The sequence below is a fragment of the Perissodus microlepis genome, chromosome 20 (genome assembly GCF_051167445.1).
Source record: "Perissodus microlepis isolate ML-2025 ecotype Zambia chromosome 20, ASM5116744v1, whole genome shotgun sequence".
Classification (NCBI taxonomy): Eukaryota; Metazoa; Chordata; class Actinopteri; order Cichliformes; family Cichlidae; genus Perissodus; species Perissodus microlepis.
Window position 1 is genome coordinate 13,357,007 of NC_140480.1, and position 576,716 is coordinate 13,933,722.

Here is a 576,716-nt window from a genome sequence, read left to right on the forward strand (position 1 = left end):
TACTGCTACTGGTCTATCAAAATTTTAAACGAATATCCTCATATGTGGCTCTTATTTTTCTTAAAACCAAAAATAAGGTAAAAAAAATCTGGTAATTCTTTGTTGTTACATTCATCGGGCCCCAATCAGCCCAAATATCAAAGAGAAATTAAAAATGCCGTCGAAGATTTCAGGTCTTAGGAGGTTAATGGTTCTGGACTCTGGATTTTGAATCTTAAAGTTTTGACTGCTGTTTTCACCATATTTGGACAAGAGGGTTAGAACAAAAAAACACCAGGCGCTTCTACTTTCAGCTCATCTTTCATAATTTGCCAGTTGCTTATCTTTTTGTTGTTCAGGTCGAGCATAGAAACAAAAACAATGAGCTAACAGACACCAAACTGCCTTTGACTGTGTTATCATCACTAAAAATATACTCCTTATCATGCACAGTCATTTAATCTGTTGATGGGGTGATGAATATTGATTATGACAGCTTTAAATTTATAATACTGACTGCTGGCTGTAAGCTGGGAAGAAAAGAAGGATCTCTTCCATTCTACTGTCTCCGGGCTGTTGCAGCCCTATAACGACACCACTTTGCTTGTCAGAGTCAGCAGTAATTATTCATATCATCAAAAGAGGTCCTTGTAAGGTAGATGCAAATTGTTTTTGGCATTTGAACAAGCAGTGGGTTTTTTGGTTTTGTTTTCTGCTGAGTAGAATCACTTTATTTTCTTCAGCAGCATCATTTTTCCTCATCTCCTTCCTCTTTGCACTTCATCCCTCTTTCCTATCTGTTTTCCATCATTTCCCCATCTCTTCTGTGTTCTCACACGTCTTTTCCCTCTTTTTACAAGCCTCCTCTTTGCCCCTCCCCCCACCCCCATTCATATTTTATTTTCATTCTCTTTGCTAGTTTTCCTCTCTTACTTGATTTCCTCTGTCTCTCTGAGAATCTGCTTTTCACACGACATCGGCATCTTCCTCTTTCTCGTGCTGATACCCCGTCTTTGCGCCCTCCCTTCCCTCCATCTCCGGGTCTCGCTAGTCGTTTATGCCTCCTCGGTGAGTGCTATTACAGCATCGCTTTGCATTTAGATAACCATCGCCTTGCCACCCCAAATTGGTCAGAATGGGGAAGGAAGAAGGAGGGGGCAGCAGAGGAACGTTAGGACAGGGGGGGCGGAGGAGGTGATATTGAAGTTCAAGCCGAACCGTTCCAGTAGAAATAATTGCACATGTTGGAGCCCCTGCGGACCGCGGCACATGGGGAAATTTAAGGGGGAAATACAGACCAGCAATTTCACCACCAGCAATTATGATCAACAGCGTCCCCCCCTTCACACTTTCATTGTGCCGCTTCCCTGCTGCGTCTTTTACACACATTTATTTTGTTCCAGAATCCTTCCTATCCTTATCAGCACAGTTCTATTATAATATTTGCATCATGGCAACTGTTCCACTTTTAAAAGCCACAGAGCTGTAAAAAAAAAGAAGCTCCCCAACATTCAAAGGTGTCTTTTTTTTAACTAATGCACAGAAGAAAAACACAGCTCTATCTGTGTTTACTTACAAGACAACCCACATCTATCAGCACATGCAGCTACAGTTACTTTACTGAATCATTTTTCCAGTTGAACTTCCCAAATGAGCTGTTTATCCAAACACTAAATCAATCCATCTGATGAAGTTTGTGTTTACATGCACCACTGCATGCAATTATAAAAATTAGACAAAGGGGGGGAAAAGTCATAGATTATCTTGGATATTTTCTGGTGTTATTTGCCTCCAGTGAAGCAAAAAATAATAATATTTGTAATTTGAAAGCAATAAGTCAGCACTGAATTTTTTCCCCCTCTCTTATTGAAAGCAAGAAAAAACAACAACCTGCCACATGTATTAGCGTGTTATAGCTTTAATGGATTTTTTCAGGTATGTGATGGACAGTATAAAAAATCCCAACAACTAGAATTCTCATCAATGTAAAATATATACCGCCCAGAGGAACAAGGGAGCTTAAGCAGAATGAACACATTAGCGAGACAGTATGATTAGGCTGATAACACACGCTAAAGCCTGCTTTGAAATGTGTCTAAAGGCAGCGATGACATAGTCACAAAGCGTCTGATAACTCAGCTCCGCATACAGTGGAACACAAGTTTTCTGTATGTGTGAGAGCGTGTGCGAGCTAGCTGTAAGCACCAGTGGCTGTGCGATGGTCCGTATCTGCTTCTGTTGTTGAATCCCAAATGAGGGACTGGAGTACAAACGCATACCATTTGCTTTAGCTGCAAGAATCAAGCCTGGCTAAGAAATGAAACCGTCGCGTGCAGCAGCTGAAGGGCTCCACGTCGTCTCATCATGCGTGCACATTTCTCTGCGTGTAGATGTTACTATTAAGCCAACATATATGCTGCAAAGAAAAAGAACAACTTTCAAAAGCCAAAAATATCATATTCTGATAGCATAAGGTTAAGAGTACTGACAGCTCAAAAGGTTTAATGTTGGATGCAGCCATAGACTTTATATAAAAGATGGTCTTAGCTTCCAGGTGTGAAAAGTAAAGCCAGTGCAGAAATGTCTTTAACCTGTATTTTTCTTAGTGACTAGCAGGAGGCGACTCCTGTGGCTTCAAAAGCACACAAAGTTGTGTAGACATCTATGGGAAAATTGCTCTCAGCCTCCTTATTCTGACCTCAGTGACCACTGTCTTCATGAGTTTATGGAGTTTATGGTAGTTTCAAGTCTGAGTACAGCATGAAGTTAATTTTGCATGGTTTCAGCATTAGAGTCAGAAAGGAGGTTGTGTTCAATGGCTCATAACATATGCGACTGACAGAGTGTACGATATCCCTTGGTTTCAGTCAGATCTGCTCACACTCATGATGTCTGGTTACAAAATGCTAAAATGGTCAAAATGACAGCAACAGCAAACGAAACACCTAGCTTGAAGTTTCACAGTGGGACTTTGGAAACCAATGGAGGACATCACAGTGACAATGCCCATATAGCTTGGGCTGGATCAGGTGACCCAGAATCCTCCCTTAACTATGCTGCAATAGGTCTAGGCTTCTGGGGTCTTTCCATGATGCACTGAATGTTTCTTGTTCACTCACCTTTTGTGCTTACACACCACTCTGAATTTAATCAATTCTTATTATTAATCTCTGGCTCTCTTCCTCAGTGTTTTGTTTTTTCGCCTTGTTTTCCTTTTCATCACAGCAGAATACCGCCCTTCCAAGAGCCTGTTTCTTCCAGAGGTTTCTTCCTGTTAAAACTGAGTTTTTCCTTTCCACTGTTGCCAAGTGCTTGCTCATAGCAGGTTGTTTGATTGCTAGGGTTTTCTCTGTATTACTGTAGTGTCTTTACCTTAGAATAAAATGCACCTTGAGGAGACTATCTTTGTGATTTAGTGCTATATAAATAAAAATGAACTGAATCTTTTATATACACTTGATCCAATTCAGTCATGACAGTAGCTTTTCAAGTAATGTTGAGAAAAATTCAGAGCTGACCTCCATGTTTAAAACAGCTTACAATAGATGAGTGTTTGGAAAATGCCCGGGTTTTATACAGAGGGCTAAAATGTATTTATTTTTTTTAAGAAGGGCTAAAAAATCTGGGTTGTGCATTACCAGCAAAGTGTGGACAAGTTTGTGAACCTAAAGCAGATGATAATGCTACACGACACATCACAACTGCCAAAAAAGGCTACACAATCTGACAAGCCATATCCCAGTCTCTCCTTCACCACGGGGAGCAATTAAGAGACGGCACACAGTGTTGTGGGTTTCAAAATATTAGCTTCCAGAACAAGTTAGCATGACACTTGGAGACTTCACAAGAGCTTATGATGTTACTTACTTGGAAAAATACTGAGAGTATGTTCTTCTGGTGTCCCTGAGAAAGTGTTTCGAGCCAACTGCAACAGCAGAGCCCGTATATAAACATCTATCTTTATTCAAAGTTATGGTCTGAGGCAAATATCCCCTTTGGGGTTACATCAGGAAGGGCATCCGGTGTAAAACTCCAACTGCCAAATCAAACATGCGGAGCTACCCTCTGTGGTAAGGACAAGAGAGCAAATCTATTTCCAGTATTTTTACAGTATGTCGCTCATACTGAAAACTTTTTTGAATTAAGCTTGTGCTAATTATTGTGATTTTATGTATCTGAACAAGCAAAAACGTGACCCTAGGTGAAAGTGGCTCTTAGTAAAGATAATGACACGTCATCTTCATTGTCATAATTTAAACAAAAACCAAAGTCACATTGAAAAAGGAAGTATTGCTCTACATTTATCACACCATCATACCCGTAAAATTATAATTGAAGTGCGACAGTTGAAGGCTCATTCATAAATAATGACCAATTTCTTCAACAGAAAAGCTTGCATGGGACTGGAAGTGGACCTTTTTAATAGGATAATGGTCCTAAGCACAGCAAATCCACCGAGGAATGGCTCAAAAAGAAATGGTTATGAAAGGGTCTAGTCAAAGCCCAGATTTGAATCCCATTTAGAGTCTCTGTTATACTGGATTTTACAGGGATTTGCAATATCCTGCTCATAAGTTACCACAGCATTATACACATTAGTACACACATGTGTCTGCAGTGAAGGTGCTGAGTCGCTCAGACTCAGGATAGCCTGGACAAGATTAGAAAGAAAAAATGACAGTGGCGGCATCAATCCAGCATTATGAAGACGTTAAAAAAGAAATCCACACATGATAATCAGGAACAGAGAAACAGGAGCAATTCTGATTCTAGGATCAAACTTTTACCAGCCCCTTTTCACCATTGTAAACCTCAATTCAACTGCATACACGTCACAATGATGCTTTCAAGAACAACCATTGTAGGATAATTCAGAAGAATAACACAGATTTCAAAATAATACTGCAGTTTTACGGTGGATGCTTTCGGTATGAAACCTGAGGCAAAGGATCAATCGTGATGGTTGTTCAGAAGTAAGCTGAAGAACTATCTGTGCTGTTGCAGATAAGAGGAGAAATATGCACAGGATTGTTTTGGTCTCCTAACCTCATCCACCGAATCATCAACCAGTTAGAGTAACATTATTCAGTACAGACATAACAATCACACTGCCACCTCATACACCTGGACTAGAAGAAACTGGTAAGAGAGCTGCTTTTACAAGGCTTTCAAATTCATGTATTATATCCATTACAGTGCAGACTCAACACACGTCATCGTGCACTCCAGTCCGTGTAGTGCCAGCCATCATGTTCAAGCCATGTTCAATGAGTCCTGTTGAATGCTAAAATTCTCACTAATGAGTGTCCACTGACATTTTTAAACGTGCTACATAAAACATGTAAGAAATGCATGTTAAAATTCTGTGTTCTGACATTCACACACAGACACATTGTATTCAAATAGCACAACAGTAATTTCAGTTATTATTACAATAGTAGGCTGTGGCCACACGTTTGATAACAGTATAACACACTGCCCAGTCATGTGAAATCATTATCGGTGAATGTGGTCAAACAGAAGCTACCTTGGCTTTACACGGTGGTGCTAACATTGACCACATGTCCATCGCTGCCTGCTTCTTTTTGCTGTCCGTCCTCCTCTCCGAGTCTTTATACTGTCAAATGTAAAAGTAACAGTGGGACAGACTTTACAACCCAATAAAGTTTCTAACAATATTGTAAATGAAGATATACTACAGGCTGTAGTTTACAGGTAAAGTCGATTTAGCTCACTCTTACCTGGATTGGGAGCTGTAAACGACCACTGAAGGACAATTAGACCAGAACAGGAAAACTTTAACTAAGACAGAGTACATCAGTCCTTGGCTATCAACTAGTTATACATCAGCAGCGTAGAGGCTCAGAAGGTTAAAATTTGCTAAAAAATCTTAAGTTATCTCGCTCAGAGGTGTTCACAGAAGTACACAGAAGCTGTGTCCCAAAACCTAGGCCGCATCCTTTGGAGGACCTGCCCTTCGTGGTCTACGTGGGCCGGGTCCTTCGAAGACCGAGAAGGCCGGAAGTGCGAGGCTGTGAAATGGGACGGTCTAGCCTTCAGATTTGCGTCACCGCTGTCTCGGTTAATAAACTCAGCTGTCTGCTCCTTGCTATCTAAAATATAATAGGACAGTGGCGTAAATTGTCGATCATCTCACACTTCTGTTTAATCAGTTTTCTGTTTGACGTTTATTCAGCTGTGTGAAAATCCCGGGAAAACCTACCCGGTGGATTAATAAAGTTTTATTTAATCTAATAACTTTGATCTCAGCCAAACCAATTTACTCTGGAACAAATAAAACACCAAAAAAAGCCAAACAATTACATTTTTAAGTTATCCAAGTGACTTATATATCATGTATAACCTGAGTAGCGAAGACAGCGGGGATCTGAAAACGATGGAGCCGGGATTCTGCTGCTCTCGCCGGCTCGAGTGACCATTGAACCCCCCGGCTAGCTATCGAGCGGGTGGGTAACAGGCGTCTCCGAAAACGTCGGCGCACTTTTGCAAATATGCGATGTCTTGATAAACCAAGCAGATATTTGAAGTTTGGACAGCTACTTTCTCACCTGAAAATATGTTAAAAGTTTATTTTGTGACCCAGAAAGATTAATAAGAGTAATATTAAAACTTAGTAGCGGCCGCCATTGTTGGAAACTGGAATTGGCTGGGCTGCGCTATGAATTCTGGGATATGGTGGGCCACGGAGGACACACCTGACCCATCCTTCAAATTCGGGGAAATGAAGGACGCATTTGAAGGAGTCGACAAATTGGGACAGCCTTCATCGCCTGGCTGTGACTGCGGAGGATGCAGCCTACGTTTTGGGACACAGCTAGAGAGATAATAAGGGGATGGAGAACAGGTGGGAACACAGCTGGGACAAATAAGACCTAATGAGACAAGGGGAAGCAAAACTAGATACACTGCACATAGGACAGGGACTTTCACAATAAAACAGAAAACAGCATGGAACGCAGACATGACAACACGAACTTGACAACGTGAACAAGAAGACAAAAAACATGAGAGACTAACACAGAAGACCTAAGTAAAACACAACTAGACTAAACTTAAGGCAACCAAATGATAATCCTTTTACTCAACATATTTAAAGGGATAACTTAAGAACTCAAAATGTAAACTGAAAATGCTGGGTCACAGATCGTGACACGCACTGCCATTCATGCTACACCAAAGTAGTCAAGTAATCAATAAACAATAACAGGTACTATTTATTACTATCAAGTTACAGTATTACAGTACTATCTATTTATTTATAATGGACAGATTTCTTTAATTTACTATAGCAGCATTTCTCTCATGTAAAAAAAACAGAGACAATACTGTTGAAACTGCACTTAATTTCATATTAAATGGGATTAAATGTGTAGCTAAACATTTTTATGCTAACAGAAAGGGGTGTGTCATTTGTTATGTGGCCCATGATGTAAACGAGCTGGACATCGCTGATCTAACTGATGTAGCTAACGTCTTTGACACGATTCAGAGAGCAAATATATTCCAGTACATAAACAAACACTTTTTACGTTCTGTAAATCTGTACTGAAATGACCTCTTCATCCTTTATGCAATGCAAGTTTTATTCATCGCTGCGGAAGCACACAATGCCTCTGTGTGAGTGCACTGCAACATCATGACATCAAGACATTAAAACCTGTTCTGTCTTCAGTGGAAAGGTTGGCAAAAAATAGAATATTAGAAGACGATGTCAGAAAATAATATTAAAATGCATTACTCCTGCGACTGTTACGGTCATTTTTAGGGGTGCTATGTTGAAATTTATGGGAGCTTGAGCACCTCAAAAACGGGTCTAAACTTGGCAATGAGCGGAAATATTTAGAGAACGTCACGTTAAGTGAGACGGTTTGCAGAAGCAGACTGTAAAATTCATCAATGCTTTACAGAAAATCAGTTCCACATTGTGTAGCCTTTATCGAGCAATGTAGTCTGAATAATTTAATCCTGTGTTATTCAGAAAATGTGACTTTGGCCTCTAATTCCTCTGCAATGAGTGATTATATTCCACCTAGGTGAATTCAACAAAACATCAGCAAATGAATGAATGTGAGGTAAAAGAGCCATAGAGGGGGTTGGGGTGGGGGGTTGTGTGGAGAATAACCAATGATGGGATGAAAGAGAAGCTGAAACGCTGCAGATGAACAGGAGCAACAGTCCCATCTCTGTTTCTCTGCAATTATTTGAAACAACGAGAAGAAAAGACTTTCACCTTGCTTGTTCTCTGGCTTCCATTTACTGGCTTGTGCACACACACACACACACACACACACACACACACACACACACACATGCTGAAACTTTCAAAGGTCTAAAGTTCCTAGTTAGCCGTAGCATTAGCTGGCTCCCCTGGCTGTAATTACAGACGCTTCCAGAAACAGACAAAAAAAGGAGGAAGCTCGAAAGAAGCGCGGCCTTTTAGCCCAGTGTGCTGTTACACCTGTGTTGTGAGCGTGGGTGCGCGTGGCGTGTGAGTGATATAGATCAAGCGAGGATTAAACGGAGAGCAAAGAAGCCCGGTCATCCTTTGAGCGGCTGCTGCGTTTAAAAGTCACCCGCCACCCACTCTCTCTCTCTCATTTTCTCTTTTCCTCTCTCTCTCTCTGATTGCCATCATCCTTTTTTTTCCTTACTTACTCCCCATCTCTCTCCCTTCATCCCCGCCCCCCCGTCCTCGTCTCTTTTTTCCGCTCCTCTTTCTCTGCGTAATTGCTGCTGCATTTTGCTTCGCAGTCGTGTCTAACATCGCAGGAATCTGATTTTGTCACAGATCAAAAGCAAAAAAAAGAAAGGAAAAAAAAACATAGGAAGAACTTGGTAAGTGAAACAAAACAAACTGACAAAAAAATGAAAGGAGAAAAAAAAGGATAATTTGCCTCATTTAAAATGCGCAGCGACCTTGACTTAAGCACAAAAGTTAAGATAGCTGATTTGATTTGTGTCTGAAAGCAAGAAAAAAATAATAAATGGAGAAAAGTTTTTATTTTAACACCTAATTAGCTTCTTCTTCTCTTTTTTTCCCAGGCAGTTCTCAGAGGAGATTTTAATTATGATTTGGCATCAGTCTGCGTTTATGGGATAAAATAGACGTTGTTGATCAAGGCTCTGTTGGAAGGAGGTAGAGATGGAGGGAGATTCGAGCAAACGAGGGAAGGAGAGAGATTCCGGAGCTGGTCAAAAACGCGCCATCCTCATCCTTTATATACGGCCTCAAAAAAATAAAAAATGTAAAAACCAAAACATCTTTACAGAAATGTCAGTTTTGCTTATTTTTCTATTGTCAGTTGATGCAATGATTCAACTGCTGGCAGCAGATGAAAGGCCTTTCATTTGCTGTGTGAAGCACTGCACGTCTGATCTCTGGGCTTTCTGTTTCTAGTCTGTTGGAAATAAATTAGAGATAAACAAATAGTGAGCTACTATGTAGTCAGCAGCATTAAGCTGGAATCAAAGTTATGCTGAAATATGTGGCAAAATCCCCACATCTTAACCAGAGGAAGGAATTTATGGTAGGAAACAAATGATAAGGACGTCTGCAAAATGTGAGGAATAAATAAATCCCCCAAAAACAACAACAACAACAACAACAACTATATTTTAGTCAACATTTTAACTTGAGCAGTGGGACACTAAAGGTGGCTTCCTGGCAGGGCTCATTCATTTTATATAATTGTATATTAACAGTAAAAGTGTGGGTCTGTGTGAAATAAGTGCCTCCTAATTTCTTGATATGAAACAGAAGAGTCGACTCATAGAGATGCCTTTGATGTTGGTGTTTTTCCTTTGGGGATTGGTTATGTCATGTACTGAACGTGTGGCAGGCAGCATGTGAACCCAAATGCCGAATTAGGAAGACAGAAGGAATTAGGAAGCAGTACCTGGGCCAGGAGACCAGGAATCCACAGAATCTTCCAAACGGCCCAAAAATCTTCAGGGAAACTCAAAACAAGGTGTCACACAATTGCAAGGGCCAACGTGACAAAAGACAAGGGGAGACTTGGATCAAGATAACAATGGGAGAAGTAATAAGTACAATACTAAAGACACGCAAGGGAGGCAGGGATAGACAGGAAGTCAAGGAGTTGAATATAAACCAAACTGTGACCGTGAACAGAACTAGATGTAAATATAAGACCAGAGAGTATCTATATAAAGAAACCCACCAGGAAATGTCATTATTGGAAAAGTACCAAGAACCAAAACCCTAAATAAATCTAAAGTACACTAATGCTCAGCCATACCAACAGGGTTTGTTTTTGTATAGTGGAGCGGAACAAAGTAGAAATAAAGTACAACATTGGTTGGTAATGAGAATACTTGCTGGTAGAGTCCACATTGTTATTGTTCCTTCTCAGGTTTGCTGCCCAGCGTGACATCTGTGTTAGTCCCACCCGTGGCAGTTATTGGCCAATTAACAGTCTGGCACTCATTGGACAGTTTTTCAACCGAGAAACTGCTGTTTCGCCCAACACTGCCAGGAAAATCAAGCATCGCGATGACATGGCAAAACCCAGGCATTTGTCAAAATTTGGGGTAAAATGCCCAAGATGAAAGAAAAAAAGCTCAAACAAACAAAACCAGCAGGTATAAGAACAGATTGATCTGTACACCAAACAGCTCCCATTAGGAATCCATTAGCTGGGTAGGTTCTTCTTTCTGACAGACAGAGAGCTGCATTTAAATACCTACAATCCATATAAACAAAAACACACTGTGAATTGCCATCAGTCATATTTAAAATACATATTCAGTGAATGCGTCCCAGTCACATAACAGGGAACTGTTTTTAAAAGATATTTATATATGTACACTTTTCAAAGATGTAGTGTTACTTGTGTCACTCTCTAAAGCAACAGAGAAATAAACATTTCTAGTATGTAGTATATGCATCCCAGCCAACCCAGCATGAGCCCTACTGGAGTGCAAAATATTGGAGTTGCATGATTTTCATAAAATGTATTAAAAAGACGGCACAGCGTTCTTTTTGCATAGGTTGTATATGACGTATTACTAGGAAACATTCAATTACATGCTTATTGTGCATGTTTTGAGTGATGGCACGTGTTTTTGTTGTGGGTGTTTAAGATTGTCATTCTATATTTGTCTGAGGAAGAGCTTTGTGTGCTGAGTGTTACACAGCAGATAAAATCCTTGAATTGGAGCTGTTCAGTGTTGTAATGGACCCAAGGAGAATTATTCTCCAACTGTGCAGTTCCCCGAAAAAGTTCAGCTTTTTTTTAACTCATTGTTTTAATGTTTACAGTAGTGTGTAAATGTCATGAAACACCCATCATTTCTTTATATTTTTGCTAGGAAAATATAACACATAGATCCAGGATTATTGAACGTTGTACAAGCCCACATGAAAATACAGTATCTGGGGCAAAAACTGAGTTTGTACAATTTTAATGAGCTTTAAAATCAATTTTTGGCATGAACGTCTTTATTCTTCAACACAGCCTGAACTCTCTTCTACAGCATTCTTGTGATATCTTTAGGTAGTCTTCAGGAATGGATCTCTGGGCTTCTTAAAGGACATTCAAAGTTCTTCTTTGGATGGTGGCTAGCTTGACATTAATAATGTTGAGGTTTGGGCTTTGGGGAGGCCAATGCATGACTGACAGGGTTCCAATCTGTGTCTTTCTATCCAAGTATGTTTTCACTGCACCGACAGTGTGTTTAGGATGATTGAAATGATGAAAAATGAAGCTGTTTTCAGTCAGACTCTTTCCAGATGGTTTTGAATGGTGGAACAAACTTTGCATTCATATTTTCATTCATTTTGACAAAATCCCCAACATTTACTTTTGTACGGCTCTCCTGACCTCTTCAATACATACTCATGACAATTTTGGGGGAAAAAAATAACATAAAATAGAAAGTTCAAATTTTCATTCATCACTCTAGAGACCTCTTACCACTGATTTCTTACTTTCACTGATTTCGTAATTTAAGATTTTCTTCATTTTTCTCAACCTTGAGAATGGTTTTCTATCAGCCAACCTTCCACTAAGACCGTTTCTCATGAGGCTTTGTCAAACAGTAGATGGATCAATTAAAGAACCAGATGCATATTTCAGGTCCTGTGTCAGGTCTTTGATGGATTTTTTTCCCTATTCCTTAACAACATGAGTTTCAGATACTTTGTCCTCCACTTGCCCAGTTTCCTCAGTGATCTTTGCTAAGCTTTTTGTTGTATGTTGACACAAGACTGGTTCATCCTTTGAGCTGAGTGCAGTTTTTATGCTTGAATGGTTCATATGTCAGTGGCTTAACAAAAAAAAAAAACATTCCTGTGAAAATGGTCATGTATGTCAAAAAAAAAAAGAAACATTCTGAGTGACCTTCAGAAAGCCTTGAGAACTAATGATCAAGACCTCTTAAAAATAAAGAAAATGCAAAAGACCTTTGCACTGCACTATCTGTACAACTACATCTTTCCTGCTTGGGTTTCATCTCAGCACTCTTGTTAATGCAGGCTATAACGCTGTTAAAGTTGTATTTGTCATTGGATTACATAATTCTTTGAAAGGTAAATGCATATTTATATGAAAGATGCAGTGGTAACTCACTGTACTCCTAAGGCTATAATTTGTTTACCAGCATCTTTACCTGCTGTGAATCTACCTTTTTCATATTCATAAGAAGGTTGGAGGTGACGCATGAAATCATTTTGAATGTTAATGACCTGTCACTCTTATTCAGTAGTATAAAGCATATAAATACAAAAAAAAAAAAACCCACAGTGTGCCCTCTGGTTCGTGCTGTTGATTGTGTTGTTTTTGTCACACAGTGAGGTAGTAAACTATGACAAATAAATTTTAAAAATGTAACCTTCACCTCAAGGCTTTAAAACTGATTTTACATTTAGAAACAGTCGATCAATATGAGCAGGAAAAAATGATGTGGCTAACAGCTTGACAAGATGTGAATGACTCAGGTATTCTTAGGATGAGCCATGAACTCTGTATCACACTAGTATCACATCAAGCTGCGTAAGACCGTAAGAGTTAGCAGAAAGGATGTACGCACATAGGCATGGACATATGCGGTAACTGGAGCAGAAGAGTATCATCTGTGTAACCACATCCTTGTCCTCGGAGTGGAGAGAGGGAACCCGATATCCATCGTCCTGTAAAACTCCCCAGTCATCACTAATATGGGCAGGAATATCCCATTTAATATGCACAAGGGGACCGCAAAGGTCAGAGCAGGGGGGCCCGGGGTGAAGAAATGCTGCAAAAAATTCTTGCAGATAAAACAAAAATGATGTTTGGAGCACAGAGCGGCTATGCTTTCTCCTTTATGGTGCAAATTAACTTCCTGACTCCAAATCTCTCAGGGCTGCAGCGCAAGTCATGAGAAGACAACCCAAAGACTTTGATTTGTGACTGTCAGTTAGAAAAGAAATACATGTCTTTCCATGCAAATGGTCACCTGGCAACAACTGTCATCATTTGAGAGAGCTTAATCGGTGGTGGTGGAGGGGTGGGGATAATGATGGTGTCCCATATGTATCATTTGCGAAAGCCTGATGATCATCATCTGAGATATTACAAACAACGACTCGCATAATTAAAGCTGTGTCTGTGGAGACTCACCTTCAGGTAGCCAATTAGTTTTATATTGTTTGTTTTGTATTACTATTTAATTTGAGTATTAACGTATTCAGGCAATTTGTGATTTGAAAAGGAGAAAAAATATTATTATATTATTATATTATATTTATATTGCTGTGTGAAGATCTGCTTTAAATCAGCCACAGCAGCCAGGGGTCTTTGAAGTAACATACAAGGCCGACACTGCCGATAGAGATGATTTGTCAAGTTTCAGGGGAGCTGACCTTCAGCATTGAACGGCATCGATTAGACAGAAGCAAGTGTGCACGCGCGCACACGCACGAGCGCCCAGCACGCCGAGCTTCCGATATGCATTCATGAGCGCTCGTCTACAGCGCATGCACTCATGAATACATACCAAATCTCCCACACAAGGGTGCACACGCATGTATACATCACATGGGGCAGTGAGACATGAAAACAGAGCAGTGCTCCTCTGCATGAGGCCAAGATGAGCAGAGCAATCAATCAAAGTGTGCGTGAGGGTCCCTCGAAAAAAAAAAATATATTTTTTAAAAAAGTACATCCTTTGATTACTGCTGTTCAGCCAGCGCAAAATGAGATTAAGAACACAAGGGTCCAATGCTGCCACCTACACACACCATGGAGTAGTGCGCCTGGACACCCGCTGTAACCCATTTGCGCCGCAAGGTGGCGCACTCCTGTCACTGACTCTCTCCCTCCCTCTCTCTCGGTCTCTCTCTCCTCTTTGAGATGCCGGAGTCTGACTGCAGCTCTCCTCTCATTCATGTTGAGCGCTGCTCTCGTGTGCGCACGGAACTGCAGAGCTGAGCTTTTGGAACCGTTGCTGCAGCTGCTGCTGCTGTTGCTGTGTGACCAGTCCCGGCGGGAATGGAAACATCTTCTGCTGCAACATCCTAAATCTATATTTACATTTTTTTTAAAAAAGAAAGAAAAAGAAATGCCATGCAGCACGAATGCAGAGGACGGTTTGATCAGTAAGTACAGCCAAACTTTTCGTGGTTGATAGTCACCTCGCAACTCGTCTCGGAACCCTTTCTCCCTCTCTCTCTCTTTTTGTCTTCTCCTACATCCGAAATGTTGGTGACATTCCTTCTCCCTCTCCGACCCTTCCTCTCCTTGTCGCCCTTCGTACCCCTCTTGCCGATGCCTCTCTCCCGACTTCCACTCTAAACAGAGCACACATGGACCACTCAGTGCTGCGGGGGGATCGGGGTTTGTGTTTCTCTCATTTTTGCGCTTTGGAGGGGAAGCAGCCAAACGCATGCTGAGGTTGCACATGGACTATCTGAAGGTCTTTTCTTTCTCTGGCTTTTGGTGGAATTGCTCAAGTTGTTGAAGGTGAAGGATTGCATTACTTCACTGGCGAGGAGCTGCTGCGGATTTTTTTTTTCTTTCTTGGATGCAAAGTGGCAGCATGAATGAGGCAGTTATAGTGCAAAGATGCGCGGCGGTGTTTTATGTCCAGCATGTCACAGCTTTTAATGTTGCTGTGGTGCGTAGTGAGGACGGCAGGAGTCTGATAGGAACGCTGTCGCAATGTAATAGTGGTGCCGTTTAGAAGAGCGATCAGTCACCGAAACCTCTGCTGAGCACAGCCGGCTCACCAGAAAATTGTACCGGACTTTTTAAATATATATATTTTTTTATTTTGTGGCCTGTTGTGATTTATCATGACGATTGTTTGCTGAAAACTTGTGATGTCGCTCAAGACACGAAATCAACTTGGAAACACGCGGAGAGTGCGCGTGCACGCTTGCATGCATGCAAGGTCTCATATGTTTGGTTGTTGTGTATGCGCCTAGACGCAAAATGTAAATGTTTGACCTATGAATCCGAGAGCTCGTGGGTGTTGTTTGCTTCCACGGCTGTGTGTGTGTTTGTGAGATATGAGTGGATTTGCAGATTTTGTGTTCCTGTGTGTTTGTCCCATACCCTCCCACATATAAAAATATATATCCAGGCGGGCACACACGCACGCCCATAGCGTCATCATTTTTGGAGGCACGTCAAACGTGCTCTGACAGTTTTGTGTCACCTTATGAATTTTTGACTTGAAATGCGTAGGTGAGGCAGACAGGCTGATTTTGAGAGACTTACGGGCATCAAGCCACCAGTTTGCCTGCCAAGCACACAGAAAAAGGAGGGGGGGGGGATATATCTCTTTAGGTTGTGTGTGTGTGTGTGTGTGTGTGTGTGTGTGTGAGAGAGAGACAGAGATGTGAGCCGTCTCTGCATATTCCATCCTCATCTCCCTCCCTCTCTCTCTACTTATCTCTCTCAAGGGTAAACTTGTGAGCATGAGTGTGTGTGTGTGTGTGTGAGATGATGTGTGCTATGTGGAGAGATGGAAAGAGATGAAGGGAAATAGAAAGAGAGAGAGACCCCCTTTCTTAAGTGTGTGTCTGTGTGTCATGTTGCGCCTGTGCTGGGACCCGTCGATAAAGCAGGAAACCCTGAGCATCACTTCCACTCCGGGGCCGAGGCGTGACATCCAATGTGACTAAGTGACTGGGGAAAATATTAGTTCCTGGTTGCACCCGGAGAAACGCAGTGGGGTTTTTGTTGTTCTTGTGCTTTTTTTTCCAAAGGTTTTTAGGCCAAAATGAGTCACAATCAGACTCCGGCGACAGCGGTGCTGGATGTGCTTTGAGGTGCTTGCAACCTAATTACCTAGTTTATTCTTGGAGTCTTTTATTATTAAATTGTTCATAGAGGGTATGATATTCTCTCCCCCTGCTCATTATGCATCCTGTTTCTACCTACAATAGACGTTCTGTGGGTAAGCAGTGTTATAGTCGCATCGAAGTGGACTTCTGGGATTTCTCATGTGGCTTTTTAAAAACAACTCCATACTCTGTTGGATTAAAAAAAAATTGTCAAAAGTTAGGGCGACATTTAATTAACACTTTCTTTGTGGGTGATGTGTCACACGTGCCTGTAAGCAGGTACTTTTCTGGCATTTTAACCTCTTTTATTTAACCCTAAAACTGTAATATACTAAAGCTTTGGACTCATTTTTGAAATTGCAGTATCCCTTTGAGGTTAATTAACTGAAATTAATCAAAGTAATTAAGTAATTACCGCATAGTACTTTTTAATAAGGGGTATTTCGATGAGCAGCCTCATTTTGGGTTCGTGGATGCGACTTAATTATGTATGCCTCTGCTTTTTTTGGCGCTTCCTTGACATTGAATCACTATAACCATCTTAGACGCCTGCCTGTAGTTCGGAGATGGTTTTGTTTGGGTGAAAGCAGCAGCCACCGCAGGGAATCTGTGTGTGTAGGAGGGTCAGGTAGTGGTGGTGTGGCGGAAGGGCTGCTGGAGCCCTGTCTTTACTCTCAACCCTCAGATCCCGGCTGAGATGAGAGCCGCAGACAATCGACAGTGCACCCTGCGGTCCGTACCTCGAGTGCTTTTAACAAATAAGGCCAGGAGGAGAGGGGGGCGAGCAGAACTGCAATAAAGCAGACTGATAAAGCAGTCTGAACTCAGTCGGTGTGAGAAACACTCACAGGAAGGTTGGCTATGGTAACGTGTCTGTATGATGCAATGAAAATGACATTTAGCCGACGGTTTGTTTTTTATTTTATTCCTGTCGCCTTTAGAGATCTCCATTTAAATACTGTATGTGCAGCTCCGGTGGGAGCCGAATTGCCGACCCAGCGGTGTTAGAGCTGCGCGCTCTCTCCTGTTGAGCTGCTGATGACTAGACTGCCAAGAAAAGTGATATTGTGTGTCAGAATACCAGTCTGAATGCAACAAACAACACATTTTTTTCCTTCCACTACTTGAAAGGCAGTTTGTCTCCCTAGTTTAGCTTATGCACGTGGCTCGGATAACTCAGTGACAGACTAGAGCGCCAAATACGGTTTATCAGAGCAACATTCCCACCAGGTCACATACTTGATTACAACCAAAAGCAGTCAGCCGACGATGGGATTTTCCCTCCGCTTGCTGCCTATACATAGCTGTCAGTCGTTCCAATAAGGAGATCTGTTTTTAAAATAATAACTTTACTGTTTTGTTATGTGTGAGCCCAGATAACCAAGTGCAGGACACCTTCAGAGTGGTGGAGTTCAGTGGTTCCACTGAAAACCTCTCGATCAGATCAGAGCAGCGTGGCTGTGCGAAGGACGGGTCGTGGTTGCCCATCTGTCAGTCACTGTTTCAAAGAAAGAGGATTGAATGATCTAAGAATGAGAGGAACATTAGAAAAAGGAGCTTTCATCGTTTATGTTTAGCCAAAGCTTTATGATTAGTGCTCATTAATATGAAGCATTTAGTAAGAATTTAAGAATGTATTTTTCCTTTTTTAACGATCAGCCACTGACAAAGTGTTTACAGCACCCAATTTTAGGCTGAACAACAACAACAAAAAATCAGACCTGGGAAGGATGCAAGAAGAAACGATTGGAGCAAAAGAGAGAGAGATGGAGAGAAGCGATGGGGCTTTTAAGTTCCCCGCATCTTTTTGATGCAGCCTCTGCGCTGAAAGGCCATGGCAGATCAAACGGGGCAGGCAGATTGAAGTAGTTCCTCTTGTAAGGGGGAAGAGACGCTCCGACGCCGTGCAGATTCGACAGGTAACCGCGAGGAGTTGGGAGCCACTTTCGCACGCTGCGTAATTGGAAGCGCTCGCTTCCCCCGTTGAAAATAAGACTTGCAAAGGAGCTTTTTGATTGTCGTTAGCATCGGCGTTTGGAATTTGCAAGCGAGACGAGCGGCAAGTGGGTGGGCGGGTGGACGGGGGGAGTTATTTCCTATCCGGGTGAGCGCGAGGATAATTCTGCCGCTGTTTTGTCAGCAATTAAAAGAATTTCAGCATCCCAATTTCTTGTGCTGCTGCTGCTCCAGACCACGCAGCTTGTATTTGTTGTCCCAAATGGCCAATTTCTGCCTTATGTTCCGTGCTGTCTGAACAGTTGAGGCAGCAAAATAATCTGTGTGTGCGTGTGTGTGTGTGTCTTTGTGAGCGTGTGCACGACCCCTATCTCCATGTGCAGCCAAACAAAATCCCTGAACTTCCTGTTCTTATGCAGCATCAATCCAATCAACATATCCCCATATTTCCCATACTCAGATAAGTGTGTCTGGGAAATACACACACGCGCGCGCGCGCGCACGCACACTTGAATATCCTCCCTTAACTCTCCTTTCTCTCCTTGTATATATTTAGTGCTGGGCCAAGGTCAAAGTTGGAGTGCTTCATTCTTGTTTTTTCCGTACATGGCTTACAGATGCAGATCTGTCTTCTGTTATCTGTAATCCTGGTTAGACTTTCCCTGGGCTATGGGGACGTGTGGGAGGAAGGTACAGCAGGGAAATGATAAAAAGGAGCAGAGGGAAAAAAGGATGACAGAAGGAAGGATAAGGCGGCTACAAATCTGTGACTTTTTGGGCATTGCACCTTGAATATTTAACTTTAACAGACATCAGTATGAGGACTTGACGCGCTATAAAAGGTTCCACTGTGATTAAAAAAACAAGAGAGAGACTAGATGGAAGGGGTTTCCGAGTGATAGGTTTGTCTTGTTTATCTGAAATCAACCCCCCGTCCCTCCCCCCCACCAGAAATAGGCGAGCTTTAGTGATAAAGTACTCCTTTTCTTTGCCAGAGTGGGAGGAAACTGTACTATATGAAAGTCGAAACTCACAATCCACACAGCGTGACATAAAATAAATATCCAAAAAACAGATACAACACCTTTCTCTACATGGAGCTCTTTCTCGGTGTTTATGAAGCAGTTTAAATTTTGCTCTTGAGCTTTATCGCTTCCTTTGGAGAGAGAAGAGAACGTAGGTGACATCAGAGAGAATCAGTAACAGCGGGCAGGGACCGATTTCGTTTTTTAAGTTGCTATAGTGGCACCATGAAAGTGTTTGTTGAAAAAGGAGAGAGAAAAAAAGCTCACAAGGATGGGCTTTAGGAGGGCTCGCTGAGGTGTGCAGAGGTGAGCGGACAGGTGAAAACGGTAATGTACAGTGTGCTCGGCTAGGGCTCGGTGAAGGGGGGTGGGGAGGGGGGAGTAAGCGGGTATAAGAGGCCGGAGAAATTAGAATGTTGTTGAGGTGAAGAGGTCGGATGCAAAGGTAACGGCGGGTGTTACACTTCTCTCGGTCTTGCTTTCAGACAATTTTCAGGTAAAGCACTTCACAGTTGCAGAGAGGAAATTGAAAACAATAAAGTGGGTTTCAAGCAGAGCACCGGGAAATGAGGAAGTAGCCACAAGGCCCCGAAGAAACTTTCAAATTAGGCAAGTTGTTTTTGTTCCTTCAAATATCATGCTGTCTGAAGATGAACAAGTATGTCTGGCAGCTTTTCAACTCGGTATGTAATCTAATGGAGCAAACTCTCAAAACACACTGAATCATAGCTGGTGGCACACTCTGTTCTGCCCCCCTTAAAAAAAAAACACACACACACACACACACACACACACACACACACACACACACACACACACACACACATATATCTATATATATCAGGGAAAGAAGAAGAGTAATTGCAGAGGGGGGAACAACAGAGCATCAGCAGAGCAGAGTCTTGGAGAAAAAAAAACGCAGATGAGTTTTAAAGAAAGTGAGAAAAAAATTGAATAAGGAACCGGAGGGCAGTGAGGCAAAGACAGAGTGACTGCATTCCTGACAATGTGTCTCAAATTCTGAGACTCTAAGAAGAAGGAGGAGGAGGGGATGGATAGAAAGTCACTGAGGTTGAAATCATGCAGCCCTAATTCAGGTTTTCCTTGAAGTGATTAGGAATTCAAAGGCATCAGGAGAGAAGGGAAACGTCACAAAGAAAGAGCTGAGAGAAGACACAGCAACGAGGGGCCAATTCCAGTGTGGCCCCTTTACACTTTAACTGTGAAGGGTCTGCCACATTTAAGTGCTGTTCCAAGCTAAACAGCCTCGAGTGGCAGTGGGTTAGAAGGCCTTCAGGCTTATGGACCGCAATCTATCAAGTGCAACACCTTATTTTGTGTCTGATATCAAATTCCATTTGATTTCAAGCTTCAAGATTTAATCAATTTTTGTTCATGATCAGGAATTTTATTGCCCAAGTAAAACTGAATGGTACAGTCCGTCATTTTTTGAGTTTATATATTAGAAGAAAGTTGTTGAGGGTTTCTCTGTAATATTGTAGGGTCTTCAAATATCATATATGTTGTCAGTTGGCGTTATATAACGTGAACTAAATTGAATTGAAGTAAAAAAGTATATTGAACTCATAAATATACGCAGGCTAGTGTGTAATTTCACCTCCATAACAAATGAATACATCCACTCAGGGCTTTAACATACAAACATTTCCCCAAGCATGTTATTTATTATCCATATTGTTGCAATTACTTAATGTCAGCAGATTAGACGTGAATCCCTCTAAGCAACAAAGCTGGTTAGAAGCTAACATTATGCTAGCTAATGTTAGCTTTGAGTTAAAAAGTAATACTTTCCCTGTGACGAACAGTTTGATAAAATTCTCACATTTTGTGAGAGTTTATTCGCTAAGTGTCTGAGTTCAACGACGTTAGAGCCACTCCACATTTCAAAGAAAGTTTCATTAACGCTAGCTAACAGAGGCTAACAGCAGCGCTTACCAACAGAACAGTTCAAGATACAATAACTCACTCAAGTATCACTGTTATTGGACAGAAGTGAGTTTCACTGACTGATCAACTCATATTGGACTCCTTTCACAAAGTTTTACGGCTTCTTCCAGAGTAAATAAACATGTACATGGAAATGATATTAGGCTTCCATCTGTATCTAAGCTTTTAAGATTCAAGTGTGACACCATACGGAGTTACACTCTTCCAGGATTGGGAGCATGCAACCCAAAGGTTGGAACAGGCCCAGAGTGACATGGGTGACTCATTTGATAAATCACGTTTTTCCGTCTCTGGCGATTTGGATCACAAGACTTATTGTCGTAAGTCAGTATCCGTCTGCTGATCACTTTCTTGTGATGGCCTCATGCTTCTTTACTCGAGTGCAGCTTCAGAAGATTTTAAGTTAAAACACAACATTTAGAAATTTCTCTACTTAACCAACAAACAGACTATAATGGGTGCGGAATATGTTCAGCAACAACACTCGAAAGCCTCGTTTGGATAAGATCGCTTCCTACAAGAATGCGAGCTAATCAGGGAGTGATGGTACGTTTGTCCGAGCCTACAGCTGGATGTAGTGCTACATGGGATTTGATGAGGAGGTGAAGCTGTGATTGTACAGAGGTGCTTAGAAGTCAGTAATATTTCATCTGAGTTGGTCTTTTTGTGGCATTTGATTTGGACGAGCCTCAAACAACCTGTCAAGCATGAAGAAATAATGACGTTCACATAAAAAAGTGGGGTAGTGGCATGAGTCTTAATTAGTTTTTCCCACACAACTACACTGTATGAAGATGGAAGAGCAAACAAAAATAATTCCATATATAGACCTAATTTGTGACTAAATCTGATGGAGGGATAATCGTCCAGCCTCTCCAGTAACTTCCTCATTCCATGAGCAGACTTCAACTCCACCATGTTGGAGTTGGATTTGGTTTAGGTTGCATCAGTTGTCCCTTTTCTGCTCTGTAGCCTGTTTTTGTGAGCTCACTCTAGTGGCAGCAAGCACTCTACCTGCTGCAGGTTGTAGCTGGAGTGCCTTTACAGCTCTCAGTGAATAACCAAGCAGAACAGGGACAAACATCGCCAGCTGCTGTTTAAGATGGAGGGATTGGGGTCTGTCAGATTGTAGATCGAGGAACTCCTATAGGGAAACACTTGACGGTAAGGACTGGATGTAGCTGAGCTTTCAAAATAAGAGTGAGGATATTGCCCAGCGGTAGCTCATTTGTGTTGCTGTGTCAGACAGTTGAAAAAATACAACAAAATACGCTTGGAAGACTGTCAACATACCTGGGCAGCCTGTCCAAGTAGTCTATGTGTGAAAAACACGGTTATTGTGACTACTCGCTGATGCAGCTACAGTTTGAGGAATATTTTCAGACAGCCACTTTTTCCTGGCAATTTATGGCATTGATTTTGCCAGATGATTTGAAGTGTTAAGTTGTATTTGTATCCTAAACGGTTCCAAAAACAATGTACGGTAACATCATTTTTATCACAAGTCACGAAGAAAGAAAAGAATAAATAAAGACTGAAAAAGAGTGTTTGAGTGTTTATCACGCAGCCAACAAAACCAATTTAGCAGCTGGAGGAGAACATAAGGTAAACAGACATAGTCATCGAGAGGGATCCTGGCAGGTCCCCCTTGGCTTTGCTGTGAGGAAATGACAGGAATGACAGCAGAAATGCTGAGTCAGCGAGTGCAATGACACTCCCCCAATCATCACACACATGGCTGTTTGTGCACGCTCAGACACACACATCTCATTTTGTTGAGTGCTCGGTCAAACACAAACCTGAATGCGTGAGGGAGGGGTGGCTGTAATGTCGTGTGAGTGTGTGTGTGTGTGTGTGTGATGAGAAACAGGATCAGAGAACCATTTGCAATGCGCGCCGTCATCTGTCTCTCATCTTGAGAAAAGTGTAACTTCCAGGTTCAGCATTTTTCCTCAAGGCCATCCCAGCAAACGTCCTTGTTTCTTTTATGTATCATCTATAGGCTCATATATATCTTGTTGTTTGACTGCTTTTGAATTTGACATGTTTAATTGACTCTGAGCGCAAGTGGTGCAATGAAATTCAATTGATCTCAAGTTTACTACTGGGCCCGTCATCTCGAGTGGGCATTTATCTGGGCTGAACTCAGAGAGGAAGGAGAAGTACATTAAACACGCCAAAATGTAACCACCTTGGCTTTTGTTGTGATAGATTAACTTCTTCCTTGGTTTGAGAAGTGAACTTTCCCCTCTCGGTTTAAGCCTCTTTGGGTTCTGCCAATCCAGCTCAGCTTTCTTTCTTCCATTTGCCTTAAAAGCAATCCTGGCAGCTAGAAATCACCCGGAATTCTGTCGCAAAGACGGATATGGTTTATAAGACACAGAAACAGTGCAGTATTGATAGTAAATGCCTCCTCTCAACCACAAACAAAAAAATAGGAGGTGACACTGCGTGGGTCAAAAAACATCTTGAAATCCATTTAAGGCACCTTGAATTTTCCTGTTTGAAACTGGCGTCTCTGCGGCCATTGAGTATGCTGCTTTTATAGGGTGGTGATGCATGGGAAAGCATTTTAAGGTGGTGTAGACGGGCAATTTAGCTTTTAACAGATGCAGGGGGTTGCAAATGGACGGAAATTGGAGAGAAAGTGTTGAGTTCGGTGGAAGCAGCAGTGACACAACCACAGGAGAAGCTTTTGTCTAGCGAGATGAATTTACTCAATAACCTCCGCCTAATGGGGTTGTCTGTTATTTTCTGTTTTTGTGCCTATCTCTATTCCTCTCTCCTTTCTCCACAGCTGAAGTATTGTGCGCTCTTATTTCGTGTGTTATTCTCACCCCCTCTGTCTCTTTATCCTCTGTCTGCGTGGCGCTGTCTTTCTTTTCATTCAGGAGGCTCACATTGCCTTCTAAAAGCCCAGAGAATTCTTAAGTATTAGCTATTATTTCAAGCCTTTTCATGTTTCTCATCACACAGTGCTTTTGTCCACTTTTTCGTTTATGCAGATCAGAGTTGCTCTTACCGCCAGCTACAATCTAATTTTACTGTGTGGAGGTATATTGGTATCAAAAAGCCCAAACTCATTGTTCATCACATCAGAGAGCCAAGTGTTTTGAAATCAAGGCGCTATATTGTGTTATAGGCTCATTTTGGGGTTGCTGGTAGATAGAAATCTAAAGTCACATCAGACTCGTACACGTCTTGTTTGGATTTCACTTTTAAAACTTTTTTTTTTTTTTGCAAATCCTACAGCCTTGTCTCAACATGCTTGTCAAACTTTATGAGACTTGCTTTCATGTAGTCTTGGCCTTTGGTCTTGTGTGAGTACCCTTGACTTTTGTAGCCACACCAGCATCACAGCTCTGGAGATGGTTAAGTCAGCCTGCCTGTCTATTACTTCTATCCACATTGGGCAAAAAAACAGAAATGAATGGACCAAATGGCATTCATTCTTGCTGCATTCTTGCTGCATAAATTTTCATTCATCACACACACTGTGAGGTTGTCACTTGCGGTTTTTCTATAAAATTTAGAGCAGACATTCAGATTCCCCTTAAAGATGACCAGTTGCTCCAAAACTGATTACATACAAGCGTCTGACACTCCAAAGCAGTTGACATTGATTTTGTGCCTTCTAAACATTAACATGTATGCAGTCTCGCTATTCTTTAAGTTCTCGAGTAACATCTGCACTGTTCTGCAGTGTTATTTGCAGAACAGTGCAGATGTTCTGCAATTAAGCCATACTAACAAATCACAACAATAGTTGCCTTGAGGCGCTTTATATTGTAAGGTAAAGACTCTACAATAATACTGAGACGACACTCTATGGGCAAGCAATTGGCAACAGTGGGGAGGAAAAACTCCCTTTTAATAGGAAGAAACCTCCAACAGAGCCAGGCTCAGGGAAGGACGGCCATCGGCTGCGAATGGTTGGTTAATGATTAAATGCCGAGTGGTGTTAAACACACAGAGAGTGAAAAGACTTCTGCAGTGTTATGTACAAGTGCAGGTAATGTCTCATTTTTTCATTGTACTTTTTTATTGTTTCACAAGAAAGCGTCCTCATTTTAGGCAGTTGGATTCATGTGCAAACACATGGCAAGATTTCATACCTCTGGTTATTTATGCAATGTTGAGTGAGTTCTGACTCATGGCTTCGTGACTTGGTGTATCGCCCATTTGGACTTTGGACACCCAGTCTATTTTCTGACAAAATCTCTTGATGATCTTTGTGCCTAATCCTATAGGATGTGTAGCATAAAACATGGATCTCAAAAATCCTAAATCTTAACAAATAAACAGTTTTAATAGACCTCTAAATGTCTTTTCCACTTCCATATAACTAAAAGCAGTGGACAGTGATATGTTGTTATCAGCTGTTCCACCAAATTGAATGGTTGGATTGCTTAAAAGGTAAAACAAAAGGCACAGAAATTGGCAAATAAACCCATCCTGATCTTGGTTGCTGTTGCTCAAAAATCATAAAAGACATCATGTAGCTAACTTTAATGCAGCATTGTTCACTTAAATATATCACACATCCTACTGGCAAATCTGGGATGTGCTGTTCAGCCTGTTTTGTTCTGGGATTCTTGGGGTCTCACTGCTCTTCTTTCTGCCTCAAACTTTCCATTTATGCACATAATACTGCAAGAAGGTGTCCTCATCCTCCTGACTTATGCTTCCCACATATGCATACGGAGAGGCAGGTAGGTCCCCGAAGAGAGCCATTCTGCCAAATATATATTACTGCTAATGGAAATAGCAGTCTTTTTTTAATATAGTGGTCTTGAATTAAATACTGCCAGCATAAGTCATCTCAGGGCACTTCATATGGTACGGCTGAGACCACAGAGTGTTATAGAGAGAGAAACCCACCAGTTTCCTTTGAGCAAGCACTTGGGGTGGGGTTTAGTGATTTGTAATCTTAACCTCCTTTTTTGTTCTTTGCTTTGGCCGCCCATTACATTCCAGATGAACTGTCACACTTTTTAAATTGAATTCGTTAAATTTGAGATACCCCGAAGACACTGCTCAAAGCGTGTTTGCGCCACCCTTCTTATGACGGCAGTTCTTCTTCCCTTCAGCCTCCTCATCTGTTTTTTTAATATAGATGCCGTGTAAGATGTTTTATTCCTCCCTCCTCTCTCTGACTAGTATTGTTGGTTTTAGAGATCTCAGCAGACTGAATAGAGGAGGCTTTGCTGCAGGCGGCTCCTTCTCCCTAATGAGAGAAATGGAGCCGTTCGCTGCAAACGTGCACATCTGTGTTCGGCGCGCACGTGTGTGTTCGTACCAGCGCCTGCCTGTGTGTAAGCAGTCGGAGCAGCTGAGTGTTTATGTATGTGGTTTTGTGAAATTGCTCGTGTGAAATATTATGTGTGTGTTTGAGTCAGCGTGTTTCTGTGTGTAGCTGTGGGGTTTATTTTTGAGTGTTTTGTGTGCACGTGTGCGTGTGTGTTTCATGCCTCACGTCTCCACACACTGTTTCAAATTCTTTCCTCTTGTGGAACTGAGGAAACTGAACAGTTTATGTGGCTGTTGAACACAACATTTCATTTTCCCACTGTGTGCTGATGTAGTTGACTGGCTTCCCTGTGTGCTCCTGGAGGAATTCAGCTCCATTTTTCTTCCTCTCACTTTGTGTATAACGGCAACTGTGTGTGCCTTGTGTGTACAGTTTATGATTAGCAGAGTTCTTGGATTTCTGTCTTTTTTCTTTTAAACCAATCATAAATATTTAGGTAATGAGCCTCAAAATGTCATTCAGTGATTGTTGTAATTAACTCAAGAATCATTTATACTAATTGTTAAAAACTATGAAAAATGCCCTTTACTGCCTTAGGTGAGTCTTTGCTTTCTGATTCACTGATGCCAAGTATAGCTCAAGTCTGTTTTTATCTGATGCATTCCCATAAAAGAAAATCCTTAAAATTTACTTTCACATTATGTTATTGGAGATAGCTACCAAGCTAACAATGAGAAGGCAAATCAAGGAAAAAGCTGAATCCTCAACTGCTACAATGAGACTCCCAAAAGGTTGATTCTGTTCATCTGGACGTAGCGTTTTGTGGGAGAAACGTTTCGTCACTCATCCAAGTGACTTCTTCAGTCTCAGCTGACTGCAGGTTTCCCCAACCTTATAAACAGTACATTTGCACAGTGACTGAAACCAGCCCACTGAATGAACAATCGGCTGTGAGGTCAGTTCCTTGATCATTAATATGCAAATCGATTGAGCATGCATCAGGACTGCTATAATGAGACGATCCGGTCATTGTCCTCTAGAGAGGAATTCTGCTGGAGTGGTCCACTTGTATTGGTATTTACCAAGTTGATTTCTGTGATGACCTTTATCCTATGATAAAATATTTCTGTCAAGATGGGAGCGGTGCCTTGGGTTTGAGGAATGGTGTTCCGTTAATCCAGTAGAGCTCCAGCGTCTTGGAAAATCAATTCCACTGAACACTGGAGCTGTTCTGGTGGGACATCATACTGACTCCTCACCTTATTAAGACACTTAAGGGCTCGTTACATCTGCATTTGTTGCCTTTGAGAACAGTAGCACACTCCAAAATTGACGTTGTGGCCGGGCTGAAGATACAACTGTTTTTTTCTACCATTCGATCCTTTCGTCTTCAACCCCCCGAATCCCAACTGGTCGCGACAAATGGCTGCCCCTCCCTGAGCCTGTTTCTGCCAGAGGTTTCTTTGTCCTGTTTAAAGGGTTTTTCCTTCCTACAGTCGCCAATTGCTTGCTGCTGAGAAAATCTTTGTTTTTGACTGAAATTCCAGACTTTTACTCCTGCAACAGTGCAAACACTTAGCTGCCCCTGACTAGAAGAACCCCCTCTTGTTGCCGGTCTGCTCCTGGATGTTAAAGTGAAACCAGCATATTTGCAGCTTGTCTGAAGACTTTCAAAACGTGTTTCTGAAAACATTTGAAGTGAGAAATAAGTCAAGAAGCTTTAAATTGGTTTTTATTTTGGATCAGTTTCCAGTTGCCTCATGTCAAGGCTGATGCCCCTGATTCACATAAGGAAAGCCTAGACTTAAACTGTATGCAAATAAGAAGGAGGCAACACGATGCCTGGGCGCTTGAAACCCAACACACCGAAGAGAAAACAAAGGTGAACTGCAATTTGAGGCTTAAAAAACATTATTGCAGACATTTTAGTGAAGTAAATGTGATGGAAATACTAATTACAATAAAACAGAAGCACATAAGAACTAATCTGGTTAAAAAATAATTTTAAGTCACTGCAGTTTTCTGTTGAACAGCTTTAAACGTAGAACCACAAGTATCTGGAAAACCTAAAAAGAAAAGAAGCTTTTATGTGAGGTATAGCTGAAATCAATCACACCTGTTCACGTCACTGCACGTCAGCACCCGGTGCTGTATGACTGCAGTATATCACCATGCTCTTCATGTCACTGTCACCGTGTGTGATGAGTGTGTTTCACACGTGCCTCATGTTTTGCCACAGCAGTTGAGAGGATTACTCTTGAGGCTACACAAAGAGAAAATACAACACAAAAAAAAGCATGAAAGAGTGTGAATTGACCATAAAGCGCTGCCGCTCTGAAGGGATTAGAAGGGGTTAAACTCCAGGGTGTGATAAAGACTAGCAGACAAACTGCTGCTGTACACGTGTGTGTGTGTTTGTGAGAGAGATGTACAAATACCATGACCTACTGGAACCACATTGTCATTCTTGAAGAAGTGGATGTTTGTGCGTTTATGCTACTGGATATGTGTGTGTTTTTCAAGGAGTGTGTGTATGTAAGCGTGACACCCCAGAGACACCCCAATTACCACACCGAAAAAATATATAGAGAAGAAGCAAGATGTGTTTGTGTGCATGAGGGCGCGCTCGCGAGACAGGGAGAGTGAGGAATTGTTGCAAGTGTGCCGTTTAAGAGTGACTTAGTGGCTGTTAGGAGTGTAGCATGCAGCAGGAAGACTGTGCAAAGCCTCAGTTCATCATGACAAATGCAAACACTAGCACCGTGGCAGTCAAGTTTTGTTTGTTACCTTGGAAAGCTGAAAAAATAAAACACCCTCTTATCGTAAATTACAGGCTTGGATTCATACATGTCCTATTGATGGATTTTTTTTATCAGCTTAAAATAGGTTGCCTTTTTAAACATCATTATACCACTGGCAAATTAGCTGTGGTGGCTTATTACGTTGTTCCTAAAAACAACAGAAACAGATGGTTTCCTCAGTCTCATGCTGTTGACGCGTTCCTTAATTAAAACCACGTTCCCCACACATCTTGTTGTTTTGTTGTATGGAAAAGGGTATATTTTTCCTTTGAGGGCATTACTCAGTGCTCATTAACAACCACCAAAGCGCTCTGAATAATGCTTTCTTTATATTACAGGTTCACGCTAAGGCCAACAAATTTGATTATTTTAACTCTGACAAGTAATGCCCCCTGACCTCTCTCGCTCTTGCTATGTTGGCACAGATGCTACTAAATACTACAATACCCATGAGCCTCACTGTTTATCACTTTTAAGAAGTCAGTCGAAAAGGATTTGGGGTGATCATTATGAACAAAGCGCTGCAGCATGGCTTCAGAATTCATCTAAAATTATTGATGACTTTAGTACGGTGGCCCTGAGAGGTCAAACGCACTGCAATACTGCAATCTGCAGGTGGGCCACCGTACTTTAGGCTAATATTAGCCTTCACGCATGAGTCGACTTACCTCCTTGCTATGGCGTTAGCTTGGGCCATTCTCTCTGATTGACCCCAGTGTGTGACTCAGGTTGTCTTGTGTTGGAGTGTCTGTTTCCTTGTGCGTTTTCGGGTTTCCCTTGAAGTGTTTCATGTCAGTTGATTTCCTGTTGTAGAGTTTTGTGTCTTGGATTTCTGCATCAGCCTGATTAAAGGTTTGTTTTCTGTTAGCTCAGTCTGCCTTTGGAGTTTGGGTCATCTGAAATTCATGATGCTGCTTGTGTTTCAAACTGTGCATGCCCCTGGAATGAGCAAAGTCTTTCACTCGAATTAACTTTGGACACAAGCAACAGACCTAAATATACAATTATAAGCTACCGTGTAAGTTGTTTAAATACAGAAAAATCCTTCAAATCCTCCAAACGCTAAATTGCACTGCTTATGTGCAACTTTCTTCTGTTTGTGTATTGGACTCCACATTATGTAGCAAATAAAACCCTGCTCGATTTGCACTTAAAATGCTCAACCTTTGTAACAAAGATCCCAATGCAGTGGTCTTGGGAATAAAAGGAGTACACAATATAGAGTATTACATGGTCCCCCTCCACCCCCCCTCCCCCCATATTGCCGACACGCTCCTGCAGACATGACATATTCGAGCTGGCTTAAGATCAGACGAGCTCCGCAGTTATTACAAATTCCTAACAGTCCCCAGGCAATACTAGTCCTGTGTGGATACAGGGTTCTGGGAGGTCTCCGACCATTTGCACCACTAAATACAATTTGTGTAATTTTGCACCTCTACACAAACTTTCAGCTTTAATTAAGTTGGTTTACAAAAACTGTTTACATTAACATCATTAGTGATTACTATTCCATTAAGCGCGTAGGAATTGAAGTCTTTTTTTCTCTCCTTTTTTTATACACTTCCTTTATTTTCACAGGCTCAAAATTAATTGGAAAGTTGACCATTTTGGAGTTGTATGGGTTGTTCTGTCACTATTGCAAGACATTGAGCATCATTCTCTGTATATTGTTCACATATTTTTGGGGCTTGATTCGAGGGGGATTTCACCACTAACAGCTTGCACAACTGTGTGGCAATCATACTTTCAAACATCTCATTCTTGCTTTCTTTTTGCTCTGCTTTCCCATCTTCCCCATGTTTGGCGGCCCCTGTTTGGCTTCTGGAAATGATTACGTGCCAGACAGACCAATCAGATAAGGCCCCTACAGTGACTGCATAAGGTCATGGTTTAGGGTGAGATGTCACATTCCTCCCCTCTCTGATTAGATCCACTCTTCACACTGTTACACTGTAAACTGTCACAGCTGCGGGACTGCATTTGCACCGAAATCAAGCCCTTGCCTTACTACATCGTAATTGTTTCAAGAGGATACTTGGGTGATGTCATACTTGCAGACAACTCACTTCACAGACAACGTTTGCGTGATGTGCATTGTCACTGTTACACACAGGGAGACATTAATACACAGAACAACGAGAGACTGTGAATTGGAATTTGTTTTATGTGCAGCTGTTGTACTGAAATCCATTTTCCATTGCCAAAGTCAACCAAACCAAGTTGTGCCAGGCTAAGCTTGAACATGGCTAATGGAGCCATGGATTTTTATGTGTTTGTCCTGGTTCAGTGTTTCTGGCACTACATGCTTGGAGTCTCTGCACATTTTTTCCACATTTTGCAGGCTGGAAAAAGAGGCTACAGGGCCAGAGCAAGGGCTTTATACTACTGCACACACACATTTCTGTTCAAGCCCTGTGACCTGGGTTGACCTCTTCTCGTTGACACTTGCCCATCTGCACATGTGCCAGCTTCAGTCAGTTTTCAATACACAGTTTCAGTTACATCTCATTCAAAAATCAACACAAAATCATTGGAGGAGCCTGATTGTTGACATTTGTGTGTTGATTAGGGCTTTACATTTATTGTTGCTGATGTTTTGTTTGTGCAAAATGTGTGCCTGCTGGCGAAAGACGATGTCAGCTACAATGATACGGTGAAGGGGGATTACTACTCAAATGCAGCGAGTATATCAACTCAAACATCTGGTTCCCTCTGAGTGTGAGTGAGCTGTAGACCTGAGTGTTACCCCACTCCAGAGGTCCTTCAGGGAAATGAATGGGGCTAATGCACAGAGAAGGGCTTACACAGCCAGATTAACAGATTTTTATCACCGCAAATGGAACTTGTTTCGCAATCTGTAGAGCCTTCCTTTTTCACATAGTCACACAGCATAATTAGTATGCTTCACATGAACGGCCCTTGTTTTTCTCCCTCTTTTCACAGTCTCTTGCTGTATAAGGAGAGAGCTTTTTGGGCAGATGCTTCTGGTTTTAGTGTAGTGCATCTTTTTCAGCAAAACAAAAGTCACGGATACCTGGCTAAATTAACCAATGAAACACAACCAAGAGACTCATTATGTACAAAACGTTTGTTAACTTTTCTGAAAATGTTTTAGTCATTCTTTAAAATGAGATTCCTATCCAAACATTTCATAATACTGATTATTCCAGAAATCTCTGTATGTCCATCCATCTGTTCTTTGCCTATCTTGAGAACTGTTCAAACTTGGTGGGCTTATTTTGGGGGACATGAGTAAGTGGATGCAATGCCCAGTTTGATGCAGTTTGGAAAAGCAGCTCACATATTATTCAATTACATTTTATTTATGTAGCCCCAAATTGCTTTAAATTATAAGGTAAAGACCCTGATAAAGGGGTGTCCAACTCCAGGCCTCAAGGGCCGGTGTCCTGCAGGTTTTAGATGTGTCCTTGATCCAGCACAGCTGATTTAAATGGCCGAATGACCTCCTCAACATGACTTGAAGTTCTCCAGAGGCCTGGTAATGAACTAATCATTTGATTCAGGTGTGTTGACCCAGAGCGATATCTAAAACCTACAGGACACCGGCCCTTGAGGCCTGGAGTTGGACACCCCTGCCCTAATATAATGGAGAGAAAACCCCAATAATCACATGACATGAGCAAGCATTTGGCGGCAGTGGGAAGGAAAAACTCCCCTTTAACAGGAAGAAACCTCCAGCAGAACCAAGCTCAGGGAGGGGCGGCAATCTGCTGTGACCAGTTGGAGGTGAGATGAGGGAGACAGGACAAAACACACTGAGAGCCAGAGATCAATAGTAACTATGACTAAATGCAGAGTGGTGTATAAGCACACAGTGAGTGAAAAGAGGTGAGTTTACTTTACTAAGGGAGGGTTCAGGGTCACCTGATCCAGTCCTAATTATATACTTTATTGAAAAGGAAAGGTTTAAGCCTGATTGTAAAAGTAGAGAGAGTGTCTGTCTCTGGGAGCTGGTTCTGCAGTAGCGGTGCCTGAAAGCCGAACACCGCAAGTAATCCAGCAGTCTGAGAGCAAAGTGCTCTGTTGGGATGATATGGCATTATGAGGTCTTTAGGATAAGATGGGTGCTAATTATTCAAGACCTTTTATCTGAAAAGAAGGATTTCAAATTTCAATTTTTTTGTCCATTACTGATGTGTTTCCCTGTAGATTGACTGCTGCCTGCTCCACTCTGTGTGTAGTGCAGGGGCATGCATATACACACAAAGGTATGCTTGTTTGGCTGTCTCTGGAACCACATTGATTGACATCAGTGTGTCTCTTAAACCCTCAGTGCAACGTGCACATTTGCTCTAAAATGCTTGCAAAGATTGTCAGATAAGTGTACAGAATCGTTTTTATGATTTTATCTCATTTAATTTACCTTTTTGTCTTCGCTTTCCCATTACAAATGTTTGCATGAGCAGTTCTTCAGAAAGCAGTAAGCCACAATCTGGCCCCTCAGCATGCCATGTTTTGGACTGTCTATACAAACTAATAGTAATTTTAATAATAATCAGGATTGCATTTTTTAATGAATGAGTTCTGAACTAATGCTGCACAATGTTTTACTTATTTATGTGCTCACATTTTGCATAGGCATATTTCTGCTTCCTGTTACATCTACATTTCCTTCTCTTCTTTCTTTTATTTTCATGCATTTTTATGACAGGACTGTTTTTGGGTTGAAGCTGAGCCATTCATCTAGCATTAAAAAAAATGTGCAAGTGAATGTGTTAAAAATGTCTTACTGCTTTGTGATGGAAATGTTCAAAAAAGCGTATGGGGCCAGGCAAAAACAAATAAACAAATTGAGCCTGTGAGACGATAGCTGGTCATTGCCAAGTTACAGCAACTGAAAAAAAAATGTTTCATGAATTGACTGAAAATGTTCCAAAGCCCTTGAAATTTGGGATGTGAGGCTTTTTGACGGAAGTTATCACTTCTCTAACACTGGCACCGGTAACGGATATATGTTCTGAAAACTGGAATATGGCCTCTCACTCTGTGCCAAGAAATCCTGGCAAATAAAACCAATGCTTGTTTCCAGATTGGTGGTTTCAATAGCACAAACATATGGCAAAGGCAAAGTTGTCCTAAAGAAGAAACGGTCCAACTGAATCATTCAGCTGACTGTAAGTTATACCTAATTTGGAAGCTAAAGTGTTACAGGCAGACATCTAGTTTAAAAATGTTATTATAGTCAAAGTATCTTTGGCCAAAATGTGGAACCCTGAGTTGCACCTGATGTGAGCAACACTGTGGAGTTATGGCTGTAATTTGAACTTGGAAGGTCTACAGTAACTGCTCCTTGTACTTTTTAAAGTTGGCCTACCTCAGTTTTAGCTCGTCTTTAGTGTGAATGGCTGTATGTGCTAAAATAAGCTTGACCCTGAGTGGTGGAAGACTCAGGTCGGGATGTTGTCTGTGTTGTCCTTTTTCAACACATGCGAGACTCATCAGAAGATACCAAACGTACCAAATGACCAAATATCACCAAATGCTATCCCCGCTTTTTCACCACATGAGCTGGTGACATGCAGACAACATTGGTTGATAAACCAAGAAAACTTCAGGTAGCGCAGATCCCAAAAACGTCCCTTAACTGCAGGTTTTGCATATTCATAAGAAGATATCTAATTATAGAGAATTAGGTATCTCTTTAAGATTTCCAAGAACAACTTGTTCGAGTGGACTCTAACCTCATGAACTCCTCTGTTAAAACCGTCTCTCAGTGCCTCAGGGAGTCGTCCTTTCCAGGTTAAGAGTAGGTGGCATGTTTACAGTATTGGATTGCTCCCTTGGAGGAGGTCCACCGAGACACAATCCCTTCAGTCTCTGTCCCCCACCCTCCTCCTTCTTCCCTGTCTCTCTCCCATCAAGGCCTTTTTCATGATCTCACGCCCTCTTTGACCCTAAGGCCCAGGGGAGTCCTCTCCGCATGCCTGAAGGAAAAACAGTTTAACAGCAGTATTGCGAGGACGCTAGCTGTAACATAGCCTGACTGAATATTTATACAGCAGCAGCAGGTCGCTTTCTGTGGATGGATGATAAGAGCAACCCTGTCATTTTGCTGCTGAACACTATTTTCATTTTCCCAATGTGCTCCTGGCAGGAGCCGTACCAACTGGTCAACATTAACAGTGCCTAGGGTGTGTGTGTTTTTTCCACACTGACCCTCTTTATCGGTACTTTCAAAAAGCTAGAATTACTTTGGAAAAAGCCTTTTAGAAAGTTTGCCTTGACTCTCCTTTCTGCTTTCTGTCTTTATTATGTTGTCTCATGTGTACTTATCACTGTGTTAACTGCTTAAAGAAGAAAGCTTGTTATTATTATAATTGCTTAAAGAAGGGCAAGCAACAGTAACAACAGTCTGTACCTTATAATTTGACTGAAAGTGTTTTTCTGGGGGGGTTTGCGCGTGCTAGAATTATGTTTTCCGCACTTAAAGAAAAAGCAAATCGAAGGTGAGTTCCAGTACATCGCTGCTTTCAACGAGGACAGCTAACATATGTGGTTGATTATTTATGAACCCCTATGGGCTTGTGTCTGCCAGAATCTACGCCGCACTGCTGCACCAATCTAAAATATGGCTTAAAGGTTAACAGGAGCAAGTCATGAATATCTATTGCTGTGTTACAGAAGTGCAACAAGCTGCTGGACGGCCTTCAGGTCCTCTAGATAAACATACAGTCAGAGCATGGCGCGGAGGCTTTGGGTTAAGACAACAACAACTTCAGACTGTGGTGAGAAATCTAATTTGTGGCAGGGGAGCTTGAACTACATTTGTGAGACTGTGTAAAGTCCATGTGCTGCTACGATTAGGATGAGGATTTCTTTATAGTCATAGTGTTATCTGCAGTCTGGACTGCTTGAAATTCTAATCTACGTTCTAAATTCAGTGATTCGCACAGATTTAGATTCTATTCGTGGTGGGCGAGAGGCACGTGCTCACTTGCAGTTGTGTCCATTTGCATATGTATTTCCCTTTAGATGGTGTACGGAAAGAGGGTTTCAACCACTGCAAACATGCTTCCTTGCAGTACTCTAAAATCCTGTGTAGATGATGCTGTGCATCAGTTGAATATTGATTGGTCGACAAGTGGGCCAGAACAGGAAAGCGAGGGGTAGCGGTGTTCACCAGGAATGGAAGAAGCAAGAAAAAAAGTATGCTATGACTGCCGTTCTTGGCAGCGGGCAAAAGCAGTAAAAGTATCCCACACACCGGTTGTACCACGTACTTTGTCCACTGCCTCCTTCAACAACAGATTCTCTCTGCAGGTAGATGGGCTGTCCACACAGTCACAGCAGACTGCCAGCATGCTGCCACTGCGGAACCATAATTGTTGAATAATATGGAAAAAAAATTACACATGCTTTGTAACAAATGAATAGCTGGAAAAAATCATCTACTTCTCTGTGTCTAATGCTGCCAAGAAACATGCAACAGTTGTACTTATTCTGCTTTGCAACTTTTGGAGGCTTGGACTAGCAGCAGGTAAACCAGTTCCTCACATGCCTGCAGGTTTATGTTACAGTAGAGTGGATCTCCTGAGCAGTAGGACAACCTTTGCCAGGTGGAGTCCAAGACTGTTTATGTTCACATCTCAGACTCTACAGAAAACGTGAGACGAGGTTGCAACCACTGAACTCCCAAAATTGTTGCATGTCAGATAATAAATGGTAATTTAACAAATGACTTCTGACGTCTAACTGAGCAGCAATTAATGTACCTAATTTCACAAGCCTGTGTGTAGATGTGCTGTCTCTCACCCCAAACCAATTGCCCCGCCTCTCTCTGGTTCTGCTGGAGGTTTCTTCCTGTTAAAAGGGAGTTTTTCCTTGCCACTGTCACCAAGTGCTTGCTGCTAGGGGGTCGTCTGATTGTTGGGATTTTCTTATTATTATTACTTTAATATTTATAATATTAAGAACATCTTTGAATGTTCTGCCTGTAGCTCTCTTGGTGGATCACTTCCTTAAGGCCTTGCTCAAAACAAGCCGTGACATGAGTTGTGATTTGGCGTTATATAAAGAAAAATTTAATTAAATTGAGGTGACGTTAATTTAATTTAATTAATTTAAACATGCTATTGAGCATTTTATAGAATATGATTAGTATCTTACAAAAATGACAAACGAACTTTAAAAAGAAAGACCCAAAGGGAACGTACTGCTGGACTGCTATGTATGATCGAGCTGCCAAAGTTCAAATCTGTTGCAAGAGTAACAAATTCCAAGAGTCATTTTTAAATTCTTCATTTTAGCCCTTTTTGTTTGTCTGTATACTTTAATGAGGCAAATGGATACACATCATCTACAGTTGTAAGTGTAAAAACCTCCAGCTATAAATCTTGGACTGCTCATGACCTAGGTTTGAATATCTTCTCTGTCATTTGTTTCACTGTCCTAGTCATCAGACAGCAGTCATATCCACAATGATACTTTATTTACTCTTTGTAGGAAAATGATTCTTCTACTTAACCGCAGAAAGGTCAGAGGTGAAGTTCAGCTACAGAACAGCAGCTGTGGAGCAATTTCACCAGTGGGTTCTTAATGATTTAGTCTTCAACTGGAGATCGTCATGCTGGACTGTCATTCACACCAATATCAGTTCCTCTTTCATTCTTTCCAATTAAATGAGAATGAAAAGAACGTTCACACAATGGTTTAATCTGTTTCCCTGCTAAGCTGTGGCCCTAGCAGCAGCGCTGGAATGTTGTCAGGTCTTAGACGTTATAATCAGAACCAGATTCGGCAAGCCAGGATCCCGTCCAATCGCAATCAAGTTAAAGCAACGCCTCAAGAATTTGCCCCTCTTCCTCTGTGACTGTAACCTCACGTCAAGAAATGTAGCTCCAGATTTGATTAGCAGTGGAATTATAGCAGAGTCCTCCAAGTCAAAGCAAATTAGGCCCCAGCCCTCTGTTTGATGAGATTATTTCCCAGGGATCTCTCAAGGAAAAGAGGTCTGTTGTGGATTTAGTGTCAAATGTGAATGAAGTGTATTGTCTGCTTGTCCAAAATGTAAATGAGAAGATGGGTGGTGTGGAAATTTTCACATGAAGAGAATCAATTTTCCAATTGGAATTCACTTATAGCACTGCTGAGTTTTTCACCGTTCTGACACAGAGCCCTTGGCTCTCGCTCGTCAGGGCATCACTGGAACCACTTTGGCAGCCACCGCATCACAATTTATTACGACGGGAAGTGAGGGCGGGTTAGAAATATTCTTTGTGGACACTAATCATAGAAAAACATTCACTGAATGATTTTTTTTGTTGTTGTCTGGAGCCACTTGAATTTTTTCCTTTTTTGTGGCTTGGACAGAAAGCTGGAAGACATAATATTCGCCTCAGTTTACAGCTTGGACATCACTTTCTACATTGGTCTGTCTGTTTAATATTTGTATTAAAGTAGCATCGATGGTAGTGATTGATTTGTGTTTGAGATTTAAGAAATGCCTTTGGATTTAAAGATTTTTTTATTTAGAGATCGACTTTGTCTCTCTCGAATGCCTCTGCTTGCAAAAAGGAAGGAAAAAAAAAACAGGAAAACTTCCAAACCAGCCTAAAGAGCCCTCTGTTTTTATTACTGTGAGTTCCTTCTTTAAATATGAGTGCTAGTACTAATGAAACAAATGTATTCACACTGGTGTGATATCTAATCAAAATGTCACACAGGGATCATCTTAGGTTAAGTGCTTCTCAGTCTCCTTGAGACCGCCAGTTGGTACACTGCAGCATCTCAAACTAACTCTACTAAATGTGGAAATACTGTAGGATTAATAGTTTGGGTGATGACCGATAATAGCTTTTAGTACTTTTATATCCTCCATAGAATATACTCCAGACGTCAACGTAACGTCATTCAAAAATTAACCTGAGAAGCTAAATGATAATTCACGCTTTTAGAACAGCGATGTAGTTGTGCATAATAAAGCCGTGTTGGTGTTGTTCCTATAACTTTATGATAAATCTCCCTGCACCATCACGGCCTGACCAGTCATGTTTTTGTGATGTCATAGCAATTTAAGGGAATAAACCACTTATGGGACCAATTTGCCTTTGGGGTTTTCAGCCAGAAAGCCAGGCTAGAAAGGCTTTTTAGTACATGATTATGTTGTTAAAGAGTCTATTTTACTGGGTAATGTTTTCTGGGTGGCGTGGTGGTTTGCACCACTGCCTCACAGCAAGAAGATCCTGGGTTTAAATCCACCATCTGCCCTGGCTAACAAAAAAAGGGTTTTAGCGGATTTTTGGACTAAACCAAAGTAAAGTGTAACTCAAACAATAATTTCATATTTATTTTTGGTCTCATGTGGAATAAAAGTGTTGGTGTCTTGAAATGTGATTGGTCAGTTGCAGTGTTGGTCATGAAGCAGTGTTACTGTAATGTTTTTAAAATGAATACAGTGAAGTCAGAACCACCATATAGTAAGACTGTTTTTTTTTGTAAGACACAGCAACTAATTTAAATCTCCCACCTTGGGTTCAGTTACAATTAAAGTGCCATATGCTGACGTGTGTGTTTGTGTGTGTGTGTGTGTGTGTGTGTGCAGATGGAAGAAGATGAAACTTTGGATTTACTAACACGAAGGAGGCGCGCAAGGGGTTAAACGGTCTAGATTTAGATGAGCTCTTCCTCCATCTGATCTGAACTGCTGTGTGCACTTTAATAAGCACTTTCATTTATATTAAAGATGCAAATGTAGCCTTTACAGGGAGATTGATATGCATGGAGGAAGTGTGCGAGTGTATGTGTGTGCACCACTTTATCAAGGTCCTCTGTTCATTAGCCTAGTGTAATTGTGTTAGCTGTGTTGCTGGCAGGGCGGGAAGAAAATATCTGTGTGTAAAGGTCACATCAGAGGAGAGATGACATACGGATAGATGACACACTCATGCACACATGACGTTCACGCACATACTGCTGTCCGCATCCGCCAAACATCTACAGTGAGACGCACACAGCCACATTCTCAGATGGAGACAGCTTTGGCTGTGGCTGCTAGTGTGTTTTGCCCTAAGGTATGCATATGTCTTTGAGAGAGTGTGTGTGTGTGTGTGTAGGTGTAGGTATGTGTAGGTGTGCGAGTGGCTGCTCCAAGTGGCAGTGTTTAATCAAGTGTGATATTCCTCCTCTCTAAGCTTGGCATCTGCAGTGTAGGCAGCAGAAAGAGCAGATAAATTATCTCCTGTGGTGTGTGTGGTGCTCATAGGATTTCTTTTTTTTTTTTTTCATGAGTCTATGACTGTCATTCCGCTGGTTTTTGTAGACCTATGCAGCATTCGATCATATTATGAGATGAAAAACCAGAATGCAGTCAAAGAAATCTCGCTGTCTACACATACAGGCTTTGAAGACAGGATTAGAATCATAAATAGCAACAGAAATGACAGTGAGAGCACACATATACATAAACCTATCCCCAAATAACTTCCTTCCAGTTAGTGGGTGTGAGAGCCCTCTTACGTGATGAAGTGCGCGGCTTGTTTGTGCCGTGTAAAATGAAATAAAATAACTTTTCCATTTGGGCGAGTAGTTGACACGTTATACCGGTTAGGATCACACTATTTCCTGCCTGTGCGTGGGTATATAATTGTGGCTCTTCAGAATGGATATGTGCAATATTAACTATCCTTATGATAGAAGTTCTTAATCATTTAAAAAGGTGCAATCAGAAATTTTCGTGACTTCTCTAATAAAAGGGAAAATGTAATTTAAATTCGGGCTTGTGACCCATTGCTTCGATCACCGCCAGGAACTTCCTTTCTTACCCTTTGCATCGGTCCATATTTATTTGCCATGGTGGGGGTGGAGAGACGTCGCTGTTATGGCCTCTGGCCTCGGGGGAAGTCAGCCGGCCTTCCTTTAAGGAAATCCAAGCGTGCCAGGACCCACAGATGTTTGGCTGGCTGGGGACCCGTGGGTTGCACCTCCGGGGAAAAGGACCAATCAGCGACTGATTGTACTCACCTATGCTCCACAAAAGGCTGATGAACATTCATTCGGGGGCTGCTGCTTTGAGCTGAATGTGCTGTTTGACTCACATGCTTCTGTCTGTGAGCCTTGCTTGTGAAACTGTTTAAGGTGTGGAATTTTTTTAATAGCGTTTAGTTGTGTTACTGCCCGTGAGGCTAGCTTTATTTTCTACTCGTACGTGAACCTGTTATTTTCTTTCTTCATCTGTAGATAAAACTGTGCCCTGACTGATCTCCCTCGTGTGGGTCATTTATGTTACCTCCCATGTCCCCTAGCAGAGCCGGGTCGTAACAGTCGCTGACTGATCTTTAGGCCTGTGTGAGTGAAGCCTAAGTAGGAACTTATAGATGGAGACTTATACAATATCAGTAGGCTAAGCAGTGTAATCATGGCAGGACTGTAATCATTTGTTGGCCTTATTTTTGCTCTTAAGTCGTAGTTAGCTGCAGAACAGAAGGGAATTTAGTACCTAACTTAAAGAGACTTGCTTAAAAAAAGGTATAAGCCAGAGGTGCAGTATTGCATGAGGTGAATAAGACAGGCGTTTTGTCTTGGCCTAAACATAAAGAAACACTGTAGTTTGGGTTCCAGATCTGATTATGTGTAAAACCATAAAGCAGAGAGAAAGCCACAATAAAGCGGTGATATGAAAACTTTCTCTTTAGTCTGCAGGACAGCAGCTGCTGCTGCAGGACATCTCCAAAATCTATCTGCTATTTTTCACAGTTTTATTCATCAGCTTGATTTTCTTTTTAGGAGCATAAAGGACATTCAAAGGGTGGTTAGTGACCTGCCAGAGTGGCTGATGGAGTAGGTAATTATCAAAATTTACCAGTATTTGGCTCATTGCTGCTGTTAATTTTTCAAGTAACTATTCTTCGCAGCCAAAAGGCTTTTATCGTGATTATCAGCAGCAGCAGTTATTTTAACCTCTTAGCACCTCTTTAAATGATTGAAGCATTCTGACTGTGTTCAGAGCAGCTCCGACAGCAAAGTGGACGTGCTACTTCAATTGGCCATTACGTTATGATTGAACCCATAGATAGGTTCACTGTCAAGTCACAGCACTCATATTCTGTTATTTCCATGAAAATGAGGCTGTTATCGCCTGCATTGGAAGCCTCACGTATAAAATCTCAGCATTGATGATCAACTTATAGATACTGATGTTTGTAAGAGTTTTTAGTGCAGAGCAGTGCGCTCAGACTGCTGTGCCACAATAATGCAGAGCTGACAGATTGGATGGTTGGTGTCCTGGGGTTTTACATATTAAAATATTATTTTTCCAAAACACTTAAGACGTCACTGGAAATTTGGAAAGATTGACCATGTGCTGATACAATAAAGCTGACAAGGTAGAGCTGGAGAAACCACCTCCATCATCTGCAGGGGTATACCAGGGGAACTGTCAGAGAGATGGAATTTAGGCTTACAATAAAAACAGAAGCACCGGCGTGCAAGTTTGACTTCTCTGTAAATTAGCTCGTACACAACGGACAGCTTAATGCATCTCTATGGTCACAGTGAGCGTGCAGCTAAGGTCACAGAGCCTATAAATGATCAAACTGCAGCAGCTTAAAAGAAACCGTGTGCACACTTGGGCAAACAGTATTACATCAGTCACAGAGTTTGGTTTTGGTTCTTCAGCTGCTGGTAATATTGTAGGATTGGTGATGATGCATATTTATCAGACATGTCTCAACAACTTCTGGTTAGATTCTTATTAAGCTTCAGTTGGACATTTGTGGTTGCCAACAATGACATTTCTGGTCTCAACAAGTGCACTGCATGGACAAAGGTTCTGAGCCACTTCTCTGTATGTTTTAGGCCTTTTCAGTCCCATTGTCACAGGTAAATAAAGTCAGGCACCTAGTATTTTAGCTTTCTGACTATAGCATTTATTTCAAAGCACCACTGTGGTTAAGTGTGCAGAGCCTTTAGCATGGTTGTATACTCGCCGTTATGGTTTAAAGAGAGTCTAAAATGCAGATTTTTATGGCAGTGAATCAACTGAAGATATTCAAACAACAGGACAATGTGACACTTGCTCATGAACCTATCTGCCATCTAACACTGCAGCTCCGCTTAGCTTTGCAGAAGTGAGGGGATGCTTTCAGCACTCTAACATATTACTGGAAACCGAAAACAGAGCTCAGAGGACAGCTAATATGGGATTATTGGATCGGAAACAAAAACAACATTATGTTTAACCCTGTCTGTCACAATAATTCCAGTATTATAAATATATAGTAAGCATGCACTGGTTGAGCAAAATAGGCTAGAAAGACCGCATCTATAGCATAACTGTGGTAATAATTGCACTTGTGCTTTGGTGCATTATGTAATTATAGTTAATGGTATCGGAGTATTTACTTTCAAAGTCCTTAAAATGAAAATATACCTTGATAATGATTATTATCATTATTATTAATATTATTCTCAGACTCATACAGAACAGGTGTTGCCACATCAGTGTGTTTACATTTCTGCCCTGCTAATGACAACTGAACATTTGTACTAACAACCCCAGTTTATTGCAGGTGTTACGGCACTGCCGCAACAATAAAACAGGTTTCTATTGCAGTTTGGAATTAAAGTCTCTCAACCAGGATGGATGGTGATATTCATCTTGCCTCTGGATATAAAACTACAGTACGCACATACTTTCCCATCTGCCTCCCTATACATAGACCCATTAGCAACTTTGTATAACGTTTTCTTCCTTCTTCGATTTTCCTTATGCTGTTGTTTCTGTAGTCTGGCCTTTATTTCTACATGCGTTTACATACACATACACACACTCAAGTGCACTGATTTTCAGAGTTCAAATGAATGGCCCGTGCAGTTTCTTTCTTTTCTTGTTTTCTCTTTCCCCCCCATCTCCATCCTTCATCGCTCTCTCCCGCTCATTTTCTTAAACTGCAAAATTGCTGTTCTGCGGTTGGGAGCCAGCTTCGATTATCTGCGGCAAATTCTCTGATAAAGAACAGTGTTTCTGGGCCTATTCAAGCCCTTAAAGCCCCTCTAAATGGCTTTAGCTGCAGGGTCCCCTCTTTGGAGACTATAAATATACACATACACACACTCCATGCAGTGATTTCAACACCCATCGTGGGACTAATCCAACTGCAGAGTCATTTATTTTCTTTTTCTTTTCTTTTTTTATTATTAAAGGCTTGTCAGCACATAAAAATACCTGTATCTTGCTCTCTCTGACATTTCTATCCACTCAAGCATCTGTTAATACCCTGCTGCTGGACAGTAGTCCGTGTGCCTGCCGCATGTAGGATGCCAGGTCATGCTAGAATTATTTTCTGTTCACAAGAGAGGAAATGTTGGTGTTTTGTATTAAAGGAGACCGCAATCTTAACACAAAGGACAGGATGTGTCATTTCCTCAAAGAAGCCCAGGTTGCTTTAATAGTAGCCTTTAGCTGGATAATCAAGCACAGTAATAACATGGTCACCAAAACCATTTGTTAGTAGTTTTGGCACTGGTGCAAAGTCCTGCTGGAAAAGGAAATCGCCTCTTCCAAAAAGGTTGTCCATAGATGGAAGCCTGAAGTGACCTAAAATCTCATGGTAGACGACTGCGTTGACTTTGCACCACCACCAATGCCAGCACATGACAGAGCATCACAGAGTCCAGTTACTTCATATGGACTTCAAACACCTTGGATTCTTGGACCCTGAATCTAAAGCCTTGATTTCCAAATGAAGTGTCAGATTTTCTTTCATTTGAAAAGAGAATTTTAAACCACTGAGAAACAACCCAGTTCTATTTCTTCTTATCCCAGGTATAGCTCTTCTGACTTAAATTTTGATATTAGGAATCTGACCATTTTAGTCCCTTTCCTAAATTCAATTCAATTCAATTTTATTTATATAGCGCCAAATCACAACAAAAGTCGCCTCAAGGCGCTTCATAGGTACAGAGAAAAACCCAACAATCATATGACCCCCTATGAGCAAGCACTTTGGCGACAGTGGGAAGGAAAAACTCCCTTTTAACAGGAAGAAACCTCCGGCAGAACCAGGCTCAGGGAGGGGCGGCCATCTGCTGCGACCGGTTGGGGTGAGAGAAGGAAGACAGGATAAAAGACATGCTGTGGAAGAGAGACAGAGGTTAATAACAGATATGATTCAATGCAGAGACGTCTATTAACACATAGTGAGTGAGAAAGGTGATGGGAAAGGAAAAACTCAATGCATCATGGGAATCCCCCGGCAGCCTACGTCTATTGCAGCATAACTAAGGTTCAGGGTCACCTGGTCCAGCCCTAACTATATGCTTTAGCAAAAAGGAAAGTTTTAAGCCTAATCTTAAAAGTAGAGATAGTGTCTGTCTCCCGAATCCAAACTGGAAGCTGGTTCCACAGAAGAGGGGCCTGAAAACTGAAGGCTCTGCCTCCCATTGTACTTTTAAATACTCTAGGAACAACAAGTAGGCCTGCAGAGCGAGAGCAAAGTCAAAGGTCATTAAGATAAGATGGGGCCTGATTATTTAAGACCTTGTATGTGAGGAGCAGGATTTTGAATTCAATTCTGGATTTAACAGGAAGCCAATGAAGGGAAGCCAAAACAGGAGAAATATGCTCTCTCTTTCTAGTCCCTGTCAGTACTCTTGCTGCAGCATTTTGGATTAGCTGAAGGCTTTTCAGTGAGTTTTTTGGACATCCTGATAATAATGAATTACAGTAGTCCAGCCTGTAAGTAATAAATGCATGAACTAGTTTTTCAGTGTCACTCTGAGACAGGATATTTCTAATTTTAGAGATGTTGTGCAAATGGAAGAAAGCAGTCTTACATATTTGTTTAATATGTGCGTTGAAGGACATGTCCTGGTCAACAATGACTCCAAGGTTCCTCACAGCGTTACTGGAGGCCAAGGTAATGCCATCCAGAGTAAGAATCTGGTTAGATACCATATTTCTACGATTTTCAGGGCCGAGTACAATAACCTCAGTTTTATCTGAATTAAGAAGCAGAAAGTTAGTGGCCATCCAGGTCTTTATGTCTTTAAGACATTCCTGCAGTTTAACTAATAGGTGTGTGTTATCTGGCTTCATAGATAGATAGAACTGGGTGTCATCTGCATAGCAGTGAAAATGTATGCTATGTCTTCTAATGATGCTGCCTAGGGGGAGCATGTATAGTGTAAACAGAATTGATCCTAGCACTGAACCCTGTGGAACTCCATAATTAACCTCAGTGTGTGAAGAGGACTCTCCATTTACATGTACAAATTGGAGTCTATTAGATAGACTGAAGACACCTGTGTGAGGCAACTCTTCATGCTCTCACACCTGCCTTAAGAGTTTGAAAACAGAAGGCAACAGGACTTCTTTTAGTGACAAAAACCGATTCATCCCAATGACAAAACTCCCAAATGCAAGCTAAACAACATAGTATATGCTGTGCTGTAAAGTAAGGAGTGACCGTATGTCAGCACTGGAGAAACCAAACGGCCATTCCACAAATGCATGGCACAACATAGAAGAGCCACCTTGAGCAGACAAGACTCAGCTTTACACTTAGACCTAAAGGACAAAGGATTGCAGTGTTCTCATTTTGGACCCAGAAGACAGGTTTTTTTGACAGAGGACTACAAGAGGCCATGGAGTGAATTATGAACTACCTACAATACAGTCTTGATATCTCTTCCCAGGGACTTTAACCTCCATTCACATCTTACTCTAGGTGACCTCAATAGGTCACATGATAGGGTGGGGTCAATCTCACAGTGGTTTTACCTTTAATCCCTGGTGATGGTAATGACCCCTGTTTTTTTCAAAATTTGGTTAATGTGTCAACATGATATAGTGGGTCAATGACCCTCAGGACCACCTCCAAAGGGGACAACCCCCACCAGGGGTTAAATACCTGGGACTCTCCACTATTTTGCTTTTAGAACTGAGGAAGCCTCTTGGACGAGGGGCAAAACATCTTCACAAACTTAAAGAAGTCCATTTGCCATCTCTTTTCAAGCTTTTAAGTCTACCATGACTGGATGAGTAAGAACATACACAGACAAATGACACCAGCCTCAGTCCATCCTTTGTGGAGCTCTCCCAAATTCTTGAATCGAACATTTGTTGATGATCTCAAAGCTGCGGTCATCCCTGTCCCATCTGTACATTTTCCTGCCACATTTTTAACATGATTCGATATAGCACTCTGCAAACAGCCTGCCTTTTTCAGCAAAGACCTGCGGCATATCCCCTTTTTGGATGGTGTCAGTGATCACCATCTGGGCAAGCGACAAGTCAGCAGTTTTACCTATGTTGTGGTTGTTTGTGATGAAATGGAGTGAGAGATACAGAGTAGTCATACTGCTTAAGCAATAACCGTCAAAGTTAACAGAAAAATGGCATTTTCACTTTAAAATGCAGTGAATATAGAAGATATGAAAAAATACAAAGAATTTTGCATTGATATTCTAATTATTTGAGATGATTCTTTTAAGCCAAACTAACCGTCAGAGCTGACCTCCAACAGATACGGTTGGGGTATCAGGCATGATCCAATAGCCCTGTGTTAATATGTGCTAAATCATCATATTGATGCTCCTCCAGGATCAACATTGCAACTGATAAATGATATCTAAGCATACAGTTAGCATTAGCCAATAAGTTAGCAAATTTATTAAAAAGTACATTTGGCTAACAGAAAACCTAGCTTAATCATATATTTATTATGTTGTACAAATTAATAAATAAAATAACTGCAATGCTTACGATTTGTTTATTTGTAAACAAAGACATGTTTTTCTATGCTGTGCTATGCAACAATCATCATGAACCAGCATTATTTTAATGTTGCAGGAACAACACCAACATGGTGGTATCAGCTGTCTTGCTTAACTTAAGAGAAACTGAACTGGACTGAACCTTAACCGCTGGGGCCAAGTATGAGTAATAACTAGATGAGACAATTTAAAGGGTTTGTAATTTATGCAAAATATTAATAATGCTTAAAAGCCTAGAGGAAGATTTTATAATTTTTTAAAAGACTGTGTAGTTTCTCCTCATTAGCTATGCATTATCTTTGTGATCCAGCCCATGCACATGACCTCAACAACAGAGGCGAGATCTATGAAAAACAAATCAACACAAAAATAACAAAAAAAACCCCCAAAACTGCTGTTTTTGTTTGTTTGTACTTGTGTGTAAGTAGTTTGAATTGCTGCTCCGCTTCTACCCTCCACCTTTTTGTTTCAAGGACAGTACTAGAAAACTAGTGCGGGGTAACACTCGCGTACAAACATCAGGTACCAGTTGATGGATCTGAATGTTTTTAACAACAAAGAGGTGTCGACACACTCGTACCTTCCACGGGCAAAAAGTTGCTGTTGACATTTCTGCAAGAATCCATAAAAAAAAAGAAAACATTGACTTTTCATGTTGTTGTAGTAGAGTAGATTGTAGTGTTTTTGTATTATTTTTTTTATTGTTTTTTGGGGGATGTGTGACATGACTATCAGAAACTCAACAATGTTTAATAAAACATATTTTACTCTAAATCATTTTAATGGATGAGCTGCATGTCACCAAACAACCATTACGGTTCATTTTTCCCCCTCCGGGCCTGCAGTAATTTTATGGCCAGCTGTAAACTAATGCATTATATACTTTAATCAAAATAATAGAGCATGTCCTCTCCTTTATCGGGTTACACTAATGTTCAGAAAACAACTGTAAAAAGCATAGGTAACATTTTTCCCCCCCTACTCACAGCTTTATAATAGGTGTTTTAATTTGAGAGGCATGACCCACCTTTCCCCTTGACTGGGAAAACTCTCACTGCATTGCTACACTCATCATCACCCACCCCACCAACATGTATAAAATTAATAGTGAGTGCTTCCCTTAATGGGTGTGTGTCTGGCCCAGTGAGAGTAGCAATCCACTCACAAATGACACAGGTTGAAATAAAATTGACACCACAAAAAAATGTAAAGAGGGCTTTTTAATATTACTCTGCTTACATACAGCATTTTTTTTAATCTTTGGTGTTTAAGGTATAACTTTGTGCAAGTTATTGTGGGCAGAATTGATATAAATGTAGCTGGGGTGATTTGCGCGTTTGCTCCTTTTGACCAAAAGTGCGGAACAGTTGTCAGGATTTCGTTTTATCTGGAAAAAATCCTTAAACCCTTTCCATTCTGGCGAGACAGAGTGAGTGTATTGTAGGCGAGACTCAGTCAGATTAAGAATGATTAAGGCTCATCCACTCAGCTCTGCTCGCTGTGGATTCCCACTGCACTTTCTGAAAGAGTGATGGCTGATCTGCACCTGTCAGCTTGAAAAATAAGCGCGTGTGAGCGAGTCGTTGTATCTGTGGGCGTGCAAGCGGGAGTTTGTCTGCCTGTATCTCTGGCTGTGTTTATGCAAGTGTGTGTTTTTCCCCAGGAGATTTATGCCTTCCTGCGTCTGTCTGAGTGTGCCTGTGTGTTTGTGTGTAGTCCCTAAAAAAATGTATACTTAGAATGCAACTTTTACCTAAGCTTCTGTTTCCATGTGTGCGTGAACAGCTTTTTATGAATGAAGTCAAATTACTGCACTGCCTGCTTCATCCTTCTCATCATCTCATTTAGATTGTTAGAATCAAATTTTCTGGACCCAGAAGTGGTTTAACACAGTTTATTACATAAATTGTGTTAAACCACAGAGATGTATTTTCTTAATTTTTAATTCATTTCTATATAACTAAAGGATGTTAATGTGTGTGTGCAGTGTGAAGCCACCTCTCTATCGGTTTGCTTTCTTTTGTGTTGTGTGTGTGCATGCAGCTGTCTGTGAGGTCAGTGTGACTGTTGTGGAATGCGGCTGTAAATGAACCACTGTGTCCCCACTGCATGGTGCAGCAGCCTACATGTGCACATACACACACACAGAGTCTGACCCACATTCTCTTTATACTCACACAAACACGTCTTTTGGGGGAATTCATGTATGAATCTAGGTTTTGCAGTCCTGGAACAGTTAGATTATCTTATATTAGCCAGTGCCCAGTACCATCCATCCATCCATCCACTTTCTCCGCTTATCCAATTCAGGGTCACGGTGGGCCTGTAATAGAGCAAGAGCCGGTTTACACCCTTGGTAGGTCACCAGTCTGTCATATGGCTAACGCATAGAGAACCATTCATGTTCCCATTCACGACTATGACTAATTTAGAGTCACCATTTCCTCTAACATGTATGTCTTTGGACTGTTTGAGTCCAGTTTACAAGGAGAGAACCCACAAAAGCACAGGGAGAACATGCAAACTTCACACAGAAAGGTGGATTCGAATCCAGAACTTTCTTGCTGTGAGGCAAATCCAGCAATTTGATTCTGTATTATAATGACAACCAATACAATGCTGGATCTAAATATTTTAGATGTCATGACATATACAGTAGTACTGGTTTTGGCATCATCCATTTGTTTTTTCATACGAAACAAAACACGAGATTTATTCTTTTTTTATCCTATGTTTGGTTTCATTTCTGCAATCACAGTTATCATTACTGGCAGATATAGCAGTGGCACATGGAGAGAAAACAACATTACCAATAAATACTGTTCAGTGAAATACATGGCTAACTCCCTCCCTTCCTACTGGTCTTTCTTTATATCTGTCCATCTGTTGAAAACCAGGAGAGGAGGATGTGAGTCGACTACAGTCTGCAGTATTAGTACTTGTCAATATTACGACTTTTGGAAAATGTATTCCAAATAGAAATCTCCTCACGTTCACGAGTGTGTCCGTCTCCTATCCCTCTTCTCACATCTCCTCCTCTGCTGTCCTTACCTGACCTGTGCTGTGACTGTAATTTTGCTACCATCTGTTGCAATAAGCGTGGAGGTTTTTTTTGTTTTTTTTTTACTTTAAAAGATCCCATCAGATTTTCTAAGCATAGGCTGATTGTGTCTACCTTGACATATCTAAAAGAAAATCAGTTGGTGTGCTCATTTATGATGGCTTACCATTGACTTTTGCATATGACATACCCGTTCACATTGTCAGTACTTTAAGTACTGTCAGGTATTTATTAAGGGGGCTCCCTTATTCACAAGAGGTCACCACAGCAGATGTGTCTACATATTTGATTTGCCAGAGATTTTATGCCAACTGTCCTTCCTGACACAACCCTCACATTTATCCGGTCTTGGGGCTGAAACTAGGAGTACACAACCGTATGAATCCCTGAGGTTGGCTCTGTGTCTCCTCTTGGAATTAAACCAGGAATCGTCTATATTAAATACTATCGCTTTGGCATAAAATCTGATTTCACTTCAGAGTGAAATCACTAGCATCTTTTTATTTGCTGCATGGAGCTCGCATTATATTTTATTGTTTAATAATTAATTACATCAAGTCTTAGCAGTGCAACTCATTTGGATGAGGCATCTTTCATCATTAATTTCAGCCTCCATATATGAAGTGTAAAATTGACATCAAATGACTTACTTTTTCACAAAAAATGTATATACGAGATTTAAAAAAAATACCTTAAACAAGTTCTATTTCTATTGTCCCATACGGGGCAACACCTTAGGATTGCAATGGAAAATTCCCACATTAGCTGTCTTGTGTGTAACCACGGTAAACAGTTTTCTGTTGAGTTTGTGGCCTCAATTTTTTCAAGTCTCATCCAATCAGAGATGAAAATTAAACCCCCTTTAAAGTCAAAGGGAAACAAAACAGCTGGGTATGTTTTATCCTGTGATTAACAACAGCATGCTGTATTCCACTGTTTCTCCTCAGGCCTTCGCTCAAAGTTTCACAAAGGAACTTTACTAAAGAATAGGTGACATTACTGTGGTTACATCATTTATGGGGGAAGGGAACTAGAAAAACTGTGTCCATGGGATAGGAAGTTCTATATTTGACAGTACAAACCACCAGACTTATGTAATATTACTGCAGCAATTGTTGTCTCACTCGTCAAATTTAAAGCAGCAGTTGAGATCTGTTAATGTGAATATTAGCATGAGAAACTGTTCAAGAAAAGTCTACTCTTCACTTAGCCCAGACACTTTGGTCTGTGCCCCCCACAAGCCAGAAAAACAGCTACTCCTGCATTGAAGTGGTTGCCTACTCATAATTTGTGAGTTAGGTTGAACAAAGTCTCTCCTAATTAGGTCCTCTTCAGGTTCTCCAGGTTAAACGTCTTGATTAGCTCCGAACTCTATGAAAGCTAAATTCCAAATAACGTCAGGTGTAAAAGTGAATGAAACTTTTTGGAGTTAGACGTAAACCCCATTTAAACTGTAGCAACACGATTATGGTGACGTGATTATAAGTTGAAATCCAAACCTCTGGGCTCACGTCCTTTAATCAACAAGGTAATAAATGTAGGTCAAGTTTCCAAGCAGCTCAGTCCAACTCCAACGTTTTCTTTCTCTATGGCTCTTTGTCCAGAAAAAAAGTATTTAAATTGGAAAAGGTATCTGTATAAATGTTTATACTTTGCCTGAGGTTTTCAAAGTTTCATTATGTATGCCTTGTGTACGTATTGTACAGTTCACATATAAGCTGACGCGTGTGGATGACTGTTTGACAAGTAATTAAGATAGACCAGATGCAGAATACGCTCACACATATACAAACAGACTCGCACGAAGCGAGGCCGGCAGGCATGAATGTGAGCTCCATGCTGAAGAAGTGGTGTGTATAAATTTGCTTAAGTGTTTGGCTTAGGTCTGTGGCTGTGTGTGCAATCGATGTGCCAACAGCAATAAATCAGCTCGGGGCAGACCTGAATGCCTCAACAGCTTCATCTGACGTGGCAGGTGGGCTTGGGGATAGCCCTGACACAAAAACGCGCGGCCTTTATGGTGGTGAAGGCCTTTATCAGATGAGATGCTGATCAGCTTCAAAGAATTAATGATGCGATATATCAGGTGATATATCAAGTGCCATATTTTCCTGATTAGAGGTGGCTTTAAATGATGAACAACAAGAACACCAGATAGTATTTTGCGTCACTTTAGAAGCTTGGGCTTTAGTATGGAGTTGCAAATGCCTTTTGCCAGCAGACTGCAGTGATGCACAGGTAGTATCGATAAACACCCTGTGCAAGTTTGTTGGTCTTAAGCTTTTAATTTCCCCAGGTGTGGATGTCCCAGCAAGTTTACCCCAAGGTCAGACTGTGCAATGCTCAGAGAAAATACAAAAAAGCCCCAGAGCTGCACCTCAGGCTCTACCAACTTCACTTTAGCACATTAAATGTTAAAACTAATTTACTGTACAGCGTTACCAGGAGATCTAAAAAGAACACAGTAACATAGCTTAGGTTTGCAACGTTACATGTGAACAAACCACCACTTCTGGAACAATGTCCTTTGATTGGGTGCTACTAAAGTGGAGATGTTTGGCCTTAATGCACTGAACTCTGTTTGGTGAAAACCAAATGCAGCATATCAGCCTAACTGCTTTATTACCTACTAAGCACGGTGGTGGAGGTGTAATGATTTGGGCTTGTTTTCCATCCACAGAATCATGAACTCTTCTGTGCTCCAAATTCAGCCAAATTGGGTCAATGGTAGGGCTGGGCCATATTATACCTTTCACAGTAATACCGGTACAATTTTAAGCAATGATAAGAAAATGAAATATCGCGATATAATATGGGTAAAACGCGCAGGTGCAGTGTTTTTGTTTTCAAACGCTCATACGCACATGGCGGAAAAAGCATGGCGGCGACAGAGAATGAGAAAGGCGAAAGCGGATCGTTGAATGAAACAGATGAACCAGAATTGGTTTGTGAAAATCGTGCAACTTCAGTGGTGTGGAACTGGTTTGGTTTTCGTCCGTCAGATACACACCAAAACACAATTTTTTGTAGAACATGCCACGTCGTGGCAGAAAGCAGAACCAACAAGTCCTCCCTGTAAGAACAGCTGCTTGTTTAAGTGAAAATAAATTGATGGGTTTTTTGCACTAATAGAGTTGTGGAGTTGTAAAGTATTTTGTCTCGTGCCAGTTATATCTTTATCGCAAATTTTCAAATATGTATCATGATAAATATTTTGGGCCATATTGCCCTACCCTAGCCAACAGGACAATGGTTCTAAGCACATCAGCAAATCTACAACATAATGGCTAAAAAAAGAAAAGAAACATGGTGCTGCAATGGCTCAGTCAAAGTTCAGACCTCAACCTGATGGAAATTCTGGCAAACATTTCAGTCAGACATGTACACAGACATGTGCAGCTTAAATCTATAAAATAAGTGCAAAAATCGAAATTGGAAAATCTGTGAAAAATAAACATTCACAAAATGCAATAACCATATAAAAGAGTGACCGAGACGTGAATTGGGAGGCAACAAAGGAAGAAAAATTGGTTTCACATCAGTTTACTCTGTCGCATTTTTCTTTCATCATTTGTGAATCCATATTCACATTTCTAGCACATTTGCCTCTTAATAACTGCTATTTTCTTCTTTTGATCTAATTCCAACATAAAAGAAAATACTTTCAAATCACTACCTTGTGTTTTTCGGTTCATGCGTTCCTCTTTCCTCTCATCTCTTTGTCCCAGTTTAGTCAAACAGCGCCTGTAATCATCAGCACTCAGCTCCGCTGGCTATTGAAGCAATACGGCCACAGAGTTCACGTGTGCTATGTGGTTTTCACTTATTAATAGAATGTGTAAAGTACATCAGAGAAGGTGAGACAAAAATGTTCAACAATAACCGCGCATTCTTATGTTGTCATTTAGTATAGCATGCAAGTCATCTCCTTTCTCTTAAAGTGTTTGTGTATCATGATAAAGTGCACGCGTGGTGCCTGACTGCATGTGGGGAGGTCCGTTTTATGTCACTTAAGTTTACATGTGTGAGGGTATGCGGCACGATGAAGTCAATGAGGTCTGTGATAGGGTTTAGAAATGCTTTTGACCGCGTACTGTATGTGTGTGTTATATGTTCACATTTTTTTTATGTGTCCAAGATGCTAACAGTGGGTTTATTGTCCTGATGGGACAGGCAACAGCATCGTCATCTGGGCCACTGTAATCATGGCTGGGCAGGAGATGAAAGACACTATTGACAAGAAGTGTCTGAGAGAGGGAGAGGAATGTAATGACAGGGAGAAATAAGGAACAGCGGCAGAAACAGGAGACGAGAATAGTTTGCTGTCCAAACTCCATTATGAAACAAGCCTTCGCTTTGTTCTCTGCATGAACTAATGAAAAGAAAATTGAACAGTACTGTATGTGGTTAGCCTTTGAACCGCTATTTTGTTTTTGTGCTGGTTAGTTTGACAGACATTGCATATCCATATCCATACCCCTCATTGGTTTGAGGGCTACAGTTATAATGCTTGGGATCTAAACTGGCCTCATCTTGGGTTTTCTCTGACATTGCTTGGAGGGGTTGTGCTCAGTTACCTGCTAATGCTAGCATTAGCTAGCTAGTGTGGTTAGCAAAGCAACCGTGTGATTCACTGTGATTTTAATAAGATAGCTAGCAAAAAAGTAGTAATAAAAATAATGGATGTGTTGTGTTGAAAATACACACGACACCTTTTTTGGCTGTTTGTCATATTTCAACTTATTAAGTTGACCTTAAAGAACTTTCTTGGATGTAAGGCAAATTTTAATGGATTGTTAGCATGACCCCATGACCACCACAAAGTTTTATCAGAACTCAAAACATTTTGAGCTACCTTGATAAATTTTAAACTGATCAATTACATTAAAATTTAATCTCCTACAATGTGAATGAATAGGGAAATTATCTATAGAGACCAAATTGATTTTTCTAGCAGGCTGAAACCATGTTGGGGTTTGTTTTGAGGTTGTTTTTTTTGTTTGTTTGTTTTTGGTAGAATGTTTAAACTTCTCCTTTTGGAACAAACCTCAGTTGACCAGTTGAAGAACTTCGCAATTTTTTTTAAAACTTCTGCTGTTGTTTCATTTTGCAGTTTGCTTGTGCTTTGTGCGGCCATGAATTGTCACTTCTCCTATCGCTTCTGTGCTTTTTGCAGGGTTTTGATATGTCACTTATATTTTGTATGAGCACAGTGTTGCTGGGGCAACATGGATTTTTTTTACAGCATCCCGTTTGACCACTATGACAAAACTGGCAGTAAGCTGACTCTGCAGTGCCGTCAAGCACTACAAGCGTATCCCTTCTTGAACAGCACCAATCATTTCCAGTGAAGTTACATAGAGAGGAAGAGGAAAGCTCTAAAATGGTGGCTTCAGGGTTTGTTAACTTGTAGACATGGATACTTTTTTGCCCAAATAAAAGGCTTTTTATTCACATAGCAAAAAGAGGTTGCCTATAGCCAAATGAATTAGCGCTTACATGCCAAAATCTTTTTGGTTAGAAAATGCTTCACCTTCAAATCAACCAAGTCAATTTCACCTTCATGAAATTGACTTGGTTGATGTGGTGCAGCTTGCAGGCGCGCCCTGTCCAGGATGTGCTGTGTCTCTGGCCCTGTCCAGTGTCACCTTGGTAGGCTCCAGTGCAAAGTGCATTTTGGGATAATCTCAAGCTTCCCATGACCCTAAACCATAAAAGTGAATATAAAATGAAAGTAATGGAATATAGATGAATGGTCCATCCGCTTTTCTCTTTCCTTACTATTTTCCCTAGTGTTCAGTTATAGCAATCTTTCCAGTCATCTCCACTTCCACTGGTATGAAGCCAAATAGCTTTCACTTCTCTCCCTCTCATCGTCTCTTCTGCTTTATCTGCTTTGACCAGTTCCTCCCTCTGCCTTTCTTTTTCAGAAGGCAGGCTGCCTGTATTTCTCTGCTCTGTTTCCCTGTAGTAAATATACTTTAGGACTCTCATGCAGCTCTGCTTGTAATTTATGGGTGTTTACCTGCTATCACACATCAGTGGCTGGCCCTGGGTATGTGTGTGTTTTAGTTTAGGTTTTTTTGTATACGTATAGCAAGCTACCTTTTCTATCTACAGGTTTTGAGGTGTTTATGTATTTATGTGTGTGAAAGTGCACCCTGTCCGCTGAATCCTTTAATACCTCCAGACAATCAATAAGCAGAAGAGCAATGCTCGGCCCCTGTCTTCTTTTAAAAGATGCACTCCACCGAGTGGTGCGAGCCAAGAGTCGAGAAGTCAATAAAACAAAGCCGATAGTGCCCTCATTTGTATTTTTTCTTTTTTCTTTTTTTGGTTTCTGCTTTCAGCATCTGGTCCTCAGAGTCTGAGTCAGAGTAATATTTAGTGGCTTGTCATTTTGATGTATTCAAATGAATAATTGTTGGCAGTTCTCTGGAAGTGTACAACTATATATTGACAGTTTTCGTTGTTTTTCCTTTTTTGCAGGGCTGGTGGCAGACAAGGCTGAGGATCAGGGGATGAGGTTATAGAAACGACAGCAGAGACAGGAGGAATAAAGGACGGGGGAAGCCAGTTGCTCGGAAACTCCTCTTTTGCATCTTTTGCACCCCGCGCTCCTCTAAGGCGTTGACTGACCCTGTAAAGGATTACACATTCGCACCCCCCTCCCCTCTTCACCACCATGTCTTCCCACCTTAACCCTCCCCTTCTCATCCTCCCCATCCTCTTCCTTGTACTTCCTCTCTCCATCGCTTCTACCTCTACTACTCCTTCCGTGTCCCCCTTTCTCTCCTTCTCCCCTCCTGAAGGAGGCCTGACACATTTGGTGGTCAACAACAAAACCGGCGAGGTCTACCTGGGTGCCGTCAACTGGATCTATAAGCTCTCCAGCAACCTCACCAAGCTACGAAGCCACGTCACCGGCCCTGTCACAGACAACCCTCGCTGTTACCCTCCACCTGGTGTACAGTCCTGCCCCCACGAGCTGGTGCAGACGTCTAATGTCAATAAACTCCTTCTGCTCGATGCTGCCCACAACCGCTTGATTGCATGTGGAAGTACTTCCCAGGGAATATGCCAGTTCCTGCGTCTGGATGATTTGTTCAAGCTGGGCGAACCCCACCATCGCAAAGAGCATTATCTATCCAGTGTGGCCGAGGCGGGCACCATGTCGGGCGTCGTGATTTCCCCGGATATTTTTGGAGGCGGAGGGAAGCTCTTTGTCGGCACTCCTATCGATGGCAAGTCTGAGTACTTCCCCACGCTGTCTAGCCGCAAGCTGATGTCCAACGAGGAAAACGCTGACATGTTCAGCTTCGTGTACCAGGATGAGTTTGTCTCTTCCCAGCTCAAGATTCCCTCAGACACGCTCTCAAAGTTCCCCGCGTTCGACATTTACTACATCTACGGCTTCAACAGCGAGCAGTTTGTGTACTACCTCACCTTACAGCTCGACACCCAGCTCACTTCCCCAGATGCGGCCAGCGAGCAGTTCTTCACCTCTAAGATCGTCCGCCTATGTGTTGACGATCCCAAGTTCTACTCCTACGTTGAGTTCCCCATCGGCTGCACCAAGGACGGAGTGGAGTACCGCCTGGTTCAGGATGCTTATTTAGCCCGGCCGGGGAGCCGGTTGGCACGTTCGCTTGGTATTCAGGAGCACGAGGAGGTTCTATTTACTGTGTTTGCGCAGGGTCAGAAGAACAGAGCCAAGCCGCCGAAGGAGTCAGCTTTGTGCCTGTTCACAATGAGGCAGATAAAGGAGAAGATTAAAGAGAGGATTCAGTCGTGCTACAGAGGAGAGGGGAAACTCTCCCTGCCCTGGCTGCTCAACAAGGAGCTGGCCTGCATCAACTCGGTGAGTGTTTGAGACAGTAACTCCCAGAAGTGTTTTTTTTCCTTGTGATCATCCGTACCTGTGTGGATTGTTTCGTCCTATGATTGTGCAACCTTGAATTTTGCATTTTTTAACCCCCGGAAAAGGAACAATTATGTCTTTTTTATTGTTTTTGTGAAGCTTGGTTACAGCTTTTATTTGGCTGATAGCCTTTCATTACCTCGCACCTTTCCCAAAGCACTGAAGTGATCACAGGTTCAGGTTGTGCCAATACCAGCCGTGTCTGAGAAGGTTCTGTCCAGTCATTGAAGCAATTTTAATAGATTAATTAGAGGTTTTTCATCATCAACACATGATCATAGTGAGAACCAGATATCTACTTAGTGGGTAAAAAAAGAATGTCAGCATATCCTCAAACATGGCAAAGTGATGTTTTCCATTTTGGTTAGGGCAATCAAAGTGTAGGCGCAATTCCACATTTTGTGCCACATGGAATAAATGTTATTATAAGAACAGCATTTTAACATAGTGGGAGAATGTGTTTACATGATCTTTTTAAGATGTTTGTGCTAAAGCAGAACATCCAGTCTACCTGCAGCACAGTAGCCAAACTTCCATAAAGTGTCTAATGATCCATGTGAAGGTACCAGATGTGGAACTAAAATACCTAAATTAGAATAAATTGTCTTCTGGTTGTCAAGTGCCGAGAGAAGTACCAACACGGGCATGAGCTAGAGGGATCAAAACTTTCATGCATCCCAAATTAGTTTTTAATTTTGTTAAAATGTCCCCATATTTCTTTAGTCTGAGCACACAACAGCTGTCTTGCTGAGATTTTGTGTTGTTGTTGTTGGTTTTTTTTTTTTTCTAATAATTTCATCTACAGGTAGTGGATGGCTTGTCTTTGCTCATACTCATAGATGAGCTGGCCTAAGGGTGTCTTAGAGACACAAGTGTGTGTGTGTGTAAGTGTGTGTGCTTCACCTGCTCCTGTCACCCACATGTCACACACACTCACAGCCCAGTATCCTCGTGAATAATTCACCTGGTCTCACCTTCTGTTATTTAGTTGGTGCTCCATAACACCCTGCCATAAATCTCTGAACTACTCTCCACCTCCCTGTCTCCATTTCCTCTTCCCCTCTCTGCTATTCCATCTTCTCTTTCGCTCCTACGTCTTTACTCTAGTCCCATCATTAGCATAAGGGCTTCTTTCATTTGCTAACCCCGCTCTCCCTCTGCTTCTTCTTTTATCTTCTTCTTTCTTATTCTGCTGCGCAACTCTTCTTCTTGACCTTTTTTCTTTGTCTTTAATTTTTGACCTGTAACCCCCCCACTTTCCCTTTTTTTTTTTTTTGCAATTTTGTTTCTTTTGGTTGCCTTCAGCTTCTTCTGTCTCATTCCCCTTTTTCTCAAGCCTTTGCTCTTTCACCATCTCTCTCTGCCCTCTCCTTGACTTTCCTCTGAGTGATGAGGTATAGAGTGACTTAGTGTGTAAAGCCAGAGTCTGGATGTGATCTGAAAATACAATGCGGATAGAACAGACGATGCAGTGATAAAGAGGAGGAGAGTGATGAAGAATGACAGAAAGTCGGAGTGGTGGGTTTTATGGAAGGTGGGGGCATGGACTGCTAGGAAGGAAGACAAAAAAGGAGGTAGCAAAGACAGAAGGGAAGGTGTGAAGAAAAGTGTGACCGAAGCCTGGTCGTAGAGGACAGGAATTAATTAAAAAATGTTAGAGATAAAGGAAGGCAGAAGACATAGAAGGCTAACTAGCAGATCTTTTTAGCTACACTAGCAGCTCTAGATGTGTCAGTCAGTCAGTCCAATTATGGAAAAACTGCTGGATGCATTGCCAAAAAATGTGCAAACATTTGTGGTCATTCAAGGATATAGTCTTCAGTGATCCTCTGATCTTACTGTAAGCAGATAAAATAAATAAATAAATATATTCATTTAGCATTGGAAGAAAACCTTCATAAACGCCCTGTTGAATTCTTATTCAGTCCCATATTCAGATTAACGCAGACTGCATTCCCATCAGCCCTATCTGTAATTTTTGGGAAAGGTTAATTAGCAGGTATTAGCTAAACATGTTAATCTGCGACTGTTGACATAGTGCACATTATAGGTGGCAATCATTAGCACTGCAAAACTGTTGGCAGTCCCATAAGTATTTGCTGTGCTTTTTGAGAATGGCTAATTAGTAAGTGTTAGCTTGCTAAACATGTTAAACTGTAATTGCTCAACGTGGTCAATATTATATATGCGAAGCATTACTTTTGCAGCATTGTTACAGTAAGCATGTAAGCCTGCTGTATTGAGCATTCAGTTGTTGACAGAGGCAGCTGATTAATGTGCCACTTTGCACCCAGAGAAGAAAGGTTACTTAAATATGCTGCACACTGTTAAATTAATTTGTTGATTCTAATAATATTATTAGCAATTTTAGCATTGCACTACCATATTGTGCTTTATTTATGCTAGTACATGTCTGTTTGAGCTGTTGACCATTAAACGAAAATGAGGTCCACAAATGCTAAGAATGGTTCATTTCAGCCATTTCTTGGTGGTTGCTTAACTACTTGGTGACGTTATAATATACGATGTGTAAGTCAGCTTTTGTAGCGATACATTAGATGTTATTATCATGAAATAAAGAAGGGTAGACTGTTTTTATATGGTGCTACAAGGGATACATGCTTCAAATAGCCAATTTTAGCCAATTAATATCTGACTATAATAAAAACATAAACTAGACCTGCAGAAATTTGGGTTTGTGCAGCCACGTTTCTGCATTATTATGTTTTTTGGTCTAGACCCTCGCACTCATGTTGGGTAAAATGTACACGCTTGTGATATGAAAGAATTTCCCTTTACTTGAACACAATACAGATTTTCAAATATCCCTGTTATGTTGAGCATGTTATAATTGCTCATTGACTTTTCTTCTTTGAAGTGTCACAGCTTGGTGCAAGACAGAAACAACATCTCTGTCACAAGCCCGCTGGTGGTGTGCAAGCTGTGCACCTATACAGTAAACTCACAAGGCCATTGTGAGTTTACTGTATAGGTATGCAGGCGATTATGCTAATGAGCATACAGTTACACGATCGTCCTTTATGGCCATCTGTCGTTCTCCCCGCTATCGATCAAGGTTGTGTTGGTGGAGCTCACTCTGGGATAGCGCTGTGAGAAATTCATCATCTTGTACAGGCATGTTCATAGTTTCCTGATGTGAGCGGTGACAGGTCGTTGCTTTTGCGTGAGTGTCATGTGGAAACTATCAGCACAGGCTCATTTGAAGAGACAAGGTCAGGTTATTCGAACAGTAATCTCTACCTGAACTCTATCAAAGTTAATCACTTTGTCTGACGCGAAATCTTTCTATTAAGCACTTTTTGGGTTATTGTAACAAAAAAACAAAAAACAAAAAACAGGTCACAGTTTTATATGTGCCCAACCTCACACTCTAAAACTTCCAAATTTCCTCTGGCAGCTTAGGTGGTGTAATATAAAAGTTTGGGTAATCATCGGTATGATGTTTGTTTTTCAGAGTCTGTATGATGTAATTTATCCAGTGAGTTGAGAGATTTGGGACGTCCATTAAAGCACAGAGTATAGTGTGCACAGGTAGATCATGAAATCTTTAAGCTAAGAGAACAACAGGACCAACTGGAGGGAATTTCTGTCCTGTGTTTGTACTCAAACGTCCTGCCACATTTCAGAGAGGTTTGTTTGCTCAGTTTGCTTGCCTGCTTGCCCGGGGGTCAGTAACGGTAGAATGAACATATAGTATCAGGGAACATAGTTAGGAAAACAGTGATAGGGAAAGGGAGAGATAAACACAACAATGGAGAGACAGATGGACAAAGGTTTCTTAACTCTGCCCAGAACAGTAACAGTGAATGTTATCCCAATTCTTACAATTGCTTAGAAATTATATAAAAAGAGACTTCGTAGTAGTTTCCTTTTTCCCTAATGTGGGCCGATCATCCTTCAGTGGTTACAGTGTGAACGAGAACTTGAAGCAGGGAAGTGTGATGTGAGGAAATAAAACAGGTGTCAGGTGATGCTCACAGGCTGTCAGCAAAGGTGAAAAACTGTACAATCAATGTTAACCTCTCTGAATGAGCTGGACTCAAAATGTTTACTCCCATTCATTTGAAGCTACAGTGCGTATACCTTTCCTCTTTGCCTTGTAGGTGTGATGACATCAAAATGTGGTCAGTATAGAAGTACAAAAGGGCTTAACACACCCACATTTATCAGAATGTAGTTGATGCCGGTCTCTTTGTTGGCAGATCTATTTTTACTCTTCTTCTTGGACGATCAGCCGGCCAGTTCCAAAGACAGATTTATAGCAGCGCCAAACTCTTTCGGTTTTTATGATGATTCCTTTAACTGGACTCTATGGCATGTTCACTTACTTGGAAGTGTCCTTCTATCACTGCGCTGACCTGAGCTTTTCAATCACTGTTTTTTAGCTGAGTTTGTGCTCCTTTGTCCTCATGGTGTCGATTTTTCCACCAGACTGGCTCACTAAAAGTCGAACCTTTCAGATAGCATCGGTATATTTATGTTACAATCAGCTAAAACCCCCTTGACTACACACCATCCACTATTTAAATAATTATGTGGCTTCCAAAAGCTGCTGGCAGTAGCAGTGATGATTTTGGCATGTCCTTTAAAAGGGTGTCATCCAAACATGTGTTTTAAAGGGCCATTTAGAACTTTTTCTCTTTCTATGAAATTAATATTTTTTAATAAAAATATTGTTATGTTCTATGGCTAATGCTGTATTCACCCAGTTTTTTTTTAAAGGGGACCTACTGTGATTTTCTGTTATACTTTGACTTTTAATAAGAGTTGCAAATAATGAGATCAGCTTATGTGCAAGTAATCCCTATACGCTGAAAGGTCAGGCTTCCATTGATCCATTGGGCCACCATTGGATCTGTACGTTAGTGAGAATGGATAATTATGATAAGGTCAACTCCAATCAGAAGAAACATTGCTTAAATGTAAAAGGAAGGGAATTCAGGTGACTGTTTTCAGAGAGCAGGTCGAGCACGGCCTGGTATAAGAAATGCACAAGAATTATTTTAAACTTTAAATCATGCAACATTATAAAACTAAAAAGATTTGATTTGTGTGGGTCATCTTCTCCCATAGCTCTACACCAGATTAGGTGTGTCTGGGATTGCAGGTCTCTCCCCGTGCAACGTGATGTCCGCTTATTATCAGGAAGAGGCCAGCGTTGGTCCTGCGGGAGTTAAACTGAGTGGTGGGTGACCTTCTCTGGCTGTGGGCTGGAGTCCAGATCCACAGCTCTGCGAGCAGCCCGACCCAGCAACACTACAGCCTTAGCATGACTAATGAGACTGATTCAGGCAGAGAATGGGAGAGATACTATCCTCTGTGTGTATATATGTGTGTGTGTTTAAGGCTCACTTTATCTCCATTTTTTTCTGCCTCTTCCCCACTTTGTATACTTCTCATTTGTGTGTGTGTGTGCCCACCTCTTATCCTGGCCTCCAAAGAAGCAGGACAAAACAACGGTGAAAACAAACAGAGGAAAATGGCCTGATAATAAGAGCGTGCAAATGTTCGTGCATGTGAGTCCGCACTGTTTGCACAAAACAAGGTGGACGTCAGTGGGAAAATTGCCTGCAGAGAGCAAGAAGACTCCTCTATTGTTACTGCTCCCTCTCTCTGACTGACTCTGCCTCTATCTTTTCTCCCTCTCTTGCTTGCTCTGTCTCTATTTTTCTCTGAGCATAATAGTGTTTATTAATATTTATCAGTGTTGATCACTGCTGGCCAGGATTATAGTCTATTTCTGTGGATTTTGTATTCTGTCTTCCAGGCGGCTGGTGACTAAGTGCGTGCATATGTATTTGTGTCCATTCACGACTTCATTCTTTCCTGATCTCGCCATTGTGTCTTTAGTCTCATTAGTGATGGGTCTCATCTACATTGCATTACTCTTTGGGCCTGCTGGGTGGGGAATTTGAAGGCTTCAATGGCTGTACTTATATTACCATTTTCTTAATATTTGATGAAGAAGCTTGATCATTTATCTTAAAGTAAAATATACAATTATCAGCGCAAGCACAATGCAGTAGGGGTGAAGTGGGAACTCTAACAGTGGTAGAAGTTCTATTTATTTTAAGCAAATAAGGTTTTCTTTTACTTGGAACATTTTGATTTGGTCCTGGTTAAACAATTAGGTGATGACATTATCTGAATGTTATTAGAAAAGCCTGGAATTCTGTGTACATACGTGAAAAGAGTTTATTTCTATGAGTCCCAAAGAAGGCATTTAGCTGAAAAAGAAAGCTTCACTAAGCTAAAAATTCCCTTGTGTGCACTATTAATAGTGAGTTAAAGCTAAAGAGTTAAGTAGCAATCTGTAATACATACAGCAATCAGAATTTTATTCCCGTTAGTTTATTTTGGATGAATGAGGCAGAATTAAATAACCTTAGTAATTAAAATTAATCATGTATTGTGACACAACTGTTTTCTTATCAATTAGCCTCCAGCTAGTTTAAGCTAATTTAGCTAACTGGCGCCAAGCTAAGGACCATAGAGAGAGTATGCTACTAAACAGCAGTCTGTTGAAGAGCTACGAGACTAGCTAGACTCAACCAAAATGCTCAAAGCACAAAACAAGACACATAAAGATACTCAGTGTTTTTTACAAACGTGTTCATTACTTAGGTTTTCAGGGAGTTTTCAAATGGGAGTTTACAGTGGTGAGAAATACTCATAACACTAGCTGTAGAGTTGTATTAGCTAAATTTTAGAGGTACTCAAAACTAAAATTATGTTATAATCTACCTTTCAATTGTTGCCAGCCAAATCTGTCCAAGTGTCTTTCGCCTTGACATGTTCAGACCTGAACATGTCAAGGTATTGACAGGTCCATAGACTGCCATTTGCCTATATTCTGCCTGCATGCCTTATTCATTTTCACCAGCACTTTCGTTCTATATGTTTTCTATCTAACACTCACACTGGATACATTGGACAGTAACTTGAAGTTCAGCATGCAGACTGAAGCAGCCAGGGATTGAACCACCAACCTCCCAATTAATATTGCTCTACCACCTGAACTACAACCACCCCAGAAAGCTTAGACAAAGTCTCATAGTGATAGCAACCACTACATAGAAAAGTCAAAGGACCAAATTTGTCCAAATTTAACTCGTCAGATGCTTTTCATTGGGAGCTGTTGTAACTGTTGTAGGACTATTGTAGCATAGCTGGAGAGGCTGAACATTTGGCTTTGTGACTGCTGAGTGGAAAAGGAGGAATGTGTGTGATAGTTGATTGCAGTTAGAAACAGCACAGAATTTAATTTTTCTTGTGTTTTCCTTGATGTCTTATGTGTACTGTGGACTTCCTGCTTTCAAGGGATTGGACTAAGAGTCAATTCGTTTGTTGGATGGGTAGGGAAGAAAAAAAAGTCTGACTTTCATTCTGAGTGGCACCCCAGCTTTTGCCAGCAACTACTACACTTAAGAAACTTAAGATTGATGATGGATAAATTATTCAGATTCAGGATCTATCACGGTTTCAACTGTAGGTGGTTCACCATTGTGTCTGCGCTACAGGTGAATAAATGAAATACAGTAATGTAGTTCTGCATTATGAGCTGTTCCAAAGTAATGGGGCATAAATGTGTTCTCCGCCAAAAAAGAGGCACTCAACCTATGATCTGTACATTGCCTTGCCTTATTTTGCTACTGTTGACACTGTTTCTAGAAGAGCAGGTGATAGCACTGAAAGCAGGCTGTGTTATCTGAGGCTAGAGCGGGAACTTCCCCTTTGTATTAAAAAACGCAAGTTTTTTATGACTCTGCTGGAGACTAAGTGACTTGGAAAGAGATTCTTTTACAGCGCTGTGATAAATACATGCGGCATAGGGGTGAATTGCTGTCAGATGCTGTCTAGAATACAGCCCATTGGGGGGGAAGTACTTTTTGATGAGGTGCACTTTTCTCTCCTGCCTTTTAAAGACGTTTTGATGCATGACACAGCGAAATGTTAGATACCTCGAGGCATTTTAATGAATTCAGCCGTAACACTTCCCCATATGTTTTTGTGTCGTGATATTTTCTGCTCCAGGGTGAGTCACATAAGCCCCCCTCTTCATATTGAAATCTCCTAATTTATATTAATTCAAAACAGGGAAATTCTCCGATCCAGTATGAATGGAATGGTGCCCGTTAACTAAACTTAATGCACAGTGGTGTTCATTGTTAAGTGTACCACATGACAAAGTGGATTAATGGCTGCAGTGGCACTCATGAGAGTGTGAGCTTGTTACGGATTTGGAGTGTTTGGAGCTTGTGACTGCTTAGCCTTAAAGCTGTTTGAGTTGGATCTGAAGTGACCTTTTTCTCAGAAACTCAGCAGCAGATTTCCAAGTTGACGCTGAACAGAAATATCAACAGCGAGAGCGCAGTTTAAGAATCGCTTTTTAAAATGAATAGTCCTTCTCTATTAGGCTGAAAAAAAAAAAGTCTGGAGCTGGTGTAACTTCACCAAATAGAAGAAAAACAATTCTCCTATTAGCTATTTAACTGGGTCAAAAAGTCAACAGCTTCCTCCCCCTTTCACTACGAGCCTCTGGTGGTCGTCCAGGCCACAAATCAATGCAGCACATTCACAAAATGCTGACCTGCAGCATCTAATGAAGAGTGTAATTATTTATTGATGGGCGTTTATGCTTTCTCGTGTTTGCACGGGTTTATCACAGACATCTGTGCACGCATGTGTGTTAGCGCCGCCGTATTCATTAATTAATGCATATTTGTTCCTTCAATTATTCATATACTGAACGTGGAAATGGAAGGGGTATATTCATGCATGTGCAGGTTTACAGCAAATGTACAGGTTTGTCCCAGCTTCGTTTGGGTTCTCCTGCCAGCTACTCAGCAGGCTCTCCAAGGCGAGATAAAACTTAAAGACGTCCCTTGGCGTCCTCTTTTTTTCAGTCTGGATATGGATACGCATACACAGGTCTGAAATCCATTTTGCCTGCAGCGATTCAGTTTTTACTTTATGTATCTTAAACATTTAACTACCAACATGTCTTAGAAATATGTTTGATTTTTCACTGGAACAATGTGTTGAAGAAAAAAAGGTTGCACGACAATATGGGAACTAATAAGAACTGTTGAACAGCACAAACTTTATAGTCAATAATGAGTCAACTTCTTTTTTCCCCAGATAACAGTATTTCACTCAAATGCGGCTGACATCTGCAGTTTTCTGTGTGTCACGTTTAGCTTTGAGTGGTAGATATCAGGATGAGGCTATGATGCGACATCCGGGCCTCTTTTGGGGCTACTCGTGTCAGCGCCATCCTATGACTTGTCGGTCACATGAGGCCCACTCAACACCTGCTGTAACCCGTGTCAAGCCCCAGCTCATAACATTTGGGCCACATCTGGTCTGAACAGTAATTGCCAGTGCCGTATCTGAGGCATAAATGCCAGCCGGATCCCAAATTAGGCCCAAATGCATCTGTTTTCTGGGTTTGTTCACATTGTAGTACGTTTATGCTAGATATATAAAATTAATTTACATATATACACTAGGGCAGGGTTAGTACACAGCTAAGGACTGAAACAGTCACTTTTCCCAAATGCATTATTGCATCTTATGTAGCCCCCATTGTATGCAGCATAAAGTGTAATACAGCAATGCTTCAAGTTGAAGAGAAACTCTGATCCTGAATATGATCAGTTTTTAATCACAATTTTAATATGTTTTCCCAAAGAAAACCCATTAAATTATTATTATTTAAATCCCATATATTATTCCCTATATGTCTATATGTTGTCAATACAGTCAGTCAGAGTAAGAAACATAGTTTTAAATAGCTCCATGTAGCATTATTAGCACTTTAACCTTAAGATCATTCTATTGATCTTGAAGAGGAGGTCAGAGGTCAAATGTGATGTGATATTTTTTTATCTTTATTTAATCTTTATTTTATCTTTACCAAGAATCATAGCTTCTAAGATCTAAGGCTTTTTGTCAATTTTTGACCAATAAATAATTAAGTTGACCTTGAAGACCTTTGTGGATGTAAGCCAAATTTTAATAGATTGTTAACATGACCCCACTGTACAGCCCTGCGAAGTTTTATCAGATCATCATCCAAAGATTTTTCGAACTATCGTGTTCACAGGCAGAATGACACGCACACACGTACACACTACCAACAACATAACGTCTTTAGCGAAGGAAATAAAGCATTCTTAAAATCATTTGACGTCATGATATTAAGTGTGTGCATCCAAAACCACCAAAATCTGTAGATGAGCCAGCTTCTCTATTAAGTTTCTGCTCATATCTGCAAGATGATCAGTGCAGACGTTGTTGTATTCAGTTCTTCTAATGATGCACTGTTGACTGGTCCCTGTGAAAAGCATTTTGGATCAGTTTGTATAACTCACATAAAGACGCCGTGCTGCAGTGCAGAAATGTATTCCTGCTATGATTTGAGTCAAAGCGAGTAATTCGTCCTTGCTGACTCCAAAGTTTGTGATGTGCTACCTTTTTACATGTTTTCTTACAATACATATATGTATGTATGTGTGAATTTTGTAAGTCAGCCACTTGTAATCCTGTTAAATTGCGCATAGCATGCCATTTGATTTCAGTCTGGTTGCACCGCAGTGTGCATGAATGCGTGGAGTTGAAGCTGCATGCCTGTATTTTCAGCTTGTGTTGCTCTGTGTCACTCTGTGCCTGCCACTCTCACCGTACAGCCCCGTAGTATTTTACAGCCTCTCATATTTGGGTGAATTTCTGTAGAGGTCTGTAATAATTGGATTATGGCTGTCAGGGAAGGCTTTAGTTCAGATTACACAGATTTTAGTGTGCAGTGCTCAGATGGACAGAATAGCTTAAAGAGCATCATCTGGCTCATGTTACATAGAAAGTGCATTTTGGCAAATTCACAGATGTGATGTTTGCCTACATTTGGTAAATGTAGGCCAAGAGTAGCAGATGCATTCTGGAAACCAAAAGTGTTTCTGTATCCGTGTATCTGTGTCAGTCTAGACGTCTGTGATGTCCTAATAAAGTTTTCTGGCCCTTAAAATCCTTAAATATTACAGTAGATACCAGCCAGTACTGATCCAACCTAAAACTATATATACCTCAGCACAGCTCGGTACACCTGCCCAGTCTCAAGCTTAAAAATGAGAGAATATAAATATATTATTGTGCTGAAAACCTTTGAAAAATATTGATTATTATCTCACAAATACAGAGAATAGGTGTACCCTACTGATCCAAGCGCTGAAGGTCATGTTTCAAAAGTATTAAGTCGGTGTATTTCATTCCTGAAACTGAAAATTCAGCTGCCTGCACAGAGCACACAAACATCCCACAGAATTTATGCTAATTAGCAGCAGCTGAAATGATCTGCCAGCGGTCCCCGTCTTAAGTGCTTAAAGCATCTCTTTGATTTCAGACTTTAGACAATCTGTATGTTATTTCATTTCAGGTGTGTGGACTTAGAGTCACTCAAGTTGTTGAGTGAAGCTGCTGTTCTGAAGGAATACAGCTTTGCAACAAAATGCTGATGGGAAGCTCAAAAAAGATGTTGGCATTCAACACTGTATCAACTACAGCAGTTTCTCTAAAAGGGGGGAACAAGTACCCCCAACTGTAAGTGATTATTGAATCTAGCACAGCAATGCATTACTGAAAAATGTAATGTGATTACATTAACCCCCAACACTGACTATAACCGTGAAGACATCCTAGACAGCAAAACTAAAACTAAGAAGGCCTGAGAATATAACATAAGGAAACCAACCGGGAGATACCTGCTTAGGACAAAACTCAAAATGCCATAAAGAATAAACGATAAAGAAAATGTTAAAAAACGAAATTCAAACGTCTAGGTCTGTGACATCACATGCAGCTAAGAGACATAGCTTTAAGCGTTGATGTTCAATACAGTAAAACTGTATTAGTTAAAATTCTGAATCTTAATGTAGATGAAGGTAAGTCATGATTACATGTTGTGTTACAGTACAAATTTCACTAATGTGAAGATGAAAATAGACATTTTTCCAGCAGGCAGTGTTGAAAATATGTATGACTGCTGTCAACAAATCTACTGTGCCAAGAAAAAAAAGCCCCGACATGGGAGACTGGAACTTTCCATGTGGAATTAGCTCAGTTGATGGCAGAGGCTATCTGGGGTAAAGCGAGCTGCTGTCCCACTGTGGCACATTAACCTATATGGCCAACTGACACTCAAGTGTTGGATCCTAGCCCTCTCTTCCCTCAGCCTCTAGGGATTTCTCTGCTTTGTGCGTTTTGTTTTGCTTCACACCGTCATGAATTTATGACCCAGAAAAGTTTCCCAGTGGGGATCAGTTCTTCACAATTGCAGAGACTAACAGGGATTTCAAATGTGCTCCACCTTGTTTTGGAATTCACCAGGGCACCACTTAAAGCAACAGGACCTGCATTCGTGATTCATCCTCTCCGTTTGAAAGTCGGCAATTAAAACGAATTAACCCAAAAGTGTGTTTCAAGGCGTTTTAAAGTACATTGAGTGCCATAAACACTGAACTCGATGAGGCATCCTACATGCGTGGATTCCTGCACCAAGGAGTGGAAAAATGGAAGAAGGGATGGCTTTAGTTAGGAAGTTAGACAGTGGGTTATTTTTATTTATTATTATTTTATTTTATTTCTGTTCAGATAATTCCAAATTTACTCTATGGTGTTTTTATACTTGCGCATGTTGTGCAGACGCTGTTTATAAGGGGAATAGAGTGCAAAAATACAATAAAGAAGTGGGAAATTGGGGGTTGATGTGAGCGACAGAGTGCAAAACACGCTGCAGTGTCATGCACAGACAAATACGTCTTCAACAAGTTTACACATTGCAGGTCAGTCAAGTGTTATGTGTTTTTATGTGAGTTATGTTTCAACTCCTTTTGACTGTTTTTAGTTGAGGGTGAAAGAAATCGAGCCAAAACGACAAGAGACGCGCACAAGATTCAAGTTTGGGTGCAGAACAATGAACCAGCAGAGTGCAAGAAAACTGTGCAGAATAAATCTAGCTGTGAAATAAATGTTGATCTCTTGGCATCCCAGCTATTCCGCTGACCTCTGAGGCTGAAGTTTCGCTCTCTCTCCCTTTTTCGCCTGCAGCTTTTCGTTCCACTAGAGCACATCTCCATGCTGCCAGGCTCTCCCTACATCCCTCCATTAATACTCCTCATTTCATCCAAGCCAAAACAACAGATGCTGAAATGTCGAAGTGTCTTCCCTCCATCCGTGAACTCGCAGAATAGTGGAGGGAAAAAAAAGAGAAAGCATATTTAATTTTTAAAATTTATTTATTTATATTTTCCACATAAAAAGCCACTGACACCTCGTTCTGGATGTAATAACGAGGATGCCATGTAAATGATCTGCCTTTTTTATTTGTTAAACTAAAGTTAACAGTTCGTTGACACGTTAACATTTTTTTGAACAGTTTTTTTTGTGTTTTTCTCCAGCTGCTGTGTTAGTGTGTAGTGGATGACTCAGCATGGTTTAGTTTGGAGTGCTTTTTGCAAATAATCTGGCAGATAACAGAAATGGTTCTCCCTTTTTTATTTTTCCAAGACTGGCAACATCTATTACAGTGGTATTAATTTGTATTAGTTTCCAGTAGTGAATCGCTGAACCTGAAAGAAAAACCTTTAGTGGCCCTTAACTAAACATCTGTGAGTGCTTGTATATACAAAAATACAAGTGAATTTAGCTTTCTTTTCAATAAATATTTGGGATGGGAGTTATTTTTAAAGCCATGAAGCATCTATATTTACATATATTTACATTTTCACTTACATCTCTCTATTTCTTGGCATTTCTACCCAAAGGCTACTATAGCAAAATCTGCAAACAGTTCAGTTGAATTCATTTCATTTATATAGCACCAAATCCCAACAACAGCTTCCTCAAGGCGCTTTATATTGTAAGATAAAGACCCTAAAATAATACAGGGAAAACCCCAACAATCACACGACCCCCTGTGAGCAAGCACTTGGGGACAGTGGGAACGAAAAACTCCCTTTTATCAGGAAGAAACCTCCAGCAGAACCAGGCTCAAGGAGGGGCGGCCATCTGCTGCGACTGATTAATGGTGATGGGAGGATGACAGGATAAAAAGCATACAGTGGGAGTGAGAGATTAACAATAAGTAAATATTGAATGCAAAGTGTTGCATAAACACACAGAAGTTCCACAGAGGAGAGGCCTGAAAGCTGAGAGGATGTGCTATCCATACACTTTGTGGGTAGAGCGCACAGCTGGATAGCGGCTAGAAAGTGCTACAGTAAATAACGTCTGCCTGCTCAATCATCCAGGTGAGGAAATCCCAAAAAGTAGATTCTGTTCATCCGGATGTAGCGTTTTCAGTGGGAGAAACATTTTGACGCTCATTCAAGTGACTTCTTCAGTCTCCTGTAAATAATATGCATGTAAAATACTAGAATTTCACTCACAAGAACTAGAGCACAGCCAAGCTAGCCATGTTAGCTAGGCTTTAATAATACCAAAGTTGGAATGAAATATGAGTTATACATATGATTATGATTACCAGTATTATCTTACATTAGATTATATGGGGATTGACTCACTGTTGGAGCTAGCCTCAAGTAGCCGTTCAAGCAACTGAAGTTTTTGTCTGCCCAAAAGGTTGCTGCTTAATTAATCCAGCTCCTTCCCCAAAAGAATACCTTGGTGGGAGATGAATAGAGAGAACTCATTTGTGTGTCTTTTTTATAACTGTTCCATATTGCAGTGTCATGGCTAAATCCCTAAATTAGGTTGTTGTCAGAATACACCATTCAAAAATTCTCAAGGCTGAGCGTCAGCGTTTTGTCAGGGTTTTTGGAACATTGGCACAAAAACTACTTGTGACAAATTAGTCTTTGGTATCTTGTGCTTATCTAATTAGATTAGTTGTTACACCAACTGCAGTAATATTCCGTCTTTATGTGCATGTGACAGCATGCACATGTGTGTGTGTGGGTGTGAGATGCAGATGCTCGTAGTTCTGTTGCCATTAGAGCAGACTGCTCTGCCAGATGTCTGCACTAAGTCCACTTTGTGTGTGTGTGTGTGTGTGGTTGTCTTGCAGAGGCAATACATTCCTTGCCATCACACACACACACACACACACACACACACACACACACACACACACACACACACTATAGCACATACAAATGCACATTTAGCTACAAAGGATGCGTGTGTATAGGTTTTGTCTGTGTATTTGTGCATAAACAGGTCAAGCCTTCAAGTGTTCCAGTCTGTTAGACAGATCTTTAAGATCCCCACTGCACCCCCCCTCCACTGTCACACGAATACACACTGTCTTTCTCTCTGCTTGTTTGTCATATGCCCTGAAAAACACACACACACATGCACTCTGACTCATTAACAACCAATTAGAGAGCAGATATTGGCTCAGTGGGGAAACCGAAAGGCCAACCATTGCTGTCCTCCGCTTCCAACGCCAAGTCACAACAAATACCTGGATGTAGGCCAGGGTAGTGTGTGTGTGTGTGTGTGTGTGTGAGTGTTGTTTACTTCTGGTTTCAAAGTTTGGCAGTCGCATCTCATCCCCTTTCTTTATTAAAAAAGACAGAGACACGCTAACCCCGCATAATTAAATGCGTTCTTTTCGCCTCTGCAAGTCTTGTTGTTCATTGCATCAGCCAGCGCGTCTCTGTAGTACAACTCTCGCTTCGACATTATCGTTCTCACATGGGAAAGAGGCACGAACTGTGTTTAACATATACATGCAGAAACACACGCACACACTCGCGTGTTCTCCGCGGGATTGGAGCGATGTGTTTATGCCACTGTTGGATGAGGAGATGCTTGAGGCATTAGGCTCTCTGGAGAGCATGTTGACAACATCTTTCTCTCTCTCTCTCTCTCTTTCTCCCTTTCAGTTTACCTCAATCACTGTCTCTCACTCGCTCACTTCCTTCCCCTGTCCTCTCGTTGTGATGAGATGTTTTTAGTGCTCCCTTACATCTCTGCAAATGAGTCAAATTGGAAAAAGACAATCTGCTCACAATTTAAGTTGATTAGACGGTTGAGTCTTTCACTCTCAGTATGTTACTCAGAGAACTAAAGAGTGTGACAGAGAGTGGGGAGGAGACTAGTGCACATATTTAACACACCATCTGTAAACAAAAAGTTTCCTCACCTTAAACAGATTCTTGGAAGACCGGGAATAGACTATATATAAAAGATGGATGTCGCTTCTGGGGAAGTAAATCCAATGTGAAAGTTCCTCAAAACTGAATTGTTGTAATGGACAGCAGAGGGCAGTCGTGGGGTTGCAAAAAGAAGCCTAAAAATATAGAAGTTAAAGGGAAAACAATACTACAACTCACTTGACCTATGACCTCAAGAAACATTTCTTAAGGACTTCGTCGCTTTAGTCAGTTCAGTGGCAAAAACGCTCAGCTTGACGTTTTGCAACACGACTTCGCTAACCAGTGAGTGAGCTGTGTCCATTGTTTATTTACAGTCTATGGGAAAAACAATTACCCATGCGCCTGCTTTCAGATTTAGCGTAAAAGGGTCGGCACGTGGTTGAAATTGAGCCAACTATGTAGACGACACATTCAAATGCTGTTCAACCCAAACAGGCACAAATTGAGAAAAACCTAAGCCTAGCGCAGCACATTCCCCCGGCACTCAATGACCAGCTGCGAATAAAAATTTCCTTAGAGTAAATCAATGGAAACTCATAGCAAAGGAGCTGTTCTCCATGCTTCAGAGGTTGGCTGTAGCTCACCCTGACTGCTGCTTCTCATTTATTAGCATTCCAAATCTATAAACATGCATTTCTCTGAACAGCAAATACTTTTTTTTTCTCCTCGCAACTTTTGAAAAACCCAGTTTAAAGTTTATTTAACAAAACGTAGTTATTCTGAAGGTAATTTCAGAAACTACTCAGTCTGCTGCACAAGAAAAATATGATTACTTTTTGAACTTGTTTCTTTTTTTCATCCAAACAAAGATTGTTGCCAATTACTACCTAGACAGGAAAGAGAAATGTAATAAGAGTCTTTTTGTTAAGCAGTAGATGGATTTTCTTTTTTTCTTTTCATGTAAATTGTTACAAGAGTCTATCAGGAATCTGAAAGTACCATTGGCACAGTAATAAAAGTTGTAAAATGAGTTTTTTAAGAATCCCTATTTTCTCTATAGGAGAGCCGACTGTTTACCACTGCAATGTGAATCTCATTCTAACATATTTGAGGGAAAAGCTTCAGGACAGGCTTCTTCAGGAAGGAGAAAGCACACTGCGCTGATTACGTTGCATATAGTGATCCTGCTACGTCCACTGTGAATTACACAGAACCTGCTGCTGTAGAAGCAGACCTAAAAGATATAAATGTAAAATATACCTACACCCCGCGTCAATTTTTGTTTGATCTTCAAAATCGATGTGTTCTAAAGTATGCTTGCCAGATATTTTTCACTATGTGTGACATTGAAATACACATTTTAAATACAAGTATTTACAAAGTGAAAGCAGATGCTGCAGCCTTAAGTCTGCAGACAAAGTACTTGTAAGTGAGGAGTCAGGAAAAAAAGGCAAACGACAAACAGAAGTGGAATAGTTGTTTTACGATTTGTGATTGTGTGTGTGTGTTTGTGTGTGTGTGTGGTCGGGGGGTGGATGGGTTCACTGTAGCTGTGGTGAAGTTGGTAACATGTTCTTCCCAGTGCTGCATACTTTCAAACCACAGTATGGTCTCTGCTGTTTTTTTCTCTCTCCCATAGTTAATAGGCAGTTTACAGGGCTGAACCTAAACTCTCTCTGTGTCTGTCTTCCTGGCTTGAGGCTCATTAGTGGCGACAAGAGTGCTGTTGACCCCTGAGCCGTCCCCCATGTCTCTCCTCCCTATCTCCCCTCTTCTGTCCTTTTCCCCCCTCTCTCCATCTCCTTTCCTTTTCCCCTTATCTCACTTGCCCCACTCTTTCCCTCGTCACCCCATCATCATTCACCCAGCAAGAGTTTGGCAGGGGTCTGTGTGTGTGCGTGTTGCCAGGGGCCAGCGAGTGCCTGTGTACAGCAGAGGTCTTTGGTAAGGACAACACAGGGGACTCTGTCCTTGTCTAACCCCCTGGAAATAGAACAAAGGTGTGTGCTTGTGTGTAATAATGCTATGTACAGTGTCCCGAGTATGAGCTATAGCTAGTAATATTAATAGCATGGTCAGAGGTCCACCAGGCCAACAGGGACAAGCTATACAGAGCCTATAAACGCACTAATAAAAGACTACAGCAGGTCACCTTATGTTAGGCACAAGTGAAGGATCGTTGCACTGATTTACACAAAGTGTGGTGTAATCGTCCTGGTAGGGATAGCAGATTAAACCTAAATTAACATGAAGTTAAACATGAAAGATCCACTGCATGTATGGAGGACAGTGACGATCTTTAAGTACACATGGGAGTGAAATAAGACACGCAGGAAAAACCCGCAGTATATAATTATAATAATCTGACGTCTGCAGACATAGCAAACATCAGATTATTATGATGGCATATTCAAACTGCTCTTTTAAGTGCATGTAAAACACAGTTCTGTTATAACTGATGCTATAGGAGCACATACAATACTTCCCGAGTGGTCGCTGTTGTTGTGTTTCACCCTTGAAGATACTCTTTTTAAAAAGGCATTTTTTATAAGCTTTGCATCCATCAGCTGCAAAGCAGCACAGTGTTGCTCTTTACTGATAGCTTCTACTGTTAATGTATTGGTCGGTACAAGCAGACGATCATTTAAATATGAACATCAGACTCGTTTCCATCATAACGTGAAGCCATGAAACCCTCATAGCGGACAGACCCTGTAAGCTACAGACCCTGTAAGCTAGCATTTCTGTTGACCTTTGATTAGTTACAGTTTGAAAAACTAATGATGCACCGACACCCGATACATAACTATATCGATTAAAGAGACTTTTAGCTTAGTATGAATGGAGTCACAGTATGCTCTGTAGCATTAACGACTGAAGTCTAAATAATTAAATGTGTGTGAGGATTTCTCTTTTTCTTCCCTCGTGGTGTTGTAACATGCACATTATTATGCTTTAATTAGGCTCTTAAGTCACTTTCATATTGGTGGCTGGAAATGCTTCGGCTTCCCCTTAATGAGTAGCTGCGGAGGAATGATAAAGTAGGCAGACTATAGGAATTACATGTCTACAAGGCACACAACAGCTAGCAGATGTCAGGTCTGTGTGAGGCCACATTTGTCTGCAGTGAAAACACGTCGACTGAACGCTCCACTGTGCCTCAATCTGAGCTGTTGACTCTATGGTAATGATGCAAGTCAAGCTAAACATAACAAACCATTAGCGTCCTCAGCATGCCGACAACAGCGCTGGGAAGATGGTGATCTCGCTTCTGTGTGCGCGAGCTTGACAGACACTGGGAATTCATCAGATTAGTTTACAAGTATGGGCCGCCCAGCATAAATAAATCCAGACTAAATGATGCTATTATAAACTGCTATTATAAACAGTTCCTACATGGGCATCAGGTTAAACTTTGGGCTTGCGCGAAAGATAGCTGATGGTTTTAATATGTGTTACTATTTACTAGCACTGCTTCTGACACATAGGTCATTCCTCTGACAAGTGCATTCAGTTAATTATTGTAACAGTGGATCATTGTTCTGATAAAGCTGTTACAGGAAAGAAGGAAGAAAAGGTGGTCTCGAAAAGCTGCAGGCTTGTGAAGGGGGGGGGGCATCCTTCAGAGACAGACAAGATTTCCCAAAGGCCAGTTCCTGTGGAAAAGAAAAGCTACGAGGGAAGTATTTGAAGGAAGATAAGGGAAAAGAGACAAGAGGGAAGCAGAGGAGGATAAGCAGGGTGAGGAGAAACTAGAATAGGGGAAAAGGAAAAGAAGAAGTGAAAAAAGGAAGTGAGTGAAAGAAATGAATGGAGGTCTAGTTCTGCTGTCTTTATCAGGGCAAACTGTGTGGCAGAGACCCAAGGCCAGGGTTCACACTGTCACTGAGCCGTGACCGTCTGTGTCCATTCTCTCTTTCTCCTTCTTCCCTCTCCTCCTGCCACTTCCCCCTCTGTCCCCCTCTGTAATTCACTTCTCCTTTTTTAATTTCCTTCTCTCCCGCACCTTCATATCTGTCTTCATCTTCTCTGCATCGCCTCGCTTGCTTTTTTCCTTTTCCCTTTTCTTCATCCTGTTTGTCTCTCTTTGCCCTCTTTTTCTCGCAGAGCAGCTCCAAAATTGAGAACATGTTTATGTAAATCATACAAAAGCCAAAGCTGTTGTGTGTGTCCCTCCCTCTCTCCCTTCTCTCACTCACTTTGTCACTTTGTGTCTTTGTTCACTGAAGTTAAACTTTGCCATGTTTCTGGCTGCCTTTGAAAGTCTGGTAGAAGGCAGACAATGACCGCCACAGGCATTTTTCTCAGCCCCCCTTTTTTCTTTTTTTTCTTTTTTAACCTCGCTACCTCACACACAAACGCACGCTCCCTGACAGCTTTGCTGTTTTGGAGGGGTGGGATTGATTGATTAGTCTCTATAGAGACGATACGTCTTGTAATGAACAAGAGAAAGCTGGCATGTTAATTTGTGTGGTGTGGGAGGCTTAATCGTCATCGTGTGTGTTTATGTGTGAGAGTGTGCGCATTGTTCTTCTTTGTGCATGTATTGATATATTGCTTTTTTCTTCTCTTTTATTATTGTTATTGTGTTCAGTTGGGTCTGTCCGTGTACACAGTGCATTACATCCGTGTGTCACTGTCAATATGTCCCTCTGTGTTTTGAGGCAGGATGATTTAAATATCACCAGAGGTTTTTACATTTTTTTAGGCAAATAATTATACTTTGTGTACCCAAAAGTGAACATCCATCCTTTCATCTGCCTATTTTCTGATGCTCATCCTGCGACCAGGTCGCAGGTCCAGCAGCCTAAGCAGAGAGGCTCAGACCTGCTTCTTCCCAGCCATCCTCTGTGGGCTCATCAACCACAGGAGGTGGTGTAGGGCTCAGGTGTGATGCGTGTTGGGTGGCAGTCAAGGGCAGATGCCTGGTGGTTCAGTTGCACATCCATGATACTGATGAGGCTGGCTATCTGGACAAAAATGAACAAGTAGCAGAAGCAAATAACTAGCTAACATCCATCTATCCATTATTTTCTAATTATCCCTTTCATGCATGAATTATGACAACCTCAATCCAGATTTTTTTCTTAAGTATTTTTATTCATCTTTAGGCATGAAAAAAGATTTTTGAACTTAATTTTTTAAACATGTACTTTTCAAAGAGTTTTTTTTTCCTTTTTCACCTTTGGAGTGGGTGGCAGGGTATGGAGTGACACATCAGTGTCCAATGTAGTGGTTTATGTGCAGAAAACAGCCTTTGAATAGCTGTCCACTGTAGTGACAACTATGCGTGAAAGGGTTATACAATTCAGGATCATGGTGGTGGGGGGTACACGCTAGACACGTCCCCAGCAGTACAACTCCACTAACTCCACTAACTGCACGTGTTTGGACTGTGAAAGTACCTGGATCTAGCTAACAGCGTCTTGTATAAAGTAAGACAAACTCATGGGTGAGAGAAGAAAAGCTAATATGTTCTTACTTTTATTCATGCTGTCCCTTCAGAGACACAGGAAGCTGTGAAGAATTGGGTCAAAACTGAACAAGGTTAATGAGGTAATATTGGCAGGCTTGGTTAGTATCCATAGACAGTTTAGGTGCATCACTGACAAACAGATGCCTACTAATTAGTGCTAGTAATTGGAATACAAACTAATACATTTAGCCACACAGAAAATTATTAGCTGCCAGATACTTGCATTACATTCCTCCAAAGTGCACCAATGTTTTTGGTTGGTGCATTGTTTCTAGCATTACTTCCCCCTCCACTGGTTGCAGCAGATAGGAGTTCTTCGTTCCCACTGTCGCCAAGTATACAGTATAAAGCACGCTGAGGTGACTGTTGTTGTGCTTTGACGCTTTATCGATAAAACTGAATTGAACTGAATAGTGTTTTTTTTTTTTTTAGGATGAACTTCTGTCTAGATGTGTGTGTGTGTCTTTCTCAGCGTGCTTCTCAGCGCGTGTGATGTTACAGTAGTGGTGCATATGCTGATCATCACCGTTACGCATGTCAGAGTAAGGTGAACCTTGTGATGCGACACATGGTTTTAATGACATGCCTGTTACACAGGCTCACCTTTCCACTTGCGCCGTATTCATAAATCAGGCTTGGCATATCAACATATCAGTGTAGCGACGAGGCTATACAAGACACATTGATTATGATATGCTAATCTGACCTATAATTTACTTCCTGTCATTTCCCTCCTCCAGTGTCCTGCTCATGTATTCACCCTCCCCTCCGTGTTTATGCTTACTCCATTTGATTTACTTGTTGTATTGGCTTGTCTACTGATAGAAACTACACTGGCAAAGCAGTAAGAGATCAATATTTTAAACATTAGCAATCAACTGTTCATCCATTCAGGCCGTACTGAGATACTTAATTACTTAGTTTGACATCACATACAATGAAATAATCAAAGCCTGTAATGGAAGGAAACACACCAAACACAAAGGCATGAACTGGCTTTGTGTGGCTTTTTGCCCTTAATGAGATACACACATCCCTGTCAGCCTTGTGTCTGCCACTTACAACAACATCTCAAAACAAAAAATGAGAAGTTCAGGAAACTGGAGTCAATTTCTCCAGTGACATCCAATAATTTTATACCATTTTCTCAGTAAATCTGCCATGGCTTGGCTTCACTCCAGGAACCATAAAATTTCTGCTAAGTGCTGGAGGGATTGAAATCCTCCTCCTTCTTTAAGAATTAATGTTAGTTTAACAAGAGAAGGGATTTAGAAAGTGTTAATGGTTGAGTTAATGGCTTTGTCTCCCTCTCCCCCCCCCCTCTCTGCACAGCCGTTACAGATAGACGACAACTTCTGCGGCCAGGACTTCAACCAGCCTCTAGGGGGCACCACCGCCATCGAGGGCATCCCGCTTTATGTGGACAAGGACGACGGCATGACCTCCGTGGCTGCTTATGATTACCGCGGCAACACAGTGGCGTTCACGGGCACTCGTAGCGGACGCATAAAGAAGGTAGGCTGGAGTTTGCAAAGCACCTTTGCATCCTCGCAGATCCGTTTAACACAGAGACTCTTCGCAAAGACAAAACTCAGTGATGTTTCAGTGTGATTTGGCTCAAAGCTTCTCAGATCTCACCACATATGCATTCTATAAAAAGAAAAAAAAAAGGATCAGATACAAACATTTCACCTGACAGCGGTGTGGTGTGAAAGGAAACTAACAAAATGTGACTAAAACGGGGATTTAAAGGCTCTGGTAAGAGTGCAGGGCTTGTGTGTGTGTGTGTGTGTGTGTGTGTGTGTGTATACTGCATGAGTATGCGTGTTTCATGGACTATAGAAAAGCATTTTCACTCTGAAGCAATTTTCTGTCATTTTCTGATGTATTTTCAGTGGTCATTGGTTTTGGCATCACTGACAAATGGTTTTATCATCAGCGCTCAGTGTAGATATCAGCTTTGAATGTGCATATATATATATATATATATATATATATATATATATATATATATATATATATATGTATATACATATATACATATATATATATACATATATACATATATATATATATGTATATATGTATATATATATATACACACATATATATATATATATACATATATACATATACATATATATACATATACATATATATATATATACATATATACATATACATATATATACATATACATATATATATATACATATATATATATATGTATATATGTATATATATATATGTGTATATATATATATTCTGTGTCTGTAATGGCATTTTGTGTTTGTTTTATTTTGAAATAGCTTTTCAGTGATTTGCCATTGTCACTGAATGCTTTTGAGACATACCAAATAAGACATATACATTAAAAAAAAGTAAAGCAGCAGTTTCTGGAGAAGTGCGTTTTCTCCTGCAGAGTGAGCTTGTGTGTGTGTGTCTTTGTGGAGGATGTACAGAGTGGAGCTCGTACTGCTAGACAAACTGGAGCTGTGTGGTTTTTATCTTGCTGAGTGTTCTTTTGTGGTCTAGTCGCAGGATTGTCAAAAGCCAGTGAGAGTGTCTGAGTGGCTATAAGGTGGGTGCAGATGATTTTTATGTGTCTCCTGAGTACCTCCGGTGAAGGGACGGGTGAAGGAAACCTGTGCTTTGCGTGTGCCTGTGCTCAATCACAGGCTAGCAGTAATTTCCTGCCGTGTTCAGCATAAGAACATCACGCTATTTCTTTGTGTACGTGTATGCGTGCACCTGTGGGTCTATAATAATGCTCCTGAAGTACCCGTGTGGAGTGGATCGCATGGTGTGTGTGCCAATCAGCTGCTCCTGAGCCTTAGCTATACTTTCTCTTTTCTCCCCCTGCTCCTCATAGGAGTGCGTCTGTGTCACCAATACTACCGAGGCTGAATAAATACACTCAGGTAAAGATAAAAAGTGCATACACACAGAAAGTAAATGAAAATAAATGTTAGATCGGCATTTCACTCTGCGTCGCGTTGAGCTTTATGAAGTTTCAGACATTTCTTTTAGTAGACAAGCATCATTTTGCAGCTGCTGATGTCTATTTTTTTTTTATTTCAGTGGGCGACGTCTTTAAGTTTGCCTTTTACTTTTTGTCGCGTCCCATTAAGCTCAGCTCAGATGTTTTAAAGATTCAGCTGCTGCAGTTTTAGACACATATTTGACAGCTTAAGCAGGAGGCCTGTGTGTTTCCGCAGCCTGTGGAACAGCCTTTGGGACGCTGCTGTCGACTGCTTTTATATAGGCTTTGATACTATGCGCACACTCTCACACAGACCCACACACGCCTCCTTACACAGCTTCCTGTCACTTGAGTTTTGCTAAGTCGACTGAAACCTAGCCCGCTAGTCCTTGCAGCCTGACCCCTTGGACTGTGTCTGCGGTTGTGCAGACAGATGATTTGTATGTGCGCTGAGACTGTGGGGGTCAGCAGATCCTGGATGATATCCCGCTGATCGGAATCCCATTTCCTCTCAGCCGCCGTGTCTTCCTGTGCTTTGGAGATGGAGGAAGGAAGGTGAATACGGCGGGGTGGAGGCTGCCAGTGTCCTCGCACACAGATCAATGCAGATGCTGCATTAAAATGCTGTTGTCTATATGAGCGGGATAATGGCGAGACGGGATGACAATCACTATAAATCAACAGCAATTCAAGCTACAGCCGGGTTATTGGGCTTTTTCATTAGCCCGTGCCCGCCAAGGCTTTCCTCGCACAGGAAGTGATTCGTTTTAGGTTTAAATAAGGTCTTTTTGGCTAAATTGGAGAACAGCTGTTTAATGGCTGAACTTGATTTGTGCAAAAATAAATTCTGGGGTGAGGGAGAGGGGAATAGGACTGGGATTAGAACGAGGGAGGGAAAGAAAGCGAAGCTGAGGCAGCAGATGGAGAGAGATGGTTACAGGCCGTGTGGTTTTATTGCTATTCATTGGAAGTTAAACTGTGCTCCTTGGCCTAATGAAATGTAAAGCTGCATTGTATTGATGTACACGCACACACACACGCGCGCACGAACATACACACACGCTCCTGCTCATTAAAATTCCTGCAGTGTGACTGTTGTTGTGTGTGTGTCTGCCTCCGTGGACGTGTCCCGGCTGCTAGACTCTGTATTGATTGATCTATGAATATATAATCAGTAGTGTAGATCTTAAATGGAGCCAGTTCATTGGATAAGTGTTGGTACAGGTTTGTGTGTGTGTGTGAGGGAGAAAGAGAGCTATGACATAAGCCAGGGTTAATCTATGCTGCCTTTCATCAGCAAAACTAATCAAAATGTCATGACTGGCTAAACACGTGGCATGTATGTGTAAAAAAACATTAGCCTTGCTCGTGGGCCGCTGGCTTTCTTCTTTACAGGTTCTGACTGTGCCTGTAAGAACTAACTCTGCTTTATTAGCCGACCTTGCTGACTCCGGTTTTCACCTTTGAGACGTATTTATATAGAATGTTTTTGATGGAAGTGAACCGCTGATTAAGGGCCGTGTGTCAAAGTGAAAGCTCTCTTTGATACTTAATGGAGCTGTGGGACGGTGATTAGGTTCTTAGTGTTTTGAAGGTCCCTCCCTCAGCCTGAGTGTATTAAGTCATTTCAGACCAGGCTCTGGCTGAACTAGCTGTGTTTTTATTGAAACATATCTTTTTTTGACTGATTTACAAAATGCTACTCTTCATAGCACTGAGAATGATCTCCTCTCCACGTTAGCTCAGCCTCTGGCACAATCAGAAAAGCTTTTTTTCTAAAGGACCTGGAATTACCTGGCGTTCCACAGGAACCCATTCTGGGCCCAGTGTCATTTCCTGTTTTCCATGTTTCCACTGGGTCTAAGTAACATCAAGAGCTTCCATGGCTACGCTGATGACACAGGTACACTTCGCTAATATCAAACTGGACCCCATTTTCCTGCAGAACTAATTTCCTTCAGGATTAATAAAGTATTCTGATTCTGATTAATTATTTATGGCATCCATTCAACATAGTGCTGGAAACATCCCTTGGAGGTTTGTGGTCCATATTTACATGAAAGCATTACACAGTTGCTGCAGCTTTATCTGCTGGACATCCATGATATTAATCTCCCTTTCCACAAAATGTCAAAGGTGCTCTATTAGATTGAGATCTGGTGAATGTGGAGGTCATTTGAGTAGTGAACTCGTCATGGTGAAGAAACCAATTTGGGATGAATTGAGCTTTGTGGTGTGTGCACTGTGGTCACAATGCGATGGATGTGGGGGGCTGCAGTATTTAAATGATGCTCAGTTGGTACTGTTCTTAGCCGACAGCAGTGGCACCCAGCGTGGTCTTGTCCTGCTGTAGGTCATCTGCTTCTACGCTTGATGCGTCATGTGTTCAGAGATGCTCTTCTGCATACCTTGGCTGTAACGAGTATTTATTTGAGTTACTGTTGTCTTCCTCTCAGTTCAAAGCAGTCTGCCCATTCTGACCAACAAGGTTACTTGAATCATCTTTCTTCTCCATTCTGATGAACTTAAGTAGCTTATCTTGATCATATCTACCTAAATGCATTGAGATGCTGCCATGTGATTGGCTGATCAGATATGTGCATTAACAACAAGTGTATGCTCCTAACAAAGAGGCCAGTGAGTGCATGTCTCACTAAAGCCAAACAGAATGACTACATTTTCCATATTGTCTTGCCTCAATAATTATTGCCTTTTATTTACTCCTCCTTGCCCTCATCACAGTGTCAGTCACTTGATCTCAGTTTGATCTCATACGTCATGCCATCTTGTTCTGTTCAGTTTAAGCTGAGCTCTGAGGTTAAAACTATTCTTTCATTTCATTCAGCTTTAGCAAAGGTCATCCACACAGATATTATCCCCAGATTTGATTACTATAATGCAACTTACTGTGGTGTCATTAAAGAAACACAGGCTTCGGTTTACTTGGAAGAAGAGAATAAAATAAAATGTAAAATGAAATAATAGTAAAAAACTAAATAAAACATAAAAGAACAAAAGTGACTACAATAGTTACATTTGATGCTCATTTGATTTCATAGCTCTTATACAGTGACCATGCCCATACTTACTTTATGTTATCAGGGTTGCAATAAGAAAGATATGAGAGACAGTGTCTGATACACGATGAAAGTGGGATTTAGGATACAGAACAGACAGTACGATATAATACTGTGTATAGGAGGCAGTCTTTTTTTATGGTGACAGTCTGGCTATCTGCTGTTCACCTCTCCCAGGCCTGTCAGTTAGCAGCAGCACACTGCGTTTATGCAGTATATGTTCTTGGTCCTTGCTCTGTACCTCAAAGCCACACATGATTACCTTCTTCTTTTAAACACCACTGTACATTGCTTTGTTGGCAGACAAAGTGTAGGTGGGACACTGAGTTTTTAACAGCACGAAATTGCACTATCGGCTGCCTTCTGCGTCGTTTGCCAGAAACATCCTAAAAAACCCCCTCTTCAGATCTCAGTAAAAACCTGGAAATCCTTTCATTCCTCTCATTTCGTCTCCTCTTTTGTCTACCTGGGAGAACAAGGTGCTCCTGCCGCATCAGGTAAGATGAAAAGAAACTCTCAACAGCCTGAAGTATTTCCAGATTTCAGAAACAAAAAGATGAAGCTAGACAGATGGAGAGAGAGAGGGGAAAGAAAGAGGGAGATTTACTCACAGCAATGTATAGGTGTGCGGACGTGTGTGGTGGGTGAAGGGGTATGGTTTCATGTCATTTCATCATTTCCCTGCTAGCAGCAAATCCAATTACTTTTCCCTTTTCCTTTCTATCTTGGAAGATAGCCTGAGTGACAGGACTGATTGGAGTACAGCGCTACCGAGGCAACTGTGCCAACCAGTTGATTGACATAACACTGGCACTTCACTGCTTTCAGACAGGGAGACAAGTGAGACTGGTTAGGCTTCAGGGCATCTCAGAGCTGGTGAGGTGGACCAGAAGTTCACCCGCATTGCTCTTTTGATCCTACATCTGTCCCACTCAGACGTTACCCAAGCAACTATAGAGCGAGATGCTCCACGGTGCTCGGCTCTCTTTCAGTATGCGACGGTGACGTACCGCGCACGACCCTATTCTGTCCACTTTTTCACTCCTCCCAGCTAACAGCATTCCACCCCCTTAACGGCATCAACCCTTTAACAAGATAATAAATAAGCAGTATACTGGGTGAATTGAGTCATAATCTGCCCACCATCTCTTATGTAGTGTGGCTAACACTGCGCAGCATCCTAAGCAGCTTTTACTGGAGGCTACTTTCATGCTGTTGTATACTTTGTGCCAGTTTACATTTCTGCTCTAATGCATTTCTCAATAAGGCCCTGTGCTTTTGTTCTCCGCTGTAGTTGTGCCAGCTGTATTGAATTTCAAATCAAGGTTTTATAGTTTAAAAGTAAAAGTTGTGATATAAATTAATAAAGATATAACAAGCGCTTTCCAAACCGTGGGACTTATCATGTCTTTAAAAAGCGGTGCCTTCCTTGTTACATTTAGGAAGATAGATGTAAAAAGACCAGAAAACAGACAAAGGGTATCATTCCCAAAGAGTGTATATGCCCAAATGTCTACAACAACACAAACAAAACAAAGTTTCAAACATTTCATATAAAGTTGTGATCTTTCCAAAGTCCTAGGAAAGCTTTTGGAAAGTCTTTGGAAAAGGTGTGCTTTTCTGTCTTCCTTCCAGAAAACAGTTTTTTTTTTTTTTTTTTTAAATTGTTTTTAGATCATTCAATTCTTCTTTTAGATCATCCTCCACCATCAGCACCAGTCATCATCAATTCTGCATGTGAGTCACACATGGCTGTCACCAGTATCTGAATTATAATAACACGAGTGGCACCAAGAAATACCTTCTGACAGTAAATGGATCATAGGTCAAAAAGATGAGCTCAGTGCGATGAGCAGGTGACCACATGCCAGGATGGCTGCGAGCGGCCGGCCCAGGTTCAAGTCCGACCCGCGACCCTTTGCATGTCTTCCCCTCTCTCTCTCCCTCTCCTTTTCTGTCAATTCTTCACTGAACCTATCAAAATAAAGGCCAAAAGATTTTGGAATACCTGATTGTTTAGTTATTGTTTTACAATTGTGCTATAAAGAAAGATAAGTAATGGTAAATGGACTGGTACTTGTATGACTCTTTCCTGCTAGTCTCATTCACCCAAGCACACACATTCATTCAAGTACCTTTCCTTAATCTAAGTACCGTGTCTATTCACATTGACAATTCGAGAGAGGAAGCGAACCACCAACCTCTACAACCCACAGCCAACTCCATCTCCTGAGCCACAGCCACCCACAAATAATCGCTAAGATAGCTGATAATGAATAACCAATCACTAGTAGTTCTGCAAAAAATTAACAATGCAGAAAAACTGTCTTTTAATGGGGTGTGTTTACACTGGTGTATTATTTTTACAACTTAAGACTCTTGAGTGCTCCAATTCTGAACAGCTCCCAGCAGAATGATTTCCTTTCTCTATGATTATTTTAGTGGATGCTGGTGTTTTATGGAAACAGCAGTGATTGGAGAAAATACATTTAAACTATTTAAATGAAACTATTTAAATCAAGCATACATTATATTGCCCAAAGTATTCACTTACCCATCTAAATCATTGAATTCAGGTGTTCCCATCATTTCCATGGCCACAGGTGTATAAAAATCAGGCACCTAGGCATGCAGACTGCTTCTACAAACTAGAATGGGTTCCTCTCAGGAGCTCAGTGAATTCCAGTGTGGTACTGTGATGGGTTGGCACCTGTGCAACACGTCACAGTCATGAAATTTCCTGACTACTAAATATTCCACAGTCAACTGTTAGTGGTATTATAACAACGTGGAAGGGATTGGTGAAGTGTTAAAAATCACAGTGCGGGATTGGTGAATACTGAGGTGCATAGAGCACAGAGCTCGTCAACTTTCTGGTGATTCAAGTCCTGACCTCAATCCAATCAAATTGGGATGAATTAGAGTAGAGACTGTGATCCAGGTCTTTTTGTCCAATATCACTGTCACGGCTCTGTGTGCGGGCAGGCAGAGATGAGGATCCAAATGCAGGACTCGGAAAACGGAATGCAACTCAAAAACCTCAGCTTTATTGCTGGCAAGAAAACAAAACATGAAGTGAGGACTGAACACTGAGACCAAAAAACACACAGGCATAAACTGATGGTACGACGCGACACCGAGCATGGGAAAACACAGGGCTTATATACACACACAGGGTAGTAACGGGGGAATCGGCAACAGGAGGGAGACACAGCTGGGAGAGATCAGGGCTAACGAGACATGGGGAACAAAGCTGCACACACTAACATAAGACAAAGACTTTCACAATAAAACAGGAAACATGTATCACAACTCAGAGACATGGACTCAACACAGAGAGACAGAAAATGACACATGGAACTGAACTATACATGAAACCACAATTCCTAAAACATGGATAACAGAAACATGAAACTCAAATAATAATCATCACAACCACAACAAGAGAACAAGAAAACAATCCATGATGCAAAATTAAACCAAAACACAATAAACTCAAAATACTGGGTCCAACGGACCCAGAACCGTGACAATCAGTGTCTGACCTCACAAATGTACTTCTGAACAAATGGTCACAAATTCCCATAAACACACTCCTAAACCTTGTGGAAAGCCTTCCCAGAAGAGTTGAAGCTGTTATAGCTGCAAAGGATGGGCTGACATCATCTTAAACCCTATGGATTAACAATGCAATGTTACTCAAGTCCATATGAGTGTGAAGCCAGACGAGCGAATACTTTTGGCAATATAGTTTATAAAGCACAGGAAAAGTCCTTAGCCCACTATCCACTCTTCACCTACCAGCATTCAGTGAAGGAGAGCACCGTGGACCCCTTCCTAGAGTTTGAGATGGCCGCGGATGTATTGGCTCTTCAAGCTTAGCGGTAAAACTATAGCTGTCAGAATGATTAAGCCTAATCAAGAAACATGGGATGGGAGGTAATTTAGCATGTGAATGCTAATTAGCACTAGCATTTAGACTGGCAGACGATGATTGAAGCAGCGCATCGGCTGCTCGGGCTGGTTAAATGGCAAAAACACCAGGCTGGTAGAGATGATTGATAATCTTCGGGTCGTGCCGCTGTCTGTTTCCCCCCCGTTTGCGTGTGAGCGGATTACACTTTCCTCTTCCCTCCGATGCAAACTCATAATGAGCAGATGAGCACAACACCTGAACACTCTAATTCCATCTTTATCCCATTAAGTAGAAGTTAGTGGAATAAATTCCTATTAGTTTCTCAGAATACACAACAGGATTTTCCTCAAGCCTCGTGTGTGTGTGTGTGTATGTGTGTGTGTGTGTGTGTGTGTTAAAGAATTCATTCTTTCACCTATAGCGTCTGCCGTCTACTGTCTCAAAGCGGCACAAATATACACAATTACATTGTTTAGATCCATATTCATGATTCATTTGTGAGTTTCTGAAACAGCAGTTAGGTATTCACACTCTAGGTTTGTGTGTGTGTATGTGTGCACTTGTTGCCATGATATATATGAAAGGGTACATCAATGTGTCAATACATGGGTGTTTTGTGCTGCAGTGTGCTAGTCCCTGTAAATGCATGTGTGGAGCTGCTGTTAGAGCCTGTTGAGGGAAGACTAGTGTGTAAATCCTTCAGAGATAATATTACTGCTGTAAGGGCTGCTAGTGTTTGAGTGAATTATCATTGGATTCTCCGAGCCGTACTTTCCTGCTGTCCTTGTCTTCGGGCCTTATGCTTTCTCTGCCAACAACAACCGTCTCTCTCTTTTTCTCTTCCCCTCCGCTCCCTGTCCTTCGTGCTTATATGTCACCTTCAGCTCTCTTTCTCCTAACCGAGGTGGGCTGGATGCCTGCAAATCTGCCTCCCATGAGAATGTCCCACCTCATCTGTGTGTGCATGCATATGTGTGTGTGTGTGTCCTTCTCTCCTCTGCTCCCCATTCCCTCAGTCCACTCCCTCAGCCTCTCTATCTCCTCTATCCATTAGTACATTAGTATACGTCAGCCTGCAAAAAAAAAAAAAAAAAATGCTGTCTCTGTTGTGCCTTTTATGAGCAGGAGACAGAGATAGATTCAAAGACATACAAGGCTGATAAAACAGTGAGCCATACATCAGCTCGTACTTATATGACCTGATTGTGCATCTGCTTTAGAGGTGTGTTTGCTTAGGTTAAGACAGGCTGGTTAAATGAATTACACTTTATTTGTAATGTCTTTGCAATATATATATATATATATATATATATATATATATATATATATATATATATATATATATATATATATATATATATATATATCTTTTAACATATTAGATATCTATTAATTTAGCATCTAGCCATAATGAAAACAAAGTAGAACTACTGAAACTTGATGCCTACACTGTCTGTAATGCAACTCGAGCACCAGCTGATGTTATTTGAAATGTAATTGTTTTATTGCAACTACTGGTTATTGCATCTTTGGGCCTACAGTATAGCCATTGTTGGAGCAGTGATAATCTTATTTAGCATTTTTTTGTATTACTCTTTAACTTACAATATAAAGCACCTTGAGGCGACTATTGTTGTGTTTTGGCGCTGTATAAATGAAATGAAATGGATTATTTTGCACTGTGAATCACATTAAGCCAAAAGTATCCAAGAATATATAATATGTTGTTAGAAATGAGCATGTTTCTGTGAAATGTGTAGTCTTCAGTCCCAACCGTATTCTGTCAGGCTAAGAGCAGCTCCCTTTGGAGCGATTAAAGGTTTAATACAAGTTTTCGTCATTTGATTAGGTCAGGATGTGTTTGACAGACAAGAGTTTTAATGAAGCTAAATGAGGCATTTTTAAATGCAAACAAAGGATACTTAATAGACAGGGTAAACTTTGAAGTCTATCAAAAATGTTAGACAATTTTCCAGTTCTTCAGAAGACTTAGAAATGGAGATGTTCCAGCCAAATATTTAGAGGACGTGATATTGAAAACAGAATGGAGTGTTCAAAATAACAAATACAGTACCCATCTATATACTGTATTCGAAGGAGACAGACAGCACTTTCTTCTTTCTGTCTTTTTTTACTACCAAATTGAAAGGATGGTGCATTAGTTTGAAAATGAGTCAATGGGACAGTGCGTTAGAATGGCTTCCACCTGAGACAAATAGACGGTAGGTGGGGAAAAATAGGGAGAAACCATTTTCTTCAAAGGCAGTGCTGCATGACATGAGGATGGAGTGATCCAGAAGCACGCTGGTGCTGGCAGACTGATCTGAAATACAACAGCGGGATGTTTGCCGGGATGGAGACTGATATGATACTGTTTTGAATCACTTATCGGAGGCAGTCGCTGCTAATGTGCCATTGTGGTTGTAAGTTCAATTCCCAGGTGGGCTATCACTTCATATGTATTACCCCCTATGTCCTTGAGCAGGGCATTATCTCAGCATTCCCTCTGGAGGAATATGGCTCGGCATTAATGGACGGGCGATGTGCATGGAGAGCTAGATGGATATATTAGTGAGCTAATGAATCTTTGATAAGTGGGAAGGCTTTGTGGGTGTCAAGAGACAAAAGGAAAGATTACAGCTGAACCTATCAACTGCGAGATGGCTTTTATTCACATAAAGTCTTTGCGGCATCTGACATTGGGATTGCCATTGTGGGGCATGGCTATGTGTGTGTTGGTTTGATGTGGCAAAGCACTCTGGGAAAGAGGGGGGATTGCTAGTGTTTTGGAGATTCTACTGCAAAAAATGTTTTATTTATTCATTTTAGTTTAGAGGATAGAAAATAAAAAATCATCTTTTCCTTAGCATATACTAAAATTATTTAAATACAGTTTCAGATGAACAACAACACATGACATATTAACACTGTGTCATTATTTACTGTCTCCCTCCTATCACCGCCAACAGATAGCTGCCCATCCCTGAAGCTAGTTCTGCTGAAGGTTTCTTCCTGTTAAAAGGGAGTTTTTTCTTCCCACTGTAACCAAATGCTAGGTCATAGGGGGTCATCTGATAGTTGGGGTTCTGTATTATTGTAGAGTCTTTACCTTACAATAAAAAGCACCTTGAGGTGACTGTTATTGTAATTTGGTGCTGTATAAATAAAAGTGAACTGAATTTAATATGAACTGAGGCAAAATGCAGAAGTGTTGTATGAAAAACTAAGCACACCCCAGTAGTTTGTAAAGCCAGCTTTGGGTCAAATAACTTTTTCTGTATGACTTTATCTGTCTCTGAGATCATTGCAGAGGGAATTTAGACCACTCTTCTTTACTCTTTCATTTATGCACAGCTCTCTCCAAGTCCCACCACAGCATTTCAGTTGCGTTGAGGTCTGGACATTGACTGGGGCATTGCAACATGTTGTTTCTTTTCTTTTTTCAGCCATTCTGATGTCGATTTCCTGCTGTGTTTAGGATCATTGCCCTGATGCATAATTGTTTCAGCCAACTTTTAGGTGTCAGATAGACAACCTCATGTCTGACTCTGAAATACTTTGGTATACAGAAGAATTCATGGCCCAAATCTTCAGTCCTCCACAAATGTAGTTGACAGTTTGGTTGTACCCAATGCTGTGCATTATAGCCAAAGAAATCCACTTTGGTCTTATCTGTCCAAAGAACATTGTTGCACAAGTCGTGTGGTTTATTCAGATGCACCTTTGCAAACCTAAGCTGTGCTGTCATGTTCTTTAGAGCCATTCTCCTGGCAACCTTTCCAAACATCATATACTTGATCAGTCTTGTTCTAGTTGTACAGACATGTTAACATGCTAACTGAGGGCTGTAGATTCTAAGATGTAGCTCCGGGGTTATTTGTAGCTTCTCGGAGCATTGCACAGTTTGACTTTGTCGTCCTGGGATCTCCAGTTTTTAGCTGGCTCTTTGTCCTGTGAATCATTTTTCTCAGAATAGAATGATGGCTTAAAGTTAGTCAAGAAAAAGGGACAAAAACTGTGGTCTCTGGTGTGAGTGACAAAATGATTATGTCACCATCAACCACTCTAGTGTTCAGTGGACTAGTGGACTGTTTCTGCCTTTGTCAAAACAGTTCATTGACCTCTAACGTTTAGAAAAACTTCTCTTACTGTGCACATGGACACAAATCAATAGATGAATTGCCACCAAACTGCGTTGGCCTCGTCTAATTGAATTCTGCAACCTGGTGGACATATTGCTAATATTAATACATTTGACGAAAACAGTTAAATTAAGTAATATAATAAGTTCCAGTTTCCCTCTTCCAGTAAGGCCTTTATGATGTAATTCACATGTGGCCACAGTATGAACACAACATCCGTTGACTGGAAATGTAAAATGTGTACCAAGTTCAAAAAAAGAAAAGATAAAAAAAAAAAGCAGTGTTAACCCTGTGACCTCATATATCAGGGTCCCTAACCCGTGTGGACATCACCAGTCCCAGCACTGACTTAGAATGTCCCTGCTGATAGAGCACGTACGGCCACGAGTCCAGACAAACACACGCATATGTAGGATGTTCAGCAACAGCCAGCGATGCGCTCGGACAGCTGTTGAGCTGACGACTGCTGTCAGGTGCCAGTGGCCTGATTCAAGCTGGCCGACCTCTTCACATCACAACATGTGTCTGCACAGATACAGGAGGTGATGGGCGGACATTTGTCTGCGTATCTGGCGTGCATCTGGAGAACAACTGGCACGTTGGGTGGGTCTGGTGTGTGTGTTTTGATTTGTGTCTATGCCGGTTTGCTTGACATACAGAAGTCTCGGGCATCTTGTACCAGAATGTAGAAAAGATGCAGATTAGCAGGTGTGTTTTTTCGTCACCTTCGGCAGCAAGGTGGAGATACCTTCTGGATGAATGTGTGCTCTTGTCTGATTAGTGAGCAGAAAAAAAAGAAACAAAAAAACATTTCACTGTGCGTTATGTTAATCTGTTTCACATCTAGGGAAAGATGCAGCCTTCGTGGGTGTGTGTATACATATGCATCTGATTAGAGGGTGCATGCAGGAAAGGATGCAGGCTGTGTGTGTGTGTGCGTAATGAGATTGCAGAGGGTCGATTTCCCATTTGTTTGTGTGTAAATGTGGGTCTCTGAGAGATACTGATCCTTAGATTATAGGGAATCTCACTCTCTGTGTGTGTGTTCATCTTCATCAGTGCATTCTGTGTTTGGAGTAGGAAGTAATGTGCGTTTACATATTACAGCAGCTGTGCTTTCTACATGTATAATAGGAGCTGCCCACCTGATGCCAGGGCAGCTGCCACACAAACAGCCCACAGCACTTACACACACTCTCTCACACACACACACACACACACTCACTCAAATGGTGCCAGTGGAGATTTTTTTGTTGTCTCTTGAGTGTGTGCTCGCTGCAGAGGGGAAGAGAAAGGGGCAGCTGCAGTATAAAGCCTTTATCAACTGTTCCCCTAGACTATCCCATCTGTCTATCCATTAATACACACACACCCATACACTAATGCATACACACGGTCCTTCTGTTGTCTTATCAGTCACACATGGTGTACTTCACACTCAGCAGGGTCTGTCACGACAATGATGCTTGTTCTTGGATGTCTTCCGTGGGGAAAATGTGTGTTTTGGTCCACTACGTATGACACCATGAAGCACCGTGTGTCTCATTTTCTGTAGAAGTTGGAGTTAGAGATGGAGCCAAAGGAGTTAAAGTTTCTAGGAGCTGAACATATAAGCACCAAAAGATATTCCCTTATCAGGTTTTTGAACGGGACATAATTACCAGTTTGTTACCTGTTGAAGATCAGCTGCTGGGGTGAGGTCTCACTCTGGATTTTTAGCTAGGTTTTGCGTTAGCATGCTGTCTGTGCAGATGGTTGCAATGGGCCAAAGTATAGCAGTATAATGCGGTTGTTTCTGTCCTGGATGCAGTTTGCACTTTACCATCACATCCCTGGCAGTAAAAATAAGTAAAAATCGATAAAAGTAATGTCCATATCTCTGCTCCTGAAAAGCTGTTTTGTGGTACCGCTCCACCAATTTCCTTCTCCCGCACACAAACTGAAATCAGCTGACTGTTGTGGAAGTGCGCAGAAAGAAAAAAAACATATTTGCTGGATTTTTTCTTCTCTCTATCTGCCCAGCATTTACATAACTGAAGAACTTTCATAACGCAAGTTATGACATAATTTAATTGTAATTTTTATAATTACCAAATTTAGTACAGTAACAGTTAGTGAAAAATGTAAGTTGATCATGACACCTGGTTGGTAAATGTCCAATGCTCAAACCAAATTGAAAGAAAAGTCACAACAAAGTTTGTGAATCTTTGGCAGGAGTGGGCAAGTCGCTTAGATGGTTGGTCGAACTGGGAACCTCACCTGATTGGCCCGGATGGTATAGTGGGAGTTCCGAAGTTGGTTATGATCAAGGGCTCTAGAGGGCTCATAATTGATAATAAGAGGTCTCCATCGACACTCTAGCAGAGGCAGATACTGAGAAGGCGCTGAAATACAGCAGATACTTGATGTCCCAAGACATCAAAGTCTTCGTTTTATTCAGTGGATGCAAGGGGCAAGTGATGGTCTGCTACTCTGCAGTCTGCAAGGCCAGGCAAAAGAGATTGCAAAGACCTTGAGCTGGAAGGTTTTACTGCAAACAGTAGACCTAATTAAGGTCTGCAGGAGTCTGATCAGGTCTCCATTCTCTAACGTGGGGTCTCACTTCCCAACGAATTCTGCTTAGTCGCCTAGATTGTGGATGGGCAGACATGAGAGGTGACTATAAGACCTGTATCTTAAAAGATGACCTTTTCATGGCTCTCGAAATGAGCAAACATTCATTCACACTTCCCCACGAAATCCACACCAACACTTGTCATGCCATATGGCTTTGTCTGTGATAATATTGAAATGAGTTTTATGTGATAAAAATGGCAAATTTGATATAGCCATGGCATGTGTTTATATTCCCTATTGTGCACAATAATGATAGAAGCCCAAACATGTCTGAGAGGGAGAGCCATGGGTCAGTATCCGATCATGATTTAGTACCTAAAAGCGGAGCTACTTCAACAAGCTCAACAAAGTAGCCTAAACACTGTTTAGGCTACCTAAATTTGAATTATGCTGTTTCATTCTACATAATGCTGTGTCACTACTATTGCACTATAAAGCTACTGCTACTGCTGCTGTTGGCACCTTGTATCAATAGATTCACCCTTTGAATTAGGTAGTCTGTCACCAATGACAGGAGCTCATTGGAAAAGAAGGATGTAAAATGCCCTTCATTTTTTTTCACCAATAAATGCTGCCGCCTGCACAAGCTGCATGCACTGATAAAACATTGTTCTCTGTATTGTCATAAATATCATTATGGCAAATCTCCTTGAAAGGTCTTCATATAATTTCACCCACCCTTGGTGTTGAGTGCTTGTGCGCTGTATGATTTTCCATTTAATTTCAAACTAAGAACTGTCTGTATGCATATGAACTATAGCTAAACCCATATTTGATTTTTTTGGACCAATACCAATATTTAGGACAGGTTTACACATGCCAACATTCTTTATGTACTGGACACTGTTTTCACTATTTTCTTTGCATACGCCTAAAGAGTTCGTCTGGTAAATTGTGTGTGGTGCAGTAGCCAAGGTATACTGTAAAAATGGGCAAAATGTGCAAATCTAAAAACTACCAGAGCCGTCAAACTTTGTGGAATGCAAAAAAACAAAACAAAAATTGAAGTAGATCCAGTGAGAAGGCTCCTGGGAAGACATTAAAGAGCATGTGGGAAGTAATGAAAATTGATTAGAAAGGCTGAATAGCTTCCATAAATTATGGAATAGTATTTTTACTCGAAATGGCCATTACGAGTTTATGTACGATTTGTTAATACTGTAGTATTATAAAAGGAAACTCAATCATAGTTTATTTGGTTGCATTTAACATGCAGTTAGCAATTTAAAATGAAGATCCTGACTGACTCTGCACCACCGTCTCCTCAGCTGTAATGTGTACTCTGCTACATGTACTGCAGACAGTGGAACTGGGAATGAAAATGGACTGGCATTTAAAGAGCACTTTCCTAGAATTACTGACTACTCAAAGCACATTACTCTACAAGCAGTATTTACCCATACATTCATACAGCACGTTATTAAAAGCACTTTATCTGCCTCACACTGCTGAGAGTATTTAAATAATAGAGTTGGAGCTGCTCTGCTGGGTAATCTGTGTGGTGACATCACTTCTAAATTACCCCAAGCATCTTTTTCTGCACTTTTTTCAGATCAGCTCACATCAAACTGTATATGTACGCTGATACCTATTTATCTGTAATAGGCCAAAAAAGCATCAGTCAGGCTCTAAAAAGATTATATAGTATGAAATTATATCACACTGGCCAAGTTGTGTGCTATATTAGATTAGCTCTGCAGCTGTTCTTCCAGAAAGTCATAACACTCTGTTTCAGTGTGATTATCAAAATTCTTCCAAGTCTTGTAAAAAGGAGAGTCTGCCCGTTTTTATTTTCGGGTTTAGATCTGTTCCATTTTGCTGCGTGTTTAGTAGCTTGCTTTCATTTGTTCAGTGCATTGTTGTTTTTGCCCATTCGTTGTCCTACATTCTTGGTTTCCCTGCATATTTTTTTAGTCCAACTGGCTTGCCAGCCAGGCACAAGGACATCGGCTGGCTCTGCAACCGTATGTTAATGAGGTAGAAAGAGACAGATGAAGAACCTTGAGAGTTGGTTGAGGTCAAGGGGATATAATGAAATAGAAAATAAGGTTGAGATTGAGAGACAGAGACTCAGAGATCGGGAGTCGAGGGTTGTCCTTGATGGTGTTTATGATATTGATTGCCTGCTCTCCAGAAGCATCCTGATTTCTGATTTGGACACTTGTGAACAATGTGATTGCAGTAAGAACATCTAATGTCTCGAGTGGCCTCTGCAATCAAGAACAATGACCCTTAACTCTTTGCAAACTCTCCCTCTGTCTCCATCACTTCAGCTCTCACATGCACATGTGTGCTTGCGTGCCTATCTAAGGATGTGTCTCGGATCTAGCGCATTTTACTTTGAAGTTGACATTATTGAAATGCGCATTCCTTGATATGAATACAACCTGCTGTTTTTGGAAAAAACTAGTGTTAGATATATTTTGAACATGTAGAGATGAAGAGAGGTCAAACAGATATGCTTTACTTTTTTAGAGAACAAAGAAAATTTGGTGCACCGCAATTTCAAAGTGTAAGGAGTGTCTCGTCTTTGTCTAGTCTTTGTCCACTTGTGATGACAACGGCCATATTTCTAACTCTAACTTCTAATACAGAGTTAGACAGGTTAATTTTTTTTTCTTGTGTCTCTTCAAGCTGTTATTCCTCACTCGTTTTTCCCTGTTATTCCCACTAGCAAACCTCCGCATTACGGGTGGGTCTTCGCTTTGGTGTTAAGTCAACAAACAATAGCTGTCAAGAAAACTATAATTACTTTTTCTTACTCGCAAGCATTGTTGTTTTCTGCTCTGCTGTGCTATTTCTGGACTTTAAGTTTTTTTTTTATAATAGCTTATTTCGACAACTTGATCAGTAATCAGCAGGCATCAAGATTGGTCCATTCGTCTAGGAGTAGATGGGAGCATACAAACAGACGTGCATATGTTACAATCATTATAGAATGATTTACTGATCCACTGCACGCGCAAAAGCCCAAAGAATTTTCTTTTCTTTGTTTTCTTAATGTTTTCAAAGACTAATCTAATTATGAAGTCTTTGAAGTATGGAAAAAGCCGACATTCAAACATTAAACAGAGAAAAATAGATGAGCAGACAGGTTGATGGCGAGAGAATGGAGGACAAAGACCTGGTGTTGTTCAGCCATCTGGTGTGTGTTTGCGCACGTCTGTATGTGTTTGTGCGCTTGCGTCTCTTGTATCTTGATACGGTGGAGAGAATGACTTAGATTACCAAGACTGATATCAAAGCCACACTCATGGACACGCTCCAACTGCCAGCCCTGCACACATGCTCACTCTCTCGCCCTCTCTCTCTGGAGCCTTTTGGTTTGCGCTGGGTAGCATACAAAGCCTTCAGCTAGAAGACAGCAGTCCATCGCTGGTTTGTGTGTGTGTGTGTGTGTGTGTGGAGGGCTCCCCTCTAATTGAGGTGTACAGTGAATTGGCAGCCTGCCTGATGTTACATAGTCATATGAAGGGACGTGAAAGAGAGAGAACGAGACAGAGAAAGAAAAGATAGAGGGATGGGAGGGGGGTGTATTTAAAGGGAAGGATGGATGATTTGTTGAAAGCACTGATGGGAGAGAAATTGAGGGAAAAACAAGATAGAATAATGGGTGGAGGCGGTGGAGGATAGAGGAGAATAAAAATGTGCAACAGCCAGCAGTGCAGTCAGTCTATCCTTGATGGAACAACATTGGATATTACTTGGTATGTCTGGAGATGTACAGTATATCTGAATGGCTCAGGCATATATTTCATAAGGATATAGCTTTTATCTTTTTTATGAAAGCAAAATGAAATAATCATGAAGTCATCATGGGCATCGTCAAAGGCGTGGACCCCTCCTCTGAAAAAAATGAGGCAAAAAGGCATTCTCAACTAGCTTAGCAGTGTCAGTTCACGGTGCTCCCACAGGTGTGCGGATAAATGTCGCTGCGTTTCTTTGATACTAAACAAAACTTAAATATTTCATGATTCAGACAGGTTCTGCAGCTATTAGGGACATTTTTCCCCCCGTGATTTCTACAAGGGCTTATTCTCAATGGACAATTGACAATCTAAAATACATGTATTATTCATGTGTGTTCGGATTAGGCTCGCTTCTTAAAAGAGTAAGACTGTTGATGCAAATTGCGGCAATCAGGCACTAAGTGCCTTTACTGTATCCATCAGTTATGTGTCGCACTTTTCCAACTGCTGACTTTTTTGCAGTGGTAAGGTGTGGACATGATGTCAGTCTTTGTTTCGGGTGTTCAGCGTAACACATGCACACGTGTACATACACAAATTAACACCCCATCTCCAAAATGAGGAGACTTAATCCAAACAGGCTTGTCTCTTTCCAAAGTGTGTGTGTGTGTGTGTGTGTGTGTGTGTGTGTGTGTGTGTGTGTGTGTGTGTGTGTGTATACGTGCACGCAGGATTTGGTATTGTGCTCCTGATCACCTGCCGAGCTGAGCACGAGTCAATTAGCCCTTTTGAAAGCATCAGGCATTTAGCTAGAGTCTGCGTATGTGTGTGTTGTGAGCACCATTTACACTCATGCCAAAACTCTTGAAACTGCTTGTTAGAGGTGTTAAAGTTACGTTGTATAATGAGGGGTTTCTTTGTGCTGTACATGCACAGCATTAAAAATAGAAGATAGGTAGTAGCACAAAATTCATGTTGTTCATTGTATAAGTTTTTTTCTTGGTTAGCCTAATGAGTTAATTTTTTTCTTTGTAATCTTTGGATTTAGTTTATTTTTCGGATATATTTAAGTTATCTTGTTTGGTGTCAGTTTGGGGTATTTTTTTCTTCTTATCGTATCACTGTGTTTCATATATTCTACATCTCTGCAGTCATGGCTTTCATCTACCTCCTCTCCCTTTTATTTAGTTTACATTGCAGTGCTGTGCACACAGATACAGGCAAAAAAGCAGAACTGAGCAGTGATGGTTAAAGCCGCAGCATTGAACAGAACATCGGCTGATGAGCCAAAGCAGAAAGGTTAATCCATCAGATTACAGCAGATTACAATGCTCCAGGGAAGGCTGAATGGGAGATTATGGCAAAGAGATGACGACTAGAATAATGGGATGGGCGGGTGGTGGAGCGCGATAGAAGTTAAGGGATCAAGGACTGATAAAGTGGATTTAACACTTTGGCTGTCTACTTGCCCGCTAGTTTCTCAGTAAAAATACACTAAACACTGAGCAGGTTGGCCATGGCCAATTTTGTACTTACAGGGACATAACTAAGATTAATGGTTAAAAATTAAATGCCTTCAATATCCCTGTTTTACCTCTGATGCATTTTCATTACACAGAAGGGCACAAACAAGTAATTTTGTGTGGGACCAAATGTAGAAAAAGTACCTTCTGGGTAGCATTATTGCTATAAAACATACATCTCAGTTTTAACACCGTATCATTTCAGTGAAATAGAGTAGGAGGATGTATTAGATAAGATAGGGCTTTATTGCAATAGCACACAAACACTACTACAGTGAAATATAGGTTTAACATCTAACCAGATAGTACAAACAGCAGGAAAAAGACACAGTGAGATAAAGTAGTACTGTGAGGATAAATTCATTTAAAGAATAAACACACATCAGTGGGCAGAGAAACAGTAAATGGGTAGAAGTATCGAAAGTAAACAATGCAAGTTTAAAGGGGATCATGGAATCATGATGTATACTGGTTTTTGCTGTTATATTGCTGCATAATATATTTAATTATTTCAAATATTAGGTACAGGTTTTTTTTTTACTCTTATATCTATATATAAGAGTGTATATATAAGTATAAAAGTTTTTCCTATAATCTTACATGTATGTTAGAATATGTTAGGGTGTTTTTTATATTTCAGATTTTTATATTTATCATAGTATTACATTATTATAGTAGCATTACAGTAGTGGCTTAAATTACTTCAGAAATGCTTGCAAAGCAGTGACGAGTTTGACTATCATATGAAGATATGCTGTGCGTCTGGGGGGGGGACAGTTTTAAGTTTTGGATATAAAACTGTGTACTTACACATGTATTTTAAAATTTGCTGCAAGCTTCTATGTCTGTTATAGCCTTTTGAAATCAGGTGATTCTTTTTGACCTTCCCCACACTTTATTTATTTGTTAAGTTGTATTAATCCAATAGCGAGTCAATGCACCAAAAACAAAGTCTGATCAACCTTCTGGAGTGTGCTGTTTCTATTTTATCCCCCTCCTTCTAATTGGGTGGCCTTTGCAAACAGAAAGTTTGAATAGCAGGTAATTTGTCTGCTGTGTTCACCTCCAGAACAATTGGATTGCCTTGAAAAGTGTGTATTCGCATTTTAGCTTCAGTATTAATAAATGAAAGAATGAGGATTAATCAAAATGCCAAATCTGGTCTGTGCCCAGGGTAAAAACTGACCTGTTTGAGTTGTGAGAACTTGCACTGATGTTAAAGATCGTGCCACAGGTGGTGAAAGAAACTGTTAGAAATGGTAAGATTTAAAAAGATGTGAAATTACATCATTTAAAAAAAATGCTCTGGTGAGGCAGGTCTCTTTTAAATGGTAAGTGTTGACATTTTGGGCTGACCCCATGCTGTGACCTTTAAGCCATGAGCAAGTCACGCTAGCGCTAAATGGAGTCATGAGACCTTTGAGACTTCTAACCAGGTCCCTGGACCACATAGTGAATACCACACCATATGACTTAATCACACAGTAAGAAACAAGAGCCCCCGATGGGACACCGGTTAAAGCGAGCTCCTGTTATTTTAACGATAACGGCGCAAGATGTACTTATCTTACATTTCTCATACAGTTATACCATAAAGCATGTTCTTTTATTGATTTGGCCAGAGACTGTAGGGTTGGACTGTCTGGGTGGCCTACAGCAGAGATACTCTTGAGTAACAATATGGTCACAATTTATGCTCAGTTAAACAACATTATCCTTGGGGGTCTGCTAATGCACTTGCAGGGACCCCGTTTATTGTCTCCAGTGTCCAGTTGAAAAGTCACTGGACAAGAGAGTATATGACATCAGCAAAGTCTTCTCATTCTGTACATAAAGGCAGCAGATGTATCACTTAATTTTTAGTGTCAGTTAGTTAATATTCTTGACTATTTAAAAAGGTATGTAAAGGTCTTTTGGACTTTCTATGGCTATTATTTTGGTTCTAAAGAAGAGTAACCAACATGCACTCATATCTGGCCTGTGTCACCCTAGATAGATGAGGTTTTGATTACTTCATTGAGTAGCACGAGAATTACAGATCTCATTAAAGCACAGCAACTAAGGAAGAAGTTGAGTTAGACCAGACTGATGGAAAGTGGTCGATGAGGAAATAGAGACGGAGGAGAAAAAAGTGGAGAGATTAGGGATGAGAGGGCTCTCCACATCCTCCTGTATCTGTCCAAACAGCTTGCAAGCCAGCCAAAAGTCTCGTCATCTCTCTCTCTTTCTCTCTCATTCTTTCTTTCTCCCCCTCTCTGCCAGACTGATGACAGAATGTGGAGAGAGGGATTAGAGAGGAGAGACTCATGGAGATGGAAGGATAACGGCTTCTGGAACGCCATCGCTTTGTTAACTTTTGGAGATTTTGGAGTTTTGTGCTGGTGTGTGTGTTTGTGGAACCCATCCCATTCCCGAATCTCATACGGACACTCGACCAGACCCCACTGGCTTTCCCTTAAGCATAGTTCAGAATTTCAGCATGCAGGTTGATGATTCACATCACCGACCCTGCAGGACTGAGGGCGAGAGATATGAGAATACTTAAGCATTATGCCAACTCAAAAAACTACAACAATATAAACCTTTTAGGTGGAAAACACACATGCTGTATTTTGCTGTGTAGAATTACAGAATTGTTACGGGCAATAGACCGATATGTATTGTTATATCTACATTCTGTACAGTAGCTTATGTTATGTTTGCATGAATGCAGACGTATGGCCTTTATCAGCAGCTATTTTGTTACCAGTGGGTGTAAAGTCCTAGACTGTCCTACTATACTGTCATTGTGATAGTGACCTTTAGTGGTAATTGTAATTAGGTGTTGGTAATTGAGGTGATGTGGCCACAGAGCCATAAAGTCATTGAAGGGAGGAGATTGGGGTGGATGGATGGGTAAAGGAAACACAGAAAACTGTTGTTTGTTTCCTGTTAGAATTCATCCTAGTCCTTAACTGAATTTTGATGTCTAATAGATGTAACGGAGCCGTTTGTCCAGAAAACTGTTAAAAAGGGTGAAATGTTCTAATATAGTAACATATCACACTCTGCACACAACACTGTGGGCTATATTCACTGTGGTATCATGTAGTCATGGTTCTTACAGAATCCCGATGGTGATATAAATGATACATTTATTATTAAGGGGCAATTTTTAACGGTGAGCAGAAGCAGCTCACTAACCATGTTAATTATCTCTGAGAGATGTTTTTGGACTAAAGCAAGACGTCTTACAAAGAAATGAATTATAGCTCACCATACTAATAACATAATGATAGTTATTGCTTCATAATTAATTATGCTGATTTCAATTTTTTCATAATAGTTTGGTCATCATGAAGAAAAAGTGTCACTGTGGACAATGAATGTAATATATTTAATATTCACATTAGTATTTGAGTAAAATAATAATATATCTTATTAGTCCTTTTATACTGTGCTACAGTTTTATGCCATGTATCACTGTAAACCCCTCTTATGGTTTTAGCTAGGGACAAAAAGTGCTCACACTTTATCTTTTAGAGCTAAATTGGAAAAACCCATGTGAGTTAGGTGTTGTGAAGCAGGTAACCCAAACGGAGACAAAGCAGGCTTTACTTACTTTGTGCTAAAGGTCACATTTGTATTTGCTTGTATATGGTTTGTGCACGGCTATTGCTATATTATTTTGTAAAAGTAAAGGACAAGACCAAAGGTGCATAGCGAGCTTGATTTGTAAGGCGGCAGCAAACTGCAGTTTTCCTCCTTGGTTGGTCGGCCATTGAGAATTGTTTACTTCTGGATGAAGAAGGAAAAAAAGGAGCGCTGTGAAACATTCTTAAATCATCAGTTTGCCTCAGGGCCAGAGCCTGTAAACTGGGTTCAAAAGGCGAAAAGCTTCACTTTTGGAGCTCGTGGAGAGCTGGGAACAGCCGGGTCAAAGGTCAACAGAAGGGAAGTTTAATAAAGAAAGGGAGGGTGAGATACGAATGGCGGGAAGACATTTGATTGATTGTTTCCTGTCTGTGTCCCAGTCTGCTCTCTCCATTCTCTCATCCCTTTCTACTGCTGGGCTACTCTGTCCATGTCACTGTCTTAAATTGTTGTTTATTAGAAAGTATGTTGCCATAGCAGTGTATAAAATAGAGAAAAAAAGACTCACAAGTCAGACCGTTTGATAAATTATCTGGCTTTAAGATTTTTATTCCACAGCAGTAAATAATCCCCATTATCAGAGTAATGTGAGGTGTTGTACAACTCAGGATAGGTGTCAATAAAATCATTCAGAACACAGGAAAGGGCAAATCAGACAGAGTGGTTACACTGCGTGTGTGTGTGTGTGTGTGTGTGTGTGTATGTGTGTGTGTGAGAGAGTCGGGTCCATCCGTATCTCTCTATCCTTTTCTTTTTCTATCTCCTGTGGGATAAAGCGGTTATTCAACACATTCCATTGTTGAACCTTCTAATTAGGAGACATTTAGCAGGAGCGCACAGTCCTTTATGGCATCACAAACCGGATCACACTCACACACACACACACACACACACACACACTACAGCGTAATCTCCCACCGTGACTGTGAGAAAGGAACAAAAAGAGAGAAGACAAAAAGATCAAATTATCAGCTACATTTAATTACCCACAACTAGACAGACACAATAACAGTGCTAAATCCAGATTTGTCTGGGCTTGAAGGAAAGAGAGGGCGGGAGAGAGAGACTTTAGGCAGGCTCTCTCTCTCTTTCCTTTGCAGCAGGGATGGTTCTTGTGTTTTTTCCCTGCCGTTTTTGAAGGCATCGCTGCAGAGTGAAGTGATGACAGCTTATCGGATTAGGGATCGCCGGATAATAAATACCCTTGTTTGATTTCTCCACCCATACTCCTTAAACATGATTACTGCTTACTGTTACCGCCAACATCACATTATAGCGCACTGCACGGCAGCACAGACATTTGCATAATGTTTATAGAGACGGTAAGGAGTGATGGCTGCAGAGGGGATGGATGCTGAGGAATGCATTGAGCTGTCACTCCCCCTCCATCTTCTTCTTCCTTGTTTTTTTCTCCCCTCCATCTTTATTGTGTCACATCCTGGCTCAGAAACCATGGCAAAAGAGCGAGATGACAGGTGAAGGCCAATAAATCACAAGTTCATTCGTCATGAAAAAAACACGAAAACACACCAAAAAAACAAAAAACTAAACCATGAAATGAACAGGAGGAAAAACAAATGTCACGGGACGCTGCAATCAGTATAATCAGCTGTTAGGAGTCACTGCAGTTCTATTATTATAGCGCCAACTCACAACAACAGTCATCTCAAAGCTCTTTGCATCATAAAGTCGTGACCCTACTAAGCTGGGAGAATACTGGGCTGTTTGATGTGCCGCAAAGCAAACAGAGATGCGTGAGAGAGGGGCACTCCCCTCAAACTTAATGGGGAAACACATGAGCCTCCAGTTATCCTCACTGGTTTTTCCCACTGCCTACAGAACTAGAACATATATACACAAAGCTTTGCTTCTCTTCCTGCGATGAATCAATGGATCAATCAGATGTTTTACCCATGGAAACGCTGCTGTAATAAAAAGGCAGTACACATCACTCAGATAACACGACGGTGGCCGTGTCCCAGAGAACAGGTTCAACAAAGTCTCAGTCCAGCTTTGAGCTCCGAGCTGAGTAACTCTGAGACAGCGTGGGTTTCCACTTACTTCAGTCCACACTGAGTATATTCATGCTGAGTTAAGTGTATGTGTGACTAATGATAAAAGCCATCATGAGTGGAACGTCAAGACTCACCATAGCAATGGGTAAATAAAAAAACTGAATGTGCCAGTGTTCATCTTAAAACAAACAAACCAAAATGTAGCTTTTACATCACATGTAGGGCTGGATAAGCTAACGCATTTGGCATTTACAAAGAAAGTGCCGTGACAAAATTTCCTCTAAGAGGTGGGATAAATAAGAAGTTCTTTTCCTAAGATGCTTGATCCTGAAGTGAAATGACTGTACCACAAATTTTATAAATCACCTGTGACACTGCTGGGACCACTTGAAGGTGAGGAGAGGGACACGGGACAAAAGACGCATGGTGGAAGCGACCCAGAGATGAATAATAACTCATAATTAAATGCAGAGCGATGTATGAACACAGAGAGCGGAACGAGATGAGCGAAGAAGAAACAGACCTTGGGAAGCCACCAGCAGCTTAGGCATATAGGTTAGCTTCAACTGACTCAGAGTTTAAGTTAAATCTCTTTCCGGAACACAAAACCTGGAGCCTGGAACCAGGTTTAACAAACTCAGAGTTCTAACATAAAAACTGCTTTTAAGTTCAGTGGAGTGACATTTTGCAGGATTTTGTTGCAACTCAATACTTCTTTTGACTCTCTTTGAAAACACGTAAAGCTACGATCTTTGCCTTTGCACCCCACTGATATACATAAGAAAGTATTTAAAGGTCATATATACTTAACTTTTTAGTAATTAAAAACATTTGGACATTTGAATTGTGGTCCAGTGTGGCAAAATGCCTGGACTCTGACGCAGACACAGTTTTTACAATATTTTTTTTTTGTTAATTGTAACATTTTTCACTGGTGCTCATCATCATTTTCATCAATTCAAAAGACAAATGTCACCACTGGGAAATTAGAGAAGTGTCGCTTAGAAATGTTAAAGTCATTAAAGAACTTAGTCAAAGACCAAAAGAAAACTTTTTAAAAAAATCTGGTCTTTATCCTCTTTGAACAATTGTGTCTGTCTACCCTGTGAAAGAGAACTGACATCAGGCAGCTGTGATCCACCTGAGATCAGTTTTATTTGACTCAGGGCAAACAAGGTATTTGGACTTGGTAAGCGAAATACGTTACCGATGACCAAATTTTGTGTTTCTGTATAGGTGATGTAAAGCAATGTACAGACCACTGCTTCTGCTCAATACTTGCTACAGGAAGTATACAGGGAGGCCAGTGTGAGACCACTTTGAGGAACAAAGGCCTTTAGTTGGCTATAAAGCTATCAGTGTTTCCATTCGCCTACAGTGACACTCTCCAGACACCCCAACTTTCTGTTTGTGTGTTACATGTATATGCATCGCAGGAAATGTGTACTATCTGTGTGAGTCTGTGTGCGTACGAACTGCATGTATGTGTCATTTATTCATGTATGAGGCACTTGCTGAACTTGTGACCTTGTCCTGAACTTGACTCCATTCTCATTCAGTGGGCATCACAGAAAGCCTGCTAGCACCACTAGCTAATTACAGCTGGGTTGCTTGTTGCCTTTCCTTCCCCATGGCCCTACTGCACATGCATCGGAGCGCACGTGATGCCTGTCCCCTCCCCGGCACGACTCCAAGGCAACAGTGTCTAGACAGACACCATGATGGCACTTTCTCTTGAGGAACCTAAAAACATTTGTGACCAGACATTTGTGGCAGTGTTGGTGTCCAGACTCCCAGGTTTACTGACAGACGTTCAAAGTGCGCACCAAACTTTGGCTACTAAAACTACATCATTAAAACTTGAGATTTATTTGATTTTTGCTCCATTAAAAAAAAAAAGCACTTTGAAGACTCTTCTCAATAGGATGTCAAGTTCCAGTAGTGTAAAAGCTTTAGACTGACAGATACGGAGAGACAAAAAGAGCAGCGTGGATAATATTAGGTCCCTTAATATGGCGCTGCTTTGCCTTTCATGCTAGGCCAGCAAAGCAGTTCTGATTTTAGCTGAAGTGCACTGGAAGAAGGAAGAGAGAAGAGAACTAATGCAGAAACTGGAGAGGAAGAGAGAGGAGACAGATGCAGGCTGACAGAGAGAAAGTGTGAGACCGAGAGATGGGAGAGAGCTGTTATCAACATCCACCAGGGAGACAAAGGTCCCGATTGTAATTCAGTCGCCGTGCAGTATTTTGTTTTGATGTTCGGCATTTTGGGCTCTTTGCCTGTGCCATATGCCATAAAATGCCTGTGTGTAGAGTACCTTCAAAGCGGTGTCTCGGTCCATTTCCAAACAAACTCTGTTCAAGTCAGATTCAAGTGAGTGAGAAAACAGGGCAACAGGGCAGCTATGCTATACTGTGGGCGATTGATGTTATGTGAAAAGCTTTTAAATTTACTTACTGATCATTATTTGTCAAATACAAAAAAATATCCTCCAATAAGGGCAATATATTCACTGTATCTGCCATTTTTACTTCTGTGTTGATGGATTGTTAGCCTTCCAAAACACTAGTTAGCGATAGTGTCGCTGTGCTTAGCTTCTGATTCTTTGTGCAATCAGTGTCAAGAGAGCTGGGCTGATCGTTTTAGTAGCTGGCTCTGAAAAATGTCCAACAACTAATGTTAGTGTTATCAGGAAAACAAATCACACATTAGAAAAAGTCAGATCATCACAGAATCGGCCATATTTCAAGGCTGTTTCCACTAACCGGGCGACCCATCAGCACTTGCATTTGTTGAAGTGCAACTATGAAGATGTGAGGTGATGCAAAATGTTGGATCAGTCAGGAACAAAAGGGTTTAAACATAAACTAGAGGTGATTTTTACAGCTGGAGACAAAGCAGGGGAACGCGGGGGAACTATTATTCCTTTCTTCATTCTCTGCTGAATACACGTTGCTATAAAAGATGCCGTTTCAGACAGATTTTTTCTCTTCTTTGCTCTGGATGATGTCAGAGAGAAGGAATAATCCTGATACGGTCTCAGGCACAACAACTACTGTCAGCATCCATCTGCTTTTAAAGCCTTCTGTTTATTACAGCGAGCCAGTCGGACAAAAGTTGGGAGTGGGTGCAACGGCTTGTTATGGACAGTATGAATCATGCAAAGCTGCTTTAGCACAGCTCAAGAATGAAAATAGGGAGCTGCAAATGAGCATAATAAGACCCCTTTAATATCGCTTGTGTAAAAAAAAAGAGAAAGAGTTTACTATTTCTTACAATAAAAAAAGTAAAGAAAACAACATTTTAGTTTCTATGACAAATCTGACAGACCACACACGTCTGTTACCTTCCTGGCGAACAAAGCCGTCAGCTTTATTGACTCCCTTGCAGATCTCGCTCCTCTTTTCACTCTGCTGTGCTTACTGCCTCCTGATGCACAGATGCGTGCTTTTTTTCCCTTCCAAGTCTTTAAGTCAGATTTGCACTGGTCGAGTGAATCTGCTTGATGAATTAATATTTGATTTGCTGATATACCCTGACAGCATTACAAGCACTGCGAGAGTCACCGCCGCCCGATAAATCTTGAGTCTGAACTAAAGGATGAAAAACAAGCCTTTAAGCATGCACCGCAAAGCTGAAAATGCCCCCACAACAATGAATTCTTTCTAAAGCCCTGAATAAGCATTCATTTGTGGGTTTTTAAAAAAGGAAAAAAAGTACTGGTGGAGTTTTTAGATGCGGTAAATTCTCTTTATGCTGAATAATAATCTGCATATATTTTTGACAAACAAAGACCCAGTAGCATTTTCATTATCCCATGTTTGGTCTAATAAAAATTGGTTGGTTGGTATTTTAATTTATTTAATGTATTTATTTTTTGTCATCTTGTATTCAGAGCCTGCTTCTTACTCCGCTGCGGTCTAATTTGATTGAGCGTTTTACTTGGAGGCAACGAATAAATCTCTTTAAGAACATTTCCTATTAAATCCATTTAAGGAAGTTCAGATGAGTGAACAGCGAGGGAAACGGGGCGATCTGGCCACAACATGTTTATGTATGTACGTGTGTGTGTGTGCTTGGCGGACGTGAACTTATCAACCCAGTTGCTAACATGATTACCCTCTAGCCATGTGGCCTAGGAGTTAACACAAGCCCTCCCCGCACAGACACACACACAGTCGCACACATAGCTATATACACAAAAAAATAAACCAGGCCAGGCCACGCTGCCTGATACTGTGAGTGTCCTGGCTTGGAGACCCAACAGAATCCGACAGCACCAAAATATCACTGCAGGGTTCCCATGTCAACACTAGCAGATGCAACATTAATTCAATCAGCCACGGAAAGTCACTGAGCGGAATGGCTGCAAGAGGGCCAGCATCTGAGAGCTGTGGTGACATTGTTTGGTGTGTGTGTGTGTGTGTGTGCGTGGGGGTGTTTGTCTTGTTTTTTTTACTTGAATTTGAAGGATCACTTTGCTAACCCTGTTTTAGGAACTTTATCCCAAAAATATAAACAGATTGAGACATTCCCTGGAGATCAAAGGAAAATGCCGTTCCTTCTGAGACTTGGAACCATTCCGTTAGTCACGAGTGAGTTTATAGCAACCTTAACAATTTTCTTAGTGGTTAAGCTTTTAATCTACCTGTGTCTTCCTGGATTTTATTTTTTTTCACTCATTATCATTCTGTCACAACACAACGCCTTTGCCTTTTCCAGCCAAGGGCTTCCAACCTTCTTTTTGGCACCACAAAGTGTTTAATGTCGACAGTTTTAATGTTATGCAGATGGAGGAGCTGTGGTGGGTGATGACGAACTGATTACCTCCCGTATGGATGACCTACTTAAGTTCAAAATCTGCGCACTGTTGCTGTGGGTGTGTCGGGGAATGTGGAGAAATAGATGCGGCGCAGGCCAAGTTTGGGGGAATTAGTGCACAAAAATGGCATAAAGGGCAGTAAAGTTATGTCATTGTTATTCGCCCCTTTTCTAAAATCATGTTGTTTCCTCTGCGAGTGTTCTGTGCTCCAGTGCTGATCTTCAGCACAAACCACTGCTCAAATACTGGGCAGCAGTTCCCGATCCCTGTTGTTCGTAATTAAGCCAATCTTCCCTAATCTCGTTCCAGACCTATGAATTACCACCTGCATCGCTCATTTGCATAGAACGGTTGTTGCGCTGACTGCTGCTTTTTTTGCCGGTCGGAGAAACAATTCACCAATTAGTACATTGTGGGTGGGATTAAATGATCATCATCGTGGTTGCTGTAGGCTGTAACGCTGTATCCAGACAGTAGGCAGAGCTTGAGCAGCAGAGATGCAACAGCTTCATCTGTATCTGAATGAGTTGCGTTCAGGCACACTATTGAGTGTAGTTCACCTGGATTTGAGAGCACTCAGAGATGAAAACAGTTTTTGTTTGTAAAAAAAAAATCAATCAGGGTTTAAAAATACACATGTAGTCGGTTTGATTGAATAAACTGAAACCCTGTTCGTTTCCTGAGGAGAGGCTAAAAAAACACAAGTGAAACCTTTTCTGTGCAGACGGGATCAGAAATAGCAACTCTTAAACGCTCGTATTTAGTTTGAGTGTTGTCAGCAATTACAATAAGAATGTTGTATTGTGTGCATGCAATCATAGCACTTTGTAGATGTGAAGAGGCTGACTAGCACGCAGCACACCACTCCCACTATATGTGGCAGTTAGAGCTAAAAATAATGTTTGCTTGATTCATATCTAATCATTTTTATGTTGTGAAAAAGATGAAAAAGGAAAAAGTGGCCATTTTCAGTGAGTACAGTTGCTCTTTAAAATGTTTTCTCTGTTCCTCAAGGTAATATCTTGATCTATCATTCAACAGTCTATTTACCCATGTCATTTTGATTGTATAGAATCTATTACTGATTCTAAACAATCAGTAATCGCTGCTGTTCACGTAATGTCACTGTTAGCCTCTGTTAGCTGCTGTTAGCCATTAGCTGCTGCTAGCCATTAGCTGCTGTTACTGAAAGTTTCTTCTAACTTTGTTAAACTCATATTTTAAAAATTCTATACAAGTGTTTTTATCTGTATTTGCCAGGTGAGGAATTCACAGCGGGTTTCTCTTTACTTCCGAAAACTAACTTTTATGTTAAATGTGAAATGTCACAGTTTTTCAAGACTTGTTTTTTGTCCTAAACTTCATTTTGAAAACGTCATCTAGTGCAGTACACCATGCTTTGTTTTCAGTAGCACCAGCTGAATACATCCTACAGCTTAGCAGTTAGGAATAACTGAGCTTTGTGAACTCTTCAAAAGGAAATGCAAAGAAAAAAGATGTCAAAGTACAAGATAAACTCCTAGTCTCAGGGGCAAAGTAGAGTCCACAGCAATGAACGCTTATCACTAAAAAATAGACAACCTGAAAAAATGGCGAAAACATGCCGAGTCTCTCTTCCTTTCTGTCACCTCTTTATCTTCCGCAGCCTTTCCAACCTCTCGGTTTGTTTCCTCAGTGGAAGCTAAAGCAGATTTAATATTTGCAGAGGGAGTATTGGATGACCCCGTGTACGAGAAACACGGGGAGGTCCATATTTGTCCGGCTAACCTGTGACACGGAGACAGACGTAGAAGGAGAAACAGACTAAACACAGCACGCAATGACATTTGTGTCTACAGCTAGTCACACTTGTAAAGGAAGGCTGAGAGCATGAAGCATCCATGGGTGTATTCATTCAAAGGAGAAAAAAAAAGATGCTTTAAGTGTTGTTTATCCTCTGTGACATTTGCAGGGAAAACACGCCTGACAAAGAGTGTGATTTGTAGATGTGTTTAAAGGATGTTGGGTATCAGTGCAGAAAATTCGTGACTTTTAGAAGACTGCTTCGGTTAGCCAGTAACTCTTCTTGAGCATACTTCATGCTGTGTTCTCTAATCCGTCTTCATCCTTTTGGTGTCATTTGCCGTGAGAAGTGCTGCACTGTGCAATCTGGCTGACATTAAGCATATCCTGCCATTCAGCCTTCTTCTTTACCTCCTTGACTAGTAGCTTACTGTGACACAATCTGTCTCCTGCATTTTTTTATAGGTTTTTAGCCAGGAAATGTTTGCTGATCGCACATCTTCTATTATACAACAGCCCCCTGATTTTCTTCAGCAATGCCACGCTTGTATGTATGTAAACTACAGAACTTTAGTTAAAGTCGTTCAGTGCCTGGTTGGAGCTTAAATTGGAAACTTGGAAATTAAAACTTCAGCACAAGATTGTTTACAGTGCAAATTAATTTAGTAAACATAATAAAGATGCTAGTCTATTTTATTTTAGAGGATTTTAAACTGGTTTTATTGTTAAAAAGACCTGATTTTTGTCACTCTGTGGAGGTTACATTGCAGCTGTGTGTAATGTTTTGCATTAGCTCCTGGCTCTTTAAAGCCTGCTGCTCAAAAGCTCATTTTGCTTTGATTGCTCAGCTGGCATGGGGAAAAAAAGAGGCAAAAGAACCATGTTTACATATACTGTAAATCCAGGTACTGGTTGAGAAAAAAGTGCTTTTTGCTTTGAAATGCTCCTAAAAGAGTGAACTAACCAAAAAGTTTTAACTGGGAAGCCATAATAAGAGCTGGTCGAAGTCTCTCAAAGCAAAATTATTTCATTTCTTCTTTTTTTTTACCTCCTTTAGCAGCAGCTCTATATGCCCGTCGTTTCCAAAAGGAAAGGCAATATTCCCGTCCCACAATTCAAAGAGACACGGACTGCTGATGCTTTAAACATGGCTGATGCAGATCGTCACTTGTGCCGTAATTTCCTAATGTGCTTAGGTTTCAAACCTTTAACCTCCTAGGACCTGGCGTCCACATAGATGGACATTACATTTTGGGTTATCTAGACCAAAATACTTAATTTTGCTCTACAAGGGCCTGATATCCCCTTACGAGGACATTATACAGCCACTGTTCTATCAAAATTTAAAACAAATGTCCTCATATGTGGATCTCATTTTTCTCAGAAACAAAAATCAGGTAAAAAAAAAAAAATCTTTGTTTTTACATTCATCAGGTCCCAATCAGTCCAAGTATGAACTCTGTACAACTATGAGAAACTCCTGTTGTTTCAGCACACAAAGTGAAGATAGCATAAGCATAAGCTAGCTCAGGTTGCATTTATTAACTCACTGTGAGGATTGTTGCTAACTTTTAGAATGATTGTTATTAGCCTACTAATTTCAGGCAGAGACAACCAGAGCCTCAGTAATGGAAGGCTTAAACTGGATTATTTCTCACTGTAAGCATTGATGATGATTTCACAATCAAGCGAAGAACACAACTAATAAGCTGTTTTGTTTTGTTTTTTTGTTTCAACCTCAGTACTGACAGTGTTGGGAAGGTTACTTTTAAAATGTATTCCACTACAGATTACAGAATACATGCCCCAAAATGTATTTTGTAATGTATTCTGTTACGTTACACAATGAGAGTAACGTATTCTGAATACTTTGGATTACTTAATATATTACCATGCTTTTTTACAACTACATGAATGTACTATTGCTGTGTGATTTATTACTATTACTGAAGGCTACTCGCCATACCAATACCTACTAGATATTTAAATCTTAATATAAAATGAGTAACAGTAGGGTGGACATTAGGCAAGGATGCGCTTTTTGCAGCGATCTCGTATAGAAAACTATTCCGCGCGTATATAAAACAGGTCCGCGGCTCTGAGCCGTAGTAAAGGGACCTCTGGCTAATACGGGTTCGTAGCTGAAAACAAGCTTTACTTTGTTGTGTGGGTCAACTTTGCTAGCGAGAGACAGAGAGGCGTTGAAAGGCTTATTGTTTCTGAGGAAAACACGAACACACCGTACAGTCGAGTCTTAATAGCTTACTTACAACTGGGCTCGTCAGGCACTCTTTTTGGCTGCAGTAGTTATTATTATATTTACATGCTTCCAGCTCCCGTTTCTGCTCGGTGACAACTGGTACTTTTCGACTCTCCTTTTTCTCCCTCCCTCGCACTCACAGACACATAATGGGTATGGCAGTCCATTCTCCCTGCAGCACGGACTACACTGCCCATGAGGCTACATTCTTTAGGGCGATGCCTGTAACACTCTGCCTATTGCCTTCATATTAAATCATTTAAAAAAATATTTCTTCATGTCATTATGAGACACAAGATTGAGACACGGGCATTTGAGCCTCTTAATGTGTGTTTTGTTTGGGTTTCCACCGGCGTGGAATTACCAAAAATAGAGAGGGCATAGCCTAACATATGAAACAGGAAAAGACCGCAGTGTAATCCCTTTATTTCAACAAAGTAACTGTATTCTGAATACCACCTTTTTAAATAGTAACTGTAACAGAATACAGTTACTCATATTTTGTATTTTAAATACGTAACGGCGGTACATGTATTCCGTTACTCTCCAACACTGAGTACTGAAATCGTATTTTCACCAGGTTGTCCATGTTCATGTAGCGTGATGACTGCACATCTTGTGTAACTTTGTAGCTTCAACACAAAAGACTGGCATGAGTAAAATTTTCCAGCACAAAGTTCAAATTCTTATGAACTTCAATGAGAAACAGGAAATAGGAAACAGCAGAGGAAGTAAATTTCAACAGCCAGGCCTCCATAGATGAGATTAGGGGCCAGATTGAATAATGCGTTGAACCAGCGCGAGCTGGGATTTGTCGTATTTACGGCTTTAAACCAAGCACACAAACGGATTTGTTAGCATTTGGAACATTTACTGCTAATTGTGCCGATATACACGTACAATTTACGGAATACAAATACTGAAAATGAGTTGTTGTACTCTCAAATTTACCTGACATATTTTACTTTACCAAACAAAAGCAGGTGCAACAGGTTTAAGTAACAAAACAAGTGCAGGATACTTTAATTCATAACAGGACCACGCTTTTTCTCTTTTTCCCCCACTTTTCTCTATAATTTTCCTCGTAACTGATTTGATCCTTTGCTCATACCGAGGCTGCTGGATTGAGGCTGCTAGTGTGTGGCTGTGAGTGCATGTGCAACTATTTGTGTGCACTGCCATGCGCATGTTATGCATGCTCACAATCTGACATCTGACCTGACTATGAGCTATGTTCCAGCTCGCTGTAGTACACCCATTATGGGATGAGTTTGTCCATTAACTCCATATTAGAGACATTTCATTGAAACTGACTCATGGTAAAAAAAACTTTACGTGAGGACATCGTAACGGTAAACTAAAAAGGTGCTTAAATGCAACAGCTTTTCTGTATTCTGGTAGAGTAGAATCCAGTAGAATGACTTAAACAGTAATTAAAAGTAATGTACACAGTGACCACTAATTGGGTAAAGTTCATTTGATGTCTTGAAGGTAGTTTGAGGTTTTGGAAAGTTTTAGTCAAACAAAACTTGTGGAATTGATTGGAAGCTGTGAGCTGAAGCGTGTCGTGCTTGAGAGCAATCGTGACTTCACCATGTTCTCCTCTGTCCTGGCTCTTCTTTTGCCCAGTCTGTGAGGGATTTGGATGTAACCACGGGGTGCCAGAGAGCGGGGCAAATAAACATGTGCTGGGGTAACAGAAGGTGTGTGTGTCTGCTTTATGTGTGTATGTGTGTGCATGTGTACAGGCGCTAATCTGCTACTAGGGGGGTCCACCAAGATTAGTATAATCAGGGGCTTCTGAGCCCCCCCCTTCTCATGCCCCTGTTGTGTCTCACCTCATCCCATCATCCCTCTGCTTCTCGGCCCACTATACTCCTCCTCATCCTTCCTTCTCCTCAGCCTCCTTTAGCCCCCTTGAACTCTCAAGCTTTCCCCCTTATCCCTCTATCCTTCCCTCAATCTCTTTACCGCCGCTCAGTTCCCCGTTCTCACCCTGCACTTCCATTTATCCCCCTGACCTCATCCTCTTACACTTATCCTTATCATTACCCTCTGCATTGTAGGCATTTAACTCAGCAGCTTGGAATTACAAGCTACTCCCTGGGTGGACTACAGTTCTGAGATACAGAGCATATCAAAGTGTAGACATCCTGTCTGTGCATGTGTGTGCATGTGTGTGTGTAGGTGTGTGTGTAGGTGGGTGCGTGTGTCTCAGAAAAGTTTGGTATCCCTATGAAAACTGACCAACCAGATAAAGGCAAAGTACCTGGAAAAGTAATTAAGGGCAAGGAAGGTTTTTGGGTGTAGGGCAGTACTACAGCTTTAAGGTGCGGAGGTTTGCAGTGTTGATGTCCTAATAGCAGAAGTGCATACAAAGTGGTGTTCACTTAGGCTTTTGTTATTTATACTCCATGCCAGCAACTGTTAACCCCCTTTTGATGTCAAATGTCACCCATCCAAATGATTGAATTCAGGTGTTCCCATCACTTCTATGGCCACAGGTGAATAAAATCAAGCACCTGGGCATGCAGACTGCTTCTACAAACTAGAATGGGTCACTCTCAGCTCAGTGAATTCCAGTGTGGTACCGTGATAGGATGCCGCCTGTCCAATCCAGTTGTGAAATCTCCTCACTTGAGGTTACCAACTTTCTGGAGAGTCAATCACTACAGATCTTCAAACTTCACGTGGCCTTTAGATTAGCTCAAGAACAGTGTGTAGAGAACTGGAATGGGTTTCCATGGCCCAGCTGCAACCAAGCCTTACATGACCAAGCGCAATACAAAGCATTGGGAACAGTGGTGTAAAGCAAGCCACCACTGGATTCTAGAGCAGTAGAGACGTGTTCTCTGGAGTGATGAACCATGTTTCTCTGTCTGGCAATCAGATGGATGAGTCTGGGTTCAGCAGTTACCACTTGTCTGACTGCAAGTGTAAGGTTTGGTGGAGGGAGGATTATGTTGTGGAGTTGCTTTTCAGGAGTTGGCCTTAGTTCCAGTGAAAGGAACTGTTAATGCTTGAGAATACCAAGACAACCTCCCGACTTTGTGGGAACAGTTTGGGTATGGCTCCTTCCTGTTCCAACATGACTGCACACCAGTGCACAGAGCACAGTGCATACGTCACGGTCCTGGGTCGTTTCGACCCAGCATTTTGAGTTTCTTATGTTTTGGTTTGATTTTGTATTATGGGTTATTCTTAATCTCTGGTTGTGTCTTGTTGATGATTATTATTATTATCATTATTCTTAGTCTATGGTTCTGTTAAAGGTTTTGTTCTGGTACCCTCATGTTTAGTATAGCTTTAGTTCTGTGTAAGTCTGCGTTTCTTAGTCTGCGTCTTTGTGAATGGTTTCCTGTTTTATTTTGAAGGGTTATGTCTTATGTCAGTGTGTCTAACTTCGCTCACCCTGTGTGTTTCTGTGTTCAGTATCATTGCTCAGTTCATGTTTTGTTTTTTGAGTTGCAATTCAGTGTCCGAGTCCTGCGTTTGGATCCTTATCTCCACCTGCCCGCACACAGAGCCCTGACAGCATAAATCCATGGATGAGCGAGTTTGGTGTGGAAGAACTTGACTGGCCTGCACAGAGTCCTGACCTCAACCCAACAGAACACCTGTGGGATGAATAAGAGGAGAAGCCTTCTCATTCAACATCAGTATCATCCTCTGGAGCTTTAGTGAAGTCAGTGTAGAAGTACATGAACCAGTTCTTTATGTGCTGCAGGGTCTTCATTTTGTTACTGTAAATAAGGACTATCATTGCCAGTGTAGTCCACAGTGGTGGAGTTTGAGTTCATCAGCTACAGTGGAGCAGAATGACACAGCTTCAAAATGGTGATCAGGTCAGGCCCACCCAAGTAAAGTCTGTGTGTGGGGAGAACTGTCTTTCTCTGGTTGCTGGAAAATTTCAGCAGCAGCAGCAGTATTGTGGCCGTTACTCTGATAAGGGGTATAACCCTTGATGAAAAGTGTTTCACTCAGGTTTTCATAGCAGTAAAGGTTTAGCTGACTGAGACGTCAGCTACAGTAATATAAACTTTTTCAGAAATGCAGCCAGTTGCATGAAGATGTGGAAGTGTAGGTTTGGATCCCTTTAGTTTAAGATTCAAGTGTCATCCCCCAATTTCCCAGCCCTCTGTCTGCACACATCTCCTTAAATGCTCCACTTTTATCCCTTCCCCTCATCCATTTATCTTCCTCCCTCTGTCGTCCGGCCCCTTATTTCAGCCCTGGCTCTTCTATACAGTAACTCAACACTCCACACAGTCAGCCTCATCTACTTATCTTCACCCTTTCTAAAGGTCATTACATGCACAGGCTGTTTTGGAAGATTAAAACAGAGGCCTAAGAAAAAAGGAAGATGAGGTGTGTCATATCTGCCAGCCTTCCAACTTATCAAACGCACACACGCGCATGCACGAAGACGCAGACGTGCGTGTATATTGATACGGACGCCAATGGATGCTGCATGCACACGTTTACTCGCACATTTTCTACCTGCACAAATGACACACAAACGTCTGACACTCCCCAGACGCCTGCTTGGGCTCACACTTTCTAGACGTGCAGGGAGCGGTGTGCATATTCTCTCCCACACATGCCAGCATCACACACATACTGCTCACATATAATATTTAAAACAGAGCAACGTGTATACATATATACATTTACACATTAAATACAATTAAGAGATGAGGCGAGGGGTGGTAATGGTAATCAACAGAAGCTGTGAGGAAAGAGCATTTACAAAAAAAAAGAAATGAGGAAGATTCTGAGACAAAACCAACAGAAAGATATAAACTGAGAATTTACATTAATGTTAATATTATTATTTTATTGTTTAAGGAACAATGGAAGGGCAGCGGGTGAATTTCTTTATTTCCTTTTAAAAGAATTTTTGGTGAAAGAGCTGGAGGGCGTTGAGAGGAAACACCACAGGAGTAGGATTTGGCTGCGAGAGCTACCGCAGCCTCGACGAATACAGATGAGTTTGAATTTGCAGATGTAAAAAAAGACCAGTGCCATTCTGTTAAAGAAAAAAAACCACATACACACACAATAATAGTAGCAGTCTCTATCAGTAGCGCTCTGGCTGGTGCAACAACAGAGAACAAATTGGGATTCTATGGTCGCACAAGTCTCCCTCGCTGTTTATTGTGGTCCTTGATGCCGTAGGTGGTCCGCTTTTCTTTTTTTTTAATCCTGGTGCACTGCAGAAATTGCATAAATTGTCAAGACCTGCAAAAAGCATGAACTATGAGCACATTAATTTCATTAATTTGAAACCTTGGATTGAAAATCAATAAGAGAGCTAGCGTGTAATGTTGCCAAACCCTCAATGAATACAATTATCTTTCTTTCTTGTTTTTTTGTTTTTTTGTTTTTTTTTCATCGTGGGCCAGCGCTCGCCTTCCCGTCGCTGCTCGCCTCCCTTTGCTCTTGTTTGCTGTTCGAGTGCCTGTGTGTGCGTTTGTGCGTGCATGGGCTGAATCCATTTCTCTGAGAGGGTCAAAGCCTTGTATTATGCATATGTGAAGCCCTCATGTTTTTCACATGCAGATCAGCCATATAAGCCTCTTCAGACAGGCTTTCACATCGGACCTGCTATAGTCTTCAAACTAGCCAACAAAACCCACTTGTCCTGTATAGTCAGCTGATTGGCCACCAGCTCCTTTCTGTCAATACAATGTTCACTGGCTTCTGTGGCTGTTGACTCGGCTGACAAGTTGAGGGCCCCCATTTAATCTAGTTGAGTGAAAGCTGTAAAGAAACCATCCGAGGTTTCTGCAGTCAGGTTTGGACATTTTGTAAAAATTAGGATTACTATTTTGTTTCTGTGGATCGCGACTGATTGTCCATTTTTAAGACGTAAAACGAACGTTCATTCTGAGAGGGACGTTGCTGATTGGAAAATTTTTATTCAATGATTTTTTAAATTTCTGCAGTTATTTTCTTGATATTAGATGGTTAGCGTAATGATAACATGTTGTAAGGCTGTCAGTCTTCCCACTAAAAAACCAAACAGTTCCTGCAGTTGAGAAGTGACATGTTTAATATGAAAACGCAACGCAAATTTGCTAGTCCTGATCTATTATTACATTAGAACTGACACATACCAGTCCAACAATCAGAAGAACCAAATAAGACAGCGCAGAGCACAAAAACATTAACCAATCGCCTTTCAGAAAAGTTATGCTTCAAGGTGTTTTTTCAAAGGATCCTAAAGAGTCAAGGGCTTGAAGACAGAGTTAAGCTGCTCCACAGTTACAGTTTGGAATACGCAATCCCTTTAATTTTAGTTTTCATGCACGTGAGATCACAAGAAGAACTCTAAATGCGGACGTGAGGATCCGGTGTAGAGAATGGCAATGGAACAGATTAACGACGTAAGTGTGCCCATGAAAGTAAGAACCAAAGTTTTAAACTGATACCTAAACCTGACTGGGACCCAGTGCAGACACTTTAGTCCTGGGCCAGCATGTAAAAGATCGTGGATTGTGGTGCATGCGCGTCCCTTCCTTCGAAACTGTTGTGATATCCCACACTCATTGGCCAAGTGTGATTACAAACAATATAGCGTATTTCAATTTCTGAATCTGGAAGTCAGCGTCTGTGTCGCAGTTCTGGGTCATTTTGGCCCAGCATTTTGAGTTTCCTATGTTTTGGTATGATTCTGTATTATGGGTTAGGTTCTGATTATTTTGCTGTGCTGTGTTCCCTCACTTGTCCGCGATGTCATAGTGTCTGCTCATGAGTCTGTGTCTGTAAAGTTCAGTGTACTTCCTGTTTTACTTTGGTAGTCTTCGGTCTGTGTGCATAATGTTCTGTTTGCTCTTCCCACGTCTCGTCTGTGTAATCAGTGTCAGCCGTGTCTCCCAGCGGTTTCCTCTTGGTCCTGTTCACCTCTTGTATTTAGTGTCTGCGTCTTCCCCTGCTCGTCGTGGCGTCGTCCCTCATAGCTCTGTGCCTCCTTGTATTTTTAGTTTATATCTTCCCCAGTCTAGTTTTGTTTTGTTTTGTATCACCATACAGCAAATAAAGCTGGTTTGTGAGTTTACATGCTGTTTCTGGGGGTCTGCCTCTGGCTTCTATACCTGCTTGCCACTACTAGCCATGACAGTCTGCTATGCAAAGTACAGGCGACTGTTGCAGTGTGCTAGTGAACAAAGCTATGGCGAGGTTTGCAATCCAACACTGCATACTTTTTTCATTCTGTTTCACTTAAGCGACTGCCAGCAACCAGGAATTGCTTGCCAACCAGTCACGGAAAAGACTCTTTTACTTAGCAATGGGTGGTTGCTAGAGGGTCACGGACCAGTTCCTAGACCTGCATGAATGGGGATTTAGCAATCTATTTCATGGCAACTGACAACTGATTTCACAGGCATTCAGGGACTATATATGCTCGCCAGATGGTCCCTAACTGGTCTCTAGGGCTGTGTGACTGAGGCTTGAGTTAATCAACTAATTGCTACAGCTGAAGTGATAACTGTGAGACAGGTGTAGTAAAAGGCCTTACTGTTTCCAGCTATGTTCACATGCTGATTGCTTCCTCAAGTACACTAAGTACCATGTTAGTGGTTCAGCAGCTTTATCAGTGTCATGAGGAATAACAGTGCATCCATGCTAGACTGCAGAATACAACACTGTACCTTTTCACACAACAGATTTATAATCTTGGATTGTTAGAAATTGTATAAATGATTATGCCAGTACAAAGCAAAAGAAAATAAAACCTCAGCGACATTCTGGTTGCTGAGGGTGTTAAGCCTTATCACACTCAGATGTTTTAGAATATATTCAAGCCTCCAGTATTTTAAGTTATACGTCCTGGAGTAAAGGTTCTTCAGCAGTGCCAAAAACTAGCATTTTACTGCCAGGAGTTGAATCTGTTGCCTAGCAACATGATCCCATTGACCATCAGCTCGTGCGTGTGTGTGTGTGTGTGTGTTTTTGCTGGGGCTTGTTGTAATCTGCATTGTGTAAAGGGAGTCTTAGGCTTAACCTCAGCTCATTCTACTTTATTGTGCTGCATCCCTATAGGGGGACATGATAACAGACACCACAGCGGTACACAGTGCTGATTACAGGAAAACACACACATAGATATACATAATTAATCTGAATGGGTGGATAAAACCGCTCGCTGCGTTTTATTTAGATGCCGTTTTTTGCTCTGTGTGTTAGAGACAGCAACAACAAACAGCAGATTCTCCAGACAAAGGCAGAAACCACTGACACAAGAAATGAAATAATAATCATAATAACCTTAACAGCAACTACAGTGAAAGGAAAATTAGAATTTCCCAAATGTGTTGCCCTGTTGTCTTAATTCCGAAAATGTCCATAAATGCACCGCTCTCTCTCCCTCTCCCTTTTTTTCATCTCTCCTCATTAAGGCGCTGTGCCCGAACTGTCCTTCCAGAAATATAATTGAAAGCGGGGAGAAAGGCAAATGTTGCTTTAATCTCATTTGCAGGCGAACAATGGGCCTGGGACTACGCTAAATTCATAAAAGTGGCTTTAATGCAATGAAATTTAATGAGGTAATTTGTGACGGAGCGAGATGGTGAAAATGCCCTGCCGTGCACAAGGATATGTACACTTGCACACGTGCAGGAGGGAAGAGAATAAACCTGTCGCTGTATCAATTTATGACACGGGTGAAAGCAAGCGTATTCAGTCAGACATGACTTTTTGGAGTGGAGTGAGACTGAGCGTTGGTTTATGTGTGTTATCTGTGTCACTCTGGCAGAGAGCTGACTCATACTGTGTCATAAAGCTGGGGGCCTATGTCAGCATCTACAACCTAATGTAGCCAACAGAGAGTTTGAAAGGAGCATAATTTCTCTGCTAAGGCGAGAGGTGAGGTAGATTCAAACCACATCTTTTATGTTTCAAGTTTTATGACCGACGTCTATTGTCTCCAACAACTGACGATTCCTGACATATTCATGGAGCATATAACCCACTTGTACCAACATCCACACACTTCCCCTATTTGGGATTGATTTTGTTTCCTACTGTATAAAGCAAGCAGTTTGAAGGACCTAAATGAAGCAATCATATCAAAGATCCGTTATAGTGAACAAATGCAGAACATAAGCTATTGAGTAATCAGGATGAACTACTAGTGGTGGGTTCAGAAGTGCAAACATAGGTAAACATAGGTAAACATAGGTCAACAGGTAAACATAGCACAAGCATTGGAAAAACATGCCAGCTCAAAACCCTGGGGTTTTAAAAGACCCTACAATAATACATTCAGAGAAGAAACCCAACAATCATATGACCCACTGTGAGCAAGCACTTTGGCGACAGTGGGAAGGAAAAATTCCCTTTTAACAGGAAGAAACATCCGGTAGAACCAGGCTCAGGAATGGGCGGCCATCTGCTACGACCGGTTGGGGTGACGTGAGTATATCAGAGGGACAGCTCAGTTTGAGTGATCTGGAGAGAGATAAGGCTAAGGACATGTGCTGAGGAGGGATAGTGGAAGCTGCCAGGCAGGAGGCAAAGAGGAAGACCACAGAGAAAGTTTATGGATGTAGTCATGGAGGACATGCTGAGGGATAGAGTGAGATGAAGGCAAATGGGCCCTTTTGGCAACCCTCAAGGAAGCAGTCAAAAGAAGAAGTTTCACTATTGCTCAGCAAACAGTTGGCAAGTGTTTGCAGACTTGTGTCTTCCATGCAGACTAGGCAAAACCTGCTATAACCTGTTACTGACTACTTCCTACTCAGGGAATGCACAATTTTACCACAGGTTGCTATGGGGACTTATTTATTTCAGAAACAGCCAGCTTGCCAACTGATTGGGAAATACATATTTTTTCCTAGCCACGGGTTTGCCAACTGGTCTCTAGGCCTTTGTGACTTTGGTCTAAATAAGCACTGATAGATACATGGATAAGCAGCTTCTCTTTTAGTTTTTTGTGACTCAAAAGCAACACAGTCAGACTAGAAAAGCATCAGCTATGGAACTATCACCCAACCAGATTGATTAGTAGGGACAACTGCGATGACTTCCTCTTTGTGGCTATTTACCAGCTGTCTAAAAGTGAAGCTGAAATTTCTGTGAAATCACCGAATCTTTGAAGCTGCTTTGCAGTCATTCTGACATTCAAAGTGGTGGGAGACTGAAAGCGAGTATACTTCAGCATTCTTTTATGTGTCAATTTTCCTAACAGCGGTATTGTATTCTGTTGAATTTAACAAGAAGCGGTTAGGAGGGTGTATGAGATATACTGTAATATATTGTAACAGGATGTGTTAAATTACCGGTTTTATTGAAATAGGTAAATTGGGGTAAAAAAAAAAAAAAAAGTCTTTTTAATATCAGCTAACTTCTCTCTTTGCTTCATTGTTGGGTATGGATTTAATTCTCACATATTGGTATCATTTCCAGGCAGTCTGTTAGTCTACACAAGCCAGGGTACTTAATTGCAATATTACATCCTGGCTACAGCCAAAGACAACTACTTCATGATGAAATGAAACAGAACATTTAGGGAACATTTCACTACTGGGGGTCAGTAACCTACAAAGTGTTTGTTAAGCTGCAGCGCTGGACTGAAAACAGTACATTTGTATTCTTCTGTGTGTAATTACTGAGTGATGCTATCGCTCTGTAATAACATTGCTGTATGCTGTATTTTCATTGGAGCCCCTTATATTTTTCTTCTGCTCCCCGCCCCACTCTAACCACCTTCCTTCGCTTCCTTAAAACTTTTTCAGCGTTCAAAGGTAACCGCGTTGAACCGTATGCTTTCATATTCGACTTTGCAACAGCACATACAAACACACTTGCCTCTCTTTGTGCCGCTGCTTTGCTTCCTCTGCAGAAGCCAATAACAGTTTAACTGCGCTGTCACTCAACAGCACCGAGCGAGAGAGAGGGATGAAAGTGAGCTGGGAGGAGAGCAGAAGACATGGGGAGAGGGAGAGATTAAAAGCAGACAGATGGATGAGACAGAGAGAGGAAGTGAGGATGGTGGAGCCAGGAGAGAGGAAGGGAACGGTGGATGCCGGAGCTAGGGAGCAGATGAGAAATGTGACAGAGGGACACTGGCAAGAGAGAAGGAGAGAGAGAGAGAGAAAGTGTGGAATGAAAGGAGCGATGAGAGCAGAGGGGTGGTCTGTGCTAGCAGCTTTAAAACAGCAGCGTTAACGGCTAAAACTCTGCCAGGTCTCCATCGATCACAGGTCACCACAGGCTAAAAGGACCCAGTGCTCGCCCTGATAGAAAACTCCAACTCCCACAATCCATTTAGAGCGTCAACTAATGACAGGAGCAACCTTAGGTCATAAAATGAGCTCCATTATATCTTATATTTAAATTCTAAGAGCATATAAATTATAGTTATGGAGTTAAAATATATTTAATGCAGTTATTTCCAATAATCTTTTTTTCACACATAAATGCAAATGTAGCTTTGTGGTTTAGATATCAAAATATATACAGAGACATTAGCAGCATAACATGCATACTATTTAATTTATGAAACACAACTGGACATAAAAAAAAGTCTTTCTTGAATCTTTAAATAACTCGTTTCTTTCCTTTTTTTAATTTCTAACGATGAGTAATTTTGTCCCAAGATTAAATATCCACACCGCCCAACGCAACCAGCCCTCCAGGCTCCATTAGCCAACAGATGAGGTGAGGATGGGTGACATTATCGTAAAGGAGGTGAATCACCTTCCCGCCGGTTCCATAGGGGTTAATAATACTCTCATCTAGGGAATGAGATGGGAAGAGAGAAGAGGAGAAAAAGAGAGCCTTGTACTGGATCATTGTCGTCTCAGGTCAAGGTGGGTGGGTGTGGCGACAGCTCATAATGAAACACAGGCAAACGGGGGCCGTGGTCACCGTCTTTGGAGTGTATCATTGGGTACACATGTGGTGTGTGTGTATTTGTGTTCATTCATGCATGTTGTCTTGTATTCGGGTGTGACATAAAGGAGCAGCCAGGCAGCTAATGAACACCACCCACTCAATATCCATTCTTCTGTGGGATGGCCAGCCAATTAAGTCCATTTTATTTGAATGGTCGAAATCCAAAATTTGTATTCTAGAAAAATTCACAGGAACTATGTAGTAGTATGAATAGTGTCCACCTGCTACTTATGGAAATATTGAGATTGTTGGCATTTAGTGAATTCTCTTGGCAACCAAACCACTAACAGCTTAATTCGTTTCATTTGGCTTAGAAAAAAAAAAAAAAATTTTATCTTGTCCTTCAGTACTTTTATTTGTGACCAAATAGATATGAAACTAATGGCCATTGATTCAATTTTACTTTGTGTTTAATACCAAGGCTAGTTTTATAACACACACAAAATTGTACATTGTCAGTCTACGAATTGATAGTCTTAACATTGCAATTGTTATCACATGTTATGTTATAACATTACCCCAGGCACGAACCATAATCAACAACTGGTGCTAAAACTCTACACCTTAAATCTTAGGTTAAGGTCAAAATCACACAGGCCTAGAGACCTGTCTGCAACCCCGAGGCTCCAGTCAGTGATTGCTGGCTGTCGCTTGGTCAGATTGGTCAAGGTGCAGCATGAAAAATCTCCTTGTGATTGCAAATTGCTGGAGTTGCATGGAAAATGTAAGTTTGTCTGCAAGCACTCGCTAGCTACACTTAAAGTTAGTCAAACTGCAAAAAGTGTGACGCAAAACTAAAAATGGTGACTGTTCTACTTGACAAGAAAAGTTGCACCTTTTGGAAAATGTTGGTTCCAGTGGTAAAGGCAGAACTTTTACTTTGTCTTGCATTCTTCACAGTTTCACAACCGCTTTGCAAGTAGTTTGCAAGTGTTTGCAGACAAGTTGGCATCCTTTATGCAAACTATGGGTGCCCATGATCAACTGCTGGTGATCAAAGCAACTGCAAAGAGGCTTTTAGTGCAGCACTGTGTACGTCATTGTGACCAATTTTATCAAGAAACAGCAGTTAAGCTCCTGCAGTCACTCACCAATAAACTGGAAAATAAATTTTCCCAAAAAACTGCTGATTACCAAGGATTACCGACTTCTTTTTAGGGATTTACAGTATAACTGGGGCTGGGCAACGAAACACAATCGGTCAGGGAATGCATACTTTTTCACGGCGATGGTCGCCAGGCGACCGCCAACCAATCTTTTGGCCTGTGTGACTATGGACACAAAGTTAAGACTTAGCCCCTTATTGTTAGTCAGTGATTGTTACAGTAGTGCCATGAGGTTTGACGGTGAGTTAAAGGTAAAGTTTATGTTTTTCATTAAAATTAGTCTTAATTGTTGTCAAATGGTCTAAATTCCGTTAGACTGATCCATAAGTAAAATTGGTCGTAACTCTAAAGACCAGTATAAAATAAATCCAGTCCGAAAGGTTGAGTTGCTACAAAAGTACAAATTTAACATGTGATATATCTACACATCACATTAAATGTTAATTTTGCATTGGCTTAAAATATCTCGGATTCATATTCTGATGGCTTTTGTGCCAATAGTTTATGCTGCAGATAACCTTTAAGAATCCATACTGCCTCCACTACAATCAGAGACAAGTGCCAGGTTGTTCCAGACACCTCATCTTCTCCTGCGCAACCCCGTGTGCTGCAGACACACACATCTTGCCCGCCTATATGAGGTGACACTAATGGAGCGTTCCGTAATCTGCTTCATCCATCTATCAGTAATGGGCTGCGCTATCAATCCAACTTGGATGGTGGTGGGGATGAGGGTGCGTGTGGGGAGGGGCCGTCTCTGTAGTTACCCTCGTCGTAGCAATCCCTCATATGGTGTGTAATAACCACTCGCTGGGATAATCTCCGTGATGAGACAGGTTCCAGCCAGCCTTGACCCCAGCGACACCACGGGCTGATGATGATGTCATTTCCTCAAATAGGGCCGTTGTCTTGAAATGTGTGTGTGTGTGTGTGTGTGTGTGTTTTTTCTGAGATGACTGCTCATGAGTAGAGGTCAAAGCTCTGATCTCATCTGTCTCTCTCAGCATGTTGATTGAATCGAATGACCAGAGAGAGATACGGAGGGACGCCGAGCGAGCTGGCAACTGAGTATTTCTCATTACTCCGTTGAGAATATGAAGCAGGTGTTCGGCTGGTTCTCTTGTTTGTTAGCACAAAGTAGCAGGAGGTTTACACTCACTCGAGCTTCCTGTATTAATGAGCGCGTTCCTGTGAGGAGTGCCGGCATTGGTCGGTGGACAGCTCTGCTGCACCTTTTTTAACTTCAGAATAATGGGAAAATACAAAGACTGCCTCACTCGCTCTGTCTATCTTTTTTTTTCCACATGAATTCACCGGGAGCTTTATTGGCATGACGCTGCGAGTCCACGCTTTGCTGACACAGACTATGACCAAAATGAAATTGCATTCATTACAAAGGAACATATCAAAACCACAATGATTACTGTTTCACTTTGTCTCCTTCATCCACCTTCCAACCACACTGCATCTCTATAAACCGGCTTGGACACTCTTTCAACACATTCTCACTACCAATCCGAGCGGGAACCCTTTGCTGTCATATTTTAATGAACAGTGTCATTTTCCCCTTTAGTTGTTTTCCAGCGCACCAGTAGAATCATTTCACAACATGAGAAGGAATTAAAACCTTCACAAAGGAAAGGGTGGCAGACTTTTGGGTGACACAATCACATGACTGCCTCAAGTTCAAGTACTTTTATCTTATTTTTGGTTATTGGCTTTGGGGGTTTTTGTCGCTCTTTAGTTTGGTTTAGGCACTAAGACTGTCTGGTTAGGTTCAGTGTAATAAATCATAGATTGGGTTGAAATACAGTCTTTCACAGTGTGAGAAACATGTTAAAAGGCAAACTTCTTCTAGTTAAGACAGTAAAGCTCGCCTGGTTATCAGGGAGATATGACAACAGAGGCAGAACACCTTGGCCTGCAGTCTCATGACTCCTACTGAAACTATGACAATTCCAATGTGACACCTATAGTACTGTGCAAAAGTCTTGACCTATTTCTTTATATTTTGCTTCCAGGGAACCAGACTTGCTTCTCATTTTCTAAAGTCTTGACCTATTTCTTTATATTTTGCTTCCAGGGAACCAGACTTGCTTCTCATTTTCTAAAGTCTTGAACGGTGCTCTTGAGCAATAGTTCTCCAGGCTTTCTAAAGGCCTGCCAAAGTTTATCTTTGGACATTGGATGTTTTTTCATTCATCTTCAATCCAGAGGTTTTCCATTTACAACACTGGATGAAACAGTATCAATGGAAGTCAATGAAAGATTGACTGCCTCTTATATAATGCTTTTCTACTCAACCTGAGCACTCAAAGTGCTTTATAAAACTTTACAGATGTGCCTCCCCATTAGCAAAGAACTAGTTTTGTCAGGCATAAAATTGCATGTTTACACCAACAAGATGATTGCCAAAAGGCAATTAGCCCAAAAAAATGTACATATCTCGGCGTGGTGTGCAGTGTGTCCTTAAAAAACTGAGGAAACTGGACCACAAGTGGAGGACAATAGAAGAAGTGGCAGCTCTCTAACTCTACTGTATCTGAAAGTCATGTTCTTAAGAAATAGGGAAAAGAAATCCAGCAACAACCTGACACAACACCTGAGACACGCATCTGGCCCTTCAGCCGATCTGTCTGTTGTTCACTAAAGTCTCATCAGAAATGATCTCAGTGGAAGGGTGGCTGTCAAGAAGACATTCTCAAGGAAGGAAAACAGAGAAAATGCTGAGGTATGCCAAATCACACAAGAACTGGACTGGCCTCTGTATTATCGAGTGCTGTTGTAATTTGGCGCTATATAAATAAACTTGAAATGAATTGGATTAATATATGTTATATAACACATGTTAAAGGAGTAATGGAGTATTCAATCCACATTTGGTTCTAATGAGTCTGTACAGAGGATGGTGTCTACAACCATCTGTAAAACGTGTCATTTTTGGGGCCACGCTATCTGAGCACTCAAGGTGCTTTACACAACTTGCGTCATTCACCCATTCACACCCATTTGAACAAGCACTTTTTTCTATGTTCTTTGCAATACAAAGCATCTGATTGGCAACAACTTCATTTTCAACATGACTGCCAATAAAATAGTAAACCTGCAGCTGGATAGGACAACACACAATGGAAGACGGTCAGTCATAGATTGGCCTCATAAAGACTTATTGGCTGATATGTATATATTTTTCTTGCATATGTTTGACTGAATCACTGCATCATTCTTCTAGCAAAATATAAAGAAATGAGAGATGAGTCAAGATTTTGCACAGGACTGTTGGTGACAAACATCAGTCTGCGACGAGTAGGGAGTGAGAATGGGTCACTGGGATGTTACGGACCTTTCATCTAAACATAGCAGCGGGCTATGCTACCATTTCATTTTTGTCTGTAATTTCAAAAAGAGTTTCTCTTCCTCAGGCTGCTCATCATGCTGGATTTCATTTGTTTCATTTTGTTTCTGCTGTCTTTTTCTCTGTCAGCCGTCTTAATGAGCATGTGCTGCTGCGAGAGCACCACTGATCCGTGACCTGTTTACACACCTTTCACTCCGCACGGCAGAGTTTACCAAACTTTTAAAACCTGCATCAATCTCCATAAACGCAACTTTACAGCACGCGTCGAGTTAAGTAGCATCTAATTGATGTAGGGCTCGGTTTTATCAAAACAGGCCATTTTATTAGAAAAATACAGAAACATTAAGAGCTTTAATGAAAGGCAAATGTGATGCAAATTTCAGTGTATTTGGGTTTTTTCTCTCCTCTTTGCAGCCAGAATAAAAAAAGAAGCCGCATCTGTTAACTCCCACTAAAAAATGCACACTGATGCAAACATCTGACAGACTCCTCATTGACATAGCATATTAGAAAATGAGAATATGCTTTTAACACAAAAGCAATTTTGATGCAAATGGGATGCTCTTCCCCTCGGCTGCTTTTATTTAATTCTCAGGGAATTCATGCTTTTAACAAAATGTGCTAAAGTTCAGGTCCATCAGATACTTTGCCCCCCATGGCCCCGATACACAAATGCGCATGTGGTTCTCTTTTGCAGGGTAACAAAAGACCGTGTGCACTAACAAGCATTAAAATCAGATCTAAAGAGGATGGGGGGAGTCACGGCGTGTTGGGCGAACCTGCGGTTGGGTGCCTCGACAAAACGTCTGGTTTTGAAACGGGAATCCCGTTGCCGGTTTCTTTTTAGCCGTGACGCCATTGTTCTGTAACGAAGTGACGTTTTACACGAAACCACCATTTACAAATGATGCTTGTTGCAAAACAGCATTTCTGAGAATGTGACGATGGTGAACTTGGAAGCGCATTAAAGCCCGTGCTGAGGCGGACTTCAGCAGCTGAGGAAATTCATGTGATAAAGATCATGTGGTTATGACAAGCCTTCATGCCGTTTCACTGTCTTCTAATAGTACTCGTGCTTTTGCAGCTTGCATGGCTAACCAAGTTGATACAAGTTGTTTCTCTTTTTGCCAGAGACGCTTGCGGAATGTTTTCCACCACTTTTCCAGCCCCCCACTCCCATAAATCCTCCTCATTTCTCCGTCGCTTTTCATCCACCCCCTCACCATAATTGATCTTTAATGAGTTAACTTGTCGTTCTTTAGTTACGAGCGTCAGCCCGTTAGCTCGTGTTTAGTCTTCCCACCCACATAGCTTGTTTTCTCTCTTCTCGGCGAGTCCCACGGGGCTGAGAAAATACCTCATTCAGAGCCGCCAGTTTTGGCTTTAATCAGCATGCGTAGTATTTCTGCAGGATTAATAATAGAATGGAAAAAGTGCGCTGAAACCTGACTCAGGCTTTTAGTTAATGTGTTGCATACAAAGAAAATTAATCCTTTGTAGTATTTTGACCTGTAAATCTGTCCAGAAGATCACATCATTACAGCATTAAGCCAGTTTATGACAGCGCTATGTTCAGGTGATGTAAGATGTAGATCTTTTCCACTTTTCCAAAAGTATTTCACTCACCGGAGCTTTCAGTGGTTTTGCCAACCAGCATCACACTTTGGAAGGATTTGAAGTATCAGAATGTTTCAGTACTGATCCGCTGTGTGTGTGTGTGTGTGTGTGTCTGTGTGTGTGTAAGCACATAAAGAAGTTAAAGTATGACAATGGCTGCATTGTTTCTAGCAGCAGCTGTGATCGGTTAGAGACAGAGAAGTGTGTGTGTTTCCACTAGTGTCCATGTGGTGCCAATGTGACTGCAGGATGGTCGCACCTCACCAATCATGACATCATGGTTTCCACTGGGTCGCTTCCATCTCTCCTCACTCTGTCTTCTGCCCGCGCTTTCTGTATCTCCGTTCAGCTCTGCTGGCGCTTAACTTCCTGTCTCCATAGGGCAAAACTTCCCTCATTCACACACTGAATTCTTTTTTTTCAGTTCTTTGTTTCTTTTTGCCAATTTCACTCTTGCAGTAGGAACGTGCACACAGACAAAATGAGAGCCAGAAAAATAAAAGATCTGGTGAAGAAGAAATATTGGCAGGATGGAAGGATTAGAGCCCTCTGACCTGGATTGGCATTTAACCACAAATGTGTTGTTCTCCCTGTATAACCATGCATGGATTCAAACACATGTGGCCGCTTTTCAGAACCAGTTACGCACTTGCAGACTTCATATTGAAATTAAAGATTATGCACATAATTTATACAATGCAAAAAAAAAAAAGATCCCCAAATTCCAGTAAATCTGAAGGGTCTGTGGTTTGTTCCAAACAATCAGCACATGTGGAGCTTCTGATCAGATAGCAGTGGGGAGAATGTCTGTACTGCGCTGAATTTGCACAGTAATCTAAGCACTAAATTGTCGTCATTGTGCCCCAGTGTCTTTAGTCTCAAGGACCCGAAAGAAACAACTACAAGCCGTCCTTTTGAAGCATATACAGTTCCACAGCCAGTTGAGAGCATTGTCAGAAATCAAACAGAGAAACAATGCTTCATTTTAATTTTCTCATTCCGAAGGCCTGTGCAAGTCCACATGATTTAAAAGCTGCCGTCTGGGTATTGTCAGCAAAGGACCACCTGGGTAGCGCATATTGACAGACATATTGTTACACTAGCATGTATGCAAACAGCCAATGCAGTGTAAACAGAGCCACCTACACATCCTCTGTCTGCATCCTTTATCTGGCCTGTACCTGCCTGTTTAGGAGCATGAGCTGACAGAATGCAGCAAAACAGACGTCAGCATTAGATACTGATGCTAGGAGGAGATTGAACACATAGTATTAAGGAAAAAAGCAGAATATTTGATTGAAGTGGATAGATGGAATGAGCCAAACATGTATTTGACTTATACTGCTAGTTACAGTGCACAAGGATACTGTGTAATACCAAATTACAATAACTATTATCTCAAGAATTGTAAAGCCTCTTTAACAAGAGTACGATCCCCCTATGAGCAAGCACTTGGTACAGTGGGGAAGGAAGACCTTCCTTTTTATCACCTTCAGTAATGACCTTAACCTTGTATCTGCAGAAATCCTTTTTCATTGACTCTAAAACATAGGGATATGTTTAGTGTTTGGAGCTAGAGTCAGGGTCATCACTAACAATGACATTACTGGTAAAACACACTGGATCTAGTTCAAGCAGTCAACTCATGCTGCATTGTGTCATTCACACATAGCATGCCTTACCATCCTCATGTAATATACCAATTCACTATTTGGCACCGTATTTACACTGCATAATTTCCCATGCCTCCCTCTAACAGTGCCATCGCTGCCCTTCCCTGGGTATATTTACTCATCACTCCCTAAATTTATAATGTATAGGGAGGGAGCGATGAGCTCAGAAGATATTCTCCTGCTGTAAAAAAAAATATCACTCATTTCAATGGTGAGCCGTCTGACGGAGCTATACTCGAGTTTGACTTGAAGTTTTTCTTTTGGTTCAAAGTGAGGTTAAACCTGTCAAAGTCGTTTTAAAGGCGTTTTTTTTTTTATTGCTGGCTGCAGTTCTGCAGTTTACACAAACAGAGAAACTCGTCTCCTTGAAAACACAAATGTACTCCCACGAGCACACAAATGACTATTGACAGACCCCACATTTGAGGCTGACAGTTTTCTGCCCCGCACCCCCCACACACAACCTAACGCTCTCGTACTGCCGGTTGGGCCCTTAGGTCACATTCAAATGATGACGCTGTCATTTCTACAGCATTTTCTACAACATTTGAAGTGACACCTTTTTATTCCCAACCCAGAACTGAAAAGGAATTAGAGGTTTGGGGGTGTGACGGGAGATCAGCCCCGGGATAGTGCTCTGTCAGCAGGCATGATGCAGACAGCACCCTGGCTCTGTCATGGCGGAGGTGTTGGGAGTCTTTAGAAAGAGCAGCCTGAGGAGACTTAAAATTCAGACAGAAGTTTTCTTTTTTTCTGATTTGATTCTCTTGTCTTCCATTCACTTAACTTCCCTTCAGAAAGCAAGCATACACTGTCTCTGTTAATATCTAATAGTAATAAAGTATTTCAGCTTCTCTACTGACATGTTTACTAGAGCCTGACTGATATCAGCTGTTTGCTGATCATTCAGGTATGTGTATTATAATGACTGATAAATGAAAATGTAAAACATAAAGAAATGATGGGAGTTGATCATGTTTGTCCACCAGAGGGCGCTCTGCAAATTGCCTAATTGGCAATACATACCGTATTTTTTTCGCATTATAAGACCTGCTTAAAATCCTTTAATTATCTCAAAAATCGACAGTGCGCCTTATGTATGAATTCTGGTTGTGCCTACTGACCTTGAACCGATTTCATGTGGTACACGGCGCTAAAAATCTGTCAGAAAATGTTTTAGTACAACTTTGGTAAGCTACAAAGCCGCACCCCTTGATGGATTGTCGGAGCATTATGTCTACCGTAGTCAGGAGCCTCGCATCTGCATCTGTATTGGTCATAAAAATCCTGTATCAGTTATGCTATAAACATTATTATTGGTAATAATAATTCAGTTTTTGTTCCTGTGCAGATATTACAGTAAAAAAAAACGTCTCTCCCTCCTCTTTTGCCTCATGCCATCATCCATTTATTCATCCAGATCTCATTAGTACATAATGGAAGATCAAATTGGTGCTGTCGCCACCTCCGTAATTGGTGGCTAGAAATATATTGGTTGATTGACAGAAGATACTCCAAACTCTTGGTTACACACATCTCACGTTTCTCCTAATTCTTCTCTCATCATTACATCGTTTTGTCTTTCAGAACCACATCTCTGTTTTTAAAGCTATTTAGTTGCCTTTCCATCCAAAGAAAAACAGAGGTAAGAAGAGACACAGAGAGCTGTAACCAAGGATAGATGAGCAGTACACTAAAAAAGTACAATGACAGGTTGTCATTGGGGGGGGGAAAGGACAGCTAGCTAGCTAGCTAGCTAGATAGATAGATAGATGACGTGGTTTGGTAGAGTTGGTTTTGTAATGGGTGTACACTGGGTGGCTTTTTTTTGTGTTTTGTGGCTTTTGCTTTAACCACCAGCTCTGAACTGAGCCGTCTATAGAAGCAAAAGCCTATATCCATAAATACAGTGTGAGCGATAATGGGAAGGATGAGACCTTTCATAGCCTCTAGTCATGTGGCACAAGAGCTGAAATTTACAGCCACGCATTATCTGCAGAGATGCTGTGGTTCATAAAAAGGTGAATAAACTAAGGCACGACCTAAAGGCATAATCAGCTATATAAACAAAAATCAATTACATTTGCACAAACCCACTGGTTTATATTTGGCCCTGAAACAAATCCCATCCTACAATAACTTCTTTCACTTTGATGCTGCTCACTATAATGTTCGCTATGAATTCACATCGTAAAAATCTTTATCATCTTGGAAAGGTTGTTAAAGGTTAGTAAACACTGTTCTGCACTCTTAAAAATGGCACTTGGGGTTTAGTGTGGTTTTACACTTCAGAACTCTTTTGTTGTGGCTTGCCGTCCTGTTTGTTGTCTCAGTCCATAAAAGCTTTAATCGTTATGTAAGATGGAGATGGAAAGCCTGTGAGTTGTTGGTTAATTTAATAGTATAACTAGCAGCCTTGAAACATGAGGGTGAGGAGTCAGAAAGTTCAGTGGGCTGTGGCAGGTATGTGTACATGTTACTGCCAGGCACTGTAACGAGATTACCGGTCATGGGAAAAGCTCTCCTAGTGTATGGTGATGGAAGCGTGTGACTGTGTAGTCTTGTGAACCCGTTTTAGGCTTTTGGGCGACATATTTGGTTGGACAGACTGATTACTCAGGTGATTTTAAGCATCACAGTTCTGTGGATGGAAGGGTCAGTTTATTAGTTGGTTGGTTGGCCACTTTAGTCCAGACTGAAATGCCTTAACTTTGGATTGTCATGAACTTTTGTACAGACATTCAGTCACAAGACTACCGAGATCTACCGACTTTGGTCATCCTGTGACTTTTACATCAGAGTCATGTTGAGTACAATGTCTAACTGGATTTCCATTGGCAGCTAATTCATGAAGTTAAAAGTTAAGACAGTTGATGGGCTTTCATCCAGTTTTTATGCATACTTTAAATTTCGTAAAATTTCATAAAACCTTCTATAAATGCAAGTTGTTCTACAAAAAAAGTCTCACAAAATAAACTAATAAAAGAGATATTTTGTTGCATGTATCTAAATGAATTGTGAGATGATACCTTATATTAGCAGTCAAATCTTGTTTTAAAAGCCTAAATGTTTGGTAAGAAAGGCCTTTGAGTTCTTTTTTGGTTCCTATGTCTTCTAGCAAACCTGTTGATTGGGTCTTTGGTTACAGGGATGGGATAAGTTTCATCTTATGTAACTCTCACTGATTTGTATCCAGGATTAGTACAATGTCACACAAAGGTTATGACCATATTTGGACAAAAGACTAAATTACTAGGTTGTCAGATAAGGCTAATGAACTAGATTAGCCAGCAGCTACTTTAAGCCCATAGGTTTGACCCTTAAAAAAATCCAAAGAGATGAGGTGTGTACAGTTATAATGAAGGGGGACATTAGCCGTGGAGCCAAAGGGGTATTACGAGGTAAAGATGTTCATTGCATCGCTGACGTTAGGCATTTTTAAATTGGAGCCTGTGTCATGCGGGCAGTGGTGAAACTTTAGCTTTTGGAGTTTCACTGTTGGATTCATCTTTCACCATAGCAGTTACTGCTTGTGTATTACTTTTATATTGTTTGGAAGTCCTCCAGGATATAGTCACAGACAAGCTATGGATTGGAAAATACTCTGATTTCTGGCGGCTGGATGCAACCTAAAACGGGGGATGATCCACATGTGGCAACCCCCAAAGGGAGCGGCCGAAAGAAGAAGAAGAAAAAAAGGACAAAACCTTGAGCAACATTTGTGTGAAGACAAAATTGTGTGTTTTTGGGCGAGTTTCCATAATTCTTTATGTCAGTCACTGCAAACACGTAGTGGATAGCAGACCCAGCGCCTCTGCCACTGATATCTGCCTGTGTCTAACCTGGTGTTAGTTACAGATAGGACCGGTGTCTGGTTACAGCTCTTCTTACACTCATTATGCTGATGGACTGTAACCCTAGCTCACATTCACACGAGCTGATAATTAATTGACACATGAGTTATGCTTTGTGTAAACCCAAGGGAGTGTTGTCAGAGAAGATGCCAATAAAGATTCCACATATGCACACCCGGGTCCACAGGAAGCCGTGATCTCATATAGATACTGTATATGTACAGAGCAAATGCATCTGCTCTCCCATTACACACACACACACACACACACACACACACACACACACACACACACACACACACACACACACACACACACACACACACTTTTAATAGTGTTCATAATGAACACAAATTGAATGATGACTCATTAGTGGTTTCTCATCTTATCCTGCTACAGTACCACCTGCAGGTATATTATCCATCTGTGCGTGTGCGCCGCACATGCAGGAGCAAAGTAGAGTGTATTCACAAGTCTGTGTGTGTGTACATGAGCCCAAGTAATTGGGATATGCACACAAATTACTCCGTGCTATGCACATGCTTATAAGGAATGTACAGCACACGTATTTTTGCAAGGTCTCTTAATTTTTTGTGGCTTCACTGTTTATGTGGGTGAGAAAGAGCAAGAGAGGGTATGATGGGATTCCTGTGTGTGTGTGTGAAGAGGACGGCCACAGGCAAAGAGAGATTGTTTCATTTGTGTCCACGTGTGTGTGCATGTGTGTATTGGCAGTGTTCGTTTCCTCAAAGCGCATTCCACCGCAGACCACAAAATCCCTCCTTGTCCTTTCTCTAGCTTTCCTCGTTCTCTCTTTCCCTCTCTCCATTTTTCTCAACTGCAACTCTCAGCATCTTTCTTCTTTCTCTTTTCCATCTTTCCTTTCTTTTTTTTCGTGTTTTTTTTTTTCATACTAGTTTTTATATTGACTAAAGCCTAGAATTTGGTCTGTTTCGGACTCTTCCTCAGCTGAGTGGCTAGGGGTTTCTCTTGGCACAGTGCTGTATGGTTTAAAGTGGAAATCAGTGTGTTTGGTTATGGAGGCTTTGGAGCTTTCACAGGCATTAAATGAATAAAAGAAAACAATAAAAATGCAAGAAAGACACATGCCTGTTAAATGATCTTGACTTTATGGGCTTATCCTGCTCGTTGACCCCTTCAAATCAACCTGAATCACTCTTCCTAATCTGCCCCTACAGCTGCTTTTTACTGTAAAATTCACAGACTTCTTAGCTGCTAAAAAATGGCTTCCTGTTCAGGGAATCAGTCTTTTTCTTCCCAGCAGGGCTGTGGGGTGCTTTTTCTTTTTTTTCCCTTCCCACCAACACTGCCAGTACTGCTATCTCTTCTTCTGAGATACCTCCATGCAGACACCACCGCGGGTGCGTGTTATTGTCTCCCACCGTATGGCTGTTTTAAATGGCAATTTGAAGCACCGCTGGCTCTATAATTAGCTGTGAGCTCCCACAGGAGAGGAAAAAAGTGGCTTATCGTCTCTCCTTTGTAATTACAGATCCGAGCAGGGCGACAGACACGCGCACACACACAAGCAGACACAAGCACAGACAGATGCGCAGACACGGGGAAGGCGCGCAAGCGTCAACGTGCACATTTGCCACCTGTGCTAACGCGCTAAAGCACCTTTAGTGAGCTGACTTTCTGCCTGTTTGCCGGAGGAAGTGACTTTTACTTTTCATGTCAACAGCTGCAACAAATATGCAAAATGGGAGATAAATGACAGCGCGGCAGGAGAACAGACAGCCCAGAAATATGAGCGCCGCTGTTCCTTTGCCAGAGCTTCTCTCCCGTGTGTCTCTTCCCAGTGCAGTCATGAGGCTCTCGCACAGCAGCAGATAGACATAAAGAGGAAGACTGAGTGTGTTAGAGGCCGAGGTCATTAATCTGACTGTCCACTTCTCTTCTCTGCTCCCAAGACAAGAAAGTGGGGAAAGAGGAGGGATGAAATGCAGGAAAACAGGAAGAACATAGCAATGAAATCATTCTGTAACCCTCACAGACACTATCTGTCTCAAACAAAGCTCGCTAGCTACAGCATCTCTTCGTTAGAGAGGAGCTTTTGTTTGAGTTCACTGATGAAAGTTAATCTTCATGTGCAGCTAACTGTTCGCTTTCTTTGTGTTTTTGCTGTTTCAAAATGACTTTGATTTATCTTATTTTAAGTTTGCTAAATGTGATAAAACGAACTGTGATGAACAAACTGCGGCATAATTCCACTACTTTAAGCCTATGGAGAGTTCTAGATGTCCTGTGACCCCGATCTCACTCCCAAGCCGCAACATCCTGACGATTTGTCACGTCCCGCGGCGTTCCTGAGGAACGCCAAAGGCGACCTTCGGCATTCTCATGGTACTCACCGGGCCATGGGTTAAATACAGTGGAATGAGGGTCCCGTGGTAAAACACATTCCAGCCATGTATTCCAGCCCTAACCATAACCTTATCCCTATCCTTAACCAGCACTTTAATGACGTTAAATAGTGTTTTCCAAAGTAATTTGAGGAAAATGAACAAACATGTGGATTGATTCCAAACGGTTCTCATGTTTCCTCCTTTTTCTGATCTCGTCATTTGGGAATGTGTTGGGTGCCCGGGAGCGTGACATGTTGACGATTTGTCACCTAGCGTAAAATATTACGCCTCGGGAGTGAGAGTGTGTTGCAGCGACAGACCTCATAAGTCATTAACCTTGATGATGCCACAAGGGTCATCTCAAGGGGGCGGGGCATGGGCCAGGTAAAGGTGTTGGCTGTATGTAGACTGTGACCAATCGTTAATAACAGAAAAGCATAAACTCAAGCTAGGCATGTGGATATGCCAGTAACCATCAAATGCATTCAATCTGTAGAGGTGGGAATCACCAGCCACCTCATGATATGATATTATCACAACACTTGAGTGCATTACTCAGTGCATTTTTACATTTTTAAAATAATACTCAGTGCATTACAGTTGTTAGAAAGTGATAACTTCCAACTTCCACAACATCAAATCCCAGGACTGTAACTCTCTTTGCTGTACTGTGTTATGCAGGAAGTGTTTGGCAGCAGGTTTTCTTCCAGCTGAGGTGTATGATACCTTAGGGAGGAGTGATGTTTCCTGACTTTGCTCACACACATGTGTTAGTGACTCGACACACACAAGGTCTGTTTTACTCTAAATGCTTCTGTAGTTTACAAAAGAACATTGCAATATGATGAATAAAAATTGAACCTAGCAATTGAGAGGCTAAACACACCAGGGACGTATTTCTTCTTTTATATACAGTCTGTGTCCAGGACCTAAAAGCCACAGGGGGGAAGAAAATCTTGCAGCATATCGGAGAACTTCTCCAAAATGATTCTGCCAGCGCTTACAAGTCTCATTAAGCCAGTTTTCCCAGCGACAGCAGATGTGATCACTGGTGATCTGTGTGTCACTGCTGGTTTTCCACACCTCTTATCCTATTTAAGGCCAGCTAAAGTAAGTTTGATGATTCGCTGTCACTCCGAGTGAGGAAGGGAGAAGATGAGGACGGGGGGAAGGGAGATAGGAGGGAAAGCTTTGTATCAAAACTGAGTGTGAAAGCTGCTGTGTCAGAGATGGATTACAGAGTAGGAAATAAGGTCACTTTGTTTTTGAATATTGTCCTGCATTTTTTATTATCTTACCGGCACAAATTAATAATTCACGCCTCTTCTTTCACTTTAATTGCTTCTTCTTAATGCACCGTCACCTCACAAGGAACCCCCTTTAAAAATTCCGAACAGACACACACCTTCACGCACACTCACCTGTAACTTTGGGTGTGGCTGCATGGGAATTCATGTATGTGTGTGTTTGTGTGTGAGACAGTGCTCGGGGGGTATTGGATTAATCGCACACAGTCTGTGTGTGTGTAGCTGTGATAAGCGTGATGCTTTTGAAGCAATGCCGTCCAAAATGTGTCATTCCCATCTCTCCTTCTTTCTCTCACTCTCTTTTTTCCGTGTGTGCGCATCCCAGAATTAATCGCCGTGGCAACAGGCCAGAAGAGGAGAGCAAACAGAACGAGAGAGACATTTATCATTTGTTCAGTAGACGTTCGCCCCGTGACCGCGCTGTGACATTGTTTTCTTTATTTAGTTCATTCGGGGCCAGAAGCTGATAATTTATACGCACTCCCCCTTTGATAATGAGGCGTCGCGTTCTCGAGGTGGGGCAGGCTTCTGTATACACACACACGCACTCCAACGCACATAAAACACACCGTCAACAGTGAGGTCTTGACCGCTCTTTGTCAAAGTCAACATATGCACACACACACTGAAGGAGTGGCAGTGATGAAGTGTCCCATCCTCCTGGTGTTTGCTCCAGTCAGGCTGATCCAAAGGAAACATAAATGTGTTTTTGTAAAAAAAAGTTTACATGTAGTTTCAGTTGGAATTTTTAGCCTTAAAATACTTTTCTTTTAAATCCGTACTCGTCTGTTTACCTTGCAGACGGTGGAGCAGCGGTCCTCAAGGCCCACACCCCTCTGCTCTTGACAAATTGATGTAGTTTAGCAGTAGTTTCACTACTCACTGCAGGGCAGCACACACACGCATATATGCGAACGTACACACAGTGGCACCTACACATACTGCTAGGCTGCGCTATACACCGGTGTGTTCTGCTTGGCTGCTCATGTGTGTCAGCTGAGCTGGTACATCAAGGGAGGGGAAGCAAAAGAGAGGGAGGGAGTGTGACAAGAGAGCGCGGGATGAGAGAGGGACAGATGGATAGAGAAAGGCAGAGGGAAACAAAAAAAAGGAAAAGAAATGCAATTGTTTCTAAAGCTCTGAGGAGAGAGCGAGAGGGACGGTGGCGCCAAATCAGAAGTGAAACGCTGCGTCGATGCAAATACAGACTCACAAACACACATCACCGATGGAGCTGTGGAGAGATGAAGATTTGTCCTCACTTGTCCTTATCTCGGAGCTGTCAAGATAAAACTATTATGGTGGGAGTGTGAAAACAATAGCTCAGGGCCAGCAGTTATATTTGGTGCAAGAATGCATTCTCTGGCCTCATCGTCCTCCTCTCCATCGACCCGAGCTCTTGGTTTCACCTTGAAGTCCTCAGTCTCACATGCTTATGTGGAGGGCATCCCCAGACGGGTAGAAATACTAGGAGCTATCCTTTGTATCGACTACACTCCAAACGTTTCCTTAGTGACAGTCAAAAGGTACTGAAGATGCCACTCATATCACTTGTTAAGTCATGTTATTGTATGAACTGTTGGATCGTGGCATTCGAGGCAGCATTAGGTGGCGTATGTAAGCTGACAGCATTCAGTTCACTCACTTCTGTTGGAACTCAGGCAACGTGAATACGCTGGTTAACTGCATCCAGTCGTGCCAGATGGATGCTGGGAGTTTTTCCTTCCCACTGTTGACAAGTGCTTGCTCATACTGGGTTTTCTGAGTGTTGGCTTTCTCTGTATTATTATAGGGTTTTTCCCTTACAGTATAAATCAACCTGAGGTTACTGTTGTGATTTGGCATGATATGAATATTTAAAAGCATTGTATGATTGCATTTCTACTCATATACAGAAAGCATATGAGACAGTCTGCCTTACCCACATTTCAGCAGTGGGTCCAAACCACACCGTTACAAGCCAGCCACAGCCAGACCCAGTGATGTCAGAAGCCCTTCCAGATGTGCCATGGCACAGAGGGGATGGGAGAGGTGAGGGAAGAGAAATCTCCCAAAAAACAGTCCTAGCAAGTCACTTAATTTGTCTTAAAGTGCCATCGTCAAGGTGATTCCACGCGATTTCAATGCAAATCGAGTCATATTGACAGTCTAAGTGAATATGCTGTCTTTTTTCATGCCAGTTGAGTGATTTGCATTATTCCACCTTGTTTCATAATAATGACACTCATTCCTGAATTAAGGGCTCTTTTATAGACCCCCACTAGCAGAATTGTTCACTTATTTTAAAGAAATGAGGCTTAATATGAGGCTAGATTACGTTCAGTTACAGGTGATTTCTTTTTTTTTGTTACGTTTATAATTTATTTGCTTATTTCTGCCTCGCTACAGGAGCAGGCAGATGATGTTATTGAGGGAGGAAGTTTAAAATGAAGTCAAGACAGCAGACAAAAAAGTCTTCTTATCTGTGTGGTCCTTGAATGGAAAGAGACATCTCCTCTTAGTGTCTCCTGGTCATAAAGTGTCACTTTATAGCACGCGATCCACATCTGGGATGTAAGTCAAAGGGATATGGTGACATTTTGACGCTCCCAGTGGCCTGCAGTCTCCATGAGAAAACCTCACAGTGCTATAAGTGCTAATAACCCGTGCCAAGGTTTTGGGGAGGAACCGTAAACTCAGTATAATTCAAACTGTTGTCAGGTTAAAACCTTTGAGAATTTTTAGTGTGACAGTATCTAATTGGTCTTGCTTACTTAGCCACCCCTGTCAACTTCTGGCAAATAGTGGCAGATTAAAGCGAAAATGCTACCCCGCTGCTCAAAACAAGTGCCAGCGCAGAGCAGGACCAACATGTCAGGTGCTCCGAATCAGCTCTAATTTTGGAGTTGTTGCATGATTTCATTTGTTCCAAACTTTTTTTTCTTTCTTTATAAGATGGATCGCACTTTTTTGGATTTAGTCACCAAGCTAATGAGTTCTGGAGCCATCACAGCATTGACAAAGGTGAATTTTGACAGACAAACCTTAACTGTCACATGAAGGTTAGGGAACGTATTACAAAAACTGGGTCTCAAATTAAGACGGAATTTTCCCACTTTGGTTTTCCAGGTATAGTACCTATTTTTAGAAATCCTATATTACTTCAGTCTCACTTATCTCAGTCAGGATTTCCTAATTACTCAATTAAACAATTCAGCTTTTATGTCCCTAACCTACTTTTCTTCTCTTTTCTTTCAAGCGAAACAACTTTGTAACCATTTGTTTTTTCTCTTTGTGCTTTCTATGTAAAGATAGTCTTTATGGGAACTTTACAATAACACTAAGAAAGTAAAGAGAGAAGGCTAAGAAACAGAGCCTTTGCCATATGTAGAGTCTAATAGATTCTGAGCTTATGAAGCTGATTCTTGTTCTGTTATAGTCTGCCATTAGACCCCTAAATGGAAAAGTTCCCCAAGGTTAGATGTCTGTGTAACGTGCTGTGTAGCATTAACTAGAACTGTTAGAACTAGAACTGTCCAGATGACCGGAACAAGCAAAGTTTTAACAAATGTTAAAACTACACAGCTATGCATAAGCATAGCTATACACACATAATACACACATAATAGAGAAATTTAGCCACAGTTATAAAGTTTTTCCCCTTTTTTGCTGTTAAACTATCTGCACAGCTGATAAAAAAAAAACCTGTGTTTTGTTTCAAGACACATGAGGGTCCCAAAGTTTGACCTACACAGGCCCATCTGCTCTCTGCCTTTAACAAAATGAGTGTTTGATTTTTTTCATTATCAAACTGTATTAGTTTGACTTGAAGTAATATATCAGTACAATTCATGACACTGATTTCAATGGGGCTGTCCATAATGCCTTAGTGGACTCCAATCAAAAGCACTTAGTGTTGCGTATGCTGCTTTAATACATGGAAATAGTTATTCAGCAAATGTTTACCATGGGTCCCAACTTTACACATCACATGGTATCCAGGAATTCTCTGTCAGTCTCTGACAGGTTAAAGTCTCTGGTATTGTATTATATACTGATTTAGATATTGTACTGATATCAGCTCTCTCTTGGAAATTAGATTTTTAATCTAATACTTTTGTCCATGTAGTATATCTGGACCCAGGACACTCCCAAAATAGATTCTGCATCTTAACAGTGTCACTTCCTGGTTAAACGTTAACGTTAACACACTTTTTGGTTTCTGTAACACACTTTTTTCTTTTTTTTAGAGTGAGAAGTAATTTTACATTTACAGATTTAAAATTTTAGAAGCTTCGCCTTTGATCTGGATTAAAATAATGCAACTATCACAGGCAGGAAGAGAATGCTCAGTTCAATATTAGCTGAAACGGTGGGCATTTAAAAAAAAAAAAAAAGGGAGGGGAGTGTCTGGGTTGAGCCACTTTTTGGAAATGCCTGGGCTTTAAAGATGAAACAAGAGAAAGCAGACAGAGGTTTAAGGGGGCTCTTCACCATTTTAAAGGAATCCATTAAAAGGCATTTAAAATAATCTTCTCTGAGATTTTTCAGGGAGTTTTCTCCAAAGTTGAAAGCATCAAAAGAGAGAAAAACGTGTGTCCGTTATTTTGAAGCAACAAACGTTTCCGTTGTTGCTAGTGTTCAAGGAAGCACGATCAGCCTCCAAACCTTTTTATCCAGCCACAATTTAAAGTTACGCGTGATCATTTGGCCTTTGTTCTAATTTAAAGTGATTTGACAGTACATTAATATTTTTTAAAAGAAATTAATTTAAAAAATTGTGTATTGGACTGAAATCAAGACGCTCGGTGTGTACTGTACGTTCTCTTGACCGCACCTCGGCACTGTTTGTTCTCTTTTAACCAGAGCCAACTAATGTTAGCTGTTAGCAAAACAGCTTCATAGTGGCATGCTGTCACCAACCAGCTGTCTGGCTGTCACTCTTTGTGTGTGTGGCTGTGTGTGGCTGTGTGTGCGTGCACGTGTGTGTGTCACCTGGGGCCCGGACTCCTGTTGTGAGAGCAGTGGTGCGACAAAAGAACGATGATTAATTTCACTCCGAGTAACCTGTCTCGCTTATGTGACTCTACCAAGCTGTGTGCACACTCGTGTGTGTGTGTGTGTGTGTGTGTGTGTGTGGGAGAGAGAGCGCGAGAGAGACCTAGACGTAGACTGTTTAGTCAGCAGGTGTGCTGTGATATGTTGAATGCCCTCCAGCCAGGGTCAGACACACACAGACACGCACACACAGACAGACGCATACGTACTCCATAACTGAGACAACTGCTGTATGCATCCGTCCCGCCAGCTCGAGTTCATCCCTCATTTTCTTACTTTTTTGTATTTTTTTGACAGTATTTTCTCAAACTCTCACTGACTGCTGGCAGTTCTTTTGCAAAGAGAACCTTGGTGTCAGAGTTATTAGTGTGCTTGTGTGTCTTTCTGTGTGTGTGTGTGTCGGCCAACCTCTCAGCAGATGAGCCCAAAATCAATTTCATTAGGGATCATGAATACAATGAGGAGCTGTTTCACACATACACACACGTTCACTGCTGTAGATTTCATTAAGGAAATGCCTTTTACTCTTCTCTCTGTTCCCTGCGCCATCAAAGGGAGACTTAAACATTTAGGACAGTGGGTTACGGCTTGTCCTCGCCGCACCGTTGTGACTTCGGTTTCAGCGAGAAATGCTAACAGTGTTACTGAGCTCTTTTCGCCCCCTCCGCCCCCATCTCTGATTCCCTTTCTTCCTTTTCTTCCTCTTCCTTTGCCTTTGTCCAACCATATAATTAGCTAGATGTTTAACAGCTGAGGTTGGACAGGGCACTGCCATGTCTGGACACAAACCGGCGCCTGCACAGACACACAGTTGAGAGAGAGAGGTCTGTGTCTGTGGGGGAAGCGAAAGGACAAGGGGAAGGCCTGAATCAGAGAAAAGAAGGAGAGGAGAAATCTCAAAAAGCAGCGGGGAAGGAAGCTGAAGGAAGCAGGGTGAGGAGGGAGAGATATGGGAATGAAATGAAGTGAAGAAATGAATGACAGGGTATGATGAACGAAGAAAGAAGCGAGGCAAGGAAAAATATTAGCAGGAATAAGTAAGTAATGGAGGAGAAAGGAGTGGAAGATGGAGGAAAGGAAGTGGCTGGAAGAAAAAAAAGAAGAGTAAAGGAAGTTTTAAATAAATGAAAGATGGGTCAGAGAACAGGAAGACAGGAATAATTGATAGCGTGTGATTGTGTTCTCCCAGTCAACCTGACCCAAAGGTGTGACCGGTGTTTGAACCCAGCATGGTATTAATCACTGCAGTACTCCAGCCAAACCTCATTACTCCCCTTTGTTCACTTTTATTACCTTGTCCTCCTCTACACACTCCTGACACACTTGCATGCGCACACACTGAGCGTCCCTCTCTCTGTTGTGCTACACCTCCCACCTTCACCCTGCGCTATCTGTCTCCATCACATCTCAAACCGAAGCCAGTCTGTGGGTGCATCTCCTCTTGTGCTACAAAACGGTAACGTGTAGCAGCTTGCCAAATTTGGGTGATTACAGTTTTGATGGCTATTAAAAAAATATTAACAGGTAGAACAGTTTGTTGATTGATCGAACCTTGGTGCTAATCAATCAAATATTTAACCCTCATGGTACGGTGGCCCTGTGAGGCCAAATGCACTGCAACTTAAGAAAACATCAGGAAATAGAAAAACACTGCAAAAGCACAGAACACAATAGAAATGGATGAAAGCACAGTGGAAATAAAACAAAATGCTGCAAAAGCTCCGAAAGAAAAACTCACAAAACACAACAGAAGCATTTTTGGAGAGACAATAATGTGATGGAACAGCTGCACAGAAGTGACAGAAGCCAAAGTGTGCAAGGACTGCACTAAGACACGCTTTAAAGAAGCAGAGGATTTATCGCTTTTGTCAGGGAGAATATTTGTATAATACTGTCAATAAATGTATGCCATTGATGCTAACAAATGGCTTCCCCTCCCTGGTTCTGCTGGAGGTTTCTTCCTGCTAAAAAGAAGTTTTTCCTTCCCACTGTCGCCAAGTGCTTGCTCATAGGGGGACATTTGATTGTTGTTGTTGTTGCTGTATTATTGCAGGTTACAATATAAAGCACCTTGAGGTTACTGCTCTTGTGATTTGGTGCTATATGTAAATACAATTGAATTGAATTCCTTTGCGTTTTGAGTGCTTTTGCTGCCTTTTTCTGTTTGCTGGTGTTTTCTCAAGTTTAATGCATTTGACCTCTCAAAGCTACAGTATGACAGTGTAATCTGTGAAAAGGACCGACGTCGCAAGCACGTTAAATAATTGACAAACGGTTCACAAATCAAAATATGCAGGAAAATGTTGCCAGCTAGTTGTCTTTATTTCAGCTAATGTTATGACATCAGGCTTAATCTGCCTGTATGAGAGAACAACAAAAAACAGGATTCTCTCAGGATTTTGTGGACTTGCAACCTTTACTGTTTCGGTTCACTCTCGCTGCCCTCACAGTGTCGTCTTACAACTGCAGGCATCTAGTTTCAATGAAAACCTTCTGAAAAAGCAGACCAGAAAACATAAAGCAATTAAACATATTTCCGTTTAGAGCTGATTATACAGTATAAAACTGAAATGAAAGATTATACTTACATTCATCTGGTCCAAGCAAACTAAATTACAAACGCTTTGAATGTTTGGAGCCTGTTAACACTCCCGTAGCTATGGGTAGTTGAAGCTTTAGGTGGTGTCGGATGCTGAAAGCTTTAAAGTTCTGCATTCAGTGAAATCGTTTGCTGTACGCTCACTCAGAAGACTGTTGAATATATTTGTTGAACAAACCTCCATTACCACACCTTTGCGAAGCAAAATGTGACACTGACAAATTATTGCGGAGTGGAACATGTAGTGGTGTTGTGATATCTCCCGCTCTGCAGGCAGAGTGTATTAAAGGCAAGGCACTGAAAATGTGACAGTGCAGCAGCAGGTCTGTTGTCACGCTTTGGCATGACACTGTGCTGGACAACACCAACAAAGACTGTACGGATCCATGACTGCAAGAAGTCCCCTATATTAGAATCATCATTTAGCATAACACCACTAGATACCCACTTCTTGCTGTGAGGGAGCAGTGCTAACGGTATCACCCGTATAACGGATATTTCTACTCTTGCATTTTAACTATTAGCTAAATATTTAGAATGTAAGACTTGAAAACTTTGATACTTTTCCTACGAGACTCTTTGTCTGCCACATCTGGCTATAGCTTGTTACACAAATTGAGACCGAGATCTTCAAGGAGAGGACCTTTGTTAGCAATTGGATTTTTTTTGTCTCCCGCTGAAATTGAAAATTGAGAAAAGGATGACACTGTTATAGGAGACAAAACCTTGTGGATCAGTCAGGGTGCATAACGGGTCACAAAAGCATGAGGCTTTGACATTTTCATACCATGTTTCAAAGAGTCACATTTGTTTTCCTGTAGCAGAAACCAAAAAGGTTGTTCAGCCTGAACCCAAATGAGGCTTAACATTCCCCTTCAGGCTTGTTTGAAGATCATACCAAGGTAAAGATCCTACAATAATACAGAGCAAACCCAACAATCAGAGTGAGCACTTGGTGACAGTGAGAAGGAAAAACTCCCTTTTAACAGGAAGAAGCAGGTTCAGTTTTCAAATTTGCACATCTCAGCTCTGTAAATCTTTCATTAGCTCGTGACATCATAAATCCGCATCACACGTTCAGGTCTTGTAAGCTGAGGTGAACTCAGTAAAACAATCCTCTTTGAAGCCAAAGAAACTCTTTTATCAAACTCTGAACACGCATCATTTTTCACAGTGAAGATGTTGTGAGTGGCAGGTACTTTAACCATAGCAGCAGCTGCTGGAATCTGATCATGAATCACTTTCACTTGTAATGGCCTCAGATGGCACCGACAACTGCCGCTGACATTCGCTTGCACGCTCTAAATATTAGTGTGTGTATTTTTTGTCTACCTGAGCAGTGTTTGTGTGCATTTAAGGGTTACAATGTCCTTAATATCGCCATTGGTTTGGTAATGAGTCTAATCCCAGGAGGACAGAGAGAGACACTGAGGTCTGAGAGTGGAACACGAAGGGATGGAAAAGTAGCGGATGTGCCACCAAAGTCAGCACGTGGGCTGCAAACTCATCAGGAAAAGTCACCTTTAACTTCCATTCAGAACCCAAAATAAAGAGACCATCCCTCATCGGAAAGGTCGAAGACATGATGTATGTCTTATTGCGCTGTCCTTAACCGCGACGCGCAACCTGTTCCTGCTTCTTCAATGTACATCACCTGAGAAAAGAGCATTAACTGCATGCTTGGAATATAAATGGACCTCTGAGCAGTGCAGCAATCCCCTCTCCGCACGACCCTTCAGCTACACTTTGAGTCGCCGCATTGATATGCCACTTTATTCTTTCTTTTTTTAATGCATTAAAACAAATTGATTGGTGGATAATTAGAATGCAAATAGCAGCAATTAATGTTCAGCGCGCTCGTCGGTGAATGGCACCGCTGAGCAAGATTTTTAAAAATATGTATGATTGTCTCGTTCTAAAGAGGTAAACTAATCAGTAAAAACCACACAGACACACTTACACAGTCTGTTTTAATGACTCATAAGCTGTCAGTAACATCAAAGCAGTAGGCTTTATGGGTTGCTTTTTTTATAATCATCCTGGGAGTGGTTGTAAAAGCATATTTAATAAGTGCCTTTGAAAACAGGTAGGAGCTTTTTCTTTTTTTTCTAAGAGGAGAGCTGCTTTTATCTTATAGCTGGGGCTTGCTGTTATTATAAGTTCCAGAAAGTGAGAAACTGGACAAAACAGGACCATAAAGGAACTCCAGATGCCCCCCGGTGTTGCTTTTCTTTTCCCTTTTATGACTTTTTATTTAGTTGAGCACAGATGACACTGAAAAGAGAATTTATGTGTATGTAGGTATGCACATGCCATGTTAGAGAAGCTCCTGTAAAATAGCTCGCCACTCTTATCAATTCTACATGAACCTGTGCAGCAGAGAGATCCATGTAATGTGCAGAGGAAGATTATTGTAGGATTTTAAGTGCTGCCACTTCATCAGCATGGAGTCTCTGTTTGGACACAGTAACTTCCCGAGTGCAAAGGTCACGGAAGGAGAGCAAAAGAACCTGCGGGCTGGTAGACTCGATGAGAATCTACAGTCACTTGTTTCCGTTTGCGGTCTCCTCTGTGCCAGCTGACCTGAATCCCACTCCAACTGCCCTCTGCCCCGAGCTGTAGGGCAGAGCACGCTCTTTGCTCTTGCCCCCTCCCCGTTCCGCCACGGTTCTTCGCTCATCAGGAATGATCCCGCAGCCTAGGACGAGTAGCAGTTTTAGAATCATCAAATAAGCTCTCTGTCTCTTTTCCTTACCGTGTCTGCGTGCAAATGTGCGAGTGTGCGACTGTGTGCTTTCCTACGCCGTTGTTGACACACAGAAAGAGACAGGGAGAGAGAGCGAAATCATCAGAGCCAGAAAAACAAGCGGACGAAAGGCCACGCTCGCTCGATATCAATAAAAGTTACGGTTTGTGTGTCTGTTTGTGTTAGTGCGTTATCGTGTGGGTGCGACGCAGGGGCGGTGGGGGCTGCTGAAACAAATGACCTTTGCACAGTAACTAGTGCGATGCACCTCCTTCACACAGAACAACAATAGCACGAGCGGGGAAAAGGCTCTTTAAAAGTCAACAAAAGTTATGCAATTTGCAATTTCTCTGATCAGATCACAACTCTCAGACACAGTCTACTACACAGGTCGCTTCTTATGCAGATAGCATTCCACTTCCTTCGCCAAAATTAGGCAAGAAAACAGTTTCTCACTGCTGTAGACTTACCTCTTATTTCCTGTTTCAGTCTACTTTTATCCCACTGAGTATCTCCTCAAAGCTGATTTGCCAGAGCACTTGACTTTTAACCAAAGCCGCTTCCTCCTCTTAAGCATCAAAAGCACATACAGCGATGACAGCCTGTCTGTTAATGAACCTTCTGTTCAGAGAAAGATTAAGGAAACTCTGGTAGTGATTTGGCAGATAATAACCACAGAGACTGTTGAGACTGAGGAGGAGGAGACAGAGAGAGCTGGTGGAGCGAGTGGAGAGAAACAGAAAAAGTTTCAGCAGACTATACTTCTGTCAGGTGATGGATGAGCAGATGGAGGCTCGGAAATTAGAAAGAGAAAGATCCAGACATAGAAGGAAAGAGGGAAGCTGAAAAAGATTTACTTGCTGCTGCAGGAGGAGTGACCCTCATAACTCTGTAATTTCGTCAGGAGACTAAACACCGGCAACCAAAGAACCATCATATAGCTGAATGTTGTTGGTACACCCTGAGTACCGTGGCAACATAACAAATATTAGAATTGCAAGTTTGAAATAAAGACACTTCAATTGTAATCTGTCACTTTTAGTAGCATTTTTTCGCCTGATGGCAACATTTTAAGGAAACCACTGTCAAAACCATCCTGAACATGACGTCTTCTTCAAGGTCATTTGTTTGGGCGGTGTTGCACTACTCTTAGATTGCCCCCAGTCTGACCACTTATACTTCTTCTTCTTTGACGCTCATTGGAGCTCTTGCATGTGTCAAAACAGCAAACAGCAAATGAATTATAGGACAGGAAGTCGCAGGGAATCATATGAGGATGGTACGGTAGATGTCTACATTAATGATTTGACCCTGGGGGATAATTTGATGGTGCACAACCCTGTTAATGTTGAGGAGAAAAAACATGGTCCTGGTTGCACTTCTAACCTGATGTGCCTACTTTTGGGTTTGACTTTGTGGACTTTTGAACTGTTGTTAGGTCTCATCGATGGTGATAATTCTCAACATGAACATTGGGTCAGTTTGAGGCAGGAGTTTATGTTTGGAGTTTGGGGTACTTGGTGGAGTCACATATGTTCCATAGATCAACTTAGAAATGGCAGCTGGAAGCACTCCATAGATGTGCAAAGGCACATCCTTTAACCCCATCAGGTCTAACTTATGATTGCTGAGGTCTACACCAACCCTATATTATGGAGAAAGGCTTAGAAACTTGGATGAACCAAAGATTGCCAAGCGTAGAGTTAAGGGTTGTCCTCAGTAATGACTCACAGGCATCCTGTGAGGTCAAAGTGATCATTTGTGACAACTCCAATCTTAACCCTAAAGGCACGTAAACATTCGTTCATTGCATTGGAGCTGTCAGCTGATCGCGAGCAGACATTCTTGGCTCCATTTGCCGAGGTGTTCTTCTAATGACCACGGTTTCAGGTCATACGTCAATCAACAGTATTCATCACTGTCACTGGTAGTCACTTCAGTCGTTCATTGCCAAAAGTTATTTCTCCCGTAGTCTCTTAAAGTTGCAAAGTATTATTTACTTTCTAAGGTTTCTGGGCGCCACCTCGCCATGAATAGCTTCAGTTGCATCTAATCAGACAGACACAACAGAATGTGCAACTTTGATTGAGATGCTGAACTTTTTTATTTCTACACTTGACTAAAAACTGTGAGCTCTTTGGATTCGTTTTTGTAGCAACAAAGACGAGCATCGCGGCTTCTCTTTTTCACACAGTTGTAAAAGGATCATCTATCTATAAGCATGGCTTTACCATTTTCCTCTGTTCTCTTACAGATACTGGTGAACTCCATTTCCCAGCCTGCCGTGTTGTATGAAAATGTTGTGGTGAGCAACGGGAGCCCGATCCTGCGAGATTTGCTCTTCAGCCCAGATCATCAGTACTTATATGCCCTCACTGATAAACAGGTAGGAGAAGTGCGCGCACACACGCACATACACAAACACTCCACATGACCACGTCTAAACTAGAGATGAGCACTGTTAGGAGCCTTTTGTTGCCATTGGCACACTGAGGAAATTGTGAATCAAAATCAATAGTCATTTATATATGTAACAATTTTAGGGATGGGTTCAGGGATAAGTGACAGAACAATAATGTACAGCTTCACAGCTGTTTTTATGTACATGTACACTTGCTGGCATACTGAAAGACACACACACACACATACACGCACACACAAACGCCCTCATTGCAAATAAGTGAAGGCTGGGAAGAGAGAGGGAGAGGAAGAAAATGGAGACACTTGAAGAGCACCATTAAGAGCTGATTAGGAAAAATATATTAAAAATATACACGGGGGGAGTGAGCAATCAAGGTAATTACTCACATATAGTACCACATACTGGGCATGAACACATTTGCAGCTTAAGCAGCGTTCCACACACATGCACAGTTTTAGGTGCTAATTAATGTCATGAATTTTAAAATGCACCATATAGGATGAAGCCGTGCATACCTTCCTTCCACCGGGGATACACATTACACGCAACCCTTGAATGTTTACTTCAGGATATTCCTCACAAAAATCCTTGGTTCTCCATCTAAAAAACACCTGATCAACAACAGAAAATTACAGTTTAGCCATTGCAGCAAGCAACCACAGAACTGAAAAGATGATAAGTATTATTATACACAGGCTTGTGACGTTAAATTGGTTAAACTCCGTGGCCTCTCATTTTCCCACACTGACCTCATCTGCACAGCATTATGATATGCACGATCAAATCCTGGCGTGTACGTGTCATTATCTCGAAATGTCTTTATCCACGAGAGTTTGATACAGCAGTCGCCACTCTCCCGCTCATCCCTTCTTTACCTGCACGACTCTTATCTCATAATGGTTAATGACCTTGATGTGATAACCTTCAACGAGACTTCCTCGCGACGTAGACGGTAACCGGCGTGTAAGTGCTGTGTAATTTACCAGCGATTAGACTTAATTGACTTCCACGTGTCTGAATAAGCACGCGGAGGAAGTGGAGTGTAACTGATACAAATGGACGTCGTAGTTGTTGACGTGACGGAGGGAATAAGGCGCTCTGATCGTGGATCGGTCCAGGAAGCTGAAATGTACTCTAAAGAGAAAATGCCTAAATGCATATTGAATTACACTGAGTCGGGGACACACGTGCTGATTTTGGAAACTCGCGCTGAATTATGTATGCACATGAAGATAGAGTTGATTCATAATGTAATTTCAGTGCCCAAATTATTTATAGTTATGCTCCAGGTCCAGTTACAACATTAACACAATTAAATGCAGCAGAATGTGTGTGACCGCCTACATTTTTAACGCTGCACACAGGAAAAGGACGAATTTCTTTTAAAATCTAAGCAGCTTGTAAAGTAACCATGTATCAACCCTGTGTCTGGGCCCTGTTCTGTTAAGATGACTCACATGCTTTTTAGTATTTCATTTTTTTCTGAATAGACACAAGTCCTTAAACAATAATTCACTCATTATTCTATATATATTTTTATTAGTGCTGTTCAAGTATAGCACATCTTTAGGCTAACTCTCTAAAAAAGAATAACATGTTAGTGTAGAAAGAAGAGTCAAGAGCATACTTTTTTGATAGAAAATAAAACAAAACACGCAGCAACATATTCATTATTAATGTCTGCCTCTTATTTTCTCATCCGATTACGTGTGCTCTCCATCTGATTATAAAGTTTACAGCACTTAGACCTTAGTGGATTGATTGATTGTGATACCGCTATAATAATCCAGTGGCACATTATTATGTTCCAAACGTCGTTTGTTTTTTGCTTGGCTTGATCTGTCTAAAGCATTTTGGTACATTTATGGTTTTTAATAACCTCAGCCAGAATAATTTTAGATGTTCACTTTCTACCTTGCTCGCTAACTGCTAACAGTTTATACCCGCCTACCTCTTTTTTTCTGGATGGAAGGGATGCAGACACCTGTCAGAAAATGTATACTGATGACCTTATTGCAGTTAAAAGAATTTGAACTGTTTTTAACCTTCAGCTTGGTGCTTGTTTGGTTTTGGTAACTGAGGGTGCCTTAGGAAATAGCTGATTAAGTCGACTGTTGGAATCGTTATTCAAAAAAAGGCAATGTATTACACATTGCTTGTTACTTTCTTTGAATCGAATGCAATATGTTACTTAATTACCCGGAGAAAGTAATTATGTTACACTAATCGTTACATTGCGTTCTTGTTACTTCGTAAAATGACCTGAAATGCGTTGTCTAATAATTACCAGTTAACAATTGAAACCTTAAGCTACAGTCCGACACACCAACACAAGCGTCATCATCCCAAAGAGGACACATAGAGGATCTTTCTTTTAGTGCTTACATATGAATACAAAGTGATCGACACAAAAACATGAACTGGCAGGGAGAATTCAAGCTTCAACCCTGACTTCTCAGGGTTGGGACACTCGGCTTTAATATCACTCTGGGTTCTTGGCGAGCTTTGTGTTAGCATGCTGTCTGTCCAGACGCTTGCAAAAGCCTAAGTTCTGTTAACAGTATAGTATGTTCTTTTTCTCTTCTGGATTCAGTCTTGTCCTTTCATGCAATAAAATAAAAATAAAATATTTGATTCTTCAAAAGCTGTACAGCATCTGCCTGAAATTATATGAATGTAGCATGAGGGCGCAGGGAGAAAAGAAAACTGTGTTGCTGCTGTATTTCTTTTCTATCTACCCAGCATTCAGATAACTAAAGAGCCTTTGTAACACAAGTACAGTAGGTCAGGTCTCAGCCCAGCTATGTAAGTTATGAGGGCAAAATGATATAATAACGTTCACTGGAAAGAATAATCCTCAACCCTTTGAAGACTGGATTCAAAATCCCACCAAATGTCACAAAAGTCAAAGTTAAAAAATTGCTCAAGTGTTCCCTTCATTTTTTAGCACTATACATTGCTCTGGGTTACCTTGAGGATTACAAAGAATATTCATCTGTGAAAAGACACTCTAAATGATATCAAATACAACTTTAGGCCTCTGTCCAACAACTCACTGCTTCAGCCAGCAGGGCTTAGCAGCTGCTCAGCAGGATGAAGAAAGTCCATGCTGAGAGCATTTGCAGATTTTCCCTTCTAATTCCTTTCATCTGCAACTGCTATTGCTACCAGAAAGTAATTTTCAATTATTAAAGGTAGTGTTTTATTTTTGATGAGCACTGATATGTCTGCTGCATGTTAGTGCAGTGACAGTAGGAGGTCAGCTGCTAGGAGAGAAGCCTTGTTGAATTTGGAATGCTTCCTCTTTGACACGATCCAAGTTGATCCGTTACATTTTACTAATGTAGCCAGTGAAGAAGTGCAGGCATTCACATGGAGGATTCTTTTTGCTGCACTTTAAAGAGGAATTGTTTTGAAACCCGAGGAGCAGATTGTTATTACGAATCCACGGTCGGGTAAAGTAAAAATAATGACTAGTGCCGCTCCAATATCAAATATTAAGAGCTAGCAAGCGCAAGCTAGCTTTAGGAAATCTGAAAGGTACATTATGTTTCAATTTTCGTAATCACTATGTTATATATGAAATCCACACAGAAACACAAAAACAACAAGGTGCAGTTTTAGAAGAGGTTTCTGGAACACAGTGACTTCCTGGAGAGTTTGTTGAATGACGGTTAACTTCATAGTAAGAACAACAGTCAAGGTATGCTAATTTGTGACCTTCAATGGTGCTGGTAGGGAGACACACTTGTTGTTTCCCTCTGTTTAAATCTTAGCTAATTTCCTGTTGATGTTGCATTCAGTTATACTGAGCGCCATCCATCTCCATCTGTCAACATTTTGAATGTTGACAGAATTACATGACGCATAACCATGTAAGCTCATTTTTGCTAGAGACCGATGCCGCAGTGGAATTTTTTTTTTTTTTTTTAAATTGCATATTCTCTGCCTGTGTAATTTTGTTCCTATGAAAGTCAGAATCACACTAATTGACAGAGAAGACAAAATGGACTGACCAACTCCTAGGAGAGCAGATAATGGCCTTTCACTTCCAGAGCTTCACCACTGACCAAATTTACAGTCCAGCAAGAGAATGAAGCAGAATAGGAGGGCGCGAGAGTGGGTGAGAGCTGAGAAGGTGGGAAAATATAATTGGTTTGGAGAATATGCTCTGTTCCTTTGTCTAACTCTTCCTGCTTCGTATTTGCAATATTCTTTTAGGGTTCGCATGTCAGTCTCTCTCAGTCAGAGTGAGTTTGTGTGGTAACTGCTCACTCACTGGTGGCTTCACAGAGCATAGAGAGTAGAATGAGGATTGCCCCTCACCGCTGCATGTGAACTTGTGTTCCAGACAATAAAGGATCAGAGTGTGTGCATAGCCTTCTTGGCCTGCCGATGACGAGTCTCTTCCTAGCCAGAGGGTGCTTGGACACTAGTTAATGTGTTAGGGTTTAAGGTCGCTCGCCAAGCCTTGGGATGTATAAACTTCTGCATGTTTTTTTCAAGCCAAGAAAAACTGTATTTTTTTCCAGGGCTCTGAATAGAACTGTTACTCAAAGATTGAGTAACAGGTTAGAATTCACTTAGAGTTCTGACATTTTGAAAGTTACTCAGAAACTCCCAGATGGTAGTCTATGTCCAGTAGGATCCTGAGGTAAGGTGGGGAATCACACTGTAATGACTTTATTGTGCCAGACATAAACTGTATTTGTTAATTATTTTAACAAACACTTGTTTCATATATAATATGCAGTATGATTTGGCGCAGATTTTTATGGTGGATGCCCTTCCTGATGCAGCCGTCCTATTTATACGGTTTGGGCCAAAACTAGGGGGAAATCTACACCATAGTTATATCATAACTGCAAGCTCCTCTGAGACCCTATGACAGGGGTGGGCAACTCCAGGGCCGGTGCAGGTTATAGATGTGTCTTTGATCTAACACAGCTGATTTAAATGGCTAAATTACCTCCTCAACATGTCTTGTAGCTCTCCAGAAGCCTGGTAATGAACTGATCATTTGATTCAGATGTGGTGACCCAGGGTGAGATCTAAAACCTGGAGGACACCAGCCCTCACGGCCTGGAGTTGCCCACCCCTGCCCTATAACGAAACCTAACCTACCCAAACGCAACAGCTTGCAGCTATTGCGTTTGGCCTGTCAATTCCTCCTGTGCATTTCCAGCTACTTTTTTCCCTACAGTTTTTGAATTTATCAGTGAGAAAATACCAATAATCATCTCAATATAAGGAATAATAATCATATCATCATCATAAGGATTCCCAAATGTCAGTATATTCCTGGAGGGAGACCGTATGAGACTGTATAAGAAGTAGAAAGACTTCTATCATGGCTCGCACTGCTTATATAACACCGGTACATGACCACAAGGTAATTAGCAAATAATCACATAGGCTCTACAAAGATTCACGGCAGAAGTCCAAGTCAGCCTGAGGATGTAAATATGTCTCAGCATTGTTTTACTTTGGCGTTTTCGGCCTCTCGAGGGGAGCAGGACATGCTGAAAACAAATTACTGACATCATCAATGTGTGAAGTCGTTATATGTTGGCAGCCAGTCGCCTTTATATCGAAACATGGTGTGTTTTTGATTGGATGAAAGTTTTTTTCACTTATTTAAACCAAACATGGGAGTGCTTTTGCAATATAGGGTGCGCTTGATCTGCATCAATGAGAGACAACTTTCCGCTACAAGATGATCAGCGATACTCCACCCTACTGGCTGATGTGCATGCACACTCTGTGACAGTCGCATTCAGGAGTGAGGTGTACCTTGGTGTTGTTTGTCCTCTCCTCCTCCTCTCTTCCTCCTCTTCATCCCTTCATTTTTCTCTCTTTGTTGAATAATAGAAATGCCAAGTGATGAGAGCTCAAACATCAAAAAGCCCATTTCCCAGCTTGACAGAGCAATTTACCTTTTCCCATATTCACTCGCACATAATTAAAAGTAGTGGATTGGACTGCAGCGTATAGACCGCATATCTGTATAGCAGCAGTGAGTCACATATAAGAAGGCTCGCGAATGTAGAGTGCAAAAACATAAAACTGATTCACCGCGAGAGGAGAGTTTTCGATTAGCGAGCGATGGATTTACACACGGCTCCTTTTGTGTCTTTGTGAGACACACTCCTACACGCACACGCACACACAGCCTCACGGTGTTCTTTCACTCCATGTATCTTTGTCTGCCTCCAGCTTTGGGTCCGTCTCTGTCTTTTCAGTGATATCGCATCATTTTTGTGCTCATAAAAACAAGCAGCGGCACTAAATCAATTTTATCATTGCTGTTGTTTCCTCGTTACATGTTCAAATTGTTCTGATCTAATAAAAGCCGTGCGCTAAAGGGAGATTTTTCATACTGTCATCACCCTCTGTTGATGACGTCACCAAGACAGATATTTCTTTTTCCCTGCGTGTCCCTATGGATGACATCACCTAACTGCTTGAAAGTAAGTGACTAAGTGGCTCATAATCTATTGATTTCTACTGTACCTTTGCACCAAAGGACTTAGTTATCATATAATTATCCGCCCTGATTCTAACGTGCAGCTTCCTTTTCATTAATTCCCATGATAATGAGCTATTCTTTTATTTTCAGCCGGACTAATACAGCCTGAGGATTTTTGATCTACTTCTAGTATTGATGCAGACAGCACCCAGTCTCTGATCTTTGCTATGTAGTAACATCATGACCAGATTTGCACTATTGAACTCAAAGGGCAAGGTCACGCCACTGCGCTTGTAAAACAGCTTCATTAGGTCGCACGTTAGCAGCGAATGGCCTCGCCCCCTCCTTCCCCTGCGAAGCCTCTCAGACAGTGGCATAACGGTCCAATGATGTACCTCCGTGTATCGATTTTGCTACAGTACAGAAATGTACTGAGCTGTACTGTACTGCACAGTACAGAAACCCTACCCCTGGCACCACATCAGACAAGGTTCATATTCAATTCACTCAGCATTTACTGTACTTGGAGGTCATGCAGAAAAGAGTGCTGTGTGCTTCTTTTATGACACTTTCCCTGGTGTTTTTCCAACTTTGAAGTGGCTAAAAAAGTGTTATTGAAGACATGTACAGGAAAAATAATGAGATGAGGATACAGAAATCTACTAGAAATGCCCTTGGCCCTGTCAGCTAATTGGTTGAGTTGAGTTTTGGAGCATGCCTTTGCATTTGTTTGCATGGGCGAATTGAAATTGGTGACAAGGAGGTTTATTTATTTTTTTAATGCTGAATATTATTTAAATGTTGTCTCTGAGTGTGGCATCGAAGCCCTTCTGGCGTGCTGGGCTCTCAAGTTCAAGTGTAATGCTTCAACTAAACTATGAATTGCTTCAGGATTTATCCATGAATAAACTTTTAAAAAACACCCTTTTTAAAAAAATCTTTTTTTGACATATAATTGGTTTCACATCACACATATACAGCTGAAAAAAAGTGTCTCCAGCCTTTTCTGAAAGACTGTTTCTAAAGTTGACAACAGGAGAGGAAGTGCTGCTTGAAGTGTTGATGGCGGTTGCTCCTGTGCTCATTAACAGTCTGCGCGAAGCCCACTGGATATGTTATAGGTTGGACATGTAATGAAACTAGAAACTAGAAAGTACACGTCACTATCAAAATGAAATCTCCAAACCCTGTTTTATATATGTGCGAAAGAAGAGAAAATGCATGGAAATACAGTATTTTAAAGAGTTTGAAAGTCAGTATGAAAGTAGTATTTAGTCTTTCTTGTCATTTAATTAAGTAGTCTTCATGAATAGTTCTTCAGGCTTCTTAAAGGTCATTCAAAGCTCTTGTTCTTGGATGTTGGCTGCCTTTTGTTCAGTTCAAGAAGCTTCAACATTGATTCGTTAACGTTAAGTTCTGGCTTCTGGGGAGGCCAATCCCTGACATAGTGTTCCATTATATGTCTTCCAGGTATGCTTTCACTCCATTAGCACCGTGTTTCGGATCATTGTCATGCCGAAAAATGAAGCTATTGCTGATCAGATGTTTTCCAGATGATATTGTGTGGTGGATCAAAATGTGAGGGTAGTTTTTTGCAAATCTAGTGGCATCACTTTTGGCAAGATCCCCAACACCACTTGCTGAAACGCAGCCCACATCACGACAGAGCTTCCACCATGTTTTGCAGATGGCCGTGGACACTTACTGCTGTACCTCTGTTAAGACCTCCACTCCTCCACTCATTTTCAGTCCAGTTCTTGTGTAATTTAGCATATCTCACTCTTTTCTCCCCGTTTCCCTTCCTTGGGAAAGAATGGCTTCTTGACAGCGACCCTTCTACGGAGACCATTTCTGGTAAGACTTTAGCAAATGGTAGATGGATCAACTGAAGGGCCAGATATATCTCTCAGGTCCTTATGTCAGGTCTCCTGTTTCTCAAGGACATGACTTTCAGACATTGTTCATCTGCTGTAGATAGTATTTTAGTCCTGCTGCTTCTTCTTTCGAAATACACCCTTCCCGTTTAATCACATTTTATAAGGACGTGATGCACACCGTGCTGAGTTATGCCAAGGTTTTAGCTATTAGCAAGTTTTTGAAATCAATTTGTTGCTGCAAAAAAAAAAGCTATTTTGTGCTTGTCAAACGGTGTTATGTTTGGTAATTGATTCAAATCAAGAAATGGGAACAATTTATGTAATTATGCGACCGGCGGCTAGTAAAAAAAACAAGTGCTTTAAAACTGGTTCAACACTAGTTCATCCTGTGAGTTGGGGGCCTTTTTTACGTTTGATTGGCCAGAGTTAAATGGTTTAACAAACAAAAAAATGTTACTTTCAAATTTTTCAGGCATGAAGACTGGACTAAAATTAATGAATAAGCTGCAAATGTCCATAAAAAAGCTTTGAAAGACCTTCAGAAATCCTATTTCTCAAGAACACTATATAAATGGCAATAAAGTCAAGCTCCTTGGAAGGAAAATATAAAGATAAGAGGTGTGGCTCAAGACTTTTGAACACTGATGGCACTACTGATGTCTAAAACGTTTAAAAATGAATGAGAACTTTTGAAATCTTGAATTTAATTGTATTTCTGAAAGACTTGATGGCGTGCATTTACATATTAAAAAAAAATTGCACTGGCATCTTTTCAGATGACATATCTTTCTCCTCACCGACACACAAACACGGATGCGCACACATCCTTGCTGTCTGTCAGCGAAGGCAGAGAGATGACTGATCGGCTGATCAGAATGTGATTTGTGAGACAGTCAAAGAGACAGACAGTGAAACGGAGAGCGATGGAGAAGTCTTAATGTGGTTGGGAGCAACAGTGTGACTTGGGTTTAAAAAAAAAGAAACAGGCTGAAGTTGATTTGTAAAATCTCAGTGACTGAGAGCGTGAGATAAAGAGACAGGAAGTCAAGAAGGACTTAGGAGGCCATCCTAGATCATTTTAGTTTCATTGCTCGTGCAGATTTCTGGTGCCATGAATCATGCATATCTGTGGCTAAGAAGACAATATATGTAAAATAATATGTTTGTTTTATAGGTTTATTTATATAGATCTTTTCATCTCTTTCATCTTGCACATGCTAACACTCTACTGCAAATAGTAAATAATCAACTTAATTAGCATAAATACTGGAAACAGGGTGTACAAACAGTAGGGTGTTGAGTGTCTCAACACAGACTCAACCCAGTGTTTCCCTTTATTGTCATCTTGGGAATGTGAGTACTATGTGAATTTATGCAAGGAAGAATGCACTTTTAAAGGGTTGACTCTACAAGAGTTTGTTTTCTTGCTAAGCTCTGTATTGTTCCCCTCTCTCTGCCTGTTTCTGCCCAAGTTTGTGTCTCGCAGTGGCTACTTGTGATCTATGGCCTCATTTGGTGTGTTTTTGGTCTGTCCAGCCAAATTCATGACAGATGAGGGCATATCAGAAAGATAGAAATGCAGAGAACAGGGGGATGGATATGAGACTTTTTTTTTTTTTCTTAAACAAGCACTACTGAAACTGATATTCGGACTGTCCATTATTTTTGTGCGTTTATAAGTCATCCAGCATCGTTTCGGTGTATCCTTTGCACATAATTTAAAGTGTAATTTACAACAGCGTTTTGAAGTTGTACACTCAAACACTGCACCTCAGCGTGCTTACATTACCACAGATAGCATATTTGCATGCACTTAGTTGCTGGTAACATGTGTGCATTTGTGCAGTAGTCTTAGAATTGGGCTCATCCATCAGCCTATTGTGTAGCGATAGCGCCTTATATTCCTCGCCATATTATACAGATGGGACAATTACAGCTAGGCCTATAGCGGCAGCTAGCTTGGGACCAAAAGGGCCCCATATGTGGAATGAAACATCAGTCGCAATTACATTTGTGTGTCTTTCTCATCTATCCTTCCCTGTATTCCTCATTTCCACCCTCCTCCATCTAATCCACCTCCCCCACCCCACAACCGCCACCCTCCTCCTTCCTCTCATCTGCCACTAGGAAAATTAAGAGGCTCTCTATCATGACCCAAATGAGAGAGGCTCATTTGTAGCAGTTATTTATTTGTAATAAACTCTCCCCCCAGTCATCTCCTCTGCTCTGCTCTCTGTCTACCCTCCACTCTGGAAACATGGCAAAAAAGAAAGAGAAAAAGCATCTGAATGCTGCTGGGGATATTCCCCCCCCCCTCAACACTGTCCATTATCATTTGAAGACTAAAATGAATGTTTAAAATGGACATTTTCCCTCCGTGATCTCATTCTTTCTGTCTTCCACTACCTCTTCTCCTAATTCCCCTGTCCTCCCCCCAGCCTCACCTCCCGCCACTGTCCACAGATGAATGTGTTTCCCCTCGGCAGCAGCAAATAGGCCACGGATGAAAATGCCATATTTAATATAAATAGGTGGTGCTCACTTATGTACTGTCTCGCTCACACACACACACATACACACACACACACACACACACACGCCAATGCTCCCCAGCCACCTCAGTAAGACAAAGAGTCTTTGGCTGAGCATCTCCCGTTTCCCATCCCATTATCTGTTTTCTAAAACTCAATAATTGAACTGTTCCAATGGAATACATCATCTGGCCCACTATCACAAAATCCCATTGAATAAACTTCTCTCCCTGGCTATTGTGCTTGAGCATGACATGTTTTTTCTTTCCGTCCTCCCTTTATCAGATAGGCTGTATTACTAGCGTGGTATTTGTCCAGGCGCAAGTAATGACTGCAATTTGCTGCTATTTGATGTCCTGTAAGGGGGCTGGGCCTTGTAATGGTAGCATTATAATAGTTACCAGGCACAGGTTACTATTACCATGTTATGAATCTGCCATAAGCTATTGTGTCCAACTGTACATTAGAGTGACACAGGAGGAGGATATGTACAGACCGCGCAAGAGATGCCGGGATTACTGACTTCTAGTTGCGGTATTTGCTGTTTGTATTAAAGCTGTCTTGGGATGTAATGTGCAATTGGCTCATATAAGGAACGGAGTTTCCCATCATACTTTAATCCAGTCTGCGTGAAGCCCACCATACAACACCCAGAGGTGAAGGGTGTTGTATGGTGAACCTCTGGGTGACCAGTTGGTTGCTTCAAATACTCGCAGTTGGTCACCAAATGTGAAAAAATTCAGTGCAGTCACCTGGCAACCACAGATTTTTTCTCCAGTTTGCAAGGAGGTTATCGTCCCATTTTTACTGTAGTATGACTGAGCCATGAAAATATTAAAGGATAGACCTGACACTCATGTAGGGTTCATCAAAGCAGATGGAGTTCACTGTTAAGTTGAGACAGACACACTGTTTTCCCCATACTATCTACAACTTGAGCAGCTCCTGCCCAAATGCTCTTCTGGTGGCCATCAGAGGCTGCTTTGGGAGGTGAGAATCATGTGAATGGGGAAGATTTTGAGCAGCGGAAGGTGCTGTAAGCAGAGCAACAGAGGGTACAGGAAATTGGGATTTTTTTTTAAAGTATGTTGACATTAAAACCAACATATGCAATCATGTCTGATCAATCATGTGGCAGCTGTTCAAGCATAAGACATTGAAAGAGCATGATTCAACATTTGAAGTTAATAAGTTGAAAAACGGTGCGGTGAAGGTAGGGTTTCTTCTTTGAAAGTTTTTCCACTGCTGCGTCTGCAGCTGCCATTAGAATTCACCCTCACCACCTTCCAGCTCACCTGGTGTGCCTCCTGCCTCTGCAGTGTTATTGATGTCGTACCTCGCCTATCTGAGGAAGCAGGAGGTGTGCGTGCACGTTCTCGTGTGTGAATGCATCCTGGGTGGTCAGTGATGTATTTAAGAATTTAACAACTGCCCCAGAAAACTTGTCTCAAACTCTCAATTTAGTCCAGAGAGTAACTTTCTCACTGGCGTGTGCTTGTGTGTGTGCTTGCCTGAGGCAGTTTCCTGCCTGCCAATCTACCTGTCACTGCCAAACAGCATCCAGTAAGTTCAGATAAAATACACAGATTCCGATACGCTGCAGATTACGGATTTATAAAAGAAAAAGATTAAACCTGAATGTGCACAGGTGTGATTAAAGCATTTTGCAAGGGATAATTAGTCAACTTCTTCTACACTTTGGGTATAATCCAGTGTAACTTGTCCTTCCCGACTATCTTGCAAACAGATGGTGAAGGCAGCAGTATACAACATGCATGTTCAATAATAATTGCAGCCATCTGTTGACTTCTCAATGCTAATTTCTGCAAGTTTCACCGTGGCCTGATGTTCAGATACATCTTCAGTTGCGCTTTAAGAGACTGATACATTTGGACAATGTTGTTTGATGTCCTTGTTGATAGAGAGGTTCCCCAGTTCCTATGCAAGACATCAAGTTTCATCTTAGTGCAGTCATGCAGAGAAACAAATGGCAGCTAGGACAGATTTAGGAGACAAAAGGAGTAATCCTCGATGTTTATCTTAATGGTGTTAAGTACAGTACCACAGTATCATGCATTTGGTTATTGCTTATTTTTCACTGGAGTGCTGCACAAAGCTGGTTTATGTCGTTTTTGGAGTAAGTGACAGACAGCCTAATAAAAATGTAGCTGCAGAAAAGGACTTACAGCTTTACTCTAGCTAATTTTGAATGTACACCCATTAGTTTGGGAGAGTTGTAAGGGACTCAATAAGAAAAGAATCATCAAAATTAACATAGTAAAGACAAAGACAGACAGACTTAATGTGGGTCAAGGCAAAAAAAGGCTGCAACCTACACTAATTCACCATGATTGCTTCTTTGCTTTAAACACACTAAAACTCTGTACCTCCCATTTAAGTCTAGAGCACTATAGCCAAAAGAGGATTGCTCTCTACTGCAGTAATTCATATTTGGTGGAATGAAGCCTGGATTATACTCAGCTGCAGACACGGACAGCTAGAGACCCGATGACCGAGTAGTCATTACCGTTGCACTTCTTTGAAGTCTGCTGCCTGGACGTATGCATAGTTGGTGCATTGTAAGGTGAATTCTCTGCGGATGTGTGCGTGGACCTCGCATTCACTGTCTGATCTTGAAATTTACATCACAAGGACCCAAGCGGACCCTAGCGGACTCAGAAAATATAAAACCTGCTTGTTTTTTTATTCTGGGACTTTCCTGCCTTTCCATACCCAGATAGGAAAGAGCATAATGCAGGAAAGGCCCACCTCACTGCCCTTCTAGAGCAGTGGCAACATGTGTCATACAACCTTGATTGAATTAGATACAGTATGATAAGGAAGGGTGGGGTGGATGTGGTTTGCAAAGTGCTTGCACAGCAACTGTAGGCAGGCGAGTACCTAGTGCACCCTATATGAAACTGGCAATTTCAAATATTTTTAGCTGAGATAATCCTAATTGAAGCCAAAAAAATGAAACTGTTGGTCGGACTAGAGGAATTCTTATGAGATTGCCACATCGGCAGGTTGATTTCGATCCTTTAGCGTCAAATTCCACAACAATCCATCCAGTATTGATCCTTGAATCCACTACCCAACCAAACAATGACTACACTGACGATTGCACAAAGCAATGTGCCTAAACTTGCTATATGTGTCTAGTTATAGCTCGTCATCATAGGCTGAACAGCAGTCTTTATGGGGAGTGTGAATCTGATCTTGATGATCAGATTAGCACCTCTAATCCTGAGGGGCTAAGCTGATTTTTGATGCATACAATCTGCGCAGTGCTCATAGATCTTTTTGCTTTGAATAAATTGCAACCGAGTTTTATTCTTCGGCACGAGACAAGGAGAAATTATCAATGCCTAAAAATACACAAATTGTTTGCTTGCATCAGAACTGTGGGCAGCACAGAGTATATGTATTACAGAGATAAGTTCTTCAGAGGGTGTGTTTACATGTTTGTAGACCTCTACTTTTCTCCCTCTAGCTACCTTTATATGCAGCAGTATGGAGTTGTAAGCAGCACTTTCAGAGCTGTTTATCTGTGATAGTCACAGTGGGCTTGTTCCTTTAATCTCATGTTCCAGACGCAGGACACCTCCAGTAGATCCTGTTTATACCAACCCTATATAGTACAAGCTGTTTGAAGGTGGTGTAAACAGGGTTTCTGTGCAGCTTTAACCAAGTGTGTTTGCCGAATGCGTGCTTATGTGCGTGGTTTTTTTTCTTCTTCTTCCTAGGTCACCCGTGTACCAGTGGAGAGCTGTGAGCAGTACACTTCCTGTGGAGCCTGTCTGGGATCAGGAGACCCTCACTGTGGCTGGTGTGTGCTGCATAATGTGTAAGTGCATACTCTTTACTGCGTCGTATGTAGTTGTTCCGGTGGTTGCTCAGTGGGTGTTCTGCACTTAATTACAGTCTGTCACTTCAACAGAGTTGTGAGTTCTGCCTGTTTATGCTCATGGTAACCACATTATGTGAACCTGTTTTGGCACTGCATTTGTCAGTGTGTTCTAACACAACAAATGCCGTGATTTAACACCTTATATAATGACTTTCTTTTGAAAATTGTATTTAGATAAGTGTATCTGTTTTTCTTGGATCAATAATTGACAAAAATGTGTCACTCAGTGTCACCTACACTGAGGCTTAGACCTGTGACTTATTCATAAACATGGTCTGAATGCTCTCATTTTACTATTTTACTATAAAGCAACACTTTGAAAGCACATCAGATCTCGGTGGGGAGTATGTTATCAACCTACAGGTAATGGTAAATACTGAACAATATTACAAATTACAACATTCTCCAGACCCTGTCACGTCTGTCACATGTGCTCAGGGTGAACCTGCTCTCATCTGTGAACAGCACAGGGCCCAATAGAGGATGTGGGGCCCTCAGGCCACCCTCATGAAGTCTGTTTCTGATTGTTTGGTCAGAGACTTTCACACCAGTGTCCTATTAGAGGTCATTTTTAGAGCCTTGGCAGTGCTCATCCTGTTCCTCCTTGCACAAAGGAGCAGACACTGGTCCTGCTGATGGGTTAAGGATCTTCTACGGTCCTGCCCAGCTCTCCTAGATTAACTGTCTGTCTTGTGGAGTCTCCTCCACAATCTTGACACTGTGCTGGGAGACACAGCAAACCTCCTGGCAATGCCATGTATTGATGTGCCATCCTGGAGGAGTTGGACTACCTGTGCATCCTCTGTAAGGTCCAGGTATCACCTCACACTACCAGTACTAACACTGACCCTAGTGAGATGAGGAAGGAAGAATGTCGGTGGTATCTACTTTGAAAGCGTTCCTGTTTTGGGGGTTGTCTCATTTTGCTGCTGCGTTGGTGTTAATGAAATTAACACCAAAGCAGCTGAAACTGATTAGCAACCCTCTCGTCTACTTAACTGACCAGATCAATATCCCAGAAATTTAATTGACTTGATGCTAAACTCTTGATTAAATGTGTCCCTTTAATATTTTTTGAACAGTCTATAATGTGTTGAAGGAAAAAGTTATTGTAGCTTTGAAGAGTCTCTCCTTCCATTCACTCCTGGTGTTGTAAGTATCTGTACATCTGGCAAAGGAAGTCAAAATCTGACTACTTTCTCACCTTTCCCCACCTGGCTAGTCAAAAACAGACCTTTAGATTCCAGCATCCTCAAACTGGCCCCCCACAGCCTACATTAGCTTCAATATTAAACTCATTTTCTGAGGATATAATTGCAGCCCAAGGAAATTGGCCTTTTCTCTTCAGTAGCCACTTTCTAAAAACTTGTTCTGCTAATTTGGTCGGAAACACTTGCATATAGGAATTGACCATTTATAGCTAATTATATTGTTTGATTTAGTGGAAAAGGTTCTGCTCTCTAAGAGAGCACTAAAAGAATGCAAAAGGCAGCGAGGATTCGGTTGGGAGATCCAATTCCCCTTCACAAATACGTGCAGTAATTCGACATTAAAGCTTAATTAAGGCAACATTACCAAATGTTTAGCACATAAGGAGGACGCTGGGGTGAAAAAACAACCAAAAAAAAAAAAAAATGTGCCACATCTGACATCCAGGTTTCAGCAGAGCAACAGTGAGAAGTGTTAAGTTGTAAAGGACAGCATGTACACCAGTGTTAATATGATTGGGAATTTCTGGTCAGCTGGTAGCCAAGCAGCTGATGAATGAGCCGCTGATGGTGAAGCATGAATGAGCAGCTGGTGCCAGTCAGTGAATGCAAGTACATTCAGTGCTCTGCCCGAACTAATGCCTTGCTCTACGTGTTTATTGCTCTTTTGGACTTTATGTTTGACTCTTGTGCATGGTCAGTCTTCACGGTAATCAGTCCTCGTAGACTTTGCTAAACTATAGCTCTGATAAACTCAATGCTTGCTTTATAAGTACAAATAGGCATACTGATGACCACACTATGGTTCTGTTGCTATTAAGAAAGTGCTGAATGTGTGGTTGTCATGTTATTAACGCATACTCCTGTTTCTCCTGTGTTAAAATTGTAACTGCATAGGTTGTTTATATGCACCTTTGCAATTTACTTCTAATTTCCATGCATCTATGCACTCACTAATGAACAGAGTCGGTGTCTGAAACTCAGCATCCTGTGGGTTATCCAATAAATCAGTGATCTCGCTGTTTTTTCTCTTCCCAACTGAGAAGTGCTTAAAAGCCACATTTGGACCAAATGCCTTTAGCTGTGATACTTAGTAAAATGTACTCTACATATACAAGCACAACAAGGAATCAGGACTAGTGTGGATTTCATGTACAACACAGGTATTTATTGCTCATTTATTGCTTATGTGAGCATATTTTTTTTCTCTAGATGTTCGAGGAAGGATCGCTGCAAACGAGCAGAAGAGCCTCAGCGTTTCACCACCAGAGTCGAACAGTGTGTCCGACTTTCCATCCAGCCAGACACCGTCTCCGTCACCATGTCAGAAGTGCAGGTACAGCGCGCTGTCTGACCTTGTGTATCTGTTCAGCTACTCTATAGGAGCTTCGTGAATTTGTACGTGGTCCTTTATAAGACGAGTGGGGTAAAGATTAATGGCTGGAAAAATGAATAAGGCAGATGTGAAATGAGACTAAATAAAGCTTGTTTTGTGTGGTAGCTAACAGTCATTTTGAGTATGAGCTGAAAAGTGCGTTTTGAGCCACACGTCTGAGCAGCATTTTCTGCTTTGGGCCATTACTAATGAAGTGTATTGATTTAAATTTCTGCTGTGTCTCATCTTTCTGCTTTCGGTCTTTTTTTCTCACTAGCTTGTGCTTCAGACACAGAATGTGCCGAGTCTTTCTGCTGGAGTGAACTGCTCCTTTGAGGACTACGTAGAAACGGAAGGGCGCATCTACAGTGGACGCATCTATTGCCTGTCTCCTTCGACGAAAGAAATCGCCCCCATCACGCGAGACCAAGGTAGACAATAAGTCAGAAAAGATATGATGTTGGAGTTAACGTTGACTTCACAAATGTCTGGCTTTTGCTTTCAAAATGAAAGCCCAGATCATTTAAACAATAATCTTATTTATCTGTTAAAGTGAAAAAGAAATGTCATTTCATATCATAATTATCACATGAAGAAAACTGAGAACTTTTTAAAAGTAGATTCATTACTGGTGTCTGAGTCCAGCTATTTTTTTTTGTAATGGAAAATGCCAGCTGGGAGTAGCTGCCTTAGGGTTTTTTTTCTTCCACTGATGTACTTTGACTCAGAATCTGGGCAGCAACACAAAAAAGGCTTTTATTCAGATGAAAAACAGACCTAGTTGTCACATTTCTTACCTTTTCAGCAAACTGCATCATGAAAATACAGCACTTGCATTTGAAACATAAAAAACAAAACACAGGCCTTAACAAAAGGATGCTTTGGTGCCAGGACACCCTTAAAGTCTTAAAGTTTTTTGTCCCTCAGTGGTGACAGCAACATTCACGACCTCCTCCTCTTACAGCCAACCATATACTGTAAGCTAGCAAATTCAAAAACTGCTACTATTTTGACACTAGCTCCTGTTAGCTTGGGTTACAACTGTGTTAAACTATTCTGAGGCTACGTACGTGATTCATAGTAATAAAATGCCCGTGTAAGAAGCTCTTGGCTTAACGTTTAACAAATGTATCCTGGACATCCTTCCAAGCGAAAGGTTTTACTCTATTAAAAAAAAGCTTTTTTATCAATATTTTTTTTATCAGTAAGTGTAGAATTAAATACAATATTCTGAACAGAAACAATGAGATGAAAAAATGCCATCCATCCATCTTCTTCCGCTTTATCCGGGGCTGGGTCACAGGGGCAGCAGCCTAAGCAGAGAAGCCCAGACCTCCCTCTCCCCAGCCACCTCCTCCAGCTTATCCGGGGGAACACCAAGGCGTTCCCAGGCCAGCCAAGAGATATAATCTCTCCAGCATGTCCTGGGTCTGCCCCGGGGCCTCAGTGGGACATGCCCAGAACACCTCACCCAGGAGGTGCCCAGGAGGCATCCTTGTCAGATGCCCGAACCACCTCAGCTGGCTCCTTTCGATTTGGAGGAGCAGCGGCTCTACTCTGAGCCCCACCCAGATGGCTGAACTTCTCACCCTATCTCTAAGGGAGAGGCCAGCCACCCTTTGGAGGAAGCTCATTTCCACCGCTTGTATCCGTGTTGTCGTTCTTTCGGTCACTACCCACAGCTCGTGGCCATAGGTGAAGGTAGGGACGTAGATCAACCGGTAAATTGAGAGCTTCGCTTTTACACTCAGCTCCCTCTTCACCACAATGGACCGGTGCAGCGTCCGCATCACTGCGGCCGCAGCACCAATCCGTCTGTCGATCTCCGGCTCCCATCACTCGCGAACAAGACCCCGAGATACTTGAACTCATCCACTTGGGGGAGGAACTCATCCCTGACCCGGAGTGGGCACTCCACCCTTTTCCGGCTGAGAACCATGGCCTCAGATTTGAAGGTGCTGATCCTCATTCCCGCTGCTTCACACTCGGCTGCGAACTGTTCCAGTGCGAGCTGGAGGCCATCGCCTGATGAAGCCAACAGAACCACATCATCCACGAAAAGCAGAGATGAGATTCTGAGGCCACCGAAGAGAAAGCCCTCCGCCATTTGTACTGATCTGCTCTGAAGCAGTTGCATCTCTGGATGTGTGATGCTAACATCATAGGTAGAAAGCCAACGCATGTACAGTAGCAGTCTGACAAATTAACTTCACAGTGCAACAAATGAGACAGTCTTTAAAGTATTGGTCCGGTAATACTAGTCTAGAAGAGGTGTGGCCATCTATTCATAGCCATGCATTAACCAGATTAGTTGTCCTTGTTTTAGAAAAGCTATATTAGAAAGATATTGTGGGGCGATCGTGACTCAAGAGTTGGCAGTTCGTCTTGTAATCGGAAGGTTGCCGGTTCCAGCCCCGGCTCGGACAGTCTCGGTCGTTGTGTCCTTGGGCAAGACACTTCGCCTACTGGTGTTGGCCAGAGGGGCCAATGGCGCGATATGGCAGCCTCGCTTCTGTCAGTCTGCCCCAGGGCAGCTGTGGCTACAACTGTAGCTTGCCTCCACCAGTGTGTGAATGTGAGAGTGAATGAATAGTGGAATTGTAAAGCGCTTTGAGGGTCTCGAAAAGCGCTATATAAATGCAATCCATTATTATTATTATTATTATTATATGAAGATATGTTTTTAATTTCTTCATTGCAATAGTCTGATCTATATTTATCACTTTCTAAGAAATGGTCTGACTAGACCTCCATGAAAGCAATATCAACATCTGTCCATCTATAGTTCAGTTCTTGCGGTCGAATGGTAACCAGTTTTGACCAGAAAAATGATATCAGGATTTTAGTCATGTACACTGTGTGAAGCTTTCTCAAATCTGCTGCAGTAATTTAGTCCTGCTTTCAGATGGACATACATTATTAGATCACACAGTGTCACTTTTTGCATTTGTACATTTCAGCCCTCTAACAAACTTTTGTTTGGGGAGACGATGACGGGCTTTTCAGCTGAACAGTTTTGCTCGATGCTAAATATGAATTGTTTGCTTAATTTGACAGTTTATTCAGCTGTGTGAGACACAAGACATTTTTCTCTTCGGCTTCACCCATTGCTTCTCGATTATCAAAATTAGAATGAGCACATTTATAAACATACCGCTGAAAGCCCATGAATGTATATAGACAGCTGTAAGTGTTTTTGCCACTGAGTAACTCTAATGAATAGATTTTGCTCAGAGCTCTTTTTACTCTCCAGCAGAAGTGCTGTCTCCAAAACTGCAGATTTACAGGAACAGTGAAAGCGTATACATTGACTAGGACCAGGTTGATCCTGGGGTCATGAAACATTTTCCATATACGAACTGTTATAGATGGACTATGGAAATATAGAGTGGAGTATAGAGTAGGGTGTCATACATAAAGGCTGGGAGGTCAGAACTGTCTCAGCAGAGGGTCCAATCACGCCCACTGATGTGAAGATTGCAGAAAAGGCGTTAATAATTCAAATTTACCAGTACAATGCATTGCTACTCTTAGTGTGATGATACCAGTGTTGTTGTATGAAAGAGTACCTTTTGATGCTGTTCAAAGAACTAAAATGTAAAACACTGTTGTTGAGTTTGTGCCTGTAAAGCTCCACAGATCTTTAAACGTTAATGCACACCTTCGTAATATTTAAAGAATGTGGATTCATTTATTTGGATCGGTTATTATGCAGTGGGTTTTACTCGTCTTTGCCACTTGACATTCTTTGTAAAGAAAAACACTAATAAAACACAATGTGTTTGTTATGTTTGACTTTGTAGGTGACCGACGCATAATAAAGTTGTATCTAAAGTCGAAGGAAACTGGGAAGAAGTTTGCCAGTGTGGATTTTGTCTTCTACAACTGCAGCGTCCACCAATCGTAAGTTGAGAGCTTGTTGCTAAGTAGGATGGGGAGAAAGGAGAAAAATATCAGTTTATGTTTAGTTTCTCTGTTAAATTGCTTTAACACTCTTTTAAATAGCTATTGAGGTTTCTCAATGACATCATTCATTGCTCAAGAGTTGTCATCCATATTGGATGTTGGTTGCTAGGGAAAAATGCATATTTCTTTACTGATTGACAGTGCTTTTTGAATGTTGCTGGTTCAGAACCTGTCCAGAAATACAGAATTCAGATTGCTGGGTGCCAGATGGTCCTGGCCTGTGTAACTGGACCTTTATTTACTTGATCTTTCATCGCCACCATGATTGTCACACATCCAAAAAGTTAACATCACACAGTTACTTGACAGATGTCTCCAAAACCTCAATACAAAGATCACACTGCTGGTCAGATGCAAGATGAAAATCAACGAGTGGCTGAAGTTTTAAAAGAAAAAAGTGCTAAAATACTGCTACTTACCTGCAGGTGTAAATAACTGGTTTAATACAGGAATCAAGAGAAAACCATGCAGCCGTTTCTAATTCAGTATTCAATCTGTTCAAGCTTTTTACAAATCAATTAGTTAATTAAATCTAAAGCAATGAAGGGACTACTGGTGAGTGAAATAATAAATCGATTCTTAACCATGGAAGACTTAGAAGAGCAGCCAAGCTTGGGAGGAAAAAGACGTCACTCATGTTCCCGGGAAACATATTATCCCTAATTTAAGTATAGGAATACTGGTAGACTTTTCAACAGTGTTCTGAAAGCAGCTTTTTTATATGCATGTCTGTGTCTGTTGCTTAAAAAGAAGGTGCAAGACAGGAAACAAGGAGAGGTAAACAGTCTTTTCAATTCAATTCTATTGTATTTTACTTATACAGCGCCAAATCACAACAGCAGTCGCCTCAAGGTGCTTTATATTGTAAGGTAAAGACTCTACAATAATACAGTGAAAACCCCCAAAATCACTGACTCACTTTAAGCAAGCACTTGGCGACAGTGGGAAGGAAAAACTTTTTCTTTTGTCACTAAATTTCTATCAAAAACAATTTCTACATGACACTCTTATTTTTTTTTTGTCTTTCTGTGTGTACACAGGAAGGGGGGGACTAGGGGGTATTAGAGAGAGTGACAGAGTACTGAGATCATCCTGATAATGAATGAAAGAATGTGTTCCTAATTGTCCTGCCTTGTTAAATAAAGGTTAAATGAAAATAAATAAAATGTCATTTGCTAAATGAGTCTTGGCTGCTCCCCCTGAAGTCAGTGCTCGGACTTCGCACACACTTTTCCTCTCTTTCTCGCATTCGATTCACTTCCACCTGGCACAGACTCCCAGTTGCATCAATACACCTGAAATGAAAAAAGCATCTGTAGTATAACTAAAGTAGATTTATTGTTTCTCTTGGCAAGCATTGACTGAAGAATCACTTCCTCTCTCAGTGTTTACACCTGTTTTATATCTTGAAAGAATTAGGGGCATCCTGAAAATGATTCTTACATGTAAACATGTGCAGAATTGTCATTTTTTTACTGTATGTGGGCTGTATGAGGGTTTAATATGTTAAGTCATGACAGTAGCTTTTAATTACTGATTCACCCGCATTATAAGCGTCCTTGTCCCGCTACCATCCGATCCTCACTCCCTGCAGCCTACAGCTCTCTTTTCCTTTCCTGCTGTCCCACTGTCCTCTTGTCTGCCTGTTGACTTCTCCTCTCTCATTCCTCACTTTGCCCATCTCTCTGTCGCCTGGCCCCAACCCGTCTCTGCCCCCTGCACACCTCCCATTCCTTGCCTCGCTCTCGTTCATCAAGCCCATTTATTGCTCGCGCTCTGCTCTCGGCCCTGCATATATCTGCATAGTAATAGGCCGTTAATTAGCTCTAGCTGAGGTGCCTGTGTGGAGATGGTCATAATGGAGTGGGCTTGGAGAGAGCGCTCACCTGGGCCACTTCTCGGGGCCTCCAGGCCTACTTGAATGGCTTTGATTCTTTTCTTTTTTTGTGTGAATATGTGTGTGTGTAGTTTTCCGTTTGTTAAAGAGCATGCTGGATGTGTCAAAGTAACTCCAGAGTGCCTATTTATGCATATTTGTATGCATGCAGGACATGTTTACTAATGTATGTGTGGGTGTGTGTTTATGCTGCGTACCCCTGATTAACTAGCCCGCCTAGTCGCGCTCTCTTTGCAGCATAAACAGACATGCTGTTGTTTAAGCCTTTGATGTTGGCTTTGCAGGGCCCCCTCAGGACTCTGTTGGACTGTTAAAAAAATAAATAATAATACAGCGCTGTTACTGCCACTGCAGCTGTAACACAAACCCGCGTGTCATGCAATACTCTTCACCTTTCACCTCAAAATCTTTGACCCGCCCAACAACCACCTCCGCCTGCAGGGAGCGGGGTAAAGAAGTCGCTGCTTTCAGGGGACGGTAATTGAGTCATTCTCGTGGGCGTGATGGGCGGATGAAAGCCCAGCGTAGAAGCACAACAGCAAACGCACAACAGTGGTACTGTATCAGTACAGATGCACAAGCAGAGCGGGCCTGCAGGCGAGCGCCCAGACGGGCTCAAAGTTGGATGCGGGCACCAGCTTCACCAGCAGTGCACACGCTCGTGCAAACACACAAAACAGGTTCACGCACAGTCAGAGGGAGCGCATGCAGACAGAAGCCACAGTACTTGGCGCGGGTGAATTGCGCTGTGAGCTGTTTACATATACAATATCCGAAATTTGCATTAAAAAAAAGAGGTTTGGAATAGTTTAATTGAGCGTGCAGGAGGAGGAATAATATATAGAGAGGCATAGAAACAAACAGGTGGCAGGGTGCTGGAGGGGGAAGGAAATTCACATTCTGGGAGAGCTGGAGACGGGAAAAGACGAGCGAGAAAGAAGTCTTCAAGAGGGAAAAAGAGAGAGATAAAGCCGAGTGTTGCCGAACGAAACAGAAATTGTGCCCATTGTGTCGGGAATAATGCGTCCCACACAGCTAAAAGGTTAGCGCCACAGCCTCAGGCCACCATGACCATTACAATATGAAAGGGCTGAAATCTATGCAGTGAAAAGAAGCACTCCAGGGAGGGGGACCGGCTCACACTCCAGCCCCTGGAAAGGGCTCTTATTTTGAGGCCCATCATTCCCCGTCGCCCCACTCTTTATCCACTGCTAGAAAAAAAAAGTTTATAGTCAAACTTTTCTGTCATTACATCATTACTTGTTGATATTAAGACAATAAGTTGTTGGTCTGGGTTTTAAGTGAATGTGACCTGGTTTAATTAAACTGAGGGTTGAGACTCGCAGACTTACTGCTTTTGGACATTGCCGTGACAAGATGCAATAATACCGTATAATGAGTCTGAGTCCCCTGGTGAGAATCTAAACTTCTCATTTGGCTGCCGTGCTGCTGTATAACTTAATGATGTATGCATCATTTTATTGCCACTCACTTTGGAGCTTTATTGGATAAAACACAAAGAGGCCTATTTATAGATCACATAGCACAGCCAGCCTACCCCGGGTTCCAACCAGCACCGTACACATGAAGCACAGGCAGATATCTGCGAGATACATTATCAAACCAATCAGAGGTTCTAAATCAAAATCACGCTGCGCTTATAGCTGCTTCAAGTACTGATTACGGCGTTAAAAGCTTTCAGCTTCATGCCTCAAATGGGTCGCTTTTGGGCCCACCACATGCTGACATGTTTGTTTGAGCTGCAGATAAAAGCATAGCCTGCAAATTAAGACAGAATTGCAGTTTTATCCGTGACTTTATCCTCATTGACCAGATTTAAATGAGGATATGATCGTTCCCTCCTTTCATATATGCTTGAGCGGGGCCGTTGCACGCACATCAACAGCTTTGTTCCATCGATCCATCCTCCCTCGAACAAAAGCTTGGAGAAGATGAAAAGGCGTTTGACCCGGAGCTGTTGCTGGGCCTTGTTAAATAGCAGGGGACTTTATTGACTGCACTGTAGCAGCGCCGCCACTTACCCAAGCTGGTTGTCCAGGCATTGACAGCTCTACTGTAGGATAAGTCTCCACTGCCCAGGTGACCCAGGAGGAATGCCTCGATGTCAGCACGGGTGATGACTTGCGTGCATAAGTTTGCCTTAGCTCAATGTTGTAGTCTGAGCTCTCACGCTCGTTGCTTGTGAATGTGCGCGCGCACTGCCCTGCAACGGGAAATCGATCAAGCTCGGAGTTAATAGTGAGGAGGAACTGGCTCACCAGCTCTGTTAACAAACATCAGACTGTTAGCATAACCTCAGTCTACCCTTCCCTCCATGGAAATCCACTGGCATTGATTAAAAACCTCACGCCGCAGTTCAGTCTAGTCTCACCAGCTTAACTCTGGCTATATGAAGCCTATATGAAGGCTATATATGAGTTAACCCTCGAAAATCTAAAAAACCAAGGACATAGACCCGAAGACAGAAAGAGGATTAGGCTGAGATCCAATTTAAAGTCAGTGTTTCCGGCAGCAGGGTGGCATTGTCAGCTGAGCAATTGTCCCTTCAGCTTGGTGGACCTGGTTTGGGTTACTGTGGTGTTCTTGAACTAGACTTATCAGAGATCGCTTGTCAGTCAAACTAAAAAGGTGGTATTGTGATTTATTTCTCCTTTGACTTTACTGCTGAGGTTTTTATATCTCTTGAAGCTTTTTTCCCACCTAAGTACGAGCTCTTTTTCACTTTCCTGTCCAATCCTTTAAAGCCCCGGCGAATTTGGCTTCAAGGGTGCCATAAAATACTCGTTTTAATTATGTTTTACTTTTTATTTCTTGTTTTGTTTATTTGTTTTGGTCTTTTAGCTCAAGATATTCCTGAGCAGAAAATCTTGGTTCTATATAACGAACAACCACAACAGGAAAGTAACACAGGCTTAGAAAGACAGCGCTATCAAGAAACTCGCTTCACGATGAAGTTGGAGGTGGCAGTAATAACCAGATGCTGGTTAAATAAATAAAAAACAATAATGAAAAAAAGACCCCGCAGGTTCTCAGTCAGTTCCTCTGGTGGCTGTGGGTGTTATCGGAGGTCTGATTGAGTACAGTGACAGCATATGGGAGTGAGGACTGACAGGACATGTAATTAGAGCTTGCTTTTCTCAAGCCAGTTAAGTGACATTTAGTTTAGAAGCGGTGTAAAGACTGCATAGCTATGACTTGTTTTAATTGAAAGAATTTTTTGGGGGGGATTTACTGAACATTTCTACTTCTGTCACTCTGTATTTTTTAATTTTTGTATTTTTCCTTGACAGCGAGCTTGAATTTAAGCATTCTCTCTGCAACATGTTTATGAAGTGAACACTTTCTCTTTGCTCCTGTGGGTGTCAGATGATTGACAGAAAGCAGAGTGTAATTTAATACACCGCTGATGTGAAATCACTTGAGGAAAGTGATCAAGTAGAGACTTCAGAGCCAAAAAGTAATTGAACAACTTTGAAACTTCTCATATTAACAGCATTACTAGCCATGGCATTTTCCCTTCCGCTGCTTCTTTGTAGTGACCATGATAGCCTTGTCTTTGTCTGGTAATCCATGTTTGAATGTGTATGCATTCTTTTTTTTTTCTTCCTCAAGTTATAGAAAAACTGGCTTATCTTGGTCTGCCAGCTTAGTTTAACTTTAAGCCTCCAAGCATGGAGAATACGAAGGGAGGAGTGGATCACCAAGGATTCCTTCCTGCTCTCTCCTCCTGGCTGTTTTCAGTAACCCGCCCTCTGGCCTTGCTGACAGCTCAAATAAAGTCTTAATGAAGGAAGCTGCAGTTGTGCTTCTTGAAAATTTTGTGCTACTATGTTGATGCTAGTCAGTGCTGGGCTGCTACGGTGTGATAAGTCGTGTTGATATTTCAAATGCACCTACACATGTCCATAATCTGCAAAGAATGCAGGTCATAGTAGTTGGACTTCCTTCAGTGCATTTTATGCTTAGAATTCTGCAGTATAGAAATTTTGGATTGTCTCTTTGGCTCAAATGTTGCTAAATTCAGTTGTGCAAAAGTCTTAAGCCACCCCACATTTTTTTTTCCTTTCAAAGACTTTCTTCTCAGTTTTTAAAAAAAATGGTCTTGATCAATAGTTCTCCAAAGTTTGTGAAGGTGTTTTAAAGTTTTTCTTTAGACATTACATTTCAGTCCAGTCATTGTACCTGACTAGAGAATGTTTTTTGTTTTCTTTTTCATGTTTGTTTGTTTTTGCTTGTTAAGCCTCTTAACAGTGATCTATGAATTAAGGCATTAAAAATGCACCTAACCAGGGTTGTGTCTACACCTAACAGAAAACATAGCAAAGAACCAGTTATAAATGATATCTTTAGGCACTTTGTTGCTAACCACCTCTCGCATTATCACATAGTTTGTCCCACATTTTGTTTTGTTTATTTGAATCCATAAAAAATGCCATAAAATCATTTTGTGCCAGCAATGTGATTCCCAAAGAGCTATTAGCTGATAAGCTGAAAAACCTGATACTGGGGCTGACGGATGCATCTAGCTCTCATGATGATCCATCAATGGTTCACTCTGAAGCTTCATCAGAAATGGTCTCAGTGGAAAGGTGGCTGTCAAGACACCATTTTTAAGGAAGGAAAACATGGATAAAAGGTTGAGATATGCCAAACTAGACATGAACTAGGCTCAAAATCAGTGGCTAATTTGAACTTCATTTATAATTGTCAATCTGTATATAAGACGTCATTGCAGTGGAGGCTCTGACATGGTGTCAAAAGTCATTGAATCAAAATGTACCCTCGCATTTTGATCCACCATGCATTGCCATGTGGAAAGCACGTGATTGGTCCCAATCACCCTGCCAGTGCAGTCAAAGCACACCTGGAAAACGTACAGAACAAACTGAGGAATGCTATCAGTCATGGATTGGCCTCCCCAGAGCCCAGACCTCAACATTATTGAAGCATCTTTACAGAAAACAGAACAAAAGGCACTCAACATTCAAAGAAGAGCTTTGAATGTCCTTCAAGAAACCTGGAAAACTATTACTGAAGACTACTGAACGAAATTAAAAGAAGAGAGTTCAGGCTGTGTTAAAGAATAAAGGTGGTCATGCCAAATATTGGCTTTCAAGTTTCTTAGAATTCCAGGTTTCAAGAAATCACTGGATCTACTCTATAACAGTTTTTCTAGCAAAATATAAAGAAATGAAAGTGACTCAATCCTTTTGCATTAGCATTGCCTACAACCAGTAACAATAGGGATGAATTATTGGCATTAAGGACAATAATTGGCTGGTATATGATACATAAAACATGTAACTGCTTAAGAAGAATAAAGTACATTATGTTATCATTTTTGATCTTCATTACATTATGCCTTCAATTTTCAGGAAACATATAGATTTATGCTCTATTGCCTTGGTATGTTTTTGGCACTTGAAATAATGAGAGACTTCAGTATCTGAAATGACCAACAAAGTCAGTTCTATTTCTTTGCCTTTCACTCTCTCATTAAGGGAAAGCTGTGATTGTAGTAAGGAACTAGCATCTATCTGCCAGTGCAAATCTTCTTATGCATCTTTAGAGCCTATAGCATAAAAGTGTAATTCGTCTTTCTGGTGGTGTACAATTATCCCAAAATGTAAACTGGCAGCAGGATGTTGTGACAAAGCAAAGTATAATGTGCAGTTAGCTAACACTTATCCTGATTTTTGCACTTGTTTTTCCACTGGTTTTCCTCACATCCAAATAACTCACCACAGTTTCTCCTAGTTTCTGCCTGTTTCCACTTCCTTGGGCATCTTGGGAGCTCACAATTATGAGACCGAGGTCTGTCACATGCCTGAAAATATTCATTTTGAACTCATAAGCATTACATTAGCAGACGGAGCAACGTTGAGTCTGTCACAGGGCAGCAACCTGTAAATTAAAATGCCAAATGTTCCGTTTTTCTTCTTTACAGTTACATTTTTTTATGTTCTTCGTTGTGGCTTGTCACTGGAAGCCACTGTGGCAGGATCAGGAAACTCAAACTCCATTAAAGGACATTCAAGGATGTAGACACAAAAAGACACGAGTGAAATAAATACATAAATCATGTAAACCTCATCCTTTCTCTCTCCTGTTCTGGCTTGCTGCAGGTGCCTGTCCTGTGTCAACGGAAACTTCCCCTGCCACTGGTGCAAATATCGCCACATGTGCACACAGGATGCCAGCGACTGCTCCTTCCAGGAGGGACGAGTCAACACCTCAGAGGTACGGCTTTGAGCATGTGCACACACACAAGTGCTGCTGAGCACACGTAGTTATACATCCTCTATAAAAGACAGATTCAGAAGATGGTCTATCAAAGCAACACATGGATACATTAATGAGTATCAATGGATTTGCATACACACAAACACACACACACACACACACACACACACACAAGGAAGTACGGTGGCATAGTAATGCCAAGGGTGCAGCTGTGGCCTGTATGCCATCTGAGTGTGTGTATATGAGTATATGAATGAGTGCTGCTGAGAGTGGCCCAGCAGCAGCTGTTGTACTCTAAGCAGCACTGGATTTATTCACTTATAAACAAGTCAGGGTGAATGGGTATGCAAATGGCAGAGCGCGCTAACGTCCCAAATGTTATATTTGCATGAAAACCCTCATCTATCCATGAGCCGACTCGCTCTCGCAGTCCCCGTGTCTCTGTCAAGCTCCTCTAATTCTAACCGGCTCGCTCGCAAATGCAGAAATTCGCTCTGACAAACACACAAAAAAAAGAAACTTCAGTGCCTTCAGAAAGTTGTACTTAACACCCAGACACCTTTGCTCTAACTTTGCCTGTATTTCAGGCAAAGAGTTTTGATGTGCACCCCTCCCCCCACACACACTCTTTTCCTCTCATTCTTGTTTGTAACCTTTTCCCTCTTTTTTTCTTCTTTCTTTGCTCGTTTCTTTACTCTGAGTAACTGCGTGCTGGAAGCAAGCATGCTCAGCCTTTTATTTGATCTCTCGCTCCTCTCTTCATCACTCTCTCCATCCTCTCATAAAGCCTCGGTTGTTGAAAGGATATCATATCAAAACTAAAACATTCAGCTGGGTGTGCGCAGCGTAGATGGGTATAATGTACATTCACATATTTAGATATACACAGGTTTACACACCTATGTATCTTTAAGGGAACATGTTTGTTGTGTGAATTTTTCCCTGCATATTGGTGTGTCATTAACTTAAGACAGTGAGGTAATCGTGTATTAGAATTTTAAGTGTATGAACGGTGCTGCAGTTTCAGGCATTGGAGAGTGAGTGGAAAGGGAGACGGGGGTGTGGGTGCGGAGAGGATAACACTTGACTCCACACAGCCTGCCATCACAAGTTACGCCCTCCTGTAAATACCAGGCTGACATCCAACCTTATCTACTTCACAGAGCTACACCAATTCATCTTTTATTTTTTCTTCTCTTCCTATTTTTTTTCCTTTTGATATACTCTTTTTTCTCTTGTTTTTTTTATTTGGTGCAGGCATCGCCATGGTTACCAAGCCCTTTGAATGTCAGGAGGGGTTTGTTGAATTTTGATAGACACAAAAACACACATGCACACACATTTGTGCCAACCCCACATCCTTACATGGGTTTTTGTTGTCATTAACAGCACATAGAGTACAGATACATCTTTGTTATTTTTATTGTGAGGGATGCATGTGTGCTGGTGTCCACTGTAAGGAAATCTTACCTAACCTTGTTAAATAAAACACTAGCAGCTAAATTTGCCAATTTTACAGTATGCCTATGCCTTCTTACTGCAGATGTTGACTTATATTACTATCACACAAGTGATAACATTGGTTGGAGACCAGCACCGCCATGCACCCATCATGACTTGAGCGATGAACTAGCGATCTTGTTGCTTTTTAAAGGGTTGCTTGGAGGACCGAGGGAAGAGCCAGTCTGCTGTGAGTCTGCAACTGAATGTGGTCAAGTTGGCAATTTAAAATTACATTTAATCTTTGATCATGTTTAAACGTCACCAATGTCTTGCAATCTGTTACCATCTACATACGTAGAAATTCACATTAGCTACTTACATTCAGAGTCCAGCCAGAACCTCATAGATCTGAAACAGCAATTCCTCCACAAATAGTGACGTAGCTGCTGCAGGACAGTGTTTGCACTGTAAAATGACATAGGTGATCATTAACCTTTCTTTTATATAGGAATATAGCCCGAATACCACCAGTTAGCAACCAGTTGAGTCGAGTTCCCTATTGAAAATTGATGCATTGCTCTCAGACTGACTCATCAGTCGCAGTCAATCAGTCAGACTGATTGATTGCAACATGTTGGCATTCTGTCTGTGTTTAGAAATGAGACAGCAGTCATTTGTAAACTTTGAGCAGTCAGTCTGAGAGTGATTGCAGTCAGTCTGAGTCGGACGTGATTATTTGGTGAGAGGCAACTTGTGCGGTCCCATTGCAATAAAACGTGGTTGACCAGACTACTAGCTATAAGTTGCCTAATGTGGAAAAAATTCATCACGCTCATTGGGCAACCATTAGTTTTTACTGGTTGTGAGGAGCTTGCAGTCCTTAGCTATTAACTAGCTATTATTAGTCACATCCCTGACAATTAAAGTTTAAATGTGTCATACACGTATGTTTTAGTACCATGACTAAAGAGAGAAAAAATAGGTGAATAGATCGTAAAAGTTTAGAAAATGGTCAGTAAAGATTCACAAAGATGATACATTACTATGAAAAATCCTATATATTTAAATCAGTTTGTTACCACGTAGCCTTATGTTTCCTCTCTCTGGCTCTCTCTCTCATGGATCGGTAACAATTTGAAGTAATGCATAGGCTCATTTGGGCCAACAGCGCCTTTTTTTTTCCAGTCGTTAAGCGTTTATCTCTTCTAGCCACGATTTTGTTCCAATTTGCCAGTTCGTAGCCCCTGCTAAAAGCAATATTGCCCATCACCGCTGCCTGGAAAAGTTTCCCCCTGTGTCATTAGCAGTCAGTTGCCAAAGTGATTGAATTCACACTACACTGGTTATCTTCCCAAAGGCATTTGTCATATTTCTTGAGGCTGACTTGACTTCATATCTGATAAAAGTCATAGCATGTGTTATGTGAAGCTGCGGCATAGGTAAATCACACACACGTGCACACACACAAAAAAATTCACATTCACAACAGATAACCACTAATGTATAATTTCTGCCCTTTAAAGTAAGTATAATTCTCTGCTGTCACTTCCTGGATTTGTAAATATATATAAATCAGCTGTGTTGTGACAGCAGATAAACAGAGAGGCACATTAGGGGCGACCAGGCAGAAAATTGCCAGAGTTGGTGAAACACTTGAGAAGGCCATCAACAGAAATGCATATAAACACAAACAATGAGAGAAACAAACACCAGTACAAACAAACACAGAGACAAACAAATTTGCTCTGCTCCGATGAATCCCAGCATCGGTCCGGTTGAGCCGACTGGGTCGACGCCGGGCCCCAGGGTTTAGGTTGAAATGACTTCATTTCAATTCAAGAAAACAGGAAAAATAAGACAATAATAAAAAATGAACATGGAAAAAATGTAATAGAAAAACAGGTTTGTTTGCATTTATTTTCCTGTCTACACGCTTGCCTTCTTATTCATTTGTTGATTGCAATTCGCCCGCTTGTTAATTAAGCCATTCATTCATTTTGCATGTAGTTGCTTTTCACTCAGGACACTTCATGTCCCACAAATGAATTAATGCAGTACATGACTGGCAGCAAAGACAGAAAATAGCTGCCAAATAACATCCCCTGATGGGAGCTTTGACAGGAAGAGACTTATCTTTCTCTTGTGTGTGTGTGTGTAAAATGCTCCATGCAACAACAGTTTCATCCTTAGCCGTGACCCGAGGTACTCGTTATTGATTATACCTTTTTATTGGCTTTGTGTTGTTGGATTCATCAGAAATGTGGGCAGTGCACGCACCACTGGGGTAACAAATGAGTAAACTCATATTGAACTTATAAAGGCATTTTTTTTTATGTCTAATCAGGCTGTTTTTGAATTTGCAAGTATTGTGGCCACGTGCAGCCTTATCATGTATGTTGGAAGGTTTTTATAATACATTGCACAATATACGCCGATCAGCATATCATTCTTACCACTGACAGGCAAATTGAATCAGACTGATTATCTCTTCATCATGACTCCTGTTAGTGGGTGGGGTATATTAGGAAGTAAGTGATCATTTTGTCCTCAAAGTTGATGAGTTTGAAGCAGGAAAAATGGGCTAGCGTAAGGATTTGAGTGAGTCGGACAAGAGCTAAATTGTGATGGCTAGACGGCTGGAACAGAGCATGTGCAAAACTGCACCTCTTTTGAGCTGATAGCTACTGCAGTGGTCAGTATCTATCAAAAGGAACGGTGGGGAACCAGCCACAGGGTCGTGGGTGGGCGGTCAGATCCAGCAAACAAGCTGCTGTAGCTCATACTGATGATAAAGTTATGCTTGTCCTGACAGTTTTACTAGAAAACATTGGGTCCTGCCATCTACGTGGATGTTAATTAATAACATACCACCAACCTAAGCATTATTGTATTCCCTGCTGGTTGTGGGGCTCTCTCAGCAGGATAATGCACCACAAAGCATCACCTCCTCGCAACTTCCATGACTTAAAGGATCTGTCCACAGCACCGTCAGAGGTATAGTGGAGTCCATGCCTCGACACGTCAGGGCTGTTTTGAGCCAAGATAATATTAGGTGGGTGGTTGTAATGTTATGCCTGATCCATTTAGTAAATAAACCACTATGCAGGGGATCTTTACACTTGTCTTCCTTTATATCTCACCAGTACCTTGAACACACGTCCACAACTGCAGACACTTACCTTTATTACCATGCAGTGTTTTGCTTTTTTTGTCCTCTCTCTCTTTGAAGGTGCCTGTGGTTTAGTTTTGGCGTGCAGGCTGTATGCCAAACTTTCCTTAGCCAAGATACCAAACCCAGAGTCGTTCCTGGTGTATTTTTCGGAGTGTGAGTACAAATGTTAGATAGAAAGCAGTTAGACATATAAAAAAACGCTTGTATGAATGAGTGAATTAGACAAGCTGTATAAGGTGCTGTAGTAGGTGCTTTGGGTGCTCAAGTAGAGTAGAAAAGCACTATGTAAGAACCAGTCTGTTTATCATTATCTTGTTATTATCTTGTTGTATTTATATTTATTTATATTTATATCTATTTTATAAGTCAAAACTCTTCAGTTTTCACCGGGACAGTGATCCTGTCCGCACCTATGGTAATAAAAGGTAATGGTATGGTAATGGCAGATGACCCTAATATACGTGGGTTGGAGATGTTTTCTCTGCAGGGTGGAAAGGCTTACTCTCCCAGATGTGGTGAGAAGATTGGAAAGAGAAGAAGAACTCAAAGTAGACCCGCTGCTTCCCCCACACTGAAATGAAACAATCTAAGTAGTTCAGGCACTTGCAAAGGACGTTCCCTGGTTGCCTCCCTTTACAGCTCTGCCAGGTACAGCCAGCTGGGCACAAGATGCTGGAGGGATTCTGTCTTCCAGCTGACCTGGGAGTGTCTGTGGATTCCCCCAGGAGGAGCCAGAGGAAGTTTGAGCAACCAGGACATCTCTGTTCCACCTGCTACTGGAAATGTGAACCAGAGAACAAACACTTTGTGTAGCTTCTAGTCTATTTTAATTTAAGACGCTACCTGAGTGATGTCATGTTCTGCATCAGTCACTCTGTAACTGGAACTCACAACCTTTGCCTGTTCGTATATATTTCTTTTTCTTTCATCCCTTATCTCTCGTGTCTTCTCCTCTTCCTGGAAGCCTGACCTCCTTTAGCTTAGTGAAACTCAGTAAGTCTATGATGCTTCGCTGTCTCCCAGGGGAGTGCACCAGTGGGTTTTTTTTTAGCCTGGTTGATAATTATTCACGAGTTGTTTTAGGCTCCAGATGTAGGAGAAGTTTATAGATATGTGGATCAGCGTTGGCCTTCGTGCCGGTAATGAGCGGATGCATCAACATGATGAGTGAATTGGTCAGATGGTCGAATGTTTCTGTCAAGTTTCCACGTTGCTGCAGAAAGCACAATAGGGATGCATGCATGAAGGTTCATATGGTGCATATAGCCATAAGCCAGCCATTCTGTGCATGTATTCCCATAGCATTCCTGCATACAAAATGCATCTCGGCAGCCATCTCCATACAAGTATCCCTCTTTGATCTCTAAGCTCTTTTCTCTTGTTCACCCACTCCCTCATTCCCTCAACAAGTCAATTAGCAGGATGCAGACACCCATCTCTTTTTGTCTCGCAGCTAAGGGTGTCACGGTTACAGCTGTCTTTCCTTTGTTTCTGCTTGCTCAAACTCAGGCTGGTGCACAGCTCTGAGCTGCCCAGCTCGGAGGTTCTGAAGCTGGCACTGAGTAAGCCTCCCTACTCCCTCTGGGTCTCTCTCTGGCTGAGGGGAGCTGCCTGCCACTGATAGACTCGACTCTGTGTGTGTGTGTGTGTGTGTGTGTGTGTGTGTGTACATGTACACATGTGTTAATTATTCAAAGTGTATTAAAGCTTAAAGATGCATCTCCAGATGCCTCTCTGATCAGTGGCGTGTTTAATGGAGAGAGACAGATGAGATGAGAAGCGAAAGGTGGAGCATCCACAATAAAACATAAGTGGGGGAGTGTGGCTGTGGCCTAGTTGTGAGAAAGGAAGATGCTTTCTAATCCAACCAAGTACCACATTTAAGAAATTATGTGCACACTTGACAAAAAATGCAAACTAAAACTACTCCTGAAATTATGAATTTACCCTCCTTAGTGCTAGATTCTATTAGCCTGTTCACAGCACATACTAGTTATTGCATATAAATGGAATACACTGCTTCTGGTCATGCCTCTGAAAGCTGTGTGAGGATGTCCCTCAAGCATAAGTGAACTAAACAGAATACGAAAGAAAGAGAAATCCTCAAAATATGGACTGATGTAGAAGAAGAGGTCAGAAGTTAGAGTGAGATTCACTTTTAATTAGGTTGTTATGGTATTTGCTTGTTTTAACTGTCTTGATATGCCTGAAAAATGACAGATTGGAAGTCCCATTTGTCCATATTGCTCAAGGCGAAACTGTCGACAAGCTTGTGGGATTTTGGGCTGTTTTTCGGTTGGGTTGCAAAAGGCGGGGTAAAAGAAAGAAGACGGACAGTGGAAGTGGAAGGTTAAAGATATGCACAGGGAAGGAAAATGAAAAAGACACAAATGGCGGACATTGCTGAAGGAGCAGCATTAGCATTCGATGAAAGGACGAGAAACACAGTGGAGTGGGAGCAGGACGACGCGAGAGATGCTTAACCATTCAGGAGATGAAAGGATACGTGGGGGTCATGACACCACCCATGGCTTGTGTCTCCTTAGTATCTACTCAATAATTCTATGTCATTTATCTCTCTGGCCTACTTTAATCTTTGCTTGAAGCTGGGCTGCTTAAAATGACTTGATTGTGTCAGAACTTTACAGCGTTTGCTTACGTTTGTCTTCAAAGCTTGAACGGGAAATGCTGAGATGTCACTGATTAAGTCACGGAGGATTCATAGCTACTTAGGCACATGTCTGACGTCTGCTCATGGTTTTTCTCGAGTTAAATTTTGTATTTTTGTTTAATGAACTAAGCCTGACAAATCCACAGGGGTACCAAGCGAGAGAAGTAGATAAACAGTTTGCAGCACTCATTTATTTTGCAGTCCAAACCAAACTGAACTGCTTTCCTGTGTTGTTTTTTTTCTCATCTGACCTCACTACTCCTTCATGCCAAAGGCTTAATGAACCTCACTCCACTATTGTTTTGAAGGCACCCGAGTAATCACATGTGCAAAATTGGTTGTGAAAGAATTTTGACAGTGCCCAGTCTCAGTGGGTAAATTTAATGGCCATCAGACTGTTGAATGGTGCAATGAGGAGTAGAAAGAGAGCAATTAACAGGGGTATCGCTACTCTTCAGTCCCATTATTCTATGCTAACCGACGTTTTTAGCTATGAGCAAAAAAAAAAAAAGATTCTTTTAAAACATTCTTCAAAATGAGGTTTTAGCCTAGGGGAGCCACATGTTTAATGTAGAAGCAGTCCAGTTTACAGCAGGTAGCCTGTGGTTATATTGATTTCACCTTTGACAGATCTGCCAAAGTGGACCAAACATAGTTCAAAGAAACTTGATTCAGCTCAGTTTTATTTATATAGCACCAAATCACAGCAATAGTCACCTCAAGGCTCTCTCTGCTAAATCACACTTGTTATTAATCTCTGGCTCTCTTCCACAGCATGTCTTTTGTCCTGTCTTCCTTCTCTCGTCCCAACCGGTCGCAGCAGATGGCCCCGCCGCTCCCTGAGCCTGGTTATGCTGGAGGTTTCATCCTGTTAAAAGGGAGTTTTTCCTTCCCAGTGTCGCCAAAGTGCTTGCTCATAGGGGGTCATATAATTGTTGGTTTTTGTCTCTGTATGTATTATTGTAGGATCTACCTTACAATATAAAGCGCCTTGAGGTGACTGTTGTGATTTAGCGCTATATAAATAAAACTGAATTGAGTTGAATTGGCACTTCATATTGTACAATGATACAGATAAAACCCCAACAATCGGATGACCCCCTCTGAGCAAGCACTTGGTAACAGTGGAAAGGAAAAACTCCCTTTTAACAGGAAGAAACCTCTGGCAGAACAAGGCTCAGGCAGGGACAGCCATCTGCTGTGATTGGTTTAGGGTGAAGGGTCTGTGGAAGAGAGCCAGAGATGAATAATAACTAAAGATTAAATGGAGAGTGCTGTGTAAACACATAATGTATGAAAAGAGGTGAGTGAAGAAGAAACAGAGTGCATCATGGGAAGCCCCCAGTAGCAGAGGCCTATTGCAGTGTAACTATGGGTCACCAGATTCAGGAATAACTATAATCTTTATTAAAAAGTAAAGTTCTAAGCCTTTTTATGTGGAGAGGGTGTCTGAATCCAAACTGGGAGCTGGTTTCACAGAAGAGGGGCCTGAAAGTCGAAGGCTCTGCTTCCCATTCTACTCTTAAATACTCTAGGAACCACAAGCAGAGCAATGTGCTTTATTTGGGTGATACAGTACTGTGAGGTCTTCATCATTCACTAAAAAACCTCTGATGAACACATTCTTGGTCTTGAATGGTAATGCTAATCGCACCCGAGGGCACTCAAGTTCAACCAGTTCAGAGCAGTCTGTCTTTTAATCTTGCAAGATGGATGTAAGGTTCTGCCTTGGTGTGTCGCATTGTGCAGCAAAACTACACGGGATTTGTTGTTAATACAGTGTAGCAGTACAAACTCCTCTTTAGTGTCTGACTGCAGGTTTCCCTTGAGGTGAGAAGAGAGAGGTAATAAGTTGGTTTGATTAAAGGTAAAGGGGGTAATACAGCTGGGTTTCGGGTTTTTAGTGGGAAAGTAAAATTAGGAAATTCCTCACTGATGGAGCCGTAATGAACCCAAGGTGTGACTTATGTTCATGCATTTATTTAAGTATCGGCATTTCACTTCATAACAGTGAAGTCGATCTCTTTCTTTTTACCTCTTCCTGTACATGCCCCCATATCCCCTGTAGTAAAGGGCTGCGAGTGGGTGGACACACCAAAAGGCTTCCAACACAGTTCAAAGTGTCTTTTATTGAACAGAAGAGCTCCTAGGCTGGTGCGATGGAGTGCCTGCCCTCCTTCCACCTGAGACTACGTCTGAGGAACTCGGTTCATTTGAGCAAAATAGATGAAAAGTTTTCCTGTTGAAATGAAGCACAGGGGGATGAGTCACAAATCTAGAATAAAAGATGAAACGGGTCTGGCAAAGAGGAGCGATCGCTTTTAAAACTTTTTCTGGCCCCAGTGAATTTGCATACGAGATACCGCAGTATCTTTTGTTGCGAAGTTTGCTGCGTTGTGTATTGCTTAAACTTTTCCGACCCGGGACCTTGGGGGACCTGAGAAACGCATTCCCTCGTCCAAAGACTAGCGGAGGAAATCAACTCTCAGGAAGGTTTGCATCACGGGCTTTTCTGGTGACCTTGAAAGGTTTGGATGATTCTCAGATGGGTCACAGACATCACTTATTATTCACTGGGTCACAGTCTAAAAAAAGGGGTTGTAAGTCGGTTTTTGGTTGGTTCCCACATGGCATGGAGCACTTTGTCATTTTCTTTTCACAAGATGAAACAAAATTCATCAAATTTTGATTCTGAGGGCTAAGAGAGAGAGACAGCGAGGGAGAGAGAACACAAGGCTGTACTTAGTGAGGCCATCCTGATCACTTCTTGTTATCTGTCATGTATCCACTGTGTCACACACACACACACACACACACACGCAAACACTCAAACAGAGAGTGTGTGGGTCTTTTTTTTACAGGCTCCTATTGATCCACTAGCTGATGCTTATCATCTACATCCTCCTCTTTGACCATCCGGACTTGATAGCATCCTGATAGACACACAATCACACTTGGTCATCAGAGATAGCACACAGGACACTGCTATTCTAATGGAGACATGTGAGGAAGAGCCTTGTGCAGTTACTGGGGTAGAGCTCTTTTACAAGCAAACACAATATGCTGCAATATCTGCAGCTTGTTTTTTGTTTTCGGAAGAAAAAAAACAAGCTGGAGTTTAAAAAATGATATGTGTACATATATATATGAATACAGAGGCACCAATCATGGCAGCAGAGGAACAAGCTCTAAGCAGATCCATAGAGGCTGCTGTCTACCACATGAGGCCAGACCCCAGGTGTAGGCTGTGCAAAGATGCCCCGAGACAGTCCAGCACAAAAACAATACAGTGGCTTGCAAAAGTATTCGGCCCCCTTGAACTTTTCCACATTTTGTCACATTACAGCCACAAACATGAATCAATTTTATTGGAATTCCACGTGAAAGACCAATACAAAGTGGTGTACACGTGAGAAGTGGAACGGAAATCATACATGATTCCAAACATTTTTTACAAATAAATAACTGAAAAGTGGGGTGTGCGTAATTATTCAGCCCCCTGAGTCAATACTTCGTAGAACCACCTTTTGCTGCAATTACAGCTGCCAGTCTTTTAGGGTATGTCTCTACCAGCTTTGCACATCTAGCGACTGAAATTCTTGCCCATTCTTCTTTGCAAAACAGCTCCAGCTCAGTCAGATTAGATGGACAGCGTTTGTGAACAGCAGTTTTCAGATCTTGCCACAGATTCTCTATTGGATTTAGACACCAGACAGGTCAGGGATAAAGTTATTGAGAAATTTAAAGCAGGCTTAGGCTACAAAAAGATTTCCCAAGCCTTGAACATCCCACAGAGCACTGTTCAAGCGATCATTCAGAAATGGAAGGAGTATGGCACAACTGTAAACCTACCAAGACAAGGCCGTCCACCCAAACTCACAGGCCGAACAAGGAGAGCGCTGATCGGAAATGCAGCCAAGAGGCCCATGGTGACTCTGGACGAGCTGCAGAGATCTACAGCTCAGGTGGGGGAATCTGTCCATAGGACAACTATTAGTCGTGCACTGCACAAAGTTGGCCTTTATGGAAGAGTGGCAAGAAGAAAGCCATTGTTAACAGAAAACCATAAGAAGTCCCGTTTGCAGTTTGCCACAAGCCATGTGGGGCACACAGCAAACATGTGGAAGAAGGTGCTCTGGTCAGATGAGACCAAAATGGAACTTTTTGGCCAAAATACAAAACGCTATGTGTGGCGGAAAACTAACACTGCACATCACTCTAAACACACCATCCCCACTGTCAAATATGGTGGTGGCAGCATCATGCTCTGGGGGTGCTTCTCTTCAGCAGGGACAGGGAAGCAGCTCTTGGAGTCTGCAAAAGACTTGAGACTGGGGCAGAGGTTCACCTTCCAGCAGGACAACAACCCTAAACATAAAGCCAGGGCAACATTGGAATGGTTTAAAACAAAACATATCCATGTGTTAGAACGGCCCAGTCAAAGTCTAGATCTAAATCCAATCGAGAATCTGTGGCAAGATCTGAAAACTGCTGTTCACAAACGCTGTCCATCTAGAGCTGGAGCTGTTTTGCAAAGAAGAATGGGATAATGGGTTGGTGTAGTGTACAGGAATATCTGTAAATGGTAAATGAACTGGTTCTTATGTAGCCGAGCATTCAGAGCACTTTATGCAACTTGCCTTATTCACCCATTCACACATGAACTTGGATGAACTTGACTAAAACTATTTGCAAACCTTCAAAAGTTTATGTGTGAGTGACTGCAGTCAAACCAAGTTGGACCACAACTGTTTGGAGAAAGGTTGTCTCCCACCAGGTGACCTGTGCACACTCAAACTCTTGGCAACTACTTTTATCCAAAAAAAGCTCCATACAGTCTCCAGCAACCACTTGCCCCAAGGAAGGTCACACCAAGGAAGTTTCTGCCCTACTTCTTCTCTAGTGTGACTTATAAGGGATAATAATCACTAGGTGTTACAACGATATAATAGACTAATAAGATTATTTGTGTTTTGCTGCTTCTTTCTTCTTAACGACAGCTTCCTGGTGCTTCCTGCCAGGTTAGCACAAGTTAATGTGAGCTTCAGTAGCTGCACACTCTTGCCTGCGTCCTTTCCAGGGAAACAACTATTGTTTGGATCAGCAGAGCAAGAAGTGGTTCTGTAAGGGTTAAGGTGACTAGTGACAAGGAAGTGCAGTGCAAAAAAAAAAAGACATCATCTTCAAAATTAATTAGCCACATATTTCCCAGATACCACTGCTGAATAAAGCAGACAGTAAAAGTCCAAGTGTTACATTGCTGAAAAATGCAGGTGCTGCACATATCAGAATACACACTAAATCAAATTGCCTGCTCCATCTGCACAGCATACGTTATTATTCTGGAGTGACAAAGCCCATGAATGGTATTGTAGAGCAGCTGTGCTGATAGATGTGTCCATAGATATCACTTTGTTTCTGGCCTTTGTTTCACCTTCGTCTTTGGTTTTTTTACAAAAGGAGAGCTTCAGCATTCTGTGCACATGTGGCCTCAGGTTGTCTTAGTATATCGTGTGCTCTGTGAATACATTTTGATCTGTCTTTTTGATAGAGATACATTAAAAAAAAGCTTTGTTAATAGTGAGAAAGTGGCCGTTTCAAAATGAGGCCTCATGAACTGTTTGTGCATCTGTGGGATAGAAAAAGATCTTTTGGGATTACAAACAGGATCCATTGCACAGCTGGTGAGCAAGTGTGTTACTTTGTGTTACTCTCTAAGGACTTAACTATATTGGTGTCTAAAACTGAGACATTGCTCAACAGATGACTCTTCCTCTCCCTCCCCTGGGACATGCGGTCATCATATCAGGTCCTTTTTCTTTCTTTCCGTATGTGTGTGTAAGAGCGCTGGTCGATGGGGTCTCGCCCCTTCCTTTCTGAAATGGTTCATTGGACTGTAACGCTAATCCGCTGGGACCCTCTACACCGCGATGACCCCCTCCCAACACTCACACACATAGACAAACACACGGGCTCCCTCATCCATCATACTCGGTGGCTGTCTGCGCCTCCGAGAGGTGACCTCATTGGTGACAGCCAGCAACCAATCGGGGCTCTCGCCTCATCTCTGACATCACTGTAGATGTTTCCATCCTGATAAAACCAATTAGAAGTGAGGAAAAAAAGAAAGTTTACGAAATACACTATATTGTTAGGGCTGAATATAGTAAAACAAATATCACCTTTATTACGGGTTTCATCCCTTCTTTGTTTTTTTAGTTTTACTGTTTCTAAAGCAACAGGGTAATTAAACATTATAAATACGTCCTTGGTGTTTCTCATTCTTCTCTGTATCCACATCACCGTGTTTGTTTTGGGAGCCTGCGCGATCTTCCAAGTGTTTCACCCTTAAGACATCTTACCCCAGCAGCCAATGAGGAGTGCGAGAGACAGATCGAGGATAACAGAGTATATAGAGAACGAGCAAAGGAAGGCTGCGGAGAAGAGGAAAAGTCAATAGGAAAATGCAGCGAAGCATCGTAGACAGCTGGAGTTCATGACTGCAGGCATCATCGTGTTTCAATAAACCACAGAGCAGGTAGAAAGTGGCGGGTGGGCGGATCAGTTCCTTGGAAGATATCAGGAGCAGAAGAGGAAAGTGAGGTTGAAAGAGACTAGGAGACAACAGTGGGGTTGGGATTGAAAGAGAAAATGATGTGTGACTAAGCCACTGGGAAATAAACACGACCTTGGATAAAACAAGTGCATCTAAACCCTTGTGGCTTTAATTATACAGGGCCTAGAGCTAAATCCCAAGAAAAAATGGTGATATCTTAAGACTCTGCAGAATCTATAGTTCCAACTCAGACCAAAACTACGAATGTTTTCTGTATTTTATGCATTTACACTCGTTACACCAGGTAAGTTGTGGGGTTTTCTGTATGTTCATTATTCTTAAGCACGATTTCTAAAGAACGCGTTCAGGGATTTTATTCAAATTTAGCACAAACAGTCACATTGACTGGAGTAGAATTTAGTGGTCAAAGGTCAAGGTCATTTGACCACCAAATTGGTCGATTCTACATTGATTGAAGTTTTAGTATTTCCTCTGAAATGACAGATCACCATGTATCTTATTTGGCTTTTGTCAGCCTTACCTGCCTTCTCATGCTCTGTGATCACACTGCATAAATCTGTCTCTAAGCTCTTTAGCATTTGCTAATTATACACCTTTTTAGTTTGCCGGCTAACACTTTGCAGTCTTTGCAAATTTTTAAAGTTTTAAAATGTTGCTATTTTTCATTGCAGTTTAATTGAAAGTGTTTGTGGAAGTTGTTAATTTTCTACTTAATGGATAAATATATTATGTGTGACTAAGTATAGTATGTTGACATATGCATTTTGTGAAGTGTGTCTCTTGTCCAGCCTCCTTCTCTTCACCCCTCAACCAATCACAGTAGATGACCGGTTCAGGGAGGAGGGGTTTCTTCCTGTTAAAAGGGAGTTTTTCCTTCCTACTGTCGCCAAGTGCTTGCTCAAAATGGGTCATTTGATTGTTGGAGTTTTCTTCGGATTTGGGTCTTTGCCTTAAAATATAAAGCACCTTGAGGCATCTGTTGGAGTGAGTTGGTGTTATGTGAATAAAATTGATGGACTGAATTGAATCAAAGCACGTTGAGACTATCTTATGTAAGTTTGGACTATATAACTGAACCTTGGCTTTACTATTAGAGTTATAACAACATGACAGTTCCCAGACTGTTATAGCTTTCTAATTCTCATGGAAATGTTTATTGATGGCTCTCCTTTATTCGTGATTTTCAGCCACCGTTTTTTTTTATCTTGAATGCCGAAATAAACTGTGCTAAAATGATGGCAGACATCAATATCGTCATTATTTACAGCAGTACGTTTTCTGCTGTGGCAGTAAAATGTAGGCAGTGATGTCATTGCTGGTTTTTGTCCTTTAATAAGGACAAACTTCAACTTCTGCTAGTTTTTATCTATATACATCCTCCCATATGTCTACCTGTTAAATCAAATATATTTAAAAACTTGGTTAATGTTTTTCCTAAAATAAGTTTTGCAACTTTAAAAAAAAAAAAAAGGTTAAAGTCTGTGGGCCTACAGATGCAGCTGACAGAGACGTAATAGAGATTTCACACTGTTGATATGGAAGAGGAACTCAGATTAATTTCTTTCTGAAGGCTTACCTTCCCACCTTTGATCACAGTATCTGTGTATTTGGCCCCAAGGCTACTGTAAAACACTCCACGGGCCGAAGCACTAGCTTACTGAACAGAGCCAGAGGGCAAGATTTAGCTTTGGATCAGTTTGTGCGTGCGTGTGAGAGAGTGAGTGAGATGATAAATGTGTGTGTATGTGTGTATTTAGTGCATATTCATCTAGATGTAACGCAGCCTGTGTCTCTGTGTGTCTGTATTACCAGTCTGGGAATTAGTTTGGAAAGATATAAGCGCTGTGTACAACTCCCATGTTGCAGAGCTCCTCCCCTGCCTCGCTCTGCTGGGAACTTGACCTCCTTGACTCTCATCCCCCACTTTAATAAACGAGTGTATGGCTCCCAAGACCTCGTCTCGCCTCCATATCTCCTCCCCTCCTTCCTTTTAACTTCACCTCCCTCACCCTTTCTCATCCAGTGGTTTATCACTGCTCGTCCTCTGCATCACCGTTCTTCTCCGGCTTTTGGTGCAGTAAATTTGGATCTCAACAAGGCATTTCTCTAGTTGTTTTTTTTAGTACTGATACACAGTTTTATGAATATTCTAAAAAAAATAATAACACTTTCTTTAAGTGTTAAATATTTGACATTTTCATTCATGTTTTTTTTTTTTAAATCATTATTTATTTTCTTGATCCTTTCAAGTATCCATCAACACTACACTGATGGTCATTGTAATGCTTTTTTAGCCCATTATATTATCATTATTAACATGTACTAATCGTCTAGTAAGTACTTCACATTACTTTTTACAGTGTTCATCTGTTTCTTGTTCTTAGTGTGCATTACGTGTAAAAAGATCTAGTTTAGTAACACTTTTTAATAAGGATTATTAATAAATTGTAACTTGGTAGTTGATTAAACTTTGCTTAATAGTTTTAGAGTCAACAGTTAATTAATAAAGCTTGTCTAATTGGCTTTGTTTAATTAGTTTGATCATTTATTGGGGTGTAACTGTAAAGATGAAACTGTTTATAGAAAAAAAAGTGTTATGAACTAGTTTATCATAGCCCTGATGAGACGCATGTGTAAAAGCTGTTTTAAAGAGCGTATATGGACACAGGTGATTGGTGAGTCCATCAGACTGTGAACATGGTTTGTCCTTGTCCTTTCATCTTTCACCATTCAGTCAGATTTAGGCAAAATAAGTTGCTTAGGGTTTAGAAAAAGATGCAGGCTGCTTGTGTGAATGAGACTGTTTGACTCTTGCTGCTCCACGTGCATCATGGAACCGACGCCAAAGCAATAATAACAGCAATATTTAGGAATGAGGACTGAATCACTGATCAGTAATGAACTTTAATAACTAAATCATGATATTATTTAGAAATCCTTAGGAACAAGAACCTCTGACACAGTGCAAACCTCTGCCAAGGCAGCTCACTCTCTGGGCAGCATTTACTGTTAAGGGAACAGTTTTGTATTTTGTATATATTCATTTTATTTTCTTTGTTCTTTTCAAACATATTTACATACAGTAAAAACACATGGAAAGTGAAGGCTTTTGTTATTTGTCAATTTTAATTGACAACACTGATCATGCACTTTCGGGTCAACTTGAAGGAAAGACTTGTGTTAAATGTAAAAGTGAGGTCAAAGGTCAAATGTGACATGATATTTGGATACAAGCTATGACGTGATATTGAGAATCACCACATGCCGGTATCATTTCTGAAATGTTGCCAATACAACCAAAGGTAGTAGAATTTAAACCACAGTTGTAAAGATAAAAGACATCTTATTTGATTGTTTGACCTTATTTGAGGTCAGAGGTCAAATGTGAGATGATATTGACAACACGCACCACACTTGTGAGAATCATAGTTTTTATGTTAAGGCTTTTAGTCAATTTTCAACCAGTGAATCAGTAAGTTAACCTTGAAGACCTCGGTGGATGTAAGCCAAATTTTTAATAGATTGTTAAGATGAGCTCACTCTACACCCCTGCAAGGTTTTATCAGAATTCATTCAAAACTTTTCTGAGTTTTCGTGTTTGATAGCACGCGTGCAAACTGGGGGAAGTAACAGTTGCACATTGTATTATCTAAAATTTTAGGTGTATAATTGTCCTCAGAATATATATAGCTGCTGTTGTTGTGTTTTATCAGTGCTGAGTGTCCCAAAGTGACCCATTATTGTAAATCATGTTCGATTTTTCTGTAGTGCTGATGGGAGGATGGATGAAAAATCATCAAACGTGCCTATTTCCTGCACAGCAATCAGCCAGCCATTTTTCAGACACGTAGCAGATCGATCTGCAACTTTAGATGAGTGGTGACATGAACATCACTTTCATTTTGTTATTTGTTGGGTATAAAAGGACACCAGCGTGGGGTGAAAACGAGGCCAGAAACAATGTAAGAGGCAACAACCACAGTGATGAGCAGTTGGGGTTGCAGTATCGCAGCCTGCACCTGTAACCGTTTCCCGCGTTGTGCTCTTTGTGCTGTTGTGCTGGTCCACATTACAGTAGCACATTTGTGTCAGTGTAGAACTGTAGCATGAAACTTTTGTTGCTGACTGCTAATAAAGTATCATAGTGTCTTACTTGATACATTACTTTTCTGATTAACAACCTCGACACTGGCTATGATAGGTTGCGTATAATTCCTGAAGTAATTATTTTTATCACGCAAACTACTGATCTAAACTTCAATGCTTGTTAACAGTAAATTACTGCCGTCTAAAGCTTAATTTACTGATACTTTCCAGTCTGTTTGCAGCACCTATTATAGGCTGTTAGGCCTAGTTTTCTGATCCATTTATGCCTCCAATTTTTGTCTGAAAATTGCATTTGTGATTGGTTTAAGTAAAGATTGCCTGATGGATGTACAGTTCAACCGTTTCGCCAGCAACACAATCAAAGGCTGAGAAACAAAGCAACAAAGGGAGAGAGAGCGCTACAGAGAACCTAAAGATCAAGTGTGAGCGACAGGAAGAAAGAAAAGAGAGGAGAGAAGTAGAGGGATTAGAGGAATCCCCCAGGTAGAGAGATTGTTGTGTCTCATTGTGTAGAACCGCTCCGCTATCTGATGCAGACTCAGCTCTGACACCTGTCACCACTCCTAATGAAACAGCTCCCACAATCCTCTGCTCTCCAATCTTTTGTTCATTCCCGCCCTCCTTTGTGCGTGTTTCCCTCTCTTTTTTTTCTTTATTGGTTTGTGCAATTGTGTGTCTTTGTATTCTATATGTAGACCCTATGTGGGGAATGCCTTTGTATGTTTGCTCAGGGATGTGTGTGCGTATCTGTTCCTCGGAGAAATGTTGCGCTGTGCTTTTTAGTCTGACTCTAGTGCATCAGCAATAAGGAACAGACCTCAAGAGAGAGAGTTTGTGTGTGTGTGTGTGTGTGTGTTGCTGAAGCAATAGGGACCAGTGAGGGCAGCAGGGAGGCACAGATGTGAAGTGGCATGCATTTGTGTGTGTGGGTATGTGTGTGTTTGTAAAGATTGGAACAAATGCCTGATTGTGGTCCTTATGATGATGACAATGACTCTTGTTTCATCTAGTCCAACCCCAAAATACACTACTTCCTTTTTCTCTTTTTAAGTTTTATTAGATTCGAGCAGGAGTTCATTAGCAGCCAGTCACTATGTATGAATGCTTAAAATTACAACTGTCAGCCTGACTAAATGACAGGCTGCTTTACTGGGCTCCATGGCAGATTCTCTGTCTTCTCCCTTTCTGATTTCTTTCCAAATGTTCCCTGTCTGGAGGGGGAAAAAAACCTGTTTGTCCCCGTCTCCTGCCAGGCTTTCAATAGTATATCCTGTTTGAACCAGCCACACCAAGATGGGGATACTGTGGCCATAAAAGGACCACAAATGGTCAGCAGCAATTCATAGTTTACACATGACATCTGAACTACTGGGACACGGCCACCCGGTGGGCAAAAACAGTACTGGAGTCCTTTGCTCTCCAGCCATCATTTGAAGATCTTCAAATTTAACATTTAGAGCCAGAAGGCTGTAGAGTATGGCACCAAACTGTGAGCACAATTCTTCGAACCTTGCCTTACAGACCAAATCACACCAGTCCCTGCTTCTCCACAGCAACCCAGGCTGTCAGTGGTGGCTCATTTATTCTGACATTGGAAAAATACTTGGTCAACTTTACTGTTATCACAAGACAATGTGACAAATTAATGCTACCGGAGCTTTTATGGCTCAACACTCTAAATGTCCCAGTCAACAAAACTTAACATTTACGTGTGGTAGTTTGTGTAATCTAGCTATGTAACACTTGCGTTTGCTTTAACGATGAACAATTTCTTGTTCTTTACCTCCCACATGGCGGCATTATTTACCCATCCAGATCAAATGTATCTGTCATGTAGCCGTGTATGGTGAGGAGTTCTCTACAAATACGTAGATGTCACCGAACTGGAACTTTGGGAAAGATGTCACCAGTTTCAGAGATTTCAATAAAGCTGTCAGAGCAGAATATGACTCACAAGTCAACAAAATTCATAGTTTCTCGTCTTGCAGTACTACTAACTGTCCACTATTGGTCATTACGGAGTGATGTTTTGCCCCTTGGGTAGGGAGTCAGTCACATGACTGAAAACTATGGATACTATCCATTAAACAGATAGGCTTTGATGTTTAAGTCATGGTCTCTTGGTACTAAAGGGACCCACAATGTGCCCCTTTGCATCTCCCCGACTCCATTATACCAGCACCAGCAACTGAACTACTGATCCAAGGCAGGATAGATCCATGATTTCATGTTATTTACAACAAATTGCCACCCTGCCATCCAAAAATCGTAGTAGAAAATAACAACTGTTTATTGTTAAGTTCCGGTGAGCTCATCCCTAAGTTTCCTGTTCTTACCTGATACGTGTGGCACCTGGTGGTGTTCCCTTGCTGTAGCCCACCTGCTTTAAGGTCAGATGTGCTGTGTGTTCAGAGACACTCTTCTACATACCTTGGTTGCAACAAGTGCTTCTTTGAGTCACTGTTGTCTTTCTTTTTGTTCAAGTCTCGTTTGGACTCGAGGATATTTTTGCCGAGAGAACTGCTGCTAGATATTGTTATATTTTCGGTTCATTCTCTGTAAACCCTAGAGATGGTTGCACAGGTAAACTGAATTTCCCGGAGGAACCCACCCGAGGAATTAATAAAGTTTCATCTAATCTAATCCCAGTTTCTGAAATACTCACACCAGCCAACAACCAAAGTCATTTAAATCACCTTTAAATCGCCTTTCTTCCTCATTCTGCCAATCAGCAGGTAGTCTTGACCATGTCTTCATGCCTAAATGTTGCTGCCATGTGATAGGCTGATAAGATATCTCCAAGAAGTAGTTGAATAAGTGTACCTAATATTGTGGCCAGTCAGTGTAAATTATCTCCAGTAAGAACATGTAGCAGACACAGGTAATAGAGGTTTTTGCTTAAAATGGCTACTTGTTGTAGTTTGAGAAAGATGTATATGATAACAACCTTGAGTTTACCGGGTGACATTATTCTTTAAGTAAATATTTAGATGATAGAGTGTGCAAAAAGCCCTAAAACCATCTGAAAGGAGCACCATAGTCATCACAATCTCCTAGTTCAGTTGTGATAAGTGGGGAACTTAGTTGTAAAAACCGTAAAAACAGTGTTGGAAATGTTTACATGTGTTTGTGTGACTAACCTTTAGAGCCAGTCTAAAAGAACTGCAGTTTTTGGCACTTCTGTGGTGGCTTCATTTTTCAGTCACTGGAGATGACTTTGATTAGAAAGTAATTTACAGTACGGGAGAAAAACCAAAACAATTAGCTCCAGCCCGCTAAAAGCTCAGCGCTTTTGAATGTAAACACACTTTCTTGCTGTGCGTGACGTTCCCAATAACACCTAGTCATTTCATTCACTGCAAAATAAATTTTACGGCAGCTTTAAGAGCGTTATTAACGACACAACATAATGCCTTTCAGAGTTACACTGGGAAGCAGTACAGCGGGTCATAATTACTTTATGCTTTCCTCGTTTCTTGTCATCTTCTTTTCTGCATCGTTCAGCTTACTTGTTCGCTTCTGAGTGTTTTATCCGCTCTTTGGACTCAGGCCATAGAATTTTGAACTACATGTGTGATGAATGCGCTGTAGATTCACTCAGCATAAGCCCGTATGGAGTTGGCGCGAGTCACCTCTGGCTTTGAGTGTGCGCCATATTTTTGTGAAGGAAGCTGAAGAGTCTCTTGGTGCCATTATGTCCAAATTTCTCTCCTCTTTCAGCATCCTCTCTGCCGTTCCCAGGCCAATCTGCAAGTCATTACTGGTGTTCCATTAGACAGTGCCCCAGCACAGAGCAAACTCATACCGAGATTACTCTACAGACATTGAGGCTGCCAGTGTGCTTTCACTTCGACTATTCATCCCCGGTTTAAAATAGCATGCAGCTCCCACTGATTTATCAGCGCACATATAAATGTTTGCCATCCTAATAGGAAAATTATAGCTCGCTCGATGGCGCTTAAACTGGAATAAAATTTCATTTAGACATTGTAGTTGGGTTTTTGGATGGCCTCATTATTGTTTACCCCGATCGCCGGATGAATACCGAACGCATTAGAAGGTATAAGTACTTTAAATGTAATTACAGACTTTATGATTTTGCAAAAGCACTTTTTTTTAGCCTTTCACACTGCACACAGTGTCTTAACAAGTCAGAGCTTTTTCAGCATGTTAGAACAGTATATTATAGTTGAATCACTTTAGCGTTTTTAGCAAGCTGCTTTCATCGGGAAGGAAAGTGTCCTAGTGATGGAGCACGTGGCTTAGAAGCAAATGAAGTGGCACTGGTCCTCAAATTTGGATATGATGACAGCCTCACAGTCATGTCCCCTCTGTAATCTGTTAGACCTGTGTTTTACAGTGCAGCATGGTGGAATTAGTAATGTCCGTGTTCCTGGGAGACGCTGCCTCCGGCTCTCAATTTTGTCCACGCAGAAAGAATTAGAATATCCTTTGGTGGATTCTTTTTCCGGCAAAAACACATGCCTAATATCCATAAAAGCCTCATTAAAATGGGGAAGGGGGTTGGTTCCAAAATTGTACTCTTTATGACAAGTAACTGCTACGTTCAATATTCCATGTTTCATAAATGGTGTGGTGGTGGGAGGAGGAGGGGGATCCTCAGGAGTGTTGGTAATTTGTAAGTGGAGATTTTAGGCTGGTGAATTTTCAGTGAGAACAAAGGAGGCCGGGCTGCATGTGGAATCGTGTCTAATGGGGTTGGGTGCTCTTAGGGAGAAAAAGAAAAGGTTTCATAATTACGGTCATCAGGGAGTTGTGACAGATCCTGATGCCATTTCTAATTCATAGTTTTGATTGCAATAAAGAGTAATTTTCCATATTGTGGATCATGTTCAGTATGTCGTTTTTGGGGAGTTTTTTGCCATTACTTAACAGCTTTTTTTTCTCTGGATCTGTGCAGCAGCAATGTGTTTCACCCAGATCTGCAATTTAACTAAAATGTTCTGTCACATTCTCTGCTTATTATTGTCTTTGTAACTCCTTTTTTCCTCGCCTCCAGGAGTGCCCTCAGATCCTGCCTTCCACCCAGATCTACATCCCTGCTGGAGTTATGAGGCCGATCACCCTGCTGGCCCAGAACCTGCCCCAGCCTCAGTCTGGACAGAGAAATTACGAGTGCATCTTTCACATCCAGGGCAACACGCACAGCGTCCCGGCTCTGAGGTTTAACAGCACGAGCATACAGTGTCAGAAGACCACGGTAAGCATTGAAGCATGTAGCACACACGCACATTCGCATGTGGGGAGGCGAAGCTTCCCAACACTCATTTCTGGACAGCCGTGCTGCTGTAAACCAGCGATGTGGGGCAGGAAGACTGGCAGTAATAGACTGGTAGAGCAGAGAGCTGAACTGAGGCATATGGCCACAGGGACTGACTGTCGCAAAAACCACTCTCTCTTCATTCCCACTCCTCACTCCAGCCTCTTAGCCTTCAGTCAAACTGTCAGCACTAAAAGGGGAGCGACCGCTCCGGCGCTGTTAATTTCCCGGGCTCCAATCAGGGCAGGAGACAGAGGGGAGGCGTTTTTAACGACACCAATTATGACTTAACTTAACGAGACATATGATTAACATGCAAAGAGCACGCCGCGGCACTCACTCACTCACGCTGATAGGTCCAATAGCGAGTCCTCTCAGTTAAAAAGGCAGCAGGAGCGGGCGTGCGGCGCTGGCAGCTTTGCGGGGCTGCCTTTTTTTCAGCCTGTCACACACTTGTCAGCGGCTGCGGGTCATTTGCCGACTTCTGCATCGCCACTGGGCTCGAAACGTGACGCTGATTTGCGGCCGCTTGCTGTTTTTGAACTATACAGCGTCGCCCACTTTCTCTCCACAAAGGGAAGAGATTGAGCTTCAGTGCTGTGATCCTGGAAATCGGTCTGCCTCTGATGTTGGATGGTGACACAAAAAATAGTTCTGGGGTATAGTATTGAAGTTGATTTGCAGATCGTAATGATGCCTCCTACAGTTCTTTTGTGCTGTGGAAAGGTAATTTGCGCTTATATAGTCACTTGTGTCTCTATAATTGCTTCATGCAAGTGAGGTTCTTTTAGATTTGGCTTTTTGAGTCGTTATTACTGGTTTCTGGCAGATTTGTCCTCGGTGACCCGATAGTTGAAAGCCTATTGAATAGAGCATGAGCAAAAATACTAATTGCTGTGTGTCTGCTTGAATATTTAAATGACCTGGTCAATGTCAGAAGCTTTCTTTTGGATTCAAATTCATTTTGAAATTACTTTTACATTTCTTGGAATGAGTTGAGACTTCTATTGTTGACATTATAAGAGATTTATATCTAAAAATGTGTTATATGTATAATGGTGATTATTTTTACTTTTCATGTTCAGCTAAATAATAAATATTACCCCACAAAATTCTGTCATCAATATATTAATGAAAAATAAAAAGTAAAATAATTTATTTTTACAGCAGTAATTTGTTTTCAGAGGATTAATGATACAAGATTCAACATCGAGCTAGGGTAGCTAAGCCAGATATTTGGTTGGTATCAAAATCATTTAAAAAAAAAATTCCCAACACCAACAACTGAAATGCATCACAAACCAGGACAGAGCTTTCACTGTGCTTTACAGATGCCTGTAGATGCTCACTGTTGTACCTCTGTCCTGAACTCCTCCGTTTATTTTTGGATTCACTAGAAAATCTGTTGCCACTCATTTTCAGTTCAGTTCTGTGATTAAAGAAAACAAAAGAAAGAAACTGAAGAAAATGAAAGAAAAAGCAGGCAGTGTCCAAAGAAAACCTTCAAAGGACCTTCAGAGAATCTGGAGAACTATTGATCAAAACAAAGTCTGGCTCCAAGGAAGGAAAGGAAATGAGGCGTGTCTCAAGACTTTTACACAGCACTGTATATTCATGGTTTTAAATTTACAAGTACCAAATACATTTTACATTACCTTTTTTATTGAACATAATATTTCTATCAAATGCAGTGGATACAGATTGTTTGCAGCCTGTTTCATGGTTATTAAATGTAAGTATGTAGCATATATAAACATGTAATTTAGGCCTTGTAGTTTATATATTTTCAAACGTTTAAGTATTCTCACATAACGATTATGACTTTTGATGTTTGAGTTTATCTGCTGTCACCATGAAATTACTTGGCTGGTTAGTGTGTAACATCCTGTTGCTAAACAGGTTTGCCTTATTAGTATCTTTAAATTTGTTTCCCTGTTATCACCGTGTGTTACTGGCCATTTGTACATAAATTTCAGTCTAATATTACCTTTACCTAATGTACCCAGCTATTACTTGGTTAGTACTTGGGTAATTGCCTGGTACACACTTCAACTTTTGACCCCACTATTTTCACATTTTTAGCTCTAATAAACATCGCTGCTCTTTGTTGTTCAAATAGGATGGATATCTGTTATGGTTTTTCTGTTCACTCTGTGTTCTGAAAGCCTCCCACACCTCTGAAACCAGCACTTACTCCAGGAAATAGCAGTTTGCATCCCTAGTGTTTGATAGACTCGGATACATTCATTACTACACCACTACTGCTTGCTGCTGCTGAGAGTTGCTGATTCTGGAGGACAGAGACCTTCTTCAGCAAAACTATGATTCACTGGCAAAACCACATGGATATACACACACAAACACACACGAACATACACACAAGTAACACTTATCCACATGCATTTATTTTTTTACTCCTCGGTGCACTTTAATGTGTTGTAAAAATCTCAATGTTATCTCTGCAAGAGTCAGGAAGCATAGGAAAATACAGGTCTCAACACAACTTTGCAGCTGTTGATGAAGCTAGACATAGGAGGCCGAAATGTGTGTGTGTGTGCGTGCGCCTAGTGAGGAATCCTCCATTTCTCCCCCCCGCCTCTCTGCTCGTCAGGTGGGACTGTGATAGGATCCAATTAAGGGAGCTGTAGATAAAATGATGATGAATTGCAGTGGTGCAGTAGACTGACGGACACAAACATACGCACACACTCAAACACACATGCGCCGGCCAGGCAAATGGAAAAAGAAGGAAGCAAAAAGACAAAGAATGAGGGAGCCAAAGAGGAGGTGAGGGAATTTGGGGGAGACAATGACGATGCAACAAAGAGTTTGATGTAGGAAGTGAAAAGAGGGGAGCGAGAAGAATAAAGAGAGACGGAGGACTAAGCTCAGCACGCAGACTAAAGGGAAACAAACAAATGAGGGAGAAACAGATGGAGACAGGATGTATTTGGAATATAAAAGATGTGCATGTTTGAGAAAGTAATTCTGAAAGAAAAGGAAATCATGAGGCGTGAAAAAGTGAAACTGCTGAGAGTAACTAGAACAGCAGAAGGTGGAAGGACATCTGGGACAATAGGGATTGGTTACAAAGTTGTTCAACCATGCAGGGCTGGTTTTCAGACATATCTATTCAGCTCAACAGTACTGTACTCACACAGCTGTGTTAACTGTTTAAGGAGCTGTGACAGTTTAAACGTCGCAAACTCGCTTTGACAAAATAAGTCATTGCAAAACTGGTATGGCAAACTATATATAGCCTTAGTAAAATATCTGCATGCTTACACTCTTAGATATAGGGATAAAGGACAGCCTTCAGTCTTCCTGATCCTTTTGTTCTCCAGTTGCCCGCTGGGTTTTCTCCGGCTTCCTCCTACAGTCCAAAGACATGCATGTTAGGTTAGTTATTGATTTGAAGTTGACTGTAGCTCCAGATTTAAGATAGAGAGAGCTCTGAGTTGTTTTTAAGGCTAGAATAGCTTCACAAAATCCAGTCTATTCCCATGTGAGTGTAGATTGAATTGATCAGTTGTTCTACGATGATATTCAATTTCCAAACTGCAATTACAATTGCAAAGCAAAAGCAGTGCCAATACCCTCTGTTAGTGTTACAATGGCAGTACCAGTATGGCAATCACTGATTTTTCTTAGTCGCAAAGAAGTTGCTGTCCTGTTTTTCTTGTGTGACTGAGGAGTTTCAGGGTACTGCACCAGTGGCAAGTGTTACGGATTCAAATATTGGGGATGGATACAAGAGGAAAAACCACAATAACAACACTGGTCCGGCCGGGTTGAGTCAAACGATGATTTTAATGATCACACGCGTGGGAGATGGACACCGTATGCAGACAGCATCAGATCTCAAAATGGTGGAGCATTGATCAAACTCTTATAGCCTCTAGTGGCCCCACCTAATCATAAAAGCCTAAACATTCACATTCTTTCTCTCACACGGCGCCTAAGCTACGACCTTGGCTCCCTGTTTATCTGCTCCTGCTGAGATGGGGCAGAAAACCTCTCCAGTATGTTCTGTTCTCTTCTAATCAGACAAATAAGGCGATGACTTTCTGCGAACACTATTTCTTATAACTCAGCAGTATAATGCATCATATAACAATATCATTCCTTCACAATAAATCAGCAGTCTAATGTAATGCAAATCAGTTTAACAAATGCAAGAGTTATCACCTTCTTCTAATTCAGGAGAATAATGCAAACTAAAACTACATAATAATTCACAATCTTTAATTAAGTGTCTAACATGGCATAAAATAATATTATAATCTCACACAAGCCATCTCATTACTAAAGGTACAGCTGATTAATGCACAGGGGCTGAACCAAAACAGAAGCGTTCCCCAGCACAGAACTAAAACAACATGCTGAAAGACAGTAAAAAGGCTCAGCTAAAGTGCACATAACTGTGGAGATCTGTGGCTTTTCCTTCACAACACATAAAGTCATTTGATATATTTTAATAATGAAATATGTCGTGGTACAACTTTCATGAGATTAATAACTTTTAAACATACAGGTGTTGTCTTTGTTCCAGTTTGTTCCATGTTTGTGGGGTTTGCTTTACTGTGATATTTTTTGCATAGAAAAAAATGAGAATGGAAACATAAATGGAGAGAATCGCCAAACAGAAGATCTATCTGTGATTGAGAACCTGCGCTCCGGCTAGCATTGTCTCCAGTATTCTCTGTAGGGATTTTGTGTATATGTATCACAGCTGGCTGTGACTGGGATAGTAGAGGGTAATAAATCACAGAGAAAATTAGCCAGCAGTAGATGTACACTCATCCATTCAATCTTACTGTCTCTTTGTGCATTATTTAGCCCCTCACCAAACACTGAAACATTGAACTTGCATACTCAAATACATGAGGGACCTGCAGTATGCGTTGGTGCACATTGAAATATTCACAGGAAAACACATGGTGGCGTGCACATTCGCACACAGGTGCAATGCATGCAGGCTGCGGGGATACCTACTGGTTTGTTCATGGGCAAACACACACACACACACCCACGCATGCACACACAGAGCCTCCCCAGGGGTTTGCAAGCCTAACGTGAAGCAGACATATGGAGATTCTCCACATGATCCTCTTCCTAATCATGTGGAGCAGACAGAGACTGTAGCATCAGCAACAACCAGCAACCTGCTTTACATGATTTATTACACTGACACACATAGGCTATCAAATGTTGTGTGTGTATAGCTGTGTGTACTATCTTCCTGCTATAAGTATATGCATCTGGCACAGTTCTGAGCAGCACAGTAAATTTTGGGAGGATGACAGACTGTGTTCAACTGAATGTTCACGGTCCACAAATTGGGCTAGCCGTAAGAGGGGGAGACTTTTCCTAACTTTCACAAACCTGTTATAGAGTGCACAGCTAATACCTTTGCAGTGCAATGTATTGTAATGATTTCGTCCTGCAGTGGTATATCATAAAAATATTTTTGAAATGCAACTAATTTGCTAAGCTAATCACATTTTGGAAAAGTAATGGGTGTGTCCTTCATTCACAGAGGACTGTAAGGAGTGGCAGAGTAGGTGTTTTAGTAGTAGTGATACTGCAGTATGGAAATAAACTGTTTCAACCTAAAAACTTGCGCTGAATATCTGACACAGGTAAAATAGTAAAATATGCTTAAATCAAAAATAAAAGTCCTATATCAGAAAAATTGTCTCATGATTGCTAATACCATTATATCACTCCATATTACCGTAGTACTTATTGCTTTATATACAGTAGTCAATTTTTCGACAAGTAGTGCCTGGTCTAATCAATAACAATACATGCTATGTTTTAAGTAAGAATATACATGCATATATGTATATGGAATATAATAAAAGATTTTTTAAAACGACCTCCTATTTAAAATTGATAAGTATAAAGTACTCCAAAATAAAGTATTTGTATGTAATTAACTTACTGCTTACTTAGTTTGTTCATTTTTGCAGATTATATATTGTTATTTAGATCTCTATATTATTTTAAACCACTTTGGAGGGGTTCAGTAAAAAGAAATGCAAGTAAAGTTTTATTTTTAATCTTTTTCTGACTATTTTTTTGGAGTTAGATCTACTTCACTTACAAAAGTTTCAAATTTAACAAACACCTATTTAACTTCTTAATTTTCACATAACTTTAGGTGAGATCCATAATTGGCAGTTGCAGCTCAAGTTATTGTGCTGGATGCAGTGAAAAACAAATTGGATCACTTCTGACTTTCAACTTGAATGAAAACAATAAAGAGGAGAGTTACACTAGACAAAGTTCAGCAAGATGGCAGGGCTTTGTGTAAAACCCCCACTTCAGTAATGAGTAAACCAACAATCTGCAAACCTACTGCACCCATGTTGTCACAGGTAAAATAATCTAACATTAAAACACCCAATTGTCCACGCTTAACTAAGAGTAAAGCACTGTGTGATTAAACAAACGGTGCAGTTTAACTGAAAAACACAGCTCCATGGGACTGGCTACTCAGCCCCCACAAACCTCCTTGATATGCACCCCTCAGCATCCTACAATAACTATTGTAAACTCCAGGCTATAACAGTTGACAGCAGGACATTACTATGATTCTGTGCTCAGTAATATTGTTTTTATTGTAAAAGGTAATGTTCCAAGCAGTGAAAATATTCATCTAGTTGGCAGTTCCTCCCAATTATTATGTTGCTACAAAATAAATTAAACAACATATTGTTTATTGCCTGAGTATGTCTAAAAAGCTTAGTTTGGCTACATAAAAACACCTTGATAAAGAAAAAATGCACAATGTCTTGTGTTTTGAGGAGAAATACTTTTTAAATAAAGATGACAACTAAACAATTCACTGTATGGATACAAACTTGATTTTATATTGGTAATATCGCTATTTTAACCTCAAGATATGTACAGTACCTCATATATATATATGCATACACACACACACACACACACACACACACACACACACACACACACACACACATATATATATATATGAACACACACACATATACACGTTTTGTTCAGTAATCACACTTTAGTTACAATTATGTCGTTGCTTGCAAGACAGTTACCTACATGGCAAGTGGGTCGGAAGAAACAAAAAACACCAAAAGTGTCTTTTCCTTCCTGCACACTTGGGCTACAACAAGCTGATTTCAGTTTATGTGGAGGGAGGACAACAATGGTGGAGGGGTCTTAAACTTTTTGGGAGTGGCTATGTAGATGTTACTGTTGTTTTTTTTATTGCATGAAAAAACAAGAAAACTATGAAAAAAAGTGCAACCTGGCTCAATGACAGAAATGACCATGTTATCCTGCTATCACAACAGCAACTATTTGCAAGCATCTGCACAGGTAGCATGCTAACACAAAGCTAGCAAAGAATCCAGCGTGATGTTAAAGCAATAGTTGTGCCATGAAGTGATTTTCAGTAATTGCCAAAAAACTGTTGGCCATATTTAACCTTTTGTAAATGACTTGTTGGCCGTTAATCTGTCAAACATATCTTAAAAATATCTCATGAATGATTTAAAGTCATTTTGAGCCAGAAAGAACATTACCACAACATGGACATGGGTAGCCCGACAGCCAGAGCCTTAAAAGTGGACAAGGGCAGTGATGAGCAGTCTTCACTTTCAAGGTCTAAGATATTATCCATAGTTTCTGTTATAATCCTTAGCTTTTTTCTCCCTTTGAGTTACAGTTTTGGTTACTTTTTCTCAGTGCCTTCTGCGATCCCACTATCTGCATTCAACGGTTTGTCTAAAATGACTTTGTCATTCAGTTTCTTCCTGTTTTATTTTGAAGGTGGCTCTCTTTGCTTTTACATACCTGCTTAGTTCCTTTCCCCACCCTCATTATGGTCTTGACTGAGTTCTCCTGTGCCTTATTATCCATCTTCCTTTAGTGATTATTTAGTCTGTGTTTTCTGCTTGGCTCTTCGTCAGGTTGCTGGGTATAACTGTTGTTCCTGTGTATTCTCTCATTCTTAAGTAGCCTACATTTACTTTGTTCTTGTTCTGCATGTAATCAGGTCACTATTACATTTGTGATAAAACGTGTTTGCTGACGCTAATTAACTGCACTTCCACGCACACAGTGTTTACAGTAGCCTGTATACCATACATTCTCTGTGATCTTAATACTGGGGAAATTAGTTGTATCATCCATTAAAGGGGATGCGGTATCTATTTTCTTCAGTGCAAAAGCCAAAATTAAACATATGCAGTTCATTATTATTTGATAATCCCGTATTAAATTGGGTAGAACTGTAAAGGAGGACTTGCTGAGTGTGTATGTCTATGTGTCTGTGCGTGTGTGCACTAGTAGTATATTTTTAACACATACTCAGGTATCCTTCAACATGACTAATTACATGAGTGTGACCTGCACATGGACACAGACACACACGCACACACACATAAATGTGTGCATGTCTTGCTTTTTCTAGCTCTGCCCCCCTCACCAGCCAGCTGCTCTGTTTCGTTAACATCGGCACTTTTCGGTTCCTCAGACGCTTGCATGCTCCCTTGGTCTCCCTCTCTCTCTCTCTCTCTCTCTCTCTCTCTCTCACTCACACACACACACACACACACACACACACACACATATACAGCCCATATCTATTCATACAATCCGTAGAGACATGCAATCCATGGAGACGATTCATGTAGCAAGAGAATAAATGAGTGCAGAAGCAGATAACGAATGAACCTGAGCCAGGCTGGTGTGTTACTGTAATGAGGCCAGGGACGGCTTTGTGCTCACCTTGTACTTTTTACACCTCCTCCCCTTCCCTCTTCTTTTTTCTCCTCATGTCACCTCCCCTCCCTCCCTTGTCCCCTCTCATCGCCCATCCTCCTCTCTATGCCTCTCTTGTCCCTTATCTCCTCCATGGTTAAACTTCTCTTCCTACCACTGTCCTCTACTATTTTTTTTTCTTTTTGCCCCTGTTCTCTCCCTCTTACTCCCCCACCTGTTCTTCTTTTCCTCTACTTGTCATCCCATACTGACTCTCATCGCCTTTCCTCTCTTTATTCTTTGCCTCTACATTGCTGCCCTTGTTAATCCCTGCTCTCCGTTGCTAATACCACTCCTCTCACTTTCCCCTTATCTGCTCTTTAGCTTCCCTCCATCCACCTAACTTTCATCTACCACATCCTCTTTTTTCCTCCTCTCCTCTGCTCTCCTCCCTAGGGGGACCTACACTGAGAGTTGTCTCAGGTAGATTAATTACATGCAGTGACATGAAGGAGCTGGCCAGAGGCTTTAGTAATGAGTCTGATTACTCATCTCCAGCAGCTCTGTGCACTCAGGGGAGGAAAGGCGGGACAGTAGGCCAGCAGAGGGGCCTCTCAGTAGGGAAAGAGCAACTTTCACATATGGGGTTCCACCAGTACACCAGTGTTTCTGGCATTTCAGAATCATTTCAGAATCAGAATCAGAATCAGAATACTTTATTGATCCCTGGGGGAAATTATTTTTTTGTTACAGTTCTCCATTATAAACCAACATTAAGACAAGACAGACAATACGCTAACTAAGAATAGTACAATATATACATATATATATATATATATACATAAGTCACTCATTAATAAATAGCTGGAAAAGAAACATGTGTAGTTGTAGCTGTAACCAGTGTGTTAAGTGGATGCGTTGTACAGGGAGATGGCCACAGGCAGGAAAGATTTCCTGTGTCGTTCAGTGGTGCTTTTCGGTAATCTCAGTCTCTCACTGAACGAGCTCCTGTGACTGACCAGCATGTCATGGAGTGGGTGGGAGGTGTTATCCAACATTGTCTTTATCTTGGACAGCATCCGCCTCTCCGACACCACCTTGAGGGAGTCCAGCTCCATCCCCACAACATTACTGGCCTTACGGATTAGTTTATTAAGTCTGTTGGCATCTGCGACCCTCAGCCTGCTCCCCCAGCATGCAACAGCATAGAGGATCGCACTGGCCACAACACACTCATAGAAAATCCTGAGCATTTTCTGGCAGATGTTGAAGGACCTCAGTCGCCTCAAAAAATAGAGACGACTCTGGCCCTTCCTGTAAAGTGCTGTGGTGTTTTTAGCCCAGTCCAGTTTATTGTCATTTATGTTATTTGGAGGGCAGGTTAACTTCTGACATTCTTTTTTTTGTTAATCAAGCATTTTGATTTATCTGAGGAAAAACATGTTTATTTGGTTATAAAACCAATTTCTTATTAAGTTATTCTTTTTACTGGTTTTCACTGTGGTGCAGGTTGGTTGCCAGTTCTTCCTTGATGGCAGCCTACATATAGACAGTGACAATCAAACATTATGTGGCAATAAATTTTGTAGACGAGCGAAGGCGATGTAGTATATTACAACTGATATTGATATTTGGTGATTTAAGTATTTGATATTTCGATGGAGGCATTTTTAAAAAAAAAAATTGATTACCTTTAACATTTAATATGTGCAACTATTCATGAGTCTTCTTGTATTCACGATTACTCATTTACTTTCTGCCCAGCTCACCTGCTTGTTGCATTTGTGGTGTTCGAAAATGAAATGCATGTTACCACCAAGGAAGTTGCATTGTGCCCTCTGGTGGATAAACTATGCAACATTCATAACAAAGTTGAAGGGTGTTTCTCACATCTCTTCTGTCCTTTTTAAAAATATAGTTTATCGGCTATTATAAATGTTGCTACTGATATATCAGCAAATAGCTAACACAGGCTGATGCATCACCCGGCTTGTATTCTACAGGAAGAACATCATGAAGGATATCATGAAGTGCATCAGTTTCTGTTGTAGCCCCTCCCATAACCACTGACATCACTGGTTCCAACTTTGATCCCAGTAGTATCGTGACGCAGTGGCAGTTTGTCAGGTTACGCCACGTAACCGCAGAGAAAAGATCTGATCAGCGTAGCATTGATTTGATTTGATTTACATTCCTCTAACAATGAATCCTAACAACTCCCCTGATTAACGATCTAGTCCAATCAGCAGGCCAAAATATAACTGGTCCACTGCTTTTCCATTGTAACACATGTGTCTGTGTACCTGATGACAGTCCCATCAAATTCAGCTCTACTTTATCTTCAGTGTCTAACGAGTAAATATCATTATTTATTTGAGCATGATAACCTCATATTGTAAACATCATATCAGGATTGACATTAGCTTTACAGTGTGGGTGTGTGAGTAATGCTAAATTGCAGTTTTTAAAATGGCAAAATGTGCATAATCGGATTTTAATTTACTACATTTTTTTGAACTTCAGCTTTGCAGGCCCTTGGCATACCTGTTGTTTAATGACTTTATTTCTAAAGTGGTTTTAGCTTCCTCCTCTGCTGCTTCTGTCTCTTTGTGTTTCCTCTTCTCCCCTGGCTTCCATCTCCCCTCCTGTCTTATTTTTTCAGCGTTAAATCAGCTTACCATTTTTCTGGGACTCCGGAGCGTCCCCCAGGAAGCGAGTTAGACAGTGGGTGATGCTCAGTGTGACTGGGTGGCACGGTGTCACAATGTGGTTTGTGTCAGCATTTTAAACCATGTGACAGCATGAATAAAGCATGATGTGGCGGGCAGCGGGGTGGGCAGAGACTGACAAGGGAACAAGCCTGCCCAGTGTTTTGGGGAAGGCGGACAAGTCGAAACTCTTAAAGTTTAATGGGGGCCACGCCGCAGAGAGAAGAAAGGTAGTGTGTGGGGATGTGTGTGCGAGTGGGCCGTGTGGTTTCATTGGGTTTCCATAGACAGTCCTTCAACCAGTGGGATGTAATAGTGTTACTAATAAAGTCAACAGCCTACCTCATGCATGGTGCGTTAGGGTCACATTGAACTAGTGGGAAGGGAATATGTTCAGTCAGCCTTTTCTTTGTGGCAGAAGTGCTTCTGGTTGAAGCCCTCCTCTCTGGAGCTGTTGACCTCCCAGAATCCTGTGGTTTCATTGGTTCATTGTTCATCACATCATCGTATTGTCTCAATAAAGATCCAGAAATCCCACATTTTTTCTTCTCTGGCTGCTTACAATGTTCCCTTTGATTTTTTTCCCCCCGTGTTTCTGTTTTTCTTTTTCCTCAACTTGTCCATGTATTTCATCTTTTTCATTAGAAGCATAACTGAAGCTGTGACTACTCTATCAAAGCAAATCTGTTTATTTCAAAGGTTAGTATGTTTGTATGTTATTGATTTTACTCGTTATAAAAGATTGTCTTTGAGAGGTAAATGTAAAGCAGTCATATAACCCCAAAATTCATGCCTACAGTCTTTAGCCTGCCTTAAATGGACACTAGGGAAGTTTGTATCATTGATTGTACAATGTAGTGTTGTGGCTATAGAACAAGGGCGCATTCGCATTTAATTTGGTTCCCCCTAAGCTTTTAATTGCTTTCACTCTGCAGTTCTGTCAGCCTCGGGATACAAATATGAATAGTGGGTTGTACAACCAAATCTGGAAAAAGGCTGGTGACTTCTGGCAGCTTTCCCCAAGTAGATGAAGTCATAGGCAGCGGAACAACTGGAGTAACTGTCTATAAGTGAGCAGAAGAAAAGGAATCCTGTGGCCAGAGATGGAGAAGAAGGACACTAGATATCAAGATCAAGAGCGAAGCCCGGACAAGCGTTTCCTTGATGGAGAGAATTTTGGGGATTAAGAAGGTTTAAAAATGACACTAGCAAAAAAACCTGCTCTTCGCGACAAAACAGCATTTTTATTCTTATTTTAAAACACTCAAGTATCACATTATCATTTCCTTCAACCTCCTTCCCACAGCAAGTATGAGGTCCTGAATTGGAATAAAACAGATGCTAAAAGTAATCGCAATTCCAATTGGGGAGGGGGGCAAGAAAAAGGAGTTTATTAACTTTGTCCAGCAGATGTGAACAACAACAGCAGATCAACTCCTCAGTAGTGGAGAAAAGTTCAGTTTGTATCACAAGTTTGTGTGTGTGTGTGTGTGCGTGTGTGCATGTCTCAGGCCCCATTGCCCATACAGCATGCCTGAGCTCCATCTACCAAATCCAGTGTGTCAGTGAGCAAATTGGAAATGCCAATTTCACTTTACACCGCTCCGTATCTTATCTTTCGCTTACCCTCATCCCACCACTTAGCTCATGTGTAAATGAATAAGGTCCTCTCACACACATAGCACTCTTTGATTTCTGGCTCCCTTGCCGTCTTTGACCACCTCTCCTTTTCCGCATCGCCTATCTCCCTCCCCTCATCCACCTGCATTCTTCCATGCCCGTTCAACTGTAACCCATCTGTTTTTTGTTTTTCTCTACGTGCATCCATGAAATATGTCTGTTTTGGTGGATATGGAATTCCGCTCGCGTGCGTTCTTTCGCTCTTTCCCTGCCTGCAACGAGCAAGTCTGGCTGAATCACTATGCAGATGACACTATATCCCACACAATTCGCAATTTGCATTCAATCCATTATAGAAGAACAATTTCTCACGCGTTCCTGGTGTTGTTTTTCTCTTCCCTGCAGTACGACTACGAGGGCAGCGACATCAGCGACCTGCCGGTTGACCTGTCTGTGGTGTGGAATGGAAACTTTGTCATCGACAACCCGTTCAACATTCAAGGTAGAGAGCTTTCTCTTCTTTGTGCTTCTCTGACGCCTCCTTCTTTATTGTCATCTCCCCTCGGGGAAGCATGTAAGCATTGTTACTGCAAGAAGAAAAAAAAGAAGACGAATCGGCCCTGCTTGTTTATTTGCTTGTAATGATTTTCTGCGAAGCAACAACAAGCGTGCGCAGCTGTCCTCCTCCGTAAGAAATCTGCAATTTCATTTTTGACAGACCGTAAGGGAGAAAGGTGAAAGTGTACCAGTGGTTTGGCAAAACACTGTTCACGAGTTAGGGATTTAAAAGAAGAAAAGAGGGGCAGAGGGAGTGATTGATGGATAGCGATGATAACAAACAAACATCCCAACGCAGAAATTAATAGGGATGGATGTTAGAGAGGAAGATAAACAAATGGAGAACGCAATAGGCAGAAGAAAGGATGAAGAGGAAGAGCGATGGGTGGATGACAGGTTGATAAATGCGCTACGTAATGGCGGGGTGTGGGTGTGGGTGTGGGGATGTAGATGTGAGTAAAGGGATTGATAAAGAAAAACAGAAAGCGACATGGAGGGATGGGATTTATTATTTTTAATCGCTATTTGTGCATGAAGTGGAAAACAATTGCCAATTCTAAATTCTTTATCAAGTGTAATATATTGGGTGGTAGAGGCTAATGATTTTAGACGTCCCATTACACAAGTTAATAAAAGTCTTGCTCTCAAGTGTGTCATACAGTGTTTGGCTGCGGATGCACGTGCAGCCTCAGATGAACGAACCCTCTCTGCTGCTTTCTGTCTCGCGTTTTGTTTTCGCTCTTAAAAACTGACACCCTTGCACATTTTAATCTGGCAGCCTTTGTGCTGTATCTGACCTCCTTTTGACAGATGTTAGACGTGCCATTCACTTTCAGACGGCTCAGAAATTAGCTGCATATTGGTCACGACCTAATTCTCCTGCCTGTGCCGTGTTTTTTTGTTTAAAATTTCCTCTTTTAAGGTTTTCCGCCTGTGCCGAGACATCCTCCTCGGGGATTAAACCTGCTGCGTTTGGCACGTGCAGCGCAATATTGTAGCTGTCGCGATGAACTAAATGATCGCATTTTTATCCAATCAGCTTGATGGAGTCATTGCTGTAATTTTTAACTGTAGATTTAATGACTTTTTAACTGTGAAGAGTGTCAAGCAAGCAATACAGACCCACATTTATCAGAGAATCTGCAGGTGCTGCTCTTTGAGCAATGAGCTACTCCATTAAATAATAAACATTGTTAAGACATCCATATTCTGAAGAAACAATGTAATAATGACATTTGCTACCACTAACAGTCACTACAGCAATAAAACTAAGATGAGGTCTCAAACACAGGAGTTTGGAGCATATAGTATTAACCGATGTATGTTTATGCCAAATCTGACCTAAATTAACTGTACTGGTAATCACCAAAATAATTTGTTATGTTTGTGTCGTGGTTAATCCACCAGTATGAGCACACTCTTTAACTGAAATTACATTTTGAATGCTAAAATATAATTACTGTTGTTATCCATGGATTTTCAAATTTCACCGTTTTACAACAAAGCGGGGAAAAAAATTGTAAAATAGTAAAGCACATTATTATTATTTTTTAATTGCGATGCCAAATTACAGTTTTTTACTTCCATTCCTGAATGAAAATTTTAGTTTTAGTTGTTGAACATTATGCTTGATTAATTTCTTTTTTACTTCGCTGTGCCGGCTCAAATTTTGGGTATAAATTCAGATTATTTGCTTAATGACTTTTAGTTTTACACAAGTTTTTGACATTTTTAAGCATTGGACATGAGGTTTTTTTTTTTAGGAATTTACAGTAATATATGTATCCTAAGGGCTGATAGTAAATCCAGCATTGAATAGGTAACAGGTAACACAAAACTCTGATGGTTCTGTGTTTGTGCAAGGCCGCAGTGTTAGCATGTTTGTTGGCATGGCCAAACAAATGTGTGTATTTAAGATTTGTCAAACTATCAAAGTTTTGTGTTTGTGTTACCTGTTACCTTTGGGTATTCACCGCTGGAGTTGCATGATTTTGGGAAGGTTATAGGTGAAATATTTGATTGCGTGTGCTTCCTGACATTTGACTCTAAATGTATTGTAAATGTTTTTAAGCCACATAATTGCATAGATGCTAAAATGGATCCGGTATGCTTTTTGTTGTTTCTGTCATATACTAGTGCATTTGTATATTAATATGAATATTTGTATATTAATATGAAGTTTACTGGAAGTGAAAAGTGTGATGTGATCCAAGCAAGGTATCCAAGCAACAGGGAGGGCTGCAGCCTTCTTTCCAATAAAGTCTATTCAAGAGCTTAGAAGAAGGTAGGAGTGCACTGAGGCTCCAACCAAGTACAGAAACATACTTTTCAGGAGATGGACATCGTTGTAAGGCCTTTTTTAATAATAATGCATACTTTATTGATCCCAGTGGGGAAAATACTCTCTCTGCATTTAACCCATTCACTGAAGAAGTGGGCAGCCACCAATCAGGCGCCTGGGGGGCAGTGTGTAGGGACGGTACCTTGCTCAGGGGTACATCAGGGTAGCCGTTTAGTGGATTCAAACCCTCGACTTTCCGATCATGGGGCGACCACACTACCTACTGAGCTATCCCTGCCCCATATTGATTGAGCTTAGGAATTATTCGTATAACATATATTGTGATAATTGAAGCTACAGGATTTCTGATTGTCACAAGCCTGAATTTGATTAGTTATAAAGTAGACTACAGAATTTATTAATACGTTTTTAAAGTGTTTTTTTTTTTTTTTACTTTTTGAATTAAATTACAAAACAAGGAACTTCACCATGTTCTAATTGTTTCAGATGTGTTAGTACAGCATATGCTTACACTGGTAGATGCTCACGTGGATTTAAAGCTGGTTGGCCTTACAGGGAGAGGCATGAGTTGAGGGGCTCTGGTAAAGCTCACTGTAACACAAAGATAATTAGAACTGTGCCTCATGCAAAGCAACTCTAGTTGAGTCTAAGAGTAAATGGACTGGTTATTATTTTTCAACTCTGCTTAACAGCTTTACACAGCGTCTCTCATTCACACAAGCACTTTTTCCCCCCAAGGATACTTTGGCATGCAGACCGGAGCTGCCAGGGAACAAACCACTAACCTCCTGATTAGATGCCCTACTCTTCCTCCTGAGCCAGCCTCAGCCACCCACAGTAAAAAGATGATGCTGGAAATTAGTATGACAGATCCTCTCTTAGAAATATTGTTTTATTCCATTTTTTTTCTAGGCAGCTGTTGCTGTTTGGATTTGAAAGGCCTCGGTAATAAACTGTGGAGAGATTAAAATACTTGCAGGTTCTTTGGTACACAGTGTTTCTGGTGCCTTAAATCAAATCTGCTTGTGTGTTTCCTTTCACTGCATCATTCAGCAGTGGATGACAATGAAGAAGTCCAGCTTCACATAAACCAGCGTGTGCGGTTAAATTCAGAGGGTAACAAGGCCAGCGGGCAAGTAGCCGGATGGAGATCCCTAATGCAGTTAGCAAAAAGTCAATTTCTCGAAGGCTAAATTCTGTTTTCTGTCAGTCAAAAGACAAACTTTTAAAGATGATTAATATAATGTAATATAACTTCTTAGAGTGCTGCAGGGAGCTTGTGCTTTTTTTAGCCCTGGTTTACAGTTTTCAACTGAGGTCTATAGTGCAAAAAGCATGATCCACAACGCCACAGCAAGAGGAAGAAATACACAAGTCTGAAATAAACTAAAGTGGTGGGAAATATATACAATTATAGAAAGGACTGAAATGTAACATTGCTTTTACTATTTAAGGGTTAGAATCTCTGCTTTTGTTACAGAATCCATTATTGGCTTTAATTCCCACATTTCCTCACAGCTCACTGTTGATTCTTTGAAAATAAACACTTCACAGGTGTGAGCTGTGAAGAATTTGGAGGGGGGAGGGGGTCATTTTTGCAAATTATGAACATAGCACACTTTTTTCTTTTTTTTTTTAACAAGTTTCTACAGGTTTAACCTGGAATAAAACTCATAATAGGGTTTCTGACATCCATTTATTCAGCTTTGAGGATATGGCAAACATTATCCAGGTAACTCTTGTGAATCGGGCCCCAGGGACTGTGTGCCACAGCGAGTACTTTGCATAACACGGAGTGGCGTTTTTCTCCGAGAGTGTGAAATCCAAGGATCTGCGACGCGGTGTATGTGTCAGTGTGAACTCGACACAAATGTTCCTGTTGTTGCGACTTCAAGGTGGTGGTGCCTGGCGAGAATCCGTGCAGGCAGGCATCCAAAGGTAGCGGTTTGCTCTTCAAACACAACACAAACATCAGTGCGCTTCTTAAAAGCGTGCTTTCTAAATCCGTCCTCATTCATACAGTCTTCATAAAGGCGTTCTCCTCCTTTTTTTCCCTCTTCTTCTCTCCATCCTCTAATAATCCCTCCCAGTTCCATCCCCGTCTCCCTCTTCCTGAATCAGAGCCGTGTCATTCGTCTGAGGCAGAGCCGCTCGGCGCCGGCCCAGATTTGCCCCGGTGTAAAGTGGAGATGTTAATGTTAATTAAATCATTCATTTGGTTCAGATTAATTAGCGTCGTGCTACTTTTAAGACGAGCCGTAGCTAATCAGATTAGGCCGAGCCGCGGGCCGAGGCGGGCAGATGGATACGGAAGAGGCTTGCTTTGAAGTCCGGCTGCTGTCTGTCTGACAGAGAGTAGGAGGCGGGAAGAGCTTGTTACATGTTCTCGTGCTTCCCCCCCCTCACCCATCTCTGTTTTTCCACTTCATCTGTTTAACTGGTGTGACGGCAAACAAACCTGCCGGCAGGTTTTGACAATGTTGCAGCTACAGAGATAATTATGATGGTGATAAGCAGATGACAAAACAGAAGTAAAAGAAAACCAAAAAAACATTTCTGGTACGTTCAGCTGTCTTGTTTGCATGGACTCTCACACTCTCTGTTGAATAAGGTCTCTCTCTGTCTCTCATTTCCTCTCCCTTTTTTTGGCTCGCTGTGTTCTCTCTGATTCTCTCGGCCTCGCGGGGCCCCACACAATCTTTAAATTCATAACAATCCTTGTTGCTGTTTTGTTAACAAGCACAGCTAAAATTTATCCTCCCCCCTCCTCACTGCTTCCTTTCATCTCCCTCTCCTCCAACTTCTTAGGTGTTTGAGGTTTTAATTTATTTATTTATCTATTTATTTATTCAGTTTTACTTTTAATGACTTTTTTCCCCACTCTGCAGAGTTTGGGGAGGAATGTGTTGTTTTTTTTTTAACACAACAAATTATCAATTCCCTATTGGCGTTTAAAGACATTACCTGTTGAATTAATTTCTGTGATATCCCTCTTGGTGGCTTGTTAATTTTTTTCCCTCCATTTATCTGCGGAAACAGTTATTTTCTCATCGGCACAGCCTCGGAGTGGTAATAATCACCTACTGAAGGTTTTAGGTGTTGTGTGGGTGATTAACATTCATTTATGCTGTTCCTTTGCTCTTTCTCGTCCTCATACACAGAAACTCCTGATTGCTTTTTTTTTTCTTGCCACCGCTGCTTTCTTTCAAATGAACAACTTACAAAACTTTCTGTTCATCAAATATTTCATGAACATCATGCAGAATATAACGTTTCTCAAAATTTGAAACATGACAGATAGCCTGCTCAATAAGATAAATGTAGGGTACTGGAATACATAAACGAAGCATTTATTTATTGTTTTTGGAAGTCTGCTGGAGTGCTTTCTCCTTAAATTAAAAAAATAGGTAAAGACTGCCTTTGCTAAATGAAGAATTTGGCAGTGGTTAGTTAGCTTAGCCTAGCATAAAAGCCTGTAAACCGGGCTGTGAGCTAGCTTGGCGCTAAAAGATATTTTTCTATTAATTTAAACAAGCTAAAATTGTTAGTAAATGTTTGGTTTTTTTTTGTTGTTGTTTTTTTAAGGCAATGGGTTAGGCTGAAGCAAGCGGAATATATCCGTGTATATAAAAAAAAAAAAGAAAACCATCTTTACACTCTAAGGCTAAGTAGCCACATGGTGCAAATCACTAGCAAATGTATGTTAAAAATAAAAAGGAGTTTTGGCAGTTTGCTGGTCTGGAGCATTGTGGTGTGCGTTACCATCGGCAAACATCTTAAAGAAGCAATTGTTGCTGCAGTCTGAGAAGGGTTATGCGTTCATTCATCAAACATTGTAAACATCCAAGAAAAATGTCCAAAATCCCAAATCCACCCCCCGTGCAGTGCACAGCTCAGAGAAACTAAAAAAAAATCTCAGACTCTACAGGCCTTAGAATTTAGATTTTAATATCCAAGACAGCGCAATTAGAAAAAGAACAAAAAGTCTAGCTTTTCTGGAGGGTTTCCAAGATAAAGACCATGTCACCATGGCTTAACTTTGCGAAATTGCATTTGACAAAGCCAAAAGCCTTTTAGAACAACGTCCGTTGGACAGGCGAGACCAAAGTGGAGATATTTGGCCTGAATACTCAAACACAGCACATCAGCACAAACACCTCATACCCTCTGTCAAGCTCGGTGGTGTTCTGCAGCCACAGAACCTGGGCACCTTGCAGCTGCTGAGTTGACCATAAACCCTCTGTTCACAGTATTCTCGTGTCAGATGTTAAGCCATCTGTCTGACAGTTACACTTACCTAAAGTAGGTCATGCAACACGATAATAATCTCAAAAACACAAGCAAAAATGGCAACAGAACGTCATTTTCACATTGATTTTGGAAACGGGGTGACTAGCATGCCATTTGTGTAAACCTTTACATGCCATAGCCATAAATTAATTCCTACCAAGCAAAGGTAGCCATTATTATGACTGTTGTTCACCATAATGTTTGACCATAATTTTATCCTTCACAGCAATTGCTTTACAATAATGTTTGATTACAGCTCAAATCCTATTGCATATGTTGATTCTCTCCGCCTCTTTCTGTCTCTCCACCAGCTCACCTGTACAAGTGCAGGGCATTGCGGGACAGCTGTGGTATGTGCCTGAAGGCCAACCCCAGGTTTGAGTGCGGTTGGTGTGTTCAGGACAGGAAGTGTTCCCTCAGGCAGGAGTGCACCGGAGGAGGCAATTCCCACCTCCCCCTCCAGCTGGCAGAAGGTGGAGGGTGGATGCACGCCACATCTGGAAACAGCCGCTGCACCCACCCCAAGATCACCAAGGTAAGTAAGTGTGTCTGCCTGTTAAGGCTGCACACTTAAAAGTTGGTACCACCCACTGTGAACATGACCGGCTTTGAGATATACAGATAGTGTATGTGTGAGAGAGCATGCTAGGATACTTTCAGATGCTTGTGCGGCTGTTCTGTGTGTAGCTGCTTTTTGACAGTTGTCACTTTGTACTTGACTGTGGAGTACTGGGTCATTTAGCATTTTGTAGTGTAGAATGTGAGAGTAAATGGCATCTATTACTCTACAGGTGTCTGATCCACTCTGTGTGAGTAACACACATAATTAAAAGCATTCAGCCTTTTTTTTGACACCCTCCCACACAAATGCATCAAAACTGAAATAAAATGCAACACACTCAGACTCATTCGTCACATTTTCTACAGTTAATGTGAAAAAGTTTCCAGGTTCATTGAAAGACAGGAATGAGATGGTGACCTTTCACATGAGTCTGAGTGTGCTCCAAATAACAGAAACATTTTTAATATGACTAACTAAACAATGATGCTGCATTGGAAATTAATAGAAACCACCTCTGATGATTTTTTCCCTTAATAAAGAAGTGAGTTCTTTAAACTGGTTGAGTTGTGGTCTCGTATCAAAGCACCTTAGTTGAGGAGAATTTTAAGCGTGATAACATGATTTAGCCCTCATTTTCGAATTTTCATTGTGTAGCAGTGTTTCAATGAATCTAATATATAAATAATACATTATAGCTTAAAAAGGACGCAAGTTTGTGTTTTTAAAATAATCTTTGAACTCACCTGTTTTTTCAGCTGTTTTTGGATTAAATGGACAAATTTGCTGCATTTATTTATTTTTTTTTAATTTAAAAAAAGGAAAATTGATTTTTCCGATCTGAATAAACAGATCTGACCAGTCAGACCGCTGCGATTTACAGGTGTGCTGTGGCTCAAGACATTCCCGTGCTAAATATACAATGATATGGCAATAGTAAAATAATACTAGTTTACCTTAGATACAGAGGTAGACATCGCTCTGGGTCTCTGAAAGGATCTCTCCACCTCCTGAGATGTGGTCTCTCAGCACGTTCTCACTCCCGAGGCGTAATACAGTGACAATTTGTCAAGTCCCGCGGCGTTCCTGAGGAACGCAAAAGGTGACCGCCCGCGTTCTTATGCTACACGCCGGGTTATGGGACTATGGGACATCTAGTTTTTTTCTTCTTTTCTAGAACTCTGACTTTTTTCTCAGAATTCTGTAAAAGAAGAAAAAAAGTGGCCCTAATCCTCTTCTGTATTCATTCCAAGCAGTTTCCTGTTTCCTGATTTTTCTGATCTCGTAATATATGGACGTGTCGGGTGCCCAGAAGTGTAACATATCAACGATTTGTCACTTAGCGTAAAATGTTACGCTTTGGGAGTGAGAAAGTGTTGGGTCCCTGCCTCAAACTCATTTTTTCACCCTGTGTTTCTTGGGGATGATATTATTCAGAAAAAAAAACCTACAACGCTTTTGATGTGTGTGTATACGTTACACAACAAGTTTGCATTGGAAAAATCTTGTGTTGTTTGCAACGCACTCGGTCTTTAATGATCTTCAATCCATTAGAATTACAAGTACTTATTTCACTTTTTTTTTTAAAAATAAAGTTATAGAATTAAAGACAAAAGCTTCTGAGGGGAGGAACTGTGGAAACTACACTTTTGACTCATTGATGGTCATAATGCTTTTTGTCAAAGCAGCAGCAGAGAGATCTGTAGTTTCTCACGTTATTTCCTGAGGTGTACAGTAGGCGAAAAAACATTTACTAAAACTTTTGTCTTTCACTTGCTGTTTGAACTGAAATGTAACTCTGCTCTGAAGATAATTAAGTCCACTGATTCCACCGATGCAAATGTGAGGCTTCAAAGTAAGGATAAGCACATGCAGTGCTGCACGAGACATACATCACTGGAAAGACAAGGGGTGAGAAGCCTCCAATGCCAACCAGCCGCAACCAGCGACAGCCAAAAGAAAGTCTTCTGATCGAAACTGCCTCCAAGTGATATACAGTTTCTAAAATCGCCTGCGAAGAAAAGCAGCGCGGCTTCTTTGAGCATAATCTTGTCAACTCGTGAAGACAGTCGTGTCACCTGTGGAGATCCAAGGCACGGCAAACTTTGATAGGCCGTTGCGTCAGCTCCCTTTGTTGAAGCCCCTGTGGTCACGAAAGCCCTACGTGTCCTGAACCCAGAATGAAAGCTGCTCCATTTTAATGTGTTGCTATTAAAACGCACACATGATGGGACCTTGCGCCTGCCCTTGGCACAGAAATGGTGTTATTACTCACTATTACATCAAACCGCTACTCCAGGAAGAGAGAGCGCGAGAGAGCCACGTAAAACTTTGTTTGGCTTTTCTTTTTTTTTTCTTTTTTTAAACCGTCTTTTAGTTATGGTGCTTTTTGTATGCCGCTGTCGTTACATGTAGTACTGAGGAGGTCTGGTTAATATGCTTCCTATCTTTTAATTTTGACAAAAGTAATGAATTTTCTGTGCGAAACTCAAATGGCTATGAAGTACAAATGAAACTGGTGACACTTTCTTGATATCAGTTGTTAAATCCTTGTCCCCTAACTCATTATCATCCATTATCTATTTGCATATGTTTTCAGAGACGTGAGGCTTATTAAAGTCTCAGTTCGAGGAACGTTTCAGTTTTTATAGTATAATTCATTCACAACTCGGTCTGACTTCAATAGTAACAATTGGTGTGTTCAGACATCATTAGTGCTGTGTGGATGTATTCTTCCGTCTGTATTTGAGTCAGCCTGTTTGTGAATGCGGACGCTTACAGCATGTTTGTTTTATGTTGCCATAAATGTGAAGGAGAGGGTGTGTGAGTGATGTGTTTTCATATTATGGTAATGGTCCAGGTTGTGTGAAACAGACTAATGAATGTCTAACAAGATATAAAAGTAGAAACTTTTATATCTCGCTGTTATTTCTATGATAAGGAAAGAGAGGGAGACAATATCAGATGTCTTTATTTCTCTTCATTCACACAAGCTTTCTGCCTGTAGCAGATATTACTTTTAACATGGGTGATAACTTTAGAGTCTCTGTTTTTTTTCAGGTGTATCTGTTATTGTAATTCCTACTTCTGCTCAGTGAAAGTCATTTTGTTGACTTGAATAGTGTAATTAACACATCGGCAAAAAGTGGCTCATTAGCTAAACCGTGCAGTGTTGAATATATGACAGTTGATTGTTACATATGTCAGTGAAAACAGGCTATGTGGACAGGCCGTTCTTACTTGAAGCTTCAATAAATAGAGGATTTAAGTTTTTGGTCATAATAATTTTAATGTAAAACAGGTTCATTGGTCTCTACTCAGTTCAATTCAGTTTTATTTATACAGCACCGAATCACAACAACATTTGCCTCAAGGCGCTTTATATTGTAGACCCTACAATAATACATACAGAGAAAAACCCAACAATCCCAAAGATGAGCAGCACTTTGGCGACAGTAGGAAGGACAAACTCCCTTTTAACAGAAAGAAACCTCCGGCACAACCAGGCTCGGGGGGGTGGGGCAGCCATCTGCTACAACCGGTTGGGGCGAGAGAAGGAAGACAGAACAAAAGACATGCTGCGGAAGTATGATTCAATGGAGAGAGGTCTATTAACACATAGTGATTGAGAAAGGTGACTGAAGAAGAAATGCTCAGTGCATCATGGGAATCCCCCGGCAGCCTACACCTATTGCAGCATAACTAAGGATAACACTATGACGTTTTTGTGATCACTGTCCTTTTATTTAGCTGTTTTCAGCCGGAGGTGACAAGAAAAAATACATTAATAACATCAAAGTCAAAGTAAACTTCTTATTGTCATCTCTGCTATATCCAGTGCAGCATATAGAGAGACGAGACGACAAGGCTCCGGTTACATCAGTGCAACAAAACCTAATAAATAGACATAAAGGAAGTAAGAAAATATATATTTTCTTTGCAAAACAACATGAAGCTCATTAGATTAGAACATTGATGGTCTGTGCAAAAAGCCGTGCTTAGCTCCGTCTCTTGTTTTCTCTTCTGGTCTGGCACAATACTTTGTTGCTAATCAAACAGAGTTGGTAAGGTAGGCTGCCACTGTTCCTGTCTACTTCCTGGCAGATTTTTCTCAGCTTATTTCTGGAACTTTACGAGCAACATAGCAGTTTTTAGACATATGCAGTATAACTGTGTTACCTGTTAACCTGTGTTCCCAGCAGATGTTGACATGGATGCCGTCGCAAATAAATGTCTAACCCAAAATTATGTTTTAGCATTGATTCCTATCTGATTAGCAATGTTTTTTGGGATGGCTCTATTCACATCACACAATTTCACACTGATGGGGGCCATGCACAAAATCTTAACAGTATAAAACCAATGCTGAGTCTAGGAGGGGTGACCACACAAGAAGACACTGACAGCTATGTAGCAAAAGGAGACCGTGGAATGTCACTGACACTTACCACTAAATGTTTTTTGTTTTTTCTACCATAAATATGAAAAAAGATGTTGTTAGGGTGGCTAAGTGGAATGGAGTATGTAGTTATATGCACCACTTTGATTGCCTGCATCTGTTTACATTCTCTTGCTGGAACTGCAAGATCTCAAAAAAGACAGCAAGCATGGCCGGGATGACAGCATGTCCCAGATCACCAAAGGGCGAGATTACACGGCAAACCCAATCTGATCCAATGACCCCGTAACAGTCAGTTAAGTCTAATCTTAAAATTAAGATTCGATTTTTGACTCAACAGTGGCTCAGTTTTGTATTTGTCGGGGTGGGAATTTCAAAAAATAGCCAAGATATTAAAGGGTTAAATTGGACACACAGCAAAAGCTGCGTTTTAAACTTTCAAAGCTTCACGAACTTCATGCAGTTGAGGGTTAAAAATAGATTTTTATATTTTTGCATTTTAATGTCAAGCAGTTTCTTAGTGTCTGTGATTATAAACACTAATGTTGTCACACTGTCATTTTAAAATAACACTTTATTGTAGAAATCAGTCTTTCCAAACCAACACTGCTTTCACTATTTAAGGCAGGTGTTTTGGTGCATCTTCATAGTATCACCAGGTAAGTGTTCAAAGTCTCTCAATATAAAGGTGATGCCCCTGAAAATAAAAGCCTTTTAATGTTATTGTGATCTGAATTTGAACACAATTCATATTCTCTTTGAAAGCGCTGAACAATGATAAATGTTTCAATAATATTTGTCTCAGACAGTTTAGTTAGCAGAACTCTCAAACCATTTTCTGACCACATAAATAACTTTCCCAGTTTCTATCTGCCCTTCCATGGCTCCCATGTGCTATTGGTTACCATTCAGCCCACAGCAGGATTGTGCCCACAAATAAAATGTTTGTAGATGCCGGATGACAGACTACGAGGAAACCACTGCTGTAATACTGATGATTTGATGTGGCTACACTGTGGTTAGGCCTGTAATATAAAAGGTCACATCACCACAGAGTGATGCCCCAGTACTTTACCACCAAGTGATTCCCGCTCAGTGGTACTTAAAAGAAGTGGCCAAGCAAAGGAAGAAAAATGTGCAATAAGATTTAGTAGATTGTTTTCCATCCATGTTACAGTATATAATATGTTATATGACCAACAGTGCAATATAACGGTCTAATGCAATGGTTCTTTACTAGCTGTGATACTTTTCATCATTGTCAAAACTGAAATTACACATTCCCATTCAAAGCTGCCACTCAGAGTCAGAGAAAATTCAAACAGTATGAAACAATGTCAGACTGCATAATGGGGACATGGCAAAGCTGTTCAGATTGAATGTTAGACTATTAGCTGACCAACTCCAGCATTCAGTGGTTAGTGGTTAGAAGCTGGCAGACTCTATGTTTTAGTAGTATGCATCCTCTAGTGTTTGTGTTCCTCGATCTCAGTCAAACCTCAGTCTGGTTTCTCATGTGGAACAATTACATCTGCTAGTCTTTTGCAGTTATGACTTAAGGCTTGTGTGTTACAGCACAAATGTAGTTCTGTTATATCAGATTACTTTCTTAAAGAATCCAAAACGCCTGAGGTCCGTTTTCAACTTCGGGGTGTCTGTGCTTTACATAACCCAGGGACCGGGGGTTATGCACCTCTGAATGCAGTCATGTTGTGTCAAATCACTGCAAACATGAGTCCAAATCTGCCTGAGGTCCCATTTCCACACTGTGGCGTCTCTGCATGCCCAGAGGCTCAGTGAGCACTGGTTATCATTTTATGTGTTGCCATGCTTTTATACTTTCAAGATATTTTCAGAGCTTCCAATAGAAATTCATTCTTCCATGTCAGAGGAAATTTTATAAAGGTGGACAACTAAATAAATATAAGATCCACTGCATTCTTTCATTTATACTAGCTTAAAGGTATAGTACTCATATACATATCCTAATATAGTTCATCTGAGGCAAAACTCCTGAACTTACTGAAGTCTGTTCTATAAAGCACCTAAGGTCCCAGTCACATAGGCGTAGAGACCAGTCGTGACCATCTGGCAACTACCAGTTGCTAGGGTAAAATCTCTTTTCCCAGAACGATTGGCAGGTGGTTACTGGCAATTGCTATGAATTAATGGCTAAAGCCCAATTCACTCAGGCTTAGAGACCAGACTCTAAGTGACTCCACGGGAAGTGCAACTTGCAACTGATTTCACCTAGCAACAACCAGCAACCACTTGCCAACCAGTTGGGGAATATAGTTTCCCAGCTTGTCGCCAAACCCTCTCTAGGCCGGTGCGACAGAGGCAGAATATAAGTCATGGAACAATTGGTCCAATATTGGTCCACTGCTTTACATACAGCTGGTTATACCAGTTTCGTGGCTTTGTTGATGTTTTCCTTTCTGAGGAACTCATCAAGCTCAGTGTATGCAGATTCCCTAACACTCTCTCCTGACTCCAAGACGAGTTGGGTTAAAGTTTCACTTAAGTTCTCGTCACTATCAGTGCCTTTACTAATAAAGCTACACATGGAAACATAGAAACATATATACATATTAGCCTCTACAAGATACAGCTACACTATTGTGGTTGCAAATTGTTCAGAATTGGTGCATAAGCTGCTGTGATTTGCTCTATCTCTAACCCCCTCTGCGTCTCTTACTCAAGTCCATACTCTAGTACTGTGAATGTCTGTCCACCTTCACTTTAGGTGTTATTACATATAAAAGCTGTATTTTAGAGGAATTCAGACAAACAGATAGAAAATTCTGGGGGAACACCACTTTCTTGGATACTATTAGTTAAAATTATGTTCCCATGCAAGGTTTTTGCCATGGCCATTATGACCATTATGTGTGTTTACAGTGTCATAGTATATGGCCCCATAGTCATCACTGGTCCCTTTCTGAATACCACCCCCACATAATGGTGGAAATCCCTTTAAAAGCACTCTTCTTTCTTTCTCTCTGTTGCTTCTCTGTCTGTGGCCCTGCCAGTGTTTATATCCCAGGGCTGGGTGGCTAGCTGATATTGTGTTTTGTGGTATCATAGCTCCATTCTTCCAAAACCATCTGAAGGCCCATTTCCACACCCCGGCATCTGTTGTCCATATCATACCCTGGAGCTTGATGGCTACTCACTCTGGTCAGTGTTTACCAGCTCTCGTGTTTGTGGAACCAAAGTGCCGAGGCTCCGCTGGCGCCTGAGGTTCCAGCATGAGTAAGCTTCCAAATAGTAAGCAGCGAGAATATTCTCTTTCTTACTCCCTCAGTTTACTTTTTTTTTGCTTTCTCGCAGCATGTAAAGGATCCATTTACAAACCCAAACATGCAATCATCCCGTTTCTGGTCATCATAAAGATGCATTCTGTCAATGCAATGTTTATTTCTCTTAAACACGGGATCTCAGTTGCAATAAATGTATGTTTTTTGGTGATGGTGTGTTTACGCATTGTGAATATGTCTCTTTATATTATAGAATAACACTGCCAATGGTATTGTGATTTTTCCTTTTGGTCCCAAAGTGTGGCTTGCCTGCTTATCTTTCATCTGTTAGCTTTAATTTAAAAGAGTCAATAGGTAATTAGATTAGCTTAAAAAAATGATGAAAGGCTTTTAAAATGTTGGGGGAAAGCCAGAATGTGATAAGTTAAAAATCATATGCAAAACTTTAAATGTTTCTAGTTAAAAAACAGTATGTCAGATTTTAAAACTAAGAGATCGACACAAGCAACACATGTTAAAAAGCTGCATCATCTCATTTAACAGCTATATGTAAGTTTTTGGGAACTGTGGACACCAACCGTGGTAGTTTTAGACATGGAATGTATTTTTACATTCTTTCTTTGTGTAGGACATCAAGCTCAGCTGCTCACCAGTTCAATGCGCCCCACGTTTTATTTTTTTATTTCATAATATGGAATGGATTTTATGTGGTGACAGGTCACAGGCACACAGGTTTAGCAGCGTCTTCATGAAATAAGCCAGGCGTTTCCTGAACGAGATGTCTGGATGACAACATGTATTTTTTCAAATCGTGTAAATGTTGTGAAGCCCTCATGTTTACACTAATGCATTGCTATACCACTGAAATTTCACTTTTGAGTGGAAGATGACCACAGGCCAGTTTCCCACATTACCTCAGTCCATATTAAACAAGAAGCGTTCCAGGACTGCGGACCACTGCTAAGGCAACTCACTCTCTGGGTGTTGTTTAATGCAAGCCCTGAACAATTTAGTAACTTGTACTTGTAAGTGTACAGAATGTGAAAGAATTCCCTGCATCAATAATTGGAATGCTACCCTTGAGCAAGGCATTTAAACTCCAGCTGATCTGCCTTTGATTTTCATTTGCTGATTTTTTTTTCTTTCTGAAGAACGGTACGAGAAAGGATTTAGATCTCAGTTGATTTGCTCCATGTAAACATTTAGAATTAAATCTTAAATGTCTGGGAAGACAAATTGTTCATCCCCCACGCTGCTAAAATCTCCATTTGTCAAGGTCTGCTGTTGGTTACTGTCTGTAGTATAATAATGTCGTGCAGCCATGACGTACCCTGAGTTTGCTTTTCCACACCGCGCTATGTGCTCAGCCAAGCACTGCAGGAGAACCGGGCAATGGACAGATTACACATAATTACCTCGTGATGCTTGTTAGGGATTAGGTTTGCGTGTGCGTGTCTGCTACTGATGTGTGTGAGTGTGTGTGTGTCGGTGACAACTGCCGTCCATCAGTCACCATATTTGTTTTGTCACACCACACCTGTCCCCGTTACGCGCCATAATCTGGCTAGATAAATCACATTACGGTTCGTCTACGCGACTGAGCGTTACACTGCCGCAGCCCCGTGGACGGAGCCAAGCCGCCATAATAAGTTTCAATTAAGCAGAGATGATGCTGGTTTGCTTCTGTATACCGGTGTTTATGGGTTTTATGCCCTCTCTTTAACAAATTTTCTGTGCTTTTCAAAGCCAAGAGGGTGATTCTTCTTCATCAAAACTAAATCCACAGATGTGGATGACTCAGTTTAAAGTGTGCACATATTTGTGGGGGTTTTTTCATATCCATTTATGCCCTGATGTTGTCTTAGAGGACCATTTTGGGGACAAATGTAGAATGGAGAGAAACAACAAAAATTCACTTCATCCTTTCTGATATCTGTCCCCCATTGTCTTGTCTGTGCAGTTATTCCCTGAGACGGGGCCTCGACAAGGCGGAACCAGGGTGACCATCTGGGGGGAAAACCTGGGTCTGCAATTCAGAGACATCCAGATGGGCGTCAAATTGGGGAAGGTGCCCTGTGTTCCCGTTGAAGACGAGTACGTGAGTGCCGAAAGGTAAGTTGAGAGGCAGAATGCATGCACACAGTAACCATGCATGCGCAATCAGACAAAAATAGGTGTAAAAAGGCATACGTGTACACTATATTGCCAAAAGTATTCATGACCATAGTGTAAAATCAAGCACCAGGCATGCAGACTGCTTCTACAAACATGTGTGAGCTCCAGCGTAGTACCATGAGGGGACGGCACCTGTGCAACAAGTCCAGTCATCAAATTTCTTCATTACTAACATATTCCAGCTGTTAGTGGTAGTATAACAAAGTGGATGTGACAGCAACTTAGCCACGAAGTACTAGGTCAGGTAAAATCACAGAGTAGAGGCAACAGATGCTGAGGAATGGAGGTCGCAAACTTTCTGCAGAGTCAATCACTACAGACCTCCAAACTTCATGTGGCCTTCAGATCAGCTCAGGAACAGCGCACACAGAGCTTCATGGAGTGGGTTTCCGTGGCTGTGCAGCAAGCAAAGGATCAGATGCAGTGGTGTAAAGCACGGCACCACTGAACTCTGGAGCACTGGTGACATGATGAATCACGCTTCTCTGTCTGGCAATCTGATGGATGATTCTGGGTTTGGTGGATGCCAGGAGAACAGTACTTGCCTGACTGCATTGTAGCAAGTGTAGAGTTTGATGGAGGGGGGGTTAAATTATGATGTGGGTTTGTTTTTCAGGAGTTAGGCTCTTCTCCTTAGTTCCAGTGAAAGGAACGCTTCATGCTTCACCATACCAAGACATTTTGGACAATTTGATGCTCACAACTTCGTGAGAACAGTTTGGGGATGGCCCTTTCTTGTTCCGACATGACTGCTGCCAGCGCAAAAAGCAAAGGCCATAAAAACATAGATGAGCGAGTTTAGTGTGGAAGAACGTGACTGGCCTGCACAGACTCTTGACCTCAACTCAATGTAACATTTTTGGGATAAATTAGAGCGGAGACTGCAAGCCTTCCCAGACAACACAAAGCTGCTATAGCTGCAAATAGTGGGACAACATCATATTAAACCCTGTGGATTAAGAATGGAATGTAGCTCAAGTTCATATGTGTGCGAAAGTGACCAGTGAATACTTTTGGCAATATAGTGCATCTAAGCTCACAAAGCCTACAAAGACAGATCAATACATTTGCAGCATGCGGACGACCTAAATGCCTGTCTCACAGAATCAAACATAATTCCAAGGACACGCACAAAGAGGAAGCTGCAGCTTGTGCCTCTGATCCTGCCCAATCAAAGGACAGGAAAAAATGTCAACCAGAACACGTTTGTGTATAGGTGCATCCGCGTTCAGCAGCTGAAAAGATAGTGACATCAGGCTTTCTTTTTTTGTGCGTTTGTAAATTCCATCTGTCGTTCCTCTCCATTACTCTCTACATATGCTCTTTCCTTTATTTTTCTCATCCCTCTATACTGACATTTACTCCTCTGCAGGGTCCTACACGGCTGAGGAATTGAGTTCACACAGATCAAACAGTCTCTCTGAAGTGCAGTTAGTTGGGAAATGATGCATGTTGAGATAGAGGGCATCTCTATTCAAATATTACACACACATCAGTTATTCTACATATTATTCCTGACATCTCTGCACCACTCCCTAGTCAGATACATTTTCCCCTTTTTTTTTTTTTACTGTCTTTCACCACTCCTGAACTGTAGATTGAGATCTATTGTCTGAAGCATTTTGGTGTCTGCATAAAGCCTACTGTGACCACGTGACTGACCATTCACTTGTTTTTGCACTGCACTGCACTACATACTGTGAATATGTGACAAAATGAGGAATAAAGAAGCATCTGCTTGAACTTCTCTCTCTGTGAACAGAATAGTGTGTCTGCTGAACGACGCAACCGGCTACAGGGTCCAAGAGGCTCAGGTGGAGGTGTGTGTGAGAGACTGCGTCAACGACTACAGAGCCCTGTCGCCGCGGCCGTTCACCTTTGTGGTAAGGATCCCGGCGAGGAGACTTCAATAACTCTTTTGTTATGTTAGCCGCTCCACGAGGGCCGTGACAAGTTAAGAGACGCTCCCACTGCTGAAACACAATTAAATAGTGGACTAAATCATATCTAAGTTGATAAAAACTAGAATATTTATATTGAATTTTTTTCCCTCTCTTCTTTGCAGACTCCCTTTTTCACACGTATCCAGCCGTCCCAGGGGCCCATTTCAGGGGGAACTCGTGTCACCATCGAGGGGAGCTACCTCAATGCGGGCAGCTATGTGTCTGTCAGCATAGGACCGCTGCCATGCCAGTTCAAAAAGTAAGACTCCTTTTTTTATTGTTGCGATAAATTTAAAATGTATTAAACTAACCCCCTAAGGAAAACTGAGTGATGCTTAACGTGGTAAAAATAAATTTACACTCAGAGCTGAAAATGCTGAGGATGATGGGAAAAACAAACAGATAAAGCTTAAAGGAAATATGTGCATAAATAAGCATTCTCTGTCTGAAGATTTGTTTTGTGGTGTATTGCAAAAGAAAAAAAATAGCATTATCATAAAGATATTACATGCACGTGCAAACATGTAACCAGTATGTCAGACTGGGTTTATTTCTGTGTGTGTGTGGGGGGGGGGCTCATGACTGTTTGTATTAAGCGTGTGTGCATGCTTGTTGCTCGCAGACACTCAGCACCTCTTTGTCTGCGCTCACGCAGGCTTTCCTTAATCTACTGCATGGAGAGAGAAAAAACGTCCAAACTATCACCACAGTTGCTTGCATGTCAAATGTATGGATTAGCCTCAAATAGCTAATCTCTATTGAAGCGAGCGTACGCTAGCTTTGATGTCACACCAGTCGTTTCCGTCCCCACAGTAATCCCGCAGACTCCACTTCACCGCGACTGTTTGCTCACCTCAACTCTGTCTTTATCTGTCACACCCTAACTGTGGGACCGTGTTTGTGGCATCTTGTGAAGATTGCTGGGGCATGGGTTCTTTCTGAATGGGGTTGCTATGGTTACAGGCCAGGGGACTCAGGAGACTGGATATCGTAGATTCTCTATCCTTTTTTTTCTTTTTCCTCACACTCTCTCCCTCCCTGTGTGGCTGCTGAGATATAAAGAGGCACAATAGATTCTGCAACACCAAATTGAAGTGCGCTCACATACTTTCTTATACACATGTACTGTACTGTACAAAAGCAGCCACCGCTTAACTGTGCTAAATACATATTAGATAATGTATCTACTGAGGACTGCACGAGGCTGCAATCCAAAGTGTTATTTTGGCTTTAAAATAATATTTTGGATTGTAGTGTTTGTCACTGGTACTATTGATTGTTGAGAAAAAAATTTTAAATGTAAAAAAAGTAGGTGCTTTAGTTAGTCTTAAACATAATAATAATCATAATCTACTAATAATCTAGTAATAATAATCTAAATCTGGGTGTATCATCTGGATGAGGGAGGTGGTTGATCAGATTGCACCCAAGTACAAGTGCAGTCCACACAGAAGGAAGAAAAAAATCCCCCCTGAATGGAGGCATTATCTGTGCTATCGTTTCCCTTGTCGCTTGAAGTCAACTGCACTTCCATGAGCCACAAGATCTGATCGTATTTCCAACAGGACTAAAATAAAGCAGTGTAAATACCAAGGGTAAGGACTCACAGAGTCGTTGCAGTTACCTAAATGCTGTTTTCAGACAGGCTGTATATAAAGGATGGACATACATAACATCACCGAATTTTGTAGTCATGTAGACCGTTTGAAACGTCAGCTGTAGTTTTTTGGGGGGTTTTAAATGACAAATGAGAATATTTAACGGCTTGGTCATATTAAAGTAAAAATAGGACAGCATCCTCCTTCTGACTATGAATATTCCAGCATATAGTGACAAATCTCACTTTCAGCTATTTATTTTGTCATGCCAACAAACATGCCAACATTTTGGCCTTCTTGTTATGCTTTCATGAAGGTACATGTTTGCTGGCATGACAAAGTAAATTGGGGAAACTAAGAAGTTTTGTGCTACTGCTGCTTATTGACTTGGGTAATTGACCCTGGAGTTTTGGTGTGCCACTACCGTACCGGGAAGGCAGGTCCTTTTAAGACACTGGACTAAGAAAAATCCTTTGTTGCCTGGTAATTGCATTGATTTCTTTTTTTATATTCTGATTTTTTTTTCATTTGGCGATTGACTGCAAGTAGCTGCAGCAACCAGCTGATCAGCTGAGTGTGCAACACCTTTAACAGCACCTGACTGCGAGTGCTCATAGATCTGGTCCCAGTCTTTGGAGCAGCTGTTCTAAGTTAACAAGAACACAAGTTCATTGCACAAGTTTGGAATAATTTTGTTTACAGCCACTGTTTATCCTTTAGTGTAAATGTATCATAAATAAGAGGGTGGTGTGCTAAGTTAGCTAACGTTAGCAAGCTACATACAGAACATATGAATAAAACACTAGAATTAGACACACTACAAAGTTTTCGACTGGGCTGTTAAAATAATAGACCACATCCTATGCCATGTTATTAGTTAAATAACTGCTCCAACAATACAAACACCTCAGATTAAGTGAGGTGAGGCCTAGCAGACAGTTAGCAGCTATAGCCTGACTCTTTCAGCAACCACTTATAACTCAGCCTGCCCACTCAGTCTGTTATTTGTATTAAGGTATAACTTTAATACCACCCCCACCAACCATGCAGTCTTTAGCAAATCAGCTAAAGAGACAAAGATTTTTATTCTATCCAGACTGTAGTTATTTAATTTCTGCTGTTAAGTTAGGCATTTTTGTAATGTGACTCTATGTGGATTGACCTGCTTTTTGAGCTTTTCTCAAGTGGCCATTCTCAAAGGAGCTGTCGTTTTTGACACTTAAGTGTTAGCATTTTTTTTTTTAGCCCTGTAGGTTGCCACTTGATAGACTGACATAACAGTCTTTAATCCCAGTTGTGTAAGTGGCGACAGATAGTTCCAACTATACATTTGCTGTCTTGGCCTCACACATACAAGCTCAAGTTGTGAACTCTGATTCGTATGTTCCAGGAGGCCGTCAAGCTGATCAAACAGCAGGACTTGGCTTATTTTGTGAGCTGAAGTGCTCTAGTTATAAGCAGAATGATCTAATCAGGCAGTTTACAAGATGAGTTAAAGAGCATGAGATTAATTGGCTTCACAGGACAGACATTGGTAATTACAAGAAAAAGTCATTTAATATGTCCTCTCTTCTGCTCGAACTTCGGTATGAAATAAATGTCCTGGCACAAGAAAGAAATCATTGCCTCTTCATTATTACAATTCTTTATTCTATAATTCTGAGTGATTAGGCACTTCTAGCTGCTTGCTAGGGTGCTGCTAAGATTTTTACTCTGTTAGATGTGAATACTTTCCTTCTCAAACCTAATTTTACTTCTCTTTTATTCCCTCTATATGTGTTCTTGTCCAATAATTCTTTATTAATTAGAAAATTCCTGCAATCGGAAACTTTATTCTGTCAGAAGAAAGGTTGCCACCTTTTCTGGTGAAATAGGTTTTATCTTTTCAGAGCCTGGCAAATGGAAATGTGAAAATACAGCCCTTGATTTGAGCATGTTGACATTAGTTATATAATTTGCTCTCTACTTTGCTGAGACTTGTCCTTGGGCTGGAATCGATTTCCGTCAGCTTTTACTCCTTCTGTCCGTCCAGGAGGAATGCCCGTGAGATAGTATGCGTTACACCAGCTGGACTGGCCTCGGGCAGTGCCCCAGTCTTGGTGGACATCGATGACGCAGAGCTCAGAAACCCAGAAGTCAAGTTTAACTACACAGAAGACCCCACTGTTCTGAAGATTGAACCTGACTGGAGCATTGCCAGGTAAGCTAATGTGTTGTGTTTGTAAGTTTACAATTTGAGTAAGCAGCATTTTTTTTTTCAAGGGATAGAAACAAAAATGTTGCTCCTAGAATATATCCAAGTGGTTCTGAAGAGGTCCTGTGGGGACATTAATAATAAAACTGAACCTAAATATTTTTTCATGCTGGACTTTTGTCTAGTTCAGATCCCGAATAAATGTTGGCTGGATAATCTCAGCAGCTAGCAGCTGAAAGAAATTACAGTTTGGCTTTTTGCACTACTCCTGTGCTCCAGAAGCATCGCACTGGCAAATTCGAGGAAGTGTTCTCGAAGCAGTCGGAGCAGAGTTAAATGCAGGATGAGAGCTCTGACAGCTAGTTTAGATGGAGGTAAATTGACGGTGCCTCCGGAGGTTTTTCATCTGGCTCGAGCGAGGCGTTTTCAGCAGAGGAAATGAGCAGCAGCAGAGGCGGCAGCACGGTTTATCTGAAAACAGAAGAGTTTAAGCTCATTGTGCAAAGCGGGTCATTAATGGCTTGATTTTGATTGGTTGATTGAAGTGGCGTCTAATACTGATCTGCTAACGATGAGTGAGAAGTAATGCAAACGATGCGCAGATTTCCACAGCCTTTCACACAACGGCTAAATAAATAAAGACTCTGCTCCACTACTCGGCACTGAACATGACAGCAGCATCGCTGGGGAAGACGCACACAAGCAAACCATTTCACATTAAAGTAGATTTACTGTCAAACGGGGCAGACACATGCACTTATTGGGCTTTATGATGGATACTTAGGCTAGTAGAAACAACTCACTCTCACCCTTGTGGTTTTTCCGGAGCTCCATTACAGCTAAGTAGGGCTGCCACAAATGATTATTTTGATAGTCGACTAGTCACCGATTATTTTTGCGATTAGTCGACTAATCAGATCATGCATCCATTGGACGTACAATGTACAGCTTATTGCACCAGCATGCATCTGCTCTTATATAACTATCATTAGCTTACAGCTTTAAGATTTTAAGGTATGTGCTAACTAAAAATAAAGACAAGATGATAGTTTATTAAATTTTAATGAAATTTGTAGATTGTTTCGGTGAAGTTTAATAAACTCCTTGCTATCTAAAATATAACAGGACACCGGAGTACATTCTCGAGCATCTCACACTTCTGATAGTGTCTTTTGTTTGGATCTTACAAAGCTTCAAACGTCGATTTAAACGACTATTAAATCGGTCGTCGACGATTTTGATAGTCGACGTAATCGTGACTAGTCGACTAATCGTGGCAGCCCTACAACTAAGATTTATTTCTCTGTGGAAGGTTGTTTGAGTTTGGTGTTACTTGGACTAATCGCAGGTTTTTAATCCTATGTGGGAAGCATATTGTGCCGATTTTTATCGCCAGCCGAAATACACACTGATGAATGGCACCTACTGGGTTTTTGTGCGGTTTAACTCTGAGAGCTGTGTGGTTAAAACCGGTCAGTTAAAAATAACCTATTGCTTGGCTGTGGTTAAACTTTATAAGGTAGTACTGTATTTCCTTTCACATATCCTGTCAAAGCCCTGTTCCTGTATGTCCAGAGCAACATTTTCTCATTCTCTTTGATTGAAATTCATTTCGATATTTAAATAGGCAGCAGTGATGCCTTTTTTCTTTTTTTTACCCCTTATTTTTTTTTACCTGTTCTTGCCTCTTGCTCCTTCTGTGCTCCTCCCTTCCTTCCCTGTTGTTACTCATCAGCAGATTGTAGGAGATAGATGCAGAGCTTGTTAGAGAAAAGTGTTGATGAATCCTGCCCGGTTCCCTTTTGCCCAGTAGGGCCAGCCAAGGAAGCAGCTGAGGCCCAATCACTGCCCTTCCCACCCACTGCGAGGGTGCCTCTGTGAATGTGTGTGTAAAAGCTCAAAACGGGGGTTCTACTTCAGCAAGCTCACTCAGGAGTGATGATCCCACGCAAACAAGAGGCGTGCGCGCACACATACACACAGACGCCCTGCTGATTCCCAGAGTCCCTGATGTTTGGCCCCAGATCCCTCCTCCATCTGGTTCAGAAAACCACAAAACAACTCATGCACCTCGGAAACAGCAAGCAAACTGCGATAGACAAAAGTGCGTGTGGCGCTTCCAACCAGTAGGCGCTTTAATTTGAATGATGAATTTCAGCCAGCGATCGGCGTCACGTGTCGCTTTAGGTAGAAAGTAAAAAGAACCAGTAAGATGTGATAGTATATCCGTTCGTATCTGCCTTATTGTCTGCCTTTGTGCGGCTACATGCACGCCTGGGGAGCATTATCATTGTGCTTGGGAGATGATAGCGAGAGTGGATAAAAGAGAGTGAAAAGAGAAAGAGAGCAGGGGTGCAGAGAGAGAGAGTGCATTACCATTGTGCTTGGCTGATGATATTCCATTTAGGACAAAGACAGAGCACTTCAAAAATAAATCAATGAGGAGTACTCATCTGGGATACTGGGGGAGATTTATTTGGGTAGTGGTAGAGGTTAGAGAAGCAATTTTGGAACAAAATATTCAGATTTCTTTCTCAAACAGAGAGTAAATACAACAGATGGCTCGGAGGCTTGCCACTCCTTCATTGAGTACTGCCAGTGTGCCTTTGAGCAAAACTGATTAGCACTTCTACTCCAATATAGCTGCTTCATGGTAACTGTGAAAAGTGGTAGCTGCCAAGGCTAAACGTGTGTGTGCTTAGTCAACAACTTAATTACGAGCAAAAAGGTCAGACCAGGAAGTAGCACGGCAAAGTTTATCCATGCCAAGCCACCAGCACAGCAGCCGGGCTGCGAGGTGAGCATTTGTAAAATGTCACTTGTGTGTATAAAGTCAAGAAGAGCACTTGTTGGGAATTCTCAAAAGTGCAAGTGCTCAACTGTCTTGTTGGAAGGACTCGAAAATCAGAATCCTGAATGCTACCTGAGACTATTTTGCTATTTTCTACAAACTCTTGTAGGACTGATTGTGCACACTTTTGAAATTTTATACTAGTTAGGAGCAGTGGATCTTTAATTGCTTTTACTTTTTCTTCTTGGGTTTGTATGGTGTTTTAATCAGTCAATAACATTTGCTACCAGTTGCACAGTTTTTCCCAGCCACACAGAGACCGTTGGGCGACTTCCTGTAAACGACTGGTTGCTAGACAAATGTGTATTCATTAGCTGGTTGGCCAGTGGTTGCTGCAGGTTGCTGGCAATCACTAGGAGAAACTGGCAAAGAGCAGCAAAGAGGTATACAGTGCTGCATTGAAAATCTTGTGATTGGTCTGGTAACTAACAGATTTCCATAGTTTTCAGGGAAGAAGCAGGCTGATCGGCTAACACTCACTAAATCACCACTAAGCTGTAGTTTACTGAGAGGTGCATGCACGGTGCACAGAGGCGTATGTATACCATCGACTGCAGTCTGCTGTAAACAAACGCGACCTTTTCCAGGTACATTTACCCAACATAGGAGGGTTAACAAAAATGGATCGTTCAACACACAATAAAATTCAGCAGATTTCTCTATTTGACTCTCTGTTAACTTACCGTTACAGAGTAGCTTGACTGAGCCTTACACGTGTGCTTCAGTGTTCAGTTTCAACTTGCAAACAAGCTTTTAATCATTTACTGCTGCACAAACAAAATCTTGAAAAACTGTTCCGATCCTCCTCTTACTCCCCGACAGTGACAGAAAATGCTAGAGAAAATGAAAAGGAGTCAAAAAGGAAAGGAGTCCAGAGAAAACAAGAGAAGGATGAAGAACAGGCAAGAGAGAAAGACTAACCACAGTAGCTGGATTTCCCAAGCTACCTGTGGGAGTTTATTCTGATTGTCTTGTTGTCTGTTCCCCGAAGCATGTACCTGAGCTAAAGAGACTCACTTAGACAAAGATAGGAGCAACAGGGACAGAAGGATTCAGAGCAAATACACATCAAGCTGAATAGGATGGCAGCAGAGGACAGGGGAGGACAGCCGGTGTTATAAGAAGTGCAGTCTGTCTGCTCCTGTGCTGCATTTGTAGCACAAACTTTAACAGCTAATTAAAAAAATCTGCTTCTTTGAATATCCTCTGGGCTCCTTTCTTAGGTGTCTTCATCTGCCTTGTAAAGACCACAGTAATAATATGCCAGGTCACTTGTTCCTTCTGTTAGCTAAGCGTGGTTCATGTTATATATAATGTATACTGAAGGTACTGGGGCACTGCTTATGCAACAGTGTTTCAGAGCCTCAGATTATTATGATGCTTTGGACTATCTTGCATTCATGAGGACTTAAGCTAAACATAAATAAATATATAATATAGAAAATATATTAATATATGACACAACAACATTAATCATTTAACTGTAAAGCAGTTGTCCAAACCAATATGCTGAGAGATCAGTCCGTGGCCGTGACACAGAAACTAATTTCTATTCAAAGTGGAATGAAGGAGATTAAAAAAATCATTAAAATAGGTTAGATGGAAGTTTCCTACTTAAATTTCTTAACATTAATTAGAGTCTGCGCAACAGAACAAACTTGATTTGTACAAAATTAATTTTACTACACTGGCAGAGTTTCATGGCACCCATCCATAGTGAATTGAAGTGTCTCGCTTCCAGTTACTTAAGCCGAATTTGGCTCTTGAAGAGTACAGTGCTGTAGAAGAAATGACACGAATACTGTATTACAAAAAAAAGAGTTAGTGTGTATACTTTGTAAAAGTGTGAGCAATCAGAAAAATATTGGTACCTTTGTCAGCTGTCAAAATACAAGTCAGAGGCTTTATGCTTCCTATAACACCTATAATCGCGTATTAAACATGATAGTGTTATCCAAAGAATGGATGAGATCAGGTATCCTAAGCGAGTAATGGGCAACCTGCCAAAAAAGAAAAAAGACTCTGAGAAGCTGAGAAGAATAGCCAGGCTCGAAGCCTTTTATATACCTACAATGCAAGAGATGGTACGTCTACCTTTATCATTTACTCCCTGTCTCACCCTATCATTACCGTTTGCCGCTATTGTAAGTCTCGCTGGATTAGAGTGAGAGATGAATGTCTCTTGTTAGCCAGCCAGACTCTCTTCCTAAGATATTAACAGGTTCTGTCTCTGCTTCTTTTCACCGTGTTGTTGATTCTGCTGTTGGTGCTTGTACGCCAAGTCATTCTGGATAAGTGTCAGATTAATGCTGACTATGAAAAAGACACCTTGGTATTGCAGAAATCAATGTTAATATGTGGTAACCCACCAGATGAAATGTGCTCTGGTGCACGGTGGAGCGTCACAAAGGAGTACTCGAGGCGAGGGACTAAGGTTTGTCCAATGCCTCAGTGAATTCTGTAATACTATGACAGAATTTGTTTCTGGCTATATGGTATTTATTATATCCAGTGGATGTACTGCCATGATCAATTGTCTAATCCTGCAGGAAGCCCTTAACTTCCCCTCACTGAACTGCTGTTCATACTAACATAGGAAGAGCCTGCCTTCAGAGCTTCACCTCTCATTCAAGAGACTTCTTCAGTTCTAAAACAACTGGTGGAGACTTCAGGGTAATAAGCTCCTATTACCTTGTAGTAGGCATGGCAGAAAGTTCTAGGAGTCACGTTCCATCTAGTGGGAAATGTCTTAAAGCAAACAAAAAACTAAAGAAGTCCTGTTACATTCTCTTCAAGCTCTCAAAACTACCATGATTTAGATGGCTAAGAATCTAGATAGACAAGATCCTGCCTTAGTGGGTACACAGGACATGGCACATGTTGCATGTTGTCTGGTTCAGAGACGGGAAAGATTGTCAGCCTAGCATGCACTGAGAGTTTAAAGTCACCGTCAAAAGCTAAAATTAGTGAATATATTCCTTCTCTTCTAGTCAAATAATAAAAAGTCAAAAGGATATTTATTGTGAGAAGTTCATCACCTTGAGTACTCACAAAATCTTTGGATTTGTGAAAACCAACCGTTACCTTGGATCATGGAAGATTTGCAGTAAGATAGCAAGGGTAACGGGAGAAGGAACAGGGAAAGCCTTACAGTTTTATTGGCCATCTGCTGTTAAAACCCCAGGGCTTATAAGTCTGCAAAGACAACTGATCAAGACACACCAAGATATCTTTGTTTCAAGTTGTTCTTTGGGTTAAATCTTTCCAAGATTGAAGAACAGCGGGAAAAGAGTGTAGGGGCAATGAAGCAAATCCCTTCCTCAGCAGTTTCCCCCGACAGAGTTGATACCACCAAATATTCCCAAGCAACAGAGAGTAAATCTGAAAAACACTTGTCTTTTAGGTGTAGATAGCAGAGGCAGCAGTCAGGCTTGGGAATCTCTGAGTGAGAGAATTAGGTGTATTAGATTCTGCATCAAGCCAGCCACACAAAAAGACCCTGAGGAGTTTTTACTTTTATCACTGGCTAGTTGAACTAGAGAATTCACCATGGTATAGAAATATCCTGTGGATATCTGTGTTTTTGGGTTTGCAAAAATACCTTAGCATCCATGTGTGGTTAGGGAGGTATACGATGTTTGTGATTTCTTCAAAATACATGGTTTTATTCCAGCCTTTTATTTCAGACAGCAGTGATAGGAACTACAATGCAAACCCCTCTAGACTGTGAGAATCTTGTAGAAAGACACATGATAGTGGGTCTTAGAAACAATATCTCTCAGTGGCGCAGATAGCCCAGCAGCGGTGAAAGCGCTGATCTTCTAGAGGAAGACAGCACACAGGTGCACAAACTGCAACTGCAAAACAAGGTGAGCGTTGAGAAGGTAAGAAAGGTTTGAAAAAACCTTCTAAATCCAATTTAAGCGTAGCTGTGAAAATGTAAGGCTAACTCCATTCCCTTTACAGGTGGCAAGAGCCCTCTGTGATAAAGGTTTTATATTTTCCATGAACTTCATGATTCTCTCGCATTGAGGGTCATCACGAGAAGACCACCAATCACTTTGGATAACAGCAAAAAGAGATGCAGTTGAATATTGGCCACTTTGACCAGAAGGATTTGATAACCAGATAGACATTGCTTGACACCAACAAGCATCGTCAGACATGGCGAAAAATAAAGAATTTTTAAAATAACTTAAATAAACAAACATTTCTTAAACAAGATGGTCTTACCTGCACCGACAGTATCAAAAATTACGCCTGGCAGTTCAGCTAAATTCTGCCATGGCGATTTACTGTATTCAGTCCAGTACACCTGCTCAAGGCAAACACTGTGTCTGTAGATAGATTTGTATGTATAGTACAGGGGTGGGGAACTCCAGGCCTCAAGGGCCGGTGTCCTGCAGGATTTAGATATCACCCTGGGTCACCACACCTGAATCAAATGATTAGTTTTGGCATTGCCAGGCCTCTGGAGAACTTCAAGACATGTTGAGGAGGTCATTTAGCCATTTAAATGAGCTGTGTTGGATCAAGGACACATCTAAAACCTGCAGGACACCGGCCCTCGAGGCCTTTAGTTCCCCACCCCTGCTATAGCGGATCTTACATTCTGTTTCTCCTTTTTTAATTTTGTGTTGTAAATTCCCCTATAAAGATGATTTTCGAAATCCTCCCTGGTGCCCATGGTACTCTACCCTAAGCTTGGAGCAAACTTTCTTTAATTAATAGAAAGTAGTCAAACTGTTCCAACATTTCATGACAGCTTTCGAAGTGTTTAACAAAAAAGCTGGAAAGTGGTGCAGAACTGCACCGTTTTAAGAAGGGAGGAAAAACAATGTTCCTGCAAATGTCAGTATTAATTCTGCTCCTTAAATAATTTTTCATGTTAATCAAATCTGCCTTGAAGGAATTAGACTAACATCATAGTAATAAGCGAAAATAAATATATTTTTGGATTAAGCAGTGTGTTGCCTGGGTTACACTTTCTTTGAACATCATGAAAAACATTTGTTGAATAATTTAAACTTCCAATTAGCAAAATACAGTCTTGCTGCACCGTGTCTCTGTAAAGTGTTCACTGTAATGTGTACCGTCATTAAACTAGTAAAGTCACAAACATTGACCAAGTAATGGTTTGGGCCCAATTCTTCAACACAGTGTGAACTCTCTTAGGCAAGCTTCCTTATCTTTTCTTTAAGTGGTTCGTCACGCTTCTCAAAGGACATTTCTTTGGATGTCAGCTGCCTTTTGTTCCATCTTCTGTAAAGATGATCCCGCACTTCTTTAATAACGATGAAGTCCAGGGTTCAACATTAGGTGGAGGTCAATTCATGAGTGATAGTGTTTTTCTGTTTAGGTGCATATGTTTGGGATCATTGTCGTGCTGAAACCAAAGCTGTTGCCAGTCAGACACGTTTCCAATTTTATTGTTTGGTGGATCAAAATCTGATGTTTTCTGCTTTTATAACTCAATTGATTTTGACAAGATGTCCAACACCATTGGCTGAAAGGCAGCCCCAAACCTGACAGAGCATCCACTGTGTTTTAAACACAGCTGTGGACCCTTGCTGTTGTTCCTGAGCTACAACAGCAAACAGTAGATAGAACATCAGCTAAAGTTATAATTTTAAAATTAAATTGCTCATTTTTATGTTTAGACACAATGTTAGTTAATCCCTTGAGTTAGGTGCCTTTTTTATTCTTGAATTATTCATACAACAGAGTTAAATGGGTAAACTGATCAGGTATACTATCAAGACCACTTTAAAAAATGACAAGATTTTTCTTTATATAGCAAAATATAAACAAATGAGCAGCTATTCAAAACATATTTGTGGTAGAATATAGTTAAGGTTATGGATTGTGGTCTTGCTTTAAGAGAGCAGAAGTCACTTTAAGTTTCTCACTATTCAACCAGGAGAGTCTGTAGCTCAAGAGGTAGAGCAGGTCATCTGCTGAGAAGAAGGTTGGCGGTTTGATTTCTAGCTGCTCCAGTCTACATGCCAAGTATCCTTAGGCAAGATACTAACCCTGGTTGCTCTGTGAATGTGATAGTAAGCACAAAAATAAAAAATAAAAAAGTGAGTTTTTGAATGAGGCAAGTTGTATAAAGTGCTTTGAGTGCTCGGATAGAATAGAAAAACGGCATGTAAGAACCTGTCCATTCAGCATTCTATCTGTTGTCTAAACCTCTGGGTGACTATCATCCATCTATCCAGCATATATCACTTCATTTCAATGAATCATATGAACATGACTGCTCATTGCAGTAATCTTCATGTGATTGAGGCAGATAATATATATCTGCTCGCTTCTTGTTTCACAGTGGTGGAACTCTGCTGACAGTGAGCGGGACCAACCTCGCAACCATCCGAGAGCCAAAGATCAGGGCCAAGTATGGACAGGCAGAGTCCTTTCATGTGAGTACTGATGTGACTGACACACCAGCTGCAGAGTGTTTACAGTATACATTATTCAGATATACACCTAGATACATACATTAACTGACAAATACTCTGAAACAGACCTCTCTGTGTACAACAGCACATTTCCAAAAAGCTTCTTCTATGTGCCGCTGAAGGTGGCAGACAGTTTGTCTCTGAGTGTTGCTCACGACTCCTCGTTCGGCAGCTCCAGCTTCAGACATCTAACGCTACCCCGGGCCATAAAGCTTTTCAAATGTCACCTCACTGTGCAGAGTTTTACAGAAAAAAAGAGACAGCATCAGAGGCTACGCATGCTTTATTTGAAGAGCTGAGGAATTTTGTCCCTTCTATTAACAATGTTGGCAAAGGACTTTGGTGATTGTCAATATGAGCTGAGTCTTTGTAGTTGTCAGGGTTAAGGACTAAACCACAAACAACACTAATGCACTTCAATCTGCGGATAAAGCTGCCATTTATGGAGGGGAAACAGCCTACAGGATGCATCTCAAACAGCTCTTTATCAAAGCGCTACTTTGCACTTAAAGGACTTTTGAACAACAAATCACAGTTACATTTTTCTTACTTCCAGTCCAGGATTGGGTTGCTATTTGCAAGACTGTAGACATACGTATGATAGGCAATCCATTACAAGGAAAAAAGGCATAATTTAAACTTTGCTGTTACATTTAATAATAAAATGTGTTGCATCTAAGACCGTAGTAGCCAAGCAGTCTTATAAATTAATGCAAACACGGCCATGACATCATGTATTCATGTATTCTCCAAAGCAATGGTGTAAATACACTCTCAGGTACAAGCAAAGGCACGGAGCACATTGCCCGTTATTAACAGTTGATCATAAATTTGCAACCAATTTACATTTCCAATAGGCCTAACAGCATTGTAGTTTCACAGGGCATTGACTTTAAAAAGGATGGGTTATTATGCCCAACAGATCCATTTAAAAAGAAAATTATAGCCTGCGGGTTATTTCTAAAAGAGGCAATTCTGCCTTTTTTTACTCAGCATGTAACCACCTTGTAAATAAAACTAGAACAACATTAGTGTGTAAGTGTTTAGCAATTTAAGTGTTTGGGATTTGTCCCAATCTAGATTCGACTGTGTATGGTAGCTGCACAGCAGGACTAAAAACATTTCTCTTTCATGTCTCACTTTCAGAACTGCACAGTGTATAACAACTCAGTCATGGTGTGCCTCGCTCCGTCAGTGGCGGACTCGGAGCTTGGTTTTTCCGAGACTGGCACCGGTCCCGATGAGATTGGGTTCTACATGGACAACGTGAACGCTCTGGTGGTGGTCAACGAGACATTCAGCTACTACCCCGACCCGGTGTTTGAACCGTTGAGTCCCTCTGGGATACTGGAGCTCAAACCCACATCGCCACTTATTCTCAAGGTCAGAAAGGAATACTTCTCCAGCTGGCTGTACCATTCAGCTTATTTCCTCGGTCTGCTTGATCTGAGGTTTTTGTCTAACACTGTCTAGCATTGGCACAGTACTAGCAGGCTTCGTATATACTTTTTAACTTGTCAGGGACACATACACATACACATAATGCAGCTGTGAAGATAAAAGAGATTCAAGTACACATTAATGTTACCTTTGGACACCTTTTACTTACCTTTAAGTGGAATGGGAATAAGGCTTTTGACACCTACACAGAATTAAAAGTTGCCGCATTTACTACTTTCTTTGGTTGGAGGTGTATAAAGAGGTGTTTTTCTTTCACTTGACTCTTTATATGAAAGACTTTCATGCAGTGCAGTGGGAAGTAGAAAGAGAACATTTATTTAGTTTTTTTCCCCCCCATTGTGGAATCAACAGTTTTATCTAGTATTGGCTGATAGGGACTAAAAGGTTTCCCCGAGCTTGTATCGATCGGCCAGGTCATGTCTGATTAAAAAAAGAATTTAATTACATTTTTGTTAGGCCATGCCTTTTTTTAACTGCTCCTACACTTGTAAGACATTCTTAATTTACCACTCAGATATCAGAGATCAGTCATTATTAGGTTTTATTTTTCTTTCACACCTTCATAGACAATATTCCTTCTCATTTCTAAGTAATGACTACTGATTAAATAAACACGAACCCATGGTTGTTAGGTTTTTTTTAAAATCAGTTTTCATTTTTCAGTTGATTATGGAGTCATATATATTGTACTAAAAGATGAAAGGAAAAGCTACATTGCAAAGATAGTATTTGTTGTTCCATGTAGAATCTGATGAAAGAAACAGTGTTGCCTTATATGACATGTTACTGTACGTTACTTTGTATGTTACTCTGGTTTGTAAGTAAGATACTGAAAATTGTTAGATGGTTGTTGTTCTAAACCAGCCATTCCCGAGGTCAAGCGGCCCACTTAAAAACCATGAAATCCCAGCCAATCTTAAACATTTACTCCAATCAAAATAAAAGACAAAGTGATATGCCTTCTTGAAATTTGTATTAAAAAATCATAAACAACACGGGCTGTCAGTTATAAATTGCTACCCAGTCATATACAAAGTGTTAAGGCCAATGTGTGACCCACCCCATATGGAAAAGATATATATAAATCTTATAAAGTTTGTATCTGTCTTGTATGAAACTTGTATGAAAAGCATACAAGAGTGAAAACACATATAAGATCCCTTGAAAAATTATATAATGAAACTTGTATGTTTTGGATACTTACTAAAACAATATATGAAAGTAATGAGAAAGTGGCCACTTTCATGAGTAAATCATGCAAGCCTTATATGATTTATATATAAATGAAAGTGGCCACTTTCATGAGTAAATCATATATGTTTTTACTATTTCTTTTCCATATGGGACCTGCCACTGGGAAACAAACTTCAGTGCAAGAACAATACATTTAAAAATAGTAATATCATAAACCAGCTACCTCCTGTTACCACTTTTAGTTTTCTTTTTATATAAATAGATACATTTATATCACTATGTAACTATACATACTTATTTCTGTAAAACAGAAATTTCAAACTCAAATCCTGTTATTTCTGTCCACCTTATGTACCTTTGTGGCCCACCACACTTTGGGCGTCACTGTTCTAAGCTATCACACAACTTACTTAAATATGATAATTGATTAGCTTTGATAAATATCACCATTTAGATCTAAATCCATGCAAATCCCCTTACAAGGTGACAGAGTGCAAGAGCCTCAAAAGAATTAACTTCATTAAAATGACAGCATTTCAATTGGCACGTAATCGCACGTTAACATGTTAAGAGAACAGGCTTTTAGAGCAACGATTAATCCATGTGTTTGGCAAAGTTCATGTCAACAATCACTCTGAGCCAAGGAGAAAAACTAAAATTTGTACTAAACCCTGACAGAAACTTTAGGTATCTTTGTAAGTAGTAAGCTAACGAGCTTAAGCTAAATAGCTAACTAGGTTGTGTATGCTAAAGGTTGTGCTTTATATTAGACCAGATTAAAGAGGGCCTTTGCTTTACCCATATCTTACACTTCTGTGTTTATACTTTTGGTTTATGAAAGTCAACAAAGGACGGCACTCTCTAGGCTTGTTAAAGGTCAGCATGTCTCCCAGAGGCTTGTGTGCAGGAATTTCAAAGCTTGACAGGCCTGCCATGGCTAGCTCGATTGCTTTGCTCTGATTTGACAACTGGCGTTGACTGAGGGTGTTATGAGTGACAGTTACTTTCTGTAAAGGAAGAACTCTGTAGAACACAAAATTAAACCAAAGAACTATATTTTTGTTTTTTAATTTAAACCATTCATTTCATTTTTTACCAATGTTTTTTACTCTCATATTAACCACAAAAGTTTCAAACATACTGAACTCTTCTGTTAATAATGGCTAAACCAGCTTTGAGGGACACACATAAACACGCTCTCACAAGCTGTTTTTCTTCTTACAAAAAAAAAGAAAAAACTTTCAAGTCTGTTAAGGTCTTTTGGTAAAAATAATTTATAAAAACCCTTCACAAATTCATAATTGACAGGTGAAAGCAAATGTCCACACACACCAAGGCCAGAATCCGTCCTTCAGTAAGTAACAGCAGCTTCACTGACTACCGTCCTCGCCCACAGCCTCGAGGTCTGTTAAATAGCAGTTCTTTCAATTTGTGTAATTAATTTTTTGGAGCTGAAAGGCCAGTATGGAAACGCACAGGCCTAGAGGTTTGGATTACATTGGTTTTCAGTTATTTATTTATTTTTTTCATTAACTGTGATTGGATATAAGTATGGGAAATTAATTGGGACTTTCTGAGTTGTGCGTATGCCTCATTGCATTATCTCACCCAGCTCACCTGAAATGTTTAGCCCGAGAGTAGCTGAAAAGGAATTAACGCGGCTGTTTCGGAGAGAATATATTTATGATATTAAAATAATCAGTGGAGAAAAAACTGAGCCGGGTTGAGACAAAAGGTGCACTCCGTCCTTTTAAATATGGGCTTTAAAGCATAAGTAAGCTCTACGGAGAGCGCACATACTGTAAAGACACAAAGCAGAATACATTTCTTTAAAGATCAGTGTCACGCCGATGTGCTGTAGCTTTGGCTCGAATGTGCCTTGACTATCTCTTATGTTATCACAGAGAGAGTGCGCTACGCTGTTTATTTCCATAAAGAGATTGAAAGCGGCGTACCCGCCGTAATTTATTTCTTAAATGATAATTTATTAGCAGTGAGCCTCTCAGTAATTGCCAAATCTCCTGCTTGGCTTGTTGGTGAAACTGCCTACCCACTGGAAGCACTGATGAGATGGACAAAAATGCAATTTGGCGAGATGGGATGTGGGGGTAGCGTTCCTCAGATGCGTGCACTGCGTCTGTCACGCAATTAATTTCTCATCTGTAGTGTCGGGTGTGTTTTTACTGAGGTAATGTTAGTGAGACGGAGAGAGAAAGAAGAAGGAGGAGAAAGAGAAATAAAAAAATAAACATTCATCTGGTCTTGGTGGTTTGTGAGTGCTTCGATGTGTGTGCTTGTGTGATTTTTCGAGAGCGTGTCCCTGCATGATGCTTCATGCCTGTTGTGTTTATGTGTGGCAACAGCTCTGTGTGTGGCTGCAACTCCAGTGCTTGTTTGGCATGAACTCTGCCTGTATGTGGCCAGGAAGCTGTGAGCGCACGTGTGTGTGTGTGTGTTTGCGAGATGGAATGGGATGCATGTTTACAGGGTTGCAGAGCGGGGCTGGGTGGCGGCCTGCAGAGACGATGGGATTGGAAAACGGAGTCTGTCTCTGTGACCCACTGCTAAGCCAGCGGGAGACGCCACAGCTATCTCCTCTCTCACTCCTATCCTCTGTCTGTCTGACTCGCTCGCTCTGTTTTCACGTTCGTTCCCTTTCTTTCTCATTTTCGAGCGCGCCCCTTTCATCTTTTCCTACCTCTCTCGAAATCTCTTTCTCCGCTTGTGCCTTTTCTCACCACATTTCCTATCAGCCTTGTTTTCTTTGTATTCGTCTCTCCCCCTGTATTTGTTTTTTCTTTCTTCCATGTTTTCTTGCTGTTAACGGTTCCTTCTTTTCACACCACTAACTGCCTCCTCCTTCCATCACAGGCAGAGTGTATATCAAATCGCACTAGATATTGAAATGAAAGACTGGAACGGAAATTGACAAATGTTAGAATTTACACACCTTGAGGGTGCAGACTTTGTGTTGAGTACAGGACATAAGAAAAAAAAACAATCTGTGTGGGTTTGTATGCCTCCCCAGTAATATTATTTCCTCTAGTATACATACAGTAGGGTTTGCTAAACTTATATCTCACTTATTTCCTGAGTGTTTGGCTTGAAAGTAATGTCCAAGTCCAAGAAAAGCAGAATTAGAACTATCCAAAAAAAAAAGCGCTGTATCTGGAGTATCAGTTACAAGCACCAACTGATGCTTGGAAACTGCTGCAGTAATCTGTGAGGCCTAAGATTTTACTAATGATGAAAAGCAACTGTAACCCTGACCCTGTTTTTTTTTTAGGATAATCAAAGGATTTGGGAGAAAAATGACTGGTTTTATGCAGTAATGTGCAAAGTCACTAAGCCATTCCTTTATTTCTTTACATTTCGCTTCAAAATAGGAAAAGGTACAGTGATTTAAGGCAGTATATAAGGCAAAAACAGACTTTTTACAATTTTAAGGAAATTGAAAAGTCAACATTTGGTATGAGCACCTTTATTTTTCAACACTGAACTCTGTTTGGCAAGCTTTCTAGTCTTCAGGATAGATCTCCAGGCTTCTTGAAGGACATCCAAAGCACTTCTTTGGATGTTGACTTCCTGTTTTTATTGTTCTCTGACAAGATGATCCCACACTTCTTCACTAATGGTGAATTCCGGGCTCTGGGGAGGCCAATCCATGACTCATACACTGCCTGTATGGCATGGCAGTGTGTGGGGGGGATGATTTCAATCCTAAAAAATGAAGCCATTGCCAATCAGACACTTTCCAGATGGCCTCCACCATGTTTTACAGATGGCTGTAGACCCTCACTGTTGTACCTCTGTCCCGATGTCTTCCATACACATTCACAATGATTTGACCCAACTACTACATAAGACCTGTCACCACTGATTTTCAGCCCAGTTCTTGTGTAATTTGATACCTTTCCATACCTCAGCCTTTTCTCTCTGTTTTCCTTCCTTAAGAACAGCCATTCTTCCATTGACACTATGTCTAACGAGGCTTCGGAAAACTGTAAACAGATCAGGTGAAGGGTTTGATGCTTGCCCTTCAGCTGATGGTCCCATGTTGATAGTCCAGTTAATGGTTTTGTGTCAGGTCTTAAGGACATGACTTTCAGATGCTGTTCATCCGTTGCAGACAGCTTTTTAGTTCTGCCACTTATTCTTTTGTCTTCCACTTGACACCTTTCTTCTAATTCTTTAAGGACACACTGCATGACATGTCGAGATATGCCACGTTTTTGGCTAATAGCTCTTTGGGAATTTGTCAGTACAAGAAATACAATTTAATGTCTGTCCGACTGTTATCTTCGGTATATTTCACAGTCTTTGTGCTTTGCAAAAAATGTAAGTTGTCTGTTATGTGTAGACAGAACACTGTTTCTTCATTTGACTAATTTTTTTATGAATAATTCATAGGTAGGTCAGTATTAAGTGTCTTAAAAATGAAAATGGTCAGATAAAAATGATTGATTGATTGAAAACAGCCAATGTCCAAAGAAAAACTTTGGGGTTGTGAGTTTTTCATAGTAACTTATGTTTATTAGATTTTTTTACCCCTTTCAATAATTGGAACAGCAATTTTAAATACTCCAAAGTCCCATATTAGCACAGCGTTGGGGTTTACTTGTCACTGATGATGAAGCTTCAAAAGGCTTCACATTGTCTGATGACAAAAACAACTATTTGATGATTTAATGATTCAAATTCCATGAAACTTCCTCAGTCCACAGTTGATTTGTATTGTGAAATTAGAGGCACCTATTTGACAGAAAATCAAATAGAAATAAAAGCCGAAATATCAACAACCTAACCCTTTATATGTCCCTTGGTGAAATGTTCCTTCACAGCGATAAAGACAACAGAAACAGCTTCACACGTTTGCTTGATTTCAAGTAATAACGTCAAGAAATCGCAGGACCTAGCTGTCGTTGAAGATGAATGTTTTTTATGACATTGTAAATATTTGACCTTGTATAAGCGTCATGTTGTCAATGGCATTTGTTAGGTGAAGAGTATGGAGAACCACCAGTTTTATCCTTTAAGGGATATTAAATTAGCAAATTTATTGTCACTGACTTTCTTGTCAGTTATGCAGAAACTGGAGTGATTTTCATCAAAGATGTGAAAATCATATCATTAGCAGAAAAATGTTCTGTTGTGTGAGCCGTCAAGAAAGGGTGGATAAGTAAAAGTAATGTAAAAAGAAAAGCTCATGTTTCTCACGTTGGAGTTCAATGAAAGAAAGAAATCATATTGTCGGGCCTGCAAGTAAAGCGTCCTGACGATGAGCCGAGTGCCTGTCCTCATTACTTTTCTCCCTGTGTGTGTTTTTTAGGGCCGTAACCTGATCCCAGCGGCTCCGGGCAACAGTCGCCTGAACTATACGGTGCTGATTGGAGAGACTCCCTGCATCCTCACCCTGTCTGAGAGCCAGCTGCTCTGCGAATGGCCCAACCTCACTGGACAGCACAAAGTCACGGTCAGATCACAGCTCCTGCCTCTTCATCTCTGTCCCCGCCAGGCACGATGACCTGACGCGACTTTGGTTTACTAAATTGCTTGACTTTTCTGTCCTGCATTATCAGCGCCATCGAAGGGGGGTGGTATATAAAAAGGGAAGTTGCTCAATATTATGGGCTGGGACCTTCATGGTAGACTTCTTTCCTAATATAATTACTGGGCCAGCTTTTGGTGTTGCAGGATTCTTTGACAAGAAGCAATTTATTTTTTAAAAAAAAAGACCAGAAAATATAACAAGCTGTTCCTGGTGTGTCCACGCTGACCCAGTAATTCCTGTTGATGAATATGGAAATATTCTGGTCTGACAATCTCAGCCTGTAATGTCACTCTAACCTTGTTGTTGAGTTGTGTGAATAGCCCCTCGTGTCTTTTCTAAACAGTTTCCTCTGACAGATCCAGGATGTGCTTCAGTGAGCTTGCACAACAAGGCTGCTGTTAAATATGTTACGCTTAATTAACATGTTGATCTTTATTGGCCTTCATATCAGCTACACTGTTGATGGAAACAAAAAAAAAAAAGGTGGTGGAAGTTTACTCTTTTTGGTTTTTAACCCCCCAAGAACCAGAACAGTGACAATCTAAAGCGTCGACTGGCACGCTTTCAGCCACTGCAGTGCTTTTACTCTTGAGTCAGATCCATTAAGTAGTGCTGCTCACAGGGAAAGTCGTTCACTTGTTCACATAATGCACTCAACACGACCACGTTGAACCTTTAGACGTGTCTGCAGACGCAAAGCCGTGTTTCTTTCTCTCTGCCGAAGCGTATCCACATCAACAGCTGTGCAAGCATCAGCACTTCTCCGCTGCAGGCGCTGCTGGTTTTAGATTTGAGAGTCCCTCTGTGCCCTTTTTTTCATTTTTCATGTATTTTTTTTATTAGCTTCACTTTACTGTGATGGCATAGACATTTAATAGTACACGGAATATAATGTACCTAACCCGCAGTAAATCCACAGCCAGCCAGTCCTCCGCCTACACTCATCTCTAATCAAAGCAACACTCATCTTTCCTGCGCCATACTCCTCATATCTTCGTGGATCCACACTTAGGTGAACAGAGAGCACCGGCTCTGTCACAGGTCTGTTTTTTCTACAGCAGACACTTTGGCCTTTAGCCTTTTACAATGAAGGTTCTCAGTCTATCAGTTGTTTAGTCTCAAAAAACTCCATTAACACTTGAAAAAACTGTGATTTCCCAAAGCCAACAAAAAAAGTCTTTATGTTTTGTTTTTTTTTTTTTTATCCAAACATGATAATAACAATTGTCCCAGATCCAAACATGCTAATCAGATTGCCAGGATTACAGGGAGTGCAGAATTATTATTCAATTATTATTGAACAACAACCATGTTCTCAATGAACCCAAAAAACTCATTAATATCAAAGCTGAATGTTTTTGGAAGTAGTTTTTAGTTTGTTTTTAGTTTTAGCTATTTTAGGGGGATATCTGTGTGTGCAGGTGACTATTACTGTGCATAATTATTAGGCAACTTAACAAAAAACAAATATACACCCATTTCAATGATTTATTTTTACCAGTGAAACCAATATAACATCTCCACATTCACAAATATACATTTCTGACATTCAAAAACAAAACAAAAACAAATCAGCGACCAATATAGCCACCTTTCTTTGCAAGGACACTCAAAAGCCTGCCATCCATGGATTCTGTCAGTGTTTTGATCTGTTCACCATCAACATTGCGTGCAGCAGCAACCACAGCCTCCCAGACACTGTTCAGAGAGGTGTACTGTTTTCCCTCCTTGTAAATCTCACATTTGATGATGGACCACAGGTTCTCAATGGGGTTCAGATCAGGTGAACAAGGTGGCCATGTCATTAGTTTTTCTTCTTTTATACCCTTTCTTGCCAGCCACGCTGTGGAGTACTTGGACGCGTGTGATGGAGCATTGTCCTGCATGAAAATCATGTTTTTCTTGAAGGATGCAGACTTCTTCCTGTACCACTGCTTGAAGAAGGTGTCTTCCAGAAACTGGCAGTAGGACTGGGAGTTGAGCTTGACTCCATCCTCAACCCGAAAAGGCCCCACAAGCTCATCTTTGATGATACCAGCCCAAACCAGTACTCCACCTCCACCTTGCTGGCGTCTGAGTCGGACTGGAGCTCTCTGCCCTTTACCAATCCAGCCACGGGCCCATCCATCTGGCCCATCAAGACTCACTCTCATTTCATCAGTCCATAAAACCTTAGAAAAATCAGTCTTGAGATATTTCTTGGCCCAGTCTTGAAGTTTCAGCTTGTGTGTCTTGTTCAGTGGTGGTCGTCTTTCAGCCTTTCTTACCTTGGCCATGTCTCTGAGTATTGCACACCTTGTGTTTTTGGGCACTCCAGTGATGTTGCAGCTCTGAAATATGGCCAAACTGGTGGCAAGTGGCATCTTGGCAGCTGCACGCTTGACTTTTCTCAGTTCATGGGCAGTTATTTTGCGCCTTGGTTTTTCCACACGCTTCTTGCGACCCTGTTGACTATTTTGAATGAAACGCTTGATTGTTCGATGATCACGCTTCAGAAGCTTTGCAATTTTGAGACTGCTGCATCCCTCTGCAAGATATCTCACTATTTTTGACTTTTCTGAGCCTGTCAAGTCCTTCTTTTGACCCATTTTGCCAAAGGAAAGGACGTTGCCTAATAATTATGCACACCTGATATAGGGTGTTGATGTCATTAGACCACACCCCTTCTCATTACAGCGATGCACATCACCTAATATGCTTAATTGGTAGTAGGCTTGCGAGCCTATACAGTTTGGAGTAAGACAACATGCATGAAGAGGATGAAGTGGAAAAAATACTCATTTGCCTAATAATTCTGCACTCCCTGTATTGTCTACCTGTTGGCTAACTGAATAATCATCACTGCACTGAAAAAGACTTGAAGTTAATTTCATAGTTTGCTGATTGACAGGTACTGTTAAAACTGCCTTTAAGCAACACTCATCAGCACGGTGTCAGCTTCAGTCATCTTTCTCACTTGAGTTTGCAGGCCTTGCTCAGGAGCTGTGAAAGCTTCACACTTTTTATGTAAAGGAAATTACTAATGCTAAAGTCACACTAGGAAAAACAGTCGTTGGAGATTGCAGCACGATCAAAATTACTGTGACTGTGTGCAATGAAACTGCAGTATCGTTGGCTTCGAAGTAGGGCTGCCACAAATAATTATTTTGATAGTCGACTAGTCACCGATTATTTTTGCGATTAGTCGACTAATCAGATCATGGATCCATTAGACGTAAAAGGTACAGCTTACTGCACCAGCAGCATCTGCTCTTATATAACTATCATTAGCTTACAGCTTTAAGTGTTTAAGGTATGTGCTAACTAAAAATAAAGACAAGATGATAGTTTATTAAATTTTAATGAAATTTGCAGATTGTTTCGGTGAAGTTTAATAAACTCCTTGCTATCTAAAATATAACAGGACACCGGAGTATATTCTCCAGCATCTCACACTTCTGATAATCAGTTGTCTGCTTGACGTTTATTCAGCTGTGTAAAAACTATAACTTTAATCTCAGCCAAACCGATTTACTCAGGAACAAATAAAATACTAACAAAAAGCCAAACAATAACATTTTTAAGTTATCTAAGTGACTTATATATCATGTTTAACCTGAGTAGCGAAAGACGGCGGTGGGTTTGAAAACGATTTGCCGGGTGTCCGGTGTTCTCACCGGCTCTAGTGAGCCTTGCCCCCAGCTAGCTATCGAGCTGTTGGGTAACAGACGTCTCCGAAAACGTCGGAGCGCTTTTTAAAATATGTGGTGTCTTGATAAACTGAGCAGATATTTGAGGTTTACACAGTTACATTCTCACCTGAAAATATGTTAAACGTTTATTTTGTGACCCAGAAAGAATAATAAGAGTAACATTAAAACTAACTAGCTGCCGCCGTTGTTGGAAACTGAGCTGGGCTGCGCTATGAATTCTGGGACACAGCTTCTTCTTCTTCTGGGTTTTAACGGCAGCTGGCATCCTTGTACATGCATCTTCTGTTTCAGTCCGTTATTACACTCTTAAATCCTACTACTTATTCCTGCGTCTTTTGTGATCTTACAAAGCTTCAAACGACGCGTCAACTATTAAATCAGTCGTCGACGATTTTGATAGTCGACGTAATCATGACTAGTCGACTAATCGTGGCAGCCCTACTTCGAAGTGACTGTTTCAAAGACAAGGATCAGGTCTGCGACAATGCGCAGTCAATTGCGATTTTCAAATCAGCTTTGGTGCATCAAGGCGATGATAAAACAGCAGTAAGATGAAGTCAGTTTGCGATTACTTTGCAATTAATTGCAGTCAAGTTGCAATCAGTTGCAAATCTGTTGCCAACTACAAAGCTTTTAAGTCAGTCCCCTATTGCAAAGAGATGCGTCACAGATGAGTTGCCAACATGTTGGCAACCTGTCTGGTGATTGCAGGCACTCAGAGTCAGACTGGAAATGTTTGAAGAGAGGTTACCCTAAACCAGGCAATCTGTGCAATCACCTGTCATCCGAAAGTGGCTGCCCATCGGCTGCAACGGCTTGCAATCATTTACCGAAAGAGTATCCAAGAAGTCATGCTATGAAATATACATGACTGCAGTGGGAAATAACAATTGTCCTTTAGTCACCTCTTCACTGTTCATACTGACACTTCTTCAGCTGTTTCGGTTAGAGCCAGTTTTTACTGCTCTGTCAAGAAGCTAGCACACATTGTTGTACAAAGTGGTTTGGTGACTTCCTGCATGGACTTGCCTTCATTTCTCTGAAATGTATTTATTTATTTTAATAAAGTCTGATGCTCCAGACACATTAAGTTGTCCAAATGCATTGCTTCTTTAATCAGCAGAGCAGTTTTCAGCTGTGCCACCATAATTGAAAAAATGGTTTTTGAATGCCCAATTAGCTTTTTAGGAAGATAAACTCACATTAGATAGCACAGCGTTCCATTAAAACACACGACTGATGACTGCTGATGGACCTCTGTACGTCTATATAGGTATTTTGTGAGTTGCTCGCTGTCTTGGTCAGGTAACTGTCAGTATGTCGTCCTGCTCTGCTGAGCAGCCGAGAGGACTCCTGTTGTCTGAGCATCTGGTATTAGGAGGGTTTTTTTATGTGACTAGAGGATGCAACAAAAAAACTAAACTAGAAGTGACATATTAGGTAAGTTATGCAAGTTTGCTACAGTTTATATCCATGACAAGGCTCAGTCTCAGAGCCATGCCGAAAACATAAAAGGTAGTATTAAGAATAGAATTGTTTCTCCAGGATGCTGCTGATATGAAGACATTAAGCTTGTCTCTAAGCTCTAATCCAGGAACCTCGTTTGTGTATAAACCTTTCTGATGTGCAAATTTTGTTGCAACAGGTAATCCAAGCAAAAGCAGCTTGTTTTTAAAAGTCACGGTCACGTCTCAAGCCGCAACTGTTTTTTTCTTCTCCACCAACAGCCGTGGTGTGAGTGCTGCTGATGTCACTTTCATTTCGAGTGTTTCGTATTTGCAGAAATAATGATACAGCAGAAAAGCAAGTGTCGGGAAAACTCTGAGAACCTCCAAGCACGTCCTGCGGCAGTCATCGGCTTTACTTGTCCAAAGCGTTGAGCTGTCAGCAGACTCCAGACTGAAAGTCCTGATTCACTCTGACTGGAGCAGACTTTCAGAATCACAGCGCAGCTCCCGGAGCATCTGTGTGGAAGAAGGTCAAACGTCAACCAGGCGACGCAGCACTCACTGCGAATATATTTGGATGTTTGTCTGAATATCCCGACAGCGCACCCACTCAGAAGCCCTCCCCTCCTTCCACCCCTTTTTTAAACTTATCACCAATGTCCTTTCACAGTCATTTCACTATATCTTTATGACATTTACTCCCTGCTAGCTACAACCAATATACCTAGAAAGCCACTGACAGCACATCCATGTAATTCAATATGATAGCTCTCAATGGAACCAGCCAGCTCCAAGGTGGATCTCGCTTGGATTTTTCTTTTTCTTTTTTTATCCCTCCTTTTCTCTTTTTTGAACGAAATGTCATGTTGAATCTCGGAGCAATGCGACGTGTTGGCGGGGGTGGTGGAGTTAGTCCTTCGCCTGACAATAGCCGAAGAAAAAATAGAGCTGTCCGTTCCTATCTCTTCTCCGCACGTGTGTGTGTGTGAGTGACTACAGTGAGTGGCTTGTTTTTGGTGTATTTATGTGCGCATCAACCCTTTTTCCCCTTGTTGTTCTTGTGCGTGCCGCGCAGCGGAATGCTGCAGAGAAGGACACAGCTGTGGCACAATAATGTTCCCCATGTAGAATGACCTACATACAGAGGAACCCAGTGGGTGTCCAGACTTACCGGGCTTGTTGTGTGTTGTCGTGTGCGCGAGTGGGCATACTGTAAGGAAAGTCGTCCACGTTCATCAGTGTGTCTTTGTGTGTCCCCTCAGATGCTCAGCTGTGTGTTGGCAGCTGTGTGCCTCCCTTGAGTTTTCGAAGAAACTTGTTTGTTGTTTTGGCCTTCAGCTTTCTAAGTTCCTCCCCCAGTCCTTCAGTCTGACAGGAGAATAAAAATAGACAAATGCCTCGCAAATGTGTCACCACCTTAATATTGCTTAAACTGATGCCACATTTGTGTCGTCTGAGGATACGCTCCCTCCTGGTTCATTCTTTTATACATACAAATGACCTCAGATTAGATAACACCAGCTGACGATTGGAAGGGTAACAGAGCAGCCGTTTCTTATGTATTTTTCATGCGTTTTGGATTCAAAGCATGATGTAAAATATATGAGCACATATTTCAGATTAGCTGTCATAGATTCTAAAAAGTCCTTGAAGTGGTGACACACGCACAGAATACTGGCATTCAATGCCGTTTTCCCAAAATAAACATGTGAAGAGTCATTAATATTTAAATTAAGTGTCCTGGAGGATTCAGTTTTATGTTAAGTCGCTGCATAAAATAACAGTTTCAAAGAGTTATGGGAATTTGTTATTGTGGTTAGAGGCCTTCTTCACAGCTGACGTTTGGACTTGTCATACTTGGGAAGCTGGCAATCGGATGCAGGGCTAACACATAGAAACAGACACTAAGTAACCTAACCCCACTAACTGCATGTCTTTGGACTGTGGAAGGAAACCAGAGTAGCTGGAGAGAACCCACGTAAACACAGGGAGAACATGCAAACTCCATGCAAAGTTGTGAAATTAGAAAAGAAAGGAAAACAGGCTTTGTTTTTGCTCAAGAGCAAGGCAGAACCCTGCTCCTCATATGTAGCTAATCACAAACACACAGCATTGGCTGTATGGATTACAGCTTTTACAGTTTTGCTACAGTTTACTTGCACTGCCGTGTTGTGAAGTTACGGTTACTACTGCTGCTCTGACAGTCTAACTCCGGGGTAGTTAAAAATCCCAAATGTGAAGTCGGGGTTGAGTCCAACATTGAGAGTTCAAATCCTAATGTGAGGGGGCGTTCCAGTTGAAAATATTGAGCGGCAACACAAAAATTCCAACTTCCAATTTCAAATAACTGTAGAATTACAGCTGTTACCATTAACATTATGTTGACTTCATTTTGTCCAAGTACCCAAGTAAACTATTAGTTTTGCTCAGTTTTAGTGAGTATGATTACTCCCCCTTGGCTGGGCTCAAGTTAATAATATAGCAATTAACTGTGATAAATCGATGAAAATTGCACACCTTTTGCTGTCTACATACACAGAAATAGACATTAAAGAGAAATTCTCATTAACTGCTTATGTTCAGAGTCTAGCCAGAACCTCACATGTTGGCAATCTGTGTTTATTGAGACGACAAATATTTGCATACCTTCACCAGTCGGTCTAAGAGTGATCGTGGTCAGATTGCAGTTGAGAGTGTTGCATGCTCAGTTTCGGGACCAACACTTGGTCGCTGCGACTACTTGCAGAAGTTCACTGACTAGCCACAAGGAGGTTTGTTTACTTTAGTGCTACTGACCCATAAATGCAGTGTTTTAAGCTCTAGCTTTATCACTTTTGATTATGTGGAACACAACTTTAAACTGCTGACTTAAAATACACAAAAAGCAAAATCGCCCCATTGCTACCTAATCGACTTGCATACAGCTGCTAAGAAAATAGGGCCTTATTGTTAGCCTTAGGTGCTGTATAGTCATACCTGTCTTTACAGGTGATAATTTCCAACCATTAAATGCTAAAGTTCATTTATTTATTTATTTATTTTAATCTCACAGCCATGGTAATTGACCGCTAATGGCTAGTAGCGACATGTGAAAACATTGCTATTGCGCAAAAATTACATTCACACTCTCCATAGTGCGAGTTTGCTGTGTCCACCAGCTGGTTGCCAATTTAGCTGTCTGCTGTTTGGTGCTGGGCAGGTACATTAGAACTTGGCCACAGAAAAATGAATCCCCATCGTGCAGGAAAGCAGTTATGAGAGCTGCAGGAATCAAAATGTTAAAGAGAATTGGAAACAAGACAATAAATGCTCCGTTGAACCAAAAGGGGAATAAATGCACATATGCACTATTAATTGTCTGTGTGTTCATTACTTTGACTAACTCCTGTCACACTGTGGAGCACATTGTTATTATCAAAAAAATTAATTCAGCATTTTTAAATATGTTTAAACTCCTCTCTCTCCCAGGTAACTAATCCCAACTCCTGCTTAAGTTAATTTAGCTCAGTCTCCTTTGCAAACCGATCGTGTCCACACAACTAATTGGGCCGCATAATCTTACACAAAGCCAGTCTAATTGTCTTTACTACTGCACATTTAATTTGTGGGTATTGACTATGCTGCTATTGATACAACAGCTTCTCTATTTTATTTTTTTTTAATCACACTTTGATAATGTTAACATGAAAGTGCACTTACAAGAACTTCAAAGTGCATAATCGCACCTCATTTGAATCAGTTATCAACCCCCCTGGTGGATTGCTTGATTTGATGGATTCCAGTCCTGTGTGTATATGTATTTTTTTTTCAATGAGACACACTGTGCTTATGTAAATGTAGTTAGTCATAAAAGAAAAAGAAATGTTTGACTTCCCATAATTACCATGGTTCCTTGGGGAGGGATTTAAATGCTGGTGATTACTTTGTTTGATTACTTATACTGTGTGTGCGCGCGTACGCATGCAGTATATAAGTGTGTGGGCCCTGGAAGTGTGTTACGGTTGTTTTATGAGTGGATGTGTGTGACTTTAACACTGTCTGCATCAACCTCTACCGCGCTGCTTTAAAAGTCTCGGTGTATATGTGCTCTAACCTCTATCAGCTTATTAAAGTTGACGGTGATAAACGAGGACATAAACAACAAAATATCTAACCCAAACATCGAGTCTGCGGATAACGCCGCATTAAAGCAAAGGAGCGAGCTAACTTGTGAGATCTTCATTATCAAAGCCCTCTGAAGCATCTCCCCTAAAGGCAAGAATCGAAAACCTTTCCTACACGAAATGTTCAGAGCAGCGATGGTGATGTAAGCCTCCACAGTAAAAGCCTGTCAGAGAGCTGACTGTTTAGTCCGAGTACAGAACGGATCAAACTTTAATGATCGTTGTTGAAGAAATTGGGTCAAGCAGCTTCTCTTTCATCAGACCAGCAACTTTTGATCTATTCAGACCACCTCGTCTATTCTCAAGCCATCTGCTGCTGCAGAAATGACCGCCGGTTGTTTTCTCTCTTTCTCGCTCTCTGCGCTGAGGTGCTAGTGCAAATCCCCAGACTGTGTAGGGGAAAGCAACTAAGTAGGAATTTCTCAGCTCTTAACAACTGCCTTGGCTCTACCTTTGAGCAATGCGCTAAACACTCGCCTCCAACAGTGCAGCTATTTGGTGGCCGCCAGAAGAACACAGGTTTTACCGAGCAGCTCTCTTGTGAACAAGCGTCAATATGTGGGAGGGAGTGGGGGGCATGGTGATGATTTCTGTTTCTTTCTCTGACCACTTATCACTTGTGTGTGTTCAGATCCGTGCAGGTGGGTTTGAGTACTCTCCCGGGACGCTTCACATCTACTCTGACAGCCTGCTAACGCTTCCCGCCATCATCGGCATCGGAGGGGGTGGCGGCTTGCTGCTGCTGGTCATCATTGCCGTGCTGATAGCCTATAAGAGGAAGTCGAGGGACGCTGACCGCACCCTGAAACGTCTACAGCTTCAAATGGACAACCTGGAGTCCAGAGTGGCCCTGGAGTGTAAAGAAGGTAGGCTGTAGAAGCAGTGTGGATCCAGCTTTTACCCTTGCACTATTGGAAAATAACAAGACCAAAAAAAAAAAGAAGGGGATCTTTCAGCAGAAATAGGATAAAATATAAAATAATCCACTACAGTTAAAAAGGTTTTTAAACTCCAATTTGAATAGAAATCAAATTTTATTACGGTAACTCAATGTGTTTCATCATTTTCAGAATGATAAATGAGTAGTATGATATTTTAGTTATATACAGCTTGCATTTATCTAAAGTGTATCTAATGAAACCTGCCTACATGCTCTCTAAACTTCACAAATGAACATTTCCTACCTTGTTTGTTCAGTAGCTCGCAGCTGTAGTGCACAGATGAGATGTTTAATGGGGGTTTAATTTTCTTGTGTGACTACCATGGCTCGCTGGTTTCTCCGTTGGTTGCCTGGAAACTATACAGTGATCATAAAACAGGCAAAGTATACTGGTTAATGTTTTATATATTACTAGTACTACTATTTTAAGCTAATTTCCTGCTTGTGTATTAGCATGTACAGTGTTTCCCAAACTGCGTTTGGGTGAACTCTCCAGTGGTATTAGCAGCTGTCAGAAGTATATTTATTGGTTTATTTTAGCTACTTACTTGTTTTTATCAATATGTGAGGAAGATGACATCTATGGTCAATCAATTCTCCCTGCTTTCTTAGCTCTTAACTTAGACTCTCTTGTGTCTCCCCTACTGGTTGGATTGCTGGTCAGATTGCTGTTGTGGAGGATTTTATTCAGCTGCTTACCCAGAGAAGAGTTCATTCCACGGTGTCACATACTCTGATTTCAGCACCTTGGTTGCAGCTAGCTATGCTAGTCCCTTTGTTGCTCTGGATCTAGTATGAGCTGAAGCAGTATTCTTCCCATATCCTGGAGCAGATGGAGAACTCCAAACTCCCTTTGACTGAAGCGTAGAACAAGAACTATCGTGGGCAGTCTAAAAAGATATTATTGAAGTTAATCTTCAAGCTGTGAGACTCGCTGCAGGTGAAGCTGAGTATGTAGTTTGATTATTTGTATTTGCAGAGAATTATTACTGCAGAAAATTATCACATTTGCACAATATCTCTAAAACTAGAAACAGTAGCGGTTTTTGATACGGGCGACACGGTTGCCCGGGCCGGCATCGTGGTGGGGGGCGGCATCACGGGCATCGGCAAAAAAAAAAAAAAAAAAAATTGCTCGTACTCATGCTGCCCCGACATCAGCCAGCGCATATTGGGAATGGCATAGGCACCGATTGGTTTTCTATCGCCCATTTGCTGGGAGGAAGGGTGCCCTCCGTTTGCGAGGTGCGCCTGCTGCTTGCGGCACAGGGAGGAGAGGGCGGGGCGGCGGGGGATTCTCTGGCTGGCTGGAGCAGCATCTAATAACCAACTCGCAAAATAAAACAAAATAAAAACAAACCAGCAAACACGAAAACACCAGACATTATGATACAGACTTATAATTTGCTCCGATGTTTTTTCAAAATTCTATATGCGAAAAGTGAGCGCGAGAGCCCTCGGTGCGCCTGCTTCCTGCTGAAGTCAAAGTAAACTTTATTGTCACCTCTGCTACATACAGTCCAGTATATAGAGAGGAGAGACGACAAGGCTCCAGTTACAGCAGTGCAAGTAAACAAACAATAAATATAAGAAGAGTAAGAAAATAAATATACACTTTAGGACTCGGGGTAAAGGGATCAATAACAATTTAAAATTTATAATTTACAGTTTGATGATTTAAAGTCTCACACACAACCTGTCCAAAGGGGAGGGGGGCCGGCTGCTTCCAAATAGAGCACATTTCATTCATAAAACAGGCTAGGACCGCCACTGACTAGAAACATCCTGTCTCAGAGTAAAGCTGAAAATGATAAAAATTACTGAAAATTCTTTATTTATCACTTCTAGGCTGGAATGTTGTAATTCATTATTATCAGGCTGTCTTAAATACTCCCTGAAAAGCCTTCAGTTGAACCAAAATGCTGCAGCGAGAGTACAGATGGGGACTAGAAAGAGAGAGCATATTTCTCCCATGTTGGCTTCTCTTCATTGGCTCCCTGTTAAATCCAGAACTGAATTTACAATCCTGCTCCTCATATACAAGGTCTTGAATAATCAGGCCCCATCTTATCTTATTGACCTCGTATTACCATATCACCCCAATAGAGCACTTTGCTCTCAGATCACTGGCTTACTTATGGGTCCTACAATATTTAAAAGTAGAATGGGAGGCACAGCTTCAGCTTTGAGCCTGAATTTGAAGGAGAGAGACACCCTCTCTACTTTTAAGATTAGGCTTAAAACTTTTCTTTTTGATAAAGCTTGAATTAAATTATGTAAACCCCTAAACACTGCCACAAAAAGAAACTAAATCAATGGGAGGCGAGGGAGGAGTGATTTAGATTTTTTGTCTCCATATTTTTTCCAAGTATCTAATAAGCCGTTTATCTGGTTAAAGTAGATGGTCGTCACAGACTAGATAAATTACACATTTGCCACTCAAAGCACTTTAGACTTTCTTAATCTATTTGCACCTGCTCACTGCCTGAGTAAACTTGTTTTAAAGGTCAGCAACTGGCAATGACATTGATCAGAGTGTTGGAGTCTGCTGAGCTGAGTGAGTATACAACAACGCTTCCTGAAAATGGCTTTGAAGTTTAATAATAGGAAATGTGCATGCTGAGCAGTGTTAAAGGATATTTCTGCCAGGGTCAAAGCAAGATTGTTATTTTATCTGTAGTCATTTATATTTGGCGGTATGACGGTGTTCTGGGAGAGATGAAATATGCCAATAGGAAGCACAGAAGGGCAACAGAAAATGATGATGTAATGTTCAGTATTTTACAGAACAATTAAGCAGAAGCAAATCGTGCTGTATGGATAGCACGAGGTGTTCGGCTCTACTGATACTCAAAGGTGAAACTGTAAACAGCACACAGATGCCTGTCAATTATAGGGAAACCACTGTAAAGCATCTCAGCAAGACGTTGTTCCACCACAAGCCTCACAGCACAGCTCCAGTGCTTCTCGGCATGGATTGGCATCTGGGCACTGGAGGAATGGACACCTGTTTTGATAATGATGGTGGTGGAGAGCACAGTCTAACGTGTCAGTCATCTGTCCGTACCTCCGAGTGAAAACACAACTCAACAGCAAGACTGTCAGAAAGACGGAGAGCACACACACGGCTGGAAAGTAGATAGTGTGAGAGGCCTATCTGAGGTCAAGCTAACAAGGGGATTATTTGCAGAGGAGTGAGAAAATATTGTGAGTGAGAAACCGACACAAAGAAACTGGGTTAAAAGAGCAAGAGTCAGCAGCAGAGTGTGGATGACTGATGTGTGGACAATCCAGGTGTTTACACTCAATATAATAACACGGGCACACGCAGCCACGCTACAGAGTTATGATACGATTACACTGCGGTCATGACACAAAGTCGCAACACCTGCCAGGGAGCAGCTGTCAAACAAAACTACACGAGTGTTGTTTTTCAAAGTGCAACATTCTCAGGCTGATCGTTGCACGCGCAATCCTGACTGTGGTGACATTTCCAGGTACGTGTTTCTTCCTTGTCGCGTCGCCTCAGTTTAAGATGTTGTCATTTGTGTTTTTCACGAAACACGACTGGAGAAAGTTCCGCTATTTACAACAGTAGGCCGACAGGTGAGCGTTGAAGTCAACGGGAAGTCAACAGCGCTTGGTTTTCCTAGGAAGTGAAGCATGGCCTCGTTCCCACCCACCCTGAAAGCACCCCGCCCCGCCTGCTGCACTCCCAGCTGGCCTATAGAGGCAAGACAGCGCACATGGGCGGAGGAGCAGATGAAGTGGGCGGTCGACTATCCCTGTGATTGCAAAAGGAAGTGTATATGTGTGAGGCAGGCTTCTAACAGTCTTTAGGGGGGGACAGGACGTTTTGGATCAGTCATCTGTAAGAGGTGAATATCACACTGTACACAGCTATAGTGTACTGTATTAACCATCATGCATACACACATTACAAACCCAAGTGCTGACCGGGAAGCATCACTTCTATGGGTTAAAAGATCTGTTAAAGAGTCCCGTATAAAGTATATAGGCAAGAAAATGCAAATGAACTTTCAAACCAATTCATGGTAAGGCATTGTTTACATGCTCCTTTGAGCACACTCAATGCTGTGGCATTTTTACACTTCACTTCCCAGACTTTGTGTTGACTGGGATCTTTTGTGTGTGTTTCTGTGTGTGTGTGTTTACTCATCAGAAACACATGAGCATTTTCCCAGGAAAGACATAGACAGACAGTCCTAACTGAAAGCTTTATCAAAAAGGAACGTTTTAAGCCCAATGTTAAAAGTAGAGAGGGTGTTTGTCTCTTGAAGTCAAACTGGGAGCTGGTCCACAGAAGAGGGGCCTGAAAGCTGAAGGCTGAACCTCCCATTCTACTTTTAAATACGCTAGGAACCACAAGTAAGCCTGCAGTCTGAGAGCAAAGTGCTCTGCTTGAGTGATACGACTGCTATAAGTGTTACTATAAGATAAAATGGGGCCTGATTATTTAAGACATCCTATATGAGGAGGGGGGTTAAATTTATTCTAACAGGGACCATATGAAAAGAAGCTAAGATGGGAGAAATATGCTGTGTCAGTCTAGTCCCTGTCAGTAATCTTACAACAGCATTTTGAGCATTTCTGAGTTTTTAGGACAACCTGATAATAACGGATTACAATAATTACTGTAATTATAATTCCAGAGTGTTTGTTTCTGAAATCCAAACTGGGAGCTGGTTCCACAGAAGAGGGGCCTGAAAGCTGAAGGCTCTGCCTCCCATTCTACTTTTAAATACCCTAGGAACCACAAGTAAGCTACTAGTCGGACAGCGAAGTGCTCCATTACCAGCAGTCCTTCTTTTTTAAGTTTTGCATAATGGAGTAGGTGTGTTTTGGCTCCAATGGATAGCTCTATTTGGACGACCCTACAGCTGCCTTTCGTGTTGTAGATAGAGATCATAATATATTGAAATATTAGTGTGATGTTGGTAAACAAAAATATTCTCTCCATTTTTCTCATCACATTATATCAAGTGAAACATCCTGAGCACTCTCTTTGGCATAAAGCCCTCATTTATTGTCAGCTGCAGTAAACATTGTCTTCTTGCAGAAAAAAATACACTTTTAGATGCAACAGAGCAGAAAATTGGAACTGAGCTACATTTTTTATATAGATATAAAATATCAGATTATTTGAACACCATACCCTGCAGTCACAAAATCTCACAACACATTTAATAATAATAATAATAAAACAGCACAAATCAAAAAGCTATATTTTAGGTTGTCAGTATTTTACCTGTGGTTAAGTTAGTTCAGTCGGGACCACTAAAGTGTGTTATCCTCTTGGAAGCAATCATCAAACAATGGGTACACTGTGCTCATAAGGAGATGGACATGGTCAGCAGCAGCAGAAACCATCCCCAGCACCTTTACACCACTAATACCATCCTGAACCAATGATACCAGGCATCATGGATCCATGGATCCGATCGTCAACAAGCTGTCTTGACCGTGAATGCACTCCCAAATGCAAGTTGCTGCCATGTGATTAGCTGATTATATCTTTGCTTTAATGAGCAGTTCAGCAAGTGTACCTAATCAAGTGGACAGTGAGTGTATATGACATTAGGTCAGAGAGGATGAAGTGGGGCGCTGGGGTGGATGTTGCAGATGGGCTGCATCTGTGGTCATTGCTCAAGAATCTTAAAAAGCGCTCTAGATGAGATTTGCTGATTTGATTTCTGGAAGTCATCAGCTGATGGCAGGTTGCCATTTAGGTTTGATGATCTGGTGGGATTACAGCTGAGCTTGACTTTGTGGCCTCTCTGAACAAAAGCTGCACTTTAATTTTCATCAGTGAAAACCAACAAAAAAAGTTTCTAAATTATCCTCGATACTGATTAACAAAAAAATCCAATCCAACAATCAGAGTCGGGATATTTCTATTAGCAACACTGACATTTTGTCTCTTGTACTACTTGTGCTTGTCGTATAACACACATTTTAGCATGTAAAGGATGAGCATTTCACAAGAAATAAACACACTGCACAGTACAGGCTGATGGGTCCGTCATAGTTCAAGAGCCGTTCATGGTCATGGCTGCAGCCGAGGAAAGGTTATGGCCCTGCTTTGAACTGCGCTTGAGGTTTTGTTATGTCTTGTTTTGTATCAGCTGATCAGGAGGATATTTTTTGAAAGCGTATTTTCACTAGGGCTGCCTGCTAAGATGCTTTTTTTTTTTCAACATTATGTTTATTAAAGTTTTACATATATACATACATAAAGTACATACACAAACAAATTTACACGATAAACGAAACACAAGGTACATTCAATGAAAGCACTTGAGTCCATGAGACCTCTGACAGATTTTAAAGAATAATTTTCAGATTGCAGCATATGGTTGTGGTCCTGTACAGGGAATAGCTAGGCTGTCCCTGTCTCACACAGTAAACCAAATAGATCTTTATTCCCAATATACTGGATGTAGCGCCCCCAAATTTTCTGGAAAATTTCTTGTTTATCTTTTAGAGTATATGTAATTTTCTCTAATGGTAAACATAAAGACAATTCTTTGAACCAATGTGAAATACTTTGCCAAGACTCCTCCACGTTAGAGCTATCACTCTCTTTGCTTGTAGTATTCCCATGTTTATGAAGATTTTTTCAAAATGATTTATGTTACACCCTACAGGATATAATCCCAGTAGGAAAAGTTTGGGATCCATCACAAGTTTAATTGACAAAATCTCCTTTATCATTGCTCTAACCTCTTCCCAAAACTCCTTTATTTTTGGACATGACCATAAACAGTGGAGCAATGTGCCCTTATCTTCTTCACATCTATTACAGATATCAGGAATCTGCATATTAAATTTGTTAAGTTTTTCTGGTGTTATGTACACTCTCATCAACCAATTAAATTGTAGCAATTTTAGACGTGTGTTCCCTGTCTGTGTTTGGGCTAGCTTACATGCTCTACTCCATTGTTCCACTGTCAATTCCTCCTGTAAGTCATACCTCCAAGCTTCAAGCTTAGCAGCAGATGAATCAGGAGAGGATGTCATCATCAAGTTATATAATTCAGATATCATCCCTCTACCAGTGGGGTTTTTGGTTAGGATTTTCTCTAATGTGGACAGCGGGGGAATATGTGTAAAATCATTATGATAAGACCTGATAAAACTCCTAAACTGTAGGTATTTGAAAAAGTGCTTTCGGGGAATATTAAATTTAGAGATTAGTTGTTCAAAACTTAAAAGTCTTCCATCACCCCCGAAAGCATCCTTCACCAGTCCCAGCCCCGAGTCTGCCCACATTTTAAAACCACCGTCCGCCCTACCCGGGGCAAAATAATTGTTGCCCCAAATCGGGCTAAAAACGGAGAGGGGAGATTTTACGTTTAAATATCTTTGAGTGACATGTAAGATATAAATCATGTTTTTAACTATAGGATTAAGCGTAATGTCCTTGAGTTTATTATATTTATCAGAGTATACATATGTAGGAAGTGGAAGCCTAAGAGAGAGAGACTCAATAGTTCTCCATGCGGGGGGCTTTTCTGCAGCATAATAGAACATTATAGTTCTTAATTGGGCTGCCCAGTAATACCAAACCATGTTAGGACATTGCAGCCCTCCTGCATCAAAGGGCAAGTATAAAAGTGATAAGCGAAGTCTGGGACGCTTGTTATTCCATAAAAACTGATTAAACAGTTTTCTTATTTTAAGGAAAAAGTCTGAGGGGGGTGGCAAGGGGATATTCTGAAACAGATACAGAAGCTTAGGGAGCACGTTCATCTTTAGTATATTTATTCTACCAATCAGTGAAATTTGGAGACTCGACCATCTCTCCACTGATTTGGATATGTCAGTCATAATTGGACTATAATTATGGTTCACCACCTCTTCCAATTTCGGGACAATCTGAATACCTAGATAAGTAAACTGATTCACATTTCTAAAATGGCAGGTGTATTTAGGTGGATTCATCCTTTCTTCTGAGTTCAAAAGCATTATAGAAGATTTTGATTTATTGATTTTATAACCAGAAATATGTCCAAATTTTCCAATTAGGTCTAAAATGGCTGGAATAGATTTTCCCAGATTTTTAAGAAAGAGGATCACATCGTCAGCATAAAGAGCTATTCGATGGTCGAGCCCTCCGATCTCTATACCCGTGATCATACCGTGTTCTCTTACAGCAATAGCAAGTGGTTCAATTGCAATTACAAATAAAAGGGGGGATAGGGGGCAACCTTGTCTACAACCTCTTCCAATCTCAACTGGTTTTGAGATAACATTATTGGTAATTATTTCTGCATATGGGTTATTATATAGAAGCCTGACCCAGTTACAGAATCCCACTCCCAAACCAAAGCGACCAAGAATCTCAAGCAAATAGGGCCATTCCACCCTATCGAAAGCCTTCTCGGCATCTAGTGCCAAGAAAGCTGTATCTGAAGACCCCCCTTGCTCGTGTAAAATATTTAACACTCGTCGAACATTGTGGAATCTCTGACGCCCAACCATGAACCCATTTTGATCTTCCTTGATGATGTCTGGCAAAAGGCCCTCCAGTCTCTTTGCTAGAATTTTACAGAGTATCTTTAAATCTGAGTTTAAGAGGCTAATTGGCCGCAGGTTTTCACATTTATCATTCGATTTTCCAGGTTTGGGAAGAAGTGTAATTAAGGCCCCTCTCAGAGTGGGTGGGAGTATCCCCTTTTGAGCAGATTCAGAAAACATTTCCAAAAGGGGTGCCTTTAATTTGGATACAAACTTTTTATAGATATCAATTGGCAGACCGTCTGGCCCTGCAGCCTTTCCAGAATTCATACTCATTATTGCCTCTGAGATTTCGTCCAGAGTCAATTTAGCCCCCAGTCTCAAGGATTCCTCTTCTTCTATTCTGGGGATATTCATATTGTCAAGAAAAGAGAAAAAATTGGGGTCTGGTTCACCTGGGTTTAAGTCAGAACTGTATAACCTTTCATAATAGACCTTGAAAGAGTCACTTATTGCAGCAGGGTCAGAGATCGTTTCCCCTTTATCATTTTTAAGTGCAGTAATTGATCTTTCTAATTGGAATTGTTTTATACGCCAAGCCAGAATTTTACCTGATTTCTCCCCTTGATCAAAAACGGACTGCTTAAGTTTTAATAAGTTAGCTGTAGCTTTTGAAGCTGAGATTTCATTATATTGGGTTCTTAATAACAGCAAACTTTGGTGCAGCTTGGGACAGGGGTTCTTAAAGTACATATCCTCAGTAGCTTTAATTTTTGATTCCAATAATTTCAGCTTTTGTCTGGCCTTCTTAGATTTTGAGCTTGTGAAGCTAATTATTTGGCCCCTAATGAAGGCTTTGAATGCTTCCCATCTAATACACGGAGATGTTTCAGAAGTATTGAGCTCAAAGTAATCAGTAATTTGTTTGTCAAGGTACGCCATTAGGTCTTTGTCCTTCATCCATTTTTGCTGAAATTTCCATTTTGGGGGATCTCGTACTAGCCCTGGATCCAAATAGACCAGACTGGCTGGGGCATGGTCTGAGATAAGGACACTGCCATAATCACAACCGTTCACTTTATAGGACAGACTTGCTGAGATTAAAAAGTAGTCTATTCGTGAGTATGATTTATGTGTGCTTGAATAACATGAATATGTCGATACACCAGGATTCCTGTCTCTCCATATATCCATAAGATTTAATTCCTTAGCAAACTGAAGAATGGTTTCCCTACTCTGGCTATGAGATTTGTCTAAATGTGATGATTTATCTATACTTGGGTTCAGAGTGCAATTGAAGTCTCCCGCTAAAATATATTGACCACTAAGTGCTGACAGCGTGCAGAACAGGTTATTAAAAAAAGATGGTTCATCCTTATTTGGGGCATAAATATTAACTAAAATCAGAGGTTCTGTATAGAGAGTACCCTGAACAATCAAATACCTTCCCATCCTATCTGCAATTACCTTACAAACATTAAAGGGGACGGACTTGTGTATTAGAGTCAAAACCCCTCTCGCTTGGGAGTTAAATGGTGCTGAAAATACCTCTCCCTGCCATCTCCGCTTAATCTTTAAGTCCTCTTTTCCAGTAAGATGAGTCTCTTGGAGAAAAATTATTTTGGAATGCATATCTTTTAACCTTCTCATCACTTGTTTAACTTTTTTAAGTTTTTGCAGCCCTCTACAGTTCCACGATGTCATCTTAATTTCTAAAACATTGGACATAGCTGCAATTTTCAGATGATCTCCTCATGCTAGTATATAGAAGTGTACCTTTAAACAACCAAAACAATGCAGACAACACAGATGCTTCTAACTGCATCAACCATTGAACAAAACCCCTCTGACCTAAGGGCCAGTTTCCCCTTCTCCTTACTACACACTCCGGTAATGCTAGTGACCAGTCCACAGTTATTGAGGAATGATCCACCATTATTGATATTGACTTATCCTAAACTTAAACACTCCCTCCATTGTTAGCTTTTACATACAAATAATAATTGCTTTGCCAGGAATTTATTGCTATCCCAAATATACTCATGTAAATAAATTAAATGTTAGGGGTCTACTGTGCTTTAACTCTATTTAAATGTAACTATAACTCAGAGAGTCCTCCTGGAAAACAAAAAGTAATCGATCCCCCCCCCAAAAAAAAAAGAAAAAAAAGGGGGGGGGGGTATACTCACAAAGCAGGTAATCACCAGCGTCTTTAACCCCCGTACAGATATAACGGAGGCATGTACAGATGTTCAGTGTGAATATATTTCAATGATCAGTTCACAGTAGCCCCAGGAATTAGCTGCCAAGCAAAACGTTCAATTATTTTACCAACTCTATCCGTATCGCTATTCATCCCGCTCTGCTTGGATCCGCGTAACGAAAGTCTCTGCGTCCTCCGGTTTGCCAAAAGTCAGTGTTTTATCCTTGTAGGTCACCAGGAGCCTGGCGGGGAGAAGCATCCCGTGTCTTATCCCCATGCTGCGGAGCTGTCGTCTCACGGAGTCGAACTCTTTCTGCATCTTATGTATGCCGGCTGCCATGTCCGGGTAGAAACGCACCGGTTTGTCCTCGTAGAGTATTTGCTTTTTGATTTTGGTCGCTTTCAGCACCATTGCCTTATCCCTATCGCTCAGGAATTTCATGATCAGTGTTCTTGGGGGGGCGTTTGGGTCGTTTCTCGGGCCGATTCGATGCGCCCTTTCCAGGAATGGCTTTGATTTCAGCAGAGGGATGTCCAGCGTCTCCGGGATCCAGGTTTCCAGAAATGCGCAAGCATCCGTTCCCTCCACCTTCTCCGGTAAATTCACCAGTCTCAGGTTAGCCCTCCTGGCCCTTGTTTCCAAGTCCATTACTTTGTCCTCCATATCTCTGGTTTTCTTTTCGAGACTCTGGACTTTTCTCTGAAGGCTATCGACCGTGTCCTCAGTGTCGGAAATGCGTGTCTCGACATTTACAATACGCTCCTTGCACTCTCCGACCTCGTTTCTCACTCCCTCAATTGCAGCCATTATTCCGTCAAACCTGTTGGAGAAGTCGGTTTTCAAGTCTTTGATAGCTTCAAGAATCGGAGCATGACTTGGTCCTTCCTCTTCAGCGCTAATTGACTCTTCCGACATGGTGCTAGCTTTAGCTTTTCCACTTTGTTTAGTTGGTCCGAAATCAATTTTAGGTTGTGAGGGTTTACCACGACCCCTGCCCGATTTACCTGGTGCAGACGACATAAAAGAGTCCTAAGCACGGATACCGTAAGAGTTTAACTTCAAAAGTTGATATTACGTTAGGTGTCTTGGCAAAGATTCACGGAGGAGGGAAGTGTGCGTCTAGCTAACGCGCCGCCATTTTGGTCCCCAACTGCTAAGATGCTTTTAAGCAGATTTACCCTTTGGCCAGTAAATAAGAGCCTGATTAATAGATAGAAGAGAGAAGAAGTGGAGTGGAAAATGAAGTGAGGACTTGAAAGAAAACCTACATCTAATTTGTGTCTCCTTGACTATTTTTCAAGCCATTTTCCTTCCCTGTCTTCTTGTCATTCTCTCCTTTGCCTTTATCTTTCATGCTGTGTCTCCCGTGCTGCCTTTTTTGTCTTTTACCCTTATTCCCAATTACTTATACCCTCAATCCAATGTCTGCTTTCCATTCTCAGTTCTTTACTGCCTGATCTTTCTTCGTCTTTCCCTTTCTTTCCTTCATCTTCTCTGCTTCCTCTCTTCTCTATTTCTCTTGTGGACCAAACAGTCCAATAACAGCTGGGGGAAATTATGCATGAAAACTCATCCGTTGCTCTCTTAATAATTATCCACTCATGCAATTAATTGACTTTCCTTTCCAGGAACTTTGTTTTCTGTCTCCTGTTTCTGCTTTTCTCTCTCCCCAAGCAGGATTTCCATTTGAGATTCATTGTTTTCGGGCCTTTTTTCTGGATAAGTAATGACTGACATTGTCAGGACCACAACTCCAAGGAATGGATTTGGTTAACTAGGTTTTTAGCCCTGTCTGCAAGTTAAATATATAGTTTAGTGTTATCTTCAGATCTATGTATACCTGAATGTACTTAGTTACAAGTAGAATCATACCATTATTTTATGCTTTCTCACCCACACATAATAACGTGCCCTTTATTGAATATAACTAAATTGCTGATTGTGTCTGTGTCTTATCATGACTTAGTGTCTGTATATTCTTGTGATTCTGCATTGTGGTCCTCATTTACTTCCTTTGCAAGCATCGTTTTTTTTAAATGACCTGACCTTTAATTCTCAATCCAGATGTCTAGCTCTTTTTCTAAGGTTGAGACGTTTTACCTGAAATCTCTGCAGCGGTTGTGCTGTCTTTCTGAAATGCTTTCCCTTCTTTGCCTCTGGCAGGCACCTCATCTGACCCATATATAGATATCTATAGCACAGAATCATCTGTGTGACTATCCTAACACTCAGTGTTTTTTGATCACTGTTATGACTCTATCAGTTAGACTGTTACACTTGTAAAGTTAGTCAGATTTTTTACCCTAGAACACTAATGGGAGTTTTGTAACACTATCCTTACACGTGGGTGAAAATCACCTGATATTAGTGTTCTTGACTAAAAGATAAAAGGACTTTCATCCATTGGCTACGGCCAATATTTCACTTGCTACCAAACTACAGGTTAAGTTTAGTAGAAGATCCTGCTATAGGTTAAAATATACACTTTTACAACAGTTTTCACGAATATAACTCACAACCATCAATTTTATGATTGTTCACTCTTACAATAGTCTTACTAATGGCTACTCGCTGTGCTTCAGCAGCAACGTGATAATAAAATATTGTTTTCTTTCAAATACATACACATACATCAATACATATCCATGTAATCATGGATGCTAACATTGATAGTACATACACATTTGGTGGTATAAAGTATGAGGCTTATAGTCTTGGTGGCATTACTGTTGAACAGCTCTAGCTCCTGAGCTGTTTCAAGCCAGAACCAATTAGCCACTGAAAAGTACATTTTAAGCTAATGGCTAAGAAACTGACTTTCCGTTAGCAGCATAAATTCCGACTATGAATTTTACGCTGTTCATTCAAAACATGTATTTGTGCCGTCTGAAATCCTTGGGCCTTTCTCAATATGCGTACTTGTGTGTACTTGGTACAGCTAAATATCCCAGAATGCATTTCGTTCAAAACCCAAACGCAGCAATGGCAGAGGAGCACGGCTAAAACCTTTTAAATATTACTCTTTCTCTGTCACAAAATAAACTTTTAAGTTATTTTCAAGCGAGAATGTAGCTGTGTAAGCTTCCAATATCTGCTCGATTTATCAAGATATCATATATTTCCAAACGTCTGTTACCCACCAGCTCCATAGCTGGGGAGGTCGAGGATCACTAGAGCCAGCGAGAGCAGCGGACTCCCGACACATCGTTTTGAACACACACACACACACACACACACACACACACACACACACACACACACACACCCGCAGTCTTTCGCTACTCAGGTTAAACATGATATATAAGTCTCTTAGATAACTTCGAAATGTTAATTTTTGGTTTATTTCAGTGTTTTATTTGTTCCTGAGTAAATCTGTTTGGCTGAGATGTAATTCAATTCAGGAGGAAACATTTTCACCGGGAACAAAAACAGCATGTTAATACGTGGACATTCTGAAGGCTGCTTCAAAATGATCAGATTATATTTTAAATATTTGTTCAGTTCTCCTCCAAACCCCAGCAGCTGTCTGTTGTAACTTTTGAGTGTCTACTAAAGTAAAAAGAAAAGCGTTCTAATTTCTCACCTGCTTGTTTTTATTAAGGCATACATGTACACTATTTTTATTAATAGAGTAAATCGGTTTGGCGGAGATTAAAGTTAAGCTTCATAACATATTAATCACAGTTAAATTAAGAGGGGACGGCAGTAAAAACTCCGGACCTGTGACATCATCAAGTACGCTGGTGTTCCAATTGTACAAATCGCGAGTCCGTGCTCGCGTTCTCAGCAAGTCTGGACTCGCCGAGAACGCGAGTAAGGACTCGCGTACTTGAGAAATGAGAAAGGGCCCTTGTCTCCTTACAGTGAAATCTAATTTACATTCTCCCACTGGATATTTAAATAAACCTGTAGCAACATAGGTAAAAAGGTTATGCTACGTCCTTCAATTGAGGAAGCTAGCTTATTGATTGATAAAAAGTCAATATTTTCACTTCCTTAATGTTTGCTTTTACATTGCAAAATTATATTTACAAAAGCTTGGGTTTATTTCACTCATTGTGGTAGTTACCATGAAATGAAGTGATCTTATTGTAAATTTCACCAGCTAAAGTGTTAGTATGAGTGAGCAGTTAAGACTAGCTACAGAGACAGATCATTTGTTGTTCTGCTAACTGGGCAACTTAACACATGATGAAACATCAAGGCAGTGCTGCTGCTCGGTCATACAGATGATAACCAATTATCTCTTCTCCATCTATAGCTTTCGCTGAGCTACAGACAGACATCCATGAACTAACCCAGGAGCTGGATGGAGCTGGGATTCCCTTCCTAGACTATCGGACCTATGCAATGAGAGTTCTTTTCCCTGGAATTGAGGACCATCCTGTGCTCAAGGAGATGGAGGTACGGGTCAGTACACCACCGACCAAACTTGAGACTGAAACAAACTAACAATGTATAATCAGCTATAGTAGAGGCTTTACTAACAAACTAACACCAAACATGGACACATACAGCTGCCGCTTTACTTAAAGTAGTTCACCTAGTTTGACAAAAGTTTGCCCTAGAAGTATTCTGAAAGTTCTGTTTATCGGTATTAAAACTGTCCCACTAGCTTTACTGCTGGAAACTTATGTAGCCATTATCCCATGACACGTTTCATCAAAGGAAGGACTCTTAAAAAGCCTGAGATGTGACAAGAACTCCAGACGCTGAACACCTTAAAGCAATCAAATAACCTATATTTTACCTACTTCGTCTTAATGTATTCAGCTTGTCTCAATGAATGTGAATGAATTTTCAAGAGCCATAGTATCATCATTAGTCGGATCTCAAGGGACAGAAACTCACCTTATTCTTTTGATGTAGATAAAAAGAGTTATACAGTAAGTATTGCTTTGAATTGACTGAAAAAGAATGTTATGTAAGAGACGTTAAAAAAGACGCAGGAAAGGCAAAGGGGAACAAAGCAAAAAGAAAATAAGATTCACAGCTCCTAGGATTGTTGTTGGCATTATAAATCACTGTAAAGTTATTAAATGAACCAGTATATGCAAACTCCTTGCCAGGACAGCCAAATTGAAATAGTGAACCTGATTTATAAAGATGTCTTACCGCTGAGACCAAGGGAAGGAGAATTAATAGTATGTCAACATAAACTACTCCCCTCCAAAACTAAAAACCAGAGAGCCAAGTTTGCAATCAGCAGTATCATTAAGATGTAGAATCTGGTGCTGCTCCATTGGCTTTGATTGGAGCGCTGACTTTTTGGAGTCGAAGAGTAATTTGTTTGACCTTTTACAGCTTAATTTAATCGCTCTAATCCAGAACGTTGATTCATATTGTTAGAAGTAAAATCCCCCTGGGTGGTGTCATAGCTGTCATTGGTATCTCTTTTTTTATTCCTTTCTGTGATTCACCCCGAGTTATTTTTGAAAGGCAACAATTTTGGCTATGAGCACAGACTATCAATCTGTATTTACAAACTACAGATAATGTTAAATCTGAACGAACAGAGTCCTTAGAGCATCTAGAACAACAGTAATATAGTAGTGGGAAATGTACTTACTTTCTTTTTTTTTTCCTTCTTTGCTTTCCCTTTGTGTTTCTTTAACAAGACAGTTTAACAAATCTAAATTAGTTCCAAGTCAGAAATTTAATTAGGTTGAAAATCATTTTCTTTTGTCCCAGTGTTATTTGTATTGAAAGAGCAGCCTAACATAGATGTTGATTAAATATATATATATATGTATGTGTGTGTGTGTGTCTGTATATATATGATTTGAATATATGAAATTTGGTTCAATTTAGGCTTAACAGAGCATTTTATTAAGACACAGCAATGTGTTTCATTATGCCCATGATGGAATTAACAGCCGCTAACTGTTATAATCCCTGGCAGTGAGGTTAGATGAGAGATTTATCTTCATCAGAGCTTAATAAATCCAGGTATTTTGAAGGAAGCAAACCAGATCCAAAATGGAATCAGTTATTGGAACTGAGCCGCTACACAGATTGCAATTTCTGAAAACCCACTTTGCTACTATAAGGGCTAATATTCCAGTGTTTCTATTTTTCACTCATGGACTGTCCAGATCTGGAAGTGAGGCCATGCCAAAACCTGCATTCTTTCTTGTGATTTTCTTTCTCACATTTCTAAATTATAGTGAACATATTGATTGACAAGTTCCTGCCATAGGAGTGTGTAGAGTCCTTTGTTTTCTATATGAGAGCCACTCCTCCCATTGCAATACACCTTGATGACAAAAGTGCTCAGCTTGAGGCTTCTCGCCAACATTTCACCGTAGACCACAGTATAAAAGATGGACAGTGACATCATCTGCTGTTTTCTGAAGTTCCGTTAGGAAGCTTCAAGATGAGCATTTCTGCCGTTGAAGATAGGCAGGTCTGACTCTGAATCGACTTGCTCATTAACTAATGACTTTTCAGTCACAAGTCATTAGACCATGGATAATCCTCCATTTTTATATTTTTTTAATTTTAACATGTCCCACAAGTTAGTCCATAAACTCATCAGGAAAGCATTTACCAACATTGTAATCTTGTAATCGGAAGGTTGCCGGTTCGAGCACCGGGTCCGACGGTCTCGGTCGTTGTGTCCTTGGGCAAGACACTTCACCCGTTGCCTACTGGTGGTCGTCAGAGGGCCCGGTGGCGCCAGTGTCCGGCAGCCTCACCTCTGTCAGTGCGCCCCAGGGCGGCTGTGGCTACAATGTAGCTTGCCATCACCAGTGTGTGAATGGGTGGATGACTGAATGTGTAAAGCGCTTTGGGGTCCTTAAGGACTAGTAAAGCGCTATACAAATACAGGCCATTTACCATTTACCATTAAGGCAGAGGGCTGTGATCCCATGGACCTCTATAGCAGTGTTTCTCAACCTTTTGGAGCCACGGCACATATTTCACATTAGAAAAATCACAAGGCACACCACCAAAAAAATGTCACAAAGACCATATTGATCATTTCCCCCCGCGCACCAGGTGTAGTGGAATTGGCTCAGGTTGTCTCCATTATACTTTTTTTGCTTTCTTCTGACCATTCGCATGCTAGGGTCTTCATCTGGGTCAGAATTTTGTCCCGGACTCAGGTCAGACTGACTACTTTTTCTTTTAAAATATTTATCTATTGCTATTACACACTGCCTTGTCTCATGGCATGACTATTATGCAATTTCTTCTTTGTCTTCTTCTGTTTTACTGGCAGTTGACAACCCATTTAATTAGAGCAGGTAGTTGTACTGCCCTCTAGTGGAGGAGAATGTAATTGTTCTGCCCAATCGCTTAGAGTACTAATCAGGTGGAACCGGATAATCTTCCACGGCACACCTGATCATTTCTCATGGTGCACCTATGTGCCACAGCACTGGTTCTATAGAACCAGAAGTCTTTTTGCAACTTCTTGGAACAGCTATCGCCATCTGGTGGTCAGCCAGAATGCAGGTTTAAGGCACTAGCACATTGGCTTCATTTTTCCAACGAGGAAGTTGCGTATTTGTTTTTATACCATCTGTTGGCTCAATGGGTGACAATCAGTGGCATAATCCATCTTTTATATACAGTCTGTGGGTTTTATTTTATTTTTCTTCATTAAAAAACAGGCCTAGTCTGTTTGACCAACCAATCAGCCGTATGCATATATTATCATATTAGGATACAATAGCTTCCAGGATCTCAATAGAATATGGAAAATTTTATATTTGTATAAAATTAAGAACTTAACTTTCCCCTGCCGACAGTCTCTCTGAAAGCAGCTGTCCTAGTGTGATTTGTATGTGTACGTATGCTCATCACAGTTAGATTTACTGTACATTGTTTTAGGATTACATCACAAACAGAACATGTTTAAACTCCGTTTTCCATAATCCAAAATCCCAAAAGTGTGAGTACACCTTTAACTTTGGGTGTCAGGCAGGCACAGAGGTAAAAGGTGCTTACGTATTTTATTGTTATGTCTAGACTTCCTTCCGTAACCGTCTGTATTGCCCCCAGGGGTTGCCGCTGTAATCCAATGACTTGGGTAAACCAATGCTCCTAGCTTTATTGCACTGCGTGACTGCTCTCACCCTAAGCTTGACAGCCACGTGACACACCTACACACACACATCCAAGCATACACACACAGTCTTGCAGATTTGTGAATCTGCAAACCTTAAATCTATCTTGGAAAAATTGGTGAAGACCCTGCCTGCACAGTATGTACATGCATCTCCATCTGTCTAATCTCATTCTATCTCGCTCACACTCCCTCTTTTTTCCAACACGCACACACATGCGCACACATCGCACTCACCATCCACCCTGGAGGCCGAGAATCTCATTTAGCACTTTACAGAGAGGCCCAGACACTTTATTATTGCATGTCGGAGGAGAGAAAGAATAGATGTTACAGTGGTACAAAAGGATGACGACAGAAAGTAGGAGAGAGAGGGGGAGTGGTAGATGTGATGTGTGTGTGTGTGTGTGTGTGCAAGGATGACACACAAAACCAAGGAGAGAGGGAGAAATTAAAACAAGAGAGAGAGAGAGAGAGAGACCAATGATGTGAAACAGTCAAAAATAAGTGCGAGAGAGAGAATTAAAGCGATGAGGAAGATGGAGCGAGTGAGCGTCAGAAAGGCGTCTTCAGGGGGTTTCGCGTGTTGTTGATAAGTAGTGACAGGTGCCAGCCAGTGGAACAAGCAGGGTGCACCTCTGTACCCAACCCTGACACACACACACATACGCAATGCTGCTATGCCCTAATGCTTCATCCTTCCTTGTACTCCTCTCCATTTTTTCCCTCCCGCTCTGTTTGACAGAGGACTCCCTCTCATGCTCAGCTGGTTCAGGCTGGTCTGATTAGACTTTCAACATTCTAAGAAAGTTCCTTAAACTGATAAAAAGCCAGAGTTCCCCATGTGACAGCGGGTTATTAAAAGATTCAGTTAAGGGCGTTTAAGTAGTATAACACATTCAGCCCACTAGCAGGTGTGATTATACCAAACAAGTAGAGTTTAACCGCTAACATCGCAGACAGAGATAACGCGTGAGATGGCTAAAGCTCAGGACCGTAAATTCAAATTCTCGTCTTATCGATATTCAACTGGAGGATGCTTTGAGCCACGCGCACACACCCCCAGACCCCGATGTCAAGAAGACAATCGTGTCAAAATTGTCCGCTGAAATCATCTGAAGTGGAACACGCCGCACGGCAGCACAGCAGGAGAGGAGAGTAGCCAATCAGTCTTACCTCGCTGTTTAACAAGCCAGTCTGAGCTCATCATATGTCTGCTTGCAGATGTGTTCGGAATCTCTCTTTGCTCAGAGTGAGTCATAGATTCATTACTTGTACTGTGCGTATCGCAATCCTTTGTGATATTGTTTAAGGAATCCAAAGCTTAAGGAGTCCTATTATGCTTATTGGTGATTGTATGTTTTCCTTTTTGGACTACTAGAGCAGCTTTCAGTGTTTCACAATTCAAAAATAGCCCCTGAATACATTCACTGTCTGAAACAAGCTGTTTCAGCACCCCTTCCCTTTTAAGCCAGCTGCTTTCTGATTGCCTGCCCCTCATCAACACAAGGCTTAAATAGTAGGTTCGGGGAGCTTCTGTGCTCACAGCCAGCGCTATGTTTTTCTGGGACCATATAAGGAATATTCACTGATATCATACAGATCTACTAATTTTAAAAAGTCTTGGAATCAGAGCAGCCTGAAGCCTGAGCCTTTGCCTCACCGCTATTACTTTCACATACCTCTGACCTCATTATTTGAAGTGACCTCTCATGAAGCAGCCCTTTAACCCTGTCTACAACACCCAACGTCTCCAGGTCCCTGCCAATGTTGAGAAGGCGCTCACCCTGTTCGGCCAGCTGCTGACAAAGAAGCACTTCCTGCTGACGTTCATACGAACCCTGGAGGCCCAGAGGTTTGTCATTATTTACTCGTTTATTTCATGTGTTCTTCCATTTTTGGTAATATGGTGGGAACGTGTGCTTTTACAAACATGAATGCATCAAGAAAAAAAGAAAAGAAAAGCAAAGGTATGTTTATGAAAGCAGTAACACATTTTAGGAGCTCTACAGTTACTGTAAGGCACTTAGCCAAATGTTTTATGACTAAACAGAGTTTAATTAAGATAAAATGTGCATTAATATTTAAATGAATTGCTATGAGGTTAACGGCGCGTACGTATTTCAAGGAACAATTCAGATGGGGCCAAACAAAAACAAGGCCTATCACTTGTAAAGGATCCTTTTTTAAAACATTGAATGTATTTGTAGGTCATTTTCGATGCGGGATCGAGGCAATGTGGCGTCTCTGATCATGACGGCCCTGCAGGGGGAGATGGAGTATGCCACCGGGGTCCTGAAACAGCTGTTATCCGACCTGATAGACAGAAACCTGGAGAGCAAAAACCATCCCAAACTGCTGCTAAGGAGGTGAGGAAGTAAAGCCAGCATAAACATATTATTTAAAAAGGGATATCTCTTTAATGTTTCTGTTTTCTTTTGTCTAATTTTACTTTTTCATTTTAAGTATTAGTTTATATCAAACTTTGACTGCAAATGGACCGAATCTATATTTCTGCTCACTTTGCTCATTAAAATCATCATCATCTTCCAGAAAAGCAATATTAGCATAACGGACAGTAGGAAAATCTGTGGATGTCTGAACTAAGTGTTCAGTTTTGACAGTCCACCTTCTGAAAGCTGGAAATCAGCAGAATACCACAGGTTAACGTCTTAACCTGCAGGAAATCGTAGTTTTTAACCAGTCATGGTTAGCTAGCTTTATACACTCACGCACCACTTTATTAATGCTGACATGTAATTCTCACAAATATCTGATCACATGGATCAGCTCAGAGCGCTTAGGCATGTAGACATGGGCGAGATGACCTGCAGAAGTTCAAAGTGAGCATCAGAATGTGGAGGAAAGGTGATTGTGAGTTTGAGAAACTGCTGATTTGCTGGGACTTACCCACACAAGCATCTCTCGGGTTTGCAGAGAACAGTCCAAAAGCAAGAAAATATTCAGTGAGCGGCAGTTCTCTGGGTGTACCAGATGTATGTGCAAGTTCTTTATCAAAATGGTGATATTTTTCATTCTGAAATAGAACTACTGCGATCCACGAATGTTCATGGGCTGTTTTACAAAAACGCATGATTCATTTTTGATTAAGATGCTAAATGACAGATATTTACTTGCATTCTTAAACAGAAAATCAGTTTCAGCGGTTAAACTTTATGCTTGATTAATTTCTGACTTCTCAGAGAAGTTTCAGTGTGTCGGCTCAAATTTGGGTACAAAGATGTGAATTGAGTAGTTTTCAATTTTAAACGAGTTTTTCGCAAATTTCTCAAATATTTGTGTTTTCTTGTTTCCGTGACAGATGCTCTAATCAATTTGATAAGCACTCTATTGTCTACGGGGATATACTTTTATTTCGTTAAACCGTTTTTAGGAAAGACTTACCACAAAAATCCTCATGTCCATGTCAGTTTTTTCGGATAATTCTTTGGAAATCAAGAGCAGCTCCTTCACTCCAACCAGACTTAAATACTGCTTTTGTAAGAGAGAGTTCAAACGTACAGCAAATACAAAAATGCTGCCAAAGCACAAAAACACAAGGGAAACAGAAAAAATGCCACAAATGAAACTAATGGAAGTTTTTTGGAGGACAATAATGTGACGGACCAGCTGCAGAAGTGAAAAGCTAACAGAAAGCATCTTAAAGGCTTATAGGATCTACGATACTGTATCAATATTATATAATGCGAACAACCTTTTTATCTCCGTCACGAAGCGATGAATCCTCCTCTTCTTTGAAGCGTGTCTCGCTGCGATCCTTTTGCTTTCTGTCACTTCTGCAGCTGTTCCGTCACATTTTTGTGTCCCCAAAAACACTTCTGTCGTGTTGTTTTTTTCATTGTGTTTTATTTAATTTCTGTTGTGTTTCACATGCTTTTGCAGCGTTTTTCTGTTTGCTGGTGTTTTCTTAAGTTGCAGTACAGATTTGAAAAATTTCCATGTGATTTTGTCACAATGTAATAATGTAACACGTTAAACTTAATGGACTCTGGTGAAATGAAATGAACTCGATTGACATTCATTTACACTGAGTATATTTTCTTTAATGATTACTTATTTGAATAAATAAACCTTTAATAAAAGAATTGCTTCATGTTTATGAGGGCTGAGAATCTTTTCTTTTATCAGAGATATCAGAGCTCTGTTGGTCTGTTGTTGTTTCCTTTAAACGTCTCTTTACAAGCATTGTGTTTCTGCCTTCTTTTCTCTGTTTGCATCAGAACCGAGTCTGTCGCTGAGAAGATGCTGACCAACTGGTTCACATTCCTCTTGTATAAGTTCCTAAAGGTAAGGAACGATCACTCGCAATAATAGTCTTAGTTTAACACTCCCGACTTATATTAATTCTTTATTCCATTTACCTCAGTGTGTTTTTATTTAAAAGCTTTTCTTGTTTGGCCTTCATGTTTTCTTCCCTCAGCAGTGCAGAGCACATAAGAGTAAATCATCAAAGCCTCTAAGCAGCACCCTTTTCTTCTCTGTTTTTAATGACTTTTTTTTCTTTTGGTAAGCCCACAGATCTTCTCCCCTCACGTAATTTTACTCGTGTAGCTGACACATCCTCTCCACTGATCTTTTCTGTTGTTCTTTTAGCTCACATCTTCTCTTCCTCTGATCTCCCTTTCATCTGCCTCGTTTCTTGTTGTCATTGCTCTGCTGTCAGTCTCCTTTCTGCCTTGAGGTCGTTCGCCTCACCAGGGGGCGGGACATCGGTCGCGTCGTCCTCGCGCGTCGTCCTTTCCCTTTATCTTCTCCCGTCCGTCATCCCCTACTCTCGTTATTGCACAGCCGAGTGAGGCGATTTTCTTTTTTTCTTTAATGCTTCTCTCGTCCTTCTCATTGGGTTTCCCCTTCTCCTTTCCACACTTTAATTACATACGGGAAGACTTGGAGCTGTCCTCATATGCCATTATAATCCTAATCATATTAAGAGTGCAATGTGATAATTATTGGAGTCACAGCAGAAAAGAAAGTTGAGTAATTTTGGGAAAGAGAGGGTGGACTGTGTAGAAGATGGTGTTAAATTGTGCATTAATCTCTCATTGTGATTAATCAATAACAGGAATATTACAGGAATAAGCCTGTAAACAAAACAAACAAACAACCATAATTACCTAAACTGCTTTCATTGTCATCATTATTAATATTTTTTTTATTTCTATAAAATCTCTAAATCTGGAAACTAATAAATACACAGCATTCAATGCAATGTAGGAATGTGAGCCTCTTCCTCTCCCTGTACAGCCAGAGCCGTCATTGTACCCCTAAAATGTAAATGTCAGGATACAATTAGGCAGCCCTAATGAAGGCAGCATGCGGAGTAAAGGCAAATTTCATAGACAAGCATGCAGCGGCCGAGCAACGGAGGCAGAAAGCCGAAGCGTAACGCTGTAATGTATGCTCGCTCTGTCTCATTAGCAGCTGCCCACCTAATTGGCCCAGATGCTAACGAGCTTCTTAAAGCGTGCAGCAATGGAATGAGGGAGAGAAGAGGGGAGAGAGAGGTCAGAGATGGGCATCGGAGGTGGCGGAGAGAGGGGAGATGAATGGAGGTTGCGGGTGACAATTAGGAGTTAGGAAAATAGAGAGGTGAAGAGAAAGGAGCAAGGAGTTAAAGAGAAAGGCAGGGCAAAGATGTGAAAAGAGGGCAGAGAAAGGGGAAAGCAATGAAAGATTAGGATGACAGGAAGCAGGAGCAATTTTTTGAAGTGCAAGTGAATAAAATGAGGAGAAAATTGTAAAAGAAAGTTTAAAAAAAAAGCTGAGAAAATTGGGAGTAAAGAGTACAGATGTTGCTGACTGATAATTTAGTTTCCTAATTTGCCCAAGTTAGAAGCAAAAAATCTGACCCACAGTTTAATTTTAGAACAAGCTAATGAACTAAGTTAAGCATGAACCATTATGTGTGTATTTAAGACCAGTTTGATGCCATGAATCACATCCTTCTATAAAAAGTCTTCCAAATATCGCCAAAACGTGGAACCACGCATAAAATCCCACACACTCCATGTCACATCAGTTTGCAAAGCATGGCTAACGTTAGCGACATTAGCACAAGCAGAACATGATGGCCCTTTGCTCACACAGAGTGGTTATATTCTAGCTTGCTTTGTCACAGCCTTCATGCTGAGGTGGATTTTTTTAGATTGAAGTACTGCAGAACCACGCTGGTTTGCACGATTGTCGTCTGTCGTACTTGTTGAAACCTTTTTGTAACACTGAGAGAATGATGCGGGCTTCTGACTTTAAAGGTACAGTGTGGTAAATATGACCACTAGATGTCAGTAGTTCACAGATTGCCGTCAATTGAATTTCAAGTACCTCCCAGTTCAAGTACACAATCAGTTAGTCGACGGTTTATGTCAGATGTTATTATGTGTCCTCGTTTCTGGAGGAGGCTGTAAAACTTTGTAATAGGACTCTGATACGAATTCTGTCTGATGACAGCGATGCTGATCCGAGTTGTTGAGGATATTCTGAACTTTTCTGTTGGTAAGCGCTGCTGTCTTTGCTGCTGTTAGTGGCTGTTAGTTGGCTAGATCTAGCATTGGTGGACTTTGACGCTCAATCAACATAAGCAGCTGTTGTTGTTTTAGCTGGCTGGTTGGCAACTGTTTGGAGAAGGGAGGGTCACATGTTTAATCTGCTGACAGTAAATAATTGTGACAGTATTGGGAATAACTAAGGATGTTTATTCGTATTTCCATGTATTAATGCTCTGTCTTCAGTTTAAGAGGCTTGATATGTGGCATTTTATCCAGATGCAGGTCCCGTTGTCTCTTTCGCTTCTTTGGTGAAGGGGACGCCTCTCAGATGATAAAACATAGGTACGATCCTTCATATCTTGAGTTTGAAGGTGCAGACGCTGCTTAAAACACCTACCGGTTCTCTTCGCCTCCACCTTTGGTGTACTACATATGTGGCCACAAAAAAACACAATTAGGTGGAACGGCGATGGCCATTTTAGCCACTGTATTGAAGACAAACCTCCTATTCCTTTTATTTTTTACATTGGACTTTGCAATGTAATGTGTGAATATATATGAGGGAAATAGATGAAAAAGTAAAGAAGGAAGATGGTGTAACAATAAAGAACTGAGGATTTTTATTATGGTGGAAAAGAAGGAAAAAAGGACGCAAGGGAGGAATGCATGCGCTAGAAAGAAAAAGCAAGTTGTTAAGTGTGCTTGAAGGTGAGACGGATAAATTAGTACTTTCCCCTGCTCTCAGCTGGACCTCATGCATCTCTAGCAGATGCACACGCGCACACAGTCTGAAGTGTCTCCCTGAGCACTGCGCGGTCGATCATTAAACTCTCGTCAGGATGAGTATTGGCTGTGATGTGTCCTCTCTCTCTCCTCTAAACTGCCACTACTTCATTCGCAAGTGTTTTTCCTTGGGCCCAAGTGATGACTAATGACACTATTGATTGGCAAGTGTCTTTGATGGAGCGGAGAGTGGGCAACATATTTATAACATCTATGTCTGGTCGCATAAGCTCGGCTCCGAGAGAAGGCTGAAAAGATTTACGTAACACTGCTTTCAGCCTCCCTCTGGAACAAAAAAAAGGAAAGATGTTTACATAACACCACTGTGTCCTTCACATCTTGAGACGTCATTCCGGGTAGGTCTGAAATTTCATCTCGTTCGTTTACAGATCATTGCCAGTGTTAGAAATTGCCAGGATTTGTTAAAGAAAGCCACAAATTCAATCACTAGTAACTAATTTAACTAAAGTTATTTTTTTTGATGATGATGATGATGTGTGTTTTGCATAATTGAGGAAACTCTAAAAGTTGCTTTTTTGATTTCACGCTGTAAACATTTTGAGGCATTCCTTATTCAGAGGTAGAAAATACGGGAAGAACCGTATGACAACAAAGGAGGGAGAAAAGCAGCTGCCGCACCTAATTTATCGCCTCTGACTGCTCACCACGGCACAGAAAATTGCATCTGAATTTGAACGTCTGGGGAAACCAAATGTAAAATCCGTGGTGCCGTTTTGTCGGACGCACACGGACAGAGAGGCTATAAAGGGGGGAGTGAGAGGGAAACGTGACAGTGAAGAATTCTTTTTCACGCAGTTTTCCAGCCATGTCAGTTGCCGGTCAGCACGGTCCGTGATGCATTAACTTGGATGTTACTCTGCACACAGTTACAGAAATATTCCATCTCCAGTTTGAGCAAATGAATCATGTTTTTTTTTAAGTTTTCACCGTCAAGCTCTTTAATTATTCATGTATTTTGTCACCCTCTTCTTGAAAGATGAACGGATAAGTCACGATTCCAAAAGTGTTCATTAGGTACACCTTTTCAGCTGCTCATTAACACAAATATTTAATCAGCTAGTCACACAGTAGACTAAACTGCTGAAGTTCAAAGAGAGCATCAGAAGGAGGAAGAAAAGTGACTTTGACGTGGTTGTTGGTGCCACACAACCATCTCAGGTCCAGAATGATCCACCTGATCAGTCCACTCAACCCAAATGTCTGGGATTTGGTGGAATAGAAGATTTCCCACCATGGATGTATTCTGTGTGATGCTGTCATGTCAGCATGGGCCAAAATCTCTGAGGAATGTTGAATGTATGCCACAAAGGATTGAGGCAGTTCTGTAGGCCAAAAAACCCCAACAACCCACTACTGGGAACGTGTATCTAATGAAGTGGCCACTGAGCGTAAATTCTACCCAGTTTTTGTTGTTTTTAATTGCTCTCCAGACACTTGCAAAAACACACACTTACCTCATTTACTCATTTATGTGAGCGCCTTACTACACACAGCATTTTGCATCGCTGTTATTAATTTACACATTTAAGTATTCCCAGTGTCTTCAGAGTAGCAAACGTTCTTAGGAACCAGATTTAAATTGAATCACTGTGTTTATTAAGTTCTGTTAGGGGTTTTGTTTATTTTCATTTTAAATTTTGGGGGGATTTTTGAATTATTGGGCAGTTTTCCCTCTTTAGGACTGTTTCTGACATAAAAGTCAAAAAATCGCGCTGTGTTTGATCTCCAGATAACTCGTCTGTTTCTGCCTCGTCTCTCGCCAGGAGTGTGCCGGGGAGCCTCTTTTCATGCTTTACTGTGCCATCAAGCAGCAGATGGAGAAGGGACCCATCGACGCCATCACAGGAGAAGCCCGCTACTCCCTTAGTGAGGACAAGCTCATCAGACAACAGATTGACTACAAAACACTGGTCAGTAAACTCGCTGTGTCTCGAGGCCCGTTTCATCTGCTCGGGACCGAATCATTCGATTTGTTAAGTTTTAGTCACATGAGAGTCTAAACAGTCAGCTGCTGAAATGCGGGTTGTTAAAGCGTGCGGTGCATTTGGAGGGAGTTGGCCGTGGACCGTCCCATTTGCTGCCCAGTGTTAACAAAACAGAACTATTCAGATCTAGCTTGGAAACATGCAGGCAAACCTACTCATCAGCGGGGTCTGCTACAGTTGTTTTGGTCCGCTCCCAAGTGCGAATGCCGAGTTATTATGTTCTCAAACTGCCTAAATAGACGAGGGATGTGTCCAGGTTTGAAAATGAGCTGCTGTAAACAAACTGGGTGTGAGAGTGATGCTGGACAACCTGAACAACCGTTCACACCATTCAACTAACCAGTGCTCATTGTTTGCAGTGTTCTTGACATATTCCTGATAAAGCCTAATTTCTTTTGTCTTTTCCATTTTTCTTCCATTTTTATGCTTTTTTAAAAATGTTTCCAGACGCTGCACTGTGTAAATCCAGAGAATGAGAACGCCCCGGAGGTGACAGTCAAGTGTCTCAACTGCGACACTATCACTCAGGTCAAAGAGAAGCTGCTCGATGCCGTGTACAAAGGCAGCCCCTATTCGCAAAGGCCAAAGGCTTCTGATATGGACCTGGGTAAGACATGCAGGACTGTATGTGCAGGCTTAATGAGATAAAATCAAATAAAAGCAGATTAATTTGTTTTTTTTCAGTCATTTTGTTTAGACGTCTGCAATAAGAATTGCATAAATCCAGTAGTCGGGAGAGATCAGTGCACTGTAGCTCATTGTCCCATTTTAGCTTTAATGAACATACTACATTCAGCGATGCCTTTAAGTCCAGATTGCCATGATGTTAATCTGAAAAACTTTTTTTATGACTTAAAAGCATTAAAAAAAGTCTATAAACCCATATATATGTATGTATAATTTAAATATACATTCAGTTAAATTTTATTTATACAGCCCCAAATTACAACAACAGTCACCTCAAGGCGCTTTATATTGTAAGGTAGACCCTACAATAATACATAGAGAAAAACCCCCTATGAGCAAGCACTTTGGCGACTGTGGGAAGGAAAAATTCCCTTTTAACAGGAAGAAACCTCCGGCAACACCAAGCTCAGGGTGGAGCAGGGCCATCTGCTGTGAACGGTTGGAGTAAGAGAAGAAAGACAGGATAAAAGACATGCATAGATCAGATCTTAATGGGCAAAAACTGATATCTGTATCAATATGGACTTAGTGATGTGTTAGGAATGAAAGGATGCCACATTGTTTGATGGCAATAAAAGTGATCCAGCAGGCTAGTCCATTTTGCCGAAACTTAAAATGACTAACTCAGTAGTTAGTATGGCCCACACATTCTTGTATGCATACCTCACAACTAAGAAGTTTAACTTACTTGATGCAGCTCTCTGATTAAAATGTGTTTCTTTAATTATTATTTATTTTTTTTGGTGTGACAGCAGTTTATCCATCCAACAGATTAAAATATCTCGAACTTTTACCATAAAGAACCCTGCTCTCATTTTAGCCCCTCCCTCAGTGACTCGGGTTGCTGCTAACGTTGCTTACTTGCTGCACGATACTGCAGAGTAAGCATGCGGCATCATTATCTGGACTTTTAATGTTGCAAATAGCCACTCAGTAAGAAAAACCAATAAGCTTAAAGAGAATAAACTGCTCTGTGGAAATGAGGCAAACAACAGAGTATCAATTCTCTGTTGTTCTTGGGAATGTTAAGTCCAGGGACTTTTCTCACATTGGATACAGGCTTTTGATCAATTGTTAGTTGCTTTAATGTAATTTTGCAGTGTAAAATTTAATAAACCTACTAACTACCTCTTTTTCATTGAAAATATAAAAAACACAAATGCAAAATGATGGCAAGTGATACACAGTTTCATGACACACACATGCAATTTGTGTTTGTGCTCTTTGCCATCAACTCGGCTTTCCTCTTTTCAAAGAATGGCGTCAAGGTCGGATAGCCAGAATCATCCTGCAGGATGAAGATGTCACAACTAAGATTGACAACGACTGGAAAAGACTCAACACGCTGGCTCACTATCAGGTACACGAGCACAAAGCAGGACAGACGTCAAGAGCCAGCTACTCAGCAAGAGTAATACACTGAATATTTTGGTGGTGTGTGTGTGTATTGTTTTTGTTGTGCAGGTAACAGATGGTTCAGTGATTGCCCTGGTGCCAAAGCAGAACTCTGCCTACAACATCTCCAACTCCTCCACCTTCACCAAAAGCCTCAGCAGATACGGTACGGCTCCCATTCCCATCGTGCCTCGATCCTGTTTAAATCAGTCTGTCAATGATCCCCATTTCTCTGACCGCTCGCCTCCCCTCAGAGCCTCTAACTCGCTCTCATTCAGTCTTTGTCTTTGTTTGTCATGGCCATGATTGGGGTCCTTTTTTTTTCTTCTTTTTTTTTTAACCTCCATCTGAGTGAATGGCAATCCTTTTTATCCACTGCCATCAGCGCAGGCCAAGGCTATTCCACGGCTATTTCCAAGCAGTCCATAAATGACAGGCATTAAAGTAGACACCTCGATCCCCAGCTGACAGAGTGAAAAAGAGATAGAGAGAGAGAGCGAGAGGACACGTAGCAGTCAGATAGACAGAGCCCCAGCAACAGTATGGTATTTTCCACTGGAAAATTAAACCATTTAGAGGATAAATTACTCTGAGGTGAGAAAAAAAACTGAACCCTCATCTGATGCTGAGTGGGTATTAACCCTCACACATGCACAGCTGCTATCATTGCCGCTGATCTGCTGTAGCCCCAAATGAGTGTGGCTGTTCTCCAAAAACGCCTGTGCCAAAAAATGAAATGTTTAGGTTAAAATTTGAATTTTTTTATGTTTTTTGTGTGTGTTTTATATGGAAATGGAAAATTGACATGCTAGTTTTTCTGCTGAATGCCGACTCTGATGTCAATTGCGCGACCTGAAAATAGTGGAAAAGTCAGATGTGTCCTTTTTCCCTCAAATCTAGCATTAAGAAAAAAATAGTGCTGGTCAAAGTGTTTATTTTCAATGCTCTCCCATGACAGCTGTTCTCAAACTGTATTTCTAGCATACCTCATTCCAAAATGAAAAAGCTAAAAAAGATTCATGCCCAACTCCCAACAATTATTTTATTGAGCATCAGCAAACTTCTTATTATTTAATATGAAGCATTCATTGTATTTATTCATACTTCGTATTTACTTCATATATTTCACCTGGCTGTCATAACAACTTATCCAAGATGTAACCCTTTTACGTCACATCAAAAGAAGTGGTCCCAGTTTGGAGCCTGGTGGGACGCCTATTTTGTATGTTTGAAAGGTTAATATATTATTAACTTAAACACACTGTTGTCAGGATTCCACACGTCGTTTAAACTGACTCCTTATCTGAAATTGTATTTTATGCTTTTAAGGCAAATAAATAGCAGTAGAAAACTGCTGCCTGTTTACACACCAGCATTCTGTCTCCTTGGAGTCATATTTCTTGCCACCTGATGAATGCATGTCCAATATTCACCCTCCTTGCAGCTCAGAGTCTTCACCTGCTGATATAAATATTTGACCTTTAACTTCTAAATCCAGTACTATTCAAAGCTACATGTTGGCAGGTGTAGAAATGTGTTTTTTGCAGGGCATTTTTACAGCATCTGCTAGAGAAAATCAACATAACCACAAAACTCGATAAGCTGATAGATATTACCGAGGGTTTAACAGCACAAGTGGCCCATATTATATGCAAGTAGATGTATGATTGACTGAAATACGGGAGTACCAACTAAAAATTCTTTCTCACTGCAAATATGCCAGTTTCTATTCATTCTACTTGGAACAAAATAAATGGTTTAATCAGTGCATCACACAACACCTACACTGTTTGAGAATGGCATTATTGAGGACCTGTTTCATTTCTGAACCTCTCTTGTAGTGAACTATCTCACACTGCTGCAAGGCTCCAGCTATTTTGCTCCACTGTGAAAAAAAAAGTTTGGTTAAAAAGTCTCTTTGACTGTGTCCCTTTTGTTTGTTATTATGATCCTGTTGGTGTGCCTCATGCATGAATGTGTGCATATAGCGGGGTGTTATTAGAACAGGCAAAATTGTTGGCCACCAATGGTCATGATGAGCTTGGAATCAAAGCCACTCAGCACCCCACTGGCAAAAGCAACAGCAGCGCTCTACACCATCCCACTCAGCCTCATTCACTCTTCTATCCCATGCACTCCCATTACTCTCCATTTCACCCCTCTCTCCTGACCTTTTTGACTCTCCGTCCATTTCGCTCGCCCACTCCCCCTTTTTTTTTCCCGTCACCCCCCTCCACCCTCCCCATATATTTACTTCTCCTCTATCATCCACACTCCTTACTGTCCTTTCACCAAGCATGTGGATGGTTACACACATCAGCATCTTTGGTCTCGCCACCTCTTCTCTCCAGTCCAGCTTTCTACCCCAGAAACAAGAGATATTCAGCAGATATTGTGCACCTTACCTCCCTGGCACATAGGGATGGGTATTGATAAGATTTTCACGATTCCGATTCCATTTTCGATTCTGTTTAACGATTCGATTCTTTATCGATTCTCTTATCGATTCATTTTAAAAAAGGAGAACACTAAGGTCGATTAGCTTAGAACTGTGTTTTATATCTTCTCTTTGAACAAGATAGAAATTTAGGAGTAACATGGCCTTACAAATCCAACAGTGAGATCTTAAGAGATCCAGCCTATGGCTTTTCAATGGGGTGTCACAGGGTCCCCAGGAAAAAAATTGTAAATGTAAAATAATAAAATAAATATTCTTCTGTTGCAATAACAAAGTATAACATAAATTATTCTGTAGCAATTACACAAGAATATCCAGTAATGTCCCTGCCTACAATTAAACACATTCACTTACCGAAAATCGGGGCATCTGCTGTGGCAAATGGGTGCAAGCCTTTGACCACAAACTTAGTCACAGCTCGGTGACATTCGTCTATCCTGGCCTGAAAGGAGACGCTACCGGTAGACTGCAGCGAGAACTGCCAGCATCTGAGCCAGCCAGACTCTGTCTCTCTCATCATGGTCACCTAAATGCACAGTAATGGCAGGTTTTGTAATAAGGCAGATCACGCTAACATAATATGCACTGTTAGTTGATTATTTACCTGCCGTATTAACGGGAGAGGACGTGCAAACGTTACCGCTGCTGCTGGGTTGAGATTCACGAGTCCGGAGCAGAATTAAAAACACGACATTCATTTAAGGTTATCGCGTGTTTTGTGAGCAAATGTTTTTGCATATTCGTAGTGTTTCCTCCCTTAAATTAAATATCTACTTTGCAAGTATTGCAAGTTGCCCTGTTGTCATCCGTTCTCGTAAAGTATGACCAAACTTTTTAGCGTTTGAGCCGCTTAGGCGCCGTGTTTCCTGCCAGGTAAATGACGCTCTGCAACGTGGTGACGTCATTCGGGGCGACTGGAATCGATAAGGGAATCGTTTGCAAAAATGGCAAACAATTCCAAGGAATCGAAACAGTGGGAACCGGTTCTCAACAAGAACCGGTTTTTGATACCCATCCCTACTGGCACATTCCCTCCCCCCATCCTACATGAAACAGTCACAGATTTCTTCTTGCTTTATTCCAATCATGACACTCTCACAATGAATAATGAACCAGACACAGATGGTAGAGATTCTGGGTCAGTTGAACCATTTTTGAGTATTTTCGGTAATTCTACAGTAATTCTGTTTTTGTCTCATTTAGAGAGTATGCTGAGGACGGCCAGTAGTCCAGACAGCCTACGTTCTCGAACGCCCATGATCACCCCCGATCTGGAGAGCGGAACCAAACTGTGGCACCTGGTGAAAAACCATGACCACTCAGACCAGAGGGAGGGCGACCGGGGAAGCAAGATGGTCTCTGAGATCTACCTGACCAGGCTGCTGGCTACAAAAGTAAGGGGCAGGGGTGTAAACAGCACTCTCTTCTTTTTTATATATATATTGATTCTACTCAGAGTGGAAAAACCTCTTAAACAGCACTTGAAACCATCAGGGGGACACTAAAACCTAACAGTAAAACTCTTCTTCAGCATTTTCAGCTCTTTCGTGCAGAGTGATTCACCTCACCTATTTAAAAGGAGAGGAAGCTTCTAATACAGAGTGTCCCCACATCTTTGAGGGGTCTTTATCTTTATCAAATTACATCATCACAGACATTGATGAGAATATTTATGCAACTAGCAATTGGTTTGTCATCACAGGAGATCAGGTCAAAGACCCACTACATTCACAGATTCAAACTTCACAGAACAGACCCACAAGGTAGAAAATTAGAAGGCTTTTTGCAAGCCCACGCAGGACACAAGGGTTGGCGAGGGGATGAATACTTATATCAGTGTCTGGAGGCACTGAGAACCCAGTATACAGCCACTCTTGTTACACACATAACGAGTAAGAACATATACTCCAAAAGTGTAAATATGCTTTGGGTCTGGGGATACAGTAAAGAGTAAAATCTGAGACATTACACAGCCTGTGCAGACAGATGGATTTATTAAGATAGGAGCTTATCTGTTCCAGTAGAGAATAGACAGACAACGGGGGGGGGGGGAAACACAGCTGAAATGCTTTCTGTGTAGACAAAACATAACGCCGGGCTGAACAGATGGTCCCCAGTTCAGTCTTAGAGAAGTTGACCTGAAGGTAGCCATCCATCATGGTGTTTGGGTGGGCTGATGTGTGCTGTGAGACAGCTCGTTAGGAAGGTACAAATAGCTGGGTATCGTCAGACAAGAGTAGGGGGACCAAGCACCCATCCTTGTGGTACGCCAGTGGAAGGAAAGTGACAGGACACTGATAGAAGTGCAGTTTCAGTGGTTGGTTTTGTTTTCCGAGAAGAGTTTTGATAGAAAATTAGTAGGCATGTATGTAGTCTCTCCTTAATAACTCTGTCTGAGTCTTTACATTGGGCAAGATTGCTTCAAAGCCTTTATTGTAAATGAAGCAAGTGAAATGTACTGACTAAATGTGTTACCGGTGAAGCTAAACATACTCGTAACCATTCCCTCCATCTTGGAATCTTGCATTACAAAACAGGCCGCCTGTCTTTGCCCCTCTCCTTCATTGTCTTTCAGTTCACCTTCTCCTTTCTAATTGTAGGAGGGGGGAGGGAAATGTAGCAATGGGCAGCAGTTACAAGCAAGCTGGCTTTTCAATTTCCAGTGGTAATAAGAAAAAACAGATTAATAAAAAGGTGGGCTTGTGGTGCAGAGGGTAGGGAGGCAGATACACAAGGTGTCAGGAGACGAGTAATTTGTTGAGGGATTGAAGATTTGGCGATGCATGATGAAAAAAAAACAGAGAAGCAAATGCAATTCAGAAGCTCATCTTGTCCTTGTCTCTCTTATGGCTGCCTTTCCAAACCCGTTTGCCCTGGCGTCTCGTCTATGCAGATCTACCTGCTTTCATTCACAACCGTTGCAGGAATAATTCCTGCTCCATTTTGCAGCGGCTGACTAAATATGATCCCGACATATATTTCCTCAGTAATAGATTCTGCCAGATGGAGAAGTCGGGGTGACAAATGTGGTGTTAGGGAAATTAATTTAGCTACATTTGAGGTAATTATGTTGAGGCATTGTCATTGGAGGAAAGCGCTATCCAAATCCAAGAGCCGGGGTTCTGGTTTGTGATTCTGCAGCGCTTAGTCAGCAGAGCAAGTAAGTCTCACAGCCAGAGTTATCGCTGTGATTCCCACTGGGGCCATTCATAGTAACAATGTACACGCTCGAGGCCCATTCAGGTGCTGTGGATACAAGTAGCTGGAAATGGTACATTATATTCTGCTTCACAGTGCCATGAAACTGCTTATGTTGACGCTGGCTTCCTGAGCTCTGAGATATTCCTCCTTTCTAATTAATAGTCAGGCTGATTTGAAAGGGAAGCATATGTGGGAATGTTTTCAATCCTAAGAAATTATTGCACACATATGTAGAGAATCAATAAAAGTTAGAAAAAAAACCCCAAAACAAACATTGAGCATAGAGTTACCTGATCCAGCTCTTCATACAGATCTGCTGATGGCTCATATGAAAAGTGTTATTAACCCACTCTGCAAACCACTTCCACCCCAGCTCGTCTATTTCAAGTCATGTTCGCGCTTACTGACTGCTGCACTGCTCTCCTTGCCTTTTGGCTTTCTGTGTATGAGTTTAGAGCGGTGAGGAGGTCCCAGAACAGAGGCACACTTCCATATATAAATTACAGCCACTAAAATAACAGTCCTCTTGTGACTAAAGTGGTTCTGACAGAAATATCAAAAAGGTCAGAGCGATTACCATAATATGGGAACACCACCTGTACTAAAATGTCAGAATGCTTGTTCAACATAAGAGTGCAGCTTATGCTTGTATATAATCATCATTAATATCAAAGACCTCTAAGCCATTTTGACCGGTGTTGTGGGAATCACAGCAACATTTAAATAAGACTTTCAGTGATTGCCTATAGACTAAAAACAACCCGACAGTGTAGTGAAACTGTTGGGAAAAATAAAAAAAAAAACGAAGTACATCCCTACTGTTTCCATAGAAATTAAAAGTAGCAGCCAGATGTTTGATCAGCAAGTGTGAGCACCTCTATGTTAGCAGAAGTTTAATCAGTTTGTTGGTCTGTAATAACCTCTCGAAATTATTAAAACAGTTGATATTACAGCTACAATTACTGTTAAAATATTCCTTACATTTCTTTTTTAAAGTACACCCTGATTTCCTTCATTTAGGGTACGTTACAGAAGTTTGTGGACGACCTGTTTGAGACCATCTTCAGCACAGCCCACAGAGGTAGCGCGTTGCCCCTGGCCATTAAGTATATGTTTGACTTTCTGGACGAGCAGGCTGACAAACACTCCATCACAGACTATGATGTACGACATACCTGGAAGAGCAACTGGTGAGTCAGAAATCTGTAGCCGCTGAAAAACTAATTCCCCTTAAATGTAAAGTGTTCTTGAAACCGGATGTAACCCTGCTGGGTTCAATCAAATTTCACCTCCAGCGTAATGAGATCTTCAGGCGCTTTTCACGTTTGGCCCTGGTGACATTTGCGCTGGAGTCTATATCTCGCTGAAAATGACTGCAATCAAAGTGCATTTCAAAGAGATTTGAATGGATGCCAAAATATAGTAATAATCGCAGTGCCTGCAAAGTAAATATCCTTGTAAACAATGCTGCACTGAATTAAATCGATACATCCAAGTCTGCAAAATGTATAGAAAAATGTAAAAAATGCTGTGTTGGGTGCTTCCTATAATAAGATCTTCAGACTAGATTTGCAGTGTTTGTAATTCATAAATTATTTAATAAATTTTTTTTTATCATTGCGTTTATGTAGCAATGAAGAGCATTCGTCTCCAGCCACACAGCTGCTACGATCCCCGAGGACCCCGGCACTGCCTGCGTGCATTAAAGCCGGCTTTAATGCACGCAGTGAACTAATTAGAAAAAAACAGAACTACAAGTGGAATTAAGCTAGTGACGGAAAGCACTTAATCACACGATGTTACATTTTTATTTTGAAATAACCCTTTTTTGGGTTTTATTCTCTTGCTCTCTCTCCAGTCTCCCTCTCCGGTTCTGGGTGAACGTGATCAAGAACCCACAGTTTGTATTCGACATTCATAAGAACAGCATCACAGATGCTTGTCTGTCCGTGGTGGCCCAGACCTTCATGGACTCCTGTTCAACATCGGAGCACAAACTAGGCAAAGACTCGCCTTCAAATAAGCTTCTCTACGCTAAAGACATCCCCAACTACAAGAACTGGGTCGAGAGGTGAGTAAGAGTTTGACCCAAACGCAAAGACTTTGAGAACAGCTACGTTTGATGGGAGGACACCTTTTGTATCCGCAGTTTAAATGTTAAAAGTTCCTCATGAGCTGTGAGAGAAAAATGAGTTGGAGCGTTATAATCAAAGTTAATTACACTATTAAACTATTAAGCTAAAAACAGCTGTAAGACTGTAGCAACGTTACAGGCTGAACTTTATCTGGTACTGGCATTTAAAGCATAATAGTTGGATTAAATTACTGCAAAGAAACCACTCTGCAGTAATTACAGCTGTCTCGATCACTATATAATACAGTGTACTATACAGAGTGAGTAAAATTACAGTGAGAGCTGCTCCATGTGGATCAGTTCTAAGACAAAAAGAAAGAAGAAGACAAAGGTTTCACTGGATTTTGCTAAAAAGCAGCCATAGCCTCTTAATCTTCTGCCCAACTCCAGGATGTTTAAGTGATCGCACCACCTACTGTTCCACTTTAGGGGCAAGAGGCGCTCTGTTCATGTTTCTCCTTCAATTCATTCAAATTTTGTGTAATTAAATTTACCTGAATTCAATTCAATTTAGTTTTTTTATATAGCACCAAATCTCAAGAACAGTTACCTTAAGGTGCTTTATATTAGTATATTATATTAGTTAGGTAAAGTCCCCATAATAATAGAAAGAAAAACGAATTAGATGATTTCCTGTAAGCTCGGACTTGGCAACAGTGGGGAGGCAAAACTCCTTTTTAACAGGAAGGAACCTCAGCAGAACCAGGCTTAGGGAGGGGCAGCTATCTGCTGCTCAGCAGCGTGCATTACACCACCTCTACATACATATATATGTGTGTGTGTGTATATATATATATAATGTTGGTTTTTAATCCTTTTTAGATTTCCAGGTTTTTCACTGCTAATGGTAAAACAGAAGGGCTGATAACAAACACCATTCTGGTAGAGTACAGCGTTTGATACCTGCCCAAATATAATGCCCACCTAAGTACATTCATAATCTCACTTAGCATTTTTTTTTTAAAATCTAAAAAAATGGCACGATCGATAATCAGTTCGTTAGTGGGCAATCCTATTTCTTTTCTTTTGAAAGCTGAGCTAGCCCCGGTGCTCTCCTTTATATGTTTCTACAGTGAGTAGCTGTTGTGGCAGTTTCTCAGTATTATTCAGCTCCTTCTTCAGAGAATCTTGTCCCAGGGTGAGACATAATCCATCTCTGCCATCCTGAACTGTGGCTGGATAAACTAGTCTTTGTTCTGCTCTGAAGATCTACTGCAAACTCTAACCTGAACCTGCAGCAGGTCTCGAGCTGGTTCATTCACAGGACCAAGATGGCCGATGCAGCAGATCACAGCATTGCCTGCTGTAGACGGCCACAATCCACAATAGTGGAGCTGGAGTTAATCCACTGGATGAGAGACTGTGGAGAGCGAGTGCTTGTCTTCTCAGTTGTTTGTTGCAAAGTCAGGACATGTAAAAATATTTGCAGTGCAGAAACTGATAACATATAATGTATAATAATACTTAAGAAATCTTTCCTGCACATAAATGCATGTGCACTCTCCTGTCACGAACAGAGTCTAAATCTGTGGGAAAACCGCTGTGTATTTCTTTATGTTGAGCAGCTTGAATTGAATATGCTGCAGGAAGTAGTGTAGCTTCCACAGAGCTTTTGGAGGCAGCGTGAGATAAGGATTTATAGGTGAGATTTAACTGGGTGCAGTTGAACCTTGCTTCCATTATGCCTCCAAACCTATACTCTCCTCCCAGCGCTGCCCTGCTGCAGTAAACCTTGAGATAGCCGAGATGTGGATCGTGCACACAGATCCAGGTACAGCTCAGTATTGGGATGTTTTCTTAATATATTGTGTTTTTACCTGCCTCACTTTCTACGGACCTTTCACTCTCCCAGTGCAGCCAGCAACACTGAGTCGATAATACTAAGGTTGTTGTTTCACTGACAGCATCACCTGTTTTACCTCCCACCATCTCAAAAACGAAATATTAATGAAATATGAATGAGTAAAGGATGAATCAGCTGTTACAAACCCAGCTAGGTTCCCGTCAATATCCATAAAAGAGTCACAAAGTAGTCACCAAAAAGCTTACAGAGGATAGGATGGATAAAATATAATTGGACTTAGAACTGAAATGTAAGAGCCAAATCAAACTGTTCTGTTTAAAAAAGAAAAGAAATGAAATGCTAGGCTCGCTGGCTTTCCTTTCGAAAACAAACATTACAGAATAAATAGCACGTCTGTAAGTGAGTATCTTACAAAGGAAGTCAACTAACTGTGCGAGTGTGCTAATCGCTGCTTCCTGGCCCTGCGTCCCAGTGTTTTAATGCCCCTGACAGGACTAAACAAACAGGTTATATAATCAAAAGCTGGCAGGCAAGAAGCCTGCAGAACATTATACATACGAGGTACTTAAAAGGATCAGTAACAGGTACCCTTTCGTAGCAGTTAGCAAGAATGTACGGAGCAGGCTACTCACCGATCACAGCAGCCCTGAATGACAGTCTGACAGCCCTAACCAGTCAAATATGGCAGTAAGAGGGAGACAGGAGAAACACTCAGGCGAGGAGGGCAAAATAAAGAGCACATGTATGCACCGATCAGGAGCTGGGGCTTGCAAAGGGAATGCTAAGCAGTTTTGTTACATAAGGGGGAAAGAACGACCCAGGGCCCTAACATCAACCATGACAACGAAGCCATCAATTCCCAAGTTACATAAGCAGGTGGGCATCTGAAAAAACTGAATTTGGCTTTGTTTTTCTGTGTTCCCCTCACCCCCACGGTCCCATCAGACGCTTGCCTGTCCCTGAGATTGATTCTAGCAGAGGTTTCTTCCTTTCAAAAGGGAGTTTTTCCTTCCCACTGTTGCGAAGTGCTTGCTCATAGGTGATTGTCTAATTGTTTGGTTATTGTAGCAGAGGCGCCCTTAGGTGACTTTAGGTGCTATATAAATAAAACTGAGTTGAATTGAGCCGTCTCTTATTTTACTAATCTCATTATTTTTCAATTAAATGGCAAAGTAGGTCAATGTGTGCTCTAACAAGGTGCTAACCATCAGCAAAGAAATTGTATTAAGCTGCATTAATCCTTCAATGGGAAGCTTAGGTCGAGGCAGTAAGTCAAGGTGTGAATGGACACGAAGGTGGCATGACACGAAACTCTGCCTGAACTCTTGTCTAGGTATTACTCCGATATCTCCCGCATGCCAGCCATCAGCGATCAGGACATGAGTGCCTACCTAGCGGAGCAGTCCCGGCTGCACCTCAGCCAGTTCAACAGCATGTCAGCGCTGCACGAGATCTACTCCTACATCGTCAAATACAAAGATGAGGTAAGCTCCCACTGCCCAGCACTAAATATAGAAGAAGGGAAGAATGTTGTAATTATTCGCGCTCTGCCTCCCTTTACTTGTTTTGACTAATACCACGAGGTCATTTTAATGCAATAACACTGATAACCAGTCCACATCGGTACAAGCTGGAAGGTATTACCACCATTAAGGATGCACATTAAGGCATGAGCTCAGCACATTATGAACTTAATGGAGCTTAACAGAATTTAGGTGATTTTTTTAAAGACCTGCTTGCACAGTATCCTTTGCTGCTACCAGCTGATTAAAACTCAAGAATGCGTTAATGAAATAGTGCCACATTTTAAGGATGCTTATTCATTTTATTGAATAAGCATTCACAGTTAAGAAAACAAATCACGAACAACCAGCAGAGTCTCAAGCAAGACATTAAATGCACTTATTGGGATTTAAACCGCTAAATTCTATATACCCACGTGCCATCATGTTCATAGTGTGTGTCTGATGAGAAGTTCTCCAACACCATCATCACTCATTTTACTCTTTGCTTAAAAAAGTAGCACACGGTATTTAATGAAGAAAAAAGTGAATGTTAAAAGGCTCATCTCAGGATGTTCATAAGACGTCCCGGGACAGCTACATTTAGATAAAAAAAGCCGTCTCGTCATCATCAGCACAGCCCGCAGATTCAAACCCACAACCTATGAGGATCTAACCGCTGCGCCATCGTGCTGCACTGCCATGTAGGAACAGTTAGTTTTGACCTTCCAGGTTCATACAAATACAGATGAGGACAACATTATTAAGTTTTTCTCAAAATTTTCCCAAGGAATTTTCAATATAGCATATCTATAAAGACACGATATTGTACACGGGGCATCTGGCCCATTGCTACAGGCCATTCGATCCCTATACAACCGTTGCAAGAGCTTGGTTCGCATTGCCGGCATTAAGTTGGACTCGTTCCCGGTGGGTGATGGACTCCGCCAGGGCTGCCCTTTGTCACCGATTCTGTTCATAATTTTTATGAACAGGATTTCTAGGCGCAGCCAAGTGGCGGAGGGCTTTCACTTCACACTCAGAATCTCATCTCTGCTTTTCGCGGATGATGTGGTTCTGTTGGCTTCGACGGGTGATGGCCTCCAGCTCGCACTGGAACGGTTCACAGCCGAGTGTGAAGCAGCGGAATGAGGATCAGCACCTCCAAATCTGAGGCCATGGTTCTCAGCTGGAAAAGGGTGGAGTGCCCACTCCGGGTCGGGATGAGTTCCTGCCCTAAGTGGAGGAGTTCAAGTATCTCGGGGTCTTGTTCGCGAGTGATGGGAGAAGGGAGCCGGAGATCGACAGACGGACTGGTGCTGTGGCCGCAGTGATGCGGACGCTGCACCGGTCCGTAGTGGTGAAGAGGGAGCGGAGTGTAAAAGCGAAGCTCTCAATTTACCGGTTGATCTACGTCCCTACCCTCACCTATGGCCACGAGCTGTGGGTAGTGACCGAAAGAACGAGATCACGGATACAAGCCGCGGAAATGAGCTTCCTTCGAAGGGTGGCTGGCCTCTCCCTTAGAGATAGTTCAGCCATCTGGGTGGGGCTCAGAGTAGAGCCGCTGCTCCTCCACATCAAAAGGAGCCAGCTGAGGTGGTATGGGCATCTGACAAGGATGCCTCCTGGGTGAGGTGTTCCGGGCATGTCCCACTGGGAGGAGGCCCCGGGGCAGACCCAGGACACGCTGGAGAGATTATATCTCTCGGCTGGCCTGGGAACGCCTTGGTGTTCCCCCAGATAAGCTAGAGGAGGTGGCTGGGGAGAGGGAGGTCTGGGCTTCTCTGCTTAGGCTGCTGCTCCCGCGAACCGGCCCCGGATAAAGCGGAAGAAGATGGATGGATGGAAGCTCAGTCTGATCTAAAGACGTCTGTTAAACTTTCACTTTTGAACTAAATGTAATCCAGTTTTAACACTGACGGCTTTTAGAAATCTAATCAAGAGAAAATGCTCAGTTGGTAAACGTGAATGTGAGAGTACTTCAGATTGGGTGGAATTATCAGTTTTGCAGCAGGTTTCACTCTCCAACCCAGTTCAAATATTGAGGGATATCTTTGGCTAAAACTTCAGCCTTCGTGCTTTTTAATTTTTTTTAATGATACATTTTTATACTACCTCGCATTCGAACGTGCTAAACAGTAAGCATTAAAGGTGCTGCTAGGGTTTCTTCTTCTAGTTTCTAGTATATATATATAAGCCAACAAATGTATGGTTAATTTTTCTGTGCATTTTCTTTATATTTGTGTTATTTGCTTCTCCAAACATGTGAGCTGCTGAAATATGCTTGCATGGAATGTGCTGTTTTAAAATTAGAGCCTTATATCTATACTACACACCTCTCCCTCCTCAACCTTTAGTATGCTTTTAATTGGCGAGAGCTACGCCCCCACTTTTCCTTGTTTCCATTCTTCCATACCAGCAGTATGACGGTAGTTAAGCTGGCTGTTTGCAGCTGGCTGTATTCAAACCAACTGCTCCCCTTCATTATGACCTATTATCCAGATGTAGACAGCTGCACGGTCCCCATCGTCTAACAAATGCGCTCAGACAGACGCGTTAAAAAATAAAGATGAAATGCACACGTCCTCACACTCATACCACATCCTCCTTTCCCCACTCTCATCATGAAAAATAACGCACTCCTGTTGGTCATTCTCAGTAGCCATTAACATCCAATCACAAGACATTCCACTGGCCATAACACCTGCCCTGTCGGCCCTGCTCGTGTTGTCAGCGTGAGTGCAATTGTAGTCGCTAACCACTAAAAGGGAAATTAGCAACAGAGCGCTCCTTCGGCTCATGTAACTGTGAATTTATGGCTAAGGAGCATAACAGCGGCGCCCACGCTGCACTGCCGCATGCTCGAGGTTTTAAAGGCGTCTCTCTAATCTGTTTCCTTCCGTGTGTCCAGATCCTGTCAGCGCTACAGAAGGACGAACAGTCACGCAGACAGCGACTACGCGGCAAGCTGGAACAGGTCATCGACACCATGGCTCTATCTAGCTGAGGATCAGCCAATGGCGCGCCTCAGCTGGCAGGAGAACTGGCTAACCAACACGCCTTTCCCCGACAACTTTGACCCCCTCTCCCCCATTCCTCGCCGTTTTAACACCCGACGTTTAAAGTCTGTCGCCATCGCCGTCACAAACAACAATCTACAGCAGCAGAAAGGACTGCGAGAACACAAGCACCCAGCAAGCAGCAGCACACTCGAGAGAGACAGCAGAGTTTGGAACTAAAGTCCCGGCAGCCGGGTTGACTTTTACCCCCTCCCCCATTGCCTTTCTTTTTCTTCTTCTTCTTCTCTGAGCCTGCCATAACAACCAAATCAAGTGCGTCCCCAACCTCAGCCGATTTTGGACCTCAGCTCAGGAGAGCGTTTATTTTCATCAAGTCCCTCATCACGTCTACAGTTACACGGGAGCAGCTTTGGCCACAATCAGGAATGGTACATGCACAGTGGTGACCAGAAACTCATCAAGCTGGACCTGAAACAAGCCCAGAGCTAGTATCTTTTCACAGCCAGAGCTGCAGTTCTGACTCTGAGCCTATAAAAAATAAAAAAAATCCAGAATACTTGATTCCTGTGAGGAATTTCTCTTTCTTTACTGTTGCTCTCCTCCACAAGGAGGTCAAAGGTCAGGGACAGCTACAGAGCAGCAGCCACAGAGCAGGTAGAGATTCAGCGTGTTGCTCAAAGACTCTTCGGTAGAGTGGATTCTCGGCAACACGCCGCTTGCCACTGCAGGGCAACCGGGAGGAAGGACTTTGCAGGGAAACTCTTCCTCCAGTACTGACTTTCCGACACTCCATCGACATGAATTCCACTGTAGTCGAACAAAGGACGCTGTCAATTTCATAACTCTGTATTTGATTTGTTACTGCATTTGATTCTGCCCGTCCAACTGCCTACTCTCCCCAGTGCTGTGCCACTTCTTGTGTTACTGCTGAATTTGCACAACAAAGCTAAATCAAAAGAGAGAAGAGGATATATGAATATATATATATCTATATATATATATATATATAGATAGATAGATAGATATAAATACAAACCTTTCGTTTTTAAAACAAATGAAAAACTGGGGAAAAAAACTAACTGTTTTTCATTTCAATGTACAAAAGATCCGTTTGAGACAAAGATTTGATATTTCCAAGATGAAAAATTATGAAAAACACGAGGAAAAAGTCGTCCTGTGCCATGTTTTACTTTGAATGTTGTTTAGTGCGAAGAGACTTCTTTTTTTTTCCCGCTTAGATGAAACGTGCTACGATGAAAATGTTGTCATGCTTAGTGACTGAAAGTTTAAAAATAGGTAAATGGCAAAAATATATATATATAAATATATCATACGCAGACACTTTCTATATTTCGTGAGGTCTCGGGGCCATTGCGTGCTACATCTTTGGCTCTGAAGATAGCAAAAAGGCAAATGGAAGCCGCCTACGAGCAAACCAACCTGCAGTGCTTTTGTGTTTGTTTTTTAGAGAAACCAAATACAACACAAGGCCCAGTCAGCTGATTTAGATGAGACAAAAGTCACTTGTGTGGAAGCCAGCCTCATGCTGCGCTAGCAGACCGCAGAGGCAACCAAGCAGTCCTTTAAGCTGATCCCTGGCACACTGTGCTTTACAGCTTCCCGATCTTGTTTTCTAGACTTCCCCGCTTGTCTGAAACACATTTTTTTCTATAAGGTGTGCCATCCAAAAATGAAGGCTAGTCTTTGCTGTGCAGAAGATGTTGTCTAATATTTCTTGGTTTTATTATTTGTTTTTGTTGTTTTCTACTCCGAAGTGACGACGGTAAAGCTAAAGGGTCCGTTTTTTGAAAATGTGAATGTGGTTTATGAAAAAAGATAATGAAATGTAGCTTGATTTATGTGAGTGGGGTTTTTTGTACAAGTTGAAGGCCTTTCTCTCTCTTTTATTTTGTTCTGTGGTTTTGTAGGGTTAAAAAAAAAAAGAAGAGAAAAAAAAGTGCAAATGTTCTCCTTGCACCATGCGCTGCTCCGCGTTAACATTCAGAAACATTCCTCTTCCCTAGGAGTGTACACAGCTACTTATCAAGGCCAGAAGATACAAACCAAGGTGATGTATATATGTTCTTCCATCCTGTAAAAGCGTATCATGAATTTCAGACCACCAGATAAGACATATCAACACCCAGATCACACGGATGAGCTGAAAAAAAATCTTCTCTACATGTGTTTGCTTTGATAATAAATGGGAAAAAATAGTGTAAAAGAGTAGGGTTAAATGCACCATTTAGGACACTGTAACTTCAAAGAAAACAGTTGCATCAAAATTGCTTATGTTCGCTTCCTCTTCAGCAGTGCTTCCCTCAGAGTTTTTTTTTTTTCGAGTGGAGACCTTGTAACAAGATAACAGTAGGGTTCTCAGACCAGTTCAGATGGCTTTGAAGAGCTTTGCGTTGCATCAGGAGCCTCACAAACCATAATCTCTTTCGTAACTGGAAGTTAATGTAACCATATGCATCCCTGCACAAGACACTTACTTAGGTATATTATATGTTAGTGACAGATTACCCTGGAAAAGAAACCTGTCTAATATGTAATATAAATACGATACGCAGCCGTTTCAGTGCTCCAGTTGCTAAACGTTTAATCTAAAAATGAACATTTACAGTCGAGGCTCTAATGTATTTTTATGTAATTCAAAGTTACAATGAAATAATTATTTAGTTTGTTCCTAAGCTGTGAAGAACGAAGATTAGCAGCTAGTGGACTAAAAAGTGTGTGAACACCTTAAAACGCACCAGACGGACCACAAACTGATGAATTCCCCAAGTGATAATTCAATGTCACAGCTGTTCTACAGCTTGAACTGAAAGTGTGACTTTCACATTTGGTGCGACTCGTGTTTCAGCTACTTAAGTTTAAAGGATTCAGTCACACATTCGTCTCTTTGGGATTTTATATTTGAGCAGCAGTCCTTCCAGTCTAAGGCTTTGTCACACGGACAAATCCTAAAGAAGTATTGGCAAGAAGTCGAAGTCGGCGCAGTCGTTTCCTCGTTATTGTGAGGCAGTCGCTGCATGTGAGCCGGCTGTTAGCGGTTAGTTTGTGCTTGTTACATGCTACCTTAAACAATCAATTCACAGAGAAATCAAGGGTGAGCTCTCTCTCTCTTTTTTTTTTACTTCGGACCATTAGCACAAGTTGTATGCTAATGTGCAAGTTGTCCAGTCTTTAGCCTTTTGACTTCTTCCTTTGTCCATATTGTCAGGGAGTTAAGGATTTTTCCCACATATAATTACCAGACCTGTACCAAGCCAGATGCCACCAAACCAAACACATATTGCTGCTGTCAAGTAAAAGCTCTAAAACAAAGAATAATAGAACAAGACACGGACCCTTTAAAAGCCCAGTGTACATTCGAATCTCTAATCTGAATGCTAGCCTCTCACACCAACACACCATGTTTTTATCTGACAGCACAAATGTGCGTCTGGATTGGATGACAACGTACTGTATGTTCTTAAATACTTGAACCACTGATCTGCACAGGGTAACATAACATACAGAGAGACTGACCAAAGCTTTATGCATCTGCAACCCGAGCACAGCTCTGTGATAAGAGACTTTTCTTTGCCGTTTTCACTTATTCCACAAGAAACTTTTAGTGCTCCGTTTTAGTGATTTAAAAGCAGCCTCCGTCTTTATCCTTGATGAATGAGGCAATGCTACTTCCATGTACAGACGTTCATTAACACGTTTTGTTCAAATTGAATGAATGAAACAATCTGAGGATGTGGACTCTTACATTGATGTTTGACTGGTGTTCACTTGCTCAGTTGAAGACTTGTAAAAAATGATTTTTGTGATACTGAAAGTCGTTGTTAGTGCCCCTAGGATCATTTTGTAGGGAGTAAAAAAAGAAAAAAAAAAAATAGAGATGGTGAGATAAGGCCCATTTGGTTTTTGATGCTTTTGTTTCTTAGTTTTGTGCTTCTTGTTTTCTGCTACAGCACTTGTTGAGGTAAAAGATGAAAAGACTCAGGCAAGGCAGAGGAAGTGCTTTGAAGGCCACGATACCGCTTCATTGTCCATTCCATCACATCTGGGTTGTTTTTCCCCCTCTTTTCATGTAGAAAAACACAGTCAAAAAGGAGGGTGGAGTGGGAAAAGAAAAGAGGTGGTGAAAGAGATTCTCCTGGCGATTGACAGACACATAGGTTTTTGCTGTGCCTTGTCAGCCTCTACCCACATGGAAAATTATATGCTTTTTTCCATGTACATGATTCCTATTTTGTTCAATGTCCATGTCAAAAACTGACAAACAAATACAATATATGTAAATATATATGTCCTTTTAAATGTGAGATTACTAGACTGATACCAGTCATGTGTCATCTAGCCTAGCTTATCCTAAAGTAGCCAAGAGCTAACCAGGCATGATAACTCCCTCAAAGATGGCTATGTAAAAAACTGCATCCATTTAATTGGAGACAGTGTGAAAATAATATGCTATCTAAGGGTGTGTGTTATGGGGGGAGTGTATCCTGCAAACAGTGAATGTAATTAAGAAGATTTGACACAAAAATCCCTCTAAAATGATAAATTACATCTCTTTTGTTGATGTATATTATTAGGGTTGCTTTATTTTGATTGAGGCTATTGTTTGTTTTCATGCTAATATTAAGACAAGATTAAAGTAAGCTAATTACATGAAATGTCTGTAGGCAGCTTTTAGCCTGAGATTGCTATTTAAAGTCTTTTTCTCAAAGTAATGGACTAAATGTGCTTATTTGCTTTCTTGGTTTTTCTCACTTTAAGGAGAGAATTATTACAACTTTGACATTACTTTTTTGTATGAGAAGTCAGAGCTAGCAGATGGTTAGCTTAGTTTAGCACAGAGCCCTAAAGAGATAAGATAAAACAAACAGGTAGCCTAGCTAGCCAATTAGAATATAAACAGCTTGATGAAGATTTTGTTCAAATATTGTTTCAAACAACAGCACTAAACGTGATTAGTAATTAATAAAGCTTTGCAGACACACCAGAACTTACATATTCATGTTTTATGGCTCTTGTGCATGGATGTAAGATATAGATGGCATAATAACGGCCCCTACAAAATTAGCCATCGTGTGGGCCTACAAAAAACCCCCAACTTGTGGCTATACCCATAGTCTAACCAGAAGTCAGCTATCTTGAATTTGCTTGTGTACAGATTTGAAGATGAAATATCTTCCAGCTTCATATGAGGGTCTGTCTTAAGTAAAGATAATAAAAAGCAAAGCTTCAGAGTTTTATTGAAAGGTTTTTCCAACTTTTAATGTTCATTTTTCATGTTTCATTTTGAATGTAGATTGCATTTCATGAAAAACGCCATCCAATTTGACAAAATATTTACAACAACATGACATATAATTAGTGGATTTTGTTAGCCAAGAATGGGTATCTGTTCATTATTAATAGTCCAGGCATAAAAGCCAGTGTAAAGGACCTTGATTTAAAGATGCAAGGATTATAGCGCACTAGACGTTTCCCCTTCTTTATGCTAAAGTTAAGATTGGTATAAAATACATGAGAGTGGTATCAATCTTCTAATCTAACACTGTTATTTTATTGAGAAAAGAATAGCGCATTTTGTAGAAAAATAAAATCCAGGAACCAATTTCATTTCTTGTACTTTCTAAGCCATTTTATGAAAATATGTCAAATGTATCTATTTGCCCATATGGGATGCACCCTCCATTGGGCGAAACATCACCACACAACATTTAAACTTGCCCTCATCTGCCATTTCTAACCACCAACACCAACAGCAGCACTCGTGGGTGTTTCAACCCAGCAGTTCCAGCTTCCTCGCCTGCTGAGTTCACTTTGATTAAAGTACATCTGAGAGACGGAGCAGAGGACATAAAATAACTTCACACACAGATTAAAGAGGAGAGAGGTAGAAAGAAAAAAATACCTTAAAGAGTTTTAATACTTTATGAATTCTGATACCTTTTTAAGAGTTTCAGACTTGAAGCTGCTGTGACAGGTTTTGGCTGTTTCACGCCCGTGTAAATATCCTGCTCTTTCCTATTTTGCAGATTTATTACGTGTAAATAGACACGCATCAAGGAGAGATTAAACATGTTTTTTGCTAAATCTGGCTCGTCTGATGTTTTTATTGCTCTTCCATATCCCTACGTACCCTCAAAGTTGCGGATTTGAAAGTTGTAACAAGTTTTTGGTTTATCTCAAGTGCTCGTCGTCACGAGAGTACACGGAAGATCAAAAGCGACACATGTGAGATTTAAATACAGTATTATTGTACTCTGGTAGAGCAAAAACTGCTGCCTGTGTATGACTCGTTCCCCCTCTGTTTTACTGCACCGATGTTGAGGAGGACATTGAAAATGATGATGATAAGCCTTTACTTTACAGACTTTACTGTCAGAAATCTCTTACTGATGTGAGTCATGAAGATGTAAAGCTCAGTTTCAAGAGTACAATCATCCATCCATCCATATCTAGTCACTTTCCCATTCATGTGAAAAGACTGAAATTATCCCAGTTGAGTGTCAGACCAGTGAATCCTCAAATGACACTGTCAGACATGAGTGCTGTGTTGCAGTAATGACCTGGTGGAAAATGTGCCTTTCAATCTCCCAGTGCCATTGAATTTGTTTATAGTATAAATCTTCTTTGTTTGTTTTTTTGAATGGCAAGATTCTCATGAATCTGCAAAGGACAATATGTCTAAAACACCTTGTGATCTGAAGCACAGCACATCAATCGTTGAACATGGTGGGGCCAGTGTAATGACGTGGGTTTGTATGGCTGTAACTGGTATTGATAATAGAAGACTGAATTCTGAAGTGCATAGTCAGACTCAAATGGATAAAGACCCAAATCATACTGTAAGAGCAACTTATACATTTCTTAAAGCAAAGAAATTAAATATTATTAAATGGGCAAGTCACCTAATCTAAACCCAGCAGATCATACTTTTCCATCATTGCATACAAAGCTGAATGCAAAAAGACCTGCGAACAATAAATCCTTAGCAGAAAATACCAAGGAAGCAAACACATCATATGGTGATGCTTTGTAGACTTCTAGTATTCATGGACTGCAAAGTATTTTCATCCAAGTATTCAAAACAATCATATCTGAAACTAAGTTGGTTTGTCCAGTTACTTTTGAGCCTTTTAAAAATGGATAAAAAAAATGAACCCCTCGAGTTCTTTTAGGTAGTTTTCATGCTTAGACCTAATTCAGTTCAGTTCTTGTTTGTATACATCACAACAACAGTCCACTCAAGTTAGTTTTTATTGTCTGGTAAAGATGCTACAATAACAGAGTGAAAACTACAACAATCAGATGACCCCTGTGAGCAAGCACTTGACAACAGTGGGAACAAAAAACTCCCTTTTAAAAGGAAGAAACCTCCTGTATGGCCAAGCTCCAGGAGGGGAAGCCAACTGCAGTGACCAGTTAGGGGTGACCTAACCAAACAGGACAGAAAACACTCAGGAGTTAAAGCAAGTTATCTATTAATTGTGACGGTCGGTGGTTCAATTCTTTGGAAGCATACTCAAGTACAAGTGTGCTCCCTAATGCTTTTATCAGAGACCGAATGTTATATAGACCAGACCATTTACGTTGGAAAAGGATGCTTAAAGAATATTCTGGTGAGTTGGACATTGATGCTCAGAGTGTTTGTTATCTAGATAGGCAAACATATACTGCTTTCCTCATTCTTTTATCCTTCTGCCTACAGGAAAGGACCAAATAGTGCTTTTTTTTTTACATCTCTCAAATCCAGAATACCTATTACTAGTTTAAAATGTGGCATTTAAAACTCTCCCCTTTAAAGCCCTCCCCTTGAGAACTCTGGGATTTGACAGGTAGCCCATCACTCAAATTAAAAAGTCCAATTTGAATACATAAAGAGGAGTGATTCAGACCTCTGGAGAGAATCTGACCTGGATATCACAGACACCTGGTCTTTGTTCTGTACGGGAGTGACCTCTAATGTTCAAACATATTCTTTTTTTCATGTATTTTCCTTCACCTGTAGGCCCTCTGATCCCTCTGCTCCCCCCCCCCCCCCCCCCCCCATTTATCTGCCTCCAAAAGAGTTTCTTTCCCACTCCTCTTTGTCTCCCCATCCTTTACTTTAATATGCCTCTTACATATTATGTAGATTCCCTGCTGTAGCTCTTGTCACAGTAGGCAGAGCACAGCAGTGCTTAGACAAGCTACTGGGTGCACAAACTCACGTAGAGAGTAGACGCCACCTCCCATTGCCTGCAGCCCCCTCTGTCTGGCTATGTGTTCAAATATCTAAGGGCATCAGATTACCATGTTTGAATTGCGCTTGTTGTGAAAAATCACTCTTCCTCTCTTTTTCTCTTTTATTTTCTTCTTCTCTTTCTCCTTTATTTTGCGCCTGGAGGCTACTCAGGCAATTCAATCACCCCGACCGCTCTCAACACAAACACTCGGCCGTCCTCTAAGATGCCTCGACACAGAATAAACGACAAAGTCACATTGGCTTGGGCCCCACACTGCCGACTCTCAGCTGGAGATTAAACTGCGATAAGACTCCTCTCTTTCTCCAGAGAGAAGGAGAGAGCAAGGGAGGAACAAAGGAAGAAAAGAGAAGACAAAAAGCAACAAGTGGAAATAAGGGCATAGAAAGGGGAGAAGTGTAGAAAGGGAGAGCAGGAAAAAGATAGTTGACTTTGGTTTTCTCGAAGGATGGCAGTTAATACTGCCAGGCTGAAATCTCACTCATTTTGTCTTTATGAAGCTCCAATAAGTGACGACCAGCAGGGGAAATAAGATGATGGAGCAGAATCAGAGTAGCAGACAGAGTCATGTCTGTCCTGGCTGCTTCCTCGCTGTGAAAGCTGAATTAAATGCAGTGCTAAATTGTGGCTGCGTGGGCACACTTCTGAATGTGCCAATGCACAAGCGAAGAGTAGCCAAAGTCAGCTTGAATAATCTAATGTGACCACTCGTCGCCATGGCATCTATCGCTGACTTCCATCCTCAGAAGCAGCAGGTCTATTATGGCTCTGTCACATAGAATAAAAATAGGATGGCAAATTCCTTGTGACTAGGAAAAAAGTGTGGTTGCCCAGTGACTGCATTGAATTTGTGTCGCATTTTGCCACCAACTGCAAGTAGTTACGGTGACCAAATGGCTGCCATACATAGAAGCTGAGTGTGCAACACCCTCAAACTATTGACGACTGCTTCCGATTGCAAGCTTGCTGACTATGAGGAAACTATGTCCAAGCGATCGTGGTCTGACTTTGATTTATGCTCTCAGACAGACGAGTGAAGATTTGCAAATAACTGACGTCAAATTTATGGTGCAATCAATCTGAAGTGCAACTTGTCTGCGATGTGTTTTTGCAATAGGGGACTTGACTCAGCTGGTTGCCAACTACTTGTATTTTGGTTATGTTTCTATATAAAAGCAAAGGCTGCTGAGCGCCTGTGTTATTTTGCTGTTAAATAATTGTCCTGCAGCACCCCAGCTAGGGGTGTCCAAATTCATAGGCTGCATCCTCCTGAGGACCCGGCTTTTGCGGTCTACGTGGACTGGGTCCTCTGAAAGCCGGGTAGGCTGGAATTGTTTGGACGGTCTAGCCTTCAGTTTTGCGTCACCAGCTGTCTCGGTGGAGTTTAATAAACTCAGCCGTCTGCTCCTTGCTATCTAAAATATAACAGGATACTGGCGTAAATTGTCGATCATTTCACACTTCTGTTTAATCAGTTTTCCGTTTGACGTTTATTCAGCTGTGTGAAAACTATAACTTTAATCACAGCCAAACCGATTTACTCAGGAACAAGTAATATATATATATATATATATCATAACCTAAGTAGCGAAAGACCGCGGGGGGTTTGAAAACGATGTGCGGGCAGTTCGCTGTTCTCGCCCCAGCTTGCTATTGAGCTGGTGGATAACAGACGTCTCCGAAAACGAGCACTTTTGCAAATATATGATGTCTTGATAAACTGAGCAGATATTTGAAATTTACACAGTTACATTCTCGTTTGAAAATATCTTAAAAGTTTATTTTGAGACCCAGAAAAAGTAATAAGAGTAATATTATAACTAAGTAGTTGCCGCCATTGTTGGAAACTAAAATTGGCTGGTCAGTTACAACTGAAATCGTAACTGACTTCAACAATTCTTTCATGTAAATAAGAAAAGAGTGTAAGGTGGGGATCCTGCTACTTATACAATCTGAAGCATGAAAACTGGTTAGCACAACCAAGTGGGCTTACCAGTTTTAGACAATATGTTTTGTTAGTATTTGAGCTGTGACTCATGAAACTTCCTGCACTTGATACTTTTGGATATCTGTTGTAACAAAGGACAGCCATACTCATTCCTTCTTTCACAAGGTATCAGTTAGTTTTGTAAAAACGCTGTTCAGTGATACTCATGAGAGCACATGACAATCACCCAGTGGACTGATATGATAGACTATGCAGCTCTACCTTTTTGCCATTTTAGGAGAAACGTCTTGATTTAGTGTTGATTCAAAATGTATTTATTGAAATGGAGTTGGAATTAACAAACAGCCACAATAGTAACCACTTTTCCTTTCTGCACTTTTAACAGCTACTGGATAAACTGCAGTGAAATAGTAAAGAACTCCATTTTGCCCAGAGGATACATTCTAATGACTTTGGAGGCCGCCTGACTTTCCTTGCAGTTTCACTATGATTTTGACAAAAGTGGTTTGGAGTGAAATGTCGATTGGATTGCCATAAAACCTGGTAGAGGTATTGTATTCCCCCCCAGGAAAAAACCTAATAACTTTGGTGACCCCCAGACTTAGAACTTGTCAGTTTCTTCCAGCCCAAATTCTATGACCCTGAGCTGCCTTTTGTCTTCAGTGCTAATTAGCACTGTTAGCTTTATATTGAGCCAACCTACTATTTCAAACCTGCTAAATATGAACATTTAATTATAACTTCTTACTGCATGTTAGCATAATGACATTAGCATTTGGCTAAAAGTATTGCTTGATAGAGATGCTAGCATGGCTAGTCCTCCATGAATAGCAATAATATTAGCTACATGCATACATGAAGCACATATTTTTACATTCAGTGAAACATACAATTCTCTAAAAAATAATTAGTTCTGGTATTGCTGGGAAATAAATGTATTTTAATTATAGTACATTATACATTTCTAAGTTTCCTTCAGCAAAAACATCTACTGTAATTGCTAATTCTGCTTTCTTTACCTGGCTTCTGTGTAGGTGTTAGCATGTTAGCACCACATTACAAAACTAGTTCCATTTTCACACTAATGTAAAACTTCACACTGAGCAAATTCTTTTTCTTATTAAAGCAGATGGAAAAATGTAACATGCAAGTGCAATTTTACCAAAGGACTGTCTACCAGCTGTACCGGTTACTATCTGAAAAGTTATTTTCTGAGACTGAACTCATGTAAAATCGACTTTCATTGCACCAAGCCAGATCAATGAATTCCAGAATAGCACCGGGGAGTTCCTATAATACTAGAGGTCTGATTGTAAGTGCTTCTCTGGCAAGCGGCAGATGACAGACCACCAGAGCCAATGAAAAGCAAATGTGGCATTAGGGATTCAGCTTGTAGTTCAGCTCAGGCTATTTTCACCAGTTCTAACCCCCTGCCTGCTTTGCTCCTTGCCATCCCTGCAGGAGCTCTCTTCACCTTTCCTCTCAGTAGCCGCTGAGCTATCCTCATACTTTCATCTCTTTTTGTCTCAGCAGGATGGACGGATGCTTGGGAAGGCTGACAGAGGAGAACAAACCTGACTAGACGAACGAGTCATCTCAGCCCCCCCACCCGCCTCTTCTCTCTCACTTGCCTCTTCATACCCTTCTGTCACTTTTCTGCTTCCCCTGTCATCCTTTTATCTCTTCCGACCTCTCATCTACCCCCTTCCTCTCTTTCCATCTCTCTTCTTCCAGCTCCAGCTTTCTCTTTCTCTTTCTGTATCACTTATGGCTTGGCTGCAGGCAGTGCTGCAGTATTGGAAGCAGCATGGGGCTTGAGGAGTCATCTGGTACTAAGCAGAGCTAAGCCCAGCTTCCGAAAAGCATCTTAGCACTTTGGTCTGGAAAGGTTTACAAAGAAAGTCAGATGATAGAGTATGGAAGCTGAGCACTTGGCCTCAGACACCTTGAGTCAAAGGGAAGACAACTGAGCTAACTTTGCTCTAAAATATTTCTAGAATTAAATTGGACTATAAAATAATTTGGCACAGTGTACAAAGTACACATTGGTTCAAGCTCTAAGCTCTTTGAAGTTTAAGAGCCAACCCAAGCCAATTGATGCTTCACCTTTTAACACAATTAGTATTTTTTGACAACATTTTCTGTAATTGCCAAACTTACTAAACAACTAAACTGTGGCTTTTCTTTAAACCTAACCAAAAAGTGACAGGAGCCTCAGATAAATGAGATGTCAATGCTGATAACGCTGGGCTGAGTTTTCTAAATGGAAGTTACAAGAATTTTATTTCATGTTTGATGAAATGTTCTTCTTTTCAGTGAATTTTTATTCATGAAAATTCATGAAGGTCAACCACATGGTCAGTCTCTCAACAACTGCGACTATGTACACACTGTTAGGTACGCATGTTCAGGTGGTTGTTGAGGCAGATATCTAATCAGCCAATCACATGGAAGTGACTCAGTGCGTTTAGGTATGTAGACATGGCCAAGACAACCTGCTGAAGTTCAAACCAAGCATCAGAATGAAAGGTGATTATTTCCGCAACTGCTAATCTACTGAAGACGTAAATCCCTTTCACCCTCTGTTGCTTTACTGTTGACTGAGCTGCTCATATACCTAAATGTTCATGATGTGGTTAAGTTGTGCATTGGCCCTTGCTTGGTGGAATTTAGCTGTATGGGCTAGTAGTTTTATGATATTACCTGGGTAATAGAGACGGGAGGGTCGCATGTCTAAACTGCTGACAACAAGAAATTGTGACAATATTGGAAAATTCATTTCATTTCAATTTAATTAAACAGCGCCAAACTGAAACTGAAACTTTGACTTCTTTGTGGAAACAAACAAGTAATGCACTTCATCACTGTACTTTATCAGGAAAAACACTAGTTCGGTCTTTAGTAAATAGTAAAAAATCTTTAATCTTCTTTCTTTTCTTTTTGCCTTATTTTCTTTACTTTTATAGACATTTCACTACTCATTTATCAAACAGACTTTGTTAAAGCTAAAGACCCTAACAAGGTCTGTCTTTTATGATTGTTTTATTTTGTACTTTTTCTTAAAGCTATTTTGTGTTGTTTGAAATTCATGGTCTTTTTCAAGGCTGTAAATTCTAACACAGATGAATTGCATTAAATTATACACTGAGCTGTGGCTTTGACTACTGAATAGTTTAATCTATCTCCTCTCATCCTCTCATATATTCATGGTGCATGCTTATAATAAAGGACTAAATTGAACTAACTTAAATTTGGAGTTGAGAAATGGAAAGTATGGAAAGCAAACAAACGGCAAATTGAAGTCCTGTCTTTGTTTTAGCTCATATACCGTAGTCCCAAATGCTTGCATTAATATGTAACAGTGGAAACTTCCACTGTGGACCATATTCTTTCAAGTTTCTGTCGAGATCGTCTTGCCTGAGGATAATGCTCCCTGAGATACAGAAGGTGACACCAATATTTTCTTTCACCTCAAACGTATTTCATCAAAAACGTTTGAGGCCGTGGCTGGTGAGAATTGACTCAAGCAGCTGCAAAGTTTTATGTACCACTGTAGTCAACATAACTGGATTTACAGGCTATAGGGCCACTGAATAGTCCCAATATCATTAAGACTTCTGTGCTTCTTCACTATTAGAATACAGTTTAAGAGGCAGGTGAAAATCAGGCGTTATTTTGATGTCACTTTAAATACTTCAGCGTGCTATTGTTAGACAGCACCTTTACCTGCTGTACAATTAAAGGACATTTGAAGCAGTACGACACCGTTTGTAGCCTTTAGCTCCTTTCTTCTATTTTTAATATTTAATCTTAAATGTTCCACCTCCACCCCTGAAATATGTCAGGCAATTTGTCAAAGTTGTTATTGTCACTCCCCAGTCTCTCCTGTGCCAAGCTTAGTTTATCACTGTAGGGAGTGGCAAGGTCGGGTCTTCGCTGCCAAAGATAATTTTTGTTAAATTAATGTAATAATCTCATCATGTGGGAGACAACTGAGTGAACCTTGAATTAGACGCCAGATATGAAGCGCCTGAAATGATCGGAGGATGGATTTATTCAAATGGTAATGCATAATTGATATAATGGATACTGGTTAGATAATGTGTAATCTGTGTAGCTTAAATCAGCTTTACTATCGGAGCAGTTGTTAAAAAAATTGTTAATTATTCATTTGGATAAAAATTAAACGCAAAATTTTTAAAATGTATAAATTTACAGTTTGTGTTTTGAGCTTCTAGGGTATTAAAAATAACTAATAAGATATATGAAATTGAACTTGGCTTAAGCTTATTGCCTCCCTGGCCTTGCTACATAGCTATGTAACTAGCTAGCTTAAAAACCGAGTAGAATGCTTTTTCAGAGCTACACTTGTTTAAAAACACTGTGGTGACCTATGCTTAACACATATCTTAGTCACCAGCAGATTATGTTAAGAGTGGTTTACAATTTAGCAAGTGTCCCATTTTCACTGTGTTTTTTTTTTTTAAATTCACACTTTTTGCTTTTTGTCCTATATACATTCGCTGCAGAAGAAACAGAATGAAAAACAGCTGTTTGGTGTTGCTCTTTCCCTAGAATTTCTATATATTAACTTGGCGATGCAGAAGATCTATAAATCTATGTCCTTCTGCTTGAACCTAATGCAGCCAAGTCGCTTTTACACTGCTGGAATTGCAGCTAAAAGAGTACAGTTTACAGACTTGATCAGTTACAGCAGTAGGGTATTTATTGCCAATTTAATTCTGACCTGATGAAAAACTAAAGTGTTTTGTCATGTCTATGACATGGCAGTGGAAGAGTATTAGACCTGAACACACTGAGTAAACTTTAACATTATCCATTAGCGCTATTATGTTATTTTATAAATAAACCAATGGAAATTATTTGGCCCTTCCTGATTTCTTAGTTTGTTGGGTAATTGTTTAATTTATTAATGAAAAAAAAACAAAACTTTTTTTCTTTTTAAAGCTGAGTTTAATTGAACTATACTCACCCTGGCCATACCTACTGAATCAAGAAATCCCTTCAATAGAGTCTCTCTGACCAAATGAAGAAGGCTAAAAGATCTTAAAAAGCAACACATCATGCCACAAATTTAAAAAAAAAAAATAGTAGAGAAACAAAGTCACTGACATCTATCAGTGTGGAAAGGGCTACAAAGTCAAAACTAGAGCCATTATCCACAACTAGAGAAAACTTGAAACAGTGGTGAACCTTCCCAGGAGTGGTCGGCCTACCAAACTTACTCGAAGAGCATTGACAACTCATCCAGGAAGTCACAAAACCCAGAACATCATTTAAATAACTGCTGGCCTAACTTGGCTCATTTAAGGTCAGAGTTCATGATTCAACAGTAAGACAGAAACTGGGAAAAATGCCATCTAGTTACAAAGAGAAAACCACTGCTGACCAAAAAGAGCAGGAAGGCTCATCTCACATTTGCCAAAAAAAAGGGAAAATGTTCCAATTTCATCAGAACAAAACTAACAAAGCATTTCATGAATAGAACATCATACCAACAAGCAAATATTGTGGCGGTAGGGTGATGATCTGGGGCTGCTTGATGCTTCAAGACCTGGATGATTGGATGGAACCATGTATTCTGCTCTCTACCAGAAAATCTGAAGGAGAATTTCCAGCCCTGAAGCTCAAGTGCACTTGAGTTATGCAGCAGGACAATGATCCTAAACACACCAGCAAGAACAATAAACAAAACAAAAGGGGGATTTTAGATTGGCTGATTCCAGACTTAAATCTGATTGAGATTCTTTGGCATGACCTTAATTTGATCTTCAAAACCGCCGTAATTTGTCTGAATTAAAACATTTTTGCAAAGAATAGTGGTTCAAAATTCCTCCAGAGTGATGTGAAAGACTCACTGCAAGTTATTGCAAATGTGTGATTGCAGTTCTTGATGACAAGGGCAGGAAAACCACTTATTAGGTTTAGGGGGCAATTACTTTTTCACATAGGTGTATGTAGACTCAGGTGACCTTTTCCCTTAATAAATCGTTTAAAAACCTGTATTTTGTATTTACTTGTATCATTGTTGTCTGACATTAAAAATTTGTTCGATGATCTGAAGCATTTAAAAGTGCAGAATATGAAACAAACTAAGAAATCAGGAATCAGGTTAATCATATATTTCTGTGCTTGTGATGGACAAATCATAAGATTAAGGGTCATCTGTAGCATTACACTCTGGTCTTATTTGCTCATATGAACACAGCAAACACAACACAACTTGATGTCCAGTTGTATGTGTCTCCTCTGTTAAACAGTAAGTGCAGACTGCCATGTTTAGGCTTTTCTCTAAAGTGTTGAGACATAGAGATCCAGGATATGGTAACAAAGATTATTTCTATATTTGTGTATATTTGGACTTTTCCAATAAACTATAGTAATGGCGTGTGAAAATAGGATTGTATTTTTGGAATGTGAAATGATTCCTATTTCTCATTTTCTGGATTTAACAGTAGAAAAAGTGCACAGTTAATTCATCAAATTAATGACGGTTGAATTCTATTTAGCTCATTTCATCTAAGATGCTGGTATTGTGCATATTGGCTCAGTGTCATGGCCTACTTTGATAGCAAATGTTAATGCTGTTTAGTAACAGCTGCGCTTTTCCAGCTATGACAAGTCAATCAGTCTGCTGTGAAAAATTATAGGTTTATGCATTATGCAGTATGATTGCACATTACAGTTGTTTTAATCAAGTTAGTGATTTTAAACGTGTGGGTTGTCAGATTTTCTTTTTTTTATTTCTATGAGGAAAAGTCTATAGATTAGTTAGGCCTTCATCTTATCAAGATTTAATCAGGGAGGAATGGGTGTTTATAATATTTAGTTATGATGATTATTATTATTATATTATAGTTATTATTTAAAATAGTTGTTACAAGAACGTTTCAAATATTAAGCAAGAATATGGCTGTTTATGTACTATGGGTGAGGCAAAAAAAATCCATATTTTGTGCAGCAATACTATATTCATATGGGGACATCAACTATTAATGTTATATTATTATGCAAATTGCAAATAGAAATGAAACTTGTAGGAAAACAAAATAAACTGTTCTGAGAAAATGCTTTTGAGTTTGTTTTTTTTTTTTTTTTTTAGAGCAGAGGCGGCATCAGCATGAGGAAAAAAGTTGATAAAACCAAGGTGGAAGTAAAAATAGACAGACATCAGAAAGCAATTCAATTAACCTACAATAATACAGAGAAAACCCCAATAATCAGATGATCCTTTCATGAGCAAGAACTTTGTGACAGTGAAAACTCCTTTTTAACTGAAAGAAACCTCAGAAGAACTAGGCTCAAGGAGGGGCAGCCATTTGCCAGGGCCAGCTGGGGGTGATGGGAGGAAGACAGGACAAGAGACATGTAGAGTGGTATAACAACACAGGGAGTGAACAAGGTAATCAAGTCTGTGGGAGTAGAGTTTTGGGTACCTGCTCAGTACTTTGTCAGCATTGAAGAGTGGTAAATGGACTGGTTCTCATGTAGTGGTTTTCTACTCTACTCGAGCTTATTCAACATGCCTTATTCACAGATTCCCGCCCATTCCTAAAGGCACTTTTTTCTTCCATCCTTCATGCTTTCTATCTAACATTCACACACAGTGATGCCCCAATGACTGTGTGAGAGCAACTTGGGGTTCAGTATCTTTCTCAAGGAAAGATGGCTACTTATGCATGCAGACTGGATGTTGTAGCATCAGAGAACCACCAACCTTCTAGTGATAGAGTATATAGATTAAATGACCTGCACCAGAGCTACAGCCACCCTCTGATAATAACAGTGGCTGCATTATCTCCTTAAACATAGTTACAACTTAGTTCCAGCACTTTCAGAAGGACATGGACAAGGACAGATACCACCCAACTCAGAGTGAGTTACAAAAAAAAAATATGACACAATACATGACACTGGCACCCCCATCAGCCGAACTCTGCCCTGGACAGGGTGCAGAAAACAGGGATATAGGAAGACCTCCCCACTTTAATGGTGGCCTGTTGGGTGCGTGTGATGGTGTAAGTGGGTGTATGAGATGTAAATAGGTGTAAACAGTGAGTACGACTGCTTTAAACCAGGTATGCTGGTGCTGAACATAGTCCAGCTGGACTTGAGTTTCCCAGCCTCCCTCGGAATGCTGTCGAAGCTCTGTCAGAGGTGGAAGTTGAAGATCTCCAAGAAAGACTGGGGCCTCTGCCAGGTGTTTCCAGCACACCCTCACTATACGTTTAGGTGCCCCAGGTCTATCCAGCATCCTCTCCCACCACCTAATCCAGGCATTGGTCAGCTGGCAGCTCAACCCTCTCTTCATCCCAATGTTCAGAACATAAAGCTGCAGATCTCATGATAAGATTACAAAATCAGTTATGGACAGGTTATGGATGGGCTATGGACATCAGTAACAAAACTACACTTGGGTTCAGATCAGGCATACAATCACGCCACTCCGGGTCTCGTTGTTGTTGACATGAGCGTTGAAGTCTCCCAGTAGGATAACAGAGTCTTCAGGTGGAGCACCTTCGAGCACCCCACCCAGGGACTCAAAGAAGGCCGGTTACTCTGAACTGTTGTTCATTGCGTAAGCGCAGACGACAATCAGGACCTATTCCCCAACCCGAAAGCACAGGGAACCAACACTTTCATCCACAGGGAAAAAAGCACAGGCAGCAAGCCGAGGGGATGCTCAGATACCCACCTGAGCCTGCTGCCTGTCACCAAGGGCAACTCCAGACTAGAATAGAGTCCAGGCCTTTTCCAGGAGACTGGTTCCAGAGTCCAAGCTATTCATTGTAGTGAGCCCAACTATATCTAAGAAAAGAACATCCCAAAACACAGATATGCCAAAAGCTTTGAACAGAAATCTTGCCATTCAAAGTGTCTAGTAACTTCCACTTATAACCAATGCAAAACACTGCACTAAAACAATGCAAACTAGTGCATTGAATTTCACTATGGTGCAGAAAACGTTTTGTTTGAGGAACCCTGTGCTGTCATTGTCTTCTATTTATGGGTTGTTTGTAGGTATCACATTCACTTACTGTCACATGCACAACATGAATAACCCTGTAATCAACCTTCCATGCGGTCGTGTTTTGCTGCCCTTGTAGTTATAGAAAGAGTTCGATTAAGTATTTTATTGGACTCTTTCGATATCTTATTTTTCTTATTTTAGGCACAACAAAATGTTTAGTGTAACATGGAACCCATCCTGATAATCAATACACTGTGCTCTGAATTTGGTGTCCCACATGGCGCCATACTGTTCTTTAAGCTGTGTACTAACTCAGCCACAGTAATGTTGCGATCAGAGCCCATAGAAAGTAAATGATAGCTAACAGCTGGTGAAGGGAAGTTGGTGGCACCGTTGCTTCCAACCAAGAGACAACTTCCTGGCAACTTAGATATAAGTTACGTGCTTCCTTCTAAAATAGGTTGACAGCCATGGAGGAAGGCCCGAGTGTCTTACTCACCTAAACTCACAGTAATAGTGAGATTAAAGTGAAGCTGAAAATTTCAGCCATTTGTTTTCCCCAGCTGTTAAGCCTGCCACATGGATTGTGAAGTAATTTTGAAGAATCTGTCTTTGTTTGCTCTGCTTTAGCTTGTATACATTGGGGAATTTTAATATAAATTTTGCAGATCAGCTTTGAGGCTTCTGCTGGCCTAGCATGGCCAACATTTATGAGCTGTTAGTTTCATATGAGCCTTGTACCAGACAAGATTCCCTAGACACCATTCTTTTAGTGTTTTAAAAAATCTTTGCTAAAAGGAAGAGTGATGAAATCTTCAGTGTACACAACTATTGCAAAGACTTACTAAAGACTGCCACACTACCAGCCACCACAGCCTTTTCTTTCTTGAAGCTGGTATAGCAGGAATGGATTACGCTGTCTTTCTTATAGAACATTGTTTAAAGGATCTGACATCTGAAAAGATGAGTGAATACACATTTTTCACAAATATCCCCTCAGTGTTTGAGTAAAAGTAATGGATTATTTATAGAATTTGTAATGTATTTTACTCTGGAGGATGAAATGCCAGCCAAAGAGAAAACAGCTTAAAACCAAAAAGAATATTTTGACTTTTTGACAGAGATGCTGAGTTGTCTGGTGACCTTTGGTTTAGGGTACATACTGCATTAACATAAAGTGTGTGTTATGGATGGTTTGGCCCTTTGCCTCAGGGCTTTATTGCTTGTCATACTTCTCCTTCTCATAGCCTGTGTTTCATGTCTTTTTCTAGGCTCTCTGCTTCTAAAGAAATTCAAAATACCAAGAAGAAAGAGGCAAATTTGCTTTTTAGTGCAGGGTTTTAACAAAGAGGTTAAGGAGTAGAAAAGTGTAACTAGCGTAACTAGCATATATATATATATATATATATATATATATATATATATTCATTTCATTTCATTTATTTATTTTGTTTCACACATGGTACAGCAGTAATTCATTACCCATACACAACCTTCCTTTCAATTAAAGTAACACTGTTTCCATGCATGAAAAGGAGCAGGAAGAAGAATAAATTCTTACTGACACCTGCCCCCTATCTGTGACAATACAAGTAGGCAACCAAAATTACACTCTGACAATATTCTGCACATAACAAAACAAAACAAACCAAACAGAACAATATACTCAACAATGAGCCATACCACTAAATATCAAACTAAAAGGATAATTTTTTCTACAATTAAATCCTGTTATTTTCAGCTTCTTCATACTGGTTTATCATTTTATTCTTATAACAGATTTTAAATTGAGAAACATGTGTACAACACTTAAGATGATCATTGAGAGAATTCCAGTTTCTTATGCCTATGACTGTTGGACACATTTGCCTTTGTGTGGTTCGAGCAAACCGATAATTAAAATAAAACTTCCTTCTGCCGTCCCCATTTTCTGAACACAATACAAATAAACTTTGTAACTTAAGAGGTAGTGTTTTATTTTTTGCCTTAAACATAATAATTAATGTCTGTAATTTCACTATATCTTCTAGTTTTAATAATTTCGATTTTATAAACAAACTATTAGTGTGTTCTCTATATTTAACATTATGCATAATTCGAAGCGCTCTCTTCTGTAATAAATATAATGGTTTCATATTAGTCACGTATTCCCCCATACTTCAACACAATAACTCAGATAGGGTAGAAACAATGAAAAATATATTATATATTATTCTCTTGTAATCTAATATATATCTTACATTACCCAGGATATAAATATTTTAATACATATATGTATATGTATATATATATATATATATATATATATATATATATATATATATATATATATACCTGCTGTGACTGCAACCTGACTCCGCAATTTAGAATCACCAAGTAACCTAACATGAATGTCTTGGGATTGCAGGAATAAACTGCAGCACCTGAAGACAACCAATGTTTCATAGGGATACAATATGAAGTAATATGGGCTGCACTTTATTTATATTTGCAGTCTCTAACGTTTGACTCCACCTCTGTTTTTCCATGCATCAGGAAGAGGCTTCTCTTGTCCTCAGCAAGACTGGGGACAAAACATAAAAGGCATCATTAGCAACAGAGATGACTTTAATTAAGTCAGATACAGCTTGAACGTATGAGCTGTGGTGGAGGTGGGTTGCAAAGTGGTATGCAGAACTGCAGTAACTGTGGGCAATGAGACTGTAAGTAGCTCAAGTAGCATATTCATGTCTGAGTCTGCGAGACTGATTTTAACTTTGCAACGAGCCACTACTAACACTTTATATTAAGCCATAACATTTGGCTAGCTAGCTCTTCTTTAGTTAAAAAAAAAAGTTTTGTTTTCTTAGCTATAATGTATAAACAAGGTCGAAGTAACAGTAGGGTGTTAAGATACATTAACTAACTTAAAATATAAAATTTTCAGAGGGCATTCAGGCCCTTTGGGTTAAGTAAAGTGGCAGAAGCTCTGACCATGAATAGTTTGGGTAACATGTAAAGGTGAAAAGAGAATATTTCAGTGTGTTGAGCTTCAAATCTGTTGCGGTTCTCTCGGAGGATGATTGAAGCCTGTATTTTGAGCCTTCACTGTTAAAATAAACTGGTCTATATGTGTCAGAAACCTTGAATCATTCTCTCATTTATCTACAAAGAGTATGTGCATTCACAAATACAGCCAGCAGAGCTGTAAGCAGGGCAGAGGAGAATGTTGTTAGAGACAGCTTCACTGCACTAGACAAGGTCAAGGCACCGAGGGTCTGTATGTGTCGCATTGATTATCCGACGCAGTGCAACAGCGCTGCCGACCAGCTCTACAGACTTGTGCACTGCAAACTACACAAACAGAGATAGACAAGAGAAACACTGGTTAGTTCTTAGCAGACAGGTGTGGCTGTCAGATACTGTGGGTAATGACAGTAAGTCTGACAGGACACAATGCAAGCCAGGCAAACTAAACATGGGACAGATAGACAATTCTTCCTTCCAAAAAGAAAGTGCAGACAGCGAGGTAGACAGATGGACAGAAAGAGAGGTGGGGAAAAGTTATGCTGACAGTTAGGTAGATGGCAAACTGTATAGTACAAACATACAGAGAAGGTGACACATTATTTGGAAATTACTTTGGAGGGTTGCAAGTAATAAGCTATGCTTGCCTAGGCATAAAGAATAAAGCTCAGTTTGCGGTGTGTGAGGAAAAGGCACAGTGTTACAAAATACTGTTGGGAGAAAGAGAAGGATTGCTTGTAGAGATATATTGTTTTTAACTAGCTGAACTGAATGAAGTTTCTATTTTTGTGCAATGAAATGCACAAATACTTTGAGCATTTTATTTGCCTTAAAAAAAATGTGTAGACACTAAAGGTAAAGCATTTTTATCTTCTAGTCTCTTTTATGTTGCCCTCCTTAACAGTAAGGAGATAGATAAACAGCTGCACCCCTGCACCTGCTGGTGACTCAGCTTGTGGCCTCGCTCGCCAGCCAAACAATTTAAGCAAATGGTTAAAAAAGCAACGTTAACTTCATTATATTAGACATGCTAATTACTATATTTTGCCTTGCTTTAGTAAAAATCATACAAATGTTTGTTTCTGTTGATGCCATACTAAGTTTTAAACACACTGTAGAAATTGCTTTAGACTTTTGCTTCTTTTGTGCAAACCACTTTGCAACCCACCTCCAACCCTGCTTATTCTCTAATGTTGTATCTGACTTAAAGTTGTGTCTGATGTTCTGCGTTGGTTTTGGCTGCTACTGCCCTTGCATCCAGCTTTCTATATAAGAGTGGGAAGGTGCATTTTCATAGAGCAGAACAATTACAGCTACGGTGGCCCCGCGAAATCAAGTGCACTGCAACTTAAGAAGACACCAGGAAACAGTAAAATGTTGCAAAAGCACACAAAATAAAACAAAACAGAAGTTTAATAAAACACAATGGAAGCACAAACAAACAAACTTGCACAAAAAGCAGCGTTAAGCTTTTTGGGGTAGACAATAACTATTAGAACGATGTGAACGATCACTCTGATCTCTGATCCAGATGCAAACTTGACACGTAACCTATATACACACCAAGAGTACCACTACTGTTGGAGTGCATTTGAACTGAAAAAACACATCTTCTTCTTACTATAGTGATCCAGGCTAATAAGTTTCTCCTTTTGTTTTATTTGCGAGTACTTTGCGAGGAATAAATAACTGAGCAAATGAATCATCTGATACTTAAGTGAGTCTCTCATCTTGTGGCTGAATTCCACCTCTACCCTGGATGCAGCTGCTGATGGTAGTCATTCTGTTCTGTAGCCTCTGTGAGCTGATGGGCATATAAACCAGCTATAACCATGGTGAGAAGCTCTGGATAACGTGGATCTCCAGTGCAGCTCTTAATGTTTTATGCTTTCGGTTTCTGCTTGATGCATCATATTTTCTGACAAACCCCAATTTTTTTGTTTGTTTATAAATAGTGCTTCAATTCAGTCACACATTTGGCCTTTTTCAGGAACAGTAGTTAAAAAGGAGACGTGTATCTTTTGTCCTGTTTTCTGCCAGAAGTTTCTTCCTGTTAAAGGTTTTTTTTCCTTCCACTGTTGCCAAAGTGCTTTTTTGCAGGGGGTCGTCTGATTGTTGGGGTTGTCTCTGCAGTATTGCAGGGTCTTTACCTTAATGTATATAAAATTTCACCATGCTCAACCTGTTACACATACATTGCAACACCTAAGTATCCACTCGCATAAGTTGCTGCTGAAGGACGTTAGAAGCTTTGATATCTCTTTGATATTTCTTTTCTTTCAAAACAGGGTTCATCACCAACATCAAAGTGGCAGAATAAGTGAAACATTTTATGAAAGTGGAGCAGGAACTATACGGCTCGACTCGTTTATGAATCCTTCACTCTTCTGCGCATATACATAGACTAAGCCAAACCCACGCTACAGTTTGAAGTAATATCTAAAAATAAAGATGTTTGAGCAGCAAACACACAGGATATGCATATGTATAAAGCACAAGCATCTCCATGTGACATATGCAGTGCGTGTGGAGAGACACTGACTCATTGCTGGGCTCCTCTCTTGCCTGGAGCTGAATATTCTGTGCTGGCAGCATACAGTATACAAACACAGCACTGCGGGAATCAAGTAGATATAACACAACGGTACGGCGTGATTCCTCGCTGCCATGCTTGTCCGCTGCCATGGGTCACACAAATCAGGGCTAAAGCAAGTAAAGACAAAGGTATCCAACCACAGGTGGTGCACAGTGAGAAGGGTTTGCAGTTAAAGGTCCTATATTGATGCATAGTGTACTCAAAGACAGGCCTCCTGCCAGAACTTTGTGTAAAGGCTCTAACTTCAGCTCAAGCTTCCAGGATGCTGGGAGCTATTGTATCTGAATAAAGCAACACGGGACTATATTTAATTATTTATTGTTCAGCTTCCATTCATTGATGATGTTTTACACACAAAGTCCATTAAGCCAGGCTGTGTCAACAAGCATATAAAAGCCATCTTAATGTATACCGAGTTGACAGACACAGCAGTAGCTTTCTTTTCGTTCTCCGCTGCTCTTTTCTGCGAGGCAGCGAGTAGGAGGCGACTGCAACCTTGGTTGAGGGCATGTTGCAGCATTTTGGAATGAAAATTAATAACTTTGTGGTGAAAAGAAAAGCTCCTGAGGAGTGTAATTTGCAGCAAAACAAGGTTAGATGCATAATAGATTTGAGTGGCAGGGCAAATGAAGAGAAAGCATTTTCATTTCAGTTTTCTTTTCAGTTTGTTATTGTTATTAGTGTGGAAACGCTTCTTTGTTTTCAGTCTGCTTTTGTCCTAAGCAAAAATGCCATACCAAAGCCCACCTTGTCAGTCAGACCGACATCTCTGCACTCTGGGTGATACGCTGATGGAATCAAGACAAACACACTTTGAAAGGAAACCATTTCAAGGACTATAAGAAGAGGAAATTTGTTGCTTTCTTTACTCGTTTTATCAATGTTTCAAATATTAGTGTGAACGTGAATAGAGTTACTCTGTTAAACCAACAATTATCGCCCATAACATAAACATCAGATCAAATATTAAAACATATTAAACCATAAATGCCACATTTCTAAATGTTTTTTACGTCATGTGAGGAGTGACTGACACACCTTTAACAAGAAGCACTCAGAGAACACAAACCTCCGCCAAGGCAGCTCACTCTCTGGGCAGTATTTACTTCTAAGGAAAGAGTATTGTACTATGTTTATATTCATTTTATTTCCTTTTTTCTTTGTTTGTAGTGAAGTAAAAACAGAGACAAAGTGCAGGCTTTTCTTATTTGCCCTGTTGAAACAATTTTTAATGTACTTGTCATTGTTTTGAGTTTAATTTTTTATTTTCTTATGTGTGTGTGTATACAGAGTAATACACATGTAGCACTCCTTTCATTGTTCAGTAAATGTATAAAGAAATATTAAGTTTACATGTGTTCAAATTGTCATGTATTTATATGGTTACAATCTGATACTGTAATGTACATAACAAAGTCATAAATAAATAAAACAATCAACTACATTAAAAACGTATCTCATGGCAACATGTTCTTGTCAGTCTGAAAACCTTTTGTCATTTTAAATAGCTCCAAATAGCATTATTAGCACTTAGATCTTCAGATCATTCTATTGACCTTGATAGAGAGATCAGAGGTCAAAAGCCAAATTCATACTGTACTGTTTATATATTATACAAAGCACACCACACTTGTGAGAAGTTTTAAGGCTTTTTTTCTCAATTTTCGACCAATAAATCACTGAGTTGACCTTGAAGAACTCGGTGGATATAAGGCAAACTTGAATGGTCTGTCAACATGACCTCATTCTACACCTCTACAAAGTCCAATCAGAATTTGTTTGAAACTTCTATCTATTGTGTTTACAGACACACAGACTGACACACCTAAACGCTACCAGTAGTATCTCATTTCAGTGGGATTAGTCCCACTGAGGCTTGGATGGTGACTTTTTTGTTCATACCTTCATATCTTCCCACAATATCACCAGGGTATACAGCATTAGGCAGTATTTGGGATTTAAATCCACTTGTAGTGTTTTTTCATGCAGGCCAAAAAGTTGAACTCAACCACAGTCCAGTCAGATCAGCTGTGGAGCTGACACTGAGATGGTTTACAACATATCCAGCTGGCAAATATAATACAGGGCATGCTGTTTAAGCTGCTTTAAGCCTTGATTATAATTTCTGCATCCTTGAGTCCGGTGGGCCCACTTGACTCATCAGATAGTGAGTACCTAGGTTTGTGTGGAAATCAATTGGGGCTGCCTGTTTTTTGTGACAGTGCAGACTCATCCACAGAGAATTTACAGTATAATGCACAAACTATGAATGCACGCCAGGCATTAGTTGTTGTGCGAGCTTTGTGTATCCATGTAAGCAATTGAGTATGATTAAGGCTTTAGCCTGTCCATTGTTGATGTGCATCTGCATGCTGCTTTGCAAACCAGCCCCGACCTCGCCTCCTTTCGTGCTGACTTAATCAAAGTCATATCTGTCGTTACTGATTGCTGCTGTGTTCTGTGCCGATCTAGCTGCTGACACGTAAGAATGGAGCCATGTCTAATATAAATTACTCCAGAATGGAAAAAGCAGTCTTTCTTGAGGTCTCGTGTGTGTTCAGTGGTCCTGACTGAAGTCCAGTTTTGATTTTCCCTTATTTGCCATTTTGATTGGTACAACTTTCTGTTACACGTTGATCATTTTAATAATACTGTGTGCAGCTCAGCCCTTTAGTGAATGCATGCTTAGTTCTATGTCTGTTGTTCTGCAACACAGTGCAGCCATTTTTCAATGAGTGCCAAACAGTGCAGGGAGAAGCACTGTCTTTTACACACAGCTAAAGAGAGAGTCCAGTTTCTTACAGGAGGAAATAATCAGTTGGCTTAGATGAGAGTTCGGCCTGGGTAGAGCATGCAGGATGTCGGATACATGATGCCCACTCACTTGCTGTGAAGCTCCTGGACAACTGGCTGACAGGATGAAGACCATTACATTAATCTCTCGTTCAGCTCAGTCAAAAATACAGTAGCTCATATACAGTAGTGTGGAAAATGGCTTATGGCTATTTGGCTTACAAATACTGGTTAAATGAGCTGTATTAGTGCCTGCCAAGAAACAGACAAAAATATGTGGTAGAATAAAAATGTGACTGAATCCTCTCAACAAGTACGTATTATGTGCTGCCCATCATCATCGTCGGGACCATGATTGTTGGAGTTCTCTGAAGTTATTGCTCAGTTTACTCTGTGTTTGCACTTTTAGACTGGCATGTAAAAACGTACCATTTTTGCTCCACTTAATTCAGGAAAGTCATGGAAAGTTCTTCATATAAAACTTTGGATTTCTCTTTTCCTTGTATTTAACAGTTGATCGATTGACCTATAACCCTTCAGTGCAGGCAAAACAGATGTAGACTTCCAGTGAATCCCAACACTGAGCAAACAATATCTTTTTCTCTCTGTGTTATATATTAGGCACGTAGGGACAGCTCCATAAAGATTAAATTGTGGGCTAGAAAAAGTATATTTACAACAAGCACCAACCGCACAGTGAAACCTGCAGACAGCGTGTATAAAGTGCATGCGGCTGTGAGGCGAGCAGGACTAATGAAGTGAGCTGTAGGGTATGAAAGGCAGAGGCTGGCTGGCTGGGTGAGTGAGAGTCCAGACAGCGAGAGTTGCAGAGTTCAGAAAACCCTGTCTCTGCTCTTTTTTTTTTCTGCAGCTTTCGCTCCAACAAACTGACACCACAACCTCCATGCATTTTTCATGACCCGTGTTGGCTGACGAGCTCTCTCTGCCTCTCTCGCTCCCTTTGCCTCTCACCTTCGCGGACACACAAACAGAATCTCGCACGCCCCACCACACATTCTTTCACTCTCAACTAAGCTATCTCCCGAAGCCCTCAAAAACCATCAGTCTCACCAATTCGCTCCCTAATGCAGAATGGCGTTTCATTCTGAGGAGACAGTGAGGGCAGAAAAGACACTCAAGTGGATGAAAGAAAGGAGAAAATTAGGTTGAATGAATCTAAAAAGAAGCTACTCAAAGCATGACAGCCTGCCTTTAGCTTATCGATAATAGCTGCTACGCTACAATTTTACCAGAAAGTTACATTGTACATGGATTGGGATTACAGGATTAGAGATACTTTTTAGTAAAACCTTATTGAAAACATATTATTTTGACCTACATATCTTTGCGATTAAGTAGTACCTCATCTTATTTACTTACTATAACATATTGAAAGGAAAAAATACAAAATATTGCAATGAAATTCAAACAAAGAGAACCCTCTAATTTTGTGGTTTGTAATCATTAAAGAAGAATAAGGAATCATGCTTAACTATTGGGCAGTGATACTGCGTATTGCTGCGCGCAGGTAATCTGTCGATTAACGTGGATAAAGTGACTATACGACCCTTCTTCTGGCTCGTTATGGCAGCTGGTTGTGGCAACACATGGAGGACAAACTGAGTCTGTTCAATTAATCTTTTAACGTTCAGCAGCATATTAAGGCCTAATTCAGTCCCGGGATAATTAGTTTGTTATGAGAACATTGTTTACCATTCGCTTCTCAATGCACTGTTGCACTCACATTACCACGGATATTATTGTCTACTTTTTAAGGATCAGTTTCCTGTTGAGCCTGTTAAATTTGTCTACATTGTTATTAGTTTTCTTCCTTTTCAGTGGTCGTTGGCGTAACACATATTTTACAGTCAGCAATTCTTTGAAGTTGCTTCTCAGAGGGGAGTATAATTTGGAATTGTTGACTTGTGAAAAGTCTTTTTACTTTGTTTTTTGGAAAGAACAATTGGAGGAAACAATTGAAGCAATCTGTATTCACTAGCTTTTAACTATCCACTGTTGAAGTAGTGAACCAACTGCATATAAAACAACAGTTTCTACTGTAAAAAGATACAATACTGAACCGTGTGGACTGTATATGCTGTTGAATAGATCGGGTGACCCTGAATCCTCCCTTAGTTGTGCTACTGGTGGCTTTCTATGCATGTTCCTTCTTCAGTCTACTTCTTTCATTCCCTGTGTATTTATACACCATTAGTTATTGCTAATCTCTTCCACAGCATGTTCTTTGTCCTGTCATCCTCCACTCCAGCAGTCAGAATCAGAAAACTTTATTAATCCTTAAGGAAATGTATGTATTAGTATTGCAAAGATCACTTCCTGTTATAAGGGAGTTTTTCCTTCACACTGTCACTAAGTCCTTGCTCATTTGATTGTTGGGGGTTTCTATCAATTATTGTAGGGTCTTTACCTTCCAATATAAAGGGCCTTGAGGTGACTGTTGTTGTGATTTGGCTCAATATATATAAAACTGAACTGAATTGAACTATAATAGTGGCATGGATGTTATAATTACTATTATTTCAATAAGTAGAGATCATTAGAAAGAACTGAACATGATTTATTGATATACAGAATTCAGTTAAGCTATGGTCCGTCACAGCAGATTGGTTTCCCAGCAGTGACAGGGATTTGGGCAGGAACCCGCTGGAGTCTAGACGCTGGGGTTGTGGATGAAGATGAAGGCTTGGGTGGAGCCTGAGTGACATGGGAAAGGTGGCGATGGGGAGGACATGGGTTGCACAAAGGGAAAACGACAGATGAGCAGTGAGATTTAAGGTTTGTGGAGTGGAGGATGACTGGCCTGAAGAAGGTGGGCAGGAAGATAATTGGGCTAGTGCTGTGATGTCACCAGTGAGCTGGACAGTGTGGGAAAGTAGAAGTGATGTAAGGCATAGATTACCCACCAAACACCTGTGAAGCAAACAGATGTGTGACTGCAGATCTGTCTTAGTGAACTTATACATAAGCTTCATTTCTTACAGATGTAGCCACTTGTTTAGGTATGAGCTCCTCAATTTGTTGTGGCTGCTCCATCTCCTGCTTGGAGCTACCAGTTTCTGTTTCACCTTCACTCGACATTCCGGTATTTGCATTTCTGCCTGCACCCATGTGGCGCTTTGCAAGATTGTAAACTGTCATCCAGATAATGAAGAAATATTGCCGTAAACAGTGGATTTTGCACCACCATGAAAAAAACTAGTAGCGCATAATATGAAATCATAGGCATTTTTATTTCATAATCCAATGTATTTCACAGTCCTATAACTGGCCATAACCTGAGCCTCCATGCAACATCAAGTCAACTCAAGTTTGACTGAAAAAGAAAAAGTTACACCACAAAATTTCACAGTAGTCTGCTGTTTATTTGTTTTTTTAATATAGTTTTTTTCTCCTCAGAGGCGTCACATTCACCATTTTCAGCTATATTCATAAAAGATGGCACATTACTTCATATTTCATACATTTGTTGCAGTGAAATAAGTGAGCACAAAGTCTCATGAAAGAGTAAAACTTTTTAATACAGCTAAATAGCAGTTAACTTTCTAAATGCACACTTATAATGTCTCTGCTTCCCACTGCAGATTCAGATTCAGATACAAACCAAAAAAACCTCGAAAACTTTGTAAAGCCTTGTGCAAACTTCAGATGCCAAGCTTTTTTACTGACCTTAAAGGACACAAATTTCCTGAGGAAAAAGAGTCTAGACATGTGTCTAGTAAACATAAATGGCAGGTTTTGTTCAACTTAACAGGCCAAAAGTTCCAAACAATCAATTGATAAGATTAGCTGTCTATAGATTTTTGTTTTTATTAACAAATAAATAAAGTTAAAGCTTCAGGGAGACTGCATTTAACTGCCAGTGCAACTAAAAATGATGCCAAGTAGATAGTAGTAGATAGTGGCTGCATTGCCTCTTTTAGTTTTAACTCTCATTATAGCACATTTAAAGGAAACCAGGATGGTTTAATGTAATGTGCTATTTGAGACTCCAGCTCCAGCTCCAGTAATAATATATTAGGTGTTTGAGGCTAAGGGTTCATAGTAAGGAGAGTAAAAGAGAGGATGTCGTTCTAGGAGGGGTAGAAATCCTGCTGTTTTTTTTTTTTAACCTAAACTACTATTCTCCTGTTTCCACTAACAAGATCCTCTTTACTTAAACAATGCTATATCTACACATGGATGTTTTTTTAAAATGAGAATTTTTCCACTTTAGTTTTGAAAAAAAAAATAAAAAATGGTGTCAAGTGCCAAGCTACATGCTTTTGAATGCAGGGATAGCATAGCATGGCAGGCTGCATACTAATCCTAACCTACAGAAATCTTGTCCAATCAGAAGACTCCAATAATAGTACACATATTTAATGCACGAAAGGAATTGTTGTTTTCCTTGTCAACATATAACCACAGTAATTAAATTTCTGAAAATTTTCATTCAAAATTTCAATTTTCATTGATCTGTGTCGTGAATGAAAAGGAAAAATGAACAGAAAAATCTACACTTAACAAAATAGCAATGTACTAGGAAGGGCCAAAAATGATAGCTTCCACATCTTTAACAAGGCTTGGCTGTCTTCCCACACTTGTATATCGGCAGTCCACACCTTCCAATCAATCAGAATCCATTGTTTCCATTGCTTTATTAAAAAAAATAATTAGCTTTGTCCATGTCAGTCCTCATAACATCAATTTGAATATTCACTCTGCAGTATTTCATTTATATTCCACTAATAAAGCGGATGTGAGTCAGAGTAACAGTAGCACTAATTCAACTTCTTGCCTTTGCTTTCTTAATACCTGTTTAGACTGCCCATCCCAAATAACAGAAAAGAAGTGGGGCTACTCACTAATAACGTTCTCCTTTTCTGAACTGAGACGTGGTACAGGAAAAGCCCACACACTCACAGCAATTTTTTAGAGGATAGAAGAACGGAGTTTAGGAAGATGAGCCTTTTTTATTTTTTTACTTATGTCAGCCTGGGGAAATATGAGACATAAGTTAGCTTTCAATTGAAAGCTAAGCTTGCCTAATTAAAACATGTAGTTTAATTAAACTCCAAATAAATCTCATTTTAAAGGAGGTTGTGAAATAAATCTTACAGCTACATGTGTTTAAGGGGCCAGGGCCCACCCATGTCGGGTCCATGCTGAGCGCCCAGGAGAAGCATTTTCTCAGGTTTAATTTTCAATTAATTAAAATCTAAACATTTAAGTGAACCAGTGAATTAAATGTATTTTCCTTCCTAAACAAGTAGAAGGCAACATTTATTGAGTTGACAGGTTTTCAGAAAATTCTGATCAGTTTCCAAAAAAGGCCACTTCACAGTGACGAAAACCAGTTAAATATGAGCAGTATGTTACAGTTCAAAGGTTGTTCAGGAGAGGATAAAGAAACTTTGGTCATGGATGTCATATCTGGTGACAAGAGCACAATATTTTACTTAGTTTGAGTCTGGGCCTGCGTGGCTTTTTACTTTAGGGGGGAACCTAGGCTACGTCCACACTAGCCCGGATAGATTTGAAAATGGTGTTTTTGTCTGAAAACGCTCCGTGTCCACACTATCGTTTTCAGTCGTTTTCACAGAGTTGTGCGTCCACATTGAAACGGCCAAAAACGCTTATGTTCCAGTAAGACGATTCGACCTGCTTCATTTCTGTCTGCCGTTTATTGACTTTCCGGCTCTTTGAAACGTCGCAGCAAAAGGTTTTTTAAATGGACTAACAATGAGGTGGAGTTGTTGCTGCAAGTAACACAAAAGTACAAAGTTGCAAAACTGAGTGAGAATTGAAGAATTTGAAGAAAAGCTATCTAGAGCATATACAGACTGATATTAATCTTTAATAGGGCTGTCAAAATTGAGAGCAAACAAAACAACTGCTGTATAATGCCCTGCGCTATCTTAGGCTACGTCCACACGTACACAGGTATTTTTGAAAACGAAGATTTTCCGTTTTCGTTTATAAAAAAAATCCCATCCACACATAAAAGCCAAAAACGAAGGAAAACGCTGCGAGGAACATGCCAAAGCAGCAGGTGGCGCTATATCCCTATCCGTGTAGAAATGTTGGCCAATCAGAAGTCAATAAGCCTGGGTGGGAAATAGTAAACAAAGATGGCGAAGAAGCAGAACTGAGTCGTATGTGTGGAGGGACAGTAACTGTGTGTGTATATGTAAGCATTTAAACACTGCAGAGAGTAAAATTAACAGTAACAGTATTGTAGAAATTCATTTCACCGAAACAATAACGTGGCGCACAGTGTGACGTCAAAAAATGCGCACACCTTTGACACTGCAGTTTCTCTGTTTACCTCGTCCACACGTAAACGCAAAAACTGAGTTTTCGAAAATATCCACCCTGGCAGGAGTTTTTAAAAATCTCAGTTTTCAGTGACCGAAAACGCTGTTTACGTGTAGACGAAAGGCGCAAACGCATAGAAAAATCTGCGTTTTCAAAAATACCCGGGTACGTGTGGACGTAGCCTTAGTTTAACTGGTCACTTGACTGCATCACATGACTAAAATGTGTCATCGTTTTCAAAAAAGTCTCAGTTTGCGCTGTCCACACTTCAACGCGAAAGCACCGTTTTCAAATGTATGCGTTTTCGAGAGCGTTTTCAAAACGCTGCGTTTTCCTTCAGCGAAAACGGCGTCTCAGTGTGCACGAGAGGCCAAAACGGAGAGAAAATTATGCGTTTTCAAACAAATACTCATTAGTGTGGATGTAGCCCTAATCAGTCGGGAGAATTCCGACAGATCACCTGCAATTAATGGATGTGGTTTTTCCTGCATTTTTATTTAGATGTTGACATGTTTTTTTCCTGGCTGTGTTGGTGAGTGTGGGGATGAAGTCCCTAATATATTTTCTCTTGGAAGTAGAAAACCAAGAGAAAAGACTCCAGAGCTTAAAATTTGTACCTGTTTTATTTTTTCCTTGAGAGCATACGTGGTTTCTTTTGAGATAAGTTAATGAATTTACAGCACAGTGCACTGCTCTATCTCTGCTGATATAAGTCAGTGTAGCTCACCCAGCAGTCTTTTTCTTTCTCTCTCTTTTCTATCTCTGACAGTAATGCTTCAAATCTAAATCGCAGTGTTGAAGTGAATAGTGAATAGATAACCTATATTACAAAAATAATGATAGGTTGGATATTGATTTCTTAATTTGCGATAAATAGAAGCTGTAGCATTAAAAATATTACAAACTTTTGTAATTACAAGACCCTGACCAAATTACTCTGCCTGTCCAAAATCAGAATCTGGAATTGTTGTCTGGGTACAAGTGAACAATCCATATTATAAAGACAAACATGCATTGCCAAGTTTTTGAAGAAGTAGGCACTTAAGTCTGAAACTTAAAATTTGATTCTATTAACCATAATGAGCATCACACGATGATTTGCTTTTATTTACATACTAACTAGTTTAGTCAGTGTAGAAGCCACAGCCACTTGGATGACCTCTGCTTCTCAGCTGAAGGAGGAATCCAAAAAGTATTTAAACTGCAACAGTTTCAATTCAGAGAGTTAAGGTGTTGATTCACTTAAAGTAATGAATTCACGGTTTTACAAGCAGGTTAGGGTTAGGATGACATCATTTACTAAAAGTGACTTAGAGGAGAGAGACCTAATGTTTAGTAGTGCACATTTAACTGTTTCACTCTTTGGTGCAGTTGAGGTTGTTGCATTATTCTTTCGCTGTGACAGAGACTCTATGGGGATGGAGTTTTGGAGGGATGGCAGGAGGAGGGAAACTGCAGAGAGCCCTCCAAGTCTTCATAGTCATGGGTTGTTTTTAGTAAATCTGGCCAGAAATGAAAGCTGCTCCATCCAAAGTGGAATGGATGCCATCTCTCCTAACAAGACTATGTGCTTAAAAGGACTGGGTCATTTACATATTACCTCTACAGTCGCTGCTTGGCCATGTATACCCATGCCATGACGCTCCTTGCGCATGGACTTGTTCTGATATTAACTCCAACGGTGGCATCCTATGACAATACCACACTTGAATTCAGTAAGCGCTTTAGAACAACCCATTCTTTCTCAAAACATGGCTACGGGCTTGATTTGATCCACCTGTGGCAAAACACACAACTTGAAATTGATAATACCTGAAACGACAGATGCTAAGAAAAGCTTTCAAAGGAAAAAAAACAGAAACAGTGTATTTCATCTATAAGTTTATTCTTTCCACAGCAAGTTTTAAAAAGGAGAATACAAAGTGGATTTAGGATGAAATGACAAAAACTGTGTGTGGATGCCACATCCACCCAAAGGTGGCTCTGAGGAACTTACCTGCTGGTGAAAAAGATGAAAAAAGAGGCAAAAATATATTAAAGGTTCTCTGTTTCTTACAGTATCTATAAAGACTGCAGTCTTATTAAAGTCTAGAAATTGGCTGTAGTCGTGGGCATCTGTGCTTACAAACCACAGAATGAGATAAAATGCCTTGAAGCACTAAGTGTCCCGGCATCAAGCTGAGCTTAAGATCTGGTGCAAAGTGAACACCAGGTCCACTCAAACTGCAACAGAATGTCTCTGGGGATGTCGAGGTTAATGTTTTTGATGGTATTACAACTTTTTTATAGCCAATGATAAATTTGAAGCCCTGTCTTTAAATGTCTTTGAATTTTAAGTTCTGTTCTTTTTTTTATGACATTTGCATATATTTTAACTTCATATTTTGTGCAAGTTACTCCCTAAATAGTTATTATAAACCATTTATTTACTGCACAAGTAGTAGGGGTTGTCAACTTCCCTTGAAGCTCTTATTTTTGATAACTAGATGAAAATCAATTGGAAAATGTCTTTTATCGTGCACGATTTTGCATCACATTATAGTGGAGGTAACTGTGACACATGCAGTGGAATAAAATGAGGGTGTGGTTGAGAAGCAGCCTGCAGTTTCCAACTTCTCAAACTTCAGTGATAATGAGGCACGTGGAATGGAAGCTCGCTTTGTTTCCAAAGAATGTGGGACAGTGTGTAAAATATAAATTAAGACAAAGATTCAAACACGAAGACAACATATCAAATTTTAAAACTGACTTTTTAAACGTGTACTCATTTGTGCATAAAACACCAGATGAAACATCTAACAATTAATTAGGCCAATTAGTAACATGATTGAGTATAAAAAGACCGTCACAGTGAGGCTGAGTCATTCAGAAGTAACAATGGGAAGGGGGTCACTGTTCTGTGAAAAGACTGCACGGCCTTTCAATAATTGAGAGACTTAATCATTTGCGGTGCATAATATGTATGACTAAAAGATTCAAAGAATCTGGTAAAGTATGCAGAGGCCAAAACCTCATATTGAATGCCTGCGGTTTTTGGGTTCTTCCACAACCAAATAAGAAAAAATAGCTGAACAAGATAAAGAAATTTAGGGTGGAATAAGGTAAAAAGAAAAACTGTTCTGCAACAAAATGTTAAAAATACTTTTTGGAAACCTGGACTCTGCATCCTCTGGGCTACAAAGGAGCTTTTTAGCATTATTGCACATGGCACGGGTACCTAAAAGCTATCAGAGTTGGGCTTACACACAGGTAAACATGTATAATACAGGGAGTGCAGAATTATTAGGCAAGTTGTATTTTTGAGGAATAATGTTATTATTGAACAACAACCATGTTCTCAATGAACCCAAAAAACTCATTAATATCAAAGCTGAATGTTTTTGGAAGTAGTTTTTAGTTTGTTTTTAGTTTTAGCTATTTTAGGGGGATATCTGTGTGTGCAGGTGACTATTACTGTGCATAATTATTAGGCAACTTAACAAAAAACAAATATATACCCATTCCAATTATTTATTTTTACCAGTGAAACCAATATAACATCTCCACATTCACAAATATACATTTCTGACATTCAAAAACAAAACAAAAACAAATCAGCGACCAATATAGCCACCTTTCTTTGCAAGGACACTCAAAAGCCTGCCATCCATGGATTCTGTCAGTGTTTTGATCTGTTCACCATCAACATTGCGTGCAGCAGCAACCACAGCCTCCCAGACACTGTTCAGAGAGGTGTACTGTTTTCCCTCCTTGTAAATCTCACATTTGATGATGGACCACAGGTTCTCAATGGGGTTCAGATCAGGTGAACAAGGAGGCCATGTCATTAGTTTTTCTTCTTTTATACCCTTTCTTGCCAGCCACGCTGTGGAGTACTTGGACGCGTGTGATGGAGCATTGTCCTGCATGAAAATCATGTTTTTCTTGAAGGATGCAGACTTCTTCCTGTACCACTGCTTGAAGAAGGTGTCTTCCAGAAACTGGCAGTAGGACTGGGAGTTGAGCTTGACTCCATCCTCAACCCGAAAAGGCCCCACAAGCTCATCTTTGATGATACCAGCCCAAACCAGTACTCCACCTCCACCTTGCTGGCGTCTGAGTCGGACTGGAGCTCTCTGCCCTTTACCAATCCAGCCACGGGCCCATCCATCTGGCCCATCAAGACTCACTCTCATTTCATCAGTCCATAAAACCTTAGAAAAATCAGTCTTGAGATATTTCTTGGCCCAGTCTTGACGTTTCAGCTTGTGTGTCTTGTTCAGTGGTGGTCGTCTTTCAGCCTTTCTTACCTTGGCCATGTCTCTGAGTATTGCACACCTTGTGCTTTTGGGCACTCCAGTGATGTTGCAGCTCTGAAATATGGCCAAACTGGTGGCAAGTGGCATCTTGGCAGCTGCACGCTTGACTTTTCTCAGTTCATGGGCAGTTATTTTGCGCCTTGGTTTTTCCACACGCTTCTTGCGACCCTGTTGACTATTTTGAATGAAACGCTTGATTGTTCGATGATCACGCTTCAGAAGCTTTGCAATTTTGAGACTGCTGCATCCCTCTGCAAGATATCTCACTATTTTTGACTTTTCTGAGCCTGTCAAGTCCTTCTTTTGACCCATTTTGCCAAAGGAAAGGACGTTGCCTAATAATTATGCACACCTGATATAGGGTGTTGATGTCATTAGACCACACCCCTTCTCATTACAGAGATGCACATCACCTAATATGCTTAATTGGTAGTAGGCTTTCGAGCCTATACAGCTTGGAGTAAGACAACATGCATGAAGAGGATGATGTGGACAAAATACTCATTTGCCTAATAATTCTGCACTCCCTGTAGATAGTGCTTCACAGAAACATCCACTACCAACCAGACTACTTCTTTTTAAAGTTCTGTTCATGCACAGAATTTCCTCAGCAATTCTCAAACTCAAGAAGTACTAATAAAACACACTGCTCAACATGATCCTGTCTGTATTGAATGTCTAATAAATCCACAATAAAATAGTTTGGAATACATCAGCTTTATTTTAATTTCAATTATTATGGGCTGTAAGTGATTTGCAAACCAGTGCATAGTTTCAATAACCTTTTATATGGCAACCTAACAGTTTTGGAAGTAGAGTTGTATAATTTACATTTAAAAAAAAATTGTATTAGATTTTGTTTGCTACTTGTTTTACAGGGTCCCCTGGAACACTGGCTTCTTTCCTTTGAATGGTTGTCTGCTTTAGCTTTGTGATGGACTGGTAACAAGTCCAAGAACAAGCATTGCCAGGCCAACACAGAGCAGGAAGCCTCCTTGAATTGGATGGATGGAATAATTAGTTATTTGTTTCTAAGAAGTCTGTGAAGGTTCTCAGTCATCCAGGTCATCGTAGTCAAAGGAGCTTGCAAAGAAAAGCGTCTGGACTTCTTTAAGTTACTTGAAGACGTTTCACCTCTCATCCGAGAAGCTTCTTCAGTTCTAAGGTCAATTGGTGGAGAGTCCCAGATATAAACCTAGTGGGAGTATCCCCCCACAGAGGGACAAAAGGACCCCCTGATGATCCTCTAATTGTCTGAGCCAAGGTGTGAAACTGGGTATGGGTCCCAATCAGCCAGAGTTTCGGGTGTGTTCATTGTGAAACCTGGCCCCACCTTATCATGCGAATTCCTGAGGTCAGATGGCCCAGGATGTGAGTGGGCGTTAAGGCGTCTGGGAAGGGATCTCAAAACTGGATTATAGATGGCAGAGAGTTGGTGTCGTAAACCCCCGCCTCTGTTCAAAGATGGTCGCTCACAGTGGACATAGATGGCTTCTTTCACTCCTCTTTCAAACCATCTGTCCTCTCTGTCCAAAATGTGAACATTGGCATCCTCGAAAGAGTGTCCTTTATCCTTAAGATGCAGATGGACTGCTGAGTCTTGTCCTGTGGAGGTGGCTCTTCTGTGTTGTGCCATGCGCTTGTGAAGTGGCTGTTTGGTCTCTCCAATGTAGAGGTCTGGGCATTCCTCGCTGCACTGTACAGCATACACCACATTGTTAAGTCTATTTTGAAATAAGTAGGGTGGCATATCTTTTTCTTTTTATTGTTTAATATTTATATTTGCTACTTTTGAATATAGAGTCGACCTAGTGGCAACCTCCAGAGCTAAAAAATGAAGTGCCAGTTCCCCTTCAAAAGGAAGTCCCTCACCATAGTCCAGTGTTTCCCAACCACTGTGCAGTGGCACATAGGTGTGCCTTGAGAAATGATCAGGTGTGCCGATTATCTGGTTCCACCTGATTAGTATGTCTAAGCAATCTGTGTAAGTAATGGGCAGAACAATTACATTCTCTTCCTCTAGAGGGCAGTACAACTACCTGCTCTAATTAAATGGGTTGCCAACTGCCAGTAAAACAGAAGAAAACGAAGAAGAAAATACATAATAGTCATGCTGTGAGAGGATGCAGCGGGTAATAGTAATAGATAAATATTTGAAAAGAAAAAGTAGTCAGTCTGACCTGGGTTCTGGAGAGAATTTCGATCCAGATGAAGGCCCTAGCATGAGTAGTGGTCAGAAGAAAGCAAAGAAGGTATACTGGGGACAAACCGAGCCAATTCCGGTATATCTGGTGCACGGGGAAAAATTATCAATATGTTTTTTGTGACATTTTTATTTGGTGGTGTGCCGTGTGATTTTTCTGATGTGAAATAAGTGCCGTGACTCCAAAAGTTTGGGAAACACTGCCATAGTCTGTCATGTTAAACTGCTCAACGTCACAGCACTAAAAAGCACATTTACAGACTGGTACAAAAAACAGTTTTGGCTTCTATGTGTAGTTTCCCCCTCCGTCACAAATATACGTCATTCAGAGTCATGACCACTTTTTATTGGTGTCTGCGAGGCCTCACCTCTATTAAATAGCATCAGTTGAACTGGACTTCCCCATGGTGTTTTTGTTATTGATGCCTTTTGGGGGATTTTTAATGGAAATGTCTGACAAATAATATGGCATACTTTGTATTATTTTGGTGTGTGGACTACTATTAGTCTGCTGATTAGCACTAATTAACTGATATCTACATGTGTGAAGTTCATCTGAACAGTTTATGAATGCAGCTCGCTAACCAAGCTAGCGAGTGCTAACAAAACATGGTAATCACTTGCGCCTTAAAACCAGCATTTTTAACACCAAGGGTTAAAAATTTGGATTTGAAAACCATTTGATAGTGTCATGGTGGCTGCATCCATATTTGATACTTTCTGTAAATGTGTGACCTGGTGTATGTTGTTGTTATCTTGAATCTCCTCACGTATGTAGATGATATAATGATATTCTCTCCATGTAGTGCTAGTCTTCACTTGTCTTTGAGACATGCAGTCTGTTTCACATTGTACCAACACATATCATGCAAATAGGTTTCTTAGAAGTGATCTTGGAGAAACCCTTTTTTTCCCAATTTTTTCTTCTGTCTGGTACTGCTCTTAAGGTGTATAATGAGATTAAATATTTAGGACATTACATAAGCAGTGCTCTTTCAGATGGTAAGGACATCTATAGCGCAACCAAATATGTTGGCTCGTAAATTTAGCTGGTGTGCTGCGATTGTGAAATACTCCTTTTAATGCTTTTTATAACCTCCTGTTTACGGCCCATCTGTGGCTTTGCTACAAAGAAAGGCATCTTGCACAGACTCTCCATGGCTTATGACAGTATGAGGCTGTTCCTGAAAACCCCTGTAATCTGCAATGCAAGCCAGATGTTTCCTTATGACTGTGTACCCACCTGCTCTGCTGTAAACATATATATATATATAGATATATATGTTGAGTTATCTTATTCTGCTAATGACTCTTCTGTATTGTACTGCTTTTTGTGTGTCTGTAAATCCATAATTACTCATTTATTATTTTATCTTTTTTCCTTTATATTCTATTGTTATTTATTATTGTGCATTTTTACATAAATTCCAGTACAAACTTTGTCCGTATTAAGTTAAATCAACTAATTAAATGCTGATCCAGTCACCTCTAGAAAGTTTTACTTTTGTTGTGTTTTTATAAGCTTGGAAGCTTGCAGTCCCCAGTGATATAACTCATGTACCTCGCTGCCATGTTTCACCTGCTTAGCCCCTCTTTACTCTGTGCTTCTGTTCTCTCTTTTTGTGTTTTCTTCCCTTCTGTGTCAAAGAATATAAACTGCATCCGTAACTGCAGGGGACCTGACACACCTGGAACCCGTGCACGGCACTCTTCAAAAACGCATTTCCAAACAAACATCACCTCAGCCTTTTCTTTATTTCAGCTTAGCTGTGGCATCCGATATGTACCACAAATAAAACCACGCAGACACACATCCGCACGCACACCTTGAACCACCACTTCTAAACCTCAATCTGCTTCACCTCATTCAGCGCACGTCCTTTTCCTCCTCCCCTGTCCTTCCTGCACTCCCACCCGCACGCCGCCCCTTCTCTCCCTGCTCTCGACTGATCAGGGGTCAGGCTGCAGTGTCTCCATTAGTCACGTCTCATTTCTTGCTGGCCCCACCGACTCTGATCTGGGGTCAGGGACTGCCCAGCAGCCATTTCCCCTCCCTACCGGCGCCCGGGTGTTCTGGCTGACCCTACCTCTTATCTCTGTTAAGTCAGACACTCGCTGGCGGTGGTCCTCTCATCGCCTATCAGGCTCACTACTCTTCCTCCTGCTGCCTGCACACACAAGTGAGTGTACTGACAGTGTGCACGCATGGATACACACTCACACAGGTGCACATGCATGCATGGAAAAAAAGCACACAAGTCTCGCTTCAACTTAGCAGGAGAAGCTGGTAATTCTTGGCAGTACAGAAAGTGCACATTAACAGAGGCAGTGTATGGTAAGTTCCTGAAAGCTTTTCAATTTGCTGATAAACACAGGTGCCTGTATTCTGATTTGTATGTAAAAGCTCATTAAAATCCCCACAACTACAACATTTGGTAATAACTAATTGACAAGGAAGAGTTCATTAATATTAATAAGCTGTGAAGTTTGACTGTGTAACAGACATGAGGTCGTCTTGACAAAGCTAAGGCCTAGTTATGGCTTGCAAACATGCTCACAGTGACAGTATTAATATGATGTTGTTAAACTGATCATCCTTACACTGACATTGTAATTGAGTTGCAAATTAGCCCAAAAAACACTAAAAAAATAGGAAACACTGATGAGAATATCATCAATTCTGCAAATATACAATAACACCACAATATAACGTGGGAAGTCACATTAGAATTTGAATTTTGATGGTGGCTCACCGTGGGTGAAGTACTAAAAAGAGTGAGGACCTGAGAACAGTAAGAGTTTTGTGAGAGAAAAGGCAACGACCTTCAACAGCTTTCAGATGCAGAATGGATGTTATTTTGCATTTTCTGTTAATCTGACTGTCCTTCACATTTACACCTCAGACACCAACTTTTAACGCATTTGTTCTAACCCTAAACACACTGCATGTCTCTGACTGAACAAGGAAAAAAAAATCATAATTAAAAATCTACAGATAAAGTAATTAAACTACAAGAAAAACTGCAATAGATTCAAAATGTCATTACCATTGCCTAATTGTGACATCTACTGTTTTCAGAAGCAGTTTTATAAAGAGATTTCAACTTATTACTGCCTACCAATGGTGTAAGGGCCCCACCAGGAAATGTGATTGAAACAAACAGTATTATTTGCTATGTAAACCTGTATGCACATTACTTCTGAGGAATTTCAGACTAAAGTCAACATGGTCAAATGTGTATAATTTGACAGTAAGAGTATTCATAAAGGCAAGTATAGTTTGCGTTATCTGAAAAAATAGTCTTACCTTGTTAACAGTCATTGTAAAAATGTCCAGCCTCTGGAGTTTCAAATACTGAAAGCATTTTATGCCAAATTTTGCACAGTAATTTTCCTGTAATGTTATCTGCTTCACTATATACATAAAACCAACCATAGTAATAACAGCATCGGAGCATCATGACTGTAAAGAGACAACATTTTGTCTGCTCTTCCCTTGCAGTTATTCTTATTCCTTAATTTTTACCGACCTAGTTGACCAGCCGGTCCCTAATATGTATATATATTTTTTTCACACATCAAATTTTAATATAATAATAACATTAAGATCTTCAGCAAAAATTCTAATCTTTGTCTTCGATGGAGGCAGTCATCAAATCAGCCTAACCTGAAAAGTTAGGTATATGATAAATGATTATCATTGGTCATACTGTGATCTGGAAAGTGTGGGTAATATCTAGTCTCCATGAAAAACTTCTTACGCTCAGTATTCTCTCTAGGTCTTATCAGCTCACCAGGCTTGTCAGTCTTTTTGTCCCAACATCTCACATTTCCCATGATGACAGCTGGAACCATTTACGGCTTTTTAGTTTGAAACCCCCTTCGTCTCCTCTGTAGCTCCTGCAGGAGCACAGGCCTGTGAACAGTAGAGAAGCCAGAGTAGTCAGCCTGTGAGGATTCGCCATAGCAGAGAATGTAATGCGAAGGAAAAACCACAAGACATGACATGGAATTTGGATTAAAAAGACAAAAGTAGCCATTTCACCACAGGATGGGACCACAAAAAGCAAGTTAGCTTTAGCTTTGTTGAGAAAACAGATTAAAGTTAATGCTAGTTACCACTAAATGTAATCTGTTTATGGATCGAATTGATGCAGAAATTGAATTCAGCTGGGTTCAGAAAATAGTTTTTGCAAATGCATATTTGTACACCAAAACTGGGCAGACATGTCATTAGCTACTCATTTCTGAACTGTGGTAATTGGTGTATTCACTAAATTAAAAAGAATGATATTTGGCTGTCAGTGCATGCAGTTAACACTAAAACAGAGGGTGGCATGAGGCAGAAGGTTCCCACAGACATGATTAATTAATCAGGAGGAAATTACACAGACATGAAAACCACTGATAAATGAAGTGAATAACACTGATCTTGTTCTTAGAATGCAATGTTCTGGTGGTACTTATGTTACATTGTTACATAGACCTCACTGCAAAATGTACAATATAAAATGTTCAAATAATCAATAATTAGTCTGCTTTTTATTTAAAATAATTTATTTAAAATTGGATCTTTAAAGGTATTGTCTGGTGCTAGCTTCTACACACAGACATTTACACATGGTCAGCCATGACCAGAGGCACTGTTTTCCTTCTATTCAGTCACCTTGTTCTTGTCAAAGCAAATCACTTAAAAATGCGATTTTTGTCATCCAAATTTTTTTTTTAAAATGTCACTGTGACGTCATGAAATGTGTTATCGGGCATAACTCAAGAATTTATTAGCTAATTAATAAACAATTTCAAATGGCTAAACAGGAAAGGAAAAGATCAACTTCACCGTGACATTATAACATTCTTCAATATTTAAACTTAACATCAAATCATCTCCAGTAACAGAAATCGCCCTCAGACATCGGTGCATTGGTGGTTCTTGGTGTCTGGGGATGGGTGTTCAGGTACGCACCGGCTCACTCCTGGTGGCTGTTTGTTGGGGCCTGGAGCCTGGGCTCGCTCGGGACCCTTGGGGGGGTGGGGTGCCCCCATCCTCTGGGCCTGGGGCTCGGTCAGTCTGGCACAGCTGGCTGCTGGCGGAGCTCACGGGCACGTCACTGCAACCCCCCCTGGCTTCTGCTCCGCGGCTGCTGAGTGACCCCTCATCTGGGGCTCTCCTCAGCTCTTTCCGGAAGAGTGGCACAGTTGCCCCTCTGTTGGTCTTCCTTGGTCTCTTGTGCTCTGAGGGTCTCTGGATGTCTGGAGCCTGGAAATGTATTAAACCAGTACGGCGATGGAAATTCAGCCAGTTTGCTGCTCTACGTGTGGGTTATGAATAAGACGAGCCACTTTTTCTTTTGTTATTATTTTCAACAAGTTGTTAACATGCAGCAGACTAAATAATCAAAAGCAATTAATACATTAGTTTTTCAGTAATAAAAAATATTGTTTGTCATATGGTCTTCTTTGACAGTGTGCAATATGGAAGGTGTATCAAAAAGAACAATCTGAATTTAAAGTGTTAATTACATTCACCAGCACTTGTATGTAAAATTTTATATTCACCTATGTATTTCCATTACTTTGAAAAAATTGCATTTTTGTGTGGTTTTGGTAGCTGGTTAGATGTAGAAAGACATATTTGTTATTTTTAAGAAGTGAAAGATTTTAGTTTATTACTTAACAAAACAAAATCTTGTAAACTAATATCCTTGCTCCTATATCCTTTGTTCTTCTCCAGACTAAATCTCTCAGCTGGATTTCCACTGAGTCTCCAGGGTCACTGTTAGCTACACTGTCTTATAAGCAGCTCGATACTCCCCAGCGTGTGGCTGCTGGGTATTATGAGTGCCTGTGCATGTGTGAACTTGCTATCCTCAACTTCCTCTTTTCCTCCATCCACCCCTCTTACTTGTCCTCCCGGCCCTGAACTGGCTGACCTGCCGAAGAGGAACCAAAGTTGTAGCAGTCTTAGTTTTGTTGCTGCAAATAAACCCACCTACACATTCCAATCACAATCTGTCAGCCAGAGAAATTGAATGTATCTCTTACTGCAAGCATGTTTGTCATTTTACCCATTTACATTATGTTGCTGCTGCACCTGTTGGCTGACACGGTGATGCGTAGACAAATTTGCACTTGAATGACACCCGGCTAAATTGCTCACCTTGATTGGCAATTTGAAAGCCTATCAGCAAATCTTGGCTTCCTATGACATGCATTTCTGAATATTTTTGATGCCATGTAATGCCTCCTCATCACACTTTGTCTTTCTTTAAACGATTTGTTGTCTATGCAGCTCATTTGTTCTGCCTTAATTACAATAAAATGTTATCAACCGCCGCTTCAAATAGCAATTCCAGCATGACCGAGGTGTTTTCTACAGTTGGTTAATTTTCTGTAAGTTTTTATCCTTCCTTGAAAGTTGTGCTGGACTAGGTTTTTTATGCAGTCTTGCTCAGGTGCTTGCCGAGTGTGCCCTATGGGGCAAAACAAAGCTAAATCTATAACCGCATCTGAAGCAAACGCAGCATGCTTTAAGTTTCCTGATTTCAATCGATATCCCAACCTTGGTTCATTTTAATCATTCATAGTCTAATCTTGAATGTAATGGTGGCTTCAGGGCATGATAAGCTGTGCACCTTGTCTATAAATGATGGCATGGCATCAGCCATAGGCTGCTGAATGACAGGGAATCAATACGGAGGGCCTCTTTTCAAATGCAAAAAGGATATTTACCTGTATCACTTTAAATTAATGAGAATGTAAGCACTTGAAATTTAATTCCAAAGATATCTCGTCCGTCTGCTATAATTAAGTCTGTGCTATTGACCGCTCGCATCAGCCGGCTGTCATGTTCTCCTTCTATTCCCTTTTCAATTTCCCCCCCCTGCTCCTTCATTCAGTCTGCATCAGTCTGCAGCCCCTCCACACTGTACAGACTGTGCAGGAGTGAGGTTACACAGGGGCCCTGTGCTGTGTAGATCAGTACATGTGAGCCACAGACAGCCAGTGTGAAACTGTAACCTTGAAATAATCCTGTAACTATTCCCTCATCAGCTATCCTCTGCTGTAATGTATAGTGCATGTGGAGGAAAAATATGAAAGACTTCCTATGCATTATGGAACAAAGATGGCTTCTATTGTGAATTCGGAACAGTAGACTTGGAGTGTGGGTGCACGTGTGTGTGTGCACCCAATGTCTCCTGTCAGGATATATGCTATGTTTTTGTCTGAGACCAGAAAATGGGCCAACAAAAACACTTTTCAGACCAGTATGTCATCAGCAATACTCACCAGCTCCTCTCAGTAATTAGTCTCTGGATGGGTTCACACTACCCAGAGAAGAGAAATAGAGTGAACTTGAAGGAAAGTAGGGTAACATAATAATAGCCATAACATGCTTGACATTATAGTCAAATCTGTCAGATTTCTTGCAACTGTCTAGATGTGCCAGTACAAATCCTGCTATTTCACTTGTTGTACAAGCCCAGTAAAAATAACCTGTAACATTTACAACATTGTTCTCAACAAAAGGTTGGTACACTTTTACTAATGATTTAATACAAATAGCTTAAATCAAACTGAAAGGCTTTAATCCTTGTACTGTGACTGATTATCATCACATCACCGTAGTAAAGCAGCAATTTTCTATAAATTTGTTTTCAGCATCATCATCTGTGGATTCCACATCTTATAGGGTTCCTTGGCATTTCACACTGGAAATGTTGTAGCTAGTGTTGCTTCAGTTCAATTTAATTTAAGTTTAATTTTATTTATACAAAGACACAACAGCAGCCACCTCAAGGCACACTATGTATTGTAAGATAGAGACCCTACAATAATAGAGTGAAAACCCCAAACAATCAAACAACCCCCTGTGAGCAAGTGCTTGCTGACAGTGGGAAGGTAAAACTCCCTCTGACAGAACCAGGCTCAGGGAGTGTAACCACACCTGTTTTTCCTGTGTTCTCTTTGTTCTTCTAACCCAGATGTAACCTGATTCCAGAATTTGGCACTGACTGATTTAGCATAAATCAGTACTCTGCAATACCAGCATTATTCGGTACTGAGCTTAAAAAGTGCTGAGTTCAGTATCCAACAATCTAAGAGCTGAATTTGTGATTCCCATACATCGTACATGTACATAACCTCACTGCATAACCGCCTGGTGTACACCTTTCTTTTACAACATTTATAAACCTGGGTTCTAACTTTTATTTTTTTTCTCATTCAGCTGTAAACATACACATTCAAATGAATTCAGTCACTTCCATGCCCACCCTGTTCCAACAAGACTGCACATCAGTACATAAAGCGAGGTCCGTAATGAAATGGATGAATTTGGTGTGGAAGAACTTGACTGGCCTGCACAGAGTCCTGACCTCAACCCGATAAAACACCTCTGGGATCAAATAAAGTCCAGACTGTGAGTCAGGCTCTCATCCAACATCAGTGTCTGACATCACAAATGTGCTTATAGAAAAATGGTCAAAAATCCCATACCCACATAGCAACATTGGTATGGCCCGGATCTGGCCTACACAATGTGCTTATGCATGGCCCACATACCACAAAGAATGATGGCCCTTTGGTGGCCCCGATCTGGTTTTCCGGAGGTGGCCCACACATGGGGCAGCACAAGGCCAGTTGCAGACACACTGGTGGTCCTGTGCTGGCCCATGTGTGGATTACCTCTGGCAAACCTGATCTGGCCCAGAACAGTTTCAGCTCCCCAGATGTCAGCCTAATGTGTACTTTAATCAAGCCATGTAATAACAACATGTGCTGGAACATGATAGTGCAAAAGTAACATGACGAAACTCTGTTCAGACAGTGAATGGACAGATTATTAAATAGTGCTTTTTTACTCTCCTGGATCACTCAAAGTGCTCTATACAACATTCACCCAATCACACACTTTTTCTAAACTGAGTGCTTCCTAACTACATTCATACACATTCAGACTCTTGACATGCATTAAACTTGACGTGATCGAACCACTAACCTTCCGATCAGTAGATGACCTGCTCTACCTCCTGAGCTACAGCCAGCCAGTGATAAACATGAATAAACCCTCACTAGGTTTTGGATAAAGTGTACACTCACATACCTGTCAAACCTGCATTTGAAACGTTGGCAACCATAGCAGAATAGTAGTGCAACATGGCATTTGGGTCTTCTAACTAAAATAGGAAAATAGGAACATAAATATTGCCAGATCTGGCCCACATCTGGTTGACATACACCATGCCATGACACCAGTCAGTCAGAAGTGCCAGCTTGATGCCGGATCTGGGGACGACCTGTTTTCTATGAGCCCGGGCTACATAAACCAAACCACAATCGGGCCAGATGTGGCATGCCATCACATAAACAGTGCCATCTACACCAGGCCTGCCCCACATCTGGATGACATACCACTTACCATGCCAGAAGTCAGCCAGCAGCGCTGGCTTGACACCAGATCCGGGCCAGACCTGTCTGCTATGTGGGTAAGTGCTTCTAAACCTTTTGGAAAGCCTTCCCAGAAGAGCTGAAATCACACTAAACCCTGTGGATTCAGAATGGGACATCCCTCAAGCTCACGTGTGTGAAAGCATACTTTTGGCAACATAGTGTATGTAATGTGGTTATCCAATGATGTTGAGTAAAGGTTTGATGAAAAAAAGTCTATCAAAACCAAGATTGTCATATGGAAACACTGGAGATAAACAATGAAGAGGTGAACATAGAGGCAACTAAGGTGAGAGAATCGAAACATGAATGTAATGAATGAGTAATAAATATATAAGATGCTGCGTTGTTGTGTGTATCGGTTATTTTGCATGAAGCTTAGCTGTGAGGGTACCAACTTTGTACTTCAAGCCACCGCCATGTTTGTCATGCTGTGAGGTAATGACCAGGTGTCAACCGAATAGCAGATGCCATCAGAGATGGAATGTCTATAGAATTAAATATTTCAATTTTAAGAACTGATGTTGTGAAGAGAAAGGGTAACACTTCTTAACCCTCTATGGTGTGACTTTTAGTGTTTTGGAGGAAAAATATTTCACCCTACATTTTGGGAGCTTATCAGTCAACAAATTTGTCCTCCAAGAAATTGCTTTGCTGCCTCCGGAAAACAATGTGCTGTAAGACCAAAATGTCACAGTTTTCTACAGATGCTCAAGTAATAGATTTAGAAGAAAACAAGAAGTTTGTATATATATTTTTTTATTTTAGCAATTATCAAGTCAGTTTTCATATAAGCATTTAATTCAACAAGCAAATAACTGTGTGTTTTTCCTGTATGTGCATGGAAACACAGAAACACATACATTGCTAATTAGTCTGTTTGGGGCTTCATGAAACAGAGGCAAACATGACATTTCTGTCTTTTGACTTTTTAGGAATGTTATTGCATCCTGCTACTTTACAGCTTTTTTCCACAGTTTCCTGACACCAACACATACATGGACAAACATCATCATTTCCACACACACACTATTGCTTAGCCATACAGATCACACACGTTTGATCATCAAACTTTTCCTAAAACTTGTCCCTGGCCCTAAAATCCAATTTTTCCTCTAATAAGATGTTCTTGTGCCCATTTCTTATAAGTGAGTACAATTTCATGTTAGTGCTTGCTACTTAAATATTGCTGAGTGTGCCCTATGAGCCCTATAACACTACTGCTTCCATTGCTACCACTGTTAATAGTATTACTAAGTCATGGGCGACTGTGGTTCAGGGGGTTGGGAAGCTCATCTGTAACCGGAAGGTTGCCGATTCGATCCCCCAGCTCTTTCCGTCCTGGTCGTTGTGCAAGACACTTGGGCAAGACACTTTACCCTACTGCCTACTGGTGATGGCCAGAGGGGCCGATGGCACGCTATGGCAGCCTCGCTTCTGTCAGTCTGCCCCAGGGCAGCTGTGGCTACAACTGTGGTTTGCCTGCACCAGTGTGTGAATGAATAGTGGAATTGTAAAGTGCTTTGGGTGCCTAGAAAAGCGCTATATAAATGCAATCCATTATTATAAATAATTAATTAATAAATGTGTTATTTGTATTGGCCTTTGGTTATTATGTAGAGTTTTCTAAAACACCACAAGCAGTAAATTGCTCAGAATTACAATTAGAGAAAAGAATGAAAATTTAATTTCCATGCAAAAAATAAAAAATGCTGAATGGAATGGATCTTTAATCTTTTAATGTAAGTATAATTGTAAATCCCATATTAAATTTATCTTATCTTTCATTAAAATGACATGTCTTTCCTGAAAGAATCACTTACAGTGTGATTTCTTGGCACTATCCCAGAATCTGGATTTTTGTGTTTATTTATTTTTCTTTCTCACAGCTGATAAACCTCCCATCATCCTCTACCTGTAAACAACAGACACTGGATTGCAAAGCAGTCACAATTTGGCAGTAACTATCCTGAAAAGTGGATCGTGTGTATACTATTAGATTGAATGCATCGATAACTAAGATACAATGATGGGAGAATTTGCTAGTTTTGGGCTTAAATATGCCAACTTACGACTGACACTCATCTCACTATTATCACAGTGCTATTGCATATATCATAAGACACTGAGCTGCTCTGACATAAAATATTTTTTGAAATCATACAAAGTATGAACATGCGAACACGTGTTACAATATTACTATTGATTTGTAAGCATTATTCATTTAATTTTGTGTTAAAATGAAAACATATTTAATAAAGTTTAGTTAACTATCAATTTACCATTATCCAAAAATATACAACCAAAGATGCAGACAGGGTACAAATGAAGAAAATTCTAAAGAAACACTAAGGACTCCACTGTTTATAGTTAACCTTGAGAATAAAACACAAAGTTAAGTGAAAGATAGTCCAAAAAACAAACTCTTGTAGACAAAACAGTGAGGAGGAACACAGAAGAAGAAACGACACAAAGGAAGAGAAAACTAGGAATTATAAAAGAGACCCTAGAATATTACGCAAACAGCCTGACAGTATTAAAAAAGCAAGGGGCCTTTCACAACTTTCCCACAAAGGTGAAAGCAACCATTATCACAAGTATTGCACAAGTATGCATGCTCATTGGAATTCAGTTTTGCCAAAATCACAAAAACCTTTGAACTAGAAACAATTCCTAATGAAAAGGAACAGCAGTGGGTGCTAAGCCTACTTATGTACTTATTTCTCTCGTGATGGCTAATTGTGTTCTGCATTTCATCATTCACCTCACTGTGATGTGTCTTACATGCACCCAAAGGACCAATAAGTCAGACAGCATAATCTAAAAACCAATCCATCAATGTGCTTTCAAGAAAAAGAATTCTTTCTTCAAAACAATAAGAAGTCTTTCAGCCAATTATCAGTTGTTAAAATGAAAGAAGTCTGAGAATAAAAACAGTCAACATCAACTGACTAACATGACAAGATAGAGCTCGAGGCTGCTGTACTCGTTCATTATCAGCTCCGTTAAGAAACACTGACAAAAAAGAACTGAGACAGAGAGATGAAGGACAATATCAAGAACATCACAAGTTCAGAGATTCAATTCAGCACCTCCTGATATTAGGGTGCAAATGGATGAGAGCGTGCTCTACTTAGCCTGATCCTACCATCAAAGAGATTTGTCTGAAAATGAATATACCTTAATGTGGTTTATTAAATTATGACTGCATCCTGCTTGGATTCGACAGTCGCCGTTACACGGGGAACGTGGAATTTGTATAGGTCAAATTGTAAATTAAGCAAATACATTCTTACAGCTATAATGATATAATTTTTATTTCCCTTGTAGCACATAAAAGGGAGAAATTAGATGCGTTGTGAAGACATCTAGGACATTGCCAAGTACCTATTTTCACTTCCCGACATAAGACGTTGAGCAATTACAGAGACCGTTTATGACTTTAAAAAAAAATTCTGCTCTGGTTGGCACTTCCATAATCACATCAAGTCAAGGCTGATCTGTATTCACCCTTCACAGCAGCGCTCATTCCAGGCAGACTGAAATGATGGCATGCAGCTATTGTAAAGGCCAGGGCTACAGAAACTTCAGCAATCAAACTGTCAACTCTCCCATTTCTGTCTTGGTATATGTAATAGTGGCACGTTTGATTTTTACCTTTGATATTCAGGATGCACATAAGGTTAGACTATGCATACCTCTGTACCATCAGTAAACACCATGTACATATCATGCCTTTCTTTTTGTCCAGGGAATAACTTACAGATTTTCAAAGAGAAACTTCTGTTTGCTGACAACACCGGTTTACCCTGAACTCTCCCTGTTCAATGAGTTGATGATTAGCTACTTATTAAACTGCAGATGTAGCAGCCATCCTAGAGGTGCATGTAGCACAATGGAGGATAAACAGGTCACAGAGTTAATTAGACATTAAGCACACAGCCTGATGTGTAGTCCTTTATATTTACTGTGTAAATAAAATGGTTGCCCCAGAAAGGTTAATTGTATATGGTGAATTAAATAAGCACCATCACATGTATATACAGTTTTGAGAGAGCTTTCAAAATGAGTAGCCTAATTCAAAAATGGATAGTGTCAGATGTTTTCCCTTTGAGGTGGTGCTTTAGTGTGAAGTTTAGTGCATATGATCAAATATGGTGCCACCATTTTTATGCCACAATCTCCTAATACCAACACAGACAACACATATCTCAACATTTAGAACAACAATTGAACTGTATAATAACTTTCAGCAAGTTTACATGTTATGTCTACCAATGGGGTTGAAGGTAGGCAAGAAAAAAACCCAAAGTTCCCAATTCTGGAAGAACACTGAAGTCTGACGTCCTCCAGGCCATTACTAATTGGTCAGATGCAATGCTGTCTCTCGCTGGCATGTTTTGCTGATTGGCTAGGAGAAATCCAAGCGGTTCTACGTACAACTTCACAATAAGTTAGCGGGAGTCCAGTTTCGATACTTTCACATACTTCCATGTTGAAATGTCCAACTTTACAGCATTAAAAAGCATATGTACATATTTGCATAAATGCATCTTTGCAGCCTGGTACAAAAACTGTTTTAGCCTCCATGGATATTTGCACCTTCATAAAAACTCTGAGTACAGTGAAGTTTTTCTTTTGTGACGCCTCTACCTCTATGCTAGAGTGGCCATTTGATTGACAGGCGTCCTGCCACAGGCAGCTGTAGCTCATTGTGGCAGATGCCAGTCACTGAACTGGAGTTACTATTGGATCATTTTAATGGAGTTATATAACTAATATTATAGCTAACTGTGTGATATTGACTGTTCAAGAAGTTTTCGGTAAAATTCTAGCATTTTATAATACTATAAAACTACTACTCACGACTAATTAGCCAATATGTATCTGTCTTTTTCACCCATGCAGTTTATGTATCTCGCTATCTCCATATTCACTGATCACATTTAATGTGCAGCCAGTTTTAAAACCAACATACTGGGCTATATGTTACAGATGCACTTTATCACTGTTTTTGTTTTTCCATCCATCCATTCTCTTCTGCTTATCCTTATCATACGCTGGAGCCTATGTCAGCTACCATAGGGCGAGAGGCGAGGTACATCCTGGACAGGCTGCCAGTCTACTTTGAATACAACTTTTCAGTTCCTGTTTTAAAGGTATATAGAAAAGAAACAACACACTAGCGCTCTCTTAGAAAAATGCTCTTCTATAGACAGATGGATTTCTTAGGAAATATAAGATAAAGATGATTTAGAGAGGACAGCTAACTTCTTTTAGGTTTTTATTACTTTTAGATTTTCTTTTAGGTTTACTTTTTTACTTTACTTATGTAAATTAGTCCGTAATTGCTGGTAACCCATAGTATCTTCAGTGTTTACAGCAGCATGATAGAACCAGTACAAAATAAATTGCATGTGAATTTTCTGTGTCACATTTGACAGACATTTTGCTGTGGTTAGAAAATATGGCACGCTGAGGAGCAGCAGAGACCTGGAGGGCAGAACACAGTTCCAACACGCCGGCCAACACCATGGAACTGCAGCACAGGCCTGTCGATTTTCCATCTGTTTCAATCCAGAAACATTTTGATCAGCTTATAAAAGGAGAAAAACAAATAAATGTGAACAAAAAGCATGTTTTCGGCACTTGCAATCCAGAGACAGAAGCCACCGCATTTATTCCACTTAAAACAGCAATGACCCTTCCAGAGTCGTCGCTTTGGCAATGTTTTATGGAGAATTCCTCCCCTTACACTGCTACGATGAAATCTGCATATTGTGTGTGTTTTAGCAGCTTTAAATTGTGATATTTCAAGGTCATTTCCTGTAATTATACTCATAATGATCATATTGAGATGCTTATAATGCTGATCAATGTATTTGTTGTGATTGGAGCAGGACATTTTTCATTCTCTTCCAGTGAACTATTGTCACTGATGACTGACTACCTAATTCAGTAGTAGAATTAGGTAGAACTTAAGTAGAACTCTATACTGATCAGATACAACATTCTGACCACTGATAGGTGAAGTCAATAACACTGATTATCTCTTCATCATAGCACCCGTTAGTGGGTGGGATATATTAGGATGTAAGTGAACTTTTTGTCCTCAAAGTTGATGTGTTAAAAGAAGGAAAAATGGGCACGTGAGGATTTCAGCCAGTTTGGGGCCAAATTGTGATGGCTGGATGAGTGAGTCAGACCATCTCCAAAACTGCAGCTCTTGTGGGCTATTCCCACAAACAGTGGTGAACCAGTCACGGGTGACCAAAGCTAAATGAAGCATGTGCGGAGTGAAGGCTGGCCCGTGTGGTCTGATCCCACAGACGAGCTACTGTCGCTCAAATTGCTGAAAAAGGAACTGCTGGTTCTGATAGAAAGTTGGAAATTAAGTGTTTTCTATCTGGGACATTATCAAGCTTTTGTAACCAGATGCTTAAAGTCCTCCCTCCTCATGTAATCACATCAGTAATTGTCATCCATTGTTTACTCTTCCTGTCATACTGAGTGCATCTACCAAGTTCTCTAGCGATGCCCTGTTTAGTCATTTGTTTGCTTGCTCGTGTAGCTTCATAACCTTGCTGTACTTACTGATGCATTTATACAGTTTTCTTGCATATGTTGCAAACTATTGAGCTTTGTTGGTAATATAATGTCACTGGTGGCTTACACGCTGCTCCTGTTTCCATATGCGTCTGCTGTGCGTGGGAATGTAAATGAATGGCATTGCTCTATCACTTTTTTTAATCATGTAAAATTTATATCATTATTATTTAAGCTCCTTGAGGTGACTGTTGTTGTGATTTTGTGCTATACAAATAAAACCAAATTCACCTGACTGTTATCGTTCAGGCTACTGTTAGCAAGCTACTCATCCATAGGCAGTTTAACAGGATAGGGTTAGTTTAGGGATTAGTCTAGGGCCCACTTCATTCAGAACTATGAATAACAAGTGACAAATCACCTATGTAGATGTACTATAATATTACAACACATGGAAATCAGGATTACCTGTAACAATGTCAAAAGAAGTCACATAATGTTTGAGCTAAGGGGAATGTGGAGAGGAGGCTTAAACAGCGATTGCTATTCCCTTAAAATTTACAACATTGTGGATATACTGTGTCTGAAGGTTTGCATTTTCTCTTTGGAAAAAAAAAGCATTCCACAAATGTGTATATCATTAATTAGAAGTTCAGTTAGCTAGACATTTAAACAGATGCTGAATTGATCAGCAAACTTTTGAACACACAACTTATTTGGAGATAAACTATCTGAATTTCAGGAATGGGACCACTCCTCCAAAGACACTCTCATCTATATATGTCCCCCCAGTTCTACAAGCTGTTCCCTCCCTTCCCTTTTCAATTCTTTAACTTCTTCATTTCTATTTAGTACATGGGGATCTGCCAGGCCCGGGAGCCGCCGCCAGTCCTCTTCATTTCATGTCCAAGCCATTCACCTTTACCTACTAAAACGTTGTGAAACCTCAAGTGAGGACGTGGGCCCAGGTAGTGAACATGACTTTCTCAAGCAACCTCAAACACATAACTATAGTAAATGTGCCTTTTCCTCCATTGGCTGTGTGAAATCATCACCACTCTGTAAAGTGCTGAAATAATAGTTATTAGCCACTGTGGGCTAAGTGAGAATTTTACTCCTTGGGATAATTAACATTTTCCACCCATTACTTGCTTTGTTTGCATAATTCAAGGTAAAAAAAATAATAATCCTACGCTCACAGTTGTTCTGATTTGTTTCTGTTCCAGTGCGAGCTTGGAAATCCCAGTCTGTGGTGGATGAAAACAAGTGGAGAGTATATCAAAAAGGAAAAACGATCACATACTCAGTACCTGCCAGCACAGTAATAAAAAAGATCTGTTATTACTAAGATTGCTATTGGTTTATTTTCTATTAGCTCTATGTGCAGTGTGAATTAACTGACATATTAATACATAAAATGTGGATAAATATGGGTAAACTTCAATAGTGGACATGTGACAGTCCACATATCTATTAAGAGATCTCTCTGTGTATTCATAAAGAAGAAGACAACAGTTACTTATTTGGAGAAATTTCTTCTTTATGATGTTCCCCCCTGTGATGTTGCAACATTTACAATGACTATAAAAGATGGACAATAAACACCATGCCCTGCAGGCTACAGAGGACCTCTTACCATTACTCATTATTCTGCTCACACTCAGAATTTCTAATTCTCTGTTCACCGTTAGCTTTACCAACATAAAAAATCTAAATCTTTCCTCTCCTCTTCAAAGCACAATAAAGCAAGTCCATGAGCTGCAAATGGACTGAAGACATTCAGCTGCCAGGCTTTTGTTCCCCTAATAAAATGACATTTAAATGCCCAAATGGTAGCATGTACACCCTAGCTTTGATTCTGTAAATAATGAGGCAATTTAAGAGTTTGGAATGACAGATTTGCTGCAAAATAACTCTGTGAACAGATCAGGGTTTTGCAACCCCTTGCATTTATGATAATTACCTGGTTTTTCAAAAGCCAGTGCATCAGATTGAGTCATTCTTGTCTTTTTGTGCTATATCGATGACTTAGTTGAAGAAAAGAAACCGTTGCAGACTCTTTGTTTGCCCCCCCAGGCCTGGCTATACAAGGAATGGTAAAACAGTGCAGTTCCACATTTGTGGCCTGTTTTGGATGTAACTAAATCATGCATTTTCATCCTTCACCAAATTATTTATCTAAGCTATATAATTTTAAAAATCTGATTCATTTTAATAGGATTAAGATGTCAGAAATAAGACAAATGTCCTTTTAAAAAAGTATTCCTAAAGCTTGTCTAAAGGAGGGTTTATTCGATTAACCTCCCCCCTTTATTTGTGCCTTCTGAGTCCTTCCACTCATCTGTCCCATTTTTCATCTGCATTGTTATGGCCATCCTCAGTTCAGTCAGAATACATCTGTTTCTTTTAATTACAGCATCTGTGTTGACAGAGAACAAAAATGGATGTTATTAATGTCTGGTCTAAATTGGGGTAGATCCCAGGGCGCAAATATTTCTCCTGTGTGTGTGTCTGTGCGTGCACGTATGTGTGTTTTAATTAACGTACAGTAGAAGCAATGCAGTGAGCTGCTTTTTGATAGTAAAGTGAAACAGGTGTTTCCCCAAAGCTCCTGTTTGTATCTCTTTATAACTGTACCTTTATGCAACCTTTAGAGTTAATGAGTAAAGAAACAGATCAATAATTCTTTGTATCTTTTTCAGATCGGTTAAAAAACTCTTCACTGGCTACATTTAGGCTGATCTGGAAATATCTTAACAGTTAGAATAAATCCAGAGAGCTTGCTTGCTCTGGCAGTGTCACAGTGAGTTTAACAGGAACAGACAAGTTATCTTTTCAGGTGATACTGCGAGAGTCGACTGAGTAGGAGGGGAATTTACAAAAATTTGCTGAAATTGCTTACAGGGTAAGTTAATGCATATAATGCATAGACTGTATACAGTATAACATATGGGCTGAATGATGAAGCCATTGCAAGAGTATCTTAAACCTGCATGCTTACTAGTGGCTACCAGGGAGCAGCTTCTTTGGTTGCAAAGAAAAAAAGAAGAAAAGTGAGATCCAGTATCTGTGTTTAAGATTCTGATTTAATATTCCGACTATTGTTATTCCTGTTTTTTTGTTATCTTTATTTCTTATGTTCTTAGTGATTGGAGTCCTTCCTTAGCCTGTGTTCCCATGTTTACTCGGTACTTTTCCCGTGTCCCACGTTCCACATTTAATCACTTGTCTCCAAGTTCCCTCTGTCTCCCCAGTCAGTTATGTCCCAGTATCTAGTCCGCGTCTTTGTAAATGTCTCTTGTTTCTTATTTTACTTTGTCTTGTGTGCTATATTAGTGTGTCTAGTTTTGCTTCCTCTAGTCTCTTTATGTCTGATTAGTCCCAGCTGTGTTCAGTCTTCAGTCTTCCCCTGCTTGTTGTTGCACCGTACCCTCATAATGCTGTGTGCTGTCTCCGTGCGCCCCGTTTCCTAGTGTTTTCAGTTTGTAGTTTCCCAGTGTTAATTCTTAGTTTCCATGGTCAGGGTTTTGGTTTGCTTGTCATGAGTTTATTTAATGGAGTGTTTTTCCCACCAATAAAGCTTGCGTTTTAAGTTACATTTCTGTGTTCGAGTCCTGCATTTGGGTCCTTCCTTCTGCCTGCCACGCAGCGTAACCATGACAGAAAGAAGGAAAGTCCTATATGAAAAGAACCCTAAACTTTTCATACTCAATCAACCTTTCAGGATTTACTTACCTAGATGATTGAGTATAAACAGTACATTTGCATAATGACTGAAACTAGCACCACTTGAATTTGTGATATCAGTCCTGACATTCAATTTGTATGACATTGTCCCGTTTAGAGTAGCAAAGATGATAAAGCAGCGTAGGCCCTAAAGCTGCTTTAGGACAGGGCTGCCTCATAATTGGCGACTTGCTGTGATATGACTCAGTAGTGTCTGTGCTTTTCCTGTTGCAGTGACCGAATTTATTGGCCTTTAAAATGAGAGTCCGCAGAACAATATGTTATGATGCCTACTAATATCTGCACTGAAACAGATATGATTCCTCACATCCGTACTGTCCATTAAAACATTCCCAAATATGCTGATGTTAGTACTGGATTGATACTAATGAGACAGAATCGATACTTTGTTTCTGTCCTCTAAGTTCAGTATGTAGCTAATTGAATTGTCTTACATATTTTTTTCTTTGGGAAAAGAGAAACATACATGAAACACGCACTATGAAAAATTATTATCAAACTTATTATCAAGCCTATAATGTTACAAGGTAAAATTACACAAACTCATAGTTTTAGTATTGAGATTCTGCGATTTACTTAAAGAGCTCATACAGGTATGGGGCAGGTGGAGAGTGGAATTGTTAAGCATTCATTTAAAAAGTGTTATCAGTGATCTAAGGAGTGGTTTGAAATGGGTTACCTAGATTGATTTGTTTCTCTCTACCAGCTTAGCTAGGGGGAATATGCACTGCTCTCCCCCACATAAGCTGCCTTTATAGATTAAAAGTATTGGTGCTGGTATTGGTATTGGTAATAATGGCCCTGTAATTACTTGGCGTCGGATAGTTACCAAAATCTGCAATACTGTTAAAGAACACTGGGCACTATTCTGTGATTATCGCATCTTGTTTTCATTTTGTTTATTTATTTTTAATTTTTTTTGGAGATTGTCATTACTTTGTGTTGCTGTTAAAGTCAAGGTCTGTCCCCTGGCATGTTGGACTAGTGAGATGTCAGATTGTTTTAGTCATCTTCTGAAAGGATGCATGCTGATAGGCAGCTATGCTTAAAACATGCACCCTGCCACATTGTATAAACCAACACGAACACAGAAAACCCCAAGCAAAAATAACAAACTTTGTAATAAAAAGTATTGCTACTGTACAGAAGCAAAAAGTCCTAGAAGTCAAAGATTTCATTTCAAATAATCCATTTGGGGATTTTTGGAATAGCTTTCTCTTTGGCTTGTTCTCTCTACCTGTCTATCATTGTTCACCACATGAAGTCCAGCGGCAGTTATATTAATATTATGGCTTATCCATCCCCTCAGAGTACATAGAGGCATGAAACATACTGCCTAAGTTATACAATATAGCATGAAATGTATCTTAGTAAACTATACTTAATGAGATATTTTAAAAATGTATGTTAAAATACAAAAGACATATATAAAAATATCTCATTAAGTATAGTTTACTAAGATACATTTCATGCTATATTGTATAATATATATATAACAAACATATAAGGAAATACAGTTTATGTGGCAAAAATAGATTTTGCAAAATTCTGTTTGAAAGTCAGTATTTGGTATGAGCACCTTTATTCTTCAACTTGGGCTGAACTGCCTTAGGGAAGCTTCTTGTAATTTCTTTAAGCAGTCTTTACGAATAGTTATCCAGACTTCTGAAAGCACATTCCAAAAGCCTGTGGAAAGCCAATCCATGACTGATAGTATTCCATTGTGTATTTGTATGTCCAGGTATCCTTTTACTGTACTGGCGGTGCATTTGGGGTCATTGTCAAACTAAAAAATGAAGCTGTTGGCAATCTAGATTTGCATAGTGGGTCAAAATGTGGCAGTACTTTTCCGTATTCGTAATTCCATCCAAAACCACCAGCTGAAATGCAGCCCCAAACCATTGCAGAGCCTCCACCCTGTTTCACCCTCTACTTCTCTCCTGACCACTTCTGTACATGGCGATGACAGTTTAAACCAAATTGCTTTGATGATTTTTGCATATATTAGCCTTTTTTTCCCCCTGTTTCCCTTCCTTAAGATTTTCCTCTTGACAGCCACTGTTCCACTGAGACCATTTGTGTTGAAGCTTCACCACAGGAGCTGCTGATCCAGCTCTACACTGCGGTCATTGAGTCTGTCCTGTGCTCCTCCATCACAGTCTGGTATGGTGCAGCCACTAAACAGGACAGGAGCAGACTGCAGCAGACTGTACGGGCAGCAGAAAGGATCATCGGCGCCCCCCTGCCCTCCATCCAGGATCTGTACCTCTCAAGAACCAGGAAACGGGCAGGGAAAATCATCACAGACCCCTCACACCCTGGACACAGATTTTTTGATCTGCTGCCCTCTGGCAGACGGTACAGAAGCCTCCAGACCAGGACCACCCGACATAGGAACAGTTTCTTTCCCCTCGCCATCTCCCTTCTAAACAGTTGACCTGTCACACTGCTCCCACTGCAAGACTGCAACTGCACCTTATGTACATTCTGTAGTATTCAGTAGTCTGCCACTACATCTTTTGTCTTCTACTTGTCCATTTTCCTAAAGTTTTTTAAGGACATACTCTACACCATGGTGAGATATGCCAAGTTTTGGGCTATTAGCCCTTTGGGAATAACCTTTTTGGTGCAGAAATACTGTTTTATGCCTTTCAAACTGTGTTATCTTTGGTATTTTTTATAGATTCATCTTAAGAAATGAATGAATGATGTGTTTTTCTGACAGGCTATAAGCATAGTTCAGTGTTTAACAACAACAACAACAATTAGGTAGACAAAACATACCTCTTAAAATGGTCAGGTACGAGGACTGTACTGAAAATGATTGCACAAGTTTCCAATTTTCAAAGAAAAAACTTGAGAAAACTCAGAGAAGACCACTCTATGTTCCAGCGAGTGGGCGATGTCACCCAGACTATGTCCATCTACAGATATCTGAACAAGAGCAGCACAGCAAACTTTAAAGGAATGATCACTGATCAACAACCACTGATCAATGTCCATGAGTACCATTCACAGAGAGCTGGGGAATGGCTGCAATTACAGCATTGTAAGATGGTGGAAGATGTACCCTTAGGCCCCCTCCTCAATTCAGGGATGGTCTTTCCCTTTTCACGTAATGCTTGCATGCTCAATGGGCTTTGATCAGTGGTTGTTGATCAATGGCAATCAATGATCAATGGAATTTTGCATATTAATGATCAAGGAACTGACCTCACAGCCCATTGTTCAATCAGTGGGCTGGTTTCAGTCATTGTGCAAAGATACTGTATAAGGCTGGGGAAACCCACAGTCAGCTGAGACTGAAGAAGTCACTTGGATGAGTGACGAAACGTTTCTCCAGCTGAAAATGTTACGTCCAGATGAACAGAATCAACCTTTCGGGATTTACTTACCTGGATGATTGAGTATGCATCAAGACATTGTGTCCATGTTTATGACCAAAAAATATGATGGCCATTAAATTCTTGAAAGAGGTTTATTGCATAGAAGTAATCGCAGCGACTTCATATTGAACACTAAAATGAACTTATGTTAAGTTCACTTGTGTCACTTGTCTGTGCTTCGTCATTTGCACAAACTGAAAAGAACCACCGAAAGTGCTTGTTGTAGCGTGAAAAAATGGTTCATAATTCTGCCAAAGTTATATGTCAACAGCGTCATTAAAAAAATTAAAATAAAAAAGGAAATAGAGACTGACAGTGAATGACAAAAAAAAAAAGATTTGGGTCCATCTTTGCTTATGGAGGTAAAAAAAACGGGTTGAAAATTTAGCACTTAAACATATTTGTCCCTAAAGAGCATCAGTGTTTGGATCCAGAGTCTTTATATTCACAGCTAACGCCGCCCCCCTCCCGTATTACACAGATCTTACCTCAGCCCTTTGTAGGAGTAAAAATCCCCCTTTAGTCTCCTGCCTTTGTTTCATCTTCACAGGTAAAACAGATTTGAAAGTGAATTCAGTGCAGGTTCCTCAACACGGTGTTATTGCAGAAAAAAAGAGTATCTACTGTTTCATTCTCCACTTCGCTGTGCATCAGTCGTCAGGACAAACTTCCAACCAGGCAAAAAAAAGAAGAAGAAACAACCAACCATTGTACTGTAATAACCCTGTGTGTGTGTGTTTGTGTTTTTTTCTGCACTATGTACTTCCCTCTGTTGTCCCCCTCCTTTTGGTGGATGGTGCTTGTTTAGACTTTGTTATTGTTTCTTTATGTAACGCTGCTGAGCCAGAGAGAGAATGGGCCCTGCGAACACCACAACAATACTGTGATGGATGAGGGTGGCTGCTGTAATTATATGAGGACCAACAGGTAACGGTGTACAGAGACAGGGAGCGGTGGCCTGCCTGGGGATGATAGCGCAGATCTGCTCTGCTCTGTTTTGTTTCGTTTTGTTGTGTTGCGAGGCCGGCAGAGGCTCAGATACTGGAGTGAAAACCATAAAAGAAAAAAGACACACAACCAAATATGGACTGGGAGACGCAGAATTGCTTATATAGGCGAGCACACACATTGCTCGCATGTATCGCTGCTAAATTATACCGCATATGTCTGTACTCTGTTTCACACCCCCGTTGCTTATTTTGAACGTTGCTTTGGCAAAATTGTTTTTGATAAACAGCTCTGCCAATAAAAAAAACAACGAATTGACTGAGAGAGCAGAGGAAAAAGGCACCACTTCAAGGTTTTCCCACTTGAGTGTATTACAGAATTATTGTCGCAGACGATAGCTAACAGAGACAGACAGATTGAGGTCGTTACACAAGAGAGGCAGATGAGAGTGAGAGAGAGAGCGAAGATGAAGAGGCATTGGGGCACATTCCTGCTGTTTCAATACTGTGTTTGACTAAGAACAGGGATATAGAAAGAAGCGCGAGGAGAAAGAGTGTGGGATGTTCTTAAAAGTAAGACAAACTGCTCTAAAATGTTCCAGGCCAAAAAGTGGTGGCTGGTGACGAGAGACTAAGAAAAACTGAAAGACTAAGAGGACTCAGCGTGAATGCGCTGCAGTTGCATGCAGGTCTTTTTTTTGCTGTTGTTGGACTGAGAGTAATAATAAAAGGAACATTAAAGTATGTCACTGTCTACAGGAAGATATAAATGTGCTGCTAAGCTGGTCTTTGTTAAACTCAGTCTTTAGAATAAACTTTGAACCAAACCAAAGCCCAGTGCTAACCCTAGCAGCACGTGTTGTCTTGCTAATATGTAACTTTTTTACCCCTCAGCCTGAATGGTTTGGGCTCTTGTCGTCACCCCATTTGGTGGTCTGCCCGTGTTTGTGAACACAATAACTCAAGAATAAGACGATGCAGGATTTTCAATTTGAAATCAAGTAAAAATCCTGTTCCTGCCCTAGCTCAGGAAGTATTGCAGGTCATCTACTAAAGGTTACTGGTTTGATTATTGGCTGCTCCAGTCTACATGCGTGATACTCCTTGAGAAGATACTCAACACCAAGTTGATTTGTGGATGCGTGTGAATGTTAGATAGAAAAAAAGAACTTATGTGAGTCGGTGAATGAAGCCAGTTGTATAAAGTACTTTGAATGCTTAAGTAAAGTAGAAAAGTGCTATTTAAGAACCAGCTGAGATTTTCAAAAAATATTTTGAACACGATAATTAAAGAAAGAAGATGCCTAGGATGTTCAAATTGATTCCACAGATGTATCTACTAAAAATCTACTACAAATTATGTCAAAGGTCAGAGGTCGAGTTTACTGGAAATCTTGTTACAAGGTCATTATCTTTTCATTATATTACCACCCAGCAAAAACAGCATCAAAAAGGTGTTTAACTTCCAAACAAACAGAATCTTTGTGATGGAGAAAATCTTATTTCCATGACATATAAAGTATAAAAAGCTAACATGTTATCAAGTTGAGTAGAATATTAGTGAAAAATCCCTATGGTCGTGAAGGAAGGTCCAACTATAGTTCTTACCATAATAATGGCACTCACAGAAAGTGACAGTAGTCTCTGTGGTTTTTATTTATTATAATTTTAGAATTTCTTATTTCTGGTACTTCCATAGCCACTTGCTCTTGAATAGAAATGGGGAATAAAGTCACTAAGGCTCGTATACACCCAATTAAGATCTACAGAGACTTGGTAATTATGTGCTCTAGAACTTGTACTCCAGGGGATTTGTGCCACCTAACGATCCTACTGCTACGAGGCTGAGGGGTGGCGCTGGTGGCTACCAGTATTTTTTTATTCAGAGCAATTTAAAGAAGATTGAAGAGAAGGAAAAGGTGGTTTCACTTAAAGTGAGCACAAGAACACACATTTTGCTCCTTTTGGGTGACATAGTCATACAGTGGCTAGTACTGCTGCTAGAAGGTTGGAAGAGTTTGTGCCTGCATGGGTTTCCTCTGAGTTCTTATGTTTCCTCCTGCAAAGACATACAAAGACATATATCTTAGCTTAACTACAGTACTTTTGCTGGTTTCAGCACTGAGTAACTATAGCACCTACTAGCTATGATCTGACAAAAACTCTTCAGTGAGTTCAAATATATAGCTCATACAAAATAAAAAAATCTCTAATTCATTTCATTACTTTGGTATAAGCTGACTGCGGGTTTCCCCTAGTCTTTCAACCACCAAAGCAAACAGTGTGCCACAATCAGTTTCATGATTGTGAACTGATCTGCAGTCAGTTGAAGCTCAACAAGTTACTTGGTTTATGGATGAAATATTCCTCCAACTGAAAAATGCTGCATCTACACAAAAAGAATCAACTTTAGGAGATTTTCTTACCTTGATTATTGAGCAAGCATCCGGACGTCTAAATCAGCTTCTTGTTATTGATGTCAGATTAAGTCGGTCTGTCCCTTCCTAAACTTTTATACATGATGTTACAGGTTTCCACATTGTTACAAACCCTAAAACTGGCGTAACTAAACTTAGCATAAATTTTCTGCTTGGTCTGTTACTTCTTTGTTGTAAAAATGCCTCTTGGCAATTAATCTAATACCTCTGGAAAGCCTGTTTATTTTCCCTTAAATGGTCCCACATTTGTAAGGAAAATGCATTTGTGGGTTGAACAGCAGGGTTGAATATTTCAGTCACGCCCATGAAAAACTGCTAAATCTTCTCTACAAATGCCAGCTTTCAACTCTTTATACTGACTGTGGATTCCAATAGTATTATTGCCAAGAAGCATCGTTAAAATAAAGAAATAATCCACCATACACAAATCCACTTCCTTTTTGTTCTAAGTTTATGAAGTTGTACTTAGAAGGTACAACTTGCTCAGAGCAAACATAGCTCGTGCACCAGTCACCACAGACTCACTGTTCTCACACATGCCCTGCAACACCCTCACAAACTTCACTGCTACTCCTGACTTCCTCATGCAGTACTACAGTTTCTCTCTTGGGACCCTATGGTTTCTCTAGATCCACAGAGACACAGTGCAACTCCTTCTGACCTTTTCCACACTTCTCCTTCAGCACTTTTAAAGCAAATATCACATCTGTAGCGCGGATGCTGTACTGTAGCAAGAAGCAGTACTGCTGCCCACTGATCCCCTCTCTTCTAAACCTAGTTTCAACAACTCTTTCCCATATCTTTATTTTATGTCTGATTAACAGCTCTACACCCTTGTTCTTCTTATTCTTTGCTCATGCATCCTCTCACGCTCCAAGATTGTGTTAATCTGGTTAAACTGTCCTCTCTCCAAGACTTCTCCATACCTCCACAGGCATGTCATCTAGACCAACTGCCTTTCCACGCATTATCCTCTTCATAGCTGCCCTCTCTTCCTCCTAACTAATCCTCTGCACTTCCTGATTTACTCACTGTCCTCCATCTGTCCTCATCTCAGTTTCTCCAGAAATGTGTGTATACAGTATGTGTACAGTATAATTAAGAGGCAGTGTTAGCGTTACATTATCCACCACTAATAATCTGAAGTCCACCAGGTTTGTGTTTTATGCTGTTTAAAGCCTTAGTGCTGGATATGTTCCAGCACAGAAAACAGAAAAGGTGGAAAATGCTCACCACAGATACTAGATGTGAATTGTGACATCAAGCAGGCTTATAGCCCATTTAATTTGCGACCTCTTCCACATCCCAACTTCACATCCGCACTGCATCCCAGCTTCCTCTGACCCCAAAGTCATTGAACTTCAGTTCACTGTCATTTGTTAGGCCATTCTTCTCTGTGTGCGCGACTTTGCGGTCTCACCGAACAAGGTTGTCGCTCTGGTGCAGTGCAGTTCATCATCGTGCATATGTTCATACACTAATCTAACCGCACCATAGCAAATGAGCTGATTATCCACACCATGTCTCGGGGTGGGGGTGCGGGGGTGGTGTGTGTTTGTAAGTGTGTGTGCATCATTGTGTGCCAGGCAGAGACAGAATAGGCAACGGGAACAGGTATATAAGGGGGTACGGACACCCCATATATCATTCTGTAGCAGGTATGTGCACCCCCCCCCAATCCACACCCAGCACCACCTTACACCGGAGAGCAGCGTGCACCCAGGTGCCTCACCAAGTGCTTTAAAACAGAGACACACACGCACACATATATATATATAAATACACATGCACGCACCAGTAGACGACAACCCCTGGAGCTCGACCTACATTGTGCGTCCTCCTGCCTCACATCTGACTATTCATCACCACATGGCACTAGTCCCCTACTGGGAGGGAGGTAGGGTTGTTTTGTGGGGGAGAACGAGGTGCAGGAAGGGAGAAAGAGCACGGCATGCAGCATAGTGTAGGGCAGAGCGTCCTTTACACCTCCAGAACAGACTTTCACCATTAGTGCTGTTAAGAAAACTGGAAGAGGGGCAGGCTGAAAAAGTATGCACATAGACAACAAAGAAGAAGACACTAAGTGAAGAGATAGTATAGCAAGCTAAAGTACTAAAGGAGAGACATTTCTAACCCCACACCAAACCTACTTCTTCCCCTGCAGGTGTCATGAATCAGACAGCCACGCCCTGGTAACCTGGTACCACACCTGGTAAACACCACAAGAGGTCGGTCTGCATGTTGGTCCACCGCTTTGTCTTCTCGCCATGTTCCAGGTCCTGAAGGAAATGTTTTACACTCTTTAGTTATCTTCTAACTTTTTCTCAAACATCAGCACAGGGTAGATATGTGTGGAGATATTTAACTAATTATAAAGCTAATAATGAATCTATTAACATCTGAATGAATCTATTAACAGCCATTAACATCATTGGATCTATTAACATCTCATTTCTATTTGTTTTAAAAGGATGAATTGTACAAACTTTGGTGATCCTCTGAGTTTTACTAAAGCACTTCAAGAACATCACGATTAGTCATGCAGGAAAATTTAGATATTATTGCTCATTTTGAGAATAAAGTCAAAATGTGGCGATTAAAGTTGTTTCAAGTCAAACATCTGCCACGCCTGCTATACAGATGAGTTAGTGAAATCGTACGTTAGAATCGATTTTAGGAGGAAATGATTTCTCTTTAAGCACATAAACACAGTGTTATGATAAGTAAAAGGATATTAAAGAGATGGTGAGAGGGCAAAAACAAACAAACTTGGAAGAATTGGTCAGATTTGTGCAAAATGAAAAAGCTGGTAATGGACAGAAGCAGAGATACCCAATGGCGTTTTTCCTAGTGCCACCGTGGGGTTCACATCTATTTTCTAAGCAAGACGTTTCACAACTACTTAATGAATTGCTCTCAAATTTGCTGCACATTTTTTTACCCGCCATCATTAATCAAAATTGTAATTGCTTGAGTTAAAGGTTCCACACATACAGTATGTGCTCATCCTATAGAGACAGTATAGTACTTTGGGTTCCTTACATGGTTTATTCATTTCTGCTTAAAGTTCTTCATGTGGAAGTAGTTCACAGATGAAATCACCCAATGTTTACCAGACGGAGCAACTGGGTTTAGTCAGAATCCAGAAACTTGCATTTTATTTGAATTTATTACCATTTCATTTATGGTTTTCTCCTGACATATGTATGTACTTATATAACATGAGACTAATTGGTCCGACAGTGGAAATAATCTGTCGATTCACCCCCTGCAAAAAAGTGTTTCCACCTTCGTAAAACTGCATGACATGACTGGAGTATTTTTAAGGAAGCTGAAAAGTACAAACATCCCAAAAGCACCGCTGAAGAAAATCCAAACTTAGAAACTTTAAAAGCAATGTGCATCTCAGCATCTTAGACGTATCATTACAACCCTAGAGAAACCAGCTATTGCCAGTGGAATAAAAATCAAGTAGTACTGAGAAGAAGTTGTTTTTTATAGTTTCTTTTGAGATAAAGCAATTCTGCAGGACGCTGACAGTCTGAACCAATCATTTTAGCTGTGTTTGTTGGGCATAGTGATTGCACTGGTCTTGACTGATTGCGCTGATTGGAGTGTTTGAAGATGATGGAATGTGGTCGGACAAACATTTACCAGGAACTGGGCTGAGTTTTTCGATTAAAAAAAAATACATAAATAAAGTTTCTGTCTAAAACCCAGCCTGAGTAGTTTGTTTATCATGTGGGAGGGTGGTAGCTACTTCACTTAAAAATGATGCACCAAGTGATTGTAAAAAGCAAATATCATTGGGTTTTTCAGATGGGAGAGATAGTGATGAGTTTGCTTCTGATCTTCAGAGAAGCTTGAGTTGTGTTGTAGAGATACCTTGTGAAAAATAAAAGCCCTTTGAAATTGTTGGTAATTTTCTTTGTTGTGCATTTTATAATTTGGATGTGTCTGTTCAGTGGGTCTCATCATGGCCTGTGCACCTCAACAAATAAAAAGTGTAGACTCTCAATTCTATTTCAGTATTTTTTTTCCCCTTTGCTTCATAGTTGCATATATGCAATTTCATCTGGACTTTTTTCACAAGCTGTTTGAGCTTATAGTTTTTTAGGCTTTTTTAAACGTATGAACTCCTTTTAAATTATTGGGGGGAGGTTCTTGACACTCAACTGCTTTTGGCTGACGTCTCGCTCTACAACCCAAATGGGGGGCAGTGGAAATATAGGATAGTCAGTGCATCATAATAATGCTTTACTAATAACACCCCAGCTGGTCACAGCAGATGGTTGCCCTTCCCTGAGCAAGGTTTCTTTAACAGGTTTCTTCCTGTTAAAAGAGAGTTTTTCCTTCCCACTGTTGCCAAGTGCTTGCTCACTGGGGGAAGTTGGAAGTTTTTTCTGTATTATCGTAGGGTCTTTACCTAACAATATAAATTACCTTGAGGTGACTGTTACTGTAATATGGTGCTATATAAATAAAACTGAATTGAATATAAGCGGTATGCATGCATTAAAGAATTCACTCATGAGTAATGGTGAACATAAAAAGAAAGATTTCTGAAATGATTTGGTTAATGTTTAAATTAAAATCCCAACTCAACTCAGTGCAGTTATTTGGTCTTGCAAGCAGTTTGCTAACTGTAGCATGGGAGATGGGTGGTCTCGTAGGGAGTCTTGCATTGAAATCTGCTGCAATGACCCGGTTACTGCGTTCACCAGATATCAACACAATTTCGATCCGCTCCTCATGTGTTAACCTCTTCGACATGTCAATGGCTGTGAACAAAGAGAAACTTGTAAATAACTCATGAAAGAATAAAGTTACATTGAAACCAAGCCCACCATTGTTTTTCTTGTGACATTACCAATAAGTTTGATGTGTCACATGGCCCTCTTCCTATTGAAAAAAACAAAAGTTGTATCCAAGATGTCCAACTTCTAAATGGCCACCATGGTCACCACCCATCTTGAGGAGTTTGCCCCCTCACATATACTAATGTGCCACAAACAGGACTTTAATATCACCAACCATTCCCATTTTATTACGGTGTATCCATATAAATGGCCCACCCTGTAGATGCTAAACCTACAGCTTTGGTGTGGATTAAATTTTTTTTAAATGAATTAATTAATCTGATCACAAGTGGTGCTATGGACCAAACACATTTAATATATATTGTGTTTACAAAGGTGTGTGAACAAGGAAATGCATTAAAGACACTTGTTGGGCGCAGTAATGCATTTTGCTAGAAAACCATTACTTTCAGAGATATTCAGTGAGATTGAGTCTCAATATGAAATATGGGGATAATGAAATATTTGGCTGCATGATTGCCAAAGGACAGGAGAGTACTACAAGGATGAGTGTCTGGAGACAGGAGTGGAGGGAAGATGATGTTCTTTGCAAGGTTAGGGGTGCGTTTCTGCAAATTGAGTTGGAATACTAAGCAGTCCTGTAACAGATTGTAGGTTCCCCTCGGAGCCCTCAGATTTTAATATCATGGGGTCCAGTCTGAGATTACAGGACGACACAAAAGACGATGAAACGCTCTACACCCACAGAAGAATTTTCACAAGTTTTCTGAGATGCTTGGAACAACCACTCACATGCACATAAAAGGCACAGGATGTGACATTTCAGTGCTGACGAGAATGTCATTAGCTTCATGACTGCACAGTATATTGTATGATCCATTGCTTGTTCTGTGACCTTTTACAACCCCAGCTCCAAAACGAATTGTGATGCTGTGTCAAATGTAATTAAAACCGACACAATGGTTTGCAAATATCACTGCATTAACCTAATTAGCTGCAAAATGCTCCTCCAGTTGTTCCTTTTTACTACCACTTACTTTTCCAGCCTTTGTTGCCCCCATCCCAACTTTTCTGAGACAGATAAGTACCATGAAATTCAAAATGAGACAATATTTTTTGTAAAATGTCTTAGGTGACATATTTGAAAGATTTGTTGTATTGTGTTTTTATTTATTTTACACAGCATCCCACAATTTTGGTTCTATTTTTGTAAAGCAGTTGGATGTCTACCCGTTATTGAAGCCTTGCCATCCATAGCAGTCATACTCATACCACTCAGCATGGATGAAAAGATTAGTATTGTGTGAAAAACCCTACATCAGCCCACCCTCAGAATCATATCAATATGCATGAATTTACACTAAATGTGTGCGCTCTCTGCATGGACTTCCATTCAAAATTCATAGCATGTTCTAGCATGTGCTTGATTCCTGACACATGTTTAAGAGTAAAAGTAACAATATTCAAATGTGTATAATTGTACACTAAATAAAGAGTATATAAAGAGTACACTAAATTTGTCCATAAAATGTTTGTTTTTGCATTAGAGTCTATGCCATTCTGTCCTCCATCCATCATGTGAGGGGTCCCAGCAACTGGTTCTTTGTCTTTATTCAGGCTTCAAAATAGGTTTCTTTGATTGAGATGAGATAGATTTTTTTTTCATGCCAGACACAATCTCTGTCTCCCAGTTTTCCCTCTGGATCTGGCAAGAAAAGGAGAGCATAGAAGATTTTAATTGCTCTCCTCTCATCCACATCTATCCCATCACATTCATCAGCACGTCTTCCCCTCCTTCAAGTAGGTGCTGGAGGGTTCTGGGGGGTGAGGCGATGGGATTTTATTTTATTATTTTGGGCTGATGGGGGATTCTCTCCTGGGAAGGGTCACATCTGGGATAGGGATGGTGATGGAGGATAAAGGGATGAGCCAGAGAGATTGGTGTTTATGTGAGTGTGAGTGTGTAGTATGAATTGGGATGTGCCATTTTTGTGTGTGTTTGTCTCACGGGGGGCAGGGAGGTGGGGGCGTCGGTGACTAGAGAGGGCCTCAAATCCTCAGGGAGTCTGTGATTGGGAAGGAATTGTGGAATTGGGACTTTGGGAGAATAAAGCAGAGTGGGAGATGGAAGGGCAGAGAAAGTGGAGGGGGGAAGAATGAAAAGGGCAATTTAATTCAAAAACTTGCAATTATGAAATCAAGATTTTTCAGTTTTTGTTAGGAAGTTCTGTTTCCAGCAAATAACAGGGCAGTCCTTGAAAGAAGCAAAAAGTGACTAATTGATCAAAACCATCATTTGAAATCATCACAATAAACCCATCCTTTCACTTTCTTTTAAAAAGATAAGAATCCGGCCAAAACACATTTCTTCTAATAACAGCCTTCGACACAACACGGGTTTCATCAGTCAGAAGAATTTTTTAAAAAGTTTTTCAAACATATTTTTCCTCAGAAATATCTTAATTGCTGTCAACGTCCAGACTATATAATGATATAAAATAATGTAGACCTTTGAGTGGCTTGTCTGACCCTTGACCTGCCAGGTTAAAAATCTTTAGTTGTCAGTCAGCGCTCAGTACTTCTGTTGTTTATCTTATTGATTTTTGTGTTTCCAGGCTGCTTGTTGCTGTCTGAGCAGGAAACTGAAACATCACTGACACTCGAGAGATTTAAGAAATACTGAATGCAGTAATAGAATATAACCCAAAACATAAACCAGAGAAAGGAGAGTTTATACTTACATACTTTATATAACTATTACTATACATAAAAGATTGACGGAGTAGTAGCTTCCTGGTCTAACCAGAGTCACCTGCATTCTTTGTAATAGCCAGCAGGGGGCGACTTTTGCAGTGTAAAGTTTATGAAAACACGACCGCTGATGTACGATCACTTTCACGTTGTTTCGGTGGTTTTTGTCCCATAATGTTCCTTTTAAAAACTACAGTCAAGACATTGGTCTTGACTATAATATATAATAATAATATATGAAAATACCAACAGGATATCCCATATCACAGTCAGTCCAGTCACGGTTAGGGGCTCACTCTTAAGTTTAATGCACATATTTTCCAGCCCGGTATGCATTCTTCTAGTAACTAGTCAGTAACAAGTATATAGTGTAGGGGACGTTGCTAAAAAAGTAAGGTATTACACATTTCTCTCTGTGAAATGATTTCTCTGCCTCCTCAGAAGTGGCCCCAACTCTGCTAACACGAGCTCAAACTGCCCCACTGAAATATGTACAAAAGTGGCCATGATACAGCTTCAAATGCTGGATCAAACCGTGAAATTCTGCTTGCTGCTGCCTTCTCTTGACAGTCGGATGAACCGAGAAACAGTTTCTTCACTATAAACTTTAAAGGGACCTGAACAAATGACCTGTGCTTTTATAAAGTTATTGAAAATGTAGTTAAATGCATTAAGATTTTATCATTGTAGCACTTTAAAATTTCAGAATTCTATAGGATGTGTAAGGTAATTAATTCTTTTATTTATTTGCCTGAAACTGATCACATGTACAAGGACGTATAGAGCAAAGAGGAGAAGAAACGATGAGAATAAAGAAAGTGAAAGGCAGGGGGAAAGAGAGAAAAGAGGGGGTGAGGAAGGAGTGGGACTCCCAAAGGTGGCGTCCCGGATGCTGAGAGGCCTCAGAGGACCCTGGAATGATTGTCTGTGACCTTCTCGCTCTCCTTGCACTGTTCAAGGGCATAGACTGAGTGTCTGTGTGCCTTTAAGCACTTAAGCATTACATTTTAACAGCATGCACCTATTTGTCACTTGAACTCAAGAATCGGAGTCTGTAGTGTGGTTTTTGGCTCTAATGAATTGTCTGACAATTTACTTCAGCTGTATTTAAGAGACAAGAAACTCTTCCTTTTTGAACATCCCCTGTGTTTTTGAACAGATCTTGTTTATTTTGGTAAACCAACATCTCATGTATATTTCAGCAGCTGTATCTAGAGGCATATGACTCAACCAGCGAGGAGGGGCAGAGAAAAACACATATTAAAACACAGAGTGGAACAGAGGAGCCCCAGATTAGTCCTCATTATGCAGCACTAATCATCTTTAATCTGCTCTTAATCCAATATCTTTACCTTACTGTATTAATGAGCCATACGTCAAGACCTGATTAGACTGCAGATTTCAAGAGATTTTAGGAGAAAGAAAAGAAGAATAGGGGCAGCAAGAAGGACAATGTAGGAGACAAATCTAACAGAGTAGCATACAGCTCTAGTCATTGTCTGCTGACCCTCTTGACTGGCAGAGTGACTCTGTCATAGCCGGCTGTCTGAGCTTCACTGTGTTTGGTAAATGGATTATCCCTTCCTGGGAAGTTAAAACTCTCAGGCTCTGTTTTAATTGTTCTTAGTGCAACAGCTAAGCACAAAGCAGTAAGTTTCAGGAAGACCTTGGCTCCAGGTGCACTTGTGGTTCACGTAGGTACAGCAACGCAGTGTGAAAACACGTGTTAGGAGGAAATTATTGTTATCCAAGTGGTTATAAAAGGATTTCGGAGTTTGTGCTCTCACCTGTTTTCCTCTCTCTTCCCACCTCTTCATCACCACTCCTCAGTGAATATCAAAATAACACAGGAAAAGCAAAATGCCAGGTTTTGGTTTTGCTTCCATTGATGATCCGTTGCACTATAAAGTGTTAAAGAGTTGTAAGTTTAAAATACAAAAATGGATATTCCATATCACAGTCGGTCCAGTCATGGGTAGGGGCTCACTTTCCAGTTTAATGCATTTATTTTCCAGTCCAGTATGCATTCTTCTAGTAACTACACTATATTGTGTAGGGGACGTTACTTTTTTTTTTTTTTTTTAAGTAAGATATTACTTATTTCTCTCTGTGAAATGATTTCTCTGCCTCCTCAGATGTGAGATCATGACAAGAGTACTGGTCCCAGCACAGAACCCTGTGGAACTCCATGCCTAACGTTTTTGTTTGAAGAACACTTCCCATTTACATGCCCAAACTGGAATCTGCCAGATATGTTTTAAATCATCAAAGGGCAATTCCTTTTGTACCAATGGCATGTTCTAATCTCTGCAGAAAAAAATAGTGATCAGTGGCTGTTCACGAATGCTGTACTGAGTTCTAGTAGAACAAGCACAAAGGTGAGTCTGCTGTCAGAAATCATCAAAAGATCACTCATAACCTTCACTAGCTATGATGCACTCTAAATCCTGACCCAAGCGCTTCAGTAAAACCATTCATCTGAAGATCAGTGCTCACCTGTTATGATTACTCTTTTAAATTCTTTAAATCACAACTATTACATCTAGCTATTACTAAAGGAATAGCTCATTGTAATACCTCTATTCAAAGTCAGAGGTAAAGTTTTCTCATATATAGTTAATGTGATAACTTCAGAGCAAATATAATAGTTCCACTTTGAGGCCAGAAAATCTCAGTTATAGCAGTTGCTGCATACAGGCAATTACAACTTTAATGCTAGTTTATTTTTTGTAATGTGTCTAGTAATGTAGGTAATTACATTCATATAAAAGAGTATGGTCATACATCTTTGACATGTTCCTCATAGTTTTTGTTTGTTGTGTCCAAAAAGTGATGAAAATCACAGACTAAATTTAATTATTATCTGTTTTTAGCCTTATCTTTTTTATAGCCATATAATATCGCTATATTAGTTGAGAGATAACAGCCTGCTGTAATACTCGTCTCAGTCTGCATAACAGGTCAGCACATCATCAAGCAATTACACAGAAGAGGAACAAGAATGTTTTTCGTTGTTAATGTAGTTTGATATGCTCCAAAGCCAAATGAGTTCAGAAAAAACAGGGATAAAGCACAAAAGCAAAAACTTCTCAAAGCAGTTAGTGAATGGTGGTTTCAGTTCAACATGCTCCTCTTTCTGAAAGAAGATAAAAGCTTGAATAAGCAAACTTAAATCAAATAGATGATAGAACTGAAAAAATCTAAAATATTTTAAACTTTTCACAATCATTTACCATAGTTAACACACTTGATTATATGTCTAAAGCTGAATTAAAACAATGCTAGTTGGCAACAACAGATGCTCCTTTGATACTAAGGGGTCCGACAAGTGCCAAGAAAATGTCCTATCCTCCTGTGTCACTTCTCCTATGTTAAGGTCTTTCATGTGCTCTACTTCCCCAATTAGTTATGGATCTCATTTCCTGTTTTATTTTGGTAGTCACTTGCGTTTGGTGTTTTTGTTTCCCCTTCTTTCTCTTGTGCTTAATTATTATCAACTGCATTTTATTTCCCTCCTGTATCCGCTTCTTCTAATTGCTCTCATGTGTATATATATATTGTTTTATGTTTACTTTAGCACAGCACCTTGGGTACCAGTCACCCTATGGACTATGATGTCCATAGGATGACTTCAAATTGGTTTTCTGCATCATCAAGCTGCAACATTATCTGGAGTCAGTCCTACTCTACCCAGACAATGTGGAACAGACTGGACACAGCCAATCTCTGGTCTCATGTTGACAACACACTGTAACCTGAAGATGTGGAGGAACGTCATGTTCAGCAAAGAGGCAGGATGGGAGCAAACACCGAGAACGCTATGCCAACTTTATATTGTCCCAACTAATTCCACTAAAAACATAAAATTTCCACAAGTAAAAAACTCAACCCAAAAAATTTACATTTTGGACTACAATTTCATTGGACTCCAATCTTTCTGGACTATCTCACACACGTCACCTATGAATCAAAGTATTGCCACAATGTGATTGTGCAGTAACATCAAAAACACATCTTGTGTGTTTGCATGGCAGGTCTCTAAATACAACCTCACCTTGAGAGTTGCTACCTGTGTCTCCATAGTAACAGAGTTACAGCACATTCACCTGGTTGCTCCTGCTTTGTTTCATACTCTTATAGTTCAGGGCAGAAACAGATAACAGAAATGAAGAAGGTAAGAGTAGGATCAAAGTAGAGGAAGATAAAGCAACAGCTCAGTCATTCTGACAGCTGTACTCTGCCTATTCCTGCTAGTCTGCTTGCACTCTTGCTTACTAATAAGCCTTCTTTGAAAACATGAAAAAATGATGCCTTGCTGTTTAAAGGTGTTGATTTATAGGAAGAATTTGAATCTTGTGTAAACAGAAAAGAAAAATAGAACTACTTCAGGAAAATAAGAATTTACTGGTTAATCTGCTCAAGAAACATCCTCACACTGAGTACTTTGGATCTCAATAAAGATAATTAACAGTTCAATGACAAAAGTTTTGCACTCGTATAGTAAAATGTATTCTTTTAGCCTCAATACATTGAATACCTTTCAGAAGTCATGGGCCACTGATGTTCTTTTTTAATCGGTGTCACTTCCAAAGTCAAGGTCAAGCACATTTCCAACAGCTCATGGGGCACAAAGGGCTTTACAAACTAAAATACAACCAAAATAAGTAACAGTGCACAACAGTGATGCAATAAAAATATAATAGAGAAAGAGTAATACAATAAGAAAATTTAAATAAACCCCCAAAACAACAAGGACTAAGGCTGTTAAAACAAAAAATGTTTGGGTCAACATGTACTAAAAGCCAGTCAATAAAAATGTGTCTTCAGTAAAGATTTAAAATGTTCCCGTGTCTGTGCAGATGTCATATTTAGATGCTGACTACTCCAGAGTCTTGGACCTGCCACAGACAAGGCTCTGTCGCCACAAGATTAGTTTTGAACTGCACCTCGTGGTTCTTTCTGGGCAAAAATAAATAGGAGCTCAGATAGGTAAGTGGGGGCTCAGCCATTTAGTTATTTAAAAACAAAAGTAAAATTTTAAATTGGATCCTGTAAGTAACAGGAAGCTAGTGTAGGGAGGCCAATACTGGGGTTATATGCTCCTTCAGTTTCTGTATTAGAAACTGAAGGACCAGTAACAGTATTAGTGCTCAAAACGTTTTGACTGATTGGTGTATAACCAAAGGCTGTGGTTACTTTCCCCTTTCCTTTTACTTGTGTTTGAACTCCCTGTTTGGTTTAGCTACCAAAACATAAACAGTTTGGGTATCAAACCAACTTGGTTAGGTATAGAAAAAGTTTATGGTTTGAGTTGAAATACGAGCCTTTACACTGAAAACTATTCATGGCATGTTGAAAAATAAATCATTATGATACTTGGTTTAAATGTGACAACTGGGGCTTCAGAAAAGTGACTTCATGAGCTGGAGGCGAGGTGTCATAAATCCAGTCTATGACACACATCAGCAACTTAGACAAAATGTGAGTATTTGGCACTCTGAATTTTAAGAATGGTGTGCACGTTGATATCAGGGTGTCATTCTACCAACTTGATCCAGACTAACATGTCATAAAAAAATCACCTTATCAAATGTGATCTCAAATGTTTGCGTACACACCTGCTTTGGTCACTGAAGATGTATCCAGATTGGAAAAATGCCTACCGGCCACTAGAGAGATTCTTGTAATAAGGAGCTGGTAGACCAAAAATAATGATTTTCAAAGAGTGGTTGTTAAATTTGAACATTTGAACATTATGGCTGGTAGACGATTCCATTAAAAAAAAAAAAAAAAAGAAGTTATTTCCCTCCCTGAACACAACTTGGTAATTTTGGTTCCTATTTATCCACCGTGGCATATTTGATGTTTTGAATTAAATTTTATGAAATGTTGGATTTATTACCATGAAATCTGGCTCAAGCACAGTCAGAATTTCAGAATTTCAATTTCTTCAAATGCTTACTGAAGTACACCCATAACAGAGCAGCTAGTATGTTGAATTTACCCCCCCCCCCCTTTTTTTTTTTTTTTTACCCAGAACAGAATTTGGATGTGGAATTTCAAATGCAGAAAGTGTCCACATTTCTTTTTGACTCGAGTCATTGGTAGTGGATCCACAAATCCTGTCAGCCCACTCAGATATTTCATGGCCATTTCAAACTTTGTAAAAGGGAAATTTTCCCCTCACCAACTTAAAAAGGCACAACAAAAATGAAAAACTGCTAAAATGACAATTTTTATTTATTTTAAAAAGGGAACTTGGTAAGACTAGCTGCTTTACTATCCTCTTTCTAACAAAACTCTGTATTCCTAGTGTTTGCCCAATATAAAGCGCCATAAAGCGCCCCTCCGACAGCCAAACCCATCTGTTCTCTGATTGGATAGTTAAATTTGTGATTGACATGACATTGGCCAATCAGATGAAAGGAAGAAAAACAGAGTCAAAATTCGTATTTGTAACTTGAAACTTGAGTGCAGAGTTTCACACGTATTTTTTGGCTAACTCCACACACAAATCTTTTTTACGCACACACAAATTCTTTTTACACATACAAAACTGATTTACAAGTACAAAATATATCTGACCACAATTTGAGCCCATATACATGCTGTATGTTTTCTTTCCCTCTCTCTCCCTCTCCGCTTTGTCCGTAATTTTCCGTGTATAAGACTTTTTTGCTCTCTCCTACACACACACCCTCACTGTGTCATCCTGGACACTCTTAACTTGACTTTCATGCTTTGTAGTCCTCAGAAGGAGGATCATTTCTTCACTGCAGCTCTGTAAATCAGATTATACGTAATATATAGCCAAAGGTGTGTGAGCACCTGAACATTACACCCATATATCATTGCTGAACATCATTCCACGGACATAAACATGCTGCTACAAAGCCTCCACTCTTCTGTGAAGGCTCTGTATCAGATTTTGGAACCTGGCTGCAGTGATTTGCTCCTATTCAGCCACAAGAGCATTAGCGAGATCCAACGCTGGTGTTGGAGGATAAGGCCAGGCTCATTTGAATTCATCCCAAAGCTGCTGGATGGGGGTTGAGATCAGGTGTCAAGCTAGACAAGAATAATTCTTTACAGGATGTGCTTTGAGCACAGGGGACAGTGAGTCATACAGTTTAGGTACCTCACCTTGATTTAAGCAAAGCAGCATCAGAGGAAATGAGTGATTTTATATAATAAATCATAAGACCTGGTATGCTTTAGGGAACATGATGATACATTTCACATTAATCAGAGCAGCATGTTTCAACAAAATATACTGTGATACCATAGAAACAGAGACACTATGTGTGCAGACTGAAAACGGTATTTATCAGCAGAAGTATTAGCAGCTAAGGCTAACACTTGCTATTCCAAAATGTGTTTTTTCTATTTAAAGGGTGCTTTATGCGTTTTATTTTGAAAGTGACGTCACTCGTGTTGCACACTTGGATTAAAATGAATTGAAACCAGTGTGGCTTTGTGAGTTCGCCTTTACTGCATCTGCAAATATATACATTGACATAGCACAACGTTACACACTTTTGCAGTCTCACACAACTCTTATAGGCGCACTGCCTTATGGGTAGTCTTTAAACTCAAATCACTAAGATTTCTTACAGTGTAACAATGAAATAAACATAAACAAAAGATAGTGTGATCCACCAGTCTATATCTGCTGTGATTACAGGTATAAATCCACCAAAAGCGCCACGAGGTTTCCGCACAAACTAATGAATCAGATCTAGCTGCTAATCGTTAACATCACGGCTAATTCACATCGCTACCAATAACTTATATACTAATGACACATAGTGGGGATTAACGGCCAACTTTCCCACATTCTCTGCAACCCCGTGGACTCATCTGTAGATACATTTTAAGTTATTTACCATCTTGTATCTGCTTACCTGCAAATATATACATTGACATAGCACAACATTACACACTTTTGCAGTCTCACACAACTCTTATAGGCGCACTGCCTTATGGGTAGTGGCTGGGCTTATTTACTCCCGCTAGAGCTGCTCATTTTAGGGGATACTCCCTCTTGTGGTGTAACGGAGGAATAACTACGCTTCCTGCACTATGTCATTTTTGGAGACATTATTTTACCACAATCAAAGAAAATACATATTTGAACAATCAGACCATTTAACTAACTATAATATTGTAACTAAAGATTATGGGGGGTGTCCTGTTTTGTCCACAATGTCTTTCTTGTCCTTACACTCGTACCCAGCTAGCTGTCCCTTCCTATCTCGCCCTCCGTACCTGTAGGCTGGCCAGTTCAGTATTGTGCCATCATATGTGTCATTGAGCTGTCTCAAAGGCCACTGTGGTCCTTTTTCTGCTGCAGCTACTGCAAAAAAAAAAGGAGAAAAAGAAATTGCAGCTAATGAGATGGAGGCTATTAAGGGGCCTACATGCTGAAAGCAGCAATGTGGCAACAAGAGACCATTGAAATTCAATGACATTCAGCAACAATGGGAACAATGAACGGTCCCGAGCCTTTCCTCATTTCTTTATAATTTGCTAGAAAAATAGGAAATAGATGTCGCAGTTAGTTGAAACATGCAGCAACATACATGGAAGTACGGTCCACACTTTAGAGCCGGAACTCTCTTAGGCAAGCTTTCCTCTAATTTCTTGAAGTAATAGTTCTCCAGGCTTCTTCAAATCTCTTCATTGGAAGTTGGCTGCCTTTTGTTCTGGTCTTTGTCGAAATACTTGCCACATTAATAATGTTTAAGTCTTGATTCTGGAAAGACTAATGTATGACTCATGTTCACTCACCTGGGGGACTTAGTGTTCCACTGGGAGTTTTTCTATACAGGTGTGTTTTTACTGCACTGGCAGGACATTTGGGATCATTGCAATGCTGAAAAATGAAACAGCTTCCAGTCAGACGCTTTCCATATAATATTCGGTGGTGGATGAAAATCTAATGATGTTTATGGACATTCGGAATTGGCAAGATCCCAAACATTACTTGATGAAATGCAGCCCTAAACCATGACAGTACCTCCACCGTGCTTTACTAAAGGTTGCAGACACTGTCGTAACTCTCTGACCTCCTCTATACATAATGATGAAGATTTCTGACAAAAGGGTTTGGATTCGTCACCGGTTAAGACAGCCACGCTTCCTGATGAGGCTTTGGCGAACAGTAGATGGATCAAATGAAGATCCAAATATCGTTTAGGTCCTCTGTTAGGTCTTTGCTAGATTCTTTCCTATTTCAAAGAAGCAAACATTTCTCTGAAAACGGTCAGGTACAACGACGGGTCTGAAAATGAATGAAAAGGTAGCAAATGTCCAAAGAAAACTTTGAAAGACTTGGAAAACACAGGAGAACTGTGAATTGAGAGCCTGGCTCCTTGGAAGCAAAATATGAAAAAAAAAGAAAAAAAAGTGGGGACTCACAGTGCTGTTGTTAGGGTGGAAATCTTTTTGATTTAAATTATTAAATAAAGCTGTTTTATTATTTTATTTATACACAGTGCAAATGTGCTCATAACGAAGTTGGGGCTCCATGTTTTGAGGGTCATGAGCTTCACCTGGCGCTATGACTGGGCTGAAATATTGAAATATTAAAGAGCGGACTTGCTGCATGCTTACACATACACTGATAATGGTTAGAATAAGTATCAGGAAGTCTGAACCAGATGTCCTGAAGTGGGCCTTAGAATCAACTGAGGAGCAGATACGAGGTGAGGCCGGACCGAACGGAGTGGATTCGAAGGGAGCCATCAGGATGGGTGCTGGGAGAAGATTAATGTCAGAGTATAAACACTGTGCGGCCCAATGAGGGTCATCCTTTCTGTGAAGCAGACTATTGTATCACGCAAAGGTCCAGCGCTGTAACTTGTAATTTGAACTGCCAAAGCAAATTCAATCTTTTTAAACAACAGATATTTCTCCTGAACTCCTTCTGAAAAATTTGAACACGACACTGTATACATACTAAAAATCAGAATCAGACTGCAGGTGACCTAAGGTTTGCAGTGGTCAGTATCTGAAAATGCTTAACAACTGTATTTCTACATCTCAACAAGAAATAGTTTGCTTCTTTCTTTTTGAAAGTCTGCAAGTTTTTGAAAAAGGAAGAAAATTATGAGTACTGGATAAATAAAAACATTTAGTCCTAATAAAAGAAAAACAATTTAAAATCAAAATCCGACATATTTCAGTTACACAGCATTAGTCAGAATTCAGAGGACTGACACCTGTCTCCATCTTTTAAGTGAAATCTAATGTAAGAAGGCTCTGGGTTTGAATCTCCTGGTTAGCGTTGGCTTTCTTGCATCTGTATGCTGCAGCTTTGAGAGTTCCTTTAACTCGAAATAAATCATTTAAACCCTCAACTAAACAAGTCAGGTGGTTAATTTTTCCTCGCAAGTCACATGTATTTGGAATGATTTGGTCTCTCTTCTAGTTTAAAAAGAGATCAGTGCAAGCCTCTCCTTTTTATGTTCTCGCCTCTGTCTCCATAGCATAATGCTGCTTGCCCATGCCCTCTCTCCTGAGCCGTTTCCATTTCAGCGATGTTGGTGGTTGCGCTCCGTGTGGGCTGTGCAAGCCACAGTTTTTGTGTGTCAGTGCAGAAATGTTAATCTGTGTACATCTGCTCGCTCGCTGCATATGCAGCACTCTGAGAGTGTGCTGAAGTCTAGGTAAAGGTTGTGTATGAGAGCAGAAGTACTCGGGGCATCACTGTAGGCATGCGTTGATACTGTGTGGTATATGCTCCTAATCACAGCTCCTCTCTTGTTTCTCCCAACCTCTCTCTTTCTCTCTGCTTACCCCTCTCTGCTCTGATTTGGTCTTCTGCAGGCCGTGGTGACCAGCAGAGCAGAGAAATTGCCTGTTATCTAGGGGGTCGATTCTTCATGGGGTCCCGTAAATTGCTTTGTATTGACACCCTGTCAGACTCGGGATCCTCACGTTAACCCCAAGATCTGCCCTAAGGTGAGATGACTCTTCCCAACATGAGCCAGCCAAACCCCCCACTGCCCTCCTCTTTCTGAGGGCATGCCTGGAATTAATTACAGAAATATTAAAAGCATCAGGGTCAACCAGTGGGTCAGTGTTTTGCTACTTCACTGGGTGTCTGCAAACTTCATCAACATAAATTAGAATTTTGAAAAGAGTTTGAAATGAAGTGGAGTGAAAGCAGAGGAGAATTTAGATGGACGTCCATGGTGTATGGCCCTTGACTGCTCCAGTACCTCTTCTTAATCTTGCAGGAGGCATTTCATAAAAATCAATCACATTAGGATGACAGCTGTAGTTGCTAGCAGAGCGCTTGAAAGCCACCAACCCTTTGACGGATGTGATTGTGAAACACTCAAGTAGTAATGGAAAGGAGACGTTTCTGGTTCCTTTTGGAAGTTTGTGTCATCTTTGATGGATCTCACATATTTAGACGCTTGTATATCTAATACCGTGAATATTTTTCTGCCAATTGTTTCTAGAACTATTCCAGCCCTTTCAAGTATTTGGGCAGTTTCAATGATGGTGTTTACTTAATCACATCTTATTTTTTTGCATTTCATACTGAAATGAACTGACTGCATCTGGGTTTAAGAAAACAGCACAACTTTTGCAATTTATCTGTGAAACTAACCACTCCTACAGGAAGACTTATAAAGGCTCCCACCCATATCTTGTATATATACATAATAATAATATCTTGTATATATTATATACAAGATATTATATACAGAGAAAAAAAGATGTGTACAAGTTGCTTCAAATCTGCCTGGAGAAGAGCTTGCTGTTTAAAACACTGGATACCAATTCTAAATAATGTATTGTAGGAGCGCAGCAGTGTGCAGACCTTGCTTTTGTTCTATATAATGTGAATGGGTACAGAAATAAGTATGATAGCTAGCTGTGACGATGGCAGAGTTCGTGCCTTTTATCCTGTCTTCCTTTTCTCGCGCCAACCGGTCGCAGCAGATGGCCCCGCCCCTCCCTGAGCCTGGTTCTGCCGGAGGTTTCTTCCTGTTAAAAGGGAGTTTTTCCTTCCCACTGTCGCCAAAGTGATTGCTCATAGGGGGTCATATGATTGTTGGGTTTTTGTCTATATGTATTAGTGTAGGGTCTACCTTACAATATAAGGTAGACCCTTGAGGCGACTGTTGTTGTGATTTGGCGCTGTATAAATAAAATTGAATTGATTAGATTTGATATATCCTGAAACTGACTGATAACTTCTATATTTAATGTGGCACATGTGGCATAAGACATCAGACTGGAAAAGATGTGAACTGTCTCAATCGAGCCCACAAGGTCCTAAACAAAAAAAAGAAAAAACTCAAACCGCAAACTTGTGAAACTAAAACTACCACGAATGATCTGCATTTGCTGAATGCAGCGTCCTGTAATCTGTCTACTACAGACGTCAGTGTCTGGGTGTCATGTGACCAATGCGGTGTCAGCATAGGGGGTCTGCCGCATTCGGAAAGTGGGATGTTGGGTTTTTTTTTTACTCTACCTAGCATATGCAGTCCTGATCCATCCTTTAGATATTCTGCTTCAGCCTGCTGAGGGACCTCCCATAATGCATTAAGCACCTCTCTCCTCTTCTCTCCTCTCTTTCACTCCTCATGCATTCATGTTTTTGCGTTCCCCTAGTTTGTGCTTTGTCCTCTCTGTCTTTGCTCCCTTTACCTTCCTGCTGGTATCTGTGGTGCAGAGCTGTGCTGTGTGTTTCTGATCTGCAGTTACTGGCCCTCACTACCTGCCAAGTGTTTAGTGTCATATTGTTTGTTGTCTGTTTATGCTCTTTTTTCATCTTCTCCCTTCCCAGCACCCTAACTGGTCCCAGCAGATGGCTGCTCTCCCGGAGTCTGGTTCTGCCTGAGGTTTTTTTTTTTTTTGCTCCCCTCTGTGCTCAAGTGCTTGCTCATAGAAGGTCATTGGTTCATTTCTATTTAAACTCTATTCAATAATATTGTAGTGTTTTAATATTGTGCTTTATTTTTGTGCTGTCGCTGTACATTTACTTTGTATTGTATTAGGACAAATTCAAAAATACATTGAACTCAAGCACATTTTTATTTGAAATGGACCAACCGTGCCTTTCCTTCTATTCTTTTAGATATTTACACTGTTACAATAGCGGATTCAACGCCCAGTGTCCTCTAGTAGGCCCTGTGCTCACTGCCTGGCATCGCTGCTTAGTTAGCATTTTCCATAGAATAACAGAGTTGGCAAGTCCACCACTGGCACCCTGTGCTTTTCACAGGTGAGAGCAGGTTCACCCTGAGCACATGTGACAGTCCGGAGAAGCTGTGGAGAGCATAATCCTGCCTGTAACATCATTAAGCATGATTGGTTTGGTGGTGGATCAGTGATACGTATATAAGCATGTGTGGGTCATACGAACTACTGAGTACCATTTTGAGTTGCTATAATGAAATTTTGGTTAAAAAGTACTAGGCCGCCACATCCTTTTTTCACTTTGATTTTTGAGGTGTCTTAGATTTAAAACAATGTGGCATTTGTTTCTAACACATGACCCACTCCATATCAATATAGATATCTAACACGTTTGAGATCTGATGTGTTTTCAAAGTGTTACTGTAATATTATTGAGTAGTGTATCAGGGGCACAAAGTCACATTGAACCAAACAGTTTTTGCATGTCTAACCCATATTAGTCACTAAATTTGAATTTGAATAGCTTCTAATTCTAATTAACTTGCCAAAGAGAAAGATGGGAGACTAAATCAAAACTCATCACATTATCATGATAGAATTTCCCTCAATATCAACAGAAGATGATGTGAAATTATTCTGCTGCCCTTAAATAATGAACTGCAGGTCAGAGTTTCTGTTTTCTGAAATTAATAAGTAGTGAGAAAAAAAAATCTCCTAAGTAGCCTTGTTGAAATTCTGTTTAAATTTCATTAAGGTGTACAGCGCTGTGCAACAGTCTCGAGCCCCTCCTCATTTCCTTATATTTTGGTTGGAAATTGGGAAATAGGTGCAGTAATTTATTGAAACATGTCCAAACATAAATTTGCCTTACAGTATATATACAGTGTATACAGTAAAACATAATGTGTACAATTCTAAAAAGCCTGAAAGTCAGTATTGTTTATGACCTTTATTCTTCAACACAGTCTGAACTCTGAAGGGAAGCTTTTCTTGTCATTTCTTTAAGTAGTCTTTACGACTAGTTCTCCAGTCTTCTTGAATTCAAAGCTCTTCTTTAGATGTTGTCCATCAGGCTGTAAGGCAGTCACTGTTATAGCTCTCCTGGGTTCCTCTATATATAAACTGGTGACAATTTGAACCAGAAAGTTTAGATTTGGATTTATCACTCCATAAGACCTGTTGGCACTGATGTTCAGTCCACTTTTTGTGTAATGTGGCTTACCTCAGCCTTTTCTCCTTGTTTCTCCCCCTTAAGAATGGCTTCTTGACAGGCAGCCTTCCATTGAGACCATTGCTGATGATGTACTGGTGAAGAGAGGAAGCTGCAGGTGTATTTCTCAGATCCTGTGTAATGTTTATACTGGATTTTTTCCTTATTTCTTAAGGAGATGATTTTCAGTCTGATACTGTTGATCTGCTGTAGATGGCTTTTTAGGCCTGCCACTTTATTTGTCCTCCTGTCATCCAGTGTCTTCATTTTTTTCTTTAATAACATGCCACACACCATGTGTAGCTATGTCAGGGTTTTGGCTAATAGTGCTTTGGAAAGCAGCTTGCTTGTGCAAGAAATACTATTACTGTGTCTGTCAAACTGTGTTATCTTTGGCATTTTTTGTAGCTTCACCTACAGAAATTGGAACAAATGATGTTTTTGCAACTGTCTGCTAGTACCTGAATGCACAATTTGCTAAGTTCATCCAGGTGTGTTTTTTCATGCTTGAATGAATTCTAGATCAGTTTTAAGTTGCTTAAGAAACAAACAACATTGCTCTGAAAATGATCAGGTACAAGGACTGGACTGAGACTGAGTGAAGTAGCTAATGTCCAAAGAAAAACTTTGAACACCTGCAAACTATTGCTTAAGACCACTTAAAAAAAATTCCAAGAAAAGTCGGAATCCTTAGAAGCGAAATATAAAGAAATAAATGGTGACTCAAGATTTTTGCGCAACACCATAACTTCAAAGCTTTCCTTTTAAGTGTGTAGAGCAGAGGTTGTCATGTGGGATGAAGAGTGGGTTCTCTGCATTGCTCCTCTTCCCCAATAAACACTGGGACAGCTTCCAAACCTCCCACTGCACTTTGTCGATGACAGTTACTCAGCCACAGCAGCACACAGGCCAGTGTGTGTATGTGCGTGAGAGTGTGTGTGTGTGTGTGCGTGTGGTCTGATGTTGCAGATGAGTGTGCACACATTAAAAAAAATGTGTGTTTAAATGAGAAAGATGGATTTAGATGAGGTGAGAGGTAGAAATGTGTAATGTGTTGTGATAGGAAACCCACTGGGAACAGCGTGAGGAGCTTTGCATATCTCATCACACACTCATGCACACGCACGCACGCACACTCTAACCAGCTGGCCTATTCCTCTCACTTTTAGTATGTCTGTGTGAGTGTGTCTCGTCTTTCTACTGTGAAGTGCTGGGAGCCCAGGTGGTTCACCCGAATCCAAAGGACACCCTGGAGAGGCGCCCACTGTCTTCTATCCCCATTTCCCCTGAGAGAAAGACGGGATCGCTGCTGAATGCAGAAAAGAATGGAAAGAAAAGAAGGGGACAGAGAATGGAGAAACGAAAGGGGGGGATCATCTATTGGGCTTTAAAAAGTGTTCAGAATAAGCATAAAAACAGAAATGTGAAAATGTGTGTGCTCTACATCTTGAATGCAAAAGAAGAGACAGGCTGGAAAGAGAAAACATTTCAGAGTGACACGGATAAAAGAGAGATCGAGGAAAGAGAAGTGGCCTTCTCTTTGATGTGGTCTCGTTTCTCCTCTTCTCCGTATATCGCCATATTAACATCGACTGGTTTGTATCTCAAGCAACAGCTAGTGACCTCCTTTTGGCCAAAAAGCAGAACCCCTTAAGGGAGAGTTCAATACTTTTATGTACTGCTATACTTAAAGAAAAGTTATTTAGTGTAACATCAATTTCTCTCCAATTTACCTGAGATTAGTTCAGGTTAGAGAGGAGAATATTGCTGATTTTATTGGAGGCAGTTAATTTCTTTTGTTTTTCAGTGCTTCTAAAAGTATAGCATTGTGGAAAAGTCTCAAGCCACCCCTTATTTGCAGTGTATAAGGCAAAAAAAAAAACCCAACAACTGAATTTCTACAATTCTAAAAAGCTTAAAAGTCAATATTTGGTCCTTGAACACTTTTTTCTTTAATACAGCCTGAATCCTCCTATAAGATTTCTCAGGAATAGTTCTCCAGGCTTCCTGAAGGACATTCAAAGCCCTGCTTGCTTTGACGTTGGCTGCCTTTTGTTCCATTCTCATTGAAGATGATGCCACACTGCTTCATTCATTAATGTGTAGGTCCAGACTGATCTGTGACTTTTTTATGTGTTGGCAGTGTGTTTGGGATCATTGTCATGCTAAATAATTAAAATGTTGCCAACAAGATGCCTCCCAGATGGTATTACACAGTGCATCAAAATCTGATGGTACATTTTTGTGTCTGTGAGTTATGACACCCCAGCACCACTGGTTCAAATGCAGCCCTAAATTGTGACAGAGATTCGAGACAACTGAACAGGTTCACTGTTGTACCTCTCTCATGAATTTGGATTCATCACTCCATAAGACCTGTTGCCACTGATCTTCAGTCCAGTTTTTGTGCCATGTGGCATGCCTCAGCGTTTGTCTTGCTTAACAATGGCTTCTTGACAGCCACCCTTCAAATGAGACCACTTCTGATGAGGAATTGGTGAACAATAGATAGATCAACTGAAGAGCCAGCTGTATCTCCTGGGTCCTGTGTCAGGTCTTTGCTATTTTTTTTTCATAGTTCTTAACCCTTTAAGACCTACCATAGAACCAAGTCCGCCAGAGCTTATAAAAAGTGCAATAAACTACAAAAAAATTGAAAATCGTTTTTGTTTTTTTAACATATATTTCTAGTTAGAGAAATTTAAGAGGCTTGTCCCTCAAAACTGTAAATACAAAAAAGTTGCACAAAATAGTTTCCCACCACAGGAAATTTATTTTAAGTGTCTTCATAGTTTTATTTTTGAAATACACCAATTTTTATATACTGCAGGAAAAACGAAAATAAATATTATAGAGCAAATTTGCAAAAAAGCAGCATATGCATCAAAATAAACTATTTCCAGCAGTGCAATATGAGTCCTAAGCATCCCAGAAACGACACAGAAAGTCATAAAGTCAAAGATAACTTTTATAAACACCAGTATAGGCTCATGAGGCCCTGATGGTAAAAAACTACATTTCCGCGAAAATGACGTCACTTCCGGTTTCGGGCAGGTCATGGCAGGCATGCGAAAGTTTACTTATGGTATGAATGGTTTATTGGTTTATGGTTTATTTATGGTATGAAAACCGTGACCTAGGACAAGCTGATGGCATAAGATGTAAGTACAACTCCTCCGGTTTCATATGCAAAAAAAATTATTGCGCTAGCTTACGTGGTTGCAGTGCTACTGGGATTTAAAAATAGTTACGCAAAATGGAGCGTGCCCACTCCAACCGGTTTTAAAGGGTTAAGGATATGAGTGTCACATACAGTTCATCGGCTGTAGATAGTTTCTTAGGCCTGTTGCTTCTTCTTTTGTCCTTTACTTGTCCACACACTGCATGTCATGCCAAGATACCATGCCCAAGAGCCATTGCCAAAACCTGGGTAAATGGCTCTTTTTCCAAATAGCTAATGGCTAATGAGTGAAAAAAACAGCCAATATCCAAAGAAAAACATAAAGTCTGGAGAGCTAGTACACAGGAATACTATGAAATTACATGCTTTGTTGCTGATCACCTGAGTTTACAAATTTCAAAACCTAATGGGCCCTAGTCAAAGGAGCTTGCAAAGAAAAGCGTCTGGACTTCTTTAAGTTACTTGAAGACGTTTCACCTCTCATCCGAGAAGCTTCTTCAGTTCTAAGGTCAAATGGTGGAGAGTCCCAGATATAAACCTAGTGGGAGTATCCCCCCACAGAGGGACAAAAGGACCCCCTGATGATCCTCTAATCGCCTGAGCCAAGGTGTGAAACTGGGTGTGGGTCCCAATCAGCCAGAGTTTCGGGTGTGTTCATTGTGAAACCTGGCCCCACCTTATCATGCGAATTCCTGAGGTCAGATGGCCCAGGATGTGAGTGGGCGTTAAGGCGTCTTGGAAGGGATCTCAAAACTGGATTATAGATGGCAGAGAGTTGGTGTCGTAAACCCCCGCCTCTGTTCAAAGATGGTCGCTCACAGTGGACATAGATGGCTTCTTTCACTCCTCTTTCAAACCATCTGTCCTCTCTGTCCAAAATGTGAACATTGGCATCCTCGAAAGAGTGACCTTTATCCTTAAGATGCAGATGGACTGCTGAGTCTTGTCCTGTGGAGGTGGCTCTTCTGTGTTGTGCCATGCGCTTGTGAAGTGGCTGTTTGGTCTCTCCAATGTGAAAGAGGAGTGAAAGAAGCCATCTATGTCCACTGTGAGCGACCATCTTTGAACAGAGGCGGGGGTTTACGACACCAACTCTCTGCCATCTATAATCCAGTTTTGAGATCCCTTCCCAGACGCCTTAACGCCCACTCACATCCTGGGCCATCTGACCTCAGGAATTCGCATGATAAGGTGGGGCCAGGTTTCACAATGAACACACCCCAAACTCTGGCTGATTGGGACCCACACCCAGTTTCACACCTTGGCTCAGGCGATTAGAGGATCATCAGGGGGTCCTTTTGTCCCTCTGTGGGGGGATACTCCCACTAGGTTTATATCTGGGACTCTCCACCATTTGACCTTAGAACTGAAGAAGCTTCTCGGATGAGAGGTGAAACGTCTTCAAGTAACTTAAAGAAGTCCAGACGCTTTTCTTTGCAAGCTCCTTTGACTACGATGACCTGGATGACTGAGAACCTTCACAGACCTAATGGGCCCTAAATTTCACGAGTAGATTCGGGTTTCTTAAAGAAGACTCAAGGCAAATCATGTTGTCCATCCATCCAATTTCTTGCGCTTATCCTCGTCAGGGTCACAGGAAATCATGATGTCACTCAAAAAAATAAATAAACAAAAATAATTTAATTATCTTCAATTTCTCCAGTAACTCACTGGTCCTCCTGCTAATTTATTTAGCATGCACTCCATATTTGTTTACATTTCACAACTTTGTAGTTACCTGAATAGAGATTGACAGACCACGTGACTTTCGTGCATTGCATGCCGGGAACTCGTGGCAAAACAATCCAAGTACCGCATCAAATACAAGCATTTGCAGCACCGCAAAACGTTCATTTTCCGGTTCCAATACCTTCTTGCTTTTTCTTTTCCCCCCAAAAAGGTATGTACAAAACGAAGGAGAACAATGCCGGTCCGTACAAAGACAGACTTGATGAAAAGTCAAAGAAAAGATACGAGGAAAAAATCAAAGGAGTGAAAGGTTTAGACCCTTACGAGCACACAGAATGGACAAAAGACGTTAGCGTGCTGCCCAACTTTCACCACGTTCATATTTATAATTATACGGTTCTTGGAGTGAGTGCATACACTCATGAAGTTTAGTAACTTCAGGTCACTGCAACAAGCCCAGGTACAGTTTACCGACGGATGGGTACAGGACCTTGAAATGCACCGTGTAGAACGAAAGACCATCATACGAACAAAGGTAAGTTTACCTCACAAATCGTCTTCATAAATACACATTCGTTAACCGTTTATTAACAAGACCTTTGAGCTCAACGGTAATTAATTAGTAATGGAAATAATTTCTGGTACGCATTACAGAAATGTAGCAGTGACAATAATATTGTATGCTGTAATCGTACTGGGCAATTAGTGATACAAAAAAACTGTTTTATCCTGTGAATAAAAGTATATGTTTGTTACTTCGGAAACATGACTTGAACAATTTCTCTTCAATGACGTAATCCAATAACAACTGATCTCTTTACCCATCGGCTTCCCGTGGCTGTCATGCGACCGGCTATTGCAGTTAATAATACAACAGCTTCTTGCCATTTTTTGTGTTTCTTTTTATCGCTGTGTAACTGATTTCAATTGAAAGCCTGCGTGCGCTAGTACCTCTTGCCACGAGTTCCCAGAATCCTTTGCGGTTTTACCTCTGAATGATGTCACATTTTCAATCTCTATAGCTAACAGCACTATTCATTTGTGATGCACCCACAGATATACAGCTAACACTGGGCTACTTTGATACTGACTAAGCAAACTAAAATCAATAAATGAATGAATAAATTAAAAGAAATTAAAAGGTGATTCTTTTCCATTTTTCCATTTTTTTGACAATAAAAAATGGTAATGATATCATCAGCAAGTGTAACTCACACTGAGTCAGATGAATGTGCTTCATGTCCTTCCTTGGTTCAGTACGCCCTCGAGAAAAACAATTGCTGCCAGAAATTCTGTAAGCTTTCCTGGAACATTTGGGTACAGCACCAGTTGTTTTCCATCAGCTGGAGCATGATTGTCAGCTCAGCCTTGAAAGCTGGAAGCAAAATGTGCCAATATTTAACATTGTCTACATGTTGTGATATCTTAACTTACAGCGTCCATGGAGGCCAAACTTTATGCTATGGTACACTAATAAGACATAACAAGCTGTACTTTTCTTAGTGTTTCATCTCACCATTATAAATGTAAAGTCCAACATCATGTGGTACAATTGAGAATGAATACGGTGTATTTAGGATCCAGCACTAGATCATTAGACCAATTTTGGTGTAAGGTGTCTAGGGCAATGTTTGTTCTATTCATTAAGAACAGATTACTTTTATTCACTTATTTTTTAAAAACATTATATTAGTACACTTTAAGGTATAGAACAAGTTGTGTGCAACTTTTACACTGAAAATTACCCTCCCGCTTATTGTTTAAACTTATTATTTAAACATTATTTTATGTAAATGAAAAAAATGTGTTTTGTTTTCTGTTTTTCTTTTTGTTTTCCCTTGTACCAATGGCGATGATGAAACAATCCATACCAGCACACATTTTCCAAGCTCAGTCGCACCTTGATAGTTTGTGTATTTATTTCAAAATTTCAAAATGCTGGCTTATGATAAGAGTTATGATTAATTTCCCAAGGGGGAAGCAATTCGCTTTCTTCTTTAACTCTGTTCTCCTGAACCTCACGTCCTGCCTGTTACACTAAATCTCCTGATTGTGGAAATCTCTTATGAAAAGATGACTTACATCACGCAAGAGCTAAGAGAATATTTAATAACCCACATAAAAATGAAACGTTAATTCTAGTTGTGGATCTCTACAGTAAACATAAAGTTTTGTCTGTCTTCTCCTATTTCCTGTCATTGATGTTTCTCACATGAACTTAAAGTTATTGCCTGTAAGTTTTGATGCATACTGGAGAAGGTTCTCTTCATTACAGACAGATGTCAGATGAGTTTTAATTCTTTTTCATTAAATCAGAGGTTAATTTTTAAATATTAATAAGCAGCCTAACTCCATGCGTATTTGTGAAATGTTTATGTAATGTTCCACTTTGGGGAGCTTGGCAGTGCTTCTCTGCTGATCTGCAGCAGTTTCGCTATCAGGCAGACATTTACCAATGCTATTCAGTTTCACACTCCATAGAAAGGCCCTTTTTATAAATTTCAAGCATGACTCAAGTGTTTTTCATCATCTGCTGTTTACGTTATGAAAAGTTTGAGCGTGCATCATCAAACTCTCTTTGCCAATTTCCACCACTTTCAGGAAGACTGCTGGAAAATAGAGGATGATGAAAATTTAAACCAAAAAAACAACAACATGTGAACCCATTTAGCCTGCCTTCTGTGCTATTTGCAGCACAAATGCATCTTTCCCATATGGTGATACACAGATAGTGAGCAGCAGTCTTGGCTGTGGTCCACCTCTATTTGTAAAGGTCAACATCTTTACTTTAAAGAAATGTCCCTGTGCGGAAAGCTGCCAAGGTCTCTGGGGAGCCAGAGAGAGGTGAGAGACGGAGGGTAGAAAAACATTTCCCTCAATACAAAGTGCTGCTATTATTCATGTGGAGTGTTGAAATACACTCCCTGCAGACCCATGGTGTGTACTCTCATGGGGACTCAGCTGGAGTCAACTCTATTTTCAGCCTGTTGAAGAAAGTGGCGTCTTGCAGAGGTAGTGAGTGGCTGAGAGGCTCTGAGGTGACGCTGGCATACAGGTGTTAAATGCTAAACTGTTGACACCTGTCACGTATACAGATGCAAATACACTGTGCAAACATGAAAGTACACTTGAATATGTGAACTCGGCCTCACAGACACAAACACTTACTCATTCAGAGCAGGAAACAAGACCTAATTGCCAAAAGGGGATCTGTTATGCTCATTTCCAGATTCAGAGTTTTGGTTTTTGTACTCTACTAGAGCAGCTTTGCATGAGTCACGGTTTAAAATAATCCTAATCTATGCCTGGGCCTTGCTGCAGAGTTCATTTAATCCAGTGTCTGACATCTTTAAGGCCACTCTTTCTTTAAGTCAAGTTTATTTTGATCACCTGCCCTTCAGGGCCATGGTCATGTGAGGAATATCTGTTGTCACTCAGATAATACAGATCTAAGACTACAGCAAGCTAGACTCCAGCCTGTTTAACTGCATGTATGTATTGAAATACAATAATATGTTATACTATACGGCTAACCCTACCCTTAATTTTTCCCTTCTTTTTTGATAAAAAAATTGTATTGACAAAAGTTTTCCAGGGTTTTCTGAAGATCTTTCAAAGTTATTCTTTGGGCCTTGGCTGTTTTCTCATTCCTTTTCTATTGAGTCCTTGTACCCAACCATTTTCAGAGGAATGTTGTTTTATTTGTAAAGCCACTTAACACTGACCTGTGAATCATTCAAGCACAACAACGGCATCTATCTCAGGAGATGACCGGATGTTGTGTTGACATGTAAGAGACAACATAGCAAATAAACAATTTATTTTATTACTTCCTATTAGCAAAAGGAACTTAATTTGCTCCCTTTTTTTGTTGACTCTAGAAAAATGCCAAAGACAAGATAGTTTGAGAGTCAGACATAAATAGTATTTTTGCACACATCAGGTGATTCCCAAAGAGCTGTTAGCCAAAAACCTGATGTGTGATGTGCAGTGTATCATTACAAAATGTGATGAAAGTGGGAAGTTGAGGACAAAAGAAGAAATAGCACGGCGACGATGAACAATATCTGAAAGTCATGTCCTTGAGAAATAGCAAACACTCACGCAGACTTGACAAAGGACCTGAGAGAGGACCTTCAGTTAATCCATCTATTGTTCACTGAAACCTAATTAGAAATGGTCTCGGTGTGGTTGTGGAACGCAGAAAAGGCTGAGGTTAGTCAAGGACTCACTAAAAATGAGTGGCAACAGGTCTCATGAAGTGATGACTCCAAATTGGAACTTGTTGAAATTGGATTTTGTTCAAATCAGCTGTGTGCAGAGGTACAACTTGGTGGAGTCTCTTTTTGGTTCAAATTATTGACAATATGTATGGAGGAGAGAGGTACATCAATGAGTGTCTGTTGCCATCTGCAAAACACGGTGGAGTCTCTGTCATGGTTTGTGGCTACATTTCATCCAGTGCTGTTGGGGATCTTGTCATAGCTAATGGATTTGTTAACAAAAATATCACCAGAGATTTTATCCACCTTCCAGGACCATCTGGAAAGTGTCTTGTTGGCAACAGCTTCTTTTTTTTTTAGCTTGATAATCAACCCAAACAGACTGCCAGTGCCATAAAACCATAACTGGATAGAAAAACACACACTAAAAAAATAATCAGTCATGGATTGGCGTCCATAGAGCCCTGACCTGAACATTTTGAAACAGTGTGGGATTATTTTGACAGCGATCAAGAAAAAAAAATCAACATCTAAAGAGGAGCTGTTAAACATCCTTCAGGAAGCTTAGTGAACTATTCCTGAAGAGTTCAGGGTGTGCTAAAAAAAATAAATAAAGGCAATTGTATAAATTTTGACTTTCAGGCTTGTTGGAATTGTAAAAACTCACTTTCAATTAAATTACATTAAATTTTATTTATCCACACCAAATCACAACAACAGTCGCCTCAAGGCGCTTTATATTGTAAAGCAGACCCTACAATAATACATACTGAGAAAAACCCAACAATCACAAGCACTTGGCGACAGTGGGAAGGAAAAACTCCCTTTTAACAGGAGGAGACCTCCGGCAGAACCAGGCTCAGGGAGGGGCGGTCATCTGCTGCGACCGATTGGGGTGACTTTTTGCCTTATACACTGTGTTTCCATTAACGCTTTAAGATAAATCTGCACCTATTTCCTTTTTTTTCATAGCAAAATATAAATATGCAATAAAATTGAGAAATTCAGCATAAAGATACTTGAAAAATCTATTAAAAAGACAAACACAAATATATATATTTTTTTTCAAAAAATGTAATTTAGTTAAAAAAAAAATCAGTTAAAAGAGAATTTAAAAAAAACCCAATGTATATCACCTCTGGCTTTTTTTTCCTGTTTTTCCTCTTTTTAGTTTTAGTTAAGAATTTTTTTACTTAAGGATTTGAATTCTTCAGTTTAATTATAAGCTTACAGCTCTAATGTGGGCAGGTATTAGAGGCCTGTGTCTCTATTGATAAGACTGTCAACACTGAGACACAACGGGATGGCTTGCAGAAGCTGCTCTTCACTCTGCTCCACTAAAAATATACTCCTAGTCAGTTTTCATGGGAGCCTCATCAAGCTGCACAAGCAGATGGAGCCAGCAGGATGTCAGTTGCAGGGACACCACAGAGGATCTGGTCAAAATCCAAATTTAAATTTTCAGACTTTAGATTCTAACAAATATAAGACAAACTGAAAAATCACAAAACGTTTCAAATAAAATGTGTAACAAGTTCACAAAATCAGTGAACACAAGCTTCTTAATGTTTTATTGTAAAGACTCCACAATATCAGAGAGAAGCACAATGCTGAGATTATTTTCAGTAAGCAAGCACTTAGTGATGGTGGGGAGGAAAAACTCCTTTACAGGAAGAAACCTCCCACAGAACACCACTCAGGGCCATCTGCAAGCTGACGAGGTGTGATGGGAAAGAAAAAAGGAAAGCACGGAGTGAGCATAAACAACAAACGAGGCAAAACACAAAGACAGAAGACAAAATTTCATGACAAGCAGAAGTGACAGTAATTCTCCATCAGCCTGAGCTTATAACAGCATAACTAAGGGATTACTGTAATGCACTTTATATTGGGGTCAGCGCATCATATATTAGTCATCTACAGAGGGTGCAAAATGCCGCAGCTCGTCTTTTAACAGGCACTCGAAAGTTTGAGCACATTTCCCCTGTTTTAGCTTCACTTCACTGGCTGTCCATTTCTTTTAGGATTCATTTTAAAATTCTTTTATTTACTTTTAAAGCTCTCCATGGCCTAGCCCCATCGTATCTCTCTGAGCTGCTACAGCCTTATACACCCACCCGCTCTCTCAGGTCAGCTGATCAGCTGCTCCTGAAGATACCCAGGACTGGGCGTAAACTTAGAGGAGATCGTGCTTTTGCTGTAGCAGCTCCAAAACTGTGGAACGAGCTTCCTTTAGAGATTAGACAGGCCAGTTCTTTATCTGTTTTTAAGTCACTCTTGAAAACCCACCTCTTTACCCTGGCCTTTGACACCACGTGAGATGTTGGTTTTTTTATTTTTTATTTTTTATTTTAGTTGTTTTTAGGTGATTCGATGCCATTTTATCTTGTTTTTGTTTTAACATAGGGCTGTTTTAATTTTATGTTTTATGTGTTTTATTTATTTATTTTGCTGTTTTTTGTTATTCTATTGTTTTAACTTATTTTCTGTACAGCACTTTGTTCCTGTGCTGGGTATTTTAAAGTGCTTTATAAATAAAATTGGATTGGATTGGATAAGGGATGGTTCAGGGTCACCTGACCCAACCATAACTTTACGCTTTATCAAGAAAGAAACCTTTAGACTTTATATTACAAATAGAAATAGTGTCTTTCTTTCAAACTCAAACAAGTTGCTGGTTCAGCCAGTCAGAGGTCTGCTTATATGGCTGAGGGCAAAAAGTTCTGGAGAGTACAATTAGAAAAAGGCTGAACAAGTATGACTTGTTTAGAAGGGTAAGCAGCACAACTTAGGTTTGCAAAACTGCATGTGAAAAAAACACAAGGCTTACAGAAAAATATCATTTAGACATATGTGACCAAAATGGACATAAACTGAAGCTTCTGCATACATGTCCATATCACTCTTTGGAGAGACAAAGCGTGACATACACACAGTGGACCAGCATGTATATTACACGCTTTGCTGTTATACTAGGTTGGACCAACAGTAAGTGTTCAAGGACATAGTGCTGTAATAATGAGCTATGTGTCATAACTGATAAATAAAAAAATTAAGAATAATTCAGATTTGTTGCAATATTCTAAAGAGTAGTTAAATATAGTAGTTTATTATTGTGTTATTAAAGCAAACTTCTGAACTGTAACCTGAGGCAGTGCAACATGTGAGCTCTTCAAATTGAACTCTGTGTTTGTTGATGTTTTGAGATGGATGTCACTGATCAATGAATTCAAACTGTACTGATGGAGTGGACAGGGTTCCATACGGGGAAGATAGGCTGTTAGCTGTGCTGGGCTACTGGTATTGCTGCATTAGGTGCATTAGGTAATGCACAGTTTCTGCAGCACTATATACGTATGAACAGTATTTAGAGAAAAACATATAAAATGTACAAATATAACAATTACAAAAGGAAATAAATATGTAAATAAATGTGGAATTAAGTATTGCACAGTGGTGGTTTATAGAGGGAAATCCTTGTAACGGGGGGTGTGGAACTGTGTTTACCAGTGCATGTGTGAGTTCAGAGTGGTTATGGCTTTTGTTATGTCATTCAATCCACTGGAGTATGAATGCGTGTGAATGTTAGATGGAAAGCACATGCATAGAAAAATGTGCTTGTGTGGATGAGTGTGAATGGGTGAATGAGGCAAGTTGTGTAAAGTGCTTTGTGTGCTCAGAGTAGAGAAGCACTGTATAAGAACCAGTCAATTTACCAATTACCAGTGATGAATGATAGGTGTCACCATTTAGACAAAATCTCCACATCAGTGCTGGTATAGGAGGAGACGAAGAAGTCAAAACTGAGTCTCTGCACTGATATATTATTAAACTGGTGGTAAAAATCAACATGATCATACACTCGTGCCTTTAACCGGGTAGTGTTAGCCCTGGCACCAGTGTGAGGTTACGAAAACTGAGAGATGCATGATCGGCTGAAACGAAACCAAATCAGGGCTTGTGCCAGTGGATGTGACATCACTTTTGATGTGTGGTGCTGTTCCCATGGGTGAGAACGACGGGCATAATGAGCCCATTCTAAAATAAAATGCTGCGTCTTTTTAAAAAAATTGTCTTTCAGTAAGTGCTGGTTTACACACATTCTGAGCGCTTCCCACACTTACACACACACACATGTTAACAGCTTCCCTCCATCATGTCCTTTACACAATTCTCCCAGTGGGTGCTGTCATTGTAAAAGAGGGACGTGAGACATGAAGAAGACAGAGAGGTGTGAAAGCACCACCTGGACCCTGCAATCTTACCTACTGTTAAAATCTTTTGTGTCTCCACGTGGGTGTGTGGATGTGTTGTTTCTCTGAGCCTTGTTTCTCTGAATCTGTGTGCCCAAATTGTCAGCCATCTTGTTTATCTGTGCGTGCGCGTGCATGCATTTTGACAGTATCTTCCTTTTTCCAGAAAAACGTCTCTCCGGAGATCGACAGCATGCAGCCACTCTTCTCTGAAGGTGTCAGAATTTTGTTTCCTCCAAACAAAGTGATGACATCCTGTTAGTGAATCAGACGCCTAACAGAGCAGACAGCTCCAGCCCTGTATTTTTAATGGAACGCTCAAGCGAGATTTAAGAATAACAATAGCTGCCACATGTTGATGACACTTGGGCGCTAAATCAAAAAACCCAGCTGTGGCGGGAAAAAAAGTCAAACGTGGTCTATGTGCTTTGTGCACATATACCGGACTTGTCTGGCGGCAAGCACTCAGCGACTTCAACAGAAAATGCCCTTTCTTGTCAGACACCACTGCAACACTTAGTATGATAAAGCAGCACAAGGTCTTATTTAAGCAGGACCATTTGAAAACCACTAGAGGAGGGATAATACTAAGATGATGTCGAGGCAGAATTGCTGCCACTCACTGCAACTTTTCCGTGTCGGAAAAGAAATTCTGAAAGCCTCATTTGCAAGCTAATGCACTGCCAATCTACAATGGATGTGTGATTTTGATTCAATCACTGTCAGTCTGTGGCTCCGGCTGATATTAACTGCCTCAGTCTCAAAGACAGGTGTTAATCATAGGACTAACTGTGAAACTTGGACTCTGACAGCTCCTGTTCGTGTCTTCAGCCTTTGTTGGTGACTGCAGGATTTGTGCTTGTGCAGTGTGTGCTGACAGCAGTAGATCTAGAAGCAGCTCTAGTCCACCAGATTAATTGGTTATTGTGAGTGTTTTTGATGAACACAATTCAACTTATGCTTTTTTAAACTTATTTAACCCATGGAAAAACTCACTAATGACCCACACAAACTTTGGCATTTATGCTTTTGGTGGCAATAGAATACAATCCTTCTAACCTAATACAGGTTAATAACCTTGCATTATTAGGCTGTATTAGGTTAATAATTAGGTGAAATTTCATTACTTACTGATGTAGCAGAAGTACTGTTAACTCAGTGTTGCTTTAAACTCTTTCAGGCCTTAGGTTTGGGTCCAGATAAACACCCGTCAGATGGTCAGTCCTGTTTTAGTCACTCTCCCTCTTTCAAGGTTCACTAAACCAGTTACACTGAAGGAGAGAGGGTGTCTTACAGTCCCATGCTGCTCAGTCTGTGTCGGCCATTATTCAGAGTAAACCACATCCATGCAACTGCAACCCCCCAAAACAAATAAACAAAAAAAGAAAAACCAGCAAGTGGCCTAAGGGCCATCACTAGCAACATGGCTCTCTTTCCACTGCCAAGTAAAGTTTATGCTGTTACTTTTGTTCTTATAACACAATTACCATAATTTCTTTGCCTGCCTGGGGAAATTACTGACACACACCAGGACAAGCAAAAGTGTTATCCTCCTTTGTTGGCTGATGATGTCATTACTCTCCAGCCACTACACTGTGCAGTCCAACGTTTGCGTGATGATGATGAAACATGTTACCCCTTTAAACATGATCAAAATAATAATTTCATATGTTACTGTGTGAAACAGGCGATGACATTTTTGTGAGTCAACTATAATCAACTAATTGCTGCAGCTTCATTATCATTAGAGGATACAACTTGCCCTTAACATTTACAATCAACATGAGGATTCACACAACAATGAGTGCTTAGCATTAAGTGGTTAAACTGCATGATTTTATTAGATTTCACTTTATAGCCTTGGCTGTGAAATACAAACAGTCTGGGTTAAACTGCATATGTATGTATTACTAAGAGTGTGGAGTGTTTAAGAATTTTCTTTGATACAAACTTTGATCAAATATTTACATCAGAAATAATTTTCTGTCTGCATACTCACACTCAGAGTTTGAACTTTTCAGCAGGCAGTTTTGTGGAAGATATTGGCAACAGTGTCCAGTGATTTTAGTTAGTGTACAAAAGTTATTGTGCATTGTTTATTGCTACAGTTACACCAGGGAAACCAGAAAGTATGGCCAAAAATGATTGTGATTTTATGCACAATCAACTTGCGATCAGTCAGTCCACTGTTATCGTCAAAGGGACTTTGGTGTACCAAGCCAGTTTGCTGTCTGTCAAATCACTTCACGTTTAGATCGGGCCTAGTTGGCTAATAAAATGAAAACTGTGATATTGTAGCAATTAACTGCTATAAAATCTGCTGACATCTGTTGCAAATCTGAAGGTTCCATTAAACTGAAATTCAAATGAACTATTTACATTCAGAATCCAGCCAGAACCTCAAAGACCTGAAGCTGAAAATCAGAAATTCCTCCACGAATACTGACGTAGTTGCAGCAGCAGAACAGTGATTCAACTTCAACAGAATGACATAAGTGATTTGCAGCATTGCTTTTATATAGGACAAGTAATTGGCGACCTGTTGAGTCGAATCCCATTTTGAACAGACTCAGGTTGATTACAGTGTGTTGGCAGTCTGTCACTGTTTATACATTAGATAGCAGTTACTTGCCAATTTGTCTAAGAGTGATTGTAGCCAGTCCAAGTCAGACTGTGGTTCTTTGGAGACAGGTTGCCTTAAACCTGGTGACCTGTGTAATCAAATTAGTTGCCCTGATACAACCACCATTTTCCCCACCATTAGCTGTTTTTACTCTGTGACTGAGATTTGCAGATGAAGTCCAGTCACCTTTTATAGAGATCGCGGAATACAAATTAACACCAAATAATCACATAAACTGTGTTGCTGATTAATTGTCTATTTTTCTAACGGGTATGTTTTTAACCTGGGGCGATTTTAGCCCATTTTTGATTTTTGATTTCTTACTTTTTTTTGACAATATTTGCTGTTTGTGTGACACACTACTAAAAATATAAAAAGCATACAGTACTTGGTTGAGACATAACATTTTAACAACAAAAGTATAGAAATCCCCCCCCCTCCTAAAATGGTTTGTTCCAGCTCACCTCTCCCCTACTCTGACTCTAGCACTCTGTCTGCCAGAGCGATGGTGGAGGAGATGCAGTGGAGCAGAGGTGTAAGTGCCTGGGTTAAAACAGGACATATTAACTGCATTTAACCTTGAGTTACTCTTTATATAGTTAGGTAGTTATCAGACCATGTTTCTTTTTAGCTGAAAAACATTATACCCAGGTGTTGAAAACGTGTTTTCAGAAGATGTTTGCTACCCTACAATCCGTCCTGCTCCGTAGTAAAATCAGCGACATTTGACCGTCCTGTTGCTCCCATTGAAATTTATACAGCCTATTTAAAATCTAAAACTTAAAATTGTTCGTAGCCTACTGTTGTTACCACTGTCCTGTTTGAAATGGATACTAACTAGCTAACTGACTGAATGCCCATTAACCTTAGAACACCTGTTGTGTGTGTGTGTGTGTACAGAGAGACAGCCAGGTTCATAATGGATATAAGAAAGTTTGTTCAAAAAAAAGGAGCCACATTCAGGTAAAAGTGTAAAATCAAATGACCTGTGAATCAGGAATAATATTGGATCAGTGTTTCAATATTTATATCTTTTATTAGATGTACATGTGGTTTGGTTATTTGCCTTTTGGTTGAAAGTACACTGAGAGAGGACTTTTTGTTAGTGATCTTAATAGTATTTTTTCATATTACTTTAATTTTTCATCTAATTGAATAAAATCTATTTGTGTATGATTGTCAGTCCAAAGAGTGAGAGAGGAAAGAGGGGAATGTGAGGAGAAAGTACAAGGTCAGGAAGAACCAGGTAAGAAAACAGACAGGGAACAGTGACAGGCACAATAGGAAACTGTTAAACTGACAAAGAGAAAAAACCTGATTTTACTCACACAATCTGGAAGTTGTGTCCTCCCTATATTAAAGCTGCTATACAGAATCTGCAAAACAAACTGGGTTGAAACATTTTTGACCCTCTTTAACAACATTCCAACATAACATTATAATTGATTGGGGAGATTAAAATTAATGATATATTTTTATGTGGTTCAGCCACAACTCTACTAAAACCTCAGCCAGTAATAGGTAGGCCAACTTTTGGACTGTCCAGTTGTCTGTATGACTGCCGCAGCACGTACATCACATTTGCACACTATCAGAAAGTGGTGAGGAGCTGTAAAGAGAAGCAGAGTGCTCTGTTTATATTCTAAAAATGTTTTAAGCCTGTTTCAAAGATTCTGTACTGCAGCTTTAAATGTTTTCCAAAAGCACACATACACTTATGTGGTTTTCTCAAACTTTCTACAGTGTGTACCACCTGATAAAAATGTCAAGCTCTCCCAAGTAACACTATGAAAGCATGAAAGTCATAAATCTTACAACACAAAATTAATATTATTAAATTAGTAAAATTAGCATCTGCAGTAAAGATTTTTTCATACATTGTACACATTCTACCACAGGCAAAGTTGCCTCCATTTTTATAGTTTTTTTAAATTAATATTTTGTAATAATTTATTTGTAATAATTTATGCTGTTTGTATGTATCCAAAAAATGCACTCAGTTTACTTTTTACTCACTATGAGCATCATTGATTTTTCTCCCGCAGTAATTAAGGTTAGGATATGTATTCTTTTTATTCCAATCCATTCTTCTTTTGCAGCATTTAAATAACCTTTATCAGATTTGATGGTTTTGTTACAGACTTTTCAAAAAAGTGTTTTGCATTTCTTTCACAAATGTGGGGGTTAAATTGTGTTGAAATGTGCAAAACAGTGATGTCGTGTTTTGTGACGAGGACCCAGGCACAGAGAGACGTGATGAATTTAAGAATCTTATGATTTAATAAAGAAATTTGCAGACTTACACAGAGATGGTAAAATTATGATGACTGATAGCGGAGACAAAGATAACAGACGATGAGGACAGGGAGAAACAGGGGTTTAAATGCACCAAGGAGACATTCAGAGACAACTCGGGACAACTGGAGACATTTAAGGATGCAGGGACTGACAGAGACAGGGAAGACGTCTCATCGTGACATGTAAAGTTTATCTTGCCTGCCTGGGCAGCTCTCTGGGTGCTCAGCACCCCCAAAGCTCTGATCCTAGAATCACCCCTGCTTTGGACAAAGTATTTTATTCTAATACAACCTTTAATATCATGTGAGCCTCTCCACATACATCCAAAAGAAGCTCTTTAGCCAGTGAATCAGGTTGCCTGTTTCCCCTTGGTCTGTAGATCACTTTTCACATAGTGTGTTTCCTCATTTAATTATTAATGAAGTGAGCCGTGGAGGGGAAGGCCTGCATGCCACTGCTGAATACAAAATGAAGACAATTCTGTCGTTTCATAGAAAATGAAGTTGTGCTAGATAAGTGCACTTCAAAGGAAGAAGTTGAACTGCAGTAAAATATCACTGTAATTACTGAAGTCAGGCTTTATCTTCAGAGGATGATGTTAGAAGCCAGAGGGAGCATCCAGAGAAGGCGAAAAAAACGGGGAAGCCTTTTTGGAGAAGATGACTAATAGAATGATATCATATGCTGTTTTAGCTGTTACACAACGTCCTTGCAGAGAGTCTTTTTTCAGAGCTGTCTCAAACAGAATGACCTCAAGAAGATGTACAGCACACATCTTCACAGACTGAGACTGAGCAAGTGATGGCACCACTCTAGCAATGAATAATATGACTTGCGATGTTTTTTTCTTTATTTCACAGGCCCTCTTTGACTGCATCCATCTGTCTGCACAGTCAAGCAGCTTGTTCATGATGGGAGGAACCACTGGGGCGGCATTTCAAAGTAGGGCTTTTGCAGCAAAAGTTTCCACATGGAGAACTTACTATTCGGTACTGTGTCTCTGCTTTATTCCAAAGTAATTAATTACATAATATATATAATTAGCAAAAATTTAAATAATAGAGGCATGTACAGAGGCCGTGGAGCATGACCCCTACATGAAATGTGATTGGTGCCCCTGTTGTCCTGCCCCACTGCCACTAAACTACAGTACTGCTAATCATACCAGTAATGTGACCATTGGTGGAAGATAACTTACTGTATTGCCCACCAGAGCCTACTTGACTCGGTTTTTAGGGTTTTCCATTAGATGGTAGTACCTGGTAGTTGGTACTTTTTTAGTATCTGCTTAGCAGAGGTTCCAAGCCAGCTGAGTTGTTCAGAAAATATGCGGTCAGCGGACTCCATGCCACTGATTGAGCAGTCAGTGACATCACTCGATGAGTTGTGAGCTTGCTTCACAAAAATCAAAACCGCCATTATTTTAAATGACGACTACACAAAACACTGGTGTCCCCGAAGTCTGACAAAAAGCCATAGACTGAGCAGAAGATATCATCACCTCAACGTCTTCCATTGTTGTGTTGTGTTTGTGTTGAATTCAAATGACGTCACTGGACTTTTGGCCGTGTTGCTAAAACAACCCCATTCAGATTAGGTGTTGCTCAATTGTAATGGAAAATGACCAAAACCAAGTTGAGTCAAGTGAAACCAAGTACGTACTGGAAAAAACTCAAGTACTTTGCTAAAGTACAGTTTTAACATCCTTATACTTCATGTAACCTTCATGTATATCTATTGATATAAACAGTGCTGTCTTTGCCTTCTCCAGTTGACACACAATTTCATGTTGCACTGACAGCTCCTGCCCTCACTAACAGCTGAAGTAGTTACCTGGACAAAGCATGTGTTAACATTAGCCTTTAATGATTAGAGTTACCCAATGGCCACATTTGCCATCTGTTGTTATTAATGAATGAGCTAGAGGACTCTAGTTTGATAAAAGGAAGAAAATGTTGCTGGTTAAATGGGTCACGAATGGAATATTGCGCCTTGAGAGAGCGGATTACGGACACATGGAGAGCTGGGCGAGTTGTTGGCTGCACTGTTAAAAAAATTCCGTTATAAAACGGAAAAAGTGCTGGTAATTAATTACCAGCACTTTTTCCGTTATTGTACGGGCACTTCCGTAAACCTTAAAACGGATATTTCTGTAGATTTACCCGAGTTTTTCTGTACCATTGACGGACATTTCCGTCAAACCTAAAATGGAAAATTCCGTATTTTCCATAAATTTCGGCGTTATTGCACAGACAATTCCGTAAACCCTATAACAGATATTTCCGTAGATTTACCTGACTTTTTCTTTACCATTTACGGACAGTTCCATCAAACCTAAAATGGAATATTCCGTATTATTTAAGTACTCAATCCATACCATTTACGGACACTTCAGTCATCCTAAAATGTTTAATTCTGTACCATTCTCTATACCGTTTACCATCAATAAAGCACAAATGTAGAATCACAGCAATTATTTATTTCCTTTAACAGCTGCCAGTGCTTTAAAGTGATTTCACTTTTTGTGGTGAATGATTTGCAATATTTACATTACAACCATTAAAACATTCAGAACATCACCTTCACATTCAGAGAAATTTTACATACATAAACCAGCTGTTCTCTCAAAGAAGTACAGCCATGTCCTTTAACAGGGAGATGCCAAATCTAGCAACTTTTTAGCATCCACAGGCTGACAGGCATTAATAACAAATTGATTTGTTAAAGACAATGACAAAATAAGACAATAAAACTGCCAGCATTGCTGTTGCTGTCTCACCTGTCAGTGCAAAATGAGGAGCCCCCTCCAGGAGGATGCAGAAACCTACACCTCCAACTCCACATATCACACCGACAGGCAGAGCTCTGCAACCAGTGGCTGACCTTTCTACAAAAAACAAATAGAACATTAGAAGTATTACATTATACAACTTTTCTTTAAAACATCAGTGCAGCAATAACAACCATGACCTTAGAAGGATGACTGTGCAACATGCCATAAAGAGATTTTTAAAACTCTTAAAACAAGTTAAAACTAAAAAAAAATTTAAACTTACACCTCCAACTCCACAATGACAGGAAAAGCTTAACTGGAATGACAAATATCGCCCACCTTCCCTCCCCCTTAACATGGGGGATTTGAAACTGCAGCATGTGTGTTGTGGGCATCTAGTTAAAACATCTGAACTCACCTAATACTGTAAAAATCTGTATTTCTACTCCCAAGCCCCATGTTTTTGGATTTGCCTTTGTGTGTGTGTGTGTGTGTGTTTGTGTGTGTGTGTGTGTGTGTACATTCAGTCCAAAAAGGTATTTTCTGAGCTCTGAGAACAGCTCCACTGGCCCATTCAGATTCCTTCTGCTTGCATTCAAATTCCTTCAGCTGAGAAACCAGCTTGCACACCTGTGGAGGAATGAAGTGCCATTTCTTCCCCTTCTTCTCTGCCTTGGAGCCTCGCTCAGGATTGACCCCGAGGAAAAAAAAAAAAACAATAGTGATATGCAGACAAAGTTTGCACGTGTAGTGTGGCTTGACAGGAGTGGAGCAGTTCAATAAAATCCTACATTTGTTTTCTTCAATATGCCCCTATGTGTGAACCTCTCTATCATTCTAGTTGACCATCTGTCTAGAACCCAATGTTGTTGTGGTGCTGGTGCCAGTGGCTAAGCTTATCTCTTCCTTTGTCTTTTCAAGACACATGCATTCACACTGCGCATATACAGAAATGTTTGCAAGGGCGAGAAGTCTGCTTATCACCAACACATGACAGCATGCATCCTCAATGTGTATGCAGGGATATTATAAATGCACAGAACACAGAAGGGGATAGAAAACACAGTTGACATTGTCCTATCAAAAGGTGTAACAGCACATTTGAACATGGACTGTCCTGGGGGTTATTCAAACATGGAGTGGAGAAACTGTGACATTCAGTGCACGTTACACATCAGTACAAGTATTAACATTTGGGCATGAATCCACTATGTAGTATTTTTTAAATTAATATGTTTAGTCTTTCCTTCGGGGGGGGGGGGGGTCCCTGGAACAACATATTTTGAGTTTGGGGTCTGCAGCCAAAAAAATTTCAGTTTGTGTGTCTTTGACATGAAAAGGTTTGACCACCACTGACACAACCTGGTCTCAGGTGCTAATGGTTTTAAAGAGATAGCTCAAACGAATTTTGTGTCAACAAACCATTCTGAGAAAAATATGTTTTTGCTCCATTTCCCAACTAGAATCATGTTATGTTTGTTTTGTTATTGATTGACTTAGGACACTATTTAAAGCAAAAACGCATGTTACCTGCCCTTTAAAAAGATATGACACATTTATTCCAACAATAGTCTTCAACAGGGAGCTACAAAATCTCCAAACAAATCCATATTCAGGGGGATCATAAGCCAATAACAGCTGATCTAAAAGCTCACAGCATGTGGCGACACATTTTGAGCTTGTACATCTCAGACAAACGGGTTTAGTGTAGATTGACAAAAAGCAGGTCAGGTGCAGAAAGGCACGGCAAAGTCACATTTACAAAGTATTTCCAAACAATGAGTGCTTACCTTTGCATGAATTCGAGAGTAAAAGCCATCTCCGGTGGGTATTGGACGTTGCAGACATAAAACATGGAGAAGACGTAGCTCAAGGCCACAATGGGAGAGGTGATGTGGTCATTGACAAGTAACCCATCAACAGCAATCTTGAATTGCTGGTCACCTTAAACACAGATAAAAACCATGTACCATTTACAAAAAAAAATAATCCTATATTTTAAGGCAAGCAAAACATTTCTTTAATAAATATGACACAACAACAGCTTATAACAACAGCTAACAACAGCTTGCTGGGATACAAAAAAAGATTTAACTACAAACCTCTGATTAGGATGCATGGGGTCACTGGGAGTTCGACTTCAGGATCTGCAGAGATCTGTTTTGGTGACAGACATGATACATGAATTAATGTTTCCAGTGCACACAAACCTGCTGGCAAATTGACTATCTGCTAGTGTCTTCATCAGACAGAGGTAGCCATTATGCACAAACATTAATGTAAATAGTTTATAGATAGAGAGTTTATAGAGAATATCAGCAGCACAATTAGGGGAATCTATACTTCCTACTGTGGTTGGTTACTTGGTTCACCACTGGATGCAAATAATTATCTTGCACACAGTTTAAAATCTAAAACATCTACCTCTTTTTTGTGGAAGAGTTTATAAGAGTCTTCCTTGAAGTATTTTGAAATGCCACAGATGAGCTGTATTGGACCTTCGCCCGTCTTCATCCCTTTGGAGTCAAGGAAGTCATTGATCCCCTTTTCTTTTTTGGAAAGTTCCTGTTCAAGGTTCAAGGTGTTAATTTTGTACAAGTACATAAGACTAACACTCATTTTCGTTTGGAGCTATGGAGAGAATTTTGAAAAAAATAAAAATAAAAATGAATTATTTCATTTTCATTTGCAACCTGTTCTGTTTTGATCTCAAATGTCCTGCTTTTTTGGTTGTCACTTCCTGATTTTTGGTCTCAAATCTATTCCATTTGATTGTTCATCCAAGTTATTCTATTTGATTGGTTGCCAGTTTATCTTTTTTGGTCTCAACTCTCTTTTTGGTTGCAAATCTTTTTTTGATTGATTAATAAAGACAAAATTCTCTCCATATGGAGCAGCACAGCACAATCATAATAATAACAATAACAACACACCTGTGCCAGCTTGTTTTGTACAGAGAAGCCAAGGAGTTTAGATGCATGATCAAACAGGTGAGGAACTTCAAACAGGAACGGCCACTCGTCCTTTACAACGGCAATAGTGGTATCATCATCGTTGAGGATTTCACGCTGAATGGGATATGTTTCAGTCATCAATTTTCGAACAGATGACTCCTAAAGATATGAGGCAGTTAGACAAACAGTCGAACAGTTAGTCAAACTAACCAATTAAAATAATAAAACAGGGTATCAATTTCAATTGACTATGGGCATAGTGATCTACAGACGATCTACAATTTCACAATGTGTCCTAAATTGCACTTGGACCCAGACCTTATCGCATTACTCCTGCTATATACTATTGCTGTGTGAATGGTTGTATGTCTAGATGGTGGACTGTAGGAACCGAATTGCCCTTCGAGGATTAATAAAGCTTTCTGTTTCTGTAATGGATTATTGCAGACCCACCTGAAGATCCTGGGTTTGAAAGGCACGTTTCAACTCATCTCGTTTAGACAGCAGGTCTTCTCTACACACGGCCCCCTCAATGATTGGATCCCACGCCACACATCCATACAGATCTGAATTCCTGGGCCTTTTCTTTGTTGAATTTTCACCCCCTGCTTGCCTCTTCAGTGAGCTTTGTAGCCTCTTCATATTTTCAATTCTGTGTTCCAGCTGACGAAAGAGAGTTTCAGAACCATCTTTTGCAAAAGGTTTGTTTCCAAACGGCTCTGTCAGCTTGAAGGAGGCAGGATATTGTCCTACAATCATACTGGCGAGTTCCCTCAGCTTTTGTCTACCAGGTCTTCCTGGGTGTTTATGGAGGTAATCTTCAGCGACGATCCGAACCATCTCTCGTCTGTCTTTCCCCATTATGTACTTTTTTTCACGCAACTCATCCATGACTTTTGAGGGAAATTTGTGCCATGGTACAGAATATGTGTCTTGGGATGGGGAGTCGGCTGTCTCAGGTGGTGTTGAGGGCAGCTGAAACCTCTGTGGTTCAGGTGTTGATGAGGGGCCAGGCCGGGTGAACTGCGGTGGAGTTTGTGAATCTATGGATGACATGACAAACATCTCCATAAATTAAACACATCACAATTGTTGCAAATAAATTAATACATTGGTCCTCAATGTCCAGTTTGGGTCAACCAGGAATACAAATGGACCTAATTATGAAAACCAATTATAGAGTAATTATTGCCATGTACAGCTGATGGCAACTTTTTTTTTGCATTTTTGGAATAAACCTTTGTAGTTTCAGAAAACTTGCATTAAAACAGAGGGGCAAAAACTCACCTGCTTCCAATGCTTTGACAGCTCTGACGAATCTTTTGCACTGAATGAATGGCAGAGTGTCTTTAATGTCCTCCGGGTCCACAAGGCTCAGGTCATCTACAGAGAGAACTCCTAATTCCTCCAGTTTAGCCATGAGTGTATCCATCTGATCGCTACTGAGCGATGGCATTGCTTTCTTGACATAGTTTTTCACAAGTTCCATGTTGGTGTGTGTTTAAGAGGAATGAGCCACCGAGTACCTCTCTGGTAAGAATAAAGTGGATGATAATCATCAAGTTTGTTCAAATCATGGCAACTGAACAGGTCAGAAGCATTTTCATCAAGTTCATAGAGTCCAAGCTCAGGTATCCAGCTGGCAGTTTTCCCTCGAAGCAAAAGTAGGACAGTAGTTTCATTTTTTACAATAATGCTTGCTATTTGTCCTAACTGCAGTAGTCCTTTTGCGTAGCTCAGTAAGACCAGCATTCCATTTGCATATGTAGTGCCTTTAACCTGCACACTCTCTGTGACAACTGAGTTACTTGAGTTCAAATCAAATTCTCCAACCACTGTCTTTATGTTCTGGTCATAGAGCTCTGGATAGAACCGTGTTGAGTCTGAGACATGAACCTGGGAACGAAACAAGGTACCACAAGACTGATAAGCCTGAAGCAACTGGTGCCGTTCAGCCAGAGACTTGGTTACATTTATGAAGTTCTTACTTGCCCTAATGCACCTTTTAAAATAAGAATGTTTTGATTCAAAGCGCATTGTCCAAGTATATATGAGTGGGCCAAATTGTAAAGTCAAGTGTGCATAGTGAAGCAGATAGTGGTGTTTTGGTCTAAGTTGAACTCTTGGAAACAGCTCTTGCCTCAATTCCACATACAGTTCAATCAGTCCCTTCATGAAAGCAATCTGCAACTCTGAGAGCCGAGGTGCACAGACAAATTCAACAAGCTCCCTCAGAAGTAGTACAAGTCCCCATACTTCATTATCAGCATCTTCAATTGTGTCATGCACCAAAACAGGCAAGAATTTCAAAAGCCACCTGTTTTGGGCTGCATGTCCTCCAAGCCTGGCTCCTGTAGTGGGAATAGTGTTTAGCTTGTCGCTGCTTTCACCAGGAAATGATTTGATTCTTTCATTAAGAACCTCATAACTGAACCACTTTTGTGTTCTGATTAAGAACTGCAAAAACAATGCCAAATCATAATCTACTACCCCCTCAAACAGATCATGAGCTAAACAAGCTGGTAAGCCTGGCTGACACACATGAAAGTTGGACAGTTTGTTGAAAACACTGTCACATTTAACACCGTGATGAGTGTGTACTTCATCGTTACTTTCCAGAAACCGCACAGTCTCATTATGATCAGCTGGATTTCTATGAGTGAAAACTGTGAGAGGGTTCGACTGAAATTCGCTTTTTGTTGCCAAACAGTATCTGCAGAAATATTGAGCTGTGCTGAAATTTTCTGTAAAGCCACCAATCATGTGGGAGCCCAGATTATCGCCCATTATGCACGCAACAGTGCCTTTATATATTTTTCCATTGAAAGATATGCCCCTTTCCTCCAGCTCACACAAGTCTGACACTAGCTTATTGAAAATCTTATCCATTCCAAAGTATTTGCAATCTTTCTCTACACAGAGTAATGCCAACTGTATCTGATCAACAGTTGATCGTTGGTGTGGATGAAAATTTCCAAGTGTGAAGTAGACAGCCAATACTTTATGCTTTGTCTTGGCAGATCCGAGTGGATTAGCCACCTCAAAAGCATCCTGAAAGAGCATTACCTTTAAACTGTCTGGGTCTGAGGAAAACATGGCATTGGATTTGATGGCCCACCCATCAGTGACATCACACAGTACATCATCTTCAGAATTTGAACTAGGACTGTGCTGATCTAAACCTTGCTGTTTCAGAATTACTTTGAGGGTTTCCAGTTTTGGGATGTAATGATAGTGCCTCTTCTGGCCACTGCGATTGCGTCCAAGAAAGACTTCAACAGGTTCAACATAGTCATAGTGTGACTTGTAATATTTCAGCCTCTTGTGTTGCGTAGTTAAATGACCCTTTTCATGTAATGCCTTGTGCATAGGGCTCTGCTCGTATATACTATTCTCAAGAGATGTTACAGTCTCCTTTGGAACACCATACTGCCCCAGTTCACAGGCTAGTGCATCCACAGTATATTCCTGTTGAATATCACTTATAGTTCTCATTTCATTTGCTATTTCTGTTATTGTGGAGGCTGGAACCAAATATTTTGCCTGTAAACCCAAGTAAAACTGAGCAAGACTCTCTGTGAAGTTGTCTTTCACTTGATCACTGCAGAAATTATCACTTTGTTCTGCATCAATGTTAAAACTTTCAGGTTCTTCAGGTTCTACATGTGATCCTTCACCTTGGAAAGACCGTTCTGTTAGTTCACATATATGAACTGGGGCTATCTTGGTAACATCCCACCCTTTATGGTATCTGGAAATATGCGTTAAAAAGGATGACTTTACATTGAATGTCTTAGAACATCCATCAAAGGGACATGTTACAGTCAAACCCTCATCTATGTGACCACTCAAATGACACTTTAAAGTTTTAAGATCATCATATTCACTGCTGCAAAAATTAAACAAGCACCTTAACTGTACAGACACATTACGGTTCCATGTTTGTGTGCTCCTTCTGTCTACATGAGCTCGTGACATATGCACAGCAAGGCTACTGTATGTGTTAAACTTCCTTCTGCAATCCCTATGGCCACATAAAAAAGATACATTATTATTATTTCTGTGTGTTCGGCAGTGTTTCAAGTAATCAGTCGAAGACCGAGCGTTAAAGCCACAAATGTTACAAGTCAACATTTTTAAGAGATTGAATTTGCCAATTGAAGGATAGCCAGAATCAGAACAGAATCAATATGAAAACAATAAATTTATATCAGCACAGTGAAGCACATTCACTTTTCAGGTACCTTCAAATAAGTAATCTGCGTTGGGCTGCATGGGCCACTCTCTTTGGGCTGCAATGTTTTCTGCAATGAAATCTGATTCTACTTAACTATCACCCCTTTTAATTATTACCATGTTCAGTTGCATGCTAACGTAACACAGCGAGCTATAACAATACACACATGTGGCTAATTTACACACACACACACACACACACACAAGCGCGCGCATCCAACTTATGGGCTAACGTTAACTTTAGTTGGGCAAACCACGCTTCAAAATAACGCAAAACCCACACATTCAAATGTTACCATGAAACACACACGGCTACCAACTGACTATCGAGACCAAATTTCATGTAAGAGGGAGGGAAAAAATGGTTTTTGACGTACTTACGAAGCGCAGGCGGCTGGCTAATGCTAACGCAGCTAGCAGCAAACGTCCACTCACATACACACCACTACCAACTGCCTATCGAGACCAATTTAATGTACGAGGGGGAACAAGGTGGCACTCCATTCTCATTCTCATTCCACACAACCAACCTGTTTCCAACTTTCCTTGTGACTTGCAGAAATTTAGGTAGGCACTGACCGCACTGAAAGTAATGGCGTCGGAATATTCTGGCTGGGGGAGAAAATTCTGCCTTGCGCAACAGCAAACTTTCCGTATTTCGCAAAACGGAGCGAATCCGTAGCACATCCACGGTAAAGGGACCCCTAAATTTACGGATTTTTTTAACAGTGTGTGCAGAGCAGCAGGGGTACCACAGCTGAACTGAGCAGAGAGTCAAGAGTGTGGAGATGTAATCTGAGTAAATAAAGAATAAAATCTGGAGCAGAGCAGCAGACTGAGGCAGAGCAGTGTGAACAGTGAATAAGAGAGAGGCTGCAAGCAACTGTGGAGGTATTGTGTTGTTAATTTTCCAGTTTGTTAATTAATAGGTTCTAAAATCAATTTTACCATCATAAAAAAAATAAAATCTAAACTTAATCTTAAATACTTGAAAAAAATCTAATGTATAATTGGAAAAATTAGTGGAAAACACGCGCGCGCGCACACACACACACACACACAGCATATAATTGTTTTGCAACTTTTTAGGTATCGGGTAGTTGAGGATTCATTTTTGTGATCAAATATTCTTTTCTTGCCATATCACTGAAGAAAATCCTGTAAATGCCTCAGGTAAGCATCCCATATTATGAAGTTATCATCTAAAAATGACTTTTTTCTTTTTTACATTTTATATCAACTCACGAAAAGCACATTTTCTCAAACATCTTCGGTGGAAATTCTAAGAATCATGAATTTCTTTTGAAATCTACCCATGAGCTCGACTCTATGCCGATCCTGATTCTGTGTCTGGACTCTCTCGGGCTATTTTTCACAACGTTCAACATCCTGATCAAAGAACCCTTTTACAAAGATACGCTTTCTATGCCATGCATCTTTTTTTTAAAAAAAATACAAAAATAAATAAATACAAATCACAACTGTTTTGATACAAAAAGAAAGTAGAAGAAAAAGTTTTTTAGAAAAAGTGTAAAATTAGGACAAAATAACAAACAAGGGAAAGAAAAAAAAAGTTATCAAAGATATCAAAGATGTGGGAAACGGTAATAAATCAGAGTTTTTATAGTTTATTAAGTTTTAACCCAAGACAAGAAGACAAGTTGGCATTTTCTATACAGTATTGAGGGATAGTGTTAACACACCTCTGTTTACTAAAGGAGGCTAAACTTGGTAGCGGTAACAAAGTAAGTTAGCTCAGGCTCAAATTAGTGATGTGATGATATTGTAAGGCTCTACCAGCATTTATTAAAGTTTCCAAGTTAAAACCTTCTGAACATTTGAGCCTGGATTCTTATTCACGTCCCTAAACATAGACCTAGTTGTCACGGTTCTGGGTCGGTTCGACCCAGCATTTTGAGTTTCTGATGTTTTGGTTTATTTTTGCACTATGGGCTGCCCTTTGATACTCTTGTGCTTTGATTGTTATTGGAATTCTAGGTTTCTGTTTATTCGTGTTTAAGGATTTGTTGCCTCATGTATAGTTTGGGTTCCATGCGTTATTTTCTGTCTGCCTCTCAGTGTTGAGTCTGTGTGTGATGGTTTCTGGTTTCCTGTTTTACTTTGAAAGTTCATGTCTCATGTCAGTGCGTTCAGTTTTACCTCTCCCCTGTCTCGTTAGCCTGATTTCTCCCAGCTGTGTCTCTCTCCTGTTGCCCATTCCCTGATTACTCCCCTGTGTATATAAGCCCTGTGTTTTCCTGTGCTCCCTGTCTTGTCGTACCTTCAACTTGCTCATGGTTTCCAGTCCTCCAGCACCTCAGTTTAGAGATTTGTTTTGCTTTTGTGAGTCTTATTTTCTGTAGAAGTTTGTCCAGCAGTAAAGCTGCGTTTTCAGTTTAAATCTCGTCTCCAAAGAGTCCTGCGTTTTGGGTCTACCACTCCTGCCTGCCTGCCACACAGCCAACCATGACACTAGTTTCTTGGCTGATTCTTTTATTCTTTTACTAACTCATGTCCTGGTGGTTCTGGTTTACTTTTTAGGCTACTCTGGTTTAGACAATCTCTGTAATTATCAAAGGAAAGAAGCTGCATCTGACCTCAAATGCAAAGGACCACAGCAAAATTAATATAGCTAAAACAAGAATTGATGGAACATGATTGATGAACAAAACGCCAATTCTCTTCATTTGACTTTACATTCATAGTGCAACACACTGTGCAAAAAGTAAAGACATCTGGATTTTGTGATTATCAAATGATGTGATGTGAACCTCAAGCATCATTATCATTTTTATTATAAGTACTAATGAAATCAGTTGTGAAAATGATGTAGGGCCACTTCTTTTGGTTGTCATAAAACTTGCCAGTAAAACGTCATTGTGTGATCACAATATCTTGTGTAACAAGTGACAGATCTTTCTTAACAGGAGTTCAAAGGTTGCATGTATAATTTTCGGGACTATAAACACGTTCAATATAAACCGTTTGCCAGCATCATCAACTATACTAGCAATAAGGACAGTTAGCAAGAAAACAGAGGATTTGCATTTGTACACAGTCGAATGTCATTTTGCGCTACATCAGAGTAGAAACCTTGCAGCTATTCTCACAGTATAAGGTTTGTACAGCATTTCAAAGCCTTTGTAAACAACACCCTTCATTTTCAAACCAAATCAATGTGTGCCTGAGCACAAATGCCCTTTATACAATATTTAACATTAGTGGAAGCTTTGTTGCAAATGTAAATATTAATGTTTAATTTATTTGAATCTGTAACTGTGCCATAGTATTCATGCGTGCAGAGCTCATTTATATTTCACTCTTATGAATATGAAAATGCTCTGTAGCCTCTGATGTCAAGTTTTGTGCCATCACTAGTGATGTCCTTTGTGTCTGTGGGTATGTGTGGGTGTGTGTGTGAGTGTTTAAAGTGTAACTCAGTTTTCTGGTCATCACAGGCAATGATAAAGCTGCTGTTATTTTGATATTTGAACACTGTGGACAGATACCTTCATTAATTCAGCTATCCTTCACTAGTATAAGTATGAGTCAGAGATATATGGTCTATCTTCTTGTGTCACCTTGTCACTGGATCCAATTCGTGCAAGTTAGCAAACAGACAGTTAGAAACCAAACCAAAATGTTTCACGCTGTCTCCTTTCACTCTCTTCCCTAGCAAGCTGGCAAGCAATCAAACATGAAACAACTTGTGACTGTGACAGTTGGCCATTTTTTATTACTGTCAGTTGCTTTGTTAAAACTGTGGCAAGATAACAAACAGAAAAGTGAACACATTGTTCTGAATAATGAACTGACCTCTCAGCCAGCAACAACTAAGCCAGAAAAGTCTTCATATCCAAACATGTTGGTGTCTGCACTTATCATCCCACAAGATCATAGAAGGATTCTGAAAGAGATATTAACGGCTATTTTTTCATAACATATTTATCATTTAATTTGATATAAAATATCTTTTAAAAATTAGAAACCAGTTATGCAGAACACAAAATGTAATGGTGAATTGTAGATTTATCACTAGCATGTTTAATGAGATGAAGTTTGGATGGGTCTTTTTATTTTGTGGCAATAGTTGTTGATAATCTGTTATGAACACTTAACATGCATATTGTTTAAGGCAGCGGTCCCCAACCCCCGGGCCTCGGACCGGTACCGGTCCGTGAGTCGTTTGGTACCGGGCCGCGAGAGTTGAGGCTCGGGTGAGAAATATATGGTTTTCAGGGTTTTTATCGGTTTTCAGCATTATTTTGTTATCGTTTTTATCGTTAACTCGGTTTTCCTGGGTCTTTTCACGTGTGTTATGAATAAATCTTCTTTTTTTCGGTACCGGTACTAGTTTTATTTTGTTGTATTTATCCGCGACACCATAAAGGCCGGTCCGTGAAAATATTGTCGGGCATAAACCGGTCCGTGGCGGCTAAAAGGTTGGGGACCGCTGGTTTAAGGCACTTTGCATCTGTGTTTCGTTCATGTTTGGTGTTTAGCGTATGTAAAAAGACATCAGCACGGTTTTAGAAAAATGCCATTTTCTCATTTATAAATGCTGATATTGGATGTAGGATCCACTCCAGGAGGACAGGATGTGCTGCTGTCTGTGTTTTTATATAGTCTTCACCAGCGTTCAAAGATTGCCTGTTAGACTATGGACAGAGTGTCAGTTTTTAATGTGAATAAAGCCAATCACACAGCAAAGCTGCTGTCACAAAATAATAGGCCTAATTGGCACCAGTGTGTCTGTCTCACTCTATAATTACATACACTAAAAATCCAGCCTTCTGTATTCTGTGTATATGCTACTCTGCTAGTTAGGACAGCTAAGTTTTAATTCCAGTAACAACTGAGAGTAACTGAAAAAAAAATTATTTAGCTATTAAAATACTGAGTACTAATATTAAATAATTATACTATGTAAAATGTCTGAAACTCAACAATCAAAGTAAGACAGAATTTGAAATGATGTCTTCCTGAACTGTAGTAAAAACAACACAGCAGATATCAGATGGCTTTAAAGTGATGTAAAGTGTTGTAGGCACTTTTCTCCTCTGACCCCTGGTGTAGTGGGTGGAAATGCAATAAAATGGCTTAATGTACACAGGAGCACAAAGTAGGGCCACTTCTTCTCAAGAGATGCTAGAAACATTCCTAAAATATTTGGATTCATGGATTTCAGCTGCACATCCATGATGTCAAACTCTCAATGACTACATCCCAAAGGTGGCTGTGGAGGCCATTTGCATGCAGTGAATGCATTTTGATCATCAACAAACCTTTTTGAGATAATTTGAGCATGAAATGGTTCATTATCCTGGTAGAAGCATCAGAAGATGGGTACACTGTGGCTATAAAGAGATGGGCTGTGGTGTGTAAGTGATGTTCAGCTAATGCTAACAGTGCCCAAAGTGTGCTAAGAAAACACCCCTCTCAGCATTAGGCTAGCATCTAGCCTGAAGTGAAGATACAAGGCAGACTGAATTTAGGCTTTCATGTTTTTTTTCATAGTATCCAACCATTGCAGCAGAAATTCAGACTCATTAGACCAGGCCACTATAGCCTCAGTTTCACTCCGTGTGGTCTTCTGCAGCTGTATCACATCTGCTTCAGGTTCAAAATGTTATGTGTTCAAATTTCATTTTCTGCATACCTTGGCTGTAATACGTGTTTTTTGAGTTCCTAGTGTCTTGCTATCAGCTCAAAGCAGTCTGGCTGTTCTCTAATCTCCAACGTCAATGAAGCATTTTCCTTTTAAAAAGCATTTAAATGCTGCTCACTGGACATTTTCTTTTTGTTGGAGCTTATCTGTCCAATTTTCTGTCATCGTTAATGGTTTTCTGGTGGACTTGAGATGTTAGACTTGGAACAGGTCAAGTAACAGTGTGTTTACTTACAGTGAAGCAAAGTTCATAAATGGTGAGGTCTGCCTCCAGGGCTCCAGAATACACGGATTTCTTTGCATCAGGGAACCAACTCTCTTTCTCTGCAAGTCACTCAGAACACACGGGAATGGATATGACTCACAGGAGACTGGAGGACTGTGACATTTTCTGCAGTACTAAATCACCTTTGAATGAGAGGTAAAACTTGAGGGGGTAGGGACAAATAAGTAAATACTTCTGCCTACTCCTTTTCAAACAAATAATGGAATGATATTTTGTAATGATTGTGAAGGCACATGTTTGAAATGTTTGAAATAAAATGAACTGAACTGAACTGAACTGAACCTTTCTTCTCCTTTCTGATGGTCGGTTTGAATTTGACCATGTCTACATGCCTACATTTGAAACAAGCTTAACTGATTGTCATTGAATTTCTTTTCGCATGTGCTGCTCTATTGCTACATGTCACAGCTAAAACTATGCTAGGAGGAGCTAGTCCAGATTATGATTTAATATTTCAGACTCAAATACATTTCAACTCAAGTACAATTCAACTGACTTGATATCAAATGTTTGTTATGCTAAACAGTAGTGGTGCAACGGATCAAAAATCTCACAGTTCGGATCGGATCACGGTTTTAAGTCACGGATCGGATCAATTTTCAGATCAGCAAAAATAGAAAAAAAAGACAAAAATTCGACTCGCCATTTACTTATCTAAGTATTTTTTGCCTATTAAAAAACATTCAACTGAAGACTCATTCCATGCACTTATATAAAAACAAATTAAGGTGCAATATGGACATTATGGACCATCCTGGGCATCCTCTGCATCCTCTGCACATGGCCATAAACAACCAGAGGAGTCTGTTCAGTGAGAGGTTGCTTCTCCCAAAGTCAAGGACCAGCAGACTTAAAAAGTCCTTTGTCCCACACGCCATCAAACTGTTTAACTCCTGGCTGGAGGGGAGAGGGAGGGGAAACGGGGACAAAGGAGGGGGGGGGGGGGGGGGGGGGACAAGTAAGCTGTAGTGCCTTTTCACTGTGCAATAGAGTGAGTATACTCTGTATTTATATATGTGTATATATGGTAACTGAAACTGAATTTCCCGGAGGAACCCACCCGAGGGATAAATAAAGTTTCATCTGATCTAATGTAATCTATAGGGCAGTACAGGGCTTTGTATCTACCACTCCATTGTGATATAATGAGTGGTCACGGTCACGGTCACGTGGCTTTCCGTTGCCCTGGAGGTCCACCCATTTGTAGTTAGGGCAGCGGTCTCCAACCTTTTTTGCGCCACGGACCGGTTTATGCCCGACAATATTTTCATGGACCGGCCTTTAAGGTGTCGCGGATAAATACAACAAAATAAAACTAGTACCGGTACCGGAAAAAAGAAAATTTATTCATAACACACGTGAAAAGACCCAGGAAAACCGAGTAAACGATAAAAACGATAACAAAATAACGCTGAAAACCGATGAAAACCCTGAAAACTATACATTTCACACCTGAGCCTCAACTCTCGCGGCCCGGTACCAAACGACTCACAGACCGGTACCGGTCCGAGGCCCGGGGGTTGGGGAGCGCTGAGTTAGGGCAACAGAAGATGCCTGGGACAGTTCAGCCATAACTTTAAACTTTTCCTGCTCATACATGCTTGGAACGATCTTGCCACTAAAGTGGACGCGCAACGGGATATCATAGCGTGGCTCAAGCACGTTCATCACAGTTTAAACCCCTTGTTTTGCACAACGGAATACGGCCTTGTGTCTGCAGCTAAACACCCCATTAGCTTTTGTAATAGCTTTAGCCCGGTCGGATTGGGCAGCAAAGGGCTGCTTAAATGCCGCAAACTCCTCTGCTCCTCCACTTGGACCGCTAGCGCTGGCCATAACTATCGCTTGACAGACCCACCACGCGCACCATACACATACTTTGTACCACTACTAAACAGCATAAAAACTGATTTTGTTTTTTTTAGTGGTGGTTGTTGCATGGCCCCAGTGTCTGTTTTACAAGCCTGATTGTTTGTCATAAAAAGTTAATATCCTACATATTATCATTCAAACTGTGGAAAGTCAGTGGCTTTAAACTACTGTTCCAGCTGCAAGCTCGTGATGATTTTAACAACACCAACCAATTACTCTGATTTTTTCTCTTTAAACGTTTAATGTAAGCACCAGCCTATTGGATCTCATTTGAAAAGCAGCACATATCATAAATGGATGAATATGTAGCTCAGCATGAGACATTTATAATTAAAAAAAGAAAAAAGAAGTCACACAGTGTGAAAATTCAGTAACAAAAGCCGACTCCCTCGAACTGAGCTATTATTATTTGAATGTATTTACATTCTTGCCAGTAATAGCCGTGTCCTCCTGGAGGTATATTATGTACGTTTCGCTCTCATAGCTGCAAAGTCTTTGCTTTCTGAAACCTTAGTTGGATGTCATTTGTTATTATAAGGTCATTAGTTGGTACAGTAAAATGTCACCCAGTGGGTTTCTTTTATGTTCGGGCAGCATGAAATGTGAACCAACAGCAGCTGCAGCCTGAAAAATAACACCTTAGCCAATAATAATCAGCCTCTGAAAGATGCTTTTCTCACTCATGTTTGTTGGAAAGATTTTTTTGTTATTTTCTCTTTTTTCAGAAAGCCTACAATATGTACTGGCTTTGTCCAGATGGGGGAAGAACAGTTATTTTATTTTTTGTGACTCTTCAAAAGTTGGTCCAAACTTGGCGTGACGGGAGCTAGTTGGGTAAACTACTTTTCCCGTGGCCAGTATCTTCCCAAGTTTCAGAGTTTTCCTCCCACTGAATCAAAAACTTTTTTCCTACCGGATGTTGTTTGCTTTCTGCTGTTTTTGCCCTCCATCCTCCATCTATCCTGGCTCTCTCTCACTCCCCCTCTCTCTCTGTGCCACTGGTATAGGCCTGTTTGGTTGGCAGAAGTGCAGCCTGAGTGGGCAGAGTAGAGAGAGGGGGCAGAGGCCAAGGAAACACCGAGCTGATCCGAGAACAGCCTCTGCCAAGGTAAACACCCAGTGAGAGAGACTGGAGCTGAGGATGTGAATATAGAAAGATTACGGTGATCTGACACGTCTCTCTCCCCATCTGATTTGCTCTGAGGGAAAGCATCACTGAAGGTTACAGTTGTATCAGTAATGACAAACATGAAAGTAACTCAATGATGTTTAGAAAAATGTCGCATTTGTCATTAATTTGTAAAAAATTAATGTAATTTCTAACGCCGGCTATAAGAAGAGATTATAATACAGATTATAATTACAAGTCTGTGTTTAGCAGGAAATATTATAGCCTGGTCTCACACCAAAACGTTCACTAGCCATGAAAAAAGCACTTTATTCATACATGCTTATGAGCATGAGTTGTATTTGTATTTGGTGACAGTCAGCACAGCTTTGAAACTAATGTATTACAGTTGGGAGCTTGTTTCATGGCTGCACAATGCAAACTCCTCTCAAACTAGAGATGCAAGTCTTTGTAGCGCTGCATTTTTTCTGCATTCAACAGAAGTGCTTCAGTGTGTAGTGGGAAGTAGGGGGCTAACAGCAAATAGTCAGTAGTTTGGAGGTATTTCAACTTTTCTCTGTTTTTCTTCATATGTTTTCAATAGTTTATTACCACAAACACTGGACAGCTGACAACAATTGAATGACAGCAAAGCATAGCATTTTTTCCACATATTTTTTTTTAATATATTTTGCTTGATGTAACTTGAGAATTGCATTGGTATCAATATCAAGACTGAAAAAATGAACTGGCCATAACCATAACCATAACCTGTAACCAACATCTTTTAAAAGGTGCAGCCATTAATTTGAAGATAATAGGTATCTGTTTCTGGTTTGCATCAGGCACTCTAGCAAGTCCTTGGCAAGTGTTTGCAAACAAGTTGCCAGTTCCACCTAGTGACTGCCAGCAACCACTTAGCAACCTGTCAGGGAATACACATTATTTCCTAGTGGTTGCCAGGCAATCGTCAGTCTATAGGCCCGTGTGCTAACACTCCTGTGAGACTGCGCTAAATACTCACTGTGCTTCTAAGCAATTGAACTCACTGTTTCAAACTGGATTTTAATTAGGACATTATAGGATTTCTTTAAAAGAAAGGAAACAAAGTTGAAAGTCAAAGTCAGAAACAACCTGAAGAAGAAGACGATTGCCTCAAGTGGACACAAGGCTGAGTAGCAACGCTAAAAGTCATATCTAGTCAGTGTTGGGAAGGTTACTTTTAAAATGTATTCCATTACAGAATACAGAATACATGCCCCAAAATGTATTCTGTAACGTATTCCGTTACGTTACTCAATGACAGTAACGTATTCTGAATACTTTGGAATACTTAATATATTATCATGCTTTTTACAACAACGTGAATGTACTATTGCTGTGTGATTTATTACTATTACTGAAGGTCCGCGACTCCGAACTGTAGTAAAGGGACCTCTGACTAATACGGCGGGGTCCCTGTCGGCTCGTAGCCGAAAAATAGCTTTACTGTGTTGTGTGGGTCAACTTTTCTTGCGAGAGACAGAGAGAGGCGTTGAAAGACTGCTGCAACGGAACTTATTGTTTTCGGAGGAAAACACGAACACAGTGTACAGTCGAGTCTTAATAGCTTACTTACAGCTGGGCTCGTCAGGCTCTCTTCTTGGCTACAGTGGTTATTATTATATTTACATGCTTCCAGCTCCCGTTTTTGCTCGATGACAACTCGTACCTTTCCACTCCCCTTTTTCTCCCTCCTCGCGCTCACAGACCCATAACGTGTATGGCAGTCCATTCTCCCTGCAACACGGACTACACTGCCCATGATGCTACATTCCTTAGAGCTATGCTTGTAGCATTCTGCCTGTTAGCTTAGCACAACAACAACAACAACGAAAAGGCGCTCTCTCACCCAGGAAACACACAGTCGCAGAGAGAGAGAGAGCGTCGCCCTGTAACCATGGCAACCGTAACGCTGCCGCCTGGAACAACAGAACGTAGCTGTCAAACAAAACCCAAACAGTCCTGACCCGCGACAAAATGAAACAGGAAAGTACCGCAGTGTAATCCATTTATTTCAACAAAGTAACTGTATTCTGAATACCACCTTTTTAAACGGTAACTGTAACGGAATACAGTTACTCATATTTTGTATTTTAAATACGTAACGGCGGTACATGTATTCCGTTACTCCCCAACACTGTATCTAGTATATTTTAAAGTAATTCTTCATAACAGTAAAAAAAACCCAAACAAACATAATTCTTTACTTACTAGTTTTTAAAGCAGTGTGCAATATGAGAAAGGATGTGGACTGTATGTATGTGCGCTGACACCGGTGTGGGTTAATGGATGGACTCTTCCTTTAAGTGGTTGGCCTTGTTGTGGCAAGTGACTGACACCTTCACTGCCGGCAGTGTGCAAGAAGAAACAACTCCAGCATGAAGCTGCAGCCACTGTGAAGTGAAACAGGGCTGCCAACAGGGGTGCTTTAGTTACTGAAATCAGCTGTGTGCCTAGATGGGCACAAGATTCGATATGACTTTACTGCTACACTGAGGTAGATACTAATCTGCATATTCCATCTTATGGACATGGGGACATGCAGACATGAAACACATGTTGCACGTGATATTAACACATTATTTACTACAGCTGCATGATGTGGTCAGTCACATGCATACAAACAATGGATGTGCGATAAAATGAGCGTGATTGTTGTCAACAAAATTCAAAGAATGCTGTTTGAGATCATTATTTCTAAAATTAGATGCACTAAATCTCAGCAAAAAAAAAAAATACATCAACTCCAAATTGCAATCTCCAACTCGTTGCGTGCCAACCATGCTCAGCATGCACAGCAACATAAGCTGTATTTATAGCAGCAGAACATATAAAATGTTTATTAAATGTGTCTTGAAATGTCAGTCTGCTACCTCTCAATTGCGGCTTGCTGAAAATACTGAGGATCCTGAGTCATAACTTAAAAGTTTCACCTAATTTATTAATTTTATAAATAAAACATGACCTGGGAGATTCGTACTGCTGAATTGGATGGATGTGGAGCTGGATGTTGAACAGCAGACTGAGTGTTTCCAACACTGTGCTGCATCTTTTAACTGCTAAGCAATATTTGGTGTTGTGTTGAAGCCTCTTCTCTCACCTGCTTGTAGGGAAACACCCCCCCCCCCCCCACCCCCCCCTAAAAAAAAAAAAAAAATTAGGCTTAAAATGTTCTTTTTAGATAAAGGTTATACTTAGGGCTCGAACAGGTGACCCCAAACCATCCCCTTGTTATGCTACTCAAGCTACTCGAAGAGATCCCATGATGCACTTAGGATATGGTCTCAGAGACTTCACATTTTATGGCAGTACTGCACATTATTTAATTTTGCTTAATCTGTACATCCGATAGATTGGCTTATACCTAAATTGTTGTACTTTTAAAAGTTACTAAAAAGGGACACAAATATAGGTGCCTCCAATTGTTTCACAGCCTGTGAAAATCTTTCTTGTTTTTTATGCAGAAACTGAAGAAGCTGAGTGCTGTTCTTTCATAGTAGTCACTGGCATTTCTGAAACTAAAGGAATTCTTGGACACTATGATACAGTCACAAAAACAGTGGAGATTTTACACACAGCCATGCACTATTTGCATTAATAGCACGTACAGTACTTCCATATGTTTTTCCTTCTGTCAGGTTCTACAAACATTTGCTGGCTTCTGCAGTTCCACTTATAGTGGTGTTGTCTGAATGACCACTCCCATGAGAGTGGGAGATGGGATTTATTCCTTCAAGAGTAAATGATCCTCACCCTACATTAGCATGCTAGAAGTTTAATACTTGTCAAACTGAGTATTCATATTTTATAAATAATATCTATCTATATGTACTAAAAGGATTTGTATTTCTTTGATTATAAAAACACCTTTCAGTATTAAAGAATGTGATTTGAACAATTTGAGAAGGTTCCAGACTCTACATTAGGCCTCTCAAAGTTAACATGATGATAACGCTTTAACGTAAATTCCTTTTAACGCACTATTTTTGAAGCATGATTAACACATGGTCTTCGACCTTTGGCTTGTCCCTGTAGTTTGGGGTGTCTGGAAGCATTACATGAGTAATGTTGTAGATAGTAAGCAGAAATGGATAAAGAAAAGTGTCTTTAGAATGGCAAGTTCAGCTTTAAAGCTCTGCCAGCTGCTTAAAGTTATTTGTGCTTACTGTCGATGTTAACTGGGTTACCACCGTAGTACGTCGAGTCTCACTTGCTGGCCAAGCACACGAGGGCAGTCCATGCGGGATAGTTTTCAACAGAGACATCTGGACAACTCTACGAGGAGCAAACTTTTCTTGGCCACAGATAAATGGCCAAGATACCTACAGCTTGGTCAAAGGAGCTTGCAAAGAAAAGCGTCTGGACTTCTTTAAGTTTACTTGAAGACGTTTCACCTCTCATCCGAGAAGCTTCTTCAGTTCTAAGGTCAAATGGTGGAGAGTCCCAGATATAAACCTAGTGGGAGTATCCCCCCACAGAGGGACAAAAGGACCCCCTGATGATCCTCTAATCGCCTGAGCCAAGGTGTGAAACTGGGTGTGGGTCCCAATCAGCCAGAGTTTCGGGTGTGTTCATTGTGAAACCTGGCCCCACCTTATCATGCGAATTCCTGAGGTCAGATGGCCCAGGATGTGAGTGGGCGTTAAGGCGTCTGGGAAGGGATCTCAAAACTGGATTATAGATGGCAGAGAGTTGGTGTCGTAAACCCCCGCCTCTGTTCAAAGATGGTCGCTCACAGTGGACATAGATGGCTTCTTTCACTCCTCTTTCAAACCATCTGTCCTCTCTGTCCAAAATGTGAACATTGGCATCCTCGAAAGAGTGTCCTTTATCCTTAAGATGCAGATGGACTGCTGAGTCTTGTCCTGTGGAGGTGGCTCTTCTGTGTTGTGCCATGCGCTTGTGAAGTGGCTGTTTGGTCTCTCCAATGTAGAGGTCTGGGCATTCCTCGCTGCACTGTACAGCATACACCACATTGTTAAGTCTGTGTTTTGGCGTTTTGTCTTTCGGGTGAACCAGTTTTTGTCTGAGCGTGTTGCTGGGTCTGAAATGCACCGGGATGTCATGCTTGGAGAAAACTCTCCTAAGTTTTTCTGATACACCGGCTACATAGGGGATGACAATGTTGTTGCGTCTGTCCTTCTTATCCTCCCTCGTTGGTGTCTGGTCTTCTTTTCTGTGCCTCTTTGCTGACTTTAAGAACGCCCATTTAGGATAGCCGCACGTTTTGAGTGCTTCCTTTACATGTGTGTGTTCCTTCTTTTTTCCTTCAGGCTTAGAGGGAACATGTTCTGCCCGGTGGTGTAGGGTCCTAATTACTCCAAGTTTGTGTTCCAAAGGGTGATGGGAGTCAAAGAGGAGGTACTGGTCCGTGTGTGTGGGCTTCCGGTAAACTTCGATGTTGAGTTTGCCGTTCTCTTCAATGTGCACAGCGCAGTCCAGGAAAGGCAAACAGTTGTCCTTTGTGTCTTCCCTGGTGAACTTGATGTTTTTATCCACAGCGTTAATGTGCGCAGTGAAGGATTCCACTTCTTGTGTCTTGATTTTGACCCAGGTGTCGTCCACATATCTGTACCAGTGGCTGGGTACTCTTCCTTTGAAAGAGCCAAGAGCCTTCCTTTCCACTTCCTCCATGTAAAGGTTGGCTACAATAGGTGACACGGGGGAGCCCATGGCACAGCCATGTTTTTGTCTGTAAAAGCCTTCGTTGTATTTGAAATATGTAGTGGTGAGGCAGAGGTCTAACAGTGTGCAAATCTGATCGGGTGTGAAGTTGGTCCTGTCCTCCAAGGAGCTGTCTTCTTGTAGTCGTTTTCTGACAGTCTCCACGGCCTCCGTGGTGGGTATGCAAGTGAAGAGAGAGACTACATCAAAGGACACCATGGTTTCATCTGGATCCAGGGTAAGTTTCTGGACCTTGTCGGTGAAGTCGGTGGAGTTCTTGATGTGGTGTGGGGTGTTCCCCACAAGAGGAGCAAGGATGGTAGCAAGGTGTTTAGCAATGTTATAAGTGGCTGAGTTTATGCTACTGACTATGGGTCTGAGTGGGACAGCTTCCTTGTGGATTTTAGGAAGTCCGTAGATGCAGGGTATGGCTTAGAACTGAAGAAGCTTCTCGGATGAGAGGTGAAACGTCTTCAAGTAAACTTAAAGAAGTCCAGACGCTTTTCTTTGCAAGCTCCTTTGACTACGATGACCTGGATGACTGAGAACCTTCACAGACATACCTACAGCTTGCAGGTAGTTATATTACGTGGGAGTATATGGTTAAGTGTACTTTTGGCATAGTTTATGTACCTTTTGAAGTTTTTCTGGAGAATATTTTGGACGGTAGTTGTTTTGAATTATTGCATGCATGTGAATAAAGCAAATATCTATTTGTCCATTCTCATGCTGGTAATAACATTACAAACATTAAAAAGCATCCTGTCAAGATCATTTAGAACAGATTACAAAATCTGCGATGAATTTGCGATTAAGATGTAGACTAAGATTTGTTTGTTAGTGTGATTCCCTCTTCCCCATGTTTAAGTTATATACTGTGGACCAGCCCACTCATAGACTTCTAGCAGATGCAGTAAAATAATTATTACTGGGCTGGGGGGTAAAAATGTTGGCACAGCGTACAAAGTACAGTGTATATTATTATTACAATGTGCACAGTGGATCTCAGTACTGTAGAGGTAACACTGTAAAGTTAAAATACTGCAGCAGCAAATTTAGTTACTGCCATGAGAATAGACATGATGTAAGTGTATTAATTATGTCTACTAACATCTCAGTCAGTGGTATTTATTCATGTAGTGAGCAGTTACATGTCGTAACAATACTTACATTACTTTGGCAGTAGAACAATTGTTGATGGCTCAAGTTTTAAAAAGTTTCAGATGAAATATTAAAAGAGGTCAAATGCACAAATTACACTTCCACCCACACATTATTATATCACATATAAAAGTTTTTTTTTCTTCCACAGTGGGAATAAAAACTTAAGACACGCCGTCTGTTGTATATATATATATATATATATATATATGAGTTTCGTTAGTGAAGAAAGTTTAGGAGACATTTATACAGTCTGCTCAATATTCAGACAGTGGAAGTCAATACATAGGCTACTTCTCATGACTTAAAACTTTGTGTTTTTTCCTCAACATCTCGTTTTTATGAAGTGTGACAGCCTCGATCGCCTGGAGACTTTGTGTGTTCTTAGTGTATCTGATTGGAGACAACACAAGGTCATATATCTGGTGCAAACAAGACTCCCAAGGCGGCCGCCCACCACTATCATCAGCTGAATTCAGGCCGATATAGCGTACACACAGATTGCCCAGAGAAGTTGTGTCTGTGTAACCTCTCAGACCTCTCTGGACCTAATCAGAACTGGATATTGTTATTATTAATGCAGAACGTTCAAAGTGTGTAAAGGCCTCACATCACACCGCATCAAAGTACCAAAGTATTTCAGAGAGATTTGCAGTGCAGATTTTCAGAAAATAAGATATTAGGGTCTGGTTGGTGGAATAATATATAATGATGAGATTTTTTGAATATTTCACCTTGTTTTTGTGTTACCTTTAAAGACAGAGTTTACAGAGTGCAAAAGGACAAGATCACATTTGACAAACAGAGGAAACCATTGCACAAAGATGCAACTTGCAAAAAAAGCAGGTTACATGAAATAAAAGTAATAAATGAATCATAACAGAAAAATATTGAAAAGGAAAATCAAAAACATGTTGCAAGATCATTTTGCTGAACAAAGTCATTATTTTCTACCATAACCTTAAGTTAAAAAAATATATATATATATTATGTGAATACCTCAAATACTCCATCATTGTCTAAGAAGTTTCTTCTTCAAGAATCTTGCCGTCAGACAACATTAGTAATAAATTGCATGATCTGTTGTTTTGGCACTGTGTTCAGTCCAACCCACGTGGTTAAATTCTTCTGCATGAATTTCCCCTTGTATTAGTTGCAGCAGATGGTGCTTTTTGTTTTGCATCATGTAATCTATGTCCTTTTTGTTGATGGCAGTGATATTTGTCATTTTGTTCGTAAAATGCTCGAAAGAGGTGTCTTTACTATCGTTCTGTATGTCTACATTTCAGAAACTTCTAATCTTGTACAAAACCTCTTATCTCTTAGTTTCTGTGTGTCCTCGCTGTATATTAACATGGTAAACACACGGCACTGAAGCTGCTAAATACGATGAGATGTGTTTAAGTGTCTGCTTGGAAACACGCTCTGTCACGCTCAGTCCCACTTTGGATTTTGAGCAGGAAATACAATTTTTTGTTGGTCTGTAGGTGCTCTCTCAGTGCCATTATTGACAATCTGACTAGTATCCTAAATGCTATGTTGTTTCTTTCTAACAACCATCCTCTTGGTTTTTTTTTAATTAAGTTTCAAATCTATGGAATTGCTCCCTAAAGTGACAATACGGAGTACTTTTTTGTGTATCTTGCAGATTAGTCTCAGGATTGCAATGCTAAAATAAGTAGCTCTTCCTTAAGTCTGACAACCATAGTCCCTAAAAGTCTGGTTTTGATATTCAGTGACTCTGATAGAGCAGTGCAGTGCACACTTTGGATATGTTGCTGTCAGTAGTTAGCTGCAGATGATCTATCGTGATAAGTTTGGTTATCAAAATTGTTTAAACTCAATTTAAGTTAAACTGGTGAATCTGGTGCAAGGCAGATAATCTACCTAAGAGCATTAAATAAAGTATATTTGGAAAACAGAATTTGGCAATTTAACATTCTTTGCATTTTATTTGGTTCAGGAGGTTAAGCTGAACTCTTTCATGTGTTTAGGGTGAGGAGTAGAGCTGCTGCTCCACATCAGAAGGAACCAACTGAGGTGGTTCAAACATCTGACTAGGATGCCTCCTGGATGACTTCTCTGTGAAATGTGTTGGGCATTTCAAGACAGACCCAGGACTCTGTTGGAGAGATTATATCTCTGTGCTGGCTTGGGAGCCACTTGGTCATGTGTGGTTTATGACTTGTTAGCACATTTACTTTGCTATACTCTGGGCAGCACTGTTCCTGAAAACGGAGCCGAAGTGAATACTAATGTTCACATTATTGCCTTCAACACTAAGGCTACAGTTTTTATTTTCAAAAATGTAACAAAGTTTATTTTTCCCATACTTTTACACTTGTGCAGAGTTATTGTGCATGTTTGTTATATCTGGAGCATGCTAGCTCAAGTTTCTGTTACGTTTAAAGAGTGTTCAGGTAAAATGTGAAGTACATCAGAATAATGCAGTGCATGTGTGGCTATGTGTCTTGATGACATGATCAGACTTGTGTTAAAAGGTGATTCATTCCCTCTTTAGAAAAATTGATTTATGTAAACAAACCAAGGCTCAAAAATCAAAGTATGACCTGAACCATTGCTGTCGAAATTTGTTTGTCTGTTGTGTTGTCTTGGGTCGTCGGCACTGCCTTAAAAATGCCTCAAAAGGAAAATTTTAAAAAAGAGAGAAAAAGAAATAACACAAACTCTACATAAACAACATTAAAATTAACATCCTTCATGAGTTCATTTTCTTCTGAGATTTACAAAAAGCTTTTTTAGGTAAAACTGGCTTAGAAGCTTTAAAATAAATGATTTTATGTTCTTTAAATTCATAAAATGATTAAATTTACTTCTAAGAATTTTTGAATTCGGTTGTATGGAGCTTAATTTAAGAACTCTTAAATTAACTTGTAATGACTAGTGAAATAAAACGGCAATATTAGGAAAAAGATCTAAACGCTTTGAAACGTATGTTTTTGTCCTTATTTGTGTTCCTTTTAAGTTTTTTTTTTCCATTTGCAGCGGGTGAGAAGCCTGAAACTTACTTTTGGAGGAAAATTGTTTATATAGAACCGCATCACTCACACTGAGACACAGATCGAGAAAGGTTTTTATATCTTAAAGTGAGTGCATTTCCACTAGGTAATGTTTATTTATTGGTATTGTCTTTCTCATATTTTCTCACAGTCTCAATGTTGACATAAACAGCATATCTAGAGAATCTATATTATTGAAGCCTGGTAACCATGGATACGGTGTGTGTATGTGTGTGTGTGTGTGTGTGTGTGTGTGTGTGTGTGTGGCATTTAGTGACCAGAAATCAACCCATCATTTTCTTGATGCTGGTTAACTTATGACAGGTGAGAGCCAATAACGCGTCTGCCTACTGCTCGGCCATTCGTGGTGAATCTCATTTTCAGTCGTAATTGTCTTCAGGTCCTGCCTGTCTCTGCAAAATAGAATATAGTGACTCCAAAGTGCTAATCACTGAGCTAAAACAGTGCAATCTATTGTTAAAAGCATGGTGCTGGATGGATGGAGTGGGCTTATGTGCGATGGGCAGATGGATGCTTAGACAAGGCAGGTGGGGTGCTAGACGGACAGACTGGAGGGACAATGCCTTGTCGCAATCCCTTGTGGGATGTGATGCCACCCTTTTCCTGCCCTCCATCCCCATGTTTCACCCACGTGTAAACAGACCCACACACATACAAACATTTGCGAGCTCATGGTTTGGGTGGGAACTGCAAAAAGGCAATCGCTGCCATCTGTCGTGTAGACTTAAGGATTTCCCTGCTGAAGCACAGCAGAAGTTCCCAAGAGGGAAAGGAGAAGAGGGAAAGAACCTTATTTTTTCTTTTCTTTTCTTTTCTTTTCTTTTCTTTTCTTTTCTTTTCTTTTCTTTTCTTCAGGTAGCAGCTCTACTGCACCTAAAACCCAAAGTACATGCATTTCTAACTCTGCACATGGCAGTTTTAGTATAGCTAGAGCACTACCATGAAAAGACGAATAAAGTCCTGCAAAAGCACAGTCGACAATTAACCCCGAGCTTCAGTTGCAATGCAAAAATGAAACTTTCACAGTGAGACGAGTGCAGTGTGTGTGCGCGTAGCTCCCTGTGTGATGAATATTGAAGTACGTGCACTCTGCTGGCATCAGTGAGGCTGTCATATTACCTCTAAATGTCCTGATGTTAAAGTAGAGTAGTGGTGGTACAATATACATAGAGGACACCTTCGCTCTGTGTAGTAAAGCTGAGTTGGCTTTCTGAAAGTGTGTGTTCAGGGGACACAAACACATCAGAAGATACAAAAGAAGTAGTTCAAGCAGTTCAGTGTGTGTGTGTGCGCGCATGTGTGTGTTTCCACGCAAGACACCAGGTTTAAAGCAGAGTTTTAAAAGTGGTAGGGCTGCAGGCAAGGCCATCCATCAGAACACGGCACAGACGGGTAACTCCCTCAGCACGGCGTTCCTTCTTCTCTCTCACCCTCTTCTCCTCTCCGTTTTGTCATCCTTCACATCGCCGTTATTAATCAGTTGAACTCTCCATCAAAATCATCGCAATGTGACTAAACACTGATGAAGGAAACAGGTGGAAAGCGAGCTGATCAGATAATAAGAATTAATAGGTAATAGCAGCTTACTTTGATGAATGTCCTAATTATCTTAAGCCTTAAAGCTGAGCTAGTCAATATTTTTATATAAACAGTGGATCAAATGAGTGCGTGCAGTGCGTGGTTTGAACTGACTCACCCCTCGGAGGATTCAGCATTTTTATATATTTAAGTATCTTATTATTTTATAGTCCTGAAATCTGCTCTTGTTGACCTTTTTTTTTCTCCCAGCAGGCTGCTGTGTTTCGCTCTCTGTAATTAAGTCGATATTAGGCCTTAAAGAAAGGTGTATTGGGGGCTGCTGTGATGTTGTACACATGCATGTTGTGGACTAACGAGATGACACAGCTTTAGCTTCATCCTGTTATGATGCTGTGTTTTTCAGTCTTTTGGTTTTCTGACTCTCGAAGAATTCAAATGCACTTCAGAAGCAATTTTAGGGTTAAATACAATGTGTACTAGCTAACATGCTAGCGATGTCATGTATGTGCTCCAGTTAGAGCTGCTTCTGCTTCTCATGCTTTTATGGTCTTAACTGGAAAAGATGAAAAATTTAGCAATGATTGTAGTGCATAATGGGAGTATATACCGATAGCTGCACAAAAAGCATTCTGTTATTCATTTGTCATTTACAAGATCATCATATGTGTATTACTGGAACGATATCAAAATTTCATGATTAAATTTTATTTCAGTTTTAAATATCATGGTTATCATTAATACATGGTTATTAGATGCACTCCTAGTATCGGCCCTTAAACCCACAGGCATCCAGCTCTGGCTTGAAGTCAGCTCTGATGCGATCAAAGTTCATTAAAAAGACAGAGAGATCCTACTGTTTGTCATTATTCAAACATGAAATCAATTTGCAGACCACAGTAATAACAGACTAACAATGTGGATAATATGTAGTTTAAAAAAAATATTAACTGCCTCCAGGAAACATAAATACTGTAGATACACAGGGAGCTTTAAAGTGCAAGCTGAGTAGCCGTGTGTGTGTGACGTGTGGTTCCACAGACTTGGCTTCTATTTAAACTGAATTGAACATGGGATGAAACTGACTGTTGTTACATATGTAAACACAACAGCAACAAGAATAAAACAGTATTCACTAAATTATTACATCTGAAGATCGATCTAATGCAACTTATGCATTAGCAGGAAAAAGTCTAATTGAAGCATGGCCACAGAGGCTATTTTTTTCAGTGAATAAGAAGAAGACCAAACAGACAAACAAAAAAATCCCATTAAAACATAAAGATGAGAGGAAGGAGTTGAATTACATCTGAGGGATATGATTTAATAGCAGAAAGTGTGTGCGTGTTTTCTTAACTTTAAATTCCCCTTTTCACTTTATTTAGAAGTCTGACATGTACATCAACAAAGTAAATTAAGCGATTTAGAGAACAATTAATTTATAAAAAATACAAAGAGCTGAGTGTTAAGGAAAACTAAATGTTAGCATGTGTGAACTCCTTTTTGTTCCAACTACTCTTGATTACCATGAAAAATACTGTATGAAGTCTTTTAAAGACATTTAAAGACAACTGTCTAAAGTAGTCATCTTTCTCATTTAGCACACAGCAGGAGATGCATGGAAATAAAGGAGGCAGGAGGCACAGCACAACCCACCAGCTTGCTCTGAATTTGCAATTACCTGCACTATTCTTGCATGCGTGCAATCGGATACCAGGCAGACCTTGTTAGAGAAAGCTGGCAAGTCAAAAACTTTTTAATAACAGATGTGAAAGATTTGGATATTTGGTTCTCACACCCACTTCTGCTGTATGAGAGGTTCAGGACGGCAAATGTATTAGATGTCTTCTGTTAGTGTGTGTGTGTGTGTGTGTGTGTGTCTTTCTTATTTTGTCAGGGCGATGTGATGCAGTGTTCAACTAAGGTGTTCACCATGATCAACAGGACACTGGCAACCAGTGTTGGTCAAGTTACTTGAAAATAGTAATTAGTTACTAATTACTGATTACTTCTCCAAGAAAGTAATCCTGTTGCCCTACTGATTACTTATTTTTAAAAGTAATTAGTTACTTTATTACTTGGTTACTTTTTAAAAACATGATACAAAACCTGAATACGTAACAAAGCAATCGACCTTTCAGCCAAAATCATTTTTTTCTGCATAATCATATAAAATTGAATCAAATGAAAAAGCCTCTTTTAAAAAATTGTTTTATTAGTTTTAATCTTTTAACATTATGCATGAAGCAACAATTAAATTATATGCCACAGTCTTTGACTTGAAGAAATTTGTTAACATTTAAACCTATTTTCTGCATATTCCAGAATATAAAAATATACACTCACTCTTTCAAATAGATGTAAGTATAACACAGCAAAAAATAAATAAAATAAAGTGGCACTATGTCCTGTGACTCTTAAATCTATTTTCAGTTGTTTAGCAGGCGTGGGGCGGGTGGAGGTTTGCCCGGTCATGGCCACAGCGCTCATGTCAGTGGGGGGATGAGGGGGTTTCTCTGTGAATTTCACATTCCTGTGGCAGCGTGCTCGGTACTTGCTCAGATTTGAAGTTTAGTTTTTGTAGAAAAAAAGTTTTCTCAGCTGTCAATATGCTAAATGTTCCCATCTAACCCATTTTATTTTTAGTTATTTAAATTGTCCAATTCCCTTTGAGCACCTGAAATGAAAGGACTGTGTTTAATATGTTTTAGTTTCTCACATTTTTATGCAATCTTTTTGTTCAACCCACTGAATTAAAGCTGAAAGTCTGCACTTCAACTGCATGTGAGTTGTTTCATTTAAAATTAATTGTGGTAATGTATACAATTAAAATTTATGGACCTAACTGTATATTTATTGCATGTGACTTTTAAACATTATAGAAACGTTGAGGCAAATGTAAGCTGATGACATGCAAATATTGTAAAAGTAAAAGCCATATTTATATCTTCAGCTATATAAGTTTCACCATCTTGATTTTTTGGATGAATATAAATACAGGGTGGGCCATTTATATGATACACCGTAATAAAATGGGAATGGTTGGTGATATTAAAGTCCTGTTTGTGGCACATTAGTATATGTGAGGGGGCAAACTCCTCAAGATTGGTGGTGACCATGGTGGCCATTTAGAAGTCGGCCATCTTGGATACAACTTTTGTTTTTTCAATAGGAAGAGGGCCATGTGACACATCAAACTTATTGGTAATGTCACAAGAAAAACAATTGTGTGCTTGGTTTCAACGTAACTTTATTCTTTCATGAGTTATTTACAAGTTTCTGCCAGCACAGGTATCCAGTATCCGTAGTTTCAGCTGCTGCACATCTCGTATCTTCACACCATAGACAATTGCCTTCAGATGACCCCAAAGATAAAAGTCTAAGGGGGTCAGATCGGGAGACCTTGGGAGCCATTCAACTGGCCCACAACAACAACTCCACTTTCCAGGAAACTGTTCATCTAGGAATGCTCTGACCTGGCACCCATAATGTGGTGGTGCACCATCTTGCTGGAAAAACTCAGGGAACGTGCCAGCTTCAGTGCATAAAGAGGGAAACACATCATCATGTAGCAATTTCAAATATCCAGTGGCCTTGCGGTTTCCATTGATGAAGAATGGACCCACTATCGTTGTACCTCATATACCACACCAAACCATCACTTTTGTTGTTCCAACACTCTTGGAGGGATCCATCCAATGTGGGTTAGTGTCAGACCGATAGCGGTGGTTTTGTTTGTTAACTTCACCATTCACATAAAAGTTTGCCTTATCACTGATCAAAATCTTCTACGTGAACTGAGGGTCCTGTTCCAATTTTTGTTTTGCCCATTCTGCAAAGTCTGTGCGCCGATCTGGGTCATCCTTGTTGAGATGCTGCAGTAGCTGGAGTTTGTAAGGGTGCCATTTGTGAGTAGCTAATATCCGCCGAAGAGATGTTCGACTAATGCCACTCTCCAGTGACATGCAGCGAGTGCTACGCTGTGGGCTCTTGCTGAATGAAGCTAGGACAGCCACTCATGTTTCTTCATTAGTGACAGTTTTCTTGCGTCCACATTTTGGCAAATCCAACACTGAATCAGTTTCACGAAACTTAGCAAGCAGTTTGCTAACTGTAGCATGGGAGATGGGTGGTCTCGTAGGGTGTCTTGCATTGAAATCTGCTACAATGACCCAGTTACTGCGTTCACCAGATATCAACACAATTTCGATCCGCTCCTCACGTGTTAACCTCTTCGACATGTCAATGGCTGTGAACAAAGAGAAACTTGTAAATAACTCGTGAAAGAATAAAGTTACGTTGAAACCAAGCACACAATTGTTTTTCTTGTGACATTACCAATAAGTTTGATGTGTCACATGGCCCTCTTCCTATTGAAAAAACAAAAGTTGTATCCAAGATGGCCGACTTCTAAATGGCCACCATGGTCACCACCCATCTTGAGGAGTTTGCCCCCTCACATATACTAATGTGCCACAAACAGGACTTTAATATCACCAACCATTCCCATGTTATCACGGTGTATCCATATAAATGGCCCATCCTGTATATCAAATATGAAATAAAATCATAAAAAATTCTTACGCCAAAACTGGACAGCCTTTTAGTACAGTTAACCTCAAAGGAAACCATATTATTCGTCAGATGTAGGTTTGGGTTGGTTGTTTCCCCTGTGGGTGTGACTAGTGAAATTCAACTTTCTCAACTCAACTTTCCAAAGAAATTTAGTTAACCACAGTTAATTCAGGACTTTTCCATGTAGGATCAGGAAGGTTTGGACATCATGATTTTTCCTTAATGAATGAAATCATCCTTTAAAAACTGCATTTTGTGTTTACTCTGTTTATCAGTGTCTGAATCTGTGAATCATTCCAACAAAATGTTTAACATGAAAATGATTTTTTGACCATTATGTGTTGAAACCCTCCGAGGTAATTTTGACCCCCCAAAACAACCTAATGTGTATTGACAATAGGTGTCATAGTAAAAACAAAATTAGCAGTGTGTCAGATGGTTATATAATAATGTTGTGTGGCCATTCTCATGCACTTAATTTAATTAATTTGCCAAAAAAAGACTATATATCTTTTGTGAAATCTAACTAAAATGTAGAAATGTTATTACAATGTTTAGATAATTTCAGTGCTGTTTACACAAAACTACTTTTTGGCGGTAACACAATTTGGCTAATGCCAAGCTCGGTGTGTTTGTGTCAGTCGTCTTCAAAATGAACGGTGGAGTATTCCCACCCCCTTGACAGAGTGTGATCCTGTAAAACAGGAGCCATAACAAACAGTTCCATCTAATAAAATAGCACAGGTGAAATTGGATTCTTTTGACTGGGATCCCCCAGCACCCCAATATGTGCTCTTATTAAAACAGAAACAGGAAACAGTGGTGCGAGGTCATTAGGAACAAATCCACTGACATGGTCACGAGTGAGATACAACAAAACATGCACCTCTGGGGTCTGTGGGTACCCCAATCGATAGGATTAGGGTTAATTTCAGGCCAGAATTCATTTTGCAGCAGAAAGCCTGCCAGCTGTGGAATAACATCCATTATGCATCTGGTAGTGCTTTTGTTTTATCAGACAGCATATATTAATTGAACTAGGTTGTTTATTTCCATTCATTTTCAGTTATTCCGTTTTTCTCTGTTTTGTCGTGCATTCTTTGTTGAGCCGCAGACCTGACAGAACAGCTGTGCACCTGAATACATGCCTTTATAATTATCTTTATTCCAGTCTTTTGCTGTGAAATAGTAACAAAGTGACGCCTGCTACTTGCTTTAATGAGTAATTAACCCAAAGATCATGTTTTTCTTTAGCTTTAATCATATTTGCCTGCCTTCTTGGTAATGAAACATTTATCCAAATCAGTATTTAAACAATTCTGAAACAGTGTATTACGCCACAAAGTGTAAAAAAAGAAAAACAGCCTCACTGAGCTGCCATCTAGCATTTAAAATTTTCACTCTGCTGCCAGCTTTGGTCCTACACCCACTGTTTGACTGACATATGATCTCTGGGAAAAGCAGCACAGAAGCAACTCGGTAATGAGCGCACTTTTCACCAGAAACGAGACAAACTGAAGAAATATCAATTAAAATTTATGAAACTTTGAATGTACTGCGATGCTGTTTCCTGAGGAAAAAAAGTCCCATCTTCATAATGTCAGCCTATCAGGAAGTCATTAAAACATCCTTGTTTATTCCCAACAGCAACTTCAGTTTTGAGTGTATCAGCTTCTGCCACTCGCAGAGGAGCTCATGTTCTTTTGGTTTCAATGTAAAGCATAAAATAAAATGGTATTTTGAAAATAATTCATTCTCCACTCTGCCATCAAGATCCCAATTAGTTCCCTGATTCATAGCGCTCATTTTACACACTGACTCACCAGAAATGTTTTCCCGTAATTCTGTTGTTTTAATGCACCGCCATAGACATTCCATTGATTTAGCTCTGAGTGATTCTCCACCCAGTTTCTCGATCCTTGGCAGGAATCTTCTACCGCACAAACAAGGTTGCCAGGGAAACAGCCTTAGGTTAAAATGACTTCAAAACTCTGGTCTGATTTCCTTGGTTTGATCCCACTTGCGAGGTACATGTGTGTCAAAGTGTGCGCTTGTCTTTTCTATAGTCTCAGTCTATGCTTGGGTGTGTCTTCAGGATTGTTTATGTGATTCCATCTATATTCAGTCTTTAAGGACTTACGCATAACATGCGCAGTATGGGCTTCTTTTATTTTAAAGAATGTACATTCAGGGAATATATAACCCCTGTTTTGTGGCAACAATTTCCAGATTACCCATAAATGCATGCAGGCAGTTATTAAGTTGGTGTTCTGAGAAAGAGCGAGGATATGCTCACTGAATGTGTTTGTGATTATGTATGTTGTTGATGCAGCTTTCTCAAAAAAACAGTGAATGATTAAAATCATTTGCAACAGGAAAGCCAAAACAAACAAACAATAAATACATTAAAACATGTCCAGTTATCTTTGTAAGGACCATTTTAGTTAAAACAATTTCACTTTCATCTTTCCACACACCTTTTTAAACAGCAGTTTGAGAGTTACAACTTGGTTTGAGTTCCATTCAGAATCGCAGTTAGGGTTAGAGGTATGATGACTAAACTCTGGGGCACGAAGCCTGGGAATGCGTTAAGTTCAGTGAATGTCAGTGAAAGACTTAAAGCCAAACAAACATTCATGTGTATGTACACCTCACTACATACACAGAATGGAGCAGACAGCAGTCACTCTCAAAATATGAAGAGTGTTTCTGCTATCGATATTTTATAATTTTGAAATCATATGTGACAACCTAACTGTGAAACTGCGCATTCATTGGCTAAAGACTTACGAAGCACAACCTCGATAGTCCTGTCAGAAACATCAATCCACCTGTTCATCCAGCTGTTTCTTCCTCTAACCAGCTAGGCTATGTGGACAGCAGCCTAAGCAGAGAAGCCCAGACCTCCGTCTCCCCAGCCACCTCCTTCAGCTTATCCATGTGCACTCTGAGGAGTTCCCAAGCCATCCAACAGATATTCTTTCCAGTGTGTTTAACCCGGGGCTTCAGTAGGACATGCCCAGAACATCTCACCTAGGAGGTGCCCAGTATGCATCCTTGTCACACGCTCAAACGTGGAGGAGACTCAAAGCTCCTCTTTAATGATTGAACTCTTCACCTTATCTCTAAGGGAGAGGCCTGCCAGCCTTTGGAGAAAGTTCATTCCTGCCACTTGTGTCCACGATCTCATTCTCTAAGTGGCTACCCAAAGCTCGAGACCAAAGTTGGAGGTCGGGACGTAGATCGACCAGTAAATCATCAGATTCACTTCTCTTCACTGGTGAAACATTTGCATCACTGCAGCTGGCCCCAATCCATCTGTCATTCTCTCGCTCCTTCACTATATACAAGACTATGAGATATTTAAGATCCTGCACTGGGTCCCAGGGTGGGCACTCCACCCTTTCCTTGCTGAGGACCATGGCCTCAGATTCAGAAAGTGTTTACCGAGGTCAACCCCATAAAGCATCCAAAGTCTTTTTGAAACCCCACGTTTTGCTCCCTGGTAACCTGTTAAAAAGAATTCTGGTTTAGACTCAGAAGCTAGCTCAATCTTTTATATTGTCTCTGGTTTAGTCAAAACATGAGAACTACTCATTCAAAAAACCCACAGACTCAGCAGTGCCCTGTCTCCAGTCCTGAGCCACATATCCAGTAAGTCTGAAACAAATCGGATAAACAGCTGCAGAGATAGATGAAGAACAAACAGTCAGATGGACACAGAGCAAGTTCTCGAATTATTAGTAGGATAATGGATTTCTCACTCCAGGGAAAATCCAGTGGATGCAGTGTTACTGCATCAGTAACAGAAGCGTTAATGGTAAATAAAGTCAGTACAGCCAGCAGTGCAGTCCATAGCCTGGAGGAAGTTCTAATGCGCTGAAGGCAGAATAGTATTAACACGTCCAACCGGGCTGATTTACCAGAGAAAATGGCAGAGTGTGCTCGACTGTGTACATGCGCTCCTACATCCTACAAGTGTGTACTCGAGTTCTCATCAGTGTATTTTTTCTTTCATGCCGCGTTCGTCTAAGTGTGTTTGTGTAAGTGATCGGAATAGGAATAAGAAGGGAGAAAGAGGGAGCGCAAAAAGATGATTGCAGACGCACGCACACACACGAGGGTCTCTTGTGGGTTTCTATTTTTTTTTTCTTTCTCTTCCTCTGAGGCGATTTGTTTGTGCACCCCTTCATGCAAACACACACCGGGAGCGACACAATTACTTCACATTGTACCCACCTCAATATGAAATCATGGCGTACAGACATGTCTTACAATGGACCTTAGTGATGAAGGTGAATGCAGGGTGGAGGGGCATCAGGGGAAGAGAATATGGGGGGAAGAGATGTAAAAAAATTTTTGTTAGTACTCTATCATTATGGCATTTTCATACCAAAAACCTATTATGATGTTTGCAGCATGATTACATGCTGTGGAGTATGAATCTATCTGCCCATGTGCGGCTGTGTGATATGTGTCTGTTTTTAGACGAGGCAATTAGAGGTAATTACAATGCGACCGTATCCACCGCCAGCTTTGCCTCGCTCTGTTCCAGCAGCTGTACCATGAGAGGCAAGCAATGATGCTTTTTTTTTTCCTCCCCTCAACTCTCTCTCTTTCTTTTATCAGGTATCTCTTCATGGTTACAACGAGCCACATCACAGTGACACTTGAGTACAGCAGAGGGAGTCACATTGCCGCCAGGCGATTGAGACCGGAGAGAAAGGCAACAGAAGGAGAGTTGGTTGGGGGAGTGTTGAGTGATGACAGGCAAACAGGGAACTTTTTTTTGCTGTCTTTCCATGATTGTTCACTATTATTGGAGGCCATTGCGAGGAAGACAGTTGAAGTTAATAATTCAGATGATTTGCTTGTAAGAAAGCTATGGTTTCTGTCTTAATTTGGTTTTTACTGCATGAACTTGTCATATTTGTATCAGGTCCAGCAATGCAGAAATGGAAAGGAACTCTATGGATAAAGGCTATTAATATTATTCACCAACTGTTTTAAATGTAACCACTTTATTAGTTGAATTTCTAAAAACATATCACTAAATATCTTTAAGGTAGCAGACGTACTAGTCTTTTAATCTAATTGTCTTACATTTTAATTAAAGTCCGGTGCCACTAGATGGAGCGTCGATGGTGAGAAAAGACATAAATCTCTTACTCTCGGCCTTTTTGTTAACACTATTATTGCTAGTTCTTTTAAAGGTGAAAAATGAGACTGCGGATACAAGCAAGAAATGAGATTTCTCTGAAAGGTGGACTTTCCCTGAGAATTTTTTCATAGTTTCATAGCTGTTGTCAAATACAGGTTAGTTAAAAATATGGCAAAAAAGAGAAAGAACAGAACTATATGGCTACTTTCCTGCTATTAAAGTTGATATCACTGAAAACAGGTACATATGAAAACCAAAACATAACCTTCACTGGCCTGGGAATGGCTTGATGTTTCCCTGGATCAGCTGGAGGAGGTGGGTGGCAAGAGGGAGGCCTGGGCTTCCCCACTGCTGCCCCCTCAACCTGACTTCAGGTAATTGAAAGAAAATGGATCGATGTTTTATCCTTTCAACACAATGCACCACAGTTTTCAGTTGTATTAGTTTTTTGTTAATTTTTCATTTTAGATATAGCTCAACAACCGTTTTGGTAACACATTTTCATATCACACTTAACATTGGTTTGTGTTAGGTGTTTTTCTTCTTCGTTGTCTGTTCGGAGTGTTATGTGCATGATGTGAGGTGCCGCACAGTTAAGCAGCATGATTCATTATTGAAGAATGTCATTAATGGTTTAAAATGCCTTCTGAAATTTGACTTGATCTGAGTGTTTCTTAATTTTAGACTAGCTGGTCAGTCTATTCCCCCCCCTTGTTTAGTTGACTAAGAGATAGTAATCAAGAACATCCCCTTTACTGTGATCTGACATTTCATGTAGCAACAACTTCCTCTGTGTAAAAGTCTCCATGCGTATCTTTTCAAGGTTTTACAGCAAGAGGATTATTTGTGTAGTCGAGAGTAATGCTGGCTCTGTAATTAGAACACCCAATATGGGATAAGAGGCATGATGGCAGAGTTTGAAATGCTATCTGTTGGCTACTGATGTGCAGCTTTATTTGTTACCATTTTATTATTTTCATTTCACAAGTAATCCTGGTTTTGTCTACCATTAAATATTAGAGAAAAATCCAAGAGTTATCAGAGTTCAAGAGTTTACTAATATCCATATATTGTACAATACAGTAAAAAGCACTGATTCAGCCTTAATTTTTTCAATGTTTGCTAGCAAAATAGGAAACAGCTGCTGCAATTTAATGAAACATCCAAATATAAATAAAAACACACTGTGTAATAGGAAAGTTAAGCAAAATGCATATCTTGAAAAAATCAAATAAGTTTGAAAATCCATGTTTGGTATGATCACTTGAACTAATTGTTTATTATGGTTCTTCAGGCTTCTTGAAGACTATTCAAAGCGCTTTTAGTTTGTTGTGAGTGAACACAATGCTGGTTTACCCCTTGAGCTAGGGGCCTTTTTTGCTTGACAGGTCAAAAGTCAGTGTTAAGTGGCTTAACAAACAAAAAAAATAAATAGACTGAAAATTAATGAAAAGGGAAAGAACGCCTTGTCTTTGTAATTTTTGTGCAAACATATTTTCAGTTTTTGGCCTACTACGAGCCAAGATTTGAGGCTTAACAAGTTAACAAGTTTTCAGGGTTCAAGGGTGGTTCGCTTTTCGCTGCGCCACCACAAATCCTACTAGAAATGGGCACTACCTGTAATGATCAGTGAAACGATCAAGAAGTCTAATGGGGCACAATAAAAAATATTAAATCTGTGTTAAAAGGAATAAAACAAAAGAAATCTGTGGTATCTTTTGGCCACAAAGAGAAGAACTCTTCTCCTTCACAGTAATATTCATTCAGCTGTATATAAAAGACAAGCATTAGTGTGTGAACTACTGTTCTGAAGCTTAGAGTTGGATCAGTATTATTATATTTTTTCATTATAACCTTATAAGCCAATGATATACAGTAAATTTTATAAAGAGATCATAGTGGAATGTATATACAGAATTTTAACTAACAATGAAGCCATATGGAAGTAATATTTCCCTCTGAGGAATATCACAGCATATACTGTTTGTATCCAGTATAATTCAGGATGCCAGGTATGCCCAGCGCCAGCTCACTAAAGCTCTTTGTTTCTGAATGACTCGTTAATGTAGAGGGAAAACTTGCATGCTGTGATGAAATGCTTTTTCTAGCCTGAAGCGTGTCTTTATACTTTTGAACAGCTTGTAGAGAACTACTGTAAACAGTACTGCACTTGAAATGAGTTTGCTGAATAAATAATATATTACAAACATCAGTGTTCATAAGTAATGAACTGCTGAGGCTTCTAGCAACTCTTTTGAAGAGCTACTGGGTTTTTTTGTTGTTGTTGTTTGTGTGTGTGTGTTTTTTTTTTTTACTTTCTTTTTAAACCGAATCAACACTGAATGATTTATCCATTTCATCCAGTGGTGTTGGGAGGAATCAGAAAGTTTTTAAGACCTGGGTTTTTCTTTTATTAGCCATTTTGGGCCATCAATAGGACAAAAGACACGGTTTGGGTTTGTTGACTTTATGGTGGAAACACCTACAGTGCTTAACAAATTTATTACACCAACACAAAATGGATGGCTTATGGTACAGCTGCCCTAAATTAAAAAATTGTTGGTAACTACTAAAATCTTTTTTTTTTAAAAATGTTTTTGTAATAGTTAATCCACTAGCATGTGCAAGCCCTTTAGCTGAAATCATATTTTTGGAAGTACAACATAATTTTGTTATCCATGAATTTTCCAATTTACTTCAAAGCAGATAAAAAATAGAAAAGATGTTCTTATTGTTTGATTAAGATGCCAAATTAGTTATTTTATTGCATTCCTGAATATATATGCATTCCTATATATGTGTGTGGCTGAATATTTGATTAAGAAGTCAATTGTGCCGGCTCAAATCTGAATTCAGTTTGGTATTTGCCTGATGGAATAGAATAGAATAGAATAGAATAGATTAGAATAGAATAGTTACATTTAACCAAGACACACTCAAATACACAATTGACTTTAAGTAATTTGACTATGTTCAATTGATTCATGTAATTTTGGTACATAAGTACAATATAAACATTCAAATGTAATGGAACTTACTTCAGTGGTATGTGTTTAGTTTATACACAGCCATATTTTCCTTACTCAAAGATATTGCTTCATGTTTATGAGGGCCATGACTGATTTTTTGCATACAGGTGGCCTAATAAATTTGCTAAGCACTGTAAATGCATCCCTCACTGCTCTGTGTCTCTTCATAACATCTGTCCCAGCAACACCGATGGTGGAGTCATCAAAACATGGGCTAAAAAGCAGAGATGGAGGGGACTGACTTGAAAAACAAGATGAAAAGGAAAGCACGTCTATCACTGATGTGCTTTAAACATCTCTGCGCCTCTGCATCACTACTTAAGTCAATTATTCCTGTTTGATAATAACTGAGCGATAAAACCATCAGTCTGTCGCTTACCTTGATTATTGTCATTCCTCATGAGTGATAAACATTCTAATAAACTCATGCCATCCAGCTAATGCTACACTAAAGTGGTTGCACAGCTGTGAAATAGATGCACTACGATAAACACAAGAGGCTCACTGATACAAGGGAAACATTAGAGTTTGTCTTGAGAATGTGGATATAATTACTTTTAATGATTGAAGGGGGATTTAGTAATCAGCTATGTGAGCCTGAGATAGTGTTATACAGAGATGGACAGTTCAGGATGGGTTTTGTGGCTTATATTTTACAAGTATTGTGTTATTTATAATGATTTCTTATCTTTACACAATACACCACTAAAATAAACAATAAAATAGATGAGTTAAAAAGGAACTGAAGTTGGTTTTAAAAAGTCTACAGGTAGTGCATTCAGACTCACCCTATAGCTGTGTGGGAAAGTCCCAGTACATCCGCTGTTTCTGAAACACTGATACCAGCCCATCTGTCAACAACAACCATGCCAGGTTCAAATCACTTGAATCATCTTTCTTTCTTGCTCAGGTTGAACTACAGCAGGTCGCCTCGACTGTGTTTGCATACCTTAATGCATTAAGTTGCTGCCAGTTAGCTGATTTGCTAATTAGATATTTGTGTTAATTAATGCTAACAAAGTGGCCGAGTGAATGTATATTTTTCTCAGTTATTTACGGGTGTTTTAGTTAGAATATATATTCTTTGTCCGTTGGTTATAATAACTTTAAACATATTTAAAGCAGCTATGCTAGTATGGTGGCATGTCTATGCATAAGCATCCTGTCAAAATGATGTTGAGCTATATGTAACTGAAGATGTAAATGGGCTGTATTGAGTTAACGAGTCTATCTGATATTATGAAATAGCAAACTCTAACTGTAATTACATTAGAGAGATGAATTCATGTAATTCAAATCCCAACAGCAGAACAAACTGCTCCAGAAATCTGCTAATATTGCAGTTCACAGTGTTTACAATATACTAGCATTTACACATCCTACACGGCCTGCATGTCCATGTCCTGCTAAGCCACATCCTGAGCTGCCTAAAACATATGGCTGACTGTACTGCTGTGTCGCCGCCACAGGACCTGCGGCCAGCCAGCTGAATTACTGTTTTGGACTCTGTGAGCTCGTGTTTTGTTGGGTAGTTGGACAGACAAAAAAAATCGCGCACTGTGGATTATTTGCACCTTTGTATTCATTTCTCTATTAATAAATGCCCTGTCTTCACAAAGGACGTCCTGCGTTTGGGTCCTACTTCTGCCTACCTGACATTAAGCGTGCTATGCTACAGTTTCCAGTTTCCTGCTTGAGAGTCTCTACTCTGTATGGGTTTCTTCCAGGTCTTTATTAAAGTATGAAGTGTCTGTATGATGCTAACAGCACGGTATCCAAACAAAAATGCCATATTTGTATGGCATCAGCAGTTCATCGATTAATTTACTCATCTCATGCATATTTTCATAAACATTTCCCCTAAAATTAAGCAGAATTTTTTTTTAAATATCTTCAGAAACACTACCAACAGTTTAATTGTAATTAAAAATTACAGTTTTAATTACCTGCACAGCAGGAGTTTGTAATACTTGACTAGTCAGCAACCACACATTGAGGGGTAAACTGTAAGCTTAAAAAATGTAAATATGTGTAAATGAATCATAACTACTACTTGACTTGTATTCATCAGACTGATATTCCCATAACAATAACTTTTATGTGAGCAGAGAGAGAACTGCAGGGTTCAGCTAACTAAGGTTCAAAATATTCATTTCAGAGAAGAAAGATGAAAAAAAAAAAACCCTCATAAAAAATCTGGAAAGAATTTAAGAAGCTATCTTTTGAGCACCCCGGGGCTTTCTGACAGTTCAGTGAAAAAAGAGGAATACAAGGTCAAAGGACATATTTCATTCAAATTCAAAGTTTGGTGTTCCAGTCCTCCCACCATGTTTGGATTGCTATCTGTAAGTCTGAGTTTTGACCACTTACATGCATGCATGCATAGATAATGCATGCTGGCTCTCCTCCAGCGTGTAAAGAGAGTGGCCCTTCACTTTGGTTTGATTCAGTATAAGGCAATTTAAAAAACACAAAACAAGAGACTTGGCAAAAGTGTCTTCATTTATCAAAACTGTAGACAAGTTGTAATATTTGTTCTGTGTATACCAAGAAATTCAGAACACTGCTGAGGTTTCAACTGATGGCATATGTCCTGAACTTATGTTGTAGGAATTAACTTTATTCTTCTCACATATTCCCGTAGCATTTAAGTTTAAAAAAAACAAACAAACACTAGAAAACTGCTCACTTCACCCTCACTATCCTGTCTCACCTACATATAATATTTATAATCTGACAAAACCTGTGCTTCTGTCCTCTCATGTTAAACGTTAAGCCTTAGGAAGCTCTGGAAATGTAAATATAAACCATTCAGGGATTTAGCATTCCCTTTGCCTTTGACAAACCTACCATAATCACTTTTATGCAGTTTATTGTTTACATTCCAAACCCTCCAAGGGTTCTCCAGATGAAGACAAATGATATTTACTGCTGTTAGTTATTTAACTTAAATTCATAAAGAGCACTTTGGAGTGATGAATGCATAATTTAGGGAGAGGCAGTCTCTTTTATAGGGCGTTAAAGAAGACTTTCTCTTTAAGTGGATGGTCAAGACTGCAGACTGAACAGAGTCATGAAAACACTGCAGACACCTTGTATTCCTGTCTGTGAAGGTTCTCAGTCATCCAGGTCATCGTAGTCAAAGGAGCTTGCAAAGAAAAGCGTCTGGACTTCTTTAAGTTACTTGAAGACGTTTCACCTCTCATCCGAGAAGCTTCTTCAGTTCTAAGGTCAAATGGTGGAGAGTCCCAGATATAAACCTAGTGGGAGTATCCCCCCACAGAGGGACAAAAGGACCCCCTGATGATCCTCTAATCGCCTGAGCCAAGGTGTGAAACTGGGTGTGGGTCCCAATCAGCCAGAGTTTGGGGTGTGTTCATTGTGAAACCTGGCCCCACCTTATCATGCGAATTCCTGAGGTCAGATGGCCCAGGATGTGAGTGGGCGTTAAGGCGTCTGGGAAGGGATCTCAAAACTGGATTATAGATGGCAGAGAGTTGGTGTCGTAAACCCCCGCCTCTGTTCAAAGATGGTCGCTCACAGTGGACATAGATGGCTTCTTTCACTCCTCTTTCAAACCATCTGTCCTCTCTGTCCAAAATGTGAACATTGGCATCCTCGAAAGAGTGTCCTTTATCCTTAAGATGCAGATGGACTGCTGAGTCTTGTCCTGTGGAGGTGGCTCTTCTGTGTTGTGCCATGCGCTTGTGAAGTGGCTGTTTGGTCTCTCCAATGTAGAGGTCTGGGCATTCCTCGCTGCACTGTACAGCATACACCACATTGTTAAGTCTGTGTTTTGGCGTTTTGTCTTTCGGGTGAACCAGTTTTTGTCTGAGCGTGTTGCTGGGTCTGAAATGCACCGGGATGTCATGCTTGGAGAAAACTCTCCTAAGTTTTTCTGATACACCGGCTACATAGGGGATGACAATGTTGTTGCGTCTGTCCTTCTTATCCTCCCTCGCTGGTGTCTGGTCTTCTTTTCTGTGCCTCTTTGCTGACTTTAAGAACGCCCATTTAGGATAGCCGCACGTTTTGAGTGCTTCCTTTACATGTGTGTGTTCCTTCTTTTTTCCTTCAGGCTTAGAGGGAACATGTTCTGCCCGGTGGTGTAGGGTCCTAATTACTCCAAGTTTGTGTTCCAAAGGGTGATGGGAGTCAAAGAGGAGGTACTGGTCCGTGTGTGTGGGCTTCCGGTAAACTTCGATGTTGAGTTTGCCGTTCTCTTCAATGTGCACAGCGCAGTCCAGGAAAGGCAAACAGTTGTCCTTTGTGTCTTCCCTGGTGAACTTGATGTTTTTATCCACAGCGTTAATGTGCGCAGTGAAGGATTCCACTTCTTGTGTCTTGATTTTGACCCAGGTGTCGTCCACATATCTGTACCAGTGGCTGGGTACTCTTCCTTTGAAAGAGCCAAGAGCCTTCCTTTCCACTTCCTCCATGTAAAGGTTGGCTACAATAGGTGACACGGGGGAGCCCATGGCACAGCCATGTTTTTGTCTGTAAAAGCCTTCGTTGTATTTGAAATATGTAGTGGTGAGGCAGAGGTCTAACAGTGTGCAAATCTGATCGGGTGTGAAGTTGGTCCTGTCCTCCAAGGAGCTGTCTTCTTGTAGTCGTTTTCTGACAGTCTCCACGGCCTCCGTGGTGGGTATGCAAGTGAAGAGAGAGACTACATCAAAGGACACCATGGTTTCATCTGGATCCAGGGTAAGTTTCTGGACCTTGTCGGTGAAGTCGGTGGAGTTCTTGATGTGGTGTGGGGTGTTCCCCACAAGAGGAGCAAGGATGGTAGCAAGGTGTTTAGCAATGTTATAAGTGGCTGAGTTTATGCTACTGACTATGGGTCTGAGTGGGACAGCTTCCTTGTGGATTTTAGGAAGTCCGTAGATGCAGGGTATGGCATCCCCTGGGTAAAGGCGGTGATAAGTAAGGCGGTCAATAATTTTGTCCTTTTCAAAGTCTTGAAGGCAAGCTATAACTTTCTTTTTGTAGCTGCTTGTGGGGTCTCGCTTTAAGGCTTCGTAGGTATTGTTGTCACTGAGGAGAGTAGTGATCTTTGTATGGTAATCTGTAGTGTTTAGGACCACGGTGCATCTTCCCTTATCAGCTGGTAAAACAGTGATGTCGTGATCTTTGCTCAGGGAAGCGACGGCCTTCTTTTCCTGTATTGTGAGGTTGGATGGAGGGACTTTGGCACTGGAGAGCGTGGCTGAGACTTTCATCCTGATTTGCTCTGCTTCTGTCTGTGATAATTTATTAATCCGTATGGCAGATTCTGTGGCTGTGATGAGGTCCACTATGGGCAACTGTTGTGGAGAAATGGCAAAATTGAGTCCTTTGGCTAATACTCTCTTTTCAGGTTCAGTGAGAATCCTGTCTGAAAAGTTCTTAACCCATTTCTCCTGACTGACTTCAGGTGTGTTTTCTTCTCTGGGTTGTGTAGGTTCAGGATGCGGAGTGTGTGTTTTTGAAAGCAAGGTGTGAAATTTCCTGCGTTGTCTTTCTTTTCCTTTAGAGTGTTGGGCCCGCTGAGCCTTGTCCACAAACTTGTAAACCTCTTCTAAGATTGGAGAGGGTAGAAGGATTTCCAGTTCCTGCAGGGTCTGGCTGATCTTGATCTGGAGGGCGTTTATGGTGAAATGGACCTGTCTTATCCTTTCACTTAAAAGGTGATTTTGTGCTCTCTGTAGAATCAAGTCTGCTCTGTATCCCCTGACAGTGGATCCAAGGCGCAGGCTCTTAGGAACAACTCTGCTTTGTCTACATCTTAGGTTGAAACGGAGATGGTTCCTATAATCCGCTAGTTTCCTTGATTCCCTTTCATACTCCCGCACCAGTTGAAGGGTGTTCCTCCCGCTTATCACCGCCTTTACCCAGGGGATGCCATACCCTGCATCTACGGACTTCCTAAAATCCACAAGGAAGCTGTCCCACTCAGACCCATAGTCAGTAGCATAAACTCAGCCACTTATAACATTGCTAAACACCTTGCTACCATCCTTGCTCCTCTTGTGGGGAACACCCCACACCACATCAAGAACTCCACCGACTTCACCGACAAGGTCCAGAAACTTACCCTGGATCCAGATGAAACCATGGTGTCCTTTGATGTAGTCTCTCTCTTCACTTGCATACCCACCACGGAGGCCGTGGAGACTGTCAGAAAACGACTACAAGAAGACAGCTCCTTGGAGGACAGGACCAACTTCACACCCGATCAGATTTGCACACTGTTAGACCTCTGCCTCACCACTACATATTTCAAATACAACGAAGGCTTTTACAGACAAAAACATGGCTGTGCCATGGGCTCCCCCGTGTCACCTATTGTAGCCAACCTTTACATGGAGGAAGTGGAAAGGAAGGCTCTTGGCTCTTTCAAAGGAAGAGTACCCAGCCACTGGTACAGATATGTGGACGACACCTGGGTCAAAATCAAGACACAAGAAGTGGAATCCTTCACTGCGCACATTAACGCTGTGGATAAAAACATCAAGTTCACCAGGGAAGACACAAAGGACAACTGTTTGCCTTTCCTGGACTGCGCTGTGCACATTGAAGAGAACGGCAAACTCAACATCGAAGTTTACCGGAAGCCCACACACACGGACCAGTACCTCCTCTTTGACTCCCATCACCCTTTGGAACACAAACTTGGAGTAATTAGGACCCTACACCACCGGGCAGAACATGTTCCCTCTAAGCCTGAAGGAAAAAAGAAGGAACACACACATGTAAAGGAAGCACTCAAAACGTGCGGCTATCCTAAATGGGCGTTCTTAAAGTCAGCAAAGAGGCACAGAAAAGAAGACCAGACACCAGCGAGGGAGGATAAGAAGGACAGACGCAACAACATTGTCATCCCCTATGTAGCCGGTGTATCAGAAAAACTTAGGAGAGTTTTCTCCAAGCATGACATCCCGGTGCATTTCAGACCCAGCAACACGCTCAGACAAAAACTGGTTCACCCGAAAGACAAAACGCCAAAACACAGACTTAACAATGTGGTGTATGCTGTACAGTGCAGCGAGGAATGCCCAGACCTCTACATTGGAGAGACCAAACAGCCACTTCACAAGCGCATGGCACAACACAGAAGAGCCACCTCCACAGGACAAGACTCAGCAGTCCATCTGCATCTTAAGGATAAAGGACACTCTTTCGAGGATGCCAATGTTCACATTTTGGACAGAGAGGACAGATGGTTTGAAAGAGGAGTGAAAGAAGCCATCTATGTCCACTGTGAGCGACCATCTTTGAACAGAGGCGGGGGTTTACGACACCAACTCTCTGCCATCTATAATCCAGTTTTGAGATCCCTTCCCAGACGCCTTAACGCCCACTCACATCCTGGGCCATCTGACCTCAGGAATTCGCATGATAAGGTGGGGCCAGGTTTCACAATGAACACACCCCAAACTCTGGCTGATTGGGACCCACACCCAGTTTCACACCTTGGCTCAGGCGATTAGAGGATCATCAGGGGGTCCTTTTGTCCCTCTGTGGGGGGATACTCCCACTAGGTTTATATCTGGGACTCTCCACCATTTGACCTTAGAACTGAAGAAGCTTCTCGGATGAGAGGTGAAACGTCTTCAAGTAACTTAAAGAAGTCCAGACGCTTTTCTTTGCAAGCTCCTTTGACTACGATGACCTGGATGACTGAGAACCTTCACAGACAGGAATACAAGGTGTCTGCAGTGTTTTCATGACTCTGTTCAGTCTGCAGTCTTGACCATCCACTTAAAGAGAAAGTCTTCTTTAACGCCCTATAAAAGAGACTGCCTCTCCCTAAATTATGCATTCATCACTCCAAAGTGCTCTTTATGAATTTAAGTTAAATAACTAACAGCAGTAAATATCATTTGTCTTCATCTGGAGAACCCTTGGAGGGTTTGGAATGTAAACAATAAACTGCATAAAAGTGATTATGGTAGGTTTGTCAAAGGCAAAGGGAATGCTAAATCCCTGAATGGTTTATATTTACATTTCCAGAGCTTCCTAAGGCTTAACGTTTAACATGAGAGGACAGAAGCACAGGTTTTGTCAGATTATAAATATTATATGTAGGTGAGACAGGATAGTGAGGGTGAAGTGAGCAGTTTTCTAGTGTTTGTTTGTTTTTTTTAAACTTAAATGCTACGGGAATATGTGAGAAGAATAAAGTTAATTCCTACAACATAAGTTCAGGACATATGCCATCAGTTGAAACCTCAGCAGTGTTCTGAATTTCTTGGTATACACAGAACAAATATTACAACTTGTCTACAGTTTTGATAAATGAAGACACTTTTGCCAAGTCTCTTGTTTTGTGTTTTTTAAATTGCCTTATACTGAATCAAACCAAAGTGAAGGGCCACTCTCTTTACACGCTGGAGGAGAGCCAGCATGCATTATCTATGCATGCATGCATGTAAGTGGTCAAAACTCAGACTTACAGATAGCAATCCAAACATGGTGGGAGGACTGGAACACCAAACTTTGAATTTGAATGAAATATGTCCTTTCATGAGTGTTCTGGAACCATTTGACTGAACCTTGTATGTACTAAAGATGTCATTTAAAAAAGAAACAAGAACGATGGCTCCACTTCCATCCCCAAAGACACTAACATCTGCCTAGGTTTATGAAGAGGAATAACTTACCAGGAGCTGGCAGTGAATGAACAGCTGTCCCTTTTTATGGCCTTACAACAGGAAGCAACATATGTGCTTGTGATCATAAATTAATAGAATAAAAATTGAGCTCTCTAAACTGATAAAAAGTAAAAAAAAAAAAGCTGAAAGAGTTGAGCTCATCCACTTGAACATTTCATTAAATTAAGGAGTTGAAGTTGTTCAGTTGTTGTTCGTGTAAGTGTTAAATAATAGTGTCAACAAGTTCTTATCAGGTGTCTGAGTGAAGAAATTGAGGCAGTTGGCCTCTGTAGAGGTTAAACAGTTGGCTACACCTTTTCCACAACCATTCACAGCCTCACTGGCCCAGCTTCATCAAATCTTCTTGTATGTGTAGTGGTCTACACAAACAGTCCAGAAACAAAAAAAAGATAATGTTCTTGTACTGTTTCTGTAAGACCTCATTCACTTCTTTTATTTGTGTCTTACGTCTACACTCACTAAACCCTGTATTAGATACACCTTTGCTACCAGGTTGGATCTTCTTTTGTCTGCAGAAGTACCTTCATTCTTCGTGGCACTGATTCAACAAGATGCCCAAAACATTCCTCAGAGATTGTCAGCCTTCAAAATAACATGATAGCCTAGAAGTGCAATTAGGATAGTGCACATGTAGCAGCACAGCAGGTAGTAACATTTCATAACATTTACTACCTTTATCTCTTTAGAACAATCATCTTTAGTCAGCCTAAAAGCAGCGATTTTGACATTTGACATTGTCTTTGGTGCTACTTGATTTGCCATTACCTTTGAAATGTAAACAAAGGCTGGATGATACTTTACAAGCTAGTGATGTACTCTGGATTTGTGAGCACAAGCATATGGGTGGAAAGGAACACTCATGGGCCGGTTAACCTAAAATCCAAGTTGTGTCATGATAAGCTGTGTGGCAGGATAGGTTAGGACCCAAACGCAGGACTCTTTAATGTAAAACTTACCTGAAAGCGGCAGCTTTGTTTGCTGGAAAAAATGAACTAAAAACAAAATACATGAATACTAAAGAAACAAACATAAACCAAACATAAGCTAGAACTAAGAAACTCCTGACTGGTCATTAATCACTGGACAAGACTTGACTTGACATGACTGGGGAACATGGAACTTACATGCCACACACAGCTAACGTGGAGAACAACAAAGAGTGGAAGACTGAAGGCCTAAATACACATGCAGGATAACAGGGGGATTGGGAACAGGTGGAAACATGGCTGGGAAGCAAAACTGAATACACTAACATAGGGCACGAGACAGTCAAAGTAAAACACGACACATGCAAAGACACGGATTTGACACTGAGACAACGAGACGTGACTGACTGGGGAGACAGAGGGAACATAGTCTGGACACAGGAGATGCACAAAGATTGAGACAAGAGTGACTGGACATGAAATGTGGATCACAGGGAAGGCACAGTGACCAAGACTAAAGACTGTAACTACAAATATAACACAAGCAGAAAACTATCACAACCATGACTGACACTAAACCAAGTAATATTAACTAAACTCAAAAACACATGAATCTGGTTCACCGGAACCAGAACCATGATGAGTTCAAATATTGCAACAACAGACTTGTAGTGCAGGAGTACTGTATGTCCAAATTCAGCACCAGAATTAGGCAAAAGCATATTACTGCTGTGCATATGACACAAAGTGCTGAAGAGGATGACCCTCACCTGTTATTACCATAATGATAAAGATATAGCACAATTACGAGGGCACATTGGATGGACTGAGGTCATTACAGGCAATACTAAACGTACAGACTTACTTGAAATAATAAAATACGTTACTGTGCTCCCTGATTTCCTAATCAGGAAATGAAACTCTTTAACACAGTGTGCTGGATCCTGATAGGGAGCGTTAGCATAACTGAGCACACTGGTGTTTCACCACACTGGTGACCTGTGTAACTCCCAAAATTTGGCACCAGGTCCCTTTGTAATAATGAAAAATTAATAATAAGTTAGAAATAAAGTATGCTAATAGTCACTGAATTTGTGAACAACTCCTACATCAGATTTGAGTTGATAATCATTTATCAGTTATTAGGACATTTTTGTACCACTCCTCCCATATGAATAATATTAATAACCCCTGGTCAGAGGCGATCTGTCCAGTCATAACAGGGGCACCAAATGCTAATCTACCCTGGGGCACCAAAAAGATTGGGCCTGGTTCTGCTTGATTTAATACATTGTTGACCTGTGGAACCAGCAACCCTATACTGGAAGTCTGGATTGACTCTCTGTCTAAAGTCCAGCCTATGATCTTATGGCTATTACCCATACCTATAGGCATGGGTAAGTATCATTTTAAACATGAAAGGCTGGATGTTAAGACCTTAAGGTAAGTCGGGGAGATTTCTGTCTCTCTCTGTCGCACCCAAGTTAAATTTCCACAGCTTTCATTCTTTAGGGTCTGACTGGTGCTATTTTAATTACATTGTGTGGTTATGGCCTCATTTCCTGCAACAGTTTAATGGCATTGACTAGCGAATCAGGACCAGCTGTTTATCTTGATGTGCCCAATACCCCAAATTTGCATAACAGTAGTGGATGGAAACACACCTTAACTCATATTTCATTTTTGCCGATTTTCTCATTTGGATCAAAACGTTTTTAATGCAAATTTGCGAAGAAACTGTATGAATTTCAATTAGCCAGAAAAAAAGTATAAATGGAGATTTATTAAAAAACTTCAAGTCTGGTGGTCAGGACTGAGACTGATAAAGCACGGAGCCTCCAGCCCTCCCATACGCGCGCAGACAGTATAACACATTTGGGACGGGACAGCATGGACCTCTCTTCCTAATTAATTCCCATTTTCATCCCGGATCTGATTGCAGGAAAAGAAGGATGCGAGAAAGGCTGCCCTCTTCAAAACGCCTAATGAGCTTAATCGACCACACTCTGCAATCTCATTTAAGCCCATCTCCTCGCCCATGAATTAAACTATTACAAAAACCTGCTTGAACCTTACTGGCGGCTGCTTAATCACAGAAAATCACCCTAATCCTGCATGTCGGAGAGAGAGTATGCAGAGGAGTGTTGCATCCTGGGCACTCACGCCTCCGCACATTTGATTCTATACTGTATGTGTTTACATGTGGCCTATGTTACAGCGATGTCACGTTTGTGTGTTTCAGCGCGTCGCTGTGAGCTCCATGACAGATAACTGGAGTGTACTGTACGGGCAAAGGATCAGAACTCTTGTCACATCCTCATTTTCTTGTTTCCCCTTTGGGGATACAGTGTTTATTGTCTGTTTGTAGCCCCTCTTGCTCATTGCCCCACCACTCCACCCCACCCCGCCCACCCTCCTTTGCCTTTGATGCCCCCAGCAAGCTTTGTTTCAACAAAGCCTGTTAGCTGATCGTTCAATTTTCTGCTCTCATCTTCTCAACCCCCCCCCCCCCCACACACACACACACACACCCCTGTTCTCTTCATCTCCTCTCCTCATCTTTGCTCAGAGCATTGCTCAGCTCCAGAGCATAAAGAGACAAACGACACAGGGTAACTGTCAGTCTGATGAGGATAAAGCACAAATATTAAAAACTATCTCTGTTTGTTCCTGCACCCTACTCCTTCACTTCTTTGTAAATGAGTTGCTCATGCAGTCTACATTCTTTATTTTTGTTCATGCTCCACTTGTGTCACATGGCGTGGGTAGTATGAGTGGTTCATTAAAAAAAATAAAGGCAAAGTTGACATTTTGGTAGTAAATTTTATTTACAGAATCAGAAACACAGCTTCACATAAGACAAAAAACAACAAAGGACAAAATAAAACCGAGTCACATTTTAAGGACTGCAGCACAGATTTAAAAATAAAAAACGAGATATAATTTTTACAAATACACACGGTCAATTCAAATAATAAATCATGAATACTTACTACCCACATTATAACTGTTACAGCTATCACTGTCACCCGGGGAACACACTAGAAGCGCTTCTGTGATGTTGTGTGTCAGACGCACAACTTCAGGAGCGTAGCGCAGGTGTCTGACTTCTTACTCTGTTGTGTGCAGCTTAAAGCAGCTTCCATTAAATGAATACAATAAAAAATTGTAAAAATGTTGGGAGTGGCTGTAGTTCAGGAAGTAGAGCCTCCAGTTAGTAGAAATCATCTACTAACTGGAAGGTGTCACAAGCCTGTTTTCATGGTGTTATTTTATTGTTGGCATTCTCGCCCTGATTAATATAGAGCCTTAGCCTTACAATATAAAGTCCCTGTTGCTGTGAACAGTCATACAATGTAATTGAATTAGACATGGGGTTTTTTTTGTTTTGGTTAAACCTTGTCTAGGATGGTTATAAAATTTTGGCTACTTTTTGTAACACTTGGTCTCTTTTTAGTTACATTCAGCAAATTCATTTGTAACACAAAGATATGAATAGTGGTGTGAACAATATAAACTGAGATCTTAAGAGAGTCCAAGCCAGTTGGAGCATCACGGTTAGGAAATTACAGAAATTCTCAACTGCAGCCTCCCCAGTTTCATATCAGACAGAAGCTGTTACTGTTAGATAATAGAAGTACTACAAGTATGAGACCTGAGATGACTGCAGTGCTGTTTTAGTATGATCTCATTTACCCATTGCTACACCATTTATTCAAATACAGTAAGTTTTAAATCAAGCAATCAAGACGAGATTGAAATTCAGACTTTCGGCTTTGATTCAATGTATTTAACAAAAGTATTGCATTAACAGCACAGACACAGTTAGGGATGGGTATCGTAACCCGGTTCTTGTTGAGACCCGGTTCCCACTGTTTCGATTCCTTGGAATTGTTTGCCATTTTTGCAAACGATTCCCTTATCGATTCCAGTCACCCCGAATGACGTCACCACGTTGCGGAGCGTCATTTACCTGGCAGGAAACATGGCGCCTAAGCGGCTCAAACGCTCAAAAGTTTGATTATACTTTATGAGAACAGATGACAACAGGGCAACTTGCAATACTTGAAAAGTAGATATTTCATTTAAGGGAGGAAACACTACGAATATGCAAAAGCATTTGCTCACAAAACATGTCATGCAGCAGCAGCGGTAACGTTTGCACGTCCTCTCCCGTTAATGTGGCAGGTAAAACAGTGCATATTATGTTAGCACAATCTGCCTTATTACAAAACCTGCCATTACTGTGCATTTAGGTGACCATGATGAGAGAGACAGACAGAGTCTGGCTGGCTCAGATGCTGGCAGTTCTCGCTGCAGTCTACCGGTAGCGTCTCCTTTCAGGCCAGGATAGACGAATGTCACCGAGCAGTGACTAAGTTTGTGGTCAAAGGCTTGCACCCATTTGCCACGGTAAGTGAATGTGTTTAATTGTAGGCAGGGACATTACTGGATATTCTTGTGTATTTGCTACAGAATAATTTATGTTAAACTTTGTTATTGCTACAGAAGAATATTTATTTTATTATTTTACATTTACAATTTTTTTTCCTGGGGACCCTGTGACACCCTATTGAAAAGCCATAGACTGGATCTCTTAAGATCTCACTGTTCACTCACTAAGATCTCACTGTTGGGTTTGTAAGACCATGTTACTCATAAATTTCTATCTTGTTCAAAGAGAAGATATAAAACAAAGTTCTAAGCTAATCGACCTTAGTGTTCTCCATTTTTAAAAAGAATCGATAAGAGAATCGATAAAGAATCGAATCGTTAAACAGAATCGAAAATGGAATCGGAATCGTGAAAATCTTATCAATACCCATCCCTAGACACAGTACTTCATTTACAGCAGTTCAAACGTATTTGGACAAACCAACATATTTTAATATATATTTTTTTTTTACCACATCAATCCACACTTCAATCAAATGGACTGAAAAAAAGGGATTGGCCATCTTTTGGATTCATGTAAGCATCTTGTGTGTATTCAACACAATTATATCATGCTTTAAAGTTAAGTGTAACTATATAGTGTAGAAACTACATGATACGCAGAGAGGGTATTAAATTGTTCATATCATGTTCGAGTGAAGTAAATCAATAATATAGCATGTTAAATCTCGCAACACCACACGGGATTTCAGTCTTGCGCACTTTGGATTGTGGTTTGAGGAAGGCATCCATCTCAGTCAAGTCGAGCAGCCGCCTCTACTTTTTTCGGTATACCGAAAAAAAGACATTGGTTGGTTGTTACATTTAGAAAAGTCTAACTTGTAATTTGAACAAAATACTTTCATGTTTCTATGGTGAACGTAATTAAATCATGTAGGATCTATATGAAATTCAAGAACTTAATTTGTTCTTGTTGAGATGACATGATAGGGGGGCTGGGACATGACTCTTCAGGGTTATGCCCCAGCATAACCCTAACTTTTGTTAAATGCCCCCCTGCAGCCTGGATAAAGATAGTAGGATGGTAGTCGTTGTAAATCAATTTAACTTTTATGTTAACCAGACTCTAGACTTTGTTGAACATTATGTAATATGAAGACACCATATAGTATTTAAGTGACCAGGTAGTATTGGGGTAAAAGTTATTGAATAGTGTTGGAACAAAATGACAAAACTGTGAAGGATTAAAATATTCCAAGAGCTCAACATATCTCATCTAAACATGTTTCAATCACGTTTTATCAACACAAAATGAACAGGTTTATTGAATATGAATAAGTGGTGTTGGCTTAACTAAGCTGTTTAAGTTTCTGTCAAAGCAAAACAATTGTGTGCAACCGATGTCCACTATTGAATTAAGTAAATCCAACATGGTCTTTTTTTCAGTGTGATGAAATAAGGCAAATTTACAAAACCAGTGTTACTGTCCAAATACTTATGGACCTGACTGTATCATTTTTGCCTTCAGTTGAAGGTAAATATGATGAAATTCTTGGAGCAAAAAGCAAAGTTTGAGGGTTTTTTCTCACTAAAATTGTGACACACTAAAGAATATAATTCACCAAAGAGTAAACAACGAGGGATTTGAGACAAATGTCGACCATTACAAATGCTGTGCTGTTTGTAATCGACTAAAACTTTGTGGGAAGTGTCCAAAACCTACATGATGACAATAAGATTAAAAGCTGGTTAAACGGTACAACAATATCCAAATTCCCGGCAAGATCAAAATTACTTACCCGCATTCTACGTTGTTTGTTGTCGTAGTGTGTTGTTAGAAGTGCAAGAAACTTAAAAAAAACATCCAAAATTTAAAACTTTAAATAAATAATCAGAATGTTATTAAAATCTGTTATGATATTCTCTTATAATTGGTGTCCTTTGCATAAATTTTACACAAACTTTCATTTGCATGAGTAACTTAAAAACTATGTGGATATAGGAGAATACTATAACAATGTTTACCGATATACTTACTTATTTACTTACTTATCTAGCACATTTAAATGTAATGCGAGTGACTGCAGTATTTGTGCAGTATTTGTTATCTGCAGATGTATGGCATATTCTCATATTCATCAAAGATACACGCAGCCAAAAAGGAAAAACAAGGCCGTGTCATTGTGACAAACAAATAGTGGCTTTTTAAGCAGCCGTCTAGTCAATTTGCCAAGCATTAAAACTGTATAAAAGAACTGCTAACAGATGAAGCACTCAATCCCCTGAACACAATCTCAGTTCCACTGCGGCAAAAGAAACGAGTGCATAAACTGACATTATTGATGTGTGAGAGGGCGAGAAAGCGAGCAGAACCATCAGATTGAGGCTCCCGACGTGCTTTATTTCCTTGTGTTGTCTTTTTGAAGCACTATCATTAGGGAGCTCAGGAGAATCTAAGTCTAATTAGGCTGTTTAGTATGGAGCCGGGAGGACAAGGGCTAGACTGAGTCCAACTCCGCTGCTGCTGCCTCTGAACCCTCTGAGAGTCACTTTTAATGAGCTCTAGGCTGTGTGTTTACTATGAGATCGCGCTCCCTCTGTCTCCTGCTCTCTCCCTGACTCCCCTCACCTGCTCCGGCTTTCCTTCCAGCTCCCTTACAAGCAGACTTGCACGAGCGTCCATTATTCATAAAGACACGCGGGGATGCAAAAAGTGCAACTCGCAGAGAAGAAATATCTACAGGCTTAAAATACAATAAAAGCAACACCTGCACAACATAATGTAATCCAAGCCTTTGTGAGGCTTTATGATCCCAAACTGAGAACAACAACAAAAAGGCATAGTTTTAAAAAAAGAGAACATGAAGCTGATTACACCTTTCTGACATGATCTCAACAAAAATTGAGCATTATAAGCTTCCTGTGCAGCGAATAAATTGTATTACATTGCGGGTGTGTGTGTGGGTGTGTGTGTTGGGGAGGTTGCTTTTATTGCATCCCTCATCTCTGCTATGCAGAAATGTTATATATCATCACACACTATTTCTTTTTTCCCCACCCCTATAACACACCAGCAGATACACATACACTGTACACACACCCTTCAGGCTTCCCTTCCCCACGCACCGCTGAACCCACTCAGTCCACTTTTCATTGGAGTTTAATTTCCAGCAGTCATCGACCACATTTCAACACCGCACTGCTGCCTCTTGCTATTTTATAAGAGTGTGGAAAGAGTCAACCGGGCTCTGAAGCGGCAAGTGGGGAAAACTAATCAACTCTGCATTAATTAATGATAGTGGAAGGGCTTTTTAGTGACTCTGTTTTTTTTTCTTTTGGGGTGGGGGGATGTGGGGGGGTTAAAGGAGAGCGGAGAGAAGAAGCCTGAGAACAGCGGGCTCTTAAGAGTCAAGCCACATGGCGAAAACGTTCAACTCGACTCAGCGTGGCCTTGGAGTTGGACGCTCAGTGATTCATAGGGTTTGGGTCTATATGTCCACCTCTACAGATGCATTGATAGCAGGTGCACAGTTGGGTCCGTGTGTGGAGAGAGATCGAACAGAGCTGCTTCTGTGAAATGATTTTCCAAGTATCACTACTACTATATCCCATTTGCAGCGATCTAGGGATATGCATTCAAGTTCATTGGGAAAGTTACGTTATATTGACTCTACCAGATCAGAAGCATTGCACTAATTACTACCAATTTTTAAACAAAGTCGAACATCTTCAGATGCGCAAAAGTAATCAGACAATTGACTGCCAGGCAGTTTAATCTGTTTCCTTGTTATTCCAAGTTGTTTTCAAATGATAAACTTGTAGTTGTTTGCTGGAACTCTCAATGAGAGCCAATTATAGTTTGATTTCAAACACAACATTTCTACCTTTTCTTGTTGTTAAATGACTTTTTCTTTGCTGCATTTTTACACCTCATTCTATTTAGATTGGTGCTGTTCACCATGGAAACGTACCAACCTTAATTTACTTTTATACTTACAGGTTCTGACTTTGTGTCTCTGCCTTGGTTGTGGATATGTGCTTGAAACTAAATTCGGCATTGTTCCGGAGGTGGTGCTAAATCCAAGTTCCTGGGCCTCTCAGGAGAGGTAGAGTGCAATCACAATAAAACCTCCCACAAATGTTTGCAATACATCCCACATTCCAGTCTTCACCAGTCTTAACAGCCACCTTCCAGCCTTTTTCTTGGGAAAGTGTCTCCAAATAAGTGGCTAGGAAGACATATACAGAAAGAGATGGTCAGTGGGGTGAGAGCTGCTCTGGTGTTCTCTGTCTTCTTCTTTTGTGGACCTGCAGAGAGGAGTTTTCTGATTATTTAATGGCAGTGTCATTTAAAACGCATTACCTGTAAACACCAAGAAAATCAACCTTAAAGTCACTTTTTTTTCATTGTTGTTTGTCCCTTTGTGTTCACCGACCAAACAGCACTTGAAAATACCTGTGTTTGCCGTGTTGCTTTTTTAACAGCATATATTTAAGGTGGCATCACTTCAGTGTAGGGCGGAGTGCTACACCGCATTTCTTTCTCTGCATTTCAAGCTTACTGAAGCCTGATGTTCCCCTCAAGAAAGAGAGGAATTGTCCAATGATGAATGAGAACTCAAAGTTTGGAGGTACATGTTAACTTAGTGTTTAAACTGCATGTGTGGGAACAGTTGATAAAATGTATTTATTTGTGTAAACGACACGCTAAGAAAGTAATCAGCCATTCTGAAGTCTTTTGAGTAAAAAACTGTGATTTTTCTTTTTGCCTCCCAGAGAACAGGAGTCACTGGTCACTTTGACTTTGAACTAACCCATGAAAACAACAAAGTCATACAATAACACTAACTGAATAATCAATTGAGGTAGCACTAGACAAACGACTGCTGTGTTTTGCAAGGTGAAATTACTGTTTTTTTCTTGTGAATCTTGTGAAGTGTAACGGCTTCACTTCCTTGAATGAGCTTTTCTGATGGCAGATAAACTGGTGAAATTATTTGGAATACAGCGTACCCTTGAACTGCTGTTGATTGTTTTTGGTGGCTAAAATCTGGGCTGTTGACCATGTTCACTCTAGTATGTGACTTTCATTGAAAAAAATACTGAGATCTATTTTGAGTATCACATTTTTGTTATTTGTTATTCTATAGCTGAACAGTATAATATACCAAAAAATATAGCAAATCCACATGTTACTGCACATCAATGTGGCACAGACCTACAACTGTGATAGGTGGGTTTTTGTACCAATGTGTGTTTTAATTATACATTCACTGAAGAAATATGGTTGGAAATTGGAAATTGGTTATCCCTTAGAGATTTGGTGGATCAGTCCCTGGCTTCTCCAGTTCATGCATCCAGGTGAACCTCAGATTGTCCCCTGATACTCTGAATATGTACCTAAAGGCATAGTGTCTTGATGCATGCTCAATCATCCAGGTAAGTAAATGCCCCAAAGTTGATTCTGTTCATTTGGACGTGGCGTTTTCACTGGGGGGACGTAGAATTTACCACTGAAAACGCTACGTCCAGATGAACAGAATCAACTTTTGGGGATTAAAGGCATAGTCTAAACACTTAAACTTAAAGGCTTGCTCATTTTGTTAATCCAATAGCTACTATTTCCATTGTAGACATATGCTGTTTCTATAGCACTGACAGTACATTTATAGGCTTACAGTTGGTTCTGAAGCTTTCTCTCACTGTTGACAGAGTGACAGTAATTTATTGTTACTTAACTGGTTCTGAAAAATTAGATTTTTGTCCTTATAAGTAGATAGGTGCAAATAGAAATGCATTGTTTGATGAGAAACTGAAATCAATAAAATGAAAGAATAAGAAACATTTCATATCAGCTTAAAGAAAAGGCAACCACTGTGGCCGCGTCGGTTCGCCTTGCTGAGGCCACCAGTGGGTCATTACACTAATTGACAGTTGGTTTGTTCCACTGACTGAGCACAATAGGTCACCTTGCCATCTCTGAAGGTAAAACACCTTTGGGAGTTATAATATTATGACTAGAGATGGCACGATACCACTTTTTTATGTCCGATACCGATACCGATATCATAAATTTTGATATCTGCCGATACCGATATGAATCCGATATAGTGTGTTTTTTAATCAATAAAACTGTTTTTTTTAATATCTTGCTGCATTTTGTATAAGTTCATACTCAAGTTTAAATAAACAACAACACTAAAGCTATTCTGTTATACCTGTATGTAAAAAATACAACAAAATATTTCATAGTTCAGCAATACTGATCAATCTAATAAACTTAAACCTACTCCATCCTTCCTATTCTGGTATTTTAAAAAGTACTTAGCAGAAATATTAAGCAACCTAACTAATAGGGTTGCAAACTCCCAGCAAAAAAAATAGGGAACCACCCCCCACCCTCCTCATGATGCTTAATCGACGTAATCAACTTTAATTTGATGCAGTGTGGGAAAAAAATGCACAGAAATCAATTATTTTTCAAGAAATATTAAATAGATTCAACATCTTTCTTCAACAGAATTGCAGACTGCACAGATGGTACCTTCCCAAAGGAAAAAGTACTATAGCTTACTAGGATATATTAGACTTAACAGTTAGTATATACAGTAATGGACTTCTATACATCAGATTAAAACTTTGGGCGCAAGATTCAGATAATTATTTATTAAAAGCTAGACATTTTAAATGAGAATAAGAAAGAAAAGTATGTCTTTGTGCCCCCTTTCCCTGTTCATGCCCTATCGGTCCCCCTGGCTAAACTTTGCTAGATCCGCCCCTGCACAGTTACAGCAGTCAGCTGCGTAGAAAAAGATCCTGGTGTATTAAGTAATATTAAATAAACAGCTTATCAAGCTTAAACGTGCTGCTGTTGTTCAGCCGCTGGTTTCCTCTTTCTGGTGCAAAGTGGGCCAAAAACAAACAAGAGAGACGGACTTGCGACAGAAAAGCCGATCAGCTGATCATTAAGCAGTTTCATGATTGAAGTAGCAGCAAGAAGAGGGAGGGAGAGAGAAGAGCCAGTCGCTCCATATATCAGTTGTTAAGCTTAACGTGGGAATGCTTTACAAACATTCAGAGATGAACTTACACACTTGCTTTACTTCTCTCTGGGATAACTTCCTCGGAGATGAAATGCTGGTTTGGTAGCGAGACTACAAATACACACAGCCGCTCTATCACCTGACGCATACTGCTCCAACGTGCTATGGTTATGAGCCGACTTACGCAGTGTCCAAGTTTTGTGAGGTGCTTTTCTGATATTTAATGGATCGGATTACATTTTTTATTTCTCTCCGATATCCGATCCAGTGATTTAGGTCAGTATCAGACCGATACCGATACGTAATATCGGATCGGTCCATCTCTAATTATGACAGCTCTTGAAGAAAGAATGCTGACCAGTATTAGTTCTCAACATTTTATGGCCTTTTTCTCCATTTTTCTCCACTTCCTCTTACATTTCTACAAAGCAGCCATCTTCACTCACTCCAGTACATTTTTTTAAACTTTTCTTTTAACACACTCTCAGTTGCCCTTTGTTTCACTTTCTCTTGCCCTTTTCTCACTGCATTTATCCTAAGCCCTTTCCCCTTTTGCCCTTTGCCTCACTTTCACCTCTTTGCTTTTCTCAGCCTTTCATACATCCAGCCCCCATCACCTCATTCCCCCAGGTCCTTGTTACTGGCAGGCTTAGGATGGCCGAGATGGATGAGGTGTCAACCAAAACTCTGACCCAAAGGCAGCCACAAAGAGCGGCACTGACGGCCAACATCCTGCCGGGCTGTCAGGTCTGACCAAAGTCTTTGACAGCAACAGCTGCAGCCCCTTTGCTTGAGAGTAAACAACATTGCTCTTGTGCTCTGATAAGCTTTGTACAAGCTGGAAAATATGAAAAACAATCATAGGGTTTGGAAAAAGGATCTTTGAACATAAAATGGGAGCACTGACCCTACGCTAAATGGTTGGATGTGACTGCTCTAATCTAATCGAATAGCACAGACTTACCACTAAGACTGTGTCTTACTCTTGTGATATAAAAATAATACAACATTGCACACATCTCATTGTCATGATGTGTCACAGTCAAAATGTTCTGACTGCACGCTTCACAGGTTTACCTTTTCATGAATTGGAATACGAACAATTACTTTGAGAAATCAATGCTCTCTTTGAGAATTCTGGGCTTTGGATGCATTCGGAGTGATAGATTAAAAGCCTTTATGTGAAAGTTTTAGGACGAGCGACCTCCACTTTATAATTTAGATTGTCAAACCTCTTCCTCCCTGTTTGCCTAAATCAAGTCATAGCATTTTTACCCACCTCGATATTTTATACAGCGCCTTGATACAAACATAAATAAAATCAATGTTCCATTTTCCACTGAAGTGCTTTTGGAGGGCTGCATTTTATTGCTAATTAGTGGTAGCAAAGAAGAAGAAAAAAAACAATTCAGAGTGAAGAGGGAGGAAAAAAACAGTGTTGCCAACCCTTCTCCTAGAATCATGTTGTTTAACCTCCCTAGAAACCGCTAGCTCTGAACAGCTATTGATTTGCTAATTGCCTTCACTTTCAATTCCATTGTTCCTTAAGGTGGTATTTAACCCCTGTGACATGCTGTATTCACTAAGGAAAAAAACACTCAACATCTTGGCCTCCAAGGACCATGGTATTCAGATCAAATCAGACTGCAGTTTCAATACTAACTTGATATAATATGTATGTTTCTGTTTTTGTCTTGTAGTTAATTTTAACTATGAACACCTGGAGATGGAAAAAATAGGATAGTAGGATTGATGTAGCCTGAATTCTTGCTAAATTGATCAGACCCACATTATGCATGGTTGTTTAATGGTTGTCACCAAACAGCTTCTAGGTACAGGGTACACAACATCTGGCAATTAGATGGCGTTATATATTATCAGATCAAAACAAGCCATCCATTCCATCCATTTACTTGCTTATACAGTTTGGGGTCATAGAGTTGCTCGAGCCTGTCACAGCTGACAAAGTGATTCACTGGTGACCTATCCAGGGTATATTAGACAGTTTAGTTATTCAGTTATGTTATCATTTATTTTTACTGTTTTGAATATTGAAAACATGGCCACCCCTAGTTAACTCTTGGCTGCCAAATGCCAGACGCAGACATGCTCCAGCTTTACCAAACTAAACTTTAAGCATAAAAAGAAAGTATTGTTCTTGACTACCATGTTATAAAGCGTAAGGCTAATGTGTCAGACCGAGGCTCCCGACGTGTGTTAAGATCAAGGGAGGTTTAGCTTTGTGCTACTCGCACAAAAATAACTGCTGGAGTGTTTTTGGAGACCCATAAATATGTGGCCAGTAGGAAAATAAGAAGGTCAACTAATACCTGGAATCAGTAAGCAGGATTTTCAGATTTCATAATTTCTATGATTTCATTAACTCTGTCCATCTATTAGTCCTATGGCTGAAATGCGATTGTCCAGGTTCAAGTCCCACCTGTGGCCCTTTCCTTTACGCTGTCCTCTGCACTGTCTCTCTGCTTCCTGTCTGCCCTTCACAGCTAAACTGTCAATGAAGTTAAGTTAATAAATATTAAAATGCAAAGTGGTGTATACACATAAAGAGTGAATAGAGGAGAGAGAAGACGAAACACCGATGAAACACAGTGCATCATGGGAAGCCCCGAGCAGCCTAGAGCTATTGCAGTGTAACTAAGGGATGAATCAGGGTTGCTCTAACTATAAGCTTTATCAAAAAGGAAAGTTTTAAGCCTAATCTTAAAGGACAGAGGGAGTCTGAGTCTTGAATCTAAACTGGGAGCTGGTTCCACAGAAGAGGGGCCTGAAAACTGAGCAGCAAGATAATAATGAATCAAATTCATCCAGACTAGTAGTAATAAATGCATGAACTCACTTTTCAGCATCACTCTGAGAAAGGACATTTCTAATTTTAGAGATATCGCACAAATGCAGAAAAACAATCCTACATATTTGTATAACATTGAAGGTAAGTCCAGTAAGAATCAAGTTTCTAAGATATTTTAGGGCCAAGTACAATTACCTGAGTTTTATTTGAATTTAGAAACAGGAAATTAGTCGCCATCCAGGTCTTTATGTCTTTAAGACTGCAGTTTAACTAATTGCTGTGTGACATCTGGCTTCATCCACATTTTATGGCAGCATCTCAGCAGATATTGTTTCATGACAGAGAAGACTATTTTTCAATATTTTCAGTTCGTGCAAATCTGCTTTTATTTGCTGCACCCTGTGAGAATAAGCATCACTTCATTTCTTTGCCTGGACTTTGTTGGTAATCTCACCATACAAAAACAAAAAAAAACGTCACTTCACATATGGTCTAAAATATGTCCAAAGTATGCAAAAGCATTCCCTAGTCATTTCAAATCCGGCTGTTCTGTGCTCACAGGACAATTTATTAAGTACACCTTATTAGTACTGAATTGGATCCCTTTTTGCCTTCAGAGCTGACTTAATTCTTTGTGACACAGACTCAACAAGGTGCTGGAAACATTCCTCAGACATTTCAGCTCATGAAATGATATAATTACACAGTCACTGCAGATTTGTCAGCTGCACATCCATGATGCGAATCTCCCGTTCCACCACATCCCAAAGGTGCTCTATGGGATTGAGATCTGGTGGCCGTGGAGACCATTTGAGTACAGCGGTCCCACTGTCACATTGAGAAAACCTGTTTGAAATGATCTGAGCTTTGTGACATATCTCATTAGGCTACTGGAAGCAGCGGTCGAAAGACGGATACACCTTGGTCATAAAGTGATGGACATGGTCAGAAGCAATAGTCATGTTGTAAATAGTGACCAGTCAATTTCCATGCCACACTGAAACCAATTTAAATGACTTCATTCCTCTAATCTTGTATTCGTTTCAACTGCTGCTGCTGCTGCTGCTATCTGATTGGCTGATTGGACGTGCGTAAACACTGTCATTAAGCAAGTGTACTTCACAAAGAGTGAGTGTATACCTTGCTGTTTTTACATTGTCTTCTTCTACCAGATACAGTAGTATCTGTACAATAGCTAGGTTAAGAGAAATGAACAAGAACTTCCCAAATGTAATTATTTTATTTAGTTCCACTAAATCCTGAGTCACCATTTATGGATCTATGTCCACCTATTTCACTGCAAATGTGGTTTAAGAATGGAAAAGGTCAAAACTGTAAATTGATTTTAGAGAGATATAGAGTACCAAAGGAAGAATCACACATGGCCAGGCTAAGATTTTCAGTACTTAAATTACAAAAACAAAAAGTGGTTTAATATTATTTTACTTTAACCTTCTTTCCTCAGTGTTCTAGATTCATTCTGAATGAGGGAAAACTACCATAAGAAGCTCAGGGTGATGAAAGCGTGGGGAGGCGTATGTCTCCAGATAAAATTAAGATTGATTATATTACAACAATTCATTTAGAGGCTAAGACTTAATCAATAGTAACTGTTTAGTACAAGGCTTTATTAGCCTCCTGGACATTCAGTGCCTTTCCCAGCACATCATTATGTTTGAGGGCCCCCTGATCGTACTTTACATTTAGGTCACACTGGAACATCATTAAATGTGAAAAATCTGTATGCTCAAGATGAAGGTGCAGACAGTCACTTGATTGAAGTCACACAGAATGTGTGGTCTTTAATGATTGTAATCATTTGTCTTCTGATGACTTCTTGTTCACTTTTTACACATTAGATTTTTTTTTTTATAACAAAATAGCTATCATCAAACTTTGTTTGATCTACATTATATCAGTGGCCATACTGACATTTAATAAGTAGGTCATTTATTGGCCAACTTTCTACTGTTCCCATTTAATGCCTAATAGTACAGTCACACCAGGAAAACTGGTTGTCGACTGTGGCACTACTAAAATTGTTGCAACCATGTGTGGTGGCGTTGAAAGCAGGGACCAGGTCTGTGACTATTCACACTCAGTTTCTTCAATCTTTGGATCAAGATGGCAATTGCATGCAATCTGTTTATGATAATATGACAAATAACTTTGATAAATCATGATTCTGTTGCCATCTACATACAATGAAATTCACATTAAACAGAATTTCACATTAATTGCTTACATTCAGAGTCCAGCCAGAACCTCATTGATCTGAATCAGAAATTCCTCCACATAAATCCATAATTCTTTTATAAAGGAACATACAGTAACCAGAATGCAATCAGATGTCAACCAGTAGAGTCCTATATTTAAAGAGAAACAAGAGAAATTAGTTGCATTCACTGCCACAGACTGAATCAGACTGATTGCTACATGTGCTAAATTAGACGGTGATTATTTGGAAACGTCCACCAGTCAGTCTGAGTTGTTTAGAGAGACAGGTTGCCTCCCACTAGGTACCCTGTAAAGTCAAAAGTAGTCACCCAGAGGTTAAGGTTTTTGCATTCCAGTTGACTGACATAAATTCTTGCAACTGATTGTTGAAGGAAAAAAATTAATGCAATCACCGAGCAACCACTAATTTTTGCTGGTCTCGAGGAGATTCTCGCCCAGTTTCTGCTGTAATGTGAATGAGCTTTTTATTCAACAGTACTACAGTCAATCTTCCAAGTGGCACTCTTCTGGTCCTAATATGACTTCAAGAGAAGTAGGTAGGTAAAGTCATTCATCTGACTTCTGATGAATGAAGGTTTGATAATAAATAACTAATAATTGGCCTGTATTTGTATAGCGCTTTACTCAGTCCCTAAGGACCCCAAAGCGCTTTACACTACATTCAGTCATCCACCCATTCACACACACATTCACACACTGGTGATGGTAAGCTACATTGTAGCCACAGCTGCCCCAGGGCGCACTGACAGAGGCGAGGCTGCCGGACACTGGCACCACTGGGCCCTCTGACCACCACCAATGGGTGAAGTGTCTTGCCCAAGGACACAACGACCGAGACTGTCGGAGCTGGGGCTCAAACCCACAACCTTCCGATTACAAGACAAAATGCCAACTCTTGATCAAGAGTTGTAAATCATCATCAAAAAGAGTAATAAATCATTTTTAACTAATCTAGGTCCACAAAAATTACCAGTTACATTTAATACCCTATACAAACCTCATGTTGGCAAAAAATGTATAAACAACATGTAAAAGTGTAGCATCGGCCACTATTTCTTTATTTTCATTGATCAAAATATTAGAGGCACATCAAGAAAAGGCAATTCGTGTTCGTTTTGATACGCAAGTTGATGTTTTGAGATATGAGTCAAACAACTGCCACTGCTGCTATACTCTCTACAAAATGCCTTGTGTGGATGAATTATTGAACCAACTTGATCAGATGCTTTATCGTGTCTTGTGATACAACATATATTGTCTTTCCTGCACGAGGGTGAAACTACCAGTATTCTCACATCTGTCCATAGCCACTTGTTTCAGTTTTGCACAAAATTTTTGTGACTAGATGCAGCTTTCTTGTCTTCAATGTCCTTAAACTTATCACCCATGGAGAGAAGTTTGCCTGAAAAAAGGGATGCATGCAGTGGAAGCCCAGATGTCCCAGTTTTACACTGGAACTTGAATGCATATTACATTGGTGGATCTGCACAAAGCTGGGAGTGTTAAATTTGTCTCAAAACCCCACGTAGGCATGTTAATGATGCTGATGATCAGGACCTATCTGGTGATATAGGCACCAGATAGGCCCTGATCATGTGATTAACATTTTGTAAGTGAACAAGAGGGATATTTGTAGTTTTAGACATTTTTATGCATAAAAAAGGTTTTTGAGTCAATATGATCAGATTCGTGAGCTGAACCTAATAAATTTTGCCTAAATGATCAGTATTTAATTACATTTGTAAAATAGTGTTACGTGAGGTCAGATTGCTTTGTATTCATGTGTGGACTGAAGCAGGTGCTCATGAGTAGTAAAAGTTACACACAAATTGTTGTACACATTTGTAAATTATACTTAACGCTTGTGGATCACATTGTACCATTTGCAATCCTTTTGAGGCAAACAATCACCACTCTGTGTTTATGTGCTAAAAGAGAAATGATTAACTTCTGATTAAAACAGATTCTTTAGTAAATAACTAATCTACACAAGCCATTTTGTAGGTAGTATAGAAGCTATGGCAGTTGTTTGACTTAAAACAACAACTTTAATCTCAGTGTTTTAACTTAATTGTCAAAGTTTTTTCTTGAAATTGTAAATAGAGTTTAATCTAAAAAAAAATGTCACTTTATTCTCAAAACGAATAAAACACTATTTTTACTTAATGTGGCCCTAATACTCCTTCATATTTGTGCCATCAATAGTTGGGAAGTCTTTTGCCAACTCCCTCAGTTGTTGTTCCGACTCCAGAAGACATTCCACTTAGTTTTCCCCAATATTTTGTAATTAGTACTAGATAATGCAATATTGGTTACATCAACCGTCTTTGTAGCTACTTTGCTAATATTGTAAAATCCATGGTAATATTTAAATAATCTCAGTAATGTTAATAACATTTCAATAATGATTCTGTGTTTATATTAGATTCACCATAGCTAAGTAGCTCGGTGAAAGGTAATAGATTATTTTTTAGCTACTGCTAGCCCCCATTTGCTAACTATGTTGATAGCATTGAATTTGCTACCAGGGGTTACCTCCAAAATTATAGCTGTGCTCTACTTTTCTTAACAAAATAAAACACATATACATGCAGTGTATTCATATTTGTGTATATTATCATTCGATGCTGCCTAACTAACTTCTAACATCTAATTCTGCTTACCTTGTCATACTTTATTGTAACACCTAAAACAATCACATTTGTCATGTTATCAGTGTTTGTCTGCTGGCAACTGAAAGAGCATTTAGAACCAGAAATGTCCAATGATATCATACTTAAAAAGCAGAAAGGCATAGCTGTAAAATATTTTTTATACACTTCATCAGTTTCTGTTTGTTTGTTTTGTTTTGTTAAAAATCATGTGCAGGTATTGTTCTGCTGGTCTTAAATGTCAGCAGTGTATCTACAGTACTTTTCTTTTAAAATCTCTCACAAAGTTATTATGTATAAGATGTCCAGATTTTCTACTTGTCACTAATGTAAAGACTGTTTCTACTTAAAGAACAGTTTTCTTAATTTCCCGTTAATTTTCTACAACTGTATGGAACTATCCCCCCCCTCCAGCTGTTGGTTTACTGTGACCTCACAAGAAGTGGCAGTGGGTAGGAACTTAAAAAGCGGGGCATCATATTGAAATCACAGACTGTTCTCTCAACCAGGCCTGTGTTCGATGCTTTGGCTCTTCTTCCCCCAGTGGCCTGTGTAGATATCTCATGCATGAACCTCACAGCGACCCAACAGCGCAGCAGCTAAAGGCATCACTCACAGCTTGTGTGTGTGTGTGTGTTCTCATGAGAGAAAGCACAGGCCTGCTGCTCTGATCCCGTTGGCTTGAGATGGATCTGGAGCCTCATGCTACAGCTGGCTCACTGGCAAGCTGTCTACTGCCAACTGTGTGCATGTCTGTGGGTGATCCGAGCTGCTTCACATCTAGACAAAAAAGAAGAACACACACACCTACCACTGTACCAATGAGTGTGTTTTCACTGCATGCACACTTGCTCAAAAGACAAAAACCACCAACCACTAGCAGCATGAGGGATTTATTTCACTATCAAATATTCAGGGCATCAAACATTAAAGGTCTGTCATCTGAGGGAAACTCCACAGCAGCGATGCACAGTAGTATAAACTCTCTGCTAAACATGTATTTTTCTGACTTGTGAATCAAAACACTGCGTGATCACACAATGATGTCTAGCAGAATTAAAAGGTAATTATGTAATAAATGCTGCTGGATTGTATCTAAAAAGATATTCTTATACCTTTAATTAAGTATTAAAAGCTGCATTTCACAGATATGTGCATTAAGAACAGAGACAGAGTAGTTTGCAAGCTGTGCTGAATGTTTAACCATGACAGTGAAATATGTCTATGAAGGTTCTCAGTCATCCAGGTCATCGTAGTGTAAGGAGCTTGGAAAGAAAAGCGTCTGGACTTTAAATTGCTTGAAGACGTTTCACCTCTCATCCAAGAAGCTTCTTCAGTTATAAGAGTAATTGGTGGCGAGATCCAGATTTAAGCCCTATGGGAGTGTCCCCAGGGGTGCCATGGACCCCCTATCGATCCTCTACCTAATCACTCGAGCCAGGGTGTGAAAACGGGTGTGGGTCACAATCAGCTAGGGTTTCAGGTTAACCCCTGTGAAACCTAGCCCCACCCTATCGTGTGATTTCCTGAGGTCAAATGTCCCAGGATGTGAGTGGGTGTTAAGGTGACTCGGAAGGGATCTCAAAACTGGATTATAGATGGCAGACAGTTGGTGTCGTAAACCACCGCCTCTTTTCACAGTGGACATAGATGGCTTCTTTCACTCCTCTTTCAAACCATGACAGTGAAACAAAGTTTACTGAGGTAAAGGCTGATATCTGCATGACACCATTGCCTAGGTCATCTGCTAGCTTGCCACACTGTAAAGTACTGGGACGCTATAGAAAGAACACCATGTCAGCTTTAAATTAAATCTTGGGTAACGACAAGTGTGGTGCACAGAAGTCATTTTGGGGAAACATTTCTTCTTTAAATTAATTTTTAAGCACTAATTGAATATTTTGAATGTATCTGATAACAGAGCTGATGTGATAATGAAGTATTGTATGACCAATACTGAATGTATAATTATGGATGTAAAAGTCTGTTAATCATTAGTTTCATAAATGTTCATAGTTCCCACCCTAGCACCCATGTTTTACTAATATTTCTGTTCATATTTTCATTAATATCCTCTTGTTTTCTTTTTTTGTGAGGGGTTTTAGTACTGTTATTATTACTAATGATTGTTGTTGGTATTATTACTGTTATTGCTTTGTTATTATTATCATTTTTGCTGTTATTATTGTTGTTGTTGTTGTGATTTATTGATATCTCACGTATCCACATAAGGAACACTCACATAAACACACAATGCGTTTATACAAATGCAACTCATCCACAATTTTATCCATACAGTCATTCATCCACTCTCTTCGGTTTAGCCAATATAATTCTGCAAATATACAAAACATGTTGTTTTTTTCCCCAAATTTTTTAAATGTGTTCTTTGACTTGATTTAGATTTTTTTTTCTTGTTTTTTTGTTTGTTTGTTTTGGTGCATCATTACTTATTTTGTCTTCTTGTTTGTTAAACATATATTGATCAGTAGTAAGTAGTGCATTTTTTAGTTATTGAAAACATGTTTAATGTTTAATTCATTTAACAAGATCATTTTAATACACACATACAATACAGTATGTGTAGTTTTATTTTGGCCAAGACACACCAGAGACCGAAGCAGAATTTCTAACATACACTCAGCTCTTCTTTTAGATTGCACTGAAGGCACTTTTGACAGTCCATTCATTTGCAAGAATGCTGCCAATACACCAGAGTCATTTTCATGATTTTTTCAAGAGGGGCTGTCAAGAACAAGGCAGGAGGTGCCCACGGGAAGTCGGTAATAAATGCACTGTTTGAAACTGGCCGTGCACAAGAGCATGAAAATAGTTTTGTATTGAATGAATGCTTTGCGAAGTGACCTTAGACCTTTCACTTAAGTAAGAGCCAAACTTCCTATGGAAGTAATAGTAAAAAAAGCAAATTAGTATTTAGCATAAAGTAATTATATAAAATGCTTCTTTTCAGAATCATATACATTTATTGCTGGATTGTAATACATGGAAATATATGACACTTTAATTTTGTTTTTGTATGCTCTTGGAGTTTTGTTGCATTGTTTCTGAAGTTGTCTGAGCTCTTTCTGATTTCTGGAGCCCAGATTTTAGTTGAGGTCTTTTTGTTTTCCAGTAGTCAGTTAGAATTTTATGTCTTGAGAGTTTTGAGTTTTATGTTTGATTATTTATTGTTCCTAGTTTTCTACCCATTTCTAGCTGTTTTGACTTCCGCTTATTTTCTGGATCATTCCAGGTTCCTTTTGAGTTCTGTACATTTCAAGTCCCATATCTACCTATTTTAATCAGGTGTAATATATACACACCTAATTAAAAAAGAACAATAAAGTTTTTCTCAGCTTTTGTCAGGAAACTCTTTAGGTCTTTAGGACCCCCAGTCTCTTGTTGCCATTGCATTTGAAATCTAGTTTCTGTTAGTACATTTAGAGGGGTAACAGTCATGTTTCAAGGGGGGCTGGGGCCCCCTGTGCCCCTCCTCTGGACACATCCATCCATCCATTTACTTCCGCTTATCCTTTTTCATGGTCGTGGGGGGTGCTGGAGCCTATCCCAGCTGTCATAGGGCGAGAGGCAGGGTACACCCTGGACAGGTCACCAGTCTGTCGCAGGGCTAACACACAGAGACAAGCATTCACACCTATGGGTAATTCACATTGATCAATTAACCTAATCCCCACTAACTGCATGTCTTTGGACTGTGGGAGGAAGCCGGAGTACCCGGGGAGAACCCATGCAAACACAGGGAGAACATGCAAACTCCACACAGAAAGACCCCTGATGGTGGAATTGAACTCTTGCTGTGCGGCAACAGTGCTAACCACCGTGCCACCATACTGCCAAATAAATATATTATGTCTGTTGTCTTATCAGACACTGATACACAATCACCAAAAAAAAGGTAAAAAGATGGGATTATTGTTTATCATTATGAAGTTTTTAATTCAAAAACAATTTTCATAAGCTCAAGTATAGGTTAGGGTCAATAATGAGAAATGTCATTCTGAGCTCGTTGGCTATCTTCATTGGTTTGCTGACCAATTTTAAGAAGCTGAAATGCAAAACTGAGATGAGGAACAAGGGAACATTATACCTGTGCAGTGTAAGTATTTGGCTAAAAGTTCAGAACATACCTGTGTAAATGGTAAATGGCCTGTATTTGTATAGCGCTTTTACTAGTCCCCCCTAGGGACCCCAAAGCGCTTTACACACCCAGTCATCCACCCATTCACACACACATTCACACACTGGTGGAGGCAAGCTACAGTTGTAGCCACAGCTGCCCTGGGGCAGACTGGCTGCCATATCGTGCCATCGGCCCTTCTGGCCAACACCAGTAGGCGGTAGGTGAAGTGTCTTGCCCAAGGACATAACGACCGAGACTGTCCGAGCCGGGGCTCAAACCGGCAACCTTCCGATTACAAGGCAAACGCCCAACTCTTGAGCCACGATCGCCCTAAGCACATCGTAACAGCTGCTAGCACTGTTCTTTGTAAACTATGTATTGTTTTTTTTTTTTACAAAGTTCCCTTTTCAGTTCCCTGAATGCCCTCAGTTATTAGCCTCAATTACAAATAAAACAAATAATCCCTAAATGATTAATAAAATTATTATCATTTAGGGATTATTGATTAAATAAATTATTATAATATGAATATAATTAGCTAGCCAGCAAAGCCAACAAATGTTAGACAGATTTCAGTGCATTAGAAATCATTTAATCATTTGATTTTACAAGCTTGGAGCTGCCTCCCTCCACAATGAGCATGATGTGTGTGTGTTTGTATAGGCAGGCAATGTGGTCTTGCAAGCATTTCAACCGACTGAAATCATTTAAAAAAAAAAAAAAAAAACACTCCCAGGCAGCCCCAGTGTGCCATTCTTTCACACGTCATGCCATAATCAGGGTGAAGGCCCAGGAGGAACCCTGTTGATCTGTAACCCCGGTTATTCCAGTCAGACCTTCACCCACCTCCCACTAGCATTCAACTGGAAACCTCAATGCACCGGTGTAATTATGGCCAAACAAGTCCCATACGTACGCACAGGACCAACACAGTCAGACACAAATGAGCACACACACACACACACACCCAAGATTAGATGAACACAAGCTCACAGGTGCACGCATATTAACACATCACACTCCTTCAAACATATAAAAGGCTCACACACAGACAAACACTACAGTTTGTATGGATGAACACACAAACACCCCCCACCCACCACCCCACCAAGTTGAAGGGTGTAATGGCATGCTAATCAATGCAAAGCCCTTGATGTAGGGGAGCAGATGGCCTGAGGATGAGCGGCACAGGGCTGACAGGTACATCCCGCCTCTACTTTGTACATTTTCTCTCTTTGTTTCCCTCAATTCTGTTTTTCTTCCTTTGTCACACTCTTCACACCCCCCCACCCCCGGCCTGCACTGCATTTTTTCTCTCTGCCAATATTTCCCTCCTCTAATCTTGCTATTTCGCCCTCTTTCATCACTACGCCTTTTCACTTGACTTTTTCTTTCGTCGTTCCACAGAGTTGATATGAATAATCAACAGCCGTGCGGAGAGCGGCTGAAATGCTGCTTTGCTTCTGAAGTAGTAAACAGTAAAATGATGTCTGATGTCTTGAGGGCAGCTCTTTGGAAATCCAAACTATGAACCAAGAAATGGAAGTTTTAAAAAAAGGAAATAAATTACCTTTTCATTTAAGAAAAAAAGAAGAAGTCAAATGTCAACCACCTACTTTTAATGACACTGACACATTTCAACTTTTCCATCAGCTTGTTGAGTTAAATTAAATGTAAATGCATGAAGTTTCCACTGAAACAGCACGACTTCCACGCGTGCGTAGGCGTTGTGATGGAATGCCTGACATTTATCAGCTTTTCAATGTTACATAATAAGTTGTTAAAAAGAAAAAAAAGATGAGCTATTTTATAGCAACCATAGGACTAATGTAATATAATAAAAGCTGGCATCAGTTCGTCGTCGAAGCACAATGCAGACATCACTCTCTCGCTTCATGTGCAAACAAAGTTTGCGCATGGAACACTTTTCCACAATTTAATGCCCTTTAAAGACATCACATCTCATATTAGTATCCTTCATTAAGCTATTTAATTTAAAAGACCATGATCCACTGTGGAAATACAGATCAGACACTTAACATGTCTGAATCATTTTCTCCCTGCACTAAAATGAAATTGAAGTGACTTCTATGATGAAACCCCAGTGAATCAGTGGCAGCTGACGTATGAATCAGAGGCAACGGTGAAAAGAGTGAGTCAACTGATCATTTACATTTGACACCTACAAAATTTTAATGTTTGATGGCTCCTGGTCAATTAAAAAAAAGGCTCAATGCAGAAGAATCTGCAGATCCCACACGCGGTATGCAGAGAAGGACAAAATAAAATGGGATGCATCATCACAGGCCAACACTGTCCAAACATTCAGTAACGCTCTGTGCTTTCATGAAGAGCCAGTGCTGCATAATGCAATTAACTATTCACAACAGTGATGCAATAATTTACAATAAGCTCTGAATGTTGCATTACAAAACTTAAAAACGGCAAACGACGACATGAACATGAGAAAAATGAAGAATTTCACACCAAACGTTTCAGAACCTTAAAAAGTGTTAAAAAGCAACAATCTAATACATTCCTATTAAAAGGTACTGAGGTCAAGATCAGAGCCTTCAATCTGACATTACAGTTTATTTAGATTTAAGTAATTCTTTCGTTACTACCTGATCTTCACTATTGTAATGTGTACTAATTAGTAGTAATGCAATTATATACATTTTGTGTGTAATAAAAGTAATTTCATGACTAATATACAGGGAGTGCAGAATTATTATGCAAATGAGTATTTTGTCCACTTCATCCTCTTCATGCATGTTGTCTTACTCCAAGCTGTATAGGCTCGAAAGCCTACTACCAATTAAGCATATTAGGTGATGTGCATCGCTGTAATGAGAAGGGGTGTGGTCTAATGACATCAACACCCTATATCAGGTGTGCATAATTATTAGGCAACGTCCTTTCCTTTGGCAAAATGGGTCAAAAGAAGGACTTGACAGGCTCAGAAAAGTCAAAAATAGTGAGATATCTTGCAGAGGGATGCAGCAGTCTCAAAATTGCAAAGCTTCTGAAGCGTGATCATCGAACAATCAAGCGTTTCATTCAAAATAGTCAACAGGGTCGCAAGAAGCGTGTGGAAAAACCAAGGCGCAAAATAACTGCCCATGAACTGAGAAAAGTCAAGCGTGCAGCTGCCAAGATGCCACTTGCCACCAGTTTGGCCATATTTCAGAGCTGCAACATCACTGGAGTGCCCAAAAGCACAAGGTGTGCAATACTCAGAGACATGGCCAAGGTAAGAAAGGCTGAAAGACGACCACCACTGAACAAGACACACAAGCTGAAACGTCAAGACTGGGCCAAGAAATATCTCTGAAATAACTGATTTTTCTAAGGTTTTATGGACTGATGAAATGAGAGTGAGTCTTGATGGGCCAGATGGATGGGCCCGTGGCTGGATTGGTAAAGGGCAGAGAGCTCCAGTCCGACTCAGACGCCAGCAAGGTGGAGGTGGAGTACTGGTTTGGGCTGGTATCATCAAAGATGAGCTTGTGGGGCCTTTTCGGGTTGAGGATGGAGTCAAGCTCAACTCCCAGTCCTACTGCCAGTTTCTGGAAGACACCTTCTTCAAGCAGTGGTACAGGAAGAAGTCTGCATCCTTCAAGAAAAACATGATTTTCATGCAGGACAATGCTCCATCACACCCGTCCAAGTACTCCACAGCGTGGCTGGCAAGAAAGGGTATAAAAGAAGAAAAACTAATGACATGGCCACCTTGTTCACCTGATCTGAACCCCATTGAGAACCTGTGGTCCATCATCAAATGTGAGATTTACAAGGAGGGAAAACAGTACACCTCTCTGAACAGTGTCTGGGAGGCTGTGGTTGCTGCTGCACGCAATGTTGATGGTGAACAGATCAAAACACTGACAGAATCCATGAATGGCAGGCTTTTGAGTGTCCTTGCAAAGAAAGGTGGCTATATTGGTCGCTGATTTGTTTTTGTTTTGTCAAACCTTACCATTGCCCATTTTACACACCAACTTTGAGGACAAAATATTCACTTGCAGGTTCCCACACATTGCTAACAGGTTCTTGCAAATTTTCTATAAATAGTACATGGTCAGGAATTATAAGTAATATATTTCCCAGCAGGCCGTCACCATGGAAATCTTTCAGAAAAGGTGCCTTTTAATCCATGAAAAATGTATACTGCACAAAAATACTTTTTACAATATGTCAAACGTTAAAGTAATGCAATGAAAGAATGTGCACCATGTAATAAAAAGGGATATTTGATAGTCATGTTTTCTGGCCCCCTCTTTCATTGTAAACCGTGCGGCGCTGTGCCTTTGAAATATACACCTCTGGTTTCCTCTAATGTTAACTCACTTACTCCAAGTAGTCAAACTAGTAGCCATTTCAGCTTTGCATACAGCAAATAACAGTGATCAAGAAAAATCTACCTCAAAAAATCCACCTAGAATCAATGAATGAAAAAAGCCCAAAACCGAGGGCATGATTCCAGGGAAAAGGTGGGAGAAAATCACTTTTGTGGCTATTTTGTTCTGGTCAGTTAGCATACATATGGTTGTGTGTGTGTGTGTGTGTGTGTGTGTGTGTGTGTGTGTGTGTGCGCGCGTGTGTAAGGACAGGTACAGGAATCATTCTTTGGTTCTTTTAACAACACATGGAAGGATTTTGTGAACCACAGCTGTTATTGACTTACCGAGTCATATGGATTCTCACAGGATTCACAGTAAAAAGAGAATCTATCTTCTGTAAAGGTACACTTGAATTTTTTTATTTTACACCAATGATACGTATTGCTAAAAAAATTACTAAATTAATCAAGTCGACTTAAATCAACTTTATTTTTCCAGCTCTAATAAGGCCAAAGCACAACTGATCAGTAAACAGAAGCATGATTTTTTTGTAAAGATATATGTTGTGAACACGTGCAGGCCTAAGACACAGTCATCATTTGTAGCACATACAATAAATCCCTCAGTTGTGGATCAATAAGAAAAGGCCTTATACTTTAAATCAAAGTGAGCTAGACTCCACTTCTACCCCTCAGTGTGGCTTCACTCTTCATGTTTCTGGTGAGCCAAGGCATATCTCATATATTGCAGTTGTTTTTGCATATATTTCTAGTATGCCAGTCTTGTTTCTCCATCTCCTCTGCTCTAGCACGCTTTTCTTTAGTGTTTGCCCTCAGGCCAGCTCATATTATTTAAAGCCTTCTTGGAGCCTGGCAACCAATCAAAAAATGACCTTGGTGAACCCATAGTATCCAGGGTATTCAAGACTGTAGTGGAAAGACCAGCAACAAATAACTAAAGCATGCTTAAGTAAATCTCTAAGAATCAGTCACAGCTTAGAACATTTTATATTATGTTCAATTTGCATAGTTTTTTTTTTGTTATTTCTTTTATTTATTTCTTTTAGATTTTATCTCTATTGAGATGTTTGTTTGGGACTGTTGGTAGATGTCTAGCACATCAAATTTAATCCAAGACAGTGCACCTCCCTAGTTTAGTTACTACAGTTATGACTTTAGAATGTTAAAAAATAATAATGATAATAATAATTTACAAGTTAAGACAATTATAATAGGTTTTGAATTATCCGGTATCATTTATGTGTGAAGACGTGATAAACCAACAAATGTTCTGTAGACAGGAGGACAAAGCCTAAGACTGAAGTGAAACTCTCTAGAATTGACATTCTGGATGTGATACATACACAAAAAATCTAAAACATGACACGACTGTGTTTTGATTGCCAAAAAAATCCACGTATAGCGACATTTTGACACTGTAGATATTGTACTAGGGTTGTTTGGGATGTTGGTGTCTCTCATTGACTTTATCTGCTTTTTCCATTTTTATCTCTCACCTTCCTCTTTTTCTTTTCTGTGTGTGTGTGTGTGTGTGTGTTACTGGCAGAAACAGTTCGCCAGAGATTTGCTTTAGGACAACCTTAAGGCACCAGCTGTGCATTATCTAATGCGCACACACACACACACACACACACAGCACATACTGCAGGCACTCAATATAAATGTTAGCAGGATCACTAAGCCCACACACACACCCATATGCAGGCTACTAGGCTGAGCCACTCCATTATTCAGCAATCTGCCAACAGGGCCAAGAATGAAGAAGAAGGAGATGAAGAGAGTGAGATAGGATGACAAGCAACTTGTTTGTTTGCCAAATAATTAAGGAGACATCAGTCTCTGCCGCAGCTCAGATTTAAAGACGGGGAACACAGGCAGGCAGAAAGAGTTGTAATGACGCTGACAGTTGTGCTGTTTATTCTGTCATTCGTGGAGATTTATTCTCACTGAGAAGAATGGGCACAGAAATGAACAGGAAGTGCTTGCAGTGCAACGTCTTACTGCCTCACATGTGAGTTGAAAAAATAAAGAGAGAACGGCAATCACTTCCCTTCTCTTTATGGTGCGATCATACAGGAAAATAGGTCCTCCAAAATTTTCTTTTTTACTTTTCTTATTTAAGGTTCATTCCCTCACTTAAGCCTCTTATTCCAATGTTCTTATATTATCTAGCCACTATCTCCCACATAAGAGCATAGTTAACTAATGTGTTAAAATGTCTCTATGAGTTGTCTTAGAATATAGTTAATATGCAATGGAGTAGGTGCTTTATAAAGGTATTTTTCTCTGCCAGGCTATATATAGTACAGCTAACCTTACTTTAAAATTATTTCTTTGGGCCTTGTGTAGCCTTAAAGGACTCTTTGTAGACATTATTTGAGAGGAATATTTTCTTCCTGTCATATCAGAGCCCTTGATCCCAGAATCAAACCAGTTAGGCAAATGTACTATGCACCATGAAGCCACTTTTAAAAGGCTGTTATAGTCATTAGGACAAAGTCATTTAGGTTTCATGCTGGAGTCTAAAGTTCTTAAATTCAGGTGAACAGTGTGTACAAGTTGGGATTCCCTGAACTTTGTTCCTGGTTCCTGCAAATCCCATGGCTTTGGTGGCTTGATCAGGATGTGACTTGTGGCATGTATGAGCAGCGTGTAGGAGAGTGTGAAGCAGCTGGAGGAACACGTACTTGTCTAAGACCATGGTTTTCTGCTTGAACACTCTGGATTTCTTGTTTTTGGTTGGATGAGAGCTGATGCTCCAAGTGGAAGAATTTAAGAATCCTGCAATCTTGTTCATGATTAATGAGAAGGTGGTGTGAGAGAAACAAATCAACTCAACTCAACTATCAACTTTTGTTGATAAACAACTATTGTTATTTATCAGAGAAGGTCAGGAGTTCCACCATGAAGAAACCTTTTATAGGGTGTCTGGAAAGAAACTGTGGTACTCCATGATCAGGAATGTACTGTGACTACGTTGATGTGTGCAATAGTAGGAGTTAGAGTTCAAGGTGGGATTACATGAGGGATTGACTCTGAGCCCCTTCTTGTTTGTGATGCGATGGACAGGCTGACAGATGAGGTCCGGCAGGAGTCTCCATGGACTATGATGTTTCCAGTTGACCCAAATCTATTGTATGACTTTTCTGTAACTTTGTCAAAAGTCTCAGCATGTCTTTCAGCGCCATCTGCACAAAAGTGCAGCACCCTTTACCTCTGTAAATGCATGAAAATGTTCATCTGGGCTTTAAATGCATTTCAATTACTTATCATCTCAGCAACAGTCTTACCCTTGCCTTGCAGCTCATAGTTCAAATGGTTCAATTTCCCAGTAATGTCCCTTAAAAATGCAAGGTCAAGTGTCCAGTCCGTGTCCTCCAGCAGTGAGGTGTCTTTGCCTTTGGATTGCACAATCTCCTTGATTGACAAAAAACAAAGCAAAATTTGCCCCCTGCTGAGCCATCGGATTTCCGTGTGTAGTAGCAGGTCACCATATTCAGCTGACAGGTCCTCCAATAACACCTTGCTGTATATGGACACATCACATAGGACGCTAAACAACCTGCACTTTGCCACATCCAGCTGATGTTCCTGGACATAGTCGACACTCTTCTAACCTGTCACGGCTCTGTGTGCGGGCAGGCAGAGATGAGGATCCAAATGCAGGACTCGGAAAACGGAATGCCACTCAAAAACCTCAGCTTTATTGCTGGCAAGAAAACAAAACATGAAGTGAGGACTGAACACTGAGACCAAACAACACACAGGCATAAACTGATGGTACGACACAACACCGAGCATGGGAAAACACAGGGCTTATATACACACACACAGGGTAGTAACGGGGGAATCGGCAACAGGAGGGAGACACAGCTGGGAGAGATCAGGGCTAACGAGACATGGGGAACAAAGCTGCACACACTAACATAAGACAAAGACTTTCACAATAAAACAGGAAACATGTATCACAACTCAGAGACATGGACTCAACACAGAGAGACAGAAAATGACACATGGAACTGAACTATACATGAAACCACAATTCCTAAAACATGGATAACAGAAACATGAAACTCAAATAATAATCATCACAACCACAACAAGAGAACAAGAAAACAATCCATGATGCAAAATTAAACCAAAACACAATAAACTCAAAATACTGGGTCCAACGGACCCAGAACCGTGACATAACCATTGTAGTTGCCCCCATTTGGACATTGGAGAGAGTGGAGATTACATATTACTCCACATTCCATATGTTCCATATTACTTGTCTTTAGGCACAGTTTTTGCAGTTATCATCACTGCTTCTTTGAAAAGCTCCCCATCTGAAAATGCCTTAATCAGATATTAATCAAGAAATGTGTAGCTCTAAGTGAGGCTCTGGTTGCTTTTTGTGGATTTTTTCACCGATTTCGTGAAAAAAGACTGCTGTTCTCTCAAACCTGCCTTTAACTCGTGCGCTTTTCCGCTCGTGATGTGCTGCCCGTTGGGTAGTTAGCATGGTAGCTTATGTGACACATTCGGAAATGTCTCTCCATATTGTGCCACCTTGTCGTTGCCATATTGGCCCCGCAAATGAGATACACCATAAATCTTTCACAGTGGTAAGAAAGAACTCTTCCTCCCATTCGCTGTGAAAATAATATGTTTTCTTTCTTTTTTATGCCATGTTTTCATCATCTCCTTACTTTTACTGAACCAACTAGCTGGTCTCAAGACCATCTAGCTCTGATCTAATATGAAACACGTTTTAACATTAAAAAATATATATATTATCATTTTTAAATTTACACCAATGGAAGTATGATTTAAAATAGAATAGCAACAAAAACAAAGGTTCACAGATGTAATGAAGGAGGACAAGCAGAGGGTTGGTGTGACAGAGGAGCATGAGAGGGATAAAGGCGAGATGGAGGCAGATAAATGCTTGTGGCGACTGCTAAAGAGAGCAGTTGAAAGTAGAAGAAGACCAGTCAGTATGCTGCAGCCCTCACCTGTGGTTTTGAGCTTTAAGTAGTGACCTAAAGAAGGAGGTTGTAAATACAAGTGGCAGAAATGTCTATTATTGAGTGGATGGACTTAAGCTTGGTGCTAGGGCAACAAACAAAAGAGGAATCTCAGAGTAGAGCTCTGAGATTCCTCCTGAATTTTTGACTTAGTTGTTCAGCTGAGATGATTCAAGCATCTAACCAGGATACGCAGTGAAAGTTTCTGTTTGGAGCTTTTATAGATATGCCCAGCTGAGAGAAGACCTAGGTGCAGACCTAAAATTCACTGATATCTCACTATATCTCATCTGTCCTCAGAATGCCAGGTCGTCTCCCTGGACAAAAAGACATCTGGAATGCCGTGCTTAGTAGCTTGATGCCACTTTGATTCCATTTCTGCTAAAGCAAATGAGTGGATAATGGAAACAACTCCGTATACCATAATAATAATACTAATAACATAATAAGTCAAAAGAACACACTAAAACAGCATGCACCACATAAGTGTCAGTGTCTAGTAAAAGTTCTTCACAGTTATCTTCCAGATGTCAGGGCAGCTCTCCAGTTTAAAATACTCAAAGAATCAACAGAATTATCCAGAGGAAGTATTCTATTAAATCATCATTGGCCACAAATGACCAAAAATCTCAACAATACCTCACATACTTTGTTTGATGTTACTCTCAGAGTCGTTTTCTATTGTGCCAAATAGAGAATTTGGAATGACTAAAAACAGGGAGCTGAATGAATGCGAAGGAGAGACAACAGTGTGTGCTTCTTCATATCAAAGCAACTATGGTAATCAGCTGGCTGGTAATATGAGGTTGAGCTACTCCGGGCTCTGTGGGTATTTGGACCACATCGCTCTACTACACTGGCCAGGTAAGGCATGCTGCCAGCAGCAGGCTCTCTGCCAGGCTGGATTGGAAGTGCACTGCCAGCGTACTGGCTCTGGTCCCCAGCTCCAGTCACCACATTAACCTGTGGATGCTACTGTGAAAAAACAAAATATACCAGTAAATGCCAAAGTAACTCAGATTCAAACTACATCTCAAGAACCTGAAGGACATGTGTCCAGTGTTCCTGACAGTATTTAGTAATTGCTGGCTGACTAAAGACAAACAACCTCAATTTCGCCAGGAGGGAGGATGAAGCTCCTGGGCTTCATCCTTTGGGGAGCACAAATGACACAACTATAGCAGCACCAACCAAAGTGGAATCACCAACCAACAAATTGGTTTATGTATGCCATTAACATGCCCAAAATCTGTGACACAAGAACCTCACATGGTTACATTTGAAGTTAAATATCAATAAAGTCATGTGATTTTTTTTTTTTTCCAGGACTACATAAATCTGTGATAAACAAAGTACATTTTTTTGATTTAATGGCTTTTTCTCTATGACTTTATCAGTCTTTCACATCCTTTTGGAGAATTTGGGCCCTCTTTTTTTTCACTCTTTAGTTCTAAGCACAGCACTGCAGCCCAGTTGAGGTTTGGACTTCAGTATATTTGACTCTAGAACACTTTGGTGTACAGAGGAGTTCATGTTCGACTCAGTGACTAGAAAATCCACAGAACAGGCATGAATCATCAGCCTTTCACCACCGAATTGGTTTGAGACGGTTGTGCTAACTTGCTTGTTTTAACCAAATGTGGTGCTGTGAATTATGGCCAAACATCTCCACTTTGGTGTCATCTTAGACTTAGAGACTTAGAGCTTTTTATTGTCATTGTGCAGTTTCTTGCACAGTGAAATTGGGTAGATGGACCACAAAGGTGCAAAAGTAAGAAGAGGAAACAATATACAACGAGGGGGAAAAACATAAACATAAAAAGCAATATGTATGTATACATATATGTGAGTGATACTACAGGGTGGGCCATTTATATGGATACACCGTAATAAAATGGGAATGGATGGTGATATTAAAGTCCTGTTTGCGGCACATTAGTATATGTGAGGGGGCAAACTCCTCAAGATGGGTGGTGACCATGGTGACCATTTAGAAGTCGGCCATCTTGGATACAACTTTTGTTTTTTCAATAGGAAGAGGGCCATGTGACACATCAAACTTATTGGTAATGTCACAAGAAAAACAATGGTGTGCTTGGTTTCAACATAACTTTATTCTTCCATGAGTTATTTACAAGTTTCTGACCACTTATAAAATGTGTTCAATGTGCTGCCCATTGTGTTGGATTGTCAATGCAACCCTCTTCTCCCACTCTTCACACACTGATAGCAACACCGCAGGAGAAATGCCAGCACAGGCATCCAGTATCCGTAGTTTCAGGTGCTGCACATCTCGTATCTTCACACCATAGACAATTGCCTTCAGATGACCCCAAAGATAAAAGTCTAAGGGGGTCAGATCGGGAGACCTTGGGGGCCATTCAACTGGCCCACGACGACTAATCCACTTTCCAGGAAACTGTTCATCTAGGAATGCTCGGACCTGGCACCCATAATGTGGTGGTGCACCATCTTGCCGGAAAAACTCAGGGAACGTGCCAGCTTCAGTGCATAAAGAGGGAAACACATCATCATGTAGCAATTTCAAATATCCAGCAGCCTTGAGGTTTCCATTGATGAAGAATGGGCCCACTATCGTTGTACCCCATATACCACACCAAACCATCACTTTTGTTGTTCCAACAGTCTTGGAGGGATCCATCCAATGAGGGTTAGTGTCAGACCAATAGCGGTGGTTTTGTTTGTTAACTTCACCATTCACATAAAAGTTTGCCTCATCACTGAACAAAATCTTCTGCGTGAACTGAGGGTCCAGTTCCAATTTTTGCTTTGCCCATTCTGCAAATTCTGTGCGCCGATCTGGGTCATCCTCGTTGACTAATGCCACTCTCCAGTGGCATGCGGCGAGTGCTACGCTGTGGGCTCTTGCTGTATGAAGCTAGGACAGCCACTGATGTTTCTTCATTAGTGACAGTTTTCTTGCGTCCACATTTTGGCAAATCCAACACTGAACCAGTTTCACGAAACTTAGCAAGCAGTTTGCTAACTGTAGCATGGGAGATGGGTGGTCTCGTAGGGTGTCTTGCATTGAAATCTGCTGCAATGATCCGGTTACTGCGTTCACCAGATATCAACACAATTTCGATCCGCTCCTCACGTGTTAACCTCTTTGACATGTCAATGGCTGTGAACAAAGAGAAACTTGTAAATAACTCATGAAAGAATAAAGTTATGTTGAAACCAAGCACACCATTTTCTTGTGACATTACCAATAAGTTTGATGTGTCACATGGCCCTCTTCCTATTGAAAAAACAAAAGTTGTATCCAAGATGGCCGACTTCTAAATGGCCACCATGGTCACCACCCATCTTGAGGAGTTTGCCCCCTCACATATACTAATGTGCCACAAACAGGACTTTAATATCACCAACCATTCCCATTTTATTACGGTGTATCCATATAGATGGCCCACCCTGTATATACATGGTGTATACACCATGTATACATTGTTCCAGAATAAGATTTTGCAGTTTATTCAGATGGAAATTTGCAAGCCTAGGTTTTGCTGGTGTGTTCTTTTTAGAAAGAAGAGGTTTGCTGATAGGAACCCTTCTACTTTACCCAAACTTTTTCAGTCTTTTTCCAACTGGATTGCCATGAACTTTAGGGCTGTTGAGTCTGAGATGTAGTTCTTGTGGGTTTTTTTTTTTTTTTTAGTTTGAGTTGTTTAATTTGCCAAAGAAATAAAAATAATAAGTTAGTCTTCTGTTTGTACTTTTCCACACTAGATTTACATGACTCTCTTACCAAGCGGTGCACTCTGGGTCTGAACAATTAAGTCATCGTATAAGTTCTAATTCTGGAAACAGAAGTCTGGTACTAAGGAGTGTTTTTGTTCTCTTTAGAGAGATTCACCATGTGGTGTGGTGGGTGTGTTTTTTTCACATCTCATCCATTTGGATATGGTTTATATTCAGAATCTTATGACGCAACTCAATACAGAGGGAATTTTGTTTAGAACTGGCATGTGATTGAGATAATCAAGAGCTGCAGAGTTTATATGGTTCCATTGGTGCTAATGGGACCTACAGCTAATAGATACACAACACTACTGCAGCACCATTTGACCAGAGAATGAATGTGACTGTTTCCCAAAAGGACCATAGTGGGATTTCTAGCTCAAAAAGAGTTATAATCTACAAGAACCAGTAGATTCAAATTTGTGCTGTGAAAACTGGTTTCACAACACTGTGCCAGGTCTAGAAACTGAAGACAGCATGACCAGGGGTGCTCACCTGGTAGGATGTATGCCCCATTTATAGAGGCCTTGTTCTCACTGCAGCAAACCTTCTCCAGTTTTTACTGTATTGTTCCCCCACATTCCTGTCCTCTATCTACCATCATCAAATATTAGACAAAAGCCAGAAAAAATGACGTCTTGCTCATTATTCAACCTTATGCCACACTTGTGTTCAGAGTAACCAGTAAAAAGACTATATTTGAAACATCTTTATAGTCTGAACACATATGTCTGTCTTTATTTTTAAGACCGGATATAACAGATGCAGTTGGTAAGAAATCTGGAAAACAGAACAGAGACTTGATAGTTTGTCCTAACTAGTTTGTAACTGGGTTCTCCCAAATACTCTTTTCTTTTGGTGGAATACGAACACTACAAAGTGTTTAAAAAGATTAAATTAGATTAGATTAGATGAAACTTTATTAATCCCTCAGGTGGGTTCCTCTGGGAAATTTGGTTTCCAATAGCACAGCACCGACAGAAGTTACAGAATGTGAGCAGAAATATCCGATATATACACATATATAAATACAGAGACATATATAAATACGGAGACATATATAAATACAGAGTATACAAAAGAATAAATAAATAAATAGAATAAATAGGAATCCTCTGGTTGTTTACAGTGTTGGGACTAACGCGTTATTAAGTAACGCGTTATTAAGTAACGCGTTACAGTAACTACGTTATTATTATGGTAACGAGCACGGTAACTAGTTATTATGCTAAAACCAGGAATGCGTTAATCGTTACTGGGATTTAGATAGGGTCGTTATTCGTTACTTCGTGTGGTGGCTATCGCGGAGCTTCCACAGATTCAGTAACATTAGCAAGTGGTGGAGGCCAGCAGGTGGATGAAGGAAAAGGGACGTAGGAGGAGGAGAGACCCGAGGCAGCCGTCGGTCCGAGTGTCAGGTGAACTGAACTTCAGGTAAGAAGTTATGACCTGCAGTCTATCTGGGTCAGATATAAACCAAGTTTAGGTGGAGTTTATTTTCGTTATGCTGACTTTTTCGTACTGCGTACTAGCTAGCATGACGGAGTTTCTATACAGCTGGGCAGATGCTATGTTACTGATGTTGAACTTTATTTTGTTCATAACGTTAATTATTAGAGTTGCCAACCGTAAAAAACGGAATCGTCTCGTATTCAGAGAAAATATTATGCGTTTCGTATTGAGGTGAAAAGGAACGCGATTTGTCCCGGACTTCAGCTACAATGAAAAAGAGCTCCACAAAGCTGGAGTTATTCTGTCTTTGCTGCACAGCTGCCTCTTCTTCTCTCATTCTCTCTCCCTCCCTCTCCTGTTTCTTCTTCAATCATGAAACTGATCAATGATCAGCTGATCGGCTTTTCTCTCTTGTTTGTTCATCGCCCACTTTGCGCTAGAAAGAGGAAACCAGCGGAGGTCAAGTTAACAACAGCAGCACGTTTAAGCTTGATAAGCTGTTGTTAGAATTTATTTAATATTACTTTCTAGTATCAGCTGATGTTTGCTGGAGCCACAGCTGTAAAAGCTGCTGGTCATGATATCGGTTTGGATATGTGGTGAGAGGGAAACATGAAGATGAAACCAGGAGATGTCCTTACTGAATCATCAGAGCTGAACAGGTGATGGAGAAACAGGTTTACATTTTAGGTGACATGAATGAGTTGAAGGGAAGTTATGAACTGTTTCTGAGAGACAAATAACACCAGGATCCTTTTTTTATGTAGCTAACAGCTGGTAACTGTTCAGGGGCAGGCCTAGAAAAGTTTTGCCAGGGGGCCAGATAGGGCATTAACAGGCAAAGGGGGGCACAAAGAAATACTTTTCTTTCTTATTCTCATTTAAAATGTCTAGCTTGTTTTCATTCAAAGGCTTTATGATTTTTCCAATAATGGTAGTCAAAACGCCCAGGCTGATTTTTTGTCCCAGTCCAGCCCTGTATGCAGCTCATCTGCAGTCTGGTGTTACCCGCATCTTCCTATTCAGAAGGCAGAATTTCCGAGTTCTGAGTATAATCAAAGGACCACGACTGCAGTTTTTGTGTTGGATGTAAAAAGCGCACATGACGCTGTGACGTAGGCTAGACGGTCCAGGCGTGGGATTTCTCTCGTGGAAATATGCAGATTATTTTTTCCTTTCTATTGGTAGGTGGCACAGTGCACTTGTGGCAAGTAAGCAAGCTAGAAGACTGGCAATCTTGCTGGGTATCCAGTTACGGAAGCAACACATTAACAAGAGAATTCTGAGTAAAACCAGTTACTTTCCCTAGTAACTAGTTACTTTGAAAGTAACGAGTAACTTGAAGTAACGGAGTTACTTTTGATAGAAGTAACTAGTAATGTAACTAAGTTACTAATTTAAAGTAACTTAGCCAACACTGGTTGTTTGTGGCCGTGTGCAGAAGATGCCCAGCATTGTCAATAATGTCCAGCAGTTTCTTTAATGTCCTCTTCTCTGCCACTGTCACCAGAGTGTCCAGCTTCATGCCAGCCACAGAGCCAGCCTTCCTGATCAGTTGTTCCAGCCTGAATGAGTCCTCCTTTGCTGTGCTGCTCCCCCAGCACACCACAGCATAGAGCTCCTGCAGATGTTGAAAGACCTCAGTCTCCTGAGGAAGTACAGTCTGCTTTGGCCTTTTTTATACAGGTGCTGCGTGTTGCATGACCAGTCCAGTTTGTTGTCCACCCACAGCCCGAGGTACTTGTACTTGTTAACCACCTCCACCTCCTCTATCTGAACTGTCAGTGGACCTGCTCTGGACCTCCCAAAGTCCACAACCAGTTCCTTGGTCTTTGAGGTGTTGAGTTGTAGGTGGTTTGTGTGACTCCATGTAACGAAGAAAAGGATTTGAATAGATAAATTTACCCTGAATAGTAGAGATCAGTCAAAATATTGCTCCTTAATTTTAGGGCAACAAAAATGCCCTGATCAAAGTAAATAAAGATACAGTGGTCACATTTAAAATGTCAGTGACTTAGTTTCTAGTGGTGAGGCTTTTGATTATACAACCATCCAGTTCTCTGACCGACACAACTGACTTTACATATATTATATAAACTTCTTGCATTCATGCTTAATGCCAAAGCAGATTTGCTGCACATGAATGTTGGCAGTTGCCTGTTGGCTGCATAAGAATTATGGAAATTAAAATGATGCAGTATCTTCGCAAACTGTAAGTTTAGACATCCGTGGGCTGTTTGTGCATGTTGTTGATTTTGGGCTTGGTTCAGACCCTGACAACATGACAGAGAGGAAGTTCACTGGTAGTTTCTCCATTGTTTGCATTGGTAAATTAAAGTCAAATCAGTGATACCCTTTTGTGAAATTTAACTTTATCTTTTGAGGTTTTTTAGTTGTGTTAATGCGTTATAGAAATGATGCTGCTCAGCTTTTGCTCAGACATTTTCTAGCAGTCTGCTTTCTGTGAGAGTTTTCTGAATGAACACAACATTTCAAGCTGTGGGTCACGAAACTGAAACAATTACCTGAAAAAGGCTCAAACCCTTTGTGAAACAAGAGGGAAATTCTCTGCTGATTTGTTATTTGCATTATTCGAAAAACCTTTAAAAAAACCTAACAATTAATGTTTTTGTGTAATTTCTCAGACTTCACTTCTTCTGTCTCTGTTGGTTCAAAAGACGGCCCTGTTCAGCTAACATATGCAGCAGCTTATTCTGTAAGAACAAAAAATAAATGTCTAAGCAGTAAAGCATCAGCTTAGATAAACAGTTTCACTGAGGGATTTAAATGACTTTTCTCAAACTGTGAATGATAATAATGATAATAATAATACATTTTATTTAGAAGCGCCTTTCAAAACACTCAAGGACACCTTACAGAACAAACAGGACAAGCATAAAAACAGGAAATGAACAGAATAATAAAACAAAGTTTAAGAGCATGGAGTAGTTAAACAGAGTAGGCTATCTTGAACAGGTGGGTTTTGAGGGTAGACATTATTTAATTATAGTTAGACATATGTAAGTTTTCTATGTTTCATTTTGAACTGAACATGTCTAAAATCAGACTCCTTAAGTGCATTTTGAGTTTAACCACATTCAGTGTTTCTCTGTGTGTCAGAGCTCTTCAGTGTGTACAATAAAATCCTAGTTCTTATCATACAGACCTTTGAAGAGGTAATAATGTTGATTGTTTGGCTTGAAACTTTCATTTTATCGTAATCTGAATGTAGTTTGTAGTTTCTGCTTAGTGTTTGTGTTTTGTAAAATTGCATTCTTATTTGTGAAAATAGAGAAGTAATAGAGCATGAGTTTTGGTAACAGAAATGGAAGACTGGCAGCAAAAATGGTCCCTTTACCCAAAACTGTACCAACGGCACTACACTGCTCATTGAGTGGACCACTTCACATAAAGCAGCCATTAAAACAAACAGTACTTCTGCTGTTGCCATGCATGTCTGATATTAATAATGAACTTTCTTTGTATAGCACATAACATTTTCAGTTCCTTCCAAAGAAATAAAAAAAGAATATAAGGACTGCAAATGAAAAAAAGGCACAGACTTATTAAACAAAAGGTCAGTAATATATAGCTTGCTGTCTTGATGTCATAAACAGCCAGGTAGCTTAACTTGGCATCAAAATATTTATCCATTGAACCAGTTTATTCCTTCTCTGCATTGTATGTATAGTGGAAATGTAAAGGACAACGAACAACTCCTGTGTCAGGTGACAATTCCAAAATTTATTAATTAAAATCTAGCCTTGCTACATATTAATATGTCAAGTTTTCAACCTGGGATAAAGTTTAGAAATCGTGGGCTAAATCTTTGTATTGAGACTCAATTACACAGACATGTCAGTGAGCCTACAGGAACCTCTGGTTTGTAGGGAGAAATATGTATTCCCCAACCGGGGAATACATAGGTTTGCTAGAGGCTGCTGGCTGTTACTGGGTGAAGTCATTCACAAACAGGGTGCTGCACCAAAAAAAACATGGTTACTGGTAGTTTGCATGGAAGACACTGACTTGACTAACCACTAACTAACCACCAAAAAGCAGTGAAGCTTGAAAAAGTTTGACACAAACCAGGATTGGAGGACATTTGCCTTCATAGTAAAACTTAATTTTGCACCACTATAGCTGTTTTCATCTTTTACAAGTTTCTGTCAAGTACTTTAAAATAAATGAATGAATAAATGTTAAGAGGACCACAAAGTGGGCCTCTGTACAAGAAAGTAATGTTCTAATAGTGACCAGTAGGAAACGACACACTCACACTGAAAATGGGGTACACAAGATTTCTTTGTACTCCAGAGGAGACTAGTGGCTGAAGACACAGTTCTGGCCTGCAATCCAAGGCCCAAAGCCGTCAGAATTGTTAGCCTGGTTACAAACAGGAAAAGGTGATCACTCAGAAGAACAAGCAGCCAAGCACATATCAATCTTGCATCTTCCTAAGAAAGGCTTTCCACCCACCTTATTGGGCCTTGAGTTGTTAAATAGTGGGTTTTCACACCAGATCTTGGGACTAACGTCTCCAAGTCTTGACTGATTTCCTCTCATTGGTTACCTCCTAATTCCAGAGTAGGCGATTCCTCCTTGAACTCAGCACACAGGGTCTCCAATCTAGTCTTTTTATCGCAGTAAATCCACATGAATCCTGATTAAAACGCGTCCTCCCTCCAGTATCATTTGATTATTTTAAAATCAAAACCTTCCAGGCCAGGTTAAAACTGTTTTCCTTTAAAATGTGCACTTCTCATACTGGAGTCTCCAATTTCAACTGGCTTCCCTGCTGCAACTGTGTCCTACAGAAAAACCCACAACATCAAACCCTCCTACCTGTCTTCTTCCCCCTTTATAGAGAAGCCAAGAACCCAATGCTTAGTGGGAGATTCTCTCAATTATTCCCCCATGCCACATTCTGCAACATATATAAAACAAGTGAGTCCTTTTCTCCTGGGAATGAACTCCACAATCTTGGAGTGCCGCTACACCTCTAAGCTGAGGTGACTCACTATTGCATTTTATGTAAGAAAAATAAATTGTGTTGTGATAACTTTTTCATCTATTAGTTGTATTAAGGATCCCCCCCCCCCCCCCCCCCCCCCCCCCCGGATAAACCACTAAATGGGCCAGCAGAGAGTACTGAATGTCCCTTATGCTTTATTGTTCAAATGCATGTGGGTGGGATGAAGTGTGCAGTGAACTGAAGGCTAGACTGTAAAAGAGCTATTATTATTCCACAAATACAGCATCTGATTACATTTTAGTTCTTAACACTTTTTAATACTCTTTACTTCAAGGTTACTCAGATTATCTTAGCCAAGCCTTTCAGTGTTTTTTTGGTGAAAAAAAAGTGTTAGTTTTAATACTGGATTCAGTTAATTTCTTCTCTTTATGAGCCTTGTCATTTTCTTTTCTTCATCTTTGCTTTCTTTGCGCTCTGCTTTTACACATTCCCTAAACCGTTACATCCTTTCTCTCATTTTATGCTCCTCTCTTTCTCTGAAGCTTTCTGTCCCTAACCAAACAGTCGTAACTCTGTAATTGGATATGCTGAGATCCTTAATGAAGCAGCTGACGGCCCTCTGGCTGTCCTGTCGTATCCTGCTATAAAGAAATGTGCTGACAGTGTAACATAGAAGTTATGGGGCAACTTTTGTGTGGCTGTTGTAAAACTTCTGATGTAACTCATTCAGCTGACGAACTGCAGTGTGAGCGTGTGTCACCATGCACTTTGTTAGCATGAATGTGGAGGCAGAGCATTTGCGTGGAATATGTGAAATCGTCCGCTACTCATCAGGGAAAACCTTGTATGTTCAAGGTTGGCAACTGTTGCGTTTCCATGTAAGTTGAAGGACAACATGCTCCTCTATGAGTTAGGTCAGACTACCTTTTCAGAACTCACTAAAAAAAGGGTCCAGGGTATCATTATCTAGTGCACCTTGTGTTCTGACTATTTGGACACCCATGGTTTTTACCTGACAGCATCACCATGTAACTTTTGGCATCATCTGACGGTCAGACTCAAAGTTAATTAAAATTCTAATTAATTCAAATCCAGTTGGCAGTAGCAGCAGCTGCCAACCCAGTAAGTTTGTTAAAAGGAACCCTAGTTATTAAGACATGTTTGCGCTAAAATATGCACTGTGCTTTCAATAATATATATGTGGTATTAAAATACGCCAAATGTTTTCCTTTTAAGCACATTTTATATAAAACCGATTTACCAGTAGGCCGCCATTGTTATTTACTTCTCAATGCACTCTGGGTAGTGACACCACACGGTTGCACTGCATCAAGTTCACAGTTTGCAGCGCACTGGAAATGGCTTCTGTTCAACCTTTCCAGTTTGAACGAGAGCAAACCGAGAGAGAGGATGAAAATTGTCAACCAGTACTTAGTTTAGATGCAGATGAAAACAATCCGTCACACGAGGACGCGAGAGTGAAGGAAAATTACTGGTGGCTATGCGGCTACTGCTTACCAATAGCAACAGCGACTGAGAGCGTTTGTTGTAAAGAGCTCAATTTTATGGGAGCAGCTATCCATGGTATCGCATAACCGCATGATAAAAACATTAATAGAATTATTATTATTATTATTATACAGTGAAATTACGATCTCGTTATTTTACAGATTCTCCATGCAACACAGTGCTCCAAAACTTTGAAGCCGTATGTCCTAATCTTTAAGATGTTCTTTGGGCATCCCTTGTTAGCCTCCATGACCAGGTATTGTGCTGGTCTACCAAGTCGTAACCAGGTCATTAATAGGCAAGTTAATTAATACCATTGCTATACTATGAAAAACAAAAAAGGTTAGCTGAACGAAAGCGCCTATACTGCCGACAACCAATACATGTCATGGTCCCAGAATGCATTGTGTGCGAATGAACATGGCCGCTCCCACGGCTCCAAAATAGTTTTAAAAAAGATTTAATGAATAACAAAAAAGTTGTAGTTATTCTCAAGTATGTTTTTTTATGTAGTGGAGATAATTTGTAACATATTTAGAGTAACTTGTCATAATAGTCTGGGTTAATTTTAAGACTTATGAAGTCACGTTACATATATCGTGTGTATACAGTTAATTCACTTCATATGACATATTTCTTACTGCCGCAGCCTATAACAGCGGCCCCCAACCCCCGGGGCTCGGACCGGTACCGGTCCGTGAGTCGTTTGGTACCGGGCCGTGAGAGTAGAGGCTCAGGTGTGAAATGTATGGTTTTCAGGGTTTTTATCGGTTTTCAGCGTTATTTTGTTATCGTTTTTAGCGTTAACTTGGTTTTCCTGGGTCTTTTCACGTGTGTTATGAATAAATCTTCTTTTTTTCGGTACCGGTACTACTTTTATTTTGTTGTATTTATCCGCGACACCTTAAAGGCCGGTCCGTGAAAATATTGTCGGGCATAAACCGGTCCGTGGCGCGAAAAAGGTTGGGGACCGCTGGCCTATAACACATCTGACGTACTGCCCTTTTAGATTCTAAGAAGAATGCGCCTCTGAGGTTTTTATTATTAAGATCACGATGCTGTAACAGGTGGACTGATAGGGCTTAAGGTGTGCCATGGCTATGTTACATAACTACCATCAAGGTTCAAGGCCACAGACTGTATGAAAGGTGTACGTTTTAAAGCAGGGGTGGGGAACTCCAGGCCTCGAGGGCCGGTGTCCTGCAGATTTTAGATGTGTCCTTGATCGAACACAGCTGATTTAAACGGCTAAATTACCTCCTCAACGTGTCTTGAAGTTCTCCAGAGGCCTGGTAACGAACTAATCATTTGATTCAGGTGTGTTGACCCAGGGTGATATTTAAAACCTGCAGGACACCAGCCCTCGAGACCTGGAGTTACCCACCCTTGTTTTAAAGCCTTAAATTTTGCATCATCTAGGTTTTGCGGAGCCTGAAGTGACCATATTTGGACAAGAGGGAATGGAAGTTTTCCAAGTCGTCTAATGCTAGCTAGTTAATTAGCAAAAACACTATGTATGAACCTCACACTTACTGATAGCTGCAAAGTAATTATGAATAAAGCAAGAGCAGAATTTTACTCACTGCAAATACTCAGGCACACACACTCTCCGTTAGCAAGCAATTACCTGTAACACTGGCGTGCACAGATAGAGACGAGGTGGTGCTGAAGCACTTGCCCTTTTGCCCTCAGTCCAAAAAAGTGCCCTTTTGAAAGACGTGATTTTTTTTTTTTTAAAGCTGCGCGATTTAAAAAGGTGTGAAAATAATGGCTTGATTTGTGCCCCTTCTTCAAAGACACCCGAACCCTGTTGCTTTTTCACTGTCACCGTGTCACGTGAACACGCTTGCAGTTCATTTGTTGTGAGGCGTGTAGCAGCGGCATGACATAGGACTACTTGGAGTAGGCATAGTAGGCTAACTATAGCGACTGGGAGCCACGGCGGACAACACGACAGCTCTTTCCCTTCCCAACCAGTCAGGTAACCCATGAATCGAGTGAAATTATTCTGTTTGCCCTCTAAGACCAACCTGCAATTGTTTTGTTGTGAAGTAGCCTGTCAGAAACTGCACATGACAAACTTTGCCAGCTTGCCCCCTCCATCCATCCATATGGATAAACAAAAAAAGGACACATTTAAAATGTAACCTAAACCATTTAGGCAACCCCACTCTCCATCAATTCCGACCTTTTTGCATACACTATTGAAAATATCACGTTATGCTATAGGCTACATGCCGTTAGGCAGAGGGCTCTTTTGAGCCCATTTTTCGTTACAAATTTTAGGATGATCTCACGGAAATCTGTGAATAAATACAAAGTTTTCAAACTGAAGTCAGTGACGGGAAGACATCACACTTTTTAGAGATGGAACTGCAGAAAAACCTAAAACCTTGACATAATTATGAATAATAGAATTATGGACGTTTCTCCGTTTTTGTGGATTAGCCTTTCCATAACTAACGTCAACTACTGTCCTACTTTGGTAAGATTGAAATTAATGTCTTTGACTGTCTTTAGTAGGTGTCTCCTGTGAGAAAGTTAGAACACCGTCCAACTGTCTAAAGATGCAGTCTTTAGCCTAACTGGTTGTTACTGACTCAGCGATGCTCGCAGACATTTACGCACTGTGTTGTGACCTGATTGTGACAGAACAGTGACGTTGTTATTGGTAGTTTGAAGGGTACGGTGTTGGGGGTGGTGCATGTTAAAAGTTTTGAGAAGCACTGGTTAGACATGTTAATTTTTTTTGGTGTAACATATTGGCAACATTAACACATTAATTTGCTAAAGGAAAAATAGGCAGTTCCCAATTGCCTGTGAAAACGACCATTCTGCCCTGTTCTTGTAATGACCACAGTCAGTTTTATTCGTTCTCATACATTTTGGTCTATTTATTTACTAATTTCAGCAAGCATAATGCCTAGGAAAGAGAGGCTGAGAAAGGAGAAAGAAAGGGATCTACAACAGGCAGCCCAGGGAAGCAGTTCTCTGCTCTCCTGGATGAAAGCAAAGGAAAATGAAGATGAAAGGTCAGAGTCAAGGGCAGAGTCAGGTTCTATTTTAATGTTTTAATGTAACCTGCTCCTTGCAGTTAATTCTATTGAAAAATCTTAAAAGCTGTTCACACTTAGTTTTTAATGAACTTAATCAGCAGGCATTGAGCTAACTATTATTTTGTACCTACGAAAGTTATTTCTATGTTACAAGACTTGCAGTATGGGTTATTATTAAAACTATCTGTTTAAGCTTATTATTATGATAAATAATAATACTATTATTATTATTATTGTTCCATTGTAGTCAGTCACAGCAGGGAAGCAGCTCTATGCCATCTACCAGCATAGCAGAAGAGGGAGATATAGAAACAGATGAAGCCGCGACCAATGCAGCAACAGGTTCAGTTAGGCCTACAGACACTGATGTAGTGCTCTCTGAAGACCACAATGAGGAAGATCAGATCGATCACATAATGTCAAAGTTAGCAGCTTTACAATACCCAACAGATCCAACACACATCCATACATTTAAAATAAAGCGCAATGACAGATACGTTTCAATGTGCTGCAATGTGGGCCCATGTCAGCCTGATATACCTTACCCAAAAACTGAGGGGAGATCATTCCAGAAACAGTGGTTTTCTGCTAATGTGTGGCTGGAATACTCACCCACTGCTAATTCAATGCATTGTTTTAGTTGTCGGCTTTTCCTCTCGGATGAAAAATATAAAAGCAGAACAGCCTGGACAACTGATGGCATCAGAAAGTGGAGTACTGCTCTTGAAAAAATCAAATAACACTCCAGCGCAGAGATGCACATGACAAGCATGGTTAGATGGATCAATTTCCAGAAAAAGGCCCTTCAGTCTGCATTTGATGTTTCAGACGTAAAAGGGGTGGAAGTTAGAGAGCGAGAGAGGCAGACAAACAAAGAAATCCTGACAAGATTAATTGACCTAACAGTGTATCTTGCACGTCAGGGACAAGCATTCCGAGGTCATGATGAGAGTGAGTCCAGTGATAACCGTGGCAATTTTCGTGAATTAGTCAATGTATTTTCCCGCTACGATAGTGTGCTGAAAATGCATTTGGAAAAAATTGCCACAGTTAAAGCCACCAAGACAAGGCCCCAGGTGTCACTGCTTTCCAACAGAAGTCAAAATGACATCATTGCAGCACTAGGAACTTACATCAGGAAGGAGATACAACGTGAAATAAAAGAGGCTGAAATGTATTCCATTCTACTTGATGAAACCTCTGATGTTTCACACAAAGAGCAAGTGTCATTTGTTGTGCGATATTTTCATCATATGCAAATAAAGGAGAGATTCATCGAAGTGTGCAATGTTGATACAACTACAGGCCAGGAGCTGGAGAATACAGTGTTCTTGCTTCTGCAAAAGAATGGCCTAGAGATGAAGAACATGTATGGTCAAGGCTATGATGGAGCAGCCAACATGAGTGGCATGTATAAAGGTCTCCAAGCTAGAATCCGTGCACACAATGAGAAGGCCCTCTATGTGCACTGCAAAGCCCATTGCCTCAATTTGGTACTAGTGGAGGCATCAAAGTCCAGCAAGCATTTTGTGACATTTTTCAACTTGGTGGAGAAATTGTATGCCTTTTGCTCAGGCTCCCCAAAGCGTCATGCTGCCTTGGTCAAATTTCAGGAGTCTCTCTTTCCTGGACAACGTGTTATGGAGCTCCAGCAGCTGTCAGATACTCGATGGGCTTGCAGGGAAAAAGCACTGAAGGCACTTCAGAGAAATTTGAAAGCCATTTTGATGCTCCTTGATGACATCAGTGACAGTGACCCACCTAACCTGGCCCAAGGTGATGCTCAGATGTACAGAAATGCCATTAATTTTATGTTCATTCTCTGCATGGAAATCACCACACCAGTATTCGAAGTCACTGCTTTGGCATCAGATTCTCTGCAGGAAGAAGGGTTGGACCATTCCACTGCCTACAAGGTAATTGATGGTGTGCTTCACACATTGCAAACCATGAGGTCTGAGGAGAAATTTGGAGAGATATTTAGATGTGCATCAGAGAAGGCAGAGAGTTTCAACATTCCAGTACCTACCGTGGTGCCTGGTCAGGAGAGAAAGCGGAAAGTTCCAGTGCGTTTCCAACACAGCACCACAGTGTCTCAAGTAGGTGCTCAGTTTGAGTCAGTGGAGGCATATTTCAGGAGTGGTGTATATTTCACCTTTCTGGACATCATGACTGGGGAACTGAACAGGAGGTTCAAAGGGGACAATACTGGAAGCCCAACGGCCAGAATCATTCAGTCCTTCCAGCCCTTAACTGTGCATGCTAACTGGGTAGGCCCACCAAACCCAGAAGCCATTGAAGCTGTCCACATCCTCTGTGAATTCTATGGAGAAGATGAGGACCAGCTCAAAACAGAATTAAAGGTCTTCCACTCCAGCTTTAGTTCAAAAGACCTCAGAGAAATATTTCTGATACTGAGGGAAAACAAGGGCCAGCTGATCTTTCCTGCCTTTGTCAAAATGATTCAGATCTACGCAACACTACCAGTGACAACTGCGACAGTTGAAAGATCCTTTTCAAAGCTAAAAATAATCAAAAATAAACTAAGAAGTTTGTGTGGAGAAGAAAGGTTGTCTGATCTCCTCTTGTTGGCCATTGAGAAAGATGTGGAGATCAATTACAACGAGGTCATCAACATCTACAAAGACATGGCACCAAGAAGGATGCTTCTTTAGAGCAGTACACTCCATTTAATGGACACTTGAGAATATGTATGTATATAGTTTAGAGTTGGATACAGATTTTATCTTTTTGTGGTGTGATTTTTGATTTTTAGAGAATGTTTTGAAATAAAAGTCAAATTGCATTGAACCTGTGCGATTTTTTTATTATAAAAAGAAAAGGTTTTCCACATATGCAAAAAGTGCCCTTTTTTCCCCCTGGAGCACTTGCCCCCCAAAATGTCTGTGCACGCCACTGACCTGTAAGATGAATTAAAAAATGCTTTAAAAAGCACCAACACCACAAACATATTCAAAATGTTCAATTCAGTGAATCAAATGAGCTCATTTAGAAGATTTTGTTGGCGTTAGTGCCCCGCAAAGTGGTCACACTCATAATAGAAATAACCTTGAATTGTTAAGATAGCTTAAACATGTGACTTAAACTAATTGACATTTTTAGGAAGAGCAGTTTATTTACTTTTTAACGTGAGTATCTAATCAGCCAATCATAGGGCAGCAACTTAATATAGACTGAGAATCAAAACATGGGAAGAAAAGTTATTTAAGTTATTTTGAACATGGCATATGTTTTTGGTGCCAGACAGACTAGTCTGGGTAATTCAGAAACTGCTGATCCACTTTTATTTTCCTGCACAGCCATCACTGGGGCTTGCTAGATGAAAAAATGGAGAGAAAATATCCACTAAGTAGGGGATCTCTTGGTGAAAATCCCTTATTGATGCCAGAAGCCAGATGAAAATGGGCATTCTGGTTTGAACTAACAGGAAGAGAACAGCAACTCAAATAACTATTTTTTACAGCCACGGTATACAGAAATGCATTTCTGGATGCTGATCACATCAAATCGCGAAGCAGATGGGCTACATCAACAGAAGACCACACTTGTCAGCTAAGAACAGGAAACTGAAGCTACAACTCACACAGGCTCACCAAAATTATATAATAGAAGATTGGAAAAATTTTGCAAGGTCTGAGGAGTTTAATTTTCTGCTGAGACATTTACATAACAGGGTTGGAATTAGTCCCAAACAACAAGGATGTCTCCATCCTGTGGTAATTGAGTGGTGTGGGGAATCTATTATTTGGGTCCGTTGGTACTAACTGAGCATTGTTAAAACACAACAGCCACTTGAGTTTCATTGTTGACCATGACCATCCCTTTATGACTTGATGACAGTGTCCCCATTTTTTTTATGGCTGCTTCCAGCAAGTAAACAAACAATATCACAAACCTTGAATCATCTAAAACTGGTGTCTTCATCTTGACAATGAGTACTCAAACGATCTGGTTCACTAACTGTTATGAGAAACCAAAGAAAAGACCAGACCAAAGTAAACTGGATGATAATACAACAAAAATCAGATGTACAACATAAAAAGTCCTAAAAACTCTACTATAAAAATCACAAATCAGCATTCTTACACATGCAGCATACACACACACAGTTCTATAGTTACTTAAACACCAGTTAGAATAGTAAATAAATAATAGTGATAAATCCAAAAATTGCAGTGTAGTATCTACAAGGTGTGTGGTTTCAGTGCTGAGTTCGGTGTGGTGATAGCTTTGGGGTGAAAACTGTTCATCTGTCTTGTTTTTGATGCTCTGATGGACCTGTATCTCTTCTCTGAGGGAAGAAGTTCAAAGAATTTGTGTACTGGGTGGTCTGAGTCTCTTATGATGCTGGATGCCTTCCATGGGCATCAGGGGGCATAGATGTCTTACAGTAGGGAGATATATGTGTGTGATCTTCTTTGTTGCTCCTATAACTAGGACTCTTTCTCAGCTACTGCGCTATTGCTATACCCAGTGTTGGGGAGTAGCGGAATACATGTACCGCCATTATGAATAGGGCTTTGGAGTCGACGTCACGCCGCAATGCATTGTGGGAGCGCGGCACCATTTTCGGGGTCTACGAATCAAAACAAACACACTGTGTTGGATTGACGATTACAAGATGCTTAAAAGCAGCTCAAAAGAGAATGGACTGTTTAGAGACCGATTTCGTTCAGAGGCGAAGCGGCGGTACTTGCAGAAAATAGCGTGCATTGGAAATGTGGACCCGTATGAAATACGGCCGTGGAGTAGAAACCCTGAAGACCAACTGCTATTGACGTAGCCTGACATATTTTCGTACCTTATCTGTGGAGTCAGCGCGTACAAGTCGTCATTCAAACAAAGGTAAGTCAGCTCGAGTACTGCGTGTGAAATGCGTTTGATTTCCCTGCAAACATTCAGATTAGTGCAGCATAAATTCATTCATGAGGGGAAATTACAGTGAGAACATGTGGAGGCTGTTAGAGGGATAACACAGTGATTTCAGTGCATTGATGTGACATTGTCCTGAAGGATTTAGTTATTCTTTATGGTTAAAGAAATTGCAATGATTTATTCATATTTATTATAAATAATTCTAATTATACATCTTGCTTCCATATTTGTATCTTGTGTCACTAAAAATAAATTTTATTTTAATTTTATACATTGATTAATGACCTGCAGAATCTCCTCATCATATTAAGTGATTCATAACTGTCACTTTATGCTTTCTCCATCTCTAAAGTGATGACATCCTTGCATTACATACTTTAGGTTCATTTTCTGCAGGCAGGTTTCTGACAGAGAACAGGCAGATTTACACTATAACATGCAGCGTTCTATAGATGGACACATAAAGAAATGAAAAATTACATGTATGTGCTAACTTTCTAAACACTTTGTTACATTTATGATAAAGTAGATAAAACACATTTGTGTTGGCCTTGGCTCATAGTTCTTGTCTTTAAATGAACTTTGTGTGTGTTTCAGGTACTGCACTCTCAAAGACTGAATGAACCAGCATTGCAGCCATGGGTCACTGTGAGCATCACAGGGAAGGTTGAAGCCGCCCACTGCACCTGTAAGGCCGGAGTCGCGGAGACCTGCACCTACGTCACTGCTCTTCTGTTTAATGTAGAAGCAACAGTGTTGATCTGTGGCACAAGGACTGTTACAGATGAACCTGCATACTGGGTTTTGCTGGGTAATGTGACCAAGATACAGTCAGTGGTTGGCCATAAGATAGACTTCTCCTCTTCAGCTGCCCAAAAAAAGGCTCTTGAACAAAACATAAACAGACCATCCGTATTGAAAGGTCAAAGGAGCCGTCCTCAAAAAAGAAAAATCCCACCTGCTACTGTGGAGGAGTTGCCACTGCTAATAATGCCGTAATGTTTTATCTAGGGGTCTAGATTTATGCCTGTAGTGCACTGCCGTGTAAATAATTTGCATTTACTGAATATATACTGACTGAGTATCACTGTTCAAAAATTGAATGAAGAAACAAACTAATTTTTGCCTCTTTTTTTTTTTATTAAAACCACTTTATAGAACATCACATCAGTTACAATGTAGAATCCATATCATTTATAGTTTACAAATGACAAAATGTTTACATAAAATCATGACAGTGTTTACATGATATCACCCACTACTAACATTACTTTATTTACTGTATCTTTTGAAAAAATACCGCTATTTATACAGCACAAGACTTAAGAATATTTAACAGGTGCAAGTTTCATTTTTCCCTGCTTTTATTATCGCACTGTTCACCAAACGCAGCAAACCTTCACCATCTTATCCAGAAGGGTCACCTCTTCACCCTCACATGGAAGAAGTAATCTGATTGGCATGGTGGTATGTTTGAAGCAGGTCCCTTGTGTAGCGCTGGAACCCAGTCATGATGTTTCATCCATTTCATAGGCTGGTTTGCTGCAATAATGCCAAATAATTAGCAACTCTATAAATAGAAGGTAGTTCTGCAAAATCACTCAGTAGGATGTTTGTTCTAATTTGCTATGAGCTCAGAGCGCATCGAAAATAAAACTAATAGGCTATAAAGAGTGATATGAACATATTTAGAACTTACCGGAATGAAAATGTCCGGAGCACCAACAGATATTTGGAGATGGAAGAGAACTGGATATCAGCTCGTCTCACAGCTGCTATCCAGGCTACACGCCTTCGTTTGGTAACATCGATACACGAGCTGCCTCATGTTGCTTCCAGGTTGGGAAAGAATGAAAAAGATAAACCATTTTCAAGCTTATTCTCTTGCCAGTCGTGCGATCGAACATTGCAGCCGACCACACAGCAAGAACAAACCATGGCTGTTGTGTGTGCCTTAGACCCCCAAAATGGCGGATTGGGCCAAAATCCTTTCCACGCCCACCCCCGTGACATCACGCTCCAAAGCCCTATTTAAAATACAAATTATGAGTGACTGTATTGTTACAGTTACCGTTTAAAATGGTGGTATTCAGAATACAGTTACTTTGATGAAATAAATGGATTACACAGCGGTATTTTCATGTTTCATATGTTAGACTATGCTCTCTCTATTTTTGGTAATTCCACGCCAGTGGAAACCCAAACAAAACACGCATTAAGAGGCTCTAATGCCTGTGTCTCAATCTCGCGGCCCATGTCACCTCTACTTGCAGCCCGCATAATGATGTGAAGAAATATTTTTAAAAAATTATTCAAAACGTTACTTAATATGAAGGCAATAGGTAAAGTGTTACAGGCATAGCCCTAAAGAATGTAGCATCATGGGCAGTGTAGTCCGTGCTGCAGGGAGAATGGACTGCCATACCCATTATGTGTCAGTGAGCGCGAGGGAGGGAGAAAAAGGAAAAGTACGAGTTGTCACCGAGCAGAAATGGGAGATGGAAGCATGTAAATAACATAATAACAACTGCAGCCAAAAGGAGTGCCTGACGAGCCCAGTAAGCTGTAAGTAAGCTATTAAGACTCGACTGTACACTGTGTTCGTGTTTTCCTCCGAAACAATAAGTTCCGTTGGAGCAGCCTTTCAACGCCTCTCTCTGTCTCTCGCTAGCAAAGTTGACCAAGACAATAAAGTAAAGCTAGTTTTCGGCTACAAGCCCGACACGGAACCCAACGTATTAGCCAGAGGTCCCTTTACTACGGTTCGGAGCCGCGGACCTGTTTCCCATATGGAAAAGAAATAGTAAAAACTCATAAAAGACTTGCATAAGATGTGGCCTACTTCATATAGTGAATCATATTTGGCTTATATGATTTTCTCATGAAAGTGGCCACTTTCTCTTTACTTTTATATATTGTTTTAGTAAGTATCCAAAACATACAAGTTTCATTTATATAATTTTTCAAGGGATCATATATCTGTTTTCACTCTTGTATGCTTTTCATACAAATTTCACACAAGACAGATACAAACTTTATAAGATTTATATATATCTTTTCCATATGGGTTTATATACGCACGAAATAGTTTTCTATAAGAGATCACTGCAAAAAGTGCAGCCTTGCCTAATGTCCACCCTACTGTTACTCATTTTATATTAAGATTTAAAAATCTAGTTGGAATTGGTATGGCGAGTAACCTTCAGTAATAGTAATAAATCACACAGCCATAGTAAAATCACATAGTTGTAAAAAGCATGATAATATATAAAGTAATCAAAAGTATTCAGAATACATTACTCTCATTGAGTAACATAACGGAATACATTACGAAATACATTTTGGGGCATGTATTCTGTAATCTGTAGTGGAATACATTTTAAAAGTAACCTTCTGAACACCGGCTGTACCACATGAGTATTCTGTAGGTCAAGACTAGGGATGGGTATCGTTTAGGTTTTATCCGATACCAGTACCAAACCAGTACTTTTGAAACGGTGCCGGTGCTTAAACGGTGGTCAAACCGGTGCTTAAAGAATGGAGAACACAAACTTTGTCCAAAAACCTCTCATGTTCAGCTGTTTTTTTTGTAAAAAGATAACAATGTTAGCCTTTTCTGCAGCTATGGGGCATATATGGTATCACTCTTGGCTGGAAGCAGTGCTTAAACAATGGAAAAAACATAAACTTTGTCCAAAAACCTCTCATGTTTAGCTGTTTTCCACTTTTTCTTTGGTCATTTTAGCCTTTTTGGCCAGGGTGAAGGGAGTATCTGCCATCAAACAAGAAGACAGCCGCATGTAACTACAACGGTGTTTGCTAGTTCACCTTACATGCATTAATGTAATAACGTGGTTAGCCTACTCAACGTAAATTACACACGAACAACATTAAGCTACTCACGCAGAGAAGAACGGCTGCTGCTGCCATCATCATCCGTCATCATTTGTGCTACACTGGCAGGGCTAGGGGCCAGGACTCTACTCTTCGGGTTTTTGGAGGATGTTGCTAACTCTGGGTCCGATAACAGGCAACCTACCCGCAGTAGATGTGCTCGGTGTGAGGTCTCGCAGCAAGCTATCAAATACGGTGCATTTCTCGACTTTTAACAAAATGCTATACGTCGCCAGGTGTTTCATCAGATTCGAGGTGTTACCTCCTTTGCACAGTATCACCTTAAAGCACTTCTTGCAGGCTGCTGAGTTTGCATCTTTTGCTGTGAAGTACAGCCAGACTTTTGACCGCTTCGCTTTGGGCATTTTTAATCTGCTCTAAAAGAACATATGTACCTGGCCCCGCCTACTACGCTTGCAAAGGTAAAATGATTGGCTAGAATCCAAAGTGTATGGCATCTCAGGGAAAAAAAGCACCGAAATAAAGCACCGAAACGTGCGCTGCTTTTCGGTCTGGTTACTACCGTTTATGTCAGAACCGGTGCCATAATGGCACTGGATACCGGTACCCATCCCTAGTCAAGACATTTTCAATGGTAGAAAGACAACAGAAGCTGTTTAGGAAGTAAAGTCTCTGTTGTGCTTTTCTAAGCAGTCTGATTGTATTGTCTGCTTGAGCTCTTCTGAGATGTGTGTATAGGAACCTGAACCTGGAGGCTCTCCAGAGACTTTCTATCCTGAGTGGAGGACCATGACGGGCCCTTCCTCACTGACTGAAGAAAGTTTGTTAAAAAGACCTGCATCCACAGGCAGGTGTTGTGCTGGAGATCAGACAGTGTGGTGAATAGTCTGTCATTCGCTCAGGAGACATTTTGTTGTATGCCACAACAATGGGTCTACACTATTGTAGGGTCTATAATATATAACCAATATAAAGCACCTTGAGGCGACTGTTGTTGTGATTTGGCGCTGAAGAAATAAAACTGAATTGAATTGAACCTTTTCTGCCCTTGCATGAAAAATATAACTTTAAAACACACAGTATTTTTCACTTTTTTCTCAGGTGGAAAACTTTGATGTATATTGGTTTCATCAATAAACAAAGTGTCATGCAGACCGACTTACAAATAAATCATGTGAAACCTGTTTCTTCGATGTCTTCGAGCTTTTACTCTAATAAAGAAAAAAAATTGTGACGGATAAAAACATCAGATCTGTGTAGGAGTGATGAGAAGACTTTTCCACTGAGTTTTCAGTGCTGCTCTTTTAGGTATGTAATTTTCTTGAGACCTCTCTCCTGCTGTGTTTTAATGGTCCTCCAACTTGAAAATGAATACCACCAGCTGTTTACTTCGAAACAATAAACTCCTCCTACATCTGCATAACAGGAGTCCACAGAAATGCCCATTAATTCATATTTCTTTTGCTGAATTTCTGGTTGTCACAAAGTCTGTGTGCAAGGAATCTGCAGATATATGACTGGAGAGTCCAGTCCTGAGCTTTCAGTGTTAATTGACTTGATTAGGTAGCAACACTGGCAGGTGGTGTGTGGGAGTGTGGGTTCTGGGGCGTGGGGCTTTGAGTGCTGAAAGCAAAATTAAAACCAAAACTGTCAGCACGGTAAGGCGGTATGTTAAAAATATGTTCATCTGGTTTGGGCGAGCAGACACGATTTTGATTGAGGAAGCAGCCAAGAAGAGAAACTGGGAAGCTTTTCTATATTCTATGCAACTTTTGAAATACATCATTTTATTGCATAGAATATGGAGTCAGCACTGTGTACAAGTCTTGAGCGACTCCTTATTTTGTTATGTTTTGCTTCCAAGAAGCCAGACTTTCCTCTAGTTTTTTAAAGTGGTCCTGCGCTATAGTTCTCCAGGCTTTCTGAAGAGTTTTCTTTAAATATTTGCTGCATTTAACTCAGTCCAGTAGGGCAGCAACTAAAGATTATTTTGCTAGTCGAGTAACCTGCCAATTTTCCTTTGATTAGTCAATAATTTCAATATCTCTTATCTCTGCTTCCCATGGGCAAACCTCCCGTTTAAAGCTCCAGGACCTGTGAATATCGTCCTGTTATCTCATGACCCAGGAAACATAAGAATTTGAAAATAATCAAATGTATTTTTAACATTACTCAACAGGACTGTCAGAATGAAAATGAAATAAATAAAAATATTAAGTAATACAAATCAAAGTGCTAGTAGTAGTTCACAAAAATAATGTGCAAAAGGGAAACTAAAAATGACAAAAGTTCCATATTTGGGCACAGACTAATAAAACGCTTCATACTGCAAAAGAAAACTTGTGATGCTTTTTGAATTATATATAGTAGTACTTTACAATAAATGAAGCATGTAGAAGACTTTAAATATAAAATTCTTAGTCACAAAAATAAAGGCAGTGCTGTCTTCATTCAACTTTCATGCTGGATTCAGCAGATAGTCCCATCCAAATAGAACACAATTCTGAGTTTGCAAACAGTACTGTAATTATTACTAAGATTTTTTTTGTTAAATGTATGTATATTTTTCATTTTCAACACTTACTCAACCCACACTTTGAAGCCTGAGGAGTTTAAGTTTAAAATGTACTTGACTTTCAGGGTCATTAGAACTGTACGAGCTCAGTTTTTAGCTTTTAAAAAGTGCTCAAATGCATAGGATTAATAGAATCTAATAGTGTATATGAAAAACTAAAATGTGTCTTAGACTTTGAAGCACTTTGAGTGGTCAGACTAGAAAAAAACAGTCTCAGAACAAGGTGCACACCAAAGATGCCACAGCGTGTCCTGACCCATGTCAAAACATGTCCTATCTCCTTCAGCTATAGTCCAGAAAATCAAAAGGATCTGCTGGTGATGTTTGATGGCAGAGTCTGCAGGACACCCACAGGTCCTGTATATATGCTCCCAAGGGCGTAGATTTGGCATGGACGGAAGTCCCACCAATATCCAGCGATTATTGAAGTAAAAAAAACCCAAACCCGATAGAAAGAAAAAAACGATCTGTCAACTTCTCATTCACCCAGGGGTGCAGAAAGAGTTAAATTACGTTTTCTACTGGAGTCCTACCTCATGTGACAAATATGGCCAATGTGATTGGCTGTGCCTTTCACGGAGCTCTGTTTAGTTTTAGCAGCGGCAAGCCTGCGCTGCGAGGAAAGCGCTCATAAAATGTGTGCGTCATAATAACGTTACAGGCTATGCTAGGCTTTGGCCAACATCAGTCTAAAATTGTATGTAACCATGAATAACATGTTTTGGAAACTAACTGCACAACATGCAGCATTATTAGTTATCTCAGTCTCAGAGCAGCATTTCTAATTTTGATTGAAACTATCAGAGAAAACGGCAGCCTCGAGCGAGCCAGGATATTAGTTTATAGAGGCTGTTAAAATTATATGTCTAACGTTAAAATGTTGGTGACACAATAATTTCATCCTAATGGTACTGACATATTCATAGGGTTAATTTTTGAGACAAAATGTCATGAGGTAATCTTGATTTTGCAAATATTCCACGTTGTAGTGCAGTTTGCACAATTTTTTTAAAAACGCACTTACCCTACAAACATTACTGATGAGTCAAGATCTGCACAAATTGACAGAAACACTGAAGCAGCTACACATTTTATTCTTATTGTCTTGTTTGTCAGGTGACAGAAGAACCGACACAAAGCTCAGAGAGCAATGGTGATACAAGATCACAGGTGAAATTGGATGATGACTTGGTGGTTCATTACTGTATTTGAAGCACCAAATACATGGAATGTCTCACTGTTATTTATCAGGTGACAGAGGCAGCTCTGCCATGTAGCTCGGACAGAGATGAAGAGGCGAGGTCAAAGGTGACTGACTGATGATTTGGTGCTATAGATTAACTAGTATTTATTATCATGACAATTGTCAGGCTGCTGATGTAAATTGTTTCATTAGTGTATGTTTGACAAAGAATGTGAATTGACATGTCTCACTTTTTATATGGCATGTGTTATTTTATTAGGTGGCAATATGTCCTAGTGCAGTCAGAGGGGAAGAGCCAGGGCCAAACATGAGGCACATCAAGCACATAATATTAATTTTAATCTGAGGATAAAACACATGTACTGAGGCTGAAAGAAGCTTCAGTGCTCTCAGAAGCATGGCTAAGGTTAACAATGACTCAAATGAGATTAAACAATGCTGCTGCATGTCCACCAGGAGAGACTTGACAGTATAGATGTAAAACAAATATGCCAGCAGTTTATCTCAGTTAACGAGAGGAGAAGGCATGTGTTTGGCTGCTTCACATAGTGGACATTGAGTTGTTGTGTGGGGCACCAGTAGTCCATGTCTGTTGCTGTAACAGTAGTTCATGTTTAGAATAAAAAATCTCAGCTCACTGATTTGATCGTGCCAATAGTGCCTAAAATGTTGCGTAATTTTGCTGAGAGATCTTTTACTTTGTGGTCATCTTAGATGAGTAGTTTTATGGACAAAACCCACCAGGTCATTCAGTGTTCCCTTAGTGCTAATGTATAACAGATGTTGGTGTACTATAACTGAACTAATGTTGTTAAGTCCTTAAAGTCATATTCTTTTATTGTCATGACTCTATTTGACGCTATTTTTATTTTTGTATGATACCTGATTTATATGGATTATGGCTGAAGTAAACTAAAGCCTAAAATACTTAGTCAGTCATTTGTTTAATAGTAATTTAACATTATATATTTCACAAATAAAACTATGAATTGTCATTTCAAATGGTTTAAAAGCATGTAGAATAGCATATGTAGGGAAGTATATTTCTCCTTTTGTTATCAAGAAGCAAAGACAAAAAGGGGGGGGGGAGAAACAGGGCAGGGTTCTGTGGTTGAATCATCCGTCCCCACCAATGCCAAAACCAAATCTACGCCCTTGTATGCTCCAACAGGTCAGTTGAAGTGTACATTGATCAACATGCATACTGGATTAGGCATGTTAGGCATAAGACTGCACTTGTTTTTCCAGAGCAGTTTTAGTTATATAATTTGTTTTCTTCTGCCAAAGTAATCTCTGTACTGACATCATTATTTAGGCTTGCTGAAGAAAAATGGCTCACACAGACAGAACAAAGACCAGGTATCCTATCAGGTGTCCTGATCATAGGATTGACAAGAGTCTGATTGTCTCAAAATATTTCCTTAAAGGTTTTTAAATCTTATATTTTTGCCAGTATTTTTAAAGAAACCCCAGTTGTTTTTAGGAAGCTCGCTGGTCTTAACAATGTTAATCATGTGCCATAATCTTGATGGTAGTAATAAAGATCCTGCAGTAGAAACAAGCTAAATAATTGCAGTTCATTAGGAGAAAACAAGCTTTATTTTAGTAAACACTTAGCATAAAAACACCCTTAACCCTCATTGCACCAATTTATTGTCCTTTAATTTGAAAATCACTTGATCATGTCGGCAAGCAAGTGGGTAGACTTTAGCAGTTCAGTGCGTTTGCTTCACACAAAGGTAGGCACGCTGCTCCTGAATGCTTAATGATTCTGTCTAATGATCCTGATAATAACAGGCAGGGGGTGGTGAATTAGAAAGAGAATTAGCACAAACAATTAGCGCTGAAATATTGTAGCTCCAAGATATGATGATAATTTTGTCTGCATTCACAGTACACTAGTTCTTTGGGCACAGCCTTATCCTTTTTTCTCATTTTGTCAGGTAGAATTTGCAGTGCAATATGGCGCCTTGACCCAAGAAGTATGCTAATAACATCTCATTTTAGGAGCTGCAGCAGAGGGCAAGGCTTGATGTGCCCTCACACGTGCTTGACATTTTCCTTCATGTATTTTATTTAGAGGATCATCCTGAAAACTGCTTATATTCACTGAAAATAGAGGAAAAAAACTGGAGCTGTGGCGACGAGTCATTTAATTAGTGGTAAGAGCTGATAACAGGGTTAGATAATAGATGACCACAAATCAGCCGGCATCGCTCAGTGGGTTAAGGGTTTTACACTTCTTAAAAATAACTTACCATCGACTACCCATGAGCTGCTATGCACAACAGCCACTTAATTGAACAAAAAACTCCAAATGACCAACAGCCATATTTCAAGTTTTCGAGTTTAGTACTAATTTTGTGCTAGTCACTAGCAAATATGCCACTCACTGGAAGAGTCTCACAAAGGCACGCTGATTATGTTGCAGCATCGATACATCTGGGCTACCCTCCATCCACCTTAGTCTTAATCATCCCATTCAACTATTCAACAAAAATGGCCTGCAGAGTTGTTTTCTTGTCAGTTACAAATCTGCTCACACCTCCTCGCCATTCATGCAAAGTTGTTGCCGAAGGTCAGAGTCATAAGTGACCCTCCATGTGTACACAGTGAGCCATTTGGTTGAATGAGAAGCATTCCAAGGCCAATGTCAAGTACAGTTTCAAGGGTCAGATGATGCTCTGAAAAGACTGTGTGGATTGTGAGTGTTTTCTTCTGTGCTGGCTATTCAGCTGCCAAAAGCTTGTGGTGTCTTTACTTGGAGATTCAAACAGCTCAATGTTCTGCCAATGTCATTTTTGTCATGTCCATTTTGGTTAGTCTTCTGGGTCCAAACTTATTTTTGCCAGGGTTGAAGGTACTATAAAATATTACATCAAGTAGTGGATTTTCCTAATTTCATTATTATTATTATTATTATTTCTTTTTTGTTAGAACAACAATGATGATAGTGTTTGTGCTGTTGGTTTGTAGTTTGTATTCCAAAATTGTGTCATGTGAATATAAAGAAACATTTAGGTCAAGAAAAAAACTTTTATTTATATTTATTTATTTTTATACAGTTTAACCAGTTGTCAGTTCATTTTACATTAATCAGTAGTAACAAATTACAGTCTATTCAGATATACTGGCTTGTTTTTACAAGTAAATGTAGTGAAACCCTATCTTTGAAGTCATCATGTAGTCTGATTAAGTTTAATTTATTTATTCATATCCATTTAGGTGAAATAAAAGGGATTTCCATGAAGATATTAAGTTGTAAATTTTATTGGTTAACATCCATTTCTTGCTGTGTGGCTGCTTTATTCAAACATTAAAACCAGGAAAAGTCCATGAATTGCATCTTTTGTTGCCATAAAGACTAAGTTGTTATATGCTTGGAACATTTAAATGTGTCATGACAGCACTCATTCTCAGTTTCGGACAGTAGCAAGCATAAATAATTTGGTGGGATTTCAGCTTTACTTATTGTGGGCAATTCCCACATTTCACTGTGGAGATTTAGCAGTGGACGCTTGCATAATTAGCAGAGTAGTTACTAACCACTGACTCACACCTGAATGTTTTAAATGGTTGTTTTATAGTCACCAAAATGCCTCAGCGTGTTTGTCAGTATTAGAGAAGCGTTTTAAAGCAAAAAGAGACACGCAAAAGAGACACGCAATGACACCAGTAATGACACAAATTTAAAAGTGAATATCTCAAACAATGATAACCATTGACATCTGAAATTTCTCATTAGTTTGGATAACAAGTTGAGGAGTGTATGTGCAAATTTTCATAAAAACGGCAAGAGGTTATTGTGACACAGACATTACTGAAAACAGTTGAGGCCCCAGAAACATTTATTTTGTTTTAATGATGACAGAGAGTTAGCTTAGCTTGTTTAGTAGCCACATACTAAACACGTTTTTAGAAACTGCTCATACGTGCTTTTTGGCCGTATAGTTCTTCTCTTATTATCTTTTTCATTCCATGGGTATGTTATAAATGGGAAAATTCAATAGAAATTAATGGCTGGAAGAGGTTAAAACTGCATTCTTTTTAATGGCAAGAGAATGACGCCTGTGACTGCAAAAATAAACTTCCAGTTGTGTAGTTTCACTTATATCAGCACATGAAAAGCACATGACTTGGTAATAAATAAAGTCAAATAAAGCGATTAGCCCAGCCATTTGCTTTTTCTCTCAACCATACTGTGCTCATGAAGCTAAGATGGCAACAAACACTAATTTTGAGGCTCCACTAACAGGGGGGATACAGCCCACATTTATATACAGTCTGTATGTGGAAACTTAGGGTGTAGTCACGTAAGGTTATCTGTCAGTCCATTTTTTTGACTAGTGAGGTCACTCAGGGCCAAAGTTGGAGTGAGGCACAGTACAACATATTTTTCCTATCAATGGCTCCACACAAGACTCCAATACTTCCCTAATGACAGCTTCCTTAAAAACTGCTTTATTAAGCAATTGACAAATATGTGACATCTTGTGTCATCCCATTTCCCATTCAGGCCACTAAACGCGTAAAATCACGAAACCCATGCTCTGCTAAAGGCCTTTTCAAAAACGTGTTAAGTGCAACGTGTGAGGGGGAGCAATTGTGCTCAAGCACACCGTCACCCTGATTACTATGTATAGGGCATGCAAGTTCCTGCTCTGGCGCTGATGTGTTGATGTGAACTGCTTGTAATCAAATCATTAAACCAAAAGTCACATCAGTAAATATGTGACTGTTTAAGGGCAGTTTTACTCCTTATAGCATGACACGTCTCTGGGGCCCATTAGTGTCAGCAGGTTGGATTTCCAGCTAAATACGAGGCAGCAGTTAAAGCTCTGGAGATCCATTTGGTACCAAACTGGTGCACTGCATCCCATGGTGTTAGCCTACAGGGATCATAACTCTCAAAGTGTTAGCATTTTCCTAATTGTATTATTTCCAACATCCTACATTCTGTCTACCATCTTGTTCCACTCCTCTGCTCCTTCCTTCCCTTCCTCCCAAATGAGATGGGGTGATGGACTCCTCCATTACATGAAGGCTATCAAGGGAGTGGTTAATGAGAACAGATAAAGCTTTCCCTATCAGTTAGCTGACCCATTATCGTTCCTTATTGTGGCAAAATCTCATTTGACTGTGTTTTAATTAAACAGTGCCGGCTAAGTAAAAGGCCGTCTCGCATTCAGCATGGCTGAACCCGGGGCACCGCTACAGTAATCATTTGGCACAGGTAACTTTTAATCATTCTGCCAACACAACATGGGATTCACCCTCTGCTGTGATATGTAGGCAGCTTATTAGAAGCCCCTTTTGTTGGCTGCCCCCAATTGCTCTTTTTGAAGAACATAATAAAAAAAACCCTTCTGTTTCATGGCCTTCTGTACGATGTAGCATCAAGAGAAAAAGAGGGGAGAATAAAAGACGAGGAAGAGCGGGGAAAAAAAGAACAGAAGAGCTCAGCGAAGCATATAAGTGAAACTTGCTTTAATCACCCCACATGCACACACACACTTACACACACACTCACACCTAAAAAGTTTTATAAGAAACGCTACCACCTCCGCTGTGCTACAAACTGTCAGGCTGAGAATAAAGTTTTGCAAGTGTGCTCTGCACTTGTCCTTGGAGGACAAAAAGTTCTTCTGATAAGAAAAAAGAGAAAACATTGATTTCAAGATAAAGTTCACAGAGGGAAGAGAGCAAGAAAAGGAAGGGGTACAGAGGGGAGAGAGAAACTATTAGAGACAGCAGTGAACTTGAACATGTGAAAGAGCAAGTGTGATAGGATGAGAAACTTTTTTTTCCCCTCCCTTGCGTGGCCTGGTTGTGCAGGCTGCCCGGTTGCCTAGTTGGCATGTATACAGCCCAGGGGGGACAGTGAATCTCCCCGAACGACACCAAAGCCAGGGAGCTACGACTCTGGATGAAGCAGCTCGCATCACACAACCTCCCGCTGCTCGGAATCAAGAGCAGCAGAAAGCGAGAAAAGCAGCTTTGATCTGCCCTCTCTTTCACTCTTTTTCTCGCCCTCTCCAGCCTCCCTCCGCATTTTGCGCTCCCTTTATCTTCAGCCATTTCCTCTGTGCATCAGCAGCCCTCCATCTTGCTTAGTAGACTTATCACTACATATTACAATATACGCTCTCACTGTTCGTGTGACATTTGTTGTTCTCGATGCATATTTAGCATGGCAGACACACGCTTCAGTCGCACTTTACACGAAGTATGATATGATGTATTATACAAGCAAAACAAAAGGCTTCTGCAAGAATAAAAATGTTATTTATTTATTTTTACAGTTCTTCAAGGTACATATGGGAATTACATCAGTGACTAAATGGATTGAACTGCAACTTTTTAAAAAATTAGACCTTCACTGTGTTGTCTATGTGAACTTGGATGAATTTCCAATGAAAAATCCAACAGATATAATACTTATTCTCTCTGTCAACATGCTACCAGCATCCGATAGCTTGATTAAGTTGGCTAATCACTGCTCATAGACTAATCACTTATGATTAACTTATGATTAAGTTAAACAGCATTTTGTACATGTGGCAGAAATCATTTTCCCCATTTCCCAGTTTAAAGACAAGTAGTGTGCAAAAATCTGGCACCAATCTCAATTTCTTTATATTTATTTAATTGGAAATAGATGCAGCAATTTATTGGAAATACAGTAAATAGGGTTAAAAATAGTTTGTGCATTGCTAATGAGCTTGAAATTCAATATTTGTTATAATCATGCTGTTAAATGGCATCTTTGATCTCTTGGTGGCGCTGTCACTTGGTGTTCGCTCGCTCTGCGGTAGAGTATCACTTCCTGTTCCTGCTCAAACACAGTGGTGTTTCTGAGTAGCTTATTTGCTTAGCAATTTAATTAACAACTTTTAAATACATTCTTCTTTCATAGTATAATCTTCACGTGCTTCATCCGAAGCACACTTTCTGTGTACTCACTACCTAATTTATAGCCAAAGTATTCACTCACTGTCTCTGTACTGTTTCGCTAGCTTAGCTTAGCTCGTAGCCGACTCGTTAGCACCATGGCTACTTCACCTGTCCCTCCTGCACTTTCTTGCTCATTGTGTCAGATGTTTAGTTACTCCTCGGCCTCCTTTAGCAGTAATGATATCTGTAACAAATGTAGCATATTTGCAGCTCTGGAGGCCAGGATTACTGAATTGGAGACTCGGCTTCGCACCCTTCATTCACCCGTAGCTAGCCAGGCCCCTGTAGCTGGTGCAGCCGAAGATAGCGTAGGCCCCGCTAGCTGTTCCCCGGCAGACCCCAAGCAGCTGGGGAAAGAGGGCGGCTGGGTCACGGTGAGGAGGAAGCATAGTCCTAAACAGAAGCCCCAGGTACACCACCAACCCGTTCATGTGTCTAACCGTTTTTCCCCACTCGGTGACACACCCGCCGGGGGTCAAACTCTGGTAATTGGTGATTCTGTTCTCAGACATGTGAAGCTAGAGACACCGGCAACCATAGTCAATTGTCTTCCAGGGGCCAGAGCAGGCGACATTGAAGGAAATTTAAAACTGCTGGCTAAGGGTAAACGTAAATTCAGTAAAATCATAATTCACGTCGGCAGTAATGACACCCGGTTACGCCAATCGGAGGTCACTAAAATCAATATTGAATCGATGTGCAACTTTGCTAAAACAATGTCGGACTCTGTAGTTTTCTCTGGTCCCCTCCCCAATCAGACCAGGAGTGACATGTTTAGCCGCATGTTCTCCTTAAATTGCTGGCTGTCTGAGTGGTGTCCCAGAAACGATGTGGGCTTCATAGATAATTGGCAAACCTTCTGGAGGAAACCTGGTCTTGTTAGGAGAGACGGCATCCATCCCACTTTGGATGGAGCAGCTCTCATTTCTAGAAATATGGACAAATTTATTAAACCCCCCAAAATATGACTATCCAGAGTTGGGACCAGGAAGCAGAGTTGCAGTCTTACACGCCTCTCTGCAGCTTCTCTCCTCCTGCTACCCCCCCAAAAACCCATCTCCATAGAGACTGTGTCAGCTTCCAAAAAGACAAAAAACAAACTAAAAACCAGCAACAAACAACTTAAACATAAACAATCAAAAAGAAAGAACAATACAGTATCCACATCTGAACCAAAGAGTAAAACAGTGAAATGTGGATTATTAAATATTAGGTCTCTCTCCTCCAAGTCTCTGTTAGTACATGACTTAATAATTGATCAACAAATTAATTTACTCTGCCTTACAGAAACCTGGTTGCAGCAGGATGATTATGTTAGTTTAAATGAATCAACACCCCCGAGTCATTCTAACTACCAGAAACCTCGAAGCACAGGCCGAGGGGGCGGTGTGGCAGCAATTTTTCACACCAGCCTATTAATTAATGAAAGACCAAGACAGACTTTTAATTCATTTGAAAGCCTGATGCTTAACATTGTCCACCCCAGCTGTGAAACTCAGAAACCAGTCTTACTTGTTATCATCTATCGTCCACCTGGGCCTTACACAGAGTTTCTGTCTGATTTCTCAGACTTTATATCTAATTTAGTTCTGAGCTCAAATAAAATAATTATTGTGGGTGATTTTAACATCCATGTAGATGCTAAAAATGACAGCCTCAACATGGCATTTAGTCTGTTATTAGACTCAATTGGCTTCTCTCAAAATGTAAAAGAACCCACCCACCACTTTAATCACACTCTAGATCTTGTTTTAACATATGGCATAGAAACTGAACATTTAACAGTGTTTCCTGAAAACCCTCTCCTGTCTGATCATTTCCTGATAACATTTACATTTACAATAATTGATTACACAGCAGTGGAGAGTAGATTTTATCAAAGTAGATGTCTTTCTGAAAGCGCTGTAACTAAGTTTAAGAATATAATCCACCCACTGTTATCATCTTCAATGCCCTGTACCAACACAGAGCAGAGCAGCTATCTGAACGCTACCCCAACAGAGGTCGATTATCTTGTTAATAATTTCACCTCCTCACTACGTACGACTCTGGATACTGTAGCTCCAGTGAAAACTAAGGTCTCTAATCAGAAGTACCTGACTCCGTGGTATAATTCTCAAACACGTACCCTAAAGCAGATGACTCGTAATCTGGAGAGGAAATGGCGTGTCACAAATTTAGAGGATCATCATTTAGCCTGGAGAAATAGTTTGCTGCTTTATAAGAAAGCCCTCCGCAAAGCCAGAACATCTTACTATTCATCACTGATTGAAGAAAATAAGAACAACCCCAGGTTTCTCTTCAGCACTGTAGCCAGGCTGACAAAGAGTCAGAGCTCTGTTGAGCCAACCATCCCTTTAACGTTAACTAGTAATGACTTCATGAACTTCTTCACAAATAAAATTTTTATCATTAGAGAAAAAATTACCAGTATTCATCCCACAGATGTAATATTATCTACAGCTACTCTTAGTACCATTGATGTTAAGTTAGACTCTTTTTCTCCAATTGATCTTTCTGAGTTAACTTCAATAATTACTTCCTCCAAACCATCAACGTGTCTTTTAGACCCCATTCCTACAAAACTGCTCAAAGAAGTCCTGCCATTGATTAATTCTTCGATCTTAAATATGATCAACCTATCTCTAATAATCGGCTATGTACCACAGGTCTTCAAGCTGGCTGTGGTTAAACCTTTACTCAAAAAGCCATCTCTAGACCCAGCAGTCTTAGCTAATTATAGGCCAATCTCCAACCTTCCTTTCATATCAAAAATCCTTGAAAGAGTAGTTGTCAAACAGCTAACAGATCATCTGCAGAGGAATGGTTTATTTGAAGAGTTTCAGTCAGGTTTCAGAGCTCATCACAGCACAGAAACAGCTTTAGTGAAGGTTACAAATGATCTTCTTATGGCCTCTGACAGTGGACTCATCTCTGTGCTTGTCCTGCTAGACCTCAGTGCAGCGTTCGATACTGTCGACCATAATATCCTATTAGAGCGATTAGAACATGCTGTAGGTATTACAGGTACTGCACTGCAGTGGTTTGTATCATATCTATCTAATAGACTCCAATTTGTGCATGTAAATGGAGAGTCCTCTTCACACACTGAGGTCAATTATGGAGTTCCACAGGGTTCAGTGCTAGGACCAATTCTGTTTACATTATACATGCTTCCTTTAGGCAGCATCATTAGAAGACATAGCATACATTTTCACTGCTATGCAGATGACACCCAGCTCTATCTGTCCATGAAGCCAGATAACACACACCAATTAGTTAAACTGCAGGAATGTCTTAAAGACATAAAGACCTGGATGGCCGCTAACTTTCTGCTTCTTAATTCAGATAAAACTGAGGTTATTGTACTCGGCCCTGAAAATCTTAGAAATATGGTATCTAACCAGATTCATACTCTGGATGGCATTACCTTGGCCTCCAGTAACGCTGTGAGGAACCTTGGAGTCATTTTTGACCAGGACATGTCCTTCAACGCACATATTAAACAAATATGTAAGACTGCTTTCTTCCATTTGCGCAACATCTCTAAAATTAGAAATATCCTGTCTCAGAGTGACGCTGAAAAACTAGTTCATGCATTTATTACTTCCAGGCTGGACTACTGTAATTCATTATTATTAGGATGTCCAAAAAACTCACTGAAAAGCCTTCAGCTAATCCAAAATGCTGCAGCAAGAGTACTGACAGGGACTAGAAGGAGAGAGCATATTTCTCCTGTTTTGGCTTCCCTTCATTGGCTTCCTGTTAAATCCAGAATTGAATTCAAAATCCTGCTCCTCACATACAAGGTCTTAAATAATCAGGCCCCATCTTATCTTAATGACCTTGTAGTACCATATCACCCTATTAGAGCACTTCGCTCTCGCTCTGCAGGCCTACTTGTTGTTCCTAGAGTATTTAAAAGTAGAATGGGAGGCAGAGCCTTCAGTTTTCAGGCCTCTCTTCTGTGGAACCAGCTTCCAGTTTGGATTCGGGAGACAGAAACTATCTCTACTTTCAAGATTAGGCTTAAAACTTTCCTTTTTGCTAAAGCATATAGTTAGGGCTGGACCAGGTGACCCTGAATCCTCCCTTAGTTATGCTGCAATAGACGTAGGCTGCCGGGGGATTCCCAAGATGCATTGAGTTTTTCCTTTCCAGTCACCTTTCTCACTCACTATGTATTAATAGACCTCTCTGCATTGAATCATATCTGTTATTAACCTCTGTCTCTCTTCCACAGCATGTCTTTTATCCTGTCTTCCTTCTCTCACCCCAACCGGTCGCAGCAGATGGCCGCCCCTCCCTGAGCCTGGTTCTGCCGGAGGTTTCTTCCTGTTAAAAGGGAGTTTTTCCTTCCCACTGTCGCCAAAGTGCTTGCTCATAGGGGGTCATACGATTGTTGGGTTTTTCTCTGTATCTATGAAGCGCCTTGAGGCGACTTTTGTTGTGATTTGGCGCTATATAAATAAAATTGAATTGAATTGAATTGAAATGAAGATGTTGCCAGTCAGATGCTTTGCAGATGTTGTTGGAAAAAAATCTCACACTATGTTTTTGTGTTCATAATTCTATCGATTTTGAGAAACTCCCCGACAACACTGGCTGAAATACAGCCCCAAACCATGACAGAGCCTCCACAATGTTTTACAGATGTCTGTACACACTCCTTCTCCCCAGACCTCCATCATACATAATGGAAAAAAATTAAATTTCGATTGATCACCCCTTAAAACCTGTTACCACTGATTTTAAACCTACTTCTTGGGTAAATGGCAAGTTTCCCATGCTTGGGTAGGATGATGGCCACTCTTCCACTTCTGAAAAGGCTTCAACAACTCGAATATTTGCGATATTTGCTGTTCAATTTGCAGGAATCATTTTGTTGTGCAAAAATTAATTTCTTGCCGTCAAGCTGTGTCATCATCTTTTGCATTTCTTTGTAGATTCAATAAATAAACGAGAACTAATGATGTGGTTCTGCAACAAGCTGCTCGTAACAAATTTCCTAAATGTACAATTTAAACTATTTTTTTTGTTAAGTTGTTGGCTTTGTTTAGAAACAACACTGAGTCATTCACTGAGTCCCAAGGGCAACGTATAAAGAAATGAATGTTGGCTCCAGACTTTTGCACAGTACTGTAATTTTTAATGTAAGTGAGAGTGCGTGTGGAGGAGGTTGGGAGGTAAATTATGCATCAGGTATTTAGGGGTTGTCAAGTAAGAGCAGTATGCTAGACTGAATATGAAATGGATTCATGGATAGACAGAATAAGGGAAACTGCAAGTAGGCTAGTCATACTTAATACTTATGCATCTCCTCAACTTTTATCTCTTGTACTCCTTTTCTTCTCCTGAGTTTAAACAGGTCAGTGAAGTTATCGCAATTCTACTTCTCTATGCATCCACTAGAGCATAGGTGTCAAACTCTGGCCCGCGGGCCAAATTTGGCCCGCAGCCTAATTACATTTGGCCCGCGAAGCCATACCAAATTACTATTAGAGCTGGCCTACTGGTATTACAGCTAATATATATATTGTTTAGTATTAAGCTTTGCTTGTTCCATATTCAGTTTTTCAGCAAAACGTGTTTGAGTCCATAAGAAAAGATTCATTCTTATATCTAGAGGAATAAATATATTTCAATAAATATTAACGTTAGCCTGCGACTTTGTTCAAGTTTTGAATTTTGGCTCACTGTGTATTTGAGTTTGACACCCCTGCACTAGAGCATTAAATATTCAAAAATTACTTAAAAAAATAAAGACTCCCCCTAAAATATGAAAAAAAAAAACTATCCTAACTTGGGTAACTTGTGTTCTTGCCTAACTCTGTCACTCATTATGAGTTGAGAAGAGTTATCAAGGTGTCTGTACTTCCACACATTACAATAGATGGAATGGCAGGCTATGATGTATAATGAGGAAAACTGAATAAAAGCACTGCAAGCATGGCTCAGTCACATGATTTCTTTGTCCACTGACCCCACACACCTCCCACATTTACCCTGCCATCTTACCATACCCGTTACTAGACCCTGAAAAGTATGTGTTGTATCTTAATTTGTGGTCATTTGATTGAACCCCACTATTTTTTGGTAAATACTCTTTAAACTAGACTGAGACCACTTGTTTTTTCAACATCAAAATGGTTACAGTTAGTAATCGAGCACTGGTGAAGAGGGTGTCAAAAAATGTGCATATTTAAGAGTTAGAAACTTGTCTTTTTCTTAGTATTTTCAGTGGCTGATCGATAAAACTACAAAACACAGATGCACGCTGTGATAAATGCTTTTGTTGTACGGATAAATTAACTGGTATTCCTTCATTTCTGGGAAACGGTGCAGTGTTGTGTTTAGGCTTCAAAGTGAACTCAATGTGTATCCAAAATAATCATCGCCCTAATCCTGCAGGGCTGTTGGCCCCTGTTGGAAAGATCAAAGGTGTTAAATAACTCATCTTGCTACCCTTGTCAATGAGTTTATTAGTCCCTGCCACTGAGATGTCTCCTTCATTAGCCTCAGTAAAATGTCAATCACAGGGTGTGAATGTGCGAATGTGCGTCTCTGCTAATCAGACACATCTGTGAAGTCTCTAAAGCGCTGGGATTGATCAGTCACCGAGCATCAGACATCAGATGAGCATTAATGATGAAGAGGGAGTGGAGTGGCCCTCAAATCATGCATTAGTTAGTGGACAGGAAAGTGTGTTGTGCTGGTGTGAGAGAGGGAGGTCGGTGGAAAGAGGCAAAGTTAGTGTGCTCACTTGTTTGCAGGTATGCATGGACTTAATGTTTTAGTTGTTACTGTACAGTCGGTGTGGCTTTGATCGTAGCAGTGCAGCTGCAGTCCTTACTGAGTGTGCTGCTCTCCGTGACCTTTGTCTCACCTCTAAAAATCTAGAATCAAGTCATGAAATTACAAGGAAATCAAACTTTGTCCGTGTTCATTGTTCTTGCTAGTTTGACCAGAGAAAGTCAAAGTAATAAAACGACTTTTAATGGAGAGAAAGTCAGATTTAACATCAAAACGAGAGCGAGAGGACAAAGACTGTTTGATTTGGTTTGATTTTAATTACAATGATGAATAGAATTAGGACTATTATTACTATGATGGGACAATGAAAAATAATGTATTATACATGTAAAGGAAAATTAAAAGAGGTGTTGAATAAATGTGCCCTATCTTACAATCAAGCGTGATGACAAGTCTGGAACCAACAGTGACCCCTAGAGGCTGCAGTGTTCCTTTGTCCCAACAATATAACTGCTGAATTTTTTTTCTGTGGAAGATTATTAATGCAGAAGGATTATCGGTTTACCTTTTTAAAATTTCAGATATCTTGTGTGGAAAGTTGGTCATAGAAGAGCGCCTTTCATAAACTGTGAAAACATATAATTCATGTGTCATGGTCCAATCCATCCATCCAGTTTGAGGGTCATACAAGGACTAGAACCTATTCCAGCTGTCATGTGGCAAAGCAGAGGAGAGGGGGGTACTCTGCACAAGAGACAATTGATGCTCTCCAATTTAGAGTGCCTAATTAACCTAACCCACTCACACTTTTGGACTGTCAAGCCAGAGTACCTAGAGAAAACAAAGGACCTTCTTGCAATGAGGAAACCATACAAACCTCCACACCCCTGTGCCATGTGCAGCCAGAAAAGGTCATGAGGGTTAGTACAATCCAGGGAGCCCAGAATTCATCCTATGTGATGTAACTCCCCAAACTGAACTTTTGGTCCATAGATATGTTATCTTGATTCACCAGCTAACTGTTAAGGGTATAAAGATATACTCCACAAATAACCGTCAGTTATCAGTTCATCATATTTAGCTATTTCATTTCATTAATTTCAGAATCAAAATGCCTTTAGCAAACAAGCACAGCTGCATCTTTGGAGGCTAAATGTGATCCATATTCAGATACAGTGCAGTGGTTGTAGACCTTTTCTGACAACCACAGTGTCCAAGTCCAATGACAAATATGATTTATGATGCAGAAAAAAGTTAGAAGTAAGCTAAGTAGCCAATTGACAATTTGGTTACTCAGAGTAAGAAGAAGACTTACTTTAGTTCACTTTTTTAACCAAGAAAGATTTTTTTTCTATGTGATTTGGGGAGATGCAATGTACAGCTCCACCTAATCCTCATCAAGCAGAGCCTTTGCTTTCTCATTATTCCTGCACCAACTTATATCATGGTTACTTTCACACCGATGTTCTGCAAGTGGCAGATAAGAGAGGAAGAGAGGCAAAAATCTTGTAATGTGAGCCATACTCCCAGACCATGTGTGACCCTCTGTAGTTCTACTGTTCAGTGCCTTCAACAGTAAGATGACAAGAGCCAAAGTGAGTCATTTGGAATAAATGAAACAAAGTGAGTAGGCGATTAAAACACTCAGCATTCAGTATGTAGGCGACTGTCCCTTGATGTTTTGCATGATGCAATAGTGGGACTAAAAGGTGTGTACTGGCTTTAACACAAACACAAATAGATATGGATATGCAAAAGGATGTATAGCAAAGAGCTACATCACCACTGCCAAATGCAGTTCATTATACTGATCACATTGTTGTAGTACAGCACTGTACTGGAAATCTCACTAACCATATTATATATTTACTGATGAAAGAGATTTTTTTTTTCTTGTGGTTGTGTTTAAGTGTACCTTTATCTGTAGACACCATAGACATGCAAACTTGTGAGTTTGAAAATATATACATGGATAAAACAGACACACAGCAATTTTTGGATAACTCCTTAGTTCTTCTCACAGCTTTAACAGAGTTTCTGGTAATGATGGAAAAATCCAGGCTTTAACACTTCGACTCTGCTGCTTTTCTGCTGAACCTTGCATTTTTTGAGTTAGACTGAACTGTGCAGGCATTATTTTCAATTAAATATAATATCAGGAATGAGAAGAACTTTAATAACCCCAACAGGGGAAATGTTTTTCCAGTATAAATTGAATATATAAAAAATGTTTTTAAAAAGGTTAATAAAATATTCATATTTTTAAAAAATGTATTCTGCAGAAGAAAATGTAACCAGATGGCAGTGGAACATGCTAATGCCAGAGTTGAGTTAATAACGTCTTGCTCATCTTTATTGCACATATTACAAATATATTACAAATTCCCCACTCAGCCTGTGGGGTGGTCTTTATCCTTCAAGCTCTGTTTAGCTGTTTCTAGAACTACGCTGTTATATATATCCAGACCAGGGTGTCTGTATCCAGTAAGGGTCCCTAGGCTAGCCCGTGCCAATGCTAACAAGCTTACCTCAAATATGAGCGAGAGAGACACCCGAATTAACAAGGTCCACGTCAGGTGTTCAGGAACCAGGACACACTGATGAGAAGTGGGCTACTGAAACAACAAGGCATAAGTGGGCAGAGATGAGATGAGAACAGTGCGCCGTTGGAATGCTACTACGCAGAAACCCCAGTGGAAGGGGTTACAGGAAGAGGATGTGGAACCTATGGAATCTTCGAAACCCAACATCCAGACTGACGGTGAAACATTTTGTGGCTCAGTGTTCCAAAATTTGGAAAAAGGAACTGCTATCACAACTGGAGTTCGATGAGATACAACACAAATGCTACGGCAAGGGGGAGCCAGGACGTCAGGTCAAGGGGGAGATATCATCCACATGGGAGCTCCTGTTAGGCATCATAGCAGCCAAGGTGAACAGGCACATGGCTCAATACATGAGTGGAGCACAGAAAGGAACTGGCAGGAATATCAGATGAGTGAAATACCAGCTCCTGGTAGATTGAGCAGTTTCCTAAGACTGTAAGACCAGACTGACCGACCTGTCACTCAATTATATGGACCCTGGAAGGCCTAGAACTGTACAAGACCCTAAGAGCCTTCATCAAGAGCTGTGAATAATGTGTGGAACAACACTAGAGGCTAACTTCAAGCACTTGTGACCATCAAGTGTGGGATCTACCAAGGAGATGCCCTGTCCTCACTGCTCTTCTACACGAGCCAGAGTCTGTGTTACATGAGTATGAGCCAGTGGGTCCAGGACCACATGAGCATGATGGTCTCCAGTGCAGCCACAGCCCTTCTGCCTTTGTTGTCAGCTTCTACAGGGTCTTCTTTGTCGGTGGCCTTCAATCCAATCCCCAGAGGGCCTCAGACTTCTTTCTTTTTTCTCTGCATCCTGAGAAGCGCCATCCTTGACACCAGGATCCAGCTCCTGTTGACCACCAGGTCAGCGTCCAAAATCATTTTGCCTTCTTTGCTGGTCCCCCCATTTACCCTCCTGACCAGCTTAGTTCATGCCATGATCCCCTGAACTGCTCTTCTGTTATGGTTTTTGGACTTTTCCTTCCTGTTTTCGTTTTCTGGTTTTGGTTGGCTTCATGGACATCTATTGTTGGAGTGGTGGGCTTGTAACAAGGGATGCTCCTCAAGCTCCTCAATGTGATTTCCTTTGCAAAATGAGAATGATATTGAACTGAATGAACTCATCAAGAAGGGTATTATTGAGTCCATCACCGACTCACTAAGGTATAAATTTCAAAACACAGTCGATAAACTCAACGGCATGCAAAAAAAAATTGTATGATGATGTGGAGGCATCTCACTGATTTGGTAAACCAAATAAGGATGTTGAAAGCAGAAGAGATTAGTGATATAAGTGATAACAGACCAAAAAAAAAAGCCCTAACATAGAAGTGCAGCGCTCTAAAAGTGATGGATCAAAACCCCCAAATAACAAGTCAAGTTTGCTCAATATAACACTGGGGACAAGGCCTACAGAGCAAAGAAATTATTCAAGAGAACAATAGCAAAGATACACATTCTGGAAAAGTTAAACACTAAAAGAATGAAACCACTGGACGAACCACACAAAAATACAAGGACAAGCTTGCAGATAGCTGTTAACAAATTCAACTCAACAACATGTTAACAACAAACTGAAACTTCATCACCTGTCTGCAGTTTTTTAGTTACAGGATCTCAGGATAGAAGTATCTATGCCTCTCCAATCAATTTTATATTTATAAATAATTTACCTGAAGCAGATAGCCTTGAAAAGTTTTGGATCACAAGCTTTTATTTATTTATTGTTGCTGGTACGATCTCACATGGATGCTGATGCTCTGTTTACCTGGTACTGAACTGTCTTTTTTTTCTGTCTTTCATATCTATTCATTTAAAATGTATTAATTTATCAGTGGGGTAGTAAACAGGGTGGTCCTAAATCATACTATGTTTTGTAAAGACCTGAATGATATAAGTTGTGAGAAAAAAAAGTCAAGTGCTTGAACAGCATTGCTTTCATCAATGTTAATGAGAAGTTTAAATGTAAGAGTTATGCAATGGAGAAATGAAAACATAAAATTAATAATAGGCATTTACATTCTTTGCTCCATACACACATCAAAATCATCATCGTGACCTATTGTCCCTGTTGGTGAGTTTTGATGTGATTAGCTGGATTAATGACAGATCATTATGTGCATATTCTTTCTCTGAACAGACCTTTCTGGAATTAGACTCAGGAGTAGTGATGTGCGATACCACTGATTTCCTTTCCGATCCGATACCAAGTAAAATTCAGGGTGGTATCGACGTGTCATAATGATTACTGGACATTAGATTACTTGTTCTTATCGCTTAATAATGCAGAATTCATCATAAAGAAATAAAAAAACTGAAGTTGTGCGCTATTTGAACACGTTGCCTGCCTGCAGAACTAAAGGACTCCGTGAGAGACGTCTGTCTCACCCTAGCAGCACCTGTCCCTGTCCTCCTCTTCAGTTCGCCTCAACATACACTCGTCATATTCTGTGATATGATTTACTCTGAGGTGTTTGACAAGGTTAGTGGTGTTGCCACAACACCTCACTTTCTTGCCACATGTAAACCATGTCTCGGCTGTTTGTGGAGGTAAAATACATCCACACGTGACTCCATTTAAGCTCAGCCATTGTTGTGAGTGCCACGCCGAGGGGCTGCGACACATTTATACAGCCGTATGTCGCACATTACTATGAAAGGCGGAAGAGGAAGTAGTTCCTTCCAATGTAGACAATCCGAATGATATAGTTTCTTTCCACTGTATTCCTGTTAATGATAAACTACAAATTTACCCTAAATTACTAAAATATCGATATTTTAATATGAGAATTGATTCTAGAACATAAATGACTGGTATCGAGGAATCGATATTTCAGTATCGATCCGCACATCACTACTCAGGAGACCACGTGCTGTGCCTATATGTGCACTGACTTCATTATTAATGATACTCAGTCTCTTTATTTATCAACAGAAATGTAAAAAAAAAAAAAGAGGAAAAAATAACAGTAGGGGTGATTTATCAACCTCCAGACTGATTTTTGAATGAATGAATGAATGAATGAATATCTTTATTCGAGCAACCAAATAATAATAAAGTTATTGTAATGTACAATTGTGATATACAATTACACACACAATAAAAAAAAACAAAACAAAAAAAAAAACAAGTTTAGCTCGAAAAGGAGTGGGATGAAGACAAGCTTTTTAACTCCCACCCCTACAATCTTATCTGAGTTTTAAATTTTGTAGTTACGCAGTGCATTTAAATATTTGTGACATACAATTACAATTATAAAATTATCACATTGTCATAATTACAACATACAGTAGTGTAAATATTAAGCATCAGTAATACAGTCTTTGTTACCACCGTTGAGTATCACAGTCATCACCATCATGGTCATTACATCCTCTCCATATATTATTTATATTTTAGCTATGAAAATATCAATGAAGTTTGCTTCCATTGTATAGTAGTAACTTTATCAATTTTACTTTTGAGAATTAATTCTGGTCTACTGTTTCCTAATAATGGAGATAGCAGTAATAACAACAGCATAAGACAATATCAACAGTGTCCATTTCAACTCTACAAGATAATTGTTTATATAAGTATTTGTTGTTAACATTCTATATATAAACAAGGAAGAAAGAAAGAGAAAGAGAGAAAGAAAAAAAAATCATACAAGGAATATATTGTTATTTACTATCCTGGATAAACAATCACACACTCGATTCCTCTTTGTACCTTGACAATATACATTTTTTGTACCTCAATTTAAACAGATGAATATTTGGACATTGCTTGAGCTCTACATCCAATCTGTTCCAAAGTTTCACTCCACACACAGACACACACAAACTTTTCCTGGTGGTTCTAACTATCTGCCTTTTAAAGTTACTACATCCCCTCAAATTATAACCTCCTTCTTTATGTGTAAAGAGCTTTTGGATATTTTCTGGCAGTATACCCTTGTTTGCCTTATATAGTAGTTGAGCAGTCGAGAATTCAACTAAATCAATCAATTTTAATAGTTTTGACTGCAAAAACAAAATATTAGTGTGACTGTAATATCCTACCTTATACATTATTCTTATAGCACATTTTTGTAGTATAACCAGGTGATGCAGAGAACTTTTGTAATTATTGCCCCACACCTCTACACAATGAGTCAAGTATGGTAGGACTAGTACACAGTATAGCAAAAACATTGCATGGCAGTTTAAGAAGAACTTGGCTCTATTTATGATTGAGATACTTTTGGACACTTTATTTTGTATATGTCTGATGTGTGATTTCCAGCATAATTTGCTATCAATCATTACTCCCAAGAATTTTATTTCTGATACTACATCTATGACTACACCATCTATTTTAATTGCAGTATCTACATTTACATTGTAATTCCCAAAGAACATTACCTTGGTTTTGCTCAAATTTATAGATAATTTGTTAACATCCATCCATATTTTTAATTTCCTTAACTCATTGTTAATGTTAAGTACTAGGTCACTATGGTCGTCGTTAGAATAAAAAATATTGGTGTCGTCAGCAAATATGACTAATTTTAATAACTTTGATACATTAAATATGTCGTTTATATAAAGGTTAAATAGAGTTGGTCCCAGAACTGATCCTTGTGGCACTCCACAGCTAATGCCCAAATACCCCGATTCAAACTCGCCCATCTTCACATACTGCTGTCTCTCAGTCAAATAACTTTGGATCCATTTCAAAGCCACTCCCCTAATACCATATCTGTCTAATTTTTTAAATAATCTGCTATGATTAATCGTATCAAATGCTTTCTTCAAGTCAATAAATATCCCTGCTGCATGTCTTTTTCTATCCAGACTGTTGGTTATCTCTTCTATTGCATCAATGATAGCCATTGAAGTTGACCTTCCTGTCCTAAATCCGTACTGACTTTCATTAATTAGTTTATGTTTGTCAATAAATTTACCTAGTCTATTATTATAAAGTTTTTCTAATATTTTAGAAAACTGAGGGAGCAGGGACACTGGTCGATAGTTAGTGAAGATGTGTTTGTTTCCACTTTTATATATGGGTATAACTTTAGCTATTTTCATTTTCTTTGGGCATTTCCCCGTTTGAAATGATAAATTACATATATAAGCTAGAGGTCTGGCAATGCTATATATGATTCGTTTAACTAATGTCATATCTATACCAAAACAATCAGTAGAGGTCTTGTTCTTACAGTTGTTAACTACATCTAAAATATCTAGTTCGGTAACTCCCGACAAGAACATAGTCTTTGAATTTATTTCTATCAGTGACATTTCGCTGCGATTACTTTTTGGAATTGTTGTAGCCAGCTCTGGTCCCACATTTACAAAAAAGCTGTTAAAGCACTCCACCATCTCGTTTAGATTGTAATTGTCACTGTTATTATTAATGAAATAATCTGGATATGAGCACTTTTTTGTGTTACCTTTAATAATAGTGTTAAGTATTCCCCATATCTCTTTAGTGTTGTTTTTATTTTTATGTATTAATTTAGTATAGTATAATTTCTTACTAGTTCTTAATATTTCCGTTAGCTTATTTTTATATTTTTTATATCTATACTCTGCTTCTTCGGTTCTTAGCTTAGTGAATTGTCTATATAAAGAATTTTTCTTCTTACAGGCCTTGTGTAGTCCTTTTGTTAACCACGGGCATTTAATAGATTTATTGTTGATACTGAATTGCCCGACTGGGCAATTTTTATCGTACAGGCAGTTGAAGATATCCAAAAATATTTCAAAAGCACTATCCACATCATCTCCAACATACACTGCATTCCAATCTTGATTCATCAAGTCCTGATAAAGGAGATTAATTGCATTTTCTGTTCTTACTCGTTTGTAGATATATTTCTGAGGTACTTTCTTACATACACTCTTAACATCATACACTATAAATACTGGCAGGTGATCAGTTATATCACATACCATTAGTCCGCTAGCAATTATTAACTCTAAATTATTTGTAAAGATGTTATCAATAAGGGTAGCACTATGAGATGTTATGCGACTTTCAATATTTTCCAGACTAAACTGGATGAATTCTTATACTGCATAAGCATAACAAAGACAAGACAGTAAGAAAACTGAGAGACAAAAAAATGTGCTTCATTTTTGGGCACTTTAATATTGACACTTTAAATGACATTAGTGCAAAAACGAAAATATTAAATATTCTTTACTCTTAATCCTTTTTCTCCTACTATAAACATATTTACTAAAGAAACAGAATTTAGCAACCTGATATTTCAGATTTTCCCAGTAGCAGCAGTAGTACTCTTCACTCATCTTATTTAAAAGATTCACATCTAAAAATAAAAGTTAAAATACTGAATGAAAGAAAAATGTTAAAACTATCTCAACGCTAAAACTCAGTCTTCAGTTGTAAAGATCCAAATATTGCTTATATATTTTAACTTAATGAAATAATGTTCTCCGTAAGTTCCACCAGACCTGAAATGATCATAAAACGTTATGTGAGAAAACAGAAAAAATGGCTTATTAGTGGCATTTTAAGAATAATTTGATGAAAAATGATATTCCTAAATGCTATAGTTAAGCTGTATATATGTATTGGATGAATACTACTACCTTTAAAGTAATTTTAGGATATTTTAAAGATCCATGTTAGTATGATGATGTATGACTCAAAACAACAAGAATAGTTGTTTCTTATTATCCAACAATGGCTCAACTGAAAATCCAACCAGCAACAGTGTAACCAATCTTACCAACAAAGCTAAATTTGGCCATTTTTAAATGACCTGCCTTCCACATTCAACTACATTTTATTAGTGTAGCTGCGGCATTGCACTGAAACCATATTTGTGTACTTAGCTGATTAGCATCAGCCCCTCATTCAAGTTTTAGAATCACTGGCTTGTTCACCAACTGAGTGGCCTACAGTCATATTGTCATAATGCAGCCATTATAAGCTCCCTGCAGACTCAAGTTGACTTGACAGTTGAGGGCAAAAAGCTTTCATGAATACTAATAATGTCATGAATTAATAACATTTCATGAATTCACCATAATCTAATGCACGTCGTCAGTTTCAGCAGCTCGCACCAAGACAAAACAAACTCAACTAAAAGAAGTCAACTTTAATTGTCTAGACTTTTCTACACATAAAGCATCGCTTCAGAACGTATCTATATTTGTTTCCTTGGAACCATAAACATGATTATGGATTGCAACATTCCTTTTTTAGTTTATGCTTTAAAGGTCTGGTTTTGTTTTTTGGAAAATACGTTTTCGCTTGGCTTTTGTCATTATTATAGAAACAGACCAATTTCTGTTATGAATATCTAAAAATGTTTTTTTTTTTTATTTAAGCATACCTGTTTCAAAGTACGTTTTAATTACTGGGATAACTACACTGATCCATTTTCTTAGTTGATTTTGAATCTTTCTGTATAAGTTTTACCAAATTTTCTAAAAAGGTTTTCATGCATGTATTTAATAGTAATGAGAAGGACACCCGTAAGAGTCATGAATACAAAGTCTGCAGAATTATTATATTTATATATATGTATATATATATATATGTATATATATATATATATATATATATATATATATATATATATATATATATATATATATAATTTAGATAGAACAACTCAAAACCTTGATTTGGATTTGATTTAGATGTGATCCAAAAGTACACAGAAACCATATAACAATAATTATGATTAATGAAAGGTTTAGAATTAAATAAATGAATGAAATTATAATCAATGCTGAGTGGTTAGCTGTTGCAAAGCTTTTACAATAAGAGACACATTAAAATTGGTTAGCTCCTCAAGACTGACTCGCTTCAGAATCACAACTAGATATATGTTTGCAGCAAATAAAATGAAGGTTGTGTACACTGAACAAGCCAATCAGAAAGTGATGCTTGCATTATTACTACTGACTTTCTGCACATGAAAGCATAAAACGATTGTTTTATTGTTTATTATTTAGTGTTTATTATTTATTATTATTAAATTTTCTTACATGAAATGCAAAATTGAAATTGAATTTAAATGTGCTCTGATTGCTGACCAACATGTATGTGTGTGTGTGTGTTTCTGCATACATGTATTAAATATTTGCTGCTTTGTTCGAAATCTTTCTGATGATTAATATGGTCAGTGAAACGATGCTATAGGAGTGAAGCATGAAGCTTGAACAGTCATAGCGGTAAAAATCAGTCCTGCCTGCTTACTCAAGCTGTCTGCTGCTAATCTTAGTACATCACCTTTGCAATTTATTTTAATAATCTGATTCAAAACTTTTGCGCTGTGAAAGGGACACTCCAAATCCAACAACTGGTACATGTCCCACAACCAGTCGTCCAACCTGCAGTACATATTTATTTAATTATAGGTGGAAAAACTCCATGTGCTGACAGATGAGAGAGAATTAAGAGTTATTAGTGTTCAACCTGGTCTTAATGAGTCAATATAAACAGCGCTCCCTGCCCACACAGAATATGATATTTTTCAACTATGTAATCAGGACATGATTAGCAGCTGATACCCATTTTATACATTTTCTATAGTTTCTTGGAATTTTCCAATCAAAGCTTCATCATCATCATATGACCCCTCAACTTGAATGTAGGGAGTAAACCACGCAAAACTTATAAGAAACTGCAGGAATCCTGAAGATGAATAAATAAATAAACACTTTAATAACATGATTTATAAAAATATATTATGTAGATGTTTTAACAACAGTTTTTACTAAAAATCTATAGATTGCATCATTTTAAAATATAGAAAATTGCCCACTGTGAACCACAGAAAGGCAACGACTTCCATCCTTGGCTCAAACGTCCTCTCTGTGATTTTAAACACATGTAAACGGCATTTCAGGAATCATTGAAAACCCTCATCTCTGCCTGTCTATGAAGCGTTCTGAGTGAATGGTATTGATGTGTTTTGTCCTTAATAAAATTAATCACCAAAGATTGTTAGAGTTTTAATTTTACATTACTGTTAAAATCCCATTTTTAAAAGTATTCAGTCAAAAATCGTTAATATATATCTAAACTTTGTGACATCATATAAAATTTATAACAGAGGGTAATTTAAAAATATGTAGAAGAAAGCAGTTTCTACTTGATGACAAGTTTATTTAGGTCTGGAGCCTATCCCAGCTAACATAGGGCAAGAGGCAGGGTACACCCTGGACAGGTCGCCAGTCTGCTGCAGGGCTGACACATAGAGACAGACAGCTGTTTGCACTCCCACTTACGGGCAATTTAGAATGACCAGTTAACCTAACCCCACTAACTGTATGATCTTTGGACTATAAGAGGAAGCCAGAGTACCAGGGAGATGCCATGGGAGAACATGCTAACTCCACACAGAAAGGCCCTGGCAAAGTGGTGGGATCAAACTCAAGACCTTCTTGCCGTGAGGCAACAGTGCTAATCACCACACCACCTAAGAGTTTCAAGCAGAGTTTGAAAGAAAATTCCTCTACAAGGACAGGACTGAAATTATTTAAAAAGCAGCCAAAGTCCAAAGAACAACTTTGAAATACTTTCATAAAGTCAAGAGAGTACTTAGAGAAAGACTGTTCGAAATGTAAGAGTTTCAAGAAATCTAAAAAATAAATCAAAATATCAAGTTGCAATCTGAAGGACATGCTCATAATTCAGAGGTATGAAGAAATAACAGCCTAGCAAACAATAGGCCTAATAAAAGTTAGTTCTACCAGTGTTAGAAATAACTTCCAAATGTGGTTTGTTATCCATGAGGAAAATTGTATTTTCGGAATATTATTTTAGTGAATTTATTTTTCTTTTAAATTGTATGTATTTATTAGATTAGATTGAAATGGATGAATGAAAAACTGTTTATTGGAAATAGTTTTGGTGATTTGCAGTGTGAAATGCGGTTTACAGCAAAAACTATTAGAAGAACGTGAAATTAAATTTAGTTTTATTTATAAAGCGCCAAATCAAAACAGTGGCCTCAATGCGCTTATTATAAGCTAAAGACCCTACAATAATCCTGAGAAGTTCATCTATAGTTAACTATCCAAGTGAAAGTTTTTTTGAAGAACGCACCATCTCTGGACAACACTCTGCATTTGAGTGAAAGGAGAGTTTTGGATGAAATGGATTCTGGGATATTGCATCGTCATTTCGAGCTGATTGGAGACCAAAACAGCCAATCAGATTTTTTTGCATCCAAGTCTGTGATTGGTTGGTTTTGTGGCACAAATATAATGGTGTACAGAACAACACTTGCACCTGCAAGTTTTTTTTTACGTGCGCTCAAAATAGTGGCACAAAATAACGCCATAGTTATTGTGACTCAGATATGATGGACCAATGACTTACAAGGCCACAAAATCTTTTGACTTACCTGAAGTTGTTTTTATAGGCACTCACTAAACTATTTTCCAGAAACTGGAGAGCATTACCTTTCAAATACTGTATGGATAAATTTTCAGTGAAAATAGGGGAGACAATAATAGTGTAAATGGCTATAATGAAGTTGAAACTCATGTTAATTTTGTTTTCTCAGCTACTCTCTTTAGGGATCTCCACAGCAATTCATTCTTTTACCTCTATCTCACCCTATCTCTACCATTTCAACCTTTTGCAGGTCCTCTTTCACTACATCAATTGATTATTTCTATGGTGTTCCTCTTTTCCTCCTGCCTGGCAGCTGCATCTTCAGCATCCTTTGACCAGTATATCAACTATCCCTCCTATCTGGTGTCCAAACCAGCCTTTCCTCTGTAACATTGCGTCCAAACTTAGCTGTCCCTCTGGTATATACATACATACATACATACATACATACATACATACATACATACATACATACATACATACATACATACATACATACATACATGAAACTTGAATATATTGAATGAAAAGTCAAATATACAGAATGAAAGTCTGAATATATAGAATGAACCTTAAATATATTTACTTCACTTCACTCACACCTCACTTACTTGTTAGTTCTTGGTTTTAAAACTACATTTTTGAGTTTAAGAAATTAAAAGGAAATTAAGTTTTCATTCCACATAGTCTTCCTTTAGGACGACTAACGGTCAGCTACAGGATCACTACATTTGGTCTTCTAAGATGCAACAGTACCTAAATTTCGTCATCTGTAGTACAATACTGAGCCTTATTACTAGTAGTAGTTTATAGAGTGCAGGCATTTTCAATAGAATTATTTTCTAAATGGCATTCCATAGACAGATAGATGGATAAATAGTTTGAGAAGTTCTGCAGATTTTCAGAAATGTAAAACTGGGTCACCGTTAGAATCTCTGGTCTACAGCCATGGGTGTCCTCAAGTTACAAATGTTTTAAGGCCACGCTTCAAGTCCACAGGTGGATACGAGTTTGCACTTTTCAAAGTGATTTCGAGTGTTGATTTCAGTGCTGCCTAACCTGGTGACCGCTGTTAACATTCTGATCAAGCATAAAAAGGTTATCAGATATTGACCATCCAGCGAGCTGACATTTCCTGGGCAAAGCCCTGCAGTGCGTGACTGTGTTTGAAAGACCAGCAGCATATTTATTAGACACATTCCATATTTAAAGTGAGATGGGCTCATGCGGAGTGAAGGTCGCGGCTTATTTTCAAGTCTCACAGTCATTCCACTTTTGTATTTAACCCAAAATTATTTCAGCCTATGGGCTGCTTTGTTTCCGATGCAGTTTTATTCTCTGCCTTCGAACCGGGCACAATAGGTTGAGCTCATTTTAGAAGCCTTGACTTTGAAAAGCTTGCAAACGCAGAGGTGTTCAAAGTGTCCTTTTGCTGTTGCCAGGCAACAAAATATAGTTAGCTGCTGCCAATCGAAAGTGAGGAATCAAATAAAGTAATGTAATTAGCTAACTTAAGAACAAAAGAAGAAACTTAGTATCTATTTCAGTCACCGCCTCATGCTCTTTAATTTATCAGCTTGTTCTCTCGCACTGAAACGGCATAAGTAGGAACAACCACAGAAAACCTTTGCTTGCCTTTATTTAACAGAGCATTAGGCCTGCTTGTCTGCTAGTTGCATCTGATTGGACAATAAGTTTATTAAAAAAAAAAATAGCAGAGCAGGGTCATTTTCTTCTTGGAGCCCGTCAAAGCGTGGTCATTTTCAACTTTGAGTGCAGGTGCTTCCTCAATAAAAGCAGGGAGGCACAAGTGGATAAATGAGAGGCGCCTGGAGCAAAAAAGCAGAATGTGAAGCGCTTCAGACCCATTCAAAACAGCTACAAAAACACCCCCTGTTGCTAGAAATGCATTACATATGATTACAGCCCCAAGGTACAACATCCCAAATCAAACTTAATTTTCCCCAAGAGAACATGTAGATCATTACACTACGAAAAGAGTGACCCTTGATTTAGGGAAATTCATGTCATCAAAGTGTTCTGGATGTGCACACTATAAAAGTGAAAGGCTTCATTAGAGGAACGACTACAAAAGGAAAAGGAGATGGGTTGAGGACGGGTTTCCAGTTTTACAGAACTGTTTTGACTGAAACACACAACCAATCACAGCACGCTGCTTGTTTTATAATTCTGTTCTATCCTGCTATTACAGTCTTTGTATGGAGAGGTGGGAAGTAAAATTGCACTTAAGTACAATTTTCAGTCATTTACTTAAGAATTTTATTCCTTTTATTCCTGACTACTTTTTACTTTTACTCCCTAAACAAATATCAGTAATTTTGGCTTCTTAAGTTTTCAAAACAGATTTGTTACCTTTGTTTTAACGCATTTGAGTCGAGTTATTATTTTGTCACAGTTTTTTTTTAAATTAAATGCAGCGTTTTAGATCAACAAACATCAGCAAACACACAAACTGTTTGTGTGCAGTTTATCTCACAGTGTCTGAGAGCTGAGTACAATTAGAAAAGTTAGACTAAAGTTTGTATTCCCATCTAGTGATATTATTTTATCATTATGTTAATTAATATAGTACAAGGTTCAGTTAGCCTTGCACAAAAATAGAAACTTCCTCCAAAGAGCTACTTTGTTACTTTGAGTACATTTCAGAGCCGTTACATTTTTACTTTTACTTGAGTAAAGAGGTTGACTCGGTACTTCAGCTTTTACTGAAGTAATTTTTAACAGTAGTGTTTGTACTTGTAATTTAGTACAGAATGTCTGTATTTTGCCAACTCTGTTTGTACGTAACTGTGCTTTTTGTCATGGTCCAGGCAGGCTCTGAGGTTTATTGTGTTTATTTTGTCGTCCTCTCTTATGTTACAAAAAACGTTGAGTTCTAGATCTACATTCCCTTATCAACACCTGGGTATTTGAGGACTGAATGGTGAAGCAGATTTTCACCAGATCGTCTTTAGTGTGATGGTGGTAATCAGGCTCCCTGTACATAAAGATAGACAGACTTGTTCCACTTGTGTTCCTCCAAGAAAGTCCAAGTTCCCCACCATCCACTCACACCCTGTAATCTCATAGTTGTAACTTGATGAACTTACCTGTCTGCCCACTCTCCACCACACCATTCACCTTTCTGTAAGCTCGCCTGCCCTCCAAAGGACCCCCTTAGCCTCAATCACTCAAGCCTCCAAGTAAGACTGTTAATCCTTTCCTCTACCTTTTTCCACAAGGCTGGGGGACTGGGAGGAGGTGCTGGCCGTCAGATTGTGGTCTGATGGTTTGCTTTCCTCCACCCCAGAGAGAAGGGTCACATCTCCTGGGTCCGGGTACGGTTTGCCCCTCTGGGGGCGGGGGTACCCAAACCTGGGGTATAGAGTATGTTTGGGGAGTGTGAATGTGTGTATAGTGTCTATTTGTGGCTGTCTCCATGTCGGGTGAGTGCAGAGTATTTTTTTGTGTATATGGGGGTGGGAATGCACGTTTGTGTCCGCGTGCGCCTGTTCGTCTGTGTCTATATGTCAACCTTGAGTCTTAGACTCCACCTCTCTGGGAACATCTCAGGCTCTCTGAGGTATGGAGGCCTATCTCCCCTCACCACACTTGCTGCCGGTGGCTGATGCTCTCAGACATTGGTGTGTTGGTGGTTCTTGGTGTCTGGGGCTGGGCGCTCATGTATGTACCGACTCACTCCTGGTGGCCGATTGGCGGGGCCTGGTGCCTGTGGCCCGGCTGGGCCCCTTCCGGGGGGTGGGGTGCCCTCAGGCCTCTGGCCTTGGGGCCTGAGGCTCGGTCCTCTCTGGCACAGCTGGCTGCCGGCAGAGCCCGCGGGCATGTCACTGCAACCCCCTCTGGCCTCTGCTCCGTGGCTGCTGGGTGACCTCTCGTTTGGGGCTCTCCTCAGCTCTTCCCAGGAGGGTGGCACGGTTGCCCCCCTGGTGGTCCTCCTTGGGTCCTTGTATTCTGGGGCCTCTGGATGTCTGGGGCCTGGATCTCCTCCATACCTGCTTCATGCCCTGGGGGACGGGGCTATGGCTCCCCACACTCCGTAGCAGATCGTTACATGGAGAAACTTTGGAATACAAGCATGCTGATCCACACAGGTGTGCACACAGGTGTACACACGGGTGCTCACAGACACAAACTACACCTTTCTTGGCTGCTACCTCAAAGCACATTGTGCGCTGTCAATCTTGCGTACTGCACAATAACATGTAATATTTAGTATCTACTGTTATCTACTGTTAGCTAGTTTATTGTGATGGTGTTGTATTTGTTATGTTGCTCTTTTTTGTTTGTTTTCTCTTCTGTTTTTTCTTATCTCCATACAGGTGATCCAGGTGTTTTGTTTGTTTTTCTTTTTTTTCTTCCCCCGTTTCTCACTGATAGGTTTGTAGCTTGAACCTATTCGCTGGAACGTTGAAGACAATATAATTACACAGCAAAACAAGACACGAGTAGGCAAAGTTCTTCATGTTTCTCGTGCACGGGAGAGAACCGGACAAACGCCGTTCCTTCGCTTGACCCCAGTTGCTCTCCTCCGCTCCCCCGTAACACTGCTCTTTTATTGAGGTTACATGAATATGCATAGGTTCATTAACATACGACGTCTACATACAAACAAAGAGTACCTTGCCTGTGTGTGTGTGTGTGTGTGGTCAGAGTGTGACCCCATAAATGACTTCCCTAAGCCTGCTGGTCTGGAAGTCCAGCAGTTCATCTAAACAAAAGGCACTTAGACTAAAACAGATATAGATACGTTTATCCTACCATAAAACAATAAGAGAAGGTACGACCTCTCCCATGCTCCCAGAGTGCTCTGGAATGCACACAAAGTTTGCAGACTATTAAGGATCAAACCTCTACCAATCTAAAACTAATTATAAAACTCTAAGCATATATAAGTAGATATTTCTAAGCATAAATGACAATCAACAATACAAAACCTAACATTCCCCCCTTTTTGACCTTTATGCTAGAAAAGTTCCCAGTTATGATCACCTCATGTCTGACAGTGTAAATGCAAACATTTTTATACTCAGCATATGTCAAATCACCCTAAATTACTGTAAACACACACAGTTTGACAAATGTAGTAGCAGTTATCATATTTCTCATTCAATGGTAAACTGCATCCTACGAGCAAACAAATGAATTGTTAATGGTCAAAAGAGAAATTAACATTTTCAAAAACATCCCAGCTTGGTGGTGCTTCCTCCAGGCGTGCAAATCACATGTCTCTCTGCAGAGTGGTTTAAGTTCTGCAGGGCGTCATAAATGTCTCTTCCAGTTGTTTCCATCATTGTCCATAGGACCAGAGTCCAAATGTATGTAGAATAGAAATTCAAACATACCAGTTGGTTTTGTTGTTTGTCAACATGGGTCTCAGTTATCTCCAAAGCTGCAGACCTCTTCAGCACTCTAGTTTTATGGCCTCTACCAACCCCCATCACCTCACTTCAGGCCTTCGTCCTGCGAGGGGGATACTTATGACTCTTCTACTGTCCATCCTCTGCAGAAAAACCCCTCTGTGGAAAGGGTGCTGGGTCCAATTTTCTTACTGCTGTTATGACCCCAGCAGTCTTCAGAGCATCATCGTATGCATAGTACAGTGACACAGCATTAGGTGATGTTCATAGGAAACTGCTGTCATCACCACCATAGCTTCTGGCTCCTGTGCTTTTCATAGAATCATGATGCCATCCTTGGACTCCCCCTGCGCTGTCGATGGAGCTTGGCATGCTCCCCTCATCCTTCAGGTGCCCGTCTGTTGTCCACAATCTCCTCTGTTGGCCTCTGGAAAGCCCCCTTTGCACAGATCTCATTCCAACGCAGTTTCGTGGTCCTTGCTGTGGCTCCAAAGTCTGATCTCATGATGGGCCCCAAACAGCTTGACCTTTGACCTCAACCACTGCCTGGTCTGTCAGCTATGCCTGGAATGGTTCTTGCTTCTCACTGGGCCTCTGAAGATTTCTCAGGAGATTCCTTCCAGCAATACTTTGACTGCTGCACCTGTATTTCCTTGCTAGGAGGAAAAACCTCTATTTGGAGAGCATGTCAACAATCATCAAACCACATTCTTTAGTTCAGTGAACTTCACTTATAGGCCATCAAATCCTCATCTGAACATGGATGCACCACTTGCATAGGTTTAATACTCGTAAATGAACGGTTAATCACACAAATCACTGCAACAATCATAAAAAACATTGTTTAATGTTAATCCTGGACCCCTCCTCTTGACGCATGGACACTCCCATGAGTCAACTCATCAAACCTAGATTCCTGTCTTAAAGAAAAAGGTTAGCTAGATCATGTCCCAGGCAACATCAGGGCATCTCCTCCGGAGTAGCTCCGTAACCCTGCAATAAAAGATGTTAGCGTGTTTTTGCATATTAAATTTGCTGAAGACCTGGCTCTGCCTGGAGCCTGCATAAACACCATCATGGCCTGGAAAACAAGATCTGGAAGTGAAATCAAACTTCACACTTGTAAACAATTGTATCATAAGAGTAATAAAAGCATTCAGCATCAGCAAGACAAGTATCATGTGCAGGTATTCTCAAATCAGTAAACTACAATTATTACCATAATTTGCCTCAGACATGGATCATCCCATGTGCTCAGTCAATATTAATGTAATCGGTGACTTCCCTTAAGCAAAGTCACTCCACTCATGTATCACTAGGAGCTCAATAGTGGCCAGCTAATGAGCTTCATATTCAACTATTCCATAAACACTGCATCTCTTATTTGTTTTTCTCATGTCACTTGTCCGCTTCTGCTGAATCCTCTACATGCACTCTTAGAAAAACAAACATTAGCAACACACATAGATCATCCTGGTGACCAGGCGCAGGTCGACAGGTTCCAGAGGTGCCATAAAAAGACCATAAAGTTAGCCATCCATAGCTGTGGAAAGAAGTGACACTAGTTTCAACACAGGAAACGTCTCACATGTTATTCACATTGTCAAAGTAACCTTCACATTTTCCGAAAAACACAGTGTAACAGCATCACTAACTCATAACCTGTAAACACAGTTTTCTTCACACATAAACCCAGAAATCCTGTAGTAGGAAAACATCAACCAGCTGTCCTGGTATAAATCACATGATCAATTCACATGAAATGTAATGCTGTAGAAAAGAAAATGCAAATGTTAGCGCTGCGCAGGTGTATACACACTTTGTCACAGTTACCTCTGTGAGCAACACAAGGTAGTGAATAACACCCTTGGTGGATGCACAGACACAGAAGGTAGCATTTAAAAGGTTAAATCGGTACGGCCAAAGCTCACGCAACCTCAGATGTTGCTGTCATCTTCCTGCTCCTGTAAAAAGAAACACACACAAATTCATCTGCATCTTTATCAGGTGGGGGTTAACTTTGCACAGTCGTGTTACATCAGTAAAGTCTTGTCAGCTTTTGTCAGCTTTTACCAGTCAGTCAGTTTTATTTTCTCTCACTCATTTTTCATTCATTCATTCTTTCATTCATTCTTTCTTTCTTTGCTGATAGTGGAATCGATCGTCGCATTACGTTTCCACTCTCAGCAAAATGACGTCATCTAAAAAGGAAAAGAAGAACTTTAGATCGGATTACCTCGCTGAATCCTTTTGGACAGGAACTTACTTTCTAATTGTCCCAAATAAGTGGCTTTCTCCAGAGCCCATTTTAATGTGGAGAAACTCACTTGCAACAATTTTCTCGACGACGTGTAGCACCTTTAATTCCCGACGTGCAGATCTGCTTAAAGAAAAGAAATTCACAAACAGAAATCAGTGCACTGTTCTAATCGTGCAGATCTGCTCAACAGAGATTATCGAACAAAACTTTCAGTGCACTGTGAAAGTATCAAAATAAAAAGGCCTTGTTAAGTCATGACACAAGCTCCTCATCTCAGGAGGGTAAATCATAACATTAGCATGATTTATCATACCATCATACTAATTGGCAGGCTCAACTTCACAACAAAAGTCTGTGAAGGTTCTCAGTCATCCAGGTCATTGTAGTCAAAGGAGCTTGCAAAGAAAAGCGTCTGGACTTCTTTAAGTTACTTGAAGACGTTTCACCTCTCATCCGAGAAGCTTCTTCAGTTCTAAGGTCAAATGGTGGAGAGTCCCAGATATAAACCTAGTGGGAGTATCCCCCCACAGAGGGACAAAAGGACCCCCTGATGATCCTCTAATCGCCTGAGCCAAGGTGTGAAACTGGGTGTGGGTCCCAATCAGCCAGAGTTTCGGGTGAGTTCATTGTGAAACCTGGCCCCACCTTATCATGCGAATTCCTGAGATCAGATGGCCCAGGATGTGAGTGGGCGTTAAGGCGTCTGGGAAGGGATCTCAAAACTGGATTATAGATGGCAGAGAGTTGGTGTCGTAAACCACCGCCTCTGTTCAAAGATGGTCGCTCACAGTGGACATAGATGGCTTCTTTCACTCCTCTTTCAAACCATCTGTCCTCTCTGTCCAAAATGTGAACATTGGCATCCTCGAAAGAGTGTCCTTTATCCTTAAGATGCAGATGGACAGCTGAGTCTTGTCCTGTGGAGGTGGCTCTTCTGCGTTGTGCCATGAGCTTGTGAAGTGGCTGTTTGGTCTCTCCAATGTAGAGGTCTGGGCATTCCTCGCTGCACTGTACAGCATACACCACATTGTTAAGTCTGTGTTTTGGCGTTTTGTCTTTCAGGTGAACCAGTTTTTGTCTGAGCGTGTTGCTGGGTCTGAAATGCACCGGGATGTCATGCTTGGAGAAAACCCTCCTGAGTTTTTCTGATACACCGGCTACATAGGGGATGACAATGTTGTTGCGTCTGTCCTTCTTATTCTCCCTCGCTGGTGTCTGATCTTCACAACAAAAGAAAAATCATCAGCTAGATTAACTCCAAACCAACCATCAGCCACACAACATAACCCTAATGTCTTATTAGCTATGAGTTTAATCCCCAGGTCTGTGCTTCTCACTCATTTAGGCCACAGATTTTATTCAGTTTTCCTTTTTCCCTTCATCATAAAACATGTGACATGTTGTCAGGCACTTCACAAAAGAAGTTTGTTCTGACGTATTCAGAGTTGTGTATCTAGGTACAGGATTCACTCGCACATCAAAACAGAAAACTCAGTGTTTTAGAGTCTCCACTCAACACACAACAAACTCCAACACATCCCATTCACTTGTGCTAGAATTCAATCACCTTTCATTAATCTAAGAACGATCAACTAATTTGCATATCCGCTGTTAACCTACTAAGTTGACAGGACAACAGAAATGCATGTTCAAAATGTTATCACAAAAATAGAATTTCCCTCATACAGTAAATTACTTGTGCTGCATCAATCAAGCAGGAAGCATCTCCTAATTTACTATATCACCGACTAAATTTATTGTCTGATCACTGGTTGGTCAAACCAGAATCTTTTTTCCCACAAAGTTAAACTGTTGTCCTGCAACCTAGAGAGTTAGTTGTCAGCATTGGATAAATTCAGCATTTGATAACAAGTGTCTGTTAAATTCACACTATTTTAACACTGATGAGAGGTAACAAGCTGATCTTCATTGCATGTGTGTTTGTGTTATTAGGCAGGTTTAATCAATGTCTGTGGAGCTGCATCTCCAGCAGGGCATGTTCTTAAAGCTGCCTTTCCTACACACTTCTCTGCTATTATTTGATCATTTCTTAACTAATGTGCTATGAGTCCACTGGTCTTTGCATCACACTAAGTGACTTGGACAAGATGATAAACAGACTCACATGCTTAAGATGTTGTCTAATCTTCATGAGCTCTCTTGTGTTTGTGTTAGTAGGGTTAATGCATGTTCTGCTTGTGCGTGTGATTTTGTATGTTTCTTTTTGCAGTGTTTCAGACTCCTTCTCAATTTTCCAACTTAAGCAGTCAGTTTTCTTTCCCCCTGGTTTGCTAACCCAAATTTTGATTTCCCATATTAAACACCAAAATTCCTATGTGTTCTCACCACTCCTCTCACTCTGTTGTCCTCTCCCACTTCAACAGTCCAACAGCCGGCAGTTCTCCTTCAGCTTTGTCCTGTGTTCCACTGTCTCTTCTTGCCATTTTACTCCAAAGGTGGCAAATGTCAAACTCCAACAGTCTCCTCAGTTCTCCTCAAATGTTCTTTTCACATTCACAGTGAATTTGCAGCTTATTGGAAACACAGTGCCATTCATCCAATCAGGCAGGATGATGGGTTTGCTCTTCTTCTCTGATGCTGTTTGTCCACACTGCTGCTGCTTGCTGGGACTCTTTGCTCAGGACTTTGCTGCTGTCTCTTTATCTGCCATGTTATTGCTCTTTGGAACTGCATTCCTTGTCTTCAGGGAGGAGTGAGAGCTCGCTTGTGAGTTTGAGAGACACATGGTGCTGTAAATACGTTAGCCAGAAACTTGGCCTGAACGTCTCCAATGATGTTAAACTATAACTTTCTTCCGACCGCTGCATGTGGAAAATTGATTCAGGTCTGCTTTTCATCTGAAAGTGACAAACTAAGACATTTTCATTATTATTATCACTGCTTAACCACACACATCTCTCTGTTTTTGTGAACAGTCCTTTCTTAAAAGCAGAAAATGAGATTGTAGTTGTTCTTGGCTGATCAACACAAAACCTTTTCCCTATGATTATTTTTCATCTACAATGTAAATTTTGTCTCTTTTTCACTCTTTTGTTTTTTTCTTTACAATAGCTGGTGACCTGCAGAATCACCGCTCTCACAATTGGAGGCAATTACTTTTACACAGTGCACAAAAACACTGTGACGTCAGACACATTCACACTCACTTTTTTCATCTGCGTAAATAAATCATTTGGCCAATGGCATGTGCCATGGTGATCCATAAATATGATCACAAGTTTAGTGGTTGCGTGCTTTGCCCCACAGTGGCAAAGACTTGCACTTTCATATTCAATTCAGCGTCTCCATCATGTACCTTTAGATGTTTCATACAGGGTTCAGCATATTAGTTGTTTTCACAGGTCTGCTCTATATCTCAACAATGGCTCATAATAAGACGACAGTCTTTCACACAGGTCAAGTGCCTCTATGCACTTCATTAGTTTAAATATTTGCCTATTTTACTTCATCTCATATGTCATTGTACTGAATTTGAGCAACCCTAAGCTTAATGCAGATTACTTTTAACAATTATCCACCTCAATTAAATCTATGGTCTGGAGCACAGGCTGTTGTCGATCACGGCAAGCTAAGGAATAAACATTTTGTGTCAGCAAGGGGTGGGGGAAAGCCGCTCACCAGAGCATATCTTAAGTGCTGCTGATGTGGGTTGGCCTTCTCCACACGCTCTTCAAGGCTGGTGTGTTTTCTGAAAACTTCTAACATTTGAATCTCTTCCATTTATAAGCCTGCGATTAACCGCACGGCTCAGGTCCGCGTGAAACCCGCGCGACCGTGCTCGCGTGAACCCGCGCAGCTAAGGAGCCGTCGCTCTCTTTTATTTAAATACTTTGTGCTGCCAGGAGCAAAGTCCAGCATAAACGTCTGTCACCCTCTGACGCACTCTTGGTTGCTTAGGAACCCATGATAACAACAACAGCCTGTGTCACAGACCACGTGTTCTGCTCCGCACCCACTCACACAAACACACTCAAACACAACAACAACAACAACACAAAATAGGCCTACTCCGGACTCGCACCGGACCGCTCGGGACCCTACCCCAGTTGTGGGACACTAACCCAGTCGCGCGACAAAACCCAATGAAGGGACGCTCGGGACACAAACCCAGGGCGATTTCAAAACCGGACACTCACCAGACGCTTGGGCCCTTGGGCGATTTTACCAAAACCTCTTTTTCGGGACCCTAACCCAGTTCTGCGGTTATAGAGTCGCTCTCTCAACTTACTCGGCGTTGCTTAGCGTGTAATATAGCCGATCGTCATTCATCGAGGAGAAAAGACAGACAGCTAATCCACCGGCCCGATGACAAATTCTCACATCTCGGGACTTTACTACAGGAACTTCCTGGCTGACGTCAGTCTTTCAGCGTGTCTCTTCTCCCCTCGGTGAATGTCGACTCCAGGGCTCCGGCTCTCGAAGGACCAATTAATGATAGGTT

General features: G+C 40.4%; 3 protein-coding genes across 5 annotated transcripts; 2 read left to right on the plus strand and 1 right to left on the minus strand.

Moving 5' to 3' along the window:
* The first annotated feature begins 14,398 nt into the window (after positions 1-14,398).
* Positions 14,399-324,294, plus strand: LOC146364258 (plexin-A1-like). Of its 3 annotated transcripts, none has more exons than XM_084916148.1 (33): positions 14,399-14,596; positions 57,575-58,946; positions 81,954-82,136; positions 156,901-157,032; positions 171,692-171,792; positions 174,276-174,399; positions 174,716-174,869; positions 178,242-178,341; positions 186,448-186,562; positions 209,556-209,756; positions 223,301-223,397; positions 230,357-230,580; positions 240,224-240,375; positions 242,201-242,321; positions 242,504-242,640; positions 246,012-246,179; positions 255,353-255,446; positions 256,632-256,868; positions 263,470-263,613; positions 273,626-273,860; positions 288,881-289,029; positions 294,451-294,548; positions 294,904-295,062; positions 296,935-297,001; positions 301,767-301,913; positions 302,436-302,595; positions 303,932-304,035; positions 304,140-304,236; positions 307,732-307,922; positions 310,750-310,919; positions 311,588-311,800; positions 315,001-315,151; positions 318,084-324,294. In XM_084916148.1, the coding sequence occupies exons 2-33, from the start codon at positions 57,771-57,773 to the stop codon at positions 318,177-318,179; spliced, it is 5,697 nt and encodes a 1,898-aa protein (XP_084772274.1). In that variant the 5' UTR covers positions 14,399-14,596; positions 57,575-57,770; the 3' UTR covers positions 318,180-324,294. The 3 variants fall into 3 exon arrangements, with proteins under 3 accessions (XP_084772274.1, XP_084772276.1, XP_084772275.1); XM_084916150.1 differs by having other exon boundaries at positions 288,881-289,023; XM_084916149.1 differs by lacking the exon at positions 14,399-14,596 and adding an exon at positions 14,633-14,960.
* Positions 324,295-400,863: 76,569 nt separating this feature from the next.
* LOC146364259 (uncharacterized) lies at positions 400,864-432,698 on the minus strand. The gene is made up of 9 exons (XM_084916763.1): positions 432,342-432,698; positions 431,508-432,097; positions 431,034-431,213; positions 430,525-430,665; positions 430,203-430,257; positions 429,891-430,044; positions 429,631-429,635; positions 428,107-428,214; positions 400,864-401,042 (listed from the first exon to the last, which is right to left on the minus strand). The coding sequence occupies exons 1-9, from the start codon at positions 432,541-432,543 to the stop codon at positions 400,864-400,866; spliced, it is 1,614 nt and encodes a 537-aa protein (XP_084772889.1). The 5' UTR covers positions 432,544-432,698.
* Positions 432,699-526,166: 93,468 nt separating this feature from the next.
* On the plus strand, positions 526,167-528,097 carry LOC146364260 (zinc finger MYM-type protein 1-like). The gene has a single exon (XM_084916768.1). It carries the CDS (start codon positions 526,178-526,180, stop codon positions 528,095-528,097), a length of 1,920 nt encoding a protein of 639 aa, XP_084772894.1. The 5' UTR covers positions 526,167-526,177.
* Positions 528,098-576,716: the final 48,619 nt, after the last annotated feature.

Coding starts and splice junctions, on each gene's coding strand:
- LOC146364258 (XM_084916148.1), top strand. CDS start 57,771: ATGTCTTCCCACCTTAACCCTCCCCTTCTCATCCTCCCCATCCTCTTC. Junction 246,180..255,352: donor CCTGACTGGAGCATTGCCAG/GTAAGCTAATGT, acceptor CTTGTTTCACAG/TGGTGGAACTCTGCTGACAG. Junction 263,614..273,625: donor CTGGACAGCACAAAGTCACG/GTCAGATCACAG, acceptor GTGTGTGTTCAG/ATCCGTGCAGGTGGGTTTGA.
- LOC146364259 (XM_084916763.1), bottom strand. CDS start 432,543: ATGGAACTTGTGAAAAACTATGTCAAGAAAGCAATGCCATCGCTCAGT. Junction 430,258..430,524: donor AACTCTTCCACAAAAAAGAG/GTAGATGTTTTA, acceptor TCACCAAAACAG/ATCTCTGCAGATCCTGAAGT. Junction 401,043..428,106: donor TCCTCATTTTGCACTGACAG/GTGAGACAGCAA, acceptor TTTTTTTTGCAG/TAGCTGCAGCAGAAAAAGGA.
- LOC146364260 (XM_084916768.1), top strand. CDS start 526,178: ATGCACATGACAAGCATGGTTAGATGGATCAATTTCCAGAAAAAGGCC.